A 576,716-nucleotide genomic window follows, 5' to 3' on the forward strand; every position below is an offset into this window, starting at 1 on the left:
CTCAGACGTTGACCCCTGCCTCCACCATCTCGTTTAAAGTTGTCATCAATACAGAGGTTCATCACATCACGAGGCAGTCTTGCTTCATTCCTTAATTCAAATTTTTATCACCTATTGTATATCAGTCATTCAACAACCAGCCTGTAAACAGACGCAAGCCCCTATCTTACGGAGCCAGGGAGGCACTCAGGGCGATGAAGGAAGCACAGAATAAATCAAACAGGGAAGCTTAGTGTATCATAAGGACAGATACATGAGCAAACAAGCGCAATGAAGCCATCAAGCTGTAGAGGAACTATGGCAGTGCTGTAGGGAATGGTGGGGTGTAAGGAGCCGGGCAGAGAAAGACTCTCTAGAGATAATGGCTGTTCAATTGAGACTGAAAGAAATGATGAATAAGAGTTAAAGGGCAGACAAGGTGGAGAAGGGTGTGCAGAGGAGAAGGATGCCACAGAGTGAGAGCTTTGCTGGATTAGGGAGCTAAAGGGGTTACAGTTAATTTAGCAAGGTCTGAGATCATAAAGACAAGGCCAGATCATGAAGACTATTGTGCCTTAGCTAAGGAATTTGGACTTTAGACTCTATGCAACAGGGAATCAGGGTTCTCTAGGAGAACAGAGAAAATAGTGAGTTATAGGGTTGACTAGGCTGACTGATGTAGTCATCAAAGAAAGATAAGAACTTGAAAGATCATGGAGAAAAGATCTTACCCTTGAGGGTGCTTTCTCAAACGGCCATAGCCAGATGTAAAAAAGATGGATGACTACTACAACCCTATAAAGTCAGGACCGCCAGGGCTTATATCCCTCAGGTTGCCGCATTGGGCAGATCACCCCCACCAACTGAGATGCCAGCTGAAGCCACAGGGAACCATGGAATGAGCCAAGGAGGAGAAACTTCATCACCAGCTACAGTAATGAGGACTGTTGTCTCTATTGCTATTTTCTTTCTTGCTACTAGTGTTTAATAAATACCCTCTTGCTTACCAAGCCCCCTTTTCCTTTTTAAAAAGAAATAGTATAATAGTAATTTTTTCCTTTATTTTCCTTTTGCCAGAAACAGGGTATGCTGTAACATATGGAGACAGGATTATGGTAGAAGAAAAGGAAGAATGGACATCATGTAGAAAGTCAGTACTTAGAGGGCACAACATCACCTCTGGATGGAGTAGAAGGACATGGCTTTGGGTTTTCTCCTATTGGGAAGCTTAGCAGTCTATTTGTGGTAGTACATGAAATAACCAAATCATGCAGTGGAGAGTTGTGTCTTTGAAAGAATGAGCAGAAGAGAGTGTGTATGTGTGTTGTGATGTATGTGGAGGGTGTGTGTGTGAGTGGGTGTGTGCTGGGCCACCAAGAAATAGAGTGTAATAGACACTCCGTGAGATGTTTCCCCACCACAATTCCTCTTTTTGTAGGAATGCCCCAAAACTCAGCACAATCCCTTAAAGGGCCACATATGCATGCACAGGTGACCATGTTCTAGGGTAACTGACCATCCTGGTTTGCCCAGAATTGAGGGGGATCCCAGAATGCTGGACTTTTCATGCTCAAACTGGGATAGTCCTGCAAAAGCTGGGACAAGTTGGTCACACTATCATGTCGCCTGTATAATACGTTAATGAAGAGATAGACACATCCTAAACTAGGCTATTTAGACTCTTCCCCCCCGGGAATTTTAAATATGGCATAGGGAAACACAGAGAAACAATTGCCGTTAGAGCTGAGTCATATAAATGGCAGTTCCCTAAAGAAAAGATCTGTTAACACCCTTTGCCAAGGACCCAGGACCTACCATATTTCCTTTGATTACAGGAGATATCCCTGTGTACTTCCAAAACATTTTTTTTGCCTGTCTAGCTAAAGAAGGCCTCTGCTACTTGCAACCAAAATAATCTTAAGGAATATACCCATATCATACCTTTTTTTAAGATCACCTGCTCCCAGAGCCCCTGCTGAATGGGCACTGAGCCAAATGATCCATAGTCATTGCCACAGCAGACTGGACTGGATGTAGACACAACCCAAATAGGCTAAGAGAGTCTCTCATGTGTGGGTTTTTGAGTTCACACACAGAGCTCCAGTTGGTCTCTCTTTCATGTTGAGATGGAAATATCATGTAAACCTAGGATTGGGTTAGGCATAAACAAGACATCCAAAGCTTGTGGAGAAAAGCGGGGAGGAACTAGAAGGAAGAGGACTAAGGAGGAATAAGGAGGAGAGAACGAAGGAAAAAGAGAAGGTAGAATTATCTGAGAAGTGGTCATCTTAGTTCCTATCTTTCCAGTCCCTTGTGAGATCCAGCTAAACTTCCTGTCCTTAAAGTCTATGAAAATTCTGTGTCCTCCCAGTGAATTTCTCGTTTTGCTTGGGTTAGTTTTGGTAAATGTCTATTGCTAGCAATGAAACGCCAAGACGTCGATTCACAAGGCTCGCTCAAAGCATCAACCTCTTCTCACCAGAGCTTTGGAACCAGCTTCTCTCCCCAGGCCAATGACAGGAGGAAAATTTGCACGTCTCCACTGCTGCCTGGTCCCTTCAGGAAAACTGTCACAGTTCCCATGGCATTTGTTGGGTGAGGCAAATCAGACAATCAGGATACAAATCTGGAGGGAGGCTTTGGAAGCCATGTGTTTCAAATTCTTCATTATATGGAGGAGGGAACTGAAGTCCAGCTAGACATAATGGTTTTCCTAAACAGTTCATAGTCCCAGAGACAGGACTAGTACAAAATCTGCTCTCTCCCAGTCCAGTAACCTGATCTTCTGGTGTGGAGAGAGTGCAACACCCCCAGGAGACTACTGTGACGTCCTTAAAAGTGTACCACCCGGCGTCTACCTCCCAGCCTTCAGAGTCTACCTTTGATTTGTCTATGTAATGGTATCAGCCTGACTGCAGAATCATCACGACTGTTCAGGAGACATTTGTGAGTGGCTGTCTTTAACAGAAATGTTACTCTGAACCAGGAGAGAATATTTTGAGGAAAAATGTCCTACCTTTTTTTTTCCCGTCCTCACCAACTGGCTCAGACAGATGGGTTCATTAACAGAGCTAATAAGGTTAGTTGTTTTAAAAGTTTATTTACACATTCTACATTCTCTTTAGTTCATATATGGATGTTTTTGTTATCCTTATTTTTTCTTTTCACCACCAACATAAACGTCAACATCATAAACAGTTACGTCTGAAACTATATCCTCTTCCTTCTGCACATGCAGTAATTTAGTAATTTGCAACAAAATCTGTAATTTGCAACTAATCTATAGTTGGAGGCAATCACAATGGCATGTTCTCTGGAATAGTAACCATTTGAGTTAAAATTACATTAATTAAAAATTACGAATTGAGAGATAATTAAGGTCAGCCAGTGCTCTCCAATTAAGAATTCCCAACTCTACTGCAGGGTGCTTAAGGCAAGGTATTTTTTATGAAGATCTCAATCTCTGTGATCCAATAATATCTCTAGATTAAAATGAAAGATGACCCACTACATTTAGAGTGGTGTTTCTTCCTAAAAGGGGAGCTGCCCCAGAAAGGTTTCAATTTAATTGAAATATTTAAAAACATGACTTGATATTTTGGTCTACTTTTTTATGTTTAAGCGCACACTCCAGTGGCATTGAGTGCATTCACATTGTCATGTAACCATCACCACTGCCCATCTCTAGAACTTCTTCATCTTCCCAAACTGAAATTCTGTACCTATTAAACACTAACTCCCCAGTCCCCCCTCCCCTAAGTCTAATTTTGGTCTCATTTTATAGGTTTGTATGCCCATAAAAATATTTTCAACACGGATTTGTACCCTCTTGAAGTAAACATATTTATAAACAGAAATAAAGTCACGTCTTATTCAACTCTTTTCTCCTATGGAATTCAGATGAAACATGTGACTTCCACAGGGACACATTGTGTAATAATCAGCTTCTACCTCAGACCTCTTTAAGACCTATACCAATGGAAATTCCATGTGTCAAAGAGAAATACGACAGGGAAACTTGACCCGATACTCACTAACCGAAAGTTTGGGTGGGTGTGTTCTGAAGAACTTTCATACAAGCCAATAATTTTAAACTCCAATGCTTGTTTATCTTTCTGCAAAGGCAATGGGCATTCCACACATCTGATGAGCGCACAAGCCTTGCTTTGTTTTCTTCCCAAGAAAACAAAACTAAGCAGAAATGCTCCCACCAGAGAAAGTTTCACCTGCTAAATTCCAACAGGACTAGGAAAACAAGCTTTTCCTTTTCAATAAAAATTTCACTCCATGGTTTGATAACTGAAATACACACACAGCTCTCCTCCTAACTTGAAAATCTCACCACCAAGTAAGTAATAGAATGAATTTTCAGCTCTGAGTCTCATTGATAACAAACTTATTTCCTAAGAAGAAATTAGCTACAGGCTAGGAAGGTTGAGGCAGAACTTTGCCTGTGAAAACAATGGATGTTTGCCTTAAAGAGGGAGATGCCTCCTGTACAAAAGCATCCTGATTACTTAGTAAGAAGTCATTTCCTTTATTTGTAGCATTCTCTCAAAAACTCTTAAAATCAAATAATACTTTACAGGTTGGTTATACCTACCTTGAGCAGACATGACAGAACAGACGGTTATTTCTGATTCCTCTGTATTTTTGTCCTGAGACAGACCTTCTCCACATTGCAAATTCTCACTGCCCAGAAAAATATCCTGCACATAGAGTCACCAGATAAAATACAGGACACCAATTAAATTTGAATTTCAGATTATTTTTTTGTATTAATATGTCCCAAATATTGCATAGGACATACTTACAGTAAGACGTTATTTGTTGTTTATCTGAAATTCAAATTTAACAGAGCATCCTTTATTTGTATTTGCTAAATCTGGCAACCCTATTGCACACAAGCAAGATTCCTTAAATACTTCTAAAGGAAAGATTCCTTAAATATGTCGACGTAACGTTTCTCTCACAAAAGCATGAATACAACGTTGGGCTGTCAATCTACTAGATAACAACTATCCACCTTTGTATACTTTTCTTAACATCTTATAATGAAAAACAGAGGCAGGGCCAGCCTGGTGGCACAGTGCTAAGTTCACACGCTCTGCTTCAGCAGCCTGGGGTTCACAGGTTCGGATCCTGGGCACGGACCTAGCACTGCTCGTCAAGCCATGCTGTGGCGGCATCTCCCATAAAATAGAAGAAGATTGGCACAGATGTTAGCTCAGGGCCAATCTTCCTCACAAAAAAAAAGCAAAACAGAAGTAAGACTTAAGATCTGTGATGTATATTGTTAAGGATTAAGTGGAAAGTATGTAAGACTGAATCAGAGAAGCTGATCTGATTTCCATATGGTTATAAGGTATTAACTTATAGATTGGGTGTTATTTAGTATGAGAGTCTAGGATTTTACCTGAGAACAGAGTGGACAAGTGCTATTGAACCGGACTACAATCTTCACTGTTAATATTGAAGTACTTTTCTGTAGTTGTTTTTTGGTTTTTGCATGTGTGTCATGTTCTATATTTTTTATTCTTTCTTTGTCTAATGACAGTCCAGCAGAATTTTGGTATTAGAGGAATACAGTGCAAAGAATGATGGAGGAATTTACTTGGCATTTCTGGAAAATGGAACACGGAGACTACATTCACAAATAAATATGGAGCTACTTCACTGACCTCTCTCCCCACACCCTCTTTAACATTGACTCCAGCAGAAACAAACTTCACATAGATTCTGAGACATCTCTGCTGCCCTGGCCTGGGGACCCGTACACATATGTCATCTAAGCTCCCAACCCTTGAGGCTTGCACGTGGAGCTACTTGCAAAGGTCCTCTCCCCACCCCAGACCTCACTTTATCACCTGAGCAGAAGGAACACCGCTGAAACCCATCTTGCAAAACATTGTTTGTAAAATACCTCGTGCATTTTCTTCCTGCAGTTTCCCTCTCTATGTGGGAGAGAGAGATCAATAATATCTAAGACAGACACCATCCTGTCCTTATTAGTCTTTTTAAAATTAGTCTTATTAGCCTTTTGTCCCAAACAACTTTCTTATTCTTCCTCAACTACGCACACCTTCATTCATCTATTCATTCAACAAATATCCAGAGAGCATCTACTGTTCTAGTTCCATTGGTAAACAAAAGAGATAACAATTCCTACCCTGTTGGAGTTTACATTCCAGTGGGGCAAAGATGGAAAATAAAGCAATAAACATGATGATAAATATTTGTTTATTATAACAACACGTTTATTTAACATGGTGATAAATATTTTAGGAAAAAATAAGGCAAGATAAAAGGGCATGGGGCAGAGGTGGGGGTTGCAATCACAATCATCAAAAAGTGACATTAGAGCAGAGACTTGAAAAAAGTGAAAAAAGGCATGTCTGGGGAAAAAGTGTTCCAAGACAGAAAGAATAGCCAGAGCAAAAGCCTTGAGGCAGGAATATGCAAATCGAATTCTGGATATCGAGTTCCTGAGCTTCCAACATGTTGAAACATGCCTCCATTCCAGCTTAGGCTCAGACTGGAGCCCCTGCTGGATTGATTGCTTGCCCTTCTGTCTCCACATGTCAGCCCTGCAGATGCTTCTCCTTTGCCGGTTGCTCCCTGTTAGGCTTTGCCCATAGTGGGCTTTAGAGAGAGAGAATGGAAGCCTGGAGGCAGAGAAGGGACTTGCTCTTTCTGTCTACTTCCTGTTTCCTGTCAGCATCATCTACAATGGCCCTTCGCCTTGGGATTGGTTATTAGAACCAGTTACTAGCTTTTCCCCAACTCTGAACATCAGCCTCATCAGGCCCCTCAGAATATCTACTGTGGAAATGTGGTGTCTCCTCAGAGTCCCAGGTCCCACTTAGCAGACCCTGCTCCTCTCTAACTCACAGCCCTAGAGGTGTGAGCTTCTTGCTGCAGCTACCGTCTCTCTACGACCTCAGTGCTCCCTTTTGCCTTATCAGCTGGCCGTCGCCCATTTAACCAATTCCCAATACTAAATTCTCTCTGTTAAGATAGCTAGTGTGGTTTCTTTTTCCTGACTGGAAAGTGACCGATAAGGGAGATAGAATGTAACTGCCCTAAAAGTCATAAACTGTTTTATTCATCTCTGACTTCAAGCACTTGGCACAAAACCTAGCATGTAATAGTGATCAGTCAAGGTTTGTTGAGTGAATAATGAGTAAATACCATATCTACTCACTGGCAAAGTAAATTGGGACCAATGAGAAGACACATGACACCCAACCCCAACTTTCCATTAAGTATTCAGAATATTGCCTTGATTTCCCTTGTCAGAGCAGACCAAATGTAGGGTCTTAATGTGAGCTCCCTGTGGCTCCCATCTACTACACAAAGGAAATTTGTGCAGAATGAAGATGGCACCGTGGAAAACGCAGTCGGGAACCTCTGTCCTCAGGCAGGCTACCATTAGGCCATGGAGGTTTTGAAACAGAAAGAGAGTGGGTTAAAATTATTTACTAAAATCATTAGCGTTTGGCCCACTGCCTACGAAAACTCTGCCAAAACATTGGCCACTTACTGACAGAGATTCATAGCAAGACACTGAGCAGCTTATTTTAGTTTATTTAGAAAATATAGAAGAGCATCTCTCTGGGAATACTCGTGCACTAAGGAAATCCTACACCACGTTTTAAATGCTAGACTATATTCCTGCCAAGAAATTTAGTTGTAATAAAATGAAGCAAACGATAGCTAAAAATAAAGCCGAGTTGCGTAGAACCTGGCATGTACCGAGCATGTAATAGACGTTTGTTGATTTCTTCTACTGACACTCTTTATCGAAGTCCTAATCTATGCTGAAACCATCCGAGAGAACTCAGACTGCTTTGGATCCCGTAGCAAGCACATGAGAGAGAGGACTTTCAACACAGTACGCCTTTGATATACTTTTCCGTTCTTCCCACTGTCTCAGTATAAACTCTCTTGTTTGGATTTTTATAATCCTCTCCACGCTGGACTTCTTGCCACCAGCTCTGGGCTTCACTCCACAGTGCTGTCAGTCATCTGTCCAAAGCTCCCTAGTTAGTTCAAATCCCAGCTTTGTCACTCACTAGCTATATGGCCTTAGGTTACTTAATTAACCTCTCTGTGCCTCAGTTTCATCCTCTTAAAATGGGGATAAAAACAGCCCCTACCTCATAGGGTTCGTATAAGGTCTAAATAAGTCAATGTATCTAAAGTACTTAGAACAATGCCTAGCACACTGAAACTGCAATATAAGCGATAGCTGTTATTACAACACCTGAAAATACTAGTTAGCTTCACGTTGCTTATGGAATATAATCCAGTTCCTCAGCAGATATGGGTTTTCCTACTCAGAACCTCCAGCTCTCTGTCCAGACTCATCCTCCACCTTTTCCCTCCCTAATTCGCCCCATGATTACCTGTCTCTTCATGGCCTCTGACAAGACCTACTTTCCTGCTGAAGGTTCCGTGAAATGGACCTCTAACTACCACTGTTGCTACTACCACCACCCTTCTTTCCAGCCTTTTCTCATTGAGTGTCTTTGCATGTGTTCTTTTCTGCACCTAGAATGTCCTCTTTCTGCCTCTTCTTCAACTGGCACACCCCTATTCAACATCTCCGGTATGACTCATTGGAGCTTCCCAATGCCCTCCAAGAAGTAATGACTCTTGTCCTCTAGACCAGTAACAGACTTCACATATCTCAAGTGTTAATGACCGCACTATATGCCATCTCACACATTTATATATTTGTCTCTCCTCACAGGAATTTAGACATCCTGGAGGGCAGGAAATGTACCAGAAAAGATGACTATCTTTTTCACACCAGTGTCTCAACGCAGTGATCGACATAGTGTATGTTCAATAAATGATGAATAAATGATCAAATAAATGAATCAATGAAAAAAGAGCCACTCAAAACAGGTAGAAAGTGGAGTCCATTACCTGAGGCCTTCAAACAGAAGCCAAATGACCATCTGCCACCATTGCTTGAGAAGTAGATGAGAATTTGGACCAGATCACCCAACTTCTGACCCTAAGATTCCAAGAGAATCTGGAAAAAAGTTTCTGTGTGTTAATGTATTTTGCTTGATATAAATAAACTCAAATTGGACTCCAATGTTATCGTTTCATCCTGCCAATCAATTTTTAAACTAAAAAGGTATGTGTGTATACATATGACATACCAAAAATACCAAAAAAAGGTTCTCAAGTTAATGAATTTTGCAAAAGTTCACAGAAGGAAATGCCCAATTTTACTTGTATTACATACAAGGGATCGCTCTTCTAACGGGAAGTTCTGAAAAATGCAGATTTACTCTATGCCTATTACTAAAGAAAGTCAAATACAGAGAAAGAAGAATGATAAAATGGTAGGTGGAGAAAGGAGGTACTACCAGAATAGACTTAAGGCATTGCCACTGGGACTAGAAAAAAAAGGACGATCAACAGTATGGTGAACAGTGAGTGGCTCTAGACAACTCAGAAAAGCTAACTGTTCAAACAGTTCCAAATCTAAAATTAATATGTTTATTTAAATAATACATAAAATGACAAAAGTCAAGCAGCCAAAACACTAGCAGTTTTCCCTTGACAAATATACAGTATATGTAGCTTGAAAAATACCTCTTTTCATTTAAGAAGTGTCTCCCTTTTGCAGACTTGAGTACTTTACATACAAATGTGACACGAATCCTTTTGTAGAAGCAGATGTGAAAGAATAAGCCTGAAAATAAAATCACTCCTAGTTACTTCAACAGAACAATAATCTATTAAAAGTATTAAAATGATTGAGTCATGATTAAAAATCTATTTTTTATTAACAAAAATAATTAATTATTTTGGCCAAATCAGCATGAAACTTAAAATATCGGGTTACCCAGCGAACTCAGTTTCACCTTTCTCTTCCTGTTTCTTTTCACTGAGAAAGAGAAAGATAAACTTTCCTGCTTTTGTGTTTTCAAGAACCCAAAAAGATCTCAATTCACAGAGGTAGATAACATTCTTTCTACACCTTAGAAAGCATCACTTTCTCTGAAAAGCTGGACTCGGCCCAGCACTATGCCTGAATTCCAGGCCCTCGCATGATCTTCAAAACATGGAGAGTAATCTGCTGTGAACTTTTTAAATTGTTCATCCCTAACAGCTCAAATGAATTTATTATGGCCAATAATAGCATTTACTTGAAATTTAACATATATGAAAATAAAACAATGTTTTTTTAAAAGAATGAAAGTCTTTAAATGAAAGTGCCCAAATAAAAAGTATAATATTACCCTAATTTTTAAAGCAGTAATTTTTCTACAATTTTCAAGGGGAAGAAAAATTCCTGTCTTCCAGTTCATGTGGCAACCAGAGAGCAGATCACATTGTAGGTTGGGAAGGGGTGTAACCCTATAAACTAAGCGGGAGGCAGCCTCCTTTGGCTAAAGTTCACCGTATTATCTCAAACATCCTATGCCATATCCATGTGACTACACTTAGACATGTCATATCACTTCAAGAAATCTTTATTTCAAAAATATGACGTGGAACCTTGGACATTTGGGCCACTAATGACTTTTACTGCTGCTGGAACAGGAATTCTGGGAGAGATGGGTTCCATAGGCAAAGTTATGGAACGTAATCATTGTCCTGCCCCATTTCCTCCCTGTTCCCAGCCTTTGTTATGGTATTAACAAATAACGGAGGTCTTAGCTGTAGAGGTCTTAAGCATTGATCTTCCCAGGGGTATTTTTATTTCACTGAACAATATTCTTTAAAAAAAAAAAAAAAAGACCATCAAGAATCAACAAAATGAAGCAATGCTAGCGGACTGATACACTGGAACAGGAGGTCCTCGATTTACCAGGCCAGGGCTATAGCTCGCAGCCTTTCCACTCTTCCCAGTGGGAGGCGTGAAGCTGAGTGTGAGACCTGGGGAACTGTAGTATCCCTCAGCCCCATCCCGTTCTCCCTCTGTCCTCTCCTCGCTTCCCACCTCCTCCGTGTTCCTGTAGCTGCTCCAGTCACCATGCATCTCCCCACCATGCATTCTTACCTGAGACCGGATGTATTAAAAAAAAATGCGCCACTCTGGAAAAGGATGACCTCAGGCCAAATCACAAACCATCCAAAAAGACCTGAAAGATCAATTTCGACAATGAGCCCCTTGTCACCAATCAGGTCCTTTGTTAAGACCTAAGCTGGTGAATTCAGCCAGGTCGCTTCCCCATCACCAACCCTGTGCGTGTTTACTGGAGTACTTACCCCCCCACAGTCTACATCAGGCATTTTCCCTTTCTGCAAAGGGCTTGGGTGGAGAGTCCTGACCTGAATGACCTGTGCAAGTCTGACTCAAAAAGATCAGTTCTGTCAAATTGAGCTCAGAGTGTTTACAATAAATAAACCCTGTCCTTTGGGGACTATTAGCCCTCTCTGCTCCTGGACAGCATTCCTAGTTTAATGCACCAGCACCATTGTACCACTCCCTCCACCCACTCCTTGTTTTTGCATGAACAGTAGGCTGTGCTCTTAGGTTCTTTGTTGTTGGTTTTTTTCTGGATCTCCCCCAGAGGTCAGTGATTCTTAAGCTTGTATCAGTCATGGCCCCTTCTGAGAACATGATGAAAAATATGTATCTATTCCCCCAAGAAAAAGTGTGCCCATGCACACACACACACATGCACACACACAATTTTGCGTGCAATGTCAGTATGCTTATGGACATTCTTGTGATTTGGGTCTATGAACTTTCGTTTTAGGAAACTTTAACTATATAGACAAGGTTGACCCAATATTTTAGAGACAATACATTTACAAAGTCTTTGAAATGTGTGGGTCAACGCAGCTCAGTTGATTAGGGAGCAAAGTTTGTTCGACTAGTCTTCAGAACCCACACTCTCCTAGCCAAACCAAAATGTCTGCTCACTTCAGGCTATTTTCAAGGTCTACAAAGTAAAATATTCAGGCCTCACTTATTTTAGCTGGAAGAATGCCAACTAGTCTACAAATTTTTGCCTAAGGCTCCATAATTTGAATTAGTCCTTTCTTTTGAAAAAGTTCATGAATAGTTTATACTTCCTTCTCTGTGCCCATACCTTCCCTGTGTCATGCTTGTTTTTTTTTCAGAGGTGAGCAAGAAGGAAACACAATCAGGATGAGAAAATCAAATAGTATTTATTAAATATCTATGGTGTCATCAGTCACAAGTTTCAAGGTGTGATTATACAACGACCCAGGTGGTTGAAGCATAATTGAGTTACAATCGTTCTCATGGAGAACAAATCTTGAGAAGCGAAGAACTTAATGGAGCCATTATAATTACTACTGAGGATTATAATTACTTTTGCATTACGATTGTCCATTAATTTGACAATGATAGTTTAAATGCAATTTGGCACTTATGGAGACTTTTTAATATTTATATATTGAAATATAAGTATAAGGAATATAGTGCTTTAAAAGGCACTCCCAAAGCCTTCTTGATAACGTCTATTATAAGCCCTTAAACCACTGTTTAAGTTGGTTTGAATTCGAAAATTCCTGAGTAAAGGTAGAGTGGGTGGAAAGGGAGAATAAGTAGAAAGAAATGTTCTAACTTTTTTAAAGAGTGGTACTTTTGTTATCTAACATTTCTGAGCATGCATACATTCCTACTAGAGGACATGAAAAGAGACCCAAGCGTTAACAGTGTATTTGCAGGCTCAATATGTAGCCAGACTGAGTACAATGGAGCAGACAGCTGTGGGCCGTAATCCTGGAACCAGATGAAGGGCTGCAATCTTTTCCGGCACATCAGCCTCATCAGAGCATCTAAGGCAGGATGAATGAGTGGGCTGACGCCTCGGGGAACAAGGGATCAAGGACCCAGGGCGCTGCCCCAGATTCCGTGTAAAGGAGAGAGGCTCTGGCAGTGGTCTGGTTAGAACAGAGCTAGGGCAATTTTCCTGAAGCTATTTCCAAAGCAAGTCTCTGGTTTTTCTCTTAGACTATAAAAAGTGCTGGCCCTAGATTGTCCTTCTCTGGGGTAGCTTGACGAAGGCTGATGGAGATCTGGTGTGGGTGTGGCCCCTAAGGTCTCTCTCTGGGGCTTCTAGTACACATGCTTTCCTGCCTCTCCCACCCTCCCCCTTCTTTTCTCAGAAATAACCTGCCAGACACCCCCCAGCCCACCCTTTGCCTGAGCCAGGCAATGGTCCCTATTGATCTTTATTCTCCAACCCCTCTCTGCCTCCTGCCCTTCAGTGAGCCTCATTTTATGCTGACGTCACCTCTGCCTGCAAGTCCTGCTACACTACCTCTCTGAGTAGAGTTCCCTTAGTGGAAGCTCATTTGTCATCCTTTCATCAGGGCACCTTAAGGTTCTTCATTAAGACCATTTAATGAGTATAATCTATTTCAGAGAGGTTTTAGTGACTGTCCCCCATCATAATAAAAGTGGCTCACATTTATTGATTAGTTTCAATTAATCCACCGTTCCAAGGACTTTGCGTCAATCTACTCATTTAATTCTCACAATAACTAGAAATTCATTTTGCCTATCCTTGAACTTCATAACAGTAGAATGATACAGTATGTACTCTTGAGTAGCCTCTTTCACTCAACATTACGTCTGTGAGATTCACCTAAATCGTTGGAGGTAACTGTAGTTCATTCTTTTTCATTGTGGCATAGAACTCCATTGAGTTAATGAGAACAGGATTTCTTAGCTTAGGTTTATATGAAGATTATTGTGTCAACACTACAACAAAGCAGAAGAGATCATTTTTATTCCTCTTTAATTCCAGGATTACTCATGCCTGAGTTACTGAAGTTCTTTAGGGATATTTTAATTACACTTTTAAAATTAAGGTTTAGCTAAAAGATAAATAGAAGAGGTGAACATTTACGATTGAAATTACTTGTTTGAGATGATTAGTCCCCGAAGTTTTAAGGTAAACCTGAGTTCTTAAGAAAGTTTAGCAAAAGAGATAGAAAAAAGGTCTTTAGAAGCAGAGGCCATAATTTTAGAGGGTCGGAGAAAAGAGAGAGTTAAACTTCTGGGTAAGAGTTCTTATTCTCTAGGAGTTAAACATCCAAGGTAACCCTTTAAGACCAGCTGTTTTTCAGATCTCAGAGACCACATTCACGGAGCAGTGTGCGGACGATCAGCTCTGAATATGTCTGTTCAACCCAAACTTTGTCTAGTTTTAGATGCACTGGCATTTGAAGACTTAGAAATTTGGATGGTCAGCTTCTCTTGATTATCCCCTTTAAGTCTACAGTCTTACCACTTTAAATTTAAAGTCTTACTACTTTGACCACGATGATGCGACTTTGAAGAACTTTGCCCACTATTTTCTTTGCCAATGTCATCAGGAGAGGGAACATGCTGAGAAATTGATGAAGGAGGGCTGGCCTGGTGGTATAGTGGTTAGGTTCACACGCTCTGCTTCAGCCACCCGGCCTGGGGTTCACGGGTTCCGTTCCCAGGTGTGGACCTACACAGCACTCATCAAGCCATGCTGTGGCAGCATCCCACATACAAAATAGAGGAAGATTGGCACAGATGTTAGCTCAGGGCCAATCTTCCTCACCAAAAAAACAAGAAACTGATGAAGCTGCAGAACCAATGAGGTGGCCAAATCTTCCTTCAGGACATCAAGAGAGCAGAAAAGAAAGTAGTAATTTTGGGGATTTTTTACAGAAAAGAACAAACGATGTATTCCCATTAAAATTCCAAGCAAAAATGTATATTTCTTTTTATTCTAGCAGAATTTCCCCCTTGTTCAAATTGAATAAATATTTATTAAGCATTTACTGTGTGTAAGTCCCAGTAATAGATGCCATAAGGAATATAAAAATAAGTGAGACACATTTCCTCCTATTGAGGAGATTATGGTTGGAAAGAATAGATAAGTGAAAAATACAAGATTCAAGGCCAGGCCCAGTGGCCTAGTGATTAAGTTCAGCACGCTCCACTTCGGCAGCCTGGGTTCAATTCCTGGGCCCAGACCTATATCACATGTCTGTTAGCGGTCATGCTGTGGCAGTGGCTCACATACAAAAGAGAAAAAGAGGAAGATTGGAAATGGATGTTGGCTCAGGGTGAACGTTCCTCAGAAAAAAAAAAAACAAACGAAGATTCATAAATAAATCTGTGGAAGATGAGGACTATCAGAAAGGCACCCAAAAAATGGTATGAGAGCCAAAAGGAAAAATCAAATCACGTTCAGAACAGAGGAAAGACTTTGTGGAGAAGATGGCAATGGTATTGGCCTTGAAAGCTGGGTAGAATTTTGAAAGCATAGAGAGAATGGGGAGAAGGGTGTACCATGTGAAGAAAACAGCAAGGGCAGAGCCACGGAGACTGGACAAAACTGGACACATTAGGACAACAATACATAATACAACAAATAATAACGCACCATTGGGCTTACAAAATAGAGACAAAGTAACCACTCCCTCTTTGTGGTTCTAATTTACTGGCCAGCACCCTTTCTCCAAAACCTTACTGTATTTACTTATTGTACTAGTTTACTAGAGCTGCCATAATAAAACACCAAGGCTAGGTGGCTTAAACAGCAGAGATTTATTTCCTCGCAGCTCTGGAGACTGGAAGTCCAAGATCAAGGTGTTGGCAGGTTTGGTTTCTCCTGAAGTCTCTCTCCTTGGCTTGCAGATGGCCGTCTTCTCTTTGTTTCTTCATGTGGCCTTTTCTCTGTGTGAGCACCTCCCTGGTGTCGCTCCGTCTTATGAGGATACCAGTCATATTGGATTCAGGCCCACCTATATGACCTCATTTAGCCTTAATTACCTCTTTAAAAGCCCTATCTCTAAATATAGTCATGTTCTAAGGTGTGGAAATTAGGGTTTCAACATATGAACATATGAATTTGGGGTAGGGGGACACAATTCAGTCCACAATTTATTTAATAACCTTCTTCTGCTTATCTTGAGAAAAGGGGTCTGGTTTTGTTCATATCTCTACTCCATGGGCCTTAGCCCAATGACTGGCACATTAATATTTCTTGACCCACTTCCTGTTGATTTAGAGGTAGATTATGTAGGTTGGTGTTAGATGATGGAGAAAAGCTTTAGATGCTAAGGAGAGGCTTAAGTATTTTAGAATACAGAATGACAGTGGAAATTATATAATGAGAAGTACCCTTCAAAAGAATCACTCTGTCAATAGTGTAGAGGATTTGTTGGAGGTAAGAGGAAAAGGAGGCAGGAAGGCCAGTTAGCAGTCTCTCACCATGGCCCAGGCAAAGGGGACTGAAGATCTGAATGTTGGTGGTGGCTTTGGGGAAGACGAAGGGGAAAATTTGTCTCAGAGCTTGAATGTAACAACCGATTCAGAGTGGAAAGGGAAGGAAGGAGAGCTGTCCAGGAAACGTGAGGTTTCTGGGCTTGATAACTTGAGAGAATGAGTGATGGTTCCATTCAAGTCAAGAGATGGTACTCAAGCTGAATACGATGAGTTTGAGATGCAGGTGAGCTACATGGATGCCACCTCGGGAGATTTTCAGTGCAGGAAATAGAAAGACAAGTGAGTTCGTTCAGTTCATGTCCCTTCAAAAAGTCAGAAATAGGGGTCTGTTGTCCAAGAAAGAGCTAGCGAGTAAGGGCACGATGGATGAAACTTCATTTTATTCACTCCTGTATCTTCAGTTTCTAGTCCAATTCCCGGACCATTTATAATGCTCAATCAATATTTGTTGAATGGATGAACTAGGGATTGACGAGTGGTCCGTATAGCAGGCACTGCAGTGGAGATAGTTGTTAAACTGAAGGGCATGAAAGGAAGAAAAAGAGATGTAACATCTAAGGACACTTAGTCTCCGTTACTTAACCTTGAATTATCTCCCTGTAAATTATGGGAAACACAAATGGGTAATTCTCAAAATCAAATAGAGAAAAAACAACATTAGAATTTCTATGAAAAATACAGGCATTTTGGAGCCAGGGGAAAGGTTAATAACATATTATCTTAACAAATAGCAACACCTAGTGACCAGTTCCAAAAACAACACGGGGACTTTTCAATGAGTTTCTTAGAGTTTTCACAGCACTGACATGTAAGGAAGGAAAGGTACAGAAATCAACCGGTTCTGCTGGTGGCCGTGACAACAATAGCTAATATTTATACGGCACTTAATTTACAAATTTGTACAGCACTTAATAATTTACAAAACACTCTCTTATACCTTACCTCATTGGTAACTGAGATGGGTATTCTTGTTGAGCAAAATTAAGACTGATACAGAGAAGAGGGCTGGAGTCTGGGCTGTTTGGCGAGGTTGAATACCCTTTGCTCTCAGTCACAGAAATGGTGCACGAAAAGAAGGAGCAGACAGGAGAAACAGGATGGTCCATGGCAACTCCTCACCACTACCGGAAAGAACAGCTCCAAGGAGAGCCAAGCAGCTAGACACACACACACACACGTGTGCATACCCACATGCACGTGCACACACATATACACACACACACATTTTTTCCCCTTTAACCTCGGATGGAACCTTAACCTAGTTGTCAATCTCTGTTGATTTCCACTTGAATTCCCCTCAGCAACTTTTCTAAACTTTTTCTACTCTAAAGCCTAGAACCCCCGAGCCAGTTGCTCTGGGGTTGGAATGCCAGTTCCAACACTTCCTTGCTGCATGATCTTGGACAAGTCGCTTAATCTCTCTGTGTCTCAGTTTCACCATCCATAAAACGGGAATAATCACATAACATACGTCATAGGCTTGTTGTGAGCTTTAAATGAATTAATATATCTCAAGCACTTAAAAATGCTTATCTTATGATAAGTGTTAACTACAATTTTTCTCTCATTGGATTGTAATTATTTATTTACATTTTCTGTCTCTTCCCCTGGATTCTGGTTTCCATAAGTGTAGAGGCTGTTCATCTCTGAAACTCCAGCACTGATGGATGGCACATAGTAGGTCCAGGTAAGCTGTTAATCTCCGGGGTTTCAGAAGGATAGCCGGACGTCTGAATAGTATTCTGGAATATGGTGTTATTAAAGAAAACCAGAATATGTCACCCCAAAAACGTGCCCCTTTGCCATAAGAATTATTTTGAGCTGAAGCCAATCAAGAAGAAGCAGATATAAGAAAAGCTCCTTGCTCTCCTTCTAAAGGCAGGACATAAATTTTCAAAGGAGTCTCCCCTCCCCTCTCTATCAGGAAGGACAAAAGGAAATCAATGGAAGCAATTTCAGACTCTTACTAGTCCTGATATGGCATCAGAGGAATCTACATAACAAACTTTCCTAACTAGACTTTATCCACCATTCATTTCCTCCCATATATTTACCTTCCCACAGTTTCCTGCCCTTGGAAGCCTAAAACCACTTGCTTTTGTCTTGTCATTTCTCTACAACTTTATTGTTCTTCATTAAAGACACTCCATAAGCCTGAATTCTAAGCCACTTCTTTGAGTTACTCTTCCCTGAGTTTCTCCCATGAATATATGACATAGACATGTTAAAATTAATAAACTTGTTTTTTCTCTCTTGCTAATCTGTCCTTATTACAGAGCCCCAACTAAGAATGTAAGATAGAATAGATTTCCTCCCCTATAATATTTAGAGCAGGTCATATTGGGAGACCACACAGGTTGGCAAGTCTGGGGTTCTGAGCTGTCCTCAACTTTCGAGTGGGGCAGTCTTGGGAAAGCTAAAGAGTCAGGGGGGACAACAGGAAATTAGGAAGGGATCTATTGACTAGAACTAAGGATAAAGTGAGGAATAGGATTCAGGATTCAGGAACAGGGCAGAAACCTTCGTGTCAGAATTGGAGCAAATCGGAGGCTGGACTCTCATTGCATCTTTCCTGGGTGGATTAAATGGTCTCCTTAAGTCTCTCCTGGTTTTAATTCACTGTCGCACTGCCCCCAGAGTTAGCTTACTAAAACTCAGATTACGTCACTTCCTTGCCCATAAACATTCACTGGCCCACTGTGCCAGCCCTTGTCTCATCTTCAAACCCAGCCTTCCACACTCGGCTTTGCTGCAGGGACTGGACTCTGCAAACTGCTTTTCTGTTTGCCAGATGGCTCCAAGTCAGGCTCTGCCAAGAGGGGACGCTAGAGGGAGACCGAACTGCTGGGGAAGAAAGAAGGGATTTCTCGTCTCTTTCTGCTTCCTGTTTCTGTCAGTAACACCCTAGCGACACTTCTTCACTGGTAGCAGCAGATCCCTGAGTTCCTTTAGTCCCAGGACCAGCACTAGACTCCAGTTTGCAGATTTTCCAGCACCTACAGAACCAGCCTCATTCTGGCCCCTTCAGAGACGCCCGCACCAGCTGGTCCATGCGCCCTCCTCAGAGGTCCAGGCCCCAGCCCCACAGGGCCCTGCCTCTGAATTCAGAGACACCAACGCTCAGAGGTCTGAGCAACCAATCTCCAGAACTCTTTTCATCTTCCAAAACTGAAACTCTATACCCATTAAACAACAACTTCCCATTTCTCTCCTCCAGGCCACTGGCATCCACTACTTTTCTTTGTTTTCATGAATTTGACTACTCTAGGTTCCTCATATAAGTGGAATCATACAGTATTTATCCTTTTGTGACTGGCTTATTTCACTTAGCATAACGTCTTCAAGGTTCATGTCTGTTAGAGCATGTGACAGATCTTCCTTCCTTTTTAGGGCTGAATAACATACCATTGTGTGTATATACCATGTTTTGTTTATCCAGTCAGCCATCAGTGGACACTTGGGTTGCTTCCACATTTTGGCTGTTGTGAATAATGATGCTACTATGACCATGAGTATACAAGAGTCTCTTTGAGGCCTTGCTTTCAGTTCTTTTGGGCATATGCCCAGAAGTGGAGTTGCTGCATCATATGGCAATTCTATGTTTAAGTTTTTGAGGAACCTCTATACGCTCCAAACTCCTAAGTTTCAATAACTCCAAACTCTTCTCTTGGTTCCCTATGCCCTAGGGGTGGCAGCTGCTCCCTTTGTTACTTTACTTCTTTTTTAGTTCCTCAATATCTAGTTAACAATTCTTTGTATTAAGTTGTTGCTCTCAAAAGAAGTGTTGTGGGGCTGGCCCCGTGGCTGAGTGGTTAAACTCCCGTGCTCCACTTCGGCGGCCAAGGGTTTCATCAGTTGGAATCCTGGAGGCGGACATGGCACTGCTCATCAGGCCACACAGAGGTGGCATGCCACATGCCACAACTAGAAGGACCCACAACTAAAAATACACAACTATGTACTGGGGGGCTTTGGGAGAAAAAGGAAATATAAAATCTTTAAAAAAATAAATAATAAAAAATAAAAATTAAAAAAAGTGTTGTGGTTAATTTTTGCTGGAGATTAATTTTTGTGGGAAGTAAACTTTACAACTGAATCTTTAGTTACAAAATATTCAGATCGGGTTAGAATTGGTTTTGAGGAGTAACTCACAGTGTCCTGCCTGGATTCTGACAGCTATGCCCACCACTACATCTTGAATGAAGAACAAAACTCCACAGCACTTGATCCAAGGATTTCCCACGCACTGGGTCACTCTTAATTAGGTCCAGACCAGCTTTCCAGCCATGTTCTCCACTCACTTTCCTTTCCTTTCCAATGGGACTGCTTATCATTCTTCCTAAAAGGCTTCAACTCACTCACCCTATTTCTTCTGATCAGCAGAACAGATCACCGAGTGCACCTGTTAGATGCTGGCCACTGTGGTAAGTACTTCTATGTATATCATTTCAGTTTTTACTCACGACAACCCTCTGTCATCATTTTCCTAATTTTCCTGATAAGAAAATTAAAACTTGGAGGGGTTAAATGACTTGCTAAGGTCACACAACTAATCGGTTGCAGAGCAAGATTCCAGTAGCCTTAATGTCTTTTCCAGACTTACTTACCTGTCAAAATCCTAGCCATTTTTCAATGCTCAGGGTAAATTCCACTTACTCCATTAAGCCTTGGCCAGCCCTCCCATGTAGATTCGTCTCTTCCTTTTTGCATTACAAAGAACAATGTGTCTGAACCTTCTTTGGAGTTGTTAGCACATCATCTTGCTTACGTAGAGTTTTCTCTTTATTATGTTTTTATCTCCTAAGGGTAGGTACCATGACTTGTTCATCCATCTTTGCAGTCCACCACCAGCACTGAGCATCCCACCTTATACATCATAGGTACCCAATAAATGTTGATGGCCTTGAACATCTGGGATGCATTTAGGGAGCTTTGCACCACTAGGATTCACTTCTTTGGAAAATAGCTAGTGGGTTACCCTGTGTCTTAGTGCATTTAGGCTACTATAACAGAATATCATAGACTGGGTGGCTTACAAAAAATGGAAATTTATTTATCACAGTTCTGGAGGCTGGAGAGTCCAAGATCAAGGCAAGAGCAGATGCAGTGTCTGGTGAGGGCTTCCTGGTTCATAGATGGCCATCTTCTTGCTCTGTCCTCACATGGTGGCAGGGGCGGGAGAGTTTCCTGGGATCTCGTTTATAAGGGCACTAATCCCATTCCTGAGGGCCCCAACCTCATGACCTCCCAAAAGCCCCACCTCCAAACCCCATCAGACTGCAGGGTAAGTTTCAACACATGAATTTTAGGGGAAACACAAATATTCAGTCTACGGCACCCCGTGACTCAGGGTTGGACTCTTGGGGCCTTGTAGACGCTCACATCAGTACAGCAGCTCCTTTTCAGTACTGCAAACATGGGATGCCTACTAAGATAATTGGAGGGTCTCACATCTGGAATAATCTCCCTTGGTTGGGTGGTCACAGCTCAGGGTTTGGCTGCCTGGAAGTGGGAGACGTAAGGCAAATAATACTGTTTGATCTATTTGTTTTGTGTGGTTTCTGTGTTTGTTGAGATTCACCTGACAAGACAAAATGGAAAATGTTCTTGCATGTTCTGAGATGGCAAGATATACTGTAATGACCCTTGTTTACCTCCTCATGTGAAGCTACGGAACACTCTGAAGACACATGAGCAAGGGTTTCCATGCTGCTTCAGGGGCATCCAGAACAAGGAAATGATTAATATCAAAGCCTCCTGCTCTGGCCCTTGTATTTCTAAACTTTGTGCCTTCACCTGAGAATCCCTTACATGCGTAAATTGGAACATGACATGATACTGCTTTGCTTAAAACCCATCAAAGCCTTGCTCCCCACTGCATTTAGAATAAAATCTAAGCTCCTTCCCATGGGTGATAGGCCCTGCATGATGTGGCCTCTCTCTGCATGCCAAAGACCATTGGGCACTACTCTGTTTGTTGCTTAAATGCCTCCCAGTTTGCCCAAGATGGTCTTTATTTACACCCACCGTCCTGGCATAATTGTCAATAACTCACGCTTTCATGTTCAAAAATGTCCCTATTTGGACAATACATTGTATGGTCACCTTACTTACTGCTCCCTGGCTCCAGCCATACTTGTCTTCTTTTCGTCTCCTAATTTTTACCACTTTGCCATGCTGTTCCCTCTGCCTGAAAAGATCTTCCCCTCCCTGCTTCTCCAGGTAATAATCACAGTGTTATCAGATCCTTTACATCTTGTTTTCATCAGATAACGATCCTGCTCAAAATCCCTCAAAGGCTTTCTATTACCTGCAGGATCAAGCGCCAGTACCTTAGACTGGCATTCAGCCAGACCAGTCGGCTTACTGTGCTCGCTTCATCCCGCCTTCTTCAAGATCCACTGAATTAGTACCTCCGTGATGTTTCTCCTGTCTCACTGACACCAGAGTAACTGTGTCTGCTTGTACAGGTTGTGCCTTGTACGCATACCCAGCCAAGGGGCAAGCAGAAGCAGAAGCAGAAGCACAGATTGGCCTCCACACACCAGGACATGTACCATGGTGGCATCCTTTTAACGGGTGCCTTTTCTTCATTCACACAAAGGCACCAAAGGGACTGGTGGGGAGGCCCTGTCTGTGATCACTCCATCTTATGAAGTTTTAGCCCTTAACTGCCAGTGGTCCCTAAAGATGCGTCCATAGTCCAGCACATTAGAATCCCCAGGGTCACTTACACCAAGAGATCCCTGGATCTTCTCAGTTAAAACCTTTGGGTGCAGAGACCAAGGATCTGTGTTTTTGGCAAGTCCCCTAGGGTGATTCTGATGAACAATCAGATCTGGAATGCACCCATGTCAGCCACTTCTTACCCAGTTTTCTTGGACTCCTATTTGGCCTTTTGTGTCTATCAAATTTGCTTCCCTGTCTAGAGTATGGCTCCCCGAGGATGCAGATTCCATCGTTAATACTTATTATCCATTGAGCACCTAGCAAGAAACAGAGAGTGAAGGAATGCATCAGCTACAAGGGGCCTAATTCCTCAACAAGGAGAGTTCACTCAACATGGAATAACTCCATTGAATAAATACAGCTTGAGCACCTACTCTGGACCAGCCCTGTGCTAGGGACTGAGGGGGCCAGCTCTGACCACGTGGTGCTCCTGGGGGAAGGATGTTACAGTAGAATGTCGCAGTGCAGAGAGGAGAAGTGAGGAGCTATGGGAGCACAGAGGAGGAGCAGTTTACTCAGACTGGGAGGCCAGGGGTGCTCAGAGGGAGTGGGGGTGAAATGGGAGAAATCATCATCTGGGCAGAGGAAGCATGTGCAATGGCCTAGACGTCGGAGGGAACTTCATTTGTTAGGGGAGGCTGGAGAGAAGGCGGTGAGGATGGGAGGGAGATGAGGCTGGAGAGATAAACAGAAGCCAGTTCACGAAGGGCCTTGAATGCCATAATAGGGAGGGTGGACGTGGCCTTGGTGTTAGGCGTAAATGCCCCTCAAAAACATTAGACTACATGGGGGCTTGTTTGGAATGAAAATCCCACAACTCGGAGTTCACTGGCTCATCCTCCCAGGGTTAAAGGAAGAACATTGCCCCCTCAGGAGTCCTTCCAGACAGCAGTAACCCTCTCATTATGTCACCATGTTCCTTCCATCCGTCAACACTGGTAGGGGATTAGGGTGTTGAATATTAATGTATAGCCCTGACTACGGGCTTGGTCCCTTATTTGGGGTAAGGAAGATACACTGCAGATTGAAGTGACCTGCTTATTCTGGGAATTGGAAGTGCTGAGGAATAGGATCTTGGCACAGGATCAAGAATACCAGGTGCTGGGACAATTGGGGAAATTTAGATTATGCTCTGAATTACGACATATTACTGATTCAATGTTAAGTATTACGGTTAAAAAGAAGAATCACCTTTTCCTTAGGAGACAGTTGTTAAAATACTTAGGGATAAATTGTCATGATGTCTGCAACTAACTAATAAATCTATATCTGTCTATATCGAAATAGGAGAGAGAAAGCAAATATATTGCAAAATGTTAACAACTGGTGAACCAAATAGATGAAGGCTATATGGATGTCCCTTGTGCTATTCTTCCAATTTTTCCGTAGGTTTGACGTATTCTGGAATTAAAAGTTGGGAGAAGAAGAGAAAGAAAGACTATCAGGTACCTGGCATAAATCAGTTCTCAGACCTCAGGTTTCCCATCCATTTCTCCAAGATTATGGCAGTGTAATACCTTCCACTCACTTTACTGATGGCCTGCTCACTCCAGCATCTTGCAGCTCCTAGGGTACATAAGATCTTGAAAATCTCTTTCGCAGTTGCAAAAGTACCATTCTTCAAAATCGAAAGACACATGCCAAATGGTTAAGAAATTGTTCTGCACACTCTGCAAGATTCTGTTGCTTTCCCGTGTTGGAAAATGATTTATACAAACAACCTAGTCAGCAATACTTGAAAACACCACACATAGGAATCATATCATTCTTTATGTTTTCCCTTTCGTGGGATTTTGGTTTTCAACTACCAATTGAATTCTCATTTCAGGCACTCATGATGTATGCTGCCTTAAATAATTCATAACACAACTCGATCATCTGTTACCACCATATTCCTCACTCCAGAGATTTATAAAATGTGTTTTCAGATGATTGCATGTGGGCTTAAGAAATATAATAAGGGTTCTTCCGAGAGAAGAGGAAGAAGATGATTTACAACCATCGAATGCAATAAATGACATGAGGATGGGTATAATTAGTGGAGGAAAGCTATATGCTTGAACAGTTTACTCTGAACTTCAAAAACTGGCACCTGACGGGCACTGTTCAGGGAAGTGATTATTCAGGAAAACCCAGTCTGATCAGACACCTTTTAGTCTACTTATCCTTTGCCATCTTTTGGTTCTGTGAGCGTGTTTGATAATACCCCTAAAGAAATATAGCAGATGATCCCTTCTTTTAATAAGATTTCATCACGCATAATTCACTCTTGCTACATCTATTGGATGGAAACCATTGTACATTTCAGTGCAATGAAATAGATCAGTGTTCTTCAAACTTTTTTAACCTCGACCCGGAGAAATAAATATCTTTTCCATGGACATCCAGTATACACACATATCTATAAAACTCAAACAAAAATTTCATGAAACTACCTCTCTTCACCATCAGTTCCCTATTTTCTTTTTGTTCCACTTCCTTTTTTAAAAAATTGATGTTTGAGACTCATTTGATCAATTTCACCAACTTATTGGGTCCTGACCTGGATGCTGAGGAGCTCTGAAATAGATGACTACCTTTTCAAATGCATCTTTCCAATGGAGAAATAAAACACTGAAATGGAAAGGAAACGGATACTTGTCCATTGTTCGCTCCACAGAGGTTTGGACAATGCATTGCAGTGTGATAGGGTCACGATTCAGCAAGGAAAGCTCCTAGGACTGTGTTATTCTGCCTGCACAAAGTAGGCCCTTAACAGAAGCCAGTTTATCAACCAGTGTCTGCAGGGGCAGCATTTCCTGCTCGACACTCAGAGCACAAATCCTGAGTCTACTTCCCCTTCAAATCATGTTTCTTAGTCTCTCCTCTGAATTGCCATTGTTAGGTACTATCGTAGGTGGCAGTTTTGTTCTATTTCTTCTTCTCTTCTCACAATCAAGGATCATAGAACTGAGATTAAAATATAAGAAAAGATCTTGGTTAGAAGCCAAGAGACAAAGTCTTCCCTTGCTCTTCAAGAGGACGAAGGAACTATCATCCCCTAGTCCCAATTTGATTCTGCACAGATAACTGGAAGTTAGCATCTGGCCAGTAACACTGCAATTTACTGCTTCACTGCCTTTTCTCCCTTCCTCCTGGAGACTTGAGAATTGCTGCCCTGCAAGAGCCATCACTGGGGTGTGCCATTTAAACACCTAAACCTCCTATCCCTCACACTCTGGGAAGACAGTTATGAGATCCCCAAATTGTCAAAATGACATCCAAGACTTGTGCCAAGCCCTGCCCTGTCCTGACACCAACCCCACCTGGGGTGACAGATCGGATCTCTCTACATTTTAGCAACACAGTTAGATGGGCAGTCCCTCAACTTGTCCTGGCAAGAGTCCAGATTGCTTAGTCCTCCCTTGACAGCTTTCTTTAGATTCCCAAGGTTTCTCCATCTCTCCCCTGCTCCACCTGTCCCCCAGCACTGAAGCCCCCTAGGGAAAGAGAAAACCCTGTGGCTGGAGACGCCTATTCCATCTTGCTGCCGTCAACCCCAATTCCTGGGGACTGAAAACTCTTCCTGCTGGTCCCCACCTTGCTTTGGAGGGACAAGATTCTGCTCTCCATTCGGCATTATCACTTTACTCAGCACTCTCAGAGCTGTGATAGTCTAGCTATCCAGATCAGACCAGATTTAGGGCCCTTTCTTGAGAAAAACCTGTGAACCTAAATCATTTTTATACTCTGCATTGTTTGTTATATTTTCCCATCAGTGTTCCTTAGTATTTCTCTCTTGAACGGCTCGTTGTAAGTATAAACATTATATAACAAAAAAATAAAAGTAATTAAAAACTGTAAAATAGTCCAACTCACCCTAGCCATCAGTGTTTGGCCAAGTAACAGGCGACGCGGAGGGAAGGCGCTCATCTGAAAGCCACTGACCACCTGCGCATGCTCAGTGATGGCGCTTCAGGACGCAAGTTGGGCTGGTCAAAAAGAACCGGGAAATTCACCTGTCTTCCATTTGTTTGTTTACTTTCCCCTCCTCAACCGAAATTTACTACGTGGTATCCATCCTTTCATACTTACTTTAAATTCTAATAATCACATACTATACGTACTATACATACGTAAGTTTTTCTAAGTCACGTGTGTTTTACAAAAATGAGGTATTGTATATACTATTTTACATCTAGCTTTTTTCACTTGACACATCATGGAGATTCTCGAAAATTAAATGGTATAAATCCAACTCATTCTTTTCAATAATTACTTATATTCCAGATCTAATCTTATCACAATTTATTTAACTATGCTGAAGAGTATTTCCTCTGTTTCCAAGCTTTTGCCACAACAAACGACGCTGTAGTCCACAGCCTTGTCCGTATATCTTTGGATATTGGAGTTTTCACTGCTAGCAGATAGATTTCCAGAAAGATTTCTAGGTCAAAGAGTATGTATATTGTAAGTTTTAAAAGATATTTACATATGACTTTCCATAAAAGCTGAAACAACCCAAGTTTCCACCAGCAATGTAGGCAGAGAATAATTTTCACCACATCTCATTCAGCAGGAGGCGTTATTTTTACTGTCTGCTAATCTGGTAGACGAGTAGAGTTAGCTCATTGTTGCTTTAGTTTGCATTTTCTCCGCATTAGAGAATATTTTTCATGTTTATTGGCAATTTGGATTTCTCTTCTATAAATTGCCTTTTCCTATTATTTGTCCCTATTTCTGTATTTGCGTCTGCTAATCAATTTGTGAGAGCTTTCTGCCTGGTATAGACATTCATTTTTCTAAAATATAAGTCATCTTTGTGTACATATTTTTTTCCAATCTACTGTTTGTCTTGTGACTTTGTTTTTGTTATCTTGCTATATAAAATTTTTTCTTTTATATAACCAAATATTTTTTATCTTTTATAGCTTCTAGATTTTCTGTCTTGGTTAAAAAGGTCTCTCTAAACCTATAAAAGAATATAAACATATATTCTTTTAAAATTGTGCTATACTTTTGTTTTATGTATAACTTTTTATTTTTCTGGAAACTAATTTTTGTCTACAGTGTGAGGCAGGGGGCCAACTTTATTTTCCTCTAGACCAGTTGCATCAATTTAAAATATGCCATTGTTTCCCACTAACTTGAAACAGCTCTTTTGACATATATTAAGTTACTGTATATATACTGACATCTATTTCTGGGTAGTCTGTTCGACTTTTTTGTGTGTTTGTTTTACCTATTATGAAATCAGCACGAAGGCCAGGAGGGAGAAAATAGAAGTAAAGTTTTGTAAGCTTCTTATACCATATGTGAAGTGGTCTCATATCACTTGAAGGTAGACTGTGTTAAGGTAAAAATGTACATTATAAATATTAAAACAAGCACTAAAAGAACAAAACAAAGAGTTATAGCTAATAAGCCAATAAACGAGATAAAGTCATACTGAATCCAAAAGAGGGAAGCATAACAAGAAAGGGTGAACAAAAAAACAGACAAAACAAGTAGAAAGCCAACCATATTAGCAGTTATATTAAGTGTAAATTGTCTAAACACCCCAACTGAAAGACAGAGATTGCCAGATTGGTTTAAAAAGTGAGGCCCAACTATATGTGGTCTACAGGAAACCCACATTAACTATAAAGACACAAATAAGTTAAACATAAAAGAATAGAAAAAAGACATCCTATGCAAACTTTAATCAAGAGAAAACCAGAGTGCCTATGTTAATATTAGGCAAAAGTAGGCTTCAGAGAAAGAAATATTACCAGGGATAAAGAGGGTCAATTCATAATGATAAAAGAGTGAGTATTATAAAGTTTTATTACAGAGAGCTTATAATATATTTTAATATCTAGAAAGGTAAATCCCTCTCGTTATTCTTCTTTTTCGTAATTCTCTTTAAAAGTATTGACATTTAATCTTCTACAGAAATCTTAAGATCATTTTATCTCATTAAAGAAGACAATAGTGAGGGGGCCAGCCCCTTGGTGTAGTGGTTAAGTTTGGCATGCTCTGCCTCAAGTGGCCTGGGTTTGCAGGTTCTGATCCCGGGCATGGATCTACACCACTCATCAGTGGCCATGCTGTGGCAGTGTCCCCCATGCAAAGTGGAGGAAGATTGACACAGATGTCAGTCAGCTCAAGGCTAATCTTCCTCAAGCAAAAAAAGAGGAATATCAGCAACAGATGTTAGCTCAGGGTGAATCTTCCTCAGCAAAAAGAAAAGAGAATACAATAGTGAGTCTTATTAAAATGTATTATATATATCTATTAACATTTGGAAAATTAATAGTTTTATGATATTGCCTTCTCAATTAAAAGCATAATAGTTTTTCCATTTGTTCCTTTTTGATCCAGGAGTTATTTACTAAGACATTTCTCAATTTTCGAGTAGAAGAAAATGTAATTGTCATCTCTTGTTTGTATTTAATGTCATTGGATTTTGAGTAAAGAATTTTGCCTCAGAAATCTCTACTTTTTAAATTCTATTAAGTGCCTTTGTGATCAAAGTAATAACAAATTTTAAAAATGCTTCATGGACAATGAAAAAAATTCTCTATCACTATTCAATCCTTGTATATCGTATGTTTTTGGCTACTAGATCTGTTGATCTAAAACACATGAATCAAAATCTCTCAGAAATATTATCAAATTCTTACAATTCTAATTGCTTTTGGCTTCATATATTTATTGTAATGCTGTTTGGTGTATACATACTTATTATATATTTTCTTTGTAAATTCTGCCTTTTATCATTCTATAATATTCCTTATCCTGTTTCATGTGAAATCAGTCTTCTAGTCCATCTTTTCTGATATTATTGTTGCCATTCCTGATTTCTTTTTGTTTGCATTTTGTCTAGTATCTACTTGTTCGTCCCTTTATTTTTTATCTTTCTTTGTCACTTTAAAGGTGCCATGTAAGGAGCCGGCCCCATGGCCCAATGGTTAAGTTTATACACTCCAGTTCGGTGGCCCGGGGTTTCACTGGTTTGGATCCTGGGCACAGACATGGCACCGCTCGTCAGGCCATGCTGAGGGGTCGTCCCACACAGCACAGCCAGAGGGGCCTACAACTGGAATATCCAACTATGTACTAGGGGGCTTTGGGGAGAAGAAGAAGAAAAGAAAAAGAAGACTGGCCACAAATGTTAGCTCAGGTGCCAATCTTTAAGAAAAGAAAAAGTGACATATAAATATCTGGTCTTTATTTTTGGTTTTTATTCCATCAGAAAATATCCATAATTTTTATTTTTTTTGGAGGAAGATTAGCCCTGAGCTAACATCCGCTGCCAATCCTCCTCTTTTTGCTGAGGAAGACTGGCCCTGAGCTAACATCTGTGCCCATCTTCCTCTACTTTGTATGTGGGACGCCTGCCACAGCATGGCTTGATGAGCAGTGCATAGGTCCGCACCTGGATCCCAACCAGCGAACCCCAGGCCACAGAAATGGAATGTGCGAACTTAACCTTTGCACCACCGGGCAGCCCCAGAAAGTTTCCATAATTTAATTCATGAAATTATCCTTCTTATACATAGTGAAATAGCTGATGGACTTCCTTTTTATCACTTCCACCTTTATTTACACTATTTGCTTTGATTTGTCGTTTCCTCTTGGTCCTTTTCATTACTGTTTCCTTTTTCTCCTTTTCAATTTGAAAGTTCTACCATACTTTCTCGTTCTGAATAGTTATCTTCTCTTTCCTGACTTTCATAACCAAATATCTGTTCTGACTATTTCGTGAAGACAAGGCGTCAACTAGTCCCTTTGCCCACAGGTGCTCTGCTTGCCACTGCTCCCAGGCAAGATCTTTGGAATGTTATGAATTTCTCATTCTCCATACTGCCCCCTGCCCAGAGCAAGTTGAGATCCAAGAGTTGTTTTTACTTCCTTTCTTTCTCTACCTTCCATCCCTAGGTTTTGCTGAGACAGTTCGGTACCTTTCATTTCAACCTTGTATTAGATTTTCTGTTGCAGAAAATATCTTCTATTCAAAAAACCTAAATTCTACTTCTATAACTCCAGTCACTCTATCATTATCTGCTTAAATTTTAGCACATATTGCAAGGCTCAATCATCCTCACTGTTTTCATCTCTTCTTTTGTTTCTCTCTCTTGAAATTTCTGTTTTGATTTGTTTCTTATTCGACTAGAGTTCTTTCTCAAACATTTCCTTCAGATGAGGTCCCCAGGTGGTTTACTGTCTAATTTAAACTTTCATTCCCCCTGTCAGTTGATGCCTTGGCAAAAGAAATGATATTCAGGTACTTAACCAGACACTAACCAATCACTAATAAAGGAGAACCCCTGGTGTACCAGACATTAACTCTTTAGCTGCTGAATTTGCAGAACAGATACCGAGAGGAGGGAGAGGAGGCGCTGGGGAGGAGGGAGATGCTCAGGCCCTAAGTTATTTCCCATCCATTGTGGAATTATTTCAATAATTCAATAACAGGTGTGGCTAAACCACTGAGATCTGGCTATGCAGAAGCCTTGGGTGTCAGTCTTTTTCTTTCAGGAAATTAAATGTTATTTCACTATCTTTTAATTTCTGGTGCAGCAGATGAAAATAATTTAATTCCTTTCCCTTTATAAATAATTTTTTATGTCAATAACTTAAGGTTTTTCTTTAATCAGCATAGGTCTAGATGTATGCCTTTTCTTTCATAAATTCTATGTAAAACTCAGTGAACTCCTGAAATTTGCAGACTCAAGTGTTTGTTTAGATCAGAGAAATTTTTCTCTATTGTTTAATTACTGTCTTTTTCCCATCTCTTCCTTTACCCATCTTTTATGGGGCACTCATTTTTTTAATAGATTATTTTTTAGAGCAGTTTTAAGTTCATGGCAAAATTGAGTGGAAGGTCACTCAGATGTTGAAGTTAAATATGTAGACAAAGAGAACAGATTAACGGCTTCCAGGGGGAAGGGGGGTGGAGGATGGGCACAAAGGGTGAAGGGGTGCACCTACGACATGACTGACAAACAATAATGTACAACTGAAATTTCACAAGGTTGTAAACTATCATAATCTTGATAAAAGTTTTTTAAAAAATTGAGTGGAAGGTACAGAGATTTCTCATATACCTCTTGCCCCTGCACGTGTGCAGACTCCCCCACCATCAACATCCTTAACCACAGATGTACATTTGTTGCAACTGATGAGCCCACATTGACACACGACAATCACTTGGAGTCCACAGTTTACATTAGCGTTCACTCTGGTGTGGTACTTTCTGTGGATTTGGACAAACGTATAGTGACATGCACCTACCATGCAGTATCATACAAAGTAGTTTCACTGCCCTAAAAATCCCCTGTGCTCTGCCTATTTATTCCTCTCTCCCAGCCCTCCTGTCTTTCACATGTAAGATCTCTCGGATTTGTCCTCCAAACCTTTTCTTTTTTGCACCACATTTCGATCTCTTTGTATTTTTGCTCTGTGCTTTGAGATATTGCTTCTATTTGATCTTCCAGGAAACTAATTCAAGTTTCAACAGTGACTATTTTTTCATCGATTTATCTACTAAATTTTTTAACTTAAGAGATCCTCTTTTTAGTTCCAGAAAGTACTTGGTATCCTGTAATTTTTTGTTCAAGTCCTATTTCACAGGCGCTGTCTGTTCCATGTGTTCTGCTTGTTGTTTCTCTGACTGCAGAATCCCAGGCCTTGCTCCCACCCTCTAGACCCTACCTGCCTGCTGGCCCCACAGACGATCCACTCAGGAGAGGTGGTTGGTAGCTAGATTGGGGTTCAGAAAGAAGATAACAGGCACCAGAGGATGCCTGTCTTCCTACAAAAAATATTTAAATGTTTCTTTGATTTACTGATTTTTAAAAATTCTATTTTTCAACAATGCAATATATTCACCTGTTTTTTTTAAACTAAGAGGACCAAGAAGCCATAATCCACTCCTAGGTATATACCCATGTGGCAGCCTTAGAGGTCGACTGCTCATCATAATTCCCTGTAAGAGAGATGCTACCACAGCAAATGCAACTTGCTGATGGCCTCCAGTTGCAAGTGACTTCAGAATCTGCCTCAGCTTTCAAGCCAAGGTCACATGCTTCCTGGGAAGCCCCCAGTCAAGGACTGGTCCAGTGTATTTCCACTTTCTGGTCAGCAAGGGATTTCTCTCTGGGCAATATCTGCTCTAGAGCTCTTCGCTGGGCTGGCCAGGACTTTCTCTGAGCTGCAGTGCAGGAAATATCTGAGGCTCTTCCTACGCAATCCTCTTTCCTTCTTCCTCTCGTCTCACAAGTTAGACTGGTGCCACAGTCCGAAGGTTCTCCCTGTCTTCCTGCTCCCTTGCCCCCTTATCTTTCACAGGTGTTACCCCCAATAAATCTCTTGCTCTTCTAACTCTGTCTTAGTGTTGGCTTCCTGCAAAATCAGTGGACACCACCCAAGAGAAATTCTTGCATACGAGCATCAGAAAACGTGTACAAGAATGTTTTTTGGCAATGCTGTTCATAACGACAAAAAACTGGAAGCCACAGAACTTAGATTTCCCAATGGCAAAGAGGTACCACGTACCATTATTTGCTTAATTGAAGACAAAGAATCTTGGAGCTGAAAGAGACGTTAGTCCAAAGGTTGCAAACTGGCAGCCTTTGGCAACTAACCCAACCCACAAAAGTGTTTTGCTTGACAGGCACAACGTTATTAAAAAATTGACATGCCTGACTCTAACGAGGTTTACTTGTCTCCAGCTTGCCGTGGTCTCTCTCACACGTCATTGTTACACTGGCCTAATTCACATATTTATGTTACAATGTTGGACCGTGTAAACATTTGAACTCACAACCCAGATAGTCCCAGGAACTGAGACCCAGAGGTGAAGCGACTCACCCCAGTTCACAAGCTTGAGCCCCCGGGTAACCCTCCTGACCCACAGAGGATGAATTCATGCCTTTGTATAGGCATCATTAAGCATTCCCAATACGGGTCATATGGGCCCCAAGGGAGCAAAAATTGGTTCAGGGATGGGAGCAGGAATCTTGCTCTTTCTAAGTACAAAGCACAGATATACATACAGGACATAAATATATTTTTACATAAGATATATCTGTGGTATTAAGATTTCATGGTAGAGATGATTAGGAAAAAATGTCCAGAAAGGCTCCTCTGAGGAGCAATAATGTAAAAAGGTTGAGAAACAGTGAGCCACACATTCAATAAATGTTTATGAATTTTTTGTGTGTGCAAGCACTGCAGGTATCAAATTGCATAAAGCAAAAATAGTCCCTGGTCTCAGGTGAGAGAGAGACTCTGAACTCACATGCTTAGGTTTGGATCTTAGAGCTGCCACTCACTGGCGGATGACATTGGGCGAGTGGTTTAACTTCTATTCGCCTTGGGTTTTGTCATACGTAAAATGGTTGTTGGGTACTGATACTTGAGGTTTAATGTGCTGATGTAGTCAGTGCTCAGCACATGACAAACAACCAATCAATATCAGCTACTAAATAACAAATGAATATATTGTTGCAACTTTACCTGTTATCAATTTATTGTCTCTCAGTTCTGTGTTCATCCTCCCTTACCTGCTTGTGAAAACGGATCTGGGCCCCTTAATTTTTTTCCTTTGCCAGCTTTGTCAGTAGAGGGAGCTAGAGAGACATTGCAGAAGGAGAGCATTTTCTGTCCTGGTTCTGACATGATCTCTTAACAGGATCCTGCCCTGTGAGCATCTTTTGCAGCATCTGCTCCTACAGCACATGCATGGCTTCCCCAGTAGCCAGCTCCTGAGCACAGGCAGCTTCTCCAGCACCAAGCTCCTGATGGGCACCCAGCAGCATCCTGCAGACAACAGCTTCCTCTGACAGCTCTGCCCCCAGGTGGTCTTGTAGCAGAATGCTTCCCTTGAGACGTCTCTCCTTGAACAGCTTTTCCCCAGCACAGAGTGAAGTTCTCCAGCAAGTTCCACAAGGATGCCACCACAGCGATTTCTCTGCCATTCAGTGAGCTGGGGCCCTGCCTTCTCCAACAAATCTGGATCTGAGCTGTGAGGTATGGGGGCTCTATATCAGCCTAGGGCAGCTACTGGCCACTCCTTATTTTGGCTCTTCTTATATTCTTTAGAGTTCTCTTTACTTCTTACTAGCTAATCTCATGTTATAGTTAATAATTCTTTATATTAAACATTTCCTGTTCAAATTACTGTGTGGTTTCTCTCTCCTGACTGGAACCAAACTGACACGGGGAATCTGAGACCAAAGTCTGAGAACCAAAGCTTTAGAACACTAGTTCCACAGGATGTTAATAGCTGTTACTCTGCGGTCAAATAAGTTTTGAACTCTCTGAGTTAAACAAAATGAAATATAATTCTTTACTGCAAGGCATCTCAGAGCTAAAAAGATATTGTAAATCTCCAAGAGGGGGTTGTGACATGCAGCGTTTCTCAATCTTACTTGATCATAATGTGATGGTGGTGGTACTGTGTTTGTGTGTATTAATGGAGCATTTTATGGGACTGGTATTTTAAGGATCACCCTATACGAAATACTGAGTTAGTAACTACGTCTACTAATTTTGGAACACTTTTTCTGTTTCTTGGAAGTAGCTCACCTTTCTTTAAGTCCACTTTTTCTATCCTTTTATGCACTACTTCATTCTTTGCTCTCTAATATACAGATGGCTTCCCAGTCAAATATTTTCATTTTTGTTTCTACTGTGACCCATGGAAGATTTTTCTCCCCCCAATTCTGGGACACATTTCCAGATGCTCACCACAGGAATCAGTCTATGGCAGCTTCCAGTGAAATTGTATGTAACATTCTTGTAGGTTGAGTCCTAGGCAAAGACAAACATTATAACACCCGTCTTAAGTGGACTGGGGAGAGGGGAAATGGAGTCAGACTAACTGCTGGAAATGCCTTGCTCCATTGGATTTCAAATGTAGATTAGTGAGTTGTTTTCTCCTTTAGAGTAATGTGGACCATTTTAAGTTTCTCCCTGCAGAAATATCAACTCAGTGCAATATTTTTTTCAGCTATGTTGAAAACTAAGAAAGACTGTGTATGAAAAAAGCTGCCAACTTTACATAGTAGTTAAAGTCAGCTCTCTAAATGCCACTGCTAGATAACTTCCAAGTGGTTATATCTTCAAAAATATGTGACATATAGGAAAAAATAGCTACTGATGATAAAGAAATGACTTACAGTAGGACATTCAGGGCCATGGGAAACTGTCAAAATTTCGTTTGATCTTTGGATGAGGTAGAAAATAGTCCCCATCTACTTTTCACATCCAACCTTGACCTGGTCCTTTCTTTGAATTATAGTCATGCACCATATTATGATGTTTCTGTCAATGACCATCTGCATATATGATCGTGGTCCCATAAGATTAGACCACACAGCCTAGGTGTGTAGTAAGCTGTACCATCTAGTTTTATGTAAGTACACTCTGTGATGTTTGCACAATGATGAAATCGCCTAATGATGAATTTCTCAGAACACGTACCCATGGTTAAGCAACACATGACTGTAAATTCATTTATGCACCTGCTATTTGCATAGGTCCTGTGCTAGGGGTAATGGATGCTACAAGCATAAACAGAGCAGGGTAGCCTTCCAGAGCCTGAGTGGGAGGGAAAGGAGAAGAAAGCACATAGAGTTGTCCCTTCATATCCATGGAGGATTGGTTCCAGGACCTTGAAAATACCGAAATCCGGATGCTGGAGTTCCTCATATAAAATGACGTAGTATTTGCATATAACCTATGTACATCCTCTGGCATACTTTAAATCATCTCTGGATTACTCATAATAGCTAATATAACGTAAATGTTGTGTAAATAGTTGTTATACTGTATTGTTTAGGGAATAATGACAAGAAAAAAGAGTCTGTACGTGTTCGGTAGAGATGCAATCATCATAGGCCTCTTGATCCAGGCTTGGTTTATTCCTGGGTTGTGAAACCTGTGGATACAGAGGGCTGACTGTATAGACGTAATCATATATGTAATGTCTTTGTGTTTGGATTTTAAAGTGATAGAAGGGAAAGAAGAGTTGATAAGTGTGGAGGACAGGAAAAGGAGAAGCAAAAAGTGAGAAGAGAGAATTGAGCGAGTGAGGAATTTAATTCCACTTGGAAGTCAGGGAGTAGAAATAAGCTGCCAAAAACCCAGAACCAGGTTAGCCATTCCCACACAAGTTCTCCTCTTTTCTTCCCCAACCTTAAGCACTGCCTTTCACATGGAATTAGAGGTCCTGAGCTGAAAGAGACACTTCGAAGTCATCACACTTAACCTCCTTTCACTTGCAGGCTGTAAATGAATGTACCTGCATTGGGATGATGGCACTGATGGTAGATGCCATCACACCATCACCTCAATCACTTTGCCCACAGTTTTTTTTCTCAGTGCGGTAGGTGTGGTAACTACTAAGCAGGGAGGGACCCCAGAGGATGCTTAAGAAAACTGTTGTGATAAATGCACTTTATTTGGTGTCCCATTTGGTGGAGAGAAAATTTCATTCCATGGTAAGAGATCATAACCAAGGGTTTATATAAAATGTAGCTGAGGAGCTTTTAAGGGCACAGATATCCAGGTCCCCATTCCATACCACCAGAAACTAGAATCTCCAAGGGTGTGTCCCTGATGTGTGGATTTTTAAAAATTCCCACAGGGAATTCTGCTATGCACCTATGATTAGGAACCACTGCCTCAAAAGAGTCCTTGGGGAGATGCACAATCTTTGGAAGAGAGCATCAAACAGATGTCACCCCCAGATGTTTGGGGACATCATGTATCCTTTCCACCTCCCAAATTTTATTTTGAAATACAGCCAAATTGAAAGACTATGACAGTGAATACCCTTATGCCCACCATCTAAACTGTATCATTAATATGGTACTATACTTGCCTCCTATGTATCTATTCATACCTCCATCCATCTATTAATCCATCTTATTTTTAATGCATTTGAAAGTAAATTGCAGACATCAGCACACTTCCCTCTAAATACTTCAGCATGCAGCTCACTAACTAAAGCTCAATATTTGTTTTTTATCCAATTTAGGGTAAAATTTAGATTAAATGTAATGCACAAATCTTAAGCACACATTGTGTAACCCAAGGGATGTACACCTGTGTCGTCTACACTGCTGTCAAGTTATACAATGTTCTCATGACCCCAAAAAGTTCCTTCACGCCCTTTCCTAATCAATCCTACTTTCCAGAAGAACCACCATGCTGATTTTTTCCCACCATGGATTACTTTTGCCTATTCTAGATCTTTATAATCATGGAATCACATATTATATACTCTTTTGCTTAAGGCTTCTTTCACTCAGCATAATGACTTTGAGACTGATTTTTGTCGTTCCATGTATCAGCAGTTCATTCCTTTTTCCTGCTGAGTTGTATTCTGTTTTATTAATATACCAGTTTCTTTTTCCATTTTTCTCTTGTTGTAACATCATGTGTTCTTGGTGAGTCATCACTGGTATCAGACTACATTTGTGAGAGCTATTGCTATCTCTGCTGGGATCTATCTTGTAGATAGACCACACACAGCTACCTTCCCCTGGGACTTTATGTCTTAGAATATTGATGGAGAGTTATATGTGGAACACAAATTCTAGGACAATTAAAAACACGGCGGAGATAGAAGACTTTCAATAGTCCTTTGAGTTTGTTTTTACAGAAAACCTCTCATCCAGTGCATGCTGTTCTGATGACTCTACTGCTGCTGTAGCCACATTTTATCATAACTAACTTTTTATATTGGTGACGCAAAATAACCAATAACCTTTCTATAGATAAGAGAAATAAGATGAGTTTTACCCGAGCCAGAGTGAGGATTATAACACTGGAAGGACTTTTCCAGAAAGGAAGAACGTGTTCTGGAGAACCATGGTTTTCAGTACAGTCTTATATCTTTTTAGAACAAAGAAAATATATGAAACACACCCAGGATACATTTTCAAAGTTTCAAAGAGGTATTCCGTTGCAAATTAGCAGGTCAACATGACCCTGATGTCAAGAAACGGACTAATATGGGTGTTACTAATAGGGCGTTACCAACAGGGTGTAGGAGGGAAGTCTGCATTCTTATTTTAAGAGAATGCACTCTTTACTTTAATGGTTAAAGCAGATGTACAATGTGTGTTTGACAGGCCATAAGTCAGGATTTTTAGTTCAATCTGAATCAGTTTTGAACCCAAATACCTCAATATGTGAAAATCTCTTGTCAATATATTTGCCTCTCCAATTAACTGGAAGTTCCTTGATGCCAGAGACTATCTCTTTGGTATCCCCAGCACACAGCACAGAACCTGACACATAGTAGGCATTTAGTAAATGTTTCATGAGTGAACGAATGAGTGAATGAAAAACGCATTGGTTGAATAATTTCTTTACCCAAGCTTCAGCCTTAATACTTCTCTATGTAATTTAGGTAATATTTTCTTACATCTGCTTATCTATAGCTGTGGAATATTTCAAATGTTTCAGCCGTGCGTGCTTTTATTTCTAACTAGACTCTAATAACTGAAGGCAAGGGCAGGGATGTGTCTTCTGTATCCTTCAATAGAGAGGTAGGATGGAGTACTGAAAAACAGAGCTGATATTGTGGAGGATCAGAATTTGCCACCCTAAAATGTGTCTTTCTGACATGATTATTTTCAAAAACAGAAGACTCAGATAGAAACTTTGACCTTTCCCCTAACTGCCTAAAAGAATTTAAGATGGAAGGCCTGTCCCAACAAGGAGCTATCACCATGTATTATTCTACGTGTGGTAGACTGGGAGGAACCTTGCTAAGTCCATTTTTATCCAAGTTCTCTCTTGGGTCACATTGTCTATAGATGGCCCAGCAAACATTTGCTTATCAAACACTTGCTTTTCGTCTCCATGTAACTTACCTTCCTCCCCTTTGTAGTCCCAAATCACTACCCCCAACATCCTCCTTTGTCTTTAGCTAAAGAAGGTATTTAAGGTGGTAGCTTTGGCCATTTTAGCAAGTTACTCCATTTTCCTGGGTTTCTCTCATGTACACATGTTATTAAACTTTGTTTGATCTTCTCCTGTTATTCTGTCTCATGTCAATTTAATTCTTAGTCCAGCCAGAAGAAGCTAGAATATAGAAGAATAGCTCTTCTTCCTCTACAATATCACCTACGTGCTGGTTGAATGAAAGTTCAGATTTAGAATGATAGAGTTCCAAGTCCCAGACGGTGCCATAATCAGAGTGCCACCCCCTGGTTCTTCAAAGAGACCAGAAGCTTCCAGAGGACAGGGAGTGTCTTTTGTGTTTTTGTGTCTCCAGGACCCAGTACATTACCTGGCAGTAGTTGACATCCTATAAATATTGAGCAGGAGAAAAGGAGGAAGGAAGGAAGGGAGGAAGAAGCAGGGAACTGAAGCTTAGAGTTGTAAAATAATTTTGCCAAAACTTGAATCAGAACCCAGTTCTCTTCTTTCCCAACCCAGCTCTGTTTCTACTAGATTGTTCGCATTTTTAGCATTACTAATGTGGTGGAAAATGCCATCTATTTTCCTGTTACTGATGGCAATTTAATTATGAAAGCAGTTGCTCTGCTTGGCTGCAGCTGTTGCCTCCACGTACCTGAAATGCCAGTGCTCCAGCTGTCTTGATTGAGAAGCCTAGTTTGCAAGAAAACAAGACAAAATACTTCACTGCCTTAATTCTAGTGGGAATTTAATTTAATTAGCATCTGATTTACACAATGCACTTCTGACAGCTGTGTTTGTGGAGTATCCATGGAAGCAAGAAATTACTCTCCATTGAAATCATCATCAAAGCTTATTTATCTTCCTGCTGCATCTTCCCAGCCTTCAGCTTTGGGGACTTCTGTGTGTTTGTTGTGCACTTCACGGAGGTTACAGTAAATAATAGTCAAGTAAGTGCACTAGGCTTTGTGGAGTGTTTAGTGCAGGCTTGTTCCAGAACCTTCCTAGGATGAATCTGAAAATGAGGCTTTGGAGGTTTGATCAAAGGACAGGTGTTTTTTAATGTTCGGTTTTAAGGAACATTAAGGATCTCAAATGAGAGATCCTTACCACCTGGGCCAAAGGAGTCATCACAGCAGAGGTATTTGGGGCGTGCACGAGGCGCTCTGCTCATCACTGCTCAGGAAGGAGGTGAATGATCTGCAATGGACTTCTCGCCAGGGCCTCTCCTCAAGCCCCTGGAGCTGTCCTGGGGGACCCAAGGGGGAGGTTATAGGATCTTATCCATGTTTCTATTCCCCAGCCTGGCACATAATAAATAGTTGTTGAACGAATAAACAAATGAGTGGGACCACGTATGATTGAACTGGTGGCTGAGCTTTTAAGCCTAGCCCAGTCATTTACTATTTCCCCTGCTCAATAAATCCATTATGTGAAGAATGACTAGCATGAACTGACACATCACTATAAGACTGGCAAGGGGCATATCAGATAAGGGAGATTCTAACCAACTGCAGAGAAAGGAGAGTACATATCTAAATAAAGATATAAGGAAGTTTCAAAGGAGAGGTGGCATGAGAGCTGTGTCTTAAATGATACAAATGCTTTATTGGAAATAAACGTTTTCACAACAAGAGATAAGACGTGGGAATCAGAAGATTATATTAACAGAGATGAAGAGGCGTGAATAAGAGGTTTTTAAAGAGTGGGGAGCTTGGCTCATAGAGATAGGATAAGCTAGGACTAGACCACGGATGACCTTGAAGAATTTCAAGTTTCATTCTGTAACAACGTGAGACCTTTGAAGATTTTTGAGGAGAATGACCTGATTAGACGCATAGTTTGGAAGAAAAACCTCTGGCATCAAGATAAAGAATAGACAAGCGGAGAGAGGGAGATGTTTCAGCCCTCACTAGTTAGAGAAATTTTTAGTGTTTCCACCAGTGGAGGAATAGTCAAGAAAGAGGTCCATCAGGAAAGCCTGGAAGCAGAGTTATTGACATGGAAATGAGTTTCAGAGATAACATAAAGGACAACTTGTTGGGGGGTTAGCAATGGATAGATTGACAGCTGAGAGTCAAGGTTGCCCTTCAAGTGTTGAAGCTTCCATCATGGCGGACAGTCAGAATGGTGATGCCATTAAAAAGAGTGAGAAGTGTAAAGATGATGTTGGTAAAAGTGAAAAACGTTTCCCACTTTAGCATGTCATTTATATACCAGTCACACACCCATTTTCTTGGTGCCATTCCAAGTTGATAGAATAAGAATATTAGAATTAAAAGTCACTTTACAGATTATCCAGTTCAGTGTTTCTCCAAGTCATTTCCTTAGACTACTCCTTCTTGAAATGCTCCATGCACAAATGATTTTATAAGCAAATACATTGGGAAATAGTGTATATTATATCTGCCTTCTGGAGCTTAACAATGCACATTAGCATACTAAACACCTTGAAAAGTCCTGCAGCTAATAAACTTTCTTCATTTTGTCTAACCAAACTCCTCCAAAAAATTAAGTTTCTCAGACCATTTTTCAATATAAAATGTATTAATATTCAGAAGAACATACTTTGGAAAAAACTAATTTAGACCAAACTCCTTATTTCATAGCTTAGAAAACCAAGCCCAGAGATGTTAAATGACTTTTCTGGAGTCATATAACTCCTAGTAGCAGAGTCAGGACTACAATCCACTTTTCACAACTCCATAGCCAATGTTCTACCCTCTTCTCTAGGCTTCTAATTAATACGAAGGTGATTTGTGCATCTTTCCTAAACTGGAATCGACCAGAGGTTTGGGACCTGCCTTCTTCTCCTGGGTCTCCCCCCACTGTTACCCAACACAGACATAGGTTTGTTCACCTGCTGCACAGGAGGGCCAAAAACTGGAAACACCAGGCTTGTGGAAGGAAAGAGGTTTGTTATCGAAAGGCAGCCAGATGAGGAGATTGGAGTTAAAACTTGGATCCACCTCTATGAAGGGGAAAAGGTAGGGGTATTCATCTGGGGTTTTAGGTAGGGGATGGGGAGCATGTGGCCATGCTGGTTGGCACCTTCCTAGCAGCCTGTGTTTGGCCTTGAAGACTGAATTTCTTTTCCCTTCACAGTCTGGACTTTTCTGTTTAGTTTTCATCTTCAGCCTGCGTGTGGCCACGTGAGGCTGAATCTTGATGTCTGGACATTGACTTCCCGGGAAAGACAGCTCACTCCTATACTATGAGGGACAGATGGACCTGGGTAGTTTTAAATAACAGTTGATTGTGCTGAATATGCACAGCTGCAGTTAGCAAAGTTCATCTCAGAGTTTTCGATCTAGGTAAGATTTCTTAACTTCTTCATTCTAGGTTTAACCACCTCCAGAAGGAAGCTCCTTCACACCCCCAAAAGGTGGTACAATTCTGCACACAATTCCAGTGTGTGGGTTTTTCCCCCACACCATGCAGTTCTCTGACACCAGCTGGGTGCCCTACAGTTCAACTCAATTCTGACACTGTCTACCTGGAGATAGTGTCGGATCCCACAGGTTAAGGGCTCAGCCCTAGAAAACTGTCTCCCTCCCCTCTTCAGCCACCAATTGCAAGTGTAGGTTGTCACCTGTGCTTCTGACCAACTGGCTATAGATTGGAGGTTCTGACGACCCGCTCCTTGGGTTTGATTAATTTGCTAGAGCAGCTCACAGAACTCAGAGAAACATTTTACTCACTGATTACCAGTTTATGATACAAGGATGTAACACAGGAATAGCCAGATGGAAGAGATGCATAGGGCAAGATATGGGGAAAGGGCACAGATCTTCCATGCCCTCTGAGCATGTCTCTTCCCCAAATCCCCACATGTTCACCAACGCGGAAGCTCTCCAAACTCAGTAGTTCAGGGATTTTTATGGCAGCTTCATTACATAGGCACGATTGATTAAATCATAGGTGATTGGAGAATGAACTCAATGTCCAGCCTGGAGGTCTAGGGGATGGAGCTAAAAATTCCAACCCACGAATCACGTGGTTGGTTCTCCTGGCAACCAGGCTCCATCCTTAGATGTGATCCAAAAGTCATCCTGTTAATATAACAAAGGGTACCTTTATCACTTTCATCACAGGAAATTCCAAGGCTTTTAGGATCTCTGTGCTGGGAATGAGGACAAAAACCAAATATATGTTTCTTAATATAAATCACAATATCGCAGGTGGTGAAGAGGTTGACTTCCCTTTTTCCCTTCCCTTCTTACCTTTCTAGGGGAAGATAAACTCAGCTGCTGAGTGCTTGGGAACCAGTTGAGAGGAAACCCCTCCATTTCACTCTGACTCAAAATAGAGTTCCTAATCCGCCCCTTTGTGAGCCAATGTCTCTTCCTTTCAAAATTAGGAATAGTCCCTCATCCATCTCCTTGGCCCTTAGCTCTCTAGGCAAATCCTCTCTCCTTGTTGGTACTGGCCTCCTCCTTCACATGGAGTCTGATCCCAGCAGGCAAGGACCTGTATGTTAACGGGTCTCTGATCACCATTCCTGGGAACACACTCCTGTGCCAGCTCCCTCAGTAAGATCCCACTTTCCTGAGGGCAGCCACTGGGGTCATATGTCTGTTTCCTGCACAATGATGCATCTCAGCAAGTAGCAGCTAAACTGAATCAGCCATAACTATGTATAGATGTATGTGTAGGGGGAAGGGGTTGAATCTAAAATATTCCATTTTCCATAGAATCATAACTCTAGTAGGAATTAAAGCAGAGAACAGAATAGGAATAATCCATAGTATACACTCTCCCTGTACTGCTTCCAGGTGCTATCCCACAGGGGTTAAATGGACCTAGAGGAATAAGGTAGCACTGGTGGGGCCATGTGAATAGAGCTTTGAATAGAACTCTCACACATGGGATCTCAATTAATTCTCACCCTTCTTAGGGAGACCAGTTTCTTATTTTGAGGACAAGCCTGATGCTTGGCTTGTCTATGGCCACCGGCTAATGACTGGAGAAACTGGAATCAAAATCTAGGTTTCCTGGCTCTTGAGTACTCACTACAAGTTCCCTTTAAACCCCAAGATATATTCCCTTCCCGGAATCCAAGCATTTGCTTTAAGCTACTGTTGGGGATTGCTGGGCCTGTCTTTCATCTACTCATTGTCCCACAGCTGAATGGAAGACCTTTATTCTCAGTGATGTGGTTCTATGTGACCACAATTATCCGAGAGAAGAGTGAACTCAAGCCCAGAGACTTCTTCATAAATATTAGGATGTTGGACTTCATTTGGCAAGCAATGGGGAGCCAAGATGAAAAGTTTTTGTGTGAGAATGTAAGTGTTTAAATCTGGACTGTGTGAAACAATGTGAAGCAGAGAAGAGAGCTGTCCTGCACATTGCATGATGGTCATAGTGATCACTGGCTGGCATGATAGCTAGCTAAATATGGTGGTGGTGACTTCCTAAATGCATGTTGGATACCAGCTGTATCCCTCAGGGTCCTCCAGAGAAACAGAATCAAAGAGGTTTATTTCAGGGCATTGGCTTATGGGAGGTGGCAAGTCCAAAATCCGTAGGGCAGGCCAGCAGGCTGGAACTGCAGACAGGATTTGATGCTGTAGTCTTGAGACAGAATTTTTTCCTTCTTGAGAAATCTTTTTTTTTTCAAGGTCTTTCAACTAATTGGATAAGGTCTGTTTGCATTATTGAGAATAATCCCCTTTTCTTAAAGGCCACTGATTGTGGATGTTAACCACATCGTCATAGCAACACCTGGATTAAAGTTTGATTAAATAACTGGTACCAGAGACTAGCCAAGTTGGCACAGAAAACTAACCATCCCATCAGCCAATGAGAAAAAGTTGATATTTCAATTGCCTAAAATTAGCACTAATAAAATTTGTGAAGATTCAAGAGCTACCTTTCTTACGATTTGAAGATGAAGAAGTAGCTTATCCAGCATCAACTCTTTCTTGGGAGCCATCTTGCTCTTGGGGGCCATCTTGCTCTGTCACTGAAACTAATTTTTTTCCCAAAGACAACCAAAGGCCATCATGAAATATTTATCTTAGCACACATTGTCTACAGAAATTCACTCAATTCAGAATAGGGATTTTTTTCTACCACTTTGCTGTGATTTATGCAACTGGTCAGCCTGAAGGTAGCCATGGAGATGACAAATAAAGTAAATGTGCCAGGGACACAAGATCCACTTGCTTTCGAGCAATTCATTGGGGGCCCCTCATCTTCTTTTCCTTGGTATAAATGTTATCCACCCTAATTAAATTCAGATTAATAGAACCATGTCACTCCCTCCTTGTCCCCAACATAAATAAGACCATACAACGAAGATTTTCCCTAAGGAGCTTTCCCATTTTTTCCCTCTTTCACTTGAAAAGCTGACTACTGTTTTTGCTAGTTCTTTGCAAACCCGCATAAGGTGCCTGAGAATGAAAATGCTTAAAGGTGTGGTTGGCTTCATTTTGCTGTAGGTATAAAAAATAATTATATCTTGTGGTTGGAGGTGGTACAACTTGGCAGAGGATAGAAACTTTTTCAGGGATAATTGAAGGGCATCATCAGCAACAAGCCTGCAAAGATGAAAAAGACTCAAGTAATTCTTGGCAGGCTGCTCACCCAGGGCAAGACATTCAAATGTTTTATGTGTGGAGATAAAGGGTGGAGGCCTCTGTGCGTTTGCCAAACGGCTTCTCTGATCACTTCAGATTTCCTAAATTTCCACTCCAAAGGTTAAAGTTTAGGTGACTCCATCATTAGAAAGAAAAAAATTTAAATTACCTTTAATTTACCCACATTATGCACAATGAAGTGTGGTGATAATAACCTAAAACATCGAGATCAGAAAATCATTTAAATTTTATTAATTGATTCAAGACTTTTTGCTATGTGATTTGTTTAATTGGGGATATTTTTGGCTTGGCAAGAATTTAGGGTTTAAATATTGCCGGAAGGGGAAGTTAGTTAGCTTACCCAACATATCACTGGATCTTGGAAGCTGCCAGACAGAGCTGGGCAGTACTTTTTCTCCACATATTGTTTAGCATCCATAAATTTACAAAAGGCAGGGATGCCTCTTGGCAGGAAAAGGACCAGGACTACAACTTCTTCTCCAAAGTTCGAAGATATAAAAATGAGGTGGGATGCACTGAGATGATACTGACTAAGACTACGTGTCATGAAAGGACAATAAAGGCCCAAGAGGAAACCCACTGGTGACAAGTACTATACCATTGTCTAGATTGTTGGTGGAGAGTTTGGTTCTGGTTATAGTGTATGGCTAATGGTAGACTCCCTTCCTATTGGGTCAGCTTGACATTATGATTGTGCTTTGGGGAAAATAGATATTGGGTGTAAAGGGAAGTCCAGAGTCATCCAGGGTGGGGCGAGGGAGGGTTGCCCAGAATTTTCTCCAATAAGAGACACCTGGGAGCCTTGATTGGTGGAGAAGCCCAGGTCCCCACCAGCAGCGTGACCAAATGGGGACTGGCTTCCTCCATCTTTGCAGTCGCAGTATCAGATCATGTTGTGGGGTTGGCGTTGGGGGAGCCTTCTCTACCCAGGAGAATATCTAGGTGGTTAGGCCAGGCCATGGCATCAGAAGCCTTGAAAGACCCAGCTCTCCAAGATCTGCTGAAGTGGTGGGTACTGCCCAAGTGCACGTCATGTGGTTCTGGGTAGCTAAGGATCGAGAATAGTCGAAGGATGGTGAGATTCCAGATCACGGGGGCAGGTTTGTGGGAGCCAAGGCAGCTGCCTAATTCCAAGCCCTAATCTACACAATGTGGCCTATTCCCCTTTAAGGCAGAGCTGGGTGGAACTCAAAAACATTTCCGCGGTGGGGTGGGGTTGGCCAGGGTTTCCTCCAAAGAGACGCCAGGGAATCCTGGTTGCTGCCAGAGCCAAGGCTGCCTGGTGCCTGGTTCGGGAGAAGGAATTGCTCCTGCCGGTCCCACGTAGCTGTGTGGGACTAGGGAAAATATAGCTCAGCCTGGGACCAGGTACTGGGCCAGGACCTGGTTCAGAGGATTGGTGACATTATGGTGGCTTTTAGGGGAAACTAGGCCCATCGGCAGTCCTTTGATCCTCATTTGCTATTCGCTGGAGATCTCAATTCTTTACCAAATGGACCTCTCCATGGGCTGCATGATTGTCTTCACAACAGGCAGCTGGCTCCCCCCAGAGCGAGTGATCCAGACTGAAAGAGAGAGACCAAAACAGAAGCCATAGCATCTCTTATAGTAATCTCAGAAGTGTCATAGCAATTATTCTGACACATTCTCTTGATCACATAGACCATCTTGGTTCAGCATGCCAGGGGCTACCTGGGTTGTGAAGACCAGGAGGTGGAGATTACTGGGGACCACTTGAGAGTCTGGCCACACAAAGACTGGACGCCCTGATAACTGAGCTCTGTGGACTTAAGGCCAACAGGAGTGCAGAGATTTTTGTCTGTTTGGTTGATAGCACCTAAGGCAGTAACTGGCACAGAGTAGATGCCCAATTAATATTAAAGGAATGAATTAATTTTATTATTAAATGATGGGGCCAGCCCGTGGCCAAGTGGTTAAGGTTGCACGCTCTGCTTTGGTGGCCCTGGGTTTCACCGGTTTGGATCCTGGGCGCAGATATGGCACCGCTCATCAGGCCATGCTGAGGTGGTGTCCCACACAGCACAACCAGAAGGACCTACAACTAAGAATACACAACTATGTACTGGGGGTGCTTTGGGGAGAAGAAGGAAAAAAAAGAGGAGGATTGGCAACAGATGTTAGCTCAGGTGCCAATCTTTAAAAAAAAAAAAAAAGTAAAGGAAATATGACCTTATCTTGCAGCCACAGGCTGGTAAGATGTGGGCACTGGTTTCCATTTGTTCTTCTTATTATATTTAGCTCAAGATTTGATTTTTTTTTTTTAAGGATTGGCACCTGAGCTAACACCTGTTGCCAATCTTTTTTTCTTCTTCTTTTTCTCCCCAAAGCCCCCCAGGATATAGGTGTTGGTCATTTTGGCTCTGCTATGTGGGACGCCGCCTCAGCGTGGCCTGACGAGCGGTACCATGTCCACGCCCAGGATCTGAACCAGTGAAAGCCTGGGCCACCGAAGGAGAGTACACGAACTTAACCACTTGGCCATGGGCGGGACCCACCTCTTAATTTTTGAGAAAAGTGGAAAAGACAAAGAGAGTCCATCATGGGGTATATTCTGAAGCAAAGTGGCACATAAACCAGGGCAGAGCTTTAGCATGACCTGATGCCTGAGACACAGGGCACTGATGCTTAACTGCTAGACTTGGCCACTCCTCCACATCCTAAACTCTTCGGCTTTACTTCGTCTTGAAATTGGGCCAACAGGGCCTGTTAGATGAAGAACTAAGACTGACTCCTTGGAGGGGACAAACCATTCCGACTCTGCAATACCAGGATTCTCATCAATATTAACCATTATAATTGATATGATGATTTGAGTACCTGGTTAGAGCCACGTGATTTCCTCAGTTTTCACATCTCATCTTTAGAACAATTGTGGAGTCTCTCTGCCTAGTTCACTTTATTCCCCTTTTCCTGAGAACCACGTTTGCCCAGCAACAGGTCCTGTAACCATGTTGCTACTACGTGACTCTCCTCTCTGGTCTCAGTTAGTGGGATGAGAGCTAATCATGTTCTATTTCTTGTATGTTTGCATTTGGGCCTGAGGGGCAGTCTCTTGAACAGAAGAGTTATAAAGAGCTTTGGATTTGACACCAAAAGCAAAGGAAACAAAAGCAAAAGTAAATAAGAATAAATAAGTGGGACGACATCCTTCTGCACAGCAAAGGAAACCATCATGAAAATGAAAAGGCCACCTACTGATTGGGAGAAAATATTTGCAAACCATATATATGATAAGGGGTTAAATCCAAAATACGTAAAGAACTCATACAACTCAACAGCAAAAAACCCAAACAATCCAATTAAAAAGTGGGCAGAATTTGCCGCAACATGGATGAAACTTGAGGGTATCATGCTAAGAGAAATAAATCAGACAGAGAAAGAAAAATACTGTATGATCTCACTTATATGTGGAATTTAAAAATAAGAACAACCACAAAACCCAAACTCATAGATGCAGAGAACAGATTGGTGATTGCCAGAGGCAATGGGTGGTGGGGGGTGAAATGGATGAAGGGGGCCAAAAGGTGCAGACTTCCCATTATGAAATAAATAAGTCATGAAGATGTAATGTAAAGCATGGTGACAATAATTAATAATACTGTATTGTATATTTGAAAATTGCTAAGAGAGTAGATCTTAAAAGTTCTCATCACAAGAAAAAAAAAAACTGGGGCCGGCCCCATGGCCGAGTTTAAGTTCACACACTCCACTTCGGCAGCCTGGCATTCGCCAGTTTGGATCCTGGGTGTGGCCCTTCACACCGCTCATCAAGCCATGCTGTCACAGCATCCTACATGGAGGAACCAGAATGACCTACAACCAGGAGATACAACTATGTACTGGGGCTCTGGGGAGGGAAAAAAAAGAGAGAGGAAGGTTGGCAACAGATGTTAGCTCAGGCCCAAATTTCCTCAACCAAAGAAAAAGAAAAAAATTTGTAACTCTTTGTGGTGATGGATGTTAACTAGACTTATCGTGGTGATCATTTCACAGTATATACACATATTGAACCATTATTTTGTACACCTGAAACTAATATAGTGTTATATGTCAATTATATCACAATGAAAGTAAATACATAGATTAAAAAATAAAAGAGCTATTGAGTGATCTTCCTCAGGTGTAAGAAAGACCAGAAATGGAGAGAGGGTACTGCTTAGGTACTGGCTTGTCAGATTTGTTCTAGACCTACTGAAATCTGATCTGCCTTTGGGGTCTATGAGGTAACAGTACCCTTCCAAAAATATTCCTTTTTGTCGCATAAGCTAGTTCACGTTGGCTTTTCTTCCTGTATCAAGCCTGTTTTACACGTGGGAACACTGAGAAGTTTAGTAAGTTGCACAGGGCCACCAGGTTAGAAAGAGACAGCAGAGCTGAGAATAAACCTATATCATCTTGATGCTAGAGCCTGTCATTTGTCCCTTATGCCACTAGAAGAAAGGGTTTCCCTTTCTCGGCTGTCTTAGGAGGCTCACATTTCTTGAAGTTAGTTGTGGCCACGTGACTTGCTTTGGTGGAAGAAACAAAGGAGAGGTGGCATGATTCATTCCTAGCGGAGACATCGATGGCCAGTGCTGAACCCTCCACTCCACTCCTACTTCAGCATCCCCGAGGGCATCATGGGATGGAGGAACTGTAGGATCAGAGAAGCATGCACTGCTGAGCCAGCACATGGTGTAGACTTTGGGAAGCCACCTGAATCGACAGTGGACTTCTCCTGAGAAAGAAAGAAACTTTTGCTGTTTTGAGCCATTGAGATTTTGGAGTTGTCCGTTTATGCAGCATAACCCATCTTATCCTCACATATTCAACTAACTCCACTTTATTCTCCAGGCCGACGTCCATCCTCGATTTCATATCGAACCAATTCCAACTTCCCCTTCTCTTACATCTACTCTTTCAGTCATAAATGACTGCATAACCAACCACTCCAAAACGTAAAACAGCAATGATTTATTATTTCTCATGATTCTGTGGGGTGACTGGCTCAGCTGCATGGTTCCTCTGCTCCATGAAGGGCAGCAGAAGGTCATTTATGTGGCTGCATTTGGTGGGTACCTTGGCTGGAGCTGAAATGTGTGAGACGGTCTTTCATCCTTGGGACCTCTCTCCATGTGGACGTTCATCATTCAGAAGACTAGCCTGAGCTGCTTTGCAACATGGAGCTTTCTAAGAGGACAAGGCCCCCATGCGCAAATGCTCATCAAGCCTCCACTTGCATCATATTTGCTACTATCTCATTGGCCAAAGCAAGTCACGTGGCCAAGCCCAGAGTCAATGTAGTTGGGACTATACAACGGCATGAACTCCAGAAGCCATGGCTCTTTGGGATCTTCAATAAACAGTCTATAATAGTCATTAATTATCAACAACTAATATTCACAGTTTTAAAAGTGTTTTCACATTTATTATCATATTTTTTTAACAATAACCCTTGAGGAACAAATAAATGCCACCCATATTTTACAAAGAAAGAGACTGGGGCTCAGAGGTCTAGACACTTAAAATCACACAACTAGTAAATGGTAGAATTGAGATCTGAACTCGGGTCTTATGACTGTAAGTCTGTGTATTTCTGTTTTATCACAGCTACTTTTGGCCAGAACAACCTGTGTCATCCAGCTATGATTTCCATGGTTGGTCTATCAATGGTTTTGAAAATTTGACAAATAAACAAGAAAATGATCCATTTTTCCCATTACTTTTTTTGGAGTTCAGATTGTTTATTTTTTAATTGTTTGGGGGAAAATCTCACCCAAATTCACCCAATTCTCAAAGACTTTGATATACTGTAACAGAGTTATTAGTAATGTTTGCTTATGGTCCCCAACTAAGCCAGGATGGCTATCAGGGAGGACACACCTTATGTTAAGCGTCAAATGGGGATTTATTTAGACTTCATGGTGCCCAAAGTTTCTTCTGAGGAACAGAATTTCTTTTCTGCACCCTAAGCCCATGACAAAGCATTTCAGCCTAAAATTCCCATGCCCAGGTTCCTTAAGGCATTTATACTACTGTGTAAATGTCAATCCTAACTATCCACAAATAACAGGACTTGTGTCACTGGGGTGGCGCTGGATTGTGGGGCTTATAAATAAACATTTAGATTGAGAAAGAATCCACAATTATTCTCATTATTGCTTGCAATTCCTGGCTGCTGGAGAAGAAATCCCAAAGAGATTAAGATCAGATCTGGCTTGGGTGCTGTTGCCATGGGAATCAATGGCCGAGGAACAGAGATCCAGCGGAAGTACAGACCTGCCTGCTGCCCATTATGAGCTGGAACCTGCTGCCAGGCCCTCCCTGGAGGTGGCGCTGCACTGAGGAGTGGCCTCTGCAATTTCCTGTCGTGTGGTTCCATAGTCTAGGCCCCTAGTCTCCAGGTGACACTTTTCATTAGGAACCTTGGCTGGCTGAACCTTTGATCCATTCCCTTCATTTTCCTTGTCACCTTCCTGGTATGGAGAGAAATAAGGAAAAGTTTAACTGTAAACCAAATACCTCTGAACTCCCCCTCTTGTAGAGACACCCTGTAAGAAGCTTCTCCTTTAAGCAATTACAGGCTTCACCCTTGACTACCTTCTCCAGCCCATCTCACAACAGTCTAAGTTCTCACGAGAGAGGCAAATATGACAATGTGCCATGGGGTGAGGGGCATTAGCAAAACAAGTCAGTCTGACCGTAGGAGCTCAGTGACACTGTAGTACCTGGTCACCAGGTGGGAAAACCCTCTTCTATACGGGCCGGAAATGAGAGCAACCCATCTTCCCACCTCAGGGCTCTTGGTGTCCCCATCAGGATGTCACATACCTTATTTTGTCTTCTATAATACTCGTTTAACATATATTGATGTTTGGGTTGAGTAAGACCAAAGAAGGTAGCTAATCTTCCACCAAGGAATTCACACGCTGAAAGAAAGAACCAGAACTTTGGTAAGTCAAAAGAGTAACTAACGCTTAGAGTCAGCTGAGGTGCCAAGAGATAAAGCTTGCCTACAAGTCATGTGTTTCCACGCTCTTGGCCCCCAGCCTCCTCCTACTGCAGTGGTGGCAGATCCACCACTACATTTAACTTCAAGGCCGATAGAAGATTGCAATCGCTCTGGACTCTCAAAAAATTCTAGGACCAAAGGGAATTTGTTAAATCTTCTATCTTCACATGGGATTACATCTAAACTATCTTTTCCAGATGAATACATCAGGAGAGATTTTCAAATACTTAATAACAGGGACAGCATTTGTCCGGAACAATCAGAGTAGATGCTGCTCATCCCCATGCATATCAGTTGATCATCAGTTGTGAGTATATTTCAAATGATACCAAAAATTTAATCCGGTGTTACGAAGACTCATGTCAGGGATTCTTCCATGCAGCGAGACAAACTCCCTGTTAGCAGCAGCTTAAGGCCCTCCTTGTCTGCCTTCAGTCACAGCAGCAAGGTGGCCTGCAGGCTCAGCTTTGTGCTTGTCAGAGTCAGGGATAAAGGTTTAGCATGAATGATCAGTGGTTTCCTGAAGGTGTCTCCTAGAAATCTTTTCCTTTAAAATTATAGGACTTCTTGGGGGCCAGCTGGCGGCATAGTGGTTAAGTTCATACACTCAGCTTTGGTGTCCCAGGGTTCACAGGTTCGAATCCTGGGCATGGACCTACACACCACTTGTCAAGCCATGCTGTGGTGGCATCCCACACACAAAAGAGAGGAAGATTGGTACAGATGTTAGCTCAGCAACACTCTTCCTCAAGCAAAAAGAGTAAGACTGGCAACAGACGTTAGCTCAGGGCCAATCTTCCTCACCAAAATATATATATATATAAAATTATAGGACTTCTGACTCCCCCTGTGACAGGACTTTCTGACTCATTCCACTTCTTGCACTATAGCTCATAGAGGGCGTCAGAATGATGTTATTATTTTTAAATGTGTTTTGTCTTTTCAAAAATACTCTAGCTATTTAATCTGTTTGCCACAGTGCCTAAGCATATGTGTATGAGAGAAGTTTCTAAAATATTAGAATAAAGCTTAGGAAGTTTTCCTGTTTATGACCTACTAGAATTTTAAGTTGAAAAAATTCATTACCAATGTCATCTGGGTCCCAGCTGTACGCAAAATCTCTGTGTAGAGACCAGGTGCTGACTGCTCGCACATTGATGCCTCCACTACAATCTGGAAGCCCCAGGCAGAAGCACTTTAATGCTACGGTTCTGTTTGGAGCCCTGAAGGCAGCTTGATTCCCCCTGTGTCCTGTCCCCGCCATCTGCAGTCAAAGGTCAACATGGAGAGCACCGTAGTCTCTGTTCTGCTTCACACTCTCGTATTGCTGTATCGAGTTTTGCTTCTTTCACTTGACCTAACCTCCTAAGGCTCCCTCCATTCAAAACACTTCACCTCTGCAAACAGTCTTGTCCTAACTAAAGCATAGAACTCTCTGGAAGACAGCCTTTCTTCTGCCAATGTGTTAGGGTTGCGGTAAGATTGGTATTTCACTCAGATTCCCAGAGAAACTTCCAAATCACTAACCCTCTGTCTTGACGTAAAGGCACTTCTTCCTTTAAAGCTCAGACCACCCGACTGAACCACCCCATCATCACTTTTCACTGTAACTTAAAGATCCCCCTGGTCACTTTGATGGTCCCCAAGCTGGCCTTAGCCAGACATACCTGCATAGGACTCATAAGGTATCTCCTTCATATGTCAGCGTTTCTGACTCTGTCTATAGTCCCTGTGCTCCTTCTATCCTGGTAACCATGACATCGAATTATAATGATAGGATGTTTACTGGCCTATATTATCCACTGAATATTGAGTCTCTTTAAAGCAGAGATTGTCATTTGTCTTTGTGTCCCAGGTCCAGCACAGGGCTGAGCACATATTGACACTCAATGAATGCTTATTTAATGAATGAAGAGCAATTCCTAAGAGCTATATTTTATATTTTCTCAGATTTTTAAAGTTGTTTTCCTCTCTGTGGTATACACAAGCATATCCAAGTTAGAAGGAAATGAGTAATTAGACGTTGCCAATTGAGTTTTAAAGAAAATTGGTGAAAGTCAAACAAAATAAGATTTAATATTTCATCTGTTGGGCTGTTCATTATGCCCCTGGGAGGAGTCAATAAAGTTCTTTATTTATAATAATAAATTTTTATAATAGAGAGATTATGATGAGGGAACTTGGAACTGTGTCATAACAGTTTGGAAAACTTGGAAGTTTATTCAGGAAGGACTGGCTATTGTCTTCATGTATTTAAAACTCTGTTCTATGAAAGAAGAATCTAGACTGGTTTTGTATGGCCTTAAGAAAGACAACTAGGATCAATGGGAATAACTTTAAAAGAAGAGAAAAGTATAAGAATTTACTAACAAGAGGTGGAAAAAGATGGAAGGGCCTGCCTGAAGATGTGAGGTTCTATGCCATTGGGAATGTTCCAGTAGAGATCCAGAAGAGACCAGATCATCACTTCTTCAGAAAGCATGGCGTGAATTAAACCACTGGAAGTCCCACCTAACTCTGAGGGTCTATAAGTCTATATTTAGGACAGAGGAAAATAACCTTAGCAGTACTTACTAGAAAATGAGGTGCTTGCTATTCGCCCTGCCCAAAACCATAGGTAGGGCCCCCATGAAAGTTTAGACTGAAAAAAAAAAAAAGAGAGAGAGAGAAATTGAGTTAGAGTAATCAATAATAGGAGTGGTGACTGCAGAGTCTTTCCTGTGGAGGTTTCAAAATGCTTTATAATATGATCCATTTTCTGTCTCATAGATGTGAAAACTAAGATTAACAAAATTATGAGTTGACTATAGATGGATCTAAAAAGCAAACCAAGGAAGACAAAGAATTAGCTTAAAACTATATTTTCTACAAATCTTGTCTGGCTTAAGCTGTCATTCACTCAGCCCCCATGTTCACTCATGTTGCTATTCCAAACTTACAGGGTCAAGCATTGAATTCATTTTCTGTTCCTCTTTTTCTTCCTCTTCCTCCTCATCTGTGCTATATTCTTCCAGGATGTCTCCATCAACAAAATGGATAATTCTTTTGGGAGTAGTTCTTTTGGAAGGTCCACTCTTCTCCAGTTCTAACTGCTGTAAACCGTCTTTTTCCATAAGGAAAAAAAAACAACTAGTAAATTAAAAACAAGACGCCTTAGGGCAAGTTGCCCAGGGCAGAGTTTATATAGCTGAGAGGTGTCCAGTTATTTTCAATGGATGGTAAAGACAGAGAGTTCAGAGGCAATCACAGCTGTGATGTCATCGATTCTTCAAATCCGAGAGACGACTGCTCATTTCTGTACCAAAATGAAAAAGGTTCAATTAGTAGTGAAAATGTGAACTTTGGGTCTTCAAACAAAAATTTCGACAGCATTCCCTTACCCCTTATTAATTGCCAAAGCTACCACTGCTAGTAGAAAGAGGCCATCGCTTTGCGGAAGTTCCTCAATCATTTCAATAAATATTGAGAGGCAATAGAAGCAGTGGTTAAGAGTAAGGCTTTGGGGCCGGCCCCATGACTGAGTGGTTAAGTTCCCACTCTCTGCTTCAGCAGCCCAAGGTTTCACTGGTTTGAATCCTGGGCATGGACATGGCACCGCTCATCAGGCCATACTGAGGTGGCGTCCCACATGCCACAACTAGAAGGACCCACAACTAAAATATACAACTATGTGCTGGAGGGATTTGGGGAAAAAAAGCAGAAAAAAAAAAGAGTATAGGCTTTGCACAGAAAGGAGAAAATATTTCCCAAGTATATATCTGATAAAGGACTTATTTTCAGAATACATAAAGAACTACTGCAATTCAATAGGTGAAACACAAACAACTCAATTAGAATATGGTCAAAGGATTTGAACAGCCAGTTTACCAAAGAGGATTTACAGATGCCAAATAAACTTAGGAAACGATCCTCAATGTCATTAGTCATTAGGGAAACGCAAATTGAAACCATAATGAGATATCATAACATACTCACTAGAAGGCTAAAATTAAAAAGACAATACCAAGTGTTGAGGAGTAAGTGAAGCCACTAGAATGTTCATTCATTGCTAGTGGGAGTGTAAAATGGTATAGCCACTCTGTAACAGTTCTGCAGTTTCTTAAAAGTCACATATATAGTTACCATATAATCTGGTAATTCCATGCCTACATATTTACCCAAGAGAAATGAAAACATATATCCATCTAAAGATTTGTTCATAGCAGTTTTATTTGCAAGAGCCCCAAACTGGAAACAATTCAAGTGTCCATCAACTGGTGAATGGATAAACAAAATGTGGCATCTCTCTTCAATGGAATGCTACTCAGTGATTAAAAGTAATAGACAAATAGTATTTGCACCCCTAGGAAGAAATCTCAAAAGCATCATGATAAGCAAAAGAAGCTAGACACTGTATATTATGTGATTCTATTTACGCAAAATTTTAGAAAAGGCAAAATTACAGAAGTAGAAAACAGATCAGTATTTTCTAGGGGTGAGAGGATCAGGGGAAGAGATTAACTGCAAAGGGATAAAAGGGAGCTTTTGGGATGATGGAATTGTTCTAATAGATATCATGATTGTAGTCGTGGTTACTCGACTGCATACATTTGTCAAAATGAATCAAATTCTAGACTGAATATCAGTTAATTTTACTGTGTTCAGATGAAATCTTAAAAAAGCTGACAAGCTTGGAGTCAGACTGCCTAGGTTGAAAATCCTGTTACTTAATATCCCTGTGGCTTGGTTTCCTCATCTATAAAATAAGAATAATATAGCTTGAATATGTGTGTAAATGTGGTACCAACTTTATAAAATTTAGGAATAAATGGGTAAAGACACATAAAGGAGTTAGAAAAATTCTTAGCAAATAGTAAGTGTTTAATAAAAGCCAGCTATTATTAAGTACCTAACACTTAATAGGATATATATCTGGCACTAATATGGTACGCACACTATTGTCTTAACTAATATTTAACATATTTTAAGATTATATCAGCAAATATGGCAGACTGAGCTGATGTGGAAGAATTCCGCTTCCTATTCCAGACACCTGGAAATGCTGGATAGAATTAGACAACCAAAACATTGAATCAGGCTATACTAAGGAAGTAAGAAAGAGAGAGAGAGAGAAAGGGAAGGAACAAAGGAGGAAAGGAAGGAGGGAGAGAGGAGGATGAAAAGAAACCGAGAGGAAGAAAGAAAGAGATAGAGAGAAAGAAAGAAAGGAAAGAAGAAAGAAAGAAAAAGAAAAAAGAAGGAAGGCAGGAAGAGAGGAAGGACAGAAGGGAGCAAGCTAGCCTAAGTAACAGGAAAAGAGAGAAAACTCAAAATTATAAGGGTGAGCTGAAGCTGATATGGCTCCTGGGAGTTCAGAGCCAGATATAGGCCTGGGGCCTAGAGTTTTAACACTGGTGCAGAGAGGAGACAATCCGAATCACAGATCCCATGAGTGTGGGTGCTGAAATAAAGCTACCTGCATAAAACTAAGATAATAAAGTACTATCTTATCTATAAAATATGGACTTGAAAAACTACCTACTGACCTGCAAAAGGTGCAAAGTAATTTGTCATCTCCTGGCAACATGGGTAGAAATAGTCACCTGAAAAAACTGGAACCCCAGGCTGGTACCAGATGCTGGCATGTGGCCCAAATTCACAGCCCTCATATGGTGTGAGGAGCTGAAGTGAAGCTGAGGATGTGCTCATTACAAAAACTTAAAAATCACATGAAGACATCAACCATCATGAGGAGGGTTCAGCAGATGGGAGAGTCTTCACTCAAGAGAGAGGAATAATAGAACAACAGGAAACTTTAAAATGAATATGTTTAATATGTTCAAAGAGATAAAGGAAGCAAACTATTATAATAGCCAAAAAGAACAGGTTGATTTGAAAAAGAACTGAACAGAAATTCTAGAAATGAAATATATAGTCAACCTAGGATAGGTTGTATGCAGATTAAACACAATGAAGAAATCTGAAGAAATCTCTCATAACACAGCATAAAGAGATGTATATTCCATTAACATGAAAGAAAAAGTCATGAGATATAAAGAATAGATGAGAAGGTTCAATATTTGTTTATTAGGAGTTCCAGAAGAAGTGAACAGAAAGAATGGGGAAGGTAATGTTTGAAGAGGTAATGGCTGTGAATTTTCCATATCTGAAGAAAGATACAAATCTTCAAATGTGAGAAACATAAACAATACTAAGAGGCATAAATAAAAATTAAATCAAACCTAGATCATGGAAATTATAAAAAATCTTGAAGTTACATAGATGAGGCAGATTACTCCCAAAAGAATAACAATTAGACCAATGGCTGACTTCAGATCAGCAACAATGGAGACCAGAAGACAATTGGTTATTGCCAAAAAGAATTCAATACCCAGATGAACAATGATAGGGAGAGAGTAAAGCAATATTTTCACCTATAAAAACTGAGTTAATCATTCTTACAGCTTCACTGAAAGATGAATAATATAAAATTGTGTGTCAACAAGAAGGAAATCGAACCCAGAAGTAAGAACAAGATGCAAGAAATAAATGTAAATAAATTAGTAAACAGAGTGACAAATCTTAAGTATTGACTCTTAAAAACACTATTTTGGTAGGGTGCAGTATAACAACAGAGCAGTATTAAGTATTAGACAACGGTAACAAAAATGTGAGGAGTTGACCTCTTTAAGTATTGTTTTGGAATAGGTTGTTAAGTATGCATGTTAACAATTTAAAGGTACCTAGAAAAATAATGGAATTAGAATGTGCAGCTTCAAAACTAGCAGAAGAAAAAAAATAAACAATTCAACAGAAGGCAGGAAAGAGGGTAGAAAAAGAACAAAGAAAAAGTGTGATTAATGGAAACACTAAAGAAAATATTAGAAATAATTCCAAGTAAATCAGTAATCATAATAAATGTAAATATATTATAAGCCATCTATCCAAATGAAGACTAGCAGATTGAATTTTTAAAATATTTTATGGGCTGTAGGGGAGGAAGACATTTCCTCTACCCGCTCTGGGTCCTTCTGGCCGGAGAATGAATTAAATTCACATGAGACAGAATAACAGGAGAAAATTAAGCAAAGCTTTATAGCATGTATACATGAGAGAGGCTCAGGCAAACTGAGCAACTCGCCAAAATGGCTGAAGCCACCACCTTAAATATCATGTCAGCTAAAGACAAAGGAGGATGTTAGGGGTCAGGGGGAGTCAGTTATGGGAGGTTACCAGACAAGTACAGTAAACAAGAGTAAGATTCTTATACAGATTTAAATCGTTGCCTTCCACATTGATTAAGAGTTTCTAGAGACAAGGTCATCCTCTCTTCTTCCTGGTACAGAGAGGTACAGATGGAGATTTCCTTTACAAACGTAAATGTCTCTTAACAAAGGGTAAGTAAATTCTACTTTTCAGAGTTTCTTTCCTGTCTGCAGTTTTTAAAATTAACCAGCCCAAAATAATCCTCACGCCAAAGGGTCATATCTTGGGGTGGCCAATTCCAGTCCCCCATAGGCACTACAAACATTAAACACACATATGTATATATATTTGTATATACATATGCTTATGCACCTAATAATATCCATATATGAATATTCATGCAACATGAATATTCATATTATACAGATAACATATGAATATTCACATATAATATGAATATGTGAATATGCATATGAATATTCATATGTATATATGACTAAGTCGCCAAATTTTATTGGTGCAATGCTGCATCTATGTCATTTTCAAAGGTCAGAGTTGCTAACGGCGTCAAGGGTTAAATTTGTCATCCACAGCAGCAGGAGGTGATACCTGCCCTGCCCAGGGTCCTCTGAGAAGACTTCAAGGAGAGACATCATTCTCCCTGACTGACTTACTCATAGTGTTTCACAAAAGAGCCTTGGTAGGAAATAGTAACAGTTGTTACCATTTAGTTTCTGATGCCAAAGAGCAGCAAAAAATAACCATTTTAATTTGGTGTTTAAGACCAACACTACTCTAAGCATAATACTATTGCAAAAGTAAACATTGTCCGTGCCTTGAGAAATCAGACACGTTCTACATAACCAGCAAAAGAAAATAAAAACATTTTCAGAAAGCAACTCACCTCCATTATTCTTTTGCTTTCTCTTTCACTGCTTTAATTCATGTTTCGGGTTTTGAAAGTAGTACAAAATTTGCGGCTGGAAGTTGTTCGGTAAATTAAGAAAACCAGGCCGAGGTGATAGGGAGCCTCAGACACGCTGACGTGGAAGCGTTCTCTTGCGTGTATCTTACAGGGTGGAACATGTTTGCATTGTGGGAAGGTCGATCATGTTTACATATTCGGCATTACATAAACCCAGTGGCCCTCAAATTTGTCTTCATATTAGAATCATCTGGGGGTCTTTTTAAAAAATTTCAAGGCAGGCCACTCCCCAGACCACTTAAATCACAATCTCGGCGGTGGCGGGGGACATGGGCATCAGTTATTTTTGAAGCTGCCCAGGTGATCCCAATGAGCAGGCCAGTTTGGGGACCAGTGCCCTAGGGAGAGTGGGAACAGATGTAACTTCTAAATGGGAATAGAGACGTGATTTAGTGATTTGGTGTACTGCAGAAATTTCAAATATCAAGCTAGTGCCTTATTTTTTTTTTAAGAGGGTTTTTTGCTTTCTGCGCCCTCCTCCCCACCTTGCCCCAAGCTAAAAAGCTTAATTATCGAAAGTTAAAGAATAACGCCTAACAGTCTCATTATAGTCAATGTACTCTACTCAAAACCATCTCCCAACTCACACATTTCCACACCAGATGAAACACACACACACCCTCCGTCCCCCACATACCTGGCTCACCCTACTGTATTACAGACTGATGATATCTCTTGGCTTTCTGAAGAAAATACTAGGTTGTGTTCTTCATGATAATAGTGTTGTGCGTTAAATAGACATACATCTTTTAATTCAGAGGGCTCAAAGGGAAGGTGGGGGAAGAGACCAGAGAGAGAGAGACATAGCTTAAAGTCGATTTAGTGAATGCTTTTCTGCCACCTAATGGACATTTGAGGACATGCTGTGCAAAATTCATCTTTGTAATCACAGTGCCTGGTACACAAGGGGCTCTCAATCCTAACAGGTGTGGAATCAACTTATTTTTATTTACAGAAAGCTTGGGAGCATTGCCAACTTCACACCAGGGGATTAGACGTGGATGTTCTGTAAGTGATCTTTCAAAGAGTCCTTACAACATGCTTTTGACCTCAGTCTAATTCTTATGAGCACCTCTACTTTTTGTTTCTTAAAACTCCCCAAATCTAGCTTCTCAAGGATTGCTCCTAAGTTTGTAATGTGATTAACAGACCATATAATTTCCCTGACCTTTCAATATTGGAGTACCTTAGGGCTCAGTGATTGCATCTCTTTTTTTAATCCACTCCCTTGATGATCTCCTTTGGCCCTGTGGCTTTAAATATTATCTACACACGCATTTATATGTAACGTTTTTCTCTCCAGGTCACATTTCCCCCCTTGAATCTCAGATTCATAGATCCTGTCTATTTGACATCTCTTCTTGGATGTCTAACTAGACCTCTCCATCCTAACATGTCTAAATCTTTGCTCATAGTTTCAGTACGCCCTTCTCTTTACTGCACCCCCACCCCATACACTCACACACACACACACACACACATCTACTCCTCTGGCAGTCTTCCCATTTCAATAAATGGCAACTCTATTCTTCCAGTTGCTCAGACCAAAAATATTGGAGCCGTTCTTGATTCTTCTCCTTTAATCACATTAAATCCATTGGGAAATTCGCTTAGATATTTCTGGAATCCTAATAACCACCACTCCACTGCCACCACCCAGGTCTAAACCATCATCTCTCACCTACATTATTGCATCCTCCTAATTAGCCCCCTAGGGGCCATACTCAAAAGGTAGCCAGAGTTGTTAAATCCTAAATCAGATCACGTCATTCCTCAGCTTAAAAGTCTCCAGTGGGTTCCCACCTCACCCGGAGTAAACGCCGGAGTCCTTGTGATGGCCTACAAGACTGTAGGTCTCGCCCCCAATATTTTTCTGACCATATTTTCTACTACTGTCCCCCTCACTCACATTACTCTCACAGCACTGGCCTTCTGACTGTGGTTCCCTGACCACACGGACTGTCTCTGCCGCAGGACCTTTGTCCTGGCTGTTCTCTGGACCAGTTTTTCTTCTCTGAGACTTTGTACCCTCGCTGCCTTCAGGTCTTTAACTCGAACGGCCTGTTCTGAGCCTCCCTATTTTTCAAGGCAACTTCCCATCCCCTTCACCACCTCCACCACCACTCAACATCTTCCCTCCTCCTGTTTTTAATCCTTAGCACTTATCATCACTTAGCACACTCTCCACTGCCCTTGTCTGTCTCCTCTTCCCTTCCCTCCCCTGCCCCACCCTCCGGCCAGAGTGGGCAGGGTTTTACCTGTGAGCGCCCTGCTGTTTCTCCTGCCCCCAGCATACCTGACACGTGGCTGTGGAACTCAGGATTTGTTTAATAAATGAATCACACGTTCAGTTCATTTTAACCGGTGGCAGAAGGCACTACATAACGGATTGGAAAAACGAGGAGAGAACAGACTTGTAATTGTCTTTATTTCCTGATGTTAAAATGACTACCTTTTAATATTTTTCTCATTGCATTTATACTAATCATTTTAACTCCTTCACTGAAACACAGCATTGTCATCTGTACCAACCAAATGACATGCTAACTCTACACCTTGGCATTTAACATCAGGAAGGTATAAGACCTAAAATTTCCTAGAGTTATTTAGGCTTTCATGAATCAAAAAAAAGTTTTCAAATGAGCCAGGTTGGAATGCAGCAAAGACCTGGCACTAGGTCATCACATAGCAGCTGGTTAGCGTGGTTCACCTGGGCCACTGCCGGGCTCCCTGCTGCCACCTTTGTCTCTTCCCCTGAGGTGTCTCAAGGTCACCCCTCTGGTGAGAGCAGGGGTGGGACATCCAGAGCCCCAGTTCACAGAGCAGTGCTCACGACCAATTTCTGCCCGCCGTTTCCCAAGGACACCAGCTCACTCCAATCCGTGACTCGTCCTAGGGGTGGGGGCGGGGGGCCACCGGAGTAGAGTGAGGAAAAATGTGAAATATGAATAAACAAACACACGTACAAACCTCTACTCCCCCCTTGAGAACTGCTGACAGAACATTACCTGGCAGGATTTGTATACATTTTCTGGATTAAACCACATACATGCACCCAATCATCGTGGGTAAGAGAGACATTACCGACATGCCTGTCCCATTGGGTGTTTCCCAACTTTTTCTACATCATGGCAGACAACTTAGGAAATTCTTTGGTTGAAATCCTGGATGTGGCCAGCCTAGGAGGTGGAGGCCCCGCAGGCCCCGCCCAGCTAGCCCTCGAAGGTTGAGATCAGTAGCACAAGGCAAGCTCCTGGAGAGGCTCTGCTTTACAGGCAAAATCCTCCACTGGGCGGTTTAACGTTTTATGGGGAGCTTACACCTACCTTGAGCACAGGGCAGGCATTAGATACACTGAACTGCACTGTTTCAGCTCTGGCCTTTTGGCTAAGTGCGATCAAATATGGCTTTCTGCTCTATAATTAAGAGTGGGCTGCCGTCCTTCAGTTTACTACCAAAACATTTTTAAAAATAAAGATTTAAATTCTAAGTATTCAAATATCAAAAAGTCTTGAGACACAAAGTTATGGTTACCCAGGGTGACACTGCAAGTTTCTTTTTATGCCCATATTAAGAGAGATAAGAAATGCGGTATTTTCAAAAGCACAATTAGGGATAAACAGCTCCGTGGCTTGGCTTATCACATACACAACACTGCATCACACTGGGTAACACCGGGAATAAGATATACGCAGGCCAATCTTACTCGAAGTCTTATTGGGAGATTTAAGAGGCAGTTAGCAATAAACATAAATAGAAGCCAAATTGGTCAAGGAGTGTTGAATGTGTCATGAACTCATGAGCCTGAAACAACCGATGCGAAATGCTTCCATCATTTTAAAATGATACTTTGAAGAACTATGATTCTGCATTGTATTAACTGTTACTGGCTTAATAATGGTAAATATTTATCAAAAACCCAAAAATTCCAATGAAGTTGTTAGTAAAATTGCTTTTATTTTCATAAATAAAAAGATAATTCATTATACAAACAACACCTTTAGCAGGATACGTTAGCTGTCATTATCCGCGTTAAACTAAGGATGAAATGTACACAACAGTTAACACAGATAGTTACATCTCTAACCTCCATGCAACTTCTTTACATTTAACTTCCCAAAGCTTCCAACACCACTTCAAAGAATATTATATACAACGGGCTATTTTAGTCACAAAGTGTCACCTTTGCTGAGTCACCAGAATATTATCTGCTCAAGTCAAAGTTGCCAATTATTGATTTAAAGTAATACCAGTATTTGCTGCATTTTACAGAAGCACTGAGCATGTTATTTCACGTTTTCATTCCATATGTGGTTGTCTGATCCACAAAAATGTCAATATGAAAATTTAGTAACTAGGCTAATAAGCACCAGTACCTAAGATAAATAGGTCCTACAGGCAGAGTAAAAGGCTGGCCTTAAGTCCTGTTTAAAGTTCTGTCATTAAGCGGCATCCAGGAAACAGATGAAGGATTTTGTAGTATGTATCACAAAAAAATACAGTGAAATTTAATTAAAACATTTTTTTCTATAGACAGCAAAATCAAATTAAATGTCTGTTCAATTACTCCACTTATTCAGAAACTGCAGCTTCAAATATTAAATATTTTACAGCAAGGAGTGATTAGCGTTTCCATGTATTAAAAAAAAACCCCTCAGGGCAGCCCACCGGTGCAGTGGTTAAGTTTGTGCACTCTGCCTCGGTGGTCTGGGGTTTGCCGGTTCAGATCCCAGGTGCGGACCTATGCACTGCTCAGCTTGCCATGCTGTGGCAGGCGTCCCACATATAAAGTATAAGAAGATGGGCATGGATGTTAGCTTAGGGCCAGTCTTCCTCAGCAAAAAGAGGAGGATTGGCAGCAGATGTTAGCTCAGGGCTAATCTTCCTCAAAAAAAAGAAAAAGACAAAAAAAAAAACCCTCACTGATTTTATGTAGATTTTTTCAGGAGTATAAACTATGATTGGAGTCATCATTTATTTGAACACAATATTGATTCAGATAGGCATAATCTAGATATTCTTCATAATGAAATGTTTATTCCTATTTCAACACTTTATGCAGATTTCACGTACTTCTTACAGGGGGGATGTGTGGATTCAACGGTTTATCTACGTAAGTACTCGGGACAGTGCCTGGCACACGGTGAGCTCTCAACATACACTCCTATGATTATTTTCCTATGCAGTGAATCAATCTGTCATTTATAACAGGAAAACTAGCTAACAGCCCAGGAGAATAATTAAAGGAAGATAAACCTACAGCTGTGTGACTTCTGTTAAAGTATTATGCATCCACTATTTCCCAAGTTTGTGTATATATTAAACTAATTGTTTCAAATATCACAGTAAGATCATACTGTATCTGTTGGGTAAGTTTTTCCTATGGCTTTTGGCCTAAAGCAGTACAACTCCGACAGGATATGTCTATTAGGAAACCATACAAAAACAATGCACACTGAAATCAGGTGAGGAAGGCACTGGACCGTAACTTCTGTAACAGAGCAGCAGAGGTACCAGTGCGGTTCAGGACAATCCACCTCGTTTAGGTTTCAAGTTCTCTCTTTACACTGTGCATTGTTTGACTTCTGCAGAAACATTTTCACTCCGTTTTCTCTCATATAGAAACACTAGGAGCTGTTTTCTCTAAGTAAAAAACCCCATTAGAAAAGGGACTCGTAAAAAGCAGTGCAGGTGTCTGGAGACTGAAATGAAGCACAGGGCTGCCAGAAGAGGAGTGAGCTCCTAAATGGGCTCAGCAGACCTATCAACACTGATTTTCGAGTAAATTATAGAGTCTAACATATGCAAGGGATCTGGAATGACATTTTCTGATCTTTAACTATAAATGACTTGTTTTTCCGTCAGAAAAGACAACTGACTCGGAACCTAAGAAGTCTGTGCTACAATCAACATAATGGTGAAAGAAACAAACTGCCTCTGTTAAAACTGATTCCTGTCCCTCTTCTGGTATCAAATAAGAGGAAGGAAAATAAATGTTTTTTGTGGAGATACAAAAACATACCTGAAACCACACGATTCTGGCCTATGACATATTAACCTGAAACTTACTACTACCCAGAGTTTGGAAAAAACCCAACACCCAAATACGCCCTTTAGAGGCACAATAAAATCTTCCAAAGGTTGTCCTGATAAAAACGAGTCTGGAAACAAGGTACGAACTACCTCCACTATATTAAAAATCAAGAACAAATAAACTGAAGGCAGATTCTCTCTGAATGTACTAAATCATCAATAGGCTTCAGAGAAATCATTTCAAGAAACAGGGACCGAAGTTCCCCAGTTTATCTCATCTACTAGCAGAGAAATTCCAAGGGCACTGGTCTCGGTGCATTTTAGGAGATGGAGCACCCAGTGTCCTTCTGAGGTTTGATATCTGGTTCCTTCACAGGTTTCACCACTTCCTCTGGTTTGGGTTTGGTCTATGGAGAAAGAAAAATACAGTGTAAGTACACTAACTGAGATTTGGAAAACAAACACTAGATCTTTCCACTTCAGACTTTGAAAAGATGCTATATTAAATTACACAATCCCAAGATTGACAAAGCTGCTCCAGAAGCTACATATCAATGCAATTTAAGACATAATCAGAAAGCAACATTTCAGTGAGGATGAACGCCTAAATGGGTGGGGAAAAATCAAGCTAATGGCGCTCAGCGTCTCTCTGAAGAGGGAGAAGCCACGCATGTGCACCCGTAAGTTTGGAAATAACTTATGACAGTAACAGGCTCTCTCTCAGGGCATTATTTTAGAGGCTGAACAGGATACAAAGATAGTTATTTTAAGGAATAATGTTTCAGTATGGGTAGGAAATTATAAAAAACAACCCGATTTCAAAGAAGGAGATGTGGCTTCAAAATAATTCCTACTCCCTTTTTTGCCAGATCCCTCATCTTTTGCTAGTCAAACTTCAAATTTTCCACTTAATCTACCATTGGACTTAGTACACCAAAAGGTATTTAGATATAAGTGAATAGAAGCCGTCTTATTTTAACCCTGGATGATTTCATCAGACAGTGAAATTAGGTCAAATCTTCAAATACCTTGCGTTATGCAACATCAAAACCAGAGTTTTGCTATGGTAATCTAAACACGGATGAGGCATCCTTGTGAGAGCTTTTCTCCCATAGTCTTCTTAAGGAAGTACTGACAAATTATAAAAAGGCAAGATGATGTGCTGAAAACAGTGCCAGTCAATTATGTAGAAAATCAGAAGACAACTGAGGGCTAGAAGGTCTCATCTCCAAGAGAGTTCTCCAGCAGCTTACAGCAAGCACTGGAATTAGCGAACTTACTGTTCAGAAATACAGGTACGTCTATTTAAATAGGGAAAACATCAAAATGGTAACTCTGAGTTCTTTTTCAACTCGCGTGAATGAATGGAAAAAGCCCAGTCTCATACACTGTCCTCCTTGGGTCTCTTGGTGAGATCAAAGGCCGCCAGCGTCTCCGGGGTCCAGTGTGCACTCGTGGGAGGAAACTCGAAAGGTACAGGCTCCACGAGACCATAATTTGCTTTGAGTTCCAGCTGTGGGGCTTCTGTGGGAACTTTTTGAAAGTAACTGGAAAAAGCAATTGAAATAGCAATTCATTCATTTATTCATTAACTATTTGAGTACCTAGTGCTCAAGACCCTGTGTGAGACAATGACAATTTAATGTTAAGACAGAGATGATCTTCCTGCCTCCTGTGGCTTACAGGTGAGTAGGTGACACAGTGAAGAAGCCTTGTCAACTGCAACAGAATGTCATCACAGCTGTGATGGATGTAGAGTGCCACGAGAACACAAAAGAGGGGCAATGAACCTGTATTTGGGGTTTCAGGGACGCTTTCCAAAGAAAGTGATAAAGCTAAACGAGGCGTGTTCAAGAGCTCAGCACGAGTAGATGCAGAATGTAAGGGGAAGGACGTGAAGAGACAACAGCAGGGACAAAATCGATTCTACCAACCTCCACGTGTGGTGACGAGAAGTTTGAACAAAGCTGACTGAATAATGGAAAACTGCTTGAAAGGACTGGGCAGGACTGACAAAGAGTTAATTTCCCTACTTTATAGGGAGCTGAAACCAGAGCGAGATGAATATGCAAAGGGAGTGGAGAAGATATATATAAACATGGAGAAGGAACGGCAGGGAAACAGAGAAAATGAGGACCGCATAAGTGGGATATATGTTAGCAACTCACGTTGACATTTTAAAATCTGTTTTTATACCTCATCATCAGAAGCAGAATAAAAGGTCCAAAACAAGTGACCTTTATCACCAATTTAAAGGAAAAAATCAATGCTAAACTTAAATGCAGTCTGACACACAATCTTCGGAAATAGAGACTAACAATCGGTGACATTACTAAAACAATATTAATATTTAAACATTATATATATTATTATTATTACTAAAACAATATTGAGGTGTACTCACATAAATCCATTTTCTCTCTGACATTTTTCTAGTGTATTCTTGACAAGATTTCCAAGTTTCCTAAAGAACAAGTGTCCTGAGGGTTTGACTGTTGGGCCAGGTCCTTTGGTTTCTCCGTATTCTTTGCATAACGCTTCTGCTTTTGCATACACTGCATGGGAAAGGGAGCCAAAGCCAGTGGATTATAATTAATGGTGGGCAATGTTACCGCTCTCTGCCTAGTACAACAGCAATACCAATAATGGTGTAAGGGGGAGGTGAGTATTTTCTACAGGTTCTGGGTTTCTGGAACATTTGTTTCTTTCCTCCAATTCTCATTCCCATTCTCTTTCATGAACTCAGCCAAAATCTCTTTTAATTGCCTATTCCCCTTTATGACACAACATTTGCATTAAACTATTATTATTTTTTTTGGTTGAGGAAGATTAGCCCTGAGCTAACATTTGTCTCCAATCCTCCTCTTTTTGTTGAAGAAGACTGGCCCTGAGCTAACATCCATGCCCATCTTCCTCTACTTTATATGTGGGACGCCTGCCACAGCGTGGCTTGACAAGTGGTGCAAAGGTCTGCACCCGGGATCCAAACTGGCGAAGCCTGAGTCGCCGAAGCGGAGCACGCAACCTCAACCACTACACCACCAGGCCAGCTCATGACACATTTGTTTTTAAAAAGGGAGTTAACAGTCTGGCAGGAATACTTACATTTTTCTGCTTCTTGGAGAGACCTGATGGCTTCACCACATTTATCACTAGCCAACAAAGTCTGACCGTGGTAACAGTAAGCCTGATAAAAGAAGCAAACTTTTAGTCAATCTTTCCCCAAATGATGCTTTCCACTATCATTGTTTTATATATGCAGCAGATAAATAAATGCCTTTGTCTATTGTTTGAAGTATCAATGCAATCCCTTACATTTTTTTACTTGAGCAAGCTTTCCCCCATCTCTGTTCATATAAAAAGTGGAATGTCAAGCCTTGAGTCAAACTAGCCTTCTAATCATGGGCTGAGAGCAAAAAGCATTTGCTGAAACCTGTTTTTAAAAATAGGGCATAGTGGATGAAGGAGAGAAATTACTTTGCTGATGCAGGGACGGGGGCGGGGGGCGGATTCTGAGGTTAAAGTCTAACCAGGTTTTAAGAGAAATGTCTGAGCCCGAAGTAGGACATATTCACTCTCTAAATGTCTCTATCACTGCAAGGATTGCGCGTGAAGGACGTACAAGGATGCCTGCAAACAGATTATAATAAATAAATAGATCTACTTAGATCTCAAAAAGGGTTTTAATTATCTTTCACATGATATTCTAATCAACCAAACAGGTAAGTTTGTTTGGTGGGCATAACAGACTGATAAGTAACTTCCAAAAGGGTGCTTACTAATGGTTCTTCACCAACCCACGTGACACACTGCGTGGTAGGCCTTAAGATCAGAATCGGTAAATATCTTTCTCACGTACAGGATGAAACAAGTGAGAGAATTCTCATTACGTATGCAGAAGGTTCCAGCCTAACAGTGGGATTGAATCAAATAGTAATTCCACTGCCATAACCCAGCTCTGCGATTCGACGCCATCTCTGTCCACCCACTTCAGTTCACAATGGCTGCACTGTTGGGGAACACTCACTGAGCGCTGTCTATTATTTGTAAAATGCTAATGAAGAGTCTGGCGAGCTGACAGACCTGGCACTCAAGGGGCTGGAAAGACAGTAATTTACATTGTTTTCAGGATTATAAATACTTACATAAGCTGTGTAGAAACACATTTTCAAGAGAAGGTATTTTCTCCATTTAGCAGAGTATGCAGGCTCCAAACTGGATAAAGTATGATCTAAAGTTACATTTTAAAAAGCAAAATATAATTTCACCCTGCTTCACTAGAAGACTCCTAGTTCACGCGTTCAGACACTAAAGGCAGAATGCCACTCAAGCCGAAGACTCAAGCATTTCCACGTTTTTTAAAAACCTTGCTTTATTTAAAGTGATTTATTTTACCATAACTATATTTTAACTATATAATGAGATTGGATAGATACCAAGGCACTTCTTTGATTTGATGGTTAACGTACCTTAAATTTAAGATAACCATAAAAATAGACATAACTAAGACTTCAAGGTAAATACAAATTATGCTATTATCTCTTTTTTAAAATTTATACAGTACAGCAAAGAGTAGTCTAGTCACCCAAGTCAGAGACATGAAGGAGACTCTCCTCTCATTCACCACCCTGTCATTGAATTGTGTATAAAACACACACACACAACATATCCTGCCAAACGTCCCTCAGCTCTCTCTTCCTCTCCATTTCGCTTTGCTGTGTCAAAGCTTTCATCACGTCCTCTACAGGCTACAATTACTAACTTCCTAGTGCTAAAAGCAGAGTCAGCCTCCTCCTCCTACACCAAGCAAGCCCATTCCTCATCCTGCAACCCTTCCTTCATAAATTCAAATCCAATCAAGTCACATTTACTTTGTATTTTTTAACGGGTCCCAAATATCTACCAAATAAAGGACAGACTGTGTAGACAGGATTCCAACCCAATCTGTGACTTCACCCGCATTACTTTCCTAACCCCTTTCTCCTACCACTCATCCCGTGTTTCAGCTAAGAGCATCTGTCTATAGGTCCCACAATGTGCTAAGTTCTTTCTCTCTGTACATACTATAGAATGTTCCACTCTTCCCATACGCTAAAGCTTCCTAGCCAACTTTCAGCTTCTATTTATATTTCAAAATAAGGCTAAAACACCACCTTCCTATAGGAAGCACTCTCTAGCATGCCCAGATCCTCTAGATTTCTATTTCATTGCTGTCACAACCTTATTTCATGCCATAATACTGTGGTTCCATGTTTGTCTGTCTCCTCCCCTAGACAGTGAATCTATTCTACTGAGCTCTGTGTATCCAGCAACTAAAATAGTAACCTCCCCACAAACAGAAACATACACATCTTTCCTAAGTAAATGAGTGGAAAGAATAACAGGCTCATGAGAAGACCTGACTTCTAGTCCCAGCTTCCACTTGCTAGCAGTTAAATTCTCTAGATTTGTTTCTTGTCTAAATAAGGATAGTAACTGTAAGGTTGTTATAAAGACCAAAAAAGTTTCAAAGGAAAACAGCTGCATCATTGTTAGATATAACTGGTTACAAAGTATAGTATCATCCTTTCCATTAGAAGTTAGGCAGCACGTTAACTGTAAACAGCTTTGTTTTTTTTTTGGTGAGGAAGATTATCCCTGAGCTAACACCTGTGCTAATCTTCCTCTATTTTGTATGGCCTGATGAGCAGCGTATAGGTCTGCACTTGGGATCCGAACCTGCAAACTCTGGGCCACTGAAGCAGAGAGCATGCAACTAACCACTATGCCACTGGGCCAGCCCCAGCTCTAATTCTTTCATTTTCTTTTACCTAAGATTAATAATATAATGCAGATATTGTCCCCAGTTTTCCAATGATGAAATACTCTGAGAATCTTTTTGTTTTGCTTGTTCCCTATTAAGCCAAGAGCTTAATCTGAAAAATCTAAAGACTGAAAATGTAACAACAGCATTACAAACTTACCAGCTTTTTGATAGAAATTGGCTGTTTCATATGCCAGCGCAGCAATTAGTCCAGGAGCATGCTTCAGTTCAATGGCTCGAGCGATTGTTACTGTAACATAAACACAGTCAAGTGAACGTGTAAATAAGGTCACTTGCATTCACCCTAAGTTCACTAGCAAAGACAGCGTGACAATCTATTTGGGATTTTAATAATTTGTTAGAAGTTTTCACATGAAATGTAAGTTACAGAAAATGCAAACAGACAGAAAACACTGATCTTGTTGGTTTGAAATCATTTCTTTAAATAAATCACTAGCCAATTCCTAGCTAATCACACAAAATTACTAGTACAAAATAGCATGGTGTAAGAAAATTACTACTACAAAATTCAGGGCACTAGAGTTTTGAAATAAAGAACACACAAGCTGACAAAGTTTCTGCACTGTTTTCACATAAGTCTTCATTTATTTTCTGCCACTGAAAGGTGAAGATTTCAAGGTAAGCCAAATAGTGGAAGAGCAAAAGGAATGAGTAAGGCTGAGGGGAAAAAGATGAATTACAGAATTAATTTTATGCTGTCAGAAACAGCATGAAATCAAAATCCTCTTAAAAAGAGCCATGAGATTGTAAGGTTTTTTCCTGCTAGCTAAAACTGAAGGCAAATGGTAATGGTAATATTAGTCCTCATTATAAATTTCTCAAAACCTGACACTCGATTCCAGCTAATTTGATTTTAAAAAAAGAATTAAATGCTAATACAGACTTTCTTCAAAAAAAACCCAACAACCTTACAATATTTAGGATACCTTCTTGAGCTTCAGCCTGACACTGGATAATATAAGCGTCTATGAGTCGTGCCTCTAAATCCCGCCCCTTTTCTGCAGGTGTAATAAGCTTTGGGATATGACTTTCCTGAGAGAGAAAGAAAAAAAAAAGCCAAATTTTATTTTAATCCAGGTGTTAGAGATGAAGAAAACAGAAGTTATGAGACATTCAATTTGAGGATTTATCAGAAATTTAGGGTATGGACAAAAACTGTCTAAAAAGGAGCAATATTAAGCTTACAGAGTATTTTTATATTTCTGTATAAACTTCTGTATAAACAGAAGTTCTGTATACAAAAACTTCTAAAGCTTTTCATAACCTTTTGTAAAAACAAGAAATTCAAGAGCAAAATTTGGGTCATAATAGATTGCTTAGATACGCAACTCACATTTTCATCTTAGAAAACGTTGAACTGAAACACTAACCAAAGCTCCCTTTTGCAGGACAGCCAGAATTGGTCATTCACACTGATAACTGTCGATACAAAGAAGACTACAATTCTACAGCTAACTCGGAATCACAGCTTTTTAATCACTGTAAAAACATCTTATTTTATCATGAGAAAACCCGACAATGGCCTCCAGGAGGCCTTGAGTAAATAGTGGTTTAATCAGAATGAGGTGGGAGTAATTGCGGTTGGAAAATACATTAGTCTTTGCCCTCATTCCCATCACATCTTCAGGCAACTTAATACAAGCAGTACGTATTGATGGCCCTTCTGGCATTTTCGCTGAGAGACAGTGAATACACTCAGAAGTTAGTTTTGGAGACTCATGACTGCCCCTGGCAACTGCTGCTGACAGCAGAGAGAAATGTTAAGAACCATCAATTTTTGTGCTTTGTTTTCTCTGATCTTTTCAGAAGACACAGAAAAATAAGCAGTGAATTACAACCTGAATTTTCTCATTGTAAAATTCACTGGCGACTTCTAAAATGGAGACTTCATGCTCTGTAATTGGCTGCGCTCAACAACAAGGTACTCCACATAGGAAAATAGAACACACACTAGTTCTTTTTACATAATGAAGTAATTCTCCCCATCCCCCAAAGTAATAAATACAATTATTCAAGAATTAAAGCATTAATAACATATTTTTTTATTACTGTATTATTATTTCACCTTCAAATGTTTAAAAATCCCAGCTGCAATTTTCAGGCTGCGATGGACTTCCTTCGCTTCGTCTTCTGTTACGCTTAAAGACAGTGATCACATCAGTTAAAGGATGAATCCTGTGTCTGGTATTAAAACCAACAACTAACACATTATCATAAAACCAAATTAGTCCTTTGCGCTTCTCACCACTAGCTTTCTTTCAAAAAGTCTAATCTGACACTTAAAGAAGTAACAAATGCACATGAAAAATATCCAAACAGAAAACGCTACAAGTGAAGAAAAGAGAGACTCAGTCTAAAGGTCTGGACAACGGCTTCTTGTTTTCCCTTCCAGATAATCTTCCGTGCACAGACAAGCATAAAATATTACACTCTCAATGCACGCACACACTTAAAAAACACACACATACACAAGATTCACTACTCTGCTCTTGTTTTAATCACCTAAATTACCTTAGAGATAAACTTACATCAGCACATACAGTCCAACTTCATGTTTAAATGGCTGCATATTATTCCCACGTTCAGATGCACCACAGCTGGGAGTTGCCAGTTTCGTACTGCAAATATCTACTTTTACTGTTACAAAAACTGTATTTCATTTTACTTCATTTCACTATTCCTTAATCCTTCAAAACATCTTTCACATAGTTATGAGCCTTTGTATTTATTTTTCTGTGAATAGCCTGTTTACAGCCTTTGCTTATTTCCAATTGATTCACTGGTCTTTTCCTTACTGATGTTTAAGAGTATACATTATAAAAACAATTTGCCATAGGCACTGCAATTTCTTTTGACCAATCTGTCATTTGCTATTTAACTTTGTTTATGGTACTTTCACGTAGTCAAATATTCAATCTTTTCCTTTTCTTGGTTTGGGGTTTTATTTAGAAAGACTTTCCCCATGACAAGATTATTAAATTTTTCCCCCCTTTTAACACTGGGCTACAAAATCTTGATACTTAAAATACTAACATTATGAGGCAACCTTTCACTTATCAGAAGTGGTACTTTTTATCAATAGCCTAGACTTTTTCATAATGAAGCTCCATATATTTGAAAAACAACACATACGTGTACAGCCCTCCCCTTTTAACTTACTTTTCTTTTCCAGCCAGTCTTGAAGCATATTTGGTGTACCATAAAGCTACATTAAACCCCATGGAAATTAATTCAAAAACAGCATCCTGCTGGGCACTAGAAGTATAAACATGATCGTTAAATTTTGTCAATTATTGAGACAACTCTACATGAAGCCCACTGTAGATCCAACTCAAAATTATAAAGAACTGTATGCTAACTGAAAAAGGAAGAAAACAGTCCTTGTGTTTAATACAGATAGGGAAATAAGACACACACACACAATTAACAATGAATGACTAAATGTGACGGCCCAGTAAATACTTCATAACAGTAAACACGGGAGTAGTAGTTCCCAAAGGTTATTGTACACAGAGTAGCTTTAAAAATACAGATTTCTTGGGGGCCGGCCCAGTGGTGCAGTGGTCAAGTTCATGCACTCTGCTTCGGTGGCCTAGGGTTCATGGGTTTGGATTCCAGGCATGGATCCACACACTGCTAATCAAGCTGTGCTGTGGCAGTATCCCACATACAAAACAGAGAAAGATTGGTACAGATGTTAGCTCAGCAACAATCTTCCTCAAGCAAAAGGAGGAAGATTAGCAACAGATGTTAGCTCAGGGCCAATCTTTCTCACCAAAAAAAAAAAAAAGAAAGAAAGAAAGAAAGAAAAATACAGATTTCTGGGACTTAACTCCAGAAAGTCAGAAAGTCTGGGAGGGGCCCAGAATCTGCATTTTTAACAAGTGCCCAGCTGATTTAAGAAAATGGTATTCAGAGCAGAGATGATTTCCAGCTAGACGGATTAAAGAAAGCTTAATGGTATATATAGAATCCGAACTGTGCTGTGAAGACAGCTGGAAGGGAAGGAGGACATCCCCGCTGAGGAAATGATGCTGTTAAAGCACAAGGAAGTACAAAGATATTTCTGACAGCAGTGACCCAACTAGCTTGACTGGAGCAGCAGGGAAGATGGGCAAAAAGCCAAGCCGAAGGGAAACTGCAGGAGTTTGAATGCCAAGCCGATCAGCGTTCTACCAGGAAAAAGGTCTCAAAAACAAGTATATTTTATATCTTCTTTGTTTCCTTCAGACTCTATTACAAAGAAGATTGGAAAAGCTTTTTAAGCAAATAATACTAATTTTTAATCACTACTGTTCTGATAAAAGCCTGAAAACTTTATCTCAAATGATGAAGTAATGAAACAGAAAACCCTTATTTTATACACATAATACTCAGATACAGAAGAATCACCAAAGGGAAGAAAGCCGAATCACGAGTCTACTTTGTATTTTTTATTCAGTTGTTGCCTCCATCTTAAAAGGAATGGAGACATGGAAACTTTTTTTACATTTAAAAAAAAGATTTTTTACAAAACATATAGTAATTAAAAAATAACTTATAAACTATCCTGTTTAATATATAACATACAAACAGCTATGAACAAACTTCTTAAAACAATTTCACCCTGCTGAAAAAATATTTAATGCATAGTTTAATAGTTTATTCTTTTCAGCATTGAGAAGTTTCAAATGAATTACATCTGGTAATCTATTAGGCATATCTAATTCATAACTTTACCTTTAAACAATAAGGTATTTTTGCTAACTTACATGAAGTCCCACGAGTAACCCTCTCCCTTCTCCTTCATCTAGTCCAATCTGCCTCGCCCCCAAACACTCCATTACTATTGTACCACATCTAAGTAATAGTCAGAGCATATATAGTTGAATAAACATTTTTCAGAACAGATAAATACTGATAGCACACTTTCTATTGAATGAGTAGCAATCAAGAATAAAGCAATTTAAAAATGTCAGACATAATGAATATTCAGTATTAGTACCACATAATTCTTCATTGTCTTCTGAAACTATGCTGAAAAATGCTGTTGCAAGGAATTGAAACTTGGCATGGTGGGGAAAAAGTGCCAAATTTACGTAATGCAAAACACTTCAGAATCTGCCAAAGGTTTGCAATGTAATGATAGAGATTTGATTGTTTATAAAAAAAGTCTTTTTAAGAAAAGTATCCCTTAATTTTAGATGAAGAACAAACAGGTCACATAAAGAAAAGCATAAAATGAGGACCTGGAAAACCATATCCCAGAATATTAAAATTTGGAAAGGATCCATAGTCCCCAATTTTCTACCCAATTTACTAATTCTAGTACAATATTCCCAAGGAAGGAAGGAAACTAACATTTATTGAATGTCTACTGTATGCCTGGCATTATCTTAGTCACTTAACATAAATTTTCCTATTTTGTTCTGCACAAAAGCCCTGTATCTGGAACCCCAACACACAGCTGCAAAAGCAGATGTTGACACAGTGAAAGACCCGAGATTGCACCCAGGTCTGCACGAGGCCAGAGTCCACACTCTCCCTCTGTAATGCCTGCCCTGCTCTTCAGCAGTCTCCAATTCCTCCCCTTTTGGTTTTATTAAACGGTAATTCTAAAGCAAACTGAGATAAAGCTATATGACCATTTAAACCACCCAAGGCGTAAAAAAAAGAAAAGTTAAATTTAGCACCTTTATGATCTGTTTCCTGTTATAATTAGATCTCTTCTAATTAATTTCAAGGGAGTGAAAAGAAAGTTCTGAGGGTAAGTTTTTGAAAACAGCAAAAACAGTGCAGAGAAATTAGGAAGAAAACAAACACTGTGAGTCAAAAGAGAGAGTACAGAGCTGGGGTGGAATCAGGGAGAAAGCGAGAAAGACAGAGACTGACCCAAGACATTGGAGTTATCCATCAGAACAGAAAAGTAGGGAAAACCCACAATTCTTCCCTACTTGAATGTAGGCAGAGGTTAAAGGCCAGGTTTGGGTCCCAAATTCCCAAGCCATTCTCTCTGTGTTACTAAAAGTCAAGGCTGTTCAATTCTAGTTAATATTTGTATTGATTATCTCAAAAAAAAGATCTGGTTCAGGAGAAACAAATTACATTCTTACTTAATGGAATCTATCCGGTCAAAAGTTTTCAATTACTTTCCTGATAAGAGAAAATGCTGATCAGATCTATATTTTACTTCTTCAAATACAGAGCCTAAGAGTCAACCACTGGCTAAACAGTGACAGAAATGGCTTCAATTTAGTACCATTAGTATTGCTTACCTTGGAACCTGTCCTTGCAATGTATCAGTCCACTTGAAATTTTGAATATATCGTAACTTGCTTTCTTGGGTAGATTCATCCAATGAATTTATGAAACCTATAAAAAGGTATAAAACATTTCCCTTTTAGAAGAAATATCAAGTGTTCTTTCTAGAACATTTTTCAGACAATGACTTTTCCAGGTACCCGACTGAAACTCCTCGCCTCTCTCTCCTTTTCTATATCTCACACCTTCTCCTAAGGTAATGCAACATGAAATATGTACACGTTTCATTGTCAAAACATTGGAAAGACCATATACCATCCTTACATTCTCACATTTTTGAAACTCAAGCATGCTAAATACAGCCTAGAAAACTATTCAAATGTGAAATGTCTAAGAATTAAATGTGAACTTCTGCGTAGTGGCTTGTTTAAAAATTCTGAGATTCAGGCCCTCCCCAATCACGTAGCAGTTAAGTTCACGTGCTCTGCTTCAGCAGCCTGGGGTTCGCCGGTTCAGATCCCAGGTGCCGACCTATACACTGCTCATCAAGCCATGCTGTAGCAGGTGTCCCACATATAAACTAGAGGAAGATGGGCATGGATGTTGGCTCAGGGCCAATCTTCCTCAGCAAAAAGAGGACTGGTGGTGATGTTAGCTCAGGGCTAATCTTCCTCAAAAAAAAAAAAACAAAAACAAATCTAAGGCTCATATAAACAACTAACCTTGTAAAAGTGAAAAATATGAATCTGCAGCATTCTTCATCATTTCTGGATTACAGCTCAAATCAGTGAACAGTTCCAGCAGCCGTGCTCTGGATGACCTCAAGTCACTCAGAGGAGACAGAAAGAGACATACTAAGTACAGAGGAATGAAGGTAACCAGGACTAACACTGGAGGTGAGTGAAATTTCTAGTAATAAGTGTCCTAAAATTTGTAAACTCAGTCCAATTAAAGGGGCAAATCATGGATACAATTACGTATAAAAATATACAGCTAGTTTTAATTTAAGAAAATCAAACAAACACAAGCATTTAAGATGGGAGGAAGGAATTAGGAATGAGTAAATTAAACTGATCAGTTCACAAGAAGTTATTTGAAAATGGAAATTTAACATGTTTGTGCATGATTTTAGTATCTCCTTAAAATTTCAAAATTTGATCTTATATCAAAATATACTCCACTAAGGAGAAAACCATATTTTAAAAACGAAATTGTATTCCATAATTCAATACACACATAAAGAACATGTAAAAGCACACGGCCGTAAGTCGTTTCAGAACTGCTGCCTCGTCTGCATTCTCCTTTACTTCTCAGCAGCAAAGGCTGCAGACCCACCCTTTCCATCTCGAAATTCTTTTCTCCCTTGATTCCAATACCACGAAATTTCCCAGGTTCCCCTCTTCTCTCTAAAAGTTTCTTTTATGCTTTTTCCTATGTCCCCTTCTCACTCCCACATCCAAAAATGTTCAGTCTTTGGCTTTCCGCTTTTCCCTCTTGTGAGGTCTCATCTATTAGTTCAACTTGACATCCAACCCTGCATCTACATCATCCGCTCTAACTCGGCCCTGTTCCAGTTGCACATCTCATTTCAAGGCAACTTCCTCAGCGAGGCTTCCAAAAATTATATTACACGGACAATGATGGAAGACACCTGCATGTAAATGACTAAAGACAGACTATATTTAAACTTTAAGCACCAAGAGGGTAGGGACTGTATGCCCAGACCTTGGGAGGTGCCTAGGACAAAGCACGTACTCAAAGTTCTTTGTTGGGTGAAAGAACACTAACGTTTCAAATACTTTAAAAGCTAGAGGGCTATAATGCAGCGGCGATGATCAGAAGGGAGCACAGACTTCATCTTGAACGGTCTAGGTGGAGTGGTTTTCATTGGCACTTGCTCTAAGGAGCCCTATTCCAAGAAAGTCTATACCAACAATTACAGACAGGTGAACCAAACAGGATGCGCTACCTCATGAATTTGCTGTTATTTAACTAGAAACTGGGAAGGAGTAATTCCCGGACTGGGAAAGTCTGAATTCTTAAGACTTATTCTAGACTCAGAAAGTTTGCTAGCTATTTCCAGGTAGGAGCTCAATCATCATTTGCAACCCAACTTGTGTAAAGCTGGATTCGTCTTAAAATCACAGAATTTGAGAAAAATGTACCTTAGAAATACCTAATTTAGGCTGTTCATTCTATAGATAAGTAATTAGACCCAAAGAAGTTAAGAGACTTGCCCAAAGCTAGAGACGAAACAGTTAAGCTGGGACCAGCCTCTAGAAGCCTAAGATCAGGGGTTGGCAAACTACAACCTGTAACTTGTTTTTTTGAATGGCCCACAGCTTATTTTTGTAAAAATGAACAAAGAAGAACACGCAACAACAACTGTATGTAGTCCACAAGCCTAAAATGTTTACTATTTAGCCACTTACAAGAAAGGTTTGCTGACCACTGGTCTAGATTAATAAGCCAGTTTTTCTGCTTTTTGCTCCAATTACTTCTTTCCACAAAAAGCAGCAACTCCTTTGATTTTCCTTTACTGGTACCATCAATGTCTTGATCATCTAGGTTCTATATCTCATAGAGACTGACGCCTTTTCAAGTTCCCAGAGCAAAGCAGCCAATCCGGCCAGCTGACTCCTCCTTTGAAATCTCTCTTGCGTCTCTCTCTTCTGTTCCAGTCAAACTGCTCTATTCACTGTTCCTAGAACAAAGGTTTTCCTGACAGAAATGACATGCTCCGCTCCCGTCTTACTATCTAAATCAGGGGTCAGAAAACTTTTTCCGCAAAGGGCCTGAAAGGAAGCATTTTAAGCTTTATGGGTCATAAAGTCTCCAATGGGACTACTAAACTCTGCTGTTGGAGAGGAAAGCCCAAAGGCAGCCAGGGACAATATGTAAATAAATGGGGGAGAGGGTGCCACAGCTGTGTTCTAACAGAACTCTGTAAAAATAAGCAGTGGGCCAAATCTGTGGAATGTAGGTGGGTTTTTTTTGGTGAGGAAGATTGGCCCTGAGCTAATATCTCTTGCCAATCTTCCTCTTTTTTTCCTCCCCAAAGCCCCAGTACACAGTTGTACAGCCTGGCTATAAATGACTCTAGTTCTTCTATGTGGGACCCCTGTCACAGCTTGGCTTGGCGTGAGCAGTGCTAGGTCTGTGTCCAGGATTCAAACCAGTGAACCCTGGGCTGCACGTTAACATAACCACTCGGCCACAGGGCCAGTCCCAATGGAACATAGTTTGCCAACTCCTGATCTAAGCCATACAATTTATTTAAACTCCAGCTCAAGTCCTTTCTCCTACATGAACGCCCTGAAGGCTACTCCGGGTCACAGGGATCTCCCCCTGCTCAGAACCCAATGAATTTACTATCTGGCCAGTTAACAACATCCATTTACCACTGCGTGGAGTCTCTTGTCCTGTTGTAATATACAGCTTAACTCTTCTGTTGTGATGGCTGTAGCTTCTCTGGGACTCCATTACTGATCTAAAATCAAGGACCCTGGGCTAGATGACTGCCCAAGTTGAAATAATCTAGGATGTAACTCTTCACCACCATTTATAAGTTTACAAGGAGCCTAAGGTTAGGGACAGTGTGCTGCATACTTCCGTGTTGCCCAGGGGATCTAGAAAAGTACCTTGTACCCAAGGGTGGCCCATCACTACTTGATGAGAGTGACTACTTACCTGCAAATTTTTGAAGCAGCAGGGCCACTGGCTACACCATAGTAGTTAAAAGAGACAGGAGCTGTGGCCTTTAATGGGTTCCTATGAAACCAATGTGTCATTTTCTCCAGATGTTCCCTACAGACAAAAAAGTAAGAAATCTAGAAAAATTAAAGATAAAACATTTAACAATGTAAATAGTATAAAAGTAATTTTTAAAATAAAACTTTACTACAGAATACATATATTTTTATATAAAATGTATATAAAACACACATCTATAAATAAAATGCTTCATTGCCATACGTCAATCTTGTTTTAATTGTCTATTTAAAGCAGTCTATATTTAGATCAGGCCTATAAACAGCATTTGGAAATTTGTCCACAGTAACCACAATGTTAAATATACTGGAGCAGTAATGCTCAACTTTAATGTACATAAAAATCACCGGGGGGGGGGGGTCCTTGTTAAAATGCAGGTTCTATCTAATTCAGGAATCCGGGGTAGTAACTGAGATACTGATGTCGCTGGTCCCCAGCGACACTTTAGCAAAGTACTAGCCTCTGGCTGAACAGCTGGAAGTGAGAAGGGCACGGGACGAGATGAATGTAATTTCCAAAATGGGTTCAAATGGTGACCCGTATTTAGACTGCTAAGGTACTTGAAAGAAAGAAGTTTTAAATTCTCTGTATTTCCCACATGATATTGCTGACACCAATTGACTGGTTATAGCCTGTGTTCTGTAATAAATACACTTTCCACAGAATAGCTAGTAAGAATCAGTATTTTTATGATGAAAAGACAAGAAACTTGATCAATAACTTCTATCCTAAAAACCAAAATATTTGAAAAACTAAGTGAAATGCTAACTTTAAAAAATTAAGTTCCACATCTTTTAGAATTAAAAAAAAAAAAGTAGTGTGTCACTTGCCTAAAAGTCCTTGGGCAGACAGTGAACATAATACAGGAAAGCCTAACCGAAGACTTAAATATAGCAATTAGATTCCAGGAAGTCACAGACAAGAAATTCTGATAAGGGTTAATTAATTTGAAGCCATTATATAATGTTATCAGTCGACTTTTCTTATTGAGAAAGAAAACGTGGGTTGCAGTGTATGACATACCAACTTTAAACTCCTCCCTTACCATGTTTACTTATTCAGGACAAAACCGGTTTGTGAGAGCACCAAGTACTTAATGAAGAGAAAATGCATTGTGTACACAATGAAAAATTGGGCAAATTCATTTATGACTCAAAACATTTAACAAGCCCTTTAAAAAAAAATAGTCGCAATCGTGTAAACATCAACCCTGTAAACCTCCTTTATAAGCTAAGTAAACGAATACAGCATTTACGTGCATGTCAATCAAGCTGTCAGAGATAAAGGCACACAATACGCTGAATTTTGTGACAGCAAATTTCCTACCAATACTCTTTCGAGGCGGCCTCCCACTTCCTGGATGAAAATGTCTGAGTTTCTGTCTATCTGCACTTTAGGAATGACGAACGTTAAGTACTGATTCTCCGCCCCTGCCCCGTTTTCCCCGTTCTGAGACCCAAGTTTTCAGGAATCCGGAGGGTGGGGTGCAAGAACACCACACCCACCCAGCGGCGAGGGTGCCATTACAGCCACCAGCACCACATCCGGGTCGGGGCTGCCACCTGACCCGCCTCCACAGGAGAACATCGATTACTCACACGGGTCCCCCACTGGGGAGATCCGGGGTCCCCGGGGGAGCCTACCTGACCGCCGCCCCGAGCTCTGAGCACCCACTTCCTGTTTACCACCCAGCCTCTTCCTCCCGGCAGGGTCCCGTGCAGGCGGCGGGCGGCGGCCGTGCGCAGGCGCCAACCCTAGCGTGCCCCTCCTCCTGAACAGGCATTTCTGTGGACAGCCGATACTACCTACCCGCGAGAGGCGGGCAGCCGGCGGGGGACCAAGCCCCTGTTAGATTATAAGACCCCCAACTGCCAGTGGAGACGGGGGTAAGGGGTTCGGCAAATCTAGCTCGATTCGCGGGGCCAACAGGGATTTTCTTTCGTTTGTTTCAAGGCATTAGAAGGAGGCTGTTGGACCCCTATCCGGGAGTCCATGGACACTGTGTGTAAGGGGGTGACTCTATTGCTTGGGACTCCAGGGAAACGACAGGGGTAGGGATATTACTGGGAAACGCACGTCCTTAGAACACACTTACCGGATTCCCCAGAGTCTGAACAGCAGTCCCCTCGAGGGAAGAAAGGCAGTGTCCGCGTCCGCAAGCGACGAGGGGAGGAAGTCGGAGCACCGAGGCTACTGAGCTAGAGCGACGAGCGACGGGAACCAGGCCTGCGCCGAGCGGAGTCACGTGGCCCGGGCGCCCATGACAGCTACCGAGGCGGCAGTGCGCACCGCTTCGGGGCGGAGGCCGCCGCGTTGTCGCAGCCCCCTTCCAACACTCCGTTCCTCAGCCCTCTCCTGGTTCCTCCTCCCTAGTTTTCCCTCTTGAGCGGCAGTCTCTCTCCCAGGGAGAAAGAGCAGAGGCCGCCGGACCTCCCAAACCGAGGAGGAATGCCGCAATAGCGATGGCGGCCGCTCGGAGGAGCGGGGCGGCCTCAACCTAACGCGGGGCGGGGCCTCGGGGGCGGGGCCTCGGTGGGGCTGCCGCTTCGGAGCCGCAAAGTTTGGCTGTGGCGGCAAATGGGCTTGGGCGGCTCCTCGGCGGGTGGCGGTGGTGGCCGTAGCGGTTCCTCCTGGCCCCGTTAATGTCGGGGCCAGGCCCGGGGAGGATGGCGCCCTAGAGCCCGGCCGTGCTGGGGTCGGGGCGGGAGGGGTCGGGGTGGGGACCGGCCATGTCGGAGGTGACCCGGAGCCTGCTGCAGCGCTGGGGCGCCAGTTTTAGGAGAGGCGCCGACTTCGACTCTTGGGGCCAGCTGGTGGAGGCGATAGACGAGTATCAGATGTGAGTGACTAACGGCGGCGGGAGCGGGCCAGCCCGGCCCCGGCCGCCGCCCCCCCTTCCTTGCGTCGGTGTCTCCTCGCTCTGCAGCCTCGGCTGCTCAGGGTGGGGCCCGCAGCGCCGGGGCCGAGGGCGCGCTGGCCCCGGGGACGGCGGTCAGCCCTCGGGGCTCCCTCGCCTCCACAGGGCCTGCCATTCAACAGGTGGCCCCCTCTCCTGGGGCGCCGGCCCCACCTCTCGGGCCACCTGCTCGGTCCTCCCCGCCGTCCCGCGGGCCCCCCGCTCCGCAGTCGGTTTCCTTTCCTCCGCCTCTCCCGGGTTGCCGCCCCTCGGTTTCTCTTTTCGAATCTCCGAGGAATCCTTGTGTGTTCTCCGCCCACGTCCCAGGGATGAGTGGCCTTGCTCTGTGCACGGTGCCTTCCTCCGCCCCTGTGTAGGACAGGAGGGGACTGGTGGCGATGGAGGGGAGGGGGTGCCCCACCAGCCAAAAGAAGGGGCCCCTCTCGCGCCCCTTCTCCACCCCGCTTTGTGCTGAGCCGTGTTTTCACAATTCACCTCGATTCCGTTTCGGTTTCTGGGACTGTTATTTGCGAGGCTGTGAGTCCCACCCACCCCCTCGCTCGATCGCTTTGGGTGGAGTCCGCGCAGGATGTGAACAGAGGAGAGCAAAATGTGAATTAATAGACCACGCACGGGAGCCACCACTCCCTCCTTGGGTCCCTCCTCCTTTTCCTGTGTATAATGTATAGCCGCAGGGTGCATGTGAGTACCAGTTTCTTTGATCAACCGAAGTCCTATTTCTTTCCCTTTCTGTTCCCCTCCCCAAAAACTTCAGGGATGTTTTTAAAATGAAAAGACAAGGTTTATCTGTAAAGTCTTGCTTAGTTTTTCGCACATTGTAATGAAATTGAGAACTGCTTACTAAGATGCTATTGTTTGCAATCTGTTGCCGTTAATTAGTTCTTGGTCTAAAGCAAGTTATTGAGGTTTTCCCAAGTATGAAACCTTGTGTGAATAAAGTCTTTTTTCCCTTAATGTCTTCTAGAAAGAATACAGATTGGTACTCTGAAGATCTAAATTCTTGATCCTTTCTCCACAATACGTAGTTATTTATTTTTAATCTATTACGGTAATTTAAACGTGTAGACCGTCTCTACCCCATCTTACTGACTTTGAATCGCCTGTGGTGGTTTCAGAAAGTCCTGACAACAGCCGGGCTCTGGGCAGTTTTGCCATGTGTAACAACTGCTAGCATTTGTGTTGCGTTTTCACTTGCGCTTGTAACTGCTCAGTGAGTATATTATTATTCTCATTTTGCAAAACCAGGAAACCGAAGCTCAGGTTAAACAGATTACCTAGGATCACAAAACTATGCCACTGAAATCTGGGGGTTTTTTTTGTTTTTTTTTTTTGTTCCAAATCCTGTTTACTCTCCTGCATAGTGTTGAAGAAACTTTAAGATGGGTTGTGGAAGTGAATAGGACAGGTTAGATCTCCTTCCTTCCCAGAGAACATACCATTCCATACTGTAGCCAGTTAGACCGTGAGCACCTGTGTCCTCGTTCTGTGTGAGAACTGAACTTGTGTACCCTAAAGTGTAAAGCTGCCTTTCCCTTGTTGTGTGTTGGGACTTAGCAGCTGTTGGCGCTCAGCAGCAGACCTTACAATGGAAAGTGAAGAATACCATGTCCAATTGAAATTACAAAGGAGAACTGAGTATGCAAGCTGTTTAGCTGGAATTTCTAGCAGCATGTCAATGAGAGGAATAGGCACTTACAAATCTGCTGTTGGACCTCAGTATTAACCTTTAAACTTGCGGTTCATAGTAGTTCTCAAATTATTATAAAAACTGCCAGTGTCAAATTTGAATAGAAATATGCAATGATTGGCTTAAATTTTTGTAAACATATAAGCTACATAGAAAATGAGGTTGAATTCAAAATTAATATATTAAAAAATGAAGGCAGGGGCCAGCCCCCTGGCATAGTGGTTAAGTTCAGGGTGCTCTCCTTTGGTGGCTGGATTTGCAGGTTTGACTCCCAGGTGTGGACCTGTGCCACTCGTCTGCCATGCTGTGGTGGCAACCCACATATAAGGTGAAGGAAGAATAGCACAGATGTTAGCTCAGGGCTAATCTTCCTCAAGAAAAAAAAGGTAGATTGGCAACAGATGGCAGCTCAGGGCTAATCTTTCTCAGCAAAAAAAAAAAAAGGCAAATTGTCTTTTTGATTTGAATTATCTGGAAGGAAGGGCTGCAGGAAAGGAGACCCTATGGGGGGGTGGGGGGGGGCCACTAAGTGATGTAAAGAAATAACTGGATTTAGTCACTGACTGGGCAGAGAGAGTGAAGAAGGAAGGAATCTAGGATGATGGGCATTTCTAATTGGTAGGCAGCAATGTCTTTATGGTTGTACAACATACAGGAGCGAGTTCACTGGAGGAGGGATGAATATGTTTGTACTATCATACTGTAAGAATACTATGGCTTAAACAGTTTCATCACTCACTAAGGGAGAGCTGGGGGTATAAAGATGAGTAACGTTTGATTTCCACCCTCAGGGCGCTGAGAGTCGAATGAAGGATTTTAGAGTAATTGGGTATTGCTAGTACAGAACTATGACAAGGGTAAGTGCTACCCGACTCTGCTGTTTCCTGAAGCGTGCTTCTGCCTGAGGCTTTTGTACATTTTCTGGAACACTCTTCCCCCATTATCTGCTTGGGTCGCTTGGTCGCCTCCTTCAGGGCTTTGTTCACATGTTATCTTCTCAGTGAGGCCCTCTCTGGCCACCCTATTTAAAATTGCAAAGCCTGCTGTCCACCCCACTCCCTCTATCTCTGTCTTGCACATGCTAACCTCCTATCCTGCTTCTTTCCATAGTAGTTATGAGCATCAAAATGCGATATATTTTTGGTTTCCGTTTGGTTTATTGTCTCTCTCCCCGCTAGAATGTAAGCTCTTTGAGGGCAAGCTACGGAAGGGGTTGTCTCCTTTGTTCTCTGTTGTATACTTAGTGTCCAGGGTAGTATGAGGCTGTCATTGAATAATTGTTTATTTAGATGTTATATAATTATTGTGTCCTATTGACTAGACAGATTCAAGAGTGTCCTGTGAGAGCATTAAAGAGTTGATGCCAAAATACCGTTGGAAGATTTAAACACATTATGTCAAAACTGAAATTGCTGTCTAGAATATACATGGCCAGTGAAAAACAGCTCCATTCAGCAGCCTGGGGGTGCATGACCCCCACCTTACAGTAGAGTGCTATGACTCTGTTGCTCAGAATCAGCTGTTTCCCAGGATCAATCCTGAGATATTAATCTAGCACAGAGATGCTCAATAAATATTTGTTAAATGAATAGGTTATTTCGAAGACAGGATAATACCTGCCGTTGATCATCTTTACTATGCCTTATATCAGTGCTACTCGAAGTGTGGTCCACTGATCGCGGCTGGTCTGCACACTGTTACTGGTCTGCAACAAGTTAAAGAAAGAAATTGAGATTTAAGATTTAGAACCTTTAGAGCAATTTGGCATCTTCACGATAATTTTTATTATATTTTATGAAAGTAGTAGCCTGGAACAGATTGGTGGAGGGGAGCTAGTTCTAATCGGTCGTGCATTGCCCTGAGGTTTCTATTGGTCACTTGCTTGTGTGCTTAAAGCATATTTAAAACTCGCCCTTGAGAATAGTCCTGTTTTACCTGTGGGCATCCTTGTGAGGTGAGATTATTCTCTAGAGAAGAAGATTTGATAGATTTCTGACCTTTACTAATAGAATGTCAACTCTTTTTACCTGCTTGTCTGGTAACCAGAGAATTTGGGTTTTCCCTCAGTGACAAAATCTGGTCTCACTTTGTCTTAAAATGGTGCAGTTATGGATTTAGAAAATTATTATTTTTGCCTAGGTTTAAAAAAAGTTTTTTAAAATAATTTTATTGAAGTTTAATTTATATAGCATGAAATTCACCATTTACATGTACAATTCAACGAATTTTTAGTAAATTTACCAAGCTGTGCAACCATCATTATAGTCAGACTTAGAGCGTTTCCATCACCCCAGAAAGATCCCTTGTATCCATTTGTCATCGCTCCATGTGCCCACTCTCATCCTAGGCAACTGCTAGTCTGTATTCTGTCTCTAAAGATTTGTCTTCTCTGGACCTTTCATTCAAATTGAATCATATAATATGTGATCTTTTGCAGGAGGCTTCTTTCGTTTAGCATAACGTATTTGACATTCGTCTGTGTTGTGGCGTGTGTCAGTATTTTATTCCTTTTCCTTGCTCAATAGCATTACGTTACAGTTGGCCCTTTGTGTTTGTGGTTCCGCATCCAAGGATTCAACCATCCCCAGATTGAAAGGCCTATGTTGGTTGCATCTGTACTGAACATGTACCAACTTTTTTCTTGTCGTTATTCCCTAAACAATACGGTATAACAACTATTTACATAGCATTTACATTGTATTAGGTATTATAAGGAACCTAGAGATGATTTAAAGTATACAGGAGGATGTGCATAGCTGATATGCAAATACTAGGCCATTGTATATAAGGAACGTGAGCATCCCGGCAGGTTTTGGTATCCACAGGGATGCTGGAACCAATCCCTGAGGATTCTGAGGGACGCCTGCATCTGGATATACCCCATTTTGTGTATCCGTTCGCTAGTTGATGGACATTTGATCGTTTCTACTTTTTGACTGTTATCAGTAATGCTGCTGTGCACATTCACATGTAGGTCTTTGTGTGCACATATATTTTCATTTTTCATAGATACTTAGGAGTGGAATTGCTGGCTCACATGGTAAATTTGTGTACAGTTTTTTAAAGAAACTGCTTACTTGTCCAAACGGCTGTACCATTTTACATTTGGAGCAGCAGTGTGTAGGAGTTCCTGTTTCTCCGCCTCGGCAGCATTTGTTCTTGTCTTGCTTGTTGATAGCAGTTCTAGTGCATCTGTAGTGTATTTCACGGTGGTTTAAATTTGCCTTTCTCTTGTGACTAATGATGTTGAGCGTCTTCTCTTATGCTTATTTTTCCCTCTGTAAATCTTGTTCAGGAAATGTCTGTTCACATCTTTTCCCATTTTTTAATTGAGTTTGTCTTTTACTTATTGAGTTATAAGAGTTCTTTATATATTCTGGATACAAGTCCTTTATCAGATATGTGATTTTCAAATATTTCCTCCCAGTCTGTTGCCTAATTTTTAAAAACAGGATTCTGATTGAATTTAACATCCTTGTCTACTGACTGTTAGCATTTGGGCAGGGGTTTAGAGCTTTCTTCTGACAAGGACTCTGCTTAGGTTAATAGCTTCTATTAGCAAATTACATAAAGAACTGTTAAATAACTTGTGCCACACTGTAAGTTCCCTGAGTTTGGGGATGTACAGTTGACATTGTTAAGTGTAAGACTATGTTTCTAAAGGGAACTCCATATAGGTGGTAGGCCAGCCAGAGTTAGAAAGGAAACCAAGCATGGAACAAACACAATGGCAGTGTCTGTGTCTCTTTGTACTTTCTCCAGTATAGGATCCAAAAAGAGTGGGTTTATGAATGACATTTTAGGAAACATATTATGGGATTTCCAGCTTTGGAGGAAAAGAAATAAATGGATGGAAGCAGTTTGATTAAGTAATATGCTATCATGGCAAGTGGTATGATTTTGTGTAGGCATTTTTTGCTTTATGATAAGGAGGATGCACACCTTTCCTAGATTGGACAGAGGCCATCAAGTATAAGGAACGTGACCCCTGATCTTTAAAGACATCATTGCATAGAATAGAACTCCTGTCTAAGGCTTTTTCTGGAAACTTGGTGAACTGTCGTCTGCAGTCAGCTTGGTAGGAAATCTGGCACTTGCCACCCTTTGTATTCTTGTCTCCATTCCGCACCCAGAATAGTACAGTGTGCTTGCGAGTTATAGTTTCAGATTCTTTTGCTAGTTACAGAATGGTTCACCAAAGAATCCTTTCAATTCTTTGGGGGATTTTTCCCCCACAAATTTTTAAAAATTGAGATAAATATCACATAACATAAAATTTACCATCGTAAAATTGTACAGTTTGGTGATTTTTAGTATATTCACAATGTTACACAACCATCACATCTACCTAATGCTAGAACGTTTCCATCACCCCTAAAAGAAACTCCATACCTGATATCAGTCCCTCCCAATTCCCTCCTTCCCCAGCCCCTGACAAGCAGTAATCTGTTTTCTGATTTATGGATTTACCTTTTCTGGACATTTCATGTAAATGGAATCATATAATATATGATCTTTTCCATCTGGCTTCTTTCATTTAGCATGTTTTTGAGGTTTGTCCATATTGTGATGTATCAGTACCATATTCCTCTTGATGGCCAAATAATATTCCATTGAATGGATGCACCACGTTTTGTTATCCATTCATCAGTTAATGGACCTTTGGCGTGTTCCTACTCTTTGGCTGTTATGCATAATGCTGCTGCTGTGAACATTCATGTACAGATTCTTTTGTGTGAACATATGTTTTCAGTTCTCTTGGGAATATACCTAGGATTTTGAAATTGCTGGGTTATATGGTAACTCTGTGATTAACTTTTTGAGGAATTGCCAAACTGTTTTCCACAGTGACTGCACCATTTTACATTCCTACTAGCAGTGTATGAGGGTTCCAGTTTTTCTACATGCTTGCCAACACTGTTATTTTTTTCTCTCTTTTCTTAAAAATTATACCCATCCTAGTGGTGTGAAGTGGTATCTCATTGTGGTTTTGATTTGCATTTCCCTAATGACTATTGATATGACATTCATGTGCTTGTTGCTCGTTTTTATATCTTCTTTGGAGAAATGTCTATTCAAATCCTTTGCCCATTTTTAAATTGAGTTATCTTTTTATTGTTTAGTTGTAAGAGTCAATTCCTTTGGTTTTGCTGTCTCAAAAATAGCTTTGGATTCTTACTGTTGAGCTTGGACTAGTAGCGTGGATCCAGCATTGAAAACTCACCCAAAGCCTAGCTGCTGATTTCACGTATGATGATAACTGGGCAAACAAAGATTTCCGTGTCTGATTGATGGAGGATTTTCTTCATTTTCCATGAAAAGCATTTTCAAAAGTATAATTTGATAGAGTGTTATCACTTCATTGTGGATGTAATTTGGATTAATCTTATCGGCAAATTAGTGGTAGATTGATAAAGTGTCTCTGGTTGGTACTATTATTGGTGTTCACTGGAAGTGTTTAAACAGAATCTGGACAACTGCTTATTGGCTTGTTACAGAAGAAATTCATGCATGCTAAAGAAAGTTGGATTAGATGCCATCTGAGATTCTTTCCAGCTCTGAGATTCTGTTTTTACTGCCTAGAGCTGAAATTTGTCCCAGTGAAATGGTATGAAAAGTAGTGTGTCTTATTTTCATTGTCCTTGTATAAAGGGCTTGATTCTAAAGATAAAGTAGATTAATACATTGAAAACAGAACAAAGTATTGTTGTACTTCACTGTCTGATTTTTAAAAGAGTTAAATTGTTTCACCTTGTTGTGCTTGAGATTGTTTGCTTTCCTTCAGTTCTGAATAGTATTTTTCTTCTTACAGATTAGCAAGACATCTACAAAAAGAGGCCCAAGCTCAGCACAATAATTCTGAATTCACAGAAGAACAAAAGGTACCATAAAACAACCTCTAGATATATCAGATTCCAGATGAAAAGGGTTCTGTCTTTTGAGTCCATTAAGCAAAAACAACAAAAGCTGTTAGACTTAAGTAGAAAGAATGGTACTGATTATGCTTTGCCAAACATCGAGTGATGAGATAGACCACGTGATTTACCACTGAATGAATTTCTCGCTTGACCTCCTTTGCTCAGCCCTGTAGCCTTTGTTTACCTTTAGTGGAGACCATCCACACTTGCTCAGGTGGGGCAGGGTGGGGGCTTTCAGTGTTGGAGTTTGATTGTAATTGCGTCCTATCTCAATACTTACTGAACCCTGAGTTTTCTTAACTCCTTCTTCACCTCCTCTCAAAACAAACAGAAAAAATCACAACGCCCAAAAAAGCCACCACTGAAAAAAATTAGTTCAAGTCAAGAATTTGGTATAAGAATCCGTCAGCAAAATAAGTGCATAAGGTTGCAGAATGTTTCAATGGTGTGCTTTCTCCTTGAATTAAAAAATCTGTCAGGTTGGTTCCCTGTACTGTTAGAGATTGTGAAAAATGGGATGCTTTAAGAGGCTTTACTTGAAAAAGAGTGAGAAGAAATGCAAAGAACCAGTTCCCATTTTTTCCTGGCTCAAGGTACTTAGTGTTAAGTCAAATTTTAATCTTGTAGATAATGAAAAAAAATTGTGTCAGTCTTTCCCCTCCTCTCTTAAGAAAAGACATTGTGAAAACTATGGTGACTTAATTTGCTTTAATTTATTCTTTTTGCAGAAGCAATGGAGTGATTTTTTTTGGTACACATTTTAAGTAAACCTAAACAAATTTGTTTTATTCCTTAGGCCTGTATTTATTTGACTCTTATTTGTGAGAGTTTGGAAAGGAAAAGAAAACTCTGAAGATTAGGGTTAGCTGTATTTCTTACACAAGTTAGTATATTTGCATTTTAAAAATATTCAGAATCTTCATTATCTAATGTACTTTTTTGTATTTAAAAAAGAAAACATCTTGCTGCAGTTTAAATATATATTTTTCTTTTTTCCTTAATAATTGCTAATATCCACAATAAGATTTAGGAAACTTTGGATTTGAGCCTTGGAAAATAATTACCACGGAGGAAATGATTGGCTTGCTTAAGGGAAGGAACAAAGACTATATGCTTTATCATCTACAACATTTGTGGAATCTGTCTAGGAACTGATTAGGAAGTGATCAGCTGGCATCACAAAATAGAGTTAAAACACCCAAGTTGTGAAACAGAATCTCAGATACCTGAATATATAAATTAATAGCTAACAAAGTGTGTTATGAAAATGGAAACAAAATAAAAGCTTAGGAAATTAAAGAAAATTTTTATGAGCCCTATATTTTACTCACCTATTTGCCTTGAATTACAGGCTTTGTCTGCAAAATCTCTTGCTTAGGTATAGAACCTGTGAGTAACATGACCTCAAATGTAAAGTGATTTGACGTAAAACATAGTAAAATTACTCCCAAAAAATGCATCAAGAAATGAGCTTTGCTGTATGATGGTGATTAGACTAATGAGAAAAAATTAACTTTTTCTTAATTTTCTTTAACTTTCCAAGGCCGAAGCTGGTGTTTGATAGTGCTCTTTAGTCTTTAATATATAGCTGTTCCTTAGTAGCCGCTTGGCTGCTGTCTTTTTTCAGCTTACACAGACCCACAGATCGTACACTGCACCTCCTCCAAAGGCGCAGGAGGCAGCACGACCTCGAGTAGGAGCCTGAGATCTCAAGGCAGAAGAGTTGGTCTTGGATCCTGGCTCTGTCTCTGGGCCTTAATTTCCTTATGTGTGAAAGGGGGGATTTGATAACCCTAAATGATCTTAAAAGGTATCCCCAAAGCTTCTAATGACCTCTGCCTTTAAAGGATCCTGAACATCCTCCTTTCCTGGAGGTCTGATTTCTCAGGTATTTATTGTTTATAATAACTGCCTAGGAGGCATTTGTGGCTGCCAGTTGTGACTACAGAGAGAGCTTGTGCCTGCCTGCCTATGCCTTGGGCATGGAGAAGGACCCCCAAATCACTCCACACAGCACTAGGAATAGAAGGTAAATGTACACATTTATGTAAATACATACATTATGCAAATGTATGCATATATGTAAATGTATGCATTTACGAATTTAATTTTCTTTAAAAATACAGGTGGAACATTCACAATGGGCCAGAAAACTTATGCTTACATGTAGGCCTTATTTGAATGTCATATAAGGAAAAAGAGGCTCCAAGTTAATAAATGGTTAGAAAACAGATTTCCTAGATGTGATCTGGGGAACATTGGATCTGAAAAATTAACAGATGTTATTTGAACAGAGAGAGTTTGTGACTTCTCAGGGCTTTTAATATGCTAACATGTATGTTGAATTTTTAAAGAGTTTGAGTATTTCTTAAACTTGTTTGCTTGTGGAAGTCCTCCTCCTTCCTGTGTAAATAAACACATTTCATTGAGTCTAGTGATCTGAAGAACGTGTTATGGGAAATTTTGAGTCTGCAAAATTAATTGAATGCCAGACCTGGCACTTAAGCCAAGGAGGAGAAACTTGATTGTGTTTTCCTCAAAAGAGGAAAGTGAGCAACGTTCCTTACATTACTCTAAGCAAAATTGTTCTTTATGTCTTCTATTTTGGATTTTATTCTGTATGCTTTTACTATTTTCACTGTTTTTGTAGCAGTGACAATTTTAGAATTATGCCAACCATTCAGCAGTTTGTGGGACTGTGAAAGAAGACTTCTTAAAAACCAACCGTATTTCTAAGTGCTTTCTTTATGAAGCTTTTTACTTTCTGGGTCACAGTAAGCTCTCAGAAATATTTGATGAATAAATCCTTTGTTGGATCTTAGGGGATTGAGATTTATTGATACACATTATTTTAAGATAAACCCTAATTTTTGAGATTATATACATCCTCACAATATTTATTTTAAATGTAAAGAACTCTAAATCAGAACTACTGATCTCTCTAAACTTATTAATTGGTGATAAGTAGCATAAAATCTTCATATGGGTTTTCGATTCATAATATTCTCGAAAGATTTCTGGTGGAAAATAAGAAAGTTTGTGATTCTTATTTGATCCTCCCTCATGGTTAGCTGACTTAGCTTTCATTTCACTTCTCAATAGTTTTGTCATTATAACAACCGGGTTTAGTAGCCAAAGAATAGCTGCCAAAAGCTTTCATTCCATTGAATTCCCTACTTTGGTGTAGTAGATTTTCTCGTGTAAGTTTCTGGACAGAATAGAACATCCTGTCTCATGATGCTTAGAAAGTTTTTCCCTGTTTTGAATCAGATTTGTTGGTAATGAGAATTCCAGCACTATATGCTTGTTTTATGTTTTATAGGTTCCCCCTTTCCACCGCCTCCCTCCCCCCTTCCTTCTCTGCCTGGAGGGTGGATGGCTGGCTGCTTAAATCTAAAACCTGAAGTCTGCGTTGAGACTATGCTACTCGAACTAGGTGTCTTTTTTAAACCTATTTTTCCTTATATAAATTGAATACATTTTAGCAAAATTAGTTTAGCTCTTTTTCTTTTCCTTTAACTGCTCTTTTTGCGTTAATTTCCTAGCGATGAACAAGTAAAATAGCCAAAATTGTGAAAATGAGGAAATTTTTCATTTCTGTGTCGTATTAGGCATGAGCAATTAATTTGAATGCAGGGCTACTAATTTAAATCTTTCTAAAATTAGACTTCACTTACCTTTAGTTCTTAGTCTTAATGTACGTTAGTTAGTAGTCAGTACTTATACTCTGGCACGAGAGACCCGGTACTTCTTAATCATTTTTCCGAAGCATTTGTTTCTAAGAAAGGTGAAACAGTTACAGTAGCAAGCTGTTGATTTTGACATGAATAAATGCTACATGTTTTAAAAGTCGTTTCTGCAGCTGAAAATGATAGTGTTTTGCTCCTTTTTTAATACTGATGTTGGGTGTGGTCCCTTAAAATAGTTATGAATAATGCCTTTTGGTATTTTGCCATAGCTCAGTAGATTCTGTGTAAAAAGCTGTTGCTTCTGCTTAACTTGAAGAAATGTTTAAATTTAAAATAGATTACTCGTGAACTCACAGTTGTTAAACTGCATTTTACCTTAAACGTTAAAGGCATCAAATCAAAGGGATTTTATAGTAAAGAAGGAAAAGGAGTTAATATTTTTAAAGACTTACTCATTGATACATCTCATTAATATAGGCAAAATCCTCTTTTAAAAGGCATTTTTAAAAGAACATAAAAAGTCTTTGACAAAGAAGCAGAGGGCCTACAATGGAGAAAAGAAAGTCTCTTCAACAAATGGTGCTGGGAAAACTGGACAGCCACATGCAAAAGATTGAAAATTGACCATTCTTTTTCACCACACACCAAAATAAACTCAAAATGGATCAAAGACCTAAAGATTAGGCCTGAAACAATAAGTCTTCTAGAAGAGAATATAGGAAGTACACTCTTTGACATCAGTTTCAAAAGAATCTTTTCGGACACTATAACTCCTCAGTTGAGGGAAACAATAGAAAGAAGAAACAAATGGGACTTCATCAGACTAAAGAGCTTCTTCAAGGCAAGGGAAAACAGGATTGAAACAAAAAACAGCTCACTAATTGGGAAAAAATATTTACAAGCCACTTATCCAACAAAGGGTTAATCTCCATAATATACAAAGAACTCACATGGCTTAACAACAAAAAAACAAACAACCCGATCAAAAAATGGGCAGAGGATATGAACAGACATTTCTCAAAAGAAGATATAAATATGGCCAATAGACACATGAAAAGATGTTCATCATCGCTAATCATCAGGGAAATGCAAATCAAAACTACACTAAGATATCACCTTACACCCGTTAGATTGGCAAAAACATCCAAAACCAAGAGCAACAAATGTTGGAGAGGTTGTGGAGAAAAAGAAACCCTCATACACTGTTGGTGGGAATGCAAACTGGTACAGCCACTATGGAAAACAGTATGGAGATTTCTCAAAAAGTTAAAAATAGAAATACCCTATGACCTAGCCATCCCATTACTGGGTATCTATCCTAAGAACCTGAAATCAGAACTCCCAAGAGTCCCTTGCACCCCTATGGTCATCGCAGCATTATTTACAATAGCCAAGACGTGGAACCAACCTACATGCCCAGAAACTGATGATTGGATAAAGAAGATATGGTATATATACACAATGGAATACTACTCAGCCGAAAAAAAAAGACAAAATTGGCCCATTCGCAGCAACGTGGATGGACCTCGAGGGTATTATGTTAAGCGAAATAAGCCAGTCAGAGAAAGACTAACTCTATATGACTCCACTCATAGGTGGAAGTTAATATATTGACAAGGAGATCTGATCAGTGGTTACCAGGGAAAAGGGGGGGTGGGGGGAGGGCACAAAGGGGGAAGTGGTGTACCCACAACATGACTAACAAAAATGTACAACTGAAATCTCACAAGGTTGTAATCTATCATAACATTAATAAAAAAAAAAACATAAAAAGTATGGCCAAGTTGTATTAAAATAAGTGTATTACTTTGTTGTATATACTAGTGGTCCCTCAGTGTGCACAGGGGCAGGGGCATTGGGCGGGATTGGTTCCAGGACCCCCATGGGTATCAGACTCCTTGGGTGCTTGAATCCCTTAGTTGGCCCTTGGGATCCACAGGTTCCGCATCCACGGATTCAACCAGCTGCAGATTGTATGTGGATGTGGAATCTGCGGATATGGAGGGCTGACTGTATTGCTGTTGTATAGAAGGCGTTGATGTCTAGCGCGAGTTGCTTAATCTCTCTTCAGTTTTCACTTCTATGAAATGGTTGTATCTAACTCATAGGGTTATAGTGAGGATTGAATGAATGGATGTCTGTAAATCATGTAGGAAAGTCTGTTACTTAGTAAGTGCTCAGTAGCTGTTAACCATTACTCTATAATTATAATTGTAGTTTAAGTTATTTACTAGTGTTGTCACAGTTGAGTGGTATATTTGAACCATGTTTTGGGGATGTTAGATTTTATGCAGAAAAGACTATTACTGGTTCCGATGCAACAGCTGTTTGAGAGGGTGGATAAATCTATGTGTATCTTGAATCCTTTTGGAGTTATTATATTTAAATGTGACCTTTAAATTTTCAGGATAAAATTGGGCATTTTCTAAACTCTTGTGTTAGGATTAATAGGAATTTTTAAGGATCGTGGAAATAGTTAAATGTTGTTACTTTTTCCTTAGCCGAGAGTCACGTCTTGCTCAGTGGTGGTTTATTGTGTGAGTTGCTGTCCCAGCTGTTTGTTGTCTTTGCAGTTTTTGCATAGTGCCCACTAGCGGAAGCGCCAGGGACCAGGGCAATACTTGTTACTCCTCTTTGCTCCTCATTTATCTTCCAAAGAAAATTGACAAAAGAGAACACCGCCAAATCCGATTGACTAAACTTCTGCAAGTCATTGGTACATTTAGAAAACATGTCATTTTATTTTTTCAGAATATTTCATCGTGAGGGCATTGCAGATATTGTACATAAATTCTTCCCTTTTGCGATCTGGATTTATTTCTAATAAAAACTTAAGAAATGTTTTTTGGGGGCCGGCTCCGTGGCCGAGTGGTTAAGTTTGCACGCTCCGCTTTGGCGGCCCAGGGTTCGGATCCTGGGCGTGTGACATGGCACCGCTCGTCAGGCCACGTTGAGGCGGCGTCCCACATCCCACAACTAGAAGGACCTGCAACTAAGATATACAGCTGTGTACGGGGGGGGGGGGGGGGGGGGTGGGATTTGGGAAATAAAGCAGGAAGAAAAAAAGATTGGCAAAAGTTGTTAGTCCAGGTGCCAATCCTTAAAAAAAAAAAAAAGAAATGTTTTTTGGAAGGACTTAAAATTCTCGGTGGGTGTAGTTCAGCTGCCTGCTCTTACAGATATCTCTTCTGTAGGTTTCCTCCTTCTCATTTCCACCTGAGTCATTCCTGTTCTTGTTCTGATTACCATTCAGCCGGACAGTTGAAATAATCTGGTTGATCTTCCATTAGTCCTTTTCTTTTTCTATTTCAACGCGCGTATACTCTCACCACAATAGTCTTCCTCAAGGGCAGATCTGATAGTCATTTTTCTGTCCAAAAACCATCTGTGTTATTTACTGCTAAAGTAATAACAGATTGCTCAGCTGGTCATTGAAGGCCCTCTTCAGAATGACTCCTCGCACACACACCCTTCGCATTTCAAACCTGTCTCCTTCTGCGTCAGTTTGGGACTTTAAACAACTGAACCATGACAGTTTATAAACTCTTTAGTTTTAGAAACCTCCCAGTCATTGGGCCTTGATTCTTAATACAGGTTCTTTCTTGTTTCTTCATGAGATAATTATACCTTTCCTGCCTGAAGCTTATGGAATCCAGTGTCCCCGCTTTATATTACAGTGATTCTGTACGTGTCTTATCTCATATAATAGAACATGAGCTTATTAAAGGCAAGGACTGTGGCCTATCGTTTATATTCATTTCATAGTTCATGTTCTATAAAACAGATCTGACTGTATAATTTGGCGCCATTCATCACAAGTATTGATTTTGCTTGGTATTGCCTATATATTTAATTGAACATGTCAAGATTGGACTTAAGTCAAAATTAAATTATACCTTTATGTTAACTTTCAGATATTTTTATTTATAAGTCTTTTAGTGAAGATCAGACTTTATAGAGAAGAAGAGAAGGCAAAGCTTGGGAGGGAAGATATCAGAAGTGCTTTTCATTGCCCTTTCAATCATATCTAAAGCTATCATCAAAGCAAACCTGATTTAAAATTGGTGTGGTACATTAGGTCAGGAGAGAATATATAGTCACTTTCTCTCCCTTATCCAAGCCCTTTGCCTCCTGTTTCTCTTCCCTACAGTATGCAAAATGCTGAAAAGAAATAAAATTTAACTTATTTTAAAAAAAATTATAGATCGCTTGTTAATAAAAATTAAGTCGATGATTTTGACAACCGACAGAATATATGTGGTAATTATAGCTTTTTTCTTTTTCCTACAGAAAACCATAGGCAAAATTGCAACATGCTTGGAATTACGAAGTGCAGCTTTACAGGTAAGTAGGATTTTTTTTTCTTTCTAAGATAAGGAAAAGAAATTATGAACTATTCTGATAAAAGATGAGGCATTCATGCTAAAAGCAGTATTGTCTCAGAAGGGTTTTATAACAATAAGAATTCATGGGTTGAACTCATATTAAAAGATTTAGTTAATATTTTATAAACTGTAGAAATGAAAAACATAGCTTTTTTTTTCTTGTTACTTTTAGCCTGAATGTTTCAAAAATACAGAACAAACAGAAGTTTGGGATTTTTCCTTTTCTACTTTGAAAGCTAGGAATAGATTCATTTATTTTGCCTACTATCGAATGTTTACTTCTTGCTACTTAAAAAGACATAGGGTGTCATGAAATCTTTGTAATAAAAAGATGTAATATGCGTATTTTAAATTCAGTCCACACAGTCCCAAGAAGAATTTAAACTGGAGGACCTGAAGAAGCTAGAACCAAGTAAGTTTTATTTTCTATTTTAAACAGTAATCTTCTTTTAAAAAAATACATAATCTATTATAGATACTAAGATTGTTTAGCATAGATGCCTATTTGATTTATTTCTGTTAATATCTAGTCTTACGTGATTTTTTTGTGCTTTTGTAGTTTCTGTAACATTTATAGTAATTATTATTGGGTTCACCTTTGTTACGGTACACCTCTAGGCTCTACTTCATCCATGTGTCTTAGCCTTTATTTTGTTTTAATCACCTTGATAAGATTGTGGTCACCCTGGTAAGCGTTTACAGCAGAGTCTCCTGGAGAATGTGCAGTTACACTCATTGGTGCTCACTGTACCCTGTGCCTTCGAAAGCTACAGTCCAGCTGTGGAAGCGGCTCTACAAAATAGTTCCTTGTTGTCCCCATTTTCCTCTCCCTTCTTGAAAGCTTTCTGGAAGTAAACAGTTCCTTCCAATGTTCTGGTGGTTAGAATGCTGCTAAATAAAGCTTTTTGCTGGTTCAAATGACTGTTCTTTCAGAAGGAGAGTTTGTGGCACAGGCAAAGGCACAGGCGTTGAATGTCACCGCAGTCAATCGTAGGACCTCTCGCCACCCCTGAAGGAAACGCAGTGCCCATCAGCATTCACTGAGTTCCCCTAACTCCCCAACCCCCAGCCCTAGGCAGCCATTAATCTGCTTTCTGTTTCTATGGATTTGTCTATTCTAGACATTTAATATAGATGGAATCATATAGTATATTGTCTTTTTTGACTGGCTATATGTAAGTTTATTTTCAGAAAAACACATTGATGGCTTTAAAAAAAAAAAGATTACAGCTGCAGTTAGGGTGTCTGTGTTGTATGATGTTCGATTTTTTTTTAATCATAACAATAATTAGGATTTTGGCTGCTTTGTTAGTCACTATTTCCATTAGGTTTTTCTTTTTCAGTTTGTTTCGTAATAAAATTTTAGAATCTTATAGATACATATGATGACTGTAAAGATTATAAACCATTTATCGTCAGATATTTATGATCTCTTCCTATAAACATGCTCAATTATTTCTCCTGTTGCCTCAGAGGATCTTTCAGTGGTGATGGTTCCCATTTCTTAGAGTAGCAGCTATGTTCCAAGCACTCAGGTAAATCACTCAACTGCAATTTGCTACCTGACGCTTGCCTGTGACCTTACCCTTGTAAATGCCAGAACTGGGTTTGACTGGGGTTCAGAGGGACCCCAAAGCCTTTGATCCTTCCACTACATTCTGTTATTAGTACTTGTAATGGTGCAATATTGACATCCGCGCTAAATATCATAGTCGTCCAGTTCATGCTTCTGAGAGATTACTGACCCATATGTTAGTGGCAGATTAGACTAAAATCTACGTTAATCTTCTAATTCTTGTTTTTTTGTTTGTCTTTATGTTTTTTAAGGTGAGTGGGAATAGAAAGGAAAAGATGATACTACTGGGATTCATTTTGTTACATTTTGAATTTATGTAGTGCTTTTCATTTGGACTTCTCCCTTCCTGGTATTTATTATCTTTTTAGGTGATTTTAATTTGCTCTTGCCTCTTAAAGGAACATACATGTGTATATTGTATCTCAGAATGATATGCTCTGTGATTTTGAATTTATCAAAGTTAGGTACTTGTTATGAGTTAATTATTTTATCAGAATTAAACATTTTCTACCAATTGGTATTTGACCATATTTCAGGTGAAGTGTTCTTAGTCAAGCTTAGTCTCCCTCTTCTAAGACTGTGGGGAAAAATTAATTAATGACTGTACCTTTCAATATGTGGGACTTAGTTGCTTTATTTTGCTAATGTATTTTTCCTTCAGGGTTTTTAGAATCTCTTGATAATCCTGCCTGAAATTCATACTAATGCTAGGATCTTGAGGGCCAGCCCTGGTGGCCTAGTGATTAAGTTCTAGAAAGTACTAGTCATTTAATTTCCTTGTGTTAATCCTTAGTAATATAATGCTTCTTAATCAAACAGATCCCCTCACCCACTCTGTAAGATTCCCTTCCATTAATTCATCCTTCAAGGCCCCAAAGAAATCCCACTTTTCTCTGAAAGCTTTCCTTGCTCTCCCTAGGCATAATTAAGCTCTGTAGAGGAGCACGTTTTATATCTGTCATCATGGTCTGCCCTGGATTATTCTCACTTATATTTATTTCTCTCCTCAAGGAGATTGTGAATAACGTTTGAGTTTTCCCCACAGAGCGTAATTCAATGCTTTGCATATGGTGTGAACTTGGCAGATTTTTAAGTTGAATAGAGTTGATTGTCTTCAGGGAATCTTCTCCCATAATTTAAAAAATAGCCCCTCAGATTGGAAGCACTTGCTCATTTTGCCTGCCAAAAAATGAAACAAGTCAGCCACAAAAGCAGAACACATTGTGATATTGGTGCGTCTGTCACTTTCACAGTGTAACTTCAGGAGGGTGGCAGGCCATGCTCCCCGAGGGCAGGCTGGGAGTGCTGGTGTGTTACTGGTGGAGCGCACTGTTAGATGTCTGCCGTTCTGTGGGCCCACATGTGTGCGACTGAATGAGCCAGTTCGTGCCCCCGACGGGCTCCATGCTCGTCATGGTGCCTTCTGAGAAATTATAAACTTGCTCCCCCTCTTCTCCTGCTCTTCCTCAAGTGTCAGTGCTAGTGTCAGTGGAAGAAAAACCCTATGTGAAGTTTAAGTAGAACCCTATTTTAAAAGAACATTAGAAGGTTATATTATTATAAGAATATTTTTAGAATGTTGTATCTGTGTTATTCTATAGTTGGTGAAAATGAAAACCTATCCTACAATTACAGAAAGTGAGAAGGGATCTGTTTTTTTTCTTCCAAAATTATTTGTACAAATTAAATGTCTGACATATTCTGTACTTGTAAATACAAAGTAAGGAGAGGCTATTATGCCAAAACAAATGTTTCAAAACATTGATACCTGAGAAAAGAAAATACTGTTTAATTCTTCTACTGCAGTGCAAGTGCAAGATATTCTTAATAACATATAGAGTTTTCAGTTTTTTTATTGATTTTTTAATACATAAGTTGAGTTGATTTTCCCCCTTTTTATTATTAAAATATGATCATTTCTGTGCTTTCGTTTCTGATATGAATGATACATGGTGTATTCTTTGTCACCCGCTCGCCCATTCTCAGTATCTAGCATAATGCTATATAAGTGATTAATTGATATTTGAGTTGAATTAATAGTTGGCTCACACGAGCAATCGTATGCCAGATTTAGAAAGGATGTTCTTATAATTTTAAAAATAGTGCTTCTTAGTGACACCTGAAATTCTGGGATTCTAGTCAGCTGGATGGGGAAAAACTATGGAGAGAATAAATTACCATATAATAATGGAGGCTTATAGGGTCCTTTCAATTTTCCCATGCAATTTCATATATATAATTTCTTTAATCCTCTCAACCGGCTGTGAAGGAAGTGGTATTCCCATTTTAGAATTGGGGAAACTGAGATTCAGAGCCGTTATGTGAGTGCTCAAGTCCTTGGCATAATTGTAGGGCTAAGATCTGATTTCACATCTTCTGCCACTTCCTCCTTTGCTTATGAAACTTCAGCTAATAAGGCCACTTTCTTCCTTGAACAAGCCAAACTGCTTCCTGCCTCAGAGCCTTTGTTGTTTCTCTAGCCTGTTCTCTAGTTCTTGGAAAGCCCTTGCCCCAGAGCTACTTATGGACAGTTCCTCTTCTTCCAGGGCGTGGCTCAAATGTCGTCTAATAATTTAGTTTTGAAAGGCCTATCCTGGTCACTTAGCTGAAGTTCTCCCTTGACTCACTCTACTTACACACTCTTCCTGTTTGTGTCCTTTATAGCGCTAATCCCAGTCTTTCATTATCTTGTTAATTTGTTGGCTTATTTATTGTCTGCTTTTCCTGACTAGAGTCTAAGATCCATATAGGAGGGCACGAACCCTCCCTCTTGATCACTGCTGTGTCTTTGGCACCTAAAACCAGTGACTGGAACATTATGGGCACTCAGTGCACATTTGTTGAGAAGAAGAAAGAGAGAGGAAGGATGAGGGTAAGAGCTGGAAGGAGAGAGAGAGAATAAGAATGAATGAGAATCTAGACATAAGTCTCAGACTTCTCTCTCATGGAAGGACTTAGTAGGCGAGCATGTATTAGAAGAAGTCTGATAAACAAATCTAACTCCTGTTGGAGTGAGTCATATAATTACAACCTGTGCACTGGGATTGCCTTCTTTGGGATGATAATATGCCATACATATTTTAGCTCTAAACTGCAGGACTCCAAAGTTAGCCTGAATGAGTTTAGTACAAAATCATAGGAACTTTTTGGCTTGCGCAGTTAATGCCATTACTTCACCTTCATGTAATTGAAAGTAGTTACTGGGAACCCATAAGGCCAGTTATGAAGCACTGAATTACATACTCACAGTACCTCTATAAGGTAGACATACTTAGAGTACCTCTCTGAGTGTAGGCAGACTTGTAGAACTTCTCTCTTTAAGTTTGTGCCAGGATGTAATCATTGGCCACATGATAAAGGAGATAGTGCCATGTTGTTTGAAGACTTCTCCTGAGGATAAATCCCTCTTTGTGTATGTGTGTGTTTGTATGTATAAATGTACATATATGTATGTATATAATAACTTTATCACAAATGGCATGTGAGAATTATAACCAGTTTTACCAAACTTTACCAGTTTTATGGAGTTGAGGGTAAATCTGATTAGGACATAGAGTAAAGATATGCTCCGGTACCTCTAATTGGTCATCTTTGATATCAGTCTTAATTGAAGTACTCCAGGGAGGAAGTCTTCCGTTTCTCTGGTCCCCTGTGTCTCACCTAGGACCTTGTACATCGTGAACTATTTTGGGGTTCATTGTTCACGAGGGGCTCTGACACTCTGGAACTTACTCTCCTTGGAGATCTGACAGTGCTCTCAATTACTGGTGCCTGGAATATACTGTGGATATTTTCATTTTGCCAAGACCTTCAATGGACAAATGCATTGTGGCCCCAGGTGATGATAAGATTGGGAATTTTTTGGAAAGTATTAATATACATAGTGAAATTGATTAAAAATCAGTTACTTATGATAAAATTTGTAATTTTGATTCATGGAAGAGTTCATGTGTCTTTCTCTCTTTTTTTATTCTAGTCCTAAAGAATATTCTTACATATAATAAAGAATTCCCATTTGACGTTCAGCCTGTCCCCCTAAGGTAAAATAAGCACTGATATTCATCTCTTCTTTTATCATGTTACGTTATACCTATTTTTCAGATATTTCTGGATTTTTTTATGTCAGCATTGGTATCATTGATCTATTAACATTTTTATGTCAACATATTTTATATCATCGTTTTACCTGGGAAATGAGTAGCTATGAGGCTTGTCTGGTATATTTGGTTTTATAGCTCACTATTTTGTCTGTCCTTTGCATGCAGAAGAATTTTAGCCCCTGGTGAGGAAGAGCATTTGGAATTTGAAGAAGATGAAGAAGAGGGTGGTGCTGGAGCAGGGTCTCCTGATTCCTTTCCTGCTAGAGTTCCTGGTAGGTATCACTTGTTTAAAAATATTCATTACTTAATCCGAGGTCAGGCTGTTTGGAACTTATTTTGGTACTTGCTAGTAGGGAGTAAAACCTCTCCAGGACCTATGCCAATCTGAAGCAAATTTTTATGGCCATCTTATTGACAGTAGCTATTTTATAAGTATAGTCTGAAAGTATCTTACTATCTGTGTCGGGGGTCCCCAGGACCCCCCTCAGGTTCGCTGATTCACTGGGAGGACTCCCAGGACTCGGCATGTAGTTGTTCTCACGGCTCTGATTTATTGCAGTGAGAGAGTACAAGAACAAGATCAGCAAAGGGAAAAGGCGTGCGAGTGAAGGCTGGAGGGAACCAGGTGCAAGCTTCCAAGACTCCCCTCCCAGTGGAGGCACAGAATTCCTCCAGCAACGAATTGTAACGACACATGTAAAATGTCTCCTAGGGGAGCACACTAGAGACTCAGAGCTCTTACTGCGGGCTCATCACATAGGCACCCTGGGCCTAGCACTGACCAACACTCCAGACTCTCAGGAGGAAAGCAGATATTCAGCATAAACCATATGTTTGCACAGTGACTATTCTTATCAGGGGATGGGGAAACCCTCCCAGAATGCAAGTTTCCAGCCAAGGGCTGACCTTGCCAGCAGACTTTTCGAAGAATAGTAGTCTCAGGCCTGCTATGTGAATTCTTTTCTGTGCACTATCATAAGTCCTTTAATTAATCGAACTGTGCTCGTTAAAACTGGACCCAGGGGAATGGGTACTGAGCAGATGCCCTTTGTTTCCCATCTTGTTTTAGGAAAGCCAGTAGTGTATGGCCAGCCTTTTTCATTCGCTGAAGATCTCGATGAGGATCTTCTCTCCCTGTGACTAACCTGGGCAGGCACCCTGATACGTTGCTGGCCTCTCCCAATTACTGTTTACTCTGTTCTGTTCTTACACAGTGCATAGTTCTCCTCTCTGATAAACCAGTTCACTTTAGGCAGTTTAGCAATATGCTGTAACATTGTGATGCCTTTTAAAATAGGTTCCAGAAGCTTTATCATACAGCTAAATACAATTCGTGTGTCCTCCAGTTAACTTTCTTGTAATAAAAGTATAGTAATATTCCATTATTTTTAATACTCCTTGGGGAGGAGGCAGGAAGAAGTAGGAACCACATAGGTTTGAACCCACAGATACGTGGGCCTGAGTCTAGGCTCTGGCTGTTACTAGTTGAGTGCCTTTGCACCTGTTTCTTAATACCATCTTAAGTGGACGATTAGACCACAGCTCACAAAGTTCTTCCTCATCTCTCAAAGTCTCAAGTCTCAGGCTGGACAGAAGAGAGAGAGTTCCTCACCCAGGCATATATCTGTGTGGAAAGGGAAGGAAAATACCGTTTGATTTGTCCTCTGGGCCTCCAGGCTGGTTTTCAGTAAGGTTTGAGACATTGATATTGTTCCTTGCTCTGAAGCTCAAGCAGTTTTGGAAACATTTCAAGATCTCCTTTTGAGACTTAATTTTTTTTTCTTTTAAATCTAACACTCCTGTCACTTGAAGTCGAAAGGTTTTCTCTAGAGCTTTGCAGAGACTGGTTCATGTGGAATGTCTGTTAAGCAGGCTGTGTTCTGCAGCCCTTCTGGATCTTCAAAGCACCCGGCAACCTCTGGCCTACTCTCTCTGGAAAGTGCTCCGGCAGCTCACCTTTCAACTCAAACACCTCTTGGTAACTCTTCCCTACTCGCTCTAGGAAATGATGGACTGCCCTTTTCAAACTAGCATTTCTATGTGAAGCACATGCCCTCTGACTCATTCCAGACTTTGTGGGTGTCTGTTTGTTATTTTTTTCCAAAATGTGGTACAGTGACACTTGTAAGTCAAGCGTGATTCAAATCACATATTTCTCATGACAGAAACATATAGACTAAAGTGAAGTTTAGTAAATTTCTAGTAGCTGTTAATAAGGAAAATTAAATGAGTCAGCGTACTTATATATACCCTTTATGTATGTATACAAACAACTTTCATCAGGTATGAGTTTAATTTCACAGACCTAGCTACAATATTATTTAAATGGTACTGGTCCCTAAATTTTTTTGCAAATTTTTAAAGTAATTTAAAAAATGAAGAAATTTCTTATAATTTCGAACTCTTTCTCTTGAAAGCTTAGGGGAACCCATGTTCCTCAACTGCTAAACAATTACTAACTAAAGGAAATTGTATATGTATTTTAATATTTTAGCATAAATTCTACCTCTAATTTGAATTCAGTATTTCAAACAAATAGTCTTTACATAACTTTTTAGCTATATGCAATGTAAATTGCAAAGATTCTCGATTGCCAGAATTTGAAGACACATTTAATGTGTTATCTACTATTTATCAAATATTGTGGCCTGTTTGAGCAGTATCATTATCTTAAATTGTGTTTAAAATTATCCCAAAATAACTGAAGAATTTTTCTTGAAAGAAAAAGATGCTACTTAAATGCAAAGAATTATTGTGTATATCCTTTTTATTACCACTTTAGCAGCACAAAGAAATGTGCACTTTAAAAAAAGCATTTGGATGACAGAGAATCTGAGTCAGAATAAAGATGTGAATTTAGTTATAAGTATGATAATTAAAACAATGATAACTAACAGAATATATATATTATCACATATATGTGATATTGCTGAAGCCACGTTTTGGACACCTGAATGAACTCTGTTCCAAGTGCAGATAAAAATTATATACTCCTTCTTAATGATATCTAATTTCTGAAGCACCAAGACAAAATAAGGCCAACTCACCTCTCATTGTAATACCAATGCCGTGGCAAAATCTGTACAGTATCATATAAAATGTCAAACAAATAAAATTACTTAATAAGCAAACTCAAATCACAGTGTTTTCAAAAGATATCATCCTCAGTAATCTCCGAGAAGGCATTGCCTCTTTTGGATTCTGGTCTGGGTGATCATATACTACTGTCTTGAACAAAGACCATCGTGCCATTTCCCGTTTTGGGCCAGAGGGAAAAATCTTCCTTTTGTTGTGATGTTTGATGTAAGCAATAGCAATTTTTTAAGGAGCAAAATTCATATGATGAAAAAAAATAGCTGTCTTCCTCTTCTGTTTGTGAGGACAGGTTCTTAAAGGATTTCACTGACTTCAATTTCTGTATAACCTCTGTTTCCTTCTATGGACTTAACAGACTCCTGAGCCTTGGGCTGGTGGTCCACTCATAGTCTGGTTCTCCATAATCTCTCTTGACCAGGCTATCTTTGGCCCCTCACAGGGAACCACTCAATGTGAAGAGATACTCCTTATGCTGGGGTCTGCATTGCTGTCAGCATCCCTTGGAAAAGAGAAATTGTAGGTGAGGGACGAGGGGCCACAGATGCTCCTCTGCTTTCTCGGTGCCAGCTGCAGGAGGGAGATGCTGCTGATCGCTGGAGACCTCACCAGCCCTCTGGGGACTCAGTGTCTGGCATGCAGTCCCTCTCACCCTACCCTGGCGGCCATGGTGTAACATACTCAGCTGAGAGCCTGTGCTGTTGCTCGGTCAAACATTTTCACACAGTTTTTAAAGCATTCTGGAGTGGGCTGGTCTTTGTTTAATAAACATAGCCATTTTGGTGATAACATCTGGAACTTCTTTTCATTTCATCTGCAAGAGTTTTGACACTATCACCTCTCTGTGAAGAATGCTGTGAGTTGGGACAGTGTCGAGATTTTCTCTTTCTACCAGAGGGGAGCCAGCTGTCCGTGACCCCTCAGTGCCGAGGCCAGTGCGGTGCTGCAGAGACAGAGATGGTGACTGGGCATTGAGTCTGTCTTGGCCTTGGCAGCAGAAAAAGTTTTCTAGATTTTCACCATCGTTTATAGGTCTTACAAATGCTGCAGCCTGACATTTATTGGCAAAATCTGTAGACTCAATGGAGAAGCTGTTTTTATAGCTGATAACAAAACTTCTTCAGCGTCATGTGAAACGTCATCAATGTGTCAACTTATTGTACTGTGTGAGAGTGGAACCTTTTCAATTTCCTATATGGTATTTTGTCCTAAACAGTTACCATAATTTCGCATGCTGGCATTATTAGATTCTCACCAACTGTGTGGCTTTTCTTTTTCTGGGCACTAAATTCTGCTCCTAAGTAATTTACTTTCTGAGCCTTTTTAACCAAATAGGATTTTTTTTTTAAAAAAGCTCTACTCTCTATTTTCAGTGGCTATTAGAATCTGAAAATAATCAGCACTTTACTTGTCAGTGGCTCTGATTGTAGTCAAGTGATTTTTCAGCTTTTCTGCATCCACAGCTGCATTTATAAATTGATTTGCACAGACAATGCACAGTGGAATAGGACAACTTGGATTAGCAGCCCAAGTCCAACCTGTGATAAATGGTTTCCACCATCGAGATGGGCTTTTTTGTGTCCCCTATTGTACTGATGCAGTGAAATGACTCTGAAGCTTGTGATTCATTGTTGTTACCTTTCAGAATTGTCTGTAGGCTTACAGTTTTCCTCTCCTAACTCATACCTCTTCTTCAAAAGCCACATTGAATCAAAAAATACCCTGAAGTTTTCTTGGACAACAGTAGAACGTGTTTGCTCCACTTGGTGCTGCATAGGGGAGATTGGGGCAGGTGTGTCAGAAGACGAGGCTGACATCATCAGGCTGCCATCTTCCATGGAGTATAGGGCTACTGGCTACCAATGGCTGCCCCACTTGCATAAAAAACTGAAAATAGACCCAGCCCTGGTGGCTTAGCACTTAAATTCAGCACACTCTTCTTTGGTGGCCCCGGTTCAGTTCCCAGGCACAGATGTACACCACTATGTTAGCAGCCATGCTGTGCTGGCGGCCCACATACTAAAAAAATAGAGGAAGATTGGCACGGGTGTTAGGTCAGGGCAAATCTTCCTCAGCAAAAGCAAAACAAAACAAAAAAACTGAAAATACATCCAACCAAATGAACGTGGGTGTATTGCCCACTGCTATATGAGGCTCAAAGACCTGTAATGGAATTGCTATAGGGGCTGCCAGTGTCTGTCTGTCACTGTGAACATACATTCCTCAGTGTGCTAAGTTCAAACAGCATTTATTCTTTCTTAATCCCTCCCTTTTGTGGAGCTCTGAGCCAGAGCTCAAGCACACCACTGTGATTCTGCAGAACCCTTGTTGAGAAATCCTGGTTTAGACAGTTAGCTGTGGCATGTAGAGCTTTCTGTGTTTGAAGTGTGAGGCAGAAGCAATGGCCCCTTGAAGATGTCCCCGTCCAATCCTCGGGAGCTGTGAATGTGTGTGTTGTAGGCAAAGGGACTTGGCAGATGTGATTGTGTTACGGACCTGAGATGGAGGTTATCCTTCAAGTCCTTTTTAGGCTTTGTGGACAATTAAATTAAAAAATGGCAAATGGGACATGTGGTTAGAAGCATGGACTCTGGAGCCCAATAGACGAGTTAGTTAATTACTAAATTTTCACCTCTGAAAAATGGGACTGATGTTAACACCTATGTCTTACGGTTGTTGTGAGGGTTAAATAAATTAATTCCTGTAGGGGATTAGAACAGTGCCTGGCACATTGAACATGCTCTATAAATGTCGGCTATTTATGCTTTATGCAACTCTTCTACATGGAAAAACATTTACTGTTTTTGATCCTTGCTCTAGATGAGATAGCAAATGGTTTAGTTCTATTTGAAATAGCTTAGTTTACACCAGATCATGTATGAGGATTTCTTATCCCAATTACAGTCTTCAAATTTTATGAACATAGTTACCTGTTGTCATATTACTTTATATAGTTGAATGTTTTAATTGTTCATTTAGAAATCTTTTAATGCTGCACATTGATTTCTAATTATTGTATGCTTTTATCTTTGATACACAAACATGCTGCCTTTCTCATCTAATGAAGGAACTGCAGATGATACGGTATTATCCTAGGATTTTTTCTTCTTCTGTATATATTATAAGACAGTGCATTGATATATATATATAATCTAGCCATTTGTTTACTAGAGCATACTAATAACCTTTAGAGTTATAAAATTCATTTATTCATTCAATAAAGATCTATTTATTACTAGTGCAAACAATACAAAGATGAGCAGTTATCCAGACCTGTCTCTCAAGATGCTTACCATGCAGTCAGCAAGACAAAGCCAAAAGTACGTGATTATGGTTAGAGACAAGTGCACAGTGTATTAGAAGTGAGAAAAAAGGCTAAGGGAGATGAGCAAAGGTAATCTGGCCTGAACTGAGACTCACAGGTGTGTAGGTGTTGGCCGTGCAGGGAGAGAGCACATTGGAAGCCGTGGAGAAGCACCTTGAGTAGACACCATTCTATACTATTTGTAGTCTTGATTATATAGTCAGCTGCAGCTGTTCTTTAATAAGGTACTAAGGGTGAAACTGAACCTTCATGGTGGAGTGTTCTATATCCTACCTTGAATTAGAGAAAAACCTATTAAAGATCTTTCAGCTTGAAATCACTGCCTCTGTATTGCCTTGTCAGAAATACATTTAGTTGTTAGATTAAGTTTTAATATGGTCTCAAGCAAAGAAATTTGTTGGTAAGGAGGAAAGAAATATCATCCCATTCATTTCAACTAAAAGAGCTAGACATTGTAGATTATGAAACTGGTTCACCCCAAGGTAGAAACAGTTTTAATGTTCACTTAGGAAAAACATAGTCTCATAAAAAGAGAATCTGGGGGCCAGCCCAGTGGCGTAGTGTTTAGGTTCATGATCTCTGCTTTGGCAGCCCAGGGTTCGTGGGTTCAGATCCCAGGTGTGGACCTACATACTGCTCATCAAGCCGTGCTGTGGAGGCACCCACATCAAATATAGAGGAAGATTGGCACAAATATTAACTTAGGGACAGTCTTCCTCAAGCAAAAGAGAAAGAGTGGCAACAGATGTTACCTCAGGGCCAGTCTTCCTCACCAAAGAAAAAGAAAGAGGGAATCTACTATTGACTTTGAAAGTTGGATAAGTAATCCCCTTTTGACTGTCAAAAAAAGCCATAAAATAAAAACGACAAATAAGTGTTAACGTTCTTAATAAATAAAGAAATTTTCAACTTGTGACAACAAAGACCACAAACATTAGAAAATTGGGCAAAAGACATGAACAGTTCACACACACAGACACACAAAGATGTACAAGCAGCCTTTAAACATATGAAAAGATACTCAACTTAGAGTAAGAGACATGCAGATTAAAACTACATTGCTGTAGCTGTAGGGAACAGATGCTCGTTTGTCACTGGTGGGAGTACAAAATGGTGTAGTCCCTCTAGAGGGGAATTCAGCAATATTTAACAACAATAAAAGACATTTTCTCTTAGGCCCAGCAAACCTGCTTCTAGGAATTTATTCTGAAGATACACTTCCAGTAATAGGAAAAAAATACTTGCATGTACACCAGGTTATTTATTGCAGTATTATTTGTAATAGTATAATATTGGGAACAACTTAAATGGCATCCATAGATTGGCTGACTAAACTATAATATATAAAATACTATAGATGATAATTAGAAAAATCTCCATGAACTGATGAGTGATGTTTCACAATATATTGTTGAATAAGCAAAATATATCAAGGTAATTCACATCATCAGATTAAGCAGAAAAATCTCATAATCTCCATAGATGCAGAAAAATTTTTAAATTACGTTCTAAATCTTAACTTGAGTTTAAAAAGTTCCAGCAGACTGAGAACGGAACACTTCTCTAAGTGTTCTCTAAGGGACACTTCAAGCCCAAATCATGTTTCATGGTAAAATCATAGCTTTTCAAATCAAGAATAAGACAAGAGTACCTACTATTACCTCTTTTCATCGACATTGTTCTAGAAGTCCTAACCAGTGCACTAGACAAGAAAAAGAAATAAAAGATAAAAAATAGGGAAAGAAAAGCCCCTCTCTTTGTTTGCAAATGTTATGAATATGTATATAGAAGGTGCAAAAGAACCTACAGGTAAGTAGTTAGGATTAATAAGAAAGTTTAGCATAGTTCCTGAATATAAAATCTGTACATAAGAATTGATTCTGGCTATAAACAACCAACAATTGCTTAGAAAATGAAATATTATAACATTTATAATGGTATCGCAAAATATCAAGTACCTAGTAATAAATCCAATGAAAGAAGTCTAAGATCTTTGTGAAGAAAATAAGACTTTACCTAGAGAAATTAAGAAATCTTTAATAAATGGAGAGCAATATTCCAGTTCATGGATTGGGAAAAGCAGTTTGTAAAGATGTGACTATTTAAAATTGATCTGAATTTCACAGCAATTCCAACAGGTTTTTTTGGTTTTTTTAAAGAACTTGACAGTTGTTTTTATAATTCACATAGAAATGCGAGGGCCAAAAGTGATTAAGACTCTTGAAGAATAATGTCAAGGTGGGAGAATTTGCTTTACCAAATGTCAAGACTTTTATAAAGCTATGGTAATTAAGACACAGTGGTAGTGGTGCAAAGATGATAAACAGTCCGGTGAGACAGAATGGAGAGCCCAGAAACAGACCTACACTTGCTTCATGATTGAGGTGGCACTGCAGGTCAATGGGGGAAATGACAGTCTTTGAAATAAGTCATGCTGGGCCAATTGAGTGTCCATGTGGACTAGAATGAGATTGGGCTCCTACCACACACCAGACAAAAATTAATTCTAGGTGGATTATAGAATTAAATGTGGATGGCAGAACAATAAAGCTCTTACAGGATAAAATACATTCATGACCTTGGAGTGGGGGAAAGATTTCTTGACTAGGACACAGAAAGCACTGATTATAAAGGAATTCCGAGATTTAAAAATTTGAATATATTAACATTAAGAATTTTTCATAATTGGAAGATGCCATTAACAGAGAAAAGGCATTCTAAACATGCATAACTCATCTTTGGTGTTAGAAGTCAAAAATAATTGTTACCTCTTAGGAGAGAGAGTGATTGGGTGTTTGGGGGCACCAGGAGGGCTCCTAGGATGCTCCTGATGTCTTTCCTGGATCTGGGGCTTGCTACACAGGTGTGTTCACTTTGTGAAAATTCATTAAGCTGTATTTAGAATTTGTACACTTTTTAATATGTATGTTACCCTTCAACATAAAGGTCTTTTTTAAAAAAGGAAAGCCACTGAGAAGCTATTTGCAAAACGTGTATCCAACAAAAAGCTGATTTCAAAATATTAGACAACTCCTACAAATAAATAAGAAAAAGATGAACATTCCAGGAGAAAAATGGGCAAAATAATTGAACAGACATTTCAGGAAAGAGGAAATCCAAATGCTGATTCTAAAATGAGAAGGTTCTGACCTTGTTAATCGTTGGAGAAATGCACATTAAAGCTAGACCAACATTTCTCCACACCCACATTGGCTAAAAAGAAGAATCTGATGGTTCCAAGTGTCATGGAGGATGTGGAGCACGGGAATTGTGCTAGGAGTAGAAATTGGCACAACCACGTTGAAAAACAGTTTGTCATACATAGTAAACATAAAGGTGATATATCATGTGACTCAGTAACTCCTCTCTTTTGGAAATATGTGCTTTTGTGCACAAGAGTATGTATACAAGAATGTTTATAGCAGCATTGTTAACAATTTCCAGAAACTTGAAGCAGCTCAAATGCCCATCAACAGAAGAATTGATGCATAAACTATGGTATATTTATACAACCTGCATACTATTTACAGACACAATAGAATCATAAAAGTGAACAAATTACAGCTACTGGAAACAGCTTGGATAAATCTAAAGTTCAAAACCAGGCAAAACATTATTATACAGGGATGATTTTTAGTAATTACTTTAAAAGCCAGGATAGTGGGAGGGATTAGGAAGAGCGTTGGGTGGGGATAGGAGGAAGCTCCCGAGGTAATGGTTTAGTTTTTTGACCCAAGTGGGGGTTACATGGCTGCTTGCTTTCCAGTTTTTCGTTAAGCTGTACACTTGTTTTTTATTTGCTTTTCTAAATACGTGTTAGATTTCACTGTTAGAAATTTTTAAAAAATAGTTTGACAGTGGGTGCAGTAAGAGACCTTTTATCTTTAACATAAAACTTTTGAATATGAAAATGTGTTAGAGTATGGCAATATGTAACAGACCTATTTCATGTGAAAAAGGAATGTCATAATCTTACTTTTTTTGTTTTTCTATTTATTTTTATTTTATTGAGGTCATAATAGTTTATAACATTGTGAAATTTCAGTTGTACGTTATCATTTGTCACCATATAAATGTACCCCTTTCACTCTTATGCCTACTCCCCAACCCCCTTCCCCTCTGGAAACCACTAATCTGTTCACTTTGTCCGTGTATTTTTTTATCTTCCACATATGAGTGAAATCATATGGTGTTTGTCTTTCTCCGTCTGGCTTATTTCAGTTGACATAATATCATCAAGATCCATCCATGTTGTCGCAAATGGGACGATTTTGTCTTTTTATGGCTGAGTAGTATTCCATTGTCTATATATACCACATCTTCTTTATCCAATCATTGGTTGATGGGCACTTGTGTTGCTTCCACATCTTCGTGATTGTGAATAATGCTGCAATGAACATAGGGTGCATAAGTCTCTTTGAATTGTTGATTCCAAGTTCTTTGGCTAGATAGCCAGTAGTGGGATAGCTGGGTCATATGGTATCTCTATTTTTAATTTTTTGAGTAATCTCCATACTGTTTTCCATAGTGGCTACAGCAGTTTGCATTCCCACCAGCAGTAGATGAGGGTTCCCGTTTGTCTACATCCTCTCCAACATTTGCTATTTTTTGTCTTGGTGATTATAGCCGTTCTGATGGGTGCAAGGTGATATCTTAGTGTAGTTTTGATTTGCATTTCCCTGATGATTAGCAATGTTGAACATCTTTTCATATGCCTGTTGGCCATCTGTATATCTTCTTTGGAAAAATATCTGTTCATGTCCGCTGCCAATTTTTTGATTGGATTGTTTGGTTTTTTGTTGTTGAGTTGTTTGAGTTCTTTATATATTTTTGAGACTAACCCCTTGTTATATATATGATTTGCAAATATTTTCTCCCAGTTGCTGTGTTGTCTTTTGTTTTGTTCCTGCTTTCCTTTGTCTTGCAGAAGCTCCTTAGTCTGATGAAGTCCCATTTTTTAATTTTTTCTTTTGTTTCCCTTGCCCAAGTAGACGTGGTATTTGAAAAGATCCTTCTAAGACCAATGTCAAGGAGTGTACTGCCTATATTTTCTTCTAGGAGTTTTGTGGTTTTGCATCTTACCATGAAGTCTTTTAATCCATTTTTTGTTCATTTTTGTGTATGGCAAAAGATAATGGTCTACTTTCCTTCTTTTGCATATGGCTGTCCAGTTTTCCCAGCACCATTTATTGAAGAGACTTTCCTTTCTCCATTGTATGTTCTTAACTGCTTTGTCAAAGATTAGGTGTCCATGATGTGTGGTTTGATTTCTGGGCTTTCACTTCTGTTCCATTGATCTGTGTGTCTGTTTTTGCACCAGTACCATGCTGTTTTGATTACTGTAAGAGAATTCAGTCCATTTACATTTAGAGTGAGTATTGATATGTGAGGGCTTAATGCTGCCATTTTATCACTTGTTTTCCAGTTGTTCTGAATTTCCCTCATTTGTCATCCTATGTGTTTCAGACTGCCAATTCCATTTGGTGGCTCTCTGTGAAGTTTTTCTCAGTTTTCTCTTTATTTATCATTTATGTCTGTGTTCTGTTTTTCATTTAGTGTTTACTGTGAAGTTTGTATAAAAGATCTCTTAGATGACATAGTCTGTTTTCTGATAGCCTCTTATTTCCTTAGTCTAAGCAGGTTCCATCCTTTTCCTCTTCCCTATCTAGGTTATTGTTGTCACAGCCTGTTCTGTTTTGTGTTGTGAGTTTGTGGTTAAAATGAAGTGATTATGTTTATTCTTGATGTTTTTCTTCCCTTTATCTTTAATGTTATAATTAATTTTTTGTTCTAGTTATAATTAAGTTTCTGTTCTGGTGGAGAGTTGCAATTTTCTGATTTTGTCTGCCTAATTATCTCTTTGCTCAAGGCTTTGTAAACCCTTTTTTTTCAGGTATGAGGGCTGCCTTGAGCATTTCTTGTTGGGGGCGGGGGTCTTGTGTCAATAAACTTGCTCAGCTTTTCTTCATCTGGGGAAGTTTTTATTTCTTCATCATATCTGAAGGATATTTTCACTAGATAGAGTATTCTTGGCTGAAATTTTTTGTCTTTCAGAATTTTGAATATGTCATTCCACTCTCTCCTAGCCTGTAAGGTTTCTGCTGAGAAATCTGCTGGAGCCTAATAGTGGTTCCTTTGTAGGTGATTTTCTTCTGCCTTGCTGCCCTTAGTATTTTTCCTTGTCATTTACTTTTGCCAGTTTTACTAATATATGCCTTGGAGGAGGTCTTTTTACACTGATTTAATTAGGAGGTCTATTAGCTTCTTTTACGTGTAATTCTAGCTCCTTCCCCAGGTTTGGGAAATTCTCAGCTGTTATTTCTTTGAACAAGCTCTCTGTTCCTTTCTCCCTCTCTTCTCCCTCTGGAATACCTCTGACCCTTCTGTTGCATTTCCTAGTTGAGTCGGATAATTCTCAGAGAATTTCTTCATTTTTTTTTAGTCTTAGTTCTCTCTCCTCCTCCATCTGAAGCATTTCTCTATTTCTGTCCTCTCAATTGCTAATTCTGTCCTCTATAATATCAGCTCTGTTGTTTAAGGACTCCAGATTTTTCTTTATCTCATTCATTGTATTTTTCACTGCCAACATTTCTGATTGGTTTTTCTTTACAGTTTCAACCTCTTTTGTGAAGAAGTCTCTCCATTAATTAATTTTATTCCTGATTTCATTGAACTGTCTTTCTGAATTTTCTTGTAACTCATTGAGGGTTTTTTATGATAGCTATTTTGAATTCTCTGTCATTTAGATTGTAGATTTCTGTGCCTTCAGGATTGATTTCTGAGTGTTTGTCTTTTTCCTTCTGGCCTGCAGTATTAATATATCTCTTCATACTATTTGATGGGGTGGATTTGTGCCTTTCCATAGTGATAGTATCTGGTCACAGATTCTACCTGCTGCCAGTGGAGGGGTCAGGAGCTGTGTCTTGTGAGCCCACCATGATCCCTGCCAGCTGTGCCTGTCTGAGCCTAGGCTGCTCGTTGGGACTGCAGCAGCCCTGTGGGCTCTCCCACCTAATGGGAAGGTGATCACACGAGGGCTCAGGGTTGCCACCGCCTGCTCCCACAGTCCTGCTGAGGCATGCTCCCACGGTAGGGGCCACAGCAGCACTATGGGTGTCCTCGGCAGCCAGGAAGTCGTTTGCCCACGCGCGTCAATTTACCACTGCCTCCTCCTAGGTCTCAGTGGCCATTGTGTTTGGTGGGCTGGGCCTCCCCACTGGTCTGAGCCTGGGCCACTCCCTGGGACTGTGGCGGCACTCTGGGCTTTCCCACTGGATGGGAAAGTGATCATGTGGGGGCTCAGGGAAGCCATCACCTGTTTTGCAGTCCTGCTGAGGCATGCTCCCACCCTCAAGGCCATAGCGGTGCTACGGGTGCTCCATCCGGGAGAGAGAGCGGTTGCACACATGTACAGGGTTGCTGGAGGGCCAGCGAGTGCCCACCTATCTCTCCCACCTCCCTGGGGGTAGTCCATCCACCTTCAGATGTATAGCTGTGTGGATCTCTCTGGCGTCCTGTGGTACTCTGTGCGTGTCTTCCATGAATCAATAAATGTCCATTTAGTTGTACTTTGGAGGGGGAGGGGTAAAGGGAACAGCTCACTCTGCCATGTTCTGCTGTCACTGATGTATAATCTTACTCTTGAAATGGCATTGAATACTGCTTTGAGTGTTCCATTTTGGTTTTCTACTTTTTCTACTTCTAACTTTTCATTAGCCAAAACTTTTCTTTGGCAAGTATCACCGTTAAGATTCTTGGATTTGTGTAGTAATTTTCCTCTCATAAAATTCACTCATTGTAAGTGTAAAACTTACACTTACCTTTCAAAATGACTTTTGATAAATTTATAGTGTTGTATGTCTATCAATTTGATTGATCCAATATGAGAACATTTCCATCACCCACAAAATTCCCTCAATCCTCTTTGTGATCAGTTAATTACATTTTGAATGTAATAAGTTGTTGATTCATGTACTTCAAAGACTTCGTTATTAAAAGTATGATAACATATTGTTGGATAGAAACTTGAAGAATGTCAATCAAAGTCCTTTATAAATGTTAGGTTCTGTAGTTTGAGGTACTATAAACATATTAGATTACAATCAACTTTTGTTCGCATCTGTTCTCCATAGATGATTTAACAGAAATGAATAAATGTGCAGCTGATTTCTTCCTTCATGTCTTTTTCTCCTTGGGGAATGCTCTTGTGTTGTTCTGGGTGGTTTTTCAGTTTTAAAAAATTTGATAGATGGAAAAAATTTCAAAGATACAGTTGCTTTTGTGGTTTTCTGTGGCATTCTCAGTAGGACTAATTTCTGAGAGAATAGATCATACAGAATAGGATGAAGAAGGGAGTGGGAAATTAGACTGTATAATTATTCAATTAAACATATAAATACTGCATTGTGATTTATTTCCTCTATCAGTAGTAACTAAGAGATTTGTTGATTCATTCTGGTATTAAATTTGTCAAACTTTAGGGTAATATAACAGGTGTTTAAAAAGCTTTTTCTGTCTTTTCCACCACTTCATATTGAGGTATGAAATATATTTTATATTTTAAATATATATGAGTATATGTGAAGTTATATATATTATATGAGTATATCATATACATTATTAATTACGTGGTAATTAATTGGGCTTCCTGCAGTAAGTTGAATTTTTAACAAACTTGAATTAGTAATTCATGCTTTAGTGTTGACTATAAGGTATGGAAGTACAGATGTATCTTGCGTCTAATTAAATATTTCTGTGAAAAGAATAACGTCAAGTGTTTGGGAGTTTTGGAAACCGAAATAATCCCTGACTAGTTACTAAGTCACTTAAGAGCAAAGCTGTATCTTCTCTGTGTTGTTAAAATATTTACTCTGAAATTATTGGTGGAGCTCATTTTTATTGCAATTTCTCTGTTGCCAGGTACTTTATTACCAAGGTTGCCATCAGAACCAGGAATGACGTTACTCACTATCAGAATTGAGAAAATCGGTCTGAAAGATGCCGGGCAGTGCATTGATCCCTATATTACAGTTAGTGTAAAGGGTAAATAATTGTGTCTACATTTCCCCCCTCTGGTGAATTGTATAATGTTGCTTCTCATTTGGGACATTTGGGGCAGGGGGTGAGGGGGGCTCTTGTATCTATGATGACTCATTTAGTTCATTCTACAATGAGGCAAAATCCCTGAGAAGAGGTAGTCGTTCCTCCCTACACATCTCTGAGAGATTTGCTGAAAATGCTTTGCTGTTTATACCTTACCTTCGCATTTGCTTCTGACTTCTTCTTTGTATATGTCTTTTTATTCTTAAAATTCCATCAGGCTGAGGCCAGCTGAGTGGCATAGTGGTTAAGTTTGCACGCTCCACTTCAGTGGCTGGAGTTTGTGGGTTTGGATGCCTGGCCCGGACCTACACAGCACTCATCAAGCCATGCTGTGGCGGCATCCCACATCCAAAATAGAGGAAGATTGGCAAGATGTTCGCTCAGGGCCAGTCTTCCTCAAGCAAAAAGAGGAAGATTGGCAGCAGTTATTAGCGCAGGGCCAATCTTCCTCACCAAAAAGAAAAAAAGAAAAAGAATTCCATTAAGGGTGCTCACTAGACAAACACATTGTCTTTAACAGCAGATCCATCCTTCAGGGAACAGGTTAAAAAAGTGTCCTCCACCTTCCAAGGGTATGTGGTTTTCTCCTGTTTTCCCATACCTCCACTGCAGGCCCCCTCGTCCCTGTCCAGGAGAGGTTTATACCCAGGAGAGCCCTCGAGGAGGATCAGAATCAGGGCTTCGCTGAATCATCGGTGGAGACAGGGAGATAGGATGCATGTGTCCACATCCACACCCTGGACACAGGCCTGTGGGGCAGTGAAGACATGGTGTATCTCTTATCCTTTACTATGTTACTGTGGTTATTAAGCATGATTATCTTAAGGATTTTTTTTTCTTAACTATCCAATGTGGCAAACCATTTATTCCTAAAAAAAACTTTTCCAGGCATTGGTTTAAGAGGGAAACCACAGGGGTTGAATTATTCTGTTGTTGCCAAGCATTTTAGACAGCACTGTGTTTGCAGAGCCCTCAGCAGTCTTTTAAAAAGAATTCTGAGGTGGCTGCAGATGCAGTTGTCTTCCTCTTACTCAGAAATAACAGCACAGCTAATCCAGTCCACAGTTAACCTGCAGTTTGAGGCAAATCAAAGAAACAGATATGGACTGAAATTAAACGTAGAAAACTTTTACCAATCATAGCAATAAATTCAGACCCATGGGCACATTAGTACCAAATAACAGGAAAAGGAATTTGGCCACATGGGAGACTTTTAACGTGGAGAGACCATGGTCTCCAGCACTAAGGCTTTGATGCTTTAACTTCTGACGTTATCGCTTCTCAAATCCATAATCGACTGGAAAGTATTTATACCCTTTGTTGTTGCCATTTGCAGAACTGCGGATCTCATTCGGGAATTACACATACGACACAAAAGTGTGATGATGATATAGGGGTAGGTGTAGGTGTCATGTTACCTTTGCATACACGTTGACCTGAAACGTGTTTTTGTGTAAATATCTTTAGAAGCTGGAATAGTCAAATGTACTAACCTGGTTTAAGTTCCCTAAGATGGGTCTGTGGAATAATGCATAAACACCGAGTAGTCCCTGAGTCAGTCCATGGTGAATTTGATTAAACTGGAAGATTCCTGGCTCCAGGAAATTAAAACCATACACCAGACATGGGACCATCTGGTTGTTGTAAATCAGGTTGTGTTGTAGCAAATGTAACCAGAATTTAGGTAATACATATAAAAAAGTATTCATTTCTGGGAAAGTTTCATTGGCAGCTGTCATGCCCTTTGTTTGGTCCTCTGACTTGAACACAACAGGGGGATTCTGATAACGTTAGATGTGAAGGCCTTCCATGCCGTGCACTTGATCAGGGTGGAAAGTAGGGGTAGGGGCCTTATTGTGGAATATTATTCACATCCCAGATTTTTATTGCACACAGAAATATAGCGGCCTATTCCTTAAGTAAGACAGAAGCTTCTTTTCATCTCTTAACTGTCAGGACCGAATTTTGTCGTCTTCAAGCTTCCTTTGGTACCCGGTCATGGCAAGGTGTCCACCTCCCATCCATGGGGCCTCCACCCTTTCTCCTCAGCTCCCTCCACGTCCCTCTGGAACCAGAAGCTCTTCAGGCACCTGCTCACACCAAATAGGAGATTGTTAGCTTGAGAATCTCCTTGCATTTATAGTTTTTGAGTTTGTATGTTTGCTCCTAAGCAGAAACTTTTTTTTCCACTCCAGATCTGAACGGCATAGATTTAACTCCTGTGCAAGATACTCCTGTGGCTTCAAGAAAAGAAGATACGTATGTTCATTTTAACGTGGACATTGAGCTCCAGAAGCATGTTGAAAAATTAACCAAAGGTTTGTAATTGTAAATAATTGGCTTCTTGTGGCCAGAGTTCCCAGCTTATCCGTGCTCGTGTTCCTGGTGGAGCCCGCACGCTTGGCGGAAGTAAATGTCTCATGGTGTTTATTGATTTGAATGAAATATATGTTTCTTAAAATGTGGGATTAGGAATCATGTTATCTAGTTATATAATAAATAACACCATTATGTAATAAAATGTTCTTTGATAGTAAAGATTTATCATCGCTAACAACAAAACAGAATGAAAGTTTTTCTCATACTAAAGAGCTGGGGGAAGCAGGGTTCCCGAAGGCTCCCAGGTTCTAGTAGTTGAAAGAACACGTTGGGGGTTTCTCTAGTTGGATTTATTGGGTAGAAAGATACCATCACTTGCAGTTAGTTGACAGGAGGATGGGAAAGGACACAAGCAAATGTTTGAAAAGGTGAAATTACATATTGAGGTTAAACGGTTCTTAGGATGAAATGCTTCTTTGTGCCTTTTTTTTTTTTGAGGAAGATTAGCCCTGAGCTAACTGCTGCCAATCCTCTTTTTGCTGAGGAAGACTGGCTCTGAGCTAACATCCATGCCCATCTTCCTCTACTTTATATGTGGGACACCTACCACAGCATGGTGTGCCAAGCAGTGCCATGTCCGCACCCGGGATCCGAACTGGTGAACCCCGGGCCAGTGAAGCAGAACGTGTGAACTTAACCACTGCGTCACCGCACCGGCCCTTCTCTGTCCCTTTTGCCCAACAGGAACATCAGTGTTCTGAAGAGAAGACTTCAGAATCCCTTTATCACCTGAGATTCAGTTGCAGTTTTGGAAATTTTCAAGCTCTACTGGAAGCTTGTACACAATATAGAAAGTGCCTTTTGAACAATTGCCACAACCTCTAAAATATTTGACATTTTCCTTCTCAAATCTGGTGCTGCTGCCTTCTCTGTTCTGCCACTGAAGGGCTTGCTTGCTCTAGTGCCCCTGCGAGCGTGCAGCGGCTCTGAGTGTGAGCAGAGCAGCAGCAGCCCTGGAGCCCGGCTGGATGCCGGTGCTGGCTGACCGCAGGCCTGAGTCAGAGCCCGAGGGGCGGGCTCAGCGCTCTGCTGGTGTCTCTGATGCACAGCAAAGCTTGAGAATCGCTGTGTTAGAGGAATATGGAGGCAGGACATGCCTAAGAAATAACGTTGAGGGAATTTCAGTATGAGGTATGCCTTCTGCATAAAAACAGTAACAAAGCGATTTTTTTTTTCATTTAACTCCATTGCTTTGAGAAATGTTTCTGACGTGGGTGGGGAGTGTGTCACGGGCTGACTTGTCTATTTTTCTGCACTGTGTTCTTGGTGAGTTGACTCACAAGATGCTAAAAGTAGACCACATTCAGAATTCAGCTCTGTGCGTTTTCTCCAGCTTTGGATTGATTGTGTACAGGTACAGTTCTAGCTGACGCTCATGCTGATGAATGTGCCTTCTTCGTGTCTCCCAGCACTTCAGTTCGTCTTTCCTAGGCTGGTCTCATCTCACATTGTGCTCTGTCTTACAAATGCCGTGGAGCACAAAGCTGTGCACACCAGGATGCAGGAAATGTATTATCTACTGATGAGCCAGATGAATAAGAATTGTTTAAAGTTCCTTAAAATGATGGTATCGTATTTGGACTTTAATATTGTCTCCAAATGTGACTTTGTTCTCACATTTATTCAGACCTCAGACCCAGTCACAATGACAAGGACGTGGGTTCCATAGCTGAAGAGAAATGGGATCTGCTGTAGAAGTCTGTGAGGTTTTTCAGTAACAAAATGCCTCTGTTCGTGCTGTGGAAGGAAGTTAGCGGCCCTTTTGCAGATACGGCGGGTCAAACACCTGGGGACAGGAGGTCACCAGTGACCTGACAGTTGCAATCCTTTCCTGCATGTTAGGAGTAGGTGGTTAAATACGCCCCTCTCTCACCCACGTGCCGTCGTCTCCTGAGCACTTGGCTTTCGTTTCCTCCCTTGACGTGTGCTGGAGCTGCACACACGTTTCTGAACATGGTTCGGCTTCTAGTCACTTTTGAGCTTGTCATCCGTGAAAGTGTGGGATGTGCATTGATTGTCTTGAGGAGCCGAGCAGGGTCAGCACCTCTGGCCGAGGCACTGTTAGTAAGTCGCCAGCTAAGAGTGAGACCTGACCTCCTTCCTTCTGTTTCCATGCCTGCCTTAGAAATTAGTTGTTCTTGGCTGCATGGGTGAGGCGACTTCTTAGTCTGTTTTTAGCTTTTTTCTTGGGCAGGTAGGGAGAGCTTATTTATCTGTTGGGTTTCGGGGGCATGAACGTATCTAAATATGTCATTACCATTTGCTCCTTGGGGGCAGGCACAGAACAGGCTCTTGAGAACTTTGTCTTCCCTGGTGCTGCTGAATTCCAGGAGAAACAGAACGGTGCTTTGACACCGGAAAAGGGATTGGGAAATAGGTAACATTTAAGAACTGAACCAGCACATGATTTATGCGGTCTGAATTCCAAAACACCCCAAAAATTGAAATTTTGAGTTTTTGTTTCAGAGGGAGGAGAAATGATTTAAGCCTGGATTTTTGGATGAACTCTTTCACATGCCTTTTCTGCCTAATGCTTTTCTACGAATAATGTCAACACTTAAGTATCTTCTGTGTTCTTTTCGTGGTATTTAATATTATATATTCTTCAGTAGTTTATGCTTCTCCCTGTGTATGAACTTATGTACATTCTTGAGTGACTCTAGCTCAAGAAGTTTTACTGTACTTTGTAGAATTGGATGATATGGAGAAATGTCACTCCATTCAGATACCCAAGTTTTGGGTGGTGACCCGAGTCATGACATGAGGATCACATCACCAGAGAGAATGTGACAAAGGTTAATTTGTAAATTATGCCACTTGTTGCTTGTTCATATGCTTCTGGTCATCAAAGACAATGTCTTGACACTGCAAATGTGCTGTCTGTGGCTAATGTGGTTTGTTTTCATTCCTTAGGTGCAGCTATCTTCTTTGAATTCAAACACTACAAGCCTAAAAAACGGTTTACCAGCACCAAATGTTTTGCTTTCATGGAGATGGATGAAATTAAACCTGGGCCAATTGTAATAGAACTGTAAGTGACACACAGTAGGAAATTAGCTCTAACTGAGTGGTGACTAGTGTTTCTTCTTAGTATGTGACCTCCGAATAGATCAATCATCAAAGGATTTGAAACAGTGGTTTTTCTATTGTGCTTACAGATACAAGAAGCCCACTGACTTTAAAAGGAAGAAATTGCAGTTATTGACCAAGAAACCACTTTATCTTCATCTACATCAAACTTTGCACAAGGAATGATCCTGACCTGACTAACCTGGAACTTCTGTGAACTTCACCACTCGGTAGAAAGCATCATAGCTCTGTGTAGCGTATTCACCTTTCGACAGGCAGGAAGCGAGCCGTACCCATGCCAGGAGGCCGGAGGGGGTCCGTTGCACAGCTGTACCACAGAATTCAAAGTCCAGCACATCACTGACATCTAAGACTCCTTTGAATACAGGCTTCTTGTAGATTTTGAAACATGTTTTTACTTTTCTATTAATTGTGCAATTAATAGTCACTTTTCTAATTTACCACTGCTCCTGCCCTGCTTCCTGGAACAACACTGTTGTGGGTAGGATGTGCTCCTCTTCAGAATTAATACAGCAATAAGAATGTGCTCAAGTTTACACATCTGTTCACTTCTGCGCCAATATGCTCTTTTGGTTTTTTTGATGAATGTCAAACTTGGGGCTGATGTGGGTAGGATAGGATGGCTGCTTGGAGAGGAATGGGGCCGATGGTGCCACCCCAGGTCCGTCTGGGAATTTATAGGCTGCTCCTCAGAGGCCTAAATGCACCTGATCTCATGGTTTTCCTGCTAAGCATAGAGTGCCTTGGCCAGAGCAGTGTCCCAGATGGGACTGTTTCCAGGTGGGAGCTCGGATTTTTCCCGGTGACCCGACTGTTTTTCTGAAAGTGAGCATATTTTCAGTCGTGTTGATTAGCTGTCCTTCTACGTCACATTGTTACTCTTTCTGATGGTGATTCTAGGGTTAGCGACGGAACCATCTCAGAATAATTACAAATTTGCAGATGGGTTTATACTGTCTTTTAAATCATGTACTCTAAAAATAATTCGAGTCAGATGCTAACAAGATACTGCAGGAATCACTGCTGTTTTTCTGACAACTGATTGTGAAACCTTAAAACCTGCATAACTCTCTTAGAGTGATGAGTATGCAAAATCTGGAGATACTCTATTTTTTTTTATATAGGTAGATAGGATTGCCATTTATTTCCTATTTAGATATATTGACATTCATCCATATGGAAATATGCAGGTCATTAGCTTATTATAATTTGACTATTTACTTTTGACTTAATGGGGCATAAATAAAACTTTCATAGTACACACAAGGTGGATATTTGATACACAGAACATTAAGATTTGGGGTGGGCTTTCTGTGGGTTAGATGTAGAGCCCACATATTTAATACTCATTATTTTAAATGACCAATGCTAGCAGGAGAATGCAGTGCCAGTACTTGGCCTATTTTTAAACTAGTGTAATAACCCTAGTCATACCGTTCAGTACGTTTGCTTTTTAAAATAAGTAACCACGAGTAAGTTGTTCTAGCCCTTGCTCTTCAGGAGATCTAGCCTTTCAGTTGTCTGTGAGGTCAGTTCTGTTTATTAAGATGGATATTAAAAACTCTAGGAGCCTGAAAGCATTCTCAACCAAATTTAGTCTTGTCTCTCACCTTGATTAGATTTCATTCCAAAAGGATTCAATCCACAATAGCTGGCGAGGATGAAGCATTTGCCTTAATAAATTGCTTGGTTGTTCACTCAACTCTTAGACTGAGTTGTCAGCCCCCAGATTGTAAGCTCCTCAAGGGGCAAGAACCCCGTTTTCTCCATGTCATGTAAATTTCCTCAGGTGCTTGGCAGCACTCTGTACCCTGTGGAGTACTCAGTACCTTTTGTTTGATGTTGCTGACGAGACCTAAAAAATAATCCCTTAAAGAACCTACTATTAAAATGTAGCAAAACTGACTGTTCTTTCTCTTTTCTTGTGGACTCGTAAGCCACGTCTGTCAGTGATCATTTATATGAAGCAGCATGTGCTATCGTCCACAATGTATGGTTTCCATGAACTACAGATGCCTTTCATCCGTATTGTTAGTGACCCTGTGGACAGCAGAGTGGAACACTGCCTGGTCTTTTGCGCCATTCTCTCCCCCCAAGTGCTCTATCAGACAGTGCTAGTGCTACACTGCTATTCACAGGGTTTTCATGGCTGATTTTCAGAAGCGGGTGGCCAGGTCCTTCCTCCTAGTCTGTCTAGTCTGGAAGCTCTGCTGAAATCAGTCTACCATGGGTGACCCTGCTGGTAGTTGAAATCCTGGTGGCATAGCTTTCAGCATCACAGCAACACGCAGCCGCCACAGTATGACGACCGACAGGTAACAAACCCAGGCCGTGGTGGTGAGAGCATGGCATCTTAACCACCAGGGCTGGCTTCATCAGTACTCAAGAAGCTCAAATTGAACACTGTGTGATTAGCTTATCTTTAATTCAGACCTGAACGAAACAACGAGTGATTGTCTTGAAGCAGTGGACACAGAATACTCCACATCCCACAGATTGTTTACTTTCCGTTGGAACAAACCAGCCATTGAACAATAGCCACAACTATAGCAGGAATGTTGTTAGGCCAAAACATTGTTCCTTCGTAAATGAGATGCTTTTAGCAACTAAGCCCTGAAATGCAATTAGCTGTAAACGACTTCTGAAATAGATGTGACTTTTGAGATGGCCGAGTCGGATGGAACTGAAGGCTGATGCCCCGGCACCTTCTGCCTACGGGCAGCTTGCCTGGGCTCTGCTGCAGACGTGGTGCAGAGGCTCAGAGCGGTGGCGCTTACAGCAGGTTCAGAACTGCTCAGGGACGTGACACTGCACTTCTCTACAGCTTAATCATGTTTCCATAATATGATACAGAATAAACACCAAAAAAAGATTGAGGTAAAAATGACCCGCTTTGATTTAAAATAGATTTAATTTACCTTTCCTACTTATTTTCCTAATTGGTATAATCTATATTTAAATGCTATTGAAAATTAGAAATGATATTAACTTGATCATTATTTTGTGTCTGAAGAGACTGATATAGTCAAAAGTTGTATTTGTGATTTAATCTTATTTTACATGGTTAAAAGTAACCTCTGCTACTAACTATGGAGTTTCCCTCTTAAATTTCTTCTACTCTTGATGTGAAGTGGACGGACATATAGACGGAATTCTCTTCCTTTTTTCCATTTCTTATGAATTTTGAAAGTCATCTTTGTTCAAAGATCCTTATCTTTCTAAAGTGCTGTCTTTTACTAGGTTATATGAAGACCTGTTGTTTCACAGTGCAGGCTTTGCTTTTTGCAGGGCATTCTTAGTGGACTAAATATAGCTGTGACAAGCCGTGGTCGAGGTGTCAGTGACATCATTCCATCACAGAACTGCAGAGGCTGAGAGAGTATAGTCTAACAGGAAAGAATACCAGCCTTTTATAGTTCTGATCTAAAACTTCGTAAAATGTGCTATAAAGTTACTATAATTTGAAGAGTCTAATGAGTTCTTAAGAAACATTGTTTAAAAGACATGGTGTAGTAATGGGAATGGGATGGCTTTAAGTATGGTGTGATCCCAGATTCCTAGATGTGTAAGTGCTAACATTCAAATATTAATTCTGTAGTATCAACAGACAAAAGAACCGAGCATGTTACAAGCCTTACAATCTTAAATCATTCTTTCTAATATTATACTCTTCTGGTCTTTTTTGTTATATTGCTTGAAAATCACTGGCAAGGTATGGGAGAAAGAATAGACTAGAATTTTTTAAAACAAATTTCCTTACTTTTATGGTCACAACACATCATTTTCATTTTTCTGTCAAGCACCCTTAATGCAAGAATGGTGAAAAGCCACAGAACAACAGGTGCAACAAGTCCTTCTACTAATGGAAACGCATACTCAGGAAACCACCTCAACTAGGCAGTGAGAGTCACAAGCAAGCACATGAATGCCGTACAGATGGGCCCACTGGCTTTCAAGGAAAAGGAAGACGTCAGTTGTTGCATTCTGAGGTTGCCCCTCCTGTGTGGTGAGCAACAGGGCTGCTGCCAAGTCACCATCTCCAGTTCTGGGAGCCTGAGTTTGCATGTTTCCAACATGGCACCCGTCTCATGAGAAAAGAATCCAATGAAGCAAGAGACACGTGGGAAATATTAATAAGGAAATTTTTATGAACTGTTACTACAGAGAACCTCAGCAAGAGGGGAGAGAGTGGCGTGATCTTTTAGTAAACATTTTAATGTAACAGTCTTCATGACCAGATATTTTAAAAAATCAAGCTTATAAACACTGTTGCTCCGTATTCAACCAATGTGCACTAAAAATAGGATAAAGGGAATACGTGTTCTTATAGCATTTCCACAGGAAATGTTATTTTTCATGACGCTCTAAATCATTTAGCAGTTACATATGCTACATTAATGAAACACAGGTATTCTTTATTGCACATTTCAAAGTTGTAAGAAGGTGCTAGATTCCGAGGTGGTATCTATTTAGGGGGGAAAATGATATTTTTTAATTGATTGGCTCAAAAATGCACACTGCCAGGGCAGCTTAGTTCTAAAACCTTTGAAAATAAACTTTTGGATTTTGAAGCCAATAAAATCCTTTACTGTAACCCAAGAGTGCACGGTTCACCTTCTCTTGGACGAAGTGTCAGAGGTCCCTTAGGGGCTGTGTTTTAAGGCCGATGAGGAGTCCTTGCCACTGCTCTGTGAGTCAGACGGGGGCTCATCTCGAGAGCCGGAAGGTGGTAAGTCTCTTGCAGCAGAAGGTGGATAATCCTGGGGGCCGTGGGTTGGGGGTGGTAATCGGGCACCAGGAATAAAGTATTCTCTCGGGACAAAATTGCCTGGAGGTGTAAAAGGTGCGTGTCCCGGTAAAAACTCTCGAGGGTCGACAGGCAGGTCCCCTTTTCCAGGTGGAACACCTGGTGCATATTCTCTTACGCCTAGTGGTGGGCATGGACCAGGACCTGGAAAAGTAAAACAGAAGTCATGTAAATACCTACAAACATATCTAAATTTAGAGGGTTCCAGGTATGTTCGTCTTTAATTGCTCACAACCCTAGAAGTCAGGTGGTGGCATCCCCACTGTGTAGATGACGCCACCTAAGGCTCGGCAAATTGAAGTTACAGGCCTGTGGCCAGCCCGCCATGAAGCAACACAGGCAGGATTTAAACACGGCTCTACCAAGCTTGTGTTTTTTCTACTACACAGTTCTGCCACCTTTTATCTCTCAAGAGCTTGGTTTGTACTTGGAAGTACCATGTGTCACACCAAGATGACAAATTATGAAGTAACACTTCATAATCACTACAACAAAGAAATTTTGATAAAGGCAATTCCATTATCTACTACTGTATCAAGTAAAAACTCATGCAGCAACTCAGCATGGACCTAACATATGCCATCGTAATCAAGATGCTTACCCTAATTACACCTAATTAAATTCAGCAACATTCACTAGGCAGCTATGAAATTCCACCTTCTCTTTAACACGTCCTTCCCAGTTAATCCCAGCTTGGAGAGTGACGGCTTAATCCCTGCCTCTTTTACACTCTCCGACCCACTGCTTATGCTTCCATTATGGTGATTATAAGCTTTATGTTGTAGTGTGTATGCAGCTGTGTCCTACAGGACAATGTAAGCTCCTGGAGTCAGAAGAGGGACTGAGTTCTATCCACCCCAGGGTCTGGTACGTAGCCACAGATGCTCACTAAACCTCTGCAGCAGCAGTGTTTCTGGCTTTCTGTAATAGCCCCTTTCTCCTTGTCTACGGAGATACCTACTGCCCATCTCGGTATAGGGATGTTATGTGGCATCCCATGTGCCCCAAGAAACTTGAGGAAAAGTCAAAGTGTACCCAGCCAGCTTGACCCTTTCACCACACAGCCCTGTAACAGCCACTGTTAACATCTGACCAAGAAACAGAGAAGATGAGTACACTTTACAAGTCAGTTACCGCTGTTCTATAATCATACCGAATTGTGGACCAAGTGGCTGAGGTCCAAAGGGCCCGCAGAGCTGGGGAGGCGGTCCATACTGCCTGGGCAGTGGAGGCCCGGACAGTTGAGGCGGCGGTCCATACTGACTGGGCGGTGGAGGCCCGGACAGTTGAGGCGGCGGTCCATACTGAGTCGGCGGTGGAGGCCCGGAGAGTTGAGGAGGTGGTCCATAGCGAATGGGCAGTGGGAGAGGGCCTCCCACAGGGGAGCCCATGAAGGGCACCCCTGGGAAACGAGGGGGCCCTTTTGTAGCCATATTCACCTGCAGAGCAGAAGCAATTAAAGTTCTGAAGTACTCTGGTATGACAGACAAAAGCACCAACACCAGTAAAAGCTGAAACCCAGGGAAGCAGATGTCAGGCACTTGTCCAAACAGCAGAACCAGTGCAATGAAACTGCACTCCCATTTGTTCCCACTGACAGACAGCTCAGGCAGGTGAAAGGGTGGCACAGGAGTCAACAGTTTCACCGTAGTCATGTTGTTGCTTGTACATGCAAGTGGAAGGGAAAGCAGGACGACTGCAAAGGATATTAATGGGGGTGATTCCCGACTAAACCCATACCATACACATTGTAATCTATTTCCAAAGCAACCCTCCCTTCCCACATCTCCGCAGTAGCTCATTATTTCCATACTAAGAACAGAGAGAACGAAAGGGAATGAAAAACCCCTTCTCTCTACATGTAGTAATAGCTGACATTCCGACTACCTTCAATTTCCTTTCACATACTGCCGCTCATTCTCAGATCTCTAAATCTCTACGTCTGATGTCTTGTTTTACATATGAGGGAAGAGAGAGAAAATAGGAGATGATGTGGTGATGGTCACACAGCAGGTAACAGGCTGAGCTGGAGTTCAACATCCGGTCCGATCCACATCCATGCTCTTCCCGCCTCTGCCTCCCCCTCTAGCGAAGGCGGCTCGACTCTCAAATCTTCTACAGGGGTCTTGGGTCTTATCCAAGCTGCCCCTGGATAAAAAGATCTCTCAAGAGATGTGTACTCCTGGAGTCCTGCACTGAAACTTGGAAGTTTTTTCCAACAGAAACAATGTTGAATATGCAAGCGAGGCAGGCGCCGCTTTCTATCTACCTTCATTCACCAGTAGTACCGTACTGAACATTACAAGATACTGACTAATCCTTTCGTATGGGAACTGGGGTTGGAAATTCTAAATAATTAAAATCCACGTATTTTGATTTCAACATAGAGAAGCCCTGTGAGGTCTGATCAGAGGTCTTGCCAGCTGTAACTGCTATGCAAGTTACAAGAGAAGACACTTACATGAGCATGATTTAAGGCTACTGCTGGGAACTGGCCCAACTACAGATGGTCACTATTGGGTATTTCACCTTCAGCAAACATTCTCCAGTTACCAATCTGTAATTTCAGATTATTCAAAATAGGGTTTGCCTAGTATGGAGATATTCTTGAATAGCGAGCTTCCAAACAAACGCAGTAACGACGAGCCACGCACTGCATCACGGCTCACTCTGCCTTAGACCATCCAACTCTGAAGCACACCGTGTCAAGCTGCAGCGGGGACTTTGCAGTTTGTGGTTCATTAGAAAGGCCGTTCTAAACAGGTTAATCACCTGACCAAAAGAGGCAAGAGCAGAACACGACCAACCAACCAACCAGTCAGACTTCAGCAAGCCAGCAACACTTCCAAGCCCAGGCAACAGTAAGATCAATACTGCCATGCAGTCTAAAGAAAGCGGATCCGGGCCATGCTCTTCACATCTTTTCCAGAAACAGCCCGCGTGACCAGCTCAGCCCTGAGCCTCGAAGGACTTACTGCTCCGGGAGGCTCAGCCAAAGATGTAATGCTGGGAACTGAAGGGCCTTCAGGCTCTTGGGGAACAGTTTGCTTTTTCAAAAAACAAATGAGAGAGTACAGATAGAACAGAACACACAAACAGGAGATGGACGAGGCAAAGAGAGGGTGTTGGAGAAAAAGTGACATGTTTCCTGAAATACCGAATTCCAATCCAAAATGACTGCAGAATTTACCTTGCCCTCCTCCGTCACCTTGGCAGGGGAAGAGCTTCTCGAGCCGCTGTTCATCGTGGGAGCTGTGCCAGATCCTGCATCTGCCAAAGGCCAGAGAGCTGACTGAGACTCGTTCTGACTGAAATACTCTTTCAGGAAGAACGAGAAATCCTGTCCCCCTTCCTCCACGACCTCAGACTCTGTGAGCACACTCAGGTCCTTACCAGGGGCAGAGGGTTTTCCAGATGCCTCAGACGACCATCGAGGACGAGGGAGAGGCCCGTCCATTGACCCTTGAGAAAGAAAGAAGAGAGCCCTTGCATGGATTTTTCAGAAGAAACAGAACACCTGTGGACAGGTCAGGGTTTGACTCTACCCCGAAAGCAACATTAAAAATGGGTCTCCCAGTACACATGAGGGGAAATCACAATTCCTGCACAGACTCCAAGAATTAGAGAAGAACTGCCGTGGACTGAGAGAACAGCAATAAAGCCCCACGTTAATAAAGCTGCTCGGGCGCTCCAAGCTACAGGCTGGACACAGCTGCACAGGGCGAGCTTCTTCAGCCCACATGTACACTGACTTTCATGTGTGATCAAGTACTACAGACATCTATGATTAGAAATAGACTTACAGCATCTCATATTATAATGAGGAGAAACTGATGTATGCTGCATAAATTATAAAGTCTTAAGGCTACTTTTCAATATTTAAGAGAGAAACTCATAGAAATTTAAGGATAAAGGCTTATACTTCACAGTAAAAAGTTCAAAAGAAGCAAAACCAATAATAATAAATAATATTTATATATACGTACTTATATATGAATATATTTTATTTATATATGTATAAGGTAATATTAATAATACTAAATAAATAAATGCTTTCTGTTCTAAAGCAGATCTCACAGTAGACTATTTATTCTCCAAGATAAATTAAGACATTTTCTTCTCTATAAAGGACAGACCCAAATTCTAAAATGTTGTTTACATTAGAATTCTCAAATAAAAGGGGAAAAAAACTCTTGAAATAGTTTATTGCAAGGTACCACGTGAATGCTCACCAAATTCACTTCTAGGCATCTCTCTTCGACCGAGCGTGGCAGAGAGAGGTTGCGCGGGTGGGTCTGCTGTCAGTGGAGGGGATCACTCTCCACCACTCACAGGAGACGGGCCATAAGAGCCATTCTGGCTCAGAGGACCTGGGGACCACAGTGAACCATTACCACCTGAAGGCAATCTTTGCTTTCTGAAGTTCCTGGGATTATTTCTAGGGCATTATAACCATTAAACACAGAAATAAAAAGTAATTTATAGGGGCCGGCCCCGTGGCCAAGTGGTTAAGTTCACGTGCTCCGCTTCAGTGGCCCAGGGTTTCGCCAGTTCGGATCCTGGGTGCGGACATGGCACCAGTCATCAAGCCATGCTTAGGTGGCATCCCACATGCCACAAGTAGAAGGACCCACAACTAAAATATACAACTATGTACCAGGGAGCTTTGGGGATAAAAAGTTGACTGCTGCCCTTTAAAAATGCTCCCCAGGACCAGCCCCCTGGCACAGTGGCTAAGTTCGCGCACTCTGCTTCGCTGGCCCAGGGTTTGCCGGTTCGGATCCCAGGTGCGGACCTACACACTGCTCATCAAACCATGCTGTGGCAGGCGTCCCACATAGAAAATAGAGGAGGATGGGCATGGACGTTAGCTCAGGGTTAACCTTCCTCAAAAAAAAAAAGTGCTGCCTACCTCTCTGGGGAGCATTTTGCATGTTGGGTCTTCCTGGCATTGGTTTTACAATCACAGGTTCTTCCTGCAGCATGGCCATCTTTTGGGTCATTTCCAATAATCTTGAATATAGAGAAAGAATAGACTTAAATATGAAACAGAAAATCAATTCCTTATTAGATCCCACACAGCACAGCCTTAAAAAACTTCCAAATACACTGGAAAAACAAGTATCAAAATCCCATACTTGTGTCGCAAGTTAGAAGATTCTCCTTTCTCTTCAGCTATAGCTCTTTCTGCAGCACGAGCTTTGAGCTATTGGAGGAAAAAATACCAAATTCAGTTGTGGTAGACTATGCACAAAATAAACGAAAGGAAAAAAAAATCTTACCCAGTTATCATGCGCTCTCTTCTCATGCACAGCGAGCTGAAAAAGAGAACACATAAAAAAATATGTTTAGGGATTCATTACAATAGCCATTTAATATTATAATCGTCTGTATTAAGATGCCAAAGAATTCTGCAGCTGTAGGGCAGTATAATTATTACCTGGTTTTTAAATGAGCGCTCGGTTTTCTGTAATTGATCCTCCATTTCTTCAATTCTCCACCTAAGAATAACACTTGATTTTATCAACCAAAGCTCATTTCCTCCTTTATTTTGACCCCAGGTTCAGATTCACAATCTATCCGATCCAAGTGTGTCATGCAATTAACCAAAGCCTAGAAAAGAAGCAAAATGGTATTAGAAAGAGCCTCTCAACGTTAATTAAGCAGATTTCTTGAGAATTCATGAGAATTAAGCCTGTATTCAAGAGAATGAACTTACATCAACCGTATCATCTTTGTGAGTGAGAGCCATTTCCAAATCTTTCTGAGACTTCTCAGATGACTGGATTTGCTCACTGAGTTCAGCATGCAATTTACTCCAGTCTTTGATTTCCTGCTGCAACTGAAAAGTTAAAACACATGAATTTCCAAAGGTTAGGGCTTTCACACTGGAGACATCAGGACCACATGAACGAGACAGGGGAGCAGTGAGCCACGATCCTCTCTGGCCTGTCACCATGGCCTTGGTTAAGGCAGAGGGGAGAGGCTCCAACCCTCAAAACTGCAGCAAGAACCTAAGAGCTGTCAGGGAAGCTGAACCAGCCTACTGCATCCTTCAGAAAATGATACCCTACTCAAAGAATCCACTTCCAGGAGGAACAGAAGGGCACGTCTCACTATCTGCCAAGTCCAGACTCCAGAGCACGTAATGCTCCCTTGGTCAGTGAGGCATTAACTGCTCAACGGAGAGTCATAAAGACCTAATTCTTTGGTCTAAGAAGCAAATCCATTGCCCACTTGAGGCTATTCAAGTTACTAAACAACACTCTGATAGCTACAGGAAATTGTACAGAAGAGCAGAAATCCAGAACAGATGGAGAATGTATACATGCAATTTAGGGAGCGTGGTTTAAACTTTGCGTACCTAAGAATAGAATCCTGCATACATATTTCATTTCCTTAAAAACAGATCTGAGAAAAGACACTCAAGAGATGATGATACTCAGTTCTCTAGTTTACATAATCTATGACGTTGACTTTTCTTTACCTGCTCTTTCTTCTTCTTAAGTTTAGCATTTTCTTCCTGAACCCGAAGGCATTCAGACCTCACTTTCTCTTCACTGAGTTTAGCTTCATTAAGAGCAATGTGAACCTAATGCAAAACACTCCTATTAGTGAATTAACTCCAAAGAAACACACAAAAAAGTTACACTTTCCCAATTAGACATCATATATTTTTCATTTTTTGCATATTCTAGCACACATCAAATGTGTGCTCCTCAACAAAACTAAGACATTGTATTAATATTCTGCAGGAACCATGGGCCACTTTACCTCAGAAAATTCTGAAGCATTCAGTGAAATAACATCCTTTAACTTCTCTATACATTTCTTGCTTTCCGATATCTGTCATGTGGAAAAAGGACATAAAAATGTATTAGGATTTCAGCAGAAACACTGGGATATATGCCAAAAAGAAGAAACATTAACAAAACATATCCCAGAGCCATCCTCTACATATCAGGTAAAAGCAGGTATCTAGTTTTAGCCTAAGGAAAACAGTCAAGAATATAAAGGAAATGAGGAAAGAAGAAAATAATTGGAGGCATAACTATTGCATGCCACCTACAACCCTCTTGGCTATGAGATAACGTGGTAGATGACCAGACAAAAAGGTGAAAGCAAAGAACATGAAAATAACTTTCAAGTAAACCAGTTCAAATCCATGGTTTTCCCTAGTGGTAGAAGAAAAAAAAAACCCAAATCACTGTAAAAACTCTTTTGCCTGAACTAAAAATGGTGGGACTTGAGGGAGAATGGACAAATCTCAAGTATAGAAGAATTCCAAAGAATTTATGAAGACACTGCCTCCGCAAGGAGGAGGAACGGACTCTTCACCCTTTAACTGTGGGTCGTGTACAGTCACTTCCTTCCAAAGAGGACAGTGTGCAAAGGTGGAAAACGGGTCATTTTACAGTTGAGAAACCTGGCAAATGCTACCTCACCAGGTGATCAAGCTTAACCGGGTGTGTGACATATGGGAATCCTCTCTCCTCTCGCTGCAACTTTTATGTAATTCTAAACTGTTCTGAAATTAAAAGTTCATGGAGGAAAAAAAACAGGCAGAACAAAACAAAACAAAGCACTAGAACTGTTCAGCTGGGTTGTTTCTCAGCCATTCTGTGTGTTTCGGAGGGCAGAACAAAGTAATTTGAAAATTACCCAAGGCTGAGGACAAAAATACTTCCTAGGACCATTAAAATAATAACTTGCTGGATTAGCATTTAAAATTCCATAAAAATGGACAAAAGGAGGTTCAACTTCCCTGACTCCCAAGCCTGCTCTAGTTAGGGCATGGGAGAATGCAGAGTTCAACCCATCCAGTCTTGAAAACAGTGGGCAAGCCAAATTACAGTAACACTTAGCAGCAAAACTCTTACCAAGTCCTGATTTTTGGCATTCTCTTCTCTCAGATTCTAACATAACATGCAGATTTTCAGCTGTCTCATCCAGAATTCTATTAGTTTCTTCGAGGTTCTTGATTTTATCCTATTAAAAAATATATATTAAGATTATTCATAATTACTCTTTTTTTTTTGTTTTTAGAATGTAATATCAAAGAGAAGGGATTTTTACCTTAAATTTAATGGCTTCATCTGAGAGAATCATATTTTGTCTCTTGGTTTCTTGAATACGCTTCTTTGATTCCTTGATCTATATAAAAATTAAAGCATTTGGAATTCAAAAATATAAATTAAAGTCTATCAAAACTTTGTCTCCAGGTAGGTGACCCTTTAGGGAAGAATGTAGTTCTTCACACACACGACGATTGCTTCAGATGTGGATGGTTTGTAGGTAAGAATGAAATTTAAAAATATGATTTCAAAATGCCATAATAACTGAACTAAAGACAAGAAGAAATAATTCAAGCTGGAACCACAGGGGAAAAAACTAAAAGAATAATTATACCTTCTGTTCATAATTTTTGTACAAGTTCTGCATTTTCTTCGGTGATAGTCTTCAACTTCTCAGCAATTTGCTGTTCAGTGACTAAAAAGGGGGGAAATCCAGAAGATTATTAGGATCACTAATGAAACTGAATTACCCAATGTATTAGCAGCAAAGACATGCTATCTGGCACTGTGAGGGAAAGGAAGTTCTTAGCATAACTATCATGCATTTAAAAAGCAATCTGGAGTTAATAGCTAATAAGGGTGTAAAAATATTAAAATTTAAAAAAAAAAAAATAAGAACCCTTATTTCAACAAGATTCCAATTTAAATTTATTTCAAAGACAGCAAATACAGTAAAATATTTTTGCTCCATTCCTTTCCCTCTTGCAGCAGTTTTCTTCTCAGAAAATGTGATCATTTCAAGGATATGTCATTTGCAAAGACAGACAGAAAACACAAGCATATTGATTTACATCTCTGTTCCTCAAATTACCTCCTTAAATAAGTATACACTACACTAATTAAACTATCAGCACAGGAACACTGTTCCCATGTAATAAACCTGCGTTACGTCAACATTCAAAGCCCGTCTGCCCAAAATTAAACTAGTCATCTTCCTACTCCCACAATTTGTTCTACCTCGTCTCCTATCTCAGCTGGCAGCATCACCATGTACTCTGTCATCCCAGCTAATAACCTAGGATAGGTAAACCTTCTGGAGTTAGTAAGTCGATCAGACATCGTAAGGCACTGTATCTACTTCCAGCTTACATAAAACTCATATTGAACACCAATACTGAGGAAATAGTACAAATAACAAAATAAGCTTCAATATTAACGTTGGTATATTCTATTCTTTACCTAAAAGAAAGAGAAATAAAATCAAGCTTAAATATTTACCTTGGTACATTCTACTCTTTACCTAAAGGAAAGAGAAATAAAATTAAATTTGACGTCAAAACTTTTTATTAATAGAAACAGTACATTTCCTTATACAACAGTCAGATTATAACTAAATGAAAATTTAACAAGTTTGGTTCAGCATAATGATCCAAGGATAAAAAATAAGGTTAAAAAGTATTTCAAGGGGCTGGCCCCATGGCCGAGTGGTTAAGTTCTCGCGCTCCGCTGCAGGCGGCCCAGTGTTTCTTTGGTTTGAATCCTGGGCGCAGACATGACACTGCTCATCAAACCACACTGAGGCAGCGTCCCACATGCCACAACTAGAAGAACCCACAATGAAGAATATACAACTATGTACCGGGGGACTTTGGGGAGAAAAAGGAAAAAAATAAAACCTTTAAGAAAAAAAAAAAATAAAAGTATTTCAAATGTAATCAGTGATACTTCATAAATAGTTTCTGATAGACAAAAGCACTAAGGTAAATACCTCATTTTGCAACTAAAGATATGTTTATATCTCTATTAAATGAGCACCAATCTTATTTAAAAAGCACTCAACTTTAATAATGAACATGGATATGGGGTCAGCCCTGTGGCCTAGTGTTAAGTTCTGCGTGCTCCACTTTGGCAGCCTGGGTTCGGTTCCCAAGTGGGGACCTACATCACTGTCGGCAGCTGTGCTGTGGTGGCAACCCACATACGAAATAGAGGAAGATGGTATGGATGTTAGCTCAAGGCAAATCTTCCTCAAGCAAAAAGAGGAAGATCAGCAACAGCTGTTAGCTCAGGGCAAATCTTCCTCAGAAAACAAGAAAAGGAAAATGGATAATATTTTCATATTAAAATATACTAATGCTTCATTACCTGAAATTTATTTAAAAACCCCAAACAGCCAGAATAATGTCTAGAAACAAGGATTGTTCAAAAAGACTCTGAGGAAACAAAATTAAAGGCATAATCTTTGTACTAAGAAGTCAGAAAAAGAATACTCAATTCTAGAAAGCTATGCATGCAATGCTTCTGCCCACTTTAACTGTTAAGCTTCAACTGAAACTGAAAGCTTTTCCTCTGCAAAGTTCATTTACACCGTATCAAGTTTTCGCTCGAATACACAGTTCCATTGAATTCCTTATACAAGATCTTCAATGCACGATTGGTTATTTCTTTAAGATAGATGACTAGACACGGTATTATACTGTATACAAGGATGCAAACATTTTAAAGGCTTCTACACATTATTAAGCTGCCTTTCACAATGGCTGTTAAGAAGTCCTAATTCTACAAACAGTCAAATCTTTAGGTTTTGATAGAACAGATTTATAAATTGAAGTTTTCCCACTGAGATAATACACATGTTGTCTTGTTCACTTATGTCTTTACCAACAAGGATTACACTGAATTATTCGCCAAGGTCGGCTTAGATTCTAAGTATTAATTTGTGTTCATATTATTAACTGAAAAAAAAAAGGGGGCCAGTGATTATAAAACATCCCTTGTATTTCTGAGACAACATATAAGTTAATTTAGTTTACTCACGAGGATGGTTCTCCAGAAGAAAATGGCAAATGAAACAATTCCTAAGGAGGCAGTGATAAGCACAGGCTTCCGTGACAGACCATAACAATCGGGTCCAGGCTGAACATCATCAGGCAATGTAGCAAGTAGCTGAAACAGAAATGTTTGAAATAATGGGAACCCATAAAGAAACTTACAATAAAGCAGGCACAAAGAATCATCCACAGAAATTCTAAGTCAACCTCCATCAGGTAACTGCTCCCTCAAAAACCTTCAATAGCTCCCACTGCTTCAATAAAGATAGGATACTGGCAGCCTCGTATTTCTTGTGTAGCTTGAGGTCTTTTTATTTTATTTTATTTTTTTTATTTTTTTTCGCTATTTATTTATTTATTTGAAAAAACTGAGATATAATTGACATATAACATCATCGTCATTTTAGGTGTACAATATAATGATTTGATATTTGTATATATTGTGAAATAATCACCACAGGAAGTCTAGTTAACATCCATCACCATACACAGTTACAAAAATTTCTTTTTCTTGTGATGAGAACTTTCAAGATCTGCTCTCTTAGCAAATTTCAAATATGCAATGCAGTAACAGAGATTTATTTTCTCACAGCTCTGGAGGCTGGAAATTCAAGCAGGTGTGGTTTTTCCTGAGGCCTCTCTTTTGGGCTTGCAGGTGGCTGCCTTCTCTCTGTGTCCTGGCATGGTCTCTTCTCTGTGCACACACATCTGGGGTCTTTCTTCCTCTATTTATAAGGACGTTAATCCTGTTGGATTAGGGCCCCACCCTTATGACCTCATGTAACTTTAACTACCTCTCTAAAGGCCCTGTTTCTTTCTTTCCTTTTTGTTTAGGAAGATCAGCCCTGAGCTAACATCTGCCAATCCTCCTCTTTTTTTTTTTTTTTGCGGAGGAATACTAGCCCTGAGCTAACATCCATGCCCATCTTCCCCTACTTTATATGTGGGACGCCTGCCACCGCATGGCTGGATGAGCGGTGCCATGTCCGCACCCAGGATCCAAACTGGCTGACCCCAGGCCGCCAAAGCGGAAGGTGCACATTTAACCGCTGGGCCACCTGGCTGGCCCCTAAAGGCCCTATTTCTAAGTATAATCACATTGGGGTTTGGGGCTTCAACATATGAATTTTCAGGAACATTATTCAGTCCATAACAGTATCCCAGCTGCAACTAAGTCTAAGACATGGAACACTCAGCTTTCTAGACTCTCCAGTAGGGCAGTGAGACGCTGGGAGGGATGTTTCAGGCCAATACCCTGTGTCTAACTCGCAGCTGCTGCAAGGACCAGCTCGGTTAGTGTCCTTCAACCACTGATCTCTGCAGCCGCACTAGGAAACAAGCTTGTTTAGCATCACTCAGTGGCACACATTCCGCTGGGGCCTCAGCTTCTTTGGGCTCAGCAGAGATGCAATTCAAAGGAGCCTCATTTTTCCTGGGATCACAGAAATTTTACCAGCTTGAGGTCTTTTTAAACATTAGGAATCTAAATGTCTCTAAGTTGAGGATATATTTCCAGTTTGCAATGGGTCCTACCACATCATGTTGTCTAACACACGGCTGGACTCCCTCTGGAGCATACTTTTCTCTTAGTTGATTGCTATGACTTAAAAAGCCATAAAAAAAAAATCAAAAAACAATTGAAACATACTATAGAAGGAATCAACTCCTATGGGGGCAAATAAAACCAAAATGATGATAACTAACATAAACACTGCACTTTTCCGCTAAGACTTTAAATCTTAATTCTGTTCTACTCTTACATAAAGCCAAATGCTGAGTACCTTCAGACACCTCGCGATCACTACTACTCTGGATTTAACTGTCTTCTACAAAACTCAACGCCTTAATTTTAAATGCTTCCTCGAAGACAGCGCATTCAACACCTGCTTGCTTCTCCGCTGTTTTCACCGCGCTGTGCAACTACACAAGTATCTGCCATACCAGCCCCATCCCCCAACAGTGCCGATCACTGGAAAAGGACCCGCAGGGGACGGGATGCTCGCTGTTTTGATGGAGACTGCATACCACAAAGTAACACAGTGCCTGGTACATCGAAAGTGCTCAATAAAAAATGAACAGCTGACGAAACCTCACACACACTGCCACCGGCCTCGCTACACAGCACTGCAGCGTCCTGCCTGCCTCGGGCCTCACACACTCCGTCTCTCCCTCGCCCGGGCCGTCGGTGCACCCGCTCGGCTCGGAACTCGGCCACCCGCCTGCCAGCGCTGGGGTCCCTCCCTGGGAATGGGGGCCGTCACCTCCAGTAGCTTGGCGGTGAGGGCTGCGTAGAGCACCGACAGGGGTCCCAGGAGCTCCGGGTCCCACGGGGAAGCGGTGACGGCAGGCACCGTGGCAGGTACTGAGTCCACGGCGTGGGGCCAGCTGAGCGGACGCGACGCTTCCCCGTGGAACTGCACCGGACCCCCACTCTGTCACCGCTTCCGCCTTCGGAAAGGACCCGGCTCTCATAATAAAAGAAATACAAAGGAAAGCTACACTGAGATACCATTTCCCACTTATATTGGCAACAGCCATAACATTTGACAACATACTCTCTTGGTGAAAGAATGTAGGGGAAACAGGTACTCTCATATATTGCTGATTATTATACAAAATGATACAACCCCTATGAACAGGAATTTGGCAACATCTGCCAAAATTACCTGTATATTCACCTATTGATCCAACAATTCCACTTCTAAAGATCTATCTCAAAGATACTGGGGATACAACGACAAATGCTGAACAGACATATGCACAAAAGTATGTTATTCCAGCATTATTTTTAACAACAGAAGACTGGAAATAATCAAAATGTCCACCAATAGAAGAATTGTTGAACACACTAAAGTACTATGAAACCGGGAAAAAAGAAATCAAATAATTCTATATATTCTGCTAGGGTATGGTTTCCAGAATATGTCTTTTTCAAAATCAAAAATGAAGGAGTGGAGAGGAGTATACTATACTACTTCTATCTAAGAAAGTAAGGAGAGACTTTTTTTTATGGCTTTGAGGTAAAATTGACATGCAATAGACTACACGTTTTAAGTGCTCAATGTAAGTTTTGACTTACAAGCACATCTGTGAAACCATCATCACATTCAAGATAATGTGAATCCTTCACCTCCAAAAGTCTCATGCCCTTGGTAATCCCACCTCCTGCCACTTGCCACCCCTCCCTCCCCGCCCAAGCAGAATTTCTGTCATAGTGGATTAGTTTGCATTTCCTAAAGTTTTATACATATGGAATAATACACCATGTAGTCTCTTTCCTCTGGCTTCTCTCAACATAAGTTGAGACTCATCCATGTGGCCACATATATCATCAACAGGTCATTCCTTTTTATTGCTGAGTAGCACTTCATTGTACAGATATGTCACAGTTTGTTTATTTTCCTCTTGATGGCTATTTGGCTTGTTCCAGTTTTTGGCCTTTATAAATACAGCTGCCATGAACGGTGATGTACAAGTCCGTCTATGGACGTATAACTTACTGATAGAGGGATACCTGGATCATTTGACAGGTGTATGTTTACCTTTTTGAGAAAGTGACAGGCTGTTTCCCAAGGTGGTTGTACCATTCTACATCCCCACCAGCAGTGTATGATGTTTCCAGTTCCTCCACATCTCCAACACTTGGTATAATCAGTCTTTTTAATTTTAGTCATTCTAGTAAGAGTATAGTGATAACTCATGGTGATTTAAATTGGCATTTCTCTGATAAGCAATGACGTTGAGCATTATTTTTAACATGCTTAAGCCATCCATATATTTTGTTTGGTGAAGTGTTATTTTACTGGGTTGTTTTCTTATTAATGAATTTTGAGAGTTCTTTATATATTCTGGATATAAGTCCCTTATCAGAAAATGCTTTACAATGATTCCTTCCTAGTCTGTGGCTTGTCTTTTCATTCACTTAACAGTGGATTTCAAGGGGCAGAAATTTTTATTTTGATCAAGTCCCAATTATCAATTTTTTCTTTTATGAATCATTTGGTATCAAATCTGAGAAATCTTTACCTAACTTTTTTCTAGAAGTTTTATACTTTTAAGTTTTACATTCAGGTCTATGAACCATTTTGAGTTAATTTACGTTTCTGGTGTGAGGTATGGATCAATTTTTTGCACAGGAGTATTTCCAATAGTTCTAGTACCGTTTATTGAAAAGGCTCCCTTTTCTTCGCTTAGTCGTCCTTTCCACCTCTGAAATCCACTGCCATATATGGATCTATCTCTGGGTTATCTATTCCGATCCAACGGTTTATTTGTCTATCTTTACACTGATGCCATGCAAACCTACTTACTGTAGCTTTGTGACAAGTCCTGAAATCAGGTCATGTTTATGTTTTTCTAGGTCCTTCGCATTTTCTATTTGAATTGTAGAATCAACTTGTCATTTTCCACCAAAAAGATCCTGCTGGGATTTTGATTGGGATCATGTTGAGTCTAGTGATCAAACGGAGGGGCTGAATGATATCTGACATCCTGTTTGTCACAGTGACAATACGATAGCTTAATATGAAGTCTTCTCGCTCATCAACAAGGGATCTCTCCATTTTTAGGTCTTCTTTCAATTCTATTAGCAATATTTTATAGTTTTCAATTTATATGTCTTACAGTTTTGCCAGATTACCCTTAAGTACTTTATATTTTTTGATGCTATTGGACTGGAAACTTTTAAAATTTCAATTTTCACTTATTCATCGCTAGTATATAGAAATACAACTGCTTTTAGATGTTAATCTTTATCTAGCAACCTTACTGAATGCGCTCATTAGCTCCAGTAGCGTTTTTGTAGATTCCATCAGATTTTAATCACAGGCATTCAGCTTATCTGCAAATAAAGACAATTCTGCTGTTTCCTTCCCGACCTGGATGCTTTCTGTTTCTTTTTCCTGCCTTAGTGCACCGGCTCCTGCCTCACTGTGCCCACTACAGTGCTGTCTGGAGGCTGTGAGAGTGGACATCCCTGTTCTGATCTTACGGGGAAACATTCGGTCATTCACCGTTACCTGTGACGCTGGCTCGAAGTCTTTCAGAGAGGCTATTTGAAGCCCCCTTCCAGTCCTAGTGTGTTGTTTTTTTAAATATCAGTAATCAATGTCGGATTTTTTCAAATCCTTTTTCTGTGTCTGTTGAGCTGAACATACGGATTTTCTTTTCAAAGTTTGTTAACATGTGACTTACGCTTATTTTCTAATGTTAAAGAAACCTTGCATTCTTGGATATAGCATACCTGGTCATTATGTATTATCCTTTTTACATACTGTTGGATTTGATCTGCTAAAATTCTGTTTAGAATTTTTGTGCTTATGTTCATAATAGATACCAGTCTATGCTTTTCTTGTTATGTCTTTGGTTTTGTTATGCTAATGCTGGCTTAATACAATCAGCTAGGAAGTATTTTCCCACTCTTCAATTTTCTAGAAGAGTTTGTATAGAATTAGTATTATTTCTTTCTTATACATTTAATTGAATTCACCAGGGAAGCCATCTGGTCCTGGAGTTTTCTTTGTAGAAAGATTTTTAACTATAAATTCAACTTTTGAATAGTCATAAGGCTATTGAGGTTACCTGTTTCTTCTTGAGCGAGCGTTTGCAATTTGTGTCTTAGATGGAATTTCTTCATTTCGTCTAAATTGTTAAATTAATTGGCATAAATTATTCATATTAGTCCCTCCTCTTTATCATTTTAATATCTGCAGAATCTGTAGTGATGTCCCTCCCTGATTGCTCATATTAGTAATTTGTGTCTCCTCTTTTCTTCTCCTGATCGCTCTGGTTAGAGGTTAATCAATTTTATTAACCTCAAAGAACCAGCTTTTGTTTTCACTCATTTTCCTTGTTTCCTATTTCACCGATTTATGCTCTTATGTTTATTTCTTTTCTTCTGCTTCTCAGCCATTAATTTGCTCGTCTTTTTCTAGTCTCTTATAGCGGAAACTGAGGTCACTGATCTGAGACTGCTCTTTTCTAATATATAGATAGTGCTATAAATTTCCAAGCAGTGCTTGAGTGGCACTGCACAAATGTGATTTGTTGTGTTTTCATTTTCATTCAGCTCAAAATACTGATTTCCCTTTTGATTCTTTGACCCATAAGTTATCTAGAAGTATGTCTTTTATTTACAAATGTCTGGGGATTTTCCAGAGATCTTTCCATCACTGACTTCTAACTTAATTTTATTGTGGCCAGAGAGCATACTTTGTATGATTTGAACCCTTCTATATTTATTGAGACTTATTTTATGGCCCAGAATACGGTTTACCTTGGTAAATGTTCCAACTGTGCTCCACAGGAATTGGTACTCTGCTCTTCTGGTGTAGAGTGTTCCATAAAGGTCAATCGGGTCACGTTGGTTGCTTACGTTGCTCATACCTTCGAGATCCTTATCGATGTTCTATTAATTATTGAGAGAGGGGTACTGAAATCTCAATTCTAATTGTAGATATATATATTTTTTTCTATGTAGTTCTATCAGTTTTTGCTTCATATATTTTGAGGGTCTGTAATTAGGAGCACAAACATTTAGAATTGCTATGTTCTCTTGATTAACTGATTCTTTTATCACTAGAAAATAACTTTTTCTCTGGTAATACAGTACTTTGCTCTATAAATCTTCTCTGTTTCATATTAATATAGCCACTCCAGCTTTCATCTGACTAGTATTAGCATGGGAATATCTCTTTAGTTTTAACCCTTTCGTGTCTTTTTATTTAAAGTGTAGTTCTGGTAGGAATCTAGTTGCTTCTTAACTCAATCTGACAATCTGTGTCCCCCCCCCTTTTTTTTGAGGAAGATTAGCCCTGAGCTAACATCCACCGCCAATCCTCCCCTCTTTTTGTTGAGGAAGATTGGCCCTGAGCTAAAATCCATGCCCATCTTCCTCTATTTTATATGTGGGATGCCTGCCATAGCATGACTTGATGAACATTGCTATGTCTGTGCCCGGGATCGAACCAGTGAACCCTGGGCCACTGAAGTGGAAGGCAGAAACTTAATCACTATGCCACCGGGCCAGCCCCCAATCTGTACCTTTTAATTGTGGGATTTACGCAATTTCCACTGAAAGTGATTATCAATAGGGTTAAGTTTAAGCCTAGCACTTTCTTTTTCTCTCTTTGTCCCATTTGTTCTTTGTTCTCCTTTACCTCTTACTCTGCCTTCTTTTGGATCAGTTGAGTCTTTAATGATTCTAATTTATCTCCGTTATTGACTTATTAGCTATAACTATTTTGTAATTTTAGTGGTTACTTTTGGGTTTATAGCATACAACTTTAGGTTATCACACTCTCCCTTCATGTGATACTATACTACTTCATGTTTATAATAAGAACTTAACAAGTTATTACTGTTTCTCCCTCTCCTGACTATTGTTGTAATACCTTTTACTTTTACATATTTTACATATTTTCTAAACCCCATACTACATTGATAATATTTTTCTTTAAACAGTAAGTTAACTTTTAAAGATATTTAAATAATAAGATAATGGTTTTTATATCTTTACCCCTATGATTACCATATCTGGCATTCTTTACTCCTTTGTGTAACTCCCTTATTTCCGTCTGTTGTCATTTGCCTTATGCCTAAAGGTCCTCCTTTATCGTTTCTTATAGTGCAGGTGTGCTGGTAAATTTGTTCAGCTCTTGCATGTTGGAAAAACATCTTCATTTAATCTTTGTTTTTGAAAAATACTTTGCTGGCTATGATATCATAGGTCAACAGTATTCTTCTTCAAGTATATTAAAAGATATTCTCCTACCGTATTCTCCTATACCTTGTTTCTGACAAGGAATCCGATGTCAACCTTATCTTAGTTTCTACATAAAGCGTCTTGTTTCTGACTGCTTTTAAGATTGCTCTTTATCACTTATTTTGAGCAATATGATTATGAAATGCATTGGTAGTCTTTCTCATGCTTCTATGCTTGGGTTTCATTGAATTTCTTGAATCTATGGGTCTACAGTTTTCATAAATTTTGCAAAAACTCTAGTTGTTATTTCCTCAAATATTTTTCTGAATACCTCTTCTATCCTCTCCTCCAGGAATTCCAGTTACACACTTATTAGGGTGCCTGAAAGTGTACCACAGCTCACTGATGATGTGTTCATTTTTCTTGAGTCTTTTTTCCCTATGTGTTTTATTTTAGACAGCTTCTATTGCTATGTCTTCAAGTTCACTAAACTTTTCATCTACTGTGTCTAGTCTAGCATTAATCCCACCCACTATATTTATCATCTCTAGCACTGTAATTTTCATATCTTAAAGTTTGATTTGGGTCTTTTTTTTTAAATATCTTTCATGTCTCTACTTAACATTTTTAAAATCTGAAATATAGTAAAATAACTTTTAATATCCTTGCCTAATTCTAACATATCCGGTAGTTTTTGGTTGGTTTTGATGAGCTGATTTTCCTCATCATGGGTCATATTTTCATGCCTATGCCTGTTCATCTTGGATTGGATGCCATATGTTATAAACAAATGTGACTGTTATGTGTCAAGTTGACTGATCATAGGGTACCCAGATTAACCCTTACTTTTGAGTGTGTCTGTGAGAGTGTTACAAGATGGGATTAGCATTTGAATCAATGGACTCAGTAAAATAGACTGCCTTCCCCAATGTGGGTGGGCATCATCCAATCTCTTGAGGGATTCACCCCTTCCTGCCTGATTGCTTGATCCGGGATGTCGACGTTCTACCTTTGGTACTCCTGGTTCTCAGGCCTTCAGACCCAGACTAGAATCTATGTCATCAGTTCCCCTGGTTCTCAGGCCTTGGGACTCTACCTGAATTACACCACCAGCTTTCCTGGGTCTCTAGCTTGGACATAGCAGATTGTGGGACTTCCCAGCCTCCATTTGTGTTATGTCAACTCCTTCTAATAAACGTCTTCCTATCTATGACCTATTGGTTCTGTTTCTCTAGGGAACCCTGAACAATACAACAAACATTCTTTAGCTTTGTTCCAGGAGTTAGGCAAATTACTGGGAAACAGTTTGATTCTTTTGGGTCTTGCTGTTAAGATTTGTTAGGCAAGACAGGAGCAACATTTAGTCTGAGGTGAGACCCTTCTGAGTACTCTACCCAATTTCCCTAGAATTACAACGTATTATTGGCCCTGTGTCTGGGGCTCTTCCCTCTAATCACTTAAAGGGTTTCTCTGACCTTGGGTAGGTTGGTCACACTCATGTGCTAATCAAAACTCTGCAGAACAGTCAAAGGGGACCTTTCACAGATTGCCAGCTCTCTGTGTGGCTCTCCCCTCTTGGTACCTGACCCTGTGAACTCTAGCTGCCTTGCCTTGCCTGGACTCTCAGCTCCACCTCCTCAACTCAGGGTTCCTCCTTTCTGTGCCACAACCTGAGAACCCTCTCAATGCAGTAAGCTGGGATTTAACTTTAGAGCTCGTGGCATCAGTTCCCTATCTTTCTAGAATTACTGTCCTTTGTGTTAACTGATGTCCAGTGTCTTGAAAACTGTTGCTTCATTTACTTTGTGTTTTTTTCTTTTTAGTTGTTTCAGTAAGGAAGGTAAAGCTAATACTTACAAATCCATCTTGGCAGGATGTGGAAATAATTTGCTTATTCTTTAATGATAGGATAGATAATAAAATTAATTTTAAAAATTACCTGTAGAGGACGATAACAACAGATTGGACGGAACTAGGACAAAAGCTAGACTTCTCTGAATAGACCAGGTTTTACAAATTGATTTTGGCTCTTGTAAATGTGTTAGATAATTATAAAGCAAAAAAATCTGTAAAAGCAATCTCTAAAAACTGAAAGCAAAAATGAAACAATAAACCTGCTGTGTATTAAGCTGGTGGCAGGACAACAGAAAGGAATTATTTCAAGCATACCCTAGTGGGATAAAGCTTAAAGACAAAAATATTTTCAATAACATATTGTTGGCAATAGTGTTGATATTGGTATTTTTAATAATGTTCTGTGAATATTGTAAAATAAGGTAAATAAATACTTATGTTGATGTCATTGAAAACTGGGATTTCCAACACTGGAGAAAGAAAACACAAATGTAAGAGAGACGAGGTTAAGTAAAATTCCTCAGCATCCTGAATTTTGACTGGGAGTATCCATATGGCATCATGATGAATAGTCACACAAAAAAAATCCCTGCTTATTTCCTAGCTTTGTTCTCTGAAAATGTCTAGAAATCATGGCCAACTCAAAAGCAATAAGCAATCTTAGTACCCAGAATGTAGTCTCTAAATACCATTTCCCATTAAAAGAAATCAGGGCTTCTTAGAGAAATAGCTCCTTCAAGATCTGGGCAGGAACATCTTGTCACACTAGAAAGCAAAGAAGGAATCAATGACCACTAGGTGCTATCAAAAGCACCCAGGAGCCAAGCTGAAGAGGCTCCCATTAGCCAAAAATGGAAGAAATCGAGCATCAATAAGAAGAATAACTACAGTGGATTGAAACACACCAAATATTTTTAAATCCATGACATCATAATGATTCTTAGAAAAGAATGAGAAGAAACACACACACATAAAACCCTTTGGGCATATTGGATAACACCAGGAAGACAACTTATTATTTTGAAGACTATTTAAATAGAAAGAATCAAATATTTACACTGTCCTAACTATACAAACCAAATCCCAGTGTAAAGTATACTTGATTCCAAGTTTCTCTTTATAGAAGTATCCCAGCCTTGAAAGGAAGCAGGAACAATACAATCAGACTATCACCATTCTGCAGCCTGTAACATATTAACAGATCTACTCAACATCACCAATGACCAGTAACATCAAAAACGAGGGACATCTAGATATCAGATGCCTCCTGATGGAAATACACAACATCTCCTAATAAGTATTCTTGCCAAACAAAATGGAACTTGAATCTGACTATCAATGAGACTACAACTCCCAGAAAATATAAAGAACCAGAGAATCACATTCAATTACACCAGGGGGATGTAGTTAGCAAAATCCAGACCATGATATCCCGTAGAAGCCAAACAAACTAGTTTCTTCAGTGAATACATTGCAACAACAACAAACAAACAAAGAAAAAATCTATAGTCAGAGTAATTGGTATGATATTTGTCCTCCCACTGAAAATAACTAGAAAACTGGACAAAATGTAGGGGAAAAAACTGTTTTTCAGATAGAGAACAACAGGCAGCACACAACTGTGACCCCTGAGAGAAGGGAAACAAATGAGGTGAGCCCAATGATCACCCCACCTTCTACCTGGAGGCACTTTCTAGACCTCAGTATGGGCAGGGAGAATCCAAGCAGAGTACCCCAATCTCACAGAGGCGGTGGAGAACAGAGTTGTGCAGACTGAGGTACTTGAAATATCTAGGGAAAGGCACCAGAAAGATGAGAATTCTAAAGAAAAAGAGTTTCAGAAATCCGCAAGGGGGTCTCCTTCAATCTTGGGCTGAATTCAAAGCAGCACCTGTGTAAGGTAAGATTCCTTGAGGATGGGCAGAAAACAAATATAGACGAAAAGAACAACTGCCAGGAAACTGGAAGCTGAACAATTCCCAGCATTAGCACAGGACTGGGAGACATTCGTATTCCAGCTAGTCAGCGTGAACTGATCTCGCTGAATGCTCAAGGTATTCAGTAGATCCCAGAAGAATCACCCTTAGTAGTAGGGCTACACTAGCTCAAGAGGAAAGACCACCGTAGGCACCTCCCTAACAAATCTTAAAAATAAGAATGGGAAGGATCAAGCTGTTCCACAAGTAACTTAACAACCTAGCCAAACAAACTTCAATGCTTTTTAAAGGAAGTCACTAAAATCCAGGCACTCAACCATGTAACATTAACAGTGGCTAGCATCCAAAAAAAAACATTACTAGACATGCAAAAAAAATCAGGAAAATGTGTCCCATAAGTAGGAGATAAATCAATCTATAAAACAGACCAAGAAACTGCAACAGAGATGACACAATTAATCAGCTTAGAAGGGCTTTAACAGCATTATTATGAATACTATATTTAAGAATTAAAAAAAAAAAAATGACCATTTCTCTCTTCATTCTCATGAAAAGAGAAATGCAAGATATAAAATAGGACTAAGTGGAACTTTTAAAGCTAAAAAGTAAAATATCAGAAATGAAAATTTCACTTGATGGGCTTAACAGCAGATCAGATACTACAAAAGAAAAGATTGGTGAACTTGAAGACAGCAACAGGAACTATCTAAACTGAAGCAAAGACATAAAAAGACTGAAAAACAAGAACAAAAAACAACAGAGCCTCAGTGACCTGTGGAACTACATAAAGTGGTCTAACATATGTGTCATTAGAGCCCCAGAAGGAGAAGCAAGAGAAGAGGAACACAAAAAAATCTGAAGAAATAATGTGAAAATTCATAGAATTGAACATAGAAAGGGTGAATTTTACTAGATGTTATGATGCTTTAATTAACTTGACTTTTAAAAAAGGTGTGTTTATTCACAGATGGCATGATCATCTGCACAGAGAATCCTATGAAATCTACAAAAAATCCACCCTAGAACTCATAAGTAAATTAAGTAAGGTAGTAAGACACAAGGTCAATATATAAAAATCAACTGTATTTCTACCTATCGGCAAAAAACAACTGTAAATAAAATGTAAAAAAGATACTACTTACAACATCATCAAAACAACGTAATACGCTGGCATACATAAAATACTAACATAAAACCTGTACACTGACAACTACAAAACACTGTTGAGAGAAATTAAAGAAGATCAAAATGAATGTAAAGATGAACTTACTTCTTGGATTAGGAGCCTTACTATTTGTTAATATCAGTTCTTCCCAAACTCATCTCTAGATTCAACATAATAACAATCGAAATCTCAGCATGCTTTTTTGTAGAAATTGGTAAGCTGATTCTAAAATTTATTTGGAAATGCAAAGCAACTGAAATAGCCAAAACAATTTTACAAGAGAACTGTCCGATTGCAAGACTTACTATAAAGCTACGGGAATCAAAAAAGTGTGGCATTATCCTAGGATAGCAATAGAGATCGATGGAACAGATTAGAGTCCAGAAATTGACATACATGGTCAACTGATTTCAACTCAAGGTGCCAAGGTAATTTGAAAGGGAAAGAAATGACATGGGAGCAACTGGATATGCATTCTAAGAAAAAATGAAACTTGACACCAATCACAAAAATTAACTCAAAATGGAACACAGACCAAAACATGAAAGGCATAAGTATAAAACTTGAAGAAGAAAACGTGAGAAGATATTTGAATCACTGGAATTGCCTAAGATTCCTTAGGCAGGAAACAAAAAGCACTAACCATAAAAGTAAAAATTAATAAAATGGTGTTCATCAAAATTTGTTCTTCAAAAGACAAGGTTAAGAAATTGACAGGCCAAGCCATAAACTGGAAGAAATTATTTGCAATATATATCTGACAACAGACTTGTATCCAAAATATATGAAGACCTCTTAGACCTTAATATTTAGAAGGAAAACGCCAAGTTTAAAAAAGAGCAAAAGAGGGGCCGGCCTGGTGGTGCAGAAGTTAAGTGTGCACGTTCCGCTTTGGCAGCCCAGGGTTCGCCAGTTTGGATCCCGGGTGCGGACATGGCATCACTTGGCAAGCCATGCTATGGTAGGCGTCCCACATATAAAGTAGAGGAAGATGAGCGAGGATGTTAGCTCAGGGACAATCTTCCTCAAAAAAAAAAATGGGTAAAAGATTTGAACAACTCTTTCACACATGAACACACAAAGAATTATGGCCACGTGAAAAAGTGCTCACCACCATAAATCATCAGGGAATAATTAAAACCATAAAGACATGCCCACTGGAACAGCTACAATGTAAGACTGGTAATACCACGTGTTAGCAAATATGTGACCTACTGGAAGTCTCATAAAATGTTACAGTCATTTTGGCAAGTGTTTGGCAGTTTCTCCTAAGTAAGATAAAACAATCTTACCATATGACTGGGCAGTTTCACTCCGAAGTATGAGTCCATTTATAACTATAATTCTACAACAGCAAAAACTACTCTGTAGTGAAAAAGTTTTCTCAGTGGTTGCCTGGATCAGGTGCAGAGGGGGACATACTGGGAAGGCACATGAGGAAACTTTTTTTGAATGAAGGAGATGTTCCATATCTTAGTTTTGGTTGTTTTTACATGGGTGTACACATTTGCTAAAACTCACTGAGCTGTATTTCTAAAATGTGTATGTTTGACTGTATGCAATTTATATCTGATTAAAGTTGATTTAAGACGTGTATCAACCTATTATAACATTTGGACCTCAAGAAGATCCTGATCTGAATAATAACAATTTTTAAAAGGAGGGGAGGGGATTTTGAATGTGCCAAATATTGGGCGATATTAAGCAATTACTATTAAGCTGGGTGATGGGCCCATGGGTTCATTTTACTAGTCTCTCTGCTTTCATATGTTCGAAATTTTCCATGATAAAACACTTGAAAAAAATTAAAGCATAACTTCAACTATTTAAAGGATTACTATGTAGAAAAGGAATTAGATTCTATGAGAAGAAATCACATGGAGGAAAATTTGGAGTCAACATAAGAATGAACTAGCCAAGAGAACAATGACTAGCCTTGTAGGGCAGGTTGTTCACACTAGGAATTGTCGATGCCCAGACCTCATAACTACTTGTTGGGGCTACAGGAGAGGAAATGACTGCAATTAGTGAGAAGTTGGACCAGGTCTCTTCCAACCTAAGATTCCATTAACTGTTGATCTATGAATCTGACTTCTGGTGCAGTTTTCCCAATCAAGTCAGCACCCCATTACTCTCCAGCCATATCAAATAATTATCTATACTAGTTATTTGATAATTCACAAAAACTATTTCATATGTTTCCCATTTTCCTAATTTTCATATATATATGATATGTCCTTTTCTTAAGCCTTTCAGAAACCAGAATTATGCTTTATACCTCTTGGAATCTTCAATTCCTAGCACAGTACTCTCTGTACACACTGGGCCATCTAAATGCTTTCTGGCCAATACCTTTCAAAACAATGCTACTTTGTAACACTGCCCCCTCTTCTCTTGCCATTCATGTCTGTGTCTTCTCCCATCAAGCAGAGAACACATCCCATACCACATCTGTGTCCCCCAACCCAGGCCTAGAACAGGGCTCTGTGCATATCAACAAACAAAATGAATAAAGAATTCCTCCCACATCTGGAGGCTGTTGAATTTTTGAAGTGATGACTCATTCCGATAAACAGATTCCACTCCTGAGACTGCCTTAATCACTGAAAATTTCATTATTCGAACTGCTCGGGTCAGACACACCTTCACCCCAGTGGCTGCCACCACTGCCAACAATGGAGAAAACTAAAAGACGGTTTGGTTTTCCTCCATCTTTCCTATCCTGGTGGCCTTTCTCCTGAATTCCCCAGGTATTCCATGTCTTTATATCGCCCTCTGACCATCCGAATGAGGAGGTGGCAGGGAGACCCTACAAAACACAGGTACTGCACTAGACACTTCACGTTAGCAACTCATTTAACTCTTACAACACTTAAAGTGGGTACCGTCTGCATTTAAAGATGAAGACGCTGAGATTCCAAGTCTGCAATTTGCCCACACTTCTAAGTGATGAATCTGGGATTCAAAGTGCTCAAGACTCATGCATTTTACAGAACAAAATATAACCCTCTTTCCTACACAAGTCATGAAGTAACAGAATCTAGAGGAAAAAAATATTTTTGTTGCGGAAGATACTTTGTCTACAGCTCCGAGGGCAACTCGGCCTCCAGTTTCTGGAGGCTTGCTCATTCCCATAATTCATCAAGAAAAACATCCAATTTCAACAAGTACCACAAGGGGGAGCTAAGTCCTGAAAAGCTTAGATAAGTTTCTAGACAGATGAAATGTCTCATTTGGATCATGACTCCCTTTAGAAAGATAAATCTGAATAAATATTCTGCCATAAGTGACTCTTTCTAAGAAACAAATCTGACCGTATCCCTTGCCTGCTTACAACCTTCAAAGGAGCCTTCCCAGTCTAACGTCACTCATCCTGATATACGACTTCCTTCATGGTCGCCCATCTCCCTCCAAAAGACCACCCGCCTCTAACTCTACACTTCAACAATGCCAACACCTCCCCGGGCTTCCCCAGATAACCTTTTCTGCACGCCTCCATCCATCTGAACATCTTATTTCTTCTGTCTGACTGCACACCGCCCCCATCTCCACCAGCCCTTCTCTTCAACAAGAAACTTCACAGCAAACACCGTCGGTCCTTCAGCTCTGCTCAGAACACGTCTCAGCTAACTTCTGACCTTCTTGGAGCATCCTCCCACCACAGTGAATCAATTAGCTCAACATATCGTTCTCCTATCAGGGAAATACTTCCCTTTCGGCCCATGGCATATTAGGTTTCCAGGGAACGTCTCTATCACCCTGGTAGACGAAGCTTCTTGAAGGGAAGAACCACGTTTACAGGGGCGTGTGTGCCCAGGTCTGGCACACAGCAAATCCTCTTCAAATGCGAAAAATGCCAAAACAAACTAAGAACCCATCAGAGCCACAGACCTGTGGCTTGTTTCAGGGGCTATCGTGAAAGGATCAGGAGCAATGTTCATAGAGACAGTTTAAGTCCTCCCCTCATGCTCAAAATCAACTGAACAACTGTGATAACACTCTCTGAAGAAACTATGTATGTCAAACTTACCATGTTAGTTAAATAAAACATGAATGAATATATTAAAAGAATTGCATTTTCCCAAGGTGTGGCACTCGTCGCTTCTTCAGCCTTCGTTTCTCGCTGCTTTCTAGGATCAACAGCATTGACAGGAGTGCGCTTGGTTGTAATTATGCCTTAAATTGAGGGGGGAAAACTACTGTTTTATTTTGTGCTTCAGAATAAGAATTGTTTCTCTTCATTTTAAACATTTGTAGAGTGAACACGAAATGTTAGTCACTGTGCCTGGACACATGGTTCTCCTGAAGACAATTATATAGAAAAAAATTCAGAGTCCCCATTAGAGCTGTCACATCCTTCAATTATAAAAGGAACATATCTCCAGGCCACTCTACCCCTGACTAGTCTCCTCTGTCACGCCCCGGCAACACCACTGCTATCTGAACAATATTTACTTGGGAATTGAGAAAGCAGAATTTTATGCTTTTTCCATAAACACCCAGTCACATTTAAGAAACATTTATTTAGTGTGGTGAAGCAGTGTATTTGAAACTTCAGGCAAACAATGAGAAAGGTCGCAGACCTGAAGGCAGGGGGCACCAGTGCTTAGCACAGTGTCTGGCACCTGCAGGCACTCCAGAGTTGCTTACTGAATGGCTGAATGACAGCGACACAAAACAGAATATGGTAAATGCCAAAGGGACAAAAAGGAACTGCTTACAGGGTGGGGCCTGGCTTGCAGCTCTGTGGAAGAGGCAGAATTTCAGCTCTACCTGAAAGGATTTCCACAGGAGGAGGTGGTAGGGAGAGGATTTCAGTATGAGTTAGTTGGGTCTGGGGCACGTCTTATAGACAGGTAGGAGTCCGAGAAGCAATCAGTGAGAAGCTGGACTGGCTCCTCTCAGGCCTCTTCCAACCCTGAGGTCCCATCCACTCCTGATCCACGACTCTGACCTCGGGTGAAGTCGTCCCAGTCAGGTCAGACCTCAGCACCTGAGATGCACGAAGGGACACTCGGGAAGATGAGCCTGTACAGGTAGTTGACGTCATTTTGCAGTGGAACTTACAGGACAGAGCAAAAGGTCTGTTTTCTATTCTGCCAGCAGAATTTTTCCTAACCCTGAAAGTTTTTGAGCAAGAGAATAACAAGTTCTTAATGGTGTATGACTCATGTTCGACAAGCAGAACCTTTGTGAGTTACAAAAATTTAGAAGTAGGGAGTATTATATATAAAGTAATATCCTCTGGAACACAGGAGACCTCCGATATGTCATTTCTTCTCAAATTAGCTGACCTCCTCTCCTTGCCATGACTTCTCCTGAACTTTAAAAGGGCGCAGGAAGTACAGCCCAGTGCAGCCAGGCCTTGCGGTCTCACAGGCTAATGCAATACCGAAGGTTATAGAACGTAATCTCTAAAAACACAACATCAGTAATGATGTCATATCACCATATCGGACAGACAAAATAAAAATCAGCTGTCCTTCTGATTTACTGGTAAAATGAGTAAGCTACACAAAAATTAGAAAGCTGTTGATATCATTATTGGGGTGGTATTTTATTTTATTTTATTTTTAAAACAACTTTCTCAATTCAAATGAAATGAGTTGCTTTCCCACTGGATGTTTTCTGTGCTCAGTCTACAGTGGACTATTACATACTGAAAAGTTCTGCAGTTTCCTATAACCTTATAGTATAAAGACACCTAGACATAAATATCTCCTCCACTGTTTTAAAAAAGTTTTTATCTTGTCCAGGTAGCAAATTAACAAGAGAACTGAGCGACATGTGTTCTACTGGGGAGGGGCGGTGGAATGGGGGGAAAACACAGAATTTGTGAGTTTTAGAGCAGTGGTTCTCCAACTTTAACTTCCAATAGCTCCGAATTTCCTGGAGGGCTTGTTAAACACAGATTTCTGGTCTCCACCCACAGAGTTTCTGATGCTTGTGGGCTGGTTGAAAACTACTGTTTGGGAGCATAAGGCTTTGTAAGAAGAACACTTTAGATTGAAATTATCTGCACAGGCTAATGACAGCCAATCACTGGCATGTAGCTTAGTTACAGTCTCTGGCCTGTTTCTTATTATTGATCTCCACCCGTCTTCACTTCTGCTTTTCTCTGTGAGTTCTGGGATTTCTTATTTTTTTAAACCCATTCATAGCTGTATTATTCCCCCCTGTTTCCTACCTTTAACAAGGAATCTCCTAGCAGCTCTCCTTTACAATAAGCCTCTACTTTGTAGAGAAAATCAGCAAGCTTTACCTGGGTGTATGTCTTTCTCAGTATTTGGCTTCTGTGACATTTCTGAGGTACCCACATCACTAGTCGTGGGTTGATCCAATTGATCCAAGCAGCTGGGCTCTTCAGGAATCTCTGTTTTAAGATCTTCTGTGCCCTCTTGTGAGAAATCATCTTCACGTGGTGGGGGGATGTCTACGGGGAAGAAGAAGGCATTGGGCTGGCAAAGCTTGATGACGCTCCCCATTCAGCTCCTCCCTCTGAGCAGCACCCCCTCATCGTACAAGTCCAGGACCCCCTACTACTGCCCTCGGGTGCTGGCAGCCCGGGCAGCACAACTGGGCAGGGAAATCAGGGTTTCCATTGCTTTTGTCTCACTTCACAGACGGCTAATCTACAGAATAAAATTTACAAAGAAACCCTTATTCCAAAGCATTCCATAAAGATAGATATTTACAGGGGCTGGCCCCGTGGCCGAGTGGTTAAGTTCGCGCGCTCCGCTGCAGGCAGCCCAGTGTTTCGTCGGTTCGAATCCTGGGCGCGGACATGGCACTGCTCGTCAGACCACGCTGAGGCAGCGTCCCACATGCCACAACTAGAGGAACCCACAACGAAGAATACACAACTATGTACCGGGGGGCTTTGGGGAGAAAAAGGAAAAAATAAAATCTTTAAAAAAAAAAAAAAAAAAAGACTCTCTAATGTTAATATTTAAAAAAAAAAAAAAAAAAAAAAAAAAGATAGATATTTACAGTAGGGACTCCAATAACCTAACTTCCCTTGGCAAATCAACATACACCCACAAGGATAAATGTACAAGAGAGAATTTCAGTCAAGAGCAGAAATAGGAAGCATCTATTTTACACAGTAATGCCATGAACTCTTTCCTACACAGGCGTGCTGGTCTCACAGAGCTAGGACAGAGAAGGGCATGACATATAAAGGCCGCTTGCTGAAGTGCCTGTCAAATATTTTCAAACCACCTCGAGGAGTCAGAAAGAATCAACCCATTTCTGTCCCTAAGAGGCTCAGGGCATAGCCGAAGGGCACCCACAGCAAAGATGAATTTCTCTGAAACCTCACAGTTTTGCCCTGAAAATTCATTTGAGTTTTGCGCTCCAATCCAAAATCTATCTGCTTTGATTAAAGCAAAAAAGTTTCCTTTCCCAAAATGCTCAGGAAAAATGGCCACTGTGGGAAGAAACATTTAATCTAGGGTTGTATGTCCCCCTGGTACTTGACCATCTATAGTGAGTCCAAATACCTCAGTCTGAAAAGCATGAGGACAGAGAAAAGAACATGGAAGTAGGAACCAGCTCGCCTTAGGACACTGGCTTGGGGTCAATTCCTTCCTATTGACTGAATGGCTTATGTGTGTCAAGTGCTGTGTGGGCGGGCTCTGCCTCCGTGCTGGATCCTTGGTTAATCTGACTGCAAGAACCCTCACGCCCAGCAGAATTTCACTGACCCAACAGACTACCCGCAAGAGCCAGGAAAAAACATGACCTCCACAAAAGAGGACAGCTGGCGGGAATGAAACTCTTGCAAGGCTTTGATTTAAAAGTTGTGCCCGTCAACCCTTGGACAGACAGCAGTTATTTTATGATTTAAGAAATGGCCTTCCGGGGCTGGCCCCATGGCCGAGTGGTTAAGTTCGCGCGCTCCGCTTCAGCAGCCCAGGGTTTCGCCAGTTCGGATCCTGGGCGCGGACATGGCACCGCTCATCAGGCCACACTGAGGCAGCGTCCCACACGCCACAACTAGAAGGACCCACAACTAAAATATACAGCTGTGTACTGGGGCGATATGGGGAAAAAAAAAAAAGATTGTCAACATCTGTTAGCTTAGGTGCCAATTTTAAAAAAAAAAACGGCATTCGCAAAAAGCCCTTTGCTAATTTTACATGAAACTTGAACTTTAAGAGGTCTATTTTGCACATCATTTTCTTGTTTGTATCTTTCTTTGTCTTTTTATAAAGTTTCCTTTTTTTAAAATAATTTTTATTCTTTTTTTTTTTAAAGATTGGCCCTGAGCTAACATCTGTTGCCAATCTTCTTTTTTCTTCTTCTTCTCCACAAAGCCCCCCAGCACATAGTTATATATTCTAGCTGTAGGTCCCTCTGGTTGTGGCATGTGGGATGGCATGGCTTGATGAGTGCTGCCATGTCTGCGCCCAGGACCCAAACCAGTGAAACCCTGGGCCACCAAAGCGGAGAGCTCGAACTTAACCACTCAGCCACTGGGCCGGGCCCTAAAGTTTCCTTTTGAAAAGGCCACCAGTTTCAGCTGTCGTACAGGGAAACCAGGATAGAAATCCTTATCTGTGCTCTAGCCTTAAAGAAAGAAGGCAGGAAGGGACCTGTGGGTGTCACCGTGCTGTCTCTTGCCTTTGGGCACACTGTAAACTGTGGACAGAGCTTTACAAAAAGGTGTGAGGGACTTCAGCCAAGCCTCCCCGACCTGCTTCTCAAGCCCCACTCTACAAAGCCATAGACAGGCATTCTACCTTCCATCAGTCTATCCCAGTCTTCCGCTGGACGCCGTGCTGCTGCCGGGGGCACAGTCTCCTCTGCTATGGAGTGTGTGTACCTGACAAAATAGATTAGGTCTTGAACGTCATCTAGCACCGCGGCCTCTTCAAATATGTTACTTTCCTTCACTCCCAGTTCTCCATTTTTGATCACACGAGTATCGAGCATTTTCTCTGCTATGCTCAGAATTTTGGACTCCGATGCACGGAAAACCTTATCTAGGACTTTTTCCACATTATAAGGCAGGCTCTCCTGCTGGGCTGCCTTCAGCTTTAGTGACATTTCTTGGAAGAGGGCTTCCAGCTCATGGATGTCAAAGTACTTCTGGAACCGCTGCAAAGACTGCGGTTCTTTAAAGAAGCTGCTTATTATAGGCGCGTCCTTCATCTTGTCACTCTGCTTGGGCTTTGCGGTCCAGTGGGGAGGCCAGTGGAACACGTCATCTTCGCGTTCCCCAGAAGCAGACCCCTGGCGTTCTGTGTCCATGAATTTCTCTAAGTCCTCACGGTCCTCTTTTGAGACTTCTTCTCCCCCAGGCTTCTCAGTGAGCCCTGAGGTGTTCAGGTGTTCCTCAGGGCTGTCCTCTTTAAAATAATCAGGATCTTTATCCTCAAACACTTCACCTAACTCTGGAGTCTCATTTTTTTTCTTGTCAGGAAAGTCACTGCCTTCAGATGGCCGCTGTGCTTTCTCATCTACCAGAGGGCCGCCTTCTTTTTCCACCACCATATGACCAGGTTTCCTGTCTATTTCGCCCACAGTTTCATTTTTTCTTTCAATTTCTAAAAGGCTACCAGTTTCTTCTTTGTTTTCTTCGGTTTCTGGATCAGCATCCATGGCACCTAAAACGGCTCTTTCGGGGCCTTGCGCATTAACATCAAACTGCCTGTCCTGAATCACAGGGCTTTCTTCTTTAGACTCTCCTGCACTTACGGCATTTTCATCCTCCAGTAGTTCTTCAGGAGCGTAATCGTCATCTTCTGCTTCCCATTCTTCATCATGGAAATCCGGTACTTCCGCGCTATCATTTTGGTCTGTTGTTTCCCTTTTGTAATCTTAGTCAATTGAGACCATAGGTCATACAAAACTCCATATTTTTTACACCGGGTAGTGTCCATTTCTTATGATCTGACAAAAACATGTTACAGAACCTTGGGCCCTCATGCCTGGAAGTCATCTTTCTATTTAATTTTGCTTCCATATATCATCCCTGCCAAAGAACTTGGAAAAAAAAAAAGTAGAATATTGTTTCCAGAGGACAAATTCTGCATAAGCTACTATCAGGACAAATGTAAATAAGTGCCACTGCCCTGAAGGGAAATGGTCAGAAGGAAGATGGGTGGGACACGGGCCTTTCTACTCCAGTGCTCTTAAGGAAAGCAGTAAGAGAATGCCACAAGAGCAGGGTGTGCAAAGTGCCACCGAAACGATTATCAGACAGCAACAATCCCTTCTGGCTGGGAGCTGAGGAAAGTGCTTCCCTAAGAAGGCAGGAGGCAAGTGGGGACTCAGAAAGACTGGCAGGCTTTCTAGAGGTGAACATGGTCATGAGCCCAAGTGCAGAGGAAGGAAACTGCAGGTCGAGTTCACGTCTCTGACAAATAAAAATGGCAAGCAATAGGATACATTGGAGAATATAAGGAAGCCATTTGGTATAAACCTAATTCGGCCTGACCTTGTCTTTCCAAAAGGACCTGACCGAGGCCGTTGAGCATACATTGTATATCTGCTTTAGAGATTCCCTATGGCAAGAGCAAAAGGCCCTTGAGGTAAAGGTGCAACTTCCCTCCCTCTCCCAACGTTGGCGTCTCCTTAAGGATTAAGCATCTTTCCTTAGGCTAGAAACTGATTGCTGCGCTCACCTGTGACCGCCCAGCTCCCAGCTCGAGACAATAGACTTGCCTCCTGTTACCCCACGAAGATAGCAGACCCACTACCTGCTGTGTCCATCAAGCGCTGTGCCAACAGGGCAATCTTGTGACTATCGTGGGAGGGACATTTCAATCATATGTAAAGCACCCTCTTTCGGGGTATATAACCACTCTGTACAGCTCATTTCTTTGGTGCCCTTTCTTGCTTTGGGAAGAAAGGCCCCGGGCCATGGTCCTCAGATTTCAGCTCAGAATAAACTCACCCAAATTTTCATTTACAGATTGGTTATGGATTATTTTCATCGACATCTCCAAATGCTCCAACTTCACCATTAGAGGAAAAATGCAGCCTAGGTACATGGAAAAGACTCCCCAAGAGGAAAGATTAGTAAGAAATCTCACATGGTGGACCTGAAGGCAACAGAATAGATTCTTCTTTGTAGAGAGTGATTCAAATGGGATTCTGCCTAAAAACAAGGGTTGTACCTGACCCTCCAGCCTTTCAAGATTCCTGCCTAGGAATCTCGAATGCCAACAAAATGAATCTATTTCTCCCTATGGAGGCTTCTCAAGCCTTCTTTTCTTTTCTTTTTTTTTTTAAAGATTGGCACCTGAGCTAAACTGTTGCCAATCTTTTTTTTTTTGCATTGCTTTTGCTCCCCAAACACCTCCAGTACATAGCTGTGTATTTTAGTTGTGGGTCCTTCTAATTGTGGCATGTGGGACGCCACCTTAACATGGCCCGATGAGTGGTACCATGTCCGCGTCCAGGATCCAAACCAGCAAAACCCTGTGCCGCCAAAGCAGAGCGCGCGAACTTAACCACTCGGCCACAGGGCCAGCTCCTCAAGCTTTATTTTCTGTCGTCTGTTTGGTGTTTTACGGAGAGTGAAAGTTTTCACAGTTGGGACTGGATATTTCTCTAAGTTTGGAGAACCCTAAGGACATCAAGGACCCACTACTTTCAGTAAACAAACAGTCCACACACGACACTTTATAAAAAGGAAAGGGCAATGACTCAGAGCTTCTCTACCAGGTCACTCCTAGGGGATCTCCTCAGTAAAAACATCAAAGCATGATGCCTTCACTGATTTCCATGTCAGACATCAGGAAGAATGCCACTCGGGGAACCTCTTCGAGCAAGTGCCTCAAAAGCAGGGAAAGGATGACCCAGAAGTTGCAAAGAAATGCATGATTAGGTAACTGTTCTCAGAGCTGCCAGGTTTTCACAAATATTAATAATTTAGAAAAAAAATACAAGTAAAATCACCTTTAACCATGAATGCCTGGAACACTATTTTGCACACAGTTTCTAGGATTAAGTCTAATGCCCACGAATCTTTCTTTTTGAAGGAATGAAGCTAAGGGTTTCCAGGTTTCACCATTTCACCCTTTACTACGCGTGGAGCACCCGTGGCTGATGAGGCCTAGAGGGTGATGCTGAGGAGTGAGCAGCACTTCAGTTCTGTTCAGGAAACCTCTGCTGAGCGCTTACTCCGTGCCAAGCCTGACACCTGCTGGGGACACAGGGCCATCTTCTTTTTCCACAGCCTGGCAGAGCGGACAGGTTCACTCCATCAAAGATTCCAAGAAAACAGTTATTTAAAGCTACGGTGTTAAGCTGATAAAATGTAAGAAAAGAAAGGACGTCGACTTTTTACTTACACTTCCTGCCCAAACTTCAGGCGATCGCCCTGCCAGTTTATAGTAGACATATACAGGGTCTCCTTTTTTAAAATTCACAAAACGACAATCCGGGCCTGCAAAATCTTGCAGAGCCTCACCTCGGACCATTAACACTGTATATGAAGAGAGAGAAAAAAATAACCAGATATCAGGACGCAACTGTCACAGTCCATATTGATTTTATCAGGAAGTCTAAGAATCCACTGTAAACAATAATCAAGCTTCTCCAGTTTCCACTCTCGGGAATCAATTACTTCCAATTCATATGCTCAAAGCATCTAAAATCTTCAAAGCTTTATCATTATAAATCATGACATCCCCAGCCAAGTAGACAGTGGAGAGGGAAATCTTCCCTGTTTTTCTCTACGTTTAATGCTGAGAAACAAAAAGCAATGTGTCCACCCTCACACACGGCTGGTCTCAAGTGAAACTCTTGGTTCCCTCCCTAGCCTTCTAGTCTTCAATCTTTGCTGTTTCATAATCATAAAAAGCTTCATATTGCAATTCGGAAAATTCAAGTTAGGTTGCTGACTAGCTGGGCTACATGTAGAGAGAACTGGGAACTGTGGAGAGCACCCAGGAACCCCCAAGGGGTCAATTAACTTGAACTAACCACTAAAAAGCACTATCTTTAAGTGGCTGTAACTGCTACCACAGCGACAGTAAACACTGTCAATTTCATTTGCAGTAAACAGTGTCAATTTCATTTCGGGCCAAGTTTTTCTCTCCATACAGGATCTGGATAAATTAACGGGGAAATGAATTCACACCCTAATATGGATCCTAACACATTACAATGTTAACATTTTCTGAAAGTAAATAATGTTGACTGCACTCAATATTAAGAAGGTTTCAAAACAAAGGAAAATTACCCTTATTTATTCCTATAAACAAAATCAAGAGTGGACATCACATGTGGTAGGAACAAGCAAAACTATGAGAATTCAGTAGTTACCTTCAGTCTTAAAACTCAAGACTTAAATCACACTTGATCTAGAAACTGGTGGAAGCAGTATTTTTCTTTTTGTTGGCCAAATAACACAGTTACTGATGTAAGATGAAATGGCTAATAAACGCAATTAAGTAGCAGAGAAAAAGAAGGATGAAATGGAAATACTTCTTCTGAAAGCCAATTAGCAATAAATACATTAAAACATATCTTTAAATAAGTACTTGAGGGACAAACATACAGATTCGAAGGGGGGGTATTTGGATTTTGAAGCTAAAAATCTGATTATCATTTTAATACATGTCAGCAGCCTAATTCAGATAGAATTGGGTGACAGGCCAGGTTGAAGGTGGTGATGGACAGTTTAAGATGAGACCAGAAGTGGCAACAGCAGTGGTTCTCTTGTTCCCCCTTAGAAGAGATCATTGAGGATTTATAATAATAAATCAGATGACATCAAAATGGACACCGTGGAACAGCTATCTGAAAAGCACACAAGGACACCTCACACGCACCCACCTCACTAAACACTTCATGCAACACAACACAGACCCAGACCCTGCCCCGGCTGCCCTTTGTTGTGTTTGGTTACGCCCGTTTGGACAGATGCCATTTCTCAAGTTATATGACAAGGAAGAGCCATTCCAACACCATGTCTCCGCACTGAGAAAGGAACAGCGATGTGATTCTCCAGGTAACTGGTTTTGAGGAACCCAGGTAGGCTGGTGCTTGAAAGCAAACGTTTCATCATAGCCAGCCTGCCTGCTAACAACCTGGGTTTGCTACGAGAAAACTGAAGGAAAAACTGGAAGTTGGTCCGCTTTTGTAGCGTTCATTTACATCGGCCCTAGGGTTACCTCTAGGAATGGCTTCACGCAGAGCAGACTGCCTCCCTTCTTTTCTTTAATGGTGTAGCGGTGATACGAACTCTTCAAATGATGACATTTGTTTTTAAATAACACCAATTTGAATGTAAATAGCTGAACCTACGGTTATGGCCTTTTCAGAAGGAACACTTTTCTATATGTATTAATCACAACTTATCAACACCCGCTTCCGAAGCAGTTATCAGTAAGTTACAAGGTTATCCGAGACAGGCCGGGAGTCCGTAAAAATGATCCTGGTCCAGCAAACACACAGTCAGAGACTCCAACAACACAAGAAACTAAGGCTAAAGCTAGTGGGTTTTATAGAACCCTTGGAGTCTTTATTATTACTACTTTAATAATCCTTTTCACCAGAGTCTGAGATCTCTGCCCTCCTCACCGCCCACGGCCCACCCCCTCACCCCCAATCCCCGATTGGGGAACAATTCCGCTTCCTGCGCAAAGACAAGGAGGCTGCGGGTCCCAGGTGGCCCATGCAGATCCTCGGCCTCTTTCCAGAACGAAAGATTTCGGCCTTCCCGGTGCCCTCCCTGCCTGGCTGTCTGCAAGACTTCCAAGCACAGAAATGACAGGAGGCAGAGCCGGGGCGGAGACCTTGGAATACACTGCATGCCTGGACTCCGGGCTCGTCCCAAAGCTAAACTCCAATCCCTGTTCGAAAGGCGGTACGAGTCCCAAAGCCGAGTGAAGCAGAAGGGCGAAGGGGCAGCGCCAGCGGGCCCTTCACGAGCCCCACCAGCAACCTGCGGCCGGGAATACGCCCACCGAGCCCTTAGCGCATCTGCCCCCGGACTGCAGCCACGGGGCTCCCCGCAGCGGGGGCAGGAGAGCGCTCGGATGCAGCGTGGGGAGCCCAGGGCGCGTGGCGCGCACCCGTCTCCCCTCGGGTCGGGGCGGGTCGGGGGAGCGGACGCTGTGAGCTGCCCCTGGGGAGACCGGGGGCCACCTCCGACGCCCCACCTCCCCAATCAGCAAAGGAAAAATCAAACGCGGGCAACAAGTGGGACTGCAGCCCCCACGCCAGGGCCGGCTGGCCCGGGCGCCAGCAGAGCCGGAGGGGACAGACGCATGGCCGCGGGGCTCGCCTAGCCCGGCGCTCAGCCCGCCTGGCCTGCGACCCCCCCAGCCGGCATCGGGGCTGCTGAGCGCCCGCCCCCGCGCCCCCCGGCGCCGCCGCCCTCCGCCACTCACTGCTGCATTCTTCGTCTGCGCAGAGTTTATGCTCCGAGAAGCGCCGGCCCGTGTCCAGGTCCGTCAGGCCCAGCCCCGGCCAGGGCGGCCCGAGCAGGAGCAGGCAGAAGAGCAGCCTGGCCGCCGCAGCCACGTTGCCGTTACCTCGGGGGAGCCGGCGACGCCGAGGAGGCGGCCGGCAGGGCGGCGGGCGGAGCGCAAGGGGCGGGAGGAGCGCAAGGGGCGGGGCGACACCAGGACGGTTTGAGAAGTTCCCGACCGACACGTCAGCGCCAGCTCTCCGGGGGACGGAGGAGGTCCTGGAGGAAGCGGACCAGAGGTCCGACGTCCTTCCCGGCGCCGCCGCCTCTGATCGCTGCCGTGGCAACCGGGACCTTATATACCCCTCCTCGTCCAATCAGCTGCCTTTGCCCCGTCTCTTCACATTCGACGCTCCGCGCGGCTTTTGTCCTCCGTCACCAGTCTCTGTGACCTCGGATCCTCCTCGCGCCATCCCAACGAGTGGTCCTTTCTGGCACCCTCTCGCAACTTCTGATTTCTGGTCCTTCCCAAACCAGCCCACCTCCACAGCCCTATTCTTACTACCTCCTACTCTGAACTACCGAATCCCACCCACGATTTGCCACTGTTAGTCTGTGGTTCCAGGCTCCCTCTCTTTCAGACTCCCAGGGGTTCCTTGGGGTCCCATCCCATGATCCCCGTTGATTAGTAAGGGGTGTGACTGGGTTGGTGATGTAAATTAGAGCTGGTGGCCGGCTTGGTCTATTTTGGACTCCTGGAGGATGGAGGTGGCAGTGGGTCCCCGTAGGGAGATCTTCAGATTCTTGGGTCTTTATCCACAGGGAAGAAGTAATTTAATTCAACACAAATATGTTGAGCTTCCATTTTATGCTAGCGTTTCATGCCAGACACTGGGCAAAGCACGAGGGTGGTGTGGGGAAAGACGTAGGTCAAAAGACGAGATCTCTGGTCCTTGTCTGAAGAAGCCCACAATTTAGTGGAAACCAATTGACAAGAAAAACAACTCAAGAATCAATGTCAGAATAGAGAAAAACTAATTAATTGCAGTCAACATTTATTGAGTGTTTTCTTTAGGCCCTGGTGGGTGTTATTATTCTAAGGTCTTTATATGTGTTGATTCCTCGCATCATCACAACAGTTGTACCTCACAGTAGTAGATCCTGTTAACCACCTTCATTTTCGGGATGAGTCAGTTGAGGCATTCACACATCTAGTGAGTGAGTGAGCTAAGATTCAAACCCAGGTAGTACCCGCCCTTTTCATCACAACTCTGCAGAGCCTTTATCAAGCAACATTATGATTTTTGGACTTTCTTTCTGACTAGGGGAAGCAAAATCTTGCTTAAATCACAACGTAAGTGAATTATGTATGTGCGCAAAAAAGAAAAGGCCACAAGCCCACAGTAACTCCAGGGAAGAGTGGCTACAATGTCCTGGCCGGGGCTGGAGGGCTTTGTCCGTGACCAGGGTCTTCTCACTGCCGTCTCTGCTAAGGTTATTCATCAACCTCCAACGCCAGTCAGGCCCACCAGTTGGTTTCCCAAACTCACTGGATTCTTTAAAAGCAAGAGGAAAGATTATGGCCCATCCATACGATCCACAGTGTTGAATAAAGGAAAAGATGGGATGTTCACAAAGATGCTCACAGTTGTTTGTCTATAGGGGCCATGAGATGTGCCATTGGTCCTGTGTAGTTCCCACACTATCAGGAGAAAATGTGTGACAGATAAGGTCACCAAGGGTTCAAGTGTAGTGCCCTTAGGAATTCTTCATTTCTTTTTTGCTATGTGTTTGTTTGCTTTAGAATGTTAGATGTGTCTAATAGGCATCTTCAACTTAAATGTTAAAAACCAAACTCTTTATTTTCTCTCTCAAACTCTGTTCCTTTCAGTCTTCTTTATCTCAGTAAATGGCACTTTAATTCTCATCTTGCAGGTACTCAAGTCAAAAACTTACAAACCATTCTTGGCACCTCTTTCACCCACACTCTAAGTCCAATCCCTCAGACAACATCGTGCACTCTTTGTTTTAATAGCTTTCTTGAGGTGTAATTGACATGCAATAAACTGCACACATTTAAAATGTACACTTTGATAAGTCTTGACATACGTATACACCCATGAGACCATCACTACAATCAAGATAATTAACATATGCATCACCCTACAAGAGTCCTTATGCTCCTTTGTCATCCCTCCCTCCCCGCTCTTGCCTGTCTCCTAACAACCTTCTGTTGCTATAGAGTGATTTGTAATTTCTAGAGTTTGGTATAAATGGAATCACATGGTATGTTATCTTTTTGGTCTGACATCTTTCACTCAGCATAAGCATTTGAAATACATCCAGAATCTGAGCACTTCTCACCATCGCCTATGCTGACACTGCTGGCCATGAGGGCTGAACCACCGTGATCTCTCACCTGGAAGACCTGCAACAGCCTGCTCACTGTTTGCCCTACTTCCACCCTTGCGTTCCAACAGTCTGTCGTCTCAGGAGCAGCCAGAGTGATTGTCTCCTGATAGAAATTGGGTCACGTCGCCCCTCTGCTCAAAACCTTCCTATGACTCACCACTTCTAAGCAAAATGCAATGACCTTATTAAGGACTGCACTGTCTTATTTGATCTGACCCCCCTCATCCCTTTTAGCCCCATTTCCTAACACCGTCCCCTTGCTTTGCTGTTCCACTCAAACTCACTAAGCCCGCACCAGCATCAGAGCATTTGCACTCGCAATTTTCCCTGAACCTGGAACAGGTCCCCCAAACAGTCCACCTGGCTAACTAGTTCCCTCACTTCATCAAGTGTCTGTAACAACTCCATATCTTATTAGAGAGGCCTTCCCTGATATCACCCTACATAGAAGAGAGCTCCCTCCGTGAACATCCCGCCCATCATCCTGCTATATTTTTCTTTAGAGCACTTACCACCTGCCTGACATTTGTTTATCTATTTGATGGCCCCTAACCCTAAATATAAGCTCCATGGGAGCAAGGAATTTGTCCATTTTGTTCACTGCTCTAACATAAGTGCCTAGGAAAATGTCTGGAATGTATGAGGTACTCAAAAAATGATTTGTTGGATGAACATATGGTTCCTCATGTATTATAAATATATTACACTATTAACCTACACAGAGTCTCCATATATAAATAGTACCGAGAGGGAATATGCCATGAGACCAAGGCATTTTGTGTCTTCCCTTCAGCAGCATCCTCAATATGGGGAACAGAACCTGGAATATATTTATTGGAATATATTCATTGTTGATTGAGAGCATATTTGTTGGGAAGGGAGCGAATGAAATTGCACTGTACTTTTTTCCTATATACTACGAGAATATTAAAGCAGATAAAAATAATTTTAATTTTTCTTATTTCTATTTAGAGTAGAATTAATGACAATTCATTGGTGGAAAAAGAAAAATTCCAAAATGATCTAATTTAATATTACTTTACTAATACTTACTTTGGTATTTAGATATGCTTTGATACGAAGGATGAGAGCTGTTAGTTACTGAAGAACTAGCTGCTTAGTTTGTAGATTTTCCAGGGCTTTATCTCCATTCTTTTTTATTATTATTATTGCCTTTAGATATTAATAAGTTTGGGGGTTAATCAGAAAAAATTTCTCAGCAGACCACAATGAGGGTGGTGGTGGTAATTCTTTCTGCCAGGATATATAATTATAATGGATGAATCAGCACTCATTTTTAATAGCATTCAATTATGTTTCACATAAATTCTAATCTCAAGCATGTTATTTGTTAACATTTCAGATGGAATTTTCATTGGGTAAAGATTAAGTAAGAGTTAAAAAAATAAATGTGTCTAGTTTGAGGGTGTACATAAAAATATAAGATGTGGAGGGTTCCTGATCTTAAAGAAGTTGCAATCTGATTGAGAAGACAAGACAAACACATCTGAAAGAATAGAAGACAGCATAATAACATATCATTGTAAACTTCCCATGGTGCCTGCCCAGGGGCATCCAGAAGGTCTAACACTGAAGTTACCAGAAAGAACTCAGTCTACCGCCAATGATGAAACCACTCTGAGTCCAGAGAATGGTGGAAAGTATTTATTGAAGACTATGGCTTCCAGCCAAGATGGAATAAAAGGGAACATGTTTACTATCCCACATTAAACCTCTAAAAACCTGGACAAAATATATGAAATAATAATTTTTAGACATTGGACAACAAACACTGTAGGACAATGATAGCCAAGATAAGTGGAGCAAATAAAGTGAGTGCTGTGATTGCCCTCGCTTACTCCTTGGATAAAGTTTCCAGGCCACAACTAGAGAAAGGAAACTCAAACAGATGACCTCCTTGTTGACGAGACAGATTTGAAACTTTGGGGAGGTCAAGTCAGCTGGAATTTTCAGGGAAGAGTACAGGAGAGAAGAGAGCTGAATAAACAAGAGAGAACTGTACAGTCAGAGCTCCAGAGATCTGCAGGGGGTTTCTCTCAGGTCTTCAAGTGAGTAATGATAAGCACCTGTGTGTGAAGAATTACCTGAAGCCAGGGAAAGAACTACCAGAGGACAGGAGGAACAACTGTTGAAGAAGAGAATAGCTTGTGCTCCCACCAGCCAGAGTAGACAACCTGTAATAAATAGGGCATCACGTACAGTGCTCAGTAAAGGGGAAAATATCAGCCTAAGATTGAAAGCTACTATAACAAAGCTTACAAACAAGCCTTGAGGGGGCGGCCCCATGGCCAAGTGGTTACGTTCATGCGTTCGACTTCAGTGGCCCAGGGCTTCACCGGTTCAGATCCTGGGCACAGACATGGTACTGCTCATCAGGCCATGTTGAGGCGGCATCCCACATCCCACAATGAGAAGAACCCACAAGCAAAGTATACAACTATGTACTGGGGGGATTTGGGGAGAAAAAGCAAAAAAAAAAAAAAAAGAAGAAGAAGAAGTTTGGCAGCAGTTGTTAGCTCAGGAGAGAATCTTTAAAAAAAAAAAAACAAGCTTTGAAAAGATCAAAATGTTTCCAAGTAAATTAACTGCATTCCAGAACAAAGCTCAAGAATATTTAAAAGAATACAAAATATTCAGCACCCAACAAGGTTAATTCACAATGTCTGGAATCCAATAAAAAATTATGAGGCATGAAAAGAAGTAGGAAAATACAACCCATAATGAAAAGAAAAATCAATCAATAGAAACTTTCATAAATGACACAGATGAGAGAATTTTTACACGAGGACATTAACACAGTTTTAGTCCATATGTTAAAGATGCCATAGGAAAGCATAAACATGTAAAGGAGAAACATAGAGGATATAGCAACAATCTGAATCAAACATAGGTGAAGAAAACAATGGCTGAGGTGAAAAATACACTGGATAAGACTAATAGCAAATTAGACATTTCAGAAGAAAATATTAGTGAACTCGAAGACATAACTATATAAACTCTCCAAAATGAAACACAGAGAGAAAAAGAGATTGAAAGAAATGTACAGAGATCAATGTGCACAACTTCAAATCAGTCCAATATACATGTAATTGGGGCCCCTGAAGGATGCATGAGACAGAAAATAGGTTTGAAGAAACAATGAATGAAATCATTCAATTTGATAAAAACTCACAGACCCAAGAAGCTCAACAAACTCTAAGCACAAGAAACATGAAGAAAACAACACCAATGCATATCAAATTGGTTAAAACCAGTGGTAATGAAAAAAAATAGAAAATCATCTACAGACATCAGACACATTATGTTCAGAGAAGCAGTGACAGGAGACTTTTCATTCAAAAAATGGAAACCAGAAGACAGTCAATCAACATATTTAAAGTGCTGGAAGAAAAAAATATGACACTCTGGAGTTGTATACCAAGTGAAATATTTTCCAGACATGAGGTGAAGCCTTTTCAACACATGGTGCTGGGACAACTGGATATCCACATGCAAAAGAATGAAAGTGAACCCTACCTTACCCCACGTACAAATATTAACTCAAAATGGATCATAGACCTAAATGTAACAGCTAAAACTATAAAAATCTTAGAAGAAAACATAGGGAGAAATCTTGGAGTAGGCAATGATTCATTAGACAGAACACCAAAAGCATAAGCAACTAAAGAAAAAAAGGTAAACTGGACTTTATCAAATTTAAAACTTCTGTGCTTTGAAGGACATCATCAAGAAAGTGAAAAGATAACCACACAGAAAGGAGGAAAATATTTCCCATTCATATATCTGATAAGAGATTTGCATCTAGAATATATAAATAACTCTTAAAATTCAATAATAAAAAGACAGATAACCCAATTTTAAATAACTCAATTTTTAAAAGCCCAGGGAAAAGAATTTGAATACACATTTCTCCAAAGAAAATATACAATGACCAATAAGTAGATGAAAATATGCTTAACATCACTAGCCATTAGGGAAATAGAAATCAAAATCACAATAAGATATTACTTCACACCCACTAGGATGGCTATAATAAGAAAGACAGATAATAGTGATGTTGACAAGGATGTGGAGAAATCAGAACTCTCGTGCATTACTGGCAGGAGTGTAAAAGGTGCAGCCACTTTGAAAAACCATCTGGCAGTTCCTCAAGAGATTAAACAGAGTTACCATATAACCAAGCAATTCCACTCCTAGGTAATAACCAAAAAGCTGTGAAATCCACTCAAAACCTTGGACACAAATATTCACAGCATCATTATTCATAAGAGCCCAAAATGAAGACAACCCAAATGTTCATCCACGTGACAAACTAATGAGTAAAATGTGGCATGTCAATACAACGGCAGTGAAAAAGGAACAAAGTACTGATACACGCTACAACAGGAATGACCCCTGAAAAGATCATGCTAAGGGAAAAAACCAGCCACAAAAGAGCCTATATTGTATGGTTCCATTTATATGAAATGTGCAGAATACACAAATCTACAGAGACAGAAAGTATATTATTGGTTGTCTAGGGCTGGCAGAGACAGGGGAGTTGAAAGGTGACAGATAAAGGGTATAAGGTGTCTCTTTGGGGGTGATGAAAATGTTCTAAAATTGATTATGATGATACACAGCTCTGTGAATATATTAAAAGCCATTGAAGTGTACACTTCAATAGGTGAATTGTTTAGTTACATGAATTATATGCCAATAATGCTACTACAAAATAATGAGAAGAGGGGCCAGCCCAGTGGCATAGTGGTTAGGTTCACACACTCCGCTTCAGCAGCCCAGGGTTTGCCAGTTTGGATCCCGGGTGCAGACCTACACACCACTTATCAGCCCATGCTGTGGCAGCATCCCACATATGAAGTAGAGGAAGATGGGCACGGATGTTAGCTCAGGGCCAGCCTTCCTCAGCAAAAGGAGGAGGATTGGTAGAAGATGTTACCTCAGATAATCTTCCTCGAAAAAAATAAAATAAAACAAGAAAAGACTCCCATGCCAAAAAGCAAATTTCTAGATATGCAAAACAAAACAAAGGAAAAAGGTGATGAAATATATTTTCAGACAAACAAAAACTAAAAGAATTCATCATTCTAGGAAATTCAAACCAATCTATAATGACAGTTCTGCTTGATGACAGGCAGGGAGGAAAGGGATGGACACAAAGAAATTTGGGGGTGATGCGTATGTTCCTTCTTTTGATCATAGTGATGGTTGCAGGTGTGTATACATGTGTCAGAACTCAGAAAACTGCACAATTTAAATACTTAAATATCATTTATACCTCAATAGATTTGTCAAAAACTATATGGGGAAAAGCAGTTTGTAATATTAGACAGAAAGAGATAAGACACAGTTATCCTTAAAAGTAATGGAAGAGTCATAAACCAGGTAAATCCTAGTAAACGTCTTAGTTAAAAATAAAAACACCATGGAGGACGTCCCATGGTCAAGTGGTTAAGTTTGCACGCTCTGATTAGGTGGCCCAGGGTTTTGTCGGTTCGTATCCCAGGCGTGGACATAGCACCACTCATCAAGCCGTGCTGAGGTGGCATCCCACATAGCACAGCCAGAAGGACCTACAACTGAAATATGCAACTATGTACTTCGGGGCTTTGGGGAGAAGAAGAAGAAGAAAAAAAATAAATAAAAATAAAACACTGTGATTGGTTACAATACAGTGTAAATTAGAAAAACAACAAACATACATTTCTTTACTCTGTCAAGTCAGTCTGCACAGTATCATTTCCTGTTGGGAATCCTGAGATATTCTTCCCTTCTTTTCTTTTCCCAGATTTCTGGCTTCTTTTGTGTCCAGTGTCATCCTTTGTGGCCAGTGTTTAGGAGATGGGTCCTCCTTTTACACCCGTGCCCAAGGAGGCCCTGTCTTGGCTCCACCTCCAAGGGTGAAGGATGACTTGGATCCTCATTATATTCTTTAGAGTGGAAACTCCTAGAAGATAAATAAATCTCTCTTGCTGATGCCAACCACCATCCACAGTAACAATGGGAGTATGGGGAAGACAAGGAACCCTGCCACACAGTAAGTGCTAAAATGCGTGTGGGCGCAAATTCTAAGCACGAAAGAGTTAAAAGGAGGAGGAAAGTAAATGATGGTGGTGCGGTTTAAGCTAGGTCTTGGTGAATAGGTAGGATTTAGATTCTAAAAAGAGAGTACAGCAAGTGAGGAAAGTAACAGGAGAAAAGAGAGCAAAAAGTAATGTTTAAAGGACAGTAGGGAGACCTAATCTTACCAGTGTGAAATGATCCAATTAAAGAATAGTGGGAGATAAATTTAGGGGGCTAGGGTAGGTCAGATTACAAAAGCCCTTGAAAATCAAGCAGAAGAATTTAGACTTAAGAGAGTAAAAAACAAAGCTATCAGACTTTAAGGGATTTTATAACTGAACTAGAATGTAAGCAAGTATTGTGTTCTGAAAGCCAAGGAGAATGGAGTTTTGTGTTGGGCGTGGCCAGTAGGGTTAAATCATCCCCATAATTAAAAAGCCATGTGGAAGTCATGTCAAAGGATTATGTTCTACTGGGAGTGAGTCATATACCAGGCAAAGTCTTCTATCAGCATGTACTATTTGTCTAGTCCTGACAAATATTATCCCAGTTTCTATCGTACGAAGAAAGAAACTCAAACCTCTGAAGTTGCCACTAACTTATGGGCTTATAGATAAGTTCCTGTTTCCGGTTCTGCCTAATTTACCTTGGCACTATTTTCACAGAAGTCAAATATTTGGTGCTTTGAAACAAAACCAGACCAAATTCCAGGGTGGGGCCTGTACAACTCAGTTTCCACAGTGCAGACTGTTTGTCCATTTACGCTTTCCAGATATGGATTCCTTCCTTACTAGGACTATAGCAGAGGCAGGGAAGGAAGTCAAAAGCATTAAACTAGGTATCACAAGTCTAACTGTGTGATCCTCGGCAGGTCATTAACTTTTCTGAGTCTCAGATTCCTCATCTACAAAATTGGGATTAATGTTCAAACTTCCATAGTGTTTCTGTAAGAAGCAAGTGAGATCATATATTAAAAAGTTGCCCATTTATGTTGTTTAAATAATCAAACAGCAAAATCTCAGGCTTTTACAGCCAACCAGGATGGTTGACGGTGCAAGAAGAGTCCCAGCAAATCAATGCCTTTGTGACAAAGGAGACATTTTTAGACAGTACCTCCCCTGGAAACTGTTCCCTTCTTGCTAGAAGACAGCATGGCCACTCACAGCCTCCCAAGCTGTGCCTGGCAAGTCAAAAGCACCTCCGGGAGGAGACGCTGAGAGCTGAGAGGGAGAAAATATGTTCTTGAGGGTAACATACAAGCCCAGCAGGCCTGTTACAGATCACACAGCGAGACAAAGCCAATCTCCTGAATCCTCAGCATTTTAATCGGTACATGCAGCAGAAAATTAGGAACAGCAACATAAATACCATTATGAAGACTGTCCTCAAGTGCGGGTACTGAGCAATTGCAAACTGGAAACGTAAAGAGTTTCTCCAAGCATGAAAGCTCCTTCCTGTTTAAATCTACATCGTATACGAAATAGCATGGAATGCCTAAGAGGAGGGATGAATGACTTCAAATCACAATGCTTGCGTAGAGAATCTAACCATAACCTCAGATTTCTCACTGATTCTCTAGAACAATGCTGTTCGATAGCAATATAATGCCAGGTACAAATGTAGTTTAAAATGTCTACAAGTCACTTTAGAAAGGTAAAACAAAACAAATGAAATTAATTTTAACAATACATTTCTTTAACCAAATATATACAAGATATTATTATTTCAACTTGTAATCAATATAAAAATTATTAGTGAGACATTTTACCTTCTTTATTTCATTTGAAATCTGGGGTGTATTTTACACTTTACAGCACATCTCAACTCAGATGAGGCACATTTAAAGATAGCATGGCTCTAGAAAGCAGGGATTAAAAATTAACACCAGATCTGTACCATATACTTGTCCACTATTTTGCGTAAACTTATTGTAAAGAAAAGCAAAACTTAAAATTGTGTTTTAGGGTTTAAAATATTTTTGGCCCAGCTCTCTTGGAAGAAGCAAGAATGATGGTGGTTATCACAAAACCACCAATTTTTCGTTTGTCTGTGATCAGAGGCTGAGAATTTTGTTGGGATATCTGAGGCTCTCATGGCCATTTCCGATGAATCTGAAGTCTTTAGTAAAAAGTATAAGCTGTAGTCATCATTAAGCTTCTACACTAGTCATGCTTTTATTTAGTTCTCATAATTATCTTAAATGCACTTACTATTATTGACAAACTAAAGAAACCAAGAATGACATTTAAATGGGTGATAAAACAATTTGACGGTATGAAAGCCTCTATCCCTTTAGGTTGAATTGAATTGAATTGTAGGAAAACACAGTCACAGTTAAGTAAGGGACCAGAGCACGTTACTTGTTTAGGCAAATGTTTCTTGCTAGAGCTCTATTGGCATTTTAGGTGGGACATTCCACCCAGTTGCAGGATATACAACCACCCTGGCTCTGGCCATGAAATTCTAGTAGCATCCTTAGTCCTGAAAAATAAATAAAAATAAAATAAATATTGTCAAAATAAAAATTGCCTCCATGCATTTCAAAACTCCCCTTGGTAGGAAGAGTACCCCTCTCCCAGCTGAGATGCACTGTTTGAGACTTTTAAAATCTGATCAGTTAACAAGCACCTGTGGTTGTAAATATTCTGTATTCGGTAGTTTCTCTTATCAGCTAAAAGGAAAGGATTATTTTTAAAAAGTCTTTTGTAGATCCAAACGACTTTGCTTTACAGTGTTTTTGTCACTAAAGCTGATACCACCTTAAGGGACATCTCACACTTCCTCCAAGAGGGGTCTAATCCTTCTACTTCAACATTCCCACGTTTGCTCCCTCTTCTGTATTATCTTATCTTAAACTTAAATCTGAATGAATTGTATTGTTTTTTCTTTGTGTTAATAGTCAAATCACGGACACATGCTGAGTTACTTGGAATGGAGGTAGAGGGTTTTTTCTTTATTCTTAGCAAAAGAACATGCTTCTCAATTAAAACTTAGGGGGTCTAAGTTTAGACTCAGAATGTAGAGTTACTATGAGAACAATTGTAATGAAATAAATATATATCATCTTCATGATGGCTGATCCCATTTTGCCCCATTATAATCATGTTTCTCCAAAATAGAACAGCAAAATTACTCCTTAGCATTGACATCTACTAATTGTTTAGAGCACCCAGGAGAAACAATGTAGAGCCAATGACTATCATAATGACTGAGATCTATGATAATTATTTTTTAGTAGATCTCTTTTTTGGACAAAAAATCACTCATATAATTACATATCTTTAAAATTGTCTGTATGTATGTATGTATCCCAACCGAACCTCTATTGTGAGCATAAACATTAATTGGTACCCTAGAGCAACTGTTGGCAAACTACAGCCTACAGCCAAATCCAGCCTGCCACCTGTTTTTGTAAATATAAGTTTTATTAGACATGCTCGATCATTTACATTTATCTATGGCTGCTTTTGTGCTGCAACGGCAGGGTTGAATAGTGGCAGCAGAGACTGTATGGTCTGCAAAGTCTAAAATATTTACTGTCTCTTCACAGAAAAAGTTTGCTGACCTCCACTGTAGATTGTAGGTTAAAGGTCAGCAGAAAACATGTACAAGGTTTTTTTTTTCTTTTTTTATGTCTAGAGTGGGTTGTATGAAATGTGATCAAGGAGCTGTTAATTGTCGAGGACCAATGTCTCCTCCTCGTAGACGATGTGCATTTAGGACTAGAAAGCTTTTGTCATGTGAAAGGTAAAAAACACCTGGGGAAGTTCATTTGGATGAGATTTAAGAAACGTCTTTTCTAGAGAATTTTGAGGTGTATCTAATCTTTGGGTTGTAGATAATGACACAGTTCTTCAAAATTGTTGGGAAGGATGTTTTAATCCATGAGTGGAATGTGTTCATTAGTATTTTGTAATAATTTCACAACTATCATCTAATATATGAAAGTATCATATGAGGCCATCTATTGGATTGTAGTGGAACATTTTATGAATCTATCTATTAGTTTTTATTTTTCTAGTAATTGTAGATCTCATGCTCATAAAGCTATGGGTAGAAATATGATCATTTAGGTCTGATTAAATTACAAATCTTGGCCAGTTTATTTTTCAGAGATCTATTTTGAGGTTTACTCCTTCAGTTGATTTTAAGTCCCATGGACAATGAAATTGTTGTTGAATCTGTGAGACACTGCAAAGTTTCTATGTAGTTTGGCCTGTTAACTGAGTGTCCCTATTACTGTTGATGGACAAAGATATAGGAAATTTAGTACTTCTGCTTTGAACCATGATAGAGTATCTGGTACTGGATTTGTCTTCCTGCCACAAAAGAGTCTAAAACTAGACAAACTACTTAGTGTGACTATTTCCAGGCACTGATAACCAGGCAGCACATGACTGTGATCCTTAAGAACAGAACACACAGGGTAAACTCCATAATCAGGGGCTGAAACTCAAGTAAAGTGATAGTCTCGCTGACATGAAGAGAAAATTATCAGAGGTCAAGGTTATTGAAGTGGCTGGGATTTTGTAGGTTAGAATAACTGAGCTGATGGTGTGTGTGTGTGTGCATGTGTGTGTGTGTGTACTGGGGGGACGGTAATACTAGAAGCCTATGTGGGAATTCACTGAGGATACAAATGTGCCAGGTGAGACTCCACAGGCTTAGCCAAGTTTGTCTGCTGCAGAGGGAAGGCTGAAGAGTGATGCTAAAGATCATGCAGTGCCGGGAGACATTGGGCTTCCAGCCCAGCCAGAGAGCAGCAACTTCACTGACACGTTGGGCACTTGACTGAGAATCCAGAATCAAGCCATAAGAGAAAGAACCATGCAAAAGAGTAAGTGGCACATGTTATGACTGAGTTTAAAACCAAAATAGACACACGTTGAAAATGAGTAGTACCAAGGTGGACATGACCAAAAGGACCTACCAATATTTAATCTGCATGACACACAAAAAGTAATACTCTTTAAAGGAAGACAATATAATCCAGACTCCCTACAATGTATTATCTATAAATGTCCAACATATAACTTATTATCAAACACACAAAGAGATAGGAAAGTGTGAACCATAAAACAAAAAATAGGCTATAAAGATATCTGTGAGATGACCCAGATTTGGGGATTAGCAGAAAAAAAATTTAAAGTAGCTTTTATAAATAATTTAAAGGACTTAAAGGAAAACATAGTAAGGAGTGAACAGATAAGGGCTATCAGTGTATAAATGAAAACTTTGTTTAAAAAAAACAGAAATTCCAAGAACTGAGAAGTACAGTAATTGAAATGAAAAATTCACTACATGGGCTTAGCAGATTGGACACTACAAAAACAACAAAAAGTTAACTTGAGGATAGATCAATAGAAATTACTGTCCTCTCCTTTCTTGTGGGGTTGGGCCAGGTTACATAATTTCGCTAAGCCCCTCAGTTTTTTCATGAAAATGGAAGAAAATAATAGTACTTTCCTTAGGATTTCTCTAAGGATTAAATTAGGTAATTTATATGCCTGGTGTATAGAATGGGCCCAATAAATGTTAATTCCTACTATTATTGTACTCGTCATGTTGTTTTATTATGCATCGTTTTGCTTTTTCTTCTCTAGACTTTTTTTAAATTAAAAAGTTAGTATCTATCTTTGTATATTATTGAATATAGTAGTAGTTGTCCTTTTTTTTGAATGGTCCATTTAGGCCATTTGCCGACATAATTAAATTCATTTCTTTCTTCAAAGGAACTATTAGGTGCAATTAATTTTGGTGATCAAATGGTGTTTATTAGATAAAAAGATGGCTGTTTTTTTCTGTATAACTCAGAAGCCTGTGGTTTAAGATGTACAGAAAGTAACTGATGTTCTCAGTTTGGGATAGGTATGAGTGATTTCAGTGAAGAATTGATAAAGTCCACAACAGAGGATGACCAGGGGGAAAGGTGTGAGCTCTCTGGAACAGGAATGCATTTTCCTTGGCTCCAAAAGCATATAGAAACTGTGGGTAAGTAAAATAAGATAGAACCATTTTAGCTTTAATGCATGGAGGTGATAAGGTTCAGTATGGATACAAAAATGAATAACCGAGCTGGTTCGGTTTTCAAGAGAGGAATATATGGAGGTTATTTTAGACTGTAAGCAAAAAAGAAGTCATAAAAATAGATTCTTTTTTCTTTTACAGTTATTTTCCTTTGAGTTAATAAACAATAGTCTGTATTATGGTAGATAGACTTTTTTTCTATCGATACTGAGCGTTTATTATATCTCTGGCATTGGCTAGATATTGGGGATACATGGATGGAGAAGACAGGGTCTCTGTTTTCAAGAAGTTTCTATGGAACTGCAATGAAATAATTCCTAACAGAATTGATCTATAATAGGTTTCAAATAAAGAATATTTCCCCCCATTTTCTTCTAATGTAAATAGAAGGAAGTTTTTCTATGAGATAAACCCCTATCAGAATATATAAAAGAAGCAGTTACCTGCACGTTGGCTGGTGTATTCCTGGGAATCCATTGGAACCAGCACGTTTCTCCTTACCCTCTAGATCCACCCAAACACATCTTCTTAGTCTAGCCCTCTTTCCCCTTGCCTGAGATTTCTTGGCTTCTAGAATTTGGCTCCTATTTCTTTTTATGTTACTCCAAGTATCATCTCATTTTATTATCTCAGCAAAGTAATCCTCAGTAAATCTATGTGCTCAGCCATTTTAGAGATGAGGAAATTGAATTTCAAAGAACTTACCCTCTAAGTGCTGGTACCAGGAGTCAAACCTAGGCCTGTCTGATCTCAAAGCCTATTCTTTTAGTGTCTGAGATATGAAAAATAGGATAATGTATGTAAAGTGCCTAGCGTAGAGCCTTGTGCATAGTGAGTGTTGAAAAAAATCAATAGTTTCTTTCTTCTCTTCTCCTTTTATTTTTGCTGGATTAAGACACATGGTTTAAACCAGGTTTGAATGGATGGTACTTCAGAAGGAGTGCTACTTCAGTTCTTACAGAGATCTAGTCATCTAAAGTTCCTGCTAGTTAAGGCCTCCCTGGGCACGTTTCTGCCCCCACTGTTCTCTAGAGAGCTTGAGTCAGTCCAGAAACAAGTAGGTTTAAGTCCAGAATTTACATGCTTAGAAATGTTTTATAGGTTATGGATGGCTTGTTAAATACAAAATACTTCTCTTTTCTTTTCTTTCTGTCTTTCTTTCTTTTTTTTTGCTGAGGAAGATTGGCCCAGAGCTAACATCTGTGCTCATCTTCCTCTACTTTATATGTGGTATGCCTGCCACAGCATGGCTTCACAAGCGGCACGTAGGTCCACATCTAGGATCCGAACTGGTGAATCCTGGGCTGCCAAAGTGGAGCATGTGAACTTAACCGCTCTGCTGCTGGGCTGGCCCCTACTTTTTTTTTTTAATACATAGATGTGCATTTCCTCTCCCAATTTTTTTGTTTTTTTTTAAAGATTAGTACCTGAGCTACTGAGGTAACATCTGTTGCCAATCTTTTCCTTTTTTTTTTTCCTCTTCTCCCCAAAGCCCCCCAGTATATAGTTGTATACTCTAGTTGTAGGTCCCTCTGGTTGTGCTATGTGGGATGCCGTCTCATCATGGCTGGATGAGCAGTGCCATGTCCGCACCCAGGATCTGAACTGGCAAAACCCCAGGCCGCTGAAGCGGAGCACGTGAACTTAACCACTCAGCCACGGGGCCAGCCCCTTAAATGCAAAATACTTTGTAATGAGAAAATAGTTGCAGGTAATATTGACACTGTAGTGATAATTAGCTGATGGTAGGAAAACACAGTTTCCTAACAATTATTTATTTTTTTTATTCTGATGTCTTTTGGCACTTGGAAGCGTGTGCCCCCTAGAATAAAAACTTTGAAGGCAGGGGCCCATCTGGAATAGAGTTGTGTGTCGAGTACCTAGAATAGTTCTTGGTGCATAGTGGTGCTCAAAAAGTATTTGTTGACAGACTGACAAGTGTCCAGATTCTTTCAAGGGCATTAGAAGTTAGGTTGATGACGCTGGTTCTTTATTGTATCTCATTCCATCAAAATGCATTTTCCTTGACAATTGTTATCTTTTGCTCACAAAAGGATGATGTGAGAGAGATTCCTGAGGTCACGAGGCTGAGTTGGAAGGTGGGAGGGGACTTTTCCAAGGATTTAGGAATAGTGTCTAAAGTCGATTTCCAGTCTGGGGTGTGAACACTGGAGGGATGGAGGGGAGTTTGGCCTGAGATTAATTTTCCTTTAGAGGAATAAACGAGGTTTTAGGGAAGAGGTATTTTGCGTGGTGTTGCTGCTGATCCTGGGAGCTTGGGTGTAGATCTTGTTAAATGCAGCTTCTGATTCAGAGAGCTTATTTCTCATGAGCTCCCTGTGATCCTAAGCTGCTGGTTCCAGGATCACCCTGAGTAGCAAGCATCAGGATCCCCAGGGGGTTTGTTTGCACACTGAAAACATGTGAGAAGCGCTAGTCTAGAGCAGTAGGCCTCTACTTTTATTTTTTTGGAAAATTAGGTACTACCTTGTACTGTTCTAAAATGCCACCTAAAAATTGTATCCTACACTCGATAGTTGCAAAAGATATAATTTCCAGTGTATGTTGGTATCTTTACATAAAATTATTATATTACTTTAAAAATAGATCTGGTGGAGGGGCTGGCCCAGTGGCATAGTGGTTAAGTTCGCGTGCTCTGCTTTGGTGGCCTGGGTTTTGCAAGTTCGGATCCCAGGTGTGGACCTATGCACCACTCATCAAGCCATGCTGTGGCGGCGTCCCACATATAAAATAGAGGAAGATTGGCACAGATGTTAGCTCACGGCCAATCTTCCTCACCAAAAATATATATATCTATATATAAAGCTACCTATCTGGTGGAATCTAAACAGCCTAGGGATGTGATACTTTTCATCAACCATTTAAAAATATTTATGAAATGCTTTTAATAGATGGAAATTTTATGTTGTGCCTTTTTGTTTTATACTTTTATTCTTTCAGTAAAAGTATGTACCTAGTTTTAATTATTTTTTGTTAATATCCTACAAGGTTTTAAGTATTAAAATTTCTTCTGGATTGAGATACCATTAAATTAATAGTTGTACACAGCTGATCAAAATAACTTAAGTATTAAAAGTTTTATCAAAATTTAAGTATTAAAAGTAAGTTTTGGTTGCTTTTTATCTCAGTCAAATATAGTTATTTTTATCCAATTACTTCATGTATCTGTGGATGAATAGTATGTATTTCTAGAAGAAGGAAAGATTGAGCTTCAATTCTATTTTGTTTTAAATGATGAAAATTCTGACACACCTTAGTCACATAAGTAAGTAGATAGCAATGGATGGATTTTAGTTATAGCAGTGGATCTGGCCTTTGAACTCTTGAATTATTTGTGAAAAAAGTACATAGTGATCTGTTATAAAAAATCATCGGATCCTTCTACAATTTTTGATAAACGAAACAAGAACAAGTGAAGCTAGCTTTGATATTGGGGTGGCCTGGGTTAAGTAATACCCTCTGTTCTTCTTGTTAAAACTTCTGCTTATAGAAGTAAGGTTTTTGAGTTGTTGCATTGGGGTCACTGTGGTGAAACTCGTCTCTTTAATCTTTGTAGCGACTGGAGGGAAAAAGGAGAAGGATTTTGCGCAGACGACAAGTGCTTGTTTAAGTTTTATCCAGGAAGCTCTGCTGAAGCACCAGTGGCAGCAGGCTGCGGAATACATGCACAGCTATTTGCAGGTCTTGGAAGATTCGGACAGCTGCAAGAGGCAGGCCGCCCCGGAGGTGAGTGCTCGTCTGCTCCAAGAGACTGCGGAGGTCTGTGAGTTCCTGCCTCCTGAGCTCCACCGGAATAGCTTCTGCAGCGTCTCATGTTGATTCTTCTAAAAGCTACCGAAAGTAGTTTTGGGTGGAGAGTTTGTATCGGGGCATTTTTGTGTGTACTTTTTTTTACTTCCTATGATTTTAAAGGAGACTGAAAATAGTTTGAATTCTCAGATTCCTTAGTATTTTCATTCATTCCAGTAATTCTTCTTTCCCTCTGTCATTAATGTCCCTTCGCTATAGGATGTTTCCTATCATCATACAAATGCTATTTTTTCCATCTTAAAATCATCTCTTGACCCCCATTTTCTCCGCAGGCCGTGCCCCGTTTTTCCACTCTCCCTTTCAGCAGAGCTCCTGGAAAGAGAGTGCATCCTTCTTCTCTGCCAACCCTCTCCAGTTAGGCTCCCCCCACCGCCAGCATCACTGATTCTCCCAAATTGCTTTGTCGAGGTCAACAGTGATTTCCATGTTGCTAAATCCAGTGGCGGACTCTCAGTGCTCCTCTAACTTGATCTGTCAGCAGTATTTAACACAGGAGATCATTCCTTCCTGTGTGATAACCTTTCTTCATCTGGTTCCAAGACACCGCCCTCTGTCAGTTTTCTCTCCTGCCTCACTGGACATTCCTCAGTCTCCTTTTCTGACTGCTTCTCTTTCTGGCCTTTGGACCTGGGCCCCAGAACTCAGTCCTTAGTCCTCTTCATTGTCTGAACTCGCTCTTAAAGATCTCAGTCAGTTTCATAGCCTTAAATTTGGTCTATATGCTGGCAATTCCCAGTTGTCTGTCTATGGCCCTGACATCTCCAAGTCCAGATTCCTAACCCAGCTGTCTCCTCCACATCACCACTTGGATATCTAATGGTCATATCATACCAACAGAGCTAAAAGGGATTTTCTGAGCTTCCCTGTCTAACCTAATTTTCCTCATCTCAGAGGATGGTTACTTTATGTATCTAATTGCTAGGGCCAAACCCTGGAGTTAATCTTTCTTTCATAACCATATCCAAATGATCAGATAATCCTGTTGACTCTAGTTTCAAAATATACCTACAGTCTGAGTACTTCTCACCACCTCCCTTGCTGCCCCTTGATCCCAGCCACTGTCGCCTCCCTGAGGACTGCTCGCCCTTCTCCACCCCCAGTCTGTTTCCAGCATAGCAGCCAGAGTGATCCTACCTTTATTAAGATATCATTAACGCACCATACAATTCACCCATTTAAGTTGTATAATTCAGTGTTTTTTTGTATATTCACAGAGATGTGCAACCATTACCGCAGTCTAAATTTAGAACATTTTTGTCCCCTCAAAAGGAGACCCTGTTCACTCGCAGTCACTCCCTGTTCGTCCCCATAACCTCCAGCCCCTGGCATCCATTAATCTACTTTCCATTCTGGACATTTCGTATAAGTGGAGTTGTATAATATATGACGTTTGTGAATGATGTTTTTCACTGAACATAATGTTTTCAAGGTTTATCCATGTTACAGCGTGTATTAGTACTTTATTCCTTCATATTGCAAAATAGCATTCCACTGTATGGATATATCACATTATATGTATCTGTTCATTAGTTGTTAGACATCTGGGTTGTTTCCACTTTTTGGTTATTGTGAATAATGCTGCTGTGAACATTTGGGTACAAGTTCCTATAGGGATGTTTGTTGTAATTTCTCTTAGGTATATACTTAGGAGAAGGATGGCTGGGTCATATGGTAATTCTTAAACTTCATAGACCGTTTTCCAAAGCGGCTGCACCATTTTATATTCCTACCAGCAATATATGAGGATTCCAGCTTCTCCACATCCTTGCAAACCTGTGTTACTGTCGCTCTCTTTCATTATAGCCGTCCTGGTGGTTGTGAAGTGGTAGCTCATCAGGGTTTTGATTTGCGTTTCCTTAATGACCAATGACGCAGCATGATCCTTGTAAAGCATGAGTCAGATCGTGTCTCTCCTCTGCTGAGGACACTGTGATAGCCTCCTGTTTCACTCGGAGTAGAAGCCAAAGTCCTTCTGATCGCCTGCGAGTTCTGCGTGCTCCGCTCACTCCCTTTTCTTCTTCGACCTCTCTGACCTCATCTGCTGTCGCTCTCCCTCTTGTGTTTTCTTCTCCAAACTCACTGCCTCCTTGCTGTTATTTGAACAGGCCAGATATGCTCCTGCCTCATTGCCTTTGCCTTAGCGATTTCCTTTACTTGGAAAGGTCTTTCTTCAGGTCTCACTATGGCTACCCTCCTGCAGGTCACATTTCTGAGAGGCCTGCCATGGCTGTTTACCATTGCAGCTGCATGCCACCCCCCACTTTCCAGCTGGCACTCCTGATCCCCTTATCCTGCTCCATCCCAGGATACTTGCTAATTTAATTACTAAGTTTCTTGGTTATTGTCTCTCTAAGATAGAAGTAAATTCCACCAGGGCCGGGATCTAGATCAGTGCCTGGCCTCTTCTGTTACATTTGTTCAGTAAAAGATGGTTTATCCATAAATAATTTCACATGACTATCTCAGATAGCTTTTATTAATACAGTAACGATTGCATCAGTTTGATATCTAATGGAGCCAAAAAAATCTGAAAAAAAATTTATCGATTGAAAATTTAGTTTAAGGAATAAAGTTATGTACATCTATAAAACATTGGGCAAGTTACAGGCCCTTTTTGTCCAGAATTTGTTTTGTAAAATAAAGGATGGAATCAGTGGTTTCCGGATACTTGTTTGGCTCTATATGAATTACTTAGGGCGTTTGTTGAAAATATAGATTCCTGTCTCCCCTCCCCTCCTGCTGAATCAGAGTCTGAGTTTCTGGAATATTTATTTTTAACAAGTGCCCCAGATAATTGTTGCATACAACTAGATTTAAGAAGAACTGTGATAGATAATTCCCAAGTTTCCTTTAAGCTCCAAAATACTACAATTTGATGTTCTACAAATGAAATCTCGATCTCTCTTTCTGAGTTGGAAAGATGAGTATCGTTATTATGCTGAACAACCAATATATATATGTTTACAGGAAGAATTGATTTAAAATTCACTTCCATTTACTTTAAGGTCAGTTTTATTGAAGTACCTTAAATTAGAGTAATAGAAATAGAGATTCGTTCCCATGAAAAAGAAGAGCTCCGAGTTCTGTCAGCAAAGCTTTGGTGTTCTGGGGAGAAAATATTTTTATTAAAATTTGTCCGTAGCTGATGAAATTCTTATATTGGAGTTCTGTAAATCGAGTGGTAGAGCTCGATGGGAGCTCAGGAAACGTCTAGTCCATTGCTCTCATTTTGTGGATAATTAGGAGGCTGAGAGCAGTGAAGAAGTCAGTGTTGCTAGAACTCAGGTTTTCTGACTTTAATATTCTTCCTCTCATACTAATTAAAATTTTTGTCTTCAATATATGTCTTAACTGCCGACGTTCTTTGGACTGCTGACTTAAAATTGACTGTGTTATAGTTATCTGGTATTTTAATTTAATTGATGGAAAAGATTTTATCACATAAGATGTAATATTAGTTTCACTAGGTGAAATACAGTAATATGTTGACAGCAGTATCTAGGAAAAGGAATTATAGGTTGTTTTTTAATGTAATCAGAAAAAAATAGCTTTCTGAGGCAGAGATTGGTTAAGGCAAGGATTTTACATTTTTGTTAGTCATCTCTGTTTTGACAGATTATTAGGAAGCTTGGGAGTGAAATTCTGTATTATCACCCTAAAAGCAACGTGGAGGCGTTCAATACCTTTGCTGACCGGATGAAAAATATTGGCGTCATGAATTACTTAAAGGTGAGCTTGTGGGCTTTGTGAATTTACATTTGCAGGGGTCATTTTTATAAGTTGTTCGTCTCTGTGATAAGGTAGGTAATGATGTAAAAAGCATGGAAAAAGGGTGAGACACCTGGATGCATAAGAGAAGCCGAAAGAAAGCAGCGTTATGAGAACTGTTTACTTCTTCGTGTCCTGTCGCCTACCCTGTTCTCTGAGAGCAGATACCTTCTCTTTGTACAGCTCTGGCTGCCGAAACCAGGCTTCCAGAGATGGCAGCTGCTCCTCATTAGGATGATGGGCCAGATCCTAATATCTTTGCTTAAGTCATTTGAGCTCTCTAGGAATTGGTGCTTTTGGAAAAAGAAAAGAGCTAAACACATTGGGAATTTGAATACATGAAAAAGTATTTTTTCCCCAGCTTTATTGAGATATAATTGACATATAACATTGTGCAAGTTTAAGACGTACAAAGTGATGATTTGATGCACACATGTATTGTGAAATATTTATCACAGTGAGGTTGGTTAACACGTGCTTCACCTCACGTAATTACTATTCTGTTATTGTCATGAAAACAGTAGAGCTCTGCTCTCATAGCGTCTTTCAAGCGTGCAATCCAGTGATAGTAACGGTGGTCACCATGCTGTGCATTAGATCCCTGGAACTTAATTATCTTCTGACTGAAAATTTGTGCCCTTTAACCAACATCTCTGCATTTCCTCCACCCCTCAGTGCCTGCCATCCACCATTCTGCTCTCCGTTTGCATGAGTTCAGTGTTTTTAGATTCCACATATAAGTGAAATTATATGGTATTTGTTTTCATCTGACTTGTTTCACTTAGCGTAATGCTCTCAGGGTCTATCCGTGTTGTCGAAAATGGGAGGATTTCCTTCTTTTTTATGACTGAATAATATTCGATTGTGTGTATGTGTGTCACATTTTCCTTATGCATTCATCTGTTGATGGACACTTAGGTTGTTTCCATGTCTTGGCTTTTGTCAATAGTGCTGCAATAAACGTGGGAGTGCAGAAATCTATTTGAGACAGTGATTTTATCTTTGGACCTATACCCAGAAGGGAGATTGCTGGATCATATTGTAGTTCTATTTTTAGGTTTTTGAGGAGCAACCATACTGCTCTCCATAGTGGCTATACTGATTTATATTCCCACCAGCAGTGTACAAGGGTTTCATTTTCTTCACGTCTTTACCAGCATTTGTTATCTCTTTTTGATGATAGCCACTCTAACATGTGAGATGATATCTCACTGTGGTTTCATTTGTGTTTCCCTGGTGGGTAGAGATGTTGAACACCTTTCCCATACTTGTTGGCCTTTTGTATGTCTTCTTTGGAAAAATGTCTATTCAGGTCCTCTGCCCATTTTTTAATTGGATTTTTTGGGGTTTTTTTTGCTATGGAGTTACATGAGTTCCTTATATATTTTGGATGTTAACCTCATAGTAGGTATATGGCTTGCAAATATTTTCTCCCATTCTGTAGGGTGCCTTTTCATTTTGTTGGTTGGTGGTTTTGCTTGCAGAAGCTTTTTAGTTTGATGTAGTCCCACATGTTGATTTTTGCTTTTGTTTCTTCTGCTTTTGGTGTTGTATCCAAAAAAATCATTGCCAAGACTAATGTCAAGGACCTTACTCCCCCTTGTTTTCTTCTGGAAGTTTTACGGTTTTAGGTCTTACATTTAAGTCCTTAATTCGTTTTGAGTTAATTTTCGTGGGTGGTGTAAGATAGGAGTCCAGTTTCATTCTTTTGCTTATGAATATCCAGTTTTCCCAACACAGTTTATTGAAAAGACTGTTTTGTCCCCATTGAGTCTTGGCCCCCTTGTCAAATATTAGTTGGCTGTATATGCATCAGTTTATTTCTGGCCTCTCTATTCTATTCCATTGGTCTACATGTCTGTTTTCACACCAGTACCGTACTGTTTTGATTTCTATAGCTTTGTAATACCATTTGAAATCAGGAAGTGTGATGCCTCCAGCTTTGTTCTCTCTCAAGATTGTGTTGGCTATTCAGGATCTTTTGTGGTTCCATACAGATTTTAGGATTTTTTTTTTCTGAGGAAGATTAGCCCTGAGCTAACATCTGCCAATCCTCCTCTTTTTTCTGAGGAAGACTGGCCCTGAGCTAGCATCCATGCCCATCTTCCTCTACTTTTTATATGTGGGACACCTACCACAGCATGCCTTGCACCCAGGATCTGAACCGGCAAACCCCGGGCCGCCAAAGCCGAAAGTGCGCACTTAACTGCTGCACCACCAGGCCAGCTCCAAGGATTTTTTTCTATTTCTGTGAAAAATGCCATTGGAATTTTGACAGGGATTGCATTGAATCTACAGCTGGCTTTGGGTAGTATGGACATCTGAACAATATTAACTCTTCCCATCCATGTGTGAAAATGTTGTACTGTTCCTAATGTTTAGGGGGACTTCCTCTCCAAATTCATATGTTCTTTGATAAACATCTTAGCCAAAAGGACTGAGATGTTTCCAAAATGTTAGCTATCTTCATCTCTGTGATGTATATTTGACTAAAAGAGCACTTTTTCAATAAAGTTTTTAAATGCTTTGCTTTTTCATTTTTTTCTGTGTCCCTAAATAAAGTTTTACTGGAACATAGCCACACCCCTTCGTTTCCATATTGTTAATAGCTGCTTTGAGCGTGACAGGTGACAGAGTAGAGTAGTTGTGACGGAGACCTTCTGGCCTACAAAGCCTAATATGTACTCTGAGGTTCCTATTTTGTTTTATTCTTGCTTTTTCTAGTTTCCAAGTTTTCTTTATTGTGGTAAAATATATATAACATAAAATATGCTATGTTAACCATTTTTGATTGTACAATTCAGTGGCATTAATTACATTCATAGTGTTGTGCAGCCATCACCAGTATTTGTAAAACTTTTCTGTCACCCCAAACAGAAACTTTGTACCCATTAAGCGGTTAATCCCCATTCACTTCTCCTCCCAGCTTCCAGTAACCTCTAATCTGTTTTCTGTTTCTATGAATTGACCTATTCTAGATATTTCGTATGAGTGGAATCATATATTTGTCCTTTTGTGTTTGTCTTATTTCACTTAGCTTAATGTTTTCAAGACTTATCCATGTGGTGGCATGTGTCAGAACTTCATCCCTTTTTATGGCTGAATAATATTCTGTTGCGTGTATTGATCACATTTTGTTTATCCATTCGTCTGTTGTTGGGTTGGTTCCACCTTTTGGCTATTGTGCATAATGCTGCAGTGACCATTGGCCTACAAGTATCTGTTTGAGTCCCTGTTTCACTTCCTTTGGGTATGTACCTAAGAATAGTATTAACTGGGTCACATTATATATATAAACATATACATAGAAACATATAATTCTGTGTTTAACTTTTTTATGAATCATCAAACTGTTTTCTACATTGGCTGCACCATTTTGCACTCCCACAGCTTTCTAATTTTGAAGAAGATTTCCCTTACTTTCAGTTTCTTTTTAGAGTGTACTGATTAATTTAAGAAAAAAATCTCCTGAGTTTCTACTCACGTGTCAGGTGCTCTCTTATGATCTTGTTCTCTGGTATGCCAGTACACCGTGAGTAGAAATTAAATGGAGGCAGCATATGGTTCCACTTAAGGAGGAACTTTCTTAGTGAACAATTGGAGAAAAGAATGGCCTGTCTTGGTGTTGTGTGCTCCCCTTCTCTTCTTTCAGGAGGAAACTGGATAGCCATTTCGTTGGGGAGGGAGAGTAGACTTTTAACTAAATTATTGGGTATGTCCTTTTGGGCTCATAGTGTCTATTCAGTTGTGGTAAGGAAACCTGAGAAGAACCTTATTTCACACTCCAGAGTCAGAAGGTGATAATTAGAATAGGCAATAAACTGTTTTCTATTGTTTATAATTTTAAAAACACTTACTGCTATTTTCCAGGTTATGTGCTAGAAGTGTTTCTTGCAGTAGAGGGAGACAGACATGTAAATGGAATAAATTATTATGGGTACCATAATAATGCAACAGACAGTGAGAAGACAAAGGAGAAAATGGCCAGCTCTCTGGAATTGGAGAGGGCTGGGATTGAATGAGCAGAGGAGTCTAGAAAAGAAAGGAAGTGATGCTTGAGATGAGTCTGAAAAGGGAGTGGGTATTCTCTAGGCGTTCAGGGGGCAAGGGTAGTTTGGCATGGCGGGGGGCTGGTCAAGAGCTTGATAGCCCTGTAGCCAGTGCTTCAGTTAGTCTAAAAATCACTTGGCTGGAAGCCAGGGGAAGTAGCGGGGGGAGAGGGAGGCCTCCCTGTGTGCCACACCTAAGGAGCTTGGGTAGGCAGTAGGAGCCGTTGAAGGATTTTACACAACGATTAACATGATGAGATGTCTTTGGCAGCCACGTGGAAGATGGATTGTATGGCGCCAAGACCGGAGAGACCAGTTGAGAAATTATTGCAATAGTTTGTGATGAAGGCCTTGGACTCTGTGGTCTGACTCTACTCACGTGATTAGCTGGATTCCCATTGTTCTCCTCCTTAGTGTCCCCCCTCCCTGTAGTGCTCTTCTTTGTGTAATTATTCTTATTGCTTCTCCTGTGTCAGGGATTCACTTACCTTTCCATCTAAACCGACGTCATTCTTCAATACCCTTTATTAAGATGTCTCTGAGCTTATATAACACGTATAAAATAAGGTATTGATTAACTGCTATGGACCAAAGTAGGTGTTAGGTGGTATGCAAATATTATCTTATTTAATCCTCAAAACTCTCTTCTGAAGGGTTAATGATAATTGTTCCATGTAACAGATAAGACTCTCAGAGGCTGAGTGACATCCTCAGATTTATGTAGCTTTTGATTAGCATCTGATCCAGGTCTCTCTGTCTTCAAAGCCCCTGCTCTGTTCACTAGATCACACTGTCTTCTCTTTGTAAGTTTGTGTGACTGTGCTCTCGTTTACATAGTGTTAATTGTCTCATGTTTGTTTCCTCTTTGTTAGATTGAAATTTTGGATGACAGGGACGATGTTGTTACATCATTTGTGGCTCATCACATATCATATGTTTACCGAGCTTTCTGACTGGTGGTTGTCTAATGACGTATTTGTCAGTGGGCTTTTTCTTATCCTTGTTGCAGATCTCCTTACAACACGCGCTGTACCTTCTGCATCACGGAATGCTTGAGGATGCGAACAGAAATCTCAGCCAGGCAGAGACGTGGAGATACGGTGAAAAGTCATCTTCGCAGGAAGTCTTAATCAACCTTATTCAGGCCTATAAAGGGCTTTTGCAGTATTATGCTTGGTCTAAAAAGAAGATGGAATTGTCCCAGCTCGGTGAGTGGATGTGAGTGGACTTTGTCTGGTGGTGATGAGACTGACTCAGAGGGACAGAAGGCTGAAGGGCTCGTCTGATTCCCCGGCTTCCCGGCCTGGCTTCATCCATGTGGTACGGAGAACAGACATTTCTGTTGATGGAAGATTCTTGATCATCCTTTATAATATTTCTGATACATCAAAAGGCTTTTCAGACATAAATTAGATATTCATAAATTAAGTTCATGACCATTTTAGATTTGTTACTTTTTAAAATATGATTTCCGAGAATGGTTACACATTTTCTTTGGTAGGCATTATTACATATGATAAACATGTCTTGCTTTGTGTTTAGAATGGAGTTCAGTTTGCTTTGTAGGGTGGTTTCTCAGAATAGTAATATGTTTAAAGAACAGGGCAAGATAAAGTTGTTTTATTTCTGTCCAAAGGTCATAACAATTCTCTCGATTTACTGACCACACCAAAAATTGACCATGTGTCCTGACTTCTCAAACTGATTCCCTTTCCCTTCCTTTCAGTGGTGATGTCCTCCTCTCCCCCTCTTGTTCTGAGAAGGATTTAATCCACTTTATTTAGAAACATAGGATAAAACAAGTCATTTTAACTGAGAAAAGCAGACAAAAGAATGTAAAAGGAAGGTGATACCAAAAAAGAAGGTAGAACACTAAATAGATACCATGAAATCCTGTTCACCTTCTTGGGATGAGCTACAAATTTAGACTGAAAACCAAAAGGAAAACTATCTACTGTATGATGGGGGAAGCACAGCTGTCCTAGTAGGGAGACTAGAATTAAATAAAATTCACTATAGAGACATTCTCAAGGTGGCTCATAGAGAAGGCACCATAAAAAGTTTCAATAGCATTACAGTAACTTAGGTACTTTGTTCATTCAACAATATTTTTAAAGTACATCCTATGTGCCAGACACTGTTATTAGTGCTAGAAATATGTAGTGAACAGAAATAAGGTCCCTAATTTCATGAAGCTTACATGGGGTCAGATAGAAAATAGACAATAATTTAATAAAATAATACATTTTATGAAAACAATGAAAGCGATGGAATCAGAGAAGGGGAACTTAAGATATGGTAGTCAAAGAAGGCCTCTTTGAAAAGTCGTTTGGACTGAGACCAGTCCAATGAGAAGGAGCCAACTGTTCAAAGATCTGATGTTTCATCTCTGGAGGGAAAAATGATTTGCTTATTTCTCAAAGAAAAATTTTGTCTGTCTACTTTGGAGAATATTTCCGATGCATATCTCTAATACAGCCCAGTCCACTAATGTCACGGGACTGTAAGCTCTCCAGTGACAAGCACTATGTAGTATTCATCTTCGGGTTTCCAACACCATGCACTGTGCTTGGCTTACAGAGGATCTCAATAAATGTTGAATTGAACAAACGAATGAATGAATGAATGGAAATCTGTAATACACTATGCTTGCTTAATAGCCCATTTAATAACTCATGTGGGGACTTAAAAACTAAAGACATGAATTACGTATACATAAAGTGTATGTAGGAATCTGTAAAAACTGGAGGAGGAATAATTAAGTTCCTTATCTAACAAGATTCTTGATGCTCTAGTTAGAAATTGATTCTTTGTAATTAAATTTATATATTACTATCATTAGTCCCCTTATTTCAATACCTGAATTATTTCTTTCTTTCTTTATTTTGGTGAGGAAGATTGGCCCTGAGCTAACATCTGTTGCCAGTATTCCTCTATTTTGTATGTGGGATGCCACCACAGCATAGCTTGATGAGCACTGTGTAGGTCCATGCCCAGGATCCAAATCCGTGAACCCTAGGCCACTGAAGTGGAGTACGCAAACTTAACCATCATGCCACTGGGCCAGCCCTATTTATTTTCAATAGAAAAATAAAAATTCAAAGTAAGTTCTGTTTATCTATTCCTATTTACAAACCACACAAAATTTAGTGGCTTAAAGCAACACCATTTTATTATATCTCATGTTTTTGTGGGTTAGTAGTTTGGGCATTTCTTGGCTGAGTAACCAATAGATGCTCCACGTGGCATCAAGTGGAGTTACTTGGTGCTATTTAACTGGAGGCTAGGGTGGTTCAAGGCTCAAAAGGGCTTCACTCCGCTGATGTCTGGGGTGGGAAGTCTGGAAGCCTAGGCTCAGCTGGACCCCACTCTCTTTCCATACCTTCTTGGGTCCTCTCCACATGATACCTCCAGCAGGGTAGTAAGACTTCTTACGTGATGTCTGGCTGCCCCAAGAGTGAAGCTTCCAAAAGATCAAGATGAAAAATGCAGGGCTACTCCTGATCTAGTTTGGAAGTCACACAGCATCACCTCTGAGGCACTCAAGTCACAGGGCCCACCCTGATATAGGAGAGGAGACTGCACAAAGATATGAATACCAGGAGGTGTGGTTCATTGGGGACCGTAGTGGATTGAGCTGTGTCCCCCAAGAAAAGATATGTCCAAGTCCTAGCACTCAGTCCCTGTAAATACGACTATTTGGAAATAGAATCTTTGCATAGTAATGAAGTTAAAGATCTCAAAAAAAAAAAAAAAAAAAAGGAAAGGGAAATTTGACACACAGAGGGGAAGGAGACGTGAAGACAGAGGCAGACCTTGGGATGATGCAGCTACAAGCCAAGGAACACCAAGGATTACAACTGACAACAACCAGAAGTGAGGAGAGAGTCGTGGAACAGATTCTGCCTCAGAGCCTTCAAAAGGAACCCACCCTGCTGACACCTTGATTTTGGACTTCTGGCCTCCAGAACTGTGACAGAATCCATTTCTGTTGTTTGAAGCCACCTAGTTTGTGACAATTTTTTACAGCAGCCCTAGGAAACTAAAAGAGAAGCAATCTTTGGAGACTAGCTCCTACAAAAGTTTGAAAGTTCTCCAATTTCTTACTTTATATGGATCTTTTATCACGTATACGATAGTCTCATCGATACAGTTCTTTACTCTTGGCTGTACCTCTTTCTTATAGAAGACAGTACAGAGAAAACTAATTATAAAAGTTGTTGTAAGTGCCATATTATTAGCAGATATGAAAAAAGAAAATGATGTGGTTAACTTATTTTTCTTCATAACATCTGTGGAAAGCACTGCTAAAAAGTTCATGCGCACTGTCAAAAATACCTTTGGTGAATATGTATTATTTATATTTTAAAAAAAGGAATATCTTATTTTAACATATAGGCAAAAATTCGGAAGTTCAATAACCCATGGAAAAGAAGAGCTTGAATGAAGAAAATATGGATCAAAAAATTAAAACTATAATAGGTCTTTAGTTTGAAAATATTAGCATATCACTCAGTGAAGCAAACACCCACTTTGCATTTGATCTGGTCCTTCAGTTTGGAAAATCAGTGGAGGACAACATTTTCTTTTCCTCTGTCAACGTTTTATCAGCATTAGCCCTGCTCTGTTCAGTGGCCCAAGAAAACTGCATTCAAAAATGAGTAGCCCGTTTAATTTAATGAAGTCACAGAGAATATTAAAGGAACAACAGATCATGTTGAAAAGTCAGGATATGTGCATCACCAATTTCAAAAGCTTCTGACTGAATTAAAGAAACCCACTGATGCATGTGAACTCAATTTCACCAGCAGGCTCTATAGAGAAATGACATATCAATTTCTTCAGGAAGACTTGGATAATGTTAAGAAATTTTACCTAGCCAGTGTGGATCTGCTGATTTTGTAAATGCTGCAGAAGAAAGTCAAAAGATTAATTCCTGGGTGGAAATCCAAACGAATGAAAAAAAATCCAGGACCTATTTTTTAATGGCTCTCTTAGCAACTCCGTTGTGCTGGTTCTGGTGAATGTAGTCTATTTCAGAGGGCAGTGGGACCAGGAATTTGATAAATACCAAAGAGGGAAATTTTTGGCTGAACAAAGATATGAGCAAATCTGTGCAGATGATGAAACAAAGCAAGTCCTTTAATTTCACCTTCCTGGAGGATGTGCAAGCCAAGATCCTAGAAATATTATACAAAGCAAGCATGAATTTGCTGATCTAAGCATGACTGATCACGCTGATCTGAGCATGATTTTGCTGCTGCCAAATGAAGTAAATGGTCTGCAGAAGCTTGAAGATAAACTCACCACTGAGAAATTAATATCCTGGGCAAGTGCGCAGAATATGAGCAAGAGAGATGTAGATTTGTACTTACTTCAGTTCAGAGTGGAAGAGAGCTATGACCTCGAGGCTATGCTGAGAGCCATGGGGAAGGTGGATGCCTTCAGTCAACAGGACACCGGCTTCTCAGGCATGACCAGGAGCCACGGTGTCAGTGTCTAAATTGTGGAGGTGACTGAGGAAAACATGGAGGCTGCAGCCGTCACTGGCATGGAAATTGTTCCAACATCATTACCAATTTATGAATATTTCCATTGTAATCACCCTTTCCTGTTCTTCATCAACCACAGTAAGACAAACAACATCCTTCTCTTTGGCAGAGCCTCTTCGCCGTAGATGCTATTAGCCTGACACTGCTTTTGGGAGAAGTTCAGAGTCGTTCCAGTAAATTGATTGCTAGAAATAACAGGTTCTCTTTGATTCGTTTTCCTTTCCAATCTCATGGTAACCGCTAAGAATTTAAAGGTTGAAATAGCATGTCTGTCTATCTTTCTTACACTAGATAACTAGAGAATGGGGAACTCCTGGGATTTTAGTTGTTTACCGTCTTAATATGAGTCAACAGTTTAATGTGGCTGTAAAGAGCTAATGCGCTTAATAGCATTGTAATGGGCAAAATAAAAGAGAGTGCTCTGCCTGCACCCTGCCCTGATCACACCCCCCCAGAACATTGTGTTCAGTTCTGAGTATCACATTTTAAAAGGTACATCAATTAACAGGAATATATTTGGAAGAGGGCAGCTGGGATAGATTAAAACTATCATTTGAAGGATTGTTGGAAGGACCAGAGACATCTGGCCTAGAGAGCAAAGGCATGGGAGACATCATGACAGCTTTCAATACATGAAAGAATGCCATGTGGAGGATCCTAGAGCTGCTCCACATAGCCTCAGAGGATGGTGGACAGAGGTGCAGAGAGGCAGATTTAGGTGCATCTAATAGTGATGGGTGTTTAGAAACAGGGGGCCCTGCCTTGGGCAGTATTACCTCATCACTGACGGTGTTCAAAACATGTTATTTGGTTATTCATTTGTTGAATAAATGATTCCAAGTTTCTCTGTATCCCTAGTGCATTATATGGTAGGAGACACTCAGTATGAAAATAATTTTAAAAAGAGATCCAAGGATTTCTCAGCAAATAAACAGCGATCTTTTCCCTATACATCATATAAGATTCAATCACTCCATAATATTTAGTGGGTGTATGCCTATAATGTGTGGGAAACTATGTTGTACTCTGTGAAATTTAATATCAAAGAAATTGTAAAAGTCACATTGACTAAGGGGAGTATGTTTGAAAGAGGGCAGCTTCAGAATATCAAAGTAATGTATCATAGCATTAGCACTGTGTGAATGCATTGCTTATGACGTGAAGGGAAGCTGTGACCAACTCTGAAAGAGCCACCCTTATCTTGATCCACAGAGGATTTGATACAGCTAATTTTATCATTTAAATAGCACTGCTAAATTTTAACTTTTGAGGTCATTTTAGTTCCATCTCAGTCAGTACATCTACTGTTGTCAAAGTAATACAGAAGGTTCTGAAAAGATTGCAATACAAAGAAGAACATTCCAAGGGCCCAATGACTGGTTGAGTCCATAATGCTCTAAGAGTTCAGAAGAGGGCCGGCCTGGCGGCACAGTTAACTTCATGCATTCCATTTTGGCGGCCCAGGGTCTTTGGTTTGGATCCTGGGCATGGACCTACGCACTGCTCATCAAGCCAGGCTGTGGCAGGTGTCCCACATACAAAATGGAGGAGGATTGGCAATAGATGTTATTTTAGGGCCAACCTTCCTCACCAAAAAATAAAAAATAGACAGATTTTTAAAAAAAGAGTTCAGAAGAGTGTGGGACTGTTTACTGGGGAGGTCAGAGATTAGTGCTAGGAAGTAATGATAACCTTTCCATTTGTTTGCAGTTTTGCAATTTCATTCTTCTCCCCAGTCCCAGATACATATCATTGTTGATTTTGAGAAGCGTGGAATCATCAAGGAAATGGATGTCATCAATAAAAGGACAAAAAGAGGATAGAGCTGTGCTACACAAATAGAAAACTGCTTTCAGGGAAGCAAGACATCTAGCAGTAAGAGTCTTAGGTCTTAGAGTCACTGTCTTGTTGGATGCTTTTATTAGTTCCAATAGTTTTTTCAGTTATGTTGGATTTTTTAAAGACTTTTATTCTTTCTACCCAATATCTGTATCTCACATATCTTATCCCTTTCATTGTCCAGGACTTCCAGAATAATGTTGAACAGGAGCAATGACAATGTTGAACAAGAGAATATTTGTCTTATTCCTGACGTCAGTGGGAATGTCGCTGTTTCACTGTCAAGAATAACATTTGCTGCTGGTTTCTTACAGATACTCATTATCCAGTTAAGGACAATTGCTTCTATTTTTAGGTTAACAGGGTTTTTTAAAAAAATCAAGATTAAAAAAAATCAGCCTCTACCGAGATTTAGACAACATATTAAACCTTCCTTGTTATGTACATAAACAGGAAATACAGAGATGAAAAACAGTCCCTGCTTCAAGGAGCCTAGTCTTGTAGGGGAAAGAGACAAATAAAAATTGCTATACAGTGGGATAGATGCAGCACTAGAAACAAGTTCATCTGAAAAACATTTTGGAAATGAGAGTAAAAATAATACATAAATGAATAAAAGTTTGCACAAAGTACAAAGGTAGCTCTGAAGATGGAAAATGATTATCCATGGTGAGTGGAGGAGGAAAGAGAGAATAGTAAAGGAAAGCTTCCAATCAGAGACGGCAATATCTAGGGGATAGAAAAAAGAAGTCAAAGGAAGAAGAGGAGCTAAAGCCTGGGGTCATAAAGCTGCCTGTATTTGGAAAATTCTGACCAGTTCATCATTACTAGAATATAAAATATTTGGGCGATGAGAGACTGAAAGGCTGGAAGGTAGGCAGAGACCAAAATGAAGAGTTCTCTGTCATGCTGAGGAGTTAGATTTTATCCTGTGATAAGAAGTCAGTGAAGAGTTTTAAGCAGCAGTGAGAGATAGGCTTAGGACTCCATTTTAGGGCCAGCCTGGTGGCCGAGTGGTTAAGTTCATGTGTTCGGCTTCGCTGGCCCAGGATTTCACCAGTTCCGATCCTGGGTGCGACCTAGCATTGCTCATCAGGCCACGCTGAGGCAGCATTCCACATGGCAGAACTAGAAGGACCTACAACTGGAATATACAACTATGTACTGGGGGGCTTCGGGAAGAAGAAAAGTAAATAAATAAATAAATAAGGATTGCATTTTATTAGGATCACTTTGACAATAGCAAAGCAGGTGGATTGGAGTGGCAGAACTGGTGGTAGAGAGATCAGTTAAGATGTTGTTACAACGGCCCATACAAGAGAAGATAGAAGATGAAGGCCTAACCTAAGCTAGTGAATTGAAAATAGAGCAAAGTTTCAGACCTATTTGGGAGGGAGAATCCACGGTGACTGACGAGATGCTGGGGGAGGGGATGGTGAGAGAGAAGGAGGTATGTCTAGGTCTATTAATACATTTCAGATTGGATGACTAACTGGATGGTGACGTCATCATCTAAGAAGGGAAGACAGGAGAGAAAACAGGTTTGGTGAAGTATTTGGTCTCAGACTGATTTTTTGAGATGTTTGTGAGATATCTAGATGAAAATATTCTGTAGCAGTTTCATATTATAAATCTGGGGCTCAGTTGAAATGTCTTGCTGGAGACGTGAGTCGTTGTTAAAATTGTTGAGATAACCAGGAAGAGGATAGAGAGCTGTGCTCTACAATATGATAGGCAATAGCCAAATGTGGCTACTTAATTTCTATCTAACAGCTTCATTAAAATTTAATTTACATACCATACATCCACCCATTTAAAGCATACACTCATATGTGGAAGACAGACAAACAAACACATAGATACAGAGAACAGATTGGTGACTACCAGCGGGGAAGACAGAAAGGGCAAAGGGGCACACATGTATGGTGACGGATGGAAACTAGACTTGGTGGTGAACATGATGGCAGTCTGTACAGAAGCCAAAAAATAATAATGTACACCTGAAACTTACATGTTATAAACCAATGTGACCTCAATAAAATATTTAAAACAAAGTGTACAATTCAATGGTTTTTAGTATATTTAGAGTTGTCCAATCATTACCACAATCAATTTCAGAACATTTTATTACCCCAAAAAGAAACCTTGTATCCTTGAGTAGTCACTCTTATTTCCCCTCAATCCTTAAAATTAAACAAAAAAAAATTTTAAGGCTGTACCTGATCGGGTCCCGGCCTCCCCAACCTCATTTCATAACACTCTTCCCCTTGTTCACGTTACTTCAGCCTCCTCTGGCTTCCTTTCTGGGCTTTTTTTTCTTTCTCTTCTCAGAGACATTGTGTTTGTTATTCCCACGTCAAATCCCAGCTCTCGACATGGTTGACCTCTCTTCATCCAGATTTTGGCTCAGATATCACCTCTACAGAGATGTCCCCACTCTATCTAAAGGAGATTCTCTTCCAGTCCTCACCCTGCCCCAGTTGCTATCTCATCTTCCTACTTGATTTCCTCTATAGCATTTACCACAATCTAAATAATTCCAGTTACTTGTTTAGTATCTGTTTTGCTTCACAAGAATGTAAGCTCAACAAAGGAACAGACTTAAGTGTTATGTCCACTGTTGAATGTTCAGTACCTAGGGCAGTGCTAACGTATAGCAGTGCTCAAAAAATATTTGTTGAATGAATGAATGATCGAATAAATGGAGGCCAAGATGAAAGAAAACATGGTATTTTGGGGGAACTTTAAATGGTTGAGCACAGCTAGAGTATAGTTTAATGATCAGAGTTGATGCTGGAGAAGAAGCCATAACATCAAGAGGTTCATATGATATTATAAGGAACTTGCATTTTTATCCTGAAGGCAATAGGAAGCCATAAAAGATTCTGAGTAAGGGAATGACACTATTAGATTTGATTTCTTAAAAAATCATCCTGGAGACAATGACAGACAGATTGGAGAGGAATACCGTGCAGGCTGGAAGATTAGTCAGGAAGACAATGCAGTGATCCATGGAAGAAATAAAGGGTATGAGGATGTACATTAATATGAGGGTGTAGAGGCAATGGGAGTGGAGAGGATGCAGACTTCCAAAGACGTCACTTGGGCAACTCAAGTTTTTAAGGATGACTGTAGAAAATACCTGCAAAATTATGCTCATGTTGCACTTAGATTTTTCTTTTTAATTAAGTTTAGTCCACTGTAGATAGAGAACTCTGTTCTGAGAAGGAAGTAAATGGATTAAGGAAGTGATTTCCAAACTTGGCCAATTACCATGATCACCGTGGGGATTTGTAAAATAATTTACGGAGGGGTAGGCAAGAATGAAGAGTTTTTTAGACATAATAATTCAGAGATATGAGACACCAAAGTAGGTTTTTGGGTATAGAAATCTAGAGTTTGAGAGTTCTAAGCTAGATATAGATTTTGGAACTGTGGGCAAAAGGCACTAAATGAAGCCATACATGTGGATTAGAGAGCCTAGAGCAGAATCTTGGTGAATACTGACATTTAAGGGAAGGGAGACAAAGAGAAAACAAACAAGGAGACTGAGGAGGCAGTGTGTGTGGCGGGGATCAGGACCATGAGAAGAGAGGTGCAGAGGGAGCGGTCAGGTGTCAGAGACACAAAGACCCCTTCCTTCGAGATTACAGCTGCTCTGTAAAATACTACTATATTACCTGATTGAGTGAGTCCTCAAATGATTATTGAAGTCCCTGAAGTAGCCTTCTTAAAAGTTTAATACAGAATCAAAATTGCTGGGAGGGAGCCTATGAATCTGTATTTTTGGAGAAGATTCCTGGGAGATTCTGATATGCAGTTGGGTTTGGGAACAATTAATTTAAACCACTTGCTTAATCCAAGAACAGAGAAATTTATTTAAAAGTCCTAGACAGAGACCTAAAAAGTAAAAATCTAGGCAGAATGTCAGAATAATTTTGAGAGCATATATTATAATCTCCCTTTGGAAGGAATAAAGACAATTATCTAACTTTCCACAGTTAAGCATTATAATGATGCTGTAAGAGTAAAGTAATACCCACAGTAGAGAATGTATAATTTGCAAATACTTAAAAGTAAAAAAAAAGCTGGTAAATAACATGAAGAGCTGGAATTAAATAATTTATTATAAAGAAACTTTTCCCGTAAATCTGTTTCATCAACATACACAACATTTTACTGTATTCATGATTGGGGTAGGAAAACTTTTAAAATTACTGTGAAAAACAAGCATGAGATGCAGGTAACAACTTGTGGTTCTGTGCCCTAAAGAACTCTGATTTACACAAGAGGAATGTTGATTAAACAACTGACCAGGATAGTCAGTTAGAACTAAACCTTTCCTTCATTTCTCCAAATAAAAGGAGCAAAGGAAATTTGACACACTGGCTTTACTTTCAGATGTCAAAATTGGTCTGGTTAACTAATTAATTGAGACATTTTTAAATTCTATTTTCTATTCCTAAGTAACTAAATATAAATCGCTGATCAACAATGAATAAAGTAAAGGTGGAACTGTAATTCCATCCAATTCATTTTAAAATGTATTATTTTGAGAACCAAGTCCTTCTCCAAGCTAAGGAAATGAGATTTTCCTTTAAGGAACCAGTGCATTTTTAACAGATTCAGGAACTCGACTTGCATAGTAGTCATAATTCCTCAGCGTGGCCAGGACTCCGGCGGAGTTCATATGCTTAACTTCCTTGTTGTACTGAAGGGCATTTCCATGGATATCGGTTAACTTGCCTGCAGGAAAAAAATCAATACAACATGAAGGGCTGGGTGGATCATTACGTTTCCAGCTATTTTTAAGTGCCTCTTGCATCCCCATGCAATAATATCTAATTGATTCTGGATAAAGCAGGAAAGATAATGAGTATGGACCATAAAGGTGAAGTGTTAATTCACTTGAAATTTAAGACTACAGAGCAATTTTGACTAACTGAAGGGTAAGACATTCTTTTTTTCCCTGATTACAACAATTTCATTTAGCATTTTCAAGTTATATTTCTCAGTATCAATTAATTTCTCTTTTCCTGAGTTCATTACTTTTCCTATTGGTTATACTCCATCACCCCATTCCCGTTTCCAAAAGTGTTTTCTTCATTCTACCATTTAATATTAAGGATTCATATGGCAAGAGTTTAAGTGAAGTATGTTCATAAAATATAACTGTATTATATTACAGTTCCATTTAACATTCTAATGAGAATTGATTGTGATGAATTTAACTTCCTTCTCATGTAATATGCTAATGAGGTAGTGATACAATAATATACTGGGAGAAATGATAGAATAAAAATCAAGTAGTTAAGAGCGGATGTGGCCTGATTTCTATCTGAAATTGAAAAATCATCTTACAATGTATATATTTGTAATACATTTTCAGTCAGATCTAAAAAAATCTAACTCTATGATTTTTTTTTAAAGATTTTATTTTTCCTTTTTTCTCCCAAAGCCCCCCACTACATAGTTGTGTATATTTTCAGTTGTGGGCCCTTCTAGTTGTGGCATGTGGGATGCAGCCTCAGCATGGCTTGGTGAGCGGCGCCATGTCCGTGCCCAGGATTCGAACCGGCGACACCCTGAACTGCTGAAGCGGAGCAGGCGAACTCAACCACTCGGCACATGGCGGGCCCCTAACTCTATGCTTTCTAGCACCAGTACTGAGATATTTACCCATATTGGCTTAAAAGAAACTAAGTAAGGTGATGATAAGGATAATGAATATTTTACTTTTCAAGAAAACCCTAAAAGCATTAAAGCTATAAATTAATAAGGTTTAATTAAAGTAACCGTATGCAGATCAAGGTCCAAAAGAGAAACTATAACTAAGGAAAAATGAATTTGCTGAAAATCTACTTTCTCACCTCTGAAATGCAGGGGTTAATAATGTCTAACTTTCCTTCTAACTTTTATATTCTAAGAGTCTAGGAAAAGTAATACTAGAGAAATATTATGTCTTAGTGTAATATAAAAACTGTAATTCCCCAAAATAAAATGGACTAACCTCCTACAGCATGTAAAATAACTTCTGGAGCACAAGTATCCCACTTCTTACATCCAGGACTTGCAAATACATAAGCAGAGGCTTTGCCTTCAATCAGCTGAAGAATCTGTAACATTAAAGATAATAATTTATCCCTCAACTATGACATACTGAGGTACAAATAAGAGAAATTGCTTGTTTCTTTCTTTCTTTCTTTCTTTTTGAGGAGGATTAGCCCTGAGTTAACATCTGTTGCCAATCCTCCTCTTTTTGCTGAGGAAGACCGGCCTTGAGCTAACATCCATGCCTTTCTTCTTCTACTTCATATGTGGGATGCCTGCCACAGCATGGCTTGACAAGTGGTGCTATGTCTGCACCCGGGATCTGAACCAGTGAATCCTGGGGCGGCCGAAGCAGAATGTGAGATCTTAACCGCTGCACCACAGGGCCGGCCCTACTTGTTTCTATTAAGTATATTTCAATTCCTCTGTCATACTCAACTTAGGATAAAGCCTTTAGCAGGTTTAAATGACACGAGCATATGAAGAACTATCTAGGATACATGCATAATAATATAGTGATTTGAGAGGAAAAAAAGTGGTCAAATCAACTACAAGGAGGATATGTGGATAGTCTCCATATTCCAAGTTAGATAAAATAAAGTGTTTTTTATGTTGTTTTTCTTTCTTATGGTAAGAGCAATATATATTTATTGAAGAAAAATTAAAGTTTTTTCATCTCGTAAAAAGTTGACCATTATTATATAAAGGATAGAGAAATATCAACTAGAGTAATAATGTATAAATTGTAATAAGTTCTAACAGCTGTATGATGCTGACTAGTTTAACAAGAAGTTTCATAAGTATTCGGATTCATATCTATTGCTGTTTCCACCACCAAAATATGAAGGTTTTTTTTGTGGTGAGAAAGATTTGCCCTGAGCTAAGATCTGTTGCCAGTCCTCCTCTTTTTGCTTGAGGAAGATTCACCCTAAGCTAATATCTGTTGCACATCTTCCTCTATTCTGTATGTGAGCTGCCACCACAGCAGGCCACTGACCAGTGGTGCAGGTCTATGCCTTGGAATCGAACCCAGGCCACTGAAGCAGAGTGCGCCGAACTTAACCACTAGGCCACCGGGGCTGGCCCCAAAATACGAATTTTTAAACAGTCATCTTAACAATTCCTATAATATTCATATAAAACTGAGGTCACTGATAGAAACTGCATCACTCAAAACAGTAACTTGCTATCAAGTTTTCATTAATCCCTTGACTTTTCTTTTGGTTATTCTGTGAGATAATTAGTACTGTGAAACTCAAGAGTTCAAATATTCAGAGGAAGAGACCAGACTAGGAGAATGAAGAAAATCTCAGTGAACACAAAGTAACCAACTATTCCTTTCAGCACTATTCAAATGATCAAATCTTGCTGGCATTTAAGTAAAAGGTTTTTCTTTCATTTAACAAATATGTGTCAAGTTTTATTATGTGTCAAGAACTACTGGGTATATATATATATATATATATATATTCTTTTTTGTTTTTTGGAAGATTAGCCCTGAGCTAACATCTGCTTCCAATCCTCCTCTTTTTGCTGAGGAAGACTGGCCCTGAGCTAACATCCGTGCTCATCTTCCTCTACTTTATATGCGGGACGCCTGCCACAGCATGGCTTGCCAAGAGGGGCCATGTCCACACCTGGGACCTGAACCAGCAAACCCCGGGCTGCCGAAGCAGAACGTGCGCACTTAACTGCTGCACCACGGGGATGGCCCTGCTGCGTATATTTTTTGAGGGGAGAGGGACCGCAGCCTTCATTAGATTCCGAAAGAGGTCCTTGATGTAAAAAAGTTAATAACTGCTCGACAAGGTCTTTCCACAGGAGAAAAAGGTAGGGGGTATGCAGGATGGGGACTTTGTTCCTAAGGAGAACAGTGTCCCTTGGGAATAAAAAAGGGAGTGGGGTTTTGTGGTTATAAAATTAGGTTCGAAGAGAAATCACATTTCAGTGAATACCAGGAAAAGATTTTTACTTTGAAATGTTTTAGACGTTTTTCAAAAGACTTATTTTTAAACGCCCACTTTTCATCCTCTTTTCAGCAAATGCTTTTAGAAAATCTAGAAATAGTTGATTATTGCTTCTAAAGGGTGGGTGAAGAGAAATGACTTCCATTCAGTTCAATGAATATTTATGATTTGCCTTCCCCATGCCAGGCACACAAGTGTGAAACACACATGTATCAGGAACTACATGCAGTTCAGTATCAGCAGATCCTAAGTGTGAGTGGGGGATGACAGAAGATAAGGCTTGGGGGCATTCAGGGGTCAGGATATAGAGGAATTTACATCCCATTCTCATAAGCTTGGATTTTAAATTGTTGTGAAGGGGAGTCATCCAAGGTTTGGGGGCAGGGGAGTGACATATGGTAAGTTTTACATTTTTTTTGCGTGAGAAAGATTGGTCCTGAGCTAACATCTGTTGCCAATCTTCCTCTAATTTGTATGTGGAATGCCGCCACAGCAGGGCTTCATGAGCAGTGTGTAGGTCTGCGCCCAGGATCTGAACCCACAAACCCTGGGCCACTGAAGCCGAGCACACAATCTTAACCACTATGCCACTGGGCTGGCCCCAAAATATATCTATATTTTTTTTTGCTGAGGAAGATTTGCCCTGAACTAACATCTGTTGCCAATGTTCCTCTTTTTTTATGTGGGTCACTGCCACAGCATGGCTGACAAGTGATGTAGGTCCACACTCAGGATCCAAACCCATGAACTCAGGCCGCCAAAGCAGAGTATGCCAAACTTAACCACTATGCCACAGGGCCGGTCCCATGTTTTGCATTTTTAGTTGCTTTAAGTGGCATTGTGGAAACTGGGATTGAACAGGAAGACCACTTTGGAAACTACTATAAAGTCTGGGTGAGAGATGATGATAGGTTTCAACTAGGGCACTGGCAGGTGAGATGGACAAGAGGAGACGTTAGGGAAGAATTAAGATATATAGGTAGGACCAAATTGATAGGATGTAAGGAAGGAAGGTGTCTAGGATGACTTTCAGGTGTCTGGTTGGAACAATTAGGAAAATGGTGGTGCCATTAACCAGACAGAAAACAGGGAGTGGAACACATCCAGGGGCAGGTAGAAGAGGATGAGTGCACATTGGGTGGGTTGAATTTGAGAGACCTGAAGGATGTCATCATGATGATACCTGGGGGGGCAATCAGATGAGAAGAGTTCAGGGCTAGGGATGTAGATCAAATTGTGTTCCATTTTACAATTTTCTCAGGAGGATGGAAGCCTAGCTGAAAGAATGAGGGAAGAATCCAGGAAGTCCCAGGCAGGCCCATCCTTAGAGCCTACAGAAGGAAGGGCTAGGGAGTAATCCTAGAGGGTCCTTGAGAAAACAAGGGCTAGCAAGAGGCACAGGGTCTTATCCTAATGATTTATATTACCACTGAACTCTCTCAGATTAAAAAGACCTGAAGCTTAACATTTTTGTAAAACTCATATGTTGCTGAAATGTGCTTTTAATGGCAAATTACAACATTTAGTCCTTCTCTCAAACTCTTATTTGACATTTTTTAAAAGCTCAGTATTTCTTTCAATGATTCAATTGCATTTAAGAGCTGATGACAGATGTTTTTCATACCTTATTTCCTGCTCCTCCCACTCGCAGCACGTCATCAGGGTTCATAGCAGTAACACAGTCACTAACCAACTTGTTGTTATGGGACCGGGTAGTTGTGATAATGTGTTTCCCAGCAGGCACTTCTTTCAGCTGAAACCCAAAGGCACCTAAACCTAAAACTCCCCAGATTGTCCTTCCCAGCACAGCATCTGGTCCTGCCTATGTAAACGAGTGAAACAATAGCAGAGCTTGTAATCATTTGGAGAAAACCGTTAGCCATAAGTAGTATACTTAGTTATGTTAGCATCATGATTTTTTAAAAATAAAAACATTATAATGTTATAAAGTACAACAACAATATCATCGACAAAGAAATTTTCCAAGAGAATCAACTAATTATTCTCCTTGTTGTTTGGGTTAATAATTGGGTTTCAAAGATGCTGAAGGGAATTTTTGGTTATTCCCTGGAGTCCTCAGGAAAGGAAACATCATTTACTGATTCCTGTTCCTCTCAATCATCCAATGATGTCATTACTGTATTTGAAAATAGCTGTTTGTAAAAGGGACTGAAGTCCCCAGAAATGAAATATCATGTATTGATTACTACTTATCATTATCCAAGGAACAATAAGGCTACATTACTATGGGGATAGATAATGGCAATAATGTACTTTGCTGCCACAAGAGACAGAGTGAGCAACTCAATAGGTTAATACTGAAGAGCAGCCATGGATAATGGGGTCCAGCTCAGAGATTTTACTGACAATTGTGGTGGTAAAGTAACAACGATGATGCAATCTTAGAATCTGTAGTCTCCTTTGCAGAGCTCAAAGAATTTTCAACCACATTGTTGTAACTATATACTTCGCCTAGAAAAACATAATCTGTAATTTCATGGACAATAAAACTGATGCATAAAATGATTAACACAAAGTCATCAAAATATCATCATATTAATATAGTAGACATATATTGTAGACATGCACATATTTTGCTGAATACTAAACATGTGCCAGGTACCATTCTAAGCGCTTCACATGTATTATCTCATTTAATCCCCATGAATTAGGTATTAGCATTCTTATTTTACAGATGAGAAAAATGATATTTGGGATCATTAAGCAACTTGACCAAGGACTCTAGGAAGATCATAACCAAACTCAGGCTTATCTGTGTTCAAAGTCAATATTCTTCATCACTACAGTATCCTAAGTTTACTTGTCAGCATGCTTTCAAACATGTCATCTTATTTGTCCTTCAGCAGTATCCTGGGTGCCCTGATAGTGGAATATGCTTATGTTGCAGGATGGATTCCCTTGGAAGCAGACTCTGAAATAGGTTGGATGTTTATGAAGGAGTGCCTTTGGGATCAACACCTATGGAAGGGAGGGAAAGCAATGTGACCAGACAGAGGGAGAAATTGAGCTGTGATACAGACTCAACAACAGCTTCAGCAGACCCTGTGGGGAGCTCTGGAGCTAGAATGGCCCTTCAGGGTTGTACCAAATTGGAGCAAACGATCAGGCCTTTATACCCCTGCAATAATCAGTCACTGGAAATGGACAGCCTTGGGGAAGGACATGTCCCTGGGCGAGGAAGCTCTTTACAGGTGAGGAATCCCCGAAGAGGCTGACAGCTGAAGGCTGTCTCATGATAGTACTCTTGCAAAGGAGGCAAGAAAGGCACCAAAGAACAAGCATCAGGTGCTCAACATATGTTCCTGTGCTTCCTCTGGACTGTCTCGAGTCCACGCTACAGGAGAGGCTGGAACCTGAGAAGTAAGGATGGGCTCTGTGGTGGCTCTGCCTGCTCATTAGGCTTAGCTTGATTGCTGAGACTAATTTCATGCTCTCAAGAAACCTATTTATTAATTCAGCTCTCCAGTTATCCTGAAAAAGAAAAGGAAAGCATACTAAATAGTGGACTTGAGTATTCTGGTCCCTAAAAAGTGCCATTTCCTCTGTAAATGAATATGTAGGCAAAGAGAATGGGACCAGGGAATCTGCCGCCCTGGTGAGGGACATGCAATCCCATGAGGCAGCCAGCTAGCCTTCCTCTGCGCTCCCGATCTCTCAGTCTCTGTCACTGTCTTTCTCCTCCAAAGGCTCCACACCAACTTTCTAGGGGTAACAAAGGCTAACATTTTCACCTTACTGCTGAGTTAACTAAGATTCATAATGGCTAAGAAGCTAGGTCTGATACAAAGACAGTCTGGGCCTCTTTGCACTAAGCCACGCTGTTTCCTTTAAGCGCCTCCCAGCTTCAGTATCTGTTAGAAGCAAAAATAAAGTTTGAATTAAGTCTTTTATCTGGCTCAAGAGAGCAATATAGAGTAATGGGTCAGAGCTTGGACTGGGGTTTGAATTCCAGATCTGCCATTGACCAACTGGCTGACTGAGGGCAAGTTACCTGCCTCAGTTTCCTCTTCTTTAAAACAGGATAATAAAATTACCTTTAAAACCTTAAAGGGAGTATTAAATGAGATAATGCATGTGAATCCCTTGAGTCTGGCACTACACAGTAAGCTCTTGATAAATTTTATTATAATGAGGATGATGATTTAAAATCGAATATTCAGCCTTGTATACTACCAACAGAGCTGAGCACTTTTCTACTTGTAACAAATTTTAAGGCATAAGCAAGAGAGAAGGAAGAGAGAGGAAAAAGAGAGTGTACAGAGGGAATGTGGCGCAGGGACAGGTAACAAAGGGGAGAAGCAGGACAGGAGAAAACGAACCAGTATGTGGGATGGACAATGTCTCCCTGGGGTACAACTAGTTGCCCACCTGTTTTCTATCTACTAGTGGAGCCAAAACCCTAGCTATTTTTCTCACCTTTGCTTCACTCCTGTGTTCCTTTAACTTCTGCTTTTCATTGTTCTGTGGAAAATGAATACAATTTTTCTAATCTCAGAAAAAAGTGAGGAAAATTAACAACTCCTATCTTTTTCTGATGAAACGTGCCATGCATTACAATGTTGTGTCTGAATTAAAAGTCCCTCTTTTACATAATAGTATTAACTTACTTTAAAGTTTACAAACTTGTGCCTGCATATAATACTATATAAACATGAAAGTTATATTAAAAGAATTAATGGACACATAAGCAATTCAATATGAGACTTTCCCAATGATGCATAACTATTTTTGCTAAATAACCAGAAGAAGCTCATGATTATAAATAAAAAGTTATAATCATATAAATGGCACAAAAACAAATTTATTTTAAAATTAGAGATTAATCCTGCTTTTAACTCAAACTGGAAATTCAGAAGTAATAGTCCCCACTCTGGGTACTTTGTTTTTCCGAAGTTCTATCAAGGTCACACTAACGTAAATACCTTAAATATTTTATATCAACAAGTTCCTTTAACATTTAATGTGATTTAATAGCATAGTCCTGCTTGGGAATTACATTAGTCTCTTGCTTCTAAGGAAGACAATTTCTTGGGAGGATAATAGAAAGTCAAAGCAGATTAGAGAGACAAAATGACAGAGAAGAGTACAAGAGCATTTGCAGTTCTGTTATCAACGCTGACTATAATTTAGGCACTACGTAGTATTACCTGGAAAACAACATGGCTAGCATCTTTTCCTGGTTGAAATGGTTCATTTCTTCAATGTGCTTCAAGAACCACCTGTAAATCAGGTGTCTCAATGACCAGGCTAATCAAGAACCGCATAAGTAATTCCCAAACTTTTGACTTAAATCATAAGGTGTACATAAAAAAATATACGTAATACATAGGGTGTGTCTGTCTACACACACATACATACATATATATTCCTGGTATCGATGCCCCCAGAGGTTCTGATTCAATAGGTCTGGGGTGTGACCTCGGAATCTATATTTTGTATAGCTTCCCAGATGATTGCACATGCAACCGAGCAAGAGATCACTGAGTTAGATAACATCAGGACTCATATAACACTATAATCATTTATCTAATGAAATATTTTTGCATCACTTCTAGTAATACCTGGTAGTTGTAATATGGCTGGTTAATAACTCCTGCTATGGCTTTTCCTTCATAAGCAATTCCAATAAGAACTGTTACATTGTCAAGAAGACCTATAAAGAAGAAATGAACAGCAATTATATAAATTTCTCATGTTATGACTCATCATCAGCACGTCAATTGCTCCAAGTTATTTTTGCAGTAAAGGTAAGGAATTTGCAATGATTCATCCACGATCAATCCTACTTCTGGCAAAATGCACAAACTATATGAGAGAGCTGGCCAGAGACAGAAGCAAGGTCTACAGCCACATAACTGAATTGATATACATCGTCTCATTAGTAGGATTTGTAAACCAATTAAATAAACCAGCCATAACTCTGCAGCCATTATCATTAGATTCCTCCGTGCCCCCTCTGCCAACATCCAACTCACTCCTGTCTGTTGGATCACTCTCTATTCCAGGATTCTTCTCTAGACTTGTGTTTCAAGCCTCTGAAGGAAGGTTCCTCAAAGTGGGTCCATGGACTATCCAGCAGCACTAGAATTAACTGGTGTCACTTTTACAATACAGACTCTCCGGCTCTTTCCCAGAGCCAGTGAATCAAAATCTCTGGAGGTGGGGGTCAAGATCTAAACAAGCTGTCTAGGTGCTCTGAGACATACAGAACCTGTTTAGAGCTTCCCTATTTCTGAATGGAGTATAGAGATGTTTTCAGTGCACACACCTACATACACATGCACATGCACACACACACACACACACACACACACACACTGCGTGATTCACTCATTATGGATTATGTCTCATCCAAGGACAGAGAGTTTTTCTAGTTATTATGAGAAATTTTCTCTTTTTTTAAGCCATGAAGCTGAGAACCAACAGAAGAAAAACTACATAGATCTTTATTTCAAAATAACTCTAAGCCTATGCTAAGCTCCTAAAACCTAACACTCTGGCTCTAAGCCTGGTCTTTCTTAATGTTGCCAATTTTATTTTAATTTGCTGCTTTCTAATTTTTCTCATCTTAGATAATTTCGGGAAGGAGAAATATTGCACTGTTTCCAAACTCATCTTTAAAGGAGAGGCTGTGAAGCGAGAAGGGGTTGACAGACGAGGGGAGAGCGAGTGGGATGGGCATGGGATGGTGGTGGTGGCAGAGCAAGGGCAGTACAGCCATGCTTCTCATCATTTTTCTACCCCAATAAAGCCAGGGGTTCAGTATAGTTCCTTTGGTAACACTGGTTTAGTGTTAGTTATTCTCATCTGAGGGACCCGAGAATTGTGGGGCTGGTACAATCTGTGGAGGCAGCTATTTGAAGGTGATGAATTTCCTCCCTCTGTCTTGACAATCACTGATGTATGAGTTAGCTAGGATGAGCATAAATACAGTTTTAGGGCTCAGACACAAACTATGATACAAGGTTTTCGTACAACATATGCAATATAAAATGTCTACAACTAAACATCATATACTAGTCCTCCTGCTATCAAATACAAATACAAAAGGGATACCAGCCTTCAGTATATTCCTTGGTACCATCCAGAGGATCAACCCACACCACAAGCTAAAAAAAAAAAAAGATTTAAATAGATTAGCTAAAACTGCCCTTGTTTTCATTTTTGAAATTATATTATGGATGACTTAAGCCAATGTTGTCAGTTTTGTGACAGTAAAGAAACTCTGTTTTGTAATCACGGAAAAAGTCCCATTTAAATTAGAGAAAAGTCTGATTTAAGAATTTTAAATATGAAATGTTTAACTGATCAAGGTTTACTGTCACCTGAATACTAAACACAGTGCCATGAGCAAGCTGAGCTTCAATGGTGGTACAAGGAAAACTTTGAAGTGGCACCAAAAATGATTTGAACAATGTGTGGTTGTATTTTTATATATAAATGCTCATTAAAAAAAATAAAGACAGTGATTAACTTAGGGACCCTACTTATATATGACAAAGAAAAACGAACGGTTATAAAACTGACAGTGACTAAAAAAGAAATCCGTTCTACTTAGGACTTTTAACATGATTCAGGATACACCATCATTAACCACCAGAATTACAATGCTTGATATGAATTAGTGAGTGAGGACATGTTTCTGTTGGAAGACATCATGTCTTGTTTTCTTTGTATTTTCCAAACCACAGAGCAAAGTGCCTTCTCATAGTACGTATTCAATGAATGTGCTAAATAAATTAAAATTTGAAAACTAAAGAAGTATGATCGTTATCTGAGGACCTAATTTCAGCGACTATAAAAAGTAAGCGAGGTGACTTTTATGGCCTTCCAAAAATAAAAGGTAATGATTTGTTTCATCTCCTTCCAGCCCCAATTACCAATGAAATGTTTTACTACCAAATCTACTAAATAACAAATTAGATTTTCTCCCTAAAAGTATTTTTAATAATAGTTTTTGAGTGGAGAAGAAACCAACAGGATGAGAAACTGAACTCTAAATTAACAGGTCAGATGTTCCATATGGTTGTCTGACACTCCCATGTTGGCTCTGAAAGATTTCAAGTTGCTGGTTGTCCCTATTTTACAACTACCAACTTTTCATCACTACAGGCAAATCTCATTTCCTTTACTATGGCAAAAATGGAAGAGTAACAGAGAGTTAAGTCATAACAGGGATCATACATCTTCTTCTTTAATAGAACTGTACTGTGACGGGCACGGTTGCTTCAATATCTCCTCCCACTGACCATCTTCAATCAGCTCTTGATCCACGTCTTCAGGAGGCAGATCCTAAAGCAGAGAGCACTGATGGTTACTGAAGCTGTTTAGCGTCGCCAGGGTACCCTCTGTCTCAGTAGCAGAAGAAACGCAGCATCATAGTTTTTACTATTCTTTCCTATTTACAATTTATGTTCAGAGCTTTAAAGCAAACCAAATAAAATTGCAAAACCGACCATATATGTCCCATCAAAGTTGATGACAAAGAATCCCAACTTCATTATCCCAAACAGAGTTCAAAAAGCAAAGAATTTTTAAGTATTGTAAACCTATTTAAATAATAGGCTCTGACATCAGATACTTCTCCTCTCTCAATTACATGAGATGTCAACTCCTTCACTTTCACAGTGTTCTAGTCTTTGGATAAGTGTGCAAGTAAGCCTAATTTAAAACAAAAACAAAAACAGAAATGACAAAACCCACTTTATTCCAAAGTTCTAGAACTCTGCCCATCTTATAGTTTGTATGCTGAATATTCTAACAGTAACCATATCTTTTATGGTCAAGAATTGAGACATCTGGCCTAGAAATTGATGAAAATATTTTATGATCAGACATGTCCTTCAAGTCCAAGGAAGACAATAATCATTTTTCTGATAAAATACCAAATAATATGCTTGCAATCATAATAGTGGTATACAAATCATTAAAGTGGCAATTATAAATCCATACGGTAAACAGGCATTAAAAAAATATTCTATCCCTGACAAGTTTTACCTCTTCTCCTATAATTGTTAGTTTGGGGAACTTCCGGGCCAGTGAAGAACATATGCTCATTTGTACCAATCGGTCAGCTTTGGTCTGCAGGTCTGTCGCAGAGGTCTGCAACAGAGAATGCAAATTTTAGCAGCATTAACATGAAATAAGTTGTCCTCTGATATCTAACGCATGAGTGTCTATATCATTTAAATTACACTGTTTTTAGATTCATGGAACTTACACCAAATAAGTCAACAAGTTTTTTGGCTTAGTTTTTCTCATGGGATTTATAGTGGTTAATTTTTGGAAAGGAACTTTTAAATTATGAGAACATTTTCTCCCCAGTTCAGAAATTCCTTTCATAAAATCTCTAGATCAATCTTTTGCTCAAACAGGTTAAGAGACAGGAAATTCATAACTTTTCAAGGGAGTCAAAGGTAAAAGCTGTACCTTTAGTTATTTGAAAGGTGTTCCTTATATGGATCCTTCTATAACTTCCACTCACTAATCCTAATCCTAATAATTCAAGAGGTCCTCAGGATGATACACTGGTGTATAGAAAGAATTCTATTTCTAAAATATAAAAAATATGAAAATGAATGCAGTAATATTTAATAGCTCCCTTATGGCATTCTTGCTCAATCCATGTCAGATAGTTATGCCAGTGGAAGACAGTGGAAGATCACATAACTGACAGATAACCACAACCTCCTTTGTTGGTTTGCTTTCAGAGAATTATGACATGTTGCAATTTATATATGCCTGGTTAGGTGGATTTAGAGATTATATTATCTTAAATAGAATTTTTATAATACTTTATATTGAGATAAGGAATGATTATGAAAATAAAAGTTTTTTATGCCACACAAGTTCGCTGGTTATCTCAATGCAAAGTACTATTCTGCTAGAACCTAGTACCACAAAGCCAGAGATCTTTGTCTTATTCCCTAAAGAACTATGTCTGGCACACAGTAGGTGCTCTATAAATATGTGCTGAATGAAACTTCTGAAAAGAAGTGATGCACTCAAATTCATGAGATGACTTATATATCAATCAAGTTTAGAGACCACTGCTCTAGAGAAAAAAAGACATATTGACAGCATTCAACTATACGAGGAAAGCTTTCCCAACTCTTTTCTTCTCTAGAATAAGTATTTCCTGCTCTTTCTACTGACACAGTGCCAGGCTTCATCATTCTGAATACTTTGTGATAAATCTGATTTTGCCCTGTCTCTTTCAAAATAAAATGTCAACAAGTGGATATTAAGTACTGGAAGTTAGAAGTGCCTGTCCAGTACAGAGGACAGTGAGGTTATGACATTTTTTCTAACTTGAACCCTAAATTTCTATTACTCCTTAGCTATAGGCTACAAAGTGGTATATCTTAATATAATCAGAACATAAAATCATTTAAACAAAATGAGTGATGCTAAGGGAAAGATCTGGAAAGAAATGATCCAAAATATTGGCAGTGCTGGCATGATGGATAATCTTTCACTTTTCAGTTTTTTCCTGAAAGTTGCTATATTATATTGTTGGTTTATCACTGAGCATGTTTGTGGTCAACTAAAACCTCTTTTTAAAATAAATTTGATTCAGATTTACCACTTATGACTTGAACATGAATATAAGACTTTATAATTATGTCTGTTATAATATCCTATTGGATTTGGTCCACTTTTCTCTGAGTTTGCAACTACACTGAATACTTATTCTGTGATCCAATACATTAACTACCCCTTCCAGCTAGATTTTATTGACACATTTGATAAGTATGTTTCCTATATCCTCCTTATCCACAATATTTTTGAGAAGATGAATTCAATGAATTTTTAAACTATTTAGGTTAATGGCTAAAGAGAAAAGAACAGAGTCAGGAACAGAGTCCTATGAGCTGTCACTAACTATCTTTTCCAGGTTGAGAATGAATTAAAATTTTGGGGTAACATTGCTCACCTAGTTATAAATATACTTAACAGAGGCTCAGGATGGGTAACAGGTGAAGTCATCTCTCTATTTATTAATAGCTTGAATCTTCTTTGAAAATGGAAAATGAGAGCCCGTGAAAAGTTTCTTTCTGAAATCAAGATATCCTATACTATCAAGCCCATAAATCTATCAAAACAGGAAATGAGATTTATTTCACTTGTTCTTGTGATTTTTATTCTTAATTTTTAAAAGCAGTTACATTGAATATCCTATAATTAGCTTATATGAACTTATTACTAAGTTGCTTTTTACTCATATATATGGTCCTTATTTTTTTTTATGCTAACAGCCTTAGACAGATGCCTGACATCATACAGGAGTAACTTAATTATGACTCTATTTCAAGTCATGATAATGTTTATGGTTAATTATATCCTATCATTTTTCTCTCTCAGGTAAAATTATAATACAATCTTCCTTAAAAATTATGATAAAAACTTAATATATAGAAACTTACGTTTAAAATTTGAAATGTGAAATAATAAGCAAACCTTGCGGAAGAAGTTATACTTTAAACTAGAGCACAGGCATGGTAGAATTTCTTTTAAGAATCAACTATCACTATAAACTGTCTTTCTGATAATTTACCTAAGTTTTTAATTACCATACTGGAAAGAAAAACTTTGTTTTGGGTTTCTTTTCCATGAAGAAAAGAAAACTTAAAGGTTTGCATATAAGAGATACTTCTTTAAATGCCAAATTTTATCCAACATGTCAAGTTCACTAACTAAGGATTGTATTGCTTGGCATATAATAGATTACTTTGGGATTTGAAGCTTGGTTACAATGCTCTAGGCCTGGACAGTGGTGAGAAGGCCCAGTCATATAAATAAAGGTTTGGATGTAGGAAGTCTGGAGTCATTTTCAAAGAAGAAACAGAGTCCATTTGAACTACGGGTCTTGTAATCAAGGGAGACATTGATCATTTCAACTATTAAAGTCTGTCTAGATTATTACATCCTTTAGCCAAATCTTAAGGAACAAAAATAAAGTCAGTATGAAATGAGATGAGACTTCCAGTACCTTCTCCACGATACCCAGGTCACCTTCAGCAATAACACGTCTGACTATCGCTCCTGCCTTCTGAGCAATAGAATATGCTGAGGCTACCAACCGCATCAACACAGTGTGACTGGAAGCCATGACAGGCCCTAAAGGGAAATTCAGAGAATGTTTTGTTACTTTCAAAGACAACTTAAACTGGTTTCATTCACTTGAATTCAATTCAATACATAATTTATTGAGTGCTTACTAGGACTGCCCCAATTAAACGTCTAGGTTCTTTAATAAATATTTACTAAAAAAGACTTGGAAAAAACACCATTTCAGCATTAGCTCTCTCAATAAACCCTATAGTATTCTCTGCAGATGGGACATGTTGAGGCATGGGGAAACTGGCCCAAGCCTAGGAGCAGGTGAAAAAGTTTTACACTGAGGTGTGTAATATGCAGAGGTTGTGGAAGGTGCTTCAGGGGCTAAAAATATAAGATATAACATCTGCCTTTGAGGAGCTAATATTTTGGTGGATTGGGAGTAAAATATTGTAACCTAAAGTCTATAACATAAAACTGGTAAGTGCCAAGAGAGGTATGAAAAGCATAAGGGATGTGGGTGTATGTGTATGTGTGTGGAGTAATTAAAAAGGGGAGGGATTGCATGTGATTACAATTAGTTTCTGAAAATCAATGAATATTCCCTTAGAGATTAAATACCATTTCATCTGCTGGTTATTTACTACCATCCTCAACAGTAGCCGAATAAAGAGAACAACCAACATAACTAATTGCAGTGAAGACCAATCATCTGGAAAAGTAGTGAGTGTCAGAGTAGTCCCTGGCTCCAGTGAAAAACATGGAAAAAACAGCCTTTGGGATCAAGCATATTCCTCTTTGAAAATTCAAATTTGGATCCTGCAATTTTAGTGACTGTGCCGATGCTGGGATGCACCACCCAGACTCCCTTCTGGGCTCAAGGACTTATTTCCCCACCTGCTGAGAGTGCCGCCAACAGATGGCCTTTAGCTGTCACCTTTCTTGGGGAATTCACCTGCTGAGAAGAGTCACTTCACCTGAAACTGGTCAACAGGGAGGTTCAAAGGCCACTCCCCAACTGGGCTGGGGCCCCAACTCTGATGAGCTCATCCTAGCTTCTGAATGCCCAGTGGGGTCCGCTGAAGCCTTAGCTGAGACTGCATCATGGCCCAACTTTTCCCACCACTCTGGGCATTCCTACTTCTTTCCCTTCCCTGCCATAGCTGATCCCAAGAACACTCCCTCATAAACCTCTTGTACTTTATCCCTGCCTCAGAGGGCTTACAGGAAACCAAACCCCACCTCTAATCAAATCAAGACAACATTATCTCAATGCAATAAGGGAACACGATACAGAATATAAAGGACACTATAAACCTCAATTCAGCAAGAATCACCATTCTATCACGAATTTCTGAACGCAGCTTTGATTTGATGTGTCTTTTCACCCCTTTACATGTTTTTTCTATCATCCTCATTCTATCCACAGGGATTATGAACATCAGTGAAACAATAAGCAAGTGAACTGTTTGAAACCCTTTAGAAGGAAGACAGAATTGAAACTGATGTAAGGTAACGAATACCATACTGTGACCAATAGCTGTCTGGAATCAAGACGAAAATAAAATAAGTTTCTAGGTATTTGAATTCTGTTTATCCTATTACTTCATAACCAGGCTTTATCCATTTTCTTGGCATACTAGGTATTACACGTGGAAAAACTGGTTATGCTAATTACTAATTCAGGAATGCCTCAAAGAGAAAACAGGAGAAATGATTTAGCAAATACTTTGTTGGCCGTACCTTGACTCCCTTATATTCAGGACCAGCCATATATCTGACGTATTCTGCACTGGAAAACATAGTTTTCAGGCAACTAATTTGTACTACCCAGGTGTCTTAACCACTGAGGGTATTTCAGTATGTGTTGGTATGCTCATTCAGTCCCCATGTTATATAAGATGCCATTTGTGAAAGGCAGATCATTTTCCGTCACTGTACGGTGTTGTTCTAACTTTTCACAGATATCATTTACCTTTGAGCCAGTTAGGTGATTATTCAAGCCTTGTCAGGCTTCATATATGACTAAACCACTTCCCCTTATGTTTGCCAAGTCCACAGTATTTCCTTCCAAAGAAACGTATTTTAGTTTTGTCTTTCTACCACGTTCCTTGTAAAATGTATACCATATTTACCAACCACCATTTAAACATAACATCAGTTTTATAAGAACGTAAAAAATGAGATTTGACGTAAAAGCACAACAATAACTTACAGAGATCCTGCAAATCACTTTTAGTTGGCAAATAAGAAAATATTTCTACCATCTTCTCTGCAGTACTTCTTTGGTCCAAACTGAATTAGTAATGAAATATTACTATCCCCTAGCCTAATATTTTTCTTACATATTTTTTAAACAAATGAATACAGTTTTGGCTCTTGGTATAAAGAAAATGTAGCCAGTCATATCAAAACACAAAATTCATAAAGGAGGTTCTCATTAGCCTTTTCAATTATGCCCCTCCCAGACCCCAAATGACAGTACCTGCTGCAAGGCCAAGAAACCACCTGCAAGTTTATAACTTCCTTACAGCAGTTCAGACTGTACCTCCTTCTCTACCAGTTTTACACCTTCTGGATCCTAAAACACTACCTTTTGTGAACTCCTCTTTCTGAAAGCTTACTCAAAAACAGCATAGTAGTTAAAGGCCCAGGCACTGGAGGCAACTGCCTGTGTTCAAATCCTGGCTCTGGCACGTATTAGCTGTGTGACCTTGGGAAAGCCGCTTGAATTCTTTGTGCCACACTCTGTAAAATGGAGCTAACAATAGCACCTATAGCATAGGACTGCTGTAATTATTAAATGAGTAACACATATAAAACCCTTACAACAGTCCCTGGCAGAAAGTAAGCATGAAAAAAATACTGGTTAACCATGATTACTATGATTGTCCTCATTACTGGCTATCTTGTAGGGACATTAGGCAGCAATAAGGGCAAGGAATTCCTACAGCTTCTGCAATATTACTTGGACCCTGAGGATTAATATGATAACTAATATGAGCCTGAGTCACAGTACAGTTTCTTTTGTATAACATTCTGGGTTTGAGGCTTAGAGTACGTATGAGAAAATGCTCTATAATACTTAAGGCAATCAACCCAACATCCTGTCTGTTTAAGAAGTCTTTACAGCTGCCGAGAGGGCTAGTTCAGAAGTATAAAAACAACAGGAATCAAACGATTCATTTCTTTTTCTCTCTCTCTCTTTTTAGGAAGATTGGCCCTGAGCTAACATCTGTGCCCATCTTCCTCTATTTTATATGTGGGACGCCTGCCACAGCATGGCTTGATAAGCCGTGCACAGGTTCACTCCCAGGATTGGAACCTGCAAACCTGGCCCACCAAAGCAGAGCGCATGACCTTAACTGCTATGCCACCAGACGGGCCCCCAACCATTTCTTCTCATAGCCTAGGAGAGGTATCTTGAATTCAGTATAAAGGTGGTGAGCATATGAGGATTAGGATCTAAAAATGAACAATGAGTTCTAGATCAAAATACTAAGATTATTTCTTTTTGAACCTGACCAAATGATGCTGAAGTTCAAGGTCATCTGGAAAAATTAAAATGTGAGTGGGACAAATTCTGAAAAAAGAACAATGATACTCTCCTTACCAGTTATCAAAATATGATATAAAACTATAGTAATTAAAACAGTTTACTCCTGGGCAGAATTAGAGTGAGAAATTAATGGAATCAAATAAATTTCAGAGATAGAGCCCAAAACACTAATGGTGGTATTTCAAATCATTAGCACTTGCTAATCTTTTTAAAAAAAAGTTGGATCTTTTCTGCATTCTTTACATCAGAATACATTCCCGATGAATGCATGATTTTAAAAGTAAAGAATAAAGCCATGAAAGTATGGAAATAAAACATGGGTGAAATATTTTATAAATTTGGTTGACAAAACCTAAGAATCCATAAAAGAATATATTGATAAATTTGACTGCATAAAAATTAAAACGTGCATATAGCCAAAATACCATAAACAAAGCAAAGAGACAACTGACAAAATAGGAAAAAAAAAATTGTATCACGTACTAGGCAAAGGAGCTAATTTCTGTTCCATAAAGGACTTTTATATATCAGTATGTAAAAGATGAACGATCCAATAGAAAAGGAGCAAAGGACACGAACAGGAAGTTCAGAGAAAAAGAAAAGCAATGGCCCATAAATATCTGAAATGCTCAGTTTCACTAATTATGAAAGAAACGCAAACGAAAACAATGAAAAACGACTGTTCATGTGTAAGAATGGCATAGATAAGAAAAAGTTTGCCCAGTGCCGGCTGGAGTGTGAGGGAACATGCTCCTGAACACTGTCAGCAAGGATGTAAAGTGGTGAGACCTCTTAGGAGGGTTCTGAAAACCGTATTAAAGGTAACATGTACAAATCTTTGGAACTAGCAAGTATATTCTCAGAGAAACCTAAACAAATCAAGCAAGTCTACAAATACGTGGAAAAGACAGTAGGAAGAAATCTGCTATTTTAATGAAATTTAATTTTAGGCGTAAGACAGTCTTTCAATCTGGGTGCAATAACGAACCCAATGTCTAGGTTGCCTTGGTATTTCTACACTATATAGCCATAAAAGATCCCAGATCACGAAAATAAAAGCACAAACAATTAAAACGTTGACATGCAAGAATCTAGGTCCGAAATCTGGGGAGGCAATCTGACTCACGTAAATTTTTTTCTTTTTAACGTAAATCCCTTGAATCTGCTCATATCTGTGCAAAAGGGCGGAGTTAAGGGACCAATAAACGACTCATACGTGCCTAAAGCCCTCGCCCTGAACCGCAGGGCAGAAACTTACTTACGGTGACAAGCCTGGAACAGTCAGGAGAAAGCCACTCCAGGGATAACCGAAAACGCGTTGTCGAGCCCCAAGTCCCTCGCTGTGTCCAGTACCGCGCTCTCTCCCCGTCAATAGGTCATTCCGGGATGTAGGACAAACCTACCCCAGCGACTGAGCATGCGGGAGATTCGGCGCAGGCGCAGAACAGCTACTGCCCCAGGGCCCCGTCAGACTCCCGATTCCTCGGAGAAATCCACTTCTCCGTGTTTTCTCCAAGCCACCCGTAGGCGCCAGTCACCTAATGTAAGGAGAAGAGTGTGTCTACTTTCAAAGGTTCATTCTGGTTTCAGGCGTCTTCTAGTCCACTTTGTACATACCGTTAACTCTTGAAATGTTCATTGGATTAGTGATATCGTCTGCAGTGGGAGGTGGCTGCTTAACCTCAAAGGGGATGCGTGGACTAGGTGTCCGTGGACTGGCTCCCGGAGGTCCGAGACTTCTGCACCTCCGCCCCCAACAAACAACTTTATGCAGAATTGTGTTACTGATGCTTACCTTTTTTTTTGTTTAAGCATTCATCAGATTCTTAGGATCTGTAACCTTTTGCATTTGCCAGTCGATAAGTCCTGGGAGATTTTCCTCTCTTCCTGGCGTGGTATACCATGTCAATCTTTTTTTTTTCTTCCTTTTTTGAGACGCAGAAGGAAACCTACTTACGATTTTTATTGCACTGCCAAACGTAAAAACAAACAAAATTAAAAACTGTCTGTTCGTTTAAGCAATTACCATATATTTAAGGAGCACACTTTTTGTGCCTGCCTGTTTTTATGTGTGTGTGTTGGAGGGCCTACGTGCGTTGAGAACAGCAGAGACAATAGGCAACTATTTTTTTTAATACTAAAAAGCAGGGCACTATGATTAGAATTATAATATAAATAAACATAAACAACATAAAATAAGATGGCAGAGTTAATAGCAAACATGTCAGGTATAGCAATGAAAATAAATTGCTTAAACTCCTCCAATTAAAGATAGAAATTCTCCAGTTGATTAGAAAGCCAAATCCACTGTATTATCAGGCCAAATATTATTCAGGGCAAGAAAAGTTATCAAAGGGAGCCGTCATTTTGTATTGTTAAAAGTATCCTTTAGGGGCCGGCCCCATGGCCGAGTGTTTAAATTCGAGTACTCTGCTTTGGCGGCCCAGGGCTTCGTGGGTTCCGATCCTGGGTGCGGACCTGGCACGGCTCATCAAGCCATGCTGAGATGGCGTCCCACATGCCACAACTAGAAGGACTCACAACTAAAAAAATATGCTACTATGTACTGGGGGGGATTTGGGGAGAAAAAGCAGAAAAAAAAAGAAGATTGGCAACAGTTGTTAGCTCAAGTGCCAATCTTTAAAAAAATAGTACCCTTTATATTGATAAAGGGTACTTTTTTTACATTTTATTTTTAGACATTTTAAAATTAAATAAGTAACTCATGACTACAATCTCATTGTTAAAGAAAAAAAAAGGAAACAATACAATCTGTCCAGGCCTTTTCTTAGAGCATGGGTCCTGGGGTTGGAATTTTGCTTTCTCTCTCCCAATAACGCCATGATGCACCATCTAGTTTTGGGGTTTAGACACTTATGAAAACTTTAAGCGTGGAATCCTTATAAATTTTTATGATATTTTCCCCACTATTTCACACTTGTTTTAGCTTCACCTAATTCAACAGCTGTTTGTTTTTATTTTTTAGAGACTTGCCTTTAGTGGATTCTTCAGGACTTTCTGCTTAGTTTTCATAAAAGCAATTAACTTTGCATTAAAAAAAAAAACACTGGTTTGGAGGAGAAAGAGAGTAGTTAGTGAACAATTTTTGTTTCTGTGTGCTCTTCTGTAATTCCCAAGCTTTCACAATTAGAAACAAACAATTTCTATTTTAAAAAAAACTCACCAGAGAGCAATATCAACAAATGGCTACCACTGTGACATGGAGTTCTAGTTTGAGAAGGCTTTTACTGTACAAGCTCCTTTGATTGTCATAATAACTCTGCAAGTTAAGTCAGGCCGTTTGTTTTATTGCGGTAAAAAATATTTAATAAAATTTACTATTTTAACCATACATTGGTTTTTATAATTTTTATAATTCAATTGTATAATTACATAACAAGTGCAACTGGCGTGAATAAGTTTAAGGATAAACACACTGACGGTAAGCTCAACAGGTGGGTAGAGAAATGTGCAGGTCCCCTGGAGAGTACCCTTCTGTCCAGAGGGCTCAGGGATCTCAGCACGGGTTTTATGGGGAAACAGAAAGCACCACTGAATTCAGCAAGAACTTACATAGAGGTCGGTTAGGAGAGCTCTGTCTGTACATCTTTGTGCTCCTGTGAGACCAGGGCTGCAGGATGGATTCCCAGATGCGGAACTGCAGGTCAAAAGTGCAACGCATTTTCAGTGGTGATGGATATTGCCAAATTGCCTTTCCAAGAGGCAGTACCAATTTTACATTACGTTTGCTCTACTCTGTTGGATGGAAATGGTATCTTGTTTCAACTATCTGTCCTTGATAACTTTTAAAGTTGAGTATCTTTTTATATATTTATTGGCTGTTTCCATTTCTCTATCAATTGCCTGTTCTTATCCTCTGCCCTTTTTTCTGTTGGGTTGTTGATGTTTATCTTCTTGATTTGTAGCAGCTCTTTATGCATTCTGGATACTGATTGTTTTTAATGTGTTGCAAATGTTTTCTCGCACAGTGTAGTGTTGATTGTGCACATGGGCACCAGAGCCCAACTGCCTGGATTTGCATCCCAGCTCTGCTACTTCTTAGTTGTGTGATCTTGGTCAAGTCACTTAACTTTATGTGCCTCAGTTGCCTTAACTGGAAAATGGGAATAATCATAGTATCCAACTCACCTCGTAGGGTTGTTTTGGCATGCTGTATCTTGATGGGATTTAAAAATTAAATGAGTTAGGACAGGTAAAGCCCTGGGGACAGCGCCTGGTGAAAAGTTGACATCAATCAAATGCTTCCTATTTACCTCTTGCCTTCTGTCTTTGTGGTAACTTTTAACATATAAAATTTTCGTTTCAATTTTGTCGAAAATCTGTCAGTCTTCTTATTTATGTAAACCAAATCTTCTACACTTCGTGCCTTATTATTAGGAAGGCCATTCCCAAGAGGTACACTTTACAATGAAAAGGTAAGAATTGTGAACTACTATGACCTGGACAATCAAATAAAGCAGAATCTGTCATTAACCGGAGCAGAAGTTGCCCTACACAGTAGACTATCTGGGACATAAGGGGGATATTGGGAATCTGAAAAATAATTAGATTGATTTATGATATTGGCGCTGAACTTTGTCCTCGCTCAGGCAGTGCTGCCCACTAAAGTAGCCATTAGCCCCGTGTGGTCGTTGAGCACTTGGCAAGTTACTAGTCCAAACTGAGACGTGCTGCATACTTAATATACATACCAAATTGCGAATACTTAGTATGAAGAGAAAGATGTAAAATATCTTATTTATAATTTTATATTAATTACATGTTGAAGTGATAATATCTTGGATATATTGGATTAAATAAAATATATATTTTTTAAAAAGGCAGGGCGCTGTGATTGAAAGCTGAGCCCTAAGGCGCCGGCCACGCCTTTCCCCGCCCCTCGGGGCCAGCCCCGCCCCGCGGCGGCCGCAGCCATGACCCGGAGGTGGATCTGTCCTCGCTGCCGCAGGGACGACCCTGCGCCCCGCCCCTTCCGCGCCCTGCGCGCGTGCGCACTCCGGGGTCGCGGAGGTTCCCTGGGGTCTCTGCTACTAAAAGCCCAGGCGGGAACCGAGAACCCGCCGATCACCGAAAGCCTGGGGTTGGCTCACCATGCGTTGGGGGCTGCGCCCTCGCGGGCCAGGGGCTGCGGCCGTGGTCGCGGCCCGGAATTTGTGTGGGCCGCCCCGCCTTCCTTGTCTCCCGGGGTGGCGAGGGACGGCGAGGAGGCTTTTGGTGCGGTCAGTCACCGGGGCCAGTAACCAGCTGCAGAACTCGACCGATGGCAGATACCGGGACACCGTGCTGCTGCCGCAGACCAGCTTCCCCATGAAGCTGCTGGGCCGCCAGCAGCCCGACACGGAGCTGGAGATCCAGCAGGTACGGCCCCGCCTCGGCGCGGCGCGCAGCGGGGCCTCGAGAGGGACGCCCGACCCCCGGGGGCCACGCCCGGCGACCCACACCCCGGCCGGGTGGCTCAGGGCCACAGGCTCCGGGCCGCCTTCGGCCGGGGGTGTTGTGACCCGATCAGTGGAAATCATCCGGTTCCCACAGGTGTTACTGGCTGAAAACTTAAGTCCCTCACGGGTAGCAGGTTCCAGAGCGGAATGTTGGGGAAACTAGCGATGCTCAGATAGCAGCATCTATCGAATATAAGTCCCATTTTTAGCTTAGGCAAAACAAGTCGAATTTGGATTCTTTTTCAGTGGCTTGTAAGAAGTAAATTAACATGTACACATATAAATAAAAACTCGATTATGAGGAAACTCACCTTCGTGGTATCAGTAAGGCCCTAGTTGGAATTGTGACTTCTTTGAAGGATGACGTAAAGATGCTTCTCCGAGTCCCCTTCCCAAACTTTGCGTCTGTCTCTTGTATTAGACTGAACTTCCTGAGGGTAGAGATTCATTTGTTAGTTTCTGTAATTCGAAAGCCTTTAAAATCCCCGATGTTCAGGATATATTGGTTAAGATAAATATGCTTAGCCTAAATATTCTTTTGACAGTTATCGGAGTTCTAGACTCTTAAACCTGTTTTGGCTGTATAATTTCTTAAAGTATTTTATCCATTACCTTCTGTCAGTCAGGAACTGCGACAGTTTCTAATGTTTTCTCGTTTAATCTTCACACCAGCTCTGTGAGTTGGATGTTAGCATTTTTTCAAATGAAGGAATCAGTGATAAGGGCATAGTGACTTAGCCAAGGTCACATGGAGGTGAGGGAAGGGGAGTGGGACCGCAGTGAGTGTGGTTCTAGATTTAGAGAAGAGCAAGTATTGAGACCCAGGGATCTCAAGAATAAGATGTGAGTGTGGGCAATCTGTAGGTCCTTCGGCATGGCTGGACTGAAGAGTGGGGGGTGGACAGTGCTGAGAGACTGCCCAAGAATTTAGTGGTCCTGAACCCTTGTAGGGTCCTGTATGGGTATGAAGAGCTTAGACTTTAATCTGAAGTCTATGGGGATCTGTTGGAAAGTTTTAAGAGATGAGCTGTCAGGTGTGCATTTTAGAAACCTCACCATTTGTGTTTCAGACTTGAATACATTGGAAGGGGATAAGAAATAAGCAAGTGCTGGCTGTTATTTATGGTAAGATTCAGGAGTATGTATTTATGTGATGTTCAGACATTATTGTTCTTTTTAAACAGAAATGTGGATTTTCAGAACTTTACTCATGGCAAAGAGAAAGAAAAGTAAAGACAGAATTTTGTCTTCATGATGGACCTCCTTATGCAAACGGTGACCCTCATGTTGGACATGCTTTAAATAAGGTAATTATAATTTAGCTTATACGATTTAAGGGGAATCTTATTTAAATACGATTCACAAAAGAGTGTATTCTAATTTTATGAGAATTATGTGAATTTGCATTGGCAGTTAAACTAAAATGTCTTAAAAGAAAGCAGCAATAAACAGTTTTAGTACTCTGAAAAACAACATCACTGGCATTTGCTTTGAGCTTATTGCTATTTTACATTAGTAAATTTCTTTTCTTTTTTTGTGAGGAAGATTGGCCCTGAGCTAACATCTGTTGCCAATCTTCCTCTGTTTTATGTGGGGTGCTGCCACACTGTGGCTTGATGAGGGGTGCTAGGTCTGTGCCTGGGGTCTGAACCTGCAAACCCTGGGCCACCAAAGCATAGTGCGCAAACTTAACTGCTACACCACTGGGCCAGCTCCAGTAAATATCATTTTATTCGGTAAATAATTATTGAGCACCTAGTGTGTGCCAGGCATTGTTCTAGACACTGGTAATAGCAATGAACAAAATAAAAATAATTGCTACATATATAAATACACACACCCATGCACATATATAAAATATATAATGTGTTGGATGGTTGCTGTAGACTATTTGTTGTGTGCCAGTCCCCTGTCCACCCCACACCGTGCAAATTCATATGTTGAAACCTTATTCTTTTTTTATTTGAGTTCATAATAGTTTACATCATTGTGAAATTTCATGTGTACATTATTTCTTGTCTGTCACCGCATAAATGCTCCCCTTCACCCCATGTGGCTATCCGCTACCCCTCTTCCCCTGGTAACCACTGAACTGTTTTCTTTGTCCATGAGTTGTTTATATTCCACATGTGTGTGAAATTATCTGCTGTTTGTCTCTCTCGGTCTAGCTTATTTTTCTTAGCATAATTACTTCCAGGTCCATCCATTTTGTTGCAAATGAGATGATTTTATCTTTTTTCCTGGCTAAGTAGTATTCTATTGTATATATATACACCACATTTTCTTTATCTAATCATCAGTCTGCGGGCACTTGGATTGTTTCCGTGTCTTGGCTATTGTGAATAGTGCTGCAATGAACACAGGGGTACATATCTTACTTAGGATTGTTGATTTCAAGTTGTTTGGGTGGATACCCGGTAGTGGGATAGCTGGGTCATATGGTAGTTCTATTTTTAGTTTTTTGAGGCGTCGCCATACTGTTTTCCATAGTGGCTGCACCAGTTTGCATTCCCACCAGCAGGGTATGAGGGTTCCCTTCTATCCACACCCTCTCCAACATTTGTTATTTTTAGTCTTAGTGATTATAAACATTTTAACAGATGTAAGGTGGTATCTTAGTGTAGTTTTGATTTGCATTTCCCTGACGATTAGTGATGTTGAACATCTTTTCATGTGTTTATTGGCCATCTGTATATCTTCTTTGGAAAAATGTCTGTTCATCTCCTCTGCTCTTTTTTTGATTGGGCTGTTTGTTTTTTGTTGTTCAGTTGTGTGAGTTCCTTATATATTTTGGAGATTAACCCCTTATTGAAGATGTGATTTGCAAATATTTTCTCCCAATTGGTGGGTTGTCTTTTTGTTTTCCTCCTAGTTTCTTTGGCCTTGCAGAAGCTCTTTAGTCTGATGAACTCCCGCTTGTTTATTTTTTCTTTTGTTTCCCTTGTCTGAGAAGACATGGTATTCAAAAAAATCCTTTTAGGTTCGATGTCAAAGAGTGTACTACCCATATTATCTTCCAGGAGTTTTATGGTTTCAGGACTTATCTTCAAGTCTTTGATCCATTTTGAGTTTATTTTTGTGTATGGTGGGAGATAATGGTCTACTTTCATTCTTTTTGCATGTTGCTGTCCAGTTTTCCCAAAACCATTTATTGAAGAGACTATGTTTTCTTGTTCTTGTGTCGTATGTTCTTTGCACCTTTGTTGAAGATTAGCTGACCATATATGTGTGGTTTTATTTCTGGACTTTCAGTTCTATTCCATTGATCTGTGTGCCTCTTTTTGTACCAGTATCATTCTATTTTGATCACTAAGCTTTGTAGTACATTTTGAAGTCAGGGATTGTGATGCCTCCAGCTTTGTTCTTTTTTCTCAGTATTGCTTTAGCAATTTGGGGTCTTTAGTTGCCCCATGTGAATTTTAGGATTCTTTGTCCTATTTCTGTGAAGAATGTCATTGGGATTCTAATAGGGATTGCATTAAAGCTGTAGATTACTTTGGGTAGTGTGGACATTTTAACTGTGTTTATTCTTCCAATCCATTTGCATGGAATCTCTTTCCATCTCTTTATGTCATTATCTATTTCTTTCAATGATTTCTTATAGTTTTCATTTTATGAGTCCTTCACCTCCTTAGTTAAATTTATTCCTAGGTACTTTATTCTTTTTGTTGCAATTTTAAATGGAGTTGTATTCTTGAGTTCTCTTTCTGTGAGTTCGTTATTAGAGTACAGGATGCAGCTGATTTTTGTAAGTTGATTTTGTACCCCGCAACTTTACTGTAGTTGTTAATTATTTCTAATAGTTTTCTGATGGATTCTGTAGGGTTTTCTACGTATAAGATCATGTTGTCTGCACACAGCGAGAGTTTCACTTCTTCACTCCCTGTTTGGATTCCTTTTATTCCTTTCTCTTTCCTAATCGCTCTGGCCAAAACCTCCAGTACTATGTTGAATAAAACTGGTGATAGTGGGAATCCTTGTTTTGTTCCTCTTCTCAGAGGGATGGCGTTCAGTTTTTGCCCACTGAGTATGATGTTGGCTGTGGGTTTGTCATATATGGCCTTTATTATGTTGAGGTAATTTCCTTCTATCCCCATTTTGTTAAGAGTTTTTATCATAAATGGCTGTTGGATCTTGTCAGATACTTTCTCTGCATCTATTGAGATGATCATGTGGTTTTTATTCCTCAATTTGTTGATGTGGTGTATCACGTTGATTGATTTGTGGATGTTGAACCATCACTCTGTCCCTGGTATGAATCCCACTTGATCGTGATGTATGATCCTTTTGATGAATTGCTGAATTCGGGTTGCCGAAATTTTGTTGAGAATTTTTGCATCTATGTTCATCAGTGATATTGGCCTGTAGTTCTCCTTTTTCGTGGTGTCCTTGTCAGGCTTTGGTATCAGCGTGATGTTGGCCTTGTAGAATGTGTTAGGAAGTGTTCCATCCTCCCTAATTTTTTGGAATAGCTTGAGAAGGATAGGTATTAAATCCTCTCTGAAAGTTTGGTAGAGTTCCCCAGGGAAGCCATCTGGTCCTAGGCTTTTATTTTTTGGGATGCTTTTGATTCCTGTTTCAATCTCTTTCCTTGTGATTGGTATATTCAGATTATCTGTTTCTTCTTGATTCAGCTTTGGGAGGTTGTAAGAATCTAAGAATTTATCAATTTCCTGTATCTTGTCCATTTTGTTGGCATGCAGATTTTCGTAGTATTCTCTTATAACCCGTTGTATTTCTGTGGTATCCGTTGTTATTTCTCCTTTTTCATTTCTAATTTTATTTATCTGAACTTTCTGTCTTTTTTTCTTTGTAAGTCTGGCTAGGGGTTTGTCAATTTTATTTATCTTCTCAAAGAACCAGCTCTTTGTTTCATTGATCCTTTCTACTGCTTTTTTTGTTTCAATAGCATTTATTTCTGCTCTGATTTTTATTATTTCTCTCCTTCTGCTGACTTTGGGCTTTGTTTGTTCTTCTTTTTCTAATTCAATTAGTTGTAGTTTAAGATTGCTTACTTGGGATTTTTCTTGTTCATTAAGGTGAGCCTGTATTGCAGTGAATTTCCCTCTTTATATGGCTTTTGCTGCATCCCATATGAGTTGGTATGGTATGTTTTTATTTTCATTTGTCTCCAGATATTTTTTGATTTCTCCTTTAATTTCTTCAATGATCCATTGCTTGTTCAATAGCATGTTGTTTAGTCTCCACATCTTTGTCCCTTTCTCAGCTTTTTTCTTGTAATTAATTTCTAGCTTTATAGCATTGTGATTGGAAAACGTGCTTGTTATTATTTCAATTTTCATTAGTTTATTGAGGCTTGCCTTGTTTCCAAACATATTGTCCATCCTTGAGAATGTTCTGTGCACACTTGAGAAGAACATATATTCTGCTGCTTTTGGATGGAGTGTTCTATATATGTCTGTTAAGTCCAGCTGGTCTAGCTTTTCACTTAATTCCACTGTTTCCTTGTTGATTTTCTGTCTGGATGATTTACCCATTGATATGACTGGAATGTTGAGGTCCCCTACTATTATTGTGTTATTATTAATATCTCCTTTTAGGTTTGTTAATAGTTGCTTTATGTACTTTGGTGCTCCTGTGTTGGATGCATAGATATTTATAAGTGTTATTTCTTCTTGATGGAGTGTCCCTTTGATCATTATATACTGCCCCTCTTTGTTTCTCTTTACCTGTCTCATCTTGAAGTCTACTTTGTCTGATATAAGTTTTGTGACACCTGCTTTCTTTTGTTTGCCATTAGCTTGGAGTATCATCTTCCATCCCTTTACTATGAGCCTGTGTTTGTTATTGGAGCTGAGATGTGTTTCCTGGAGGCAGCATATTGTTGGGTCTTGTTCTTTAATCCATCTTGCCACTCTGTCTTTTTATTGGAGAATTCAATCCATTTACATTTAGGGTGATTATCGATATGTGGGGGGTTTATGCTGTCATTTTATCACTTCTTTTCCAGTTCTCCTGCATTTCCTTTGTTTCTCGTCCTGTGTATTCTGGTCTACCAATCGAGTTACGTAGTTTTTTATGTTCTGTTTCTTTGTTTTCTCGTTGTTATTTGTGTCTGTGTTCTTTTTTGTTTAGTGGTTACCATGAGGTTTGTACTGAAAATCTCATGGATAAGATAGTCCCTTTTCTCATGGCCTCTAATTTCCTTAAACTAAACCAACTCAGTCCCTTTCCTCTTCCCCGCCTAAATTGTTTTTCTCGCATCTTATTCCATCTTGTGTTACAAGTTTGTGGTTAAAAAGACAAGACTATTTTGTTTTTGATGTTTTCCTTCCCTTTGTCTTTAATGCTATACTTGAGTATTTGCTATCCTGGTCTGATTCTGTCTACCTATTTATCTCCTTACTCCGTGCTTTGTAACCGCTCTCTCCCTTTTTTTTCCCCAGGTATGAGGGCCTTCTTGAGGATTTCTTGTGGGGGGGGCGTCTTGTGGCTATGAGCTCCTTTAGCTTATGTCTGGGAAAGTTTTTATTTCTCCATCATATCTGAAGGATATTTTCGCTGGATAGAGTATTCTTGGCTGAAAGTTTTTGTCTTTCAAAGATTTGGATATGTCATTCCAATCTGCCCTAGACTGTAAGGTTTCTGCAGAGAAATCTGCAAAAGCCTGATAGGGGTTCCTTTGTAGGTTATTTTCTTCTGCCTGGCTGCCCTTAGTATTCTCTCTTTGTCATTCTCTTTTGCCAGTTTCCCTACTATATGCCTTGCAGTAGGTGTTTTTACATTGACATATTTAGGAGATCTGGTAGCTTCTTCCACATGGATTTCTATCCCTGTCCCTAGGTTTGGAAAGTTCTCTGCTATTATTTCTTTGAACAAGCTTTCTGCTCCATTCTCCCTCTCTTCTCCTTCTTGAATACCTATAATTCTTATGTTGCATTTCTTAATTGAGTCGGATATTCCTCTGAGACTTTCTTCATTTCTTTCTAGTCTTAGTTCTCTCTCCTCCTCTATCTGGAGTATTTCGACTTGTTTATCTTTGATTATGCTGATATGCTGCTCTATGATGTCTGCTCCAGCGTTCAGGGAATCCATATTTTGCTTTATTTCTTCCATTGTGTCTTTCATCTCTAATATTTCTGATGGACTCTTCTTTATAGTTTCAATCTTTTTTGTGAAGTAGCTCCTTAACTCATTGAATTGTTTCTCTACATTCTCTTTTAACTCATTGAGTTTTTTTGATAGCTATTTTGAAGTCTTTGTCATTTAGATTACATATTTCTGTGTCCTCAGGACTGATTGGTGAGTACTTGTCATTTTCTCTCTGGTCGGGAGATCTAATTTAATGTTTGATATTGCTAGGGAGAGTGGCTCCATTTTTCCACATCCTTGTGTTATTTGGTCTCAGTTACTGCCTATCGCCACTGGGTGGTGGTTAATAGCTGCATGTTCTGAACCCTCTGCCTTCGGCCGAGATCCCAGGCTTTGGAGCTGGTGCTGGGCGGGAGCGGGGAGGGGTGCTTTCTCTTGTGTGCTCTTGGGGTTTTCTCCCTCTGCTCTCATTATCTGCTCTCCTGGGGTGTTGGCTTGATAAGGTCACCTTCCGTGAAAGCTTTCACCCCAGTAGAGGGCTTCCCTCTAGGCTGCAAGGGCCTTCAGGGATCCTGGATGTTCCTGCAAACAAACATGCCCTCCACTGTTTCTTCCCTCTCAGAGGCCGTGCCTGTTCCGGATCACTGTCTTTAGGGGAGAGAGTGAAGTTTTCCCTTACCCTCTTCCCCCTCCTCCAAGGGGAGCTCCAGCCTCTCCACCCTCCATCATATGGCTTCATGGGTCTCTCTGACATTTTTTGTGTTGTGTTTGGATGTCCTCTGTTGGAGTATGAATGTCTTTCATTGTATGTTGGAGGGGAGAGATTACTGGGAAAGCTCACTCCACCATGATGCTGACGCCACCCTGAAGTTGAAACCTCATTCTTAATGTGATGGTACTTGGAGATGGGGCCTTTAGAGGTGATTAGGTCATGAGGGCAGAGCCCTCATCAATGGGATTAGTGCCCTTATTAAAGAGACCCCAGAGAGCTTCCTTGTCACCTTATGCCTTGTGAGGTTACAGTGAGAAGGTGATGGCCTATGGACCAGAAAGTGGCCCTTACCAGATATCGAATCTGCTGGCACCTTGATCTTGGACTCCACAGCCTCCAGAACTGTGAGAAATAAATTTATGTTGTTTAAGCCACCCAATTTATGCTATTCTGTTATAGCAGCCCAAATGGACTAAGACAATAGTGATAAGTGCTGGGGAGGAAAATAAAAACAGGGAATAGCAATAGGGAGGGTCACTTGGGCAAACTGCAATTTCCTTAAATTGGTCTAGGATATCTTCCTCACTGAAAAGGTGACATTTGTATAAAGTCTTCAAGGAAGCAACGGAGTGAGCTCTGGGGATATTTGGGGTAAGTAGAGCCAAGTGCAAAGACCTTGAGGTGAGAGACATTTTTTTCACTCAGCGTAATTCCCCTGAGACTCATCCAAGTTGTTGAGTGTAACAGTAGTTCATTGCTTTCTTATTGCTGTATGCTATTCCATGGCATGGGTGGACAACAGCTTGTTTAACCATCCACCTCTTGAAGAACATCTGGCTTGTTTCCACCTTTTGGCTGTTACGAATAAAGCTGCTCTAAACATTCATGTACAGGTTTTTGTGTGAATGTAAGTTTTCATTTCTCTGGGGTAAATGCTCAGGACTGCAGTTGTTGGGTCATATGGTAGTTGCACGTTCAGTTTTTTGAGAAAATGCTGAACTGGTTCCTATGGTGGCAGTACCATTTTACATTCCTCCCAACAATGTATGAGTGATCTGGTTCTCTGCATCCTGTCAGCAGCATTGGTATTGTCACTATTTTTTATTTTAGCCTTTCTGATAGGTGTGTAGTGATATCTCATTGTGGTTTTAATTTGCGTTTCCCTAATGGCTAATGATGTTGAACATCTTTTCGTGTATTTATTTGTCATCATTTGAGCCTCTTTGGTGAAATGTCTCTTTATATCTTTTGCCGTTTTTCTAATTGGATTATTTTTTTTACTGTTAGGTTTTGAGTGTTCTTTATATATTCTAGATACTAAATCTCTGTCAGATATTCAGTTTGCAGCTCTTTCTCCTAGTCTGTAGCTTATCTTATCGTCCTCTTAACAGGGTATATATTGTAGAGTAAAAGTTTTTAATTTTGATGAAGTTCACTTTATCAGTTTTTCCTTTTATGGATCATGCTTTTAGTGTCATGTCTAAGAACTCTTTGCCTAGCTTTAGATCCTGAAGATTTCCTCCTTTATTTTTTCTTTAAGTTTTACATTTTATTTTGAAATCTTTGATCCATTTTGAGTGTATTTTTATGCGAGATGTGAGACTGAGGTTGAGGTTTATTTTTTTCTTTATGGATGTCTACTTGCTCTAGAAACGTTGTTGAAAAGGCTAGCTTTTCCCTAATGAATTGCTTTTGTATCACTGGCAAAAATCAGTTGAGCAAATTTGTGGGGTCTATTTCTGGATTGTCTGTTCTGTTCCATTGATCTGTGTGTTTGTCTTTCTATCAATACCACGACTTTGATTACTATAGCTACAGAATAAGTCTTGCAATTGGGTAGTCAGATTCTTCCTATTTTATTGTTTTTTTAACATTGCTTTAGCTATTTTGGTTTCTTTGCCTGTGTATATACATTTTAGAATAATTTTTTGACTTTAGTATCAGAGAAGGTCTCCCTTTAAGCTGAGTGTTTTCGTTTTTTTTTTTTTTTAAGGAAGATTAGCCCTGAGCTAACATCTACCACCAATTCTCCTCTTTTTGCTCAGGAAGACTGGCCTGGCCCTGAGCTAACATCTGTGCCCATCTGCCTCTACTTTATGCATGGGACACCTGCCACAACATGACTTGACAAGGGGTGCCATGTCTGCACCCAGGATCTGAACTGGTGAACCACGGGCCACTGAAGTGGAATGTGTGAACTTAATACTGTGCCACTGGGCTGGCCCCTAAGCTGAGTTTTGAGAGTACTTATTTGAGTGACTTATTTCACTTAGCATAATGCTCTCAAGTTCCATCCATGTAGTTTATTTTTTCTTAAAGATTGGCACCTGAGCTAACTGTTGCCAATCTTCTTTTTTTTTCTTTCTGCTTTTTCTCCCCAAACCGCCCCCCCACAACATAGTTGTATATTTTAGTTCTGGGTCCTTCTAGTTGTGGCATGTGGGGTGCCACCTCACCATGGCCTGACAAGCAGTTCCATGTCTGTGCCCAGGATCCGAACCAGCAAAACCCTGGGCCGTGGAAGCAGAGCGCACAAACTTAACCACTCAGCCACAGGGCCGCCCCCCATCCATGTAGTTTAAAATGGCAGGATTTCCTTCTTTTTTGTGCCTGAATAATATGCATGTGTATTATTGCATCACACTTTCTTTATTCATCCATTGATGGACATTTAGGTTGCTTCTGTGTCTTGGCTGTTGTAGGTAATGCTGCAGTGAACATAGGGGTGCATATATCTTTTTGAGGTAGTGTTTTTATTTCCTTCAGATAAATACCCAGAGGTAGAATTGCTAGATCATACGGCAGTTCTTATTTTTAATTTTTTGAGGAGCCTCCATACTGTTTTCCATAGTGGGTGTACCAATTTACGTTTCCATCGAAAGTGTACAAGGGTTCCCTTTTCTCCACTTCCTCACCAACACTTATTATTTCTTTTCTTTATTCTTTTTTTTGTGAGGAAGATTGGCCCTGAGCTAACATCTATTGCCAATCCTTCTCTTTTTGCTTCAGGAAGATTATCAGTGAGCTAACATCTGTGCCAGTCTTCCTCTAGTTTATGTGGGATGCCGCCATAGCGTGGCTTGATGAATGGTGCTAGGTCCATGCCTGGGATCTGAACCTGTGAACCCTGGGCTTCCAAAGTGGAACACGTGAACTTAACCACTGTGCCTCTGGGCCAGCCCCAGTTTCTTGTCTTTTTCATAATGGCCATTTTAACAGGTGAGAGGTGATATCTCATCGTGGTTTTGATTTCCATTTCCTTATGATTAGTGATGTTGAGCACATTGTTATGTACTTGTTGGCCACTTGTATGTCTTCTTTGGAAAAATCTGTGTTCAGGTTCTTTGCCCGTTTTTAATTGAATTATTTGCTTTTTTTGCTATTGAGGCCCTATCTCCAAATACTATCACTATGGGAGTTAGGGCTTTAACATGTGAATTTGTGGGGGACACAGGCATCTAGTCCATCGCATTCACTATTAGAAAAAGTGACACTGGCTCCAAGGCATTAAGTAGGTAACATGGAAATGAATGGACAAGTCAGCTTGTTTTCATATAATTCCAGTGGAAAGCTTCCCTTTTTCTTCTTTCATAGCAATCGAATTCAACGAGAAGGAACTTCCTAAAATATTTATGAACTAACACTAGTTTAATGAGGTGGTGACTTTTAAAAACCAAACACAGAAAGTGAAACATAGATTGTTTTGGTAAAAAACTGAAAAAAAAAATAAAAGCAACTTTTAATCCCCTATACTTTGTTGCTTTATCAACTAAAGATTCTTAAAATAGTTTAAAGCACTTGGATGTCCTTGGAAAGAGGTACTGTAATGTACAGTAACATTTCTATATTATATTTTCATAGATATTATCAAAAAGAATAGTAAATCACACGTTCATTCCTTCAAAATATGGAAAACGGAAATATTAAAAGAAAATTGACAAGATTATAATTGGTTTATGCTAGATTTTACCTAACTTTAATACAAATAACTATTTTATTACATATTACATACATTTGAGGGTATAAGAAATATATTTCTTTTGATTACTCAAAACTCTTTATTGCAAAATATGTAAATACAGCTCTCTTAGAACATTTCTGTAATGACTGTGAGGTGAGTAGAAAGCATTTTTCAGATTTTTGAGTGGAAGTGTAGGGGAAAGCAGGGTGAAATGTGACTGAGATCCAGAGTCTGAGTGACTTGGCATGATCACCCAATTAGCAGTTGCAGTTATGGATGGGACCCAGGATTTTCATGTCAAAAAATGCTGCAGATGAATGTATTCAACACAAAGGAGAAGAAAATCTTAATTATAGTCTAGATCAATTTATACCAGAAAACAACTGTAGAAACTGTTAATTTTATAAAACTCAGTTGAGTGTGTGTATGGTGCATTTGTATTCAGCTTTAACACCTGCCTGTTCCTGTAAGTGCCATGTTCCACCAAAACCCCAGCTTCAGCACATTTGCTGTTAGCAGCTAATTCTTTTCCACATAGAGTTACAAATTGGGAGTAAAGTTCTAACCCTGCTTGTTTCCCAGAGTTAGAGTGATACTGCGTGTTTCTTCCTTTTACTCCCCCTGCATGGATGGCTTGAGGGATGATAAGAATGTTACCAGTAGATCCAACGTAGAGATGTGCTTGGTATTTTCAGTCTTACCTAACTTCATATTTAATAGTGTATTGCACATTTTGGCAAGAAATTCTTTATTGGCTCCCTTGAAAAAGCACGTAGATCACTAATCCTTTGTGAACCTCCACCCACTAGGCAGTGGTGCATCCAGGCGTGCAGGTACTGCAGCAGGAGCACTCAGACCTGAGGTGTCTGGCCACTCTCAGCCATGGCTAGAGCCCGTGCAATCCAGTGGTTCACGTTGTTGCCATGCAGTCTCTGCCCCCTATAGGTTTTGGTATGTTGTGTTTCTATTTTTGTTTGTTTCAAGATATTTTTTGTTTCTTTTTTTATTTCTTCTTTGACTTACTGGATTTTTCAGAAATGTGTTGTTTGCTTTCCACTTATTTGTAAATTTTCCAGCTTTCTCTGTGTTTTTAATTTCTAGTTTCATATTATCACGGTCAGAAAAGATTCTTGGTATGGTTTCAGTCTTCCTACCTTTGTTTGGACTTGTTTCGTGGACTAATAAATATATCATCTATCCTGGACAGTGTTCCATGTGCACTTGAGAAGAACGTGTATTCTGCTGCTGTTGGATAGAATGTTCTGCATATGTCTGTTCCGTCCATTTGGTCTAAAGTAGAGTTTAAGTCCAGTGTTTCCTTATTGATTTTCTGTCTAGATGATCTGTCCATTGGTGAAAATGGGGTACTGAAGTCCTCTACTGTTATTGTGATCATTCACCCTGTGCTCCTTTTCCTGGAGTGGGGAACTTCTCAGGCCAAGGAACACCCTCTTGGCGCTGAGAAATGAGGCCTGGGTGGTGGGATGATGCAGGGAAAAGGAAACTGTTTTTCCCACCCTTCTTGTGTGGTTATTCTCAGGTTTCTGTTCCACTGTGTTGCTGAAGATTCTTAAGTGGGCTCCAGAACTCTCCCAGAGCTATTTTCATTCGTGGATAAGTATCTAATTGTTGTTCTTTGTGAGGGGACGGATAGATGGTCTCCTACTCCACTGTCTGTGTGACGTCTCTCATTTAAATTTCTTTAATTACTGTTTCACTATGTTTTTCATTATTTTTTTGTGGTTGCTCTAAGGCTTGCATATACCTCACAGCTTGTCAGAATCAATTTCAGATTTCTATTAGCTTAATTTTAGTGAGATATAGAAATGTTACTCCTATATAGTTCTGTTCCTTTCTCCCTCTTCTTGTGGTTTTGTTACACATGTTGCGTCTATTAATGTTACAAACCCCACAGTACATTGTTATAATTATTCCTTTACCATCTGTAGTCATTTTCTTATCCCAGTACGGCATCTCTCATAGCTATTTCCTTTATGCTATTATTGGCAAATATGTTACCTTTCTATATGTTATACACTCAACAACACACCATATACGTATTATTTTATATATTTGTCTTTTACACCAGTTAGGAGAAGAAAGTAGAATAGTAAATATGCATTTATTACTGTCATTTATAAATATTTAATTACCTTTAGCAGTCCTCTTTGTTTTTTCCTGTGGTTTTGAACTACTTTGAAAGCAAGTGACTGCTTTGAACTACTTTGAAAGCGAGTGAACTGTACTCACTTGCTTTCAGCCTGAAGAACTTTTCTATTCTTTCATGTAAGATTGCTCTGCTAGCAACAAATTCTCTCTCTTTTAATAAAGGAATGGATTTATTTGGCTTGCATTTTTGCAACATCACTTTGATGGATATAGGATTCTTGGCTGACATTTTTCTTTGAGCACTTTACATATGTGATTCCACTGCCCTTTGCCTTCCATTGTTTCTGCTGAGAAGTCGGCTATTAATCATGTTGGAGTTCTCTTGTATATGATGAGTTCTTTTTCTCTTGCTGCTTTCTAGGTTTCCTCCTTGTCTCGCACTTCCAGCATTTTTGCTATGATGTTTCTTGGTTTGGATCTCTTTTGTTTATTCTTCTTGGAGTTAAGTGAGCTTTTTGGATGCGTAGGTTAGTGTTTTTTGGTAAATCTGAAAAATTATCAACTGTTATTTCTTGGTGTGTTGTTTCAGCTTCCTTCTCTCCTGTCCTCTGAAAATCCCATTCCTCTTATTATATTGGTATATTAAATTATTTCTCCAGTATGTTGGTATGCTGAATATGCATGTCCCACATTTCTGTGAGGCTCTCATCATTTTCCTCTCTGTTTTCTTGCTTTGTGTAATCTCTGTTGATCTATATTCAAGTTCACTGCTTATTTCTTCTGCCAGTTTATGTGTACTGTTGAGCTCGTCAAATGAAATTGAAATTGTTTTCATTCAAATGAAATTTTTCATTTCAGCTATTATACTTTTTTTTTTTTACTAATTTCTATCTCGATATTTTCTATTTGATGTGACATTGTCATCTTATTTTCCTTTACCTCTTTAATCATAGTTTCCTTTAAGTTCTTTACACCTATTTATAATGGCTATTTTGAAATCTTTTTCTGTTAGTCTGACATTTGGTTGGTCTCATAGATAGTTTCTGTTGCCTGCTTGTTTTCCAGTGGATAGGCCATCCTTTTGTATTTCTTTATGTCCTGTAATTTCTTCTTGTTATAAATTGGGTGTTTTAGTAATAGATTGAAATAAATCTGTATACTGGTCTCTCCACCACCTTCACCCCACTCCCCCAGCTTTTCATTGCAATTTGCTTGTTTATATGTATAGTGACTGGCTGCATTGTTTTCATGACGTCTGATCCCGCCCCTTCCCATTTTTGTTGTGGTAAGCCTCTGATGTTGCTTCTCAGGGAGGAGCAGCTTTGGGTATGCTTGGTCACCCTGAGATGACATTGGTTTTGGCAGGGCTGGCATCCTCTCTTTCCCTGGCAGCACCCATTTATTTTGTTCTGAAAATTTCCTGCTGTTTGCTCTACTGTTCTCAACAATGCCCTGGGGCATACGCTGTTCTGTAGACTAATCCAATCAAATTTGGGGTTCTTTGAAGTATTGCTTCTCTGAGGTCAGTGTTTGATTTTTGTTCTGATCCTGGGAGGGCTCCTCCCAGCTGTCTCTTTTGTTTTTCTGCTGAAAACCAGCTGGCCTAGAGTTTAGCCTGTATCGTCTTGAATCTTCTAACTTCTCCCAATTGCCTTTCCCCACAGCCTCTGGTGTTTTTGAGAGCCCTTTTAGGCATGAACTTCTTTTTTGTGGGGAAGAGACTAAGAGCTATTTGTTTTACTGCCTGCTTCTCCCCTCATGTGAAATTTCCCAGCCAGGGCTCTGGAGCTGGGAGTAGGGATAACTGTACGCTTCTGTCTGAGACACCCCCACTTTAGGAGCTGAGCCCTCATGAGGAGGGTCAGTAGCCTGAGATCTCTGAATTGCCTTTCCTAGGGTGGCACCATCATTTATGACCCTGGACAAGGGTGATTGCAGACCCAGTATTCCCAGCAGACGCACTTCCAAAGTAGAGTTTCTGTTCCGTGAGTGGAGGCTGAGTGGAGGAAGGGAGTACCTACCTTTTGACTGCACTTACCCAGAACTTAGCCTCAGCAACAGGGAGGTGAGGTGGGATCATAAATGCTGACGTCCTGCCCTTCCTAAGGAAGATAGCCCTCCATGTGGGAGCCGGGAGCTGGAGGCAGGAGGAGCCCTGTGATGTTGGCTGAGTCAGAGTGGGACCTGCCTCGCTGAGCTGGCAGGCTTGGGGGAAGGAGTGGTCTTGGTTATCATTTTTATTACCAAGTTTTTCTAAAATTTTTCTTGTGTAGATATTTTTTCATTTGCTCTATGCCTTTAGGACCATTTCTAGAGGCTTTGAATGATTGGATTTTGTTATTTTTACCAGTTTTACCGAGAAATGGATCCATGTAGTTTCTCGTACTGTCATGCCTGAAGTCTAACTCAGTTTCGTTGATTTTTCTCTTTTTAATTTCACTGATTTCTGCTTTTTGTTATTTCCTTGCTTCTGCTTGCTTTGAGTTTATTCTTTTTCTAGTTTCTTGAGATTTTACATTATTGATCAGACTTTTCCTCTTTTCTAATGTATGCATTCTGCTGCTATAAATTTGTGTCAGCTCTGTTGTAGCTTATGTTCCACAAATTTTAACCTGTTGTATTTCCATTTTTATTCAGTTCATTGTATTTTTTTTATTTTCTCTGGGAATTCCTTTTTGATCCATAGAGTATTTAGAAGTGTGTTGTCCTTTTACATCTCTGTTTTTTAAAAGGCTCTGCTGCCCCCTAGTATCTAAAATGAGGAAAGGTAAACAGTTTGGAACTGTAGTGAGTGAAGAGGTCTACCGTTTTAATATGGGTGTTAGCATGACAGAAAGAGTTAACCATGGTATTCCATACTCTGAGTACATTATAAATTCTGCATTGATTCTAATATATTTCTTAGCTAAATATAAATAATATTAGGTTATTCACATTAATAATTTTTTTATGAGTAACGCAAATTTGTAATTGATTCATTTGTACTCTGATTTTTAGAAAGTTCAAATGATTTCTTAAAAAATATAGTATGGTCTGCTTATTTGCATATCTAAACCTTACAGACAAATTATTTTGGGTATAATGTTTTTCACTTTGAAATCTTGTTGGATTTCCTTCTGGGGGGGTGTGTAATGGCATTTGAAAAGTTAAATATCTGTTACTCTTGTGTTTATGTAGAACTTGAATTAGTAGATTTAATAGGTTATTTTATATAAATTCTTTTTTTTCTTTTTGAGGAAGATTAGCCCTGAGCTGACTGCTGCCAATTCTCCTCTTTTTGCTGAGGAAGACTGGCCTTCAGCTAACATCCATGCCTGTCTTCCTCTACTTTATATGTGGGATGCCTACCACAGCATTGCATGCCAAGCGGTGTGGTGTGTGCGCCTGGGATTGGAACTGGCGAACCCCAGGCTGCCAAAGCGGAACGTGTGCACTTAACTGCTGTACCACTGGGCTGGCCCAATATATAAATTCTTTGAAAACTGGGCTTTCTTAGTGCTTTAAATGATATTAACAGAATATAAATGGTAGGCCACATGCTTTATGTATGAATGATGATTATCATTTTATCTTTGCAGATTTTGAAAGATATAGCCAATCGATTCCATATGATGAGAGGTTCCAAAATACATTTTGTGCCAGGTTGGGATTGTCATGGGTTACCCATTGAACTAAAAGTATTATCAGAACTTGGTGGAAAAGCTCAGAATCTTTCAGCTGTGGAAATCAGAGAGAAAGGTAAATAAGCTCTGTTTCTGCTTTAAGATGATATTCATAAACACTGGTTCTTGGAGGAAGTCAGGGCTTTATCAAGAAGACCTGCTGGTGTTTTTTTTGTGTTTTGTTTTTATCTTTTGGTTGTAATAAGATCTGTTGGAAACTACTTTGTGTCACAGGAAATTCAGATTTTGTTTAGTTGACTTTTGTGAGATCTTATGTTCAGAGATTGAAGGAAAGATTTGTGAGCATTTCCAATTTACATTTTTCAATTCTTTTGGCATCATATTTTCTGAAATTATTATTTTGGTCAATTTTTTATTTACTTTCTTGGTTAGGGCTTGTTGACCTATTTTAAGTACTAACCAATAGTACATTCTAAAAAATATATTTTTTATTAATATATATATATGCTAATTCCATACTTCATCCTTACATATATATACCCCATATTATATATATAAAATACATATTAATATGTTTGCTTACTTATTTTTTAAAGATTTTTTAAAAAATTTTTTCTCCCCAAAGCCTCCTGGTACATAGTTGTGTATTTTTAGTTGTGGGTCCCTCTGGTTGTGCTATGTGGGATGCCGCCTCAGCATGGCTTCATGAGCGGTGCCATGTCTGAGCCCAGGATCTGAACTGGTGAAACCCTGGACCGCTGCAGTGGAGCTCATGAACTTAACTACTCTGCCACGGGGTGGGCCCCTGCCCATTTTTTAAATTAATCTCATATTTGATCCTTTACTTCAATAAATTGGATCAGGGAGGAATCTTCTAGTCCTATATGTTAAACTATTGTATATTTGGATATGATTGTGAAGATTTTTACTTCCTGTGAAATGTCTTATTATTATTGGCTTAGATTAGATGTACAATTAACTTTTTGCATGTATAATGAAATGAGAACTATTTTCTGACCTTTTCTTAAATTAAAAAATAGGAAGAATAATTTTTCCAGTTTATTTTTTATAAATACAAGGTCATTGCATAAAGTCAGAGAAATACAGAAGAAGGTAACAAAATTTGAACTTTTGAAATTTTAATTAATTTTAGAATTTGTTGTAGGTATCTTCTGAATACCTTTAACTTTCAAATTAATTTTCTTCTTAAATAAATTTGTAGTCTAAATTGTATACAATACCTGCATTTAGAGAGATATATGCTAAATCATGTTTCAGAATTTGAATTAGTTGGTTTCCAAAGTTTTCCTTTCCTTTTTTTCTTTTTTAGCTAGATCATTTGCTAAAGCAGCAATTGAGAAACAGAAATCAGCATTTATTCGTTGGGGAATAATGGCAGATTGGAATAATTGCTACTGTACATTTGATGGAAGCTATGAAGCCAGACAGTTGAGAATTTTCTACCAAATGTATGATAAGGTAATAAAGTATTTTTTTCCTTTGAGTATTTTAAATTATGCTACAGAATTCCAGCTTTCATCTGTTTTTGTCTCTTACAGGGCTTGATTTATCGGTCTTACAAACCTGTGTTTTGGTCTCCGTCGTCAAGGTATTTATGGTTTTGGTAGCTAAAGGGGAGAATTTTGTGAGGCTTCCAAATATTTACGTTTAATATTTTTAAACCTTAGGACTGCGTTGGCTGAAGCAGAGCTTGAATATAATCCTGAGCATGTCAGTCGCTCGATATATGTAAAATTCCCTCTCTTGAAACCTTCTCCTAAGTTGGCATCTCTTATAGGTAAGATTTATTCGTTGTTTGAGTTTATTGAAGTTACGGAATTATAACATTTGCTAATATTTTTCAAATTTTTTTTTCACAGATGGTTCACCTCCTGTTAGTTTTTTAGTTTGGACCACTCAGCCTTGGACAATTCCAGCCAATCAGGCTGTTTGCTATATGCCAGAATCAAAGTAGGCATATTATTGCATTTTTTGTTTTGTCCATGAATAGGGTCAATTCCAATCATTAGCATTATTTTGTTTTATTTCATCCTCATTATCCTCTTAAAACTTAGTGAATTATAATATAGTTATTATGTTCATATAGATTTTATCCAGCTTTAGATGATTCCATTTATGTCCTTGTTTCCAGCCTTTTTAGAAAACAAAACAGAAATGTAAGGGATGAAGTCCTTTGAAAATAGTACTTCTTATCTTGAAGTTAGTTTTTCTAAAATGACGTAAAACATTTAAAATGTTGTCAGTGGCTTTTCTTTTTTCATTATTGTTAATTTTCATCTAAAATTTTATTTTAGGTATGCTCTTGTGAAATGTTCCAAATCTGGAGACCTCTACATACTGGCTGCAGATAAAGTAACATCTGTCGCTTCTGTTTTGGAAACAACATTTGAGGTTATTTCAACATTTTCAGGTGAAGATTTATAGGTATTCTGACTATCACAGTCATCAAAATATTGGGTTGATGTGAGTTCAGTACTTTGCTGAATGTTGCTCACTGTGAATCAAAATAGATGTGGCCTTTACCTTTCTAGAATATGTTTTACATTGATGAAACTGAAGGAGAAGATACATGAAACATGATAGGAGGACAGAAAAATATGAACAATGACAGAGGCACAACTGATAAAAATATTTCTGGCAAATATCCAATGCAAAATTGGACAGGTGTCCTTTGTACAATGTAGAATGTACAAATATCCCTTTAAAATTTTATTTAAAATTAAATCATTAAATATTATCTGATTTAATCAAAGGAGCAAGGAAGGAAATAAATATATGCATTTTTTGGCATATAATTTTAATAAGGAAATTGAATAAATTCTGGAAATTATTCCAAAGAGAGCACTTCTATCAAAAGAATCCTTTAGTAAGCTATAATTTAGGACTCCTAAAGTAGTGACTGGTTTTGAAATATTACTATGGAAATCTAGAAAATTTGAAAATTACCTTTGATCCATAGGGATGATGTATCTTTGAGTTTTTTGCTAAAAAAAAAATCACAAGAATAAAGATACTCAAAGATAGAAAGATTGCCTAGCTAAATAGGGAAGGCCTCTAAATGCATCAGTTCAGATATAAGCCAATTAGAGGTTTAAACCATCTTAACAAAAATAAAAAGATAAAAGTCAGAGACAGAAAAGGGGCTACAGAATGTTTAATATTTAATATCATTTTGTCCTTGTTGGTACAATAGGTAAATTAGAGGATATTCTTTACTCCATACCTCCCCACCTTTTTTCTTTTAATTTTTTTAAATTGGTATATAATTGACATATAACATTGTATTAGTTTTAGGTGTACAACATAACAATTCGAAATTTGTATATATTGCAAAATGATCACCACAGTAAGTCTAGTTAACATCCATCACAGCACATAGTTATACATTTTTTTTATCATGATTTAAGATCTATTCTCTTAGCAACTTACAAGTATACAATATAGTATTGTTAATTATAGCCCAACTCTTTTTCAAGTGCAGAAGATATTATAGACTTCATTGACATGTTAGATTTTGTTACGGAAGCTGAATGGCATTCTCACAAAGTTCTTGAAAGTATTAAATTAAAGACCATTTTTCTAGATTGCATAATTGTTTCAAATTATTACTGTGCAGAGAATTGTTTGATTGCCATCTTGAGCCACCATGTTGCAGAGGAGTATATATACTTCCCATTCCTGGCACAATAAGCTGGTGACAACTAGGTTACTACTTGTTAAAGTAGTGAGAATGTTGAGTAGCTAAAATGGGATAATTTGTATGGGGTAGATTTTCTTTCTGAAAAATGTCAGTTGTTTCTTACTGATCATTTGGAGATCTTTGTTGGGAGATGAGGGAGATTAGCAAGTGGTATATACGCTAAGTATGGGGATAAAGGAAAGTTAGTAGGTGAAATTTCCTTTGACTGCCCCAAACCTTTGGTTTCCCTACTGAAAATGGCTAAAGAGTACAATGTAGGATCATGGGAACTGGCTTGATTTATGAATCTAACTGAGAGAAAGGAATAAAAGTGTAAACTAAAGAGTAGATTTCTCTAAAAGTCAGTGTTGATGGGTTTTTTTCTTTAACAACATTATGAATTACCTGTAAAAGAATGCATCCTGAAGTATTCCAGTTTTTCCTAGTAATTCAGGTATTTCCTGGTAATAAAGTATGAAGTCAAGTAAGTCAGACAGTAAGGAGAGCTTGTGATTTTTTTTCAGAAAAGGGAGTTATGTTGTCATTAGTTATAAAGGAATGTTGGTTTTTCTCAAGCCTCTTGCCCATTGTGCTATTTTAACCAAAATGAAATCAGCAACAGGGCTGTCTGTGAAATGTCAAAGTTAAAGATTAGTATTGTTCTTCTGGTGGTATGCATAGGTTATGTAGTTTTTATTGCTATGTGGCTAGAAAAAAGGATCATAGAAGTGGAGAAATTTCTCTATGAGGATAGGTTTTTTAAAAAGTTAATATTATTTAGTTTGGAAAGATGAAGAATGATTTGTGGGGAAGATCTGAGGAGTAAGGGGGCCATTGAAGTTTCTGTAATTATTAAAGAGTAAACAGACTTCCTCAGTGTATCTCAGTAAGTGGGTAGGTAGAACCAGGTAATCCTTTTAAAGTTTGAAGATTTGTTTTTAGACCATGTGAAGGTGAGTTTATGGAACTCAACTCAAGGGGCAGTAAAGGTGGGAAACATTAATAATGGTGTAGAAAATTAACAGGTGAGGGGTATGATACATTATTAAAGGGAGCTAGAGTTATTAAAGTTATTAAAAGTTTATGTTGAGTCCAGTCCACGGTGTGTGCCTGGTAATTGTTGGGTATTATTCGTTGTCTCTTACTTTTTTGGGGTAACATTATGAAAAGGAACAACAACGAGTTCCCACAGAGATAGTATTAGAACCTACTGATCATTGACCTGTTGATCTAGAATTTCTTTGTCCTTATATTCCAAAAAGTACGTAGCTGTACATAAATTAGAAAAGTTTCCTGGGACTCATTAGAGTTATCTATTTGTTATAATAATTACTAAAATTTTAAAGCATTCGCAGTGTGGCAGATACTGTGCTAAGTGCCCAGGATACTTAATTGCCTTAACCTGGTTTATCATCACAACAACCCTCTGAGGTAGGCACTGTAATTATTCAGATTTTATGGATGCCTGAAGGTCACAGAGCAAGTGAAAGGGGAAGCCAGGGTTTGAGCCCAGTCTTGCTTCAGATTCTGCACTCTTCACTTTGCTGATGCTCTGTTGCTACTTTTAAAGAGGAGAAGAATTGCCATGTGAAACGATTCTTAATTGTAGTTTTCTTTCTCCACAGGTGTAGACTTGGAGAGTGGCACTTGTACTCATCCTTTGATTCCTGAGAAAGTGTCTCCTCTTTTACCTGCGAATCATGTGACCATGACAAAAGGAACAGGATTGGTTCACACAGCCCCAGCTCATGGTATGGAAGATTATAGTGTAGCTTCTCAACACAACTTGTCCACGGTACTATTCCTCTTTTTTCCTTTTTAATAATTGCTTTTGTAGAATTAAAGTGGTAATTTGTAACTAACAACTTTGTTTTTTGATAATGAACAATCATGTTTGTCATCATAATTAAATTGCAAAATGCTTAGGTTTGTGCAATACTATCTAAATAAAACCTCATTATTTCTTACTAATTGAGAAAGATTTCCTAGAATTAGCACAAAATCAGCACAGAGTTAGAATTGAAAAAATATATTAAATGGGGGCAGTTTTTTCTTTCAACATTTTTTTCTTTGAGAATGATTAGCCCTGAGCTAACATCTGTGCCCATCTTCCTCTACTTTGTATGTGGGATGCCTGCTGCAGCATGGCTTGACACGTGGTGTGTAGGTCTGCACCCAGGATCCCAACCAGCAAACCCTGGGCTGCCGAAGCGGAGCATGTGAACTTAACCGCTGCACCACTGGGCTGGCCCCTCTTTCAACTTTTAAGTCACATAGACAAATTACTTTCAGTTCCTGAAAAATGACAAGTGAATTTTACTAAATAGTTGAAAAGAGCAGTTTGGTGTTTTTTTTGTTTTGTTTTTAACTAAATAATCCTCTCTAAATTTATTTTACACTCATCAGTTACTTAGCAAGTTTTTCTGTTTAGTTCAAGGCAAGTCTCATTCATCACAATGTGTTTACATTGGCATAGATTTGTAAATTGAGATCAAGTTAAAGATGTTTTTAGTATATTTTGTTGCTTTGTGGTATTAAACTTGAGGCACATGCTTTAATAAGACTTTTGCCTTTTGTGATTTAAATGTATAAATTCACAAATTCCCATTGACTAAGAAGTGCCCAGAATTTCAGTGTAGTGAAAGACTGGACTATACTGAGATGTTTTATATATGTTGTTTTGCCAGATATTGTCATAAGATAAAACATCTCGATACTTTATTTTAATTGTACAAACCGACACTTTTTAGGATTGTTTAGTAGATGAAGACGGAGTTTTCACAGATGTTGCAGGTCCTGAACTTCAGAACAAGGCTGTCCTTGAAGAGGGAACGGATGTGGGTGAGTGTTGTGTACGCTGATATCATAGAAACATACTTTCTGAAAAGCATTCAGCAGTAATCTTTGCTGACTGCTCTCCCGCCTTCTACTTTCAACAGAAACCAAAAGCTAAAATTGTTTTATTTTGCCACATAGTTTAAAATGGAGTTTGGGACCTTTTCACCTTTTGCTTTGAAGTTGCTCTCTTTGTTTAAGCAAATCAGGGCAGTCAACAGGGAGTCATGTTCTTTTAGGACTCTACAGACACTAGTAAGCATTATTAGTTTTGTGGAAGGATGAAATCAATCTTAGGGCTACATGTTGACTGTGAATCAGACACTCCCCACTCCTTTTGTAACCCTTGTAAATCACTGGTCCATGTATCAATGATCTTAGGGGTCCTCCAGTCTTGAGTTGTCTTTCTGCCTTTCAGTAATTATGGATCCAGGGACGAGGTACTATGAAAATCTTTCTTTGCCCACACTGAGACTAAGTCTAATTTAGACCTGGTGTATTACTTTTCTAGGGCTACTGTTACACATTACCATAAATTTAGTGGCTTTAAACAACAGAAATCTATTCTCCCACAGTTCTGGAGACTAGAAGTCTGAAATCGAAGTGTTGGCAGGGCCACGCTCCCTCTGAACGCTCTATGGAAGAATCCTTCCTTGCCCCTTCCTAGCTTCTGGTGGTTCCTAGTAATCCTTGTCATTCCTTGGTTCACAGCTGTATCACTTCAGTCTGCCTCCATTGTCACATGTCCTTCTTTGCTCTTATGTGTCTCTATGTATCCCCTTCTCTTCTTATAAGGACACTAGTTATTGAATTTAGAGCCCACTCTAATCCAGTGTGACCTCATCTCAATTTGATCACATGTGCAAAGACCATGTTTCCTAAGAAGGTCACATGCACAAGTACTAGAGGTTAGGACTTGGACATATCTTTTGGGGGGCAGAACTCAACCCACTATGCCTGATTTCTTCTGGATTACCTGGAGACCATTTTAAGATTTGTGGTCTGAAAGCTTATGACTGAATTTCAGCTACAGAATTCTAGATATATTCTGTCATCTTTCCTTTGAAGTGAAGAGGCATGGGAATGGCATAGTTTGGAGTCCGATGAAGGTTTTATAGTCCTTGGTTTTTTTGCCAGGAGATTCACAGATTAAGCATTTGATACCTGGGAGATGGCTACTCTTACTGTCACCTGTTGTCCAGATTTAGTACTCCCTGGGACCTTAGAGAGTTATTAGGATTTTCATAGAACTTTTTAATTAACTGTTAATTAAATTAATTTTAATTAAATTAGTATTGATGGATTTTAATTGATTTTTAGTGTAAATTGTTGATTTTTTTTTTTAAGTTATAAAGATGCTTCAGGCTGCAAAGAATTTGTTGAAAGAGGAAAAACTGGTACACAGCTATCCTTATGACTGGAGAACCAAGAAACCAGTGGTGATCCGTGCTAGCAAGCAGTGGTTTGTAAATCTCACGGATGTTAAGACGACAGCCAAGGTATAAAGGTGTCCTGCTGTAAGGGGTTTATCACTCCCTCAGTATGAAAGGGTTGCATGTGAGGTCACTTGGGGTTTCAGGAGTGGAAGGGATTGCTGCTATTATGATTTGGTTTCATAAAATTGTAGAATTTTAGATCTGGAAGGACCTTAGGTTTCATTCCTTTGTTATATGCATGTGGAAAATCAGGCTTAAAGAGGTTAAGTGACTTCCCAAATTTCCTGCCCAGTGTCATGAAAATAACATAAAATTAGGACAGAACTGAGTTTAGCAAGTTGGTTAACCTCTCAGAACCTCAGTTTCCTTATCTATATAAAGGTGATAATAATGCTACCTTGTGGGATAAGTGAATACAAGTTCCCAGAACAGTGTCTGGGGCATGATAGGCATTCAATAAATCTCTTTTATTGAACTCTTTACTTCCTTAAGATTGAAATTGCAATCCATCTGAAAAGTTGTTGCTTTGAGTTAACAAATACTTTATAACTGGTGTTCTAAATATTAATCTATATTTGAGCTCTTTCATTCAGTACATATATGTATCTGTGTATCTCACGAATGACTTGATTCTGTTGAATGAAAGACCTCAAATATGTGTTTCTTAATCAGCCTGAATATACAAAACATTTTGCTTTACAGCCTGCATCTAATGTTACCATAATTAGTTAGTTCTTTTGTTGGCCTGGCAATCTGGGGCCCTTCCCAAAGCTATGCAAGCAATTTATGTTTTTTGTATTCATGTAGAGTGGACAGCTGTGATTTGGACTGGTTTTGTTTTTTGCGTTTTACATTTTTATGAAGCTTATTTTCCTTACTTGTAGATGTTAAAATTTGTAACTTCCAGCTCTGCACAGATACTTGGCTGCAGAACATCTAAGTCTGATGCAATATGCTGAAGCCACAATCTTTTTTTAATTTCTTCCTAGATAATTTTCAATTGCTCCTTGAAGGACTAGAGAGAACAGAGTAATCTGCTGTTATGTTTCCGTCCCCCAAATTCAACAATAAACTTTTTGCCAATTTTATTTTTATTTCCACACCTACCCATTATCTACACTTCCTACCCTTTGGACTATTTTGAAGCAAATTTCAGGCATTATGTTTCCCATAAATATACCTGAAAGATGAAGACTCTTTAAAACATAATTGCAGTGCCAGTATTACCACCTTAAAAAAAAATAGTTTTTCCTTAATAAAACCAAATATCCAGTTAATATTTACATTTGGATAGTTAAACCAAGTGTTAGTCAAAATGACCTGCAGGTGATGCCATTCTGCCAGCAGGTGGTGCTACAGAGGGCTTTGGGGAGGGATTTCTGTAGTTCAGGTGAGTAAGGAAAAGATTTAAACCTGCCCTGAAAATAGAAAATGCTTTTATTAATGGTAGAGAGATTTTTTTAAATGAAGTTAACGTGTTTTGGCCTTTTTGGAGATTATTATCAAACATTCTTGCTCTACAGTTCTTTTGGTAATTGACACATGGAATGAAATCAATTGCTAGTAGTTTACAACTTTTTTGGTGGGTGGAGGGAGGGAGAGTTCTTGATAGAGAAAAGTAAATAGGAAGTAACTATTATTTTGAGAAAGTGTGTTCTATGTTGTAAACCATACTATGTAAAATTAGGTTATGTTGCATTCCTTGTTTGTCAGCCTAAGACAGTAGCTTATTTTTCAAGCATTTAAAAAAAATTGTTGAAATCAAATTTGGATGGATTTTGACTGTAATTTAATGAAGTATAATACTTCTACTAAATCTCTTATTACTAGTTTTGATCTAGAGTGCTTGGAAATTGTTATAAAATCTCTTGTCACGTTCTCCAAAGGTCAAGTCTGCTCTTGATGTTATTTATTAGAATTTTTTGTGGCCTTGTTTTAACTCTGCTTTGTTTACTGTGAAATCTGTAGTTTCTTAGTTTAGTTTCTTTTGGGGGAGGCATATGAATGACTATAAACATCCAAAATAAAGAACTGTATTAGGATAAATAGTGACAGTTCTAGAAAATTTGTTCTGCTTTTTCTCACTGGACTTGATTCTTAAATCAATTGCAGGAATTATTAAAAAAAGTGAAATTTATTCCTGGAGCAGCACTGAATGCCATGGTTGAAATGCTAGACAGGCGGCCCTATTGGTGTATATCAAGACAGAGAGTTTGGGGTGTTCCAATTCCTGTGTTTCATCATAAGACAAAAGATGAATTCTTGATTAACAGGTAAAACTCTTTCTAAAATTTTTCCACATTTTAAAGTGAGTTGTATTTTTTTCAAAAATGGAAAAATAGTGGCTGTTAAGAACTCCTAATATATGTTAAATTAAATACTCTAAAATAATTTGGGGGGAATAAAATTCGAAAAGATCCTTTTATATGGTTGACATTTTGACAAAAACTAGATTTTTTTCAATATTGATGCTTAGAAGGAAAAGCTCTGATTTTTTAAATGAGAATTCGCTGTTTTTGGCTGGGAGCCTTGTGTGCTAGAGTAAGGTATCAGGAACCCAGAGATGGACAGGGTTTAGTGGCGGAGCCTAGAGTGTAATTTTTCTTGAGGAATTAGCGTCACTCTTTTACTCTGAGTCTACTCTCCCTTTCAGTAGAAATGGCATTATGCAGTTGTGTAGATAACTTTAAAATTTGGGGCCAGCCCAGTGGTGTAGTGGTTAAGTCTGTGTGCGTGGCTTCAGCAGCCCAAGGTTCCCCGGTTTGGATCCTGGGTGCAGACCTATGCACTGCTTGTCAAGCCATGCTGTGGCAGGCATCCCACATATAAAACAGAGGAAGATGGACACGGATGTTAGCTCAGGGCCACTCTTCCTTAGCAAAAAGAGTAGGATTGGTGGCAGATATCAGCTCAGGGCTAGTTTTCCTCAAAAAAAAAAAATTTAAGAAACTATAATATAGTTGAATGTACATAATTACATTTATTCTAGTGATGATTATATTCCCAGTTATTTATTCTTTTTTTCCTTAAGTTTTTCTTAAAATTTAGAAAGATAATTCATGGACCTAGTGAACAATTTAGAGTAGACAAGCTAATAGAGTAAAAAAATTGTTTTCAAATCTTACTCTAGACCCTTTTTTGAGGCCGTCAACAAGACTGACATGGTACCTGCTCTTAATGAGACGGTAATCTAGCTAGTTTGTCTTCTGTATAGGGAGACTTTGAGTATTATTGCTGATTTGGAAAGGGGAATTTTAATCATTCCTTTTAGGAATATATCCTAGATTTTCATTTTCTTTGAGTAATTTTGTTTTAATTTTGTTAATGGAATTTTTACTAAATTATGCTATAACGTGAGCAGAGAGTTTGAGCACGTTTTCATAAGTATTTCCGCATTTCATTGGTTGAGGATCCAGTGAAGTTTTGGAGGGCGTGGAGGCCAGCAGGTGATGGAGAGTTCAAGAGACTGTAGACAGAGTTGAATATCCCTATCTTGGGGTTCGATCATTTTTGTAAAAAGCTTCTACTTTTCATTGTCAACATTATCAGTATTTCTTTAGGTGGTACTTTTATGAATACATGTATTTAGGGTTTTTTTTAATGTCAGTTAATTTGGTGTTTTTTAATCACCTATAGCCACGTATTAGGTAGTTCTTAGTATCCTTTGTGTGAAAGTTCCTTTTCAACTTGAAATACTCTTCATTATATCACTACTTCATGGGTGATTGGACGCCTTATGGCAACATGGCTCAGAAGGAAGAACTAAAAGCTCTGCCTGGGCAAATATTGAACCATAAAACAGCTCATTTGCTTTATTCATAGAGGATGTGGCATTTAGGGCCTAGAGGGTTAGGTACGAAATGGGGGAAAGTATTTTGCAAGCAGAGGGATCAGCAGGAGCTGAGGACCTGGATAGGGGAAAGCATAATATGTATATAGGAACCATAATGGGACTGTAGGTTGTGGGAAGGGAATAGAAAGATAAACACCTAAGAAAGATTGGGGCAAATTGTAGTGAGTCTTGAATACCAAGCTAAGGAGTTTGAAGTTTTAAGTAGGCATGAGGAGTAAGAGTATGTTTTAGGAAAAGAAACTAGAAGCTGGAAACCAGGAAGTCATTGTAAGACTATTGTAATATCATTACAGTTTGGAGCTGAGAAAGACTCTTTGGCCTAAATATTGTTGCTTATGTTGTTCTTATAATTTAGAGCTTGGTCAGATATAAGCTGCTAATATTTTAATACACCTATTAAGAATTAAATTTGAGGGCCAGCCTGGATGCCCTAGTGGTTAAAGTTTAGCACATTCTGCTTTGGCAGCCAGGGTTTGGTTCCTGGGGGCAAAACCATAACGCTAATCTGTCAGTAGCCATGCTGTGGTGGTGGCTCACATAGAAGAAGTAGAAGGACTTACAACTAGAATATACAGCTATGTACTGGGAGCTTTGAGGAGGAAGGAAAAAAATGAGGAAGATTGGCAACAGATCTTAGCTCAGGGCAAATCTCTCCCAGCAAAAGAAAAGAAAAGAATTAAATTTGAGATAAATTTACAGAAGTATTGTGTAAAATTCCACACTGGAAAGTTTTCTTTTAAGGAAAGGTTTATAAGGCACTGCCCTTGTTCCTCATTCTTTTCAGTGTTTAGAGAAAAAGATTTTTAGGGAATTTCCTTGAAGCAATTGAGGTGAACCATATGTATACGTTAGTAAGTAGAGCAAACTATCTTATTTGGCCATCGTTTAATCACAACAATAAAATGGTACATAAGTTAGTTGGTCAGTAACCTAGGTAAAATAAATGTGGGCTGTCAGAGAAACACAAGCACATTTTCATTAGGTATCATTCATGTTTTATTCACAGTCAACATATTACATGGTTGTGTTACAGATTCTTTTCTGTGCATCTGCCATTGTGTTGCTTGCATGTATTTGTTGATTTCTGGTGTTGAAGTAGCAGAGATATACAGAATATTGGCCTACAGAAATGACAGACAAACTTAGTCATATTGTCTGTCAATTCATAGGTCATTTTCCTGTATACCATTTCTTAATGATGACTCTAATCCTCTTCCATTGTTGGGTCCTTTATGTGACATAATATTTGGTTTAAGAAAACAGATGTCAATTCTTAAGTATTTGTCAGTTTTTAAAGATAGCATGAGAAGTTATCTTTTTTCCTCCTTGATCAAATGAGAATCAGCTGCCATGATTTTCTGTCTTTCTCGGATATGCCTTTATATTGTAGTGAGTTGGTAACCATCAAAAGTAACAGCATCTCCACTGGAAATTGGTACCCAGTCCACATGGAGTTGCTGTTACACTTGATGACCCCATTAAGCATATCAGAAGATTCCTCCTGCTTTGCTTAGTGAAAGTCTGTACATTCACTTTTATGTATACTTTTTTCACAGAAGAAAATCTTGATCTATTCATGTTCTAAATAAGTTTAGAGACTGGTGGATTTGAAACTCTGATGTTTAATTTTGATTTGAATTAATGTTCTCATTTGTACCTTATAATTCTTACTTGTACTTTCGCAGGAAGTAATTCCATTTCTGACTTTAACAGTCATTGATCAGTTTTCTCAATCTTTAATACAATACCATTATAATTTAGGTGGAAATCTATTCCTAGTTAATAAAGACAAATACTTTTTAGCATAAAAAAGATAAAATTTAGAAATATTTGCTACCTAGGAAGGAAAAGAAGTTGTTAGTTAAGTTTCTTTCATCCTTTCAGATTATTGTAATCAATTTAATAGTATTAATACAATAGTTAACATATGCATTTAGGAAACTTAGCCCCTGATTTCTGGAAATAATGATAAATTTACTAGAAATAGGTAAGGAATTTCCTGTTTAATTTGAGTGTTAGCTTTAGCTACCTCAAATTTTTGCTCATGTTAATAATAATGACCTTTTGGTGAAAAAATTTGGTAATGTTCATTAAACAAAGAAAAATTTTTCCAAAATTGTTTTCTGTCACCTTTAAAACATAAGTGTAGGATTAAATTAAAATAGAATTTCCCCCCAAAATTTCATTGTGTTCTAGAATTAAATTTACTAAATAAATGTGAAACATTTAGCCTCTTACCTCATTCCAGTAACTTGCAGAAGAAAAGTTGTCTTAGAGTCCTTCATATTTTTGCTTTTATAAAGACAAAACACAGGACACAGTGGAATGACAGCAACACTTTCTTCCTTACCTAGCAATCTTAATGCAGCTTAATTTCCAATAACATGCTAAATAAGCCTTCAGCCCGCTTGATATCGAAGTTCAGAATGATTGGTTGGTGTTACAGTTGCTCATACTGCCTAGTGGATTTTCACGGATTGAAGCCTAAGAAGGGACACGTAATGCATGTGTTTTAGATAAGGCCCTTGCGTAAAGTACAAAGTTTTATGACAGAGTTATTGCTTTATGAAATACAGCATTAAAATGGAAGTGTAGAGATTATGTAGTGATAAGTGGTTTCACCCACTTTTATCAACAGTAATTTATACTGATCTTTAGGTTATAAGTTAACTGTGTGTTTGTGTTAAGTATAGGATATTAACAAAGTAAAGGGGAGAATTCTTAAATTTCCAGAGACAAATTTTGACTTTTTTCTTATATTTAATATCACTAAGAAATGCCTATAAAGTTGTTTGAAAAACATTGTAAAGCGTGATCTCAGTTTCATTATAAAAAATTACACTTCTAAGTATTTATCCTAAGGAAACAAGAGGACTAACGTCTCTTGTACAAAGATATATATATGTAAGGATGTCTAATGCAGTTGTTTATAAAGGAACATAATGATATAAAAAAGAAGAGATAACTTAAGTTACTTTTGGAAGAATGAATATGCAGCCATTAAAAATGGTAGCTTGGGGGCCGGCCCCGTGGCCGAGTGGTTGAATTCACACGCTCTGCTTCAGCGGCCCGGGGTTTCGCCGCTTTGGATCCTGGGCGTGGACATGGCACTGCTCATCAGGCTGTGCTGAGGTGGCGTCCCACATAGCACAGCTAGAGGCACTCACAACTAGAATATACAGCTGTATACTGGGGGGCTTTGGGGAGAGGAAGAAGAAGGAAAAAAATGGTGGCTTAGCTCCTAATGGTTGCTTGGTTCCCTGTGTATGAAAGTCAAATAGCTGTAGCCCGTCCCAACATTTGGCTGTTCCTAAGTTTTCGCTGTAGCACTGTAACGAGTATCTGTTGAGCACTTGTGCAGTATTTACTTGGATTTTTTATCCAAATTATCTTTTCAGATTTTGTTTGAACATTAAATTTATCTTTATTTTGCAACCCAGTTTAGTTACCTCAAGTTTGTAGGTTGTATGGGTGTGTTTATTTTTATTGAAAATTTTGTTTTTAAAACTCTCTGCCACAATTTTTTAGGATCATTCAGACTACCAGAGTACAGATCAGGAGAAAGCTTTCACTTTGTGTTGCCAATTCTGTGTATTTAAGTTTTGATTTGTTTGGATTGTAGCAATTTTTTTGTCTTTGAAATCTGCTTTCTTATTTATCATAAATTGTGTTCAGTTTTTATCCTTTGACTCTAGAGTTATCTTTAGTTTATTTGCCTGTTTTTAAAAATATAAGTACTGTAGTTGTCTAAGATCGCAGAATAGAACTGAGTTGTGGAATATGAGGCTTATTAAAGTACATTTAGTGCATGTTATTGTTGTAGTTCATGATACAAAAGTAAGGAACCAAGTCTTCCTCTAAATACTAGTGAGACTTGCTCTATTAATGAGACCTTCTTCTCTCCCCCCTTCGTGGTGGTTCATATTTCTTTTGGATACATTGAAAAAATTTTTCTTTTGTCTGGATTCATCTGCATATGTTAGGAGGGACCTAAAAATACTGGGTCATTTTCTTAATAGTGTGTAGTTTTATTTATGACAGCTTTTTTGAAATTAGATTTTTAAAAATATTTCCTTGGTGTAGATAACATCATGTGGTTATGTCATTTTTAATAAGTATTATTAGGTAAACTAAAAGAAAAATGAAACCAAGCAAATTTTGTTCCTCAGTGAAATAAGAGCCTTTTAAGAGTTTTTTAAAAAGTATATTTGCAAATAAGGTATATATAATAAAGTGCAACATTGAATTTCTTATATTGAAACAGTATATCGTATATCTAAGTGATTTACTAATATCTTTTTAAGAAAATGTAGCAATTAACTTCAATTTTAGTTAGACTAGAGGTGTTCGCCTCCACTTGGCATTTTACACTTGCCTTAATAACATGCCAGCTGCAAAATTGGAATCTTTCTTTGCTGTTTGTTTCTTTGCTTGTTAGTTATAGACTCACTAAGATGTTTGAGTATAGTTAAGTAACACTTAAAACATAATTCTAAAACTTCATTGAATTATCTGCTATTTAGGGATATAGAAAAGAATTTCATTTCCTTAGAGTTGACTTTGGCATTCTAAAATGGATCTGCAAGTGTCATCTGTAGTTGTAAGGTTACTGACTAAAATATTAGGAGTTTTTATAAGAATAAAATTTTTCACATGGCCTTCTTTCTCAGAGCTTTTGCCAGTGTTCGTAGAAACCGAATCCCAGAAAAATAATATGATGTATGCCTGTCAGTATCTATTAGTCGCAGGTAGCACCTGCACTTTGGACCTGGCGCTTGCTCTGTCAACACACTAATCTCCTGAGACGCCCTGGTGCCCTGACTTCTCGTCTGGCTCATGGTTTCGTTATGACGGGTCGTAAGAGTCTTTTTACCTTTGCTGAGCCAACCCCGGAGGATAGGAGTGTGAGTTCACGGTTACAGTGCTTGTCGTTAGAGAGGCTGAAAGGAGAAGTCAAAACAGAGTTGAATCATGATTTAGGAGAAACAATTTCAAGGCCTGGCTTTTCACTGTTTCTTGCTTATTAGCCTCATGATTTAAGGCACTTGAGGCACAGAACAGTTTATCTGTCAATTTAGCTCTAAATATGTTTTTCTGTGAATCCAGTTAGAGGGTGCTTGTAAACTGCTTTGAAATGTGTAATGTGTGGTATGCACATAAATGCTTGTATTTGATGTAATAATAATATTAACCCTTACATCTTTACCTTATTTTCTAAATTAATATCAAATTTGAACCATTTGATTTTACTTTGATGTTACTTTTTATCTGTTTATTTCCAACACATTTAAAATAGTTTTAGTTTTATTTTTCTGTTTACCTAACATTGTAATCTAATGATAACATTGTAAAAATAAAAAGGCAAAATGACACATATTTAGAATCGTTCTTTTTCATGGAAATTTTGTAATTGGTATCATGAACAGCATATTTACTATAATTGTTTATGTGTAAATGTACTTTGCTAGTTTTGTTCTTTTTTTTGGTTCTTTTCGAGTAATAGTATTCGGTTTGTTCAGATTTTCTATTATAGTCATATTTTCTTAACTGATAAGAAGTGCAAATTATATAAAATAGTAATATGTAACTAAATATTGTCATATAACTAGGTAGTTATTGCATGAAGATTTTATGGTCTCCTATCATAAAAGTTTATCTTTACTGTTAAAGTCCATCTGAAATGTGGGACTGCATTAGAAATATGAACTTGTGCCCATTTTAGCATTCTGTTTCTTTATAATTTTTTCAAAATAGATGCTGGTTGCATTATACTTTTTCAGTCTATCTTTTATAGTATAACCAACTTAAGTATTTCACATTTCAATTTGTAAAGCATATTTAATTTATAGCGCCCATTTGATTTTTGCTTCTTACAGCAGCTTTTTATAAGCACTTCATTTTATCTGAGTATTGTCAGGCCCAGAGAGGTTAAATGATTTGCCTGCATAGTCATGGCCACTGAGAGGCAGATCCAGGTTAAGACCTTAAAGACTCTTCTTATCCATCACTCTCTCCATTGACTCTTGTGGGCATACATTCTTAGTTATTTGCATTAATGGAGCATGGTAGAAAGGAGGATAATTCAAAAGTTGGCTTTAGTGTGTGTATTTTAATCTTTAAATATTAATATGGGTATATATTTTGGTAATTGGTTAACAAAATTAGCTGTTTAAATTTATGTGACTTCAAAGAATCAGTTTGAATAATAGCTAATGCTTACATGATACTTACTAATATGTTCCAGACATTGTTCTAGGCATTTTCTATGTCAGCTCAATTAATGTCCGTAATAGTTCTTGTAATGATACTGTTCTTAGTTGCATTTTATACACTGAGGTACAGAAATGTTGAATGCTTTGCCTAGGGTCACACAGCTAGTAAGCGATAGAGCTAGGAATTAAACTAAAGCTTTCTCGCTCCAGGGTCTGTGCTCTTGACAGTTATATACACTGTGACTCGATGGAAAGCGACTAGAGGAAACTGTAATGTCAATAAAGCTGTGATAACCAATTAAAAGTATGTATTCCTCTGAGAATATTTAGTGTAAATTTTTCCCTGAGTTTAATTTTCACATTATTTATAACTGTGTATCTTCTCAAAGATATGATCAGTTTTGGTACTTATTTGATATGCATTTATTGGTTTCTGTTGTGTGATAGGCGCGGTACTGTTTTACATGGGTCATTTCATTTAGTTTGCAGTCCTTCTGAGGGAGGTATCTAGGATCACTAAAATGTAAGTGCCTTAGGGCAGGAATCTTGTCTGCCTTGTTAACTGCTGCATCTCCAGTGCCTAGAGCAGTGTCCAAGACATTGAAGGTGCTCGGTAAATATTTTTGAACAAAGGAATTCTATTATTCTCATTAACAGAAGGGACAACCAAGACTTTGAGAAGTTTTAGTACTTGCGCATGGTCATATATGTAAAAAGTGGCAGAGTCGGGATGTGAGCCTGGATATCTGTTGTCAGTGTCTTTGCTCTAGTATGGCATTGTCTCTTGTGCAGATGGGTTTGGACTTAGACCTGTAAGCAGTGAGGAGGGCACTGGAAGTGTTTGAAGAGGGACTGGTGTGGTAAAGGCCATTTTAGGAATGCAGTGCTTTCAAAGATGTGTCATGTCAATTAAAGGCGTGAGAACAGGGGAAAGTCAGACCATTGCATCAATCTAGTACTGAGGCAGTGAGGTGACTGATATAGTATCAGTGAGAACAAAGAACAAATTTGAGTAATACTTCAAAAGTAGAACTGGCAGAATGTGTTGGTTTAATTTGGGCAGAAATTGCGAGGGGGGAGATAATGAAGGGGTTTTGAATATAGGACCTGGATATAGAATAGATAGAAATAGAGAAATCAATAACTGAAATAGGGTTACATAGGATCAGTTTGATTTTTTTTTTTCTCTTTTTGCTGAGGAAGATTCACCCTGAGCTAACATCTGCTGCCAATCTTCCTTCTTTTTTTATGTGTGAGCCACCACCACACTTGGCCACTGACAGATGAATGGTGTGGTTCCGTGCCCGGGAACCGAACCCAGGCTGCTGAAGCGGAGCACGCCAAACTTAACCATTAGGCTACTCAGGCAGGCCCAGTTTGATTTTACTTATATTAAATTTAAGATGACAATAGTGGTCAACTAAGCAAGTAATTGAAGATAATACCACTAAGGTTTGGGGAAAAAGATAGGAAGAAATATCTTGGCAGATGAGGGAAAATGTCATTATTTCTTAATTTTAAAATGTTTAGTATTAATCACAATCGTTAACTGAATTCTGCCTTTCCCCCCCTAAAATAGCCAAACCATCGAGCATATTATTAAACTGGTGGAACAACATGGCAGTGATGTCTGGTGGACTCTTCCCCCTGAGCAACTTCTTCCGAAAGAAGTCTTGTCTCAGGTAAATTTCTATTTGTATTTAACAGCCTTTGGTGTGTTGCGTGACTGATTGACAACATGAGGATTCTTGGGCATGAAGAAGTGGCTACGTTATCATGTAAAGTTAATGCGTCTGTTCGCTGTAAGTTAGGAGCTGGTGCAGTCAGAGAGTAGACCTTCTGTAGCTCCAGAAGCTTGGTATTTCGTGTAGCAGTAGAGTGTGAGGGCTGTTTGCTGTCTCATCGAGGGCCAAGATCTTAACTGATTTGGTTGACTAAGTGGATGTAATTGTGTCTGTGAGAGCACACTCCCTAAGCTTGGTACAGCAGGACTTCATAGCATCTGAGTTAGAGTTAACTGATTGCATCACACACCAGGGAGTCCAAGTTGGAAGATAATTTCTAGAAAATAAAAGCAGTTTGTATTTACATTAATCATTGTGTAATTAAATGGCCACAGTCACTTTTACATGCAGATAAGTCAGTTGTACTTAACTGTGAAATATTTTTTAAATGTTTTAAATTTTATTTTTAAACGTGAATTTAATGGTTATGTTTCATTTTCTTAAGACTTTTTGGTGTATTCGTTGTAAATATCGTGATCTTGGCGTAGTTAAAATGCTTTCACATTACCTTACTAGGTTGGCGGTCCTGATGCCTTGGAGTACGTGCCAGGGCAGGATATTCTGGACATCTGGTTTGATAGCGGAACTTCATGGTTTTCTGTTCTTCCAGGTAATTTTAAAGAATAGGCTAGATACCAATCAAACGGTTTTGAAATACATAAATATTATGTATAAGCATATTTTTAGTGATTATTTTAGGTTTAAATTATTTTTAAATGTTACATAGATTAAGCAGTAGTTTTTAAAAAGATGTTTAGTCTGGTTCTGCAACTTGCCTTCTTAGTTGAATGTGATAATCTTGCCAAAATTTATCAATTCAGCTAAGTTAAACAAATTTAGTAATGAAATGATTTCTCAGTTTTTTTTTCCTGATTTTGCTCTGATAGGATTTTTTTTATAGTTAGTTTTTTCCTTAATGACTGCCATATTTCAATCATAATCTTAGAGGTACTAACAGTTTATTGTTCCCTCTAAACATTACTCTTTTAAATTTTCCTAACAGTGAAAGTTGCCATAATAGAAATACTAACTTTTTGCCACATCGTTAACGGCTACTTTTCCTGGATTTTTAAAACTCTAAACTTACTACTGCCCCCATAAGAAAGTTCCAAATTTTTCTTTTCCTAAAAGATCTATTCAGCAAAGAAAAAGGATGAAAAATAAAAAATAGGCAGAAAAAAATTGGCACCGTTCCTGCCTCTTGTACGCTGCTGGTGGACTGTAATTTGGCACAGACTTAACCGTAAAGGATTTTAGCATTATGCACCAAAAGCTTTGAAGCAGTTGTCTGTCCTTTGACCAAGTAATTCTACTTACAGGAATCTCTCCTGTAGAAATAAGTAGACCTGGGTGAAGAAGTGTGTGCGAGGATATTCATTACAGTGTTATTTCTAATGGTAAATTTTGACACAATAACATGATGTCCATCTGTAGAAAAATAACTCAAGCGATACAGCATACATTCATATGACAGGATGACAGGCAGCAGTTGTCATGTTTTTGAAGAATATTGGTGAGAATAGGGAAGTACCATTTAAGAGCATGTTAAATTTTAAGAAGTGCAGAATACGAAAAAAGTAGGATGCAGACAAATTATCTTGATTTGCTAACAAATTCATGTAAACGTTGATGTGCATAGACAAAATACTGGAAGGAAATATACTAAAATAAATTGATTATCTCTAGGTAGTGGGAATATATGTAATTTTATTTTCTTGAACTTCTTAGTATTTTACAAATTTCTTAAAGTGAGAATGTTCTTTTGGTGTTAGAACAAAAAAATCATTACTAAAAATAAACTTACTAAGTTGGGAAGTAGTCCCCGTAATTAAGTATGTGAGGTTGTACGGTAATTCTACGGTAACCCAGCACTTGAGTTTGACTATGCTTTGTATTTCTTACCATCCAAGACTAGACTTCTCATCTTCATTTCAAAAGTTCCTGGAAGCTTTACTTTTTCGTTGCTTGCCCAGAGTGTTGCTACCCCAGAACTTCCCCCCTCCATCTTTTTCTCCTGGTTTCACACACCATCTTGAAAGGCTGTTGCTTGCAGGAATTTTCTGGGATTGCACTTCCTTTTCCAGGATGATATTTTGCTTATCTCCCAGTTCCAGCAATTCACTGTGTATGAGAATGAGAAAGACGTGGAGACTTTATGTATTAGCTGGTTTGTTGTGCTATTATTAATGAGCTGATGTCCTCTTGTTTTATTAGGGTGTTACAACATATATTTCTAGATCAGGATCAGAGACCATGTATTTTAAAAACAGTTTAGTATAACTAATCATATTTTTGCAAGTAATCTTTGGAAAAATATACCCGGAAGAATGTTTCTTAGTTCTCCATCAGGAAATATCACAGTGCCTTTTATATCTTAATAATAATTAACATTTACTGAATGTTTACTATGTCCTAAGCATGTTATATTATTTCTTTAATCTCTACAACAGCCTTATAAGGTATGTAGATTTTGGTGTTATCCTCATTTTAGTGAAAAAGAAATGGAAGCATGGAAAGGTTAAGCTAAGGCCCATAACTAGTAAGTGCCACTGCCAGGATTTAGACCCAGACAGTCTGAATCTAGCCCCTGTGCAGTCCTCAGATTGCTTCTATTTTGACTACTCTAAGTCCTTAGGCAATGACCAGCTTTCTTAAAATTAAAAATTTTAGAGCTGGCAAAGATTTTAGAGATTATTTAAACCCCTTGTTTCTTATGTGTGTTAATCAAGTCTTGGAAGCAATGATTTCTCTTAAGATGACAGAATTTTAATTTGATTCCATGATTATGGACTGTCAATGATCATTGCACGAGGTCAGAAATAAGCATTTTTCAGAGACAAAAAGAGTTTGGGGGCATTTTCTATTATTTCGGTATCTGCTTTATCAATATTATCTACAGGAATGGATTTCCACTGGCATTCTGTTCTTAAAAGACTTGTTAATTATTGCTATATCCAAAATGTGTTCACCAGTAGGAAGTTAATGTTTTGGGCGGGATGGAGTTTGAGTCCTGACATTATAAAAGTTAAATGCTTACAAATCAGTAGAGGAAGATGATAAGTAGGATATAAATGGAGCGTTCCAGATGTTGGGCCTAAAACATTTTGTTCTCATTGCATATGCATTTATCTTTTTATATTATCTTAGACTTTCCTCACTGCATAGACTAGGCTAAACTGTATTTTTGCCTTGATAACACCCAACACAGTTATTTTTTTTATTATTATTTTATTGAGGTCATAATACCTCATAACAGTGAAATTTCAGTTGTACATTATTATTTGTCAGTCAACCTATATATGTGCCCCTTTACCCCTTAGGCACATCTCCCAACCCCCTTGCCCTCTGGTAACCACTAATCAATCTGTTCTCTTTTTCCATGTGTTTTTCTATTTTCCACATATGGGTGAAATCATGTTGCATTTATCTTTCTCTGTCTGGCTTACTTCGCGTAACATAATACTCTCAGCCATCCATCCATGTTGTTGCAAATAGGGTGATTTTGTCTTTTTTTATGGTTGAGTGATATTCCATTGTGTATATATACCACATCTTCTTTATCCATTCATCAGTTGATGTGTACTTGGGTTACTTCCTTGTCTTGGCGATTGTGAATAATGCTGCAGTGAACATAGAGGTGCATAGGTCTCTTTGAATATTGATTTCCAGTTCTTTGGATAACTACCCAGTAGTGGGATAACTGGATCGTATGGTATTTCTATTTTTAATTTTTTGAGACATCTCCATACTGTTTTCCATAGTGTCTGCACCAGTTTGCATTCCCACCAGCAGTGTATGAGGGTTCCCTTTTGTCTACATCCTCTCCCACATTTGTTATTTTTTGCCTTGGTAATTGTAGCCATTATAACGTGTGTAAGGTGATATCTCATTATAGTTTTGATTTGCATTTCCCTAATGATTAGTGATGTTGAACATCTTTTCATGTACCTATTGGCCATCTGTATATCTTCTTTGGAAAAATGTCTGCTCATATCCTCTGCCCGTCTTTTTGATCAGGCTGTTTGTTTTTTTGTTGTTGAGTTGTATGAGTTCTCTGTATATTTTGGAGATTAACCCCTTGTCAGATAGGATTTGCAAATATTTTCTATCGGTTGGTGGGTTGTCTTTTTGTTTTGTTCCTGGTTTCTTTTGTCTGGCACAGAAGCTCTATAGTCAGGTGAAATCCCATTTGTTTATTTTTTCTTTTGTTTGCCTTGCCTGAGTAGACATCATACTCGAAAAGATCCTCATAAGACCAATGTCAAAGAATGTACTGTTTGTATTTTCTTCTAGGAGTTTTATGGTTTCAGGTCTTACATTCAAGTTTTTAATCCATTTTGAGTTAATTTTTGTGTATGGTGAAATATAATGGTCTACAGTCATCCTTTTGCATGTGGCTGTCCAGTTTTCCCAGCATCATTTATTGAAGAGACTTTCCTTTCTCCATTGTATGCTCTTGGCTCTTTTGTCAAAGATTAGCTGTTCGTAGATGTGTGGTTTTATTTCTGGGCTTTCAGTTCTGTTCCATTGATCTGTGTGCCTGTTTTTGTAGCCGTACCATGCTGTTTTGAGTACTATAGCTTTGTAGTAATGTATTTGAAGTCAGGGATTGTGATGCCTCCAGCTTTGTTCTTTTCTCAGGATTGCTTACTATTCAGGGTCTTTTCTTGCCCCATAGGAATTTTAGAATTCTTTGTTCAATTTCCATGAAGAATGTCGTTGGGATTCTGATTGGGATTGCATTGAATCTGTAGATTGCTTTAGGTAGTATGCACATTTTAATTATGTTTATTCTTCCTGTCCATGTGCATAGAATGTCTTTTCATTTCTTTATGTCATCATCAGTTTCTTTCAGTAATGTCTTAGGGTTTTCAGTGTATAGGTCTTTTGTCTCCTTGATTAAATTAATTCCTAGGTATTTTATTATTTTTGTTGTGTGTAAATGGGATTGTATTCTTAACTTCTGTTTCTGCTAGTTTGTTATTAGAGTACAGAAATGCAACTGATTTTTCTAAGTTGATTTTGTACCCTGCAACTTTGCTGGAGTTATTGATTATTTCTAGTAGTTTTGCCATGGATTCTTTAGGCTTTTCTATATATAGAATCATGTCATCTGGAAACAGTGACAATTTCACTACTTCCTTGCCAATTCGGATACCTTTTATTTCTTTTTCTTGCATAATTGCTCTGGCCAAAACCTCCAGTGCTATGTTGAATAAGAATGGTGAGAGTGGGCACCCTTGTCTTGTTCCTGTTCTCAGAGGGATCAGTTTAGGTTTTCTCCATTGAGTATGATATTGGCAGTGGGTTTGTCATATATGGCCTTTATTATGTTGAGGTACTTTCCTTCTATACCCATTTTATTGAAAGTTTTTATCATATATGGATGTTGGATCTTGTCAAATGCTTCTTCTGCATCTACTGAAATGATCCTGTGGATTTTATTCCTCCTTTTGGTATTGTGGTGTATCACATTGATTGATTTGCACATGTTGAACTATCCCTGTGTCCCTGGTATAAATCCCACTAGATTATGGTGTATGATGCTTTTAACGTATTGCTGTATTTGGTTTGCCAATATTTTGTTGAGGATTTTTGCATCTATGTTCATCAGCCATATTGGCCTGTAATTTTCCTTCTTTGTGTTGTCCTTATCTGGCTTTGGGATCAGGGTGATGTTGACCTCATAGAATGAGTTAGGAAGTAATCCGTCTTCTTCAGTTTTTTGGAATGGTTTCAGAAGGATAGGTGTTAAACCTTCTTTGAATGTTTGGTAGAATTCTCCAGAGAAACCATCTGGTCCTGGACTTTTATTTTTGGGGAGGTTTTTGATTACTGTTTCAATCTCTTTACTTGTGGTTGGTCTATTCAGATTCTCTATGTCTTATTGATTCAGTTTTGGGAGGTTGTATGAGTCTAAGAATTTATCTGTTTTTCTAGATTGTCCTATTTGTTGGCATGTACTTTTTCATAGTATTATCTTATGATCCTTTGCATTTGTGTGGTATCCATTTTAATTCCTCCTCTTTCATTTCTAATTTTATTTATTTGGGCCTTCTCTCTTTTTTTCTCAGTGAGTCTGGCTAAGAGTTTGTCAATTTTGTTTATCTTCTCAAAGAACCAGCTCAGTTTCATTGATCCTTTCTACTGTTCTTTTGGTTGCTATTTCATTTATTTCTGCTCTAATTTTTATTATTTCTCTCCTTCTGCTGACTTTGGGCTTTGTTTGTTCTTTTTCTAATCTGTTATGTATAGTTTAAGATTACTTATTTGAGATTTTTCTTGCTAGTTAAAGTGGGCCTATATTGCTATGACTTTCCCTCTTAGAACTGCTTTTGCTGCATCCCACATGAGTTGGTATGATGTATTTTCATTTTCATTTGTCTCCAGATATTTTTTGATTTCTCCTTTAATTTCTCCATTGATTCATTGGTTGTTCAATAGCATGTTGTTTAGTCACCACGTATTTGTCACTTTCCCAGCTTTTTTCCTGTTGTTGATTTCTAGTTTCATAGCATTATGGTTGGAAAAGATGCTTGATATGATTTCAGTCTTCTTAAATTTCTTGAGGGTTACCTTGTTTCCAAACATATGGTCTATCTTTGAGAATGTTCCATGTACACTTGAGAAGAATGTGTATTCTGCTGTTTTTGGATGGAGTGTTCTATATATATCTGTTAAGTCCATCTGGTCTAGTTTTTCATTGAATTCCACTGTTTCCTGTTGATTTTCTGTCTGGATGATCTGTCTATTGATGTAAGTGGGGTGTTGGGGTCCCCTACTATTGTTGTGTTGCTCTTAATTTCTCCTTTTAGGTCTGTTAATAGTTGTTTTATGTACTTTAGGGCTCTTGTGTTAGGTGCATATATGTCCATAAGTGTTATGTCCTCTTGGTGGAGTGTCCCTTTTATCATTATATACTGCCCCTCTTTGTTTCTGATTGCCTGTTTCATCTTGAAGTCTACTTTGTCTGATATAAGTCTGGCAGCACCTGCTTTCTTTTGTCTGTCATTTGCTTGGAGTATTGTCTTCCATTCCTTTACTCTGAGCCTGCTTTTTTCTTTGGAGCTGAGATGTGTTTCCTGGAGTTAGCATATTGTTGGGTCTTGTTTTTTAATCCATCCAGCCACTCTATGTCTTTTCATTGGAGAATTCAATCCATTTACATTTAGAGTGATTATTGATATATGAGGGCTTGATATTGCCATTTCATCACTTGTTTTCCAGTTAGTCAGCATTTCCCTTGTTTCTTGTCCTATGTATTTCCAAATGCCAGTTCAGTTTTGTGACTCTCTATGATGGTTTTCTCAGTTTTCTTTCTATTTATCATTTGTGTCTCTGTTCTCATTTTTTGTTTAGTGGTTACTGTAAGGTTTGTATAAAAGATGTCATAGATGACATAGTCCATTTTCTGATAGCCTCTTATCTCCTTAGTCTAAGCAGGTTCCATCCCTTTCCTCTTCCCCATCTAAGTTATTCTTGTCACAACTTATTCCATTTTGTGTTGTGAGTTTGTGCTTAAAATGAAGTGATTGGTTCCAGCTCTGTGGCCAAGTGGTTAAGTTTGCGTACTCTGCTTCAGCAACCTGGGGGGGTCACCAGTTTGGATCCTGAGTACAGACCTAGCACCACTCATCAAGTCATGCTGAGGTGGTGTCCCACATAGCAGACCCAGAAGGACCTACCTACAACTAGAATATACAACTATACACTGGGGGGATTTGGGGAGGAGGAGATTAAAAAAAAGAGGAAGATTGGCAACAGATGCCAATCTGTGTAGTTCAGGGCCAAACTTTAAGAAAAAAAAAAATGAAGTGATTTTAGTCATTTTTGAGGCCTTCCTTCCCTTTGTCTTTAATGCTATATTTAAGTGTTTACTAACGTGTTCTGATAGAGAGCTGCAATTTTCTGACCTCGTCTGTTTATCTCCTTGCTTAAGTCTTTGTAAACCCTTTCTTTTCTTTTTCAGCTTTGAGGGGCTTCTTGATATTTCTTGTAGGATGGGATCTTTGGCGATGAACTCCCTCAGCTTTTGTTTATCTGGGAAAGTTTTTATTTGTGCATTGTGTCTGAAGGATAATTTTTCAGGATAGAGTATTCTGTTTTTTAAATTTTTTTATTGAGTTAATGATAGGTTACAATCTTGTGAAATTTCAGTTGTACATTAATGTTTGTCATTCATGTTGTAGGTGCACCACTTTACCCTTTGTGCCCACCCCCAACCCCACCTTTCCCCTGGTAGCCACTAATCTGTTCTCTTTGTCCACATTTTTAAATTCCTCATATGAGTGGAGTCATACAGAGATTATCCTTCTCTAACTGGCTTATTTCACTTAATATAATTCCCTCAAGGTCCGTCCATGTTGTTGCAAATGGAATGATTTTGTTCTGTTTTGCAGCTGAGTAGTATTCCATTGTATATATGTACCACATCTTCTTTATCCATTCATCTGTTGCTGGGCACTGAGGTTGCTTCCATGTCTTGGCTATTGTAAATAATGCTGCAGTGAACATGGGGGTGCATAGGACTTTTGGAATTGCTGACTTCAAGCTCTTTGGGTAGATACCCAGTAGTGGGATGGCTGGATCGTATGGTAGTTCTATTTTTAATTTTTTGAGGAATCTCCATACTGTTTTCCATAGTGGCTGCACCAGTTTGCATTCCCACCAGCAGTGCATGAGGGTTCCTTTTTCTCCACAACCTCTCCAACATTTGTTACTATTAGTTTTAGATATTTTTGTCATTCTAATGGGTGTAAGGTGATATCTTAATGTAGTTTTGATTTGCATTTCCCTGAAGATCAGCGATGATGAGCATCTTTTCATGTGCCTATTGGCCATCCGTATATCTTCTTTGGAGACATGTCTGTTCATGTCCGCAGCCCATTTTTTGATCGGGTTGTTTGATTTTTTGTCGTTGAGTTGTGAGAGTTCTTTATATATTATGGATATTAAGCCTTTGTCAGATATATGACTTGCAAATATTTTTTCCCAGTTAGTGGATTCTTTTTTTGTTTCACTCCTGTTTTCATTTGCCTTGAAGAAGCTCTTTAGTCTGATGAAGTCCCATTTGTTTTTTCTTTCTATTGTTTCCCTTCTCTGAGAAGACATGATGTCCAAAAAAATCCTTTTAATACTAATGTCAGAGAGTGTACTGCCTACATTTTGTTCTAGAAGCCTTATGGTTTCAGGTCTCACCTTTAGGTCGTTGATCCATTTTGAGTTTATTTTGGTGAATGGTGAAAAAGAATGGTCAATTTTCATTCTTTTACATATGGCTTTCCAGTTTTCCCAGCACCATTTGTTGAACAGACTTTCTTTACTCAATTGTATGCCCTCAGCTCCTTTGTTGAAGATAAGCTGTCCATAGATGTGTTGTTTTATTTCTGGGCTTTCAATTCTGTTCCATTGATCTGTGCACCTGTTTTTGTACCAGTACCATGCTGTTTTGATTACTGTAGCTTTGTAGTATGTTTTGAAGTCAGGGATTGTGATGCCTCCTGTTTTGTTCTTTTTTCTCAGGATTGCTTTAGAAATTTGGGGTCTTTTGTTGCCCCATATGAATTTTAGGATTCTTTGTTCTAATTCTGTAAAGAATGTCATTGGGATTCTGATTGGGATTGCGTTGAATCTGTAGATTGCTTTAGGTAGAACGGACATTTTAACTATGTTTATTATTCCAGTCCATGTACATGGAATGTCTTTCCATCTCCTTATGTCGTCATCCAATTCTCTCAGAGAGGCCTTGTAATTTTCATTATATAGGCCCTTCACATCCTTAGTTAAATTTACCCCAAGGTATTTTATTCTTTTTGTAGCGATTGTGAATGGTATTGTGTTCTTTTTATGTTAGTTTGTTATTAGAATATAGAAATGCTACTGATTTATGCAAATTGATTTTATACCCTGAAACTTGCTGTAGTTGTTGATTACTTCTAAGAGTTTTCCAATGGATTCTTTGGGGTTTTCTATATATAAGATCATGTCATCTGCAGACAGCGAGAGTTTCACTTCTTCCCTCCTTATTTGGATTCCTTTTATTCCTTTTTCTTGCCTGATTGCTCTGGCCAGGACCTGCAGTACTGTGTTAAATAAGAGTGGTGATAGAGGGCATCCTTGTCTCATTCCTGTTTTCAGGGGGATGGCGCTCAGTTTTTGCCCATTGAGTATGATGTTGGCTATGGGTTTGTCATATATGGCCTTTATTATGTTGAGGTAGTTCCCTTCTATGCCCATTTATTCAGAGTTTTTATCATAAATGGCTGTTGGATCTTGTCAAATGCTTTCTCTGCATCTATTGAGATGATCATGTGGTTTTTATTCCTCAGTTTGTTGATGTGGTGTATCACGTTGATTGATTTGTGGATGTTGAACCATCCCTGTGTCCCTGGTATGAATCCCACCTGATCATGATGTATGATGCTTTTGATGAATTGCTGAATTCTGGTTGCCAAAATGTTGTTTAGAATTTTTGCATCTATGTTCATCAGTGATATTGGCCTGTAGTTCTCTTTTTTCGTGGTGTCCTTGTCAGGCTTTGGTATCAGAGTGATGTTGGCCTCATAGAATGTGTTAGGAAGTGTTCCATCCTCCCTAATTTTTTGGAATAGCTTGAAAAGGATAGGTATTAAATCCTCTCTGAAAGTTTGGTAGAATTCCCCAGGAAAGCCATTTGGTCCTGGGGTTTTATTCTTTGGGATGTTTTTGATTGCTGTTTCAATCTCTTTCCTTGTGATTGGTCTGTTCAAATTGTCTGCCGCTTCTTGAGTGAGCTTTGGGAAATTGTAGGAGTTCAAGAATTTATCCATTTCCTCTAGGTTATCCATTTTGTTGGCATATAGTTTTTCGTAGTATTCTCTTATAATCTGTTGTATTTCTGCAGAGTCTGTTGTTATTTCTCCTCTTTCATTTCTGATTTTGTTTATTTGAGCTTTCTCCCTTCTTTTCTTTGTAAGTCTGGCTAGGGGTTTATCAATTTTATTTATGTTCTCAAAGAACCAGCTCTTTGTTTCATTGATCCTTTCTACCGCCTTTTTCATTTCAATAGTATTTATTTGTGCTCTGATTTGTATTATTTCTCTCCTTCTGCTGACTTTGGGCTTTATTTGTTGTTTTTTTCTCTAGTTCAGTTAGGTGTAGTTTAAGATTGCTTATTTGGGATTTTTCTTGTTTGTTAAGATGTGCCTGTATTGTGATGAATTTTCCTCTTAATACAGCTTTTGCTGTATCCCATATGAGTTGGTATGGCATGCTATCATTTTCATTTGTTTCCAGGTATTTTTTGATTTCTTCTTTAATTTCTTCAGTGATTCATTGCTTGTTCAGTAGTGTGTTGTTAGGCTCCACATCTTTGTGCCTTTCTCAGCTTTTTTCTTGTAATTAATTTCTAGCCTTATAGCACTATGATCAGAGAAGATGCTTGTTATTATTTCAATTTTTTTAAATTTGTAGAGGCTTGCCTTGTTTCCCAACATATGGTCTATCCTTGAGAATGTTCCACATGCACTTGACCAGAATGTGTATTCTGCTGTTTCAGGGTGAAGTGATCTATATATGTCTATTAAGTCCAATTGTTTTAGTTTTTCGTTTAGCTCCACTATTTCATTGTTGGTTTTCTGTCTGGATGATCTGGCCATAGATGTGAGTGGGGTGTTGAGGTCCCCTACTATTATTGTGTTGTTTTTAACATCTTCCTTTAGGTCTGTTAATAGTTGCCTTATGAACCTTGGTGCTCCTGTGTTGGGTGCATAGATATTTATAAGCGTTATTTCTTTTTGATGAAGTGTCCCTTTGATCATTATATATTGTCCCTCTGTGTCTCTCTTTCCCTGTCTTATTTTGAAATCCACTTTGTCTGATATAAGAATTGCAACACCTGCTTTTTTTGCTTACTGTTAGCTTAAAGTATTCTCCTCCACGCCTTCACTCTGAGCCTGTGTTTGTCCTTGGGGCTGAGGTGTGTTTCCTGGAGGCAATAAATTGTTGGATCTTGTTCTTTAATCCATTTTGCCACTCTGTGTCTTTTTGTTGGAGAGTTCAATCGGTTTACATTGAGAGTGATTATTGATGCATGTGGACTTAATGCTGTCAATCTGTTGATCATTATCTGGTTTTCCTGCGTTTCTCTTCCTGGGTGCTTTACCTGCCCATTTAATACTGCAATTTCTTATGCTGGGTTTCTTAGATTTTTCCTTATTTATGTTTTGTGGCTCTGTTCTGTTTTTCAGTTTAGTGGCTACCCTGAAGTTTGCATTTAGAATCTCGTGTATAATATAGTCTGTTCTCTGGTGGTCTCTTACTTACTTGGCCTAGACTTATTTAGTCCCTTTGCTCTTCCCCTCCTAAATTATTATTTTCATTTCTTATTCCAACTCGTGTTATAAGTTTGTAGTTAAAGTGACAAGATCGTCTTTGCTTTGGTGGTTTCCTTACCTTTATCCTAATGCTATAATTGAATATTTGCTATCCTGTTCTGTTTCTATCTGTCTGTCTCCCTACTCTGTGGTTTGTGACCCCTTTCTCCCTTTTTTCTTTTTTCAGGTATGAGAGCCTTCTTGAGGATTTCTTGTAGCGGAGGACTTTTGGTTACAAATTCCCTTAACTTTTGTTTGTCTGGAAAAGATTTAATTTCTACCTCATATCTGAAGGATATTCTTGCTGGATAGAGTATTCTTGGCTGAAGATTTTTATCTTTTAAAGTTTTGAATATGTCACTCCATTCTCTCCTAGCTTGTAAAGTTTCTGTAGAGAAATCCGCTGAAAGTCTGATAGGAGTTCCTTTGTATGTTACTTTCTTCTGTCTTGCTGCCCTGAGTATTCTTTCTTTGTCTTTCATTTTTACCATTTGTACTACTACATGCCTTACAGTAGGTCTTTTTACATTGACAAATGTAGGAGATCTGAAAGCATCCTCTACACACATTTCTCCCTGAATCCCTGGATTTGGGAAGTCCTCTTCTATAATTTCATTAAGCACACTTTCTGTTCCATTTTCCTTTTCCATGTTCTTGGGAATTCCTATGATCCTTAAGTTCTTACTCCTCATTGAATCCGCTATCTCTTGGAGCTTTTCCTCATTTTTTTAAATTCTTAGTTCTCTTTCTTCCTCTGTAGCCATTCAGCCTGTCTTTGAGTATGCTAATTTGCTCCTCTATGGTGTCTACACGGGCATCCAGGGAATCCGTATTCTGTTTTATCTGGTCCATTGTGTTTTTCATCTGTAGTAATTCTGTTTGATTCTTCTTTATAATTTCAACCTCTTTTGAGAACTCCAGAACTCGTTGGCTTGTTTCTCTATCCTTCTCTCTACCTCATTGAGTTTTTTGATTATAGCTACTCTGAACTCATTTTCAGTTAGTTTACCTATTTCCAAGTCCTCAGGACTTAATTCTGTGTTTTTATTGTTTTCCTTCTGGTTTGGAGCTTTTATAAATTGCTGGATGGTAGAGGAGTGGTTTTTTCGCATGGTGGTAGAATTTGGTTGCAGTTACAGCCTGTCGCCACTAGATGGGGGTTGAGAGCCACATGTTCTGAGCTCTCTTCCTTCAGGCAAGATTGCAGTGCCCAGCGTGGTTTGCAGGGAGGAGGGGTGCTTTCTCTTGCACCCCAATGTGCATTCGGATCAGCTCTGTTCTCTGGACTCCTGGGGCCCTGGCTTTATGGGGTCTCTGCGCACGGAAGCTTTCCCCCGTCAGCGGGTTTCCACTGTACCGGTGGTGGGAGTCCTGGACGATCACCTGCTTGCGCGGCCCCTCCCCCGCTCCTTCCCTCACATGCGGCAGTGATCCCAGTCTCTAGGGGAGGGAGCGACGTTCTCTCCTACCCCGTTCCAGCTCCTCCGAGGCCTGCTGCAGGGTCTCCACCATCTTTTTGGTACTGTAGATCTCTGACGTCCTGGCATTAGGTTTATTAGCTGAAATTCAGGTTTTTTCCCAATCCTTTGTTGTAGTTTGGAGGGGAGAGAGTCCCGGGTCAGCTCACCCCGCCATGTTGCTCCCCCCACCTCAGGATAGAGTATTCTTGATTGAAGGTTTTTATCTTCAGAATTTTGAATATGTCTTTCCACTTTCTCCTAGCCTGTAAGGTTTCTGCCAAGAAATCTGCTGACATCCTTTTAGGGGTTCCTTTGTAGATTATTCTCTTCTGCCTTGCTGCCCTTAATGTTTTTTCTTTGTCATTGACTTTTGCGAGGTTTACTAATATATGCCTTGGAGAAGGTCTCTTTACGCTGATGTAGTTAGGAGTTCTATTACCTTCATTTAAATGTAATTCCAGCTTCTTCCCCAGATTTGGGAAGTTTTCTGCTATTATTTTTCAAACAAGCTCTCAATTCCTTTCTTCCTCACTTCTCCCTCTGGAATACTTAGAGTCCTTATGTTGCATTTACTAATTGAGTTGTGTATTTCTCAGAGAATTTCTTTGTTCATTTCTCTTTAGTCTTAGTTCTCTCTCTTCCTGCGCTTGACACATCTGTTTATTTTTGTGTTCTAAATTACTACTTCCATTCTCCATAATATCAGCTCTGTTTTTTAAGGATTATAGACATTTTTTTTTTATCTCATTTGTTGTGTTCTTCTCTCCAACATTTCTGTTTGTTTTTTTGTTATAGTTTCAATCTCTTTTGTGAAGAGTTCCTTTTGTCTTCAACATTTCCGTTTGGTTTTTTGTTATAGTTTCAGTCTCTTTTGTGAAGAGTTCCTTTTGCTCATTAATTTTATTCCTGAATTCACTGAACTGTTTTTCTGAGTTTTTTTGTAACTTGTTGGATTTCTTTATGGTAACTATTTTGAATTCTCTGTCATTTATATTGTAAATTTCTGTGACTTTAGGATTGATTTCTGGGTACTTGTACTTTTCCTTCTCGTCTGGAGTGTCAATATACTTTTTCATGCTATCTGAGGGGGTGGACTTTTGCCATTGCATATGATAGTATCTGGTCACAGATTCCACCTGCCGCTACTTCGGGTAGGCAGGATCTGTGTTTCTGAACCCACCATGACCCCTGGCAGTGGTGCCTGCCCATTGGAAGCTGTGCCAATAGGACTCTGTGCCTCTGGCCGCAGCTGCTTTACACATGTAGGCACAGGGGCTTTGGTGGGGATCACCTGTCCTGGCCGAGCTGATGCACCAGGTGTGATGGGGAGGAGTGGATGCCTTGTTTCCCACCTGCGCTCCAGCTCTGTACTCACTGGCTGCCTGCCTGGGCTGCTCGGCTTGGTGAGGATGCCCCTGTGGTTGCTTAGCCACCTTGGTGTTGAGCTTTCCAGTGGGCTGGGAGGGAACTCCGAGAGTGAAAGCGTTCCCACAGAAGGCTGCCTTTTCCCCCTTCTCCTCTCAGAGTTGCATGCCAGCCACTGCGCAAGGTCCTGGGCTTAGGTTGCTCCCGCTGGGGGAGGGGGAGGAGATCTTCTTACTCCCTTCCACTGCCTGCTGTTGGATCCAGCACCCCCACCTTCAGACATATGGCTGTGTAGAACTCTCAGACATGTCTTTTGTTGTGTGACTGTCCCCTGTCGGTTTATGAATGTCCTTTTTATTGTATCTTAGAGGGGAGAGACTGTGGGAAGAGCTCACTCTGCCATGATGCTGACATCACTCTCACAGTTATTTCTTATTTAACATAAAACCAGCCACACTAGTTTCAGCTCCAAGAGGGCAGTTACCAGCTTTCTTCACCTTTTCCCCCCAGTGTCAAGCACAGTGCCTGTTAGTAATAGTTCTCAGTAATGTTGGTGGAATTGAACTGGTTTAATTCAATTATTTAAATTTTATCTTCTCACCTCAGCCCAGGTACTCTTTGTCACTTAAGGATTACAACACTAAATACTCAATATTAGGGCATAAAGACAAATCATTATTTTAAAAGTAAAAAGGATTACAAGGGCTTCCTAGAGTTCTGAGTTTAGGTTTAAAATGTGAGAATAATCTTTCCCAAAGACCTCATGTTTTGTTTCGTTTTGTTTTAAACCATTTTATTTTGGAAAGTCACAAAGGCTGTATAAAGAAGTACCACATACCCTTCATCTAGATTTTCCAAGGTTGACATTTTAGCACATTTGTCTTATGTATTTTTTCCCTATATTTATATATAAATAAATAAACTTTTTTCTGTACCATTTAAGGATAAGTTGCAGAGTTGATACTCTTTTATCCCTAAATATTTCAGTATATATTTCCTAAAAACATGGAGACCTTTTATGTAACCAATGTGAATATCAAAATCAGGAAATTAACACTGATTTCATCCTGTTACTTATCTGTAGATCTTGTTCAAATTTCACTCACAAATTTTACAGTAATGTCCTTTATGGGAAAAGGAAAAAAATAAAACGGGTCTTAAATCTAATCTGGGATCACATGTCACATTTAGTTGTCATGTCTTTTTGAGTCTCCTCATTTTGTCTTTCATGACCTTGACATTCATGAATGTACAGATTATTTTGTAGATGGTCCTTCATTTTGGGTTTGTGTGATGTGTTCTCATGATTAGATTTTTATTATGCATTATTGGTGGGAATATCATAGAAATGGTATTTCATCCTTTTCAGTATGTCTTATCAGAAGTCACATGATGTCTGTTACTGGTGATATTTAACTTTTATCACTTGGGTAAGGTGGTGTCTGCCCATTTTCTCTATTGTACAGTTACTTCTCACCCCCACCCCCCTGTAGTAATTGTTACTAATAAGTATCTTGTAGGGAGATACTTCGAAACTGTGAAAATACTCTGTTTTCTCGCCAAATTTTGACCTAGTAGTTAAGCACCCTTGATGATTCTTGATTGAAGTGATTGTTACTTATGATGTTTGCCAAATGCTCCCATATGTCAGATTATTAGCTCTTGAATTAACTGTTGTTAACTGTTGAATGCTGAAGTAGCTCTCAAGGCTGCTTACATGTGTGTCCTGATGAATGTGAGACTAAATTATTCCTATGGCATTTTTTTCTTTTGCCATATTTTTTTTTCTTAACACTATTTTTCAGAGCAGTTTTAGGTTCACAGCAAAATTAAGAGGAAGGTACAGAGATTTCCCTGTACCCCGGGCCCCCACACATGCACAGCCTCCCGCATCATCAGCATCCCCCACCCGAGTGGTACATTTGTTATAATCGAGGAACCTACATTGACACATATAATCACCCGGAGTCCATAGTTTACGTTAGGGTTCACTCTTGGTGTTGTGCATTCTGTGGGTTTGGACAAATGTATAATGACTTGTATCCATCATTAATTATAGTATCATACAGAGTATTTTCACTGCCCTAAAAATCTTCTGTGCTCTGCCATTCATCTGCCTCCCTAACCTCTTGCGTCAGCCTCTGGCTCATATGGCTTTTTTATAATTTGCCCATATTTTGACTGGTCATTGTCAAATTAGAAGTTAATAATTTGCCCTTTATAAGACATTCTTTTTTCCTGATTTGTTTAATTTCTTTGTTAAGCACATGCACTCAGGTGCCAGAATTGTCTAGATTCAGAATCCATCTCTACTGCTTACTGTCTGCGTAACCTTGGGCAAGTTATAAGACCTCTAGGGTCTCACTTTCCTCCTCTGTAAAATGGGGATGATAATAAGTTCTACCTCATAGAGTTACTCTGAGAATTAAGTGAATTAACATATAAAGCTTTTAGGTGCTCAGTAAATATTTGTTGAATTAATAAAATCAGTAGTTTATTTTCATAAAAGACTTAACTGGAAAATACTGATATTGGTAATTATTATGAGTCGGTCCCTAATTTAGAAAGTGTTTTAGTTACTGGTGGTTTGGGAGATCACACTCTAAGGTTTATTTTCTTTACCTTATTTTCTTTATTTTGATTAATAAATTGGCAGTGAGGATAGCAGCTCAAGTGAATGCAATCTAGCCATTGGGTATAGCATGACACAGAAATAAATAACATGGTTACTTTTAACACTTTGATTCATAGTCATTTTCCTATTTTAATTATCTTGAATTTCTGTTTTTTCTGTTTACTTTTGAGGCACTGACCAAAGAGCAGATTTGTACTTGGAAGGAAAAGACCAACTTGGGGGTTGGTTTCAGTCTTCCTTATTAACAAGCGTGGCAGCAAGGAAGAAAGCCCCTTTTAAGTAAGTATTACACTTGAGATCAAGAAGTCAGCACACTCTGAGTACTTCTGCAGCGTATTGCCAATGTGTGAAGCACTGTGCTGAGAAATATATACAGTAATGTATAGATAAAACACCACCCTTAATTAGCTTACACTCTCCAGTCTTATGAGGGAAATAAGAGTTTGAAGTAAAAACAAAAAGAGACAACAGTGTGGAGAAGTTTGTCCCGCTGATGCAGATCGTAATTCCTAGGAGAGAGAGTGCGTGTTGACTGGAGTAGGGGGAGTGGTGAGAGCTGGATCTTGAAATATGGGAAGGCTTGACACAGGGCAGCGGAGGCAGCGTAACCAGCTTGATTGAAGACAGCCTGCGCTCAGGTATCCTCATTATTTGCAATATCCACAAGTGGCTAATGAACTGAAACATTCCTTTCGTGAATTTTTTTAAATTAGGGATTCTTATTTAGTCACAGGTAATTCCTTTTCCTTAGTCGAATGTGTAGATAGAGTTGTAATCAGAAAGATTCTGATATAGCCTAAGATTCTTGCTATCTTTATAATGAAAACCCACCCGAGAACAATTTATGTGTTGATGTTTTTTTGTATAACCTGTTTTTAAAAGCCAGTAGAACAGCAGATGTTATTTCTCTCAAACGGTCCTTTTGAAGATAATTTTGAGGTGATAATCTGTTCTTTTTAAGACATACTTTTTCCTGCTTAGTTTTAATCATTAAATGAGTACATAATAGATGCTCCCAGAAATATTTGTTTAGTGAATGTAAATGTCTAAGATTTTTCTGTGTGTAAGTAGAGATCTTAGAGAATTAGACTTTCAAGAAAAACTTTCATACATACTGTCAAGAAAAATCTTACTTTTGTGTCAAACTAAGATACTCTCTTTAAGCTATAAGTCATCTTCAAAAGATCACTAAAATTGTGTTATAGTATTCTTATAACAGCTGATTTTTCTTCTTAGGACAGTGGTCGTTCATGGTTTTACCCTTGGAGAGAAGGGAGAAAAGATGTCCAAGTCTCTTGGGAATGTCGTTGATCCTGATGTTGTCATCAATGGAGGACAAGTAGGTGGTTCTCTAAAAATTCATTTTATGTTTGTTTTAAGGTTCTTATGTTGGCCATCAAAACCCTTAATGGTAGTTACCTCAATGTAAAAAAATGAAACAAAACTATTTTTTATACTAATAGTGGATGCCTTACCATGTTTTAAATCTAGACTCTTAGATAATACATGATTTCAGTGAAAAGATAGGGCTGGGATTGTGGCTCTTTTGACTCATTTCAGGTCTGAATCTCCGGTTAGGTCCTGAACCATGCTATCCCTTTTTTAGTTGTCAGAGCTTTTAAAATTTGTAAACTGTAATTTTACAGTTAAATGGAGATGATATAAGAACAATGACATTGCAATTTCTAAATGCATGTTTCATTATTATATTCTTGGAAATTGTACACTTTAAGGCAGTCATTAATGAACATCAGTTCTCTGCTGCTGATAATTTGGTTTATTTTGGAGTTACTTTCAGAAAAGAAACCACTTGTCTTTTACTCCTTTAGCTTTTTAGTGCCCTGCTAGTAATGGCCAGTAGTCATTGCTCTGTGCACAGTTTCCAGGGAATTGAAAGGGAAAAGCAGCCCCTCTCGTTACCCCTCCCCCATCACAGAGACCCCAGGGTGCCGCTGTCTCTCACCACCCGCTGTAAGAGATGCATGTGTGCAGACATGACAGGGAGAGGTCAGGTGTTGGCCTCCGTGCGCTGAACCGAACTGCAGAGCAGACTCTCCTCCTCTGTTCCAGTGGTGGTGTTTTCTAGATGCAACCTGATTTCTGAGGTGGTTAGCCCTTATTTCCTTACAGTACAGGTACATTTTATGCTGATAATGTGCTCAAACATTTCTGAATAGGAAACTTATCTAAAATATTTGTTCATCTGATTGGAATCGAAAGCCGTTTATATGTTGATATTTTTTTTCCTCAATGAAAAGGATCAAAGCAAAGAGCCTCCCTATGGTGCTGATGTCCTTCGTTGGTGGGTGGCTGAGTCCAACGTCTTCACGGAAGTGACAATTGGTCCGTCTGTACTTAATGCTGCCAGGGATGATATTAGCAAGGTCAGAGTCATCATTCTTCCTGTTTCTGAATGAAAATTTACTAAATCATTGTTTTAAACAATGGGGCACACTTTGTTTGACACTGCAAAACTGAATGAAAATGAGTTCTCCACATGTTATGAGCCTTTAAAATATCCTGTGTTGGGCCAGCCCCGTGGCTGAGTGGTTAAGTTCACGCGCTCCACTTTGGCGGCCCAGGGTTTCGCAGGTTCGGATCCTGGGCGCGGACATGGCACTGCTCATCAGGTCTTGCTGAGACAGCATCCCACAAAGCACAACCAGGAGGACCTGCAACTAGAATATACAACTATGTCCCGGGGGGGGTTTGGGGAGAAGAAGAAGAAGAAAAAAATGTTTTAAAAAATTAAATAAAATATCCTGTGTTTATTTGTTTAAAAATATTAATAATGCTAATAATTTTATATACTGTCTTTTTATATTTTATTACTATACATAGCATAATATAATGTGAAATTGTACTAATTATAAACTTTTTATGTGTTCAATGATCTTTCACATTTATTTCATTTATCTTTATTTTTGCCTGAGAAGCAGGTGAAAATAATTTTCCTACCTACGTAGATGAACAAACTGGGCCACTGAAAGGTGATTTGCCCTAAGATGATAAAGAAATATAAAGAAAATTCAGTCTTTATGTGTAAAGTCCAGTATAAATAACTGGGCTATTTGTTTTTTTGCATTTGTAGTGTTATTTAGGAATGTTACCCAAAAAAGATCCCATTAAGAAAGTAACATGAGCTGAATAAAACTCAATTACAGAGAAATAAAATAACTTTACAATAAGAATTGAAGGCCTCATATATTGGTTTTGAGTGCATATTTTTTCTCAATAGCTTCGGAATACACTCCGCTTTCTTTTGGGAAACGTGACTGGTTTCAACCCGGAAACAGATTCCATCCCTGTTAACAATATGTATGTCATAGACCAGTACATGCTACACTTACTGCAGGATTTAGCGAACAAGGTAAGTGAGAAGCAATAAGCTTTTGGGCAGTAGAAGGATGTCAGCACTGTTGTATGTTGAAATCTGAGTTGCATGTGAGTGGAACAAGCCTGGGTGGAAACACTAACTATCGCTCTGAGAAGAGTCATACTTGATAAATTCCACATGTTCCTAGGTTGACCTCCGGTCTTAGGATTTCTTTCCTAGTTTCTCAAAAGCCCAGGGAAGTACCTGGTGGAAACAGTAGGCCCCAGCTTCCCCTCAGACCACATTTTTCTCTCAAGATCAGCTCTGTGTATTTCTCCAGCAGGAAGGAATAAGGTAGATGCACTTTATTTATCTGCAGATGTAACTTCAAAGTATAGAACTAACTGAAATGACTATTCCTAAGTGTCAGTCAAACATTGGAGACGTGGTTGTTTCCATGTGCCCTGAAGTCCGAGGCATACACGCAGATTTTCACCCAGTTTTACTTTTCAGGCATAAATGAAGGAACATGGGGAACCTACACTCTGCTGTTTTAAAATGGTGTGGTTTCATCATTGAAAACCTGATCTTTGCCTCTGATGAGCCTTCTTTTGTGGTTTTCAGATTAGAATGTTCAGTATTTTCTGAGGGGAGTTGAATTTTATATCCAGAAATCATGTTTGGACGATCTTCAGAGCTCTTGCTTGTCACCTGTTTTGTGTTTGTATTCCTTTGAAACATATTTTGAAAAGAGAAATATTTTGCTTATGATGACTTGTATTTGCATTTGCTTATCCTGGCTTCCAAATTTATCTTGCTTTGTTCCCTAGATTACCGATTCATATAAACAATATGATTTTGGAAAAGTTATTCGGCTGTTACAAGCATTTTATACCAGAGAACTGTCTAATTTTTATTTCAGCATAATCAAGGATAGGTATGTATGACTGAATATTAAAATACACAGCAACTATTTCTTGGGCGGCTACTGCGCTTGGCAAACGTTGGGCGGACAGTCGTGAGCAAGGTGGACAGCGCTGTGTGTTATTAACAAGTTGGGTTCTAGAGTCAAGTCTGACTATGAACTTTTGCCCTGCCACTCACTAGCTTTGTGATTTTGAGTAACTTATCCTATAATTGCAATTTCTTTGTCTGTAAAATGGTGACGATAATACCTGTCTCATAATGTGGTTACGAGAATGAAAGGAGAGAAGTTAGGTGTTTCATGCTGTGTTTGATAAAGTAAGTGCTCACTAAGTAATAGCTGCTAATATGAGGTAATGAGCACAGTACTCCTTCTCAGGCGTTTGCACAGCTCGAGGGGGAGAGGGAACTATACAGGCAATGATGGACATAAAGACGCTGCGTCCTGTCAATAGCATTTGAGAAGCCTTGATGCTAGGTCTTCATTTATCGCTCCTGTGTGCGGGTCATCGTTCGTCTTTATAGTAACCAGGCCAGTGTGAGGTGTCAGCCCAGCCCGCCAGCACCTCAGGGACCTCTCTCATAGGGATTGTAACTCTCGGTCCCTCCCTTAACACACAGATGGCATTGCAGGGGTAGGAGGTACACTTTAAATACCGTCAACTGACTTACTAGTTGTCCTTTAACACAGTACTGTAGTCTAGACTCAATCTGTTATCTGTCTGAAAAATTGAATTGGACAAAGCTACTGAGAGTTTTTTGTGGAGGTGGGCACACCTGGGAGGAGGGAAGTAGAGTAGAGGATGTTAGCAAAATAATGGTTTGATAGAATGTTTTCTTCTTTAATTAGAACATGATTAGTCGTGGAATTAACCACTGTAAGAATAAACTCAAACTGAGACAGGCCCTGTCGTGGCAGTCATAATATATAAAGTGTGTCACCTGCTGAATAAGTTGTTCTTGTTCAGGCTTTATTGTGAAAATGCAGAAGATCCCAAACGACGCTCTTGCCAGACTGCGTTAGCGCAAATTTTGGATGTAATGGTTCGTTCCTTTGCTCCCATTCTTCCTCACTTGGCTGAAGAGGTGTTCCAGCACATACCTTATAGCAAAGGTAAGGAATACTTGGCTTGTTCCTGAAACGAGAAAGATCCCTGTTGAGGGTGCAACCTCTATTTGTGTCTACTTCGTATAAGGAGCACTCACTCATCTACGGTGAACGCTTTGTGGCTTGATGTGTCTTGGCCATTGGTAGTCTCTGCACCTGCGTGTAGAGGGGTAGGATGAATCTCATAATGGCCTTCAGGCCACCTTGAAGTGCTTTCTGAAATGTATGAGCAGTTTGACAATATTGAGAAATCACTTTTTCTTAAATACCTTTATGAATGTTAGAAATAGGTTTTAGGTCTTATTAAAACAAAGTGTAGTGCCTTTTAGTGACTATTTTTTAGAATAGTTTTTTCTCTTAGGCTTGTAGAAAATGAGAAATGTAGAAGTTGACAAGAAAGAGGAGGGAAAGTCACTCATAATCTTACTACCCAAGGACAACTACTGTTAATATTGGGATATTTCTATTTTATTTTCTTCTAGGCATTCTTTTTTTCTTTGAGATCTTACTGTATTGTTTTTATCCTTTGTTTAAATGTAACAGTTATTTCCAAATGTTGATATAAATGTTTGGTAAACATTTAAGGATGGCTTCGTAATATTTTGTCACATGATTGCCATAAATAGCAATTCTTATTTCCCATGAAAGGAAAGCCCTGAAGGCCTAGAGGTTAAAGTTTGGCACGGCTGCTTCAGCAGCCCAGGTTTGGTTCCCGGTCTTGGAACCAACACCACTTGTCTGTCAGTAGCCATGCTGTGGCAGCAGCTCACATAAAAGAACTAGAAGGACTTACAGGTAGAATATACAACTAGGGACTGGGGCTTTGGGGAGGAAAAAAGAGAGGAAGATTGGCAACAGATGTTAGCTCCGGGCGAATCTTCCGCCCCCGCCCCCCCCCAAAAAAAATTAATGGTTACAGCTTTATACACAGTTGAGAATATATGTAAATTAATTTTTTTTTTTTTTAAGAACCCAAGAGTGTTTTCCGTACTGGCTGGATTAATACAAGTTCCATCTGGAAGAAGCCTGGATTGGAGGAAGCGATGGAGAGTGCGTGTGCCATGAGGGATTCATTTCTTGGAAGCATTCCTGGCAAGAATGCAGCTGAGTACAAGGTCACCATTGTGATAGAGCCTGGGCTGCTCTTTGAGATAATAGAGGTAAGGAGCAATTTGTACCTTTTGAAATGGTGTTAGTATCATACAGCTTCAGCTGAAAATTGCTTTTTTAAAAATCTTTGTATAAATAAGATTTTTTAAAAAATTTAGAAACTAGGATTTCTATCTTCTATTCCTGACATTGTCACTGTTTCCTACTTCTCTGTGCTTCCTTTCCCTTAAAAACATGTGCGTTCTTGCTGACTACTTTGTAAGTTGGGACAAGGAAGGTTAATAAAATTCTGTTTGAAATGCAAGCGCTCAGGGCTGTTTAGATGACAGGTGACATAAATTTATGGCAGTAGTATTAGAATACACAAAAATTGGAAGTTTTTTGTTACGGGTCTGGTTTTCTGAAAATTTTGTCCATCTGGACCAGATTCAAAACAAATCCAAAAAAAGATTTCCATTTTTTTGTCACGAGATCTGGAGAAAATTTATTTGCTCTAGCAAATTATCATGTGATTTCAAAGCATTCGTCCTATTTTTATGTCTCAAAGGGCTGTCCAAATTTTCTTCTTGAGATTCTTATGGGTTGGTTGGCTGGATTGGCTTAGAGCTTAACATATTGACTTGAGATTTTTCTCTATTTTAATGCTTAAGAAGAGAATTGGCAATGAATATATTTAAAAAGTTTACCAGCATCATAGTTTTTTTTAAAAATGACCATCTCATTTGGTTGGTAAGCTCAGTTAAAATTTTTAATAATGTAGTTAAATTGATCAAGATTTGAAGCTAGTAGGTATGAGATTGTCAATCAGGTAACAGAGTTTCGATAAGCTATTTACATTTTACAGTTTACACGTTGGGAAGCTCTGAGTCTTTCATTTTGAGCCAGGAACCCGAGGACCTTTGAAGCTGTGACCCAGCCAAGGCCACGCAGCCAGTCCTGGGCTTTTCCCCCACCTGTCATGTTCCCTTTGACTTCATTAGTTCTGAGTAATAAGCTGAAAAAAAAATACACTTTGTTTGAATCATTTATGTTGGGAAAAATACTTTGGGATTTTCAAAAATGTGAGTGTATTTTTTTTTTAAGGAATGTCTCCTAGCTCACAAACTCATTTTGAAGACCAAAATTACAATTAAAAATTTAAAAGTGCTTATCAGATGTCTGAATTCAGTGTACTTCAGGAGTTCTGTGCATTATTCAGATTGCCACCATTGATCTACATTGCTAGAAGCAGGTCCTTTTTTAGATCGTATCTTAACTGCTCTCCTAACGTAGGAAGCATGATACAGGAAGAAAAGTGTGGGCTTTGACCTGACAGAGCTGGGCTGGAATTGTAGCTCCTCCACTTCTTGGCTGAGAAACTTGGGCAGGTCAACCTCTCGGAGCCTGTTTCTTTATTTGTAAAATGGGGATAATAAACGTGTAGGTGGTTTCTGACAATTAGAAATAATGGACATTTAGTATCTAGCAAAGTGAAATGCCTGACATAGACTATATTCCCAAAACATACTATTGATTGGAAGTTTTTAGTTAAAACCTTTCATACTAGTAAGAATTGATGTATTTGATAGTATTAGCTCAGGCTACAGTAATGGTACCAAGGGTTCCTCACTAAACACAAGAATTTGTCTGTTTTTATAACCTCAATTTATGGTAAAAATTTAGACGGGAACTTCTACCTGCTTCCTTCCAGATGCTGCAAGCCGAGGAGACTTCCAGCACCTCTCAGTTGAACGAATTAATGATGGCCTCTGAGACAACTTTACTCTCTCAGGAACCACGCACGATAGCTGGAGATGTCATTGAGCTTCAAGGGACATTCCTAATCAATTTAGAAGGTGAGGAGGCGAGAGTGACGAGTGATATCTGGAGGACTGACCGACAATTGTAGGTCGTCTCCAGCTTCCCATGGTTCCCATGTAGTCTAAAGGCAGATGTCCACTTGGAATACATCTTCCTATGGAAACAGCGTGGACAAAAGGGTCCTACCCGATGATGGAGGGCCCACGGGGTAAGGGAGAGAGGAGGCAGAGTTTCCTTCCTGCCGGCGAAGAAGTCATTGTCACTGTGTGTAAGTCAGTGCCCCTCTCCTTGGATACTCAGTGCCTAGCACTGCGCTGCCCACCGCCCTCCCCCAGCATTGATTCTACATTTTCTTTTATGCACACCCCAGATTAGAGTATTATTTAGCCATTTTTAATGAGGAGTTAAGGAAGTTTTATTGAACTCATTCCCACAGTGGTATCTCTAGGCAAGCGTCCTGTAGGTTCTTGTTCGATAGGGGATTTTTGTCAACCTAATTCATTTCATTGGTGGACATGGAGGTAGCGTAACATAAACAGAGAACACCACGTAGACAGTTTGGGAAAAGCGCTGCTGCCTGTGGTTTTCAGGGCTGCATTTAGGTGCCAGCAGGAGGCAGAGGCTCATTTATGGGCACCGTTTAAATTTGAGGCCTGGCAGCATTGACCACGTAGTAAAGATTCTGCTTTAACTTGCTTTTCAGAGTGTTAATGTACATTTTTTGTGCAGTGATTAGAAAATACTTTACTTTCTTCACTATGTTATTAGTTTAAGAATATTAATAGTGGAGAAGTTTTTGTTTCCTTTTGTTCAAACCAAGAAGTTTTAAGTGGGGACAGTGCAGGTGTCTCTATCATTTGGCTCTTTTAAAACTTCTGAAGTATGTAGCTGGAGAGGCGATGTAATTTATCAGAACTCTACTTGGATTAAGAGCCAGAAGGCTTGCTCTGCTCTGAGAACATACAGAACTCAGGGACTTGGCAAAAGGTCAGTTCATCTACCAGGGTCTCAGATTCCTCAGCTGTCTTCAGTTGTCCGTTTGTGTGACTCCATTGTCTTGGCTGTTTATGGCTCGTGGCATGTCAAACAGCAGCTGACTAGCTTTACTGAGGCAGGAAGGGAAAAGCCTTAAGAAAGGAGCATCTGCAAGACCAGTTAAGAGAGAAAGAGTGCACCAAGGCAGATGGCCTCTCAGATACTCTCCATGGATTTTTCCTTCACAGGTGGTGATATTCGAGAAGAGTCTTCATATAAAGTGATTGTCATGCCAACTACCAAAGAGAAATGCCCTCGTTGTTGGAAGTATACAGCTGAGTCTTCAGATACGCTCTGTCCCCGATGCGCAGAAGTTGTCCGTGGAAAGTAGTCCCTCACTCAGGTGTCGACTGCGCTCTGAGCATGAGCTCCCCTGACCGTGCTGACTGGGAGTCGAGATGCAGTGTTTACAGTGTTGGAGAGAAACCAAGATGTGGGTCATGAGTGGAAGAGTAAATGGTGGAAGATGAGGGTCAAAGTCAGAATTACAAGTTTTTCCTGTAACTAGATAAAAAATAATGTGTATATCTACATGTGGAAAAATATATACGTGCAGATGGATAGCGATATATCCGTAATGGACTCAATTCAGAGCATAAAAACTGAAGACGCTTGCCTTCAAATGTGGCTGAGCAGAAAATGTTTTATATTTTATAAATCTTTTTGACTTAGTATTTAAGTTCTATAATGTCTAAAAATAAAGGCATTCTGGAAAATTACTGAGTGATAGTGGTGTACAAGCTGTGACTATCAAGTAAAAAAAATGTGATTTTGAAGGGAATGACAGAGGGGTGTTTCCCTTAAGGGACGAAAAGAGTAATTTCATTCTGCCTTACTAGCGAACATCAGCCTTTTCAGGATAACTACTTTTTTGGGCTGCATTAGAAAGAAAAATATAATCAAATTTGTTATTCTTGTACAAGAGGTAAAGAAATCTTAATACTTAGATTTATGAATGTTAAGGAAACAATATGAAAGCTTAAAATTTATTTCACTAATATATATAAGTTCACAACCATGAACAGACACAGAAAACAGCAGTATATACAGACTTTCATTACTTACAGTACATTACAGTAGATAATAGAGCATTTTATAAACACTTCAGTATTGGGTTAAAATCTTTCTAGGGATAGCTAATCCTATTCCGCAGAAATCTAACTTGCAGAAGCCCCCAGACCTACTCCTAGCAGGATGCGAGAGGGCTTTCACCGTTGCTCCCACGTGCTTGAAAATATTTGTCTCTTACAAATGAAAGGAACCACAGCAACTGCTAAGTGAACACTGTATTCCAGGAAAGCTCAGTGTTATTAAATCTGGGTTTTCTGTGATTTTTAAATCACAATTAATCATATTTTTTAAAGAAAGAAAGCAATTTAAATATAACTGTTTACTTTGACCTTAGATGAATTTTTATAACGAAAGTGAAACTCACTCCATTTCTTATTTTCCTTTTTGCAAAAGTGTGAGGCACTCGGAAGCCTGTTGTTGTATGCCTCTTCACCCACGTTTATCCTGGCTCTCCTACTTCTGCATCCACACGCAACCTGTGACGCGGACGTTAGGATTATGTGAACACTGCTGGTTTCCTTCAGCATTCTTATAATGGGATTTCACAAGGTGCAGAATGCCTACTGAATGTTCATGAGGAAAGGTGGGTGGGGTGGGGTGTATCTAGGCAAACACTCCTGGTTGCTGGCTCCCACTACACTATGGTGGTGCTACAGAAACCACCCATTCCACATAGAATCTAACTCCTGATTTGTGGCTCTTCATTGTTACAGAATATATCCTTAGGTATTTATTTTCCTTTCTTCTATCAGATTTACTTTAAAAGCCCTTGATGAACTAGTAAAATATTTAGCTGCTTTTCTTAACCATACAACTCTGACCATTCATAGAATTTTAAAATTGCATTCGATGCTAGGATTAGAACTCTAACTAGAGACTCAATGATTTGTTATGGTTCTATGAGCCATGTTTCAGCTTATTAATATTCTCAACAATCCGCAAATTTGATTGTGTCCTACCAGAATAAGTTTAACCAGTTTTATTATCTAAAATGCTTATTAGGTACCCCCTTCCCCAAAAGTGATAATGGAATCAAAGTAAGGATTTAATCTTTAAAAACACCTATAATTCCAAGTTTCTTTGACCAGTCTCCAAAATCCTTTCAGATTTATAACTTTCAGATTTATAACTCCTTTCAGAGTGTTTAGAAAAATCACAGAAAGAACTAATCTTTTAAAAGACAGGTAAGAAGTGACCTAAGTAAAGCTAGTTCCGGTTACAGGGATCATGTGACAGTGTCTGGATGGGGCAGCGGATGTCCAAGCAGAGGCTGAGGGTGGACTGGCGCCAGGGCCACACCGCACACAGTGTGCGCCTCAGTCACACTTACAGGCCCTCACCCAAAATACTCAAGACATCTTAAAATTTTATTTTTCAAGAATTTAAACAATAATTTAAGTTTTAGGCAGGTAAGTTCTTAGTGGGATGTGATCTTTTAGGTAAAAGGAATTTACGCTGGGATATCCTCAACTGTCAGACTCTTTTCTTTATATCCCTGAAGGCCATGCTCCTCAACTTTGTGCGATGGCTAGAGCTGGCTTCTTACAAGGAAATGAAGACACAAACTTCTGTATCACAATGAGTTACCATGAATAACAACTGTGGTCCATGACAGATAGCAGTAATTACACTGTATGGCTACATTCCAAAGACACACCACAGTAAATACTTGGTAGTTGTACAGCTCAAAGCACTTCTTACAGAGTTTTGGTTAATTTGATTTTAATCAACAAATGGTTCTTCGGCACTGGGACTGCTCTAGGCACTGTAGGGTACACAACTAGCTGTGTTTTATCCTCTCAATCCAGCCATGAGGTAGGTTTGCTAAAGCTGTACCGTCACTAAGCATCTTCTGTCCTGCTCCCCAGAACAGGTAACATCACCAGATCCCAGCAGCAGACGTCTCCAAACACTTGTAGGAAAAATAAAGTTGGACTGAAATTTTTAGCATCTTTGCCTTTTTTTAAACATAAGTTTTACAAGATAATACATTTTTACAATTACCTGATGTGGCTACAACTTTGAATCTTGGCAAAAAGCAAATGTGAACTTGCGTTATAATTAATTTTGCTGTATTGCTTGCATCTCAGATTCTCATTTTTGGCAAGTACAACAGGTTAAGGGTTCTGTTTAGTGTTCCTCCTGTGAATATGATGATCTCGAAGCCAGTATTCCTCCATAAGCAGGGTCATCGTCCTCTGAGGGCAGCAGCGTAGCCTCTGGGAAAGGAGCCTGTCGGGATCCAGAACTCCAGGGGGCCGTCCAGTATGGGGGAAGCGTCATAACAAAGCATTTTCCCAACATTGATTAAAGGAGAGTGGGATGTTTCTCTAATTTTACCGATGGGGACTATACATAAACACATTTAAATTTAATTACAACAATAACATTTTGAGTATGAAATATAGAATCTTATAATAAGAACATAATCTGTAAATTATAACCAATTTTAAATAGCAAAGTTTAACAATAAAGCTACTTCAGTGCTTGAATTAGAAATAAACAGTAAAACATCTGTATTAGTAATTAATAGTGTAATTGATATTTGTTTATATTTTATCTTTAGTATTAACCAAAGGAGTGGGATTTAGCCAGGACTGCACTTTTTAAAAGTAATATATATTTTTATTTATTTTACAAAAGAAAAAAAAAGACATACTCCCTTGATAAAATTCCAGATCTTACTATGTAAAATACCCATGCACGAGTTCATATTGCAGTCATGTAATTTTAGACTGCTCGGTAGGTGCGCACTGTCATAGAGAGGGGCTAGCTATGGCTTCCACAGCGTCAATGAGGTGCAAGGCTAGACTGTACTGCCCGTGGTTTTCTGGTAAAAGCTCAATTACTTTATGGACTAGGTTAGCTGTGGTTGCAATTGGCACTTCTGTGTTTTGAAGATCCTGGGGGTCCTGCAAATGGGACACAAAAGGAACCCATCAGTTATATACAAGTAAACAACACTTGAATTGTTACCAACTTAAGAGTTATCAGGATGGTTATTTCCCAATAAAAAATGCTTTTCTTCTGAACTAAGTAAATTAAACATATAATTTAAATTTTCTCCTTAACTGTTATTAAATATACATTTGAGAAAACATCCACTGACCTTCTGATTTGTCTCATTCTACTCTACTTACCATCGCCTTCAGCCAGGTACAGAGTGTGGGTGGGAGGCTGGCAAGCAGCTCCATTCCTTCTTTCGTCTGGGTGTGGAAGAGCGCATAAGCCAGCCTCTGCCCTGTCAGCACCAGCAGCTGAGAGGCCAGGACCTCTTTGTCCTGGACCTGGAGAATGGCCTGAGGAAACGCACATGGACAAATAGACTGTAAGAGCTCACAGATCAGTGACTCCACAGAAGGCACTGCCAGCAAAGAGATGCTAGTGCATTTTTGAGCTATGCCATGTATACAAACAAAATAAAGTCCAAATCAAACAGCATTTATAACCCAAATTTCTGCCATCATCTTAATTTCTTTTTCTCTTACCACCTGATTTTTAATTCAGTATGACTACATGAGTAATTTCCAAGCTTTTGGCAAAGAAAGGAAACTATATTAAATCACATCATGACTGCTCAAGACTCTCTAACGGCTTCTGAATGCACTTTCAATAACCGTGGGCTGGGAGACCTTCTATGATCTGGCCTCCGCCAGCCTCTCCACCTCATCTCATCTTTCTTCACTCCTTGCTAACTGTATGGTCAGCCATGCTGGCCCTTCTGGCCAGGATCTCATCAAGCTAGTCCTCGCCTCAGGGCCTTGGTACTTCTCGATATTTCTGCCTTGTGCACTGTTCCCCCAGTTTTCTGAGTGGCTGGCTGCTGGCTTTTCCTTGGGGCTCACCTCTGACACCCTGTTGTAAAAGCTCCTGTTTATTCACACAATCCTGTTCATTTTCTTCACAGTATTTATCACTCAGTAGAAAACAGCAGACTTTTCTGCCCCACCAGCAGACTATCAGGTCCGTGAGGAAGGAACCATATCTGTTTTGTTGACTGCTCTGACCCCGTGCACAGAATAGGCCTGGCACCCTGCAGAGTTTACTATAAACATTGACCAGAAACAGGAATTTGACTCTAGTTTTATATTTTAATATTCTGTTGTTCTATTTTTGTGCATAGAGATTCAAAGGAAAAGCAACAAGCTGTACTGGAGACTTGACTGATTTTTCACTCTCGCTATCAATTTCATCCCTCGCGCCCAGTGACACTCCTGGGGTGATGATTACCTCTTCTCCTAGGTGGTCCACTCCGTGGTTGTAGAGTTCCCCCACATAATGCCTTCTAACGACATCCTCACTGACTTGAAGGTGATGGGCCAGATCCACGGCCAGAACCGGCCAATCTTGGTCTTTCCCGAAAGGAGCGGTCGGTGCCTCTTCCGGGGAATCTTTGTCCTTTGCAACTGAATGTTGAGCCTGGACAGCTGCACTAACAACTTTCAGCAAGAACTTGAAAATGGAGAAGAGACACAACAACGTCTTGTTAATATGTTTATTAAAAAATATCTAATTCAGGGGCGGGCCCTGTGGCTGAGTGGTTAGGTTTGTGCACTCCACTTCAGTGGCCCAGGGTTTCGCCGGTTCGGATCCTGGGCATGGACCTAGCACCGCTCATCAGGCCATGCTGAGGCAGTGTCCCACATGCCGCAACTAGAAGGAACTGCAACTAGAATATCCAACTATGTACTGGGGGGTTTTGGGGAGGAGAAGGAAAAAAAAAAAGATTGGCAACAGATGTTAGCTTTGGTGCCAATCTTAAAACTAATTCAAAGCAGTTTTTGGCTTTTCTGTCAATTAGAGTAGCTTTCCATTAAAATTGTTTAATTATGAAAAAAGAACACGCAATTTAAAAGGAAACTAGCTTTCAAGAACACCTTATAAGTGGTCATCCTTTAAAGGTTAGCTAGATTTTTGCTTTACAATTTTTCCAAGAAAGAAAACTCGATAACTAATTTACCTGTTGTCGTACAGAAATAAAATTTGGATCCATTTCCCCACTAGGTAATAACTGAATTGAAGTTAGATCCTTGAAAAATGCATTTTTCCCCTAAAAAGAAAGAAGAGACCAAGAAAACTGATGAGTATGGATTATTATTAAAGGAAGAGGGGAAGGGAAAAAACTAAGTCATTTAATCAAGAATATCTCATGGTTGATTTTTTTTCTCCTTGAACAATAACATTTAAGTATTTTATTCACTTAATTTATAACAACTATCCAGTACGTAGTAGGCATGCTGTAAGGTGGTCCCCAGTGAGCCCTCTGGCAGTCATGCCTGTGGAATCTCTGTCCCTTGAGTGTAATTTCATAGCTGGTGAGTCACTGCTAGCAAACAGAATTAGGCAGAGATGAGAGCAGGTCACTTTTAAGTTACAGAAGGACTGTGGCTTCTGCTCCAGGTACTCATCCTCTCACTCGTGCTGAGGGAAGACAGCTGCCATGCTGTGAGCTGCCCTATGGAGAGGTGCAGGTGGCAAGGAACGGACTCCTGCCAATAATCACGTAAGCTTGGAAGTGGATTCCCCTGTCCCCACCCCACTTGAGCCTTGAGATGAGACCACAGCCTTGGCCAACACCCTAACTGCAGACTCATGAGAGACTTTGAGCAGAGACACATAGATAAGAGGAACCCAGATTCCTGACCCACAAAAATGATAAATATTAGTTGTTTTCAGCTACTAAGTTTTGAGATAATTTGTTATGCAATAAAGATAGCTAATACATAGTGTGTACTCTGAATCCTCTCAAAAACACGTGTTGAACTGTTTAAAAACACCTTGTTTAAGAGAACAGATGTGTGTATGAATAGCCAAAACAGAATATCAGGAAATAGGATTTCCGAAGTTCCTTGGAGGGAAATGTAATACAAAGCAAAGAGCACTGGCCTCTAAGTTGGAAGACCCAGGTTCTAGTCCCAGGTCCACCACTTCCAACCAGGTTACCTTGGACAAAGGACCCCACCATCCCGGCTCCTGTTTTTTCACCTGCAAACAAATCATCCCAGATATCTTCTAAGGTACTTTCTAGACCTAATCACCTATGAGGGTAGTCATCTACTGAGTGGCCAACTAGGTAAAGCTACTCATCCTTTAGTGATGAGAAACAGCAGACTTCCTAGGGCAACCCAGTGAATTGTGGGCATCACCATTTGAAAGTTTTTCCATGCATTCACCCACAATCTATTTCTCTGTAGCTTCCACCTGGTAATCTTAGATATAAGCGCCCATTTTACATGAGGGCCTCTGAGGTGGAGAGTATGTGTGCACATCTATTATAGTACCATTTATTATTTACTGTGTTCCAGGCTTTGCTAAGCACTTCATGTTGAGTATGTCATTCAACGCTCAGAACTACCATGAGGAAGGCACTGGAATCATGACTTCTGAATGAGAAAGGCTGAGAGAAACTAAACTAAACACCACCGGCAGAGCTGGGATTCTGTTTCACTAGCCAAACGGCACTGCGTCTCTATTTACATAAGAGAGGCACATGACTGTCTCAGGTCATGCCAGCATGACATGGGTTGGGACTAACATCCTTGCTGTGCTTATCCAAGTCTGGACATGTTCTGGTTTCACAAACTCCCTTTTCGAGGGGAGTACTGAACTAGGTAGTTTATTTTGGTTTTTCTTAAAAAAAAAAACAACCTAACTTTTAAGTACTCTCCTTTTACAATCTCAAACGAAAGATATAATTCATTCAAAATCTGTATTTACAAATATAAATATTATCTGTTATTTTATTAGGAAGATGAAAATTTGTCACCAGACTTCTAGTCTGCCTTTAAACCGTCGGGATCTAAATGTTAACATGAATTTCTTGAAACATACAGTATTCTGCTTCTATTTACTCTCAAAATCAACATGTCTAAAATCATTCTGAATGGGCTTCCTTGTAAATGGCCTGCCCAGTCTCGCCAGCTTGAGTTGAATTGAATTTTACCCGCTCCCATCTCCTCCAGCACTAAACCCAGACTGTCATTAGGTCCCTGATTCCTCCCAATCCCTCTATGATTTTAATCGCTTCTCCCCAGTCCATATCCTCATCAACTCCTGACTTGCAATGGTCTCCAAAACCCTCCTCACTTATATCCACTCATCTCTTCCGCATACTGTGGCCATGCAACTTTTCTTTAGCATCTTCATTATAACTGCATCACTCACGGATTGGGCTCCTGTTCTATGTGCCAGGCATGGCACCAGACACGGGAACATAGTGAAGAGGTGACGAGTTCAGGTAATGTAGACAAAGATTTCGAAGAGAAGGTGACACTTAAGTGATAAATAAATAGGAGTTGGACATAGAAAGTAGTTGTCTGTGAAAATGGAACAATATAAACAAGACACGAAATGATGCAAATGACCGCCTTTGCCGAGGGAGGGACGGTAGCTAACAGTGGCTGCAGCACAGGGTGGAGAGGAACGGAAGGCAGGCAGGAAAGGTAGTTACGGCTGAGGGGAGCCTCCCTCCTCTGGCTCCAGGTTTCTGTGCGGCAGGGCTTCTGTGAGAAGAGCATCCCGCCCCACCCCTCCCTCACTGCTCCCCAAAATGGACTGGGGAATTTGGGAGGAGCTGGGCATTCTCAACAGCACCTGCTTTCCTTCTCCAGGGCCAGGACCCTTCAGGTGTCCCGCTGTGCCCTGGCTGTGCAAGTCTCTCACATAAGGGTAAGAGCTGTGTTCTCCCACCTGGCTTCTGTCAGTAAAAAGCTCAGTAATACAGCTGACCAACTGTCTGAATTTTAATTTTAATCTCTGTCTGAATCCTACGTCTGTCTCTCATTTGGCACCTGAGTGGGAAAGAAATGGGTTTTATGAATTGGCATGGAACTAATACGATTAAGTCTGTGTTTTGGAAAGAAAACTCTGGCAGCATGGCATTGGATGGAGAGAAACAGGAGGCCGTTGCAATAGCCAAGGGAAAGACAATGAGGCCTGAACTAGGGTTACCGTGATGGAGAGGAACGGACGGATAAGATTCAAGGAAGAACTTACAAGAATGAATTTACAATGAAAGGGGGACATGAAGAAGGGAACTGAGCTAGATAACATCAAGGGTCCTAATTGGTGCCAGTGCACATGTGATGACATCATTCATCAACCAGCTAGCCAGAGCCTTCAGGAGGGACAGCAAATTGAGGTCAAGGGTAGGACAGGGGTCAATATGGGGACAGAGCTTAGGCATGAGGTGTCTGAAGTCCCACGACACGTCCAAAGATGTTCTACAGAAATATATGCCTCAAACTTGGGAGAGGTCAGGCCTGGAGATACGAGAGGGAGAAAATGAGTCTGTCCAGGAGAACATGCAGAATGAGAAGGGTGGGCAGCTGAGAGGACAAACCCATGGAATACCAATATTTAAGGTAAATCAGAAGAACAGGGAATCTGAGGGGGAACAGGGAGCAAAGAACCCCACGACGAATAATCCTCCGTAAGTCACAAAACTACTGAACAACTTCCATTAAGAAAGACAGTGCTGCTGTGCCTGCAAACCCTCAGCTCCACCACGGCTCTGAATCCTTGGAGGTACCTACCTTACTGTCAAAAAGGGAAAGCGGCTTCACAGTCTTCAGAGAGAACCTCATAACCGCGTACAAGATGGAGCAGAGGATGGAATGGTGCTCCACCAGTGGGTAGTGGATGTGTTTCTGTTCAAGGGCCAGTTCCACTATTGAGATTGGTCCTTCGACAGCGAGCCACGCATCCTCAGTATCCAGGACAGGCGCTTGCATTTCATCCCTGCTAACATCTGCCTACAGGTTTTGAGAACAGAAAACTGTGTTCAGAATTAGAGAAAGAATAGCTTGCAAATATCTTAATGAGTCTACCAGCAGCAAAATGCAAACCCATATTTCTTCCCATCCCAAATTATAATAAAAAAGGTAAAATCTAATTCCAATAAGAATCTAATAAGAAACATCGCTATTTTTTAGGCTTAACTCAAAACTTAGAAATGAATCAATGAAAAGCAATCTCTTTCTATAGTCCTTTCTTAAGTCCAATGATTTTCAGAATATTTAATTTCTAGAGACAGTTCAGAATGAAAATATATTTCTTTTACCTCCATTAAAGTCTGAAGAAGATCCAAGCAGCAGCCAAGGAAAGATGTCACCGCTGTGTCACTCATCCCCACATCCTGGTTTTAAAAAGGAACATAATTAGCTCCTGCCAGCAAAACTGCTACAGTTACTCTCAGAAAAATAAAGAACAGAACAGGACACATCTATTCAACTGACTTCCCACAAAGAATAGACAGCTAGAATTTGAAAGTCAAGGCATTAGTACATTTTAATTCCTTTCTTTAGACTTAACAGATTTTAAAATTAGACTTTAAAAAGGATTGTACTACTATGAAGTTTCAAAAATCGGTGTTCTCTGTGTATTGTAAAGACACGGTGCCATCAGTTACCACAGAGGGCGGCACTGGCGCTCACTGTCCAGCTTGCTGAGGCCAGGCGTGTGCATGAAGATACACACACGCGAGAGGCCAACCAAAAAAGTTCTCAGAAAACTGGTCTAGCTTCAGAGCGTCTTTTAGGGACTTAACTGAACCCTCTGAACAAAACTAGAACCCTCAAGCCTGTGAACGAAATACCAGACTAACGCTGTGGGCAACATGTCGTTCCTGTTGACTCCCTTTAGGGCCTGCCAAGAGACTACTGCATTCACATAGTCTTTTTCAAACTAACAACCAATACAATCCCTGAAGTAAACAATTCAGAGTGTGCGTATAACTGGTCATAGAGCCATTCTTAAGACTGTAACAGAAGAATTCTTCAACAAAGGTGATTTTTGGGAACTAAAGGCCTATAATGGCTGGATTCGTGTGTCCCAGTATTTCTTAAGATATTTGTAATAAGAATATTTCAAAGTTTTGAGCAAAAGCTGGCACTATTAATCACTGGCCTCAAATACAAGCCCCCGTATCCATGGACCGGAATATTATTTAAGACTATTTGTACAATGGTTATTACATTTAAGTAGATTAAACTCACTACTCATATGAATCTACTTCAATTTGATGTTGGATGCTTCCACTATAAATCCCTAATCCAAAGTACAGCAAACATGTGCAGCCAGGGCAGCATGCTCACCTCCTGTCCTCTGTCCAAAGTTGAAGACGGCTTGAGAAAACTTAAACATTCTATCTGACAATCTGGAAAGGTAAATTAACATTGGCCATAGTTCATGACCAGTTTCCTTAATATAGTATTCTCTTTCCATTTTTCTTATCTCCTGATGTGTCATCAAAATGGTACAAGGCAAAGTTCACTCCTCCAGTTAATAAGATACCACATAAAGTGCAGGATTAACTACTAGACATCTAGTTCAGGGAATGCACTTACCCTTCGGCATAATCTATCCTTTGGTGATTTTCCAACCTAAGACAAAGGACAGAAAACGCTGTATTTATTTAGTAATTTATATAAAAAGGCATTACTATGGTACAAATAGTAAAAAGTAACCAAATTTTAAAAACATAAATGCAGCTATAAAACCGTGGCAACCTTTCATCCATTAAATTTTAGTTCTACTCATTTATAACACAACGCAACTAATTCTATGGGGGAACCTAAAAATATATTATGAAAAATACGCCACACTGGACTTACAAATAATCCTTTTCAAAAATAAATATTCTCAAACTATTAAATATGAACAACTTTAAAAATCTGGTCCTTACTTTGTATAATCAAAGAACTGTTTTGCCTTAAAACTCAGAACCAAACTCAAGGTTCTAAATAAACAGCAGCTAAGAATTTTGCTTGTTGATAAAGATCCACAATTTTAAAAGGTCAGAACGAAAAAAAGACAATCTAAAGCAGACATAAGACATATTCCTAGCTCAGAAAATCAATTGATTTCCTTGATTCAATCAGTACTTAATAAGAGTCTACTGTCAAGTTTATATAAGGTAATAAGTGGGAGATAAAAGTTCTGCCCTTCAGCAATGTGACTTGTTAAGACAAGAACTCACAGGGGACAGTGACAGTGGAGGAAGGGAGTCCAGTACAAAGGACTCCTCACCTCATTAGCCCCTGCTGAGATGACTGCACCCGCCTTCCAACACCCAAGCTCGGCCCATCCCAATTCCAACATATTACACCCTCTTGCCAGAATCATTTTTTAAAATGCAAATCTGGACATATTCCTCTGCTTAAAACTGCTCCACTGTCTTCAAGATAAACTAACAGCTGCCATTTACTGAGCCCTCACCATAAGTGCCAGGCCAAGCATATGTGCTAGGCAGTTTACACATAGGATTAGAAAATAATTAGAAAATCCAAAAGTTAGTAGAAAACCCCAAACATGCAGCCTCCACAGGAAACTCTTCCTGCTCCTTCCCACAGCCTGTGCTCCAGCAGTACGAAGCTTCTAGCAGCTCTCTGAGTCCAACACCCTGCCTCACATCTCCAGGACTTTCTGCGGAGGGCGCTTCTGCTCAGCCCTTTTCACTGGTTCACACGCACTTCTCGTCCCTATCGGCTTTTAGACTGTGCGTTCTCTGAGGGCAGGACCGTGCCTGTTATCTCTGCAACCACAGAACCTGGCACAGTCCTTGGCACATAAGGAATGCTTATTATAATAAACACTGAGTGAACGAACGATCATAAACCCTCTGCTTCCTAGTTCAGGCCTGTTCAAACCCAAATCCCAGTTGCGAGGATCATGTGACCATGATGTGAGAACACTGTAAAACTGTAAACAGTAACACATCCATAAAGGCTCTGCGTTATTCTCGCAAAAGACGGGCGGTCGGAGGGGAAGCAGAAGGGAACGACATCATAGAGGCCAGAAGGATGAGTTTCAAGAAAGAAGCAGTTAAGTGGACAAGGAAGACAAGCACACAGGAAAGAACAGTTAGATTTAACTAGAAAGAAATGTTACCCTTAACGTTAAAGAAAGCATTTCAGAGGAGCAGTGGCCTAAAGTGGCTCTGAGCTGTAGTGCTGGTCATGGTTTAGGAATGTCCATCTCTGTGCATTTAAAAGAACGTGCTGTCGCTATGGTGGCAGTTCTCCTGACATCCACCAAACTGATGCCAGATTAACCTACATTCCCGACTGGCCTGCAGAACATCGTGACAAGGCCCCAGCCGCACTGCTTGAGGCCAGCAGGCTACTCTCACTAGGAGCAGCTCCCACTCCCACCAGCCGAGTCCTGTGCTTACTTGTTTGTTTCCAAATCTACTTATTCTACTTATGCTGCTTGCACCTGTCATTGTAATTATGTAATTTAATTTAATACCTGATGAAATACAAATGAAAAAAAAGGAGCTGTTCATATGAATTTTATGTTGAATGCTTTAAAAAGATTTATGGAGAAGAGTGGCTAACCGCTAAGTCTACTGGATTAGATAGAGAGGAAACAACTACAAAGATTAGGGGATGAATTATAAAAATCTAAAGATTTTACCCACAGATTCATCACGACTTCAAAGAAACAGGATATAGAAATCACAGGCAGTGCATTATGGGTGAGGTTGATGTCAGAAAATCAAAACAGAACTGCCGTCAAACCCATTCAAAGAAAACGTCTTGGCCTTATGTCCAAAGATTGGTGAGTAAGTGCACACTGTATGTTTTAACTTAAAATAAAATGCAAGTCCTTGCTTGAATCAACCTCCAGTCCTAACCTCTTGGGTTTCGAGGCTTTTACAGTATATTACTCTCTTTCGAGGATTGGGGCTCTTCTTCAAGTCATCCAAATGCCAGCACTGGAAATTACATTTAATCGAGCACGAGTAAAACGAAACATCAAACGAAAAATGGTCTAACAAGGCCCAATGTAAACAATCTTTCTAACATCAGTCAATTACTTAAGAGAACCAAATAAACAAGAAGTCAGTACATGGAATTTAAAATTGCCTTACCTTATCCATCAAGTACGTAGCAGCTGAAAACCTTTTAACCAAGAATGTGTTCCACATCATCAGCGCAATGCCTATGAGCAAGTCAAGGCAAAGCAGTAAGTAGAATGTGTGTGTACTTCCACTTTCATCAGACATAAATTACTGTCTTCCTTAAGCTTATAAAACTACATGGGCTAGTTATTTAGATATCATTTCTTATATCTTATGTAATATTTATAAAATTAATTAAAAACCTTTATCTTTAATAAGTATCAGAACTGGGCTGCATAAGAGGATATTCAAATGGCCAATAAGCACAAGAAAAGACTGATATTTTTTCAAAATCATCAGTTTTGAGAGAAATATAAGTTAAAATCACAAAGAGATATCATTACACAACCAACAGAAAGGCTAACTTTCTTTTTTTAATGAAAATACCAAGTGTTGGCAATGACAGAGAAACAACTGGAATGCTCATACATTGCTGGTGGGATAATAAATTGATAAGACTACTCGGAAAACGGTGTGGCTGTGTCTACTAGAGCTAAATATGTGTGTACCCTGTGACCCAGCAGTTCTGCAGAAATGGATAAAAAGGTGTGTTCAACAGCACTGAGAGCAGCTTCAGTCATTGTAGGCCAACACTAGAAACAACCCGATGTCCACCAAATGATTTTTTTCATGTGAAACATCTTTTTCATATGTAGTAATTATTATTACCACATAGCTGCTTCCGTGTCTAGGAGTGACACAGGCTTCAAAGGCTGTGAAGAAGCCAGGATGCTTCCTCAATGTACAAATGGCTACAGCTCTAACTGGAAGAAATCCTAGCCTGAAGTCAGAAGGTAATTTAATTTTAACAATAAGGACAGGACACTCTAGAGACCATATTTTACAAATGAACCACTTTAAATGTTTTTTTTTCTTTGAAGAAGGTAAAATCTAAGAGACGAATAAATAAAATAATTTTCAAGTTCCCTTCAAGTAAAATGAAACATTTTAGAACTCCTGCAATCTGACTTTATTCCACCTGCAGGAAGGTGGTGCAGGCGAAGAATTCACCACACAGACATCAAGGCGATCCCCCTCCTACCCGGCCCAACACCTAGTCTCACCACTTAGTCGTCTTACTAAGTTGAGGTGCTGAGCTCCTCAACTAATTCCTGAAGGGGAACCCATCGATCTATTAAATGGAACCAACAACCTGTTTACAATTTTTCAACAACAATTTGTAACATTCTTGCAAGGAGACACCGGCAGTCCCCATGGGATGGCAGCCAATGGAGAAGATGCACATTTACTACAAGAAGCACAAGGCAGTTTCCGGGGTACAGTATTATCAGGTTCCGGCTCCTGGACTTTTTCATCAGGAATTGTAGTCCTAAGCAGCCCATCCCTCTTTCCTTATCTACCTGTGAACTAAACGTGGAATCACTGATTCGTGCAGAATATTCTCCTGACTCACACCTAGGAACACTTGTCAGCTTGGGAAACTGATGGGTGGGGACGGAGGTGATCATTACTGCCCCCCGCCCCCTTCTGGAGAGCGTTCCTCCAAACCGTTGAAACAGCCAGCACCTTGCATATGGCAATACACAGTCATGTGGCGGGTGGCGGGACCAAATGAAAAAATTAACAGGAGGTGAATTTAAAGATCCGTGCCTCTCTTGAATCAAGCAGTCCTGTTTGTAACACCTGTTTACTCACCATTCTGAACATGCGCATTGAGAATGTGCTTCAGGTGTTCTACTGACCTAACAAAAAAACGTGCTTCCTTACATACAGGGAGAAAAAAAGAAAGAAAGAAAAAAAAGCGTATCATTTAATAGGCGTTTCACATACAAACGGAGAATTCTCACATAAATGTCTGTATAAAGCTACCCAAGAATGCTGTGATAAGAACATGGAATTATTAGGAAAAAGTAATTTTTTATAAGATAACGTCAATTGTCTGTCTTAAATTCACATTATCTATACAGTGATTGATTCCTAGAAACCCCCAGGTCATATATGCTGACATCTGGATTCACAATTTACTGTGGTTTGTACAACACAGTAGTGTTCTCTCCAAAAAATACTTGAATTCACACAGATTTGACAATAATCGGTTAACTTCTTTGCAAATATCATTCATTCATTCATTCCTCAACAAATATTTATTAAGCATCTACCATGCACGAGGTACCCGGGATACCGTGATGAACAAAACAGACCCAACCCTTGCCCTCACCAAGGTTACATTCTAGTGAGGGAGCTAGAGAATAAATATGTAAGTAAACTGTGTGCTATGTTAGTGTAAGTGCCAAGGAGAAAGCAGTGAAAGGAAATATGAAATACCAGAGGGATGTTTGAATTTCAACTCTTCCTGATCAAGGTGGTTGACATATTAAAATTCAAATACAGTATGTAAAACTGATCAAATTATCCAGGTCTTGGCTAAATAACTTTGTGGCCTGTACAAAGATTAAACGCATCCCCTGTGCCAACATATACTGGTGTTGGAAACTCCCCAAAGGCAACTTCAGTTGGTTTGAGCATAATAAGCTGTGTGAGTAAAATGGCGGGATTGGGACAGGGGTTGGGTGAGGCAAGGAGATAAATATTTAACAGGAAAAAATAACAAACAAGAAAAATGGCCACTTATTCTAAATGTAAACAATCCTAATAATAGATGATGATAACACTAATTAAAATTCCAGATACTATGCATGCATCCTTCGAAATAGCTAGTGCTATATATCCCTCATTTACTTTAAGGAGAAAATTGAGAGCAGAGGGATCAGAAACGCTGCTAAAGGTCACACAGCTAATAAGCAGTGGCAAGGAGCTTGAGCTCAGCTCTGTCTGTGTCCACAATGCAAACAGCCTTTGGTTTACAAATGAATGCTGTAAAATAAGAGTTTTTTCCTTAAATATCACTTTCTTAGACCTGAATCTGGAATTCATTTACTCAGATTTTAGAAATTATTATGTCCTTGTTCAAGTCCTAACATTCTTTTTTCATGTAGGAAGAATACATAGAGGTCTTTCATGTAGGAGAAATAAGTAGGCTCTCTTTAAGTAGAGAGCCGAATTACGACTACCACTGAGGCTGGAGGGAAGTCAACTGAAGAGGGTTCCCCGTCCTAAAGTCACTTACTGTTACTGTCTTCCTTTAATATGTGAATAATTACTTTTTTTTTTTTGGAGGAAGGAAAAGTATTGTTACCGTTAATCTATGAGGATGAATTAGTTCACCAGTGAGATTATTCTTCAAGCGTGCAACCTGATAATCTAAGGACAATAAAGGGAAGAATTTTGATTTGAGAGGGACGATCTCCCAGGGCACTGACTAGGGAGGCCGACGTGAAGGACTTACTGGCAAAGAGTTTGTTTTGCCATCATGTTTTTACATCTTAGGTGATCCTGCCATCAATCTTGAAGGGCTGGCACCTTCATCATTAAAAAGCGGTGGGGGTGGGGCTGGCCCCGTGGCGGAGTGGTTAAATTCTCGCACTCCGCTGCAGGCAGCCCAGTGTTTCGTTGGTTCGAATCCTGGGCGCGGACATGGCACTGCTCGTCAAACCATGCTGAGGCGGCGTCCCAGAAGGACCCACAATGAGGAATATACAACTATGTACTGGGGGGCTTTGGGGAGAAAAAGGAAAAAAATAAAATCTTAAAAAAAAAAAAAAAGTGGTGGAGGGAGCTGGCCTCCTCGACTAGTGGCTAAGTTTGGCACACTCTGCTTCCATAGCCTGGGTTCACAGGTTTGGATCCCCAGCGCAGACCTACATCACTTGTCAGCCATGGTGGCAGTGGCAACCCACATACAAAACAGAGCAAGACTGGCATAGATGTTAGCTCAGGGCTAATCTTCCTTAGCAAAAAACAAAAACAAAAACAAAAACACCAACCCGGTAGAGAGAGAAAAAAGCAGGTTCAGAGATTCAGTGACTGGCCCAAACCCACACTTTTGTTCAGAAATTCGTCTGGGACCCAAATCCAGGTCCCCTGCTCCCAGCCTGGGCCTTCTCCCTGCACTGCTTCCTGACTGTGAGTGCCCTGGGAGAAAGTGTGGTTACCAAAAGAGGAAGAAAACGATGCCCATGCAGAGGCGAGAGGGCAGCAACGCTAACCCTGGACTAGAGTCAGCCCTGCAGGCAATACGGCTTTCTTGATTCTTCTTCGGAGACAAATGTAAGAGAAGTGACGAACCCATACAGGCCTGTCTTAACAATCAGACATGGGTTGGCGTCAGATCTTTCCTCAGGCTTTTATCATGAAGACTAGAATATGAGGAATTTTCTGACGGTCGGCGCTGTCTCATACAGGAACTCAAAAGGAAATAAAAAATACACTTCTTACCATCTAACTAGGAGGAGGGCAAAACACACTGTGTTATACACAGAGAAACCTAGGCTGAAATCCCGGCCCAGCTGCTGACGCAGCCGAGTCCTTAGGGAAGGCACTTGGAGAGGCCCTAGCACAGCTCCTAGTATCCGGACATCCCACAGGGGAACAACCCGGTGTTTATAACAAGTCATTGCATTAAACTGTCTTATGTATGTATAGCATGAGCACAGACACAGAATTAACACGAAAGAGGTAACGAGAACCTCACCTCTGGGTCTTTATTCCACTGAACAACATACTCCCAACAGCAATGTGCGTGCAGCACGTCTAGCTCCAGGCTGCATGGAAACTGCTTGTAGGCTAAACACAGCAAGTCTGCAAGTCAGAAGAGAGTGAGGTTGTAGTCTTTCCTTACTGAAAACAGCCAAATGTCCACTCCGGATTTCACGTTTCTCTGTAGTTATGTATTACCTGGAATGGCTCCCAGGTCCATCTCTACCTCTGACATCTCAAATAAACCTCTTTTAATACCTTCTTTAGGCTCATCTGGGTTTTCTGTATCTCTTTCTTTATTAGCCAGTTTTAATATTTCAGGGCTGAAGTCCTGTTTAAATATCCACTTGGCTACAGTGTCTGCAATGCCACCTATAGTTTGGAGACAAGAAAGAAAATGAACATTTACAGGGCTTGCCAAAGGGAGCCAATACAGTGAACGATCCGCATCTCCTTGTGAGCAGACTGAAGTGCCACGTTCAGTTTTAAGCCTGGAAGTGATGCCCCAAAGCCACAAGACTCACAGTAGCATTATCACATACCACTCAGCTGGCGAGGGCAAGTGCGCCATCTGATACCTTTCCACTCTGGTAGAATGTTAGATAACTATCAATGAGTATGCATACAGACGTCTATGTACCACAGACCTTCTAGGCCCACAAATTCAAAATATACTTTACCTAACAAAGGTGAAGGGGCGAGTACATCTTTAAACACTCTCATTTAAACATCAGTGAGAACAGACTGATTAGCATGATATTTATCTAGGCTTCTTAGGGCAATATTACTTTCAATAGTCAACTAATTTGCCTCTATAGGATATTTATGGCCAAAATTCAGCCATGGCAAAGCTAATCAACAAGAGGATGCTATACCATGTTTCAGTGACCAATACAGTCCAAAAATGTATAAATGCAAACAGAAAACATTCAAGATGAAGAGTCTCATTTACTACCTAAAACAAACTACACATTCTTCTATAATTTACCAAAACTTTTCCTCTTGTTTGGATTCAAATAAAAACCTTTCCACAAAGAGAAGGCTTCACAGTAAAATCACAATCATCAGTGAAAATACAGGAGAGCAGTGTGCTGGGCGATCTAGTTTCTTATGTTTGGCTTCTAAATCATCTGATTACTCTTACTCTGGAAGCAAGCCCCCATTGCTTAGGTTAGTATTAAAATGCTGTTCCTACAGTTTCACCAGGTGGCAGCACAGAGTGCAGTGAATTTACAGTTAAAAATTTTCACAAGTATGATAAATAATGAGAAAATGAGCTAACCAAACAAAAATCGATAAATTCCTGGGTATTTATAAACCCAGAAATACACTCATTCCAGTATCAAATGCCCCACAGGACTGCTGGGAAGAAGAGGGAGTATGCCAAGATGATTCAAGATTTAAGATGCTTATGGTCCTGCAAGATCTAAGCACAGGAACCCCATGACTCCAGGACAGGAAAAAGTGACGCATCAGAAAGGAGGTATAAAGTTCTGTGGAATGAGGGGGAAGAAGAGAAAATCTGCAGTGAGTGGATCATGAGAGGTTTCCTGGAGGAGGCAGCATTTCCGCTGGGCCTTGAAAGATGAGTAAAACTGAGAATCCATGCGTGGGAGAGGCGGGGAAAGGGAAGACGAAGGGCTCAGATCCAGAGATGGGGAATCACACAGATGCTTCATCTGAACTCTAAATCTAGCAACAAGCAAGCAAGAAACGGAAAAATGGGTTGGATTCAAAGTCAAAAGTTCTTGGAGAGCAGGCTTAAGAGTTCACACTTTGTTCTAGCAGTCTTCGAACTTCTTAGTCTCTTAAACTCAAGAATTATTGACGACCCCAAAGAACTGGAGCTTGTGAGTTACATTTACCAATATTTATAGTATTAGAAATTAAAACTGAGAAATGTAAAAAATATTATCTCATTTTAAAATAAAAATGAGCCCATTACATGTTAATATTTTATGAAAATAATTATATTTCCCAAAGCAAAAAAACGATATTTAGTGAGAAGAGTGGCACTACACTTCTGCAGCTCTCTTGAACGTCCAGCCTATGTCTGGATTCTCCGATCAGCTTCCGCATCCCATCTCCTGTGATCTGCTGCTTGGGTTGAAATACCAGAGGGAAGTCTGGCCTCAGACAGACAGGAGGCTGGAAAGGGAGGGCTCTGGAGGTGCTCTGACCATTCTCTGAGAAGGGTTGCTGACTCTGCAAGGCGGGGGAAGTTGCTGGGAGCTCCTGAGCAGGGAACGGATAGGATCATACTTTAAGAAGAGTAACTGAGAAGAAGTACGTGGTTGGTTATTTACTCATTTTAAAAATCTGAGTGTATGTCTCTTTCCTTATTCTTTCAGTCATTTCTACTAAAAAAAAAAGCCTATATTATATAAATATAGACATACAGATACAAATGCTCAAATAAACTTCAGGTTACCTTTGCCTCCTTCTAAAAGCTTTTTAACAGAAAGCCTCGGGAGTGGCTCAGTCTGCAGTGAGGACACATTGGCGGTCTGCATGTTTGCTTTGCTGTGAAGCAGCGTCTGAAGTATGAGACAATCCTCCAGTTGTTTCAGCAGGAGTTTCCAGTACTCAGTGTCGAGAGAAAGAGCCTCCCAGGAATCCGTGAGGGCCTCCGAATCCGCACCCAAAACTGTCTGGGAAAACTAACAGAGAAGGCACCGGTGATGACTCTGGCAGAGATTCTGAATCAACATTAACTAGAATGAGCTTTTAACTCAAACACTGACGGACAGTCAGGACATATCACAAAGCGACAAACAGATGCTGTTTCACAATTATTACTACTTGGCTGGGTGAAACATAGGAGTCAGGAGTAGACTGGAGATTTAGGGGCAACGATGATGGAGTCTGGACATTTACAAAGGACCTGCAGTAATACACCTGATTCAACCAACGTTCAAGGCTCCAAAAGTTTTCAGGGCCATCCTTGACGATAGCTACAGCTTTTTCTATCTGGACCAAGATACGGCTATTTTTTCAGAATGCACTGGCTAACATAAAATATGTGTCTCAAATTTCTTCTCTCTCCATTACTATAAACATCTTAAGCTAGTGATATTAAATTTAGCCTGCAAACTGAGACTGACAACGCTGAGTGAATCTCTATAGACCCATTTAAGCGTCTCCTCCACTTTAATGCAATAGCTCCCTGGTAAAAACGATGTGATCTACCAGAAGATATAAGGGATGTTAGTCTTTTTGTTTTTTTTTTTAAATAAACTTGTGTCTTCAAGAGATGAAAAACCACAGAACAAAAGGTCAATGGGAAACTTTCATTTGAGTTATTCAATGCCACATGCCAAAAACAATCTATGCTTATAAAAGGAAGTTATAAATATAATGGTAGAACTTTAGAGCCAGAAAAAACGTGAGAAATAATGCAGTCTAACCCTGCTCAATTTTGCATGAGGAAACAGACTCATTTGAAGGGGCTCACCGCAAATCAGCAGCTATTGGCAGAGAGCCAGATCTCTGTACTCCAACTCCAGTTTTCCTCTTAGGCCCTGTGGCTAAATTCAAGTAGCATGTTGTCTGAGTAAGCAAATTAAGGGCAGCACCCTTCCCCCCGAGAAAGACAAACAAGAACCTGATGGACACACACGTCAAATTCTAGATGCTCCACAACACTACAGGCAATGTAGCCCCAGAAACGGAGCAGCAGTCCCTTAGCCACCTGGAAAGATCCAGATCAAAGCTGCCCCCTTGCCCACTTACCTTTTTCTCCGTCATGTTGTTGGATATCTGTGCGGCCACAGAATGCCCAACATGCGCGGATAACAGAGCAGCTCCGTTGTTCTCAGACTGGATACAGGCTGTGCGCATCTGCTGCCACCAAGGGGACACAGACTGGGAATCCCAGGTCTCATCGATGGCCACTAGAGGCAAAGGGGAGAAGTTAAAAAAGAAACTCTTCGTTCGTCAATTTGTTTTTTGTCCAATCTTTCACACTAAACTAAGGTTAAAACAATACTCCCCATAGATGTGTGTGCACTTCTGAATGACCTGGGAGATCAATCTGCAATCTATTTTATTCAGAACATGTATACTCCATTATTTGTGCTGTGCTAGTCGTCTTGCTCCTGAATCAACGTTAAATCCCTGTTTGGAATATTTTCATCACTGCTGAATACTACTGGACGTTTTCATATGATAGGTTAGTGTTCTAATCATGCCAAAAATAATAAGAAAAGGACTATCTCCACCAAAGCCCATTCGATTTACCTCACTGACTTAAGAAAAGGCATTCATGGCTCACATCACATTTTTGACACAATGATGATGACATAGTATAAATTTAATTTTCATAAAGTACTTTGAATGCATTAAGAGCTTTCTATTAATAAAGAATCTCTCTAGTGAAATGTTTTGTGCATTGTCATCTCCTTCTGTTAGGAGAAATGATCTTTCCTCCCCGCTTCTGTGGTGTTTCAAACTCTAAGCTTTGCTTCTGAGAGCAGCAGCCCACATTCCTGAGAACTCGGAACCACGACCCGGCATCCCCGGGCACGTTACCTTTCATCTTGCTCAGGAGGGACAGCATCGTATGAAGACAGCAGACAGACTGCGGTTTGTCCAAAATATCTTTTTCCTTAGAAAGCCAAACACTCAGGAGCAGAGACTGAAATCAAATTTAAATCTCTTTCAGTCTAAGAGTATTTCACATAAAGAAAATCTTGTACTTTTCTAGAGAGCACATGTGTGTATATGAGTGATTCCGTCTTTTGGGTTGGGAAATAAGTGGTTACTTGTTATGTCACGTAACATGAGGGGCAGAACAAGGTACTGTGTCTACCTAAGAGATTCTTTAACATCTGTCAGACATCTAAATTCCGCCACTTCCATGTCTTCTTTGGGTTAGGCACTGCCTTCAGTTCGAGCCTCTATTAGGAGCATATCACCAGTAAGGACACTACCACACTAGCATGGATTCCCTATAGATTGGTGAGGGGCCACTCAGCTGTAGGAGGAGACTGGAGGAGAGAGGGAGGATCTGGAGCTGTGAACCCTGCCCTCACCTTGGCCACACCAAGGCACTGCAGACTTGGCAGTAGGGAAGAAGTATGTAAAACTATCAAACTCCAAATTTTAAGTCACTAACAAATCATGAGAAACAGATTTTAAACAAAAACACTTAAATCAACATAAGTGACTTTTAAGATGCCTATGAACCAGCATATCTACTTTGAGTGGAAACCTCTTAAAATTTACAAATTTGTACACAGATAAGTCTGGGATAATGACAAGTTTAATGGCATGGTGCCACATCTGTGAATACTGGTGTCTGTGAGAGGCTTTGATTGCTTATAATCCGTAGTACCTTCAGTGATAAAAAGCTCTCAAACAAAAGGTTGACTATCAGCTTAAATGTATTAGTATAAACAATTTGCAAAAATTCATAAGAGTAGGAAGTTGAAGAAGTGTGTGAAGGAAATTAACTTATGAGAATGAGCTATGGGCCAGGAGCTATGATAAGTGCTTGACACGCGTGTCACCTCATTTTGTCCTGACAACCTCTCGTGGCAGGGACGATGACGCAGGTTTTACAAACGATGAGAAGGAAAAATAACTAACCCAGCACCATGCAGTTAATGAGTTAGAACTGCAGTCTGAACGAGATCTGCCTGATTCTCACACATCTTCTCTTTTCGCTCTAAAAAGTAGTACATACGTATGTGCGTACATGTACATATAGCTTTATATATGTACATAACTTTTACAAATATAAAAACACAATTTTTAAAGTGAAGTCTTCTATTTCTCCCTCTTTTTAATTTTTCTTTAACCCTGCCACGTCTCTCCCCACGTCAGCCCCCTTTCTATTTCATCCCATCCAGAAACCTTTTTATTTTTTACAACCAAATTTGTCCTTTCATATTTTTCCTCATATTCATAAAACAATGAGAATGTTATCAGCAATAAATGCTAACAGTTATACAGAGCTTACTATGTCCAAATAATGGCACTTAGGGCTTTCTAAGTATAGACACAAGAGTACTATGGAGGGGGGACAGAAGGTGGGGGTCACTGTTTTACAAAAATGGGATCATGTGATCCCATGTTCATTCCACTTGTCACACAACATCCTGTGTAGCCCACAGATTTTGACTGACCACATCCATTTATCAAGGTTAGTCCCTCTCTTCGAGACTTCCTCTTAGCCTCATACAACACTGCTGCTTGTAATCACTAGGGCAGGCTGAAAAAACTGGTTACCTGAGTAGGCAACAAAGACATTCCATTATCAACAGGAAATTACTCTCGGGGTTTGTACGCACATATGCTGTGAAGCAAATCAAAAGGCAAGGAGGGGGGACAGTAGAATTTATCGTTTAGGTTCACTGTTCAAGTTGCCATTGGACTCGTTCTGATTAATTTTAGGCACAAAATGTGTGACCAGGACTTATTTTAAGAGTACACCGGGTTTCTAAACACACTAATGGGTTCAGTGTCTCTCAAAGCTTGACTCATGTCCCCACCAGCAACAAAGTTTCAAAGTGTTCATAAAGACTGGCAACCCAAAGGCTTATTTTAGACTAAATTATATTTAGATAAATTAAACACCATGCCCTGGATCTCTCTTCACACTATGAGCTCTTCTACTTTTCTCTCCAACTAACCACTCCCCCTGTGCACCACAACCTTTAGCAAATTCTGAAACAAACGAAAAGAACCTGTTCCTCTGCTTAACTCCTCTTCCCCATCTCTTCCTAGGTCAGCCCTTCTTTATCTCTCGTCCAACCAGGTAATCTTGGCTTATAACCTACAGTGTTTTTTTTTAAACAAACTTTAAAAATTCCAATCAATTAAGCTTTTGTTTGATACAGAAGGTCAAAACACATAGAATGTGAAAGACAGGATGCCATGGGAACCATCAGGGCACAATGATACAATTTTAGAATCACTTACAGGCAACAGATTTCTTTAAACTTTAGAAAAAATGGAGGTGAAAGAAGAAAAATAATCAAAGAAGAGAATACAGACATAAATTGAGCTACCGCATAGAAACATACACACATACACACACAACAGGAAAAGACAGTATATGGAAGGTAACTATTCTATAACTAGCAAATACAAAATAAGATATCCTTTCAAAACATCATAGCAAATAATGTCACACTATATTATTCAGAATGTGAACATTCATATCACCGATTCACATATTGTAAATGTGAATTATTTCACATATAAATAAATGTCACATACTGACATATTACCAGATGAAATGTGAGTAAGAGATTTTGAATAATAGAAATCTTCAGAGGAAATTTAGTTAATGCCTCTGTTCTAAGTTAAGTAGTAACTAAGATGTTAAAACCTGTACCTAAGAATGAAACAAAAAATCCTATGAGGCGTTGGTTGATGCTTCTAATACCTAACGACCTTCGCCTTTTGCCAAGTGTCCTCCTATAACACTGCCATCCTAAAAGCTCTGCTCCTTCCCTCAGTGGAAACGCTGGCGGAGGACAGGAGCAAGCCACCTGCTAGCCCTGCCTGTCTACACTTAAAAAACCCTATTTTGTCAGTCTCTAGGAGAAGCCTTATTTTCTAGTCTTTCCTGAAAACTGGGGTTCGTCTTAGGTTACAGAAGCTAAAACTTGGTAAAATTCCACTGAAGATAATTATAAAGTTTTAAGTGCTGTGAAAAACTATCAGCTGTTGTCTATGAATCATACTAATATAGCAAAAGAGTGACTAAATCAAATGAAAGTTTTACCGAAAAATTTGTGGGTATAGTACATCTAGAAATCTTTCTAAACGTGAAAACTTCTACAACCTAGATTATAAATACCAAGTTTCTTCATGAACATAATTCCAATAAAATTACCATTTAAAATTTTCAGAAAATAATCAGAAAAGAAGAGGAAGAATGAGCATGTCAAACAGATTGTCTTTATAACACTAATAACATATTTTGCTGAAAGACATCACTGTTTATTCATGATTTCTGTATCTAAAAGTCTGTTACGCTTTTAATACAATAGAAGTTTGTTTATTCTCTTTAAAAACTACTTGAAATTGAATAACTCAGGAAGACGTTATTGGTCTGTTTTGACACTTGCACTAACTGCTCTGGGAATGAGCAAGATGTAAGCAGAATGCACAGTACCCCTGCGCTTTATCTTCCCAAGGCCAGAGGGCTTAGGAAAGGCCTGAGGGTGTGGGCTCCCATTTCCTCTGATCGATGTGACCACGATGACCAAGCAGCCTTTTTAAAAAGCTTGTTTTATTATACATTCAATTTCTCACTTTAATTCTTGGGCTTTGTATTTTTTTTCAGAGAAGTTCCCCCTTCCTTTCCCATTCACGACTATTAATTACATGCTTTAAGTGAAAATGCCTTATTACTCTGCACTCACGATAGGATTTTTAAAAATTACAAGATTGCTTAAAAGCATTCAGCTGTTGATATAATACTTAAAAAATGAAACCCAGCCATAAAATCTTCCTCTGGGAAAAGCAATGGGAAAAGAGATCAATCATCTGGAATGTGTGAAACACAGTCTCCCAGATTTAGATGATTTTTAAAAAATAATTTAATTTAAAATTATAACCCATTTTATAAATTTTATAGCACAATAATATACTTATAGATCACAGCCATATGAGTTTCAAGTAGGGAAATTTCCCATAAATACATATCACTTTATTACAGTATAATGTATATATTTAGAATAAAATTCCCCAATTTTAAGTTGGGTAAACAACACCATAAACATGATGAAGTGCGTCTCCATCAAAAGCTCCCTTGTGCCTCTTTGTGGTCAGTTTCCAACCCCCACCCTCATCCCCTGGCAAATGTTCATCTCCTTTGTCACTATATTTTTGCTTATTCTAGTATTTCATGTAACTGAAATCGTCCAGCAGGTAGTCTTTTGTTTCTGGGTCTTTTCACTCAGCATAATGCTTCTGACACTCCCTTATGTTATTTTACATATCAGTAGGTCATTCCATTGTATGGATATACTGTAATTTATTTATCCATTTATCAGTTGGTGGATCTTTGAGTTATATCAAGTTTGGGCTATTATAAATAAAGCTGGGGTAAATATTCAGTCCAAGTCGATGTGAACATATATTTTCATTCCTCTTGGATAAATACGTAGGAGTGAAATTGTCGGATTTTATGGTATATCTATGTTCAACTTTATAAGAACTTTCAAACTGTTTTCCAAAGTGGTCATATTAATTTGCATCTCCATCCGCTGTGCTGAGAGTTCTGTCTGCTCCACATCCTCATCAACCTGTGGTAAGATGAGTCTTTTTTAATTTTAGTCATTTCTCTTGGGAAAGAGACCACTGTGATTTTATTTTGCATTTCCCTAAAGGCTTATGATGTTGAATATCTTTCAGGAGATTATTTGCCATTGTTTAGGTATATTTTTGGGTGATGAGTGTCTGTTCAAATCTTGATTTTTTTTTATTGTATTGTTTGTCTTAATGAGTTGTACTAATTCTTTGTATAATGTGGATACAATTTATTTATCAGATTTGAAAAAAAGTCTTGCCTTTTCAGTTTCTTAACAGAGCCTTTTAAAAAAACAGAAGTTTTGAATTTTGATGAAGCATAATTTATCAGTTATTTTTCTTTTACAGTTCATGCTTTTTGTGTCCTGAGAAATATTTGCCTAAACCAAGCTTTCTCCTATGTTTTCTCCTGTAAGTTTTGTAGTTTTAATTCTTATATTTATGTTTCACTTTGACCTAATTTTTAAATATGGCTTGAGGTAAGGTTTGAAGTTCATTTTTTTCAAGTGTTTCTTTAGAAACCCAAGATTTAAAGCAGACAACAAAATTTCATTGATATTGATTAAACACAATGTAAAATAAGAAGTATTGTGTATTCATCTTATTTAATCATCTCAACTTTGAATATTTGTCTCCTTTCTTTTTAACTTAGATTCACTGTGGCACAAAGACACGCACAGGCAAGTCCTAGGCACCCTTCTCACAGCCTCCCCTAATGTTAACATCTTACACAATATCAATATCAAAACCAAGATATCGACACTGGTAAAATCCATAGAACTCACTCAAATCTCACAGGCAATACATGCACTCATTTGGGTGTGCATGCAAATTTATCTCACGTGTAGCTTTGCATGATCATCACCATCAAGACACTCAACTAGACCATCAGTACAGGACTCCCTCGGTTACTTCTTTCTCTCATCACAGTTTGTTGGAGTTGAGTTTTTCTCACTCTTTCTAGGCTATATAGTTCTTGCCAGGCTACTCTGTAGCAATTGGAGAGTTTTGCCCATCACCTTCTACTCAACCCAAAGATCTAGGAAGAGCTTCAAGCTGTGACTAAACTTCCAATGGACTCATCAAAGTTAACCCAACCTGGACCCTGGAGTCCTCTCAGATGCCCAGTGAAGAAAAGTCCCAGGAAGATCCAGTTGCCTCGCCACCTATTTCAGAAGCATTAACAAAGAACCTTAGTAACTAGACTCTCAACCCTAGTACCAAATTCCCTCCCCTTATACCAGAATGTCTACCCAAATAGCTTGACAGAGAAAAGAAATTTTAGGGGTTATGTGATGGCATACCCTACAGGAGAAGGGAAGTAAGGACACTGTTAACTGCTCGGAAAGAAAGGATGCAAAGGATGATACAAATTATTAAATACTGCTACTCTAGCCAACTTCCTGTGCTTCAAAGAGAACCACGAAATTGAGGTTCAATCAAGAACTCAAAGATTTAGATGTAGCTGTCATTATTGCCTGTATCATCGAGATCTTTTTGAGAATACTAGCATGGAGAATAATTATCACACAGAGCTGACTGAGCCACAAACCTTATTCTTGCTAGTAATTTTAGGATCATTATGCAACAGCTTGGGAAAGCTATGCTCAGATGGACTGTACACCAGTATTTTGATAATCTGTAATACAAGTTCTATGATGTCTTCTTTTCTTGCATCTCTCTTCTACCTCGATACCAGTAATTTATAAGGAATCTATGTAGTCTGCATCTGAATGACTTCAATATACTTTAACTTCTTGATTTGACCCAAAGAAGCAGTAAGATGTCTCAAGTATTGCCTGTGTTTTAGAAGCCTGAAGTCAGTACGATGAAACCCAACATCAAGAATTTGAAGCAAAGTAACTCCTGTGGAAAGAATGTAAAGAAAACACTGGGTGGTTTGGCTAGAGCATGATCAGAGCAGGGTGCATTAACTAGATTTTCAAGTTTTCAAAAATTTGAATTCTAACAATTTTTTGTGCTCTTTCAGTTTTCAGTGGCAAACAATGTGTGTATAGAAGATCCTAATAAAATTGAGATGTATTTGAGTACCTTTAAAAAAAAGAAAAAGACTCCCTTGTGTTAATCCTTTAGAGCCACACCCATCTCCTCCTCCAACTCATCCCTACCCTTTGGCGACCACTAATCTGTTCTGCATCTCTGTAATTGTGCTATTTCACGACTGTTACAAAAATGAAATCATGCAATATGCATCTTTTTAAGATTGGCTTTTTTCCACTCAGCATATTTTCCTTGAGGTTCGTTCAAGTTGCTGAGCATGTCAATAGCTCATTTCTTTTTATTGTTGAGTGATAGTCCATGGTAAGGATGCACCACAGTTTGCTTAACCATTCACAGACTGAAGGGCATTCGTGTGGTTTTCAGTTTTTGGCTATTATGAATAAAGCTGCTTATGAACATCCACGTACATCCTATGTGTATCTTTAACTGCTTTACTTCCTGACATATATACTGCGTAGTGAAGAAGAATAAAATGCATTTTTAAAGAACTTAAACATTCAATTAAAACAATGCATTAACACACTCAATAAGTTCATAGGGGCAGAATGCCTAAATCCTGGCCAAAATATAAGATGTGAGTGGGGGTGCGAAAGAGTATGTATATATGTGTACATGTGGGGGTGGTAAAGTGGAGAACTGATGATGGTGGGGTAACTTCCCCTGCCCTTTTCAGAAAGGACTAAAATTTAGTGTAGTTTTTCCATTGGATGATTCTTTTATTTATATTTGTTACAGCACAGAGATTAAATCCTAACATATAGACAAAGTTTTGGAATGTTTGATAATTCTATATTACTTTAAGGGAACTTTGTTCTCTAAATAAGATCTTTTTTAGTTCTAATATGAACATTTTTACTGATGATCACGGTCCATTGTAAATACATGCATCCATGTCAGATTCTAAATTTATTTTAGGCCAATTATAGAATATGCTTGTTATAATTTACAGGGAATGAGAAAAATAAAATAATATTATCCAGTTAAAAATGGTGATTATAAACTTCTTGGATCATTTTTAGAAAGTTTTCATGTATGTTCTACGATATGCTTTAGCCAGTGGTAAAAAAAGGACTGACACTTCTGGATGACATTAGCAAGAAAGATAGCATCTAGCAACAAGAAACCTTACCAACAACAGCTGAGGGCTAAGTCCAGCCGACTCCAAAGTGTGACACATGTCCTCAGTGGAGCTTTCTCCATGCAAACACTTCCAAAAAAAGAAACTCCCTAGTGACACAAAAACAGAACGCATTAACCAACGACTGCTTACCATTTGGACTAACGATCTTGCTGAGTTGCAATCTAGATCCCCAGAGTTGCAAAACAACAGGAGAGAAGGGAAAGCAATGGTTCAGTTTGCTCGATTTATGAAAGCAGAAGGCAAATCATCACATGTCTAACACTGTTTCTTAAGCACACTTATTAACACAACTTTCATGACATAGAAGCTATACATCCAGAGTATCTACTGTTGACTGGAAAATATACCTTAAATTCCTTGGTTAATTTAATTTCAAAACAAACTGAATCTTTGAGATGCTGGGATCCCCTTCCAGGCCTTCATCTAGAAGAGCGAGGATTCAAAGAGCAGTTTCTTATTCTCCCTACCTAAAGCCACATATTCCTCTTCGCTTATCTTCTTTATGTTGATCACATCTTTCTCATATTCTAAATATTCCAGGAATGTTTTTACAGGCAGCACACCATCCTTGTCAACAGAAAATCGGACAGTAGTCTTGGTGTTCTCTTGTTTATATTTCTCTAATAATGCCTGGAGCTGAAGGAGTTCTTTTTCATCAAGCCTTAGTAACACAGCCAAGTCCTTAAAAATAGAAAAAAAAAGTCCTCAATCAACCACGTTTCTTTCCACGAATCTGCCATATGTGTCAACCCCATCATCTGAATGAAACGCAAGACCATGAGCAAAAGATAACTTTTTAATGACTGTGGTAGCTACAATGCACTCTGTTTATAACTTTACTCTCAAGTTCATGACTGGGAGGTTATTTAAATAAGCTCATCTTGAAACATTACATATTGCTAAAAGTATCATTTTTAGAAAGTTTCTTGAAATGTTTGAATTTTAAAGATATTGTGTAATCAGAAAAAAAATTAAAAGGTTGTCAACTTCAACTCTTGTGATTCTGAGGAAACTAAAGAGCTATTCAATAAGAAATTGAACACATTTATTAAGCAACATAAACGCTATCAAATAAAAACACTGGAGAACAATCTCACTGTGTCTACACGCAGATCCTCTGTGTGGCTCTTGGGATTCAGAGATTGAGAAGTCACAGATACAAGCTGCCAGCCTTTCAAACTATTTTTACATGCCATATGTGCAGAAACATCTCTTGATAGTACTATTATTTTTCTAAATTAGGGGCAAGTTTACACACACGCACGAGCACGTAACAGATCATAAATTTGTATAGCAAGCAAAACTTTCTCCCCCTGTGCTACATAATTAAAGCTGCATTCTTAAACCAGAGCAGCTTTATTTATTTATTTAAGGCTGCTGTTTTTTAAAACAAGAAGTAAACTGCAAAATGCTACTGAGTACATACCAGCAGTTAAATGCTATACTGAAGTCATAAGGGGAACTCATGAACTATGTCCACAGACAGCAAAAATGCATTGATTCAGGTCTGCGTTTTAGTTTCATATGTACAAAATTAGCCATTCAGCCTAGAAGCTGACTGCATGCTTTCTGAAGGATCTAAACAAGTCTACAGCAAAATACGGCTTTAATTCTTAAAAAGTGCTTTAAAAATTAAAAAATAAAAAAGAACAATCTGCCAACTGATTTTTAAAATTCTATAATTCTTTTATCTTTGCACACTATATGGGGCTATCAAGTGGAAAGGAACTGTGTGTGGGATTATTAATGATGTATATTTACCTGTCTTTAGCAGGGAGCAAGTTTCGATCTTATGAAAAAATTAGGCATTGAAAAATCTATGAAATGCCAAGGGAATCATGTAAACATAGCTTAATCAACTTGAACTTTCTTATTACTTGAATGATCTTACACTATTGCTGAAGTAGACAGAAAAACAGGGCCCTGAAAAAATGGCCTTGTCATTTATAAAGGCAATCACAGAATATTATTATGAATAGATTATTAAAATGCTTTATAAATTCCACCTATAATCCCAAAGATAAAAAAGATGTTAGAATGTGCAAGCTGTTTCCATTAGAGAGAGAAAAATTCTCCCATTTTTCTGTTTAAAAATTTTTATTCATGTATGTATATTTAAAATAAAAGGCTTCCACTTTAAACCTCAATTAACTTTCAGATATACCAGATAATTTTTTTAAAGCATTACTAGTGACTTGACAAATCACTAAAATCATCTTAGTAATAATTTTCCTTTAGGTAAGTAGAAGACATGAGGCCGTGAAGCCAGGTGACCTGGCCACGGTCACACAGTGATCTGAGGAGAAGAGAGGACAGTATTTCTCCCCATTCTCTATTAAGGAAGCTTCATTTCTCTGCCTGGAAAGTAAGAATTTTGTATACACTCTTCAGAAAGGAGCAATGCTGCACTGTAAGAAAGCTCACAAGGTGCTGTCACTCGTTCATGTTTTGTGGAATACAAACATAGAACATGTTTTGTGGAACACAAACGTAGAACTGTGTAGTCATGCATCACTTAACGACGGGGATATGTTCTGAGAAAGGCGTCATTAGGTGATTTTGTCGTTGTGCGAACATAGTAGAGTGCTCTTACACAAACCTAGATAGTACAGCCTACCGTACACCTAGGCTGTATGGTACTAATCTTATGGGACCTCTGCCGTATATGTGGTCCGTCGTTGACTAAAACAGCACTATGTGGCACACAACTGTAATTAGCTTAAACACTCTGATGTAAGATAGAATATCTTTTAAATGTATTTCATTATGTAGTACACAACAGAGCAAGCTGTATGAGTTTGCTAACAATGACAACATAGAAAAACTGGTCTCTTCTGTTTGGCAGAATCATTTTTTTTTCTTTAAAAGAAATTAAAGTTTTGCTACTTCAGTGAACAGAATATATTTTAATTGTCAAATCTGGTCTAGAAATTGTACTGTAAGAACCTCAAAAGACAAATTGAGAAAAACCAAATTCTTCTAGGGTAGCAAAAATGGATTAACAATACAATTCAATATTCTAGCATAAATATAAATTTAGCAGTAAGGCACAGAGTCAGCAGGGGGTCTTGAAAAGAAAACATACTTTTACATTTTATAAAAATTCTTAATTTTCTTACTACTTTACTACCAATTAAAAAAGTTAAAAATAATCAAAGAGATTATTTTGTATAATAAGTAATGGGATTACTCACCTTATCAGAGAATGGCGTGTCTGAATGAAAATCAAGGGAATTTAATTGACTGACAGACTCATAAAGATGAAGTAATTTCAGTTTATTGGCACAAAACTGCAGCAATCCTTCATCAACAGACTCAAGCTCTAAAAGGGAGGAAAAAAACACATTAAAGAGATATATTTAACAGACTCATAAAAAGGCTTTTCTTTCATTAAATCTCAATACTATTATATAATTCCCTGATGTTCTATTTTATTAAATATTTGGATGCTTAAGCTACAACAGATTAATAAGGAAAAGACAATTTTTCCATCATGGCAAAATGTCTAAATTTTTAAGTAAGATGGTCTAATGGTAAGGGAAAAAAAAAAAAAGAAAAAGAAAGAAAAAAGAACTCCTTAGTGAAATACTCAAATTTAAAGAAAGGATCTGGAAACAGCTTTGAAAATGTTCTCCCTCTTCCCATAACCCACATGCTGCCTGTTATGCTCCCACGCTGAGGACAGACAGACAGAAAGCTGCCTGGCTCTTCCTGCTCTTGTGGTCGACAAAGATACCATAATCCTACCAGAAACTGTGGACTGTGACAGATGTAGCCTCGAGAAAGCCTGGCAAAGGGACCAAAAATAGAATCCCACTTAATGTGCTCCATCAATCAGGTTTTTTTCAAGATTAATGCTGGAAAAATACTCACTTTCTATACCATACATTTTTGTATGATAATTTAAATACTTATATCTAATAAAAAACCAAATATTTATTCTTTAAAAAGGCAGACATTGAAAATCCCCAAGAACTTTTACTCAGGATACAGTAAACTCAAATATTATGTAAGCTGTTACGGCCATAATAAAACTTAGCATACTAAATACTTGAAATTTTTAGGAATCTCACTAATAGGTAGAACTTGAAACTAGTGATGATTTCATGGATTCTCAACAATAGTGTTTGGTTTATTCCCAGCATAGTGCAAGATTTTTTTTTTTTTTTTTTTTGGTGAGGAAGAATAGCCCTGAGCTAACATCTGTTGCCAATCTTCCTCTTTTTGCTTGAGGAAGATTGTCCCTGAGCTAACACCTGTGCTAATCTTCCTCTATTTTGTATGTGGGATGCCATCACAGCACGGCTTGATGAGTGGTGTGTAGGTCCACACTCAGGATCTGAACCCAAGAACCCTGGGGTGCTGAAGTGGAGCAGGAGAACTTAACCACTAAGCCACTTGGCCAGCTCCTTACCTTGACTTTTTAAAGTGTCCATTAAAGTCTGAGTGATGTTTCTAAGGCAGGAAAATGGTAAACGTTCACTTGCCAAAATGCTTTCCAAAGCCTAGAGGAAAGATATTGAGCAATTCTAATTAGAAGGCAATGATTTTTTAAAAAATTTTATATTTATGCCTATACTTTCACTACCCCAAGTTTCAAAGGGAAACTCCACTTTTAACATGTTTGACTATACAGACCTAAGAATTAAAGTTGTATCATATGTAATATGTAATCAATTTCATGCCATGCTAAACATGGTATAAGGACACAAAGTCCAGACTGAGAATGAAACAACTAGAAGGTACCTGATGTTTAACAGAATGGTCAAGACAAAATAGAAACAGAGATAAAGCTATTCACCAATAAGAAGAGGCTGATAAATCTATACTGCTTAAGTACAAATGACAAGCAGGGGCTATTACTGTCACGTCCATAATAAAAACTGACAACAACTTAACTACTGCTTAATTACTGCATATGAGTGTGGCTGGCTGATCTATAGGCCACGCTAGATATATATACTCCCTACTTCACCCCACCTACCCCTTCCTGGCCCCCAGTAGGTATTTAAGAGCCCTCATCACCAATTCCAAAATATTTCTTTATGCCTAAAGAAGTAACCATCAGAATCACGAATAAGTTAGACACAGCAGCTAAAGTGCATACTTATTCTGTCATATTAGCACTTTACACTATTTATTTTATTTTTTTGTTGAGGAAGATTTGCCCTAAGCTAACATCTGTGCCGGTCTTTCTCTATTTTGCATGTAGGTCGCCACCAAGCATGGCCGCTGACTAGTGGTGTAGGTCTGCGCCCAGGAACCGAACCTGGGCTGCACTGAACTTAACCACTAGGCCACGGTGCCAGCCAACCTACATTAATTTTTATTGATGAGCTTAGTTTAAAAGGTAGGCTGAGAATGTGGCATAAGACAAATATCAGATCATGACACAACCTCTGTGTGTCTGTGGGGGAGATGGACTTGGATGGTGGCTCAAGAGCTTGGTCAAACCTATGATGAGGCAACCACATGGAGGATATAAAGACAGAGACGGAAAGAGGCAAATACCCAGGAAGAAGTAATCTGCCTCTGTTCTGTCTACTACGACACAAGCTGCCAGCTGGCTTACTTTCCCATTATTCAGTCTTCCAAAGCCTGAATTGGTTTCTTTTCTCCCTTTAGTGTCGTAAAACAATATACAACTTTCACTATTAGCTTTCCAGTATTTTTATAAAATTCATAGCTTTGTACATAATTCAGTAGTATAATAAAAAAAATCAAGAAGACAGTGTGCACTATGCTAAAGTTTCCAATTTTGTTGCTCTGTGACATAAGATAAGAAGAAAGATGGTATCAGAATGAGAAGACTTGTTTGGGTTACAACCCTCCTTTTCTGCGACAGATTCCCTAAGCTGCCTCTCTAGCTGCCCACCTTGAAATCAGAGGGTCATCTTTCATAACTGAGACTTTACCCTGAGGAAAATGAGAGCCAATTAGCACTGTCAGGGGAATGGAAAACCCCATTAAAAACCACAGGGACTCGCCTGTTCTACAACAAAACAATCAAAAGTGTTTTTAAAAATTGACTGCAACAGTAAAGTAAAAGGGGTGAAAAGAAATCAGTGTTCACTGACTTCTCCCATGTATCTGACATTATTTGAGATGCTGTGGATTATGAAAATGATGTATTTTCATACATCATTTGAAGGAGCTTAAAAGAGGTAAATAGGAAAAAGTTGAGGAGCTATGACCAATATACATGAAATAGTTAGAAAACAAGGAGTCCTTGGCTATCTGACTCTGATTAAAACTAGAGCAGGAGTTCAGAGGTGTCCAGGGGATTTGAGTGTCACGTAAGAAGGCGCAGAGTTAGAACTTGAGCAGCATTATGAGGAGTTTGGACCAGAGAAGTGGGAGTAAAAGAAATCACAATGAGTTATCATATTATAACTGCAAGCCTGGCAAAGGGCAAGTCTGACAAAACCATGAGATGTTGAGGCTACGGGGCAACAAAGCGTCTTATATGCTACAAGAGGGAACAGAAATTAGTATGAGTATTTTGAGAAGCAATGTATCATCAACTAGTGCAGCTGAAGAAGCTCATACCCTACAATCCCACTCTTAGGTATAAACTCGAGAGAAACTCTTGCATATGTGCACCAGGGCACATGCACAAGGATAATCATAGTATTGGTGTTTGTAAGAGCAAAAACACTGGAAACAACCTAGATGTCCACTGACAGGAGAGTGAATGAATAAATGATAGTCACCAAGTGGGATTCACACAGGACAGTGCATGAATCAACGTTAGCTCCGTGTATGAACACAGAGGACTCAGAGAAACATAATGCTGAAGAACAGAGTAAGTCACACAAGAAGACATGGAGCATGACTCCATTTACATAAAGCTTTAAAAGGCAGAAAATGCATCACTATGTTTTAAAAGAGTCATGAAGAAATGATATAACCATAAAGAAAAGCAAAAGAGAGAGAAACAAAATTCTGAACACTGGTCACCTTAGGGATGGGAGAAGAGGCTGGGATGGAGGAGAGACATGCCAGGCTCTTCAGAGTTCCTGTAACACTCTGTTTCCTAAGGTGGGTGGTCACACACATGTGGTTGCTTTACTATTATTTAATCTGAATATGTGTTATGTGTAGATTTGAGTGTGTGTGTGAATAAAACACATGCACTTGCGTGTACCGTAATATTAATTTGAAAGAAAGAGACAAAAGGAACTTCTACATGGGAATATAAAAAAGGATGAACATGAATAAAAACATGAAAAGAAGACTTTAGCCTGTCATGTTTAGAGGGAAATAGGGAAAAAAGGTTTTCTTAAGAGGGATATGGGAAAGCTACTCAGCAGGATGGTTCATATATTATAAATGCTTACCTGTTTTTTGGTTGCAGGGTACTTAATATCAAGAATTAATTCCTTTATTTCAGTTTCAATCAAATCTAGAAAGAGAAAATTAACCAAAGTAAATTTTTCACTTCTATTACACGTAAACTTTATTCTGGAAGAAAAATGCACATATTTGTACCATCAGTTTACAGGATTTCTAGGTTCTCTCAGGAATTACTGTTTCACTGTTACAAATTTTAACCCTCCCTAGATGGCACACTTCATCCTTACAAAGCAATTCCAGTAAAAAGTACAGGTGATTACTGGTACCTCACCTCACTCCAAAAAGGAGATGCAATAGCTCACAAACACACTGGAGTGTTTTGATTGCTCCATTTAGAATATTCTATTAAAAACGACATAACAGTATGCTTTCTTCTTTCTGTTAAACGGTACATACCGAGGCTGGGAGATTTTGTTTTCAGTAAGGCTCCTAGTTTCTTAACTAAGTGCATGTCCTTGGCTCGTTCACTCTTCTTATCACTAAAACAATAAATACAACAAATTCTTACAGAATGTGAAACTGTTTTCCTTCTAATTTTCACATGCTCCAAATTTCTTTTTCCTTCATATTCTTCCTATTTAACTTTAAAGGTATCAGTCTAATGAGAAAAGAAAACAAAACAATAACCGCAAAACAAATCGCAAAATAAGGGAGTAGGCAACGTCAGCAAAGGGACATTAATAAGCGGACACTCCGTTAACCTTACCTCAATGCTAAATGGAAAGGGACATTGACTGTTTTCACACCTCCAGACACTGGATCAACAAGACAGATCTGGTAAGTCTGTGGCTGCCAACTCTGACTGGTAACATTATTTAAGCCCATTATTTTATAGCCAGGATACAGAAGCCTGAGAAAATCACATACCAACATGGTAAAAAATACTAGAGAAAGAAGAAATTCCCAAAGGTGCTTTTATTATAGCTAAGGACCCCTACATTATCATCAATTCAGGAGCATTAATATGGCAAATAAATACTGATACCAAAAATATAAGTAAAGTAGAACTTGACTGGCTGAGTTCTATCTTGTTAAAATGTGCTGGAAAATTAAAGGAACACAATCAGGCCTCTGCTGCAATGGCAAACAAGGCGTTCACCCCTCTTAACATCATCACCAGGGGAATCTGAAGGAATCTTTCCTTCAGAGCCTCCACGGCGTAAGCAAGGGATGGGGAGAAACGGCGGCACCAAAGCTGACTTTAATTCAGCAGCATATCATGCCTGATTTTCAATAAGATTCCTTCATTATTAAATACTTAATCCTTAATTACATACCAAGCGCTTGCAGGAAAAACCACAATAAAGAACATTTCAATTCTCAAACAACCTGCAATCTAATAAGTAGCTTTAATAAAAGCTTCCCTTCAATAAAAGCATTCCTGTTTGTAACCAGGAGAACGCCAGGGGCTGCAGCTCACCTGCAGTGCTTTCCCACGTTGAAGGCGCCTACTCTAGGCCCCTGCTGTGTGCTCCACACTTCTAAGATTCCCCTTCTTGGCGCATAGATCACGAGGAACTGAGCTACTCGACTTGGACCCTGAGTGTTCCCAAAGGGGGAAAAATCTACTTTCTCTGGTACTCTTTCGTGGAGGTCCTCTACAATCTGGATCCAACCAGTCTGTGCATCCCGATACCCTTGGAGACAGAGGAAAAGCAAAGTTAATTAGTTTATTTATCTAAGTTCAATATCGGCCTTCTGAAGCACTCTGGGATATTTTTCTTGGGGGGGGCTAGTTAAGAAAAGCTATAACACTATGTTATCTTTTTATTATGAAATATCTTAATCATAAAATAGTAATAATTATAATAAACACTGAGTTAATCACCAAGTCTTATTACATCTTAATATTTTGCTATAATTGCTTCCAATCACTTTTTTTCTTTAAAAACACGTATCACTGAAACCTCATGAGTACCTTTCCCTGATCCCATTCCCTTTCCTCCCTCTCTTCAAAAAATTCTGGGGTTTTTATCAGGTTTGGATTTAAAACAAAAGTCCAGTTAAAATATAAGAAAAAGATCAAAGTGATTTCCTGCTATTCCAGTCCCCAGGTGGTACGCAGAGAGAGGGAAAACATGGGCCGTAGAGGGATGGGAGGAAGCTCCCGCAAGTGAGAAGAAAGACACAGCTGACGCTGTCTTCCATTTAGGGTGGTCCTTCTCACAGGTAATTGATCCCTCTCTCCCTCTCTCCTCGGTATGGGGAGGACACTGACTGCACCAGCCCCAGAATGACAGACAACAATGCCAGCAATAAGATCACCATCCTGGATCTGGACCAGCTGGCACACCTATGTCTTCCATATTCTGGAAAAGTCTTGCTGAGAAGATACCCTTGAGGTTATTTCAGAAGACAAACACCAAGGAGAAATGATGTACCTGCAGCACGGAAACTTATTTCTACAGACACAAACACGTGGCAGGCAAACACTGCAGGAATTCTTTGGCAAGAAGGTGACAATGGACTCAGTCTGGTCCAGAGTAACTTAATGTCCTTGAATCCATTACTCCTCACATTGTTAAGTACAGACCACATGGCACCAGAACTGCAGTTTCCAAACAGGGGTCTGTGCTGACACGTTACTATTCTGGATGATTCCAAACAATGTATTCTCCACTTCTTCCTTAGTCAAGGAGATTTTATTTTGTTCTGGTTGACAATGTGCCTAAATATTTTCAAGTCTCCCTTATAGTTAGGTATGACCACGTGACTAAGTCCTGGACAATGTATTTAGAAAAAGGTTGGAAGGACTTCAGGAAGTATCTTCAAAATGGACTGACTTAGCTGACAGTTCTTCCTTTCCCCTTGTTTCTTCCTGGAATGCAGACAGGAGGGCTAGAGCTCCAGCAGCCATCTGTACCATGAGATAACTTTGAGCGGGGAAGCTACACAGATGGAGACTGGGTTCCTGAGGATATCATATCAATCCTTTACTGGGGTCTGTTATTAGCAGCTAAATGCAACTCCTAACTGGCATAGTTACCAAGAAGCTAAGTGAACTGACCCAAGCATATGGATATGGAAGTCAAGTCAGCAAAGATGGATTTTGCTAGGTTTTGCTTACTTAAATCCGAAAGACTTGGCATTATAGATTTGAGGAGAACATTTCACTCAAGTACAGCCTTGAAAAGTGGAATGAATGTAGCAGGGGCAAGAAACTGAATTCAGGAATTGACAGTGAGAATGGAAAGAGGTTAAAAGTCCCTAAAAGTTGATCAGACTTAAAGGATACATCAACTGGACAACTAGATCAAGTGTTGCTGATCTGAGTTCATGTCCAAAACCGAAAACAAAGCATAAACATAAAGGAGTAAGTAAACAGTTTTATCAACCAGAAGCTAAAGGACGATCATGTTGCTCAACAACTGGGATAAAAGGAAAATCCACTTTCTTTCTGGATGTTTTGTAAGGAAATACCTTTCCACATGCGTATTGCAATTCCTCTAGCTACATCCAATAGAATAACTCTGCCAAAATCATCTGTCACTGCTGCCAGTGTGTTACATGGAGACAGACATATACTTTCACCATGGCGTCTAGAATCTGGAAGTCCAAACCTGATATTTAAAAGAAAATAAAAAGCTCAAATCACATTCCAATCTAGAAATATATAACAGAATAATAAAATGCACAAATAAAATAGGCCAAATTTGTTTTTATATGAACTTTGCATGGACTAATAGTTAACTTATTAACTAATCATAGCTGATATTTTGTATTATAAAATACATAAAGAAGTTTCTTCTACTATAAAATGAAAACACATGTTTTATTTCACAGATTTTCTATATAGAAGTCCACAACCTTATATTTTTAGAGAACATCAAGTATAACTATCTTTCCTTGACTGAGTGGTAGTCATGTCATAGGAAACAACATCTTCACAACCAACAAAATTTTAGAATGCTTTGCCTCCTACACAGGCATCTTTCATCTATTTTAAGTTCTTATTCCTAATCTGTTCTCTTTTTTGCTAGATTTCATATCTTGCTGACACCAATGTATCTGCCTGAAGCAAGAACTTTCCTTCTAAATAGTTCTCTCTAAACTGCTCTTAGTCTATAACCAATCTTATTAGAACTGTGAGTAAAATAAAAGTACAGAGGTACTGAGCAAGGACCCAGAGAGCTCACTTTCAGAAAAGTCCCTGAGACCAAGTGCGCAAACTTTCTTACATCTATTTGGATGCACAGGCCATTTGGCTTGTTTCTTGATTCTTGCATGAATTTAGAAGATGTGATGTGTTATAACATAACATTTTAAAATAAGATGAAAAAACCTTAGAAGATAAATCTCAAGAAATTTTAATAACAGATAATTAGTTATATTTCTTTAGTTGAAGACTATCTAAAAAAGGGAGGAAGTTTTTATTTTCCTTCATGGTAGAACTTTATATTGGGTAATAAAAAATGATTTAAAAAATAAAATCAAGTAAAAACCATGCCTTTCCCCCTCTAAAACCTGATGAATACACTAGATATCCTGCAGCCCTGCTGAAGTAAGCAAGGAGCACAAACCAGCATTCTAAAAAGTGCCTGAATGCACGTGACACCCGTTTTTGTTTTTTTAAGAGAAATCACTAGGTACTTTTGAAGTTTATACAGCTTACTGACAAACTAAACCTTTTAAAGTAAGAAATTCAACAGCTCTCACAAAACTAATTTTCCTGTACTTAAGCTAAGTTCATAGGTGTTTGTAAAAAAGCAGACTCCACAGATAGCAACTGAGACCTATTACATCACAGGAAAGAGCTGTGAACAAAATGGGCAAGAACCACTGTCCTCATGGAGTTTGCCTTCTGGTGGAAAAAATATCCCACATGAATGACTTTCAGAAGCTCCAAAGACTCATGAGATCAACAAATCCGTTAAGCACACTGAAGGACCATAAACTGCACAGTATACTTCTAAAAATATGAAAATTCAAGAAGAGCACGATGGACTTGCCTTACAGCTAATGGGGTGGCTGGTTCCACCTTGGGCTTTTGCTTTTGGACAGCTTCTTCTTCGTGCTTACTTTTCCAACCAAGCCAACCACTGAAAAGAAAGCAAGCTTAGAATAAAAACAGGGCTTCCAGCGTTTCAAAGTGCAGACTCTCAAAATATATTAAAACCAAGCTAGATACAAATTAGATAATTTTCAATGTAATTGTTATGTAATTACCTGGCAGCATTAAATAGAGCTGAAGTGAGTTTACTGGCAACTGCTAGTGCAACATGAGATAACAATGGCTGTGTGCTGCCCTGAAAAACAGAACATTTGAAAGCAAACAGCTACCACAGAAAGAAAATATACTTTCTAAATAATGCTTACTTTAAAAAGTTTTGAAAAGTTGTAAAGGCTGGACTAGCAACAATATTCAGCATCTTTGGGAGGGTACCATAAAAACTTTATTTTAGGAGATAGCAGTATAATCAAAAGTTTTAACTCTATACTTTAAAAGTAAAATCATTAGTAGTCTATTTCATCTTTTAGGATTTCCCTCTTTAAATCGTAATTTAATTAAAAAAATTAAACTAGGACATTAAGATGGCATTATTCTAGCAGAAGTATGGATTTCATCTACACACATCTTTTCTCTTTTTGTTAAATATATATTTTTATTAAAGTAAAAAGATAGTTTAGACAGTTCTGAGAAGTGTGCTTTTTAAACAAGAAATAAGAGCTGTCAGATCCAACACCTAACTTTCTCATATTTTAGTAAGCAATTACACCAACTAAGCTGGCAGCTTTTTCTGTCTTTACAATTCTTCATTTACTCAAATCCTTGGTGGGGTGACATCATTAACAGCCCCAAGTTTCTAACTATTGTACCAGTATTTAAAGACCACTCAACTGTCCAAGAACTCAGGGCATCAGAATCAAAGAAGTTTGTTTGTTTGATATTGATTTTAGCACCTTTTCAGTTAATCTAAAGAATTTAGAAGAAAGTGAGTTGGGACTAATTTTAGCTTAAATTGAAACGTAGAAATGTAAACTGCTTAATCTTTCTAAGGCTAAGTTACCATATCCAATTTGCAGACAAGTTGAAAAATCAAGTAAGGATGGCCTTACTTAGGATCAGTGACAAAATGCTTACCTCTAAAGCATAGAAGAAGCCAGTAAATGGACTGGACCCTACAGTGATATACTGAGACATGGCGGGTGGACTGTTTTTAATTGCTGCATTAAATCCACCTATATTGGAGGCAGTCTTCATTTGATCAAAAGGGGACAGAGTCATAATACCTAATGATAACACAACAACAACACGTGATTTGAACACAGTGAAATGACATTGTCATTGTAGGTCATTAAATTTTTACTTCATTCTAAGATGCTAACTGCTTAGTTTTATTTAACAGACAAAAGTCAGTTTTAAAAGCTACAAAATCGATGTCATAAAATATTCATAAGATATCAGAATTGCCATCTATCATTTCCTCTAAGCTATTAAAAAACAAAATTTAAATATCAATTTTTTAAACAGACACAAAATTCAATGGTACAAGAAGTGTATAGTCCACCTATACTCCAGGTATCAGTTCACACCTTAGAGGCAACAATTGATACAGTTTCTTATGCTGCTTTCCAGAGACGTTGTACATATATAAATGACAGCACATCAAATAAAGTGACGTGTGCCTTGGTTTTTTTCTTTAATAAAATACCAAGGAGACATGTCTCATTCTCCTCAGTCACTCAGAGCATCCCACTGTGTGGCCATCCTATAATTGATTTGACCTACTGATGTTCACTTAGGTTGTTTCCCATCTTTTGCCACTACAAATAATGTTGCAGTATATATCCTTGACATGTCTTTGCAAATCCATAGAGGTCTACCTGTTTGGTAAATTTTTATTAACAGAAGTGCAGGCTCAAAGATGATCTATATTTTAAAAAAAATTTAAGTATTATTCCACTGCATTCCATAGAGGTAGTGTTAATTTACACTCCTGCCAAGAAGGTGACACAGCATCTGTGCTCCCATACCCTTCCCAACACAGTGAAAACAAACACTTTCAAATATTTACTTCATAGTCCAGAAATCCCCACCCATTTATAATGAGAGCTACTTTTCATCTCCCCAAGGCTCTGGGAGCACAAGCAGACAGACTGAATGCCGACATCCACACGCCTATGTGGAACAGCCGAGGAAAAACCAGTGTTATCTAAATTCACCTGAGTGGCAGGGAGAGAAAGACAGGGAGGATGTAGGAAGTAAAGATCTGCTGCTAGATTCCAACACACGTGGATTCAGGCAGTGCCTTCAAACCCGGGTACTCACACGGTCCATGAAGACACCTGGCTGAGAGGTTCTGAACTCAAATATACTATACGATGGAACACCATTTATCCTAGTTTTCATTTATAGGTACTGCCTCTACTTTGCCTGCAAACAGTCAAAAAATGTACTCCTCCTGAAGAAAAGTTCTGGGAAAGGAAATAATTTTAGGAGTTCATAAGCAAACCATTTACTGGATTTAGGGATAAAAGGGATCAAATAATCTTGTAAAAGTTGGATGACTCTGAAAGATGAGAATGCTCGTCTCACATTCATGAATGAATACATGATTCAACATATAAAATGTTTTCACTACATGATAAAATTAGCATAAGTCTTGCCTGACTCTACCAGAACAAAATCAAAAGGGTGAACTGTGTGGCATATAAATTGAAATTTAAGTTTTAACATAACTTCTCTTCATACTCCTATACACTATAGGTGGGAGTATATGTTGCTACAAGCTATCTAGAGGACAATTTTGTAATACGTATCCAAAATTTTAAGTGAATTTATTCCAAAGAGATGGCTGATCCATTCTTTCCATCTTACCACTAGTGATCTTTTTCTTTCCACATTTGTCTACTTTCAATGCTATACCTTAGATACTGTCATCATCAATTATATATTCTTTGAAACCTTGATATCAAGCATATCACCTTTTGACCACCACCTCTTAGTTTTCCATCTTAATTATTCTAGTAACTTCCTGTAATAATTCCACAATTTCATTAAGAGTTTCAATTCATTAATCCTGCTATTTATCAAGCAATTCTTGTGATCACTTCCCTTGTTCTTAGATTCATGTTCCACCATAATCAAAACCCACCACTCCCCTGTCCCTTTCTCCCTCTACACACTTAGCTGGCTAAATCTCAACCTTTGTTGACCTAAACTGTCTGCATTCTCTGCTGTTTGCAGCAAAACAGCTGATCATTGCCAGAGAAAAACAACACATCTGGGTTTCAAAGGAAGGACCACAAACAAATGGGTATAAAAGACCAGCCCCAAATCCTACTATACTCCTTGACCCCTTCCCATGTCCCCAGTCTCTTGAAATCTCTTTGTTGAAGAAACCAGGCTGTTTGACACTGATTTCCCAAAGTCTAGGTTTTGCTGACTGCATTCCTGTACATTATTCAACATTCTGTCCTGTTCTCTATACTGCAGCAAATTGGTGGACTCTACAGGACTGTCGTCTTTTGAATACCCAATTTTAGCATTATTTTTCATTGACTTAAAGTAAATGAAGATACAGCTTATTTACAGGTCTTCCTCTTCTCCCCATAACCTTCTAATAAACCCATATCTCAACTTTTTTACGAAATTCACATTCACTGTTTTCATTATTAAGAATGCTGTAAACATTACGCACTGCTGCGACAGGCTGCCTACTGTAACTACATTTTCTTAGATGTGAATTTTTTTTTCCTGCAGTTATCGTTACCTTGTCATTTAGGGTTTTCCCTGAATGTCTGAGGCCTTCCCACACTTTGAAACATCTTAAATTTCCTCTTAATATAAATTTCCATAAAGTCAAACTCATTGGATAATTTTCTAGGTCTAATATAGTGGTTAAAGAAAGCCTCTGACAAAATGATACTTGTACAGAGACCTGAATGGAGTGAGGGAGAGAGCCACGTGGCTAGCTGGGTAAAATTTTCCAGGCAGAAGGAGCAGCAATTACAAATGCTCTAAAGCGGGGGGATGCTTGGTGTGTCAGGGGAACAAGGAGATCAGCATGGTAGAACACAGAGGTGGGGGCTGCTAAAGGAGATAAGGTAAAAGAAGTACCTAAACAAGACAACGTCAGGCCTTGTATGCCATTGTAAGGCTTTTGGATTTTATTAGGGATAAGATGGGAAGCCATTATAAGGTTGTGAACAGAAGAGTGACAAAAATATGATTTATATTTCAAAATAATCACATTAGATGCTAACTGGTGAACAGATTGTAAAGAGGGAAAAAAAGGAAGCAGAAAGACCAGTTAGAATTTTTTTCCTCAAAAGTTCAGCCAAGAGATGACAGTGCTTGGACCACTGTGCTAACAATGGCGAAGATGAGAAGTGGTCACATTCAGGACATACTGGGGTAGAGGCAAAAGATGGACTGGATAAAGAACACGAGAAAAAGACAAGAGTCAAGGATGACTCTAAATCTTTTGGTGTGAACACGAGAACAAGAAGAGAGATGATAAGGGAGACAGAAGAAAAAAAGGAGAGAGAGGTCTGATGGGAGGAAATCAAGAATTCTGTTTTGTATATGTTTAGTCTGGACACCCAGGTGGAAACATTCAGTAGGAGTTGGAAAATGAGTATGAAGTTTAAGGAAGAGGTTAGGACTGCAGATAAAAATGGAGATGCTGTGATTTGAATTCTTGTTCTTGTGCTTCTGATTTTTCAAAGTAGGGGGTGGAAATACTTTTTTCTTAAACCTACCCCAATCTGGCTTTCATCTTCACTGTTCCACTTAAACTGCTCATATCAGAGTCAATGAAGAGCTTTATGTTATCACATCCAATGGACTTTCCCCCTTTCTTGAATTCTATGAAGCACTCCACAGTTCACCACTCCCTCCCAAATATATACTGATAATCCAGACTTCCTCTCTGAGCTTCAGACTCATATATTTGACTGTCTACTTGACACCTCCACCTGAACGTATAATTGCATCAGAAGTTAACCTGTGAAGAACATGACTCTCAATTTGTCCACCTCAAATCTCTTTTTTCTCCTTATTCTCATTTCAGTAAACAGTCTAATCATCTACTCATTTGCTCAAATTTAAAAACCAAGAAATCCCCGAATCTTTCCTTTCTCTCATTTCTCAAATCCATCCCTTAGCAAGTGCAAAACATATCTCAAATCTATCTACCTCTCTCCAACTCCACGGCCTCCACCCTAGACAAAGCCGTCTCTCTCTCTTATTGAAACAAACTCCTTACTGGTCTTCTTGCTTTCACTTTTTATTTTACAGTCCTCCCTCTAAAAAGCAGTCAGAGGGATATTTTTAAATATCCGGTACCTAGAATCCATCAACAACATCCACTGCATTCAGGATAAAATCCGAACTCCTCATCCTATGTGATCTGACCCAAGTTCTCACCTCCAATCTTACGTCAGCCCATTTTCCCCTTAACTCTATACAGTCAAGTCCCACTGACCTCCTCTCTGTTTCTTTAACATTCAGGTCTTGAGGCCCCGCAAGCTTACTTCTTTGCTGCTCCTTTCGCTAAGAAGGCTCTTCCTCCACCTCTTTACATAACGGGCTCTTTCTCATCCTTCACGTCTCAGTCTGAATGTCACTTCCCCGGAGAGGCCTCTCCTCATCTGTCTACCTACAGTACCCTCTTCCTTTACTCTCCATCATAACCCTCTGCTTATTTTCCGCATGACCCATACTAACATTTTGATATCACCATATTTATTCATTTGGTTTGTTTATTGGTTGTCTCCACACTACCAGAGTGTAAGCTTGATCAGGGCAGGGGTCCGTCCTGTCTGCCTTGTAATTTCTAGCACCAATATTCGCGCCTGGGACATAACAGGTATTCATTTATTTGTTGAATGCATTTATCACACCTTTATATAAAGACACACATACAATAAAGTTCATTGTACCCTTTTTTTCCGACTTTGTAGGCTAGGAGATAAATGAATAGAGTAATATTTTCTATCCAATCAGTTTTCCTAGCCTGTTTCAATGTTCCAAAGTCTAATTAACAGAACAGGGAAGCTACCCTGAACTGCACTCAACACTTTGGAGACAGCATTTTTATGTTAGCAAAAAAGTAAAGACGAACTGAATGTCTATAATAAGGTATTTATCACAGAGTTTTCCATATAAGAACACACGACAATAAACTAAGGTGGTCTGTGTATCAGATATCTCCTGTTTGACCCTCTAGATTCACACTCCTTCCTTTTCCCCCTGCTTCTCCCAGGGGCCAGTGTGTGTAGATTATGCTGACTTCCACTTGGGTTCAGACAATGGGAAGCCCCATCAGGAGATCAAAGAAAGAAATGAGAACGAAGTCATGGTATCTATTTCCCTGTGACCCTTGAACAGAAGTCATCCTGCTCTTAGGGCGTTGATTTCACTCACTGTCTCCAAGTTCTAGAACTGCTCCCAGCTCTCATCCCTGTAGGTCGGAAAGTGGTTAACAGCTGGGCTGCTCAGAGTCCTAAGATACTGTACTACCCCTTGTGGTTGTCCTTTACCACATCTTTATAAATAGTTTCTGTGTGAATAAAATCCCTTTCAATTATCCCACATCAAGGATGCCATCTGTCTTCTGTTAGGACCCTGATAAAATGCATATTTAGCAAAACTGATGTGAAAAGTTCTTCATAATATGTTGATTAGAAAAAAGACTTTAATATAGTCGGCATTATTTAATCTTATTTATGAAAACACATCTCTCTACATCACCGTACACATATTACACATGCACTTACACACACGTCTGTAAAGATGTTTGTCAAAATGCCAATGGTGGGTATCTCTGGATGGTAGGATTTAAGGGGTATTTTTCCTTTTTCTTTTTCTCTTTATATATTTATGCACTATTTGAATTTTCAACAAGCATATACTATATTGATAAACAGAAAAAAACACATATACATTTTAAAATAGAATTTCCTTCTTCTCCATCCCCATTTCTACTACCTTAATTCAGAAGCCCATTACTCCTTACCAAGATTATTATAGCTTCCTTACTGCACCTAGTTTCTAGTCTTGACCCCGACTCTGCAGCCTCAAAACTTCCACCAGAGTGATTTTTCTAACAGGCTAAGTGATAATATTCTCTTGCTCAGAAATCTTCAATGGTTCTCAAAGTGGCTAGGAGAAAGACCTAAATTCCTCTGCCTAGTATATTAGACTCTTCAAAATCTGCCTCCTATTTACATATGTGGCCTCACTCTTGCCAGCTCACCTTGGCACCTTTTGTTTTTCTGGTACACAATGCACTTCCACCCCAAGCCTACGTACACAGTGGCAGGAATGCCTCCTCTGTGCTTGTTCTGTTGGTCAAGCCCTGCTCATTCTTTCAATCTCAGGTTAAAGTCAACCTCCTCTTCCTGATTTCCCCCAGTGCCCCTGATTTCTCTGCTCCCACCCTAGCTGGTCCACGCATCTACTACCACAATCATTATGCTGTGCTACTATAACTAGTTTCTTACATTTCCTCCAACTAAACTTAGCTGTCCTGACAGCAGGGACCATGTCTTTTCACCTCTGTATTCTCAATGCCTAACACAGTAAGCCCTGAAGTACTGGTTGCAAGAAGAAATCTACTTTTATCTATATTCTGCTGGTCTAAAGGTTACATTTTTAGAAGACTGATCTATACGATAATTACATGGATTAAACTTGTCCACAGAAAAATTAAGTCAAATGGTGAGTGACTTAAAACTGTACAATAATGCTGCTGAGGGCATAACTATTAAAACTGCAACCATTTCCTAGAGACATAAACCTACGATAATCTGTAAGTATGAACTAACTTCCAGGTGTCTCTCTAAAGGGAATGCATTTTCTTTTCACATAAGAATAAACGTACATTTCTAAAATAAGATACTTCAGCAAAAAAAAAAAAAGCAGCAAATTCTGTAAGAATTTGAACTAGTAATGCTTACCAATACTAGCATGATCAATAATAGTGTCAATATCTTGTAGACCCCATTTCTTATAAGCTAACGGTGGTGGCTGTATGTTCTCATTGCCTGATGCTGCAGCTGTCAAAGACAAAAATCAGACAATCCAAACTTAACTACAATGCATAAAATGAAGTTTTATAAAAAAATCATTAAAATTGTGATAACTTGACTTATTACTCTAAAATTTCAACTAATAATAATGAAGCAAGTTAATGTAAAAAGGCATAAAGTGAGATTTATTTATGCCAAGAAAGTGCACATAAAATGAAAACACTACAAGAGTAAGTTGGCTGTCACAGGAGATTTTGGAACACTCAAGTAGTTAGAAAAGACTATTAAAAATTCTAGACTATTACTAAAATTTAAGATGAATTCAAGCTGCAATTGTAGTGAAATAAGCAATTTCTCCCCCTTGAGAAAGACAGTGGATAAAATCCTGGGAACAGCAACCAGTGCCCTATTTGGTGAAAAACTAAAAACCTGATGCTCTATATGCCTGGCAGGAGCACACACACAGCAAGGTCTCTAAGGCAAGTAACTGAGGCCAGGCTTGATAGAAAGATAGCTTAACAGCAACAGCATCGCCAGAAAGAATTAACGCAATGCCGCTGTTCACCTATTTCCACCTAGTGAGTGAGTTATGAGAAAAAAAGCAAGTTACACCTTTTGCCATAGGTTTATGTAAATTCTCATGCATAAGAATACAGCTGGATTCTGGTTGCTTACTCTGGAAAGTGAGGAAAAGTACTTTAATAAAGAAAAATATAATCCTCTTGGGACTTCAGATTTGATAGTAAGGACAAGAAAAGAGAATTTTCCTACATCCCAAAATAAATGTCACAACAATTTGTGGCTAAGTAATCAGAATTCTTTTAGAGCAATTTACAGTAGGAGAGCACTAAGCAGCTTACTTACTTCTTGGGAGACAAAATGGCTTTATGGTATTATACATAACAAAATAAACAGGAATTCAAAAATAGTAAAAATTAAATGCTGACAATACCAGGTATAACACAATTGTCTATTTCTAGTTTATTTTATTGACGGAATTATTATTTACAGAAAACTGCCAGTCTCTTTGGGCACTTATATTAAATGGTGACTATTTTAAATTTTCCCAAGAAAATGACAATGACAGTGGGCTGCATTTAAATAATTTAAAAGATTATGAAAATAGGTATAAAAATTCAAACGAACTCTGACTTTATAGAAAATCTTGTACTGTTAAAGAACCACATAACCAAGACTTCAGGATTTTACCAATCACATCAACCCACTACAAAGACACTGAAAATTTTTCTAGTGCAATGTAAGATGCTGCATTTTTTTCCCTATAGGAAGTTACTTTACACCTTACAGTTTAGTTCTGGATTTATGAACAACCTTTATGAATCTGCAAACACATCCTATTTAACTTATATTTCCAGGCAGCTGTCTAAATCATTTAAGAGTTAAACTTTGTTTTAGGGCCAATAAGGCCCTTCTACCCAAAACCAGAAGAGGAAGTCAGCACTAGTACTGTATTTTCATTGGCTGTAATTAAGGCTTTTCTTCCTCATGTTTGAACATCTCTAAAACTGGGATCTTAAAATTGATGGTGTGTATTTCACTGGCAGCATTTTTGCTTCTTAGTGGTACATAAAATAACAGTGCATCTTATAATCAATAGCATCTTGAATTTAATGAAATACGATATCTTCTTCCAAAGACATAATAGCATCAGAATGTAAACTACAGGTAGTAAAAGTGAGACAGTTTTCACCCCCAACTCTGGAAATAATGTAGTTACCCATATGTACATTACGTTTAGGCCTCTAACTTCTCCATTCAGAAGTGTTCCAAGTTAGCCAAAAGAAACTGATATTCCGCCTGCCATAGGGAAAAATTCCCCTGCACACAGTGGTATCTTTACCCCTAGTGAGGACAGAAGCCATGTAGAATCACAAGACTTTAGAATATTGGCCCCCTAGCTGCTGATCTAGTGAGAAATTTGGTTCCTTAGCTAGATGCAATTAAATTCCTCACCCCAATGTTGATTCTCAACACAGGCACAAATCTCTCTCGTCACGGGCCAAGACCTATCGCTGTGTCAGTGAAGAAAGCCTGTGCTGGTCACACTCTCCACTGGCAAATGTCAAGAGTGGTGATGATTCAGTCCTTGCCATTATCTTACTAAGCAATCTACCCAACAATGCGGTCCCATTTTTACAGCAGCAGGTTTTTTTCCATAAATCTAGTTTGAAAGACCTTTTTAATTTAGAGGACACATTTAATTTTCTAAGTAGGTTAAATTAAATAAGATGAACATCATCAGAAGTTAAATACATCTTACTAAAAAATTACCTTTTGCTACCTGATTTCGACAAGCACGAAGAGATTGAAAAAGGCTAAATCCGTCAATAGTCACAATGGCAGCTGGATACAAGATACTTAACTCTTCATTCTATTAAAGAAGTAAGAAAGAAGAAAATAACACATTTTCATCATAGCCAGATAAGCATATCTGTTTTTCTATTATACCCGAATGTCATGATTAATGAAAAATAAAAAATATGATGACTAAACCACTGTCAACTACCAACAGACGAACAATGTGAGGCAAAGGAACAGTAAAAATAAACGGAAAATTAATTTCAGAATGCGCTTTGGTCAAGGACTTAAATTCTTCTCAAATATGAGCTTTTGTGCATGGTGAATAATACTTTCAGGACAGATGGTGAGATTAACAAAAAAAAGCATGTTTCATAAAAATGAAATATAGTTATTGTGCAGATAGGAACAATACATAAAAGTAGAAAGAAGAAAAAAGGAAACTCATCTGAAATCCCAGACATGTCTCAGTACACATCCTTATACGCTTTTGTATGACACTATACCACACACAGTATTCTATGAAATGTTTTTTATTACTCAATAATATGTCAATGATATTTTTCCATTTCAATAAGTGAGCAAATCACTTTTTGTCATGGCTATGCAGTATTGCATTATATGTACCAAAATTCAGTTCACCACTTCTTACTGATGGACATTGACTTTGGCCTCCTGCTCCCACTCTTGCTCCCTACAGTCTATGCTCCACACAGCCAGCATGATCTTCGTGAGACTGCAAATCAAACCACTCTCCTACTAAAACTCTCCAATGGCTTCCTCCTGCATTTAGAATCAAACCCGAATTCTTTAATCATGCCTGTAAGATCCGGCACATACCTCTAATGTCGTCTCTCCTTGCCCCTTGAATCACCTCAGTGCACCGAACGTGGCTGGACCTTCACCTCCCAGATCTTCACCTGCCTAATTCTTCTGATCACTCAGGTCTCAGCTCAAATGCAGCTACTCAGAGGGGCTGCTCCTGAGCCTCTGTCTCAAATAGCTTCTCCCTTCTCTTGCCACACTGCTATCTCATCAACATGATTACTTCCTCCACAGCACCTATCAGAGACCGGAATCATCTTCGTATCTCTAGTTGTTTATTGCTGGTTTCCCTCCACTATCCCCAAACAGTGAGCTCCATGAAAGCAGGAACCTTGTGTGCCTGGTTCATCAATTAATACATTTTCCTTATTATAAACATCACTGCAATAAACGTTCTTCTGTATGTATCTTTCCACATTACTTTCATGTAAATTCCCTCAAGTGGGTCTACTGGGTCAGGGAGTATTCACAATTTTTGTTTTCATTCACATTATTAAATTGCCTTCAAGAAAGTACCTATCACTTTATACTTCCACCAACAATACATGAGAGTGCCTGTTTCTCCATATTGTCACCAACAGTTTTGTTAATCTTCATCTTTGCCAACCGGAAAGGCAAAAAATTATCCAAATGTAATTGGTTATAGCTCTTAGATTATTATTAAGGTTCAAAATTTTATCATATGCTTTTTGACCAGTTATATTTCTTCTTTTGAGAATTGTCTTGCCCTTTTTCCACTGGATTAGTGGGCTGTTTCAATTTTTAAAAGAGATTTGTGGGTCACGAGGGGTGAGAGCCAGGGGGAAGGCAGCTGACTTGGGTGCTCACAGCTCACATGACCCGTCCACAAGGCCAAGCTTGCGCAGTTCATTGAGCATGACAGTGGAGAGAGAGCCTCCTCATTGCCTTCGAGGAACTAATCACCAGCAAGTCAATTATCTCCAAAAACAGATGGTCTTCCTCAAGATACTAATACAAACATCATGGTCCAAAAGCTACAGAAGTTGTGCTAGGTGACAGAGATCTTTGTGCAGAAGCCACAGAAGTTTCTGTAACATTCTAGAAAGAGATCTCTCTTTGGAATCTTCTCCCGCAATGACCCACTGTCACCCCTACTACACTCATTGCCCCCAAAATTGAACTAGAGGAAATCTGCTCCCATGTTTTTTAATAGATTTGGGAGTACAGAGAAGAAGCAGCCAATATATAAATTGAGGTATCAGATCCAGAGGTGCTTATGCAGCATAGAGAGCAACAACAAAGACTTCTCTCTCCACGTTCAATAAGAATTATTTTTCAGCCAAAAGATTTTCGTCACTCACATAGCAAATAGCAAGCAAGTATTTAAATGATAATTACATTTTTTCCACCAGCTCTAAAAAAAAAAGAGTATTAAAGACATAACCAAGCTTAAAGTGTCTAAAGAATCTTCACCATCCAGAGAATCTGTAGAAAAATGGTAAACAGATCTTGAGAGATAATCTTCAATGAACAGACATCTTTTTAGATTTCCAACAGCTCCTTCTTTGTTTCCTTCAATAGTTTCATCTTCTATCTTTTTATGATGAAGTCTTCAGTTTTATCTACCCATATCCTCTGCTTGGAAGAATTTGTTCCTTATCCATGACTTCAACCACCACCTTCAATCTAGTCTTCGTCCCTAGACAGTAGTTCTGTATCATTGTACATGAACATAAGTGAAGCCATCTTGCTAGGCTAAATGACCGCAGCCCCTCCTCTGTGTGACTACTCACTGCTCTGCACATACTCTAAAAGATTCACATGCTCTCCTGATTTATGGCCTCCGCCTACGTATGTACTCTCCTATAGCCTGATAGATTAAAACTTTGTTCTATGAGTTTCTACCAGGAACAGGCTGACCACAGGCAGGAAACACACCTACAAGATATTCATCACCACTGATAGGAGAAAAGGACAATGAAAGATCCTGGAGTCCGTCATGCCTGAAGGCTGACATTTCTAAACCCACTCCTGCCCATTTTGCCCCTATAACTGCCTCAAGATTCTGTAACCCTGGAAGATGGATTTTTTGAGACATTAGTCACCTGTCTTCCGATTTGCTGGCTAATCGAATTAAAACTTCCTTTCTCGATCCCTAACTCGTTGTCATTAATTGGCTCAGATCACAGGGAGCAGAACGAGCCCATTGTTCGGTAACATCATTACAGGCATACAGGTATTTTCACTTTATTTCCTACCATCATCTCAAACTCAACAAGTCCAAACCAAATTTAATAACCCTTATTTACTGCCAAAGCAGTCCTCTCTTTCAACTTTGTCAATAGCATTCCTCAGGATGGATATCTTAGAGGCAACTCATTTTTCTCTTTAATATCCTACATCTCTACACAATAACTAAGTCCTGTCAATTGTTCCTTTAAAATGATTTTTGTAGTGGTCCTTTCTCTCTTCCCACCACCATTACAGTCCTGGTTCCCAACACTCCATGTCTATTACAGATAACTGAACAAAACAGGTAACTAACTTCCTCAATTCCAGGCACTCACAACTCCAATTCATCCGGAAGAAAGAGTCCTTCAATATCCCTTTGATGACCTCACTTCCTTTTCATAAATTTTAGCAGCTTCATTTCCTGAATCAATTCTGATTTTTACTTGGCTTTCAAATTTATGAAAAATTTGGCCACTCTGGCTATCCAAAAGTTTCTCATATTTTCTAACATAGGTTTCTCTGTTGTCTCATACATAGTCCTACATTTGAACCTTCCTTCATTTCTCTCCTTACTACCTAAAATTCTTTCCCCTCATTTCCCATTAACTAACTAAATTCCATACCCATTATTCAAAGCTTAGTTCAAATCTTGCCCCCTCAATGAAATTTTCTTTTATTGTCCTAGTCTTAACGGAGCTCCCCTTTCTCCAAATTTGTAGAGAATCTAGTCTGTCCATATAAATTAGCAATTAATTAGGTATTGCTTTATATTACTGATTAGCTCATTCATAGGTATTAACAGGTATTAGTCTAGTCTCTCTTACTAGATTGCTAAGTTTCTTCTATAGCTTCAGTCCCTATAGCTCCAGTCCTTCTATCATACAATTTAAGTTGACATAGGCACACAATATATACATCTGTTTACTTGAAATCTTTTGAAGGCAGAGTAGCACAAAGAAGGATGGCATACTGTATAGTTTTGATTATGTGAGCCAAACAAAAGCACATTGCTTTATGTGGCTCTACATTTATTTTTCGACTGTGAGATAATCAAAATCTCACACAGTACCTAGGAAGAAATGAAAACTGTGGAGAGCCTTAGATACTAAACAGTATTATTTTCTGTCAAGACCTTCAATAAATATAAAATATTTTCCACTATAAACAAAAACTTAACAACCACTTTTCTGAGAAACAGGTAAGTACAATGTAGTAGAAGTATTAATAGTAAGGCCAGAACTTTTTTCTTTCACTCTGTATAACTCTGATACCTAAATCCAAATAAAAAAGATATAAAGTTATATAATACCGCATTTTTGCCTTAAGTAGAAAGCTTTACCTTAATAAGAAAGCTTTTTTGGCTTCTGACTAAAGTGTTTTATTTTACTGTAGGACAAAACATACAATATTTCATTAAGTAAAAGCAACACTGGTATTCTTTACTCAGCTATAAATAGGTTATATTTCTAGAACATGACAGCACAGCGAACTGTGCCACAGACAAGGGTATCTTTAAGTTTTCAGCCAATCAAGAGGGAAGAAGCTACTTCAAAGTAAAGCTACTGTTACTCTGAACACACTCTTTTATACTACCTGCTCGGTCACGCCAGGATGCCGTGGGATTTCATAGGTTCTGCATTTAAGCTGTAGCACTGGGTCCTCATTCAAAAGCTGTGCAAGCAAGAGGACACCACTCTAGGAGGAAGCACAGAGAAGAGCCCTGATCGTCTTCTTACCAATATACCTGAACAGGTATGGCCAGCAGAGAGCATCATTTCCCCAGCACTGTTTCATGGAGACCAGCGACTCTCTTTTTAGAAGAATACAGCTTCTCTTCTCTATAGCTTCTACCAGAACTTTCCACCACCACCCTGCTCCCCCCACCAGCCTCCACACCCATCAAGTATCAACTACACATTCCCAAGCAGCATCTAATGAGTCACAAATGGGTACCGTGGGGAGGGATGACTAGGTATCCCCGTCAGCTGGTGTTTTCTGAGTGCTGAGCACCGACTCACCTCGGTGTAGAAGCGCACGTAGCCTGAGGTAAAGCCCACCACAATGCAGGTCCAGTCAGGACGGCCAGTGGAACTCCTGTAACAGACGAAATTTATCACCTTCACGGCTCAGAAATCAAGGCAAAGAAAACGAATAGCTCTTATTTATCCTTACCTCTTTTGGCTTGCAAGTGGGATACATAGAGCACTGGTTACACATTCCCTGAAAACAAAAACAAAATGATATGCTTATCTAATGGATTTATCAATCACTTTTAATTCTCTGTAATTTAGTGTTAAAGGGCAGTAAGCGGAAGATGAGCTCTGCGGACCACGTTTATTCAATGCAAAATGTCAAAAATATAGTAAAACTCTACCATAAGTAGGGTCAAAAATTCATTCACATAAAAGGTAATGTCACATTCACTTGAGGTTAATAAAAAGCAGTATTTTTCATTCTGTATTGTCATGAAAAGCAGGAGAGTAAAAAAAAGCAAAACTTTACTATACACAACTGATTACATAGAGAACTGAGAAAGTATCAACTGATCACCAGGCTGTCATTTCCCACTGGCCCCCTCTCCTCCACATCAGCTAAGAACTCGGGCAGAGGGTGGCAGGAAGTGTCAATCACATTTCTGCAGAGTACACTATGCTAGAGACTTACTGTATTTCCAATTGGTTGGCTGCTTCTTTTATATTTTGCAGAAACTGCCCCTGATGACCTATTTCTAAGCACATGCTAGGTTGGATGTTCTTTAAGGGATTTTTTTTCTGACATGTAGATCTGAAAAATTTGTCAGGAGCTCAGAGACCAAGGCTCAAAATTAAAACAGCTTCAACTGACTGACGCTTATTTAACCTGTCAAACCTCAGGACCATCACTAGCTAATCCAAGAAATCACGAACACTCTTGACCCATCCATCCTTTTAGGTAATCAATGAACAAAATTTAATCTTTTTGTTTGTTGTCTTTAAAGTAATCGAATCATTATGTTTGCTTTGCATTTCTGACAGAAATTAAATGTCTTCACAATGCTTAGACTAAATGACATAAAGAGAAGTATTATCATTTACTTTGATAAGAGTAGAAAACATTTCACTGAGCATCTGCAATGGGCCAGGCACACACTATAGCCTTCCATCTGGTTGTCTTTTATATAAATTCAAAGTCTGAAGAATCTTCTTCATTCTGATCATGGTTTTCAGTTACAAAAATTTAACTGGAAACAGTTTTTGGCTCCAGGTTGCAGGCTAGCAGCTCCATCATGTAACCACACTAGAGATCTGGTTTTAAAACTTACTGGGTCAGTAGGAAACCTGAATATACCAACTCGCATTTGTGAAGTCTTTATGAGTTTAAGGATTAATGTAGCACTGTCCCCTTCAAGTACGAGCCCAGTGCTGGCAAAGCAGAGAAGACAATGACTGCCCTTGACTTTCTGGCTGAATGAAGTTAGTAATGGAGAACAGAGTGAAAAGACAAAATGTGGCAAGGATGTTATGGGATTCTCTCTGAACTCTTCTTCAAATCCTCTCCAAATGAGCATTTTTTTAAAAGTAATCACATGATGAGTAAAATTAAAATTTGCTGACTGAATCATGCTCTACAATCTCTAAAGTTGGGAAGAATATACATTTACTAAACATTCCAAACGATGAAGCTTTTTAATAGATTCACTTACAAGTCAAACAATTTCACGTAGCCATTTAACACAGAGACAAAAAATTAACTGGTACCTACCCTTCTTCAACGTTCAAAGACCCACTCCAGCCAACAGCAAACTGCATTTCTTCCTTTCCTTTATCACTATATTTCCATTTTGCTGAAAAAGTTAAGTTATATAAAATAACTTTAACTACAGCACACTACAACAGTAATTTCTAAATTTCACTCTTTCCCTTTAGAATGATGAGGACAAAGTTTATTTGTTCTGTATTAATTGATTTGGGTCTTTTCAGAAGCAAATATAAGATAATGTTTAAAAAATTCTGTAAGATTTTAATAAAGTTCTATCAGTCTCCTAGCATTCAGTCTCTCCTTCCTCCAATTAAATCAATATCATGCTGTCACAGTTCTTGCAGAATAAACTTATTAATTCTTATGTACCACTGACATTTTATTTATAACACTACTTTTATCTTCAGATGGCAGAGAATATTTATCTATTAGATTTATGCTACTAGAGAGTAAATCTGCTTTGTAAGGCCATCTCATAAGCATTTTAAATAGGTTTTCATATCCTACGTACGCCCAAACTTCAACTGTAATCAACAAAAATTATGACCTGAGAACTTATGCCCCAAATAGGAAATTACACTGTGAGTTTTCAAATTATAGTTGAAAATCACCTCACTCACATTATCACACACTAAGAAGGGGTCAGCGACCTTTTCAGTTCTAACTGCCCCTTACAAGAACTGTACCATGCCCAGTACTGCCTCTGCAGCACCACAGAGAGACAGCTAAAGTATCTGCAGCCAGGAAAGAAAGAAAGAGAGAGAGAAGACACAACAGAAAGGAAAAAGAAAGAAAAAAGAGAGAGAGAAAAATTTTAAAAAGGATTTAAAAAGTGTTACATAATATATAAAAATAAACTATAGAATGCCACCATATAACACATACAATGGAAATAACATTTTTTCTTCCTACTTAATCCATTTTCTGCTCTATTCTACACATTAAAATAAAGGCCACTGAAAAGAGAGTACTTACGCACTAGAAATACAGCTTTTTGCTCCCGAGCTATAACCATCAGATCATTGGTTGGAGATAAGGATAAAACACAATCTTGAAGCCAGGAGGTTTTCTGTGTTTTGCAAGTATTTCCTTCTTCTTCCTGTGGGTAAAATGACAAGTAGTGTGTAGGGAAAAGTATCGAGAGAATTTCAACTCAGCTGGTCTGCCTTGGGGAGCAAGGGAGAAAAAAAAAAGGAAAAAGAAATCTTCCCAATTCTTTTACAAAGTCTCAATAATATCCCTATCAAAGCATGTCAAAGGGAGCTGGCCCAGTGGTGTAGTGGTTAAGTTCACGCACTCCGCTTTGGTGGCCCAGGGTTCACAGGTTCAGATCTCAGGCACAGACCTAGCCTGTTCATCAAGCCATGCTGTGGCATCCCACATAAAATAGAGGAAGATTGGCACCGATGTTAGCTCAGCAACAATCTTCCTGATAAAATTTTAAAAAAAGGTCAAAGATGACCAACAATCAAAAATATCCACGACAAACAAATCTCAGTTTTAACCATTAAAGCAAAAAATTTAAATATAAACAAATATAAACTCACAAGACATTAAAGAAAGTCACATAGGGATCACTCCAGGAATGACTCAAGAAATTTAGTAAATAATCCTATTCCAGAGAGATAGTTAAGGTATCTGTAGCAAAGAAAAAAATTATCTAATGCTTACGTCTGTAGGATCTGTAAAAGTTTTTGATAAATTTGACACTTTTTTATTTTTTCTTTGACTTGAAAGGTGTTTCAATTTTTTAACTGAAAATTTATTTATTATATAGGTAAAGCCTCATGGTTAAAAATTCAACAGACCTAAAAAGGTCTTCTTTGAAGTGTCTCTCATACTCCTGTACTCTAGCCACCCAGCTGTTCAGTCTAGAGACAACCAATGTCATCAGTTCTTGTGTGTATTTCTGGAGAAACATTTTATGCACACACAAGCAAATACATTTACTACCCTTTCCCCTTTTTTCTTACACAAATGGTAGCATATTCTATACATCTATATTTTTTTCTCTTAGTGTATACCTTAGACAATGCCACATGAAGTTTATATTCTAATGGCTACATAGTATTCTATTATATAGATACAGTGTAATTTATTTAACCAGCCCCTTATTGATGGACATTTGTTTTTTTTACCTTCTTTTGCTGTTACAAACTATGCTACAACGAATAAGTTTACACCTTTGGCAGTTTGTGTGGGAGTCTATCAGTAGGATAAATTCTTAGAAGTGAAATTACTGGGTCAAAAGGAATCTGTAGTAGTAAATTTACTAGGTATTCCCAAATTGTGCTCCATGGAAGTTGTGTTAATTCACAATCTAACCAGCAAGTTTTGAAAGTCCTTGCTTCCTCATAGTTTTCAAAAGATGCTTTAACTCTGGATCTTTGTCAATCTAACAGATGAAAAGTGGTATCTCAGTATACTGCATTCCTCTTATGAATGAGAACAGCCGTTTTCTCATATGCTAATGAGTCTTTTCTATGAACAGTTTGTTCCTCTCCCTTGCAGATTTCCTGTTGGGTTGCTCTTTTTCTAATTGATGTGTATACACTCTTTACGTATAAGGAAAATCGGCCCTTTGAACGTGAGAGTTGCAAATAGATTTTCCAGTCCATGTGGTAGCCGAATTTTTTCTATGCAGAAAATTTTTAATGTCCTCTAGTTCTCAATCTATTCTCTTACAGCTTCTAAGTTTTATGTCACACAGACTCCTACCTTTCTGAACTCTACTGAATGGCTTTTAGACTGAATTAACGAGAGGGGTAGAGGGGGGGAAGAGATGCAGGCTATTTTCATTTGTTTTTAATTTACACATTTATGCTTTTTTAAAACTTTCAATAAGCATGCCTTAGTAGCATAACAAAATTTAAAAGATTTTAAGAACAGAAAATCACCCTAGTCAGAAATATTCTGGTAGCATTTCTAGGAAAGATGAACCATTTCTTGCTGAGAAACTATCAAAGAAATGTTTAAAAGGTAAGCAGGGTGCACCCTCTCCTGAAAGACAGGGAGAAGAGTAAAATTGGCAAAAATCCCTTCTTTTAGTAAAGCTCCATTTTAAAGGAATTTTCCTATCTTGCTCTTTTTAATATATTTTTCTACAGACAAATTAGGGAGAAAATTACCCCCTAAAGATAAAAGTTATAAGATAAAAGTTAGTTGTAGTAAATTTCTCCCTGGACTCACAATTTCTGCCACAGAACACAGTCTCTGTTTAGCCAGCTCTCACTCAAGACGTCTCACAGTGGCTTGGCTGTCAGCTGAGGCAACCCCCTCCCCCCAACAATTCCCTCTCCAGCAACTGAGACCCCATTTACACCAACTCTGAGGTTCAGGGCCTGTCAAGTGAATAGAGGCTCACCTTCAGGTAGGAGGCAGGAGCAGGGCAAGTCACACAGGGATACTATTTAGGTATCCGTGTTTGATAAGAAATGAGGGGGGGGTCTGAAACACTTTGGCTGGTCTCTGACTCTCACCCTAAGAGTTCCATCTCAATGAAACAAAAAAGAATCAAAACATGTCCCAGAAAAGGGAACACAGCCCTAATTTTGTCAAGTTCAAAACAAAATAATTTGAAAAGATAATATTGATACAAATGAGTTTCATCCTTTTATCACACTGCCAAAATTATGTTCAAACAGCAAATCCTGAAAATTTTCTAAAAGTAAGTTTTCAATAAAGAAGATTACTTCTGTTTTCGTCCTATGTTTTCAAAATAATGCCACGAACAAGTATTAGATCTGTAAGTTTATGTTGGCTGAAAAGACAAGGAGTGAAAGAAATTCAAAGATGGAAGGCATTTAAAGACCAACTGGTCCAAAACCTCACTTTACAATAACGCGAACAGAGTCTCAGGGAGGTTCAGGGATGTGCTCATCCTGCCACAGAATCAGCGTGGGGGCCCCAACCAGCACCCAGGCCTCCCGACTTTCAACTCAGGTGGTCTTTCCCTTCTAACACCCTGCTCCTCTCGGCGGTTAGCTGGAACAGCTCTTTGAGAAGCCTGCCTTCACTTGGGATTTGACTGTAGTCTTACAGCCAAGGAAAGGCCTTTTCCTAAAGAGAACTATCCTATTACTTATCACTTTACACCAGGTTAATCTTTCTGTAGTTCTTTGAACTAGTTTAGAGCTGTAAGAAATGACTCAAACATGTGAGCCAGCATACTCGAGGCATTTCTTTAAGTTCCCCTTTAAAAATACTTTTCCCCTCTTATTTGTCTTTTCATCTTAAGTTCCAGTTCCTTTGGCAACTCCATCCTACTCTGACTTTTATCTTGTATCAAACTTATTGCAATTAAAAGTCTTACTATTCTATTACCTACTTATTCTGTGATTGCATTTCTCTCACCTTAGACTAGAAGGCATTTAACTGGCAAAGCCTACGCTTTCTATACTCCTCAACTGCACACGCAGCACAGCCCACTAGTAGTACATATGTGTGAATAACAGCATTCCCATCTCTCCTTACTTGTAGCCACAAAGATACCTGAATAACCTATTATTTATTCTTGCACAGGGAACTGTATGACATGAGCAACTGATTCAAAGCTGGTATCCTTCAGCAACAGTATCCTTAGTAATGTTTTCCCCTAAGTAGCACCAAGATTTAACAGTTCAAGATTCTGGCTGACTTATCCATAGTAGGTACAAGTAAGAGAGATCTAAGAAGGGACAGAACACTACCCTCTTGGTTGGGTCTAGAACTCAGGGTAAATTATGATCAAGTTCTGTCTGCCATCACCTCAGCAAATGGACTGCAAGTGACCCCAAAAGCAAACATGAATTTACCCCACGAGAACTAACCAAGATGAAAGCATGGGAAACAGATATCACCTACCTGGAAGCAAATTCAGAGAAACTACTCCACAATGATTGGTTACATCCCTATTCCTGCTTAGCCATCTCATAAATGTACCTTTTTAGTAACATGAATCCAGAAAAAAAAACTTCATGTGAATTAGCATTCCAGTTTTCTGTCACTTTTCACTGCATTTTCTTTTCTACGCCCTCTCCGCCTCTCCATCTTTCCCTGTGACTGTGGTTCTAAAAGCAGACCCTCCTAGTTCGCCCCAGTAAAGCTGGACATGTACAAGTAGGAATTCCATATACTGAAAATAGGTTAGAAAGTATCATCATATGATTATGTTACATATTATATTATATCATATATTATAACATCATATCATCACTAGGATTTGCTGTGTCATAAAATTCTACAACTACAGCTTTAGTCTTCTGCTTGAGAATGATGCTAGCTTGTCAGGAAATGCAATGGTGTCATGCTCTTATTACAAGCTCAATAGCTATTTTGATCCACAGACATGGTGGGGGACCACAAGTTTCTGGTCACATGTAATTCTGAAGAAACTATTCTTTGTGAATAAGGCACAGTATTCAATGTATCAGATTCAGTAACATGAAAGCCTCTAAGGATAATAACCAAAACAAATAATAATCTTAAAATTATAAACAGAGGTAAAAATACGTTGTTTTGCCCTAACTAGTTGTTTCTCCATAAGCTTACTTAGCTGTTTTGCCCCCAGCAGTGTAAATTTTACCAGAATATTATGAAGCAAACTTAAAAACTGAAAACCACTGGGAGTGCGGGTGGGAGAAGAAATCTTACTTAAATCAATTTTCTTTCACTCAATCCTCAAAAAGAAAAAGGAAATCCCTTGGTACATCAGGGTGACGCATCAACAGTGAACACACTATATATGAGAGCAAACAAAGAACAAAAGGATGGAAAAGGCCAGGCCCTAAACTGCTACTTTGTGTCCAAGCAATTTGACGAGTAGACATCAGGCCATGGTAACTTGAAATCTCTCCTCATGATAAAGAAATCCTCTGGCGCCATCCTAAGCAGAGGACAGTGGGCCTATCAACAGGGGTCTGAGCCAGTGTGTGTGTGGGTCTGGGCATCTGGCTCAAGAGGAATGAGGCAGGCATGACGCTGGTGATTCAGATGATGTTCATAGCACCATCTGCCAAACATTACAGTGTGCCAGACACTGAGTTAAGCGCTTTACGCATGGATCCGACTTAACTCTCACAGTAACTCTATAAAGAAGGTTCTATTATGACCTGAATTTGGAGATGGAGAAACAGAGACTTATCAAGATAACGTCCCCAGGTTACACAGATGGAGCAGGGATTTGAATCCAGGTACTGGAGTTCAATTGCATTGCCAATCCTCTGTGCTGCTTCCCACGCTCTGCTGCATGGGAAGCTGGGCCCTATAAGCAAATCTGCCCCAGTACCTTTAAATTTTACCTGCTCTGCTACTCTCCTTGCTGGTGTGACTTTAGGTGACCAGGTATAATGCCTGCAGCTGTGGATCCAAAATTAAGAGGGTGACAAAAAGCTCTACTCCACTTTTAGATTAAAAAACTAGTGCTCCCCATTCATTAAAAAAATAAAGAGGAACTGGCCTGGTGGCATAGTGGTTAAGTTTGCACGCTCCACTTTCAGCAGGCTGGGGTTAGTGGATTCAGATTCTGAGCATGGACCTAGACACCACTCATCAAGCCATGCTGTGGTGGCATCCCACATACAAAATAGAAGAAGCCTGGCACACATGTTAGCTCAGGGACAATCTTCCTCACACACACACACAAAGAATAAAGAAGAAGTGACATGGAGTATGCAGGTCTAACCTAGTCTAACTCAGCCAAATGGCTCATTGAAGTAACCTTGTTTGCAAAACGTGATCATGTATTTAACATTAATGTCTCTTTTTAAAGAGAGCCATGAAATAGACCCCTTCCTTTAAACATAAACACTGAATACCTGATTGACATATATGGAGTATTTATCAAATTTAAAGGGTCATGAATAGTATAAGAAATGGTAAGAAACATAAGAGCAAGCTCTACCTTGCAAGTACTAAAACCTTACTGGTGGTTTAATGGTTCAGCTCAGGGTTTCTCAACCGTGGCACTATTGACATTTAGGGCTGAAAGATTATTGTGGGGGCTGTCCTGTGCATTGTAGGATGCTTAGCAGCATCCCTGGCCTCTAGCCATCAAATACCCACAACACTCTCCCAGATGTGACAACCACAAATGTCTCTCGACACTGCCAAATGTCCCCTGCAGAACAAAATACCCACAGTTGAGAACCATTGGTTTAGCTGAATAAGAAACATTTTAAAATTCTTTTTTTTTAAAGGCATGCTTTTTGGTGAGAAACACTGTCCTGGAGCTAACATCCGTTGCCAATCTTCCTCTATTTTGTATGTGGGACATCACCACAGCATGGCTTGATGTGTAGGTCCACACCAGGGATCTGAACCTGCTAACCCCAGGCCACTGAAGCAGAGCATGAACTTAACCACTACTTAACCACCACCAGGCCAGCCTCTAAAATTTTTTTTAAACCAATAAATTAACTCACTAAGAAATTGTAGTAGTAGACACAAGCCGGTGTGATCAAAGAGCCTGGAACTGCTAGTCTATCCCTCAAACACGTCACCATCTCTCTCACCAGCTGACAGGATTATATAATCTTATAAAGAAATGGAAGGAACCATGGAGATCATTTGATTCGAACTCGTCATTGTCCAGAAAAGGAAACCAAGGCCTGGAAAGAATAAGTGGATTGTCACTAATCACATGAATGCCATAGGTAATAAATTTAAAGCAACATATACTCATATTGGACTCTTTCCTTAGCAACTCTGGTTCCTTACCTCTAAAATCAGGGGACTGGACAAATAATACAAATAAGAGGAAGAATGAGGAAATGGCCTGTGGGTCAGAATCCCTGAGGAGGACTGGATCCTCAATGGGCTCACATCTTTCTCTCACCCTGCTTTAATCTGTCCTGCACAACACTCTCTCAGAAATGCTCCAGAAGGGCTCACACCTCTATGTGCTAGCACTGCGTTAGGACAGAAAGACAAGAACAAAAAAAGTCCCTGTCCTTCATGCTCTTCCATCCTCTGGGAAGACAGATGGATACATACACAGGAGTCAGTCAGGGCGGCACATGGGAGGGTCAGCAGACCAGACTGGGACTGGGAGGGTGGAGTGTCCGTTTCAGAAAAAAATCTTCCTGCTGGAAGGAAGTTCTACGCTAAGTTCTGCTGATAAAGTTGAAAGCAGCCAGCAATAAAAGGGACAGGGCATGGCAGGAGAGAGGAAGAGGAGGTGGACATTCTCAGCAGAGGAAATATTCCCAGACCAGCCCCCTGCGTCCTGTCTCTCTAGGAAACCTTGAGCTCAGCTTACTCAAAGGCCTCGAGGGAAGGGAGTCCACGTGAGGAGGTGCTGCCAACGCGAGGTCCAACAGCGGAAAGGCACAGATGCCCTGCAGGGCAGGCCGGCGACGAAGACCTCGAACACGCTGTGCTGAGGGGCTCATAGCCATCTTGAAGGATCCGGGAGTCCCCAGAGGATTTTCTGAGCAGTGAAGCTAACTGGTCATATCTGCTCTCCTCAAATGTCCACATTTTTAAACTTTCAAAAAAACTTCAACTAGTAGCAATAAAAATGACTTTACATCCCATCTGATTTAGCCACTTCCTCCCCTGCTTCCTCCTAACCACCTCCCCGCCTCGCAAAACTGAGACAAAAGTTACCCAAAATAATACCTACCCTTGACAAACTGGGATGACTCCAAAATTTTTTAATTCTATTTCATTATTTTAAAAGTGCTGGTCAAGACACAGTAAACTGATTTCACCACAAGTCACGATACGCAGTTTGAAATACACCGCTCTAAGCCAAGGTTTCTCACCCTCAGCACTGGTGACACTTTGGGCAGGGTCGTTCTTCATTGGAGGGTCTGTCCTGTACACTGCAGGATGTTCAGCAGCCTCCCTGGCCTCTACCCACTAGAGGCCAGTAGTACCCCCAGCGTGACAACCAAAACTGTCTCCAGACTTTGCCTAATGTGCCCTGGGGGGCAAACTGACCCTGGTTGAGAACCACTGCTCTAGGCAATAGAGGGTACAGCAAGGCAAGGGCTGGGCCAGTGAGCCCTAACTTAGACTGGGGTCAGGGCGCAGCTCAAAACACCAGGGTAGGGCGCAGGGGAGGGCTCACAGCAGAAACACAAACCAAGAATAAGGAGTGTGGGTTCCTCTCAGATTTTTCAGGGGCGTGGGGCCTCAAGTCCAAGCACAAGTAACTGGACAAAAGTGTTGGTATAGAAGAGACAGGGAAATCCACTCTCCAGGCTGGATGGCAACGAACTAGTATTGGGTTTTACAGCGAAGCCTGATTTCCAATTCCCATCGAGAAGCTCAGGCAGGAAAGAGGGACTAAAAAAACGCTCTGTGAAGCCAAATACAGCATCAGCACAGATCTGTTGGCTGACAAGATGCAAGGTCATTTTGTTTTGTACCATAAAGGCATGTGCCTGACAATGAGGTTTTCTGAAAACCTCCCCCACAATAATAGGGCCCACAGTCACTAAGACTGTTCCCTTGAAGCTACTGATCCTAAAATAATACCATCATTTGACAAGGCGGTTAATTCCCCAAGTGAGGTGTAAAATTCACAAAAGGCAAAAACAGTACCAGCTTGGCTTTCCACAAAAACTGGCACCCACCTAGCTACCAAAGTTAACATTAAATGCATCCATTAGCCATAAAACATAACCCCCGTGGGGTGAGGGGGGGCTGGCCGAATGCATAATTTTTATTTTCGTGTGGCCTAAACTTCAAGGATTTTTCTTTGAACTGAGACGAGTAAAAATTTTTCTTAATCCACACAAATAGGGAAGCTACCAATGTGGATTACAAAAAGGAATTCTTCCTAAACAACTAGGGCTATACCACATATTTCTTAAAATTTCTTTCTTTTGATTTTAAGCCCACAAATTTGTTAAGTGATTATTCTTTCACAACATATTAGACAGTAAAATTGCAGTAATTTAACCAGGCTTTCAATTCTTGCTGGTCACTATAGAGGCTGGTGAATTATCACTCTGCAAACACAGTAGCAAATTCTTTTTGGTTTATCGGTTACTGTGGTGACTAGATAGCCATTGAAATAGCAAGAATAGTTTTTCAAAGCTTTCAACTTTAGTATAATTAGTCTATCATTTGCAATTTATATTGTCACTGTCATTGTGCTAACTTTCATGGACATTTACACATTATGGTAGTACTAGTAAAATCCAGTATAATCAAGGGGCTGTTAGTACCTTCACAGTAATTCTCAGCAGTTTTCAATCTAAATCACAGAAATAAAAGTCATCTACGCTTTTTAAACCAAGAGACATAAGTGCTTCAGCAATTTTGAAACACAAAAGTAACACTATATAAATAGGTTTTTCTTGTTTTTCTAGACTGCTGTCAACATGTGTAACATTGATGTTTCTCAAACTTTTTAGTAGCAGGACTTTTTACTCTTAACAAAATCTTATACAAAACTTCAACAAATGAAACAGAAAAGCAGAGACAGGAGCTCTACAGCACCTCTGCAGAGCCCTGGAGTTCTATCTCACACAGGACAAAAAGTACTGGTCGTGCCACTTTCCAGACCAGAGACTGACATTCTCAAATGAAAGATCTTAAGGTCTTTTCAAAATTAAAATGGGGCAAGGCAAGACCTCTTTCTAAAAATGATTACAGATAACACAAAGAAAAAAATTTTACAAATATAATTAGTGACAAAAACCTACAACTTAAATCTCAATTTTAAAAATTAACTTCCTAAGGTTAGGGAGAAAAGTAATTATAATTCAGTAACTCTTACAGTTTTACTTGAACTGTCAATTCAAGCAGGACTAATTATGTGATTATTTATTTTTAAATTGTATATATAATATCCCATTTTTATAGAATTTTCTGTGTGCCCATTCATCCAACCACTTGACCTGTATATAGCCATAGCAAAATGCCTATATTTACAACTCCTTAAAGTTAATAATGATGATTATTTTTGGACATTGGGAAGTAGATTATTTTACTTTGCATTTTTCTGCGATACCTGAATTTTCTGTAATGGTGCGTCATTTTTACAGAACGAATTCATCATCACTCGTAAAAAATTCATTTCACAAATAATTACAATGAAACTCTAAACCTAAAAAGCTTACTTCTCTATTTCTGAATAACTGTTTAATATTAAATACTAAATCTGCGTGCTCCCCTAGGCGCCATGGGATAAAAGAAAGTACCATACAATTCCTGCCCCAAAACTTTATCATCGAGTTAGATAAACAAGACTAGTAAACAAGAAACAATTAGCACTTAATATAAATGAGAAGAGATCTAATAGTTAAACCAAATGTGATGGACCTTAAATTGCTATTAGTATTTATAAAAAAATAGATTATAGTACACATTCTCCAAAATGATTTATAATTGAACAACATGAAAAGACGACCAACCTCACTCATAAATTTAAAAACACAAATTAAAATACTGAAAAGCCATGTCACACTGATATGATTTAGCAAAGATTAAAGTTTGATAACATACTAGGGGTCAAAAATTTCAAAGAATACCTGAGAAAAGCAGCCCGCTGTAAAAACACACACTCATTCTCTCATAGTCTTTTGTTTCCCAATATTGATAAAAATACGGATACAGAGAAATATTTCATTTTTACAAAATAAACAATAGCGCAGTCAATGATACAAACAAATTGGTTCAGAGCTGTTTTTATTTCTGTAACACAACAGAGAAAGGCACTCTCATATGCGGCTGACTGGAATACAAACTGGGGCAGTCCTTTGGAAGCACCATTCAACAATTTCTATTGACATTTAAAATATGTATACCTTTCACATTAGCAATTCCAGTTTTAGGAATTTATTCTAAAGGGAAAATCAGAATGGCTAACATTTATTGAGCACTTATTATGTTGCATGTACTACTCTAAGTACATCTCATTTAATCCTCTTAACAATCCTATGAGTTCGATATTGTTATTAGCCCCACTTTATGAGTGAAGTAACAGAACTCAGAGAAGTGAAGTAACTCTGCCTACAGTTTCATAGTCACTAAGTGGCAGAGCTAGGACAGAAATTCAGGCAGTCTGACTCTCAATCATGACACTACACTCTCATGTGTAACCAAAGATGCACAGTAGATGTAAAAATGATTACAGCATTGATTGTGACAGAAAAAAAAGAAGAAGAAAAGAAAAAGAACAAAAACTAAATATCTCTCAACAGGGACATGGTCAAATAAATCACAGTATATCTATCCAAACAATGAAATATTTAGCATTCTTTCTTAAAAAACTAGACAATTTACATGTATACGCACTATGGAAAAACCTCCAAATTACGTTAAATGGAAAAAGCAAGAGGTAGAACTGTATGTAAAAATGAAGTCTATCTGGACTTTCACGGAAAGCGAGAAATTAAACACATGAATTTTACTCTCCTTCTCCCCAACACTCTCAACTCCACTAAAACAGCTGTAAAAGAGTTTGTTTAAAGGTAAAACCCAGCACAGGCAAAAAGAACAAGAGGAGAAAACCCACAGTGTTGAGAGCTAGAAAGCAGATGGACAAGTGGTAACTGATTTTATAGCTCCTAAACTGATGGAGAGGAAGGCTGAGGAGAAACCCCAGCTGCATGCAAAACTGCCAACAGGCTTAGGAATTGGTGCAGGTCCCTCCAGAAAGGAGGGCAAAGATGTGGCTGAAACCAGGAGGCTTGGTTGCAAGTGTGTCTAGTAACAGCAGTCAGGTTTCCAGATCCCTTCCCCGACTCCGCCCAGTCAGATCACTGTCCTCCCTCCCCGGCAGAAGACCAGAAGCCCAACACCAAGTCAAAACTAACAGAAGCTACCCTATCCTGCAGGAATGCCAGACGAGTGCAAACCTGAACTAAAATTAACAACTATAAACAAGAGCAAGGAAAAGTGGTGGCTGACTACACTGAGAAACTAACAATAGGTCTCTCTTAAACATTTAGGCATAAATAATGCCACCAAGACGGAGCCTGGATGACTTTGGTCTGTGGCCAAAGACCCAGGAACAACTTAGATCCCACCTTTGTTTTCTGGTAAACAATACTTTAACTGCACTTTTTACACTAGCAAATCACTTCGCCAGAATCTACTAAAAGCAAGTTAAAGGTCATAAAGATCAAAAGTTTTGAAGCCCCCCAAACAGACTAAGAAATGTTCTCTTAAGAGAACAAAAAGAGGGAAGGGCAGAAGGAAAGATGGGCAGAACCACAATAAGAGCCATGGGCTAGACCAAAATTTCTGAACTTCAGCACAACCGACATTTTAGGATGGATAATTCGTTGTTTGGGAGGGCTCTCCCATGCATTGGAAGATGCTTAGCAGCATCCCTAGCCTCTACCCACTTAGATGTAACTTTCTCCAAGTTGTAACAACCAAAAATGTCTCCAGACATTGCCAAATGTCCCGAGGGGACAAAATCACTCCCAGTGGAGAATCACTAGGCTGTACCCCAACTGTATTAATGTTGAGAGGAAGATCATTGGCAAGATGAGTGTTTCTAACAGTCAAAGGCCCAAAGTTCAATGAAAACCCACCCTTAGGAAGGAGATCCTCTGCAGCCCCTAGCCTCTCACCCAAGGAGAACCTAGGGCACATTCTTAATATAACTTGAGCCCTCTCCTTCAGCCTCTGGTCAATTTGGTGCTAATGTCTCCTGTGTGGTAGATGGCACCAGAATCTAATGACACTAAAATAAGGCAAAGTATTTTCAGAATTATTCCAGATTATTAATGCTCTAAGAATCTCTAATCAGGTCATGCTATATTCCATTTCTCAGCCTGTAAGCAAACACTTCTCTGGGGCCTCTATCTGCCCAGCATGCTTTCATTCCCTGTTAGTCTTTTAGATTATAATTGCTTCTGTAAACTGTATTACGCTACTTTCTGTAAACAGATGGAGCATATTCCAAAGTGTCTTTTGAGCGGAAATTTTCCATGCTGTCTACCTTAACTGAGAAGTTTAAGCCAGAACCTTCTGTGCTTCCTGTTCCAGAAACCACTGCCAAGCAAATCCTTGATTCTATACTTCCTACCTTTGGTCTTAATACACCAAAGAAGGAAAGCTCATTAAATCTGCCTTCCAGTTAAAATTAAATTAAACCTTGTCACGCTTCTCCCCAAACTGCCTTGATTCCCATTATAGCATGAGGCTGAGAAAAATATTCCCCTCTAATCACTTCTTTCCCAAAGCAAAAAACTATAATCCCAACTAAAAGCCCTTGTAACACTGAAAAAATACAGCAAAGCTATTTACTATTTGTACCAGGCTCATCAATCAGCCGGTATTGTAGTACAACTATCTTCTTTTCCTATCTCCCCAAGCCAGACGCTATCTGCCATGATGCCCACTTAAAATTAAGTTTGCAGAGTGGAAGACCTTTGTTTTGCCTTTTCTTCCATCTTGAGAGCCTGTTCTGTTTGCCTTTCCAATCCTTTCGTGTATTTACTTTTGGGCAAGTAGGAATTCCTTACCTTTATTCTTTGCACTTGTACACAGAAGAATTATGGCTGACATGATCCTTTATTTTGGGCATTATTATGGACTGAACTGCATGGCCCCCAAATTCACATATTGAAGCCCTAAGCCCCAATTTTACTGTATCTGGAGATGGGGCCTTTGAGGAGGTAATTAAGGTTAAACGGGGTCATAAGGGCGGGGCCCTCATCTGACAGACTAGCATCCTTATAAGAAGAGGAAGGGACACCAGAAGCCATTCTCTCGTTGTGCACAGAGGAAAGGCCATGTAGCACACACTGAGAAGGCAGCCATCTGTGAGCCAGGAAGAAGGGTCTCACCAGAAACCAACCCTGATGGCACCTTGATCTTGGACTTCTAGCCTCCAGAACTGTGAGAGAACAGATCCTTGTTGTTTAAGACACCCAGTCTGCGGCATTCTGTTATGGCAGCTGAGCAGACTAATACACGCATGAAATATCTATAGGAGAAAGACATTGGTCCCCTTCTTTAGCAGAAGCCATCCTTAAAGTTGCTAGGCCTACCAGTGTCACAGACACATCCCTTCTTGGACATGGCTGGCTATTGCTGATAAGAGAATTAGAATAGGCTTTCTTCAGTAAGCCCTTATTGTAGCTGATACCTCAAAGTGAGAGAAAGCTAAAGAGGCTTTCTCTTTTCTTAAAAAAGCCTGTCCAGACCCCTGGAACTAAATCTCTCTGATGATAAAAGCCCCTTACTCTCTTCTGCCATAAAAATAAGAAACTAACTCTCAAAGAGCTAAAAGACTTATGGAGATAAAAAACACCCTGAAGTTTTCAGTTTTCTGCTGGACTCAGTAGCAGGCAGCTGGCCTCCAGGTCAGCATTCAGTGGCAGTGGCTGCTACACTTTACTCTTAGTTACTCCATCTGTGGTTCGTCTACACGCCACTGCAGCCTCCTAAAGACTGAAACACAACATCTCTCTAATGCCAGACTAACAAAGAAGAAAAGCTTACTCTCCTCTGCTGGTCATGACACAAACATCAGGTGACTTCAAGACTTTCCACTTCTACCAATACTGGGCTCACCTTGGAGGTGGACACGACCTGCCAGTGAGACTCTCCGGGAAGGCACGTTGTGAGTCTGCTGTCTGTTCCACACAAGGGAGAGTAGAACGTTCCCTTTCCATTCTGACTAGGCGCCTACAACACCCTGACTAGAGCAGGTAATTCTGCGTTTCCTACGTCTGCCAAAATTTACTCCTATTCTTCTTATGCCTCTGGAGCTGGTGATGCCTTGGAGTTGCTCATAATCACAGACAATAGTAGAAGTAACAGAAGTCTCTTACTGCAGATGAATAACATTTCCAATAGCCCTAGTATAAAACACTTTGCTCAGCAAAACCTCATAATGATCTTACACATGGGAAGTCCTGGATGATGCTGCAGTGCAAGGCAGAGGTCATATTCTTTTCCCGGACCATACTGCCATTTTTGTTCTCACTCACCAAACAGTCTCTCTTGGCAAAGATGTTGTCTTGTTTTGAGGACAGGATCTAAGTTCAGAGAAGCTGTCTTAAACACAGCAGGATAACTTGAACGTCCAGATAACTCCTGAATATCACTGTCCTGGCCCACTTTTGTTGTCATCCAAGTATCTTCTCCCTCACCATGTATATAGGACCATGACAAGGTACAAGGGCTCAACAGGGGATAATAAACAGTTAGGAATGATTAGTGTACCCAAAATTGCTGTCAATGAGGTCTAACGATACTGTTTCACTTGCCGTATTTGTCAAGACCATAGTGTGAGCAAATCTATCAAGACAAAGAGAAGAGGCCACCCTCACCCATCAGGGCCATTTGTAAATATTCAAATTTTATCCAAATGAAGAAATGATCTACAGGCAACTAATTTTGTGTGTTTTAGAATGAGTAGAAGCGTATTTCAGCTTTTAACTGAAACAGTGAAAAGACATTATCCCTAGATTTAGGATATCCTTACCAACAAAGAGAAGATGACATACATTACAGGTCAGATTTCAAGGAAGTCCATTCACACTTACACATTCTAACCAGGCTACCCTTGTCCACATCACCCAGAATCAGCTGGAAGAGTGGAACATCAAAATTAAATACTGCAAAATAAACCAGCCCAAGACCTTTATGCGAATGAGAGGCATAGCTAATAAAAAGGCCTACTACAACCCCATCCACAGAGCAGCCCAGGTGAGCTTTACAAACCAGAAACAAGGGGCCAGCCCAGTGGTGCAGTGGTTAAGTGCGCACATTCTGCTTCGGCGGCCCGGGGTTCACAGGCCCAGTTCCCGGCTGTGGACATGGCATCGCTTGGCAAGCCATGCTGTGGCAGGCATCCCACATATAAAATGGAGGAAGATGGGCACGGATGTTAGCTCAGGGCCAGTGTTCCTCAGCAAAAAGAGGAGGATTAGCAGCAGATGTTAGCTGAGGGCTAATCTTCCCCCCGCTACCCCCCATCAAAAAAACCCAGAAACCACACAGTGAGGTTTCTGATGACACTTAGAATAAACTCCAAATTCACAGAGCGTTACTTCAGGCCTGCTCGCTTCTTGGACCCCAACATGTAGTAGCAGTCATTTCTGCCATGAAAGGTTATAAGGCCATGGAGGGGTATACACTTAGGGAAGACGCACTGTTAGATGAGCCAAAGAGCAGCTCTATGACACACTGTCAGTAAACTAACCCCCTTAATATTATCAGGGAAGATGTAGCAGATAATTGTAAGGAAAACTAGTCTCACACACAAATCCCAAACTATACCATTCACAAATAAAAATCCATTCCACAAAGAACCAACTATGTACCAGTGGACTCTTAAAGATGTAGGCCTCTGGGTCTGTAAATAAATACCATAACTCAGCACCAGCACTATTTTATATATTTAATAATAACTGTCCCTCAAAGGAGGTTCCAGAGGAACCTCCTCTGAGATCATGAATGCATGTGTCCCCTTGAACATGCAATGTCTCTGAGGTCTATTACAGAAAACCTCAAACTTACTTGGGAGCTTGCTGTATGACTCACAATAGTCACTTAGCTCTATGATTCGAGAAAACAAATACTAAGAGTAACTGTACCCAACACCACATGCAAGGTAGCTTGAGTTACACGATCCCTTTCTGAGAAATTCTCAAAGCACATCCCCTCCTGAGAGGTTTGCTTACATAGAGTCATGCAGGGTCTTCAAACTTTTTTTCACATATCCCTCCTCCCCCTTCCCTCTCCTCCTCATTCTTGTCACAGCTAACTAGACTGCTGATGGGTGCCTGACCAGAGGGCAGCATTAATAAGTTGGCTGATGTCCCATGAAGTGGCCTGGTATAAACACTATGTCCTCTTTTCCCAAATATCCTAATAATGGAGGGTGATAAACAGACTCAGTAAAATGCTCATAGGAGCTCTGAGTGTGAGCCAAAGAGGAGAAAGAATCCAAGACAAGCATACGCAAAAGATTTAAGGAAAGCCATGAAATAGTCTAAATCATGAGTAAGCAGAAGCCAGTCAGAGTCTTAGTAAAAGCAGAGACAGAGCAGAGGTGAGTCTCCACGTTGACGTAACACTGGAGCAGCAAGGGACGGTGTTTGCTTGCTGAGGTGACGGGATAACCAAGTTCCTCGAGCTCCTTCATATCCTAGCCAACACACCCCCACTCTCCTCGACGTCTTCTGAAATGGTTTCCTGTTCTTAATCCTCTCTTGGAGCTTTTCCATAAATCTCTATTACATTAGTCTGCTCTGCTTACAACACGATGCTCCTTCTTTTCTCCCCTAGACATATTCTTTTAGTCTTCCCCAACTCAATAAATGACATACCATCCATCCAGTTGCTCAAGCCAAATACCTGGAAGGGTCTTTTCAAGAAACTTTTTATTATAGATATTTTCAAACATTGACAAAAATAAACAGAATGGTACCTATTACTCACTTCAGGGAGTATCAAGATCTTATCAATTATGTTTTCTTAACCTATTCTACACCACATCCTAGATGAAACAAGTTAATTCTTGCTTTGATTTTTTCTTTTTCTCCTCATCCTTCACAACCAACTCATAGGCAAGTCTTATCATCATCTCTAAAACGTACCCTGAATCGACCAATTTCTCATCTTCACTAAACCAACTTAACGCAAGCCACCATCATTTCTCAACTAAACTACCACAAGAGCCTCCTAATGGGTCTCCCTACTTCAACCTATTCCAAACAGCAGCCAAGGTGAACTTTAAAAATAAGAAATATGGTAGGTGTGGTGTCCTATCACATTTAGAATAAATTCCAAACTCACGAAGCCTTCCATCAGGTCTGCTTACTCCTCTAAGCCCATCTTGTGGCCGTCCCAGTTCTGCCAAGCCACACTGGCCTTCTTTACGTTCCTTCAAACGCCAAGCCTATTCCTGCCGTAGGACCTTTGCATGAGCTGCTGCTCTGGCCTGCAATGCTCTTTGGCAGATCCTCACCTCGTTGACTCCCTGCTGGCTTTCAGATCTCAGCATAAATGTCGCATCCTCTGCAAAGCCTTCCTAGACCACCCAATCTACAAGAGTCACTTGATCACCACATGACCACTTGAATTCTCTGTGGAACTATTACCACCATTTATATTTTTCATCTATCTTCCAAAAAAAATTTCTTTCTCCACATTAGAGTGTAAGCTGCTGGGAAGAGGATGATCAGAAGACCTATCCATTATATATGTTCGTTCTTCTTTCTTCACAAAAAAGTCTGGATTTTGTTCAGGTATCAACTCCTTCCCTGTGTGGCCATGGGCCTCAGGAGAAGCTGACCCTTTTATCCTTCAACGCCAGGGGATGGTATGATTCACTGAAGGAAATATATCCTTTGCCAGTGTCTAGTTCAGAAATGAGTATCTGGTCCAATTCTGGCCAAGAAAAAATAAGGCAAGGTCTCCTAGAGGCTTCTGTGAATGTTCTTCCCCACTCCTAAGAGTCATTAAATCCCCAGTCTTTTTCTCCCTCTGATCATGAAAGGAGAAACATGTGGCCACACCACACCTGTGAGAGGAACAAGGTTTAGGACGAAGTCAGCACTGTGTATGCAGAGCAGACAGAAGGAAAGAACTGAAGTCCTTGATGACATAGCTGAATCACCTGATCAAACGACCCAGGAGTCCATACTATCTCTGAGTGCTTTCTTTTTTTTTTTTTAATGCTTTTCTTTTTGGTGAGGAAGATCAGTTCTGAGCTAACATCTGTTGACAATCTTCTTCTTTTTTTTCTCCCCATAGCCCCAGTACATAGTTGTACATCCTAGTTGTAAGTCCTTCTAGTTCTTCATATGTGGGAGGCCACCACAGCATGGCTTGATGAGTGGTGTGTAGGTCTGTGCCCAGTAGCTGAACCAGTGAACCCCACGCCGCCAAAGCAGAGCATACTTAACCACTACACCACCAGGCCGGCCCCTGACTTCCTTCTCTGTGAGCTAATTAATGTCCTTGTTATTTAAGCCAGTTTAGGTTAGATTTTCCATTACTCTGAGGTGAAAACACCTAACATATACAGGGACTTTGTCTACCTTGCTAACTGCTATATTCTCAGCACCTAGAAAAGTGACTAGAATTCGATGGGAACTTAACAAATATATGTTGAATGAATAAGTGAAAGAGTCTAAAAGAATAACTCGTGAAGGAGAAAGAATCCTAAAACAACTGTTCTCCATTTAGCCTACTTAGCTATAAAGCCATTAAATCCTTAAGAATAGGCATCTACTTAAGTACTATTACGTAAGCACGAAAACATTCTTGACAAAGATTTTAAAATATCAACCTAACATTGAAATATGTCACTATTATTACAAAGGAAAATGCCACTATCAAAGAGCATGTGTACATTTAGAAAGACTTACAGGTTCTTGGGGTTCTGTTTCTTCCCATGCTCCCCAACCATCATCTTCCCAGTTTGTTGATTTACCTATTTTTAAAAAGATAAAAAGTGCTTACATGAAATATAGAGCTTGAAATATTCTAAAAATTTTCTATAAACATAACAGAACCAACACTGATATAATAAATATCATATAAATATATACTCTATAATGTTGATATTAAGGAAGAAAACAATGGTAAACTACATCAGGATTTTGCTCTATGTAATAATAATCAGGAAATATTTGACCTGAATTTCCAATCTACGTAACAGTAAAACTGTGCAAGTTATGTGGATCTTAAGATACTGGACATCAAGTTTATCCCCATTGAAATCAAACTGCAAGGTGACTTTAAAACAATCTTAAAATGACGAACATTTGTTACTTAAGACAGACAAGCATACACAGCAACAAAAAACACACCTAAAATTTCACACAAAAGTCTTAAAAAGTGACTTGTCTTCTGATCAAAGTATCAGCAAAAAAGAAAACTGAATTTTGAAACAAGACAGGTCTACTATTCTCCACCGTTTTCTGATACTCTGTGATTTCTTACACGCAAGAACATTCTCTTGGATTAAAATAAGATGTTCAACAAACGCTGCAACAAGGAATTAAAAATCTCAGATAGGTTTAGAGAGCGCGAACCCTTACGATGCTCACGGTACTTGTTTTTATATAATTATCTTTGAATTTATCTCTTATATATGTGATACCATTCACATCAGAAGGGAAGAAATAAAACTTTCATTTTTTGAGCAACTACTCTGAGACAGACATTAGATACTTTATATATATTACCTCAAATTAAATTAAAAAACAGATAAAATTCAAATAAAAAGTGAAAAGAGCAGGCAGGTGCATAATTATGAATTTAGGCTCCAGAGCCAGATTACTAGGCTCATATCCTGGATCCAGCACTTACCAACTCTGTGATGTACAACAAGTTACCCCATGTCAGTAAGTTTTAGTTCTTTCACCATAAAGCATGGAAAACAATAGTACCTACATCCACTAGTGTTGTTATAAGGATTTAAATCAGATAGTATATTAAAGTCTTCAGTGTCTGACATAGTAAGTTTTTAATGCTAGTCATCCAGATTTAGACATCAAAATAAAATAAAAGATAAATAAAATATTGTATTTAAACCAATTAGCTTCAAGATTCTGGGGGGAGAATCAATTTAAAAGATGGGACTGAACTTGGTATCTAAGAAACTTCCAGTAGGAAGGAAGCAAACAGAACTTTCACTTATACATAAGGTTTTAAAAGTTGCTAAAATAAATTACACATAGATGATAAAAAATGTTACAGTCTGGTACTTGGAATCATTGCTCAATTAGCTTCGTGGTAATATTCTCATCTTTGGTACTTAAATACCAAATAACTCCTTCCTAACATATCAAGCACCTTGCTAGGCATATATTAAGCCCTAAACTAGTACTACCATTTAATTAACACTGCACAATTTATAAAAGATTTCCATGTACACGTCAATTAAGCAATTTAACAAATGCCCTGTTAAATACTACGTGCCAAACTCTGCAGTAGGAATGGAGAAAACTACAAACATACTCCTATCCTTAAAGAGTTTGTGATCTTGTGCAGGAGACAGACAGACGTGACGATGATACATGGTGAGTTCTGGGATCCACCACTATGCGAACTTGGATGAGGCAGTGAGAGAAAATACAGTGAGGAGGCATCTGAAACTAGGTCTTCAAAAAGTGGCAAGAACTTGAACTTCAAATATACTCAAAAAAAAGGTCAACATAGGCAAAGGCAAAGAGGCAAAAAGATGCAATGCTCATATGGGGGTTATCACATAACAACAGCTAACATGTGTCCAGCATTTCTATCTGCCTAAGTGCATAACAGACATTAATTCACTTAAGTGTGACAAGGACCCTTTATCATCCCCCTTTTACAATGAGAAAAACAGACTATTTCGTTTTTATAGCTTGACCAATGTCACAGAGGAGTAAGTGGGGAACGGGGTTTGAATCCAGGTTGGCCTGAGTTCCAAAGCCCATGCTACAAGTATTCTGCTATACTAACTCCTCCTAAGAATTATGAGGGGAGATAAGATTAGGAAATAGTGGGGCTTACAGTTAAGCCAAAAGACAACACTTATTATTCTAAAATAGAAACACTGATAGCGAGATTTGGAGATTGTTTTGTAACTTGGAAAATTACACTTTGTTCTTTGGCAATCTAATTCAGTTAGGCAATCTCTTTTTTCTCTTAATTTTTCCACTGCACCAAAACAACTGCCTTACTGTGGGCTGATGGCAATTAGGCCATCCTATTTAAATTTTTAGAAAACGCACCATCTCTTACACAAGAAAGCAAAGTACCTACAAAAGCTTATCACTCCTAAGTCCATGATTCAATTTTAAAATTGCTGCAAAAATAATGTATTTATCAAATTACCACAATCTCAGAGAGACCAAGTGGAATTTAAAGCACTTCATGAAGGTCAGCTAATCATTCATTCACTCAAGAAACACAGCATCTTTTACATATTGGGCACTGTGCTAAGTGCTGGAGATACAAAAGGAAATAAGCCTTCTGTTGAACACTGTACACAACTATAAAAAATGTGTTATTTCTCCTCCATATTGGTATAAAAAGGACCTGACTCAATTCACAAATGACTCATACAATCAAACAGAAGACAGCAGCAATTTGGATTTCCTGCCTCTGCACAGACCCAATATCTCTTTACGCACAATTCAAAACATCCAGGAAGAGAAAGACCTTGAGAAATTCTTTCTTTATACAAGATATTTGTGTTCACGACAGTTTACCCATTTCTCAAGGCCCGTGACTGGGGAATTTCTATTAACAAGAGGGAAAGAGAATTTAATCAGGCTTCTCCCACTACCACAGGAATACATTTTCCAAAGAAGTCACGGTACAGACAGAGGTTAAAGGAAGGCAAAAGAGAATTATTACTCAGGTCGGTTAAAGACGTTTTTGAGGGCTAGAATCTTAAGTCTATTTATGCTACAATAAGAAAATGCTTCCCAAATTCTAGTCAACTTAAAAATGGGAAAAATTTTAAAAAAAACAAAATCGGGAAAAATTTGCAAACTGAGCACTACCCTTGTGGCTATTTCTACTCAGTGCCAGTGATAAAGTTTTTACAGCCTGCTACTTGACAGCTATTGTCAGCTGTTAAAAAGTGTTGGAATCTCAGCACTTTACCAAAGTTATTTCTTATGCCTTCAGACTATGCAAGAGGCCAAGCATACTCTTAAAAAAAAAAGGATGGTTTATATTGAAAACATAGGTGATCAATGTCTAATAAACTTGCCGTTCATGTAAAGAATTTTATTCAGGCAACCTTTCCTTCCGGTAACTTTTCTATGAAGGATGGTGTTCTTCAATTGATATCATTATCAATGTTTTTTAGATGATCATTGATCAAAGTTGTGGATAACGAAAGCAATGTGTTTAATGTCTACTTGAGAACTGTGCACTGTTTAATGTCAATATGGAACACTACCGTAAGACCTTAAGGTCTATAAATGCTATGTACTCATGAAGAAGTAAGACTAACTTACTTTTTATTATCCATTACTGTAAAGAAAATCTGAAAATACTTGACCGGATAGTCTGTTAGAATAAATAGATCAAAATCTCCTATAGGCCAAGGTAATTTGAAAGTCCCAAGCTCTGATATAACTTAAGAGGTAAGTCAGTTTAACAAAGTATTTAGAATAAAGACAACTTCTTTAGAGTGGTCAGGGTCCAGTGTAAAAAATTCCAAAGACCCCACAAATCATCAAATCACACAGCCACTGGCATTTACCTAGTTTGCTTAACGAGCTAAGTGGCACTCATTTCAGTCAAAGGCTAGACTATGAATCACAGGATAATCTTAAGTGGCTTTCTCCCCCATTTATTAAATAAATAAGTAGCAACCACCCAGTCTCCAAATAGCAATTCTTCAAATGACACTGTCGTCAACTGCCTATGTCCTCTACAATGAAGTCCAATTCAACAAAACTGATGAGCAAATTAAGAAAACGGCATTCACACTCATTGCCTTTGCAAGACCAGAGTTACAGTCTCTTCTGCAGTTCCCTCTCTAGGTGGCCTGAAAACTCTGCATGGAAGAGATTAAAATAGTGAATTAAGGATGGCTGGTTTCAGGGTGGGCCCCACCCCGCAAATCTGAGGCAGGTCCTCCAAGGAACTCTAACTTCAAGGGTGACTTCAGTGCCAGTCTACTCTGATCCTGAACATCCTGTTTCCCTGTGCGGCCATCACCCTTCTTTGTATTTTTCACTCTAGAGAGACTCTTCACTCTCTGGTGGGCAGCACTATCCAAAAAAAGTATACTGAAGCCACACATGCAGTTTTAAATGTACTAGTAGCCACATTTAAAAAGCAGAAAGAAACGGGTGAAATTAATTTTAATATTTTATTTAACATAAAACAGCCAAAATATTATCATTTCAATGTCATCAACCTTAAATTATTCATGAGATATTTTACATTGTTTTTTCATACTAAGTCTTCAAAACGCGATGCGTATTTTACACTAAGTGCACATCTCAGTTTGGACTGGCCGCGTTTCAAGTGTTCAATAGCACATGAGTGGCTAGTGGCACAGCATGAGACAGCACAGGTCTAGAACAACTATTAGGTCTCTGGTGTCAGGGTGCCTGGGTTGGATACCTAGTTTACGCCTAAAAAGTTATATGATCTTGGGCAATTAATCTCTTACTGCCTCAGCTTCCTCTTTAGCAAAATGGAGTTAATAACTGTATCTAGCTCATACTGTTGTTAGGGTTGATATATGCAAAGCACTAGGAAAGGTGCTTGGCACACAGACACCCTTAATGGCTGTTAGAATTATCATTCTCCAAATACCATCCTCATTCCTCATTCTTCTTCCTTGCCTTTGTCTATTCCATATTTGCCAACTAAAATGCATTCCCATTTGTCTCTGTCTCTCCAAATGCAACTTCTCCTCCAGGACTCAGATTAATTCTTTATGAAGTCTTCTTGCATCCACCAACGATCCTTCCCTCTTGTGAAACCACAGCACTTGAACATCTTTTTCTTTCAGAACTTAGTTATAAACTGCTTTGGGTCACTTGCTGCATTGTTAACTTGTCTGATTTATCATAAATGTGCAACTTGTTGAGACAACTATTAAGCCCTGGAGGGCAGGGAAAGTGTATAATGTGTGTGTGCAAATACTTATACATACATATATAAATATTTTCAAGGACATCATAAGTACTTAATAAATATTTGTTGAATGAATGTACAGTCTTTGAAAATTACCTTCTTATCCAAACACTTCCCCACATATTCCCACAAAAGCAGCAGGATTTAAATTAATATTTTTAAATATAATGAAAAGATGAATTGTCAATTCTAAACCTTTTGCATTTCCACAGAAATACAAAACAATAAAACTTTATTTTTTTAAACTTTACATACACAGACTTTATATTCTGGATCAAAACCATCTTTTTCAAATAACTTTTGTATGTAAAATTACAATATTGCTAATTCTCTTCTACTCCATTCCATTTTAACTAGTGAGACAAAATAATTTAAAAAGCACCAACTCTTAGCTTTGGTTTTGATTAAGAAGTAAAAGGAAAAATAGAGTATTTTTGTTCTAATTCAAGTCTAAGAGGCAGAATTTGATTACGTAAGAAAAGATCCTCTAGAAACATAGATCAAAGTAGATGGGTTGACATGGATTAATGGATCTTTATATTTCATATACACACAACGGATATTCAACATTTCAAAACAACACTTGTATCATTGCTAACAAAATATCCTGCATCAATAATAGAAAACAAATATGCTCACTGAATTAAGTGTGACTTTCAATAACAATTTTTTGGTAGGCTAGAAAAAACAATTACAAAGGACACTGAGTTCCCAAATAAACACCATATGATTTTGAAGAAAAATAAGGAACATCCACATCATTCTTAAATTGTGTCCATACTGTATAATGCAAAGATTCTTTTTTGCCAACCGTGAATAAAACAGGTTATACTAAAAACAGCAAATATTGCCTATTGGAGCAATCTAAAAATAGGTCAGGAAAATGCTTCCCTCATCCTGTTACCTTCATGCTATGATTCACATGCCAGCTGTTGCTCCTAAAGCCATCATTTTACGACTATATTATCTCAGGACAGCAGCCAGCTGTAAGCAACATATTTCAAAAGTTCACGCTTTGACTGGGCTGTCCCACCTCATTTCCTGTACAACCTACTGAAAAAATGGTATTTCCAAGTACATGAGACATATCTGCTTAGTTTTGAATCTTTCATTTGGGGAGAGAGATGAATCTTTCTTGAGGGGTGAGCTTCCTTTAAAATCTATTTGTTTCACATTCTTAGTAATTTTTCCTTAAAATTCACACAAAATCAAGGACTGCGTTGAAGATCTGAGTCTTTCAAGAAGTTTGCCAGCTTAAAACACTTTGTTGGTCCACCTTGTTTGCTGAAATTACCCTTCACTCTTGTTTCATACCACATCTTAAATCACACTGTTCCGTATATAAATAAAAATCATAAGCTCATCTCCAACCAACTTATATGATATGGAGAGAAATAAAAATGAACAAGATGAAGTTATAAATAATAGTAACAAAAAGCAACTACCTCCTCATTGATTAGTAACTTGACTTTTCAATCCTTAGCTTTTTTTTATACCCATCACTGAAGAGGATATTTTGAACTGTCTAGAATAATTGGTAACATAAGCATACACCCTTGTTCTTACCAAGTTAAACGTTTTTCCTGAATAAATAAAACCAATGACTTCAAAATGTAAACTGGAACTACAATTCCTTCTGCAGAGGATTTTTTCCCTGAAGAGATCAGATTATACTAGTATTAAAAAACTGCTCAGTTTCTCACTTGATAAATGATATAGTCATTGAAACCTTCAAACCAAAGAGAAAACACATTTTAATTCAATCACCAAAAACACTGTAGATGTCTTTTTTAGGAGTATTTCCAATGAATGAATTATTCTACCAACAAAAGCTCAGACAGGAAATTCTGCTTTCCACAGCTCTATTTCATTCAAAAAATACATTATTCTGATTTGCTTCTGAACAGTCTGTCCTCATAAACCGAGTGTATTTCATTCAACAAGAACCTGAAGCTAGAAAGGAAATTGAATTCTAGAAGTGGGCAATTAATTTGACAGCATTTGCTTTTTCCAATATGAGTATGTCAAGATCAGAAACTAAATGAGAAACTAAAATCATTAAATGTTAGAAAAGGAAAACAATTTAATCTTCATGCTCTAATAAAAGATCTTATTAGCACAGAAGCAAATTCATTTCCGTTCTTCTGAGACAAGAAAAAACAGAGATAATGTATTTGTTTCTATAAAGAGAAAGAACCTTTAGAACCTATGACTTGTAAATAATTCAGGGGTTCAACAAATTTGAGTTGGCTCTTCTTGACCAAGGCAAGGAAAGTATCATATAGCAATACAAAGTAAAAAACAAACAAACAAACAAACAAACAAAAGACTAAAGAATAGAGAAGCTGCTTCTTAATTTTCTATGTCTCAGAATGACTAATCTTTTCCTATTTCTTGGGAGACTGAACATGGGAAGATACATTTCATATTAGAATATTCCTTTCAGCACAAAAATATGTAGCAATCTAAAATGAGGAGGCCATCTCATTTTCAACAAAAGAGTTTATTTCTTTCAAAACACGATGATTAAATCAGACTAGATCTTTAAGGTCCCTTTCAGTTCTAAAATTCTCATGACTCTTGTTGCCAAATAACTCACCTCCTATATCTCAGTAAAGAAAATATGGTCTGATGGTCAATTCACAAAATGACAGAACTGAGAATATCTTAAAGCAGAAATCAAGTATATCCTCCAGCTCTAAAAAGTTTATAAAAATAAACATGCTCCCTTTGCCCAAAAACCTAAGAAATCTTTAGATCTGCCTTAATAAAAACAACAAAACAAAAAAATCTATAGACTTGAAGAAATTTAATATGCCCTATTCTCCTTCCTATTCATTTTGTTTTTGAAAGGAAGTCACTAAGGGCAATAACATATTATGTATATTAGAAAGAACTTATACATCTTTTATAATTGTTTCCTATAACTTCATAAGTATGTGTTATTGATTTATTATATCCAAAGTTATTGAATATAATACATATTATTAGTACATATTATAGTATATTATATTCATACTTATATGTTACTGATTTATTATATCCAAAGCAGCAGAAAAAAGCATAGCTCATAAGGTGAGGCAGGGTGTGCCATTATGAAATGTGGGTGAAGGTTTGTAAACATCACTAGCTAAAGCTAATTTTTGCATATTCTGAAGAAGCCAATTTGACATCTTCCTTACTTAACCCATTCTAATATTCAACTACTGTCCCTGTGAGAAAACTTTCCTTACATTTAAACTAAATTCTTCCAATACCAGCTGAATCTTGCTATTACCTGCACTTTAAAAAAAAATACAAAGTCTGATAACCTTAATATAACATAAGAACCATTTTTCATTTATCGGAAGAGCGAAAGTTAAAGAAACTGATAATATAGCATGATGACAAGTATGTGTGTAAATAGGCACTTCTGTTTACCATGGACAGGAATGAACCTGACCAATTTTTAGAGTAATCTGGAAACTGACCAACATTTAAAATGTGAATTTTTATTATTCAGCAATTCCAATCCCAGAAATTTACATACAGAAATACTAGCGTCATACATAAAGACGTGCAGAAGGATGTTTACTGGAGCATTTTCTTATAGCAAAAATATCAGAAATACTCTAAATATTCTTTAATAGGTAAATGGTTAAATAAAGCCTGCTAGAGTCTCTGATGGAATATGTGCAGCTGTGAGAAAAAATGCTACAGAGTTGTATATACAGACTTGGAAAGATGCTGACATTACAAAATTAAGTAAACCAAAAAAATGTTCCAGTATATACATTTTATAAAAATAAGGTCATGATATAAAATTAAAAATAAATACCCAAGCAGCAAGCTTGTGTGTGTGTGTGTGTGTGTGTGTGTGTGTGTGTTTATTGTCTAAGCAGAAAGTCTGGAAGGATTCTCACCAAGGTGGCACTTTACAGTAGAATTTTCTGTAATGGTGGAAGTGTTCTATATCTGTGCTGTCCAATAAGGCAGCCACTAGGCACAAGTGGCCATTCAGCATTTGAAATATAGCTAGTATGACTGAGGAACTGAATTTTTATTTTTATTTAACTTCTATTAAATTTAAATAGCCACATGTGGCTAGTGGCTACTATATTGGACAGCACAGCAGTAAAGCTTTAACATCGGGAAGCTGGGATATGAGTAGCCAGAAGGTGTCTGATTTTATATACTTAAAAAAAAGGCAATGCGATAATGGGCAATTCCCTCTCTCTCGACCTGAGATTCTCTCTTCTGGGGAATTCAGATGTGAGACCTAGACTCACACGGCACAAAGAAAAGTGAGCTATGTTCAAGGGACTGTTTCTGGTCTTCTTCTCAAAGGAGGAATATGGGGATGGAAGACACTTAAGAGTTTCAAGGACTCCTTTCTCTGAGGAAGGTTAAGGTCTCAGTGGTCCCAAATGGTGTTAGTCTGGTGGTCATTCAAAAATTACTTGCTGTTTATAATCCAGGATTGTCACTGTGTAGACTGTTAAATAACATCTGAGGAATACCAATCCAAGGAAAAGAGGATCTCCCCTTTGGGAATACCGCAACGGCAGCCTAACTCGTCATTCTACCTCCACTTTCACCCACCACTCCCAACCATTCTCTTCTTTGCTGACAAGGAAATGTCTCTAAATTACTAGCCTGCTTATCCCATTTCTCAGCTCAAATTCCTTTTAGCCTTTGCTAAATCTAACAAGTTTCAAACTCCATCATCACTGTTACTGCCTTAGTCCTGTCTTTACTTCTGAAGGCCCTGATCTGGATTTCTACAAACACCTCCCTAATGGTCACCTACCTCTAGTTTTGAATTACCCAACCTACCCTTTTCACAGCCACCAAATCCATCTGCCTACAACTCAGATCTTGAAATGCTATACTTTTGCTTAAAACCATCATGGCTAACCTCTGCCTAGAGCAGAGATTCCCAGTAAACTGCAAATGGATTACAGGTGAGCCAAGATGTTGATTTTTCTCAGCTCCCAGGACATCCAGGTAGGGCCTGGGGCTACTGGAACCTCAGGCAGGTCACTTTCTACCATGAGCAGCTTTGTTTTATTTATTTTTTTATGATCTATTTATTTATTACCACACTGATACTTTTTTATTATGTTAAAAAACACATAAAAGTTGCCATCTTAACCATTTTTAAGTGTACAGTTCAGTAGTGTTAAGTATATTCATGTTGTTGTGAAACAGAGCTCTAGAACCTTTTCATCCTGCAAATCTGAAACTCTATATCCATTAAACAAGTCTCCTTTTCTCCCTCCCCCCCAGCTCCGAGTAACCACCATTCTACTGCCTGTTTCTATGAATTTAGCTACTTTAGATATCTCATATAAGTGGAATCATACCGTATTTGTATTTCTGTGACTGATATCTCACATAGCATAATGTCCTCAAGGTTCATCCATGTTGTAGCATGCAATACGATTTCCTTTTTTAAGGCTGAGTAATATTCCATTGTATGTATATGTCCTATTTGGTTTATCCATTCATCTGTAAATGGACATTTGGGTTGCTTCCACGCCTTGGCTTTTGTGAATAGTGCTGCCATGAACATGGGTGTACAAATACCTCTTTTGAGACATTGCTTTCAATTCTTTTGGATACATATCCAGAAGTGGGATTCTTGAATCGTATAGTAATTCTGCTTTTTAATTTTTTTGAGGAATCTCCATACTGTTTTGCATGGCAGTTGCACCACTTTACAATCCCACCAACAGCGTAAACAGTTCCAATTTCTCCACATCCTTGCCAATTCTTGTTATTTTCTGGGTTTTTTTGATAGCAGCCATCCTAATAGGTATGAGGTAGTATCTCATTGTCATTTTGATTTACATTTTTCTTATGATTAGTGATATTAAGTATCTTTTCATATGCTTATTGGCCATTTATATAATATCTTTGAAGAAAAGGTGGTCTATTCTAATCAGTTTTTAATTGGGTTATTTGATTATTTTGCTGTTGAGTTGTAGGAGTTCTTTATATATTGTGGACACTAGGCCCTTATCAGATATACGATTTGCAAATATTTCCTCCCAATCCATAGGTTGCCGTTCACTCAGTCAATGGCATCCTTTGATTCACAAAACTTTTAAAGTTTGATACCATCCCATTTGTCTATTTTTGCTTTTGTTGCCTGTGCTTTTGCTGTAATACTCAAAAACTTATTGTTAAGTCCAATGTCATAAAGCTTTCCCTCTCGTTGCTTTCCTTTTCGAACCTTTCAAACGTCATGAAGAGGTTTTATGATATAATTTGGCACATGATAGTTGGAGAATGAAGGAATGTTGGTTCATTCTATATAGGTGACTCAGGAAAGTCTTCACAGAAGAACTGTCAGTTTTCACCAAGTCTTAATAGTTTAATAGATGTCCATGAGGTGGAGAGAAAATGGTCATGCAAGGGATATGAAATGGCATGGGGTTCAGAAAGCTGCAAAGAGTAAATTGTGGTGGGTGAGTGTGGTATGGTAAAGGGCGAAGCTGGAGAGATTGGCAGAGGAGGTTAGATTTTACGCAGTAGCAGGGTCTTCAGATGGAAGTAGGAGTATCTGGGGATTACATGGAAATTTGCCAAGAGTTACTTGGGAACAGATAGTTTTAAGAAACTCCGTTTCCAGATATGCCTAGGAAAGTGCCAACTTTCCCACCCCACCTTCTCCCAGTTTACCAAATAAAGGCTCACCTCTCACACCTTCCAAATATTACTATAGTGAGTTACTCCAAGGCATTAAAAAAATTTCTCTTTAAGCAAGACACTGTAAACTCCTCCATCCTTCTCATCTGGCGATTTTCAAATAACGCTTGTTATTTATGTTTAATAGTCATTTATCAAAATTTGTAACGTATGTATGTTGTTTTTTCTGTTATCTGCTTCTAATAATAATTGTAATCAGTCAAGTAAGAAGAAAAATTTTAAAACTTAGAGCCTTATGACCACAGGAAATCTATTTCTTCTCAATTCATATCCCTTTTTGCAGAGAAATCATTGGACTGATAATAAAAATCTATATTACATTAGAATAGCATTTTGTGGAGGAAATGGAATGGAAATAAGAATTCAAGGAGAAAAAAAGACTTATAAAATTACTCTTAGAGAAGATCATCATAGTTTTCTTCCTTCTCCTCAAAGCAACCCAGTACATAGTTGTATATTCTAGTTATAGGTCCCTCTGGTTGTGCTTATCAGGTTTTTTAATGGATATTGGTGGGTATCACTTCCCTATAGTATTTAGAATTCACTGAATAAACTTAAAAGGATGATATAAATTTATTAAATGGCCATGTTTACAGTATATCAGAATTTACATCTTTTGTGCAAGGGGTACATACTATTGAAAAACTCTTTTGGGGTGTATATAGGCAAAATGTTTGAAGACTTTCTTCTGTATGGCTCAACCATTCCCAACCTTTTTCTTGGAATCATAGCATACATAAAAAATGAGACATGGGGGCCGGCCCAGTGGCACAGCAGTTAAGTTTGCACTTTCTGCTTCCTGGTGGCCTGGGGTTCGCGGGTTTGGAACCCGGGTGCGGACAAGGCACTGCTTGGCAAGCCATGCTGTGGCAGGCGTTCCACATATAAAGTAGAGGAAGATGGGCATGGATATTAGCTCAGGGCCAGTCTTCCTCAGCAAAAAGAGGAGGATTGGCAGTAGTTAGCTCAGGGCTAGTCTTCCTCAAAAAAAAAAAAAAAAAAAAGACATGGACCCTAAACAGTGAAAACAATTTTGAAAAAGAAGAAAAAAGTTGGATGACTCCTTCCTGATTTCAAAACACATTACAAAGCTATGGTAATCAAAATCGTGTGGTACTGGCATAAAGACAGACAAACAGACCAGTGGAATAGAATAGAGAGCCCAGAAATAAACAGATACATATATGGTCAAATGTTCTTTGACAAGGGTGCCAAGACTACTCAATAGGGAAAGGACAGTTTCTTCAACAAATGACGTTGGGAAAACTGCATATCTATATAGAAAAGAAGGAAGTTGAACTCTTATCTTACACCATACACAAAAATTAACTCAAAATGGATTAAAGACCTAAATATAAGACGTAAAACTATAAAACTTTACCTACTTATCTCCTTTACTGGCTGAAAGCTCCCTGAAGAGAAGGACCAATTTTATTTACCTTTAAGACTGCTTTGTGCTTAGTACATAGTAGGTGCCCAATAAATATTGGCTGAATGAAGGAATTAGATTGCTCATGTCTAAATTTCCTCATTGATAAAATTTTATCTGTAAGAGCCTCTTCCAATTTTAAATAGCTAACGAAAGCCAATAACTCTATAAATTTTCTGAAATTCCCATAAATGTTCTACTTCCAGATTACTTCTCTCTCCCCAGTATGACCTCAAATGAGAAAAAGCATTTTCCCTAAGTATAAAAAATGGGTATTTTATACCCTGGGTAGTATCCCATCATGCAAAATAATTCCATAATTTTAGGTTATCCTAAAAAGCACACTTTTCTCAGTGACTGCATTAAAACATGACCTTAATTGATGACTCCAAGGTAATTCCCTGCATGCTTTATCCTTTATCTTTCTGCTAAAAGAGATAAGAAGGAAAGCTGGTCTACATTTTTAGTATGTCAATAGGAAATTATTTTACTATTAGGTAAATTAAGAGATTCACAATATTATAATACCCAAATTACCTCCAAATATTCTGATTTTCCCTCTTTGTACATGTATTTTTTTTCCCCAACTCAATTATTAACATCAGAAAGCTCTGGTCTAGAAATCGAGTCTTACTGGAAATTATGTCACCGTAGATTAAGTGGGGACCCACACTACTACCATCTCTAATATTTCAAAGCATGAGACTAAATTTTGTCTGAAATAGACAGCATTTGATTGAGTAGAAACAATTTTAATAGTTATCACTAAACATTGGGAATTAGTAAGGTTCAAGATCTCTTTTAAAGCAACAGAAGACAGACTCTTTTTATAATTGAAGACACAAAGTAATATAAAGTCATACTGTTATTCTCTGACAATTCAAATACAGAAGAGAGTAGCACAGAGTCCTGGGTGCCCAAGTACCAAGTATCACTATGGCAGCCATCCACATTAAAATAAATGAATCATTAAACCAACAGGTAAGCCTTCAAAATTATCACTTACCTAGGACAAATAATTCATGACAAGTAATTGAGGTTTCTTTTTTTGGTTTTACATAGCCCCTAGAGATGAGCTGGGCTAAGAATTTAAAACTATACAGGCTAGGAAAATAAAGTGATCTCTTGATTTCTGCTTCCCAATAACGTAATCACTTATCACACTCATAAATAAAGAGAAGCAGCAAAGCCAAACACCGTCTGCAGTTTAAGGCAGGTCCTGCTTACCTGCTCTAACTTCATTTTTACGCTCTAAATTTTCACCCTCACAAAAGTTAAGGTTCAGGTTTTCTTAAGGAAGAGCTCTTTACAAAACCTGATGTTTTGTAAAAGATGGCCTGGGGTGACTGCTGAAATCCACAGCCCTGGTCATTCCAAGAATCCCAAGTAAATTATCTACAGTAGGACAAGCTATTTTTCTGATTTTTATGTGTAAATTAAAGCACCATTTTAAGGGTGAAATACAGGTTTGGCAAAGAGGCTCACTGATTAAGAAGTTCTTTCTCCATTTATTTTCTTCTTGAACTGATGGTAGCCATAATAATACCAACATACATAAACCTAAGAATTTGACTTAAAAGGGTACTAAATTAAATCATATTTGCAAACCCATAAGCATCCTGCAAATTAATCTAGATGTCTAGGGTATGACTACATTCCCAACTGCCAGGATTGAGTTCATATGCTAAGGCTACCCTTCACTGTGTGACCTTCGACAAGTATTCATTCTGTATATGCCTAAATTTTAGAATCTATAACTGTGTCACATATGGTAGCCACTAGCCACATTTGGCTACTTAAATTAAATAAAATTAAAAATTCAGTTCCTCAGTAGCATTTGCCACATTTCAAGCATTCAACAGCCAGATGTGGCTCAAGACTACCATCTTGGACAGTAGAGACACAGTGATGAAAATAAACAAGATGATACAATCGAAAGCAACAAATTCCATCAAGGAGGTAGGACTATTTTAGATTGGATGGTCAAAAAAGGCCTCTCTGGGGGCTGGCCCCTTGGCCGAGTGGTTAAGTTTGTGCGCTCCGCTTCGGTGGCCTAGGTTTCGCAGGCTCGGATCCTGGTCACAGACATGACACCGCTTGTCAGGCCGTGCTGAGGCGGCGTCCCACACGCCACAACACTAGAAGGACCCCACAACTAAGAATATAAAACTATGTACCGGGGGACTTTGGGGAGAAAAAGGAAAAGTAAAACCTTTGGGAAAAAAAAAAAAAAGGCGGGGCCGGTTCCGTGGCTGAGTGGTTAAGTTCGTGCGCTCCGATGCGGTGGCCCAGGGTTCGGATCCTGGGCATGGACATGGCACCGCTCATCAGGCCATGTTGAGGTGGCGTCCCACGTCCCACAACTAGAAGGACCTGCAACTAAGATATACAACTATGTATGGGGGGGTTTGGGGAGATAAAGCAGAAAAAAAAAAAAAGATTGGCAACGGTTGTTAGCTCAGGTGCCGATCTTTAAAAAAAATTTAAAAAATTAAAAAAGAATAAAAAAACCAAAAAGGCCTCTCTGAGATGCTGACATCTGAGTTGAGACCTCAATGACAAGATGCAGCTGGCATGCACAGATCTGCATAGAGCATCCAAGGCAGAGACAGGGACCAGGGCAAAGGCCTCAGGAGCAAATGAGCTTGGCTGGCTTAACATCAAAAAAGTGTGCTTGAAGCATAAGAAATAAGGGGACAGGAGTATGAGATGCAAGAAGTGGCAGGAGGCAGGGCCTCAAGGGCCTTGTAAACCATATAGGAACTTTGGATTTTATATTAAATGTAATTGAAAGCCACAGAGGGTTACAAAGGGGGGAGTGTGATGATCTAAATTGTCTTTGAAAGCTCACTCTGACCGCTTTTGGAAACTAATTACAGAAAACCAAGAGTGGAAGCAGGAAGATCTGTTAGAAGAAGACCGGTGCCATTGCCCAAGTGAGAGACGACGGTGACCTGGACCGGGGGAGTGGCTGTGGGACAGAGAAAATGTGTTCTTTTTCTCTACATCCCCCGTCTACAGTCCTACACCTACTATCTTTACAACCTGGCTCCTTGAAAGTCAACTTCATTTTTCAACTCCTCAATATCCTATCAATATGCTTTCTACTCCCACCATTCCACCGAAACTGTCCTGAGGTCCCAGTCACATCTTCTTTCCCAAAACCAAGCACTTTTCTACCTTATCTAAGCTGATCTCTGCTGCATTGGTAACTGCTGACCACTCTTCCCTGTCATCAAACTCTCTCCTCCTTTGACTCCTGGGGCATTATTCTCACCTCGTTTTCCTCTTTCTGATACCGTTTCTCAGTCTTCCTCCCATTAATCTCTTCGTGACTCTTAAACTTCAGAGCTCCTCCAAGGTTACATCTTCACTACTCAGTTCATTTTACTAGATAACCCTTGAAACTGAACTCACACTTTTTGCTGGTCACTCCCAAATTAACACCTCTGGGCAGGGATCCTTACTAAGTTTTAGACCTTTTTATCTAGCGTTCGACTGGTCCCCTTACTTGGACATACCACAGACATTTAAAATGCGTCCAATACCTATCTCTTTCATTCTCTCTCAGTATATACCGTGGCCCAAGCCAAAAGCCAAAGGCACCCTCAACTCCCTCTCACTCACCAGCTACAACCCCATCACCTGATCTTCACTAGGTCCTGCAGATTCTACTTCCTTAATATCTTTCTAATCTAGCCCTTCCTCTCAAGTCCCGCTGAGGCTTAGTTCAAGCTCACATCACTTCTTGCACGGGTTATTGGAAACCTCCCAACCAATTTTCCTGTTTCCTCTCTTTCCTTCACACTTCTGCGAAAGCATATAACAGGTATTCAAAAACTCTGGGGATCATATGAAGTACAAATCTGACCACGTCATTTCTCTGCTTAAAGTCTGTCAGAGGCACCCCACTACTTTCACAAAGCTTCTCAAGATGGAGCTCCTTACCACCTTTACAGTCTTATCCTCCCTAACATTTCCCTCACATCCTCCTACTCAGCCATTCGGCTTTCCTTAGTTTTCTAAATATCATTCCATTTCAGGCCTCCGTTCCTCTGCGCATGCTATTACCTCTCTCTTACCCATCTAACTACTACTTTAAAGGTAGGCTTAAGTATCACCACTTCAAGGAATTGTCCCCTAGTGCCTCATATATCTATATCTATATCTCTGTCTATATATATCTCAATCACATTGCCTAGTAGCTGTTAATTTATTTGTCCCAGCAAACTATAAGATCCTAGAGGGCAGAGACCACCAACCTTATTTGATACACAGCCCTACTGATTGGCAGAGTAAAAATTCATAGTTTTGATTGGATTTCTTCCAAATTTTAAAAAGGGGGAGGGGCCTATTTAGTGGGATAAAAGTCACCATTCCAGTATAACACAAAATGACAGCACTATACTCCAAAGCCAAAGAGGTGCTTCAGAATGGAAATATGAAGAAACCAATAAACACAAAACACACACCCTTTCAATAGGAGAAATGTAGGAACTTCTCAGGAACTATGCAGAACCTAATAAATCAGATGGGGGATTTTATACTACGTGAGCAAGGGCTTATTTAACACTTTGATGATAATAATAGGTGGAAGGCTTCTCATCCCAGTAAAGCAAATTAACTTTTCATGGCCATGTTACTGTAATTTTAGTTCCTGATGTAGTCTCTTGCTCACTCCCTGACAGGTTATTTTCCTTATTTGGGAGACGCTTACTCACCCCCCTTAAGAGTCACTTGTCAATCCGTCATTTAGTCTCTAAATCTGAATGGGGGGGGAAGGGCTAGAAGAAGGGAGACTGTGGGGGAAGATAAACACTTTCGGAAGAGGAGGTCGCAGAAGGCCACAGTCCCAGGGATGGAGGAGAGTGGGGGTTGAGGCAATACCAGGGTAGAGCGCTGACAGCTGGCAAGGAATGGAGAGGAGGATGCGATCACGGAGAACAGGCGACCCCGGGATGGAGGGCGGAGGAGACTCGGAGACGAAGCTAGGAGGGGGGCTAGGGAAGTGGGATAGACAGAGACCAGAGGAAGCAAGACGCAGTTTTTGGCCAAAGGGCGGAGTGGCTTCGGAGAAAGCTGGGGCGAGAGGAAGACAACACCGACGCTGCCAGGGTGGACCGAGCTTTAGGACGAGAAGGGCAGGGGGTCGTCCCGCAGCGAAGAGGGAAGGCGCAGGGGGCAAAGGCAGGAGCCCCGAATCCGCCAAGCAGAGCGGGGAAGGGAGCGGCGAGGCGGGGGCACTTACTGGGGTCCCTCCGCACGGCGCCGCTGGGGGGCTCCTCCCGCAGGTGAGGGAAGAGGAAGTCCCGGGAGGCCTGGAGGTCCTGGAAGTAGCAGAACTGGACAATTGAGCAGGCCATGGCTCTGGGGAACCCGCTCGGGCAGTCCCCTCACCGGCCCACGCCCTGCCCCCCGCCACCCCTCGGCCGCCACCGCCGAGCCCGCACAGCTTCAGCCAGGCAGGGGCGGGGAAACCGGACCGGAAGCTGTCAGCGCGCTCGGTCCGCCGCCCCGGCGCACTGCGCAGGCGCAGGACGGCCCAGGCGCCCGGGCTGGAGCGGTCCGGGTCACGTGACCAGCCGTCCGTGGTGCGACGTCGACGTGGAGGAGGCGGGGGAAGAGTTTAGTCCCGGTTCTGTGCATCCAGCTGGGGGTGAAGCCTTTATTCATTCTGGCGTTTAGCCGGAGATGACCTAATTGGACGTTGTCCGCGCCGGCCTCTGAGTCGTTTCACCAATCTCATTGACGTCCTCACGTTGGCACGATCCTGACATGTCACAGAGAATAAGCCCGGTTCAAGTAGTGGCAGGCCAGTGGGGGACGGTATCCTGCGAGTCTCGGAGTTTGAAGAGATTAATTTCTCTCCTGGAAATCAGCCCTGTCAAGGCTGGCTTTCGGTGCTCCTCCTGTAAATTCTCATAGTACTGTGCACGCCTCATACAGTACGTGTTACACTGCATTATACTCTGTTTTCGACATCCGTTTGATTTTTCATTCATTCGTTCATCCATCCATTCAATATTTGTTGCTCGTCTTTTTTATGCCAGCCGCGCTAGGCGCTGAGTGTAAAGCAGAGAACAAAAGAGGTGAAATACTTGTTCCCATGAAGCTAAAATTCTAATGCCTGACACAGGTAAGCAATTAATTACTCAGCTGTTTAACTGAAATTGTAATAATGCTAGGCAGGAAAAAAGTGCGAAGTGCTATGACAGAACATAACGGGAATCTTACTTAGTTGTTTTTTGTTTGTTTTGTTTTGTTGGGGTGGGGGTGGAGGGTTGCCAGGATCAGGAACAGACTATATCCAGAGTATCTAGTGTAGGACCCAGCACGTAGTGCTTGTAAGTATTTGCTGAAGGAATACACTGAATAGAATGTGTGCATAAATTAGATAGAATAACCCGCTTCTTTAACAAAGCACTTTATATTTTTTAAACTACTTTCCCATACATTGTCCAGTTAGTCACGATGTCATCTAGCAAGAGTCTGTCTTATCTCAATTGTTTTAATAAAGAAATTTATCTGTGTCCCTGAGAAGACTCTTGAAGTCCATTTAAATTATTTTTCTGAAAAGTAAAAACCAAAAAAGGGAATTATTTTAATGTTAGCCCAAAGCACTATAGACACTCATATGCTTCCCAAAGGAAACCTGAAGTGGTCATCCATGTTGTGTGACAGAAAATGGGACAGAAATAAGTTGAAAGCAAATAGATGAAGTCCAGAGCATTCGTTTCTGTCAGGCCTGGACACACACTTAGTCCTACTAACAACTATAATTTAGTGCCCAGGTTTCTACTCCATTAATTCTTTTTTCTAGAGTAGAAGGATTTTCACAAAATAAGATAATTTCTATATTATCAGGTTAACAGAGATCAGTTCTTCACCTAAAAATATATGGTTGGATTGGATGTGCTGTAACTTTCCGTAAGCCTCAGAGACCTATAATCAAAGCTTACAGAAAAGGCAGGCTTCCAGTGCTCCCCTTTTCCTTCTGAAAAGATCCAGTGCTTGCTCAGATCATCCAGTCCTGATGATTAAACCCAAAAACACTACACTGATACCAAACTAGAATAAAATTTAATTTAGATTCTTAGTTTTACAGGATGAATAACAAACACATGATACTTTTTGGAAGGATAAGATGTCATTCCTTGAAAACTGTTCAAGTTCCTATTCAGGTAGATCCATTTTGTGGAAGTAACAGCCCTTGGCTGATTCAGCTGGCCTTTGTTCTGTCCTGAGGCATTCATATATCTCCTCTGTGCAGGCCATTGAATTTCATTACTACTCAGTTTCAATGGTGAAGTCCCTGACTTCCTTCCAAGTGGTATTGAAAAGGCTCATTCATTACTGCTTTTAAGAACTTTAGATACCCGTCACAGAAATTACAACACATTCATGAACTGAACTCTTCCCCCAGGAAGTTGTAAAGCTGCGGGGAGGTGGGGGGAGGCTTCTGGAGTTCTGCTGCCATGGTTTCTGGGGAGTGTGGGAGGATTGTGTTAGACAGTGAATATCACTAACCACACAGTCATGAGAAAGCGCATTGCAGAAAATGTGCAGGCTTTACATATCCCAGCATAGATAGCGTCTCTCTGAGGTATGAATACAGGAGCTGGGAAAAGCACTGTGAACAAAATAATCACAGAAGGGTACTAATGTGAACTCTATCCAGGGTCCATTATTGTGAGTTAGAGCACTGATAAACGTTGTTAAGAGAGAGATGCTTACTGAGCAGGTCCTTGCCAACAGCACCCTGAGGCAGAAGGTGTTGAGACACAGTATGGGCTGGAAAGTGTGAAAGAAAGAGTGATGGACTTGGAGTCAGGAGACCTGGGGTCCATCTCAGCTCTGCTTGATGCAATCTTGGGCAATCCATGTCTCCTTCCTGGGCCTCAGTCTCTTGATCTAGAAAATGAAGAGACTGGACTCTAAAGTCCATCCCAGGGATGTGTAGGTTTTGGTAAGAAACTGGAAAGGAAAAGGTCTGGGAGTTGAATTTGCTCAAGAGGAGTGGCCTATGTAGGCACCCCAGTAAGAGGCCTGGGTGGGCAGTGGTGAACGTGAGGGCACTGAGCATCTCTAAGTGAAAGGAGAGCAGAGAAAGGGGGTGGAGGGATGCTGAAACTTTACCTCCTACTTTTGCTGAGCGTCATCCTTGAATTGAAGTCTGAACTAAAGTGTGAGCCGGATGCAAGGGCTGTATACAACTAGATTTCATTCAGCAAACATCCATGGAAGATAATATCTCTTATTAGAACTAAAGGTGCTGTGGTCAACACAGAGAGGTGATAAGGATGAGCCCTCCAGAGACTCGCTATCTAGCTGGGGAAACAGACAAACACAAATAACTCGAACAAAAAGCAGAGTGTGATGACTACCATGGGTGACTTTTGATAGTCATAAAGGGCTGTGGGAGAAATAAGGGCGAGATTGATTTTTTTTCTAGGCTTCTCCTGTGGAAAAGTAGTAGTGGGGAAGATGTATGGACAATGATAAACAGACTGGTTCCAGATAATAGAGAACCTCGAAGTCCAAATAGTGTAATCTGAGTTTTATTCTGTGTGCAAGGTATCGCCAACTGAAGATTTTTATTAGAAGAAGTAGGATATGATGGGATAGCAGTGTGTGGCGTGACTGAAGGCAGAGAGACACCTCAAGATGTCATAGCAGTATTCCGAATGAGAAGGAATGACAGTGAGAAGGGAGGGCCACTCTGAAGGCCAAATCAATGGACTTTTGGTGCATGATTAGATATGGATGGAGGAGGGAAGATGAGCCCCAAGATGATGTCCAAGCCTTCAGTTTAAAGAACTGGAGAGATGGGAGTGTCATGTCAGCAGTGAAGACAGAGAACAGAAAAGGAAGCATGGATTTGGGGGCAAACAGCCATAGGATGAATTCAGTATTGGATTCGTTAAATTTGAAGTGCCTGTGGAAAAACTAGGTTTTAAAAAAAAGGTTTTTTATTAACAGAAGATAGAAGTGTAGAATTAGAGAGGCCAAAGCTGGAACCTCCCTGGGGAAGTCAGGCACAGAAGTTGTATTGAAGGGAAGGGATGAAAATGCCACCGGCTTCTACATGGGGTGAGAGAAGGATTGGGCCTGGGAAACAAGGTGGGAGGACTATTGTTTTTAGGGGTGGATGGAGGAAGAAGCTTTGGTAAAGGAGATTGAAAAGAAGCAGTCAAAGAAGGCAACCATACATAGCAGGCCCATGTCACAGAGGCCAACGGAGGGAGAAGAAAATTTCACGGACAGGTGAATCTATTGTGTTGAATTCGATGAAGAATTTAAAGGGAGTGAAGGCTAAGAAGAGGTGATTGCATTTTAGTAGGTCTGAAGTCACAAGTGATTATCCAGCTTGCAGAACAGCCAGACTCTTACTTCCTCGGCAGAAAACTTGTAACCTCTCTCCAGAAGCAGGTTACCACAGAGGCTAGCCATGGCAATCTTTGTCTTTATCTCTGGCTGAAGGAGAAACTTTTTAGAAAGGCAAAGAAGAGTTCCCTTTTTGCTGGCATTTACCAATTATGAAATGAGGAACTAACTGTGCTAAACCTTGTGTTTTATTGCTGCTTTGAATATAAGAAATATATTTTCAATATTTTCCAATATTTATGTTGGGCCAAAATCTACTTTATAATGGCGTAAGAAAAGATGACATTAGCATAGTTAGCTAACATATGTAAATGCTAGTGCTTTTTAGTCTTCATCATCTTATTTGTGGGTGTGTGCTCTTGATAACTTTTTTTTGAGATATAATTGACATATAACGTTATATGTTTCAGGTGTACAACGTAATGATTCGGTATTTCTTTACATTGCAAAATGATCAGCTCAATAAATCTAGTTAACATCCATCACCACACATAGTTACAGAATTTTTTTTTCTCATGGTGAGAACTTTTAAGACCTACTGTCTTAGCAACTTTCAAATATGCGTCACAGTATTATTAACTGTAGTCACCATGCTGTACATTAGATCCCCGTGACTTAGTTATTTTATAAATAGAAGTTTTACCTTTTCATCCCCTTCACTCATCCGCCACCACCCCACCCCGCTTCTGGCAACCACCAATCTGTTGTCTGTGTCTGTGAACTTGTTTTTGTTTTTTGTTTTTAATTCCACGTGTAAGTCTCCGTTTCCTTGACCTTAATGCGTTTTGGACTTGTCAGGTCAATAAGCCACCATATTTAAAACAATGAGAATTGGCATCTGTGGAAGAGATTACTAGTTGCCCATTATCCATTCCCCCTTTTTCTTTGCCAAGGGGATGCCTATATTACTGGGGCACATGCTCCAATTTTAAAACAAACCACATTTCCCAGCCTCTCTTGACTCTGAGTGTACCATATGACTAAGTTCTGGCCAATGAGATGGAGCACAAATTGTTAGAATTGTTGGGAGGGATTTCCAGGAAGTTTACTTAAAAGAGGAACAGACAGCTGAGGAAAACTCTCTTGGTCTTTCCTTCCCCTTTCTTGTTTCCTACCTAGAATGTGACATTATGGCTGTAGCTCCAGCATCCGTGTTAGACAGTGAAGTGACTTGAACCATGATGGAGCGTGAAGATGCGAGGCTGGGTCTCCTTTGCTTCGTGGAGCTGCCATGTCAAGCATGGACTATCACATCTGGACTTGTTTTACAGGAGAAAATAAATCTTTACATGTTGCAGCTACTGTTATTTTAGGGTTTTCTGTTATTGTAGCTGAACCTAATCCTGACACAATATGACCTAAGTAACCAAGAGAAACTTTTCATGAAGGAAACTTCTTCTGCTCCATATGTCTTGTTTAAATAAAAGCATGTTTATTTCTCTGATATCCTTTTTCTCTAGGATATTTCAGAAGAGATAAGACCAAGTACCTGGGCATTTTTAATTGTTTAAATACTTTTGGTTTCATTTGAACATAAAAATATACCCCAATTGACCAAATTTTTCTTGTTTTCTTATTTTGGGCACAACTGACATAGATCCTTAAAAGATTCTATGAAATCAAAGAGTATCCCCAGGGTCGTTTAGTAGTTGAGTGATAAGTTCCAGCCAGCGGTTTTCATAGTGGAAGATCAAGGGCAGGTTAGGAGAAGGGCAAACAGTTGGAAGGAGTTATATTTAAATCTGGGACCCTAAGTCCAAAAAGCCATTGCCTTGGGATTTGTGAACTGAGAGAGCTGAGGCCAACATCTTTCTTGACTTTGGTATCGTGTCTGCCCTCTGGAGCACTCTTTCCTTAAGGCTTTCCCAGACCTTAGCTTCAGTGAAGCTGCAGCCTCCTGTCTTCCCCTTCAGTCACTTTATTTCTGGATATTTTTTAGCTTCTTGTCGTCTTTCTCCCCTCCTCCACTGCCCCTAAGTCACTCTTATTCCAGACTCCTTTCTTTCTGTTAATGGCATTATTCTTCTCTTGGACTACTTAATAACAGAAAAACTAAAAATATTCCTTTTTTCCCCCCTCCTTGTTCACCCGCCAGCCACCAAATTCTACTGATTTGACTTCCAAAATGTCCCTCAGATTGATCCCCTCATTTCCATCCTCATTACCACCTCCTTCATCCAGAGCCTCATGACCTCTAGCCCGAGCTGTTTTTATAGCCCCTGGATTCTTCTTGCTTCTGATTCTGCTGTCTTCCCACTTCAGTCATCCTACACACTGCTGCCAGCTTTGTCTTCCTGAGGCCCAGCTCTAATCAGGTTACTTAGTTAATCTTCCAGTAGCACTTTAATATATTCCTTAATTTGTTCATGTATTTGAGAACTATTTTGTGGGTGCTCATTAGGTGCCAGGAATGGCTGGAGGCCCCATGAGCAGAAATATAAATAAGACCCCGGGCTGGTGGAGGTGGTGGGTTACCAAGACAGAGCAGATAAAAATACTAGAAGGCCACAGAGGGGAACAGATACTGCAGACTTCGCATTCCAAAACGGCTTTTTGGATGTAGTGTCTGAGCTGAGTCTAGAAAATGGAATAGATTTTAGCCGATTGATAATGGTAGAAGGGGGAGGGGAGAAAGTAATCCTGGCAAAGGAAACAACATCAATAACTTGTGTGTACAGAGGAACACACGCAGCTGTTTCTAGAATGCGAAACGTGACACCGTGGTCCGGGGTGAGTCTAGAGCAGTGGCCTGAGTGATTTTAAACTTCCTCAAATTTCATTTCCTCTAGAAATTAAGGACTAATCAAAATTTCTTAGTTTGCTTAAAAGCGAGAAGAGTGTCCTTTTGCTCGTTTTCTTCATTAATACCACTTTCACATCTTGCTTGCAGCCAGAAGGGCTGCAGGGAGAGGACAAGGGTCTGTGGGAGTCATAACGTGCTCATCTGACCCAGCTCCACGTGACATGCTTGACAGTTTCCATTAGAGGCTAGATTTGTGTTGAATGTTGGCTTTCTGTTCCTCTTCCATAAAACTTTCACAGACTATAGATTCCATAGCTGAGGAGCTTTCTCTTATGTGTTTAGTGAAACCTTCCTTCTCTCAAGCCTTCTAATTTCTCCTCCTTACACTGATTGGCATCAGGCGATTGAGTGTTTCACTCTTCTTGCTGCAGTTTCTTTCCAATAGATGTAGTCAGGGATAATAGTCCTGCTAGAAACCTCTGATTTGATTTATATTTGACACTTGCGTTTTTGCATCTTTTTACAAATACTGCCCTTCCCACTGTCCTAATTAGTTGAATCCTTCATTTGTGGCTGTACTCTATTCTTTTCTTTCTTGCACCAAAAGGCAGCTGGAAGGTTTGAATCTTTCAAGGCTAGTATAGACCTGCACAGAGGTTTGCTGGAACATTCTAAAGTAATTACTGAGCATCTGCTATATGCCTCTTCTCTACCCAGTACACTTGGAAATCCTTCAAACTCAGCTCAAATATTGCCTCCTTGGTAAAGGACCTGCTTTCCGCAGGCAGAATCAGTCACTTTGGACCACCCCACCTCCCAGCTTTTTATCCATGTATCTATTTTGAAACTTAGCATCTTGTGTTGATGATTTATCTGTTTGCGTTTGTGTCTCCCCCACTAGATGGTGATGTCCTCAAGGGTAGGGATAGTAACCTGTTTACCTTTGTGACATTCATTCATTCATTCATTCAATGCTTTTTTTAAAAAATACCTGCTAGGTGCCAGGAGCTAAACATGCAGATGACACATATCTAATACACAAAAGAAACACAGATCTGTACAAGTAGATAATAGACTCTAGTGATACACACAGATAAATAAACAGGCACCTATAACTCTGTTTTGAAAGTGCAATGTTGGGAACAGTTCATTGGAGCACATAAGAAGGGCACCTCGCTTTGAGGACCAAGGAGGGCTTCCTGGAGGAAGTATCATCTAAGCTGAGACCAGAAGGGTTGAGTAGGTGTTAGATATAAACTAGATGGAGGATATAATGGGAGCAGAGAGGGCAAAGCATTCTTAGACACAGAGGAAACAGCTCAAAACCCTGGAGGGGAGAGGACATAGTATATGTAGAGAACTGAGTAGCCTTTAGCCTGTCTAGAGCTGAAAGAATGGTGTTGAGAGGCTGAAGAGATAAAGAGGGGTGAGATCATAAAAGGACTCAAGGGCAGGGACTGTGGTTTATTCACATTTGTTTCTTTCTTCAGTGCCTAGCAAGGTACTTGATGAACAGGTAGCTAGCTAATAAACGTTTGTAGAAGGGAGGAAAGAAGAAAAGAAGGAATGTCCCAGCACTCCAGTGGGTGGTATATAAATGATGCACAATGCAGATCCTGCCTGCTCTCAGGGCTGTTGGGCAGACAAGACATATCTGTCAACACAAGTGAGTCAAAACAGGCCCCATTTGATGAGATACCAAAAGAAAGTGGTGCAGGCAACCACGGTTGGGTCTGGAGAGATTGCTGTGACCGGGAGTTGTCAGGGAAGCCTACATCAAGAAGATGGCACCTGAACTGCGTCTGGAGGATGAGTGCATTTTAACTAGGAAGAAAAGGATATTCTGAGTCTTACCACACAGAGGTGAGGGCATGGAGAGGCGAGGTGAAGGAGGAAGTGAATCCCTTCTAAATTTTTCTTGGTTCCTTCTCTGATCAACTTCTGTTTAACTAAGAGCTGTTTTGAGGACATCAAAGTGTTTCCTGAAAAGCCCCAGAGCAGAGGGCAGGAGACTCTGTCTAGGAAGGTCTGTTCATAGAGCCCTAGAGACTCAGGTTCGTATACTTGACCCAAATTAATATACTTTTCGGTGTGGATGTGCGTTCTGAAAACAAAGATGTGGAGAGATACAAAACGTGCTCAGTGTTAGTTGTTCAGTTAAAATAAATACCACTTTTCAAACAGGATTATTTTTTGCTTTACAAAGGCAACCAACACCCTACAAATTTCAAGCAATATTTAACTGAGAAAATTCTAGAACAACAAAAGTCTATAGGTAGTTCCTTAGAGCCTATGTAATGGAATTTGACTTCTACTGTCCTGGCTAAGTCTTCTGTTAGATGTCCTGGCATTTTGGCCTGTCATCTTGTAAACACATTATCCAGTTGGAACTTGCATATCACAGCAGACTATCTTTGAATTTTTATTTATCCAATTTTAGTGTGTGAAATTATTTTCTCTAAATTTAATGGTTCTTGTTTTATGAAATTAAAACTTATTTCCTCCTCATGGTTCTTTTTCTTTTAAACTTTTAAAAATTTTGGCATTCTTTCTCAGCCTTTGCTATTATGTGCAACACTCTCAAATTTAGAATACACTCTGAATTTCCTTATTGAGCTTTTTTTCCCCCTCTCTCTTAGAAAATCCTTAAGGTTTGACCACCACATTCATGCTGTTTATTTATAGACTTGAAAGTGCCAGGTTCACAGTAGAAGCTCAATATATGCTTGGAGACAAATATCCTGTCCAGATTTATTATTCCCTCTGCACACCCTCCCTTTAAACAGGCGACCATATTGTTATATGTGTTTTATGATAATTTTATTGTTTTTTCGTCCTTCTTTCCCAGTCAATTTGAATTAATGTTGCAAGTAAGATTTTATAAGATATGATCATGAGATAAAATGTTTTCTTCATCATTAGTCAACATTTACTGGCAGTGGTGCCCTGGAGCTGCCTCCTACAGCTTGCCAGGACTAACTAACTATTCAAGAAATTTGTAAGCCAGTTGTTTCGCTTTGGTATCTTGAAATCTGCCACAATGAGAATACTTACACTCTAAAAATCAGCGAACACTACAAATTAGGATTTACCCTTCCTATCCCTCCTCAAACCAGTTGTTAAATATTTACCAGCACACCACTGACTGTGATCAAAGTAATTTAAAAAATAGATTTTTAACTTTTTGTGTTTTCTTAATACAGACCTTTAAAAAAAAGTGTCAAATAGGCTTTCCTAAGCACCTGACATTTATCTTTATATGAAGCTGATCTGGTTCTGCACACTTCTTAATTCTTGGTCCTGTATAAGATGGTGTAGTCCGGCTAGAGCAAGGGCTTGCTCTAAAGTCAGACCGTCTTAAACTTGAGTTCTCATGCTACAATTTTTTAATGGTATAAGCAGCCAAGTTACTCTAATCTTTCTAAACTCAATTTCATCACTTGTAACGTGGGTATATGAACATTACTTAACGTGTGTAAACCATTTGGCACAGATTCTACCTGGCATATACCATATTTCATTGAATCTAAGATGTCATTGCTTAAAAGATTCAGCATTATTATAACCACAAAGAAATGTGAAACGTCAGTTAAACTATAACATAGCATTTCTTTTTGGTAAAATGAATCTCTATTTCAGACATGTTATAATGTGGGAAAATATGTCTTAGAATCAATGATGTATGACAGTTAACTCTCAGGTATTTTCTGCAATTAGAACCCCTGACACAGAAATTTTCTCAATAGGCTCCATCTATTATGGAAATAGTAGTGTGGGGGACTCTGGACTGAACCGATACAAAAAGAGATACTATTGGAATTATTTTGTTACATTCCTATCTAAGTATTGCTGTGATTTTGGGTTGTCTTTGTAAACTTTTAGGACAATGTACACATTTTCTTTTTTTTTTTTAATTTTGTTTTATTTATTTTTTATTTTTTTTATTGATTTAATGATAGGTTACAATCTTGTGAAATTTCAGTTGTACATTAATGTTTGTCAGTCATGTTGTAGGTGCACCACTTCACCCTTTGTGCCCACCCCCCACCCCACCTTTGCCCTGGTATCCACTAAACTGTTCTTAGTCCATAATTTTAAATTCCTCATATGAGTGGAGTCATACACAGATTATCCTTCTCTCGCTGGCTTATTTCACTTAACATAATTCCCTCAAGGTCCATCCATGTTATTGCAAATGGAATGATTTTGTTCTGTTTTACAGATGAGTAGTATTCCATTGTATATATATACCACATCTTCTTTATCCATTCGTCTGTTGCTGGGCACTTAGGTTGCCTCCATGTCTTGGCTATTGTAAATAATGCTGCAATGAACATTGGGGTGCATGGGACTTTTGGGATTGCTGATTTCAAGCTCTTTGGATAAATACCCAGTAGTGGGATGGCTGGATCGTATGGTAGTTCTATTTTTAATTTTTTGAGGAATCTCCATACTGTTTTCCATAGTGGCTGCACCAGTTTGCATTCCCACCAGCAGTGTATGAGAGTTCCTTTTTCTCCGCAACCTCTCCAACATTTGTTACTATTAGTTTTAGATATTTTTGTCATTCTAACGGGTGTAAGGTGATATCTTAGTGTAGTTTTGATTTGCATTTCCCTGATGATCAGCAATGATGAGCATCTTTTCATGTGCCTATTGGCCATCAGTATATCTTCCTTGGAGAAATGTCTGTTCATGTCTTCAGCCCATTTTTTGATTGGGTTGTTTGATGTTTTGTTGTTGAGTTGCGAGAGTTCTTTACATATTATGGATATTAAGCCTTTGTCAGATATATGACTTGCAAATATTTTTTCCCAGTTAGTGGGTTGTTTTCTTGTTTCAATCCTGTTTTCATTTGCCTTGAAGAAGCTCTTTAGTCTGATGAAGTCCCATTTGTTTATTCTTTCTATTGTTTCCCTTCTCTGAGAAGGCATGGTGTCTGAAAAGATCCTTTTAATACTGATGTCAAAGAGTGTACTGCCTACGTTTTCTTCCAGAAGCCTTATGGGTTCAGGTCTCACCTTTAGGTCTTTGATCCATTTTGAGTTTATTTTGGTGAATGGTGAAAAAGAATGGTCAATTTTCATCGTTTTACATGTGGCTTTCCAGTTTTCCCAGCACCATTTGTTGAAAAGACTTTCTTTTCTCCATTGTATGCCCTCAGCTCCTTTGTCAAAGATAAGCTGTCCATAGATGTGTGGTATTATTTCTGGGCTTTCAATTCTGTTCCATTTATCTGTGCACCTGTTTTTGTACCAGTACCATGCTGTTTTGATTATTGTAGCTTTGTAGTAAGTTTTGAAGTCAGGGATTGTGATGCCTCCCGTTTTGTTCTTTTTTTTCAGGATTGCTTTAGAAATTCGGGGTCTTTTGTTGCCCCATATGAATTTTAGGATTCTTTGCTCTAATTCTGTAAAGAATGTCATTGGGATTCTGATTGGGATTGCGTTGAATCTGTAGATTGCTTTAGGTAGAACAGACATTTTAACTATGTTTATTCTTCCAATCCATGTACATGGAATGTCTTTCCATCTCCTTATGTCATCATCCAGTTCTCTCAGAAAGGCCTTGTAATTTTCATTATATAGGTCCTTCACTTCCTTAGTTAAATTTACCCCAAGGTATTTTATTCTTTTTGTAGCGATTGTGAATGGTATTGTGTTCTTGAGTTCTTTTTCTGTTGGTTCATTACTGGAGTATAGAAATGCTACTGATTTATGCAAATTGATTTTATACCCTGCAACTTTGCTATAGTTGTTGATTACTTCTAACAGTTTTCCAATGGATTCTTTGGGGTTTTCTATATATAAGATCATGTCGTCTGCAAACAGCAAGAGTTTCACTTCTTCCCTCCCTATTTGGATTCCTTTTATTCCTTTTTCTTGCCTGATTGCTCTGGCCAGGACCTCCAGAACTATGTTAAATAAGAGTGGTGATAGAGGGCATCCTTGTCTCATTCCTGTTTTCAGGGGGATGGCGTTCAGTTTTTGCCCATTGAGTATGATGTTGGCTATGGGTTTGTCATATATGGCCTTTATATGTTGAGGTAGTTTCCTTCTATGCCCATTTTGTTCAGAGTTTTTATCATAAATGGCTGTTGGATCTTGTCAAATGCCTTCTCTGCATCTATTGAGATGATCATGTGGTTTTTATTCCTCAGTTTGTTGATGTGGTGTATCACGTTGATTGATTTGCGGATGTTGAACCATCCCTGTGTCCCTGGTATGAATCCCACCTGATCATGATGTATGATTCTTTTGATGAATTGCTGAATTCTGGTTGCCAAAATTTTGTTTAGAATTTTTGCATCTATGTTCATCAGTGATATTGACCTGTAGTTCTCTTTTTTCGTGGTGTCCTTGTCAGGCTTTGGTATCAGCGTGATGTTGGCCTCATAGAATGTGTTAGGAAGTGTTCCATCTTCCCTAATTTTTTGGAATAGCCTGAAAAGGATAGGTATTAAATCCTCTCTGAAAGTTTGGTAGAATTCCCCAGGAAACCATCTGGTCCTGGGGTTTTATTCTTTGGGATGTTTTTGATTGCTGTTTCAATCTCTTTCCTTGTGATTGGTCTGTTCACATTGTCTGCCTCTTCTTGAGTGAGCTTTGGGAGATTGTAGGAGTCCAAGAATTTATCCATTTCCTCTAGGTTATCCATTTTGTTGGCATATAGTTTTTCGTAGTATTCTCTTATAATCTGTTGTATTTCTGCAGAGTCTGTTGTTATTTCTCCTCACTCATTTCTGATTTTGTTTATTTGAGCTTTCTCCCTTTTTTTCGTTGTAAGTCTGGCTAGTGGTTTGTCAATTTTATTTATCTTCTCAAAAAACCAGCTCTTTGTTTCATTGATCCTTTCTACTGCCTTTTTCATTTCAATAGTATTTATTTCTGCTCTGATTTTTATTATTTCTCTCCTTGTGCTGACTTTGGGCTTCATTTGTTCTTTTTTCTCTAGTTCAGTTAGGTGTACTTTAAGGTTGCTTATTTGGGATTTTTCTTGTTTGTTAAGATGTGCCTGTATTGCAATGAATTTTCCTCTTAATACAGCTTTTTCTCTATCCCATATGAGTTGGTATGGCATGCTATCATTTTCATTTGTTTCCAGGTATTTTTTTATTTCTTCTTTAATTTCTTCAGTGATCCATTGCTTGTTCAGTAGTGTGTTGTTTAGTCTCCACATCTTTGTGCCTTTCTCAGCTTTTTTCTTGTAATTAATTTCTAGCCTTGCAGCACTATGATCGGAAAAGAGGCTTGTTATTATTTCAATTTTTTTAAATTTGTAGAGGCTTGCCTTGTTTCCCAACATGTGGTCTATCCTTGAGAATGTTCCATGTGCACTTGAGAAGAATGTGTATTCAGCTCCTTCAGGGTGGAGTGATCTATATATGTCTATTAAGTCCAATTGTTTTAGTTTTTCATTGAGCTTCACTATTTCCTTGTTGATTTTCTGTCTGGATGATCTGTCCATTGATGTGAGTGGGGTGTTGAGGTCCCCTACTCTTATTGTGTTGTTTTTAACATCTTCCTTTAGGTCTTTTAATAGTTGCTTTATGAATCTTGGTGCTCCTGTGTTGGGTGCATAGATATTTATAAGTGTTATTTCTTCTTGATGAAGTGTCCCTTTGATCATTATATATCGTCCCTCTGTGTCTCTCTTTACCTGTCTTATTTTGAAATCCACTTGGTCTGATATGAGAATTGCAACACCTGCCTTTTTTTCCTTGCTATTTGCTTGAAGTATTGTCCTCCATCCCTTCACCCTGAGTCTGTGTTTGTCCTTGGGGCTGAGGTGTGTTTCCTGGAGGCAAATTGTTGGATCTTGTTCTTTAATCCATTTTGCCACTCTGTGTCTTTTTATTGGAGAGTTCAATCTGTTTACATTGAGAGTGATTATTGATGCATGTGGACTTAATGCTGTCAATCTGTCGCTCATTATCTTGTTTTCCTGCGTTTCTTTTCCTGTTTGCTTTAGACTACCCATTTAATACTGCAATTTCTTATGCTGGGTTTCTTAGATTTTTCCTTACTTATGATTTGTGACTCTGTTCTGTACTTTATTTTAGTGTCTACCTTGAAGTTTGTATTTAGAATCTCGTGTATAATATAGTCTATTCTCTGGTGGTCTCTTACTTACTTGACCAATACTAATTTAGACCCTTTGCTCTTCCCCTCCTAAATAATTATTTTCATTTTTTATTCCAACTCGTCTTATGAATTTGTAGTTAGAGTGATAAGATCGTCCTTGCTTTGGTAGTTTCCTTACCTTTACCCTAATGCTATAGTTGAATATTTGCTATCCTGTTCTGGTTCTACCCATCGGTCTCCCTAGTCTGTGGATTGTGTCTCCTTTCTCCCTTTTTTCTTTTTTCAGGTATGAGAGCCTTCTTGAGGATTTCTTGTAATGGAGGACTTTTAGTTACAAATTCCCTTAACTTTTGTTTGTCTGGAAAAGATTTAATTTCTCCCTCGTATCTGAAGGATATTCTTGCTGGATAGAGTATTCTTGGCTGAAGATTTTTATCTTTTAAAGCTTTGAATATGTCACTCCATTCTCTCCTAGCTTGTAAGGTTTCTGTAGAGAAATCTGCTGACAGTCTGATAGGGGCTCCTTTATAGGTTATTCTCTTTTTTTTTCTTACTTCCCTGAGTATTCTTTCCTTATCTTTCCTTTTTGCCAACTTTACTACTATGTGCCTTGCAGTAGGTCTTTTTACATTGACAAATTTAGGAGATCTAAAACCCTCCTCTACACACATTTCTCCGTCGATCCCTAGATTTGGGAAGTTCTCTTCAATAATTTCATTAAGCACACTTTCTGCTCCATTTTCCTTTTCCACATTCTTGGGAATTCCTATGATCCTTATGTTCTTACTCCTCATTGAATCCACTATCTCTCAGAGATTTTCCTCATTTTTTTTAATTCTTAGTTCTCTTTCTTCCTCTGTCTGGAGCCATTCAGCCTGTCTATCTTCAATTACGTTAATTTGCTCTTCTATGGTGTCTACACGGGCATTCAGGGAATCCGTATTCTGTTTTATCTGGTCCATTGTGTTTTTCATCTGTAGTAATTCTGTTTGATTCTTCTTTATGATTTCAATCTCTTTTGTGAAGTAACTCTAGAACTCGGCTTGTTTCTCTATCTTTCTCTCTACCTCATTGAGTTTTTTGATTATAGCTGCTCTGAACTCATTATCACTTAGCTTACCTAATTCCAAGTCCTCAGGACTTAATTCTGTGTTTTTATTGTTTTCCTTCTGGTCTGGGGCTTTTATAAGTTGCTGGATGGTAGAGGAGCGGTTTTTTCTCATGGTGGTAGAATTCGGTTGCAGTTACAGCCTGTCGGCACTAGATGGGGGTCGAGAGCTGCATGGTATGAGCTCTCCGCCTTGGGGCAAGATGGCTGCGCCCACTGGCTTCACTGGGGGGGAGGGGCTGTTACTCACACGCTGCGGTCTAGGTTCAGATCAGTTCTGTTCTCTGGTCTCCCGAGGCCCTTGATTTATGGGGTCCCCGCGGACGGAAGCCTTACCCCCCCTCAGCGGGTCTCCACTGAATCAGCGGCAGGAGTCCTGGATGTTCCCCCGGTCGCACGGCCCCTCCCCCGCTCCTTCCCAACCTGCGCAGCAACCATCGCAGACTCTAGGGGAGGGAGCGATGTTCTCTCCTACCATTCCAGCGCCTCCGAGGGTGTAAGCAAGGTTATGATCTCCACCTTCTTGGTATTGTAGGTCTCTGACGTGTTGGCATTATGTTTATTATGTTAAAACTCTGTCACGGTTTTTCCAATCCTTTGTTGTATTTTGGAGGGGAGAGAATCCTGGGTCAGCTCACCCCGCCATTTTGCTCCGCCCATTCCCCCACATTTTCTTTTTCAAAAAATGCAGACAGCATCACACTTTTCTGTGGCATTGTCCAAAGTGTTACAAATGAATTAGTTTGTTGATATCAGCACCTCCATCTATACATTAATCTGACCTGCTAGTGGGTCAATATAAAATCACAGTGGTGTTTATTACTAGTGACTTATTTCTTAATGATCAATGCCCTTCCTCTTCCCCTGAGTCTTTTCTGAGCTTAAATGATTAAAGAAAATAAAAAGGGGTTCAAAAATTTCTGTGAGAGCCATGGTAAATTCTTTGTTGCTAACAGAAAAACAGTAACACAGAACTAAATATTTGATTGTCTTTCTTGCCAATTAGGTAATTTGTATTTTATTGGGAAAATAGCTATTTTAGTGATATATCTACCTGCTATTGAAAGAACAAAATTTAATTATGACACTTAAGAACATCAACAATCAGGGACTGTATAAAATATACATTCACTGAATTCAAAATATAAATAATCTGGGACCAGCCCAGTGGTGTAGTGGTTAAGTTCGTGTGCTCTGCTTCGGCGGCCTGGGGTTCATGGATTCGGATCTTGGGTGCTGACCTACATACTGCTCATCAAGCCATGCTGTGGCGGCGTCCCACATACAAAGTAGAGGAAGATTGTCACAGCTGTTAGCTCAGGGACAATCTTCCTCATCAAAAGCAGAAACAAAAACAAATAGCAGAAAATTTATGGTGGCTTAAGGCCTTAACGATACTAACACAAATTCAAGCCATTGAAGGATAAAGTACATGACAGAAAAGCGAGGAGGCAATCAACACTGCTTTTTAAAAGATAAAAGTCAAAGCAAACTGAAGCATTGAATCCATTTTGAAAGCCATTTATTTTGAATAAATGTTGTGTTTGAAAAGACAAAAGGTTGGATCATCATTTGTAAGCAGGAAAATAAAACATCCTTTGTTGCTGCAGAATTTGAGAAGCCAATGCTATGACTTTTAGGCTGTGCAGTAATTTCCATTGCAACTAGTAATTTTTAAAATGTAGCTATCAGACAGTTTTGCTGTTATCTCCAAATGCTTAATGAGTAATGATTTATATAGAAAAAGAATAAAAACAAGAAGTGTTTATGTTACTGCACAAAAATGGGGTTCTCCTACCCAATGGACATAAAAATAGCCAATTATTACGGCATCAGCTTTAGGGAAAAGAAAACAGTGTTATTGCTAGATCAGTCTGCAAGGAGACAGGAGGCATATGCTCTCAGATCTGTCTCCCTGATCTGGGGCTTGGGGCAAAATTTATGGAATGAAGGGCAGAGTTGTGTCAAGTGTGGAGATAGATGATTGGAAGTCAGGAGAAATGAAGTACTTGATGACCTGCCCAAGTGTAGTCAAGCTTCCTCGCTCCTCATAGGATGCATGTTCACGAAATGGTGGTGTTAGCATGATCTGAGGGTGGAGTTTTCAGCCTGTTCATATCAAAAGGGCCACTTACTGAGCATTCACGCAGGCTCAGTTGATGGGTTGGTGGTCTCAACTGGCCTGAATTGGACAACAGGTCTCAGTTCCTGAAAAAAGCTCTTAATTACTCTGTGGATAAGATGGGGTCAGTTTGGACTGGTCCTAGAGGGCCCGTGGTTACATTTATTATTTAGTTTCTGCTTTATGTAACTTTAGCAGTCTCACACACCGAAAATCCCTTAGCCTTTGAGATAGGGAGATGACTTGCCAGCCTTCATTTAATCAGAAAATAGATTCTGACTGTGTGGTATGTATAAAAACTGTCAATTTTTAAAATTATTGTCATGAGTGATGATATGAAATCAATAAAGATTTTATGTATGGAAATGAGCCATTCACATTTTATTTTTTTTAAATATATAGTCTCATCTTAATTTTATTACCTAATTTAGCCACATCCTATTAATCCTTTTGGCATGTATTCGCCTTCTACTTTCATTTATCTCTTCTGTTCCTCCTCCCCCTTACTCCGTCATCACTTCATCTTTGCACACTAATTGCATACTCTCTGTGTGCATTGACACTATCCTATATGTGGGCTTGGTAAAGCTCAGCCATTCTAACTAAATCATGTTCCCTAAAAAAACCTACCTTTTGGAGCACGTTTTTTGTAAGGTATGACATTAAGCTCTGTAAACCTGGCGAAATCCATTTTTTTTCCTAAAATAAATTAAATTTCAAAAGTGCTGAGATGTTAAGCTATGAATAAAACAAGGGAACAAATAATTCAATAATGTATTAATAAATATTTCAGTGCTGAATGGAGCCCTGGTTAATGCCCGTTAATATCTTAGTAAGCGAAGTTCTTTGAATGTTTTATATGTTACAGCTTAAACTATTTAGTATTATTGACCATGGATCTATAGATAAAATATTTAACAAGAGTCAGTAACAAATATGAAAAGAACACTTTGAGGATGTTTTAATAAATGAGCTATTTAATACTGCAAGACGTTCAAAGGCAAAGATATGAATTTATCACCCCCTGAATCTGATTTCATTGTACTTATTAGAACTCTTCTCACTTAAAATAGATTGTCAAGATGAATTCTGAACACAAACATTGAGAGAATCATCGCCATTTCATTAAACTTATTGCTGTTTTTTGTGTTGCACATATGTCCCTGAAATATTGTCTTCAGATGGACTTTTTTTAGCTCAAATTTTATTTTTATTATTTCAACCTTTTGCAGTCCATTTTTAAAAGTTTGACATTATCACGTAGGATGAACAATTTATTAGCACTGTCAATTGTGAAACTGTCCCTTTGGTTACTGCACCTTAGTGATATTGTGTAGGTGTTCACATTTGACGAGTAAATTAATAATCTCACTAACCTTTACGTGCACGGCAGAATATTTCAGAAAATGTTTTCCTGCAGGGCGCTTTTGACATTTTGGGCTCAATAATTTTTTGTTGTGGGGGCTGTCCTATCCTGTGCATTGTCGGTTGTGTAGCTGTGTCCTGTGTCCTGGCCTCTACACACTAGAGGCCAATAATGGCCACTGTGCCCCAGTTGTGATGACCGAAAAAAAATCTCCAAACATTGCCAAATGTCCCCTGGGCGACAAACTCACCCTCTGCCGAGAACCACTGGCTTTACAGTAACATGTTTTCTAGAAGGAACTTATTTATACTTAGGAGTCATAACATAGGAAAGTGTCAAAAATTCTTTATCTTAAACAATAGAAAGTGTTTGGCAGTCTATGACGATAACTCATAAAACCAACTTTATTGAAATGTAACATGTACATTAAATTGCATAGATTTTAAGTGTACAGTTTGATGAGTTTTAAAAAATGTATATGCCCATGTAGCCTTGACCCCCGTCAGGATATAGAACATTTCCATCGCCGGAGAAAGCTCCTTCCCGCTGCTTCGTTGTCAGTCCCTGACCTGCAGTCACCCAGCTTTCGCCCCCGAAAAGCACTGACTTCTATCATCACTGAGTAGTTTTCGCTGTTCTAGAACTTCATATAAATGGAATAAGAAAGTATGTCCCCTTTTGTGTCTTACTTCTTTCACTCAAATTAATCTTTATAAGATTTATCCATATTGTTGTATAATCAGAAATTTGTTTATTTTTATCAGTAGTATCCATTGGTTTGATTATACCACAGTTTGTTTATTCATATCCCTATTGATGGACGTTGGGTTGTTTCCAGTTTGGGGCTGTTACAAACAGAACTCTTTTGAAATTTCATGCACAAGCCTTTTTACAGACATGAATCTTTCTATCTGTTGGGTAAATACCTGGATCTGGAATTGCTATATCAGAAGACAGTTGTTTTATTACCTTTAGAGATAAGTGGTTGTACCATTTTACACTCTTACCAACAATGCATGAGTTCTAGTTGTTCCACTTTCTCACCATCACTGGGTACTGTCAATCATTTTAATTTTAGCTATTTTCATGGTTCTCTAGTGGTTTCTCATTGTAATGTTAATTTGCCTTTTCCTGATAACTAATGATGTTGAGCATATTTTCATGTGCTAATTGGCCATTCATGTTTCTTCTTTTGTGAAGTGTCTGCTTAAGGCTTTTTGCCCATTCTCTAATTGGGTTATTTTCTTATTGATTTGTAAGAGTTCTTTGTATATTCTAGATACAAGTCCCTTGTCATATGTGTTAGTATGTGTATATATGTGTGTGTACACATACACACAAACATATATATATAGTGAATATTTCATGTTGGTCTTATAGATAGATTTATTCTGACAGAACTACTATGAAGAATGTATTTAGAGGACGTTACTATTTGAAGTAAATCTTTCGGGGATTATTTTTATAAAGCAACCACCTAACCACAAGTTTATTCTGTTTTCATATAATTGGTTTGCCTCTAGGAATGTTGTGTAATTCTAAATTATAGTAGTTATACATAAAACCACTCATTCCCCAGCACAACTGCCAACAACTCTGTAATTGTAAATAATCAAAAATTTTAAAATCAGCATTTACTTTATCAAATGTTCTGAAGCTTTTCTCCTGAAAAAGTGTGTATGTGTATGGCTCAATGTAAAGTAACTCACAAACTGATATTAGGGCAGTGCAGAAGACTGATGTTGGTAAATGCAGTGTAATACTTTGTAACATTTTTCACGCAACATATACAATTTGAATATGTACAATTCCTTTGGCTAGAGGAAGCACTCTTAACAAAAGGTAATTAAGTAATTATGTACTGCATTAGAATTGTAAAAATTTAGAAATTTAGAGCTGGAAAGAAATCTAGAGACTATTTAGTCCAATATTCTCCTTTGACAGTTGAATAAATAAAGACAGAATGGGACTATTTTAGGACGACAACTACATGGAGGGATTGTTACACAAAGCGTGCTGGGTTAATATATAACATATATACACTATATATATAGATTATACTAATCTATACTATATATAATATGTACTACATATGTTATATATTACATTTAATATACTATAGTATACAGTATATAATATATTGTATAGATAATACACTAAACTATATGCTATATATTACATATAATATAATTATACTATATATTATATATAACATATATAACTATATATAATATAGTGATGATATGATGATGATGATGAACATTCTTCCTATTTTTTTAGTATCTCCTACCCCAGAGAATCCTGTATTTTAAGATACCATACCCTTTGTTAAAGGAGGTACTATAGTGTATAAATGATAGGGTTATCTGGATTGGGTTCCAGATTAGACCACCTGCAAATGAAGTATTTTCTAATTAGTCTAAAATTTTCAGAAACTTGTACTGCACTTATCCAAAGAAACAAGAGAGTAAATGGTAGCTAGCTTTCTTGGAGGGCCCTCAAAAAATGTGAAGTTTAGGGTTAATATAGACAGTCCTCAGCTTTGCATGATTCTACCCCCCGCCACCTCGCCGCCCCTGCCCCTCCCCCCTGTTTCACATTTCTGGCATTCAGTCAGTTTCCCACATATCACCACTTTGTGTGTTGAAAGGAAGCCTGAAGATAGAAATGGATTTATGTCATTCTTCCTTCCTCATTTAATTATGTCATTGCCTTGTTTCTCAGTACTCATTGGATTGGGACCCTCAGTACCCGTTGAGTGAAGTTCAAACTCCTTAAATGAAAGAATGTATGAAAAGCTCTTAGCAGTGTGCCTGGCACACAGTAGGACACAATAAATATTAGTTCCCAACCCTCACATGGCATAAAGGGTCCTTCCAAGTTGAGTTCTTCTTTACAGGACTCTCTCATCCTCCCTTCTCTTTCCCCACTTCTCAATGCCTTCTCCAAAATGTGTATGTTCTATAACACCAGGGTCGTCTCTGTTATGTGTACTATCAGACTGCTCTATCTTTGTCCATGTTGTTACCTCGGTCTGGAATTCACAGCCACACCCTCCTGTCAGCTTGCTAAATTCCCACTGCTCCTTTAGAGCCCAAATCAGTGTTAACTCTGAAGCCTCTTCTTATTCTGCCTTTCCCCCTACCTCTGCTCTCAGACAGAATGAATTGTGACCTAACGTTGCTTTGGACATAGTTCTGTCATGGTACTGACCACATTAGGGCAGTAATTTGTTTATGTATTTGCTTCTACTGATAAATGATGAACTCTTGAAAACAGAGACTGTGTCTTTTATATCCAACTTGTAGTTCAGAGTCTAAAACGTGATGAGAGTTTGGTAAATGTTTGCTAGTTTGAACCAAATTGAGTTGATTATGTGGGCCACATTTATTTAGGACCACAGCCCCGGAATCATTGGTCAGTTGTCCCAAGTAAGATAGCAAGGAGAGATGGTGTGAAGTGATACTGAGAAAAGCGGGGAGCGGGTGGGAGTAGACAAAAGTAAAAAAAAAAAAAGGTGTCAGACTCAGAGATCATTTTCCTCTAGATGGTTAATTTCTTTGAAGGACATTTAAAAAGGGGAACTGTACAAACATATGGAGCAACCCCACCACCTTTGGGGGGAAAATGCATTGCCCCCAAAGGCTCTGTTCTGAAGATAATGCTTGTGTTTGTATGAAAGTTATTTTATTTTTCAGAAAATTATTATTTCACAGTCTTATCCTGTTAAAATATTTTGCCATCCTTAAAACTGGCTGACAGAAAGAACACCCACAATTCTGGTGATGGCTATAATTCACTATAAAAAGCAAAATATGGGACTTGTGACTGAGATGGAAAGATCTGTGATTTTGTGAATTTAGGATCTAATCATTATTTTAACAACTAAAAAACTATTTAACATATCAAACTTACAGAACATATAGAAACTAATATAACAGAAACCATTGTTTCATGCATCTTTCTTCTTCCATTTGAGTTAAATTTTCTGATAGTATTTTTCATCATGGATGCATAAATTGTAACTCTCTCAGTGTGTGTTTGTCAGTGTCTTAATTTCATTCTCTTCTTGAACGATATTTTAAATTTTTTAATCTTTTAGCTTCAGAGTTATTTTACCTTATTCCTTAAAAGCTATCATTGTCTTTAGGCTCCTATGATTGCTGTTGAGTAGTTTCTTGTCAACAATTTTTCTTCTTTTGAAGGGATTTTTATCATTTCTGTGTGGTTGCTTTAAGATTTCCCTTTGGGTTTTGGTGTTCTAAAAATATTTTTGTGATGTTTTTATGTGTAGATTCATTTACATTATATAGTTCAATATTAACTGGACTTCTCGAATCTAGGGATTCATGTCTTTTTATCAACTTCAGAAAATAAGTAGCCATTAATTCCTTGACTCTTGCTTTTCCAAATCACCTCTATTTCCTTTTGGAACTTCTATTTAACATATGTTGGGTTTTCACATTCCATTCTCCTGTCTTTTTGTTTTTTTCCTCTTCTTTTAGCTTGAGCTGCATTTTGGGCAATTTCCTAAGATTAATTTTTCAGTTCACTAATGCTCTCTTTAGCTATCTAACCTACTATTTAATCTATTTATTGTAATTTTGCATTTTGATTACTGTGGGTGTTTTTAATGCTTTTTTTTTTTTGAGGAAGATTAACTCTGAGCTAACATCTGCCACCAATCTTCCTCCTTTTTGCTGAGGAAGACTGGCTCTGAGCTAACATCCGTGCCCACCTTCCTCTACTTTATATGTGGGACGCCTGCTGCAGCATGGCTTGATAAGCAGTGTATAGGTCCTTACCCGGGATCTGAACTGGCGAACCCTGGGCTGCTGAAGTGGAACATGCGAACTTAACTCTGCACCAGTGGGCCAGCCCCTGATTACTGTGTTTTTCAGTTCTAGAAATTCATTTTAGTTCTTTAAAAAAACTTCCTTTTTTTCAATGTCTAATTGTATTTTATTATGTTTTAATTTCTTATTTTATATCTTTAATAAATGGAAACATAGTTATTTTTTGGTTTCTATTAGATTATCCTAACATCAAATGTCTGGGGGGTCTAATTCTGACTCTCATTCAAGTGGATTGTCTCCTCATTTGCTCTGTAATTTTGGACTGTTATCTCATCTTTAACAGAACCTTATGTGTGGGAATCCTGTGCAGCCTGCGTTGAAGGCATGCTCCTCTGGAGTAGGTTTTGGTTTGCTCTGGTCCGATGTCATAGGGGTATTAGTTACTTGGAGCCATTTATTGTGTTAACTCTTTGGCTTGGGGATGGTGTTAAATTGTCAGGGAGGATTTTTCCCATGTAGAGCCAGGAACACTCAGACAAGCTCCCTTGCTAACCCCCTATGCTAGAAGGTGGACTGTTCTGTAAGCTACTCCTTCACTAGGGAGAAGCCCTTTTAGAATCCTTTTAGAATCCTAGTTTTATGAGGGACATTCTCAGCAACAAACCCTGTTTTGAACAAGCCCAGGCATAATCGTCATTTCCCAGATGGGCACTAAAGCTTCTCTGGTGACCGAGCCTACTCCAGCATCACCTGTGTGTTAGCTTGCAAGCTTACTTGTCTGTATTTTAGTTTTTCTTTAATTTCTAGCACCTGAAATTTTCCTTTTGTTTTTATGCCCTCAGCTATGATTTAAATGAGTATTTATTATATTTTACCCAGCAATTTGAGGTGCTTATAGCTGAAAGAGTGTCAGATATTTTTAGTCCTCCTTATAGCTAGAATCAGAACTCTCTCAAATTTGTTCTTTTGAAGACCTTTAAATTTGGTTTTTAGTCAGAACAAAGCTTTGAGGCATTTTTTTCCATTGTGAAGGAAAAATATAATGAAGGAGCAAAGTATGAAAACCTGAATGAAAATGAAATCAATACATGTATTTAAAAGGCGTAGAATCCTTGGCCTTCTTTTTATGTTAACCAATTTGCCGTTCTAAGTGCTAAGGGAGGTATCGTAACGCAGTTGAAGAAAATGGATTTTTGCCTTCTGGGTTTGAGTCTTTGCCCTTCCTCTTGTTCTCTGTTTAACCCTGGATATATAATTTATCCTGTGAGAGCCTTAGTTTTCACCTTTAAAATAGGAATAATGATACTTGTTTAATTCCCTGTAGGGTTATTATGAGGTTCAAATGAAATAATGCACAGTAGGTGACAGCTTTCTGCAGACTGTAGATCATGATGCAAATTATAGTTACTACTATGTGCTTTCTGGTAGTAATAGGACCAGTGAATTGCACTTGCTTCTTATTCCCTGTATTGAACATTCTGAGAATTGAGGGGCTGGCCCACTCACTTGCTTGTATTTTAATGCCAGAACATTTTTTTTTTTTTCACTGAAAGAGAAAGGCTGGATTTAACCCTTCATGGAATACTAACTATAGTTAATTATGTTGAAAGTCTTACTCCCTATAGATATCTATCTTATTCCCTAATATATTCCCTAATAGATATAGATATCTATTAATGAATAAGATAGAATGGATATAGATATAGATATCTACAGGGAATAAGATAGAATTCCTAAAGTTATAGGAAATAGGAATAGATATATGTAGGAATAGATAAATTTCTAAACTTAAAGGGAATAAAGTTCCTTCCTTTTGCCATCCAAGAGCAAGGGCTTCTATAATTTGGGTTGTATGTCACAGTTTTTATGATTTGTCTCTTCTTACTAACTGTTCTTACATTGTGGGCGAGATACATGCCCAGGTAGTTGAGAATCTTGGCCACTGCTGCATACATAAGGAAAAGAGTAGTAAAAAAAAGCTTTTTAATTGTGGTAAAATAGACATACATAAAATATACCACCTTAACCATTTTTAAATGTAGTGTACGGTAGTGTTAGTACATTCATATTGTTGTGTAAACAATCTCCAGAACACTTCATCTTGCAAAGCTGAAATTCTGTACCCATTAAACAACTCCCCATTTCCCCTCTCCTCAGCCCCTGGCAATCACCATTCTACTTTTTGTCTCTATGAAATTGTCTACTTGTTACCTCATATTAGTGGAATTAAACAGTGTTTGTCTTTTTGTGACTGGCTTATTTCACTTAGCATAATGTCCTCAAGGTTCATCCATGTTGTAGCATGTGTCAGGATTTCCTTCCTTTTTACAGCTGAATAATATTTAATTGTGTATATACCCCATTGTCTTTATCCGTTCATCTGTCAGTGGACGGTCGGATTGTTTCCACGTTTTGGCTATTGTGAATAGTGTTATGAACATGGTTGTACAAATATCTCTTGAAGGTCTTGCTTTCATTTCTTTTGGCTATATACCCAGAAGTGGAATTGCTAGATCATCTGCTAATTCTGTTTTTAATTTTTTGAGGGAACTCAGTACTGCTTCTCTTAGCAGTTGCACCATTTTACTTTCCCACCAACGGTATACAGGGTTCCAATTTCTCCACATCCTCACCAACATTTATTATTTTCTGTTTTTTTGATAGTAGCCATCCTAATGGTGTGAGTTTTGGTTTGCATTTCCCTAATAATTAATGATGTTGAGTATCTTTTTCATGTGCTCGTCAGACATTTGTATATCTTTGGCAAACTGTTTTTTCAAATCCTTTGCCAATTTTTAAATTGGGTTGTCTTTTGTTGTTGAGTTACAATAGTTCTTTATATATTCTGGATATTATCCCCTTGTCAGATATGTGATTTGCAAATATTTTCTCCCATTCTGTCGGTTACCTCTTTACTCTGTTGACTGTATCATCTGATGCACAGAAAGTTTTAATTTTGATGTAGTTCAGTTTATCAACTTTTTCCTGCTGTTGCCTGTGCTTTTGATGTCACATCCCAGAAGTCATTGCCAAAAGCAGCAGTATTTTTGTGTAGCTTCTCAGCGAAATCTTGGATGAGAAAGAGCAAAATGAGTACTGTCTAGAATTATAATTGTTTAAGGACATATCCAGGATTCAAATCAGCTTGGTAGTAAAAAGGAAGAGGAGTTGATCGTTCTTTTAGCCCATTTGGCACCGCCACGTTCCTATGTTTGGGCATTTTCACACTTTATGAATATTGTGGAATGTGGAGCCTGTTTCCCACTCTGGGTTCTGATTAGGTTGGACACTCAATTTCCCTGGCTGCTTCTCACTGTGAGTTGTGGGCACGTGACCTTGGTCCTACCAATCAGACACACGTGTTCCAGAGTTCCTTGCAGCATCAATGGTTGCAGAAAACCTGAGTTCCTGGGGGTTAGCAAGGACAGCAGAGGATGTGGTAGCGTTTCATGTTTAGTGCCTGCTATATGTGGCAGGGGCTGCTGGTTGTCTGTTATTCCTTTTATCCATAGTAACAAAACCTCTTTTTTTTTTAACTGGGCACATACCACTCAGAATAAAGACTATATTACCCAATCTCCCTTGAGGCTAGGTTTGGCTAGTTCTGGCCGGTGAGCTGTCAGGGGAAGTGTTCCCTGGCCTCTTCTAGGATCCCTTCTTAAAGGACAGATGGGGCTTCATCCCTTCCTCCTTCCTGTTGGCTGGAATGGGGATGAGGATAGCTGAAACTGGAGCAGCTACCACAAATGCTGAGTAACCATGGTAATGGAGGCCCTGCATGGGGGAGCAACAAAAGAGATGGGGCCTGCATCTCTATGGGCTCCAAGGAACAGAGTTTACCTATCAGCCCTGGGCCTGCAGACTGTCAATGAGAAAGAGAGGTACCCGTCTGTCTTATTTAAGATCCTGTAATTTTGGGTCTCTGTTGTTCTGCTGAAGTCAATCTTAACCAATGCGCTCTGGCAGTGTTCAGGCTGCAACGTGGAGGGCTGCAGGCTGCAGGGACCAGTTCTAAGGCATGATTTCAGACTTCCTTCTGATTCATTACCTTGAACTGGTTCTTCAACCCTACTTGGGATTCTTGACATATCATTTTAATGAATTCCCGTTTTCCTTAAAGCAGTTGGATTGTTTACAACAAATAAACCTTATTGATATAAGATGATGATTTCTTAAAAAAAATTGTTTTTTTTTTCAGAAACTGAAGGGTTTTTTTCCAACACAAATTTCAGCCTAAAAGGTCAAGGTCAACCACATTTTAAGAAAACCCAATGTGAAAGTCCACACACAGAAACAGAAAACCTTAATTTGTGTGTGTGAGGAAGATCAGCCTGAGCTACCATCTGCCGCCAATCCTCCCCTTTTTACTGAGGAAGACTGGCCTTGAGCTAACATCCATGCCCATCTTCCTCCGTTTTATAGGTGGGACGCCTGCCATAGCATGGCTTGATAAGCAGTCTATAGGTCCACACCCGGGATCCGAACTGGTGAACCCTGGGCCGAAGAGGAACACAGGAACTTAACCACTATGCTACCAGGCCGGCCCCAGAAAACCTTAATTTTGAAAGAGGAGTCATCACCAGCCTTCCTTTCAATGATGTGACCTCTAGTGTATTTAAAATGATTTAATTTCAAACATATTCTCTGAGTCTTTGATAAATGTTCTGACTCTATGAAATAAAGTCTAAATGTGAAGAAAAGAGTGATTTTAATGCCTGTTGTATCTCGGCACCTTGCTAAGTGGTCCTCAGACCAGCTAACCCTTGGCTGGGGCTGGATTTCTCCATCTTTAGAATAATGGAAGAAGATACTTATCATAGAGTCTTAGCTACTGGTCACAGATAGGAAGCCTGGGGTGTTGAGGAGTGCGGATGGCCAACAAAACAAGTGGAGGTGATCGTGCCTCAAATTAAAGATCTAAGTCTTAAAATACAGTTAGCATCTCAGTTCAGGCCTTCATGAATATGATGCCCTTCTCATCACCTACTTACTGAACACACCAGCAGACTGAGCTGTTTGTTCACGTGTTCATTCAACCATGCCTTCCTTAAACGCTGATTAAGAGCCTACTCTGTGCTAGGCACTGACTTGGCACCAGCTTCCTCCCTGCATCTTGTCCCCATATCCATGAATATTACACATTCTAGATGAACTCAACACATTAGGCCGACGAGTCAGAGGGAAGCAACTTCATTCATTCATTCATCGTCTGCTGAGTGCAGTGTGTGCCGTGCTGGGGGTGAGGCACTTGGTAAGCAGCGTATAGCCCAGAACATGGGCTGCCTCACTTCCTCAGTGTTGCAGGAGGCACACCACCAAAATGCACGTCTAGAAAAGTCTCAGTCCCTAAGGTATGATGCTTATTAAGACAAATTTTGCTTTTTCTATCCTCCACATTTCTATTAACATCATAATTACCCTCAGTTTGCAACCACAGACCTCTGGGAATCCAGCTATTATGGGCTCCAAACCATCTCCTCTGGCCTGTCATCCATGGATTGCTGTCTGTGAGGACAACAGATTTCAGTATTTTCAAATGTATTTTAGTCCTCTTTGCATCCCCAGAGTGTAGCACGTGGCAACCATTTAAATAATGTTTTAAAAAAATTTTTAATTATTTCTCACAAAATATTTCATACTCTTTGCTGTTTACTACCCACCCCACACAACTGACTTGGTACCTGCTAGTACTCTCAGAACTCAGCATGAAGATCACTTCCTCAGGGCACCCTCTCTGAAACCAAAGCAAGGGTCTGGGCCCCCTGTGATGAGCTCCCTAGGTTGCCACTTAATGTCATTATTTGTATTTAGGTAATGTTTCTGTCCTCTGTTAGAATTTAAGCCCCAGGAGGGCTGGAGCTGTGGATTCTCTTATCCTCAGTGCCGTCACACTAATCAGTCAGCGCTGAGGACACAGTAGATGCTGAATAAACATTTCTGGAATAAATGTGTTTTGTCAGTATGCATTGGTGAGACTCACCCCTCTCTCGCTCTCATCCTCTACTGTCAATGGAGCTGTTTATACCTTTTTTTTCCTTTCTCTACTGTCAGTTTCCTATTTCTACCACCTACTAGTTAGACACATGGTGTCTTAGAGAATCAATGTCAGGGTGGCTTGGTTTTCATGCAGGCGAGAGGTCCCTCTTTTTGCAATTCTCCAGGGCTTCAAATGACAAAGCAAGGGTGTCCTTCTGCCCCCAGAACTTTGCCTTTTGACCTTGTTCCATAGGAATGTGCCTGTCAGGCTCTGTGGAGAAAGTTGTTCCTTCCTTCATTTCGAAATTGGGATACTCTGAGCTCTTTGCCTACTTTAACCACTAGAGGGAGCAGTGAAGTGCTCTGTTGTGGCGCCGGAATCGCACCTGTAGGATATTAGGGCTAGATGGATCTTAGTGGTCTCCCGGGCCAACTTCTCCCATTTTATAAACAAACAGGGAGATGAAGGGACCTGCCTATGGTTACAGATTTGGTCAGTGACAAAACCCAGATCTCTTGCTTTCTCTTCCAGCATTCTTCATTGCAGCACTGTCTCCTGCCCGCCGGCCCTTGGCGGATTCTTGCAGGGTCCACTGAATGGATCAGGTCTGACAACACTGAAGAACTTGCCAAGAATTCCTTGGACCGCCAATGTCATCATCCAAGTTTATTTATTAATGGTCCATATCTATGCATGTGGGCTGGAGGGAGGAGTAGCATGAGGTAATGGCAGTTGTGCTGAATTCCAGCACTTGGAGAAAACAAGATGGACGGGGTGATGCTAGCTATTGTCTTTTTGTCATGCCGGCAGTTTTCCCATGACCCCTTATCCTGGTAACTATTCTCCCTCTGCCTCCCCCACTCACAGAGTGGGCCACTAACACAGGTCTGGCTAATCATAGCTTCCTGTTCTTCCCAACACAGTGATGGTTCAGAAGAGGGTATGAAATCCAAGTGGGTCTATCAGAGTCCTTCCCTGGGATTTCTGAGTTTGAAATTAGAGGAAGGTCTGTCTCGTCTCAGGGATCATGGTACCAGAAGCCTATGAAGTGAGATGACCGTGGTCATTTTTCTAACCAAACAGAGAAGACTTGCTACAAGAAGAGAGAAGAGAGTTAAGCGTAGACCTAGAAACAAAAGCCAGATGGAGGAAGGAATCCCAACTCCAGTCCCTCAGCACCGGCTCCTGCAGCTTCTCACATTCTTTGAGTTACCCTAATTATTATTCATAGCTACACAAGCTTATCAATTCCTTCCTTTGTTTAAAGATAGTTTGAGTTAGATTTTTTGTCCCGGTGAAGAATTTTGACTAGCGCGGAGACAGTTCAAACTTGGTGTAGAGTATTATTACCTTTCCTCTGGCCCTGAACTAAGGGCCAAGCCAAGAGGCCATCTTTCAGTACCAGACTCATGGGTGAGTAGTGGTTAGTTTTGTGTGTGTGTGTTTCTTCCTGTTGTCTGTCCTGGTTAGCTCAACCAGGAAGAACATGCTGCTAGAGAGGCCAAGAGCACAGGGCATGTGGTTCAGTTAGTTCTGCTCTGTCCATGACATAAGCCTTAACCCCTAAAAACATCCACCTTTTTGTAACCCATGACCATGACCATAGTGTGAACCAGTGTGGGTCAGTGCACATCTACACCAACTCTGGAAGGAGCATGGGGTAACAGAAGGAGCACGGGATGGAGCCTTGAGCAATAGCATTCTGGTCACAACTCCATCTTTCACTTGTTAGGAGACCCTGAAGTGAGTCATTGAACTTCTTTGGGCCTCAGTTTACCGGGTTACAAAAGAATATGATACTCGAACGACATGACCCTAAGATATCGTCTGGTTCTAAAATTACATTATTCCCAAAGAACAGCTGAAGTACACCCCCTATGAATGGCAAGTCAACCTAACTGTTCTTGTAGCAAAAAGATACCATATTTAACTCTACTGTTTTCTCATCACTCCTTAGGGCAAGCTAGGTAAGGCATCATTAAGCATCTTTCAAATAGAAATCTCTGCTCTGGCACCAAAGTGCAGCCCTGCCCACCTTGGCATAGATTTTTCCCCTTAGGGCTGAGTCCTAGACATGCCAGGGAAAGCAGATCCCTTCTTCGGTAATATTAATTACTGTGAAGCAACGATAGTTTACTTCAGGGCCTGGGAGCAAAGAGCTTTCCTCACGTTCTCACCTCTGCCACCCAAGCTCCCTTCGTCACCTCCACCTCCCAAACTGTGAAGAGCTGAGGGTTGCTAGGAGACCGGGCTGAGGCGCAGGCAGTGATCAAGCCTCAGCTCCCTGGGGAAGCCAGGAGGGTGAACACAACTGTTGAGTAGGTAGGGAAGCAAATACTTCCTGGACTTCTGATCTAGTTTTTAAAAACGGAGTTAAAGTAGAAATGGGGGTGGATTGGGGAAGGGAAAAGGAAGCTTTGGGGAAGACCTTATGGATAAGAGGCAGGGATCCAAGATGAGGCCCTACATGAGGTGAATGCTACATGAGGTTGTGTAGATGGCAAAGAAACCGAAGGCTTATTGCTCAGAGGAGATCCACAGAGAAGTCATTTTTATTGAAGCTCCTGGTGAACTGGAGTGGGACTAATAAGTTCCCTGCTTTCCTCAGGCCCGACATGGTGGCCAAGTGCCTGCAGGACAGCTAAGATCCACATGACTGAGGCCATCCTTCTTAGGCCTGAGCTTGTTTCCAGGTAGCACTCAAGCTGATCCTAATGCAGAAGTATTTGAATTGCTCTGGGTGGCAAGAGGGTGATCCAGTGGAGCTCAGAGTTACTAGATGGGGGCAATGGTCAATTGGACCCTGACGGGAACCCCTAGGGCACAGGGTCAAGAGGCAGAGCGCGGCCTGCTTACCAGGTCCTGCTGTTAGCAAAATCATGAGTTTACTTGACATAGCGCTTGGTAGATAGTGAGAGCTCCGTAAATAGTTGCTATTGTTTCTATTGTTTTCGTTCTATTTATCCTTGTCATTGGGTATTGACTAGTCACCTTCTCCTCCTCTTTCAGGTCTTGCCTCTATAGTTATTTTGAGGTGATTATGGATTACAAATGTCTTAGAAGTATGCCGTGTCTTCTTCTTCTTTTTTTTTTTAGATTTTTTTAAAATTTTTTTCCTTTTTCTCCCCAAAGCACCCCGGTACATAGTTGTATATCTTCGTTGTGGGTCCTTCTAGTTGTGGCATGTAGGACACTGCCTCAGTGTGGTTTGATGAGCAGTGGCATGTCTGCACCCAGGATTCGAACCAATGAAACACTGGGCCGCCTGCAGCGGAGTGCGCGAACTCAACCACTTGGCCACGGGGCCAGCCCCTGCCGTATCTTCTTTTAACGCCTCTCTAAAGGCCTCTTCTCTCATTCCTGTCCATTTGTGAGTTTTAACTGAGAGTCAGTTTCCTTCAGCCAATCAACAGCAACAATTCACTCCACTATTTGCCCATATAACCCAAGCCTGACAGACCAAAACACCCGACTCAGCAAAACGTGAACCACATACTACCACCTTCCTTTCATTCCTGTTCTTCAATTGCGGAATGTCTTATGTATGTTTAATGTGTTGTGTGGGCTGCCCCGGGAACCACTGCATTTTGGTGGGGGCAATGCCACCCTCAGTTGAGCTGTTGTCTACCTGGTCTTGACTGCTGGCCTGTCGAAAGCTACCTCCGCCTGAGGTTAGGGTTTGTTGCTCATAGTGGCCACAGCAGCCACAGCAGCACAGGGACTGCAAGCTCTGCATTGGAAGGAATCACATCCTGGAATGATGTCATGTTTCCAGACGCGTGGAGGTTGGGTCACATGAGGTCTGACATCATCCTGTGGTGGGAGCTTCCGGGAATGCTGCCACGAGCAACTCTGCCTGGCAGACACTGGATCATAGCTCTTCCAGGAGATGGAAAAGCAAACAAAGCAGAGCAAAACAAAAGCTCTGTGCCAGCTTCAAAGATGGGAGCAGTCAAATCACAAGCGAGAAGAAAGGGAGTTGTAATACTCACTCAAGAGACTCTAAACCCTCAGTCCTCAGCATTCAGACACATTTACAATCAAAAGGACCTTGGGAGGCTTATCTGATTCATGCTTCTGTCCCTAAGGCAGATTGTATCTAAACCTTCAAAACACGTAAAACTCCTCAGGAGAATGACGATGCATAACCTGCTTTGCTCAGTGGCTCCAGTGTCACTACCTCCAGAGCAGTGGGTCTTAGCTGAACTAGCTAGACATCCAGGAGAGGTGACAATGGGGGAGGGTTTGGACATGTCCCTTTAGCAGAGAGGACAGTGGGTAGAGAGACAGAATCTTGGGGAGAGGAATGCAGAGGTCAGTAAATGAGGCTTCTACCAACTCCCTAAATGGACTAAACGTAATATTTCAAAAATACAAAGCTTTGCCTTTATTAATCTTGATTTTTTTTTTTTTTGAGGAAGATTAGCCCTGAGCTAACATCTGCTGCTAATACTCCTTGTTTTGCTGAGGAAGATTGGCCCTGAGCTAATATCCATGCCTGTCTTCCTCTATTTTTTATGTGTGGGATGCCTGCCATAGCGTGGCTTGGTAAGTGGTGCATAGGTTCGCACCTGGGATCTGAACCAGCAAACCCCAGGCCGCTGAAGCGGAACGTGCTCACTTAACTGTTGCCCCACCAGGCTGGCCCCTTGATGGTATTTTTAACTGCAAAATTTCAAATATATAGAAAAATTGCAGAATACTCAAAGAAAGACCCACATATATTCCTCACCTAGGTTCACCAGTTAATAACATTTTCCATATCTGTTTTATTTTTATCTATCTCATACACACACAGACACACTACCTAAAGAGAAAAATAAAGCTATCTATCATGTGTGTCTAGTTTTTTGAACAATTGTGATAAATTATCCACATTTTTCAAACCAAGTGTCACTGCTTCATCTCCTGCTTCTTCCTCTCCCTGATGGTGAGAATCTCTTCTTTAGAATCAAGAAGTTTGTTCTTGGGTTTGGTTCTCTCACACTTAAAGATAAACTATATACTTTTACCCCCTCAGGATAAAAAGAAGATAGCTGTTGCTGCTGTAAACACACTGTCTGTCTCTTGATCTTCACCAGAGAGGAAAGGGAAGTACTGAGCATGTCAAATGATTTATCTGGTCCGGGCCAAACTGGACAATGGCCAGGATTCAAATACTTTCAGTTTCCACCTTTTTGTACCAACCACAGATGAGCGCAGGTTGCTCTGGGACACTAACTTTCTGTCTCTTGTTCAGCAAAGGTTGTATAAGGAATTTTACAGGCAGAGTGCCTAGCCACTCAGCTTTGAATGCTTCAGTCCCTACTCTGCCGTCTGACTCCCTCTGTGTATGGAGTCTATAATATAAAAAGATATGCTGTAAAAACATCTTGCTTCTGGACCCCATCTTAAGCTCTCACCCCATCTTCCCACTTTTCTGCACTTGTCCTCAAAAACCAACACACTCCAAATATATATCCATGTGTGCATCACCACTAAAGTTATCCACTCATGACAACAGTGGTTTATTGAGCATCTTGCTGTGGATCAGGGTTAGGTCCTGGAGATTCCTGACATGACCTCTGCCCTTGTGGAGTTTATAATCTACGAGAGAAAAGATATTATTGTAGCCTACCAGATATGAAACAAGTAATTTCATTTGTGATGCATGTTATATTAGAGGAAGCATAGGTTTTTAGGGAACCCTACTGCAGGGGGAGTTGCACCTAGTCTAGGTCAGGAAAGAGATCCCTGGGGCAGAGATGTTTGCGATGAGATCTGAAGAGAGAGTAGGACTTAGCCAGGAAACCTAAGTTGGCGATGGGAGTTGGAGTGAGGATTTGAGAAGGAAGAACACTCCTGTCAGAGGAAACAGCTTGTACATAGCCCTAGGGCAAGAGAGGGCAAGTCACAGTCAAGGAACGAGAACAATGAGGTAGGTGAAGCTGCTATGGCCAACACTCAGAGAGCACATAGTGGTTTCCTACTGACTCTGGGCAAGTCGGGTAGCAGGTGCCTGTGCAGTAGATCTGTTCCTATCTCCCCTTCGGAGAGGAAGGAGTCTTTAACGTACCCCTCTCATTGGTCCAGGCACTTCCCCTAGAAACTGGCTTTAGAGCCAACAGCTTGGCAGGACAGAGGCAGACAATGTCTCGTAAAGCAGTGCTTTCTGCCATAGTATAGGTAAGGACTTGAGGCTCGGAGAGGGTAACTTCCCAAAGATCACACAACTTGTAAGCGGCACCTGGAACGTGAACACTAGTTACTTTGACCCCAGAGGCCACCTCCCTATGCGAAGCGACTGTCAAATGCTAGATTCTCATGACCTGAGAAAGGCAAATGCAGAATCTGTAGGAGTGTGAGGAGTGTGTTGATAACCTTCCAGATCAAAGAAGTACAGACTCATGAGGCTCTGCAGCTGTTAGAAAAGGAGGCCAGCTGCTGTTTCTATCCACGGCACAAATGAGAATTTGAATAAATTGCCTTTTATCTTAAACATTGTTTTTCCTTGTCTGTTGAAGCTTTCTGGGTCCAACAAATCATTTCACTGAACTAAGTGTTGGAACTGTAATAGAAAATACTCACCTGCATGTGTATCTATTCTGGAAGAATCTTCTCTCCATTCCTAAGTTGGGAACCCTTTTTCTAGAGCTAATATTTCAAGTCTCTGGGCAACCACTCAAAATAGAAACCCAGATCTGCACTGGATTAATCCAGAGCAGAAATATATTCTTTGACCTATGCCTTACCCCCTTAGAAGGAGAAATCAATCTTACTAGCAGTTATGCTGTACATGTTTACATATATCACACACTCTCAGTTAAAACTCTCTACTTTCTTCTATCCTGATCACTAAGTACTGGGAGGAGGGAGGCAGAATCAGTAACACCATAAAAATTGTCCCTTTTTAAGTGTTGAATTAAACACTGTTATATATGCGCTGAAAATATAAAAGTAAAAGTGAAAAATTCAGTCAATCTGACTTTTAGTTCCAGCTATAATGAAGCAGCTGGTATAGACTCACCCTTCTACAGCAAAAAACTGTAAAACTGAGCAAAATATATGAAACAGCTTTTCAGTTATTAAACATTGAACACTGCACGGCTAAGCCTCTTGGGACAAGGGAAACACACAAAGTAACTTCCTCATTCACCCCAGGTTTCTGGCTGGGGGCCCTTTCTAAAACGCAGCTTAGGGAAATGGAGCCAGAGGGGGAGAAGACAGAAATTAGGATTCAGGATGATAAGACAGCTGAAATTTGTGGGTCAAGGTACTAGGGAGAAGGAAGCTTCACAAGGAAGGAGACCCAGATATTGGCAAAGGAGTCCTCCATGTCTTTGACCGAACGCTAAGCTGTACATGCAGATGGAAAGTCTCCATGAAGCTGACTGGAGATTCTGAAGATTTCACAGTCCTGGGAGACATTTGAATTCCCATTAGCCAGAGTGGAGACATCTTACCACATATTCTGGATATTTAGGTGAGATAAGAGAAAAGTTACACCTTAGGAGAATCTTAGGGTAAAGGTTACTCTTCATCTTGCCTAATATAGAGTAAAACTAGGATTCAACAAGATTAAGTTAAGTCACCAGTTAACTATCTGCTAGAACAAAACTTAACACTCTTAAATGAAGGCAATAAAGCTCATTGTAGTATTGACAATGTTCAGCTTACAATAAAAGAAATTATTCATATATGAAGGGACAAGAGAACTTGAGCCATAACTGGGAGAAATAGCATTCAATAGAAACAAACCCAGATATGACACAGTTGTTGGAATTAAACAAAGACTATAAAACAGCTATTATAAATATGGTCAAGGACCTAAAGGAAAATATACAAAATGAATAATCAGATGGGAAAATTCACCAGAGAAATGGAAACTGTTTAAAAGAACCAAGTGGAGAATGCCAAGAATACATAATGGGGAAAGGCTAGTCTCTAAACAAATGGTGCTGGGAAAACTGCATATCCACATGCAAAAGGATGAAATTAGACCCCTATCTTACACCACACACAAAAATCCACTCAAAATGGATGAAAGACTTAAATGTAAGACCTGAAACTACGAAATTCCTCAAAGAAATCACAGGAGAAAAGTTTCATAACATTGATTTTGGTACTGATTTCATGGATAGGACACCAAAAGCACAGGCAACAAACATAAAAATAGACAAGTGGAACTACATCAAACTAAAAAGCTTCTGCAGAGCAAATGAAACAATCTACAGACTGAAAAGACAACCCCCAGAATGGGAAAAAATATTTGCAGGTCATACCTCTGATAAAGGCTTAATTTCCAAAATATATAAGGAAAACATACAACTCAATAGCAAAAAACCAAATAACCCAATTAAAAACTGGGTAAAGAACTTGAATAGACATTTCCCTTGGAGAGACATACATGTGGTCAACAGGTATATGAAAAGGTGTTCAACATCACTAATCATCAGGAAAATACAAATCAAAATCATAATGAGGTATCACGTCACACCTGTTAGATAGCTACTATAAACAAACAAACAAAAAAACAAAAGTTAACAAGTGTTGCCAAGGATGTGAAGAAATTGGAACACTTGTACACTGTTGATAAAAATGTAAATTGGTGAAACCACTATGGGGAACAGTATGGAATTTCCTCCAGAAATTAAAATTAGAACTACTGTATGATCCAGCAATCTCACTCCTGGGTGTAGATCCACAAGAATTGAAACCAGGATCTCAGAGAGATATCTGCACTCTCACATTAATTGCAGCATTATTCACAGTAGCCAAGGTATGGAAATAACCCCAATGTCCACTGGTGGATAAATGAATAAAGAAAATGTGGTATATACATACAACAGAATATTATTCAACCTTAAAAAAACAAGGAAATTCTACCATTTGTGACAACATGAGTGCATGTGGAAGACATTATGCTAAGTGAAATAAGTCGGTCACAGAAGGACAAATACTGCATGATTCCACTTACATGAAGAATCTGAAATAGTCAAACTTATAGAAGCAGAAGATAGAATGGTGTTTGCCAGGGGATGGGAGGAAGAGGAAACAGGGAGTTGTTGTTCAACGGTATAAAGTTACAGTTATACAAGATGAATAAGTTCTAGTTGTCTACTATACAACACAGTGCCTATAATCAACAATATGGTATTGTGCACTTAAAAATTTGTTAAAAGGGTAGATCTCACGTTAAGTATTCTTATCACAAACACACATATAAAAATCCAAAAACACAAGCAAAGAAACGCAAGGAAACTTTGGGAAGTGATGGATATGTTTATTACCTTGCTTGTGCTGATGGTATCACAGGTGTATGCATATGTCCAAACTCATCAAACTGCATTAAATATGTGTGGTTTTTTGTATATCTATTATACCTCAATAAAGCTGGAAGAAAATTTATGTAGCCTCAAAATAGATAGATAGATAGATAGATAGATAGATAGATAGATAAAGTGGAAATTCTAGAGCTGGAAAATAAAATATATGAAATGAAAAATTTGTGACTGAACTTAAGAGGACTTGGACCACTGCAGAAGGAAAAAAACTCAATGAACTTTAAAACAGATCAATAGGAACTATCCAAACTGAAGCAAGGAGAGGAAAAATGATTGAGAAAAAAAAGGAACCAGCTTCAGTGCCCTGGGGGAAACTGCTAACCTGTGGTCTAACATATGTGAAATTGGAGTCTAAGGCATAGGAGAAAAAGAAAAAAATATATTTGAAGATATATTAGGTAAAAAATTGGAACTTGATGGGGAATACTAACCTAGAGATCTAAGAGGTTTAACTAACCTTGAGTGGTATAAACATGAAGAAAACCACACCTAAGTTCATCATAATAAAGTTACTAAAAGATAATCTTAAAGTAGCCAGCGAGGAAGAAAAGATGCATTATATGCCAGGGAACAACCATAAAAGAATGATTGCTGAACTTCTCAACAGAACTAATGCAACCCAGAGGACAGCTGAATGACATCTCTAAAGTACTGAAAGAAAAAATAAACTATCAGCCTAGAATTCTCTATCAAGTGAAAATATGCTCCAAAAAGGAAGGCAAAATAAAGATATTTTCAAAACAACAAAAGCTGAGAGAATTCAATGGCAAAATGTTTTCACTACAAGAAATGCTAAAATAAATTCTTCAGGCTGAAGGGAAATGATACAAGACAGAAACTCAAACCTATATGAAATAATTGAATGTGCTGGAAATAGTAAATACGTGGATAAACATTTTAAAACTGTTTTCTTGTTTTTTAATTTTTGAAAAGACAATAGATTGTTTAAAGCAAATATGATAACAAGGTGTTGTGAGGTTTATAACATATGTACAACTAAAATGTTTGACAGCAGCACAAAGAATAGGAAGGGATTAAATAGGAAAGTATTTTAGATTCTTACATTATATGTGAAGTGTACAATACTAATTCAAGATAGAACAAAAAATAAAGAGAGAAACAACTAAAAACGGACTAGAGAGACAATTGAATGCCAAAGCACTCAATTAATTCAATTGAGGGCAGGAAGGAGAAAAAAAAAGGACAAAGAACACATAGGACAAATAGAAAACCGACAGCAAGACTTAAGCCCAAGCATATCAGTAATTACATTAAATGTAAATGGGCTAAACTTGTTAGAAGACAAAAATTGTCAAACTGGCCGAAAAGCAAGATCCCACTGTATTTGTTTATAATAAGAGACATACTTTAAAAAGAAAGACCCAGACAAGTTAAAAGGAAAATTATGGAAAAGGATATCATGCCAACACTAATCGTAAGAAAGAAGAATAAAAAGTAAAAGCTGACAAATAGAAATGGCAAGCAATAGGATATATTGGAGTATATGAGGAAGCCATTTGGTGTAAACCTAATTCGGCCTGACTTTGTTTTTCCAAAAGGGCCTGACTGTGGCTCTTGAGCACGCATTGTATATCTGCTTTAAAACATTTCCTATGGTAAGAACAAACGGCCTTAAGATAAAGGTGCAACTTGCCCCCACATTGGCATTTCCTTAGGGATAAGCATCTTTCCTCAGGCTAGGAACTGACTGCTGTGCTCACCTTTGACCACCCAGCTCACCTGTGACCACCCAGCTCGAGACAACAGAACTGCCACCCTGCTGTGTTCACCAAGACAGCAGACCTACCTGCTGTGTCCATCAATCGCTGTGCCGACAAAGCAGTCTCGCAACTATTGTAAAAGGGACATTTCAATCATATGTAAAGCATCCTGTTTGGGGGTATATAACCACTCTGTGCACCCCACTTCTTTGGTGCCCTTTCTTCCTTCACGAAGAAAGGCCCCAGGCCATGGTCCTCAGATTTTAGCTCAGAATAAACTCTCCCAAATTTTCACTTATAGATTGGTTACGGATTATTTTCGTTGACAAAGCAATGGTTAATGAGAGAAAACAGAAACAGGAAAATAAAATGAGCAATCCAAGAGGTGCAATATTTAATTAATAATCATTCCAGAAAAAGAGAACAGACAAAATGAAAGAAGGAAATGATCAAAGAAATAATGAGAAATTTCCCTAGACTTGAGGAACATATTTCTCCAGATTAAAAGGGCCCCAAAGTTCCCAACACAATAAATAAACAAAGAACCAAGCCAAAGTTTAGAACACCAGTGATAGAGCACACTGAAAGTTACCAGGGAGAAAAATAGAACATATACACAAGTTCTTGAATAAGAATGGCATCAGACTTCTCAACCACATCATTGGAAATTAGATGACAATGAAGTAATACCTTCAAAAACAAAAACAAAAAAAATAAGTCAATTTAGAATTATACTCAGCCAAGCTATCATTTAAGTGTGACACTAGATAAAAGATATTTTCAGACATGTAAGATCTCTTTTCCTTTCAAAAAGCTACTGAAGAGGCATGCCACCAAAACAAGGGAGCAAAGCAAGAACTAAGCACCCAAGAAACAGAGCATATGAAACAGGAGTGAGAGGAAGAAAATTTCTAAGATGGTGGAAAAGCAGGTGTCCTGGATTTCTGGCTGAGCACCAAGACTAGAGCATATCCAACTCAGATTCAGGGAGTGGGGGCAACAGAGCAAACCAAGAGGATGTCTCCGGGGGTGAAAATAGTTCTGATAGACTATCTGATACATTTACAGAGGAAAAAACGTTCAATGAGGATGACTTCCTGGGCTTCATTTGCATTTAGGAATGAGCATGTGACATAATTCTGGCCAGCGAGATGCGAGCTGCATTCTACAGAGTGGAATGCTAGGCAAACTATTGTTTTCCAGTGAAAAATCAAAGACTAGCTGGCACTCTCACTCTGTTGTCCTTACCCCTTCCTCCTACCTGGAATGAGAATGTAATACCTGGAGAACGTAGAGAAGCCATCTTGAGACCGTGAGAACAAAAGCCACGCACGAAGGATTCTGTAGCATAAGGATCAAGGATTCTGGAACATGAATGATATAATGATGGAAGCAGTGTTTCCCAAAGTGTGGTGGGGAATGGGGTCATTTTAAGTGGAACTGTACACAGCTTTAGCATTAAATAACGTTGACTCATGCACACCAAAATTCAGTCATTATTACTATCTTTCTTTTTCTCTGCTGAAATGACTGGTTTGCTTAATGGCCAAACAGCCCAAGCTAATTATCGCCACCACCTTCAAAGTAAGGGCAATGTAAAAGTCCAGTTTTTCATAGATCAATATGAAAAAATGTAGAATTGTTTTGATAATGTGGAAAAATATATATAGTAGATAACTAAGAAAAAGCATGACTGCTTAACCGGGTAGTCACAGCACAAGGTGAGATGGGATGGGATGGAAGATCAATTTGCATATGGCCCTATTACATTCATTGCAACGTCCCTGTATTGTCAGAGAGAAACGCAAAAGAAATAGCAGCTACTCCAGTTCCTAGAAAACTATTTCATCAAAGATAATTGTGCTTCCCAGTATTAAATTATGAAAATGATATCCTTTCACCTCATAAAACTGGTTATTCTTTCAAAGTTCCTCCTGTCCGCCTCTTCTCCTGCCTCAAAAAGCTTTTGAAAATAAATGAACTGAGAAAAATTACTCATCTCTCCTGGTCTCTTTGTGACTTTCATATCTAACGCTTGACCCCAGACCCTGGGGAATCAAGTGTTCCTCCCCGATCAGATTTGATGAAACAGCAAGAGGTTTTCAGGGGGAAACTGAGAATTCTAATTGCCGGCAGCAAGAACAAAGATTCAACCTCTAGTTTTCTAGATGTGGGTGGATCCTGTCCACATAGATACCATTTAAAATTGAATTTTAAATCCTTTGAGTTCTTCAAAAAAGGATATTTAATGAACTGAGAATGCTGATGACAATTTTAATTATTCACAACATCCTTTTCTTGGTGAAATGATCCAGTCCTCAAAAGGGGGAAGGAAAAATACCAAGATTTGACAGGCACCATACCTCCTTTAATTCATATAACCACCCTGACGAGCGGTATTATTATTGGTGATCAAGCCAGGGCTCACAGAAGTAGGTAATGTGGCCAAATTTACTTAGCTATTGGGTAGTGAAGTTAAGATTAGAACTCAAATATGCTTGACCCTAATTTTTTTGGTATTCCTCTATACTGGGAACTTTGGCATCTCCACTGCTGTAGAATTTCACTCAGTGACCTGCTAGTTGTTTTGTTGACAAATTACCATAGGGCTTTTTTATTTTTATTTTTTATTTTTTTAAACTTTTATTGAGTTTATGATAGTTTACAACCTTGTGAAATTTCAGTTGTACATTATTGTTTGTCAGTCGTGTTGTAGGTGCGCCACCTCACCCTTTGTGCCCACCTCCCACCCCCCCTTTCCCCTGGAAGCCACTAATCTGTTCTCTTTGTCTACGTGTTTAACTTCCACGTGTGAGTGGAGTCACACAGAGATTGTCTTTCTCTATCTGGCTTATTTCACTTAACATAATTCCCTCAAGGTCCATCCATGTTGTTGTGAATGGGATGATTTTATTCTTTTTCATGGCTGAGTAGTATTCCATTGTATATATATACCATATCTTCTTTATCCAATCATCTGTTGATGGGCACTTAGGTTGCTTCCATGTCTTGGCTATTGTAAATAATGCTGCAATGAACATAAGGGTGCATGGACCTTTTGGAATTGCTGATTTCAAGCTCTTTGGATAGATACCCAGTAGGGGGATGGCTGGGTCATAAGGTATATCTATTTTTAATTTTTTGAGAAATCTCCATACTGTTTTCCATAGTGGCTGCACCAGTTTGCATTCCCACCAGCAGTGTATGAGGGTTCCTTTTTCTCCACAACCTCTCCAACATTTGTTACTTTTTGTTTTGGTTATTTTTGCCATTCTAACAGGTATAAGGTGCTATCTTAGTGTAATTTTGATTTGCATTTCCCTGATGATTAGTGATGATGAACATCTTTTCATGTGCCTATTGGCCATCTGTATATCTTCTTTGGAGAAATGTCTGTTCATGTTTCCTGCCCATTTTTTGATCGGGTTGTTTGATTTTTTGTTGTTGAGTTGTGTGAGTTCTTTATACATTATGGAGATTAACCCTGTGTCGTATATATGACTTGCAAATATTTTTTCCCAATTAGTGGGGTTTTTTTGTTTCAATTCTGTTTTCCCCATAGTGATCACTTTTTAGAAGTGATCATTGAACTGATGGTATTAGTTGCTTCTCCTTAGATTAATTGGTTGACTGCCTCTGTTTGCAAAAAGTCCTGTACCATACAGGAGAAAACAAAAGAAATAGCAGAGTCTTTACTCTCAAGGTACCCAAATCTAAACAGAGGAAGAGAACATGTAAATAAAAGCTATTTATTTTATTTGTTACCAGCTACTAATTAATAAGCTGGAGACACCCTGATTGCTCTTCTAATTTTTTCCTTATTCTAAAGATAATAACTACACATTGTAGGAACATCTCTAATCCTAACATTTTGTACATTTTCTTTAACTATGGTTATTTAATGCACATATGTATATATATTTAGACATTTAATTGAATGATATTTGCATATACTTGTATGTGCTGTTTTTTATTCAATATTGCACAATATTACCCATCTATAACTAGACATTTGGATTGTTTCCAATATTTTTTGCTTTTTATAAATAATCTTGTATTGAACATTCTAGATCACAAATCTTGACCCATGTCTCTACTTATTGACTTAGTATAAATTCTCTCAAGAGGAATTGAGAATAAATTTTTGGAGACTCTTGACGTATGCTGGGAAGATGTTAAATGGAGATTCCTAAGTAAAATGGGAGTGCATCACTTTGGGCACGTAGCCCTAGAGGCTGAAGCACCGTACTATGTCTCCAGTTCACTCACAAATTTGTTCTACAGTCTTTGCTTCTTTGATTTCCCTAAATAGAGCTCTCTACCCATTTGAAGGTGCATTTCTGATGGTGCCTGGTGCCATTTTGCATTAGATTTTATTTATAAAGTTTTACAGTGGACTTTTGTGATTGCAGTGTGATTTGATAGAGTTGGAATTCTTTGCTGTCTGCATATTTTCTACTTAGGATCTATATGATCTCCCTGCAACTAAGATGTCAGAATGCCTTGAGTCTGGAAGGAATCCTTCATGTTCTGATCGTCTGAGGTCTCGTATCTAGAATTCTGAGAACCTGAAAGAGGAAGAAACTAGCACCTGATAAGACTCCTGAGCAGAAACTCCTCCAAACTGGAAAGGAATGTCTACATTTGCAGGATGACATCTGTTATCTGCTCTGATATCCTGATATAATCAATTGTGAGTTGCTCTAACAGTGAAAGACAAGTGGTTCTGGGAGGAATTATGGATGACGTAATTTAAAGATGGGTTCTTTGAGTCGGAAGAGAAAATGATGAGTTCTGTTTAAGATAAAATAACTGGATTGCCTGGGACAATCCATGATGGGACATCCATGTGGTGACATCTAGTAGGCTATTGAGTATCTGTGTGTGGAGCTCAATAGAGAAGTGTGAGATGTAAATAGAACATCCAGAGTATAAACTTATGGTAAGTGGGCAAAACCGTGAATAGAGATACAATCGTGTAAGGAGAGCTCAGACTGGGAAAAGAGTTGAATGTGGAATCTTGGGAAATATCAGCATTTAAGGGTTTGAAAAAGAGGAATAAACCAAAGGCATTTTTTATGAACATCCAAACAGGTGGAAAGAAAACTCAGAGTACTGTCACTGAAACCGAGTAAGGAGACTTTCAAAAGGAGGGGATGGTCTGAATACCCAAAGAAAGAAAGTCAATAAAGTGTTGGTGATTGGGAGATGGGGTTTAATGACAATAGTTAATGTTTAGGAAATAAGGAATGTCTCCATCCTGTCTGCTTGTTAGCCTCTTCCCTTCAGGTTCCCCCAGGAATCGTCCACATAAGAATATCAAATTATAATCACATTGCAATTATATTGAGCCAAGGCAGTGTCGGTAACTCTCAATGCAGCTCTGAGGGGGATAGTGTGGGCCTCTGGCTTAGGCTTGAGGCATAAATGAGATTTCCTACCCTGCATTTCCTCTCCCTTCCCCACTCTGGGACAAATCTAAGTCTTAGGATCTTACCTACCTCTGGCTGGCTCCATGACGGAAGGATGTTGAGGTGAGCAAGACCCGACAAGGCCTCCTGAGGGACGGCTCTGAGTCTACTTACCCATCAAGCCACATGGAGTGGAAAGGAGAGCTCAGAGAAAGACTGTGTGCCTCTGTGACCCACTTTTGGTGACTGAAGCAACCCTACCTCCTGGGCATATGAGCAAAGTCTTGAAGGGTCTTGAAAGACTGAGGACAAAGGCTGTCTGTTGCATCTTGTCCCTTTCATATGAGGAAGCAGATTCCTCCGGCTCTCTAGGAACTCAAGATAAGCACAGCTCAGATAATAACATTCGAAAAATTATCATCTAAGAATAGAGCCCATCATTGATGAAGATACATTCTAGAGCAGTGTTGTTTAATAGAATTTTCTGTGGTGATGGAAACGCTATATAAATCTGTGCTGCCTAATAAGGGAGCCACTAACTATGTGCGCCATTAAACACTTGGCTGAGTGTGACTAAGGAACTGAATTTTAACTTTTATTTAATTTTAATTAATTTAAATAGCCACATATGGGTAGTAGTGATTGCATTAGACAGCGAGGTTCTAGGGGCTGCAGGGAATTGTGAAATCTACTGTACTCATGACAGACTTATTTTCTCTTTTTAGCCTCTCGATTTTTATTTGATCTATTGCTCCTGGTTATTTTAGCTCTACTATCAAAGGAATGGAGTAATATTCATGTAGACCTGATGTGGCTCATGGAGCCTCATTTCCTGATCTATAAAATGGGAATGGTATTATGGAAATAAAACAGCATAATTGAACCATAAATTTCAAATACGCAAATAGCTTTCTCAATTGATTTGCGAATTGTCAGTTTTCTGCACTGATTTTTGTGATTCAGGACTCAAGCCTGTTGATGGCATCCATGAATCACTGTTCTCAGGTTCAAGCAAATCCCTATGAGGGTTGAGGATGAGTAGACGGTGATGGTGGTGAGGTGCAACCATGATATACAGAAGGGGGCGTTAGGGAGGGAGCCTCAGTACTGTTCTCATATGAGAAAGCTCCCAAGAAACTCAGAGCCAGCTAGGTAAAAATCTGATTTGAGTTCTACCAACAGGCCTCCAAAGTCTGCCTCCCTGATATACAGGAAGGAATTTTCTGTCAAGGGAGTAAAACCAGTTCTGTCTGTCCCTCCAAACATGGGGAAGCCCTGTAGGGTAACGGGGCTGGAGACTGATGCCATCCACTCTTCTGTTGTTAGTGCGGTAGAGTGGATGCCGACTCCTAGCAGCCCTGTGCACAGCAGAGCAGAACCCTGCCCAGTCTTTTTGCACCATCCTCTCCCTTTCCAGCGCTGTATCAGACAATGCTCCACTGCTATTCATGGGATTTTCATGGCCAATTTTTCAGAAGTGGGTGGCCATTCCTTCTTCCTAGTCTGTCTCAGTCTGGAAGCTCTGCTGAAACCTGTCCACCATGGGTGGCCCTGCTGATATTTGAAATCCCAGTGGCATAGCTTTCAGCATCACAGCAACATGCAGCCTCCACAATATGACACCCAACAGATGGGTATTGTTGTTCCTTGACCAGGAAATGAACCTGGGCCATGGCAGTGAGAATGCAGAATCTTAACCATTAGACCACCAGGGCCAGCTATCTACTCTCCAGAGCTCTCCAGATATGAAAAGGAGGAGAAGACTTTTTCCTGTATTTTTTGTGGTATGCTGCCACAGTGTGGCTTGACCAGTGATGCTAGGTCTGTGCCCAGGATCCGAACCTGCAAACCCCGGGCCGCCAAAGTGGAGTGCACAAACTTAACCACTATGCCACCGGACCAGCCCCAAGAAATTTATTTTGAGACTCTAATTTCAACAAAACTTCAAGCAAATCAGTGATACAAGAGTCCTCCAATGTTTTGCTTCGTGTGTGTGTATGTGTGTGTGTGTTCACTACCCCCATAATGGGATTACATTGATGCCTGAGAGCTAAGTCCTTTTAGCATGGCTAAATGGTAGGTCACTGGTTGAATCCAATGGCCTTGCTCAAGGCTGGTTTCTTTGTGTCATTGGCCTATAACGAAGTTACTGAAGAATGTCTTTCGTCCCTGAGGATTCTTTTGCCTTAAGAAATAAACTTATTCCATATTTCATAAGCTTAAAGCTGGACTGGATTTCAGAAATTATTTAAATCCTTCCCTCCCATGTGGAGCTGAGGGCCACAGAGATCATTAGTGAAAGGTCCAGGGCCAGATCCCAGGGTCCTCGCCACCTCGTGGTCACTCATTCTTAGTGACTTGGGATCGGGTTTCTTTGTTTTTTCCTGTTTATTAAAACATGATATATTCATGACACAAATATTGGGATGTGTAGAGAAGAAAGAGCAGGAAGAGGTAAAGGAAAATATAGAGAAGGAGAAGGAGAGAGAGGAGGAGGAGAAGGGATAGGAGGGAAAAAGGAAGAGTAGGAGGGGAAGGCAGAGGAGAGGTGGAAGGTCGCTGGCATTTCTTAGCAGACAAGTTGCTAAGAACAAATTTTTCCCATGTGAGCCTAAAAGAGAAGAAACCGATTTCTCTTGCTTCTGGCTGGAATGAGGTGATTTTCACTTGGCACAATTGTGGGGGTGTCCTACCATGGAGAGACTATGTAAATGTGTAGTGCTGGGACAGAAAGTACCATTCAGGTGGATGGATCACAGGCCATAGGACAGCTCAGAGGAGGGCACCCACTCCATCCTGGTGCCCGCATGTACGTGGAGCCTGGGGCCGGGACTGGAGGCCGCCTGCCTGGCTGCCAGGCTGTCCGTGTCTGGCTCTGCACACTTTTAAGTTTTCATGCCTTCAGGGGGTCAGGACAAAACAAGCAGGTCCTGAGAAGCAGATGCTCACTGGAGTGAGTCACCATAACAGAAGAATTACCTGAGGAGCAGGGCTGGGTCCTGCAGTCAGGTGTGCTGATGCTCAGAACACTTATGACCCGCATTTGATTGGTGGCTAAGTTATAATGTGTTTTCTTCTCTATGCCTGAGGATCCTTAACATCGTCAATAGTACATACTCTGAGTCTGTTTCTGTCAGTGGGAATAGATTTGCACGAAACCATCCATGGTTTCAAATAGCCTCTGTCTCGCCCAAGTGTTTGCAAGCTGGCCATGAAATGGAGGAAGACTAGCCAGCTCAGACTGTCAATCAGTCCTTGACCTCGTGCCCAGTGGCACAATGTTCTAGTTAGCTGAGTAAAGCAACCACACCTTAGTGGAAAATGTCTGTTCATATTCCTCACCTTTCTGCTATCACTCTCTCTTATTTATTATGAATTGTTATTCTCCTGGTTGTGAGAGGTAAGGTTTATCTTCATCACTCCCCAGTGTAAACAACCTGGAAGATTCATTCCTAGTTGCCCCCTCTACCCTAGGCTACCATCCTCATCTGTTAACTAGTCTTGAGACACACTGCCCTTTCATATCCTCAGATACCACACTCCTTTCTGCCTCAGTGCCTTTGCACATGCTGTTCCCTTTTCCTGGAGGAAAGGATCTCCTCTCTCTCTTTCTCTCTCTCCCCCTTCTGCACACCCTAATCTCTTGCTGCAGTTAAAGTATCATTTCTTCAGAAAAGCCTTTGCCCAAACTCTCAGACTAGGTCAAGCCTCCATTTGTATAGCTCTGTAGGTTTACTTTGTATCACCCATCATGAAAAGAGAAGTAAACGAATATTGTATAATTTTTCCTTCATTTGAGACGTTTTCCATAGTTAGCACCTTTGCAGCAGAGACCTGCCTGGATTCTTCACTCTACATGCTCAATGCCTACCCTCCTAGCCCTGGGCCCACAGGTACTCACTGCCACCAGGAGGGAGGTACCTTAGGTGCTGGGGCACAGGAGGTAGACACAGCCTCTGCTTCTCCTCCGGGGCACTCTACCCGAGCACAAACCATATCACCATGCTATGTGCAAAAGTAGCACTCATTTTCAGGGACCTTGGAGAAACCTGGGATTTTTTTAACTTCTTAATGCCTAGATAATATACCTGAAGAGAATCGTACTCGACATAAAAAAGGAATATCCAACCTCGTATTTACTAAGCCCTTTTCTTCTGGCAATAATAATTCTAATGCCTTACTTTTGCGTAGCACCCCTGAGCTTGTTTACAAAACTCTTTCAAGCTCATTAGTTTATTTATATAAATGTAAGTCGTTCACATTTGTCATCCCAATCGTAGAAAGCAAATGCTGCTTTTCTGGATCAAAAAAATATGAAGGGGAGAGCATGGAGGGGAAGTACTTGAGATTCAGCGGGGGGCTTAGGCTGCGGTAGCTGCGGCCAGACTCCAGGGATGTTCTCTAGGCTCTCTCAACTGTATCACCTCTGACTCTGGACTCGGGAGCAGTGGGGCCAGGCATGTGTCCATTCCTAGTTGAACAGGCAGAGAACGTGCCTTTGCCAAGGCGTCCTCCAATATGGAGGTCAGACCATATGTTCTCAACCTCACTCACAATAGCGACAGTAGCTACGGGGTACTAGTACAGACACTTCACAATAATTATCTCATTTAATCCCGACAGCAGCTCTGAGAGGGAAGTGTCATGATCCCAATTTTCCACATGCAGAAACTGAACTAAGCAAAGACAATTACCTTGCCCAAAGCTGCGCAGTTAGTAAGTGGCAGAGGCGGCATTTGAAGCCTGGTCTATCAAACCTTAAAGCCTCTGAGCTTAGAACCTCCTCCCTCAGACTCCCGCCGTCTCACCGACTCCTATTTTCTTTCTCTGTTTCCATCCCATTCTCTGGGGAATCCTGCCTGGATTATTCCCAGAAAATCCAAATTCTTGGTTCTTTACTAAGAAAGCCAGCAGATCCATGAAGAAGCTGAGAAGAACAAAAAGGCCCCTCCTGGACCAGGATTCTCGTCCCTCAGAAAGCAATTGTGGCAGTTTATAGTGATGCTTTTTCTCTTCTCCCTTACACATGTATTATCTCGATGTTCAGAACAACTCTATGAGATAGATGTTATTACTCGCTTTTACGGGAGAGAAAACTGTCACAGTAAAATAATTTGTCCAAAACTGTAGTTTTTAAGTAGTGGAGATGTAATTTTTAATCACATCCATTTGACTCCGAAACTACTGTTCTTCCTTGCTATTCTTAAAATGTACCAGAAATTCCAACATCTGTATTTCTAAACTATGATTCTCCCAACTGACTCATGCCCCTGGGAGCAGCACAAAAATCCTTTTTCAGACCACATGTTGAGCTTTGGTTAGGAAAACAAGGTCAAAGACCAGAAGCCTTGGAAATAGGGAATGAGCCGGATAGTCCTTCCCGCCCTTCTTTGTCACTGAATTTCTCCACTCAGGGGGGTGGCCCAGCAGGAGGGATGGTTGGTGGTCTGGAGTGGCCTCAGCCTGTCCAGGGGCCGGGCTAGCTGAGGTCTGAGCAAGAACAGCCCTTTCTGAGCGAAAAAGAGGTAAAAACCACAGAGGCAAACAAGCAGCTGCTACTTTTCATTTTATTTTTATTTTTTAGCCATCTGGAGGCTTTGCCAGGAGGGCAGGACTCACGAAACAGAATGCATCATGGGCACTAATGGGACCACGAAGTTGCCACCAGCCTCTGTGTTTCTCTCTCGTGGTTTAGCTTCTGCTGTCGGGCTCTCTCCACAGCCCAGAAGCCATGACTCAGCAAGGATTGCTGTGGAGCACAGCCTTCTAACACTCTTGCCGAGCGTGAGTTCAGCAACGAGGAGATGCGCCTTACTTTTTGTGACTCCTGTGAATGCTCCCCAACAGATGTAAATCAGCTTTTCTAGCAGGCCAAGTAGAGGGGAGCATGTGCTGAGAAACGGCTTCAATATATTAAATGCCAAGTCCAGCCCCACAGAGCACACGATCCCCTCTCTGGTCTCGTCCTCTCTTGCCTTCCTTCAGATCCAGAGATGCTGATCCCGTCAGCCAAGGAGATCATCATCTGCTTCACGCAGTTCCTCTACTGGGCAAATATAGGGACGATATTCCCAGGAAGGCTCCCAGAGACACCTGGCCACGTGCAAACAGCACAAGATGCACCAGTAATCACAATTTTATCATATTTTTGGCTTCTACTTATGAAGTAAGAATAGTTCACACAAGTCGTCTTCTGCTCTGCTGTCCTATAAAAATGTAGGCAGCTTTAACATGAGTCAAAAACTTAACTCAGGTTCCAGGTACTCAAACACTGGATTTCTTCCTTTATGATGTTGAGAAACAAGCAGAAATCATCCACTTGGGAGCTAACTCCTGGGAAGACAGAGGCATCCACTGGGTCTGTCTTAGAGCAGAGGGCATTAAGGAAAAGATTCCCACTTAGACCAAAAGAGGGAGCAGTAACTTCTCAAAGGTGGCATCTTGGAAAAGTAGTGGCAGTCTGGGAGGCAAGTGCCACGTGCCCTCTGATCCCATCTCTGCAGTCTGATTATGGAGTGAAATTATCTGTGGATGTCAACGCTTGAGGGCCAACGGCCTGTGTGAGAGGAGACCCTGGCACCGTGCTCAAACCTTCTGGATTCCTAGAACAGCCCCAGTTTGGTCAATTGTGATTCTTCTCAGTCAAAGCTGTTCACAATGTACAGAAGTGAGATGTAATTTGTTTTCATTGGAACTTTCAAAGAGAGAAAAACAAATCAAAAGTATTTTTTTCTTAAGCCACTTGGTTGTATTTTGGGGTTAGGAGGACCCAAACCTGGCAGGTGAAGGCACGGTTGCTGAAGGAGATCCGGGTGGAAAAGCATGATTTGGATTGTCTGGAACCGTCCCAGAGCTCTCTTTGAATGAAGCAGGCTCAGACAAACAGGTTTAAATCTCATTAGAATGACACTGTGGCAAGCAGGACAAGAAGTGAGACTCAGCAAAGGGACAGTGCGAACCACCCCCTGGGACAACTTCGTCCTGGCATGGCTGACCCTGGCATTTACAGTCAGCACAAAAGCTAACCCTGTCCTATGTGTACTTGGTGATTCATTCCTAACCCCCTTTCAAAAACACACGACTTTTCCGAAAAAGGGTTAATCTCCATAATGTATAAAGAACTCACACAGCTCAACAACAAAAAATCAAACAACCCAATCAAAAAATGGGCAGGGGACATGAACAGACATTTCTCCAAAGAAAATATACGGATGGCCAATAGACACATGAAAAGATGCTCACCATCACTAATCATCAGGGAAATGCAAATCAAAACTACACTAAGATATCACCTTACATCTGTTAGAATGGCAAAAATAATGACAAAAAAAAAGGTGACAAATGTTGGAGAGGTTGTGGAGAAAAAGGAACCCTCATACACTGTTGGTGGGAACGCAAACTGGTGCAGCCACTATGGAAAACAGTATGGAGATTTCTCAAAAAATTAAAAATAGAAATACCTTATGACCCAGCCATCCCACTACTGGGTATCTGTCCAAAGAACTTGAAATCAGCAGTTCCAAAAGTCCCATGCACCCATATGTTCATTGCAGCGTTATTTACAATAGCCGAGACATGGAAGCAACCTAAATGCCCATCAACTGATGATTGGATAAAGAAGACATGAGATATATATATATATATATATATATATATATATATACAATGGAATACTACTCAGCCATAAAAAAGACAAAATTGTCCCATTCACAACAATGTGGATGGACCTTGAGGGTACTATGTTAAGTGAAATAAGCCAGACAGAGAAAGATGAACTCTGTATGACTCCACTCATAGGTGGAAGTTAACATATAGACAAAGAGAACTGATTGGTGGTTACCAGGAGAAAGGGGGGTGTGGGGGTGGACACAAAGGGTGAAGTGGTGCACCTACAACATGACTAACAATAATGTACAACTGAAATTTCACAAGGTTGTAAACTATCATAATCTTAATAAAAAGTTAAAACAAATAAACAAACAAAAATATGACTTTTGCCATTTACTAAAATATATGCGTGCAGGAAGAGACAAAGGGAGTGAAGAGCAGTCTACTCTCGCATCAGTTTTCGAGTCTGTTTTACACCCAGTACAACTCAATAGCTCCCTGACCCTCTGGCCTTTCCAGGAATATACAAAGCTGGGAGCCCCTGAGATCAAGTAAATAAACTTCAAAGGTCCGATAATGATATTGAAGAGTAATACAGGTGTACATTTGGAAAAGAGGAATAGTAATAGGAAGTAAAGTTGAATAAACATTTGAAAAGAGATTCAAATACATATTCTGAAAACCAGAGTGGTCACAGTAAACAAAGTAAAATATACACCTGAAGAGAAATTGAGATGGACCTTTGAAAAACAGGGGAGTCACGATATTTGGTCTGAAGGGCAAAGGAGAGGATGGCCTCGAGAGAGTAAAACATAAAGAGGATTTATTAGTTCTGTTACTTGATTGATGGGGAGGGTGGGGGGCTGCTTTCTCCCATCACTTCTTCTACTTTGGGTGTATAAATCCACCATTTTATACCTATTTCTTTATTAAGGTATAATTATACCTTTCCAAGGACTGTAAATATTACTGCCAAGGTATGTGACGCTGAAGGGTCATGAGATGCTGAGAGGCAGAGAATGAAAACCTCTGAGTAGGTAGCTATCGACTAGATCTGTAAACACTTATGATCATAACTCCCTTATTATTTTTTTAAATAGACTTATTTTTTAGAGCAGTTTTAGGTTCACAGGAAAACTGAGCAGAAAGTACAGAGATTTCCTGTATATCTCCTGCCACCATATACACACAGCCTCCCCTGCTATCAATGTCCTGCACCAGAGTGGAACATTTGTAACAACTGATGGACCCACACTGACACATCATAATCACCCAAAGTCCACAGTTTACATTAGGGGTCACTCTCACCCCCTTATTTTTCATGTGGGGTCTAATGTGCAAGCTTGATTCCAGTAGCCACACCAGTTCGGCCCACAGGTGAAGCATCCTGCAGAGCATTTCCCCTTGTCTTTGTGAAGCCCTTCTGCTTGCCCATGGTCCCTTCAGTGGCTGTGCCCAACGCTGTGTGAGATTCCCCACTTTATGGCCTCAAGGCAAGACCAGTGTCTGGGCTTTTTTCCATTTCCTCCCCACATCAGAACTTTTAATTATGTCTCATTTCCCTGGGAAGAAGTTCAGTGCTTTTCAAGGTCATGTCTTGTTATTTATACACAAATGTGGGCTAAGGTGCTAATGAGTGATATTGGAGACAAGAGAAAGCTATAGGAACAATGCTCACTCAAAGGAAGGATGCTCATATCCTGTAAATTTCAAGAAGCAAGCTTGGGCAAGTCAGAAGGGTCGATATTTCTGGGCTGGCAAGCTTTGGAATACCTCTTAAATCATACCAGACAGGAGGCCTCCTGCTCTACCTGTGCAAAGAGAGAGCCCTGTATTCCTCATATCTGTCTCTTTCTTCACTACTTTAGATTTGAAATGCAAGGAGTAGAATTGTCTAGAACAACGCTTCTCCTCTCTGTCTCCACTCCTTTCTTCTTTCTTTTTTGCTGAGGACGACTGGCCCTGACATAACATCCGTGCCCATCTTCCTCTACTTTATATGTGGTACACCTACCACAGCATGGCTTGCCAAGCAGTGCCATGTCCGCACCCAAGATCCGAACCAGCGAACCCTGGACCGGCAAAGCGGAATGTGTGCACTTAACCGCTGCACCACCGGGCCAGCCCTTCTTCTTTCTTTCTTTTTTTCCACAGGTGGGAAAATGAACAAATGACTCACTTCAGGTCTCCTGGGGTTATTGACCTTTGGGCAGTGGTGTGCTGGTAATGTTTAACAACTGGCTCTCCAAAAAAAAGTGAGTTCATGAGTGTGGCAGACAATTTACAAATAATAATGAAATATATAACACTCTTTATTGTAAATTGCATATAGCCAATTGACCCTCACCAATGCCTTTGTTGATTTTTGCAGAATTCATATATCCATAGCCATCCTATGGTTGCAATTTGACCACATATGACAAATAGAGTTGCATCCGAATATGTTAAATCTTTTCCCAATAAATTTACTGTCATTACATCTGTTATGTCATCTACAGTTTATTTACTATTTATCACCTTTATACAAATTATAGCCATTAAACTGAGAACTCTTTCAGCTCTAGTAATATTATTTTTAAAAATAATGGTTTTGTTTAAGAACTGGCTTCCAAAATTCCTGAAAATTTAACAGTTGGTTATCATGAGCCCAGCCGTCTCCAGCACACCTCTGCCTTTGGGGATGGCAGCCACCTGGCTTGATTCTCTTCATGTCTTCTCCAAAGCAAGGCTAGGATGCAGGACTCAACGGTCAAAGCACCAAATGATGTTTGATGTCTGTTGTGCTGGACCATGGACAGTCTGCTGACATTTTGCTAACTTTACATTCTGAGATGCCTGGAAACCATCTAACAGAACAGCCTGGGGCCTCTGGTGAAGGCAGTGAGCCTCTTTATGAAGTGACAGACGCTCTTACCAGCCTGTCCTGTATCTCCCAGCTCAGTCAGAGATGCTACACCCTCTCACTGAGGAGAAAGCATGGCTGAGGCAGGAAAGGAGGGCAGGAATTTAAAGCAAATGTCTTTCAGCCCATTTTCTTCAAGCCTCATGTCTTTCTGCCCACCTGCTTGGCATAGCATCAGAGACGGGGGGCAGGGTGGCTCTCCAGGGACCAGTGAGACAATCACAACCCAACCCCAGCTCCTTTTCTGCCCTGTAGTCACTCTGTTTTTCTTCTCTGTCAAGGTCTGGTTTGCCACAAAAACCAGGTCTGGGAGGTAAGAAGATTGGAAAATGATCAAATCTGTAAATAGCACCAACAAGCATGTGGGGGAGATAAGTAGAAAGGACTCAGATGGGTTTCTTTGCTCTGTTTATTCATCTCCCATCCAGGAACCTATAGTTCTATGTCGGCTCCGAGTGGAAGCACAGCCTCCCCTGAGACTCAACTAAAGATCACGTGATTTCCCCTTTCAGATTTTCCACTGATTTGGCAGGCAGTCAATTGCCCTAAAGTTGTTTTGTGTTTTTGCCAGTCTGGTTACAGTGAGTTGCATTTAATTTCTCCTGCTATTAATGCTACTATTATTAACACTACAGCTGCAGGAAGGATGAGTAGGAGACAGAGCAGAAATACGTGGGACAAGGGAGGCGACAGATAATACTGTTACTTAAAAAAAATCAGCAATTTTTAAATTGAGGCAAAATTCATTTAACATGATAGTCACCACTTTAACCATTTTCAAACGTATGATTCAGTGTCATTTTGTATATTCACAATGTTGTGCAACCATCATCATAATCTAGTTCCAGAACGCTTTCGTTATCCCAAAAGGCAGCCCCGTACCCATTAAGCATCAGCCACTCCCCCACGCCTCCCTCCCCTCAGCCCCTGGCAACCAGTAATCTGCTTTCCGTCTCTATGGATTTGCCTATTCTGGATACTTCATCTAAATGGAATTATACAATAAGGGGCCTTTTGTGTCTTGCTTCTTTCACTTAGCTTCATGTTTTCAAGGTTCATCCATGTCGTAGCATGTATGGTAAGTTACTTCTGAATAAAAGAAGATTTAGGGGAAAGGTCACAGACCCACTTCACCTGGCTGACTATCTGCTTTCACCCAATTTTACCTGGCAGTCCATGACAGCAAGAATTGCCATTGAACCTCTGATTTGGTGCCCTATCCGGGTCCCGAGGAAACGGGAAAAGGAGATGAAAAGAAATAAAGTCTATATATCCCATGTGAACAGCTCTTCCTCCAGGGGTGCCAGGTCAACTATTTTTTGTTTAAAGTTTTAGTCATATTTTGGCTTGTGGTTTATTTACTTAAAGAGCCTTGTGTTAGCAACGTCTTGGTTCAAGTAAGAAATGACTTGGTATACTGTCTCTTTAATTTGTTTTATTTTCCAATAGGCGTAGATAAAACCATGGCAATGCAGAAATAGAGGTCATAAACAAAAACCTGTGAGCTGATCAGAGAGAAAACCGGGTAGGCTCTCAATGACTTCACCACTTGTGAAACAAGCTCTCAACTCTTGGCAATTCCCAACAAGGGAATGGATACTATCAGAATCTTTGCTTAAACATTTCCTGCTGGCTCGGTGCCTCATCACTAATGTCTACAATAGGAAAACAAGGCCATTTATTAGGTTCCTGTTTATCCTCCCATCGCCACTTTTTCTCTAAGCTTCTTAGTGGATTGCAAGCTCTTTGAGGGATGGGATCTATGTCTGATTCATGTTTCTGTAACCCGCATCTCTGATGGTTCCGAGGCCCTCATCTGTGTAATAACAGGACTTCGGACATCTCTTTGTGTTGTTGTATTGGTCAGAGTAATTAATGCTAGCTGCAGGGACAAAACCACCTCAAAATCTCAGTGGTTTACCACAATAAAGTTTCTTCTTTGCTCACATCACAACTCAAAACAGGTCTGGCAGCTCTCCTTCAAGCAATGACTCAGGGATTCAGGCTCCTTCTATCTTTTGGGTTTGCTGTCATTTGCAGCCCTCTTGGCGTCCTCTCTACATATCATATGAACTGAGCTGACTAACAAGCAAGGAGAGATCAAGTGGACCATATCATGGGGATTTTAGGGCCCAGGCCTGAAAGTGGCCTACATCCCTTCTGATCATGTTCCTTGGCCATCGGAAGGGGGCTGGGAGATCCAGTCTTTTGTGTGCTCAAGAGGTGGAAACGATATTGTTGAGCACCCAGCCAGTCTCTGCCATAATTGTTCCTTCCCCTTTAGCATGCTTGGGAAGAGGTGGATGGGGTAAGGTTGCCTTGTGTTGATTCCCAGGTCAGTCATGCCACACCTATGCCTCTGCTTTGCACCATTCCAGACTGGCAAAGTCCACTCTACCATGGGCCACCATTCACTTTCCTGCTGGCCACTTTCTGCAGTTCCAGAACCTTCTATCTCCCTTCAATCAATGCTGCTCTCATGAACTGATCTCAGGATAAGGAAAGTCTGCTACCCCTTCACCACTCCACACAGATCTTTCCTTTACTTGCAACTAAGGCAAGGCCAGACTGTCACAACAAAACTTCACTGAAGGCTTTAAAATCACAGAAGGAAATCACAAGGCAAAGAAACGTAAAACTAGTATTAGATACGACTGTACTCAGAGGCCACTGGCTGAAGCCTGCTTAGTCTCTGGCCTGCCTCACTGTGGTGGAGGTCAGCTTTCTTCTTCCCACCATGGAGGAAAGAACTCAAGCACGTCCCCCTCTGCTGAGCCATAGGCCTCATTGTCCCCAAGTCCCTCCAAGGTAAAAGGTTCTCTGCCTTCTGAGTCTTTTCTTTCAGACCCTGGATCTTCCCATGCCAATATGACAGGTTCTGGAAATTTCCATTTCCTTTAGAAAAATATGCAGCCCACAGGCCATAGGAAGCATCCTCAGAAACACAGTCTCTTTAAAACATAGTTGTTGGGGTTTTTTGGCCTTGAAATGTTTTATGTAAATTTTTAAGAAAGCAATAATTCATGCCGTGAACCCAAGGAGAGTACTTACGTGTGTTTTCTGACCGACCCACAGCCACTGCAGTACACCCAGCTATAGGGCCCTGAGCTCTGCCACCACAAGGGGTGGCCCTGCCTGGGTGGAACCTGGTTAGCATTGGAAAGGTGACTGCGAGGCAAGGCCAGGACCCCAGGCTGGAGGAGACCCCTGCACTGCCCACGGAGCAGACCCAGCAGCAGTTGCAAGTGGCAGGTGGCGGGGAGGCGGGGGGGGGGGGGGCACTGAGATTTCTTCCTGGTTGTTATAAAACGGAAATTGACAAACCAGCCCCATGAACCCTGAAAAACAGTGAGATGACCTGGGGACATGGCCATCTGGGTCCCACACGTGTAAGCGAAGCCCCACGGTTTGTTTCGGCTTCAACATTTGCCTCATCTCTCTCCTTCCCTCCCCTGCAAGGATCCCACAACTGAGCAGAGGTGTAGTGCTTGGTTTCTCAACCGCGTTAGAATAGCACCGCATAAGGGGCACTGTCAGTCCAGTCTAGAGGAGGCATCGCTAAACTCAGTCTCGGTTGTCTTCAGTTTCCTTTTCTGTTTGGGGTAACATCCATGCCCGCAGATTCCTGCCGCCATCTTGGGGTCAGCAGCCAATCTCCTTGAGCAACCGTGCTTCCCAAGAGCCAGCAACCAGTTGTAGGATGACGTGTCTAAGTTCATATTTAGCAAGTCTCCCTACAATAAAATAGACTTTACAGGACCGTGAAAGTCAAGTGAACCTTTTGCAGCTGGTGAGTTACAAACCATATATCCCAGAAGAGGGCCTCTACTCTATTTTTTTTTTTTTTTTTAGCCTAAGGCTCTTCTGGTAACAAATAAGTGGATTCCACTAAATTAACTTAAGCAAAAATGTGGTGTGTAGATGACTTATTATGGGGCAAGAAGATCCACGTGTAGGAGGTGAAGCTGCGTCACAGGGGTTAGCCATTGGCAAGGAGGCTCATTCATGCTGCCTCTTGTTTTGTATCAGCTTCCTCTCTTCACAAACTGGCCCCTGCTTCTCCAAACACAAGATGGAAAGATGGTGTCCAAGTTTATAATATTATTATATTATTTCAATTCAGTTTATATTCCATTCGGCACACTGTCCGAGTTTCTGATATTTCAATTCACATAGTCATTAGCAATTTGTAAGTGTCCCTTTGCCAGAATTCTAGTTTTGGAGAGAGATTGGGCCATCTTACATGGCTACCCTTTATCTTATTATCTATAGCTAGGGAGAAAGGGTTATGTGGTATAAAATCTCTGCTATTGTCTACCTTGTGGGTTGGAGTGGTGTGATAACATGATTTATAAAAAGAAATATATATGTGGTCTTCGCCCACTGTTTCTAGCACACAGCTCCTAAAACCCTTGGAATTTCCTAAAGTGGTGAAAGCAACAAAGGTGTCTTTCTTATCTTAATAAGGTGACTTATGGACCACACTTGTGGATGGAGCCAGGTTGCCAAGAGACCCAACCATGTGATTAGAGGGTTGGAACTTTCAGTCCCACCCACTTGACCTCCAGGGAGGGGAGAAAGGCTGGAGGTTGAATCAGTTGCCAGTGGCCAATGATTTCATCAATCGTGCCTATGTAATGAAATCACCATAAAAACCCAAAAGGATGTGGTTCAGAGAGCTTCTGGGTTGGTGAACACATGGAGATTTGGGGAGAGTGGCATGCTCAGAGGACATGGAAGCTCTGTGCCCTTTCCCCATATCTTGCCCTATGCATCTCTTCCATCTAGCTGTTCCTGAGTTATATCCTTTTATTATATCCTTTTGTAATAAATCTAGTAAGTTTCTCTGAGTTCTGTGAGCTGCTTTAGCAAATTAATGGAACCCAAGGAGGGGGTCATTGGAACCTCCAATCCATAGTTGGTCTGTCAGAAGCACAGGTGACAACCTGGACTTGCAACTGGTGTCTGAAGTGAGAGCAGGCAGCAAGGGGTGGGAGTGACAAATAGAAATGGCAAGCAATAGGATATATTGGAGTATATAAGGAAGCCTCTTGGTGTAAACCTAATTCGGCCTGCATTGTATATCTGCTTTAGACATTCCCCATAGCAAGAACAAAGGCCCTTGAGATAAAGGTGCAACTTCCCTCCACCTCCCAATGTTGGCATTTCCTTAAAGATTAAGCATCTTTCCTTAGGCTAGGAACTGATTGCTGCGCTCACCTGTGACCACCCAGCTCGAGACAACAGACTTGCTTCCTGCTTCACCCTCCAAGATAGCAGACCCACTACCTGCTGTGTCCGTCAAGCACTGTGCTGACAGGGCAATCTTGTGACTATTGTGGGAGGGACATTTCAATCATATATAAAGCATCCTCTTTGGGGGTATATAACCACTCTGTATACCTCACTTCTTTGGTGCCCTTTCTTCCTTCGGGAAGAAAGGCCCCGGGCCATGGTCCTCAGATTTTAGCTCAGAATAAACTGTCCCAAATTTTCATTTATGGATTGGTTATGGATTATTTTCGTCAACAGGGGGAACAAATGAATAGGATAGAGATGACATGACAGTCTTCTTGGACTGAGCCCTTAACCTCTGGAATCTGATGCTATCTCCAGGTAATGTCAGAATTGAGTTGAATTGTAGGACACCCAGCTAGTGTCCAAGAATTACTTGGTGACATAGAGAAAAAAAAATCCACATCAGAATTGGTATCAGAATCATAATTGGCCGTTTCCATGACAATTGAGGTTTCCAGAACAAAGGAATCCTTGTCCAAAGGTAATTTAACTTCTACTACCTATAACACAGAAAATTGCTCAAAAGCTTGATATGAGACTTTGCTGGAGTTGATCCTCTTCATTAAAACGTCCAGGTTCATAGGTTTGAGTTTGAGTCAAAGCTCAAATTCCTTGACACCCTCCCCCTTTCCTTGCAGGAATCCCTGTAGGAAGGAAACTTCTACTAAACATAGGGCCTGGGAATGAGCTCAGTCCTGAGAGACAGCCAGAGAAGGTCTATATTCCCCTTTCACATCTAGCTCCAGGTGTCTTTCCTTTGTCATACTTTTGTCTACCATGGCCTCCGGGTAGTTCTTTATACACAGAAGTCCCTCAGTTAACACTCGTTGAATGAATGGATCCCTGGTTCATTTGAACTGGGGTCTGTTCCATTTGCTGCCTTCAAGAAGAACTGCCAGTTACCTGATAATTTTCTTGATGTCCCAACCATTTCTTCTTTTCCATATTGTGAATACGTAGGTTTAGTTGATATTTTTTCATCCTCAGCTTTTTGAAACTTTCTTAACTCTCTTGACAGGTAGAATTGTTGCCTCCTCTAGGCTACGATAGAAACTGGTTTACCTTGTTAGTAAGTCATTTGTCCTCTTGAAATCCAGTTACTCACACCCAGGTTTGCATACCCAACTAGAATATGAACCACTTAGAGGTGGATTTCTCTTTCTGCGTGTCTGGTGCACATTAAATGCTCAAAAAATGTTTCTTGAAGATATGCATCAATAAATGAGTAAGCTATGCTTCCTGGGGTATACTAGCCCTAGAGAAAAAATTGAGTCACCGTAATAATTATCAAGTAATTTTTCTCTGGATACGCCTTCTTCCCGTTACACACCCTCTAAATTCCAACTAGATATTTTTGCTATTGCCCTGTGGTGAGTATTGCACATGTTTTCTCATTCATTCATTACCTCAAATGTATTTTTATGTGTCTTCTAGGGCCAAATAATATACCAGGCCCTGAGAATACAGTGATGGTGATGGCAATGATTCCTATGTTTCCTATGAGTGTTTGAGAGGCTCAATAAGTAGCGCTTCTCTTTCCTGAGTTCTGAAGCAATCTGGAAATAAGACAAAAGAGCGAGCATATAGAGTGAAAGTTAGATTGGGGGGCCGGCCTGGTGGTGCAGCAGTTAAGTTTGCACATTCCGCTTCTTGGTGGCCCGGGGTTCGCTGGTTTGGATCTTGGGTGTAGACATGGCACCACTTGGCAAAAGCCATGCTGTGGTAGCCATCCCACATATAAAGTAGAGGAAGACGGGCACAGATGTTAGCTCAGGGCCAGTCTTCCTCAGCAAAAAGAGGAGGATTGGCAGCAGTTAGCTCAGGGCTAATCTTCCTCAATAATAATAATAATAAATTCCCAATTAAAGCTTATATGGAAGAATGAGCCTTCTGTCTGTGGACAAGTGGACTTTTAAATATTATACCCCAGAATTAATAGACTCACTTGCCCAATGACAGGCAGTGATTCCCCACATGGTCTGCCCCTATAAAATCAGCCACGGAGAAACAGGATGTGTGCTCTCTGAGGCCCCCTAGGGAAAGGACAAGGAAAGATTAATTGTGGAGCAAGATCCTGGTTATCCCACAGCTGCTGCAGGTTTCCTGCCGTTGATGATCTGGCTGTCATTGGTGATCGTTCTCATAACCGATGCTGAAAGTGACGCCTCTGCTGTCAATGTGCCTGGAAGACGTGGCCACTGTTGGTGTCAGTCAAAGGCACTTCCACTGCGGTGATGGCCCAGCAACACCTGTGCCAAAGCGGCTGACGCCTGGTGGAGGCGATAATGTCTCAGCCAACAACTGTGGCTGCCAAAGTCACCCAAGTTGCTGAAGAAGTTATTGGCACCAGAAGGAATTGCTAGCTCAGCGTCTCTCAGAGGTTACAGATAAAGAGCTCTTGTGGTTTTGACTTGCTCTTTTCCTGCAGCCCCTTAATCTTAGCCATAAGATTCAGGCTGCGTCACTGAGGACTGAGCAGGAGGACACGCTGAGGGACAGACACAGCCACCACAGGCCAGTCATGGGCCTGGAATGAGGTCCTTCATTCCATCTCAGGGAGATGCCTCCAGAACTGAAAGAAGACAGTGTTCATCATACAGCTTTTTTCTTGTGTTCCTGTATTGGGTCACCTCACTTGTATTGAATTATGAATTAGTAATGCTTATAAATCCTTTAATTATCCTGCACAATTATTTGCAATGTGTCTTTATTTTGATGTTAAAAAAATCTATATGTTAAATGTAAATTTGGAAAACATGCCTGTTTTCATAACCCAGTATTGATATTTCTTAGTGTGTAATATTTCAGGAGTCTCAAAAACAGAAGTAGTTTGGGGCTCCTTCAACCTCCCGGAGGCTCCCACTTCACCCCTTTTGCCCTTTTACCCCCCCCATCCCCCCATTCTGGGCCTCTGTCCTGTATCAAACTTGTTTGCCTTAAAAGTCTATTTCCTGTAAAGGAGACTTTTTCCCAGAAGGTTCCCTTATCCATCATGTAAGTAACTCCCGACCCCCACCTCCACGGATCCTTGCAACATGCCTTGACATGCCTGAGTCCTACAGCGAATCCAGCTTAGGCTCATGCTGGGTCCCCCGCATGGGAAAGGAATGAATCAGGGGGGAGCTTACCTAAATTAATCCAAGATCTTAATTAAACTAATAAGAGCAACCTTCACAGACTGGATATAAAGAGGACCTGTGTCTTGGATTTATTTCCATTCTTTCTCTAACTTTAGCTTTATGCAATATTTAACCCTAAGTCAGTGTATTTCTGAATGTCACACCTAGAAATTTGGCGAGTATGATCATAATTTAAAGAATGTTCAGAACAAATTTTTGTTGGGGATTTAAATTAACAAAGCTTGTTTGGAAGTTCTAGATCCTCGCGCATTTTGTCTTCCTCACAGAAGGAGTCTCACTGCTCTTTATATTTAGGATTCAAAAGTATTAATGATTTGTGTTTCTCTGAATTCCCTGGTGAAGGTGCTTTTTGAAGTGACTGAGGGTGGTGGCAGTCAGGAGGAAGTAGATAACACTTTCATACCTGATCGTTAAAAATGTAAATAATCATAATTGTGTTGTCATAGCACAGATAAGTGATGATTTTTCCCTGCTGTCCTGCTGCTGACCAGCTAATCTAACTAGCTCCTTTTCCACATACAGCATCATCCCTCAATTTAGAGTGAGTCCATAATTCATGAGAATTTTGGGGTAGTTATTGCCACTGCTGACTCACTGGCTATTTTAGCTGAAGCCACCACCAGCGTATACCAGCCTCAGGCACAGGCGGATAGCTGGGTGGCCTGATGCTATCTTAGGTAACTGGAGCATCGCTTCTGGAAGTGAGAAGCTGCCTTTAAATTATTCAGTGAGCCTCCCTCCAGTTCACAGGCCTTTCACCACTGAAGGGAAAGCAGCAGAAAAGTGCCGGGAGAGTCTTGACACAGCAGGATTTAATGGGAAGGAAGAAAACAGGGGAAGAGGAGTCATCATTTGGAAGATGCCAAGCAGGCCTAGAATGTTGCAAAGCCCAAGACTGCTCACCTCTTTTCCAGGTGGGAATGTTGGAAGTGAGAAGGGTGCAGTGGTTCTCAATCTGGGTCACTGCCACCCTTGGGGGCATTTGTTAATGTGTGTGTTAATGTGTGTATTATTCACAACACTGTTTCCTGCTAGACTCTGCACCTTGAAGGCAGGGATGTTGCCTATGTCATTTCAACGTTAAGTACCCACCTCTGGTACTTAGCAGGCTCTTGATAAATATATGTTGAATGAAATGGGCTCTGTTTGAACTTCTCCTATTTGCTCTATTCATATGCTCAAGAAAAAAAAAATCACAAAATAAGTCTATTTCCTTCACTTTACTACTTAGCTCACAGTCCTTCATATATTTGAAGGTGGCCTTCTTTTCTCAAGGCTGAATGACCATGTCAGATGCCTAGGAGTTTCAAAGGGATTAATTGCTTGGAGGCTAAGTCTTTAAACACTTTTAAGACATCAGAGATGAAGGCACTCCTCAGTTTTATTGGCCACCATATTAAGTGGCTCTGGGCACTACATGTCAGCTGCAGAAATTTTATCAACATTCTTCCACATAAGGATAAATTTTTAAATTAGATATGCTTCGGTTTATATAATCAATACATTTTGGAAGCAATAATGCTCATTTCTATGGGTCTATAGCAACCCTGGTGTCTATAGGGTGTTTTGTTGGATGGAATCCAAAGACCCCAATTATGTATCTATGTCCTAGAGTAAGTTCATTAACACTCTTTCATGACAGGCAGGGGATTGGCCAGACTTCATTCCACATATCACAGCATATGGTATGGCATGAAGAGGAAAGAGAGCATGTCAACTTAGGGATGAGGAGAACTCAGTATGGCTGGAGTGTTGAATATAATCTGAGCCCAGGAAGAGCTAATGGTCAAGGCTGGATGGAACGGGTATTTGTGGCATGATTTCCTAGTATCCAATCCTTCTGTTTCTGTCAATAGCCCCTGTTTTCATTTTGGAATCCATTCCTTCTTCATTTCATTCCTTGTGGTCTACATGGGGCTCTGGCCCCCAGGGTGGAAACTGAATTGACACCTAAATCAGTTGGTGCACCATATTGTCTTGGCACAAGGGTGGGAATGAGACCTAGACTAGTCTAATCAATGTGAATCTCTGGAATTTTCCTGAGAATTCCTAGTCAAAGACACCCACTCTTTTCTACCAGATTTGAACCTAGAAGGAAGTTGTTCCCAGTGCAAGTGGGAGCCATTTTAGGTCCATAAAGGGAAGCCTGTCTGAGAATGGCATCAACACAGAGGAAAAATAGGTCCTGGAGTTATCATCTGAGCACCTGCATCATGATGTACCTGAGCTTCTGAAATTTCTAGTTACTTGCCAATACATTCCCATTTCAATTTAGGCCTGTTTGGGTTGAATATGCTGTTACTTGCAACTGCAAAAATCCTGTAGGGGAGGAATACAAATCCTCTACCCACTCTAGGTCCTTCTGGCTGGGCTATGAATTAAATTGACATGAGACAGAATAACAGGAGAAAATCAAACAAGCTTTATAACATGTATACATGGCAGAAACCCAGGAAAACTGAGTAACTCAAGAAAATGGCTGAGCTGTCAGCTTAAATATCATTTACAGCTAAAGACAAAGGAGGATGTTGGGGGTAGTGGTGTGGGATTCAGAGGGGAGGAAGACAATTTACATGGAGATGGAAATGCAAATGTTTGTTAAACAAGTTTTGCTGGGCCAAAAATGGGCTTGTTGGTGACTTTCTATCACATCTATTTTACCTTATACTATAGCTATATTATGTTATTAGCTCCTTCCTGGAATAGGCCTTCTATGTTAACTTCTTTTAGGCAGTTTAGGGGGAAAGTCAAATGTTCTTCCTGAGTCTTCTGAGCCTGTTTTGTCTTCAACTTGAAATAATCTGAATACCAGAGTGGTGCATTTTGGGGAGGCCTGCCCCGAACCCCATCAATCTCAATATGGTATATACTGGATAAGCCAAATTCCTTTGTTAGGTCCAAAGAGTGAACACAGGGTGAGTACTGAGGAAAAAAACAAATGAATTGGGGCTGGCCACATGGCGTAATGGTTAAGTTTGGTGTGTTTCACTTTGGCAGCCTGGGTTCGGTTCCTGGAAGAGGACCTATACTACTCGTCAGCAGCCATGCTGTGGCGTTGACCCATGTGCAAAATAGAGGAAGATTGGCACAGACATAAGCTCAGGGTGAATCTTCCTCAATAACAACAACAACAACAACAACAACAACAAAATGAGTTGTAAGAGGACTCTGGAAAGGTCTATGGAGTATTAGCAATAGTTGCCATGAAGTGAGAGGATCTTGATGCTGCCCTTCAACGGGGACACACAAGTGGTTGGGTTGGCTGCTAAAATCCTACTTATCTTACAGGGTTTTTTTAGTTCGAATTTTGGGTAAGTCCAAAATGATCTTATTTAAAACATAGCTTTAGTAATCTAAATATGGGATATAAACCTTCCCAAGGCCCACTGACCTTCTGAGAAATATTTGAACCATAAAACCCAAAAATAAACTAAGTGCCTTTTCTAAAAGCTTCAACTGTCTGAAAATCAAAAAAGGGGCATAGATTCCTATAGTTCAATTTACTCCAAGTCTTAGTTACCAATAGCAACAGATAGTTATTTTGAACACAGTTCTCTGACATTGCTCCCTTTCTCCATGTTCTTCTTGGCAAATGGGTAGAAAGTCTGTGGTAACATCTCACAGTGAGAATATGAGATTATTTCAGATAGTCACAGATACAAAATAAGTTACCCATCAACCCCTAACAAATTCTCAGTATTTATGGCTTCAATTCCATTGTTTTCCATCCTGCTGATCAGAACACAAGATTTTCTCATGGTTAGAGGTTCAGTTTAACCTGTACAAAAATATGATGCTGATCCTCGAGCAAATAGTCCATGAATAAAAAAGAATATACAATAGGCTCCCCAAAAGCACTGATGGGAGGAAAGATGATAATTTAGGGCTGACTGAGAAATCTCACTGTTACGCTCAAACTACTGTGGAGTCTGGACCTTTCTCTTTCTGAATAGTGGTGGTTTATTTTCACAGATCCTTTTCACTCATTTGTAGGAAATAGGTTGTTATTGTCTTCTAGCCATAGAATGCATCTGTGACCCATCTTCAATTCAGCTTTTTGCGCCTAATGCAAGGTCAGCTAGTGATACGTATATTAATATGAATAGTGTTGTGTGAAGATAGTTTTCACGTTTCTCTGAAACTTTCTGTTCTCTGAATGCATAGTCCAAGTAATTGAGCACTTAATTATCCCTCTAAAGGCTTCATGTGTGTTACTTTTGTCTCTTCAACTAAGTCACAAGACAGAAAGGGAAGTTCCTCCTCTGGGATGGAGAATTGTTTTCCCTGTACCCCTAGCCCTGATGTCGTCCCACAAATGGGTGGCTACCGTGTGGTCTCTGCCTACCTACCTGAAAATGTTTACTTACACTTGCTGGGTTGTTCCCTCTCCTCTGCCTTCACTTGAGTTCCCCTCACCTTTAAACATCATGTGTTGGACCCCTCATGATGCTGCTAAAGCCAAGGCAGGTATCGCCAGCATTCATCCTTCTTAATTCCAGCTTCTTGGTCTCAGCTGCTTCTTCCTTACTGACCCATGCTGCTTAAGTACATCCCTAACCAGAACTCAAGTTATGAAACAAACCAGATTAAGAAAATGCAATAGTGTATCTTATCTATTATTAGCTAATACGTCATCTCAAAACTAAGTAGCTTAAAATAACATTAATTCTGCTCACAGATTTGCAATTTAGGAAGAGCTTGGCAGAAATAGCTCATCTCTGCTCCACCTGGCACCAGGCTAGATGCCAGCTTGACGTCTGGGGCTGGCATCATGTGAAAGCTCACTCACTCACATGTCTGCTGGTGGATGCTCAGCAGACTCAAACAGCTGGGGCTCCTTGACTGTCTTGCTCTATTTCCATGTGGCCTCTCCATGTGTTCTCCCCACCATGGCAGCTTCAGGGTAGCCAGACTTTTTACGTGTCCACTCAGGGCTCCCAAGATGTGTGTCCAAGAGAGAGCCCAGTGGATGTTGTACTGCCTTTTCTAACCTGACCTCAGAAGTCATACAAAGTCACTTTCACTACATTATATTCATTTAAAGGGAGTCACTAAGGCCAATCCATTTTCAAGGGGAAGGCATTTAAACTCTACCATGTTACATGAGAAGCGTCAGAGAATTTCTAGGACCCCTTTCTCCATGTGGTTTCTCCTCTGCAAAGATACTACCTTGGGCTTGTTCACATGGCATCATGTTCTGGGAAGCTGTAAGGCCTTTGGAGGCCAGGGCTCAAATTTGCAGATTGTCATTTCTGCCACATCCTATTGGCCAAAGACTGTTACAAGGCCAATCCAGATTTAAGGAGTAAGAAAATGCACTACCTTTTGATGTGAGAAGTTGAAAGCATTTGTGGCTAGTTTTAATCTCCCACGTGTGACCATCCAAACTTCTTTCCTCAAACAATAGGAGTTAAAGAACCAAGTCCTAAGATGCAAGAAGAGTTAGCTGAGCTATTTCATCCCTCTCTTATTTGTAGTAAAGTGGCACAGGAAACGGTGTTGGAAAGTGTTTCTGGGAACGCTTCCTTTCTGTCTTATGGGGAATGCCCCTTCCTCTCTTCCATGAGGAAAGGTTGCCAATGGACCTGTCCTGGCATTTACACGTGACTAGGCAGAGAGACTCACCAATCAACTAACTCTCCACCTGAGAGATGGGGAGACTGGGAATCTGTAAGGACATGGTAGGCAGCCTTGAGGAGGTGACTGAATAGGAGTCCTGAGACCACACTCGTGCACTGAAATGTGAATGAAGGGTTGAGCCAAATGTCCCAAAGCATTACAGAGCGCAGGACCCTGAGCTGTGAGTTTATTTAGCTGACTTGCTCCTTTATAATGTAGAGGGATGGCTGAGGCAGAGTGAGCTGAGGGCAGTGCCAGGCCTCATTGAGTTGTCTGTCATTCCCTAGCTCTATCTCCCCAGTCTTTCACATGTTCTTCCCATGTCAGGAATACTCTCCGTAAGGCCCCCTTTCTTCCTGTGGGCACACTGTACCTCCCCACAGATGAAAGGAGTCTAAGCCCCGATCCCTCTTGTGTCCTACACACTCAGCCACCTCGGGCTTCAGTTGGAGTCAGTAGAATCTCCCCTGTGGGCTTCTGCTGGCCCCAAAGTGGAGAGGTGGCTGAACTCAGGCTCCATCTCAGCCAAATGTGGATGGGGAGTGGGGTTGGGGTTGGGGTTGGGGTTGGGGGATGTGCGTGGTTGGCTCACTAGGTGAGATGAGGCCACTCCAGCAGCAATAAACTTGGCTAATTTCTCTTAAATTACCCAAGAGCAATCATACCTCGCCATGGAGAGAGCTAATTTTACTTTTTCATTTACCTTCTTTAACACGGCTTTGACCCTACTTCTTATGAAATAGCCCTCGCCTTATCATAGTAGAGGTTCATTTACCTCATTTTGATTATGGAGGCCCTCACATTAACTACAAATCCCTCTGTTTGGTCTCTCTGGGATGAATGGCACAATGCTTGAAATGGTATTCTTGGATTTTTCCACAAACACTGAAGCTCTAGTGTGTCTGTTTTGCACACAGACTCACTTGAATTTCTCCCCTTAAAATTGGGCTGCAGATGGAGTGAGGAGGGGAGGAGCCCAGGAGCTTTCAGTTTATTCCTGATAAGAATATCCCTGAAAAGAGGAGAGAGGCAGGGAGGAATGAGGCTGGAATATCCTTACCTACTGATTATATTTTTATTAGACCCAAGAATCCCAGCAGGATAATATGGCGTAGGTAGGGGTCCTCAAAAGTACTTAGGCTGGGTTGGCCCTGTGGCCAAGTAGTTAAGTTCACACACTACACTTTGGCAGCCCAGGGGTCACCAGTTCAGATCCTGGGTGGACCTAGCACTGCTCATCAAACCATGCTGAGGTGGCGTCCCACATATCACAGCCAGAAGTACCTACAGCTAGAATATGCAATTATATACTGCGGGGCTTTGGGGAGAAGAAGAAGAAGAAAAAAAGGAAGATTGGCAACAGATTTTAGCTCAGGTGCCAATCTTTAAAAATAAATATTTAAATGTACTGAGGCTTATTTTTAAATATAAGTCTATATTGTGTTGTGTGGGTGTGTAGCTAGCGCCACACCACTTGTTAGATATGCTGTTGCATAGATATAATAATTTCAATCTAATCTCAAAATAATTTCCCGAGAATAAGGTTTTTACTTCAAAGTTATTTCTAATTGTGAGAAATTAATTGAGACCAAATATCTTCCCAAGAAGTGTTAGACTCTTACTGTTGGATGTAAGCAGGTCTATATCCATCCTCCTTCTCTCCCTTACTGCTCCCTACCTCCTTCCTCCCTTCCTTCTTTCCACTTATTTAATAACTATTTTTGAGCATGTTCTGTGTGCCCGATACTCTGCTAGATGCTGGGGATGTCACAGTAACAGGAAACAAAATCCTTGCCCTTTGGTGCTCACAATCTGAAAATCTTGGGGATTCTCATAAATTTTGACTGTGTCTAAAGAGCATTATGTAGCTGCTGTATGGACTGTATCTAAGCAGCTGCTGTTCTGATAATCTGCCCCATGACTTCACCCACCATGTCTCAACCCCCCAACCTTCTGCCCATGGATTTTGCTGCCTAATTTTCTCATTATGCCAGAATTTGTCTTTTCAAACCAGCGCTAGCAGTCAAAAAACTCATAAGCATCTTCCTGCCTTCTTTCAGATTGGCAGGTTTGCTATGTTTTCAGCAGCAAAGTAAACATGGGACACTGATTGTTTTGCAAATTGCATTTCATCAGCTTTATTATTAGTGAAAATATCTCCAAGACTTTTGCAATAGCGTGATTGTGGGTCCTAGTTTTAGGTGGTGATGTGAGATTTTATCTTTTTTTAAATATTTATCAGGCAACTTAGAAATATTTGAGAGATGTTCAGCGCTGTCACTTAGGTGCCATTGTAAATCAAGTTGATGTATTTTATTTCTAGATATTTCACTTTTATTCTTCATTTGTAGTGTTAAAACAAATTGAAATCAAGAACACTTCCTTTCCAACTGGCATTTCAACCCAACCCCAGTTCAATGAATGTTTATAATGACAATTCTGAAGTACCTTTTACATAATCAAAAAGGCCAAATGATATTCAGCACAATTTTTGTACACATTTTATTCTACTCCAATTATTTTGAAATTGATAATCCTAATATAAAACAAATGTCATTTTTCTATTTACAGACTACAATTCATTTACTGCATTTTATTTTAACAATAATTAGTCATTGTAGTAAGAAGAAGAAATAATTTTATTTACCAAGTTACTTCATAGCAAATTAATTTCAATTAACACGGAATTTAAGTATCTTCATAATTTCGTGAAGAAACACATTTTCTTCAGTAAAGGAAGTGAGAGGGCTAGTTTCTTCATATTTGTAAGAATTCACTAATGTATTTATGTTCTAATTAAGGACACCAATGGCGCCTGTTGCTCAAGTTCAAGACAGAGGCCAGAGATATGGCAGGAATCTTGCCCAAACACCCCTTACCACTTGATCCAATCTTATACATTTTTCTCTGCCTTCTCTGACCAAGGTTTGGGCCCCTGATGCTCTGAGAGTAAAGTGGATTTTACTTCCTCCCTTTGGAGTGACATAGGATATCCAGATTTAGTCTATTCGATGAAATGTGTTAAAAGACTTAGCTGGAGTCCCAGAAGCAATGGTCCAAATCCAGTGTGGCTTGATAAGACATCAAGGGGCTTTGGGTCAGAAGCTCTTCTGTCTGAAGTCTGCCTCATAGAGTGAAATATAAATTGGAACCAAGACACCTAGCACAAAACGGCAGTTGTTCTTACAGTGGTAACGCTGCAGAACATGAGCCAAAACATTCTTTCCAGAATCCTGCCATCCTTAGACATATCACAACAATTAAGCTCTGGCCATCAAATATTTGTGACAGCTGTCTCACTTGTCTGGAGGTACGTGTTAAACATGCATTTTGTCTTGCCATCATTTATATCTGTGCAAAGTTAGAGAGTACGTAAGGTGTTAGGTTTGCAAGATTAGGACATGGGAAGAAGATGGGTGGCTTCGACTTTATTAGCCTTTGAGTTCACAGGAAGATGCTAATGTGGAGTTGGGGACATGAACCCAATCGCCACATCAAGAAGTCAGACTTTTCTAAATGTGGGATTAAATCCAACATAGCAAAAAGCTGGATATTTTGCTGTAAAAATAAGACCTTAACAACACACCTTTTGCAATTATTTCATATAGAAAATCAAAAGAAAACAGTAGAAAAGTGCACCTTCCTTTCCTTAAGTAAAACGATATTCTTAAGGACGCTGAGAGGCACCCGAGGTTTGTGGGTAATACCTGTGAGCAGATCTGCCCCTAAAGCATGAAAGGGTTCCAGCCCACATATTGTCAGGGAAGCAGAAGAGCCTCATCACATGGGAGACTCACGACTGAGGCAGCCAGGCATTCATATCCATCCGACTCTCCTTTCTGCTGGCCCTCATCTCCCTGGTTCTATTCTGCTCAACTCTACTCTAGCCCTGACTCTCACCCACGTCTTTCCCTTGCCTTTCCTGACTCTGACCATTGCCTTGAACTTGATTCCATGATGGGACCCTAACCACTCTGTGTTGCTAACCTTGTTACCAATTTATTGCTCTGCATTCTCCTAGCTGTTCCTCCACCTGGCGACCAGATAGATCCTTCAATGGCTTCTATGGTCCAGTTTAAACGCTCCTGACCTTGGACATTCCTCAGATGTTGTTAACACAGCCTTCCCAGCAGAGCTTTAGCTGTTTTCTTTGGCAAAAAGTTCAGCTTAGTTGAGATTGAGTGAAGAATCTCCATAGCAGTGTTTCTTGCTCCGCTTTTGTTGACTCTACATAGTGAGGGAGATGCGCAATATCATCAGCAGTAGTGTGTCCCTGGTATGCCGACTCTCAACAGGAGAGGATAGAGGAGACGTCGAGCAGGCCCCCATGAGGGTGCATCAAAATTTCCTGGGATGGGAGGAAAGTCTTAAAAAGTTCCCCTCCTTTTCCAGATGTTTCTGATATACGCCTTCTGATGGAAAGCCTTCTTTCCAGTACCTGTTTCTCCTTCAGGCATCGCTGCTATGTAAGGGCTAAAGGAAAGACTCCTTTCAATGGTGCTGGCCAGCATTCCACATTTCTCCAACAGGAGGCAGAAAGGAAAGAAACCAAGGGACTATAGTTTGGAGTTTATCTGGAGTCTTCCTCCTGTCAGCACAGGACATTCAGAGTGTGTGTGTCTTGGTCCCAGTTTTTTTTTCTCTGCGCACAATCAGTGGAAGCCATTGGGCACAAGAGTGAGCAATCGCTCCTCACAAATGCTGCTTTGATTGTGGTGAATGTGTTTTCCCCGCGTTCAATGAGCAAAGTGAATCATCCAGAAAGAAAATACTATGTGAGAAGACTGGCTGTAAGGGGAGCAAGTGAATTGGGAAAGGGGCATGGGAGGGGCTGGGAGAGCCTCCTTCTTGCCACCCATGCCCCTGCATTGTCATGTGCCTCTGGGCGAGTCTCTTATTATGTCTGACCTTTCTTCTCCAAGATAAAATTTGTATCGTGTGGTCAACAGCACAATGAGACTCTTGAGTAGTGATTGGTGCTACTGTTTCCTACCTGGCCCTCCTCTTAAAACATCCTGTCCATAAAGCATCTTTCTGGCTCTGACTGATATTTTATTATGTTGCCTTCAGTTCTGAGGAGTTGGTGGAAAAGTTACCGTTATCTATCCATAGTCCCACTTTTCAGAGGGAGAGTGGGCATCCCACAGCAGTGCCATTTTTCAGAGTCAAAAACAGTCTTGTGATACAGACTTCTACACAATAGAAGGAAATGGTAAGGCCCTAATGCTCTTTGAATTAGAACGTTAATGCAAGACATCCATGATGCTGCATTTAGTGTTTCGTTTCAGCAAAGCAAAGCTAACACTCAGTTCAGAGTATCTAAAGCTAATCTATAGTCATAGGTATTTGGAGAAAGCCATACCATCAATAAATAGCAGGTCATCTGTGGCGTATTAGACAAGAGTAAGCCTGGCTAAGGTGACCAATCGGAAGACATGTTGCTTATCTGGTCTTTCATTCTAAAAAACCAAAATCTTGTCTGCAATTGTGAGTAAAAGTCTACTTAGTATAGATATAATCAATACACTTATTCAAAGGGGTTATTTAACTATAGACATTATAAACACATCAGACGACATTAACTCAGAACGACTAAATTCGTGTATGAATTAGCTATGTATAGTTTGCCTTAGAATAAACTTAATCAAGCATAATTATCTACAACAAACTTTATATACTATCTGTTGTGGTTTGAATAATTAACCTCAAATTCCCCCATGGTGGGAATTATTGAAATCCTCGTCCAGGTGTGTCTGGGAGACTTGTCTGTTCTGATATAGTTTGCTGGGCAAGGTTCCACAGATGCTCTTGTTTGTGGTTTGTCTTGTTTTTATATCAAGGACCTTCTACTATCGACAGAGAATTTTCAGTCTGTTATCTGCAGTGGCTCCAAATTTGGAATTTAAGCACTGAAATTTTCTCAATTGCAGTTTAGAGAAGTTGTTATCTCCCAAGACTATTTGAAAAGAGTCTAATACTCTTTACAGTTACTCAAAAGTGGCGTCTGTCTCTATTTTTGTCATTTGCCAATTTTTCGTTTCTCTCTAAATGCTTTTTAACTGCTGCCTGTGACTTTTTCCTGGAGGCTACCAAGCAGAAGGAGGGGAAGGCAGAGTGATGGGAGTTGGGGAGACTTGTTTTATAGCCTCTGGATTTTCAGTGGGAAGAAATGTGTGTAGCTGCGATCTGAACTGAAAGGCGTCTGCCAGTGGGAAGAAGGTAGAGATGCCAGGAGCAAAATGATTAAAAAGAGCTCGGGCTGTGGAGATCCTGCATTTTATCGTTTAACCGTTTCACACCCAATTTGAGGCAGGCTACAGAGTTGTCTTTCAAAACAAGCAGAAAGCAGCCTGGAGTTCTTGCTCTCAAAAGAGCTGGCAAACAGAATGCGAAGAGTTAATTTAAAAACTTAAAAGGATTAGAGTTTAAAGAAGAAAGTGTTATTCACTATTGCCAAATTTCAGGATGATCAAATTCTTTTGTCTGCTCATTAATTTTCTACAATGAAGCTTCTCTATGTGACTCTTGGGTCAATCAGCCTGGTTGACACACCATGAGCTATTCTCCCAGCAGCCTCGTCTGCTCTCACCCCACTTCTCCCTGCTTCTCCCCAAATCCCTAGCCACAGTCCTAATTCAGATGCTTAACCAGGTCTTGCCTAAGATACATTTCCCAAACTGGGTTCTGCAGAACCCTGTTCCACAAGCTGTTAATAAATGTGCTGTGAAGACAGTATGCTGTGCCGTAAACAATATGGAAAAGGCTGGATTAAATTAAGAGAAACGATTTATTTGCTTCAGGATTTCTCAGGATCTTTAACATGTTAATTCCCACAGTAACTTGCAAAGTGGGACACAATATCGGTGTTTCCCAAATTTGTGCAACCACAGTGGACTGTTTGGTGGTGTGTTTGTGTTAATTTTAAGAGCTTTTGGTGTACCCAAAAGATGGTTTGAGAAGTGCTGACCTGAGCACATTCCCCAGACGGTATTCTGAAATGTGTCCTTACATGATCCAACCCTGGGGCTATGAGGAATGAGTAAGGAATATAAAACCAGTTCGTTCTCTGTCCCTTCTCCCCATCTCACTTGTCTAAATCCAACCCATCCTTTGAGGACAATCTCAAATGCCACTCTTTTCAGGCCACTTCCCCCATAACCCCTTTCCAGAACTAAAAGCTGTCCTTCTCTTGACTTTGAATCATCATAGCCCCTTGATGGCTTTTCACAGTGTTTAACATTCTGCCTTATGTGATACTTTGGTTTTCCTTTTCTTTTCATCTTCTTTAATAACACTAACTTCCATCTGTTGAGCACCTACTTCATATCAGGTATTTTGTTAGATGATTTACATGCCTCTTCCTTACTAACTCTGAAAAGTTAGTGTTATTATCTGCTGTTTACAAATTCAGAAAATGTTGAATCACTCAGCCATCCTAGCTGATGAAAATGGCAACCAGGATGGTCCTCAGACTTAGACCCTGGTCTACCTGCCTCCAAAACTCATAGGCTAAACAAATGACCTCTGGTCTGTGTCTCACTAAGGAAACGATTTTGTAAAGCGTTCTACTTACCCAATTGTATGATCCATGAGGATTAGACCTTATAATGATGAAGTAGACTCCTAAAGGGATTTTAAACAAGGAACTTTACAAAGACTTCAATGGGATTGTTGAGAATGACTAAACCATTCTCTTGGATAAAAACTATACCAATTGATTATACGACAAATTCTGATTCCAGTCACTAACTCTTCTCCACCATCAATCAGTGAAATCTTAAGTCATTACGACCTGTAGCAAAATAGACTCAGTTTTGTTATGGATCCTTTTTTGGTGCCTATTTTATTCTTCTAATCCTATGCCGTGTGCAGGGGGATAATAATTATAACTTCTGTATCAAAATCAAACTGATGGTGATAATAAAAATTATTCATTCAGGACCTACCATTGTATTAGCTAGATAGTGCATTAGTTGCTTCACATATATTATCTTATTTAATTGTCGCTATAACTTCATGATATATGTCCATTGTCCCCATTTTACCCACAATAAAATTGAGACTCAGGAAGACTAAACAACCTGTGGAAAGTCACACAGCTAGTAATGGCAGTTCTTGGATGGTGATCAACATATGACACAGCAAAACCAAACTCTTCTATTCAATGGTTTTCAAACTAGAGTATGTGCAACTCTGGGGTGTGAAAAAAAACTTTTTAAAGGTATAGAGTGTGTAGTTTTAAGGAAATCAATTTCCAGATCTTCAGCTCTCCTCGTTGAGATGTTCTTTGCTAGAGAACACACCTGTGTTCACAAATGCTCTTCATATTCCTCATCCATTTTGAATCGTATTATGGTCATATTACCCTGGGATGTAAAATATTCTAGGTGCCAAGCAACAGGAGGGCTTCCCTTCGTGGGTGTTGAAGGTACTGTGAACCCCAGGCTTCCTGTCCTTCCTGGTTTTCCTCTTGTTTCTCTTAAAGGTGGAATTCGGCGTTCCCCATGTTGGGAAATTCTGTTTCAGATACATGGTGAAGTGGGGTGGTGGGAGAAGTGACAAATTTGCTTGATAATTTTGCCTCTTTTATTCCCTGACTATTGAGAGAGAGTCTTTTAAAAGTGAAGCAAAGACCATCAATAAGAAATATTGAATGCTTAAAATAGATTTCTTAAGACATTTAAATGTAAACTTTTTTTTTTTTTGAGGAAGATTAGCCCTGAGCTGACATCTGCTGCCAATCCTCCTCTTTTTGCTGAGGAAGACTGGCCCTGAGCTATCATCTGTGCCCATCTTCCTCTATTTTGTGTGGGACGCCTGCCATGGCATGGCTTGACAGGCTGTGAGTAGGTCTGCACCTGGGATCCGAACAGGCCCTGGGCCACCAAAGCAGAATTTGCGAACTTTAAGCACGGTGCCACCAGAATGGCCCTAAATGTAAACTTTTTTTTAAGCTTTTTTCAAAGGAGTACTCCTTGTTCCTCTCCAGCTGGGAAGCAAGTCATCTTTGAACAATACAGGGGAGTGACATTAATTCTTTCAAGTGTAACAGGAAGCTTTTACATACATTAATTAAAACACATAGATAAAACTTTTACGGGATTTCTTTTGCAGAGTTGTAGTTAAAATCTATATGATCAAATCACATTAATAAATATTTATTCCAGTTATAATCAATCCTTGTTTAATCTTATAAAATGTTTAACTTATTTTTAACTCATCAGCAAAAAGTAAAATTGTGGGCTCGCGGCCAAACCTATCTATAGGAAAAGTTTGATCATGATTCATGTGACTAGGAAATGTAGTTCCAATATAATTTTATGTTTATTATAATCAATATTTATAAAAATATTTGCTTTGCATTCATCAATTGTGCTTGACTAGGAGATGTAGTTCCAATATAATTTTATGTTTATTATAATCAATATTTATAAAAATATTTGCTTTGCATTCATCAATTGTGCTTAACAATCATTGTAATGATAATGTAATCCAAAAAATTTTTTAAACATTTAACACTTTAGGTCACAGAAAATAAGAAAAATATTGAAATTTCTGTTAATATACATATTTTTATTACATTTATGATGAGGTGATCAAAGAATTTTAACCACAAAAAGTATTAGGATAGATTTTTTTTTTTTTTTGTGGAGAAGCAGGATAGAAATATGAATTCAAATAAATCAAGGAAGGATGTTACATTTCCAAAGATTAAAAAAAAACACATTCCTCATGTTTTTAAAGTGAATGATGGTGGATATCAAATGATTGTGATCTGATGTTTCATTAGATAATGTAGCAGTTTGATTTTAAAATGTCATTATTTACAATATACCAGAAATTACATTCTGGTATATATAATTTTTATGTCAACTTAAAAATGTGCAAGGAGGTACACAGTTTTCAAAATTCTTAAATATGCAAACAAAAAATGCAGAAAAATATTATTGGATAATATATTAGATATATATAGTATTAGATATAATATAATAATATATTATTACTAATACTATATTATACTAATACTATATTAGTATTAGATAGCATGTTCTTTTTCTTTTTCTTTTTCTTTTTTTTGAGGAAGATTAGCCCTGAGCTAACTACTGCCAATCCTTCTCTTTTTGCTGAGGAAGACTAGCCCTGAGCTAACATCCATACCCATCTTTGTCTACTTTATATGTGGGACGCCTACCACAGCATGGCTTTTGCCAAGCAGTGCCATGTCCGCCCCTGGGATCCGAACCAGAGAATCCCTGGCCACTGATAACCGCTGTGCCACCGGGCCAGCCCCGCATGTTCATTTTCTATAACAGGACTCTGGTTATTAATTACAGAGAGATTTTGCTAAATAATGCTCAAGATACAGTCTTTGATTACTATGATTTTAATGATTGCTTTTGTGGAGAGCTTTCTTTTCCCTCAAAATGCACTGCCTGACATTCCAGTTAAAAAGACAGCCTACAGGATGTTGTGGCTCTCTGTCTCCCTCAGTCAGCCCTCTTCCGTGTTCTGGGGGTTGCATGCATTCTCAGAGCTGGGATGATGGGAGGAATATTTTAAACCTTTAGGGGGCAGGAGTTACATTCAACTTGGAGTCTGGAGTGGAGAGAGATTCCACTGTTCAGCAGTGTGGTAACACGTTCTGGTGACACCATTAAACCTCCCCGGGGAGAGGCAGCTGCCAGGCACCGCTGGTGGGACTAATACCTTATAGAGTGACCAACTGTCCTGCTTTGGCCGGGACTGGCCTGGTTTTAGCACTAAAAGTCCTGCTTCGCAGAAAACCACTTTCAGGATGTAAAAGGTCCTGGTTTTTGGTGATGGGTGTGGAAGGTTGGAGGGAAAACCATACAGCGGCCCAAAATACGGGAGCTGAGAGCAACACTGATTTAGTGTCAAATGGATAAGCATAGATAATCCACCTTCCATAGTCACTATTGTTGTTTTCTTCCCCAGACAGTGATGTTGGCAACTGTGATTTCTAGTTCTCAGTAATGGATCATTCCTTGTTGCATCACTGAGTGATACCACTTTGAGTGTGTAATTCAAGTGCATTGTAATCACGAGCATCAACAGCTCATCTTTGGCTTTGCCTATGGATTAACTGTTATGCTTTGTATCAAGTGATAGTTAAAGTTTTCACATGGTGAATATCGTGACCACGTTTGCTAAGAGTTTAGATAATGAAACTAAGGACAATGACAATCCCAACACCAGCATGACCCAGACATCGCTGAAAAAGAAGACTAAACAGCTGTGTTCTTTTCATGATTGATGTAAGGACACATACAACTGGATTAAGGGAGACAAATGATCCAAAGAGGACAATTTACACAATATGCAAAAAAGAATGTGTGACTTGGAATGGTAGAGATGGGGAATTGAAAGCACATATGGAGGTTCAATCTTCCAAATTCAGCTTTTATGACAGTCAAAACGTTTTCATCTCCCCCAAAGGCACCAATTCTCCTTCAAGAATAGCGGTCACTGAATTAGCTTGGTTATACCGCACCAACACCCATTATTGATCATTCTCTTGATTGCTCGATGGAAGTTAGTAAAGTTACATTTCTTGATTCAGAGATTGCAACTAAAAAGAGGACATTTTGATAAGAAATGCACATCTTGCAGTATAGAGGTGATTCTGTCGAACTTACCAACCATCATGTCTTCTGCAGTATATCAAATGATGCATCAAATCACAGTATCAAAAAAGAGTGTTGTCCCAGCTCTTAGGTGCTTTGATTTGAAAACTGGAATTTCAAATGGGCTTCTTGATTTCTTGAAGATTTTAATGAAACTGCAGAAAACATCTTTAAGATTGTTGATATCCAAATAGAAACTTAGGGTTTGCTCATCTATACACATTCAGGAGACAGTGCAAATGTAAGTTGCGGCAAATTCTATTTAGTCTATAAATTTCTTATCAAACAAACGAAAAAGTCTTACCTGCTCAATGTCCTGCACACCTTGCATACAACACTGCTAAAAGGGAGTGTGATTTGCTCACCTGGGATATTGAGGCTTTCAAAATGCAAGATGCTGATCAATTTTCAGTTTCCTCAAAATATGCAGAAGCACTTAATGAGATTTTTGACTTTATAGAAATTGGAAGAGACATCCTTAGACTTGTGCCTATGAGTTTGCTGTCATTGATGCTGCCATTGGAAGGATGTTAAAATGCTGACCTGCAGTAAAATCACGTTTTCAAAGTATGGGAGAAGAATGTCCTCTGACTTTGAGGAAAAGCATTGGGGATGAGAATGGAGAAAAGGATTACAGTCAAACAGAAATTTATAAGCTGTTTCTTCAAAACAAGATGATCTTTGAAGAGGCTGTAAGAAGCCTTGAAGAGGATCAACGGGCTGCACCTGAGTTGTTTGATGTTATGTGTTGGTTGTGATAAAAACTCACACAGTTTTTAAAAAATGATTCACTTTTGGGAAACAAGACTACTTCAGAACTTAAAAAAAATTTTACCACTAAAGGGCAGCCAAGTTAAATGAATTTTCTCAATATCTTTACTAAAACTACAACTTATTTGGAATTCAATTTCTATTTTATGAGCTCAAGTTACCTTTCTGCTTTAAAACCATTTTCCCTGAGAAGATGTTTAACTTGTGATGACATCTAGTGTGCTTTGCAGTGTTTAAAAATGATAGACAATTTAGACATGACAGCCAAATGATGAATTTATAGATGCAAAGGACGTGATTGACAAACAACTGGTGTACCAAAATAAGCCTGCAAATACAAAGTGGGCGGACATTTTTGCAGAGCTGGAGATGAATTCCTACAAGTCTGAAACCATGTGGTTGTTAATAAGAAATATTTTTGGGCCAACTCCATGGCCAAGTGGTTAAGTTCGCATGCTCTGCTTCGGTGCCCCAGGGTTTCAGTGGTTCAGATCCTGGCTGCAGACCTAGCACTGCTTATCAAGCCATGCTGAGGTGGCATCCCACATAGCAGAACTAGAAGGACCTACAACTAGAATATACAACTATGTACTGGGGGGCTTTGGAGAGAAGAGGAAGAAGAAGAAGAAGAAAAAGATTGGCAACAGATGTTAGCTCAAGTGCCAATCTTAAAAAAAAAAAAGAAAGAAATATTGTAAGGATTCCAAGTTCAAATGCATTTGTTGTACATATTAAGCTTGATGTTACCACATAGGACTAACACTAGGAATCAGAGGGACTTGAGTTTGGCAAGAGCAGAGCTGCAGGTCAAAGTGAATTTGCATCTGGTTTATTTTTACATAAAGAGAAGAAGGATGTACTAAAGGCCACAGGCAGTCCAGAGAAGTATTATTGGAAAAAAACCAAGAAAGAGTAAAACATCTTACTATATCATGGGATGGAAAGAAACATGTCATTGTTATTTTGGGGTAAATATTGATAATAGTTTAGTTAGCCCTGTGGTGGTGATGTTCTCTTTTTTTAAAATCCTTACATTCGTATATCTTAAGAATACACAATAATATAGCCTACAAAATTTAAGTATCCTACGATGAGTTAAAATAGATTGCTGTATGAGAAGAAACACTATGAAAATATTAATTTTTCTTAGACTTATTTTTTGTTTAATTAATTCTACTGTCAATTACTAGTAATTCACACTGTAAAATGGTCCTATTATTCTTTTGTTGAAATAATGGCACTTATATAACAGAAAGGCAAACAATATAGAATAATATATAATCTCAAATTAATACCTATTTTTTGTATCTCATGTTAATTTAGTAATAATATCTGTATAATAATTTATTATATATTATATGCATATATTTTTTGGTGTGGTGTGGGAACACTATCAGGTGTGTCCTGATTTGTTTTTCTGACAAACTTATTACCCTATCTGTCCCATGTGAAAAAACAACTCTAGCTTTCTGGGGGGTAAAAAGCTTTATTTTTCAAACAGATACTAAGATGTGGATTCTGATTTTTTTTGGCTATGACTAAAAATAATTTTTAAAATTGTTACCCTAGAGAAATCTCACCAGTGAGTCAAATGGAAATGCACCTGTGGGTACAGAACATTCTGTTCATAGTGGTGAGAACCTGGGAGCCCAACTGCTGAGTCACGTACACACACCTTGTCCCGAATCTTGTTCTCGTACTCTCTAGAACTCTTCACCCTGACATTTTGTTTCATATCAACCTACTAAGGCCTGGATAAAGAGAAATTCTTGGTTTTAATTACACACACACACACACACACACACACACAGGCAATTACAATATAGAGGCATTTGAGCATCTAGGATGTGTCAAGAATGGGGACAAGCATATGCGTTTTCTCATTGAGTTCTCATAATAAGGTGAGAGGTGGGTACTATTATTCCCACTTGACAGATAAAGAAAGAGGCTCATTGAGGTTATCTAATCTGCCCAAGATAACCTGGCTGCTAAAGAGCAGAGATGAAATTTGAGCCCAGATCTTTGCAACTTCAAAGTCTGGGATCTCATCTTCTGTGAGGGCCTGGTTCTTGTCTATTTTCAATCCCCACTGAATCCTCAGGTTCTAGGCAGTTCCTGGCACACAGTAGGCACTCAGCAAGTACTTGGTGAATAAATGACCATAATCTTCTCTGGTCAGTTGATCACCTGCGTAAGGAGCCTGGCTCCCTGTGGCAACCTTTGTTAGAGCTCTATCATAACACCCACTGCATTGGGCTCATTGTCTTCCCAATTAGACGTGTGAATTCCTTGAGCGCAAGACCTTGCCTCATTGTCGCTAGTAAAACTCCACAATTTAGCATAGTGAAACAATGCCCAACTCACGTCAGGTCCCCAATAAGCATGTTTTGAATGACTAAAGGCATGAAAGATACGTTGATAGCATGAAAATGGTAACATTATTTTTGGCTTCTCTTTTTACTATTCCTTCAACAATCATTCAATCAGCACCTACATATGCCAAACATTGTGGTCTTTATGTAGGTGGCAAAGAGGTGGGAATAATGTTGCTGAGTCAGAATGTATCTTTGGTACCGTTTGTGTTGGTCCTTTGGGCTAAGGAAAGTCTAAGTCATCATGGGGAGGGCAAATCACCTCCCTACTCCTTTTCCAGAAGCCATCCCTTGACCCTCTGAACCCAGTGAGCCTGAGCCCTTTTATCCTCGCACACATGTTGTCCTATGGGTTCTTAGGTACTTAAATGATTGTCCTGATTCTTCTGTTACTTGGCATGAGGAGATGACAGCAGAGGGTGCATGAAAGATGGATGGACTGGGTAAGGCTGCAGCGCCCCTCCTGGTGTCATATTGGTCCGGTGGATGAATGGGGGCTTTAAGTTCATTCTCAGCAGTTAATCCTCTCAGGGTCACAGGACCCGAGGTAACGCTCTTCTACTAAAGCTGAAGTGAAAGGGAGCCCTGTCAGCCTTGATCTCTCTCACTTGCTGTGCAATCATTATTGCCACTTTACGCTGTTTCATTTACTGGGAGGTATCTGTTCGGGAAGCCTTTGGCTATCTTTCTTCGGCAACTGTCCCTGCTGTGGCACAGTTATCCTGCTGCTTGGCAAACCCCCAGACCTGAACGCTTCTCCCCAGGGCCTCTCTGCTCGTGATTCTTAGAGGTCAGGGTTGGGGATCTTAGGCCAGAGTCAAGTTTTTCCATTAGTCATTGTGAAATGTGTCCCCAAAAGACACATACTTATATCAACTGATAAAGTCCTGCTTTAGAAAATAGCACTTATAATTTTATCCAAAGCACTTCATGCACTCACTTTAGGAAAAAAACTTAGTAATATACTTCACGTGTTCTTTCTCTTTGTCCTTACCACTCCCGGACTTGGAATTTATATTTGACCATATCTGTGTTTCCTCCGTAAATGCTGTGGGTCACTTCCATCATATGGTTTATCTTGGGTAGTTTGGAAGTGTATGCCCTTGATAACTATGCTGTTATATAGCAGCAGAAGTAGAAATCGTAGTGATAGTGGATAATTATGAGCACTTACTGTGTGTCAGGAATGGTCTAAGCACTTTATATATATATATTTTAATGTAATTCTAACAACTGGAGCTTATCTAGAGAGGTTGAGGTGATTGCACAAATTCATCCAACTAGCACTTGGAGGAGCTGGGATTCAGGTCCTGATTGGTCTAATTTCACTAGACTCTGTGAATGGCACCACCCACCACTGGGGTGGGAAGCCAGGACCTAGGGTAGGATGTCACACCTCTCCCATAGTTCAGGCTCCAGTGCATCACTGAGTCCTGGCACTCTATCACCCTCACAGCTCCTGGAAGCCCTCCACTTCTGCCCGTCTCCTGCACTCCACTCTGTTGTTTGCACCGTCTCTTGCCTGGCTTACTGGAATGTTTCCCACCTGGACTCTCCACTTGTCCTTTGGTTCCCTTCAATCACTTATCCACAATGCAGCCAGAGCAAGTTTTAAGAAGTATACATCAAATCACGTTGCGCCCCTGCTCCCATTGTTCTTATTGTGTTGTCCTGGTTATCTTTAGATTTTAGAGGATACCACATGCAGGTATGCTGCTCCAGCCCTTTACCAAGTAGCCTCAAGGGCTGCTGGTTTAGAGTGGGACCTGGGGTAAGAGAAGGCTCTGCAGTAGGTCCAGGCTGTGGCATAAGTCACTCTGTGCCACCTCGGCCTTGTGATCAAGAAGATTCAATGGTGCTCAAAGTGTCGGTGGAAAATAAGAATTCTCTCAATGGAGGCTCTGATCAGCCTAGAGTTTTGGAGGAAAGGCTTGCCCTTCTTTGCTGATTCTCCTTCTGAGAAATAGCTTCCTGTTTTGCTACTGGGTCCCAGTAGAGACTGAAAAGTTTACCATGACATAGCAAGTGACCGTGTGACCTAAGCTGTCTGTCACAAAGTAGGTGCCATCTGATTCATCAAAGCATAACGTGTACAACACGATTAATAGTCAAATAGAAGGCAGACTGGGCTTGAGCATGTCTGGAAGGTACAAGCAAGTTCCATGAGAAAGTGGTCTAGACTCCCACAACACTGACTCATGCAGATGGGGCTGCTTGATACACTGGTCCAGTCGGAGTCGACTGCTGCAGCATTACAGGCCCACGCAGGGGTGACCTTGAATTACAGTGGTGAAGGACATCTTCCCAGCAGGTAGAAACTCTGAGAAGGCACCTGATCGGGCTCAACAACATGAACTTTCCCTCTCCAAGGCTGACCTGACTACCCATCACTGCTAAGTGCGCACTTTGCCTGCAGCAGTGGTCAGTGCTGAGCCTGGATATGGCCTCATTCCTGGGGGGAGGGGAGATTAGCCGGCCACCAGGAGGCAAGTTAGTTACATTAGAACCTGTTATGGGCTGAGTCGTGTTCCCCCAAAATTCATATTTGAATGGAAGTCCTAACCCACAGTACTTTAGAATGTGACTGTATTTGGAGATAGGATCTTTAGAAAGATAATCAAGTTAAAATCAGGTCATTAGAGTGGGCCCTAATCCAATATGATGTTCTTACATGAGGAGATTAGGACAAATGCCACTTCCTCAGTGAAGACTCCCCTGACCTGTCATCTAGGTCAGACATGCTGTATCTGCTCACAAAACCATAATCTTTCCTCCAGAACACTTAGTACGTTTTAAATGACATCTCCACTATTATCAAATTAGTCTCCCCTCATTAGATTGACAATTCCATGAGATCCAAGATCATGATTTTTTCAGTCCTCATTTTATCCCCAACATCTAGTGCAGTGCCTGGTCCATACCTAATGCTCAGTAAATATTTGTTGAAGGAATGAGTGAATAAGTGAACGAATGATGAACCCACTCTCTGGGGCGGCACTTCTTATCATTGGCTGCATATTAGAATCACCTGGGGGAGTTTTAAAGAGTATTGATGCCTGCGTCCCGCCCTTAGAGCTTTTTAACTTAATTGGTCTGGAGTGTGGCTGAAGTGTCAGAATTTTTAAAAGTTCCTCAGATCATTCTAATGAGCAGCAAGTCTGTTGTGGACGGAGGGTTGGAAGAGTCGAAGGATGTGTGCAGATGTATGTGAAATGTGTGAGCACGTATGATGGATGTATATTTAGACATAGACACTCTTCCGCCTTTTAGGAAGGTTTGGAATGTTCAATAGGTCTTGTTTTAACAGTGTTTAGACAGAATAGCACTTCAATCTCTTTTACTCAAATACTATCCTTTGGGAGCTGTAGACGTTAACCTCTTGATTGCTTAGACTAAATCACTTCCAAGGTCCTTTTCAATCTTGAGAGCTTAACTCTTTTTTTTTTTTTTTTTTTTTAACTTTATGTTGCAGCCCAGGACAGACAGTCAGGGTATTAAGCCCCTGCCTTTTTTTTTTAGGTGGAAGAACTATTTTTGACTCTGGAATCAATACTCTGATTAGCAGTTAACAAGCCCCAAACTCTACAATCCTTATAGAAAATCTCCATGTATTAAACTTCCAGTCACGTAGATTTCAAGGCTGTGTCTCCCCATCAGGATGCTACATTATCGGAGTTCACAGCCGGCCCCCCTCCAACTACATTTCCCCAAATGTTTTCAGCTGGTGCGTCGCGTGACATCAGTGATGACTCAGTAAGCTGCTCTTTGAGGAAAATCTGCCGTTTGCTCAGTAATCCTTTCAGGTGGCGATCAGACATCTGTTGGTGAAATAATTTTTATGCGGCCCAGGCAAACCTTTCCTGCACCCAGCTGGTTAATGCAAGCAGTCTCCTGTGGACTCAACTGCCTGGAGGTGAAATTATTTTCCCCAAATATTGAGGCTTACGAGCTAGTTGCTGACTGAGGGCTCTGAAGCACCCTCTGCTTGCTTCGTCCATCTCTGATGCCCTCACCAAGGACAGGGGCAAACTCAAGCAGTGGTTCTCAGGGATTTTTTTTAAAAGCCTGGCAGCTCCCTGCAAAGCGTTCGCACTCACTCCGTCGTCTGCTAATGCGTACCAGCACACAGATTTCTGTGGAGCTTTACTTCCTGTAATTTGTGTCAGTAAACCAGATGTACATTGAACATGCTTTTTAAAACGAGATACTATCTCCCTTCTTGGGGTTTTAATACAATCTCATCCCTTGAAAGAGTCACTGGCTTGTTGCAGTGTGTGCGTCTCTGTGTATGTGTCTGTATGCACGGTGACAGGTGACACCATCCCACTCTGAAATAGGCCCAATGACTTTGGGTCATCATGGGGCAGATTAGAACCGAGTGACTCTGATGTTCCTCCAGACCAAGCACACACACCTCAGGCCCTGAATGGGATGGGACAGACCTGTACTTAGTGTTCTCAGGCACCCAGGGACTGCAAGGTGCAAGGGCTTATGGGGCGATGACATTTTACATCTCTTCAATCTCTATTTTTAAATTCCCTTGGGTCTAGAAAACTCCCTTCTGCTGACCTCTTCCTGCAAGGGCAGGTTGACCATCCTGTTTGCTTCATTATCTTCCTTGAAGGCAGAGTGAGATGCTGTGTTTTCCTCATAGTGATCCATCTACACAAACTCTCTTTAATGGAGTGTGGTTTTAAATGGTGTCTGTGAAAAACAGACTAACTTGTAGCAAATAGGAGTCTTTCCTGTTTCCTATATCGATCAAAGGGTTGTAACTTTATAGCTTTTGGAGTTCAGCTTCCTTACCTCTACCTTTGATTCTCAAATAGTCATTTTTACCCCAGGAATTTCCCTATGATCAGTCTGCTGCAGTGTTGTCACCTGCTTCGGTGGGAGTCCTTCCTTATTTTCCAGAGACTGCTGAGTTGGGCATTTGATTTGGTCTCTTGAAGTTCTTTCTATGTCTTGTTTTCTCAAGTGGCGTATACACTCTAAGGAGGCATATTTTCAGGTCCCATTAGTGGGGGACAAGGAAGAACACAGAAGAGTAGCTGGAGATAAGCCCCAGGAGCAGAGCGGGACCAGGAAAGAGACATGAACCTTAGTGGAGGGTGGAGGTCAGAGCTTAGAGCCAGTAGGGCGAGTTCAAAGTCATAGGTTGATGGAAAGTCCTGGTAGTCAGGAGTAGAAGGAGACTGGGAAGAAATCTGGAAGAAGGGGTTTAAGAGCATCCGGAGCGAAAAGGGCCCGTCTGCTAATTTTGTAAATTTCAGGGGATTTTATTTTCATGGAAGAATCCCAGCCGAGGCATTGGAGGGAATGCTCTAATGGGCGCATTGACCCAACCAGGCTGTGCTCCATGTCCAGGTACAAGGCTGTTGGTCAGAGTCAAAAGGCTCTTGTCACAAAGTTAGAGGGCATCTCTTGAGTTGTCTCCTCTGGAGGGAAAGGCTGACCTCCAGTTCCTCCCTATTGATGTTATAATTTTCCCCCCTCTCACTCTTAGAGGATCTCACGTTGCTCCTTTTTTAAAATTGAGATATATTTGCCATACAACATTGTGTAAGCTTATGGTGTACACCATATTGATTTGATACATTTCTTGTGGTATGATTGCCATTGTAACGTTAGCTAACAACTCTATCACATAATTATCACTTCTGCTGGAGTTAGGAACAAGTAAGATCCAGTCTTTGAGCACGTTTAATATTTATATAAGTTTTCTTGTCTGTAATCACTGGACTGTGTCTCCAGGATTTGTTTGTCTACTAGTTGCAAATATGTGCCTTTAAGCAACATCTCTCCCATTTCCTCACTGGCCCCTACCCAGTCCCCAGTAACTACCATTGTACTTCTTGCTTTTATGATTTCATGTTTTTAGATTTCACATATAAGAGATAATCATACAGTATTTCTCTTTCTCTGACTTATCTCACTTAGCATAATGTCCTCAAGGTCCATCCATGTTGCTGCAAATGGAAGAACTTCCTTTTTTCTCATGGCTGATAGTATTCCATTACATATGTATTCACATCTTGTCCAGTCATCTGTTGACCAGCACTTAAGTTGTTTCCATATCTTGGTTAATGTGAATAATGCTGCAACAAACATGGCAGTGCATACATCTCTTTGGTAATCTCTTTTCATTTCCTTCGGATATATACCCAGAAGTGTGATCGCTGGATTGTGTGGTAGCTCAATTTTTAACTTTTTTGGGGAAACTCCATACTGTTCTCATAGTCGCTCAACTAGTTTACAATCCCACCAATAGAGCACAAGGCTTCCCTTTCTCCACCTCCTCGCCAACAACTGCTATCTCATATCTCTTTGATGATCACTATTCTTACAGGTGTGAGGTGCTGTCTCATTATGGTTTTGATTTGCTTGTCCCTGATTATTGGTGATGTTGAGCATGTTTTCATGTACCTGTTGGCCATTTGGATGTCTTCTTTGGGAAAACATCTGTTTAGGTCCTCTGCCCATTTTTTAATTGTGTCATTTGTCTTTTTGTTATTGAGTTATATGAGTTCTTTATAAATTTTGGATATGAACTCCTTGTCTGATACATAGTTTGCAAAAGTTTTCACCCATTCTGTAGATTGTCTTCTCATTTTGTTGTTTCTTTAGCTTGCAGAAACTTTTAAGTTTGATATAGTCTCACATTGATTTTTTCTTTTGTTGTTTGTGCTTTTGGTCTTATACACAAAAAATAATTGCCAAGACTAATGTCAAGGAGCTTCTTCCCTGTGTTTTCTTATAGGAATTTTACAGTTTCAGGTCTTACATTCAAGTTAATTTTTATAAGTGGTGTAAGATAGGGATCCAATTCACTTTTCTGCATGTGATTATCCAGTTTTCCCAACACCATTTGTTGAACAGACTATCCTTTCTGCACCAGAGGTTCCTGGATCCCTTATCAAATATTAGTTGACCTTACATGTGGGAGTTTAATTTTGGGCTCTCTATTCTGTTCTGTTGGTCTATGTGTCTGTTTTTATGTCAGTACCATATTGTTTTAATTACAGATCTTCTTTAACTTATGATGGGGTTATGTCCTGATAAACTCATCGTAAATTAAAAATATTGTAAGTTGAAAATGCATTTAATACACCTAACCTCCTGAACATCATAGCTTAGCCTAGCCTACCTTAAACATGCTCAGAACACTTACATTGACCTATGGTTGGGCAAAATCCTCTGACACAAAGCCTATTTTATAATAAAGTGTTGAATAGCTCATGCAGTTTATTGGATACTGTACTGAAAGTGAAGAACAGAACGGTTGCGTGGGTACAGAATGGTTGTAAGTGTATTGGTTGTTCACCCTTGTGATCACGTCGCTGCCTGGGAGCTGTGGGGGCTGCTGCTGTCCAGCATCAAGAGAGAGGATAGTACTGCATATTGCTAGCCTGGGAAAAGATAAAATTTCAAAATTCGAAGTACAGTTTCTACTGAACGCATATTGCTTTTGCACCATTGTAGATTGAAAAATCGTTAAGTTGAGCCATCGTAAGTTGGGACATGTGTACCATAGCTTTGTAGTATAGTTTGAAATCCAGAAGTGTGATGCCTCTAATTTTTTCTTCTTTCTCATGATTATTTTGGCTATTTGGGGTCTTTTGCAATTCCATGCAAAGTTTAATATTGTTTTTTCTATTTCTGTGAAAAACGCCATGGGAATTTTGCCACTGCTTTTTTATTTAGTTGTTACGAAAACATTTATTGAATGCCTACTATATGCACTGTTTATGCACAGAGAATACAATGGTGAACAAGACAGAAGCTTCCATTCTGTGCAATCATCCCAATGGGACCGTGATAGGCTTGATGGAAAGATGCCAAAAGCCACAGGCAAAGAATCTGGATTCTCTCCCTCACATGAGGGATGCAACTCACCCCGCACAGACAGCTCTGCAGAGCTGGCTCATGGTGGGACTCAAGTCAGAGGGGAAGTTTTCCTGAGCGTCAGGCCCTGGGAGGACCTCCAGCAGCTGGTGATTGAACTGAAAGGACTGGAAGATGCTAGGAGATGGTCCCCTGGCCACTGTCTTGAGGGCTTTATACCCTCCAGGAACCGTCCAACTGTGCCGGAGGCTGTAACTGTTGGCTGTCTGTCTAGCGAGAACAGGTGACAGGCAGCCATCTCAGCCATTTTGGAGGGCTTGCTGCAGGACTGATTGGATTTAAGTCCAGTTTCCCAGAGATATCGTCCTCCTAGCAGACCTAGGATTTAGGCTTGCCGGAAGTAAACACGGCAACAAATGGCCGTATAGTACAATGTCAGATAGTGACAAATGCTGTAAAAATGTTCAAGCAACGTAAGGGGATCGTGAGTGAAGGATTGGTAGCTATTTCGGGTAATCAGGGAAGAATTCTCTGAGGAGGTGACATTTAAGCAGAGACCTAAAAGAAGTGAGAGAGTGAAACAAGCAAAGGGCTGGGGAAAAGAATTCTGGGCAGAGGGCATGGCAAATGCAGAGGCCTGGAGGCAGGAACTAGCTTGGTGGGTTCAAAGACAGCCAGCAGGCGGGGCTGTGGGAGGGCAGTGAGTGAAGGGAGAGTAGTGGGAGGTCAGGGCTGAGGTCAGGAATTGTTCCTTCTCCCTTCCTCAACAGCTGGGCATGCGCACAAGTTAGAGGGACGTAACAGCAGCCTTTGTCTCTCGTCCAGGGGGACTGAGGCTGTGTGTGCAATGGAGCCACCGCTTGCTGGGCCCAGCTGTTGACCATGTGGCCAGAGGGTGAGGCTTGAGCACAATGACTTGAGCTGCCTAGGATATTATGGAAGTCTCCAGAATAGTACCTAATAGTACAAAAATTGTATTCCTGTTGTACTAAGACATCCGTCTTTTCTACCTTTTAGTTAAGTTTTAAAGAAGAAAAATATTCCCTCTTAGCCCCTCACTTAACCAGAACCTGACCTTGTGTAGCTAAACCCCTGTCCTTTGCTTGTAAGGAAAAGGGTGGGGATCTTTTGTGTTCAACCCAGGATGTCAGGTTTTATACTGGACCCATTTTTTAACTACTTATGCCATTGTATATTATGCTTATGGTAGACACACAACTCTCAAGCTTTGTGTTCAAAATTTATATCCCATCCTCTCTTTCTAAAAGAATTGAAGATGACATTCAAGTTTGAGGAGTGGAATAATTTTTGAGGGAAGTCATGGATATATCTTAGACAAAAGCAACTTTGCAAGATTTGAGGATCTAGAGGCAGAAAAACGCTCCCAGAGATCAACTTGAGATGACAGTCCAGGCCTCCCGGAAGGTTCCATAAGTTCAGTAAAGCACTGTGTGGGGGCAGTCTCAGCCTTAAAGCATCTTAGAAACCTGTGGTTACCAATAGTGCACTCTTGCTAGACCTGTATAATCTCAGAGACGTCACTAGCTGAATATTCTCAAGGGACTACCTCCATACTGTTTTAGAGATCTGTTGAGGCTGGAATTAATTCAGCCTCCTTTGAAACGTTTGTTTGTGGAACAGATGTCATGAAAGCAGGCAATGGAATCATAGAACCATAGACTTTAGTCATCTGATCCAATCTCCTTCTCTATGAAGTAATTTCCTCTACAACTCTTTCCTCAGATAGGATTTGAAGGATATCTACTTGAATACTGACAGGCTGCTAACTTTCTTCACAAAGCAACCAATTTCCTTGTTGACAGCTCTAGTCCAGCATTCTCAATTATGTTTTACAGAGGACTTGCTTCGGGAGATGTTAACAGACGAGTCATGAAAACTAAATTAATAAGTAAAATACGGCTTGATTCTGTAATCATAAATTTGGGAAAGGTTCTTCATGGAGAAATTTAAGCATAAAGGATTTGAGGAGTCCAGCCATGAAGAAACCTCTTCACTTAGTCTTATCCCTGAGACTCCTAAATTTCCCCCCATTGTGTGTTCTAGTAAAATCCAATGGGAGAGTAGCCTGTGGAGAAAGAATCTGAGGGAAAGCTGTGTTAATGGTTAGAAATTTCTCATTTATTGAGTAGAAATCAGCCTCCCAATAAAACTGTCACCCACTGGTTTTAATTCTTCCTTCAGGAGTTACTATGAATAAGTCAAATCCTTTCTCCAAGTGCCAGCCCTTTGGCTATAGAAGAAGCTGCCATGTTCCTCAAAGGTCTTCTCTTGACCAGGGAACAAAAACAAAAGCCATCCCCAGCTTCCGAGCCCTCAGCTGTGCCTTGTGTAATCTCTACTCATCCTCTGTAGTTTGTGAACGCGGAGTGGCCAGACCTGGGCACAACTCTCCAGATGTGGTTTTACACATGCAAAATACAGACTATTTTCCCTTTGGTTTGGACGCCACATTTCTAAAAACGGGGCCAGCAGAGATTGCCTTAGCTTTTGTAGAGTCTGTGTTAGCTTCATGTTAATTCAGTGGTCAACTAAAAACCTCCAGGCCTTTTTCCCTTGACTGGTTGCCAAACTTGTTTTCCCTCATTCTCTCCTCCTAGGATGAGTATAAGGACATACTGCTTTCTTGCCTTGTCCTCTCTCAAGCTTCATAGACAACTGGGACCAATTAATTTGCAGTCACTGGCTCAGTGTCTCGCTGTATTATAGAACAATTGCAGACCCTAGATGGAGAGGCATCTGCAGCCCTGAGACCCATAACTGTGCGGAGCAGCATTACTCAGCCATGTTGCTGACCTCACTCCAACTCATCCTCCAGGGACCTGCCTCTGGCTCTTGCCTTCTTCTCTGAGACCACATACCAATTCTCTGAGTCACTGGCTGATTTCTTTCCAAGATCTTGTTCTTCTGGACAAGGAATCCCATCTTCACTACTTACCCTTGGATACCTGGTTACTGACTCTGAAGAGCCAGCTGGGACCTCCTCTTATGTACAGACTCTCCTGATACCACCTACAGCCTGCTTCCTGGAGCAGATACCTTTCGTCATGGTTTGATCTCTCTGAGGCTGGCCACGAATCCATCTCAACTTTTGCTTGTCTTCTTGAAGGAATTCTGCCTTCTCTCTGCCATCTGTGGGCTTCTGTCAGGACTGGCAATTACACAGCACACATGCCACTCCTCCCCAGCCCCTGCACCCGTGGCAGATATTAGTCATCAGTCTCACTGCTCTTCCCAACTCAGCCCAGACACTGTCTCAGAAACCTCTTTAACACTATTCCAGGTAGCCTCACCCAGTCAACTGGAATTGTCATGCAAGTTAAAACCTACTTGTCGTCCTGGGCTGTATCACTTGCCTCTAAAGAATGGGCCTGCACTTGCCTTGTTAGTACTGCTTTGAATATAAATTGTTTAAAAGTTAGTATTTTCATAACCTCTAGCTTAATTTGGGCTTTATGCATACTGATATTGACCTTTCAGGTCTATGCCCCTCTTTCGTGTAGGAAATAGTTAAGAGTACAGACTCTGGAGTCAAATCCACGTTTGGGGAACCTACCAGTTATACAACCTTGGCCAATTTATGTAGCCAAGTGAACCTTGATTTTCTCATCTGTAAAATGGGCACAATAACAGTATCTAACAAATATAGTTATTTTAGGACTGAGTGAAGAAAAGTATGTAAAGGGTTTTGCATGGTTCTTGACATACATTGAGAATTCAATAAATGTCAACTAAAAAAGCCAGACACAAATTACTTGTCCTAGTCCCACTTAAATCATCACTGAGATGGTTTGGATTACATTATTAGAATTATGTTTAAGTTATTCTGGAACCTTCACCTTCTATTAACCATGCCCCTCTTTAGAATTTCTGGTCATGGTATCTTATCTATGGGTCCCTGAGGGTCTGACTTTTGTTGTCTGTGCCAGACTATTCCCAGCATCCATTCCTTGGTTCATGAACTCTAAGATGACCAGGTCACCAGGTCCTAAGGTATTATTTGCCGTATCTGCAACTAGTTGGTCATGTTTCAATCCAAATAACAACTCCTCCCATGATCCCCTCTGCCTTCTCAGAGAGGCCACCCTAAAGGAGAAAGTATAATTCCCTGAGGCAGCTCTGTGCAATGTATGTGTAATTCAAACCAAATGTTAGGACCAGGCCCAGCAACTTTGGAGCCTGAATATCAAATAGGAGCAAGACTTAAGGCACTTTCTCTAGAGAACAGGAGCCAAGTCTTCCACATGGAGTCAGTTTAGACTGAGCTAATGGCAAGTGCTAGAAAACTGCATTATCCAAGGCTGACGGCATCCATTTCTCCCTAGGTTGTTTTTAAGGTCTCGGCACTTCCAATCAAGGGGTCATATCTAGTGCACTCACTGAGTGCATAAGAGAGGGATCACATTCCCAAGATGAGGCTGGGTGAAGGCATTAGTCAGCAGTTGTGAAAGAGACTAGCAGAGCTGGGAGCACATGTTACTAAGGGATTTGTAACACCACCCGCCCTCTCGCCCTCCACATCCCCACCATACTTGCTTAGTTGCTTGCTTCCTTCTTTCATTTCTTCCTTCCTTCCTTCCCTCCCTCTCTTCCATCCTTCCTCCTTTTATTTATTTTCTCCTGCTATCAACATCCCCCACCATAGTGGTATGTTTGTTACATGTTATCGACATCCCCCACCAGAGTGGTATGTTTGTAGGTTGATGAACATACAATGACACATCATTATCACCTAGAGTCCATAGTTTACCTTAGGGCTCCCTCTTCGGGTTGTACGTTCTACGAGTTTGGACAAATGTATAATGACGTATATCCATCGTTGTAATATCCTACAGAGTAGTTTCCCTGCCCTATAAATCCTCTGTGTTCCACCTATTCATCCCTCCCTCCCTGCTAACCCCTGGCAACCATTGATCTTTTTACTGTCTCCATAGTTTTGCTTTTTCCAAGATGTCATATAGTTGGAATCATACAGTATATAGCCTTTTCAGATTGGCTTCTTTCATTTAGCAATATGCATTTAAGGCTTCTCCATGTCTCCTCATGGTTTGATAGCTCATTTCTTTTTAGCACTGAATAATATTCCATTGTCTGGATGTCTCACAGTTGATCTCTCCATTCATCTGTGGAAGGACATCTTGATTGCTGTCAAATTTTGGCAGTTACGACTATAGCTGCTATAAACATCTGTGTGCAGGTTTTTGTGTGTATATAAGTTTTCAACTCCTTTGGGTAAATATCAAGGAGCACAATTTCTAGATTGTATGGTAAGAGCATGTTTAGTTTTGTAAGAAATCGCCAAACTTCCAAAGTGGCTGTATTATCTTGTGTTCCGACCAGCAATGAATGTGAGTGCCTGTGCTCCACATCCTTACCAGCATTTGGTGTTGTCAGTGTTTCAGATTTTGGCCATTCTAATAGGTATGTGGTACTATCTCATGGTTGTCTTAATTTGCATTTCCCTGATGACATATGATGTGGAGCATCTTTTCATACGCTTATTTGTCATTTGTATATCTTCTTTGGTGAGGTGTCTGTTAAGGTCTATGGCTTATTTATAAATTAAATTGCTCATTTTCTTATTGTTGAGTTTTAAGAGTTCTTTGTATATTTTAGATGACTCCTTTATCAGATTTGTCTTTTGCAAAATTTTCTCCTGCTCTGTGGCTTGTCCTTTCATTCTCTTGACTTTGTCTTTCACAGAACAGAACTTTTTCATTTTAATAAAGTCCAATTTACCAGTTCTTTCTTCAGGCTATTTTCCTGTCTCCAATTTGAAGAAAAGGTCAGGATTAAAAGAACACAAGCTGGTTTACCAGAATCCTAGTCACTCCAGGTCCTGGGAGAGAGAGGGACAAGGCTTTCCCAGACTGACATGAGATGAGCTGACTTACGGAGAAGATAGGACCCCAGGTATCAGAAACTGGGCCAAGAGTGGGAACTGGTCTTGGAAATGCAGCAGAATTTTAGATCTCAAGGCTGGACTAGTGGTGTGGGTGGGTATGATTGATTCTGACTCTTGATTGGGCTGAGAACGTTTAAATCCCTCTTACCTAGGCCAAGATAGGTTCCAGAGATGGAGACAAGCCTCTGCCAGCGAGGAATCAAAAGTCCCCTGCTGTGGAGACCTGAGGGGATCCCAGACTAAGAACCAGGCTGAACTTACAACTCTGGCACTCTATACTGAGTCATTCCACTGTGTTCTGTTTGGGTCAGCCTACCTGACTCTAGGAGGGCAAGAAACATTTCTCACTGTTGACTAGCAGAAACCTGTCACTCCATCCCTCTCCACTCTCTGGGTTACATGGCCATGATTAGAAGGCTTGCTGCTGGGGATTCAGGTATATTTGACAAAATCAGGCAGGTAGGTATCTGAGGTGACAGACAAAGGCCCTGGGTCCTCGGGTGAGCAATTGCCAGAGACCTATGTGTGCACCCTGCTTCTGCAAGAACAGGGACAGAGGTTCAAGCATAACTGGGAGGGTCTTATACAGTCAGTGTGACTGTGGTTAGACCAGATGCAGACGTCCTCTTGGCTGCGGAGCATTTTGTTTGTTCAGGAACTATTATATGACCGTGGTTCAGTCACCTGGGTGCCCTGGGGCTTTGATCATATTTGTAAGAGTTTAGCAGAGAGGCCCCATGGTGGGAACACAGGCTGAAGACTAGGAATTTTGAGCTTTGACAAGGATGACCACAGAGTGCGGGGAGAACCAATGAGTGTCTGTGAAAAGCTTTGAACTCTCTCTGTGTTAACAGTGAGCATCCCTGTTATTAAGGTGCTTTGAGATCCTCAGATAAAAGTCTCTGTGAAGTCAAAAGTTAGGGGAACAATAACGAACACTGGTTTTTGGAAAGGGCAAACGTAACATGGAGGCATTGCTGACCAACTGTTCATCACCTTTCTACATTCTGAGCTCTATATATCAACCAAACTACTCCAGGGAAAATTTGAAGCAGGTATTGAAGACAACAACCGGAACATTAATGTCTATAACTTGAAAATTTCTAGAACTTTCTCTTTCTGTACATTAGTGGTCTTAGCTAATGTTGTTGGTTAGCTCCTGATACACGTGTACCAGAAATAAGAGGCATCCAGAAATTTCTATGGGGGATTATGAAGCAGGTCTGCTATAACTCCTCTCTCTCTTAGATTGAAAACCAACTAAAAGTTCCCATGTTAAGTGATTAATTCCACCTTCAGTGCTTTTGAGTAGCTGTGATACTTGTAGTCTCAGGGTCCTCATCTGAAACTGGAGTCAAATCTTGCTCCTTCCCATTTGCCCTCTTTCAGTTCTCGGCCAGAGCCCATTTTGATAGTGAATCTCCAAGAAAAGTACAATGTGTCGCATCCTGGGTAACAAATCCCATTACTCGTCTATCCCTTGTCTCTGCTTTGAGCAAATCAACCTAAGCCAAACCTTCCACCTGACCAAGCTGCCCATCCATAGAGACACTTTCTCACCAATTTCGCTGTATAACCCTTGGGTCTAGTGAGCACAGTGTTGTGCACGGGGCTAATGATGCTGGTGGAGAAGGGTGGGGCCGCTCTTCCTACTTGTATTCAATTTAACAATAACAACAATAATTTAGCTCTGGTTTTGGGAAGTGACTAAAATGGGGTCAGTGTCCTCACAGAGCTCATGACTACTGTTGATACCATCTGTGGCTCTGACCACAGGAACAGTCATGCTGGTGCGATCCCTGGGCTGCTGCTGTGTGTGTACTGGGGCCTCTCTAGCCAGGACTCCTGCAGTCAGAGGTCCCTCTTTGGGAACTTTCTGTTGATGCTTCCCCTCCAGTGAAGACACTAATACCACCTGACCATGCAGTTAATTAGTTCTAGACTTTCTCCTCCTTCTTCTGGGGTTCAAGCTCTCTCAATCTTCATCCGGGAACTCAGTTTTTGAATGGGCCCTGTGGAAAGCTCCCTTCTGTGTTAGCTGAAGGTTCACCCTTATTTGGGGTGTGTTGGGAGAGGAAGGGTTTAGAAAATAGGAAGGAGCCCTCTTCGTGTTACCACCTGTCCGTGTCCAGAGTCTGGCTTGTAATATTAATCCAATTTCTTGTGCAGAAGCCCTAGATAGCAACTCCTACTCATGCCCAAATCTCACTAGAATGTGGGGGACCCAGTGACCCCACATAGATTCATGATTCATGACAAAGTTCTCGCCAGGCAAGCTCCTAACATCCAGGCACCCACTCATTTTTCCTTATCATCTAATCTCTTTTCTGCTCCCAGGTTTCAGGGGAGTATTCCTGCAGACATCTCCATTTCCTCTTCCTCTGGGTGGGCAGGCCTCTTCTTAAAGCTCATTAGCAGTTTTAGATTTTAGTGTATATTTTTAAATCATAGCATTGCTTATATTAGCAATGAAACACCTAAATGCCCATCATAGGAAAGTGGTTGCATTTAAAACAATCTACAGAATAAAATAATATGCAGCCATTTAAAAGAATGAAGTAGATCTATGGACGCTGATGTGGAAAGATGTCATTGTTATATTGTTAAAAGTAAACAGTGAGTTTCACAACAGCATTTATAGTATGATCCCATTTTGAGAAAGTTTTGGATAAATTTCCATCAACCTGTATAACGTAGTGACTATTCTGTAAGAGATGTGGGTTTCCAGGACCGGTGTGCATTCTGCTTGGTGTATTGCTCTATTGTTTGATTTTTATATGTGTGTATTACCTTTATAATTAAAAAAAACCCCAACATATGTACAATCATACCGAAATATGGCAAGTGTTCATTTTATTGAACGAATAAATAAATGAGCTATGGTTCACTGAAAAGTAGTCATGGTGAGTTATTGTTTCAGAGTTTTTGGCTGACAGCAGCAAAGACTCGTGTCAAGTGAGAAACAGGGTTGATTGGAAGGAAACTGAAGGAAAAGTTGAGCGAACTGTCCTCAGGAATAACTAGAATTAGCTCAGTTACTGTGCTCTTAGTATAAGAACGCAGAGTCTACTGCTATATGTGTATGGTGGCAGAAACCAAAGGACACAACCACTCGATGAGTCACCTACAACAGGCTTTGGGTCCCTGAGTCCCCAGTCAAGATTCACATTCCCAGGAAAGAGGACTAGTTGGCCAAGATTGGTGTGTCTGCCTGTGCGAACATGGGTGGGTGAGGAGGACTGTGATGGGTGGCCCTACTGGAACGTCATGCAACAGCAGGGGAGTTGCTCTGAGGAAAGAGGGCTGCTGTTTCCAAAAGGTGAGATGGGATGTTGCGTAGATAAAAATCAACAGAGTTTCACTGTAGTTATTTTTCTTAGCAGCGGCATAAATGTGTTCTGAATCAACCACATTCTCTTGCCTACTGTGACCTATAGCTCCTATTTTTGAGGAAAAAATGAATAGGGACTAGTAATGCTGCCTGTGACAAAATAATACAACTGATGCTGATTAGCTCATGAGACTTAAACCCCTGACGTTGGCATCATTAATAATTGTGTTTGAACTGATCTAGTTAATCAGCCATGGATAACACATCCCTGACATGTGCTCTCTGGGGGGTCTCTGCTGCCCACATATCCAGCTGAGCAGGGCTGTGCTCTAACATTCATGTCAGAGCTGGCAATCAGCTACATCCCAGAGCTTTCTACTGACTATTTATTGTTGGGTAGTGCTCCTGAATGCTGATGAAATCAGGCAATTTTCATGGCTATAAAATAATGGGGTCATACTATACAACCTGCAAATTCTCACTGGGCAATCATATACTTAATTTCTCAAAAAGTTGTCAAGTTCATGAATCATAGTCGTATTGAAAGTGAAATACTGTTCAGCATCACCAATTTTAGCTTTGTCTTGGAGTTTAATGAATTTCATATTCACATTCTGCTGACTTCCTAGACCCATCCTTTGGACCTTGGTTACCTAGTGTATGTGGAGATCATATGCTGCCCAGAGTGGATTTCAGTGATGGTTTCTTGAGATTAAACTTCTGAGAAATCTGCACCATTTTCTATTGCTCTCTTGGTTCGAAGATGCATTAGTCAGAGTTCTCTGGGGAAACAGAACCAACAGGAGATTAGATAGATAGATAGATAGATAGATAGACAGATAGATAGATAGATAGATAGATAGATAGATAGATAGACAGAGACAGACAGATAGATAGATAGATAGATAGATAGATAGATAGATAGATAGACTTATTATAAGGAGTTGGGTCACACAATTATGAAGGCTGGCAAGTCCAAATCTGCAGTGTGGGCTGGCAGCCTAGAGACCTGGGAGAGCTGACAGTGCAGATGAAGTCCAAAGGCAGGCTGCTGAAGAATTCTTCCTTGCTGGGGGAGGCCAATCTTTTTGTTCTATTCAGGTCTTCACCTGATTGGATGAGGCCTACTCACATTATGGAGGGCAATCTGCTTTATCCAAAGTTTGCCAATTTAAATGTTAATCTCATCCCCAAACACCTTTCAAGTTGACACATAAAATTAACCATCATGAAAGAATTAAGTAAGTTTGATTGTTTTCATCTTGATGGACTGATCCCACAATGGGATTTCTAAATTTTTGTGTGCAAAACTAGCTCTGGGCTACTCTTAAATGTTTGCCAAGTGCATCTACCTTTTTACATCTCTGCCTACACTACCCTAATACAGCCTGCTGACATCTCTGCCTTGGATAGCTGTGACACCCTCCCAACTAGCCTTCCTGATCCCAGGCGTGTGTCCTTTCAATTAATTTTCCCATATTGCAGCAAAAATAATCCCTTTAAAGCCAAAAATAGATAATATCTATCCCCTGATTAAAAATCCTTCAATGGTTTCCCACTATACTCAGAACAAAGTACAAATTCTTTATGATGGATTCCTTGTCCTACACTTCATCTACAGGAGTTTCTTGAACCCACAAAGCTCTCTCCCAACTTTCTCTTCCTGGCGTTTGCAACTTAGCTGCTTCTCTTCTTTGCCTATGTCCTACTCCTCTTTCAGGGCCTACTTTAAATGTCATCTCTTGCTGGAATATTTCCCAGATACTCAATGCCCACTCCCTGGCTCCCCGGTTAGATTATGTGCTCCTATATTTATTCATGCATTCAAAAAGTATTTATTGAGTCCTATTATATGCCAGACACTGATCTCAGTACTGGGGATACCTGAGTGAAATAAAAAAAGACATAGATACCTGTCATGCTATGTGCTCCTATATTGTACATCTCTATTTTTTCATGTGTTATTGCTATGGTTTGTTAATCATCTGTCTTCTCATGAGACAGGGATGACGTTCTCACACTTGCACCTTCAACTACTACTGACATAATAGATATTTAATAAGTACTTGGTTAAAAAATACATGAATGAGCAATGTTGTATAGCATTTTGTTGCTGTCTTGCCCTCCTGCCCCAGCCACTATCCTGGTCCTGATCCTCCTCCCTTTCTGCTGATCTACAATTCAGATATCTAATGCTCTCGTGCTCTCTCCTCTTCCTTGCTTCCAAAACTACCACTCACTCAATAGTTACTCATACTCTTTATGCATACTTGCGTTCATATGCAATAATAGAAAATATACATATTGGTCTCTGTCCCTAGTTCCCTGGTGATAAGAACACTAGCAGCATCTTTTGTTCTAATGTTTGGTCTTTGACCCTGGTTCCTGTCACAGGGCTCCTAAATCTCTCAGAATTTCCTGGGAGATAGGAGTGTCTTTTGTCCTAATGAGACAACTCTTGGTGGGCTCCTGAATAGGGACTGGTCCACCAGAAAGATTAAGCCATGATGAGAAGCTTGGAATTTCAGCCCTACTTCCCATTCTATGGAGAGGGATGAGGGAGATGGAATTAATAATCAATCATGCCTGTGTGATGAAGCCTTCATAAAAATCTCAATAGTACAGGATTCAGAGAGTTTCCAGGTTGGTAAACATATCCATGTACCAGGAGGATGACATACCCCAACTCCATGGGGACAAAAGCTCCTGCATTTGGGTCCCTTCCAGACCTCGCCCCACGTACCTCTTAACGGATATCTTTATCATATACTTTATTATATAATAAACTGGTAAATGTTAAGTAAGGAAGTATCCCTGAGTTCTGTGAGCTGTTCTAGCAAATGACTGAACCCAAGAAGGGGTCATGGGAACTTCCAATTTATAGCTAGCCAGTCAGAAGTACAGGTGACAACCTGGGACTTGCAACTGGTGTCTCAGGGGTGGAGGGCAGTCTTGTGGAACTGAGCCCTTAATGTATGGGGTATGCACTCTGGTTATTGTCAGAATTGAATTGAATTATAGGATGCCCAGCTGGCGTTGCAGAGAATTGCTTGATGTGGGAAAAACCTGTATCATATATCTGGTGTCAGAAGTATTGTGATTGTGTAAATAAGGGAGAAAAACACAGAAGGAGTATGTTTTTCCAACTCAGTTCCTCAATGGCAGGGGCCAATGCTCATTCATCTTTATATTCCCAGAGTTTTGCTTGTTACCTGGCCTACAGTAGGCGCTCAATAAATACTGACATGAGTTGTGAGTCAGCAGCTCACAGCCAAAGCTTGAAGTCTTTGAATTTAGCTGATTAAGGAAGGATTTCACCAAATGTAGGCTACTATCTGCTCTACTTATGGGTAAGTTTGGTCCTGCTGCCAAATGTACACTTTGTAAAGACCAGTCCAGATCACCCAGGAATCCTTGAAAGCCCTAGGTCTCTGATGGGATTTAGTTATTTGCTACTTGAATAACATAAGAGTAAAATCTTCTGAGAATTAATTTCCTTAGAACAACACCATCATCCAAAGCAGAGTAGCTGCTGCCTACACATATTAAGTGTGTTCAGAGTTAATTTAGTCATTATAATTTGATAAGGTTGGATTATTTTCGTAGATGAAAAACCAACCTTGATCTGAGGCCTCTGTGTAGACACACTGCTAAGTCTTATAATAATTTACCTGGTTTGCTGGCTCTGTGTCACTACACTGCTTTCAGAGTAGATGGTGCCACCAAAGCAACTTTCTATGTAGAGTTTGCTTTGATTCTTTATCAAAAATCCCTGGACCAGACAGTGAGCACCAAGCCAAGCTCCTTGTTCGTGCCTCTCTGATTTTGATTTGTGCCCATCTTGTGACTCACGTTGCATTTCTAGTCAGTGATTTATTTTCTTCAGTCTGTTCCTACATCTGAATGCTGCCCTGATTCCTCGTAACCTGCCCTGTAGCGTCATTCCTTGAGATAAGGTCCTTCCTTGCCTTTCACTTCCCATAGCATATTTCTTCTAGGAATCAGGATCTTCCTGTTTTTTCCTAGTTCTCCTGACTGGGTCTTTGTTACTTGTGGATAGACCTCTCGGTGCTGACAACTTACCCACCTGGACATCTACCTTTTAGGTGATGCCTGACCGACCTCCTGCTCTCCCTGGGGTCTCTAGGATTTGGCTTTCCCCTATCTGGGCTATCTTACTGCCAACTTAACCCACGTAGGAACATCTCCTTCTCTCTGCTGGATAGTTCTTTGCTAGATTAGGGGAGAGACTTAAAAAAATTAGAAGGAAGTAGGGGAGAGAGGAGGGGAGAAAAGAGAGAGAGAGAGAAATTGGTTTGTAAGTAGAGTCTCTTTCTCTCACATCATCAGGTGACTAATAGGAAATGAGCCGAGGGGAGACAAGTAAGAAAACAGATGTGGTATCATCATGAACTCAGAAACAGATAATCTCATCTAAAACTAACCAGCTTTGTTTGCAGAAGGTCATAGGGATCCACTTTCTGGGTTAAGATCTATTTCCTGAGATTTGCAGTTCCAGGAAGTCTTATCATCTTCCGTACAAGCAGAGAAACTGTACGGTTCAACTCTCAGGTTATGAGGGAAACTGTCATGTTTAACATTATATTAAGGTGGAAACTCTGTCCCCTTCAGAGACGTGCATCAAATTTCCGCCATCTGAGTCTCCAGTAATCTTTCAGGCCACCCATTCATGTGCAAGCAAGGCTTGTACTTGAGTGACTGTTTTTTTTAGAAGGTTTGTGCTGACCAAACCACACACTCTCTTTCAGTCTTTTTTGTGATTACTGGAAATATTAGCAAGACTCCCACTCTGCAGTCCCAGCCACCCAGCCAGGGAAAGCTAGTTGAATTCCCTTCTAGCTTTTTTTCTCTCCATGTTCAGCTCTCAATGGAATTGCTCAGGACTTTGGGTGTTTTAGCAATGCAATGGGCCATCACCATGACAGGATAAGGAGCTACAAGAGAGCATTTATTGTGGGATAGGCACAGAGGTGTGCTAGCACTGCCTCAGTGAAACTAAAGACAAAGCCCTGATTTGTAGTGTTGCCAATTTCCGTGGTGTAAATATTCCCACCATGGCCAATTTCAAGCTACCAAAGTTGGGAAGAGTTGAGAATGAGAACTGGGAAGACATACGCAGACTAGGTTCTCACAAGCCAGTAACAGCTGCTCCAGCACACTGTAGGCATTTTACAAATTTTATCTCTTTCAGTTCTTATTAGATCTGTGTGAAGAGAGTACTATTATTATCTCCATTTTATAGATGAGAAAACTGAGGTTCAGAGAGATTAATCAACTTTCCTAAGGCCACATACCTACAAAGGAAAATATCAGAAATTTGTAGCCAAGTTTGGGTACTCCAAAACTATGTCCATCAACGACGTAAAGGATCCAAGTATCTATCCATTTCATTCTTTTACTTGGCTCGAGCAAAGAAGGGTCCTGAATCTACAATATCTCATTTCCTTAATTTAAAAATGTTCACAGAAAGCTGTTCTACCTTCCTACAGCCAGAGGAAAGTAGAGGGTACTTCCCTTTATTATGCTTTTCTGTTTGTCAGAGAAATAAAGATGATAAATGTATTTTATAAAGCTTTTCCTATGGAGAGACATCAGAGATGATGGAAGGGATGCAGAGTGAGCATTTTTTGTTGGTCCAGCCTGGTATTTTGTGACCCAGTCCCTTTCTAAACATAAAAAGTATCTTCAAATTCTTTATGTGGCCTATCAATTCAAAGTTAAGTTTGATGGTATCATAAATTCTGGAATCAGTGTTTCCATTTACTGTAGAAGATTCCTTTCTCTGAATGAAATATGTGTTTCACCTTGTGCAGAAATATTCATTTGAGGGACCCAGACTTGTGTTCACCAACTAAGGATGTTCCTATTGGTGACATGCAGAAGAAAGGGGCTGCTGGGTCTCATTTAGGGACACACATACACTTTCACCCACTAGTTGGATCTTCGTAGAGTTGGTAGGTTAAAAACAAGTCAAACCATTTTCTTGACTATTATAAGGATCAAACCAGTCATGTGTGCAGAGAATGTCTTTGTCATTAGATCAAAGTTTAATATTTTTTTCTCTGGGATGAGTGCAGAGAGGAAACTACCATTTTTGATGGGCTTAGATTTTCATAAAAGTCAAATTTGTTGTGCATGAACAACCAGAAACAGGATGCATAAGTTTGGAAAATGAATTCACAAAAGGACAGAAAAGACAAGTGGATGAACTCATGCTAATGCCTCCAGATGGTGCTGAGCACAGAGCACGGCCCCGTCCTTGACATATCTTGCATATGTATGTCTCAGATTTTAGAGGGCATCTGAACAGGCCTAGTGTGTTCTTGAAAACTTCACTAGAGTAGAGTTAATTCTGAAGAAGTTTACATCAAAAAACGATGTTGGAACCATTTCCTCTCAGCTGGACTTCTGGCTCCCTATTTCACAGTTACTTTTGCTTGTTGTTAATTCTTTTAACCCAAGGAAAAGGGGACATGTGAGTGCAGAAGGTCAGTGAGAGGCTGAGGAAGTTTCTCTGCATTTCCTGGAGCTATATTGTACCTCAAATAGACTCCATTGAGACCTCCTTCCAAGCTGCTCCTCTGGATTGGTAACCAGAGTTTGCACCCACCACTGCTCATTTGTTTCCACCATCTTCCCCTGGTCTTCAGCACTAGCTTCTGATGAACAGTTTCCATAGCAACCAGAGTAACATTGCCAGTGTGCTACCTCCTAACTGCAGGGATGAAAAGGGTAAGAGAAACAAGAGCAATTAATCTGCAACTTATGAATTTAAAAGGAATTGCGGTTTAATCACCAATAATTATTTCATACAAAAATCCAAATTGAACGGTCAAATTTTACTTTGTTTCTGATAGTGCATAGTATTTTCTCTTTTGGCATCTCTCCTGGATGATCTATCTTCTTTTGTTAATTAGTTTTGATTTCTAGGAGCAGTGGCCCACAATAATGTTTCTCAAGCTGGAGGTTAGGACTCTTCAAAAGGTCAAAGTCCTGATACAGAGAAAGGAAAACTGCAGGTTCTGAAAGAGGAAGAGCTAGCAGTCTCCAGGATTTTCTTCCTCCAATTTTTCCAGCTTCCCAACTTGTCTGATTTGCTTTTTCTTTCCTGATATCTCCAGAAATCTAAATGATATTGACTGATGACTGACAGGAGAAAGATGAGCAGGTAACAGATAATGTGTAAGAAAGGAAAATGGGGAGAAAGATGGTCTTAAACTACTTTTTACTGCTGCTTCTCAAAATTTTCTCAATCACTGAAAGCTTGTGACTTACCTCTCTGGTAGACCACCCTGACCTCTTCACGGTCTGAGTTTTATTCATTCATTCAACCAATATTTACTCAAACTTTATGTGCTAGATATCAGAGAGGTGTAAGACAGACAAGTTCTTGTAGAGATTCTATGGGTATCTTAGCTTTGCCCCTTCAACTATTCAGTTGCTTAGGAACAAAATAATCTCTGCCAAACCAAGATAAGGGCATTCAAGTGACTAGCTGACCAAGCAGGACTAGGATTAGGAGTCTAGATGCTCAGTAGAGTACAACAGGGCTGATCTGGAAAAGCACGTGGTTCAGACCAGAGAAGTCAGCTGGGGAAAGTGAAGCAGGTGTATCCCATGGGGTTAGAGAGGACACCATGGGTGAACAACAGTATAGGTAAACTCTCATCCTAGAGCAGACGCTCTTTGCTCCTTACTCTTTTTACTATTTGCTGCCTTTGGGTGGCCTTGACTTCACAGATCTCAGCCCCTCAAGAAGGACATCCCAAATTGACCTTGGAGCCATGATCCTCATTGGAGAAAGGTATTGGGATCTTTCTTTTTTTCAGTTTTATGTTTATTATTTCATGCTGTTGTCCTTTAAAACAGTGAAGAGAAGAGTAAAAAGTAAAATTACACTGTCTTTTAAATTTCCCTACATAATTACTTTTACTGGTGCTCTCAATTCATGTGTATTCAAGTTACCTTTTTTTTTTTTCAGCCTGAAGTCCATCCTTTAGCATTTCTTATAAGGCAGGTCTACTATCAGTGAATTCTCTTAGTTTTTGCTTATCTGGGAACGCCTTTATTTTGCTTTCATTTTTGAAGTATAGTTTTGCTGGACATAGAATTCTTGGTTGACAGTTCTTTGTTCTTGCAGCACTTTGACCATATCATCCCACTGACTGCTGGCCTCCATTGTTTCTGATGAGAAGTCATCTGTTAATCCTATTGAGGGTCCCTTGTATATGATGAGTCATTTTTCTCTTGCTGCTTTCAACATTTTCTTTTTTTATTATTATTATTTTTAATTTTTTAATTGCTTTTTCTCCCCAAATCCCCCCAGTACATAGCTGTATATTTTAGTTGTGGGTCCTTCTAGTTGTGTCATGTGGGACACCACCTCAACATGGCTTGATGAGCAGTGTCATTGTTCGCGCCCAGGATCTGAACCAGTGAAACCCTGGGCCACCGAAGCAGAGTTCACAAACTTAACCACTTGGTCACGGAGCTGGCCCCTCAACATTTTCTCTTTTGACAGTTTGACCATAATGCGTCTAGGTGTTAATCTCTTTGAGTTTATTATAGTTGAGATTTTTTGAACTTTTTTGCTTTGTAGATTAATGTTTTTTTAAAAGAAGTTTGGGAAATTTTCAGCCATTATTTCTTTGGGTATTTTTCCTGCCCATTTCACTCTCTCACTTTTCCTCCTGGGACTCCTATTATGTGAATACTGGTTTAATTAATGGTACCTCACAGGTCTCTGATACTCTGTTCATTTTTCTTCATTCTTTTTTGTTCTGTTTGTCAAACTGGATAATCCCTTTTTATCTATCTTCAAGTTTGCTGATTCTTTCTTCTGCCAGTTCAAAACTGCTTTTGAGCCCTTCTAGTGAATTTTTTATTTGAGTTATTGCAGTTTTCAACTCCAGAATTTTTATTTGACTGCTTTTTATAATTTCTATATCTTTATTGATATTCTCTACCCGGTGAAGCATTATTGTAATACTTTAACTATTTAAACATAGTTTCTTTTAATTCTTTGAACATATTTATAATAGCAAATTTGAAGTCTGTGTCTACTAAATCCAACATCTGGCCTCACTTAGAGACAGTATCTATGACTGCTTATTTTCCTGTGTATGGGCTACATTTTTCTGTTTCTTTGCATTTCTGGTAACTTTTTATATTCATGTTTAATGATTAGTTCAATGTGTGTTAACTACTCTTTGTTCTTGTTAGTACCATGGAATTAATTCTATCTCCTAGGACCCTGTGTACAACAGAACAGAACCATGCCCACTTTTTTTGCACCATCCTCTCACCTTACACCTCTCACCTCACAGCTGTTGCTGTGTCAGACAATCCTGTACTGCTATTCATAGAGTTTTCATGCCAGTTTTTTTGGAAGTGAGTGACCAGGTCCTTCTTCCTAGTCTATTTTAGTCTGGAAGACTCCGCTGAAACTTGTCCACCATGGGTGACCCTGTTGGTATTTGAAATACTGGTGGCATAGCTTTCAGCATCACAGCAACACACAGCTGACACAGTCTGACAACCAAAAGATGGGTGATGTGGTTCCCTGACTGGGAATCAAACCTGGGCCATGGTGGTAAGAGCACCAAATCTTAACCACTAGACCACCAGGGCTGGCTTACATTTCTGGTAATTTTTTTTTTAAAGTTAGACATTTTAGGTATATATTGTAGTAACTCTGGATTTTGATCCACCCAAGGAATTGTTGTTTTTGCTATTTTGTTTGTTTGTTTAGTGACTTGCCTGGACAGATAGAGTCTGTTCAACGTGAGGTCACTGGAATTTCTGATTAGGCTTTTTAAATTTTTAATTGCTGTTTTTATGTTTAAGTCAGGCTTTCCAGCAGTCACTCCTGGGTCAGCATAGCTGAGTGGTCATCCAATAATTTGTTAGAAGTTTGCCTTAAACATCTTGAGCCAGTAAGGCTTCCACCCATTGCCAAGGGATCTGTATGGGTTGGTGCACACATTCAAAGTTCAGACAGTTCAAAATTTTACCTTAGCTTTGACTTTCTGCTTGCTCAGGGCTTCATGGCCATTTAAGTGCCCTGTGACCTTCTTTGGTTTTTCCAGAGTGCATGCAGCCTTGTACATGTGTACATCTTTGAGATTCCCAGGAATGTGGTGGAGCTTTTCAAAACCCCCGTGGCTGTCTCATTTTCCCAGATATCACTTTTAAACTTTTGGCTGGTCTCTTGCTTATCCCAACTAAAACAGTGACCTTAGGCAGCTGCAATATTGGGCTTCCAAATTCTTTGCTACTAATTGTTATTGTTTTTGACAATGCCCTAGGGTGTGAGATTTTACTGGGAAGCTTCAATTCAGATCAGCGCCCTCCATGGCAGCTGGTCTTCATGGCTACAGTATCATGGACCTGGGGTAAGGGATGGGAACAGCTTCAAATTGAAACGCCACAGACCCCATTATTCTTACTCAGCTTCAATGGCTTTTCTTGTATAAATGCTTTTCAATTTGTTGTATGCCTTTGGTTAATTTCCAGAGTTCTGAAATCATTGCTTTTGATAATTTTGCCAGTTTTATCAGTGCTTTTTGTGTGTGTGAGGAAGATTGGCCCTGAGCTAACATCTATTGCCAATCTTCTGCTTTTTGCTTGAGGAGGACTGTCGCTGAGCTAACATCTGTGCCAGTCTCCCTCTATTTTGTATGTGGGACACCGCCACAGCACAGTTGATGAGCAGTGTGTGGATCCACACCCATATCCAAACACTTGAACACTGAGCTGCCAAAGCGGAGCACATGAACTTAACTACTACACCAGGCGGCCTCATCAGTGCTTTTTAAGAAGGACATGCCAAGGTTCTTACTCTACCATTCTAGAAGTGTCCAGCTCTCTCAGCACCTGGAACTATAATTGGCACTTGGAACTATAATTAATTATAAAAAAAACTCCATCTGCAAAAACCAGGTATGATACTTGTTGGGAAGGTAGCAAAATAATTGAAAGTTTATTCACATAACTTAAAAACAAATTAATTTGGTGTGAAACATGTGCAAGCAAGAAGTCTTGTAGATATGTCAGCGGAAAGTGTTCAATAACTAGGCTTCTTTCGGAACTGCCATACTATTCTTTGCATGTCTCAATCAGTGCAGTCACCAAATTGTTTTCTAATCATCTACTAAGTAGTCTATATTCTTCACTAAACTGTGAGCTCCTTGAAATATGGGATTGGGTCTTAATAATCCAAGAGGTCTCTCAATGTGTGGTCAGAGCCCATAGTAAATATTCAATCAACTCTTTCTCAATATTGTTGAATGTTGTAGATACTTTTGGAGATGGCCCATGGCTGAGGGAAATGCTAATAGTGCCTACACTGTGGAACAATATGGACTTGATTTCCAAGAATTCAATCTTTTGGTGTATAAGTTTCAGAAATTAATTTGAGTTGTTCTTTTATACACACTCTGCAATTAATTATCTTTAACCTAATTTGATATTGGCTTCTGAGAGATCTTTTTTTTCATGCAGCATATTCCCTAAAGAAAAGTGCTAAAACCACCTTGGGTACTTGTGTCACGTTTAATGGCACCTCTGCACTTGTGCTAACTTCTGATGTGTGTTTGCAATAACCCGAATAAATTATAGTTATCAACCTTTATATTTTGGGTTTTTTTTTGAGGAAGATTAGCCCTGAGCTAACATCTGCTGCCAATCCTCCTCTTTTAGCTGAGGAAGACTGGCCCCGAGCTAACATCCGTGCCCATCATCTTCTACTTTATATGTGGGACACCAGCGACAACTTGGCTTGCCAAGCTGTGCCATGTCTGCACCCGGGATCTGAACCTGTGAAACCTGGGCCGCCAAAGCGGAAAGTGAGAACTTAAATGCTGTGCCACCAGGCCAGCCCCAGTTATTAACCATTTTGAGAACACCTGATGTAGAAGCTCAGCACACTTGTTAATTAGGAAGTGATTAATTACAAAGTATTTAATATCACATTCTTTTTTATTATCAACTTGTCAGTGTGCACTCTGTTACCTCCTCCAGCTCCCCATATCATCTGTGGGATCACCTGGAGGCTGAGTCACCACCACTGAGACAATTTCTCCAACTGTAAGGACACAGTCTTACTCTCCCTCTGTTCTCTTCATCTCCAAGTGTGAAACTGGCTTTCTGTGTAATTTTGCTTGGTATAGTAGATGGCTGCAGGTAATAAGAATTTATCAAAGTTTGGGGATAATGGAAAGGAAATAACCACATTGCACAGAGCCAAACTGTCTGGGAGTCCCATCAGATCGGCTTCTGCCCACATGCAGCTAACGTCTGGGGGCCATGGAGCTCACCTCCCACCTCTGGAGTTGCCATAGGCATCTCCATGTCTCCAAGTCTGAGCCTCATTCACTTCTGGCTCTAAAAGAGAGAGGGGTTTTCCCCTCATGCCAGACTCAGACCTTCTGATTCCTCCTTACCGGCCCCAGAATTGCTCTTTCTTCCCAGTATTAAGCAATCTAGATAGTTATCTCTTTTGATGGATCCTTCAACTCCATCCACCAGGCTGTGGTCTAATTCTGTGGTCCCCAACAGGGAAGTCACAAAAAAGTACAGCATCACTACTGAGAGGCAGTTGGTTTGAAACAAAAGCAATTATTTTATACTAATTATTTTTTTGTCCTTTCTCCTTAAATAGTCGTAAAATCTAGAGGTCCAGTCCTACCTACCTTTAGTGTATCACATAGGTTTGCTAAGTATTCTAGGCAAGGTGATTTTCTAGGTACCCTGGTAGTTCTAAAGATAGTCAAGTTAAAGTCCCTTAAAACCTATGTTTTGAATGAGAGAAATGCTTGCTGGTAATTAACTGTTGATCACTGTTACGCAAAATTTGATAATTATTTATACAGATATGGCCATGGGGGGAAGAGAGATTCACTACAATAGGGAAGAGTTTGGGGATGTAGATCAGGGAAGTCTTCTTGGATAAACTGGTATTTGAACTGGATTTTTGAGGGACAGGTAGGGTTTCAACAGGTGGAGTTTGAGAGGAAGGCATTCCTGATGGAGGGAGGAAACTGCACATGCGATGGTATGGCGGTGAGAAAGAAGCGAACCAGTTCGGGAAGTGCTGAGCAGCCCAGCCTCGCCACAGCTCTCGCCATGAGGGAGAGAGGTAGGAGAAAAGGCTGGAAATGCACAAAGGGGACAGTCTGATAGGGAATTGGGATAACTTTTCTACGAAGAGGAGAGAGAAAGAAGTGGTGAGTTAACCCCTTAGATTACCAAAAAGGTAACTGGGGATTATGTAGCTCTGTGGGGTTTGTTTGTTTTGTCTGTTAGACTAATGTTTTCCATGTCAATGACAAGTTCTCTAATAAAATGTCATGTTGGTAAGGCCACAGCACCTAGCCGATGGATTTCCTAAGGTGAATGAACATAAATATCTGCCAAGCTCCTAAAAAGTTCCATTTAATGAGGTGGATGGTGCCAAGTATTGGGTTTAAGGGAAGGGGCTGGGAGGGGTAAGTTTCATCAAAAATGTCCCCTGGAAGTTTTCCTAAGAAAACTCATGTTCAAGTCCTTTAGAGTGTGGGAGGGACAGGGAGAAGGTCATTCCAGAATTTTCCCTTGATTTATATTTTTTATTGAATGTGCCAATATAGGCAATGCTGATCTTCTGAGGCTATCATTTCTTGGGTTTTAACATTTGCTTTTCTTTATCTCACCCTACCACTCCCATCAGTGACCCAACAAATCACAATTACATCATCTCTGCTCAGCAAGCTGATAGATCCCAATGATCCCACAGGAAAAGGAAGAGTTTCTAGGAGAGAAAACTCACTCATGTGCTTCTCTTCTCTCTGTCTGTAGCCAGGTCCTCCAAGCAGAGGAACATGGTGCAAATACAGACAGTGGCTTGTGATCCATTTCCAGAAGCAAGAAATAGTCTAAGAGATGTAGTTTGGGTGATAAAAGGTTAGAATTTCCAGCAATTTTGACTGTTTATGGGGCCAAGCGAAAGAATATTAGAAATTAGGACTGATTTAGAAAGTCTGAATGGTGCCAAGGATTGGGAAGAGTGGGTTGGGAAGAGAGGAGGGCAAACTCAGACATGAGTCAGGAGTGTTGGTCCAGAATACTGGAAGAGACTGGCCTGGAACTATTCATCTCCTGACTCCTCCTCACTACTCCCCTTTCTGCACCTCTTCACCACGTCAAAGCAATGGAGAGACCAGCATGGAATGGAGTGCCAGCCACCGACAGCTGCCAGTCTTTTCAAGGAATGATAAGGCTCTCTGTTTGTCCTGGAAGATTTCCATCTCCTCTTTCTGAAGTGTTCTGACACATATCAGTCCCTCGTGTTGACACTGGAACCAGCTTCTCCTCTCTCCTCCCTTCTCTGTGGCGTATGATTTGATTAGAGGGGAAAATATTTTCTTTCAAACACCTCTGTCACCATTTGCTGGCTCCATCAGTGGAGCAGTTTGCCTCCCCCTGATCTCCCCAGCAGAAAGCTTTTGTTGTTTTTAGAAGACTTCTACCTTGAGGAAATCGCAGGGTACCAGGTTGTGAGAAACACTGGAGGCAATTCCTTGAGTCTTCTTCAAAAATATGTTTCTGGGAGAATGCCAACCCCATTTTACAGGCATGGCAGGGCTGCAGATGGCACTCGGAGATAAATGATTGCCCTGGGCCAACTCCACAGACAAATGATGAACTAATTTCTCCTCAATGAGAGTATTCCGTATTTGCTGGTCAGAATCTGCCAGAAAGTTTGAGTTCATACACTTGGAGCTGTATCTCCCCTTATGTCTATCTGGCTCCATTTGATGTTTAAATAGCCTATTTCATGGAGCCTTAGGCTGAACTGTGTGGAGTCATTTATTCATAGCTGAGAAGGTAATCAAGCTAATGAAGGAAGACAGAGGAAGGAAGGAGAGTCAGCTGAATTTAGCGGTAAAACATTGTGTGGTGTAGTGTGTATGTGTGTTCAAAGTCCATTAGTCACACGTTGGCTTCCTCTTTATGGACTACTTGAAGCACATTTTATCCCTAGTTGACTTTCCATTTAGAAAATGTCTTGAGCACCTCTCTCTGTGTGTCTCTTTTTATGAACTCAAGAAAGATAAATTTATATCGTCACCCAGACAAAACATCATTAGGAAAGAGAATCAACTACCTCAAAATCACTGTAATGTTTTCCAGAACCAAAGATGAATATTTTTGAATTGTCATCCAACATTTTGAAATGATCCATGTTTCTGTTCATTTCCACACCAGAGATAATCAGGCATCCAAATTAAAGTACCATCCAGCCTAATGTTAAAATAAGGGAGGACAATTTATATTTCTCAACTTGCATGCTGTTATAATTTCTTTTTAAAAACAGCTTTATTGAGATATAATTCACATACCATACAATTCATCCATTTAAAGTGTATAATTCCAAGGTCTTAAGTATATTCACAGATATGTACAACCATCACCACAGTGGAATTTGGAACATTTTCTTCACCTCAAAAGGAAACCCTGCACCTTTTAGTTATCATCCCTCTAGCTTCCTAACCCCCCTGCCCCAGCTCAAAGCAACCACTAATCTGCTTTCTGTCTCTATAGATTTCCCTGTTCTGGACATTTCATATGAATGGAATCATATAACATCTGGTCTTTTGTAACTGGTTTCTTTTACTTATTATGTCTTCAAGTTTCATCTATGTTGTGGCATGTATCAGCACTTCATTCCTTTTTATGGCCAAACAATATTCCATTGTATGGATATACCATATTTGATTTGTCCATTTGTCAGTTGATGGAGATTTGGATGGTTTCCACCTTTTGGCTATTACGAGTAATGCTGCTGTGAACATTCGTGTACAAGCTTTTGTGTGGACTTATGTTTGCTGGTACAGTTTCTATTGTCAACTGTAATAAAGCCTTTATCCACCCAATCACCCATCCATCCATTTTCTGTGTCAGATGGAGTGGACATTGTTGGTGCCCTGCCCAGTTCATACCGACATAATAAATAATTGAATAAGTAAATAAATAAGTGGAGGACAATAGACAAATCAATGCAGAAGAATTCCAAATAATTTCTGCAGATATTCCACCCTCAGGGAGATGGAGCACAACTTCCTACTCTTTAAGTGTCGGCTGCTCACTGTGACTTCCTTCCAAAGAGGACAGTAAGGTAAGGAGGAATAAAAGAGTAACTTTAAGGGTAGAAATCTGATACACACCACCTCAGACAGGTGATCAAGGTTAACATATACAGTGATAAATCATATTGATAATCTCTACCCTTGAAATGAAGTGATGAGATGACATTTATGTGGTCTTCCTCCTAAAAACACACAAGCCCAGTCTAATTATGAGAAAAATGTCAGACAAATTCCAATTGGGAGACATTCTATAAAATACCTGACCAGCACTCCTCAAAACTGTCAAGGTCATCAAAAACAAGGACAGTCTGAGAAACTGTCACAGCCAGGAGGAGTCTAAGGAGATATGATGACCAGATATAATGTGCTCTCCTGGATGGGCTCCTGGAACAGGAAAAGGACGTTAAAAAAGAACTAAGGAAAACTTAATAAAACATGAACTTTAGTTAATAATAATGTATCAGTTTGGATTCATTAATTGTGACAAATCCGTCATACCAACATAAGATACTAATAAGAGGGGAAATTAGGCGTAAGGTATTTGGAACTTTGTATTTTTTGGTAAATCTAAAGCTATTCTAAAAAATTATTTTAAAAATAATTGGAGCCATCATTTTAAAAAACACAAATTTTTTGATTTCTTAATTCTTATTCTCTTTTGCAAATATTAATTTCTCTTCAACCAGAGCATCAGTGAGTGTTGCCTGGGACAACTTCTCCCGAGTTAGGAAATCAACTTGATGATGCCAAAGAGGAAAGAACAAAGGCCAGTGGACTGGGAATCAGAAAACTACTCCAGTCTCTAATGCGCCACGTGACCAGGTACAGCTACCTCATCTCTCTGGGTCTCAATTTTCTCATAAAACTGTGACTAAGTGGGTTGGAATGGATGAATGCTAAGGTCTCATCTAGCCTAATGTTCTAGGCCTCCACTTGCTCAGGCTAAAACTCTTGGCACCATCTTCGACAGCTCTTTTTCTTGCACACCCCACATTTGGCCCATCAGCATATCCTTGGTCTCTACCTGAATCTCATCACTTCTTACTTCTGGCGCTGCTGCTATCTTGCTCTAAGCAACCATCATTCCTCCTGGGATTATTGTAGGTCTCTAAACTCTTTTCCTTGCTTCTTTCTTTACTTCCTTCCAATTCCCTATGCAGGCATCAGAATGCCCTTTTAAAGCAAAAATCATATCACACCACTTCTCTGCACAAAACACTCTAATGACTTCCCATCACACTTGCCAGAAAAACCAACCTCCTTTCAATGGCCTCTAAAGTCCTACTTGATCTTGACTTCCATTTCTCTAGAACCTCCTCTCTTGCTCTCTCCCTTTCAGTCACTCTAGTGGCGCTGACCTCGTTGGACACAAGATCTGCCTTCCTGCCTCAGAGACTTTGCATTGCTCTTCCCCCTGCATGAGATTCTTTTTCCCTGGAGAGCCACATGTTTTGCTCCCTTATCTGTTTTGGTCACTGAACCAGAGAAGTTGTTTTGGATCTCCCTTTATAAAACAGCAGCCTCTTCCCCACTCCACCTCGAGCGCTACCTTCTCTCCCCTCCTCTGCTTTATTTTTCTGTACAGCAGTTATCACCATCTCATGTCTCATATGTTTAATTGTTTATCTGCTGACTCTCAGTCTCTAGCACACAAGAATATAAGCATCTTGAGATACAGACACTTGGTGATGTTCACTGTTGTATCCCCAGTACGGTCCCTGGCACATAGTAGTTACTTAATAACCATGAGTTGAACAAATGAATACATGAATGAATAATGAGTGAATAAATGAATGTGTGCTTCTATGCCTCAGGAACTCATCTCCAATTATACAGCAATGGTTTGGTACAGGCCTCAGCTCTCTCTCTTCAACCTCAGATATTTGCGTTAAACCTCTATTCCCTGAGGGTTTAAGCTTTTATGCCCCAAAGCTGGGAAGACAACAGTGTGTCTGCTTTCTGATGAATCCCATCCTCCTCTGTGGCAGTGGATGTTTTTGGCCTCACTGCTTGAGTGGGGATAAGGCAAAGGAGAAAAGAAACAGTGTTTAAAAAACGAATCAGTTAAAATTTCAAAAATGTTATACTGTCACTCACTTCACACGCTACATTTAGCTTATTTGTTTCTGAGTTTGTCTCCCTTAATAGACTATGAACAGCTTCCAGAAGAAAGTTCTGTGTTATTCCTCTCTGTACCCCATCCTTAGAACAGTGCTCAGCACATAGCTTTTCTAGTCTATGCTTCTTCAGTCTATTTTAATCAATCAAATAGAAGTACCACAGACTTCCACCGGCAGGTTGCTGACAGTTCTATTTCTCTTTGTTTTTAGGTAGAGGAGAAAAAGATTTTTGTGCGGGCATTCCAACTGGATATAAGCATGACTGCAAAGGCCAAGCTGACACCATCAGACCCTTTATAGAACAGAGACACGAAGACAATGCCACTAGGATCTAAGTCCCAGCCCAGTCACTAGGTGTGGAACTTTGGGCGATTTCTTTAAGTTTTTTCATCTCCTAATAAGCTTATTGCCAAATATTATATTATCCTCAAGTCATACAGTAGAAGGTGGGCAAACTCAGGCAGGCAATGCTGGCTCCAGAGTCTACAGAGTTAAAGACCACCCTGAAAAATAAGTTGGAAAGGATTTGTTTGAATTTAAAAAATGAGGTATCACTTGAGCCTAAAATCATGCACTCAGGGCAAGAAAATTTCAGAATACAGGACATCGGAAATAAAGAGTATTATTTAGAAACTGCCCATGCTCATAGAATTGTTATAAGAATGACATGAGTCAAAACATGTAAGGCACGTAGAAGAGCGACTGACAGAGTGAGCATTCCCCAAGCATTGATTATCATTATCATCTAGGAGCCATCAGAACTTGCATTCTAGGAGCCATCTCAGGTGCCGCTTCTTCAGCCCTCAGTCTGTCTGACCAGCAGGTCTATCTGTAGAGGCTTTTCAGCAATTCTTAATGATAGGGCCTATATCCTCAGAAATTCAGTACTCCGTAAACGGCCTGAGTTTGTGTCAAGGGAAAAATGAGACTTTTCTTTCATGACACAGAGAAAAAGAAGTAAAAGTGGTGGGAAAAGAAAACCCCTGAAGTTCAAGTTGCTGGAGCTATCACCTCCCCCAGAGCAGGGCCACACATTGCAGCTTCCTTTCCTCTAGTTTCGGTCCATTTCCTGTTGGTCATTGTATCATAGAACCTTGGAGCAGGATGAGCCGTAGGAGACTTCTCAACTTTGTACTCTTCCTTCTGCTACCCAGATAGCGTCTTAAATATTCCCACTCCCTTCATTTGCCCCTTATATCGTATAGCAGAAAAGAGTCATGTAGTGCAAAGACTATGGACTTTGGCATCAAACTGACCTGGGATAGAATTCCATTTTTGCCCATCTGAACTCTGTGATATTGGGCAAGTTGGCTTTTTCTAGGTTTTTTTGTTTGTTTGTTCCTTTAGTAGGAAAATAAGGATAGTAATAGCTATCTTTTTGGATTTTTGTCAAGAACAAATAACAAAAGTGACTGTAAACCTTCCTAGTACAATGTTTGGCATACAGATGTTCAATAATAGTTATTACTATCATTATTTTCTCCATCCTGGGTCTGATTTTTATCAATGCCCTTCTGAAAGTGAGTGGTGCTTAGAACTATACAAATGTGCCTGATATCATCCCAAATCTGAAGAGGGACATAGATATAGATATCGGCATGGGCGTAGGCATTGACATGGACATAGATGCAGATATAGATACAGACATAGATATAGATATTGAGAAAGTTGGGGGTGGGGGTACTTGTTACACACCAGCCACTGTGCTAAATATTTTGCATGCAATGTCATCAAAGCATTAAAAAAGTCTTTGAGGTGGCATAGCATTTCACGTATAAATGAAGAAGCTGCGGTTCAGAAAGGGTAAACATCTTGCTCAAGGCCACACATAATCAGGGTGTCCTCAGGTGGCTGGGGCTGAGAGTCAGCTTCCAGGGCTGGGAGCTGGGATGAGGTCCTATCTGAAGCAGCACTGGTGGGAGTGGGAGTGGAGCAGGGAGGTGGAGAGCTGGGAAGGCCAACCTGGTCAGAGTCTTTTGGAGAGAGTTACATTTAAGACCCTGGCAGTCATGCGCAAAACTCAAGTCCACAGAGCCAAGCAATATTGGTTTTCTTGGAAGCTAACCCATAGCATTTTGGGGATAAGTGGGATGATGGTGTTGGAGGCAAGGCAGGGATTGGGTTTCCTGGGCTAATTTTGTGAATGTAAGTATGTGTTTATTCGGGCGTATGTGTTGCGTGCCTGAGTGAGTGAGGCTGAATTAAAGAGCCTGCATCAAGGCAGACATGAAATGGGGCCTCCCACAAGCTAAATCTCTTTATTCATTCTGCACATGCTGAGTGAAGCTAGATCTAGGTTTGTCAGTGCCTGAAAGAGAATTCATCTGCCACATAGGGGAAAATGTAGTCTCCTTAGTGCTCTCAAAGTTCTTTACAAGGATAACGGAGCTGTCACTGTCACAATAGGAGATGGACCTGTGTGGACTGCTACAGAAAGACTTCTCAGCTTCCTCACTCCCTCCTCGGGCTGTCTCCCAAATGACTGTGGATGCACTGGAACAGACTCTTCTGTGCGACTCGGAGGCAGATGACTCTTGTGACGCAGGTCTGGGGATTCAGTCTTGGGGACACCAGGGGTCAGTCTTGGAGGCTCTTTCTCTTCTCTCAAATCTTCTACTTTGTAGCTGTGTCACTGCATGTTGGCATTTACCCAGAGACATAAAGCCAGGTCTAGGATATCAAACAAAGCTAAGCAAGCTCACTCCAACAATGGTTCATTCAGACTGATTTAACCATGATTCTAATAGCAAATCCAGGTCCTTGACCTCCAGTGTGGCACTTATTTCACTACTCAACCTGCTTTTCCGGCTGAGCTCTATGCTGACCAAAAGTGCTTTGGTGGGAGACATCTTTACCTTTTAGTTCCCAATTTTGTTTCTGTAAAGACATAGATTAAGCATCTTTTTAAAATGATACTTGAAGGAATTTACAATGACTCTAAACATTTGTTATCAATAAGTATGTATACATAAATGTATAGATATGTACGTCTGTGTACACGCACACACACACTCACACACGCACACACAGACATACTCACATTTGGCTATTCCACTTAAGTTTCATATAAGAACTTAGACTTGATTTCATATTACTCAGAACTGCTGGCAGCAGGGAGAAATGCCCTGCCTTTCACTAGAAAGATATAATCATAAGAACCACTGAGGGGGGGCTGGCCCCGTGGCCGAGTGATTAAGTTCGCGCGCTCCGCTGCAGGCAGCCTAGTGTTTCGTTGGTTCGAATCCTGGGCACGGACATGGCACTGCTCATCAAACCACGCTGAGGCAGCATCCCACATGCTACAACTAGAAGGACCCACAACGAAGAATATACAACTATGTACTGGGGGGCTTTGGGGAGAAAAAGGAAAAAATAAAATCTTTAAAAAAAAAAAAAAAAAAAAGAACCATTGAGGATTTGTAACCAAGAAAGGACAGTGGCAAGTCTAATTAGATGTTGAAAGAGAGTGATGATCCATATTTAGCTGATTCTGACTCTTCCTGATGAGAATCTTTCTCAATACAAACTATTCATATTTGTTTAAATATCAAGGCAAATCAAACTTGTTAAAAGAAACATGGGATTTGGTGTTCCCATGGTAGGAATTAATATATATGTGTGTGAGTTTTAAATACATATATTTTCATATATCTATATCTATATTACTGCTTTTAAGATTCAAGAAAGGAGCAGAAAAGATGGAGTAGACGCACTTTTTGGTATTTCTCCCACTAATTACAATGAAAAACTCTGGACATTACATATGAAACAAACATAAGATGGCTCTGAAAGGTTGAGAGATGAAGGCTGAGTGGCTAAGGACCTTGGGACCCAAGGAATGACACTGTGGTGAGTTTTCTTTTCACTTCATATTTCCCAGGCTCAAATCTCAAGAAGATGGCATCCTGGGAACACCAAGGGGTGAAGACCAAAATGTCCTAAGAAAAGGCTGCTCTCTCTGGACAAAGGACCAAGAAAAGTGCAGCCTAGGAAGACAGAAAACTATTAGACAATAATTGCGCTACTCCTGGCAACACCACAGAAAATGCTATGGCCCCTTCCCACCCACACTAGTAAAGGTCCTGTGGGAAGCCAAGATTTCCTCCTTTGCCAGGCTGTAACAAGGTGCTCCAACTCCCCTGCCATCTCCAACAGGGGTGATGTCTGAGAAAGTCCAGTAAGGAACCAGAACTTGCATTCCTGCTGGGTGGTCCTAAGGCGTCCTCCCCTTCCCCTGGGGTGGTGTCATAGGAGGCCTAGTGGAGTAGACTTTCAGCATTGCCCATTTAAGATGAGGTCCCCCACCCTCCACCAGTGGAGGCAACTCGGGAAGCAATGAGAGGGTGCTCCAATGCCTCACACCCAGGGAATATCAGTGGAGACTAATAGAGAACTGGAACTCCCAGTCTTGCCCAGCAATAACTAGGAGAAACACACACCAGTGTCAACGGAGACTAAGCAGGAGGACTCTGACTTCTAACCCCATCCCCATTCCCCTGTTGCAGCAGTGTCAGCTAAAACAGAAGGTTTAAGTAAGACCCAGTCTTATAACACAATACCTAAAATGTCCAGTTTTCAATCAAAAATCACTTGTCAGGGGCCAGCCCCGTGGCCAAGTGGTCAAGTTTGCACTCTCCACTTTGGCGGCTCAGGGCTTCACTGGTTAGAATCCTGGGCATGGACATGGCACCGCTCATCAGGCCATGCTGGGGCGGCATCCCACATGCCACAACTAGAGGGACCCACAAGTAAAAATACACAACTATGTACCAGGGGGCTTTGGGGAGGAAAAGGAAAAATAAAATCTTAAAAAAAAAAAATCACTTGGCACACCAAGAGCTCAGAAGATCTCAAATGGAATGAAAAAAGACAATCGATAGATGCAAGCAGCGAGATGACAGGGATGTTAGAATTATCTGACAAAGATTTTTAAAGCAGCCATTGTAAAAATGCTTCAGTGAGCAATTATCAACACATTTTGAAACCAAAAAAAAGGAGTCAGCCAAAAGACTCAGGAGAAAAATTCTATTTCACCAAGCATTTTGAAAAATCATTGTCAATTTCTGCAGCAATGAAAATAAACTCAAAGTTGTACTTTGACGTGAAAATCTCACCGTCGGTAACAGACAATTTGAGAGTGAAGAGGAGTGGTTGGTGTCCAGTCTTGGCTCCCGGAAAGCCAGGGTGACCAGGATTTGGATCAGGCCTGGCATTCAGTCTGGGTGAGCACTTGACAGGTAAGGGCAGTTAGTGGTGTGTTCGTATCAAAGTCCAGAAGGCAAGCCAAGAACAGAACAGGAGAGATCTGTTTATCTGAGAAAGACTAGACTAGACATAACTTCCCAGTTAAGCAGCCTGGGGTTAGTGTTCAAGGTGGCCCATCCAGCAGGAGAGGCTTCTAGATGGACGGGTGCTGGGCAGTGTTTCCTAGGATCCAGCACAGATGGGCTATTCTGTAGAAACAGCACAATAGCTTTATGAACATCTGTCTTAGCCCAGGTCAGACGGTGCATTAACAGGGAGACAGGGTGAAGCGGAATTGAGTTGCCTGAGTTCTCCACATTGTTAGGGCAGCTAAGGTAAACCAGGCTATTCCAACAGAGGCATGGGCAGGACCAGGAAGGGTGAAGCAGTTAGTCTAGTCTAAGTCATAAAACTGTTTAACTCTCACGTAATTAGGAGTCGAGGGAGGCAAGTTATTTAATGTGGAAGCCACCAACAATCTTCTATACACATAGAGCCATAGCCTCCTACTCTGTCATCAAGAGATGGCACCGAGGAAAGTCTGATACTCTCTCTGGTGTCTCAACTATGCAATCCCATGGCCATTAAGTCATGGTCGCTAGATTGCCCACTTGCGCTCACATATTTCATTATGCTTTAATGCCTTCTCATCTAAGAAGTAGGCTGGGTTTGTATCTCCCAAGAGGTGGTAGCAGGGTGGTAGGTGGTGATTGAGGAAAAGACAGAGAGCTAGAAATTGAGTGCGAACAGCCAGCCCCACTCTCGTCATCTATGGCTGTTTCATCATTTCACCACACATCATGAGACCCCTGTCAACCTCATTATTGTATGTGACCACTTGCACTGACCATTCTTTACTGTTGTTGGCACAGTTTCTTGCTTTTGCCGAAACTCTTTGGCTTATTCACAAATTCCTCTATTCATGATTCCACACTTTCACAGAAAGAGCTAAATATTTATACTTTATAAACAGAGGTATACTGGGCAGAAGAAAGAGAATTTAGAAAGATATAAAGTTATGCTCTTACGTTATACCAAAACTATTCCAAATGAATTAAAGATTTACATGTTGATTAAAAATGAATAGAAGAAAATGCAGGTGATTATACAGTAAGGAAGATATTTCTAGGAATAATGGGAAAGACAGAAACCACAGAAGAAAATATTTGTATGGTTTGCATTCTACTAAACGTAAAAATTTCCGCATGTCTTGGTTATCTCTGAGTAATGATTTTTAGACGATTGTATTTTATTTATCTCCTCACTTCTCTGTATTTTTAAATTTTTTAGTAAACATGTAAAAAAGAAAAATGATTTTACATGCCCCACACAATAAACAATATTGAAAGTCAAACATCGAACTGAGGAAAAAGAATCTCAATATATACAGGATTGCCTTCTAGAATACAATATATAAGGAGTTCTTACACTACAATATGAAAAATACTCAGTTCTCAATAGAAAACCAGGTAAAAGTCAAGAGTATTCACAATATACACCGTAAATGAGCAATAAACTTTTAAAAATTAGTGTAATATGTATTTAGATAAATGCAAACTAGCACAATAATAGGATACATTTTGATGGGTGCCTATCAAAATGTCAAAGCTTAAAAATAATTTCATAGGGGCCGGCCCGGTGGCGCAGCAGTTAAGTGCGCATGTTCCGCTTTGGCGGCCTGGGGTTCGCTGGTTCGGATCCGGTTGCGGACATGGCAATGCTTGGCAAGCCATGCTGCAGTAGGCGTCCCACATATAAAGTAGAGGAAGATGGGCATGGATGTTAGCTCAGGGCCAGTCTTCCTCAGCAAAAAGAGGAGGATTGGAGGCAGATGTTAGCTCAGGGCTAATCTTCCTCAAAAAAACATAAAATAATATAACATAATTTTATACATAGCTGGTAGCCTTTCAATTAGTATAATCTTTTTGGAAAGTCTTTTGGTGACATGTCAAAAGACTTAGCATTTTGTTTACTTTTGAAATAGCAATTCTGCTGCTTGGAATTGATCTTTAGGAAATTATCATTGATGTGTCCAAAGTGCAGATTTTATCCAAAGAATTTTTTCAATAGAAAAAAATTCAAATGTCTCCAAAAATAGGAGATTGGTTAAGTATATTAAGATATAAGGTAAAAAGCAGATGAACAAACAAAAATATACCTGTCTATACAACCCTTTATAAATGAATTTTCAGAATAATAGCTGATAGGAAAACATACAGTATATCTTGTTTAGTAAAAAGGCAATACATAAAACAGTATATTGAGTCAATTTTTGCTTTTGGTCAAAAAGGAAATTCACGTATAGAAAAAAGGTAAGGTATACAAATCTAGCGAGAATAGTGGTTGCTTTCAAGTCATGGAATTATTTGGTTGTGTTATCACATTTTCTTCAATTAGCATATATCCTGTGGGAAAATATTTAAATTGTTTTTTACAAAGATGGCAGCCAGCATGAGCAGATAAAATAAGTCACACTCTTTGTATGGCCTGTCACCCCTCCACAAAGAGGTGATATTATTTTGCTGACAGCCCGGAAGATCACTCAATCTCATGTTGCAAATTTGACCACTATAGGAACCAAGCTCAGCTCAAGGCGAGAATTTCAGAACATCCAAGGGTGAGCATTTTTTTCTCTTCCAGGCTCCCGAGGACGAATGCAATGTCTTCTGTGCAAAAGGGAGAGAACAGCTCAGGAGCACAAAGGCTACAGTAATATTTTTGTCCACAGATTCAGAGAGAAAAATCCAGCCCAGGAAGGACACTCCTTTGGTTTACGCATTGTGAATTTCTTAGAGAACGACAGCGAGGGGAGGGGTTGGGGGTTCCGTTTGGTTGGTTTTAACTGAATACCATTGAGCCAAGGAAAGCCCATAACTAATTGGCTCTGTTGGAGGGGGAAATGCTATCAGACTTTTTTCTTTCTTTCTTTCTTTTTCAAGTGCAGCAGGCGCAGAGCTGTGACACTGCATGTTGCACAGTAGCATTGGTGTTCCAGTCGATTCCCTCCTGGACAGAGGAGCAAGAAGAATAACAACTGAGATTAGCATCGAGTGACCAACACTGTATTTGCATCTGAAAGTGCCCACCACAAACAGCTGAGGCAGCCTTTGGGCAGGCGCAGAGGGAGCTTGAATAAATCCTCTCCTGCTTTCTGTCCTGTCCCAGGACTTGGAGTCAAGCCTCACACAGCTCTAGGCTCCACGAGAGAGCCCTCTGGATTTAGTACTAACATCCCATCTCACAGGAAATCATCCCTATCTCCATTTAAACAACCTACTCACTGACAGATTGCCGTATCGACATGTTTAATTCCTCAACTTCAGTCCATTCGCGTTCTTTTTCTCTTCCTTCCTGCTGTGTATGGCTCCACCTCATTCACCAGACAAGGGCTGTGGCCTGACATTCCTTTGTTTCATCATTTGAAAATGTCGGGGGGAACAGTCCTTGAAGCTGGCCAGATTAAACCTCTCTAATCCTGGGAAGCCGGTTAATTTTTTCCTTCCCCGAGGATGCGAGGGCAGTACCTTACTTGGTCAATTGCTCTCATACACAGCTCTGCCTTCTGTTGGGCAAAGCAGCAGGGACAAAGAAATGGAATTCCACTTCCTCCTCAGGGAAAGAGGAAAGCTTGAAATTCTGAGTTTTCCCAGGCTGCCTCTGGGATGCCAAGGAGGACTGGCTTGCATAATCTCACAAAAATGTGACATGCAACCTACGCCTCCATAAGCTCTAATAATATAGCGTCAAGGGACTAGAGAAACCAAGAAACATATGCCTGATTTCCTGACCTGAGCACAATTAAAGGCCTCGACTGCGAAACCTAAGTGCCTCCAGACCAAGGAAATGCAGACCCAGGAAATGTAACTCACCGCGGAGAGATCCTAATGCCACATGGGGTTCTTTCATAATAGCTACCAGGGAGAAGGTGACACACACGGCTGTCTTTTCCATTGCATAGTAAACTCAGCAAGTCCATATTGGAAACCTTGCCCATTCCTCCAATAGAGATTGCATGTAAAGGCAAGGATAGCTTTTAAGATATTGCTGTTTAGCAATCCCTTCTCTGAGGCCTAAAGCTAACTTCTTGATTAATTCTTTGTTTTTGTTTGTGTTTAAAATGTGTTGATTACATGCTGTTGATCAGAGCTGCTGGGCTTGGGACCCTAGCCAGCTCCTCAGAGGGCCTCAGTGACACTGTCCTCGTGTTGGCCCAGGCTTGACCAACATGAAGGACAGCAATTTTCTGGGCTGGCAACTCTGGAAGGAAGGTTACAGGGCAAGCAGCTTCCACTAGATTAAATGACTGTTTATTGGGGACCTGCTTGGGCCACATACTGTGTTAGAGCCACATGCTGGGAATGTAAAGATAAATATGATGCAGCCACTGCCTCTAAGAATGTCACAATCTGATGGGAAAAAGCACATAAAAATTAATGAATGTAATATGATAAATGCTAAATTAGTAATATGAACACTATTTTTAAATGCAGGCCTCAGGGTTAGGGGAGGGCCTTAAAAAGTCCTTCAGCGGGAGCTGGCCTGGTTGCATAGTGGTTAAGTTCTTGTGCTCAGCTTTGGTGGCCCAGGATTCATGGGTTCAAATCCTGGGCACAGACCTACACATTGCTCATCAAGCCATGCTGTGGCAGCATCACACATGCAAAAAATAGAGGAAGACAGGCACAGATGTTAGCTCAGGGCCAATCTTCCTCACCAAAACAACAACAAAAAAAATTGAAAAAGTCCCTCAGCAAAAATCACGGTCCAAAAGGATTTGTCTGGACTTAGTACAGAGATCTCTTTCTCTTGAGCCCTGTGTCAGTGGTGTCCAAAGTAAGTGTGGGTACCCTTAAGAGGTACAGAAAATAATCATGCAGATACACAAATAAAATATTATAACATGTTTATGCTTTTTAATGTATCCTTGTATATTTTATTTTATTTTATTTATTTTTTTTGGTGAGGAAGCTTGGTCCTGAGCTAACATCTGTGCCCATCTTCCTCTGTTTTGTATGTGGGATGCTGCCACAGCATGGCTTGATGAGCGGTATGCAGGTCTACACCTGGGATCTGAACTGGCGAATCCTGGGCCAACGAAACGGAGCCCTCAAACTTAACCTCTACACCACCGGGCTGACCCCCTACATTTTATTTTGCCTATATTTCATAACATGATGTAACAGTTCGGTAGAAAATGTCTATCATTTACAAAAATAAGGCACTATATTGAGAGGGAGGTTCATGTTCACAAAATTTTGACATGGGAATGGGAACAAAAGTTTGAAAATGATTGGGTCCAGTTGTTCCCCGCCTCCAAAGTCCTGGACGTCCTCCCTCAGGGCTCTGGGCAGGGTCTTAGCAATTCTAAGCTCACATGACTGGATTCCATTGCCTCGGCTCAGCAAAGAGAGGACCCTCCAATTATCTGCATCCTTTCCCCTTTGAAAGCTGCCTGTAATTGTATGACTTTCCCTCCTTTTATGTCATAAATGGATGAGGAGGCACATGCACAGATAGATGAAGTAACATCCAGCATTACAGGACTAGTAGTACTAATGGGCTTTCTGGCAGAAATTAAGAAACAGAACAAAACAAAACAACCGTGATATTGGCTGCGGTGTTGTGCTAATAAGAAATGGGCCAGTCTTGGGCAGAAAAGCAAAAATCACAAAACCTGTTGCTACAAGAACTATAAAGGCCATGAAGGGAATGAGGGTAAATGAATCAGCATAAGTAATGGCCACCTGTGGAACCGTGTAGTCATCCAGGCTTGGGTTAAAATCCCAACTTTGCCCTTTAGTGCCTACGAGATTTAAGCAATTACTAAACCGTGCTAAGTGTATCACTTGCTGTTCTTGGGTTGTAAGGAATAGAGACTGGATCTGGCTAACATAAGCATCCCCAAACAGAAGTTTTGGGAAGAAAATGGGGTCATTCTCAGAATCAAAGGAAGAGCTGAAACCAGGCTTTGCAAAGGACAGTATCAGGGCAGTTCAGGGATCTTGGCGGTAATGTGAAACCTCTTGCATCTTTAGGGAACTCAGCTCTGACAACTCCACTGTAACTGCCTTTGACTCCTGGAATGTATCTCCACCCAGAATGCAAATTCTCAGGATGAGATTCTAATTGGCCTGTTTTGGTCACATGCCTATCTCTGCCGTTCTATGATTGGACAGAGCTGGAATTTAAACTCTAGTAATTTACAGAGTGAAGGCCCAGCTGGTCCTCAAAGGAAGAAGAGCTGAGCAGAAAAACTCAAGTCATGTCTACAACACTGAGCTTCCGCTACCTCATCTGGAAAATGGGAATAAAAATATATGTCTCATAGAGTTGCTTTGAAGATTAATTGAACAAGATAATGTTTACAAAGTCTGGCCCTCAGTAATTGTTCAATAATGGTAACCATTGTTATTATGAATTATATGAGATCATATGGGAATTACTAAAAGGTCAGGCTCCCTTTCTTACACAGTACTGGTAGACGTGGCTTTATGTGTGGAAATCTCATAGAGGGATCTATCTGAATGCTAATGATGGAATGAAATTTGGAAGGGTAAGTGATAATACAATTACTCCAGTGAGAAATTTCGATTACTTTTACCCTCTGCTTTGTGCATGGAGTCCTGCTCCTCGTCATATTTCATTATTTTTGAACTCTGTGATCCCAAGTGCAAATCTGCAAAAAATAAAAAATTAAATCATCCTTTGACGTCACCCCCTCCCCATTTGCTCTTTCCATAGATCTCAAGGTTCTTTTCTTGGCTCCTCTGAACTCTCTAAGTGCATGTTGGGTTTGGGAAGGTGGGAAAATCCTGCTTTTGGGGATAAGTTACTCACAGGAAGTGTCAGCTCAGCATCAAACAGCCAGTCGATTTTGTAAAGAAGCAGTTAAACCCATAGACAGAACTCTAGATAATTAATGGAAGTTTTTAGTCATTGGGCTGAATTAAATGCATGTTTAAACATCGCATCAATAGAACCTCAGATCTGGTATTAATTTGTCCCGGGGTTGATAAACAATCTCCAGTTGTATAATTATTATCAGCTACATGACCCATGTCCCACGATCGGTCATGGTTTGTGATGGCTGATGAATCTGCATGGAGAGGGAGGCGGTGTCGCCGAGCTGGGGCCATGTGAACATGCAGAGTCAGGGCAGGTGGGATGTACCACGGCCCCACCTCTGCTCTGGCAGCATTGTTATCTCTCTGGCATAGAGCTGATCTCTGCCCTAGGACAAGTTATCCCAGAACAGAAAGTCTTGTGAGAAAGAACCTTGAGATGGGAGCCGTTAAACGTCTTGTTCAAGTTCAAGATGACCAGAAAAATATTCAGAAAAGATCCCAGACAGCCTGTGCCAGCTGCAGAATAAACAGATGGCTCTTGCATGCAAATGTGAGCGGTGCTTATACGTGTGTGGGTAAGGTTCCTGCTGACGAAGCAAAATGGGAAACTGGAGCAATGAGCTGGGTAATTCAAGCAACAGGCTCATTTTTGTCTGGCCGAGCTGAGTAATTCCGAAAGGTCCGGGAGCAGAGTTTCAGCAAAACAGTCCTTTGATCTGTGGCGTTTCTCCGAGCTGGGTTTAGCAATGTCCTCCTCCTCCCACCAGCAGGTCATTGCCTTGAGCAGTCTCTCCCTCCCCTCCCATTACACCAGCTCACCGCGTCCTTCAAAACAGACAAACAATATTCCACATAGACATCTGGGGAGATTCCAGACAGTTCCTTCCCTCCTCCCTCTTCTAGCCTTAAAAATAAAACACACTTTCATTAGACATTCTTACCCCTCAGATAGCTTATTGTGGGCGTGAAGTAAATGACAACGAACTGGTGTCTTTCTGTCTGAAAATTAGGCAGATACCTAAGGCAGTGGTTTTTACTCTCTCGGGCCATTAAATCCTTGCAAAGGACAGCAAAGCAAGAGTTTAATAAATGGTAAATTTAGCAAATGAGTCAACCATAATTTTATCCTACTTTAAGCCAAGACAAATTGACTATATTCATACACTCACACACACATATGCGTGTGTGTGTTCAGTAGATAAAATGCTTACAAGGGGTTCTTTAAATAGCAAGGTCCCTGAGTACATTTAAAATATGATTTGATTTGCAACATGTGACTTGAACACAACCTTTGGGGAACGCATTCTTTTCATAAATGGAGGCAAATGTACAAAAACAGTGTTTAAATGCTATAAAAATCTTTGGCTGAAGAGTAGTCAGCTACATATATCTTTGGTTTACAAGAGGCCTAACATCCAATAATTTCCAAAAGAAAAAAACAATGTTTCCCAAAACCTTCGGCCAGCCTGTGGTTCTGGGTCCTCATAATTTGGCCCAAACCTTATCTTTTCAATCGTCTTTCTCATTACTCTCCTACACAATTCTTCTATTTCTCATTCTTACAAACTAAGTGACTAAACATTTCAGAGTGCACAAGACATTTATGCAGACTATGGAGTCTCTATGGTTCTCAGGTCTTGGGGTCGGAAGAACTGAAGAGATTGGGGTTCCCACTGAGATGTCATCCCTTCTCTCTCTCTCTCTGTCTCTTGCACATACACACCTCTGTAGAATATGGCAATACTACCAGGTACTAATAGAAAGGAGAGAATCCAACACGATGCTGAGGAACCTGAATGGATGTCATGGGCAGATCTTACTTCAAAAAATGTTTTAACCAAGTTGACCTCAGGGATCACTGGCTTAAGTCTTGCGTTAGGGTTGAAGCAATGGGCTCAGTGGCTAAAGCCTACTTTGTGGACTGAGCCTGTCCAGTCTTTGGCCTAAGACCTGTGTGACACTTCTCTGCCTTTCAAGCTCACTTGAATTCTGCCTTTGACTATGACACAAGTGAATCCTGTCTGTCCAACCACACTTTGTCTCTGTCCAGGGGCAAGGGGATCCCAGCTGAAATAAACTGTGACCTGCTGCCTAACCCTTAAGTCCTTGTCCAAAAGCCAAACATCCATCCTTCTGTGCAATGGCCCACCTCTGCCTTGTGTCACAGTGTTACTGAACCAGGTTCATTTTGCCTGCCACACAATTATGCCAATCACCAAGGTGACGAGTTTGCAAAGAGAAAGGATTTAATCACAAGGCTTCTAAGTGAGGAGACAGGAGAACCAATCTCAAATCCACCTCCCTGAAAAATGGGGATTAGAGATATTTATGGGATAAAGGGGCAGGGTAGTCCAAAGTGGGAATAGATGATTGGAGGTAAGGAAAAGTTGGGTAATTGATGATCTGTACCAGCATAGTCAAGCTTCATGGCTCTTCACAGAATGCAAGTTCATAAAATGGCGGTGTTATCATAACCTGAGTGTGGAGTTTTCAGTTCCTTGAGATCAAAGGGTCATCCATCAGGGATCTGTGCAGGCCCAGTTGATGAGTCAGTGGTCTTAACCAGCCTGAACTGGACAGAGTTGACTCTCAGTTCCTGAAGAACTCCAGTACCTGTTACCATGGTGACCTAGGCATGAGAGATGTTATCTATAGGGTGGATTTTAGTAATGCATTATTTAACTGCTTTTGCAAACAGACAGCTATTGAGTGTAGTTAAAGCAAGTTGGCCCCTGGTTTCAACAGCGTCTAGCACAGTGCTCTGTGCAGAAGGGAGGCGGGGAATGCTTGAGCAAATAAAAGAGTTCAAGAACTATTTGAGTGGGAAAAACTAAACAAAAAATAAATGTAAAAAATCATTTGCGTAATAAGCTGAATTTTCACGTTTTAATTCCAACATGTTAAAACCACACAGACCAGTTTGTATTCAATCCTCTCACCTTCCAAAAGTATCTCTAGGAGATGAAGCAACATTTGACCACTGCTGGCCCTTCCCTGGCATGGGGGCTCAGAATGGCAAAGCAAATGGGTGCAAGCCTGGGATCAGGAGACTTGAGTGCGAGTCACATATTCTATAGGAGCTTTGTGACCTGGATCAAGGTAAATTCTGTGAATCTCAGTTTCTTCATTTGCTCATGGTAAAGTTTTGAGGATAAAATGAGATGTTGGTGGGAACCTACTTTGGACATTGTCGCTTTTTATATAGCTTTTTTTCTACTGGTAATATATAAGCACAAAGAGTTTAACCTATGAAGATCTGAGGGGTCAAATGGTGTATCTTCTTACGCCACGGCAAGAGTAAAATCTAAACTGTGCAAGACAATGCTTTGTGTATTTAAAAGGTTCCCAGAAATGGAAAATTCACAAACACATTTGGCAATATGTTCAAAGCTTTAATTACTTGGATCCTGGGAAGGTTTTGCATGTAACATAGTTCAGGCTGCCTTTGAATCCTATAGCATCTATCAAAACAACTACCAATTAACTCCTGATGTGAGAAAGCCCCTCCCTTTTCTGTCCACAAGGGTGTGTCTCTAGCTATCCTTTTTGAGGAGTCAGAGCAGTGTGGGATAACACGCTACTAATGGCCACTTCTTGCTGTCCCATGGTCCAGCATGCTGCCCCTCCTGACTTTTCCTGAGGTAACCCCACACTGGACCTCAATAAAGACATGAGACATTTTTTTCTTTTTTTTTTTTTTAAAGATTTTTTTATTTTTTCCTTTTTCTCCCCAAAGCCCCCCAGTACATAGTTGTATATTCTTCGTTGTGGGTCCTTCTAGTTGTGGCATATGGGACGCTGCCTCAGCGTGGTTTGATGAGCAGTGCCATGTCCGCGCCCAGGATTCGAACCAACGAAACACTAGGCTGCCTGCAGCGGAGCGCGCGAACTTAATCACTCGGCCACGGGGCCAGCCCCACATTTTTTTCTTTTTTGAGGAAGATTAGCCCTGAGCTAACATCTGCTGCCAATGCTCCTCTTTTTGCTGAAGAAGACTGGCCCTGAGTTAACATCCGTGCCCATCTTCCTCTACTTTACATGTGGGACACCTACCACAGCATGGCTTGTCAAGTGGTGCCATGTCCACACCTGGGATCCAAACCGGTGAACCCTAGGACGCTGAAGCGGAATGTGCGCACTTAACCCTTGTGCCATTGGGCTGGCCCCAACATGAGACATTTTTAATGGCTTTAGGTGATCATCCCAAAGGCACATAGAGTGGGGAAGAAGATTTTGATATTGTGATTTATAATAAGAAATACATATTTGGTCTTGGTTCCCACTTCTGGCACAGAGCTCCTAAAACCCTTGGAATTTCCTAAATGATGAGAGCCAGAAAGAAGTCTTATATCTTTTGTTATGTTAATGAGGTGACTTTTGGACCACATCACCTAAGGTTGGGTCTAGTTGCCAGAAGAACCAAACGATGTGATTAAAGACTTGGAACTTGCAGTCCCACCCTCCTACCTTGGGGAGGGGAAAGGGACTAGAGGTTGAGTCAGTCGCCAATGTCCAATGATTTAATAAATCATGGCTATGTAATGAAACCACCATAAAACCCCAGAAGGATGGGTTTTTGAGAGCTTTCAGGTTGGTGAACACGTGGAGATTTGGGAAGAGTGGTGAGCCCAGAGAGGGCATGGAAGCATCATGCCCTTTTACCATACCTTGCCCTATGTATCTCTTCCATAAGCAAAATGCTTCTCTGAGTTCTGTGAGCTGTTCTAGCAAATTACTGTAATTGAACCTGAGGAGGATGTTGTGGGAACCTCCAATCTATAGTCAGCCTGTGAGAAGCCCAGGTAACCTAGACTTGCAATTGGTATCTGAAAATGTGATACTGAGCCCATCACTTGTGGGATCTGATGCTATCTCCAGGTAGATAGTGTCAGAACTGATTTGAATTGTAGGACATCAGCTGGTGTCTGAGAATTGCCTGGATGTGTGTGGAACCCCTGCCTGCCCTAGCATACACACATTGGCATTGGTGACCAAAACCTTTAAGGATGGAGGAGGAATTGGCATTTTCCCCAGGTTATTTCCTTGGCCCCTCTGGATCACACAAGGGTCAAGGTCTCAGTGCCTAGGCCTGCTAGGTAAGGCTTACCTTGATGTTTCCCAGGCAGTTTGAAGGTGCCCTGCAGACTTGTCTTCGTCCTAAACTCTCTACCTACTTCCCTTTTCTGAGAGCCCTGTCTCTTCTTCCTAGTTCAAGGGCCCTCACCTGCCCTCAGAATGCCCTCCCTATGGAAGTCATCAAATTCCAAGTTCTCTTTCAGGTCTTGTGAATTTCACAGCCTTCATTACTGGCTGTCAATGGCAGAGGGGTGGGGTACCCTCCCTGTGTTTGCCTGTCCCTCAGGATCTAGTCCCACGTGTGGGGAGGTAGGAACTCTAGAGCTTTTCCAGGCTATGGCTAGTTGCCTTGAATGAACTGAAAATCAAACATCCCCACAAAGATTGATTTCCTTCTTTTTGGTCTGCAGGAGAAATTGTTATTCCACCCCTTGACATAACTTTGACTCTCTTTCTTGTGAAATACTTTCATCATCTTTATTACGCAGAGGGAGTATTGATGGCTCCCTCCCTGCCCTGAGTTATTTCACAACCCGTCTTATATAAACTTGACACTGAAGAGCAGCATGTCTAATCGCCTCTCCTTAAATCCTCAGGTGTGGTGGTGGGGGAGATGGTGGGGTGGAGGAATAATCTCAGTTGAGTCCATCATAGTCATCATGATGTATTCAGTATTGGCTATGTGTCAGATTAATAATAATAGTAACTCTAATAGCTGACACTTTTGACTGCTTACTCTGTGCCAGACAGTGATGTAGGGGCTTTACCTGTATTATGTATGATACATGTTGTAACTTCATGATGACCCTATATGGTAAGTACTATTGTTACCTCTGTTGCACAGAGCAGGGCACTGAAGAACTGGGACTAAGCTGTTGTGTCCGTGGTCATAGACAGGAAGAGGTAGTTCTGTGTTCAAATCCATGTCTGACGAACTCCAGTGGTTTATCTATTATTCTGACTATGGTTGGCATTTTCTAAGTATGATTGATTGACTGATTTTTCAAAAGAACATTTGGATCCTTGATATTGACAACACAAAGTATAGTTTTGTGCTGTTGGTAGTGTTAGAGAAATCACAGATGTCTACAATAAAGACAATATGGGCATTCTCAGTTGAAGTTAACCCTAGCCGAAATGGTGTTTTTAAAAGGCCTTCATTTCTGCCTTGCTAAGTGAATTTAATGCTCTAAATGAGTGCCAAGTTGGCAGCCCACAGGACAAATTCCACTATTTATGCAAGAAATGGACACAGTGGCCATGTGCTTCAACCCTAACCTTGAAGGGCCTTCTCCGTAGAACATCAGGTTAATGCGTCCTTCGCATCTTATTCCATCTTGGTCCCCACTGATGTAGATGCTGGGCCAGTAGATATCGTTGTGCTGGGAGCGTTTACAGCTGTAATTCCCTAAACCTGCCTGTGTATCAAAGTCCCCTAGGGACTTTAAAAATATACAGATTCCTAGGCAATTGCCAAACTTTCTGAATCAGAACCTGTCCAGGAATCTGTACGTATTTTCTAAATTCTGCCCCAGGTTTGGGAATCACTGCATTGGGGAAAGGTCTAGCCTCTGTGGGCTATTGCCCATTTTTCTCCTGCATAGTCCTCAGCCATACGCTTACTTGTCTACCCTTCCACCTTCACGCACATACTATGAAGCAAGTATCTTACTAGAGTCAGAAAAGCTAGAGAAAATGTCAGGCTTTGTCAGCTGAAGTCAATATTTACTTGAGAAGCCTTTTGGCACATCTGTGTTACTAACTAATGTCTATCCAAACTGCTCAAAAAACGAAACCTTAATCAGCAGGCTATATTTAAATACAGCCTCAACTCCGAAGTTGCATTCACATTTTTGTTAACATATTTTCCTGATTACTTCTTCTCATTGTGTTCCATTGTTTGTTTATTTATTTCTCAAGAATTGTTTCCAGAGACTGGAAGTCAAACAAAATGATGCATGGTTAGGAACGGATTGAAAAAAACAAATCCCAACCCCTTTGATAGAGACTAACATAATAAGCTTTTTGGCAGTTGTTTAAAAGAAATATTATTACAGTACGATAACCTTGTAGTGATTACTGTGGAATTGGCAATGTTGCAAATCTATGGAGATTATAGGCAAGAAGGAAGATGTAAAAGAAGTGGCCCAAATTCTTTTGTAGGTGTTGGGGGAGAAGAAAAGGGAGGATGATAGAGAAAAGTATGCACATGACCTTGATTTTGGATGATCTTAGCATTATCGCCTTCCTTTTTGCCTTATGTTTTTATTAATTATATATAATCTATGTGTTGAAGAGTCCTCTAGTTATGTGACACAGGTTTTCACACTAGCTAGAATCAGAAATCTGGAAAAATACACTCTACAGGAGTGTGTTTCTTCATAGTAAGAACTCAACATAAAGTTGGAGAAAAGATTTAATGAATAGAAAATTGCGCCAATAGAGCTGAGTTCTACAATATGCCTCTGTGTTTCACAGTCTCTCAGAGGAATCTTACCCTGACTTCAATGATTGTTGGACTTTTCTTTTAAAGCAATGCAACTCTTTTTTTCCATAAACAAATTTTATTCAGAACCTTTCAGGGTTAGCTTAGGCGGCTATAACAAAATACCATAGACTGGGTGCCTTAAACAACAAGCATTTATTTCTCACAGTTCTGGAGGCTGGGAATTCCAAAATCAAGGTGCTGAGAGATGTGGTGTCTAGTGAGGACCTCTCTCCGGTTTGCAGATAGTCGCCTTCTTGATGTATGCTCATAAGGCAGAGAAAGAGATCATTTCTCTCACGTTTTTTCTTACAAGGGCACTAACCTTGTTCACAAGGATGTCATTCTCATGGCTTAATTATCTCCCAAAGACCCCACATCCAAATTTCATCACATTGGGGATCAGGGCTTCAGCATATGGATTTTGGAGGGACACAAACATTCAGTTCATAGCAGAATCCTAACATATAAGACAGATAAAAAGCTGTGGTTCTCAAGTGGAAGTAGGGCAGAGGCAGAGCAAGTGCTGTGCAGTCTCCCCTACCTTAGGAAACCTACCAGGAATTCGAGGGCCAAACATGACGACTTTGAGTCCCACTCATCAAATGAGTGAGCGTGAGGACTCTTCCCCACTGGGCTCACTGACTGCTATCAGCCCTGCTCTTCTGCTCTATTTTTTCTGCTTGAGGCCAACTCATGCCTATCCTCCATGCAGGGACTTAATATGATGCTCTGTCATGAGAATGTCATCTATTGTGCCTGTCATCCATATGGGGGCCCATCACTTCCTTGGGTGTGGTTTGCTCTCCCATGCCAAGCTGGTGTTTCCCTAGGATAACACTCCCCATCCTACCTCCTACCTCATTCATCCAGGGCTCCAATGGTCCATTCTGAGTCCAGTTCTGATTATGCAAGGAGGTATCTCCCTCTCCAAGGGGTGTCTGTTTTTCTCTTTAGTGTACAGTGCAATAGTTAAGAATAATGTTGACACAAAATAACCAATAGCCATTCTATAGATAAGAGAGATAAAGTAAGTTTTACTTGAGGCACGGTGAGGATTATAATCCAGGAAGGCAGTTTCCACCTAGGAAGAAAGCATTCTGGAGAAGCACGGTTTTCCGTACAATTTTATACCTTTGTAGAGCAAAGAATTTACGTTAAACACACCCTGGATACATATTCATCAAAATTTCAAAGAGGTATTCAGTTGCAAATTAGCAGGTCAACACGACCTGGATGTCAGGAAAGGGACTAATACTGGGCATTACTGATAGGGCGGGGGAAGTATGAATTCTTGTCTTGAGAGTGCATTCTTTCTTTTAATAGTTAAAGCAGATGTACAGTGTACGTTTGATAGGCCATAAACCAAGCTTCTTTGGTTCAAGCTGAATCAGTTTTGAATGTGAATAGTTACCCCATATACCTCAATATATGAAAATCTCTTGTCAATGAATGCTGACTTTGAGGGCTAAAGCTTGTCAAATTTGAGACGGGGTTCTTCCTTTAGAAAAATGATACAAATGGACAAATATAAAGTGCTAGGGTCCCTCCCAGAATCTTGGAAGCAGCCAATACAAGTGAGGGGCCCTGAAGCTCAGTTTGATTAGCTTTACAATAAATCCTCTTCTGAGATCACTTTTGTACCTCCTTCCAGAGCAACCCCATCCACCCCTTCCCACATTTGCTCCCAGGGATCTTGAATGAAAGTGACTCATCTCATTCCGGAAAAGACCATTCCTCTTCCTAGAAGAGCTAATCTTTGGACTCAGGCTGCAGAAAAAGAAAACAAAAGACTCAAAATGTGCCAAGAGTTACATAAATTTAAATCTAATTGAATCAGTCTCATTGAAAACCACAAAAAGGTATTGATGATGAGGAAGCCGCAAAAGGAAGGATTCCATCCATCTGTTGAAGATACTGGAGTTTTGCTCTTCAAAGTTAAGGGGGAATAGGGAAAGCTGAGTAAAACAAAACCTGCAAAGATCCAAGTCTTCCTTTAAACTGTGGTTCCCATTAACCAAAAGCTATGGAATCTTTTCTAATGTATTACCACACAAAGTAAGGGAGTGTTTGGGGGTAGGGGGAGTTGAACTATTTCCGGAATAACAATGGCGGTCAAGAGATTCAGAGGTTAGGAAGTTCGTCTTCCTAGGATGAAATGACTTTGCCAAACAGGAAGTTGAAGGTATCACTGGTTTTAATTGACCCTGGACAGAGAGAAAATTATCAATTTAGTACAGATTTTTCAGATATTAATGAGTGTACCTGGCAGATCCAGATCCAGACACATGAATTAATGTCTTCTTTACATAATACAATTTCTTTTATTTTTAATATTAATGGCAACTAAACAAAGTTTCCCGTTGAAAAGGAAATGCTTTGAGGATGCATTGTAAATATTAATTTTAATAAATTAATCAAGAATGTTTCTAAAAAGAAGAAAGCAGTTTGAAGTTCAAAGTCTAAAATAAAGAATTTGGGGGGAGTTTACAAAATAAAACAACAACTCCTCATAAAATGTTGAAAGACACCAAGTTATATTAAAGATTGAAAATGAGTAATTGTGATGAAAGAAAGCTTGGAAAAGGAGTGTGTGTGTGTGTGTGTGTGTGTGTATGGTTAAAGGTGTGTGTGTATGTGTGAGAGAGAGAGCACGTGAGCCCAACCTAACAACAATCTGAAGAAGATGAGGCGCTCTCTACAGAGGATGCTATTTCCTGGCTGTTTTCCATCTCCACTGCATAGAATACAAGGGGAAATGAGTGTCAACTAGAACCAGAGGCTTTATGTTAGACAAAGGATTTCCGGACAACTGATGGCTTGTTAATGTGGGTTAATGGGTGGGGTTCTGCGTCACAGCCCTTCATACGTTGAAGTAATTGGGGTGTGGTCCTGAGTGGCTATAGGGGAAAGGTGGAGGAGTGAACCGCAGCAGACCAGTTGAGTATGGTTACTGGGAGGTCTGCTGCCTGGGAAGATTTTGGATAGGTCAATAGGAGGCAGGTTTTATCCTGACTTGAGTGGGGTTGTCCGTTTCACCCACCTCGGGCATTCCAATACGAGGCAGTAATGTATAGCAGTTAGAGCCGGGCTCTGAAAGAGACGGACACCATTTACTGCCTATGTGACCTTGGGCAACTCAGATTCCTCAGCTATAAACTAAGGTCAAGGATAGTATCTACTTATTTGGATTATTATGAAGGGATTAATTTAGATAATATGTGTAAAGCATTGAGCATAGTGATCAGAACTTAGTAAGGACTCAGCAAATATTAGCTTTTATTATTTTAATATTATTTTAGAGTGAACAAGATAGATTCTCCCATCTATATCCTTTCTTATTTAATAGATTTTTTTCACATCTCTTAGCTTACTACTGCAGCTGCTCAGATGCTCTCTACCCAACTGCCTTCCATTCCCTCCCTGCCTACATCTGCCAGGTGATGTCCTCATTCTCTGTTTCACGTTGGCCCATTGCAGTGGGTTGAATGGTGCCCACCGAAAGACATGTCCACACCCGTTCCCCAGAACCTGTGGCTGTTACCTTATTTGGACAAAGAGTCTTTGCAGATGTAATTAAGTGAAGGACCTTGAAATAAGGAGATCATCCTGGATTATCTGAGTGAGCCCTAAATCCAATGACAAGTGTCCCTTAGAAGAACGAAGCAGAGAAAAATGTGACAGACAGAGGAGGAGGAGGCAATGTGACCACAGACAGACTGGAAGGATGCAGCCACAGATGAGGAATGCTGACAGTCACCAGAAGCCGGAAGAGGCAGAGAACGGCTTCTCCCCTGCATCCTTCAGTGACAGCACAGCCCTGCTGGTGCCTTGATTTAGACTTCTGGCCTCCAGGACTGTTGCTTTACACTATCCAGTTTGTGGTCACTTGTTTGGCAGCCACAGGAAACGAATGCAGCCATTTTAGGATAGAATGCTTTGTGGTGGGTCTGGTGTGGGAAGAGGAAAGTAGAAAGAAAAGAATTTCCCACAGGAACTCCCTCTTTCTCCTTCCCTGTCTCCTCCTGCTTTAGCTTCTGCACTCCCTGGGTCTACCAGTGTCTTCTTTCTCCAGACATCCTTCTATCCTTCACTAAAGGGCTCCCACCAATCCCAGCTCCTATGATGAAAGGCCCAGAATAGTCTCAGTCTGGTTTTTCAATGAAATGTAAATAAATTTCATTTCAGGCCTTTGTAAGCCCAAAGAGACAGCATCAAAGTGAGGAAAAGAAAAAATTGAATAAGGGAGGCCAGAATAGAAGATGAGTTTTTATGACTATTTTCTAAAGCTACTATTCGAATTCTTTAAAAGCCTGATATGTGTTGCTTCAGAACGCAGAGGATAGGGAAAAGTTGTCAGTCTGATTTCTGTTCAGTGGTAGAACAAATCATCAAATTGGCGGCTTCAGATGGTCAGAGTGAGGAAAATAATTCTAATCATAATAGTAATAACCATAGGGTGCAGTCTCGATGGTGGCTGCATTTTCTCAGTATCATTGAACAGTCTGCCCCAGTCCTAGCATTCTGCTCTTCGAGCCTCACGTACCCTGCCTGGTGCCACCAGGACCCAAGTTTTTGCTTTTCTTATTACCCATGTGCTTTTTTTCTATCTCTATCTGGTTCTTCCAGCCTCTTACCGTGATTAAACTCCCGGTCATCCACCTAGGCTTCATATCATGGTAGTAGATCTTGTCATTCTCCTTGACTAGTAGGCTACAGTAATCTTCCAGGAAACATTGTTGAATGAACCAACATCCCCAGTTTGACCTAGTTTCAGGATCCCTCCGTGTTGAGTACCATCGTCATAGACGGTACACCACCTGGCTTCTCTGAGGCTCATGGACAAAATCAAGGTGGAACCAGATTATCACAGATCTCTCCCAGCTCTTAGCTTCTCATGTCCTGTTTTTCAATTGGTAGAAACAGTAAAAGAAAATCGAAAACCTGATGCCTAGGAATCAGCCTGGGCAAGGAAGTATTTCTATGGGTTCTGTTGGAAGAAGCCATGGACCCCATAACTCATAACACATAAAGTTCTAGCCCTAAATTTCCCCCACTTTCAGGGCCCAGCATTTGAGAAATTGAGATGCTTTGGAATAGAAAGGGGAGGAGATGTGTTCCTGGCATCCCCAGTTGGAAGCTTTGATGCGTTTTCCTGCAGACGTGGTTATACATGGTGGTTAGAGTTTAATAACAGTAACAACTTATATTTGTAGAACATAATAATGTGCATTATCAACTCATTTTCATAGAATCTTGTGAAGTAGATATTTGTATCAGTCAGTGTCAAATCAGAGAGGTAAAACCACTAGGAGTTGTACATAATAAGAGATTTATTATGGGGACTTGACCATATACAATTGTAGGAGCTGGTCAAAACAATTTATGTGTGACTGTTGTCTTGTGTCTGGTGCTGAATTCAGGACCCTGTAGGGAAATGTGGTAGCCAGCCTCTAATTTGGCCCCAAGGATTCCTGGCTCCCGGCATTCCCACCTTTGTATAGTTTCCTCTTACATTGTACCAGTATTGGTCTGTGTGACCAACAGAATACTGCAGAAGTAATGGCATGTCACTTCTGAGGTTCGTTTATAAAAGAGACTGTAGCTTCTGCTTTTATTTTTGTTTTTTTTTTGAGGAAGATTAGCCTTGAGATAACATCTGCTGCCAATCCTCCTCTTTTTGCTAAGGAACACTGGCCCTGAGCTAACATCCATGCCCATCTTCCCCTACTTTATATGTGGGATGCCTACCACAGCATGGTTTGCCACGCAGTGCCATGCCCGTACCCGGGATCCGAACCTGCAGACCCCAGGCCGCCAAAGTGGAACATGCACACTTAACCACTGTGCCTCCAGGCCGGCCCCTGTGGCTTCTGTTTTGATCGTTCACTTTTGCTCTCTCCCTTAGATGACTCATTCTGGAAGAAGTCACTGGCCTCATTGTAGTAGCCCCACAGGGAGGCCCACATGGCAAGGAACTGAAACCTTTAGGCAACAGCCAAGGAAGAACAGAGGTCAGTCACTAAACACACAAGTGAGCTTGGAAGTGGATTCTTCAGGCTCAGGTAAGTCTGTAGCCCTGTCCAACAACTTAACTAACACCTCATGAGAGACCTTAGGCTAGAATTACCTGGCTAAGCCACTCCCAGATTCCCCCCTTAGAAACTGTGTAAGATAATAAATTTTGTCTAAAGATGCTAATGTGGGGTTATTTGTTACACAGCAATAGATAACTAATACAGGAAGAAAAGATGGATATGAAGTGGAGAAGAACAAAGATAAACTGGACCCCACAAGGATAAGCTGGAACCTCAGGGGCAGACTAGAACCTGCATTGGTCTTATGCTCCTTCTAAGTCTTCATCTTTGATGATGCTGGTGACCTGCGCGAGAAGCTGGAATCTTTCATCACAAAGCTAAGCGTGCACCTGCTTCAGTAGCTGGAGGAGCTGAAGGAGCATTCAGCGGGAGGATATAGAATCATCAAGGTGAGCTGCCAGATCAGCAACAAAGTGCACGAGCTGCCATGGCACCTGGTGCCTTACACCTAATTCAGAGCCTAAAAATATGGGACCTGCTTCACCTCTGCCTTCCAAACTGTGTGCAGAACGTCTCTTGTGGCCCATGCCAATCCACAACTGTGCAGAGAATGAAATTCTGGGAAACATAGTTCCAGCTTAGCTAAACTGACGCAATACATACCCACCGCAGCAGTATCTCATTTAATAGGTGTCAATTTAGAATCTGACAGATAAGTGATTTTTCAAATGCCAGACAGCCGTCAAGTAGAACTAAACTGAAAACCAGGCCTATAGACTCTTACCATGACATTTATTAGAACGCTTCTTAATTAACTATTTGCTGGCAACATAGGCTATTGCGGGTGGGCCTATGGAAACAAACCATTCTTGATACAGGAAGCAATCACTTACAAATGAATGTTCCAGATTCCACGCTCTGTGTGCAGTGCAGTTGCATGTCTGTTCTGCTCTCCTGCTCCTACAGTCATGTTCAGGACACACAGCGGGGCTCAAGACTCACGGGCTTGTAGGCTGCCCTCTTGTCTAAGTGGGGATTGCCAGCTCAGAATTTCCGTGGTTTGTACCTTTTCTCCGGACGTCTATCCCCTTACTCTTGACCACAGTGAGGCCCATTTCCTGTTGTTCTGGCTCCTCTCACAGCATGACTTTCTGTGGAGTGTCCTCACCAGCGTGACCCTCTCTATTGAAAGAGCTTAAAGTCTGTTATCTGGAACTCCCGAGAATAGCCTGAGCTCTGAGGCAGGAATTCACCTGGGTGGATTTTCTCTCATAATGGAGCAAGTGAATAATTGAGAGCTTAATCATTTTATGTTAGATAGAAACATTCACACACAATGTTTTATTTCATCCAACACTGCATAATAATAATGAAAAAAATAACATATGTTGGTCATTTACCATGAGTCTGATCCTGGACTAAGTTTTACATGTGAATTTTTTAATTTAATCCCACAACAATCCTATGAGGTAGATACTGTTATCATTCCCATTTCACAGAGATGGTATGCAGAGACTGGCTAGTTATTAGTTATCAAACCACTTCCCTTTTCTCTTTGAATGTACAGCTAGAGTGTATGTTCCAGGCACTCTTGCAGTTAAGTATAGCTAGGGGAATGTGGGCATAAGTGGTATACGTCATTGGCCCATAGGAACCACTCACCCAACCCTCCATCCTGTCTCTCTTCCCTTGTCTGCTGAATGGATGCAAAGGATCCAGCAGAGAACTCCAAGGCAATAAGGGCTTGTTGGGACCGCTAGATAGAAGGAGCCTGGGTTCCTGAACGAGTGTGTGGAGCAGAACACACTCCCGTGACCTAAGCAAGAAATACATATTCATTCTGGTTGTTTTGTTATATTAGATAGCTTACTTATATTGGTGCCTTGAAGTGAGGATTCTGCCAAAACAAAACTGAAAAATATATGACCTTGGCTTAGCAGTTGGGTAATGGGTAGTAAAGAAATCCACATCAAAGGCTGGAGAGGGAGCAACCCACGTGATGCAGTGATGAGATATCCAGTAAAACTGTTGCCTCCCTTAATTTGGAAGGCAGTTTACAAGTGCACTGACATTGTAGCTCCAGGGGAATTGTTGGAAAATATCAAAGTGTTAGCGAAAGTACGGCTATTATTGGCTATCTTCGACGAAGTATGACCAAAAAAACCCAAAAGCTCAGGAATCAAGTGGCCAGTTAACAAGCTACCATGGAAGGGGATAGAAGGAGTCCAGGAATTTCGGGCAACAGGAATTTGGGGAAACTGACTTCTTCTAGATGCCAAAAGGTAAGACTCTTAAAAAGTCATGAGTGATAAAGATGTAGTAAAACTCACCTGAACGTGACTTCGCCCTGCGACAAAAATCAGATTAGTTGTGCATCCTTCCTTCATATTATTCCAGATGACTTCAAGGTAGCCACCCTTAAACAGAGAGAGAGAAAGGGAGAGAGAGAGTGCGAAAGAGAGGATGACAGAGGCAAAGGAGGAAAGAAAGAAATCAGGTTTGAGGATTATATCTAGGCAAGAACTTTGGGTGCGGCTACTGGCACATGGAACTGATTGGTGGCAAGTACGCTAGAAGCCTGTGAAGTGTTTGAGAGAACTATATTGCCAGAGAAATCATGAGCCTGGATTTTCCAAGATGTAAACCACCACAGGGCTTCCAAACTTGATTCAGTTGGAAGCGAATTCCTATAAAACTTCCAAGGAAGATATGTATCCCAGACCTCCCTTCAGACATGGACAGAGATTATTGACTGGAAGAAACACCACAAAGAGCAGAGTCAGGAGCCACAGACAATGAAGGATAGAAGAGCTCTTACCGGAGAGCAAAATTAGGATCTAATGAAAGTACTTTTCCAACCTCAGGGAAGGGAGCCTTCTTAATGCCTGTCTAGCTACAGGCAAATGTTACCGTGTGTCTCCCTTCTGCTCCTTTCTAAACAGGATTTTCTATTGAGAATACACTTCCCCTAACCCATGATTGTATACTGGGTGTGTATTGGAGAGGGGGGTGTATAAGTTGTGTTTTAAATCTAAAGTCACAGTTCTCTAGACTAGAAGATGGAGGGGACCATGCATCCCTCAGAGATCCTAGACTTCAGCTGGGTGCAGAGGCTGGATGGGGCTTTAGGCTTTAGGTTGTCTCCTATGGATTGCCCAGGTGACGGAGGAAGCGTAAATAAACATTTGATGACCAAAATGAGGGTCTAAAGCAGAGACTGCATAATTGTTCATGCAGCCACTCAGTTTTCTCCGTGGCATACAGTTACATGACATTTTCTATTCTCCCTTTTGGTTAGGGGCTACCATGTCACTGAATTTTGTCCTGTAGACTACGGATGGATGTCACGGATGCCATTCCAGCCCCAGCCCATCAATAAAAACCTTCTGCACAATCCTCCATATCTCCTCTTTTCCCTCATTTGCCAGCTTGGCTTAGAGGACTCAGCAGAGAACTCTGAGGGGACAATGGAGCCTGATGGAAGGAGTGTGGACCTGAATATCTGTGTGAGTGGAACCCCCTTCCAACCTGCGCTGGACTAGGACATGACTGAGAAATAAACCTGTAATGTATTAAACCACTAAGATTCTCAGGAAGCTTTTTATAGCCATTTGCCTACCCTCATGAATGGAAATAGATTAGAACAACTAAGTAACCTCCCCAAGGTCAAACAGCTACCAAACAGTAGAGCAGAAATACAACTGAGAAGTAAGCTCCAAACTGGGGTCTGGAGAATATGATCGGATTACTTGGGAACTTTCTCAAAACACAGACTGTTCCGCTCCACTCCAAGAATGCTATTTCTTGGGGGGAGAGGAGTAGAGGGGCTTTAAATCTATTTTTACCAAGCTCCCTGGGTAACACTGCCTAACCAATGTTGAGAAGCACAAAATACCAACAGTTATTCTAAAACGTACAAGCCGAGTTCCCGTGGAGAGATGTCAAATGAGTAGGATGGTCATCTAATTTACTGTCCATTCTGAGACACTTCTGAGAGTGAAAAGAGGAACTATTAATAATTACACTTGGAACCCAGACATAAAACAGGACTTTCCCAGGCAAATTGGCACATAAGAGCTCTTACATTTGAGAGCAAAAGACAGGACAGCTGTGTTCTCTACTAATAAAAATGCTATTTCCTGTTAAGAGAATTTTCAATGTTTTGAAAGAATGCTATCTGCCATCTGGGCAAGACAAAGGTGGCCTTCAAACTACGGGAGGGAGAAAGCTGAGATCTGGAGGGAAGTCCTGAGGGGCAGCCCCAGACACTTGGAGTAACAAAACTAAAGTGTCTTGCGGAGTTGGAGAAGGGAGACCAGGGTATCCACAACCGCTCACACAGACCCGAGTACCAACAAAGACTTAAAGAGTAAACACAAGCAGTAGAAAATGGGTGGGAACAATCCTGATGGAAACCAATAGAAGCTAAGAAACAGGCAAAGTGCAGAGCCAGCATCCAGGCTAGGGTGAGAGAGATGCAGTCAACTAATTTTCCAAGAGAGAATTTTGTGCTCCAGCCTCTCCTTTTGGATGCTCTCGGACCTGGTAGCACCTACAATGTACAAACGATGCTCAATTTGAGTGTGAAAAGGAAGTACTGGAATTCAACTCATGTTCACTCTTGGGACCACACTAAAATAATTTTGGTGTTCTCCAAAAATTTGTCATCACTCAGTCACTTATTACTGAGCAATCTAGCAGCACCGTAATCTCTCCAAGTCTCAATTTCTCATCAGTCGAATGGGGATAATCATACCCTGCTTATTTCATAAAGGGTGATTGGGTGGATCAAACACCGTAATATAAATAGCAATGCTTCATAAATAGTAAAGCTTATTGAAATGACAATAACATTAACAAAAAAATATCAAGCATAGTATCAGGTAATAACAAGTTTCCCAGGATATATCAACATTTTCTTTGTGAATTGAGTTGATCCTTTTTTTTTTTTTTTGTAGTATGTTTTTTGGGTTTTTTTTTAAAGATTTTATTTTTTTCCTTTTTCTCCCCAAAGCCCCCCGGAACACAGTTGTGCATTTTCAGTTGTGGGTCCTTCTAGCTGTGGTATGTGGGGTACCTCCTCAGCATAGCTTGATGAGTGGTGCCATGTCCGCGCCCAGGATTCGAACTGGCAAAACCCTGGGCTGCTGAAGCAGAGCGCGTGAACTTAACCACTCAGCCACAGGGCCAGCCCCTAAGTTGATCCTTTAAAGCAGGAAGTAAGCTAGTGTTCTCCTTTATGTAAGTCAGGGGTGTGAGAGTGTGTGTGTGTGTGTGTGTGTGTGTGTTGTGTCCTTTATACTTCATATATCACTATCTCTTGGGGCCGCTTGGTAAAATGTCAGATTTGTGAATCTCTGGTAGTAGGGCCCAAAAGTCTGTGGTTTTAATAGGTGTTCCAGGTGATTCTTCTGCATCATTTTTGAGATCATTTTTGAACTGCTTTAAGCAACAGGGCTCTGGGAATCAGCTTCCCCTGGTTTGGAGGCTAATTGGCTATCAAATATTGTTGTAACTTGACCCGGTCAAATCTATTGATCTATCAATTCCTCTCTGAAGCTGACAAGGTTCTCCAATAGGAAAACTAGTCATTGCTGTGTGTGGGGTGATGGGACTGAGTATCTTCTCTGAATTACCTAATAGAACCCAACTGTGGATCGTGGAACCTGATTGGTGGATCATAAAGGAAGAGGAGAGTAGGAAAGCTTCTTGCATCCATTCTGCAAAGAGCAACCTGAAACCAACCACCTGGACTTTTCCATGCATCTCTCCAGGTCTCACTAGAGCTTATGAAGATATGAATGAATTTCAGTTCCAGAGCATGACTGTTGGTTAGATAAGGTCTCATTCAAGAAAGTGAGAAGCATTAAAAATGCTTCTCACATCTCTCTCTGTGAGATATCAGGAAGCTTTCATTCATTTTGGACTAATATTTATTTCATTCATTCAACCAATATTTCTTTCTTACATGTTATGTGCTATGGATGCATAGCATATAATGAATAAGACAGACACAACCCTTCAGGTTAAGGCAGCTATAGATCCTACTTGTCAGACTTGCTTTCTTATTCCAGGCTAATCTTGAATGTTCCCGTGATAGTTAATTTTATGTGTCAACTTGGCTGGGCCATGGGGTGTCCAGATATTTGGCCGAACACTATTTTGGGTGTTTCATGAGGATGTTCAGGATGACATTAACATTTAAATCAGTGGAGTTTCAGTAAATCAGACTGCCCTCCATAATGTGGGTGGGCCTCATCCAATCAGCTGAAAGCCTGAAAAGAACAAAAAAGCCAGTCTCCCCCAGCAAGAAAGAATTCTCCAGAAGATTGTCTTCAGACTTCATCTGCGATATCAGTTCTTTCTGGTTCAAAAGCAGACTATCTTCAAACTCAGACTGGAACATCAGCTCTCCTGGGGCCCAAATGCAGATTTTGGACTTGCTAGCTTCCATAATCACATGCGCCAATTCCTTATAATAAATCTCTTTGTATATATATATATATATATATATACACATCCTATTATTTTGTTTCTCTGGGAAACCCTAACTAACAGTTTCCTAGAGTGAGCTGTAATCCAGAGAGATAAATGCAGCTTCCATTTTTCCCTTGGGTGCCCCAATATGAGCACACAGAGAAAATTGAAATATTAAGCACCGAGGGCAGACAGTGAACCCCAATTCTATGACAGGGTGGGAGGAATGCAGAAGGCCAACTGCTCTACCTGATTCTTGCTACTCACCGACTAGCCCTAGAAGCACAGATGACCCCTAATAACCCATCTCCAATCCCATGGACTGGTGAGAGAGGCTGGTAGGGGGAAAACAGGTCCCACCTCCCCATGGATTCATCCCTCAAACATTTATTGGAAAGTGCAGCTATCATGAGGATGGGGAGAATCCAAAGTGAAGAGTGATGTGTGCTTTGCTCTCGATTTGCCTCAAAGCTATTTGAAAAGAGACCAATGTTCTCTATAGACTAGAAGGTGTGAACACTTTCAAAGCAACATGCAACTACAGTCACGCACTGCATAACAACGTTTTGGTCAACGACGCACCACATGTATGATGGTGGTCCCATAAGATTAGTACCGTGTAGCCTAAGTGTGTAGTAGGTAGGGTATACCATCCAGGTTTGTGTAAGTACATTCTATGATGTTCGCACAACGACGAAATTGCCTAATGACACATTTCTCAGAATGCATCCCCGTCGTTAAGCGATGCAAAAATAAGGGAAAGCTCATAGGTATAGCTCTTGTGGTGAGGCTTGGTCTGGTTCAGGGTGGTTGGTGATTGCATCTCCTTAACATGACAAAAGGAAGAACCAATTTGGAACAACTAAATGCTTCCAAACCCACCCTTGAGTTCCTCCCGGCAACTCCTGGCTCTACCTTTGATGCTTGTTGTCTTTAAAAATCTGATGCAGGATTTGATTTTTGTCTTCAAACATTTAGAGTTAGGCGAAAGGAATTCCCCGTAGAAAATAGCAAGAGAAAGAGGAAGGGATATATGTAGACCTCTGTGAAGTGGTAGGTTTTGAGTGCAAAATAAGCTTGTGGTAGATATGAAATACAGATGCCTAAGCTGTGAGATATTAAATAATTTATTGCCTATTTTAGCTCACAAAAATCATTGCCCCTTCTTTTAACTCAAACCACTATTTGCCATAAGAGTTTGGATTGGAGTTTTCATATTTAGGCCCGTGGTTTTCAAACTTAAGTGTTTACTAGCATCACCTGGAGAGACTGTCAAACCACAGACTGTTGGACACTATTCCTGGAGCTTCCAATTCAGCAGGTCGGGGTGGGGTCCTGGCGTTCGCATTTCTAATAAGAAGATGCTGATGCTGCTGGTCCAGAAACCACATTTTGAGAAGCACTGCAATGACTAAAGAGACAACAGTCAAGTGAGAGAATTGCTGGTGAGGAAAAGAAATGGTTCATTAGCATGCTCACATTGTGTCTCTGAACTCCTGTGGCAATTATCGTCTGCACAATACATCTGGCAATTAATCATGTCTTGCCTTTTGACATGTCTTTTCTTTGCCTGAATGTTATTTACATATTTTTGTTGGGTTTATGCTTAAGAACCAGGCAGGAAGAGAGGCCAGCAATGGGACAACCAGTGGGAGAGAGAGGAGGGGTATCCAGGCCCCCAGGGAAGCAGGAAAAGGATCATTAGACAGAAGATCTGTCTGTGGGAAAGCGAAGTTAGGGCTGGACTCAGGCTAAGATGCAGGAGGGAGAAAGCAAGGAGAAAGAGAATTCACACAGTATCCGGAAGGTACAGTATGGGAAAGGCAGGCAGGCACCAGAAATGCTATAGGGTAACCTCATAGATAAATGACCCAGCCTCCAAGTGAGATAGAGCAGGGGAAGGGTTCATAGAGAACGTGGTATAGCCTACAAAAGGAACCCAAAGTTTGTTGGGCATTTTCTTTTATCCTCTGCAGAAGAAAAGAAACTCTGGTAATCCAGAAAGGTGCTAAAGTGTGTTTGTTGAATATGAAGAGGGTTGTTTACTACCAGGAGGCCGAGTTCATAGACCCAAGCAATTTGGGTGGGTGAGTTCCAGGAAAATGGGTTGGGGTCAAATGCCTGGGAAAATGGCCATTTTGAAAGACATCGAAACAAGAGGAATGGAGCTAGAGCCTGAATCAAAAGAAAAGCCAGGCTGTGGGTTGGTCTGGAAGAAACAGAATTGGGTCCTTGTGATGGGGTGGTCAGTGTTGTGCTTTAGATTGCTGTACTCCTCCCTTTTGCGGTCCATTTGCAAAGGGCAACATTTGTTTTCTTTTCCTTCTCACTCTCCCCCTCCTCCTCTCCTCCTCCTCTTCCTCCACCTCCTCCTTCCCAAAGCCCCCCAGTACATAGTTGTATATTCTAGTTGTAGGTCCTTCTAATTCTGCTATGTGGGAGGCCGCCTCAGCATGGCCTGATGAGCGGTGCTAGGTCCGCGCCCAGGGTCTGAACCTGGGAAACCCTGGGTGGCCAAAGCAGAGTGCGGGAACATAACTACTCAGCCATGGAGTGGCCCCAGGGCAGCATTTCTTGACTGAATCTGACAGGTGAGTTAATCTGGAGTGCTAAAGGTTTCAGGGAATTCTTGGGAAGCATCAGCAGCCAGAGATGTCCTAGAGAAGGGGGCAAGTTCCTCAGAGGAGCCATCACTTTTGGACCAAAAAAACAAACCAAAGAGCTTCTGGTGAAAAGCAATAGTCTCCTCTACTCCTCTCTACCCACGACCCTGCTTTCCAGAAGCAAACCCTTTTCCTTGCTTCTATCTTTAGTTCTTTGGACATATCCATACATCTAAATAATGTGTTTATACTCCTTGTTGTTGACTTATCTACGTATTATATTTATTGACTGCTCAATATGAAAGTTGAATATTTAACTTAGTAACGTTTTCTCCCCTGGTCTTCCTACCAATGTTTCATTTTTTAAATTATTTTTAGTCCTTCTATGGTTACTTTCAAACTTGACTCTTTAATATACTAAAATTTCTATTTCTTGTTGGGTCAGCTTTGTACAGGATCACTCGATTCTCTGTTTCATAAAATGAAGATATTTTCTTCTCTATCTTTTCAGTTATTTTTTCTCTGTCCCCATTTCATTCCATGTTCTGGGCAAATCTTTCTATTTTTAGACTGTGTCAAAATTGTTAACCTTTACTTTTTCTCCTGCACAAGAACCAAGTCTTCAGTGCTGAGTCCATAGTTGACTCTAAAAGTTAAAAATCAATACATGCTTTACATTATTTTGGTTGGTCCACGCTATGCTTGAGGGCTATCATTACATTCCTTTCTGGGAGTCCAGTGGAAAGTTTCACAGGCTAATTAAAATAAAATGGTCCGAGCTTCAAGGTCAAATGGATATTCTTTTTTACATTGCATCATTTGCTTAAAATCTCAAGGTGTTTTTCTTTGCTTAATATTTGATCAATGTCTTTCTTGGATAGTATCTGTTTTTCCTGGAGTTGCTAATTTACTGTTCGCTTTCCTCATAATTTATCATATCTTCAAGTTTTTCCAATCTTTAACTCATTTCATCTACTCTATAGTATCTTTTTCCATACCTGCTCCTCCTGGAGTCCTTGATCCAGTTGAGGTTAGCTTCCCAGCTGACGTCTGAGAATTCTCTCTGCTTTCCTGAGTTGGGTCCTCTGGATTTCATGTCATCTCTTTTTTGGTTTCCCTCTTATTTGCTGTGTCTGTCACCAAGTAATTTCCTAAGAAAGGATGAAGTTTCATGTCTTTGAAAATTCTTTGTTGTGCCCTCACACTTGCTTAATAATGTGCGGTGTATGCAACTCTAGGTTAAAAAACTATTTTGGAGACAAATATTTAACATCCAGTGTTGCTGGGGAAACTTGGTGGCCGACAAATCCTCAATCTTTTCTAGATGACTTGGTTTATTTTCTCTGAGAGCTTTGCTCTCTCTCTTTTGTCTTTGGTGTCCTGAAATTTCTTATCAATGAGTTGAGGTATACGGGATTTTTATTGTTCCCATCTGGCATTCGGTGGGTCTTTTCCCTCTAAAGAATCATGTCCTTCTTTAACTTTAGAAATTTTAAATTTATTGCCCCTTTAAAGATTTCCTTCCCTTCATTTCTTGTGTCCATTTTTTCCTAAGATTCTTATTAGTCTGACATGGAACCAGATCTTTTAGATTATCCTTATGCTGTTTGTTCTGAGAGATTCTCTTGTTTGCAGTTCTTATACTGATAAAAATTTTCGTATTTTTCTCTTTTTCATATCGTTTTATTATTTTATACACTATCTTTTCAAATTTCTCTGAATATATTAAGTAGAAGATTGTTGTTAGTTCTTTTCTGTTCCATGGACCATCTGTGCTATCCCCAGGGTCTGTTTGTGTGTGTGTGTGTTTTGGCCTCTGCATCCATGCTGATTCCTCACAGCATATGCCTGAGATAAAACTGGTGTCCTCTTCGTTCCTTTCCATTTAAGAAAGAAGGGCCAGGGCTAATGAGCTGGTGTATGGTTCCTATGATATTATGGGGATTCTGATTTGGATCTCTGGGTAGAGTGGAGCAGGGTATAAGGACTCGAAGACTTTACTTTAGGATAAATAGGAGTGAATTTATCTTTCAAGCTGTGGGCCCCACAGCCATCCCAAATGCCAACTCCCACTCCAGAAGCTCAGTTAAACTTTTGTTTGTGGTGTGGTGTTATGCCTAGTTATAAATGTTGGCTTCATTTATTCTCCTGTTTACAACTTTATTTCTCTCTCTGACTTCTACAGACAGGCTGGCCCATGGCAAGATGCTCCCTAGGGGTCTACCAGCAAGACTGGTTCCCACCTCTCTGAAACCCTCACACACTATATTCTCAGTACTGTTTTTCTCCTCTTTCATCTATCTCTTGTCTGCTTTTCATCTTCTATAAATTAGTTGAAATTTGCCTTTTGTCCATCTTTCTCTTCCCTGTTATGAGTTTATTCCTTTATTCACCTCCAGGGTTTTATTTCAGTGAGTTCTTGGGAAGCAAATATGTGTGGCTAGTCTGCCATCATGAACTGGAAAGCAGGATGATGATTTCAAAGATTTAGGTGCCTCTTAACAGAGGAATTGTGTTTCTTGGTGGCCAGACTATCCTGAAGAATTCTTAGAGGTTTGAATCTCGTGAATTCATCTGACATTCATTGGGCATTTCCTATATATTAGGCGTGATGGTAGGCACTGGGCCCACAGCAGTGAACTACACAGATGTGGTTCCTGACTCTAATGAGCTTAGATTCTGCTAAGGAAGACAGACACATACACAATTATAACACAAGGCGACGTGTGCTACAACAAGATAGGCACAGGTGCTAAGACAGCATTATAGGAGGAGGACCTACTAAGTTTTAGGAGGGGCCATAACAGGTTTCTCAGAGGGCTTATTCTTTCCAGTGTCTGGCCTTCTGAGAATTGTGTGGCCCTTAGTCGGTAGGCCCCTCTAAGAAAGAGTTAGCCTATCTCCTCCCCTGCTCTGCCTTCCCACAGGAGCTGCCCTCATTCTGGAGACATAGAATCGTGACTGCCTGAGCCTTTCTTCATACTCAGGGACATGAAGCCTAGAACCAAACAATTTTCCTGTTCGAATCAAAGTACATGGTGCAAAGTACAGTGTGCGTAAAGAGTTTATAATGAGAATCAGCAGTCCTCTGCCCACTCCCTGCGGGCTTTTGATTCTCTCTCCTGGTTCTTCAGGTATGTACTTCCATATTTCCCAGCAACGGGCTTTTAACACTATTTCTTGATTGATCAGTGTTAGATATTATGTATTAACTTCTTTTTCTGGCAGGTGAGGACATAGATCTACTGCTTGATTACTTCTCACTTTCGCCTTCCTCATTCTTCCTCCAAAAAGGTGACATCTCCATTTTTTGATCAAATCGATTATGTTTATCTCATGATGATGATGTAAGATTTCACCAAGAGTCAAATTGTGTACTATGATTTATAATTACCTTTCTGTCCCTAGACAACCTTTTGGTTTTCTGATGTTAAATGCATCTTCCTATTCATTTCCTCTGTTTTCCAGGTATCTGACCTGACTTTCCCACCTGCTTCTTTCTGTCTGTGGGAGAAGGTATTTGTTGGTGGTTAAGAGCACATGTTCTGGAGTTGAATCTCTTGGATTGATAGAATTATTGTGAGGATTAAAGGTGATGATATACACAACTTGCTCAATAAATGTCATCATTTTTATTATTTCTTATAGGCCTGTTGATAATGTTTTGCAAATGGTCGAACATATTAGATAATCTATAAATGATGTATTTTTCCCAGAGACCTCTATCCTGGATCCCTTAGCCCTCCTTGCCCAATCTGCCTTATTTTCCAAGATTCTTCAGAGACTTCGCTTCATCTTCGACTTCCCTCCTTCCACTCTCCTGGGTGGGAGTCCCTATTTCCTGATTCCTCGTCTCTCTGTTGCTCAGCGTACTTCCTTGTCTTTCTGGAGCACATCTTCCAGAAGCTTCTCAAGAGAAGATTCATGCGAGATAGTTTTAAAATCTTTGTATGACTAAAAATGTCTTTATTCCATACTCCTTCTTGAATGATAGTTTGATTTGAATGATAGAGTTATCATTTTGACAGTCATTTGCTTTTAGAAGCTTGAAGGCAATTTCCCATTTTATTTGTATTCTTTTTATTGTGGTAAAATATACAAAACGTGAGATTTTACCATTTTAACCACTTAAAGTGTACAATTCAGTGGCATTAAGTACATTCACATTGTTGTGCAACCATCCATCTCCAGAACACTTCCTTCATCCCAAACAGAAACTCCCTACCCATAATATTACCCATAACTCCTCATTCCCATCTCCCCTCAACACCTGGTAACCACTAATTCTACTTCCTGTCTCTATGAATTTGCCTATTGCGTGTAAGTGGAATCATATAATATTTGTCCTTTCGCGTTTGGCATATTTCACTTACGATGTTTTCAAGGTTCATCATGTTGTAGGATATGTCAAAATTTCATTCATTTTTATAAGGCTCAGTAATATTCCATTGTATGTATCCAGCATATTTTTTTGTTCGTTCATCTGTCACTGAAAGCACTTGGATTACTTCCACCTTTTGGCTATTGTGAATAATGCTGCTATGAACATTAGTGTACACGTATCTGCCTGAGTCTCTGCTTTTAACTCTTTTGGGAATATACCTAGAAGTGAAATTGCTGAATCATATATTAGCTCTATGTTTAACTTTTCGAGGAACTGCCAAACTGTTTTCTACAGTGGCTGCACCATTTCACATTCCCACCAGCAATGCATGAAGATTCCAGTTTCTCCACGGCTTCACAAACATTTGTTATTTTTCATTTAAAAAATATATATTAAATAGTATTTATTATATTATCACATAAATTATATATTATATATATACATATATATTAGCCATTGATGGGTCTAAAGTGATATCTCTTTGTGGTTTTGATATGCATTTCCCCAATGACAAGTGATGTTGAACATCTTTTCGTGTGCTTATTGGTCATCTGTATGTCTTTGGAGAAACGCTCATTTAAGTCCATTGCCCATTTTTTAGTTGGGTTGTTTGGTTATATGTTCTTGTTGAGTCGTAGGAGTTCTTTATATATTCTGGATATTAATCTCTTATCAGATATATGATTTGCAAATATTTTCTCTCCTTCTGTAGGTTGTCTCCTCACTCTCTTGGTAGTATCTTTTGATGCATAAAAGTTTTTAATTTTAATGAAGTCTAATTTGTCTAGTTTTTCTTTTGTCGCCAGTGCTTTTGGTATCATATGCGTGAAATCATTGCCAAATTCAATATCGTGAAGATTATTGCCTATGTTTTCTTCTAAGAATGTTAAAGTTTTAGCTCTTACATTTAGGTCTTTGATCCACTTTGCATTAATTTTTGTATCTGGGTGAAGTAAGGATCTGACTTCATTCTTTTGCATGTGGATACCCAGTTTTCCCAGCACCATTTGTATGAAAAGACTGTCCTTTTCCCATTGACTGGTCTTGGCATCTTTGTCAACAATCGACCACGAATGCCTCACTGTCTTTTAACTACCAGTGTTGCCATTAAGAAATTTGCTGCCATGCTGATCCCTGCTCCTTTGGAAGTGACCTATCTTTTTAACTTTCTAAAAGATTTTAACCTAGCATTGGGAAATTTTGTGATAATGTATCTGATGTGTCTTTTTTTCATTCATTTTGATAGGTACTTGGTGGAGCCATTCTGGAGAAGTTTTTCTTGAACTGTTTCTTTGATAATTTCCTCTCTTCCATTTTGTCTATTATCTCTCTGTGACTTCTGATGTTTGACTTCTTTTCCCTCCTATTTTTCACGTTGTTCTCTATTCTGATCTACTTTATGGGAGATTTCTTTGACTTATATCATACAACCCTTCTATAGGATTTTTAAAAACAATTTTAGCCCCATGTTTAACTTTTCAAGAACTTTTTAATTTTTTTGCTGAAGAAGATTCACCCTGAGCTAGCATCTGTTGCCAACCTTCCTCTTGTTTTGCTTGAGGAAGACTAACCATGAGCTAACATTTGTGCTAAACTTACTTCATTTTATATGTGGGTCACCACCACAACATGGCTGATGAGTGGTGTAGGTCTTAGCCCAGGATCTGAACCCAAGAACCCAAGCCACTGAAGTGGAACATGCCGAACTTAACCACTATGCCACAGGGTCTGCTCCTTAAGAACTTTTGATAGTTTACTGATTGTTTCTTTTCACAGCATTGTATTCTTGTTTTAGGAAAGTCACATATTCTCTTGTCTTTTAAGTAGCATTTGACATTTCCTTCTGTTCCCTTCAGAGTTTCTTGCATGTTTCTTTTATCTGTTTACTTACTCGAGGTTCTCTCTTTCATGTTGGAGATTTTCCTCAAATGTGTGGTGATCTCTGCTCTTTACAAGTAAGGTACTAAAATATTGATTGAAAGCTTTATAGTGGGGGCAGGGGTTGTCTTTCAATGGGTGTCATCAAAGGATAAGCAAATGGAGCTGGCTTTTGTGGTGGGAACTCAACAGTCACTATGACTTCTTTTAATATTTTTCTTATTCTCATGTTAGACCATGAGGTCCTGGAGTCTAGAGACCTTGTTTTATAAATCTTTTTATTCCCTTCAGTACCTATCATTATGTTCCAGTAGGTGATTAATTAATGTTTATTGATTCAATGATGATGCAGTAACAGAAAAAGAAGTGGAAAATTCCATCAATCAAACTTTTTTTTATCAAAACAAGAAGTTTGACAGTCTTCACCTTCCCTCTCCACCCGAATTAACTGGTCATTTTTCACATACAGATCTGGCATAAGAATATGTATTTGCATTCAAAACCCTTGTCTATATTTCTGAGTTACACCTTTGAGATGGTGGGTGAAAGTGGACAGGAGCTACGGCCTCAGGGAGAGGGCCAACAGTCAGTGACCAAAGTCACACAGGGGCATGAAAAAGCTATTCTTTGTCCAGAACATTCTGAGAATTCAGCAGCAATGGTGGAGGAGGAAGTGAGACAGTGAGGAGGGTGAGAGGGAATTGGTCAGAGAATGAGGTGGAGCTGCTGAGTGTGTGAGGTGGAACAGCTTGGCATCAGATACGTGGTTCTGAAAGTAAATATTGGAAAAAGCAGAAATAAGGCTTGGACCTCAGAAAATGAGAGGGCAGGAAAGGGGACTCTGGCTAAATAATTATAGTGTGTCTAATAATTAGAGTGTGGAACACCATACTCACGAGATGGTTTTGAGCAAAATACGGACTGTAGAAAAAAATGGTTGTAAGGTCAGATATTATCCCTCTTGCAGATTTGTAAAGTTCAATAACACTTTAAGAGTTTAAGAAGCTGCATGGTGAAACATTTCTCACTTTGTTTAATCCAGCCTTTCTTCAAATTCATTAACCTCTTGATTTCTGGTTCATGGTATACACTTTAGGAAATGTTCAGCCCTGGGTAAGGCAGAGCTCCACTCCATCCTGGCCTCTCTCCTCACTCTCTAAAGTTCTTTTAGCTCTGGATAGAACAGAGCAATATTAGACGCACCAGGAACCCAGGAGAGAGCCCAAATGACTTTGTGACAGAGACTAAGTCCTCTTGTTACCTGCTCTCACTTTCTGTGGCCACTCAACTAAAGACTACATTTCCCATCATCCCTTAATGGTGGGCAGAGCATGTGACCGATTCTGACCAATGGGATGTCAGCAGAAGTGATGTGTGCAATTTCTGAGTTTTGCCTTTAAAATGAAAGGATCATACACTCCCCTTTTCCTTCTCTTCTTCCTGCAGGTGGAACGTGAATTTAGCGTGGGAACAAGAGCAGCCACCTTAGACCATGAGATGGCTGCTGTGTGTTGAAGAGGAAGTGCAACAAGGATAGAAACAGCCTGGGTCCTTGCCGCCACGGGACCCCCATGTCCATGCCGGGCTGCCCACACTCAGACTGTTGCAGAGGGAGAAAAAAACTTCTCTCTTATTTTAACTCCTGTTATTTTGTCCTTTATTCCAGCAACTGAACTGGTATCCTAAAAATACAGTGGTATCCTGGGATTTGCCTCCTGATATCACTGAGGAAAACAGCCAAAACTGGCCTCCTCCTACTCAGACAGTAGAGCAAAAATGATTGATTTTCTGCTTGGTACATCCTATAGGTTCTGTGAAGGGAGAAGCAGCCTAAAGATGTTTCCAGTTTCACTGGGATATGGTCCAGCCCTACAGAGCTCCTCTCCTCTTTTTTTTAAATCTTTCACTTTAGATTTATTTATTATTTTTATTTGACTTTTTTCTTTTTTTTTAATTGAGGTAACATGCTTTATAACATTGTATAAATTTCAAGCATACATCATTATGTTTTGACTTCTATATAGACTACATTGTGTTCACCACCAAAAGTCTTAGCTGCCATCCGTCACCATACAAAGGTGTCCCTTTACCCCTGATCGCCCTCTCACCAACCCCCTTCCCTTCTGGTAACCACCAATCTGTTCTGTGTGTTTGTTTGTTGTTGTTGTTGATGTTGTTTTTATCTTCCACCTATGAGTGAAATTGTACAGTATTTGTCTTTCTCCATCTGACTTATTTCGCTTAGCATAATACCCTTGAGTTCCATGCATGTTGTCACAAATGGAAAGATTTTACATCTCAAAAGAGGGAGACTTCAACACACAACTGAGGCTATAACATTAATTTCAGAACCGTGTCCCTCAGACAGGTCCTCTCATTGACTGTGTCCTGCTTCTCACCCTCATCCTGCTGTCAACCCCTGCGGTTTGTTTCTCTCTTTCTCTGCTTGTATTTGCAGCATATACTGAGATCCATTTCTAGATCTGTGATCTTATCTCACCTTTAAAGTGATTTGGCCAATTCAGCTTAGTCCCTTCTTGCATTCCAGTTTTCCCTCTCGAAAGATAACTTTGCGATGAGCAGAAGCTGGTGCTTTTTTTAGAGCATAGGTTGATACAAGGGTATCCTTTGATTCCAGTTAAGGAAAAAATTAATTAATGGAAGGCCACCAAATCCTTGGTAAACGAAGGGAAAATATCTGCCTAAAACACCTGTATGCTAAAACAGATTTCAAAAGAATAATTATTTTTAGTTAAAACATTTTATTTTGTAGACTAGATATAGTATTAAACACAGACTAGGAAATGGAGTAATGTTTCTATTTCTTTGAACAAATTGATGGATCTTGTGTTCCATAAATATTTGTTGGCGGAGAAGCTATCACCTGTTGAGCATGTTGCTAATGTGGAAAGAGCTAAAAGGTAAATGAGCTAAAAGGTAAAAGAGCTAAAAGGTAAATGAGATACAGTTCCTGCTCTTCAGAAGCAGAGAATTGAGTCAGGGAGAAAGAAATGAAACAAAGATACTATGTAATACAACGGAATGCTATAAATATGGTGAGCTCATGAACCTGATTGTCCTAAAGAGTACCCATTTGAAATACTCTGTTCTGCATACTTGTCAAAATATATGTACCAATTTCTGGCTTGGAAAGGATGATCTCTTTGGCTATAAGATTGTGTACAAAGTACTTTGTGAAGTCAGAGGTGGAAACATCTCATTCTGGCAGGGAGAACTGGGCAAGGCTTCAAGGAGAGCATTACATTTAAGTCTGGTCTGGAAGGGTAAGAGAGGAGGCTGACAAGCAGGTGAGTGGAGAAGACACACATGATAGGGAGAGGGAAATGAAAGACTAAGGCTTCCTGGAAGGACATTGCTTTCCATTGATTGTTTTCTCCCCATCCTTAGGTAATGCTATGTACATTAATTCACTGGAGTCTTATAACATCCCTATGAGCTATTGTGGTGTATTATGATCCCCAAATTTTAGATACCCCATGTAAAGAAGTCCCTGGAACAATGCTCCAGAACCTTGGTATTTCTCCAGATTCTGCCTCCAACCCACAATACTAAATAAGATTGTCTGCCTGGGTAACTCCAGTTTCCACGTTTACCTTCCACCTCTCTGCCCAGCCTTTAGTCAGATTTAGATTCCCACTTTACTTCCAGTGCTGTCTTTGGCACTCTGTCGGCCCTTTGCCCTGTAGCTCTCAAATCAAACGCTTCCCCCCGGGAATACCTCAGCCCAAGACCCGGAGCCCAGGTTTGTAGTAAGTTTCAGTGTCCTTCATCTCTGTAGGTGATTTGGTACGGGCAGACATTAAAGAGAAGTAGGAATGGGTAGGTAGGCAGGGTTTGGATCAGCGTGCGTGACCTCACATGCCCCGCTGTAGAGTGTGGGTTTTATTTTATAGGCAATGAATAAACCTTGTAAAAGTGACATGGTAAGATTGCTTAGTAAGCCTGGAGTTAGAACAAACGGCAACACCTTTATGATCAGATGGGTCAGTAGCCTGGGTCTCTGCCCCACAATAGAGGCATGCATCTCAGGTCAACAGATCCTTGTACCAGCATGAAAGACCACTCTTGGGGCCAACCTGGTGTTGTAGTGGTTAGGTTTGCGTGCTCTGCTTTGGCTGCCTGGGGTTTGCAGGTTCAGATCCTGGGCACAGACCTATACACTGCTCCTCAAGCCATGCTGTGGTGGCATCCCACATAGAAGAACGAGAAGGAGTTACAACTAGGATATACAACTATGTACTGGGGCTTTGGGGAAAAAAGAAAAAGGAAGATTGGCAAGAGATGTTAGCTCAGGGCCAATCTTCCTCACCAAAAAAAAAAAAAAGCATAAAAAAACAAAGAAAAAGAAAAATCACTCTCCTCTGCTCAATGCTTGGATGGGAGCTCATTTTTGACTCTAGGTTGCCAATCATCTTTCTCTTAGCCCATTTTTTTGTAAACATGGGAGGAACAATTGATTGCCATGTTTCCATATTTCCTTCCTGAGATCATTGCACTTGAGAGTCCTCAGTCTCTTCAGAACCTGTTTATAGGTCATCTGCAACCTCACCTTGTATTTCCTGCCATTTCTCTCACTGATTCCCAGCACATGTTCTACATTTGAGCCACACTGAACTATTAACAGCTCCTGTACACACCATGGGTTCTGTCTGCTCTCTTTTGCTTATAGTTTCCTACAGTCCAGAATGTTCTACCTTCCATCTCTGCTTGTTGAAATCCTATCCATCCTTGGAGACTTAGTTCCAGCATCGCTTCCTGCCTGATGCCTTTTCTGACTCCCTGCAATGGGTGTTCTCCTTCTCGGCTGTGCCTATGACCCTTACCATCCTCTGCCTCCCAGGGTTGTTGCTGTTTGCATGTCTGTGAATTTGCACCAAGCAAGCACAAGGAACTTCACCTTTAAGCCCTCCAACAGTGCCCGGCCCCAGTAGGCGGTCTTCTGTAGGGATCCGTGAATCTGTTTAAAATGAGACTAACTGCTCTCATCAGGCTGATGGGAACTTGCATCTGAAAAAAATGAAAAGATGTTGATAGAAAAGTTAGCAATGGTAGCAATGGACAGTACTGGCAATCATAAATGTAAATAAAACATCCCAAGCCAAATATATGTATGCATGTATATTTTTTTAATGAGGGAATTAGTCCTCACTCAGATGTAGCAGAGGATCTCTTTGATTTGGAAAAGGCAAGTGACAGCTTTTATTTTTGAGAAAAAGAGAATTAAGGAAAGTAGCAACTAAATCAACTGCCTGATTCTTGCATGAGTCGTGAGTGGGTGTTGAAATTTGAAGCAAAGACGAGCGAAAATTTTATAGAAAGGATTTCGAAAACTTAGTCGAATTAAGTGAACAAAACAGAAGTTTAGTTGATTTAAATCATTATTTTGTAAGTTTTCTCCACTTGGAAATTCTCAGTGAGTAACTTATACAGCTAATTTAAGGTTAATTCAGAATTTTCCAGTTTGTTCAGTTGTGGTTCTTAAATATCTGGTCCCATTGTTAGCAAAGTCTACGGTCTGTAGTGAAACGTATTAGCTGAGTTTTACAGATTGGCCAGAATTCTCTCAAACCTTCAAAATACTAAGATATTACAGCAGCTCCACCTCCCTCTTTAGTTTGTTCTTGCTCCTACTTAGAATTCGGAGAAAAAACTTTTGACGTCTCCTGCTCCAAACTTCTTGACTTTCAACACCCCCTGACGCTGAGCAAAGACATCCTTCTTTATAAAAACTGGTGAATTTACCTCTGACAACTCCTCATTATCAATGCTGATCTTCTCTGCTGTAAAGACACATGTTATCTCAGCATGGTGTGCCTGTGACATTGGGAATGCTAAAGGAAGGCGAAATTGCGTAGTCCTTCTCTTCCCTGGTCCAGGCAACCGGAAGCACCAACTGTTCAGGGAAACTAGATGCATCCTAGGTCGGCAGGTTGAAATTGTTCTTGAGTCAGAACAGATTTTCTCTTTGGAAGCAGGAGAAAGGAATAAGACCTAGGAGAGTCATCTGGAGGATTCTTTTCAAAAGCAATGGTCAGAGAAGCTGGTTTGTTAGTGAGCTGAGTTCTGCTCAGCCAGCACAGCTTCACTAGATGACCAGGCTTAGTTAATGCCACCTCCTGAGCTGCCCAGGCTTCCTGCCAGCATCCTGGAATTTGAAACCAAGAAGTGAATTTTTCTAATATTTAGGTCCAGTGTTCGGATCCTCTTCCTCTGCCGCAAAGGGTGCTATTTATGCTCCATTTTTCCATCTGTCTCCTTAAATGTGAGACTTGCTCTGTTGGGCATAAACCCCAAAGACAACACCAACATGGAGAAAATCTTTGCAGAGTAAACATGTTGGATCTGACCATCATCCTGTGTTAATTTGAAGTGGGGAATGATCATCACAACAGGATTTATAAGGAAGTATTTCTATGAGCTTTTATCACCATCTCTCTTTTGCGGGTGAGAGGTATTCATACTTCCTTACCTGTACAGGGAGAAATACCGGAGATCCTGTGTGAACGAATTTACATGATGTTTTATCTTCCCGCATTGATTTTTGCTTTTCCCCCCCACGGTCCTTCTGCTCTTCACATACTTAACAAAGTTGTTCCTTCCTCCTCTGGGAACTGAGAAGAATATGGTAGAATATTTCCTCTACGAGGCACAAAAGGTCAGGTTACCGTCCTTTCTCTTCCATTCCCTGGAAATATGGTGCTCCAAGGGTCTTTGGATACTCCAGAGAGATGTAAATGGAAAAACTCAGATTCTCTTCTTTTTTTTTGTTAAAATTCTTTAATTATTTTTTAAATTGTGGTAAAATGCACATAACATAAAATTTACCATCTTAATCATTTGTTTCTTTTTTTGAGGAAGATTAGCTGAGCTAAAATCTGCTGCCAGTCCTCCTCTTTTTTTTTTTTTTTTTGCTGAGGAAGATTGGCCCTGAGCTAACATCCGTGCCCATCTTCCTCTACTTTATACATGGGATGCCTGCCACAGCATGGCTTGATAAGTGGTGCATAGGTCTGTGCCCAGGATCTGAACTGGCAAACCCCAGGCCTCTGAAGTGGAACGTGTGAACTTAATTGCTACGCCTCTGGGCCGGTCCCCCATCTTAATCATTTTTAAGTGTACAGTTCAGTATACACTTCAGTTCGCATTGTTGTGTACGCATCATCACCATCCATCTCCAGAATTCTTTTCATATTACAAAACTGAAACTCTGTACCCATTAAACAATAACTTCCTATTCCTCTCATCCCAGCTCATGGTAACCACCAGTCTACTTTCTGTGTCTCTGCATTTGACTACTTTAAGTACCTCTTAGAAGCAGAAGCATACTGTTCATGCTCTTTTATGACTGGCTTATTTCACTTAGCGCAACGTCTTCAAGGTTCATCCATGTTGTAGCACGTGTCAGAATTTCTTTCCTTTTTAAGGCTGAGTAATATCACATTATATGTACACATACCATTTTGTTTCTCCATCTATCCATCAATGGACAGTTGGGTTGCTTCTGCTTTTTGGCTGCTATGAACATAGGTTTGGATCCTCTTCTTTATGAGAGGATGTAAAAAGGCATGGGAGAATTGTTGAGAGGAAAAGTTCAAGATAAAATAATTTTATCCTTCTTGAATATATATCATAAAAATTCAAGCAATTCTGGAAAATATGAGTCACTCTAAATTCTACCACCAGGAAAAAATCACTGGTAGCATGTTAGTGATTTTCTTTCTAGTTGTCTCTGTATATGTCTATGCCAAATGCATTTTATATGAACGGATAGTATCTTTCATTTTGTTCAGTAACCTGATTTTTTAATTCAGCTTTATAATGTAAATCTCTTTCCATATTACTAAATGTACTTTTATACCATTCTTTTCATGGCTGCATACTTTTATGGATGTACCATAATTTATTTACTCAATCCTCTATTTTAAGTTATTTCCTATGTTTTTTAAATATGTTACTAACACAAAGCAGTGTAACAAATACTATTATACATTTATCTTTGTGTTCTTGTCTCATCGGGCCCTAAAATTGGAATTAAGTCAAAGAACTTAACCTGACATTTTATTTATTTACCAAGCACAATTTGTTTATGTGAAAAGTCTGATGTCTTAGATCTCTTATTCTTATATATTTATCTCTGACAGAATAAATACTTCACATCCTAAATGGCAGAATGGGAACTCTTTAGATCTTTTCTGGGGAATGTTCTATGGGAAGGAGATTAGAGACACTGGGTTAGATCAAAACATTATATTGTATCTGAATGCATGTCAATACAACGCAGTAGAGAAGGTTAGATGTTACCATCTTTGTGGGCTCATCCAAGGAATGTATATGTAGTCATTAGTGAAGAGGGGGAGAAAATCTCGGAATGAAGCAAGTAATGACCATAAATTCAGTTATAATTTGTGCTAATCCAGAATGCCAATCAAACCCAAAATTGGTACAGAGCAGATCAAATTACAGTGTCCAAAGGGCTGGATTGGCCTGTTTTGTTACTAAATGGTGTGCAGTGGTGGAATTTCTAGGTAAATGGAATTTTTAGAATCTTACAGGTAATGGTGTCATAATTTTAAATGGTCTATTGGTCTGTCTGCTAAAGGGATGGTGAGTAGGATTCAACAATTTGTGAGAGTGGACAGGTAAGGTTTCCACAACGATTCTGATCACCAGCCAAGCTAGCTAAAATTTGAAGCTGGGTCTTGACACAGGTGGGGTACTGGAGTGCAGGTAGCACTCTTTCACAGGATGAGCTTCCAAGAAAACAGACTGAGATGGAGATTTGCATGCAGGAACTTATTGGAGAGTGCTCTTAGGACCAAGGCCTGTAAGGATGTGAGGGAAGCAGAATTTATCACAGGGAGAAGTGAAGTCATAAAGCCGTCGTAACAGAGGTCTCATTCAATCCCATAAGGAGCTCTGAAACCTGAATGGCCATTCAAAGATATCCAAAATGCAGCAAGGGGTCAGGTCTTTGTCCCCCACATCGAGCAGCTCTTGGATATGGGCAACCCCCAAAGAAGGGTTGTAATCTTGGGCAAGGCAGCTCCCTTTGGTTGAGGCTAATTCCTAAAGGGAGGATTTGGATGGCACACAACAGCATCCCTTATAGACTCTAAGGCTTCCAGCTATATGAACCAGGCAAAGATAGACACCCTTAGTTCACCCCAGGCATATCAGATGCAGCCAGACTAATTTCATATCTTCCCTTTATACCCTCACCTCGTTTCCATTCCATCCCACCTCAACACACAAACACATGCTGATGAAAATGGGATGCCAGCATTAGTCAGGATTGAGTCGGTAACTAGGTAGGGTTAGATGTTGGGGAGGAAAGTCTTTCCTGTTTACAGTTGAGCAAGAAAGACAAGGCAGACATGGACTCTAGAGAGCATAACACGAAAAAAAATCACCCTTAAAAAGCAGAGATTTAAAGATCTCATATGCAAAGTTCAGATAAACTAAATTATTTTTATACTTCTTTTTAAATAAGAAAGTCCAACTCTTAATCAGCCCTTTCCATTATATCACTCATAGCAAAGACTATGTTCCAGCAGCATTACAGAACATCCATTTATTCATTTTTAAAATATTTTAAAATTGATTATTATACGCTAGGCACTGAGCTAGATTCCAAGAAGTCAAAAATAAATAAAACACAGTTCCTGTTTTCAAGGGCTTCCCAGCTAGTTGGGGAGAGAGATAAGACAAGACTATGGAATGAGTGTTAACCAGGCACTCCAGGGATGTCGAGGGCTCTCTATTAAACGGAGTTGAGGGCATGAAAAAAAGCTTTCCATTCTGCATTTCTATCAACATTGCATTTAACAACAGTTGAAACGATCCTTTTTCATGTTTGGCAGAGTGATCCAGAATTTTAACTTCAGATCTAGTGAAAGCTGTCTGGCTTTCATTTGCAGAGGAAAAAATTACATTATAGTATAAAAGACAGTAACTGTAGTCAGAAATTAAGCCAAGCCCCTCTAAGATTATCCAAGAATTGGGGTAGGTATACTGTTAAAATATTTTGGAACTCTAAGAATCTTTGAAACGGAACAAGTCTTTCCAAGTTTCTACCTTTGTCTTCACTTGCTCTCTTTTATGTACTTTGCCTGAAGGCTTAGGAATGAAGTGACTTTCTTATGGAGCCAATTCTGTGGTTCCAACTGAAAGATGTGTTTCCTGGCTCTCCAGCATCCTGATTTTAGAATTTGCATTTGTATGCATCTTATTTGGGAAGCACTTCATCAAGTTTTCCATAGCACATATCACTTTCTAGCATACTATATAATTCACTTATTTATTTTATTATTTGTTGCCTGTCTAACCCTGCCGGAACATAAGCAGCACAAGAGCATGGATCTTTGTTTAGTTCATCATTGCAGCCCTACTGCCTAGAATAATACCTGGCACATGGCACATACTTTGAAATACTTGTTGAACGAATGGTATGAAATGAAAAGGGAAAATGCTTTGCACAGACCATGGATGATTATGTGTTATGAACTGAAGAGTATAAATAACTCAATCATCTGTACCCCTGAAATAAATTAAAATATAATGTCAGGTTGTTCGCCATTTGTCTGTGCAGAGAATAACCAATCTATAGCTTTTGAACCCCAAGGTTGTCCTATGTAGTATATTAGATTTCTACTCCAGACTTCCCTGGTCAGACTCATTTCACCCTCCATTTCTTGGGCCCATTTTGATATGGTTCACTTTATATCACATGGATCTATTAGAACTTCTTTGAGAATATTAGGCACATATGTGGAAAAACAAACTAAATCCAGATAGAGGCTTTTCACATTTGCACGTCCAATAGCACACAAAAATATCAGAGCTCTTCTAAAGAATACGTAATCAGTGAATGGAAACACTCCTGCTAGTCCGGCTAGTTTCCCCTCCTATCCTACTTGTTAGAATGAAGTTGTTCTGCCTCTAGTTCGAGTGCCAGGGGCGGGTTATTTTGCAAATACATCTCTCTGATAAGGACTACCTTGACATTTTGACCTTCGAGACACAGTGTTAATAGAATCTTCTTTTTCTTATGCCACATGGTTGAGTGAAAGTAAGAGCGGAGTGGTTTCACTCCTTGAAGTTCCAGTAATATATGGCCATCATAAAGAGATACAGCACATGCGCAGAAATACAACCCACTCGTGAATGGACTAATCCTTTTGTGGGTAATAAACGAGGCTGTCTTAAGGCAGAGAAGCAGCTTGCTTCAGATCTAAAGTTCCTCAAATGGAGCCAATCAAAAAAAAAAAATAGAATATTGTGTGCCAGTAATGAATTTTAAAGCCCTGAAAACAATTTTTTTGAAGTTACAAATACAACTGGTGAGTCTGATTATTAATTTTAATGAATTTATCATCATAAAGGTGTGTTTTAACTGGATTTCTATGGTTTTTAATCCTGGAGTCAAGCTGTAGGCACTAGAAGGCTACTACTCCCCAGAGCACTGTCATCCAAAAGGACAGGCCGTTATCAACAGAGACAAGTTGGGGATCAGAAACCTGGGAGTCCAATACAGTGGAAAGAATTTTGAGACTCCACATCTGATAAATGGGAAGTGAATAGGCAGAGGCATGACAGTGCCCCTGTATGTGCTACATTACATAAGGGGGACCATTCCAAGGGCCCCTAATTCATGCCGGGCAGAGGTAGCAACTATTGGAAACTTTCATGCTATAAGAATGACCTTGATTTTACCAACACAGGGAAGTTGCCTCTTAAGCCTTTGTCCCCTTTTGCTTATATGATCGTTGGTCTCCAAGTCTCCTGAAGACCTGCAGAAAAAGCAACTGAAGATAGGTGATAGGACGTGAAGCACAGATTTTAGAACCAGATGACACCTCTGACATCCTGGAGCTGACTTATTCAAGCTCTTTTACAATCAGAAGGAGGCAGTCTAATGCACCTTTCACAGAACACCAGATTGAGCTTCCCTTTGGGGTGGCACCTCCTATTTCCACTGGTGAAATAATCCTCACCAACTGCTCTCCCCAATTCCCCATGGTCATTCTTTAATCTTACCCCAACACCTATCCCCTCCCACTTGAGGTGTCCCAGTGCTGTCTTGCCACCCCATGAGAATAAGGTCCCTTGCTTTGACCTCAAGTCACCTCAGTGGACTCTCTCAGTCTTCTTGTTCCTGAGGATGTGTTTTCTCAGGCTGGTACTCAGCTCAAGCATCAGAGTTGAAGCTAATTTGTACAGATGACCCAACAGTCAGTTTACGAACATGCTTGGTGGACGAGCAAAAGTCAGGCAAAATATTTTTGAAAAGCTTCACTAGTTCCTATATTTTGTTTAGTTTATGCATTAGGACTGCTTTAATTTGGAGTTCCACATACAAAGGGTGCTGGAGCACATGGTAATCTTTTTCAGTGCTAAAAATCTGCGGAAGTCTTTATCTCGCCCTGATTCCTGTACCTTAATTTATTGTCTTTTCTCTGGATCACACCCCCAGATTTTCCTTAAACTAGTCTCTTTCCTTTGAGTAGGGGCAATTGACCTGCCTTTGCTGCTGTTTTCTCAGGTCCTGCTTTTCTTGAGTCATTCTATCTTTGCCTCCTTTTTTTAGTGTCATCTCCACTGCTCTCTCTATAGATGCTACAAACATACCTGTGGACAACGTTTTGGCGTGAATTCATTGGTCCCATGTTCTATTTCCTTCTCGTAATAATCCACTACCTACCCCCCAACGAAAAATAAATGCATAAACATTTATCTGGCTAGTTCTTTTCCGCAGCTAAAATGGGATGGCTAAACTACTACAATTCTTCACCCCCAATCCCAGTGTGTGTGGGAGGTTTCCACCAAGCACTTCTCAGATACCAGCTTGATTTCCTACAATTCCACTCAACGCTGACACCATCTGCCTACAGATCCTACAAGTTAAGGGCTCGTGACTGCCCTACATGACTACCCCCTGAACCCCCACTTCAGATGACAGTCGCAAGTCTAGGTTGTCACCCGTGCTTCTGACCAACCAGCCATAGACTGGAATGTCGATGCAAAATAACCAAGAACCATTCCACAGATAAGAGAGAGAAGGTGAGTTTTAGTTGAGCTAGAGTTAGGATTATAATCCAGGAAGGCTTTTTCTAGAAAAGAAGAAAGCTTTCTGAGAAGCATGGTTTTCAGTACAGTTTTATACCTTTTTAGAACGACGAACATACATTAAACACATCCAGGATACATATTCATCAAAGTTTCAAAGAGTTACTCAGTTGCAAATTAACAGGTCAACATGACCTTGATGTCATGAAAGAGACTAATAAGGGCATTACCGATAAGGCATAGGAAAAGTAGGCATTCTTGTCTTAAGAGAGTGCATTCTTTACTTTAATGGTTAAAGCAGATGTACAACGTGTGTTTGATAAGCTGTAAGTCACCCTTTTTCAGTTCAAGTTGAATCAGTTTTTTTTTTTTTTTTTAAAGATCTTATTTTTTCCTTTTTCTCACCAAAGCCCCCTGGTACATAGTTGTGTATTCTTCGTTGTGGGTTCTTCTAGTTGTGGCATGTGGGATGCTGCCTCAGCGTGGTCTGACGAGCAGTGCCATGTCCGTGCCCAGGATTCGAACCGACGAAACACTGGGCCGCCTGCAGTGGAGCACGCGAACTTAACCACTCGGCCACGGGGCCAGCCCCAAGTTGAATCAGTTTTTGAACTCATATACCTCAGTGTGTGAATATCTCTTGTCAGGAGATTCCAACGACCCCCACCTTGGGTCTGATTAATTTGCTAGAGTGGCTCACAGAACACAGAGAAACATTTTACTTACTAGATCATCAGTTTATTATAAAAAGATATAACTCAAGAACAGCCAGATGGAAGAGATGCACAGGGCAAGGCATGGGGGAAGGACTCAGAGCTTCCATGCCCTCTTCCATGGCCCCACTCTCCCTGAATCTCCACAGGTTCACCAACCCAGAAGCTCTCTGAACCCTGTCCTTTTGGGTTGCTATGGAGGCTTCATTACAAAGCCATGATTGATCAAATCACTGGCCATTGGCAATTGATTCAACCTCAAACCCCTCACTCCTTGCAGAAGGTGGCAGGGGGAATGAAAGTTCCAAACTTCTAATCCCATGGTTGGTTGTGCTGGCAACCAGCCATCCTTAGGTGCACACGTCACCTCATTAACATAATAAAAGGCATGTTTGTCATTCTCATCACTTAGGAAATTCCAAGGGTTTCAGGAGCTGTGTGCTAGAATCTGGGACAAAGACCAAATGTATGTTTCTTATTATAAACCACAATATCACAACTGTGTATGCCATTATATAGAGAACTCCTAACCTCTTCCTCTCCCAACACTGCTTTCCACAGCTGTCTGAGCAGTTGGATCCTGAGGTGGGTGTGAGGTGAAAAAGAACAGCTCGCCTGAAATTGCCTGGAATCATCCACCCTCGCTGACAACAACAGACCAATGCTGTCCTACAAGCTGGCATGGTGACCCAGAAAGCTTGAGAAAATGCATATTTTTACTTGTACAGGGTGATGAAAAAGTGTCATTACTTCACACTTACAACAGCATTAGAATTAGGTCTGTGGTCAACAAACACCTGAGGAATAAATTAATATGTCTTTCTGTGTATATGTGTGTGAGATAGAGACAGACAGAAAGAAATTAAATATATTTGTTTCCTATGGAAGGATCTTTTCTGTTCTACAAAGTATTTCACTGAATTACAGGAGTGTCTCCTGATAGAGTGAAAATGGGTCGTATGTAATTATTCCTCATCACACCCATCCCCTATATACATATAGGCAGGTCCCCATCATCAATTTTTTTTTTACATTTGCTGCCTTAAATCGATACTACCAATATTTAAATACATTCTTATTGTAAATTACTCCGATAATACAAAATACAAAAAGTACGTGGATGAAAACGTCAATATGTTTATTCTTCCCACTCTGACTCATCTACCTAGAGGAGAGAATGTCAGTGTTTTGGTGAATATGCCTGTGGTCTTTTTTTTTTTTTTTAAAGATTGGCACCTGAGCTAACAATTGTGGCCAATCTTTTTTTTTTTTTTTCTGCTTTATCTCCCCAAATCCCCCCTGGTACGTAGTTGTACATCTTAGTTGCAGGTCCTTCTAGTGGTGGCGTGTGGTCTTTTTTTTTTGATGGTTATATAGCTATACACACTACACACACACTGTTTTGTTCGGTGGTTTTTGTTTTACACACATGTGATCATGATATGTAGGCAGACCATTCTTCAACTAACTTTTTCACTTAACAGTAGATTTGGTGGAGATTTGTACGTCACTGCATGGAGCTCTGCCTCCTTCTTCTAATGGCTGCCTGTATTTCATACTATGGATACAACATATCTTGTATCACCACCTCCCTGTATAACCAACAGTGAGCATCCTGGCGTATTCATCT

At 40.0% G+C, this 576,716-nt stretch overlaps 8 protein-coding genes, 2 long non-coding RNA genes, 3 other non-coding genes and 1 pseudogene across 26 annotated transcripts; 6 read left to right on the forward strand and 8 right to left on the reverse strand.

The window, feature by feature from the left end:
- Window positions 1-51,839: 51,839 nt before the first annotated feature.
- On the reverse strand, window positions 51,840-61,674 carry FAM177B (family with sequence similarity 177 member B). The gene is made up of 5 exons (XM_001488597.5): window positions 61,542-61,674; window positions 56,392-56,747; window positions 56,027-56,093; window positions 53,272-53,369; window positions 51,840-52,916 (listed from the first exon to the last, which is right to left on the reverse strand). Exons 2-5 carry the CDS (start codon window positions 56,563-56,565, stop codon window positions 52,734-52,736), a joined length of 522 nt encoding a protein of 173 aa, XP_001488647.2. The 5' UTR covers window positions 56,566-56,747; window positions 61,542-61,674; the 3' UTR covers window positions 51,840-52,733.
- A 3,885-nt stretch (window positions 61,675-65,559) lies between these two features.
- On the reverse strand, window positions 65,560-85,989 carry BROX (BRO1 domain and CAAX motif containing). Of its 8 annotated transcripts, none has more exons than XM_023632707.2 (13): window positions 85,586-85,989; window positions 83,410-83,549; window positions 80,442-80,548; window positions 79,734-79,830; window positions 76,639-76,734; window positions 75,545-75,617; window positions 74,406-74,511; window positions 73,619-73,708; window positions 71,801-71,886; window positions 70,761-70,842; window positions 70,060-70,210; window positions 69,043-69,202; window positions 65,560-68,062 (listed from the first exon to the last, which is right to left on the reverse strand). In XM_023632707.2, the coding sequence occupies exons 2-13, from the start codon at window positions 83,508-83,510 to the stop codon at window positions 67,976-67,978; spliced, it is 1,236 nt and encodes a 411-aa protein (XP_023488475.1). In that variant the 5' UTR covers window positions 83,511-83,549; window positions 85,586-85,989; the 3' UTR covers window positions 65,560-67,975. The 8 variants fall into 8 exon arrangements, with proteins under 8 accessions (XP_023488475.1, XP_023488476.1, XP_023488478.1 ...); XM_023632708.2 differs by having other exon boundaries at window positions 83,410-83,526; window positions 85,586-85,982; XM_023632710.2 differs by lacking the exon at window positions 85,586-85,989 and adding an exon at window positions 85,134-85,237 and having other exon boundaries at window positions 83,410-83,526.
- On the forward strand, window positions 85,738-130,656 carry AIDA (axin interactor, dorsalization associated). Of its 3 annotated transcripts, none has more exons than XM_023632711.2 (10): window positions 85,738-86,329; window positions 93,907-93,976; window positions 101,992-102,045; window positions 102,444-102,498; window positions 107,639-107,702; window positions 107,928-108,034; window positions 123,100-123,222; window positions 125,478-125,600; window positions 128,575-128,692; window positions 128,820-130,656. In XM_023632711.2, exons 1-10 carry the CDS (start codon window positions 86,220-86,222, stop codon window positions 128,914-128,916), a joined length of 921 nt encoding a protein of 306 aa, XP_023488479.1. In that variant the 5' UTR covers window positions 85,738-86,219; the 3' UTR covers window positions 128,917-130,656. The 3 variants fall into 3 exon arrangements, with proteins under 3 accessions (XP_023488479.1, XP_070112138.1, XP_023488481.1); XM_070256037.1 differs by having other exon boundaries at window positions 86,190-86,329; window positions 93,907-94,114; window positions 101,871-102,045; XM_023632713.2 differs by lacking the exon at window positions 123,100-123,222 and having other exon boundaries at window positions 86,196-86,329.
- Window positions 130,657-132,876: 2,220 nt separating this feature from the next.
- Window positions 132,877-171,835, reverse strand: MIA3 (MIA SH3 domain ER export factor 3). Its single transcript, XM_070255761.1, is given in 25 exon segments — window positions 132,877-133,702; window positions 134,712-134,997; window positions 136,534-136,605; window positions 136,749-136,828; window positions 136,952-137,020; window positions 137,791-137,928; window positions 138,471-138,571; window positions 138,697-138,764; window positions 138,841-138,876; window positions 138,999-139,117; window positions 139,120-139,171; window positions 139,278-139,400; window positions 140,046-140,150; window positions 140,333-140,404; window positions 141,439-141,469; window positions 141,471-141,547; window positions 141,635-141,712; window positions 141,968-141,980; window positions 141,982-142,048; window positions 142,852-142,873; window positions 144,391-144,519; window positions 161,093-161,238; window positions 163,325-163,495; window positions 165,807-166,886; window positions 171,604-171,835. Coding segments are annotated over 25 exon segments (3,675 nt in total). The 3' UTR covers window positions 132,877-133,394.
- Window positions 171,836-172,884: 1,049 nt separating this feature from the next.
- On the forward strand, window positions 172,885-175,033 carry LOC138921600 (uncharacterized). Its single transcript, XR_011434295.1, has 3 exons — window positions 172,885-173,042; window positions 173,761-173,789; window positions 174,758-175,033. It is a non-coding gene; the product is annotated as an uncharacterized lncRNA (long non-coding RNA).
- A 5,623-nt stretch (window positions 175,034-180,656) lies between these two features.
- LOC100629977 (TATA box-binding protein-associated factor RNA polymerase I subunit A) lies at window positions 180,657-201,220 on the forward strand. Its single transcript, XM_014738052.3, has 6 exons — window positions 180,657-180,905; window positions 185,619-185,768; window positions 186,790-186,922; window positions 190,536-190,705; window positions 194,405-194,518; window positions 199,616-201,220. Exons 3-6 carry the CDS (start codon window positions 186,802-186,804, stop codon window positions 199,826-199,828), a joined length of 618 nt encoding a protein of 205 aa, XP_014593538.3. The 5' UTR covers window positions 180,657-180,905; window positions 185,619-185,768; window positions 186,790-186,801; the 3' UTR covers window positions 199,829-201,220.
- Window positions 199,849-204,417, forward strand: LOC100053511 (serpin B4 pseudogene; annotated as a pseudogene).
- A 5,689-nt stretch (window positions 204,418-210,106) lies between these two features.
- On the reverse strand, window positions 210,107-234,585 carry BPNT1 (3'(2'), 5'-bisphosphate nucleotidase 1). Of its 4 annotated transcripts, none has more exons than XM_070256038.1 (15): window positions 234,368-234,585; window positions 233,930-234,076; window positions 233,805-233,832; window positions 233,229-233,313; window positions 231,451-231,625; window positions 230,918-231,193; window positions 226,029-226,156; window positions 223,034-223,138; window positions 222,221-222,328; window positions 221,097-221,145; window positions 219,598-219,689; window positions 218,453-218,497; window positions 215,640-215,837; window positions 212,008-212,113; window positions 210,107-210,743 (listed from the first exon to the last, which is right to left on the reverse strand). In XM_070256038.1, exons 7-15 carry the CDS (start codon window positions 226,146-226,148, stop codon window positions 210,595-210,597), a joined length of 972 nt encoding a protein of 323 aa, XP_070112139.1. In that variant the 5' UTR covers window positions 226,149-226,156; window positions 230,918-231,193; window positions 231,451-231,625; window positions 233,229-233,313; window positions 233,805-233,832; window positions 233,930-234,076; window positions 234,368-234,585; the 3' UTR covers window positions 210,107-210,594. The 4 variants fall into 4 exon arrangements, with proteins under 4 accessions (XP_070112139.1, XP_005608073.1, XP_014593539.1 ...); XM_005608016.4 differs by having other exon boundaries at window positions 230,914-231,193; window positions 234,368-234,555; XM_014738053.3 differs by lacking the exon at window positions 218,453-218,497 and having other exon boundaries at window positions 230,914-231,193; window positions 234,368-234,540.
- IARS2 (isoleucyl-tRNA synthetase 2, mitochondrial) lies at window positions 234,570-300,217 on the forward strand. Its single transcript, XM_001488053.7, has 23 exons — window positions 234,570-235,034; window positions 236,299-236,421; window positions 252,528-252,687; window positions 253,903-254,051; window positions 254,132-254,181; window positions 254,261-254,370; window positions 254,453-254,543; window positions 254,888-255,003; window positions 257,898-258,067; window positions 259,023-259,113; window positions 260,455-260,606; window positions 262,656-262,816; window positions 272,188-272,290; window positions 272,909-273,002; window positions 290,376-290,484; window positions 291,442-291,544; window positions 292,464-292,589; window positions 293,444-293,575; window positions 294,352-294,458; window positions 295,414-295,559; window positions 296,523-296,713; window positions 298,354-298,498; window positions 299,687-300,217. The coding sequence occupies exons 1-23, from the start codon at window positions 234,768-234,770 to the stop codon at window positions 299,827-299,829; spliced, it is 3,039 nt and encodes a 1,012-aa protein (XP_001488103.3). The 5' UTR covers window positions 234,570-234,767; the 3' UTR covers window positions 299,830-300,217.
- On the reverse strand, window positions 265,487-265,596 carry MIR215 (microRNA mir-215). Its single transcript, NR_033066.1, has one exon. It is a non-coding gene; the product is annotated as a microRNA mir-215 (primary transcript).
- Window positions 265,791-265,875, reverse strand: MIR194-2 (microRNA mir-194-2). Its single transcript, NR_033065.1, has one exon. It is a non-coding gene; the product is annotated as a microRNA mir-194-2 (primary transcript).
- Window positions 300,218-300,479: 262 nt separating the features above from the next.
- Window positions 300,480-398,959, reverse strand: RAB3GAP2 (RAB3 GTPase activating non-catalytic protein subunit 2). Its single transcript, NM_001309159.2, has 35 exons — window positions 398,749-398,959; window positions 380,149-380,213; window positions 360,845-360,968; window positions 359,873-359,954; window positions 358,304-358,351; window positions 358,150-358,225; window positions 357,725-357,826; window positions 353,087-353,186; window positions 350,723-350,821; window positions 343,899-344,047; window positions 342,983-343,062; window positions 342,766-342,855; window positions 341,237-341,376; window positions 339,237-339,453; window positions 338,523-338,666; window positions 338,213-338,295; window positions 337,801-337,865; window positions 334,875-334,965; window positions 333,655-333,782; window positions 330,928-331,141; window positions 330,449-330,546; window positions 322,561-322,666; window positions 321,763-321,923; window positions 320,462-320,690; window positions 318,229-318,402; window positions 318,026-318,132; window positions 315,130-315,196; window positions 313,444-313,514; window positions 310,916-310,951; window positions 309,631-309,705; window positions 309,104-309,322; window positions 305,530-305,619; window positions 304,800-305,021; window positions 303,710-303,868; window positions 300,480-303,481 (listed from the first exon to the last, which is right to left on the reverse strand). Exons 1-35 carry the CDS (start codon window positions 398,861-398,863, stop codon window positions 303,326-303,328), a joined length of 4,182 nt encoding a protein of 1,393 aa, NP_001296088.1. The 5' UTR covers window positions 398,864-398,959; the 3' UTR covers window positions 300,480-303,325.
- MIR664 (microRNA mir-664) lies at window positions 348,718-348,791 on the reverse strand. The gene has a single exon (NR_033068.1). It is a non-coding gene; the product is annotated as a microRNA mir-664 (primary transcript).
- A 62-nt stretch (window positions 398,960-399,021) lies between the features above and the next one.
- On the forward strand, window positions 399,022-427,803 carry LOC106782909 (uncharacterized). 2 transcript variants are annotated; one of them, XR_011434296.1, is made up of 3 exons: window positions 399,022-399,445; window positions 399,551-399,636; window positions 427,526-427,803. It is a non-coding gene; the product is annotated as an uncharacterized lncRNA (long non-coding RNA). The 2 variants fall into 2 exon arrangements; XR_001380311.3 differs by lacking the exon at window positions 427,526-427,803 and adding an exon at window positions 404,004-404,330 and having other exon boundaries at window positions 399,085-399,445.
- The last annotated feature ends 148,913 nt before the right edge of the window (window positions 427,804-576,716 follow it).

Source organism: Equus caballus, chromosome 30 (assembly GCF_041296265.1).
Source record: "Equus caballus isolate H_3958 breed thoroughbred chromosome 30, TB-T2T, whole genome shotgun sequence".
Classification (NCBI taxonomy): Eukaryota; Metazoa; Chordata; class Mammalia; order Perissodactyla; family Equidae; genus Equus; species Equus caballus.

Bases quoted from the DNA above. Each gene is read 5' to 3' on its own strand.
- FAM177B (XM_001488597.5), bottom strand. From the start codon at position 56,565: ATGGAAAAAGACGGTTTACAGCAGTTAGAACTGGAGAAGAGTGGACCT. The intron at 56,094-56,391 runs GTAAGTTTGGAA...TTTTTTTTTCAG, and splicing joins TGAATTCAATGCTTGACCCT to TCTAAACTTTCATGGGGGCC. The intron at 52,917-53,271 runs GTATGTGACATC...TCTCCATACCAG, and splicing joins ATTATAGAAGACAAAATAAG to GAAGGTGACAAGGAAAATGA.
- BROX (XM_023632707.2), bottom strand. From the start codon at position 83,510: ATGACACATTGGTTTCATAGGAACCCATTAAAGGCCACAGCTCCTGTC. The intron at 69,203-70,059 runs GTGAGTACACCT...TGCTTTTTCCAG, and splicing joins CAGAGAGAAAATGGATTTAT to TTACTTTCAAAAAGTTCCCA. The intron at 68,063-69,042 runs GTATGAGACTGG...CTTTCTCCATAG, and splicing joins AGAGACCCAAGGAGGACAGT to ACCAAACCCAAACCAGAGGA.
- AIDA (XM_023632711.2), top strand. From the start codon at position 86,220: ATGTCGGAGGTGACCCGGAGCCTGCTGCAGCGCTGGGGCGCCAGTTTT. The intron at 102,046-102,443 runs GTAAGTAGGATT...TTTTAAATTCAG, and splicing joins TACGAAGTGCAGCTTTACAG to TCCACACAGTCCCAAGAAGA. The intron at 128,693-128,819 runs GTAAGTGACACA...TTGTGCTTACAG, and splicing joins GGGCCAATTGTAATAGAACT to ATACAAGAAGCCCACTGACT.
- LOC100629977 (XM_014738052.3), top strand. From the start codon at position 186,802: ATGAGTGATTTCAGTGAAGAATTGATAAAGTCCACAACAGAGGATGAC. The intron at 186,923-190,535 runs GTAAGTAAAATA...TAATCTTTGTAG, and splicing joins AAAGCATATAGAAACTGTGG to CGACTGGAGGGAAAAAGGAG. The intron at 194,519-199,615 runs GTGAGCTTGTGG...TCCTTGTTGCAG, and splicing joins GCGTCATGAATTACTTAAAG to ATCTCCTTACAACACGCGCT.
- BPNT1 (XM_070256038.1), bottom strand. From the start codon at position 226,148: ATGGCTTCCAGTCACACTGTGTTGATGCGGTTGGTAGCCTCAGCATAT. The intron at 222,329-223,033 runs GTAAAACTTGTC...TCTCTGCTTTAG, and splicing joins TAACAATTATAGGAGAAGAG to GATCTGCCTCCTGAAGACGT. The intron at 210,744-212,007 runs GTTAGTCCATTT...TTTTTCCTGCAG, and splicing joins TATTTTACATGCTGTAGGAG to GCAAGTTAACCGATATCCAT.
- IARS2 (XM_001488053.7), top strand. From the start codon at position 234,768: ATGCGTTGGGGGCTGCGCCCTCGCGGGCCAGGGGCTGCGGCCGTGGTC. The intron at 255,004-257,897 runs GTGAAGATTTAT...CTTTCTCCACAG, and splicing joins GGTTATTTCAACATTTTCAG to GTGTAGACTTGGAGAGTGGC. The intron at 291,545-292,463 runs GTAGGTGGTTCT...CTCAATGAAAAG, and splicing joins TTGTCATCAATGGAGGACAA to GATCAAAGCAAAGAGCCTCC.
- RAB3GAP2 (NM_001309159.2), bottom strand. From the start codon at position 398,863: ATGGCCTGCTCAATTGTCCAGTTCTGCTACTTCCAGGACCTCCAGGCC. The intron at 315,197-318,025 runs GTGAGGTTCTCG...CCTGTATGTAAG, and splicing joins AGTGGAATAAAGACCCAGAG to GAAGCACGTTTTTTTGTTAG. The intron at 303,869-304,799 runs GTAATCATCACC...GCGTTTCCTCAG, and splicing joins TGGACCACCTAGGAGAAGAG to GCCATTCTCCAGGTCCAGGA.